We start from the raw sequence: 512,896 nt of genomic DNA, 5'->3' as shown, positions 1-512,896 counted from the left end.
GCTCTGACACCAATTCCCTCTGGTTATGTTACCTGTCTTCTCCACCTGCAATTGCACCGATGAAGCCCGGAAGGGATGTCAATAACTAATTTATTCATTTTACTTCTGATTTATTATAAAAAGGAGAAGATGTCAGGGCAACTTGTATCGAGTGACAGTGAAGCTCGCAGTACCTTCAGAAAAGTCTGTGCCTTCAACAAGTAGGAATCAGCACATGCCCCAGCGCAACATCGTATTTCTTGATGCAATAATAATAGGGCACTTCAGAGGTCCGTGGTTGTGTGTTTGATGGCCAGGAACATTTTTGTTCCTTTCCAAGACACTACACCCCAAGCTGGGACCATGCAAATTCTTTGCTTGTTTGTTTGTTTACATTTCTATCCTGACATTTCACCTGGCAGGACTTTTCACCTGACAGGGCTTTCCGCACCGACTCACGGAACCAAGGTCCTTGGCACGCAGCTCCCCTGGACTGCCAGAGTGTCGCAAAGATGATGGGCAGTGTTTCCAGACAGGTGTGAGGAACATTTTTTGGTCTGAGGACCACATTCCCCATTCAAGAAGTTTCTAGGGGTGACAAGGCAGTTGTGGGTAGAGCCAGAGGCAAAAGGTGAGCGGAACAACAGGTGTGGCTCTTTTTTCATATTTTTTATTGCTCAATTTCCACATAACAAATTATCAAACCATATAATCGCCTACATAATTCCCCCCCCCTCCCCCCATGGACTTCCCACATATGTTCTCAGCATATTATAAAATTGTATACCGGTATATCCTTACATATCTGTCCATCATGTTATCAACAATAAATCTGTGTATGTTTATTCAAAACCTGCCAAGGAGTCCAGTTTATTTTGTTGTGTTTTTAAATAATTTGTGAAAAGTTTCCATTCCTCCTTGAAATCACTGTTGTCTCGCAATTTGTATGTCAATTTAGCCAGTTCTGCATAGTTCATCAATTTTTGTTGCCACTGTTCTTTCGTCGGGATTTCCTCATTCTTCCATCCTTGTGCCATCAAGACTCTTGCCACTGTTTTGGCATACATAAATAGGTTTCTTATTTTCCTTGGCAGGTCTTGTCCTACAATCCCTAACAAAAATGCTTCTGGTTTTTTTTACAAATGTCATTTTAAACATTTTCTTCAATTCATTATGTATCATTCCCCAAATTTTTAAAACTTCTTTACATTCCCACCACATATAATAAAAAGTCCCTTCTTTGTCTTTACATTTCCAACAAATGTTAGAGCTGCTTTTATACATTTTTAGGTGTGGCTCTTATCTTTGCACGGGGGGCTGCATTCCCTCTCTTCAGACGCCAGCACTTCCATGAGGAGAGGCAAAGAAACCCCTGGCCCTGACCCCTAGCGCCGCTGTCAGCCCCACCACAGCTTCACCCGTGCCAACACCCCCACAGTGCCCTCACCGCCAAGCCTGCACCCTCTCTGCTGTGCCATGTGGGGGTCAGCAGCATCACAGGCACAACAGTGGGGACAGGAGGGAGGACTAGGTCAGCAGGGCGTTTTGCCTACAGTGTCTAAACATCCCAGGCTTTCCGCTGCCCAAGCAAGGGATTTAGTATGTCCAGAGGAGGTCACTCACAAACAGTGAATGAAGTAATAAAAAATTAAACAACAAGGTTGGTGAGGGAAACTGGACCCTGAGCTTTGCTACTGTGTAGGTGTAACTTTCACAGAAACAGCAGACAACTCTGAGGATGCTCACAACAGATATGGGTCTACCAAAAAAGTAGACTTGCCAACATGGCTGGATTGCCATCATGAGAAAAGAAGGAAGAGGGATACTGCACAGCCAGGGATAAGAGCCAGCAGCTTCATGAACATACACATTTACTATCACATTGCTTGTCTTCCTGGAGACAGTTGGCCATTACAACACTTTTGGACTGAGATGGGCTGAGTGGTGCAGATAGCTGGCCAGAGAATGGGAGGTTGACAGATACGTCTCCCTGACCCTCTATAAATTCAAATGGATTATGGATCATTCCCATATATGCTATTGCCTTTTGTCTGCACCCATCCACTTCCCTGCCTCTCCACCCGAGAGGAACATGCTGAAAGAAGGATGTAGCTTAATATTATTGTTATTTTGCCAACTCGATATAATATGAAAATATGGAACTCACCCTTTTAGAACTCCCTACTGTCGGATCCCCAGAAGGCTACCACACTCCAGCCCTTTTCGAAAGCCTGGAAGACCAACCTGTTTCATAATCAATAGCTGTGAAGGCTGTGGTGGTTCCTTCCATTAAACATTCTGTTGAAATTGTGTTTTATATCATGGACTGTGGATGTGGTTTTTAATGTCCGCTGGATTGTTAATTTGATATTGTGGATACTGTTCTAAATCTTACTATGTGAACTGCCTTGGATGAGTTGTACTCAGGAAAAACAGCCTATGACGATGTTTAAACAAACAAACAAAACAGTATATTTCCTATCTAAGGGAGATATTATTTTCAAAACTTGTAGAATACTTTGTGCATGACTCTTCTCACAGGCAAACTCTGTGCCACAGCAACACATCTGGGACTGCCGATAAACTTTGAGTACAGAAGGAAATATTGGGCCCATTCACACGATCAGTTTAAAGTACTATGATGCCACTTTAAACATTCATGGCTTCCCTCAATGAATTCTGAGAGTAGTACAGTGGTACCTCGGGTTACATACGCTTCAGGTTACAGACTCCGCTAACCCAGCAATAGTACCTCAGCTTAAGAACTTTGCTTCAGGATGAGAACAGAAATCGTGCAGCAGCAGCGGCACAGAGGCAGTGGGAGGCCCCATTAGCTAAAGTGGTGCTTCAGGTTAAGAACGGTTTCAGGTTAAGAACAGACCTCTTAACCCGAGGTACCACTGTAGTTTGTTAAAGGTGCTGAAAGTGGTTTCACAATTAATTCCCCTCCACAGAGTGCTGGTTGTATCTTTGTACTTTTGTTCTTCTAGGCTGTGATGCTTTTTGGTTTACATTTTTTATTCTTCTTTTGTGTGTGTGTGTTATGCTCGCAGCTCTTTGTTGTTGTTAATAAATCAATAAAATGCTGTTTCGTGGGGGAAAGCCACCATTACTTGGCACTCATATAAGTGCCCGTTCTGCCGATTGAAACAGTCGAGTGGTCGCAAACTTATTAAAATCAAGCCTGTTTGAAAGTGCTGTGCCTTTCATCAAACCTCCATCAACCACCAAGGCTGTTTCTTGCTTTGTACTCACTGGCCTCTGATACGTTGCGATGCACAGCATTGGTCGGACTGAGGGGTGGGGATACTTGTGGTTTTCCAGGTGTTGTTGGACTCCTGCCAGCCCCAAACAGCATGGCCCTTGTCAGGCATGATGGGAGTTGAAGTCTAGAAGTCTCTGGAGGGTCACAGGTTCCCCATCCCTGGTTAATTCTGAACAGAGTCACTTCACAGGGGCCTGCCCAGCAGTGTGGGAAAATCCCCAGCGTCCTGTCAGGGCACTTAAAATATTTTCCAGTTCATTGGCTGGCAGCTGAGCTGCCCCAGGAGATTACATGAGCAGCTCTCTGGGCATGGATCCATTGTTACACCACGGATGCTTTTGTGGTCACCGCTGGTGTGTTACCCTCTGAGTTGCCTGGCAAGGAGAGTGACGATTTGGGCTGCTTGGAGCACTTCTGTAAAGACCTGGTGCCAATTGTGCTTTTAAGAAAGAAAGAAAGAAAGAAAGAAAGAAAGAAAGAAAGAAAGAAAGAAAGAAAGAAAGAATCAACAGATTTCTGAATGAGCAACTGTATTTGGAATACTGAGTACAGTAGTACCTCTGGCTGCGAACAGGATCAGTTCCAGAGCCCCGTTCGCAACGTGAGCAGAACACAACCTGTGTCTGCACGTGTGTGGGTCGCGATTCGCCGCTTCTGCGCATGATGTCATTTTGAGCATCTGCGCATTCGTGAGCGGCGAAACCCGGAAGTAACCCTTTCTGGTACTTCCGGGTCACCACGGGGCGCAACCTAAAAAGACGTAACCTGAACCGAGCATAACAAGAGGCATGACTGTACAGTTCTGGTTGCCTTCCCTCAAAAAGTATATTGTGGAGTTGGAAATGGTCCAGAAAAGGGGCAATCAAAGTGATTAAGGAGATGGAGGGACTCCCCTGTGAAGACAGGTTGTAGAGTTGGGACTCTACTCACCTTGAGATGAGGTGACATGATGGAAATGTGTGAAATTCTGCATGGCACATAGAAAGTGGACAGAGGAAAGTTTTCCTCCCTCTTCCTAACACCAGAACTCATAATAATTCCCGCACAGGACAGCTGCCTATTCCTGCCTTGCGGTGGAGTAGCTGATATGATCCTTCCAACTCAACAATTCTATGATTCTGTTGTTCCAGCAACACTAGATTCAGGATAGATAGAAAAGATGATTTCTTCATGCATCCCATAGTTGCACTATGAAACTTGCTACCACGGGAGGCAGTGATGGCTCCCAACTGGGATGGCATTAAAAGAGGACCAGGCAAATTCATGGTTGAGGAAAGGGCTACCGGTGGCTACTAGTCACAAGGGCTCTGTTCTCCATCCATGGTCAGAGGCAGCAATGCTCCTGAATACGGTGGTACCTCGGGAGGCGAACAGGATCCGTTCCAGAGCCCCGTTCGCATCCTGAACAGAACGCAAGATGCGACAGCGCGTCTGTGCATGCGCGGGCCGCGTTTTGCCGCTTCTGCACATGCGCACGACATCATTTTGACCGTCTGCGCATGCGCAAGCGGCGAAACCCGGACGTAACATGCTCCATTACTTCTGGGTCGCTGCGGAGTGCAACCCGGAAATTATTATCCTGAAGCATATTTATCCCGAGGTATGACTGTACCGGTTTCTGGGAACTGCAGGAGGGGAGAGTGTTTGTCTTCCTCTCAAATCCTGCTTGCTGGTTTCCCACAACCATCTGGTTGGCCACTGTGAGAACAGGATGCTGGACTGGATGGGCCCCCTTTGGCCTGATCCAGCTGGGCTCCTCTTACATTCTGAACAGCTATCAGCCATGAAAACTAAAGGCTTATTCATTTAGTTCTGATGTTCCATGATTTATTCGGTTCGTCCCATGATATCTAGGCATGCGTCTGATGGGTTTTTCTATTGCCCCCCGGGAAATAGCTGCTGTTTACTGGTGAATCAGAACAAAGATCAATCCACAGAAAACCCAAGAGACGTTTGTTCAAATTCAGCAGTAAACAGTGAGTTTTCAAGGGGAAAGCGACAGAACAAAAGAAAAACCTATCAGGTAGACGTGTGTCTAGAAATCAAGGGGCAAACAGGTGTGGATGAGCCCTAAATGAGACTTCCATGGCCAGAGGCAGTTTACCTGTCAATTCCGAGCGACTATGGAAAGAGGCATCCTTCTGAGAAATGATAAATGCATCAGAGCTCTGCTTATGTGCTCATCCACCACTCTAGAGGGTGCTAAGTCCTGGTCCCAGCAGACCGGCTTCTCCCACCTCTGCATACAGTGGACCAACATGCAGCTTCCTGGGCAGGGACCACAAAGGCTCCCCAACCCCCCCCGGCAGGAGCCCCCTTTCTCCCCCTCCCCATGCATTAGGTGCACTCTCCCTTCCCACTCTCCACATGCTCCTTTCATCAGATGCCTTTGAGGTTCTTTAGAAAACAGTACTTAATAAGACCCAGTTACATCCTCCACTGGTGCAGAGAGGCTTCTGTCTGATCTTAAAGGCTTCCCTGTCAAAGCAAAATAATAGTCCCAATTAAATGCATTTTGTTTATTCTGTGAAGTTCAAAAAACAGAGGGGCAGCATGCTCCTTCTTCCCCTGTTCTGGAACATGACGAAGTTTGCGCTGCGCTTGCAAAACAGCTGCAGAGAGGACCAGCAACAGCAGTGGCCAGGTCGACCCTGAGGCTCTGGCGGCCGAACAAGGGCCAAGGACCAGGGGCTGCCTGGGGGTGGGGCCAAGCCCAGAGCCTGAACAAGATGGCTCTGCCCCATTTCTCCTCCACTCCGCTACCCTGAGCAGCTCACCACAAGGGCGCCCCAGCATTCAAGCCCCAGCAGATCCCACTGCACACCATCCAACTTTTCCAGAGCCAAAACTGGAGTGTGCGTCTTCCAGGATGCATTCCTGGGTGAGTCAGGTGACCCATGCCACACTCTCAACCTGTGGCGGGGGAGGGGGGGAGATGGCCAAGTCACTCTGCACAGAGCTGACCCCATGCCACCACAGCCTTTTCCACGTCATTTTATTTATTTTATTTAATAAAATTTACACACCACTTGAGGGACGTGGGTGGAGCTGTGAGTTAAACCACAGAGCCTAGGACTTGCTGATCAGAAGGTCGGCAGTTCGAATCCCCGCGACGGGGTGAGCTTCCGTTGCTCGGTCCCTGCTCCTGCCAACCTAGCAGTTCGAAAGCACCTCAAAGTGCAAGTAGATAAATAGGTACCGCTCCGGCGGGAAGGTAAACGGCGTTTCCGTGCGCTGCTCTGGTTCACCAGAAGCGGCTTAGTCCTGCTGGCCACATGACCCGGAAGCTGCACGCTGGCTCCCTCAGCCAATAAAGCGAGATGAGTGCCGCAACCCCAGAGTCGGCCATGACTGGACCTAATGGTCAGGGGTCCCTTTACCTTTACCTTTACACACCACTTGATTGTAAGGAAAACTTCTAAACTGTTCACGAAGAGGTTTATCAGTAAAAAACAACTCTTTTAAAAGCATTCAGTAGATAAAATCAGACACACTAAAATACTGTTCTCTTACAGATGTTCAGCACGTCTTATGTGGCACCTTTAACAGCACCGATTCCACTGGGGGAAGTGGCTGAGTGCACAAAGGTGGGATAAGATAAACAGGTCACAAGTTGTTAAGGGCTGCATAATGTACTAATAGTGGCACCTTGAAAGTAGCCTGCTAGCCAACTGGCTCTCTAGCCTCCTTGCAAGGTGTTGGTCTGGCCTCCGTGCCCCGACCCTCCCTGCAGACTGCTGAGCCCCCATCACCAGAAGAAGGAGGCGGGCAAAATCCCCCTTTGAGGTTTTGGCACCCCTGAAGCCTCCCAGCGCACTTATCTCACCACAGGTAAAGCTATGACTCATTTTTCCTCTCGCCTGCTGAGGCTTAAGGTCGCTTCTTAGAAAAAAGGAGATGGGGGAGAATGCGCTAATCTGTCACCAAGAAGAACAGGATGTGTGATTCTCCATTTCTACTCCCTCTTGCTTTTGAAGAGGTGTTTCATAACTTTCACTTTTATTTTATTTTATTCCCTCTCTTTTCAAATCCTTTTTCTCCCTGCAGGTATTCAATGAGATGGACAATGAAATTAAACATGAAAAGTTTTATTTCAGAAAAGAAAAGAAAAATCTAGATCCGGAGCTGGGAGATACCTTCATTAGCAGCGACAGCCAAAAAGTCACAAAACCGCATAACTTTTCATGGGGCAAGACATTACACAAAGTAGGAGGTGGGGGTGAAGAAACTACCCCAGAAGTATGAAGATGAGGCTGGGCAAAGTGTGTTTGCTCCCAGTTCCAAGAAGGAGGCCGCAGGTTGCCTTCTAGACCAGGAGTCAGCAAACTTTTTCAGCAGGGGGCCAGTCCACCGTCCCTCAGACCTTGTGGGGGGCCGGACTGTATTTTGAAAAAAAGAAAAGAATGAATTCCTATGCCCTACAAATAACCCAGAGATGCATTTTAAATAAAAGCACACATTCTACTCATGTAAAAACATGCTGATTCCCGGACCGCCCACAGGCTGGATTGAGAAGGCGATTGGGCCAGATCCAGCCCCCGGGCCTTAGTTTGCCTCCCCATGTTCTAGACCAGGAGTCAGCAACCTTTTTCAATCCACTGCCCCTCAGACCTTGTGGGGAGCCGGACTATATGGGGCAGGGGGAATGAACGAATTCCGATGCCCCACAAATAACCCAGAGCTGCATTTTAAATAAAAGGACACATTCTACTCATGTAAAAACATGCTGATTCCCAAACCATCTGTGAGCCAGATTTAGAAGGCGATTGGGCCGGATCCAGCCCCTGGGCCTTAGTTTGCCTACCCATGTTCTAGACCATCACTGTGTTTGGAAAGAATTGGGAAGGATAATTGATTGGGAGCTCTTGCACAACAAACCCGCTTCCCCCAAAGACCAGATGTTTTGTGGCAAAGCAAAGAAACTGATGAGGATGCGTAGGATAACAATTCCTTTTGACGCAACATGACCTAATCTCCTTGAGAACAAATCAGGATGAATGCTCATTCAACAGATACACCATAAGGATGTCGCTGCAATTTTACCGTAAGAATGTAAGAGGAGCCTGGCTGGGTCAGGCCAAAGGGGCCCATCCAGCCCAGCCTCCTGTTCTCACAGTGGCCAACCAGGTGTCCAGAGAGAAAGCTAAAAGCAGGAAAGAAGCACTAGAGCACTTTCCCCTCCTGTGGAACTCATTCCTGCAAAGAATGAGGCAGGGATGGCCACCAACCAAGGCAGCTTTGAAAGAGAGTTGGACAAATTCATGGAGGAGGAGGAGGAGGAGGAGGAGAGGTCTATCAATGGCTACTAGCCAAGATGACTATGCACTGTCTCCATGGCTGGAGGCAGCAGTGCTTCTGAACACCAGTTGTGGAAACCCCAGGAGGGGAGAGGGCTTCCTCTGTGCTCATGTTCTGCTTACTGTTTTCCCACAGGCGTCTGGTTGGCCACCATGAAGAAGAAGAAGAGGAGTTTGGATTTGATTTCCCACTTTATCACTACCCTAAGGAGTCTCCTAGTGGCTAACATTCTCCTTTCCCTTCCTTCCCCACAACAAACACTCTGTGAGGTGAGTGGGGCTGAGATACTTCAAAGAAGTGTGACTGGCCGCAGGTCACCCAGCAGCTGCAGGTGGAGGAGCGGGGAATCGAACCCGGTTCCCCAGATTACGAGTCCACTGCCCTTAACCACTACACCACACTGGCTACCAGGGTGCTGGAGCAGATGGGCCCCCTTTGGCTTGACCCAGCAGGTGGTTCTTATGTTGACAGACCTCCAAGGTCATCCACAGGGCAGCCATCTTTTAAGGTGGAGGAGATGGGCGCTGACCACGATGTCCTTTCTGTACCATAACCCAAAGGTCTCAACGCACTCAAATGCCTCTTCTCTCCTTTCCGTTCTTCAGTTCCCCTTTTAAAGTATCAATAATGGGAATGCTTACTGGGACCCCTGAACAATTCAACCCTTATATTTTATTTATAACCACTGGAGCTCAGAAAACAGTCAGAACAAGGACACAAAAAATAAAATAAAACCATAACACTTTAAATAATTGAAGGCAAAGGTATTAAAAGTACACAGGCAGTTACAGTTGTTGCAGAAATTCATCCCCACAGACCTGACGGTGCACACAGTGGCTGCATTTTTAATTTTTAAAACATATTTCTTTTGGAATTATCCAGTAATACAAGAGAGCCGCATTTATGGGGTGATAAATTACTGCAATAAACTGCCTGATGTCCAAAGGCAGAGGGAACGAGCCACCACCGAAGGAGGAACGCAAATGGGCTGGCCCTGGAGAGCCCCAGGAGACCCGTGAGCGGGGGAGGGAGAAGGGGGCTCCTAGCGAGCTCTTGGCCTTAATTACTGGGAGGGCTTCATCCTGCCTGTTCTTGGAGGCCTTTTTTTTGCTTCAGCTTCAGATTTCTTTTTGTCTATCAGCCCTGGGTATTGTGCGTATTGAGAGGAGCACTGAAACTGGAATCCCACACAAGAAAAACTCGCTTTGCCACAGAAAAGGGAATGAGGAAGTGGGGGAAAAGAAGGCAATCCGAGCTTGCATCAACATAAGTCAAGTGTCCAAATCAATCATAGCACTACAGTGGTACCTCGGGTTAAGTACTTAATTCGTTCTGGAGGTCCGTTCTTCAACTGAAACGGTTCTTAACCTGAAGCACCACTTTAGCTGACGGGGCCTCCTGCTGCTGCCGCGCCGCCAGAGCACAATTTCTGTTCTCATCCTGAAGCAAAGTTCTTAACCCAAGGTACTATTTCTGGGTCAGCGGAGTCTGTAACCTGAAGCGTATGTAACCTGAGGTACCACTGTACTCTATTCAGCTCTGGTCAGTTCTGGGCGCCAGTTCTGTGTCCAGATCTGGGCGCCACAATTTAAGACGATGTTGACAAGCTGGAAGGTGTGCAGAGGAGGGTAACCAGGATGACCAGGGTCTGCAAACCAAGCCTTATGAGGAACAGTTGAGGGTGTTGGGTATGTTTAGCCTGGAAAAGAGGAGAGAGAGAGAGGAGAGCCATCTTCAGGTATCTCAAGGGCTGTCACATGGAAGAGGGAGCAAGCTTGTTTTCTCCTGCTCTAGACGGTAGGACTCAAACCAATGGCTTCAAGTGACAAGAAAGGAGATTCTGACTAAGCATCAGAAAGAACTTCAAGTTACAAGAAAGGAGAGTCAGGCGAAATATCTGGAAAAAACTTTCTGACACTAAGAGCTGTTCAACAGTGGAACAATCTCCCTTGGGAGGTTGTGGACTCTCCTTCCCTGGAGGTTTTTAAGCAGAGGTTGGATGACCCTCTGTCACGGATGCTTGAGCTGAGATTCCTGCTTTGCATGGGGTTGGACTAGATGTCCCTCAGGTGTCCCTTCCAGCTCTATTATTATATTGCCCTTCCACGTTGTCAGGATCCAAACATTCCGAAGGAGCCTTTGACAATCTGCTGCCCTCCAGATGTTTTGGACAGCAACTCCCATCAGCTCCCGATCAGCATGGCCTTACGATGATGGGGTTGATGGGAGTTGAGTGGCACCAGGTAGGGGGAGGCTGTTCTAAAGGAACTCTTGTAAGCTCTGGCTGAAAAAAGGCCCTGGGATCAAAGGAGGCAAAAGCCAGCCTCTTCCTCTCCTTTTCCCTTGATGCCCAGAGTGTCCTAGGTTCACTCCAAGGCAACTCCAGATAGGACTGGGAAGGATATCAGACGACACAGCGATTCTTCAAACAGCTCTTGTTTATTCACAGGCCAGAACAGAACTGAACTGAAGGGTTCAGCCAGCCTGCTTATATAGAGCTCCACTACAACGCAACTGTAACAACTTTCTAAAACTATCCAATCACTGAACGTCATTTTCGATCCCTTATTTGCATAACTATCTACAGTATCCCCCTGCTGGCCCAGGGTGAGAACTTCAGTACATAACAGACCTTCCATTTCAAACCCTATGGTGCCACAACTGAGGTAGATGGACTCGGTCTGGCTCAGCATAAGTCAGCTTCCTATGTTCCTATGTTAAGACAGAAGACAGAAAGTAGGAAGTTATTCTGAGGTGTGTCTGCACAAGAACCAGTCTCAGTAACCACTTTACTGCTACAAAGCCAGTACAGTCATACCTTGGGTTACAGATGCTTCGGGTTGCGTGATTTCGGGTTGCGCACCGCGCCGAACCCAGAAGTACCGGAATGGGTTACTTCCGGGTTTTAGCGCTTGCGCATGCGCAGAAGCGCCAAATCGCGACCCACGCATGCACAGACGCAGCCCTGCAGGTTGCGAACACAGCAGGTTCCTGCACGGATCACGTTCACAACCCGAGCGTCCACTGTACAAGTAGGGATGACATTATAAGAGGACTGGACGAATTCATGGAGGGGAGGGCTATTGATGGCTCTGCTTCCACAGTTGGGGGCAGTAATGCTTCTGAAGTCCAGTTACTGGAAACCACAGGACAGGGAAAGAAGAAGAAGAAGAAGAGGAGGAGGAGGAGGAGGAGGAGGAGGAGGAGGAGTTTGGATTTGATATCCTGCTTTATCACTACCCGAAGGAGTCTCAAAGCGGCTCACATTCTCCTTTCCCTTCCTCCTCCACAACAAAGACTCTGTGAGGTGAGTGGGGCTGAGAGACTCCAGAGAAGTGTGACTGGCCCAAGGTCACCCAGCAGCTGCATGTGGAGAAGCGGGGAAGCGAACCCAGTTCACCAGATTACGAGTCTATTGCTCTTAACCACTACACCACACTGGCTCTCAAGTGTTTGACTTGTGCTCAAATCCTGTTTGCGGGTTTCCCAGAGGCATCTGCTTGGCTACTGTGAGACCAGGATGCTGGACTAGGTGGGTTCCTTCGACCTGATCCAGCAGACCAGGATGCCAGCCTCCCAAGGGTGAGCAACAAGGGAGCAAACAGAGCACAACGCAGCAGATTGGGGAATGGCCTGCCTCCATTTTAGTTCAGTGAGATGACTTGGAAAGACTGTTTTGCACAAGTGTCGTCCTGCACCAGGCAGTAGTCAGGCAAGGGCAGACAGACTCACCGCCATCAGCCTTCTCCATGATGGGAAAATCAGACCCCAGCTGCACACGCTGCAGAATTTCCTTTGGCCTCAGCCTGCACTTCACCTCGGGACTCTGGAAGAAGCTCAGCGTTTTTCAGACAGTGTCCTATTAAGTTACCCTAAAGTATTTTCAAAGAGGGTGTTCTCTTGCCTGCAATTCTGCTTGAGTTAACAAGAAATGACAGAGTTGGGGATATATATATATATATATATATATATATATATATATATATATACACACACACACACACATATATATATATATATATATATGAGCCAGGCAAGCAGAAATCTAACCGGAAGGCAGACAAAGCAACAGGAACCAACTTGAAATTACGTGAATAAGTTTGTGCTTGTTCTGAGCTGCTCTCCCAGGGCGAACAGCGCCAGAGGTCGCTGTTTTGAAAAGGACCCAAATCACTCATCATGCTGAGTGACTCAAAATCCATTGTCATGGTTCTTTATGCAAAGTCTCTTCATTTTGGGGAAGAAATACCTGGGCTTGGATTTATCTGGGCCTCCAGAAAGAGGCTGTTCTCTTTTTTAAACAAAGTTTTATTAAGACCTTTTATAATACATTACAATATAAAAAGCACCTGATCAAAAACAAAGCAATAAAGAGAAAAGAGGAATACAAAGTGAACCCTCCCATCTCTCACCTGGGAGCTTCCTTCCACCCTGGGAGACCTTCCCTTCCCCCCCTGCAGGGTCCTGCCAACTATCCACCACCTTCATCTGCATGGTAAAGGTAAAGGTAAAGGGACCCCTGACCATTAGGTCCAGTCGTGGCCGACTCTGGGGTTGTGGCGCTCAGCTCTCTCTTTAGGCCAAGGGAGCCGGCGTACAGCTTCCGGGTCATGTAGCCAGCATGACTAAACCGCTTCTGGCAAAACCAGAGCAGCGCACGGAAATGCCGTTTACCTTCCCGCACCTGCTTTCGAACTGCTAGGTGAGCAGGAGCAGGGACCAAGCAACAGGAGCTCAGCCTGTCGCAGGGATTCAAACCGCTGACCTTCCGATCTGCAAGCCCTAGGCTCTGTGGCTTAACCCACAGCACCACCCGTGTCCCCACCTGCATGCATGTCAACCCCATCTGTGCTCCTCAAAGGAAGGAGGTGTTCTGGGCTTCTCACCTCATCATCACCCTCTGCTGTTCCTGAGCAGCATCAAAGCAGCAAGGGGAGTGAAAGGTCTGCTGATTCCTGTGACCCTGGCTAGCTGCCTGAAAAGTCACCGAGCACTTGGGCTCCCTTGGCAAAGCACGAGGCATAATAAGAGCATGAGAAGATCTGGCCAGTGGTGGCCCACCTGATCCCACATCCTGCTCTCAGCAAGCAGCAGACAGAGCACGAGCAAAAGAGCCACCCCCTCCCCTCCTATACTTTCCGGCAACGTACAGTGGTCCCTTGGGTTACAGATGCTTCAGGTTACAGACGCCTCAGGTTACAGACTCCGCTAACCCAGAAATATTACCTCGTGTTAAGAACTTTGCTTCAGGATGAGAACAGAAATCACGCAGCAGCAGCGGGAGGCCCCATTAGCTAAAGTGGTACCTCAGGTTAAGAACAGTTTCAGGTTAAGAACGGACCTCCAGAACGAATTAAGTACTTAACCCGAGGTGCCACTGTATTCAGAAGCAGCGCTGCCTCCAACTGGGCAGGCACCAACTCTAGGGGGCCGAGGTGTCTTTGACCCCCTCAATATTAGTTTTAAGGGGACCGGGCCCCTCAATATTGAGGGGGTGGAGGAGGCTGAGTATGGAGCTGAGCGTGGCACAGCGGACTGTCTCGCCAGAGTGGCGCATGCTCTGGTTATCTCTCGCTTGGATTACTGCAACGCGCTCTATGTGGGGCTACCTTTGAAGGTGACCCAGAAACTGCAATTAATCCAGAATGTGGCAGCTAGACTGGTGACTGGGAGCGGCCGCCGAGGCCTACATTGAAAGACCTACATTGGCTCCCAGTACGATTCCGAGAACAATTCAAAGTGTGGGTGCTGACCTTCAAAGCCCTAAACGGTCTCGGTCCATGATATCTGAAGGAGCGTCTCCACCCCCATCGTTCAGCCCGGACACTGAGGTCCAGCGCTGAGGGCCTTATGGCGGTTGCCTCATTGCGAGAAGTGAGGTTACAGGGAACCAGGCAGAGGGCCTTCTCAGTAGTGGCACCCGCCCTGTGGAACGCCCTCCCATCAGATGTCAAAGAGAACAACAACGATCAGACTTTTAGAAGACATCTGAAGGCAGCCCTGTTTAGGGAAGCTTTTAATGTTTAACAGGTTATTGTATTTTAGTGTTTTGTTGGAAGCCTCCCAGAGTGGCTGGGGAAACCCAGCCAGATGGGTGGGGTGTAAATAATAAATTTATTATTATTATTATTATTATTATTATTATTATTATTATTATTATTATTCAGTGGCTGGCTCCTCCAGACATCGCAACGTCACAGGCATGTGACATCACATGTGGCTATGATGTTAGCCCCCTCCTCCTCCTCCCCCTCCTCCTCCTCCTCCTCCATGAATCTGCCTGGTCCTCTTTTAAAGCCATCCCAGTTGGCGGCCATCTCTGCCTCCTGTGGGAGGGAGTTCCACAGTTTAACCACGTGCTGTTTGAAGACGAAGGAACTTCCTTTTGTGTGTCCTGAATCGTCCATCATTCAGCTTCATCTACCAGTTCTGGTGTTGGCAGAGAGGGAAGAAAACTTTTCTCTCGCCGCTTTCTTCACGCCGTGGGGTGCTCTGCAAGAAAAGAAATGAAATAAACGCCCCCTCCAGCAACTGCGTAAGGCAAATCTGCAGCATCAGCCCGGGCAGGCAGAATCGCTAAGTGGTGCTGAATGTCTGTGGCATGAACAAAGCCATCGCATTAATGCGCTTCTCTGGATTCCTGTCATGGGAGCCAAGCCTATGCAGCCCAGTAATGATTGCGTCAGTAATCTCGGGACACGGAAGAGGGAGGAAATGGCAAACACCGGGGCCGCTAATGGGCGGTTGCCATGATCAGTCACAGATCGACTAACGGGCAGTTATGAGAGATTTTCATGTAGCTTCTCTCTCATTCTTGCAGTTCCAGAAGGGGGGTGGGGAGGCAGCTAGATGGACTTCTTAGAAGGACAGGGGTGCCCACTGGCAACCGCAGGGGGTACCTAGAGGCCCACTGGGCAGAGCTGTAACTATGGGGAGGGGGGCTAGCCGGGGGGGGGGGTTTGCCCTGGGGGAAGACATTCACGGAGGTGCCATTGAGGCTCCCAGCCCCCCCTCTCTCTCTCTGTGTGTGTGTGCAATTGTGCATGGGAGGGGGTGCCAAACTGGGTCTTTGACCCCGGTGAAATAAAGCCTAGTTTTGCCTCTGCACTGGGAATAATGGGAGGTGGAAACGAATTGACTGGGAATCCGCACAGAAATTCAGTATATATGCCTGCTCTGAATGGGCCACAAACAAAGCAAGGGATGGATTTGGAGAAGGAAGGGAATGGGTCACAGGTTTCGTGCACGTTGATCACATGGATAGGGTGAAATGTGAAGTGTTAGGAGTACTTTGTGCCATAAATACATACATTGAGAGGCTGGCCAACAGTTTCCCTGAAAGACTGGATATTTATACAGAAAGTGGGAGTGTGCTCTTAGGGCAAAAGGAACACATTGGATCAAAGTGAATGGGATACATTCAAGGAAAAACATTTTATATTTTACTGACTGTTGTAAAAGTCATATAAAGGTAAAGGTAAAGGGACCTGTGACCATTAGGTCCAGTCGTGGCCGACTCTGGGGTTGGGGCGCTCATCTCGCTTTATTAGCTGAGGGAGCCGGCGTACAGCTTCCGGGTCATGTGGCCAGCAGGACTAAGCCGCTTCTGGCGAACCAGAGCAGCGCACGGAAACGCCGTTTACCTTCCCGCCGGAGCATATTTATCTACATGCACTTTGATGTGCTTTTGAACTGCTAGGTTGGCAGGAGCTGGGACTGAGCAACGGAAGCTCACCCCGTTGCGGGGATTCGAACCGCCAACCTTCTGATCGGCAAGTCCTAGGCTCTGTGGTTTAACCCACAGCACCACCCGCATCCCAAAAAGTCATATAGCACACCCAATTTAAATATAATTTAAATAAATGTATGTCACAAAACAGAAACTCAAACTGCACTGATCTACTGGGTGTACAAGGGATAAGGTGGCTCTCAAGCAACCTGGCTGCCCTAAGGAAAGTCCTGTGGTGCTCAGAGACAGCCCTGGTGGACTGGATTCGGCCTCTAGGCCTGAGGTTCCCCACTTTGCCTTAAAGACACCACACTCCTGCTTTTCAATTCATATTTGGCTTTGACACCTCTACAAATAAACACGTACATAATCAAATCTCCCCATTTGTTTTGAGCCCTCTAACTGAAATGTGTGGAGTTTAATTTGCTTTAACGAAAGATACTTTGTTGTTATCTTTCTGCTCCCACACACACATCCATGTGCACAAGTCTTTTTGATGAGCACCCACTGGCTTTTAATGGGAAACTGATTAAATGAACATAATGCTGTGATCTTAAAGGAAGCCGCTGCACAACTTTTACAAGGCGCCGCTCGCCCACAAGTAATTAAAACCTATCAAGGCCACCTGGGAATAAAAGTGAAATGAAGTTAGAGCCCCTGTTTAAGACAATTAGCAGGAGACAATGATCTCGCAAACAGGCTAAATGATTGAGGCTCCATGCAACTGGAGAGGGTGCTTTGGAGCCAGACAGTTAATAGCCCAGCGCACCACCAGGGGATCAGCTGAAAAGCCATCAACGTGGGATAAAGCATCCCCTACCACTCTCTGGAAACCATTTGGATCCATTAAGGGGGGGGGACCATCTGAATTGGCTCCACCTCCCTGCAGAGGAAAAGGGTCACAGAGAAGTCCAGTTGCACCAGGAAGTGATCTGACCATGGCACTTCTTTTGTTTCACTTTTACTTAGATCACCCACGTCCACAGAGGTGACCACCAGGTCTAAGGCATGCCCGTGACTATGAGTACGGCCAGATTTATTCAGGAACAGCCCCATGTAGGCCATGCTTTCCACGAAGACCCAAGCAGCCCCTTGTAAGGTTGTGTCAGCATGGATGTTATAATAATAGTTGTTGTTGTTGTTGTTGCTGTTAATTTTCTACCCCACCCATCTGGCTGGGTTTCTTTCAACAGAACATTAAAAACAGAATAAAACTCCAAACATTAAAAACTTCCCTAAACAGGAGTGCCTTCAGATGTCTCCAAAAATTTTGGTAGTTGTTTTTTTCTTTGACATCTGGTGGGAGGGCGTTCCACAGGGCGGGTGCCACTAGCGAGAAGGCCCTCTGCCTGGTTCCCTGTAGCTTTGCTTCTCGCAGGGAGGGAACCACCAGAAGGCCCTTGGCACTGGATCTCAGTGTCTGGGCTGAACAGTGGGAGTGGAGACACTCCTTCAGGTATACTAGGTCAAGGCCGTTTAAAATCACCCAGGACCACCAAATTAGGTGTCTCCAGGAGAACATCCGCCTTGAGCTGAAGCAGCTCAGGCAGGGAATGCTTGGTGCAGCGGGGAGGTCGGTACACCAAAAGGAATCCTGTACTGCCCCTATTGCCAACTTCCAGAACATGCACTCAGAAAACTGTCCAATAGGACGCCTGGTACAAACTAATGATTTCTTTAAAATCACTGCAACCCCCCCCCCCGCCCACATGACCTGGGTTGCTGTGCGTAAGAGAAACCTGGTGGACAAGCAGCTGCAAAAACAGGCCCATCTGCTTCATCCAACCAAGTCTCTGTCACACATGCCAGGTCAAATCCTCCATCCACAGTCAGGTTGTGGATGGCAGTGGTCTTGTGAATCATTGACCTGGCATTGCACAGCGCCACCTTCAGGTCATGTGGGTCTCCCTTGTTGTTTCCAGTATCATCCTAGTCAGGACCAGATCCGGAGGCAGGGATAGTCTTCAAACAATGACAAAACCTGCTTCCTCAGTGATGATATGGTCTGGTCCCAGCATAACCTCTCCTCCTACCCATAATCCATCAGAAGCAGAGGAGGAAAGGGAGGAGATCTTTGTTGGTGGTGTGCTAGGATGTCCCAGCAGAGGAGGGAGAGTCAAGCCAAGCAGCCACCAGGCCACCTCCAGAAGTCAAGGTCGCCCTGGAAATCAGGGAGGCACATGAGCCTGAGTCAGACAGTGAGCTGGCTGCAGTGGCGTAAGAAGGGGTGTGTGGTGGGCGCAGGCCGCCCCCGGTGTCATCACTGAGGGGGGTGGCAAAATGGCAAGAATATGTGTTTTTAAAATAAAATTTTAAAAAATTGGGCTCATGACACTTAAAAAAACCAAAACTCCTGCACCCACTGCACCCCCCTTCCTATGCCACTGGTAGCTCGGTGAGGCTGGGGGCACTGGGAACCACACTGCGGGGCCTGCGGCGTGCCTGAGTCATGTGTCTCTCCTGAGGGGGAGGCTGTGGAGAGGTTCCACACAGTGCGCCCTGCCTTGGCTTGCCCTGCCCCCATTGGCAGCTTGCCCCTCCCCCGGCTGCAGGATGCAAGCGCCACACTGGGCACCCGAGCAGCTAGCTGCGCTACTGGCTGGCTGAGCCAACTTAGATCACATCTCCATGCATCAGCGCAAGCAGACTCTGCCCCCTCATGAAAGTTCCCACCCACTGGCCTCATTGCTTGGGACAAGAACAAGCTAAGGGGGGGGGGTGTCAGGTGTTAAGACAATGTCTTAGTTTGCACCTAGCCATGTATCTTGGGGCAGATCCACACCACACATTTAAAGGTAAAGGGTAAAGGGACCCGTGACCATTAGGTCCAGTCATGGCCGACTCTGGGGTTGTGGCGCTCATCTCGCTTTACTGGCTGAGGGAGCCGGCGTGCAGCTTCCGGGTCATGTGGCCAGCAGGACTAAGCCGCTTCTGGCGAACCAGAGCAGCGCACGGAAACGCCGTTTACCTTCCCGCCAGAGCGGTACCTATTTATCTACTTGCACTTTGAGGTGCTTTCGAACTGCTAGGTTGGCAGGAGCAGGGACCGAGCAACGGGAGCTCACCCTGTCGTGGGGATTCGAACCACTGACCTTCTGAATGGCAAGTCCTAGGCTTTGTGGTTTAACCCACAGTGCCACCACACATTTAAAATGCACCAAATGCACAGTTAGAGCACACGCGAGTCCTGGGACCCATAGTTTCCCCCTCACAAAGTTATGATTCCCAGCATCCTTGACAAGCTATAGTATTCAGGGCGATGAAAGTGGGCGTGCATGAAAAAAACACATTTGAAGACAAAGTGCAAGACTGGCACCTGCAATGAGGGGGGTCCTTTGTCAGTGAAAAAGACCTTTGGTCTCTCTTTTCCAGGGTTTGCTGCTGTTACAAGTGACCCTGAGGGGAAGGAAGCCAATAATTTTCCCATAGCAGCCACCATTACATTCTCCCCCCCCCCCCACCCCCGGGACAGGCTTCTTATTTGCTTTCCTGCTGCTGTAAATCTTGGGATCTGGCCCACCTCAGTGGAAATCAGCAGAAAAGTCCCAGTTCCTGGGACTCTCCGAACCCCACCCTGGACTGCTGCTACTCGACCCGGGTGGCAGCAGAGATGACATTTCAGTCCCTGCTCTGAAGGAGGAGATCACACCGTGCAGTTAATGCAGGAGAATGTCCAGCAACGCAAGGGGTGGGTGGGAAATGGTCCTCTGAATATTTGACCATCCTCTCCTCTTTATAAGTAGTTTTGTTGCAACAACATGAGCTCTCATTCACCAAGTGTTGCATTACACACTCAGTGTTTTGTCCTCCCATCTCTCCGCTGGAAAAGGCAATAAATAGCGATATTGTCTGTGTGACTCGGAAGCACACATTTCCCTTCAGCCAGGCTGCACAATCCCTTTCCTGTCAAGCCAGCGCTGCTTATGGCAAACAGCAATTAAAGAAAGACCAGTCCTCCCCCTTGCCGAGATGAAATCCCCTGAATTTTATATTGTTTCAGGCCACCCCAGTCTCTAAGCAGTGAGAGACCCCAGGGGTTCCAGGCAATCACCAAGGTTGTTCCCTTGGAATGAAGGCCAGCGGACTCTGGCGTCTTTAGGGTATATGATTTTATTTACGCATCTCTACAACTTGAGCGTAAGATGGAGGGGCTCACAGCATCAACCCCCCCCCCCAAAGATCTTGTGTCTCTATTAGTCACAGTTTTGGCTCCAGCACAGAGCAAGCAGGACTCTGTGAGCCCTTCTTCCAGGCTGCTGTTAGCTCAGCTTCCATACATGGCTCCAAAGAATTCTAAAAACTGTAAAAATCAATAGTCATTAGTAACAAAAACTAATCCATTCAAAAGTATGTATTCTGACAAGGATTACAAACTCAAACAGAGATTACAAACTCATAAACTAATAATTCGTTACAAAGATTTTCTCTTTTTCATTCGACAATAATGTTGATCCTTATAATTTATCACTTTGTAATCTCTGTCAGAGTTTGTAATCTCTATTTGAGTTTGTAATCCTGGTCAGAATACATACTTTTGAATGGATTAGTTTTTGTTACTATTGACTATTGATTTGTGAGTAGGGACCACTCCCACTATTGAAACTTACATTGGCCTGAGTTCTTGGTGTGCTTTTTTCTTGGTATATTTAATAACAAGAACTCCAACTTACTTAACGTCCTAACAAAGGTTAGCACCCTTAACAAACTACAGCTCCCATAATTCTTTGGGAGAAGCCACACCTGTTTAAAGGGGCATCATAGTGCTTTAAATACATGGTATGAGTGTGACCCTGGGGGCATAGGTACATATGTATGCAAATCTAGAAATAATTATGACAGAGCATCTCACCCCAGCGGGGAAAAGTCTAACAAGGTGCAGCCTGCCTGCTTGCTCCTCCTGTTTCCCAAGCCCCTTCCTGCTCTCTCTCTTTCCTTTAAACCACTGACTAGTTCCCAAACCTTTTCAGGCCCCCAACCCCAACTCATCTCCAGTGCCCCCTACCCTATCCGTTGTTGTTGTGGTTGTTGTTGTTGTTGTTGGGTCGTTCAGTTGTGTCCGACTCTTCATGACCCCCTGGACCAGAGCACGCCAGGCCCTCCTGTCTTCCACTGCCTCCCGCAGTTTGGTCAGACTCATGCTGGTAGCTTTGAGAACACCGTCCCACCATCTCGTCCTCTGTATCCCCTTCTCCTTGCGCCCTCAAACCTATCCTATAAAAAGCATTATTCAGAAGATCGGTTTGCACAATCCACTAAGGAAAATAACGCAATAAAATTCAAAACAGCAACAACAATTAATTGCACATCTATTCAAAATCCAATTACAGTGGTACCTCACGTTACATACGCTTCAGGTTACATATGCTTCAGGTTACATACACTTCAGGTTACATACGCTTCAGGTTACAGACTCCACTAACCCAGAAATAATACCTCGGGTTAAGAACTTTGCTTCAGGATGAGAACAGAAATCGTTCTCCGGCGGCAGCAGGAGGCCCCATTAGCTAAAGCGGTGCTTCAGGTTAAGAACAGTTTCAGGTTAAGAACGGACCTCCGGAACGAATTAACTACTTAACCCGAGGTACCACTTTAAAACGATTTGGTTTAATTAATTCAACAAAACTGATGAACCTGATACCATTGTTCAAAAGTCTGATAGTCATTTACGTGTCCAGTGCTCCCCAGCTGCACCCCTGGTAATCCCATCGCACCCCAGGGGGTGGTAAGACCCACTGTGAGAGCCCAAGCTTTAAACTGAACTTGTACCAGGTCATGGGTAGGCAAACTAAGGCCCGGGGGCCGGATCTGGCCCAATCGCCTTCTAAATCCGGCCTGCGGGGGGTCCAGAAATCAGCGTGCTTTTACATGAGTAGAATGTGTCCTTTTCTTTAAAATGCATCTCTGGGTTATTTGTGGGACATAGGTATTAATTCTTCCCCCGCTTTTTCCAATATATATTCTGGCCCCCCGCAAGGACTGAGGGACAGTGGACCGGCCCCCTGCTGAAAAAGTTTGCTGACCCCTGAACCAGATGGTCCTTCAAAGAGAGGACTGTCTTCTGTAAAGCAGAGTGCATGGTCACCCTAAGCAGACCACGTGGAGAGCACCAGCTCAGCTCCAACATATGGAGGCACCAGGAGCCCAGTGACAGCTTTAAGGCTGGTTTATTCTGCGGGTGCCATTACAAGGGGGGAAGCACGTTTGACCCGCTGAAGCCACGCGGAGCCACTGCAGCCACGCGGGTCCCCAGCCGTTCTCGGTGGCCCCATTACCAAGGCCGGGCTATTTGGAAGCCAGCACAACAAATTCCAGCTGTCTCCAGCCGAAGTGGCCTGCTCTCTGGGGACCCACAACCCTCCTGCATCAATATAATACTTGAATCACACTTGTATATCACATTAGCACTCCTGCCTCCTATTTTCATCTCGATCCCCCAACATTTACTCCTGGCTCTAAATTGTTCTTTATAAAAGGGTCTGCAGGGACCTTGTTATTTTTATGACTGCAATAAGCCAGCTCCACAGTCAGGGCAAGGGCGGGGGAGGAGGGGGGCAGCGCCAAAAGGCGGAGAGAGCCCAAAAGTCAGCTCCAGAGATGGAGGGGGGTCTCGCCAAAGATGGGGAGAAAGTGGTGTCCGTCCAGGAAGCGGGCCTGAGCGTTGCTGACCTTTGAGAAAAGAGAAACTCTCTGGTGGTGGTGATGGGGTTTCAGTAAATCCGGGACTATTCTCGGCAGCATATTTAGCTGTATGATTAATCTGGCTTCAGTCTGGGAAATTAGCAGGAAATAAAAGGGGGGGAGGGGGGAAGTGCCCCAAGAGTTCTCAATGTTTCTTTTTAGATCTCACAAGGCAGCGATTGATGTGCCCATTGCACTGGGCCTTCCTAATATTTCATTGCCCATCTTGTTTGATTTTGGTTCAAAGAGCTCATTATCTAGAAGTATTATTCCTCCTCCTTCCAACCACCAGCCTACCCGCCCCCCCCGCCCAAAATAAAACCCTGACCCAGAAAGGAGTGGTGGGGAGAGAAGGTTATGTACCTAGTGCTGAATGCAGAAATACCAAGTGCTTGGCTAATTATTATTTCACTGAGGTTTGGTTGCTGAAAAGCTGAATCAGAAGCCCTGCTCGTTATCAGTTGTAAAACATAATTTCCACAGCTCCATTAATTAGCTACCGAGAAGAAAGAGAAGAGGAAAGGAGAGGGACATAAAGAATTCATCATTGCAAGAAATTCTTTTTGCTCAGAGAGGAGATGTGATCTCGGAAGGTGAGGGACTGGTGGCCTCTGCAGGCCTACAGAAAAGCAAACAGTCTGGCCGGCTGATGAAAAGCACAACAGTACTCTTGGGCACGTGCAGAGTGCCTTTCCTCACTACTGGAAAGGGTTTGTGTGTGTCTCTTGGCAAACATTTCAGAAGCAGCAAAATTCTTTGGCAATTGCCTCAGGAAAGCTTGGAAATGTAAGACACCTGCACAACTGAAATAGTTTCTGCATCTGCTTCATGGAAACTCTTTATCAAAGGAAATGTTTAACACTTCCCTCCCAGTGTTCTCCATTGCCTCTGTGAGGGACAGCTTTGATTAGACACAGAGGAGCATGACACCACTCCTGCATGGCAGGGTGTTGGGCTGGATGACCTTCAGGGTCCCTTCCAATTCTGTCGTTCATCGCTTTACTACCGCTGGGCCGGGAGAGCCTGTGTGGTGGCTCAAGGGAGAAGATGCAGCAACGGTAATAAAAAATGGTGCTGAGAGACAGCTGGGAGGCGAGTGACATCCGAGAGCAGGATTGCTGGGTGGGGAGAAAATTGGTGGGTCCCCTCCTCCCAGAGGTATTTCTCCTCCCCCCTTGAAAGCACCTCTTTTGACGAGAAAATTGAAACGGAATATAAGAGCATAAGAAGAGGCTGCAGGATCAGGCCAGAGGGAGCCCACCCAGTCCAGCATCCAATTCTGCACAGTCAGGGGAAAAACAATGCTGTCCAGGGTTGTAAAGACTGCGGAGAGAATAATTGGGTGCCCTCTTCCCACCTTGGATCAAATCTACGCTTCCAGGTGCCATAAGAAAGATGCAGAGATAGCGCAGGATAGTGCGCACCCCGGAAATGATCTCTTCCAGCTTCTGCCTTCTGGGTTATAAAGACTAGGACTAGCCGCCTGAGAAACAGTTTCTACCCAAATGTGATTTTGGTTTTAAACGCCGTGTAAGGCAGTCTCTATGGGAGTATACTGTACAGTGGTACCTCTGGCAAGTACTTAATTCGTTCCGGAAGTCCATTCTTAACCTGAAACTGTTCTTAACCTGAAGCACCACTTTAGCTAATGGGGCCTCTTGCTGCTGCCGCGCTGCCGGAGCCCGATTTCTGTTCTCATCCTGAAGCAAAGTTCTTAACCTGAAGCACTATTTCTGGGTTAGCGGAGTCTGTAACCTGAAGTGTATGTAACCTGAGGTACCACTGCATTTAATTATGGGGTATCAGAGTTTTTAGGGGGTCAATCAGGCTGGGATAGTTGGGATAGCAGGTTTGTTGTTTTTTGAATGCCTGATGTACATTTTTTTGATTTCATTGTTCTGTATGGGCCAATGACAATAAAGATGATCGTATCGTATCGTGTCATAGTGGCCAACCAAGTGCCCCACTGGGAAGTCCACAAGAAGGACCTGAACACAGGAGCTCTCTCCCCTCCTGTGGTTTCCAGCAACTGGGATCATGATTGCCTCCCACCGTGAAGCATAGTCGTCATGGCTAGTACCCATTGACAGCCTTGACGCGGGTGGCGCTGTGGGTTAAACCACAGAGCCTAGGACTTGCCGATCAGAAGGTCGGCGGTTCGAATCCCCGCAACGGGGTGAGCTCCCGTTGCTCCATCCCTGCTCCTGCCAACCTAGCAGTTCAAAAGCACCTCAAAGTACAAGTAGATAAATAGGTACCACTCTGGCGGGAAGGTAAACGGCGTTTCCGTGAGCTGCTCTAGTTCGCCAGAAGCGGCTTAGTCATGCTGGCCACATGATCCGGAAGCTGTACGCCAGCTCCCTCGGCCAATAAAGCGAGATGAGCGCCGCAACCCCAGAGTTGGTCACGACTGGACCTAATGGTCAGGGTGTGTTCCACCCCCAATGTATTTCACTTTAGAATAAGGGTGGGGAACCTGTGGTTGAGGGACCTCTTCTTCCCCCATCTCTGACCATGCTATAGGAAGCTGTCTTGGAATGAGTCAGAGCAGTGGGTTCCTCCCCCCTCCCTCCCCAGCAGCACCTACCTGGAGATGCCCCAGAGGACGGATGCTGGGACCTTCGGCACACAAGGCAGATGTTCTGCCACTCAGCTACATCCGTTTCCCATCCTAGGAGACCAGAGAGGTCTGGAGAGACACAGGGGCCCCTTTCCATTTGGGCGCTAAGCCTTGAACAACACACCTGAATAATCCAAAGGTTGGTGTAAGTCAAGAAGCTGCTGGCTCCAGGTGGACTCCCTGAACCTGCTGTGGCTTCTGGGGAGTGAAACCAGATGCAAAAGCAGCTCCTTAACTTTGTTCAGCAAATAATTTGGGTTTATAATTTGATTTGATAATGCCATGTATTTTTATTGGGTGCTCTTGTTCTGTTTGTAGGATGTTGGATTCGACTGTGGTCTGCTTTTCATACAAAAGAGGGAGAAATTTTTATTCAGTTTGCATTTAAAGGTGGGTCTACCTAAATCACACTTTCTGAAACAATGCGAGGACCCAAAACACAGCCATCCTTCAAAATCCACCCCACCCCCCCAGTTTGCAATGCTGTTATCCAGCTAAGCAAAGTGTACAAAGGTCCATATGCAATAAATGTACATATAAATGCATATATTAGCAGGAACATACATTCAAAAACGCATAATATTAGGGGAAATCAGTTCAGAAAATTTGGTACATTAGGCAAAGTGACTTGCAAAAGTGCTTGCTTTAGGAGAAATTCACACTAAAGCTCTGATGGCATTAAAAAAACAACATCACAGATCACTGCAGAAATGTGCAGAACTGAGGTTTAAGGTAGGAAAAATGAGAAACTGACAGATTTCTCTGTCCTTAATTTGATGTTTATTTACTTCTTTTAATGGACGTGCTGTAGTTCTTCTTTGGATGTTTTTGGTGAGATGTAAATCCCCATAGAACCAGAACAGCACAGGGACCCATGCCTTCCCTGGTTCTTTGTCTAGACATAAACACTCTCTCTCTCTCTCTCTCTCTCTCTCTCTCTCTCTCTCTCTCTCTCTCTCTCTCTCTGTGTGTGTGTGTGTATCTCTGCTGGTGTTCAACACATTGCCTGATTCTGTGTGCACAGAAGCTGAGGTTTTGTTTTTTGATTCCCGTAGCACAGAATAGGGCTATTAAAGAAGACATCCATTTGTCTGCCTTTATCCCATTTCCTCCTCTCCTGATTCTGTGGCACGGGATGTGGGAATCAGCTTCTCCGAAAGGCTCCACCATAGAACTTGCCTTCCAACAAAAAGAAAAACACACACCAATAAATAAATTTTATAAAGGGGCGAGATTAGATGCGCATGCACAAAACATTTTTTTTAAAAAATATCAAGACTCCTTGCACCCCATTTCCCCTTTCTTCCTGTCCTGGATGCCCATGCCCTCTGCCTGCCCCTCAGGTCCAGCATGTCACAGGGGGCTGGGTCTCCGCAGCCCCCTCTCCTCCTCCTCCCCCCCTCCAGCCCAAGAGAGGAGGCTGGCCAGGGAGAGGGAACAGGGTGCTGCTCCCTTGCAGCCGCACTGCCTTTCGGGACAAGTGCCGCTCATCCACTGCATTGCTGGGGGAAGCAGGTACATTCCAGGATCAAATCAGAACCCGGGGTGGCTTTTGTAATCCCAGGAAAATCAGGACACATGGAGAATATGCATAGGGTCCACCGTGTTTAGCTGTGTCATGAAGTTTTGTTTTGAATGTGGAGCTCGTCTTCTGGAATTGATTAGTCTCTTGCTGAGTGGGTCGGGAAGAGCACCCCCAAAACGATTTAATATTAAATGCTCTATTTTTAGTTTGGTAATTTGTGTTTTAATGGTTGGGTCATTGTTATTTTAACATTTGTCTTTATCTACATAGACCACTTTGAGAAACTCCCCTGTGGAATGGAAAAGTGTAGTATTATTTTTTCAGAGAGATAGAAATGAACATATAATCCTTATTAATCCTTATGTTCTTATTCCTCATTTTGATTCTAGTCTCACACTATACAGTGGTACCTCGGGTTACAGACGCTTCAGGTTACAGACTCTGCTAACCCAGAAATAGTACCTCGGGTTAAGAACTTTCCTTCAGGATGAGAACAGAAATCGGTCTCTGGCGGCACAGTGGCAGCAGGAGGCCCCATTAGCTAAAGTGGTGCTTCAGGTTAAGAACAGTTTCAGCTTAAGAACGGACCTCCGGAACGAATTAAGTTCTTAACCTGAGGTACCACGGTAATAACAACAATGACAATCACGACAACAATAATAACCTGCATTTCAAAACGCATTTTCATTGTGCCCGCTGCCATAACATTTCCGGTTGAAATAGAAGCAAAAGGGGCATGAGCTGGGCTATATCCCTGGCAAGAAATGCAGCTGGTAGAGGCTTTCAGCCCAGGTCACTTTGGTGCCCGAGGCAGGAACCTCTGAAGCATCTCCCCCTGGCAGCTCTGCCCAGAACACACGCCCACTGAGCCTGGTTGCCTTGGAAGCGGTCACTCCGCCCATCACCACCACCTCTGTCCTCCTCTTCAGACCAAGGAGGAAGGCCGGTCCTGCCGCCACAGCCCCTCCCAGCCCTTGCTCCTTGATTGAGCTGCCCTTCATCTTGAAAGGCCTCTTGGTGCGCCTCCCTTTCCCGCTTGCTCCTGCCCGCTAACCAATCTTCAGACTGCACAGCAATTCTCTTCCTCTCACCAGCTCCCCACTTTTAGACAGTAACCTGCGACGTGGGACGCTGTCAAGGACCCTCTTGAAGTTCCAAGCCCCTCTGTGGCTGCCACTTTGCCTCTTGTCTACGCCGACAAGGAATGCATGTTCTGAAGAAGAAGATGGAGGGAGCGGGGGAGGGAGAAGACATTTCCAAAAGTTAGTGAAGCAGAAAAGTTCCTTTCCGGAAAGCACTCTGGCTACCTTTGGTCAAGCTGTGCTTTTCTCCACACGCCACCTTTAATCTATTAAAACATTTTCTAAGACTTCCCTTCACCTGAAGGCAAAGTGAACTTGCCAGCAAGACCCCGCTACAAGGCTGGGTCGCTCCTCAAATAATGGCAGGAGGTTGGCCGCCTTCCACCTTTGAGGAATCTCCGGTGAAACGTGCCAGCTTTGTGAAGTCGCCTTTCTAATTTGGAGCTGCAGTTCCTTTAACCTTTTAATAAGAGAGACGGAGGGGAGGAGGGAGGGGCCAGGCCTTCTGCTTTGTCTCTTCCCGCTCTGCAAGCAGAATTTTCTGCGCTGCCCTTTGAGGAAAAAGGCCTCCTTCCCCACCTTTCTACTTAGCAACTTTGGTTTCAAGCTGAACCACTTCTGTGAAAAGGGTTCTCCCTGCCGAAACTCCCATCCGCCTCTTCAGCGTTTCTGTTCTCAGGTTCGGTGTGGAAATGAAATTGCAAACTCTGGTCTCTGGCTGTCAGAGCCCAGAATACCACCAAATCCTGCTCTGTGCTTCTACTTAAAAGCTGCCCCACAATTATCAAGGAGTCCCATATATTCTGCCTGCGTGCAGTCGTTCCCACAACGTTATCCTGTGGCTGGATTCATGGCCCCTGCTGAGCAACAGCAGTAAAACTGTCTGGAGTTTGCCATTTTACACCTGCCTGTTCGCTCTCGAGAGTCTCTGGAGTAGCTGTGTGAACTTCAGCCTCACAGTCTCCTTCCTCCCTGTTTGCCCCCGAGGTGCTGGTTGGGAAATCACTCACCCAGCCATGGTGGTGGCGGCGGTGACAGCTCTTGCATCCCAAACAAAGCTAGGACCGTTAAGCTGGCCTTGTGACATGGGATACTCACCATCGCTGTTTTTTGGATTACTGCAAATAGCCAGCCAACATATTTAAAGTAGCCTCACATTTAGAGCAGCCTTAGTTAAAACATATCACAGTGGGCGGTGTTTTATGTCACCTCCTTTGCACATCTGCACTTCCACATCGTGCTGAAGGAGCTGCAAGTTTTCACTGGGAAAGATTATTATTATTTTTAAAAGATATTTATTGAGATTTTACAAAAACATAAGTTTACAAAATAGAAAAAAGTCACATAGAAAGAAAAAGATACAAAAAAGAAGACATAGAAAAATACATAGAAGAGAAAAAAGAAGAATAAAAATACAAAATACAAAAAACAAATAGATAAAAAAGAATTAAAAAACAAATCCGTTTTTAGTAACTTTAGACTCATTAGCTTGTTTCCTTGGCCTCCTCACACCTCCCCTTTTTGTATTCCCATTTAAATAGTCAAATCAGCAAATCCTTACCCTCTTTCGTTTATCTTAACTCTATATCTTAACATATTATAACTCTATATTTTCATCCATTTATCAATTCATTTTTGCATATTCTTATTAACTTTGTTGCTAATGCCACTTATTTTCAGTCCAACATCATTTTAACATTCATTAATTTTACAGTATTTCTGAAGATAGTCTTTAAATTTCTTCCAGTCTTCTTCCACCAACTCTTCTCCCTGGTCTCGGATTCTGCCAGTCATTTCCGCCAGTTCCATATAATCCATCACCTTCATCTGCCACTCTTCCAGGGTGGGTAACTCTTGTGTCTTCCAATACTTTGCAATAAGTATTCTTGCTGCTGTTGTTGCATACATAAAGAAAGTTCTGTCCTTCTTTGGCACCAATTGGCCGACTATGCCCAGGAGAAAGGCCTCTGGTTTCTTCAGGAAGGTATATTTAAATACCTTTTTCATTTCATTATATATCATCTCCCAGAAAGCCTTAATCTTTGGGCACGTCCACCAAAGGTGAAAGAATGTACCTTCATTTTCTTTACATTTCCAACATTTATTATCGGGCAAATGATATATTTTTGCAAGCTTGACTGGGGTCATGAACCACCTGTATGTCATTTTCATAATATTCTCTCTTAAGGCATTACATGCCGTAAATTTCATACCGGTGGTCCACAACTGTTCCCAGTCAGCAAACATAATGTTGTGACCAATATCTTGTGCCCATTTGATCATAGCAGATTTAACCGTTTCATCCTGCGTATTCCATTTTAACAGCAAGTTATACATTCTTGAAAGTATCTTAGTTTTGGGATCTAACAGTTCTGTTTCCAATTTTGATTTTTCCACCTGGAAGCCAATTTTTTTATCCAAATTATAGGCCTCTCTTATTTGATAATAATGAAGCCAGTCTCGCACTTTATCTTTTAGTTTCTCAAAACTCTGCAATTTCAATTTGTCTCCTTCTTGTTCCAATATTTCCCAATATTTCGGCCATTTGGCCTCCATATTGAGCTTTTTCTGAGCCTTCGCTTCCATTGGTGACAACCACCTTGGGGTTTTATTTTCAAGTAAATCTTTGTATCTTATCCAGACATTGAACAATGCTTTCCTGACAATATGGTTTTTAAATGCTTTATGTGCTTTAACCTTGTCGTACCACAAATATGCATGCCAACCAAAAACGTTGTTAAAACCTTCTAGGTCCAAAATGTCTGTGTGCTCAAGAAGCAGCCAGTCTTTCAGCCAGCAGAATGCTGCTGATTCATAATAAAGTTTAAGGTCTGGCAGGGCAAATCCACCTCTTTCCTTTGCGTCAGTTAATATTTTAAATTTTATTCTAGGCTTCTTGCCCTGCCAGACAAATCTGGAAATGTCTCTCTGCCACTTCTTGAAACAATCCATCTTGTCCAAAATTTGCAATGATTGAAACAGAAATAACATTTTTGGCAATACATTCATCTTTATAGCTGCAATTCGACCCAACAGGGAAAGCTTCAAATTTGACCATATTTCCAAATCTTTTTTCACTTCTATCCAACATTTCTCATAGTTATCTTTAAATAAATTTAAATTCTTAGCAGTCATATTAACCCCCAAATATTTTACTTTCTTAACTAATGTTAAACCTGTCTCCTTCTGAAACCTCTCTTGCTCAATTGGTGTAAAATTTTTCTCAAGCACTTTGGTTTTTGACTTGTTCAACTTAAATCCTGCCACATGACCAAATTCTTGAATCAATTCTAATACTCTGTTCGTACTAGATTCTGGCTCCTGTAACGTCAAAACTAGGTCATCCGCAAAAGCTTTCAATTTATATTGTTTGGCTCTGACCTGAATACCTTTAATTAGACGGTCCCTTCTAATCATATTCAGCAAAACCTCCAGAACCGAAATAAAAAGCAATGGGGAAATTGGGCAGCCTTGTCGTGTCCCTTTCTCTATCTTAAATTCCTCTGTCATCACATTATTAACTATTAACTTAGCCTTTTGTTCTGAGTAAATTGCACTTATACCATTTTCAAACCCTTGGCCCACCCCCATTCCCTGAAGATTTTTCTTCATAAAATTCCAGGAAATATTATCAAAAGCTTTTTCCGCATCTATAAAAATTAAAACTGCTTTGGTATTGATGTTCACTTGCAGCTTCTCCAAAATGTTAATTATATTCCTCGTATTGTCAGACAGATGTCTACCTGGGAGAAAGCCAGCTTGATCTTTATGTATCTCTTCGACTAGTACCTTTTTTAATCTATTAGCCAAGATATCAGCAAAAATTTTGTAATCCACATTAAGCAGGGATATGGGGCGGTAGTTCTTAAGTTGTGTCTTTTCAGACTCAGTTTTCGGTATAAGTGTAATGTAAGCTTCCTTCCACGACTCTGGCGCCTTTCCCCCCTCCAAAATTTCATTACAGACCTCCTTTAGTGGCTGAATTAACCAATCTTTCAAAGATCTATAGTATTTGGAGGTTAGACCATCCGGCCCTGGAGATTTACCCAACTGCATGTTCTGAATGGCACCTTCAACCTCCTGTTCTGTAATTTTGTGATTCAACATTATCTTATTTTCTTGAGAGATTTTTTGTAATCCATTTGTTCTTAAAAATTGGTCTAAATCAGTCTCTTTCTGTGGCCCTTGTGTATATAATTGTTTAAAATATCTCTGGAAGCACTTTCTAATCTCCAATGGATTCTGTATGTTCTTTCCTTCCACATCCAAATTTGTGATGGTGTTTAATTTTTGTCTTTTTTTCATCTGCCAGGCTAGCAGTTTCCCGCATTTATTAGCCGATTCAAATGTCTTTTGTCTCATCTGCTTAATTTTCCATTCTACTTCCTGATTTATCATTTTCATGTATTGTACTTGATATAGCTTTATTTCTCTCAGAATCTCTTGCGACTTTGGTTTCGCTCTTAATTTCTTCTCTCCTTCTTTTATTTTTTCCAGGATTTTATCTTTTTTCTCATTTCGAGTTCTCTTCTTTATTGCGTTCTGTTGAATCAGAAACCCTCTCATGACCGCTTTGCTTGCGTCCCAGATTACTCTTTTTTCAACCATGGTATTCAAATTTATCTCAAAATAATCTCTCAAGATTTTTTGGGCCTTCTTGGTAACCTCTTGATCTCTAAATAAGGTGTCATTCATCCTCCATCTGAAGGAACCGATTGGTGTTAGTTTCATCTCCATCTTCACCGCATTATGGTCGGAGCAAGTTTTTGGGCAAATTTCCACTTTTCGAGTCTTAGGTGCCAGTCCTCTAGTTATCCATATTTGGTCAATTCTTGTCCATGTCATTTTGGCTTCAGAGAAGAATGTTCCCTCTCTTCCAAGGGGGTTCTTAGTTCTCCAGATGTCAATCAAGTCCATATTGTCAGTCAGTTCAAAAAAGGTTTTTGGTAGTCTGCCATCTTTAGTTGCAACCTGTCTCTGCGACTTATCCATATTTGTAGATACCACTCCATTCATATCTCCCATCATAATAATGTTGTAGTCCATGTAGTCAAGCAATGTCTCATGCAATTTCTTGAAGAATTCAGATTTCCCCTCATTTGGTGCATAAACTCCTACAATCAGAAATTTTTCTCCTTGTGATTGAATCTCAATTGCCAGAAATCTTCCTTGTTCATCTTTAAAAACAAATTTCGGTGATAGGCTCTCTTTGGCATAAATAACAACTCCTCTCTTTTTAACCTTGTCCGATGAAATAAACTCTTGACCCAATCTTTTATTAATCAGTACTTTCCTGTGAAGCCTTATCACATGAGTTTCCTGTAAACAAATTAAGTCCAATTGTTCCTTTTTCAATAAATGAAAGACTTTCTTCCTCTTCTCCGGGGAATTAAATCCATGAATGTTCCAACTTAATAATTGCAGAGACATGATGTGGTTATTCTATTCTCCTCCAACTGCTCCCAAAAGTTCTTCTTGTTCTGACGGTGGTATCGCTTTTTTAAGTTTGTCCAGTCCCAAAGGTGGTGGTACTATGTCTAGTACTCCTGATCTTAAAGCTCTTAGCTCTTCTAGTACTTCTTTTTGCAGGTCTTCTTCGTGGTCTCTCAAAAATTTTTCCTTATCTTCCACTGATCTTATTTTGAACTTTTTCCCTTTAAAGGTAAAAGATCGTCCCTGGGGGAATTCCCACCTAAAAACAATTCTGTTTCTTCTCAATAGGGCCACCAGATCTCCGTAGTTGGTTCTAAGATCCAATAGATGTTTCGGTATATCCTTAAAAATCTCCACTCTCGAGTCGTTGATCTCCAAAGTCTTCTGGAAGTGCGCACTCAGTATTTTATCTCTCTCTTCTTTCATTCGGAGGGTAACCAAACAGTCTCTCACCCTGTTTTTTCTCCCTCCTCTTCCAAGTCTGAACGCACTTACTATCTTAAAGTCTTTCTCCAGCTCCAAATTCCAAAATTTTCCAAATTCCTGTGTAAGGTCGTCACTTAGGTTATCTTTTTCAAGTTCCGGTACTGCCCTGATCCTCAGATTGGTCTGTTTCTCCCTCAGTTCAATCATAGACAGAAGTGACTGATGATCCCCAATCTGTTTGCGCATAGGTTTTATTTCTTCCTCTACAGCCACTGCTTTTTCTTTTGCTTCCTCAGCTATTTTTCGATTGGACGCAGATTCTTCCAGCAATTTTTCAATAGATTCTGTATTGGAATTCACCTTCTGTCCCAGATTATTAATGCTGGCAGTATTCCTGTCTATTTTAGTTGATTGTTCCATAACTTGTTTGCTTAGGCCTTCCAATTTTTCATAAATTTTATTTAACACAGAAGTAAAATCCCCTTCTGAAGCCATTCCTTTTGACCCAGCTTGTGCAAAATCTTCCCCCTGTGTCACAGGAGGGCCGGGAACAGATGATCTACGTTGCTGGGAAACTGTGCTGGGCTGCTGCACTCTAGCCTTGCCCGATCTTGTTGTCCTATCAGTCATCACACTTTTGTCTATGAGTCAAGGTCGATCCCACGGTCAAGTCTTACCGTGGAAAATTCCCAAAGTCCAGAATGGAAAAATCCCCCAGCTGGATGTACAGCTTCAATGTTCCTCTAGGGGGACACTGTAGCAGTCATTAAAGTTACAATAAAGAATCTTTTCCAACTTTCCTAAGTCCCCCTCAAGAAAACAAGCAACAGTTTCAAGTCCAGAGAAGACCTTCAACAAGTATCTCCTTTGCAGAGTTGACCATTAAAAAGTTACATTGTCTATAAATAGTGCGACTCTCTTTTTTTAAAAAATGAATATTTATTGAATTTTCCAATTTTATATAAACACAAAAAGAAAAAGAAAAATATTAAAAACAATTCGGTTTCATTAACAGTTTTTCGGTCACATGTTTCTTTGACTTCCTCATACCTCCCCTTCTTGTTCTCTAGTCCAATTTGTTAATTCAGCAAATCCTAATCTCTTAACATTCCTTTTAAAATATCACCTTATTTTCCACTCAACTTTTTTTTTTAAATTTAATAACAAAAACAATTATAATCCCCATTATCTTTATCATAACAGCTAGAGACCTATAAATAGTGCGACTCTCAGTGCAACAGTTCTAGTGAACCTGGCAGTCCGTTCCCAGGAGTTAAATAATTGTCTCTATTTTTTCCAGAAGTAAAAAAGTCACTTTTCCCTCTTCCCCCCCCTCTCCACTATCCTGGGGGGGGGGAGTTCTTTCACTTTGATGTTCGGATTTGGAGCTTTTAAAACACCGCTCTCCAGGTCTTAGCTTAAAAAGGTCTTTACTTTGATCTGTGTACAGAAACGGAAGGCGGACTTCCTGTTTACACCTTCCCACTTCAGTACCAAATTAATCCCTTTTTTCTCCTTTTAGTCCCAATTTCTTAAGCTTCACCTACTCATGGGTAGTTGTTTAGCAGCCGAATTGTCACAGGAAAAAGGTCAGCGCTCTCCGGCAACAGCTGTGCAGCTTCACCCCACGGAAAGAGCAATTGACTCTCAGCACCGCGCCAAGCTCCCGTTACGCTCCGGAGCCCCTTGCGGGGTTCCTTCGCAAATCCGGGGGGCGCTAAGGGTCCCCGCCGAGTCCCACGTTCACAGGCTTCTCCTGCCTGTGATTTTCGAAAGGGTCTCCGCTTCGCCGTAACAGACAGACCCAATTTCCGCAGAGCTTCTCCCTCCAGACTAGAAGGAGACCGCCATTGCCGTTGGCGCCGCCTCCGGAAGCCTCCTCACTGGGAAAGATTAAGGTCCAGGTAACATGAAAGTCAAGACAGGGGTTTCGTGGCACAGCCAAGGGGAATCTGATGGAGGAAATGGGGTCAGGAGGAGCGGAGAGGTCAGCCTTGACCGGCATTGCTAACCATAAGGCCAGTCAGGTGGCTGGGAGGAGCATCAGTACTGGGGAGGGAATAATGAGCCAGATTCCTAAAGGGGCACAGCTGTTAGAAATGCCAGCGTAAAGAGGCAGCAGTGCCACCACACAATCAGCACAATCCTGAAGAACCAAGGTCTTGGCAATATATATATGCAAGGCTCAGCCGCTCCAGGCCAAAGTTACCAAATGGCTGCATTCACACATAACACTAACCTGTGGTTTGTATTAACTATGACTTGTTCCAGAAGTTGTCTTGCAGACGAGCAAACTGTTAGCAGTGACTGGAATAAAGCAGATCAGGTGGAAAAGTTTCACTGAGGGAAAACTAAAGAAGAACGAGGTACTGTATGTGGTATGAGGGAGCTCTGTCTTATTCACAGGCCTACGCAGGGGTGCAACTCATTCAGAACCACTTTTCCCTCCCCCAAGTTTCAAATTTCAGCCGTCTTCCTCACGGACAGCTAACTCCCACCTGACTAGAACCTTCATGTCTTGTCCCTCCATAGCTTGGCTTCTTTTCAAGTTTGTGCCTCTGTGGTTTGGTGAGCCTCTGAGGTGGGGTGCACAAATAAACCTTGTACGGGCATAGCACCAGACCATAGTTATCAAAGAATGCCATCATTCAGAAGTGAACAACAGGCCATGGCTTCACATTGTGGTTTGTTGCCAGAAAACAAGCCATGGTTGGTCTGAAGTCAGACGGGTGGTCAAACAAACTACAGTGGCTCAGCATTATGTACAAACTAGCCCAGTGAGAGGGAGTTGAAACTGGACCAAGTGGACAGAAGACAGGAGGAGCAAAGGAGCTGTGTGGTGGCCCAGGGAAGTGAAACAAAGCAGCAGCGTCCAAGAGGACAATTCCTACCCCTGGATGGGAAGACAGGGAGAATAGGTAGGCTAAGAGCTGGACAAGTTCTCGTCCTTCTCCTCCACTGCAGAACCCAGAACATCAGGATGTATTTCCCACCCACCCCAGAACGGAGCAGAAAATTAAAGCCCTCCCCACTGTGTTCCTTGGTAGCATTGCAGGCCAAAGCTGGCGGACCAACCTTCTTCAAGACAGTGGCACCCCCATTTCAGACTGCTCTTCTCCCCCTCTGTTTTGAAATATGAGTGGACAAGACAGGATCATTTCATTGTTAGTGCAGCTAATGCAGCTCATTAGATTTGTTTTAAACTCTGGGAAGCAAATGAATATCTAATGAGATTTCCCCCCCAGGTGTAATTAGTGACAAAGCATCGCACGTTTCTCTAAATATACCCCCCATTTCTCCTTCTCTCCGCCTTCCCCCCTACACTTAACTGAGTACAGGAGACCTGGAAGCTGCACTTCCATTTAATGAACTGAACAAAGCAGATTGGAAACTAAGAATATTTTAATTATGTTTATTTAGCCTTCAGCAAAGGATCAGAGAGATTGGTCCAATCAAATTAATTTCAAAAATGTGCCCATATAAAGTTGTCCAGCCGCTGGAGATGTCCGCATGGATCATTTGTGGCAGGCTGTGCCCTGAACGGACAGTCAGTTGGCTAAACAATGCGATAGCCAGGATATAAGGCCTTGTTTAAAGAGGAGAAAGACAGGAAGGAGACCCAGCAATAGATTTTTATTCATCCAACAGTAAGCGAAAATGGTCTTCACAATTCCCACAATGATAGATAGCAGTGTCTTCGCGTGTTGAGATGACGTGATCAGCGTTGATACAGAAGGGTCTTCTCTAAATTTGGCCAAAGGTGAGGGTTACACCAGCATATATTTTTTTCATTTATTTATGTCATAAAACTTGTACACTGCATTGTAAAAACAAACAAACCTCAAAAGCTTCAAAGAGGTTTACAAAGAGAATAAAATGTTCAGTAAGAACAGTAAAAACAACACTAAAACAGTCAAAAGATAAAATTATCAGCAAACTAAAATCCACATTAAAACATACACTTAAATGGAAACATGGTGCCAATAGGCAGGGAGTTCCAGAGGGCAGGTGCTGCCACACCAAGAGACGGAGTTCTCAAACCTACATCAGGGGAATTATGTGGCATGTGCAATGGCGCCATTGCTGTGTCTGCCCTGGAAACATCAAGGGATTGGTGCAAGAGGTGTGGAATGGCTCTCATAAAACTGCTTAGCATGGATGGGGAACTGGGGAACCTCCGTCCAAATCAGGACCCTGCAGAAATCTACCAAAGTCATTGATTTGCTAGAAATGAAAACATCTTGGGTTTTAAACAGTGCTAGTCCAGCTCAGAAGACTCCCATTGAAGTTAATGGCTATGACTGATTTAGATCCTTGAGCTTCAGTGGGTCTTAGTTGGATGTTGTTGTTTAGTCGTTTAGCCGCGTCTGACTCTTCGTGACCCCCTGGACCAGAGCACGCCAGGCACTCCTGTCTTCCACTGCCTCCCGCAGTTTGGTCAAACTCATGCTGGTAGCTTCGAGAACACTATCCAACCATCTCGTCCTCTGTCCTCCTCTTCTCCTTGTGCCCTCCATCTTTCCCAACATCAGGGTCTTTTCCAGGGAGTCTTCTCTTCTCATGAGGTGGCCAAAGTATTGGAGCCTCAGCTTCAGGATCTGTCCTTCCAGTGAGCACTCAGGGCTGATTTCCTTCAGAATGGAGAGGTTTGATCTTCTTGCAGTTCATGGGACTCTCAAGAGTCTCCTCCAGCACCAGAATTCAAAAGCATCAATTCTTCGGCGATCAGCCTTCTTTATGGTTAGTTGGATGATGATGATGATGATGATTAATAATAATAATTTTTCATTAATACCCTCGGTGGATGCTAACAACAAGCTCAACTCTCTAGGTGTTAATCTTTATTATGGATGGGGGAGAAACTGGGTTCAGTCCACATTTAAAGGTGAGCCCATCTAATTCACACAACTCTAATAAATATATAAATGAAAATGCAGCTGTTCTTCGAAATTTGCACTTTTCTGAATGTTGCAATGCAGTTCTCCAACTAAATAATGTGCAGGAAAGCGCACATACATATGGGAATTACATACCCCTAGTGAATTATATTAGGGAACATTGCTTTCCAAAAATGTTTATATTAAGGAAAATTGCGCATAAATGCATGTGCAATAGAATCATAGAGTTGTAGAGCTGGAAGGAACCCTGAGGATCATGTAGCCTGACCAGGAATATGCAGCTGTCCAATACGGAGATGTAACTTTCAACCTTGCCATTATCAGTACCGTGCGCTAACCCACTGAGCTATTCAGGCTAGAAGATCTTTTAGGAGAAAATGCTGGTGAAAATTCACATTTCATAGGAAAATGTCAGCAGGCTAGAGCAGGACCTCAAGGTTTGTAAAACTACAAGCAAATATATTATTATTATAGGGTTGCCATAAAAAAAGTAAAAACCAGGACACGACAAAAAAAAAGAATTATTCAAAACCACCGAAACCACAAATTTTTGATTGTCTTGCCTAAGATCCAGGACAAAGCACCGCCTTTCAAAAATTCCTGCCATCAAGTCCACCTTTCAAATCCCGGTAATGTCTGGGAGAATCTGGACGTATGGCATCCTTAATTATTATTATTTTAGCAGGGGGAGGAATGACAGCCTAATGAGGACTGAAAAAGCTCAGTGGGCATGGAATGCTTACTGGCTGTTAGAGAAGGGGAGGGTGCAAGACTAGGGCGGATAGAGTTGGATGGTTGGAACCCTGAGCAAGAGCTGTTCAGGCTGCAACATTTTATTGCAGGACCCACGTGTTATGATAGATGCAGAAGGAGGCCGCCCTCCAAATGCAATACTTAAACCATGCGGTATTTGACTGGCCTCTGCCTGACCCAGCAGGGCTCATCATTTGTAAAAGAGAAGGACTTATTCAGCTACCATTGCCACATGCCTCTGTGGAAATGAAGTTCCCAGAAGAAAAGCTGAAAATTTGTTGTTGTTGTTGTTTAGTTGTTTAGTTGTGTCTGACTCTTTGTGACCCCTGGACCAGAGCACACCAGGCACTCCTGTCTTCCACTGCCTCCCGCAGTTTGGTCAAACTCATGCTGGTAGCTTCGAGAACACTGTCCCACCATCTTGTCCTCTGTCGTCCCCATCTCCTTGTGCCGTCCATCTTTCCCAACATCAGGGTCTTTTCCAGGGAGTCTTCTCTTCTCATGAGGTGGCCAAAGTCTTGGAGCCTCAGCTTCAGGATCTGTCCTTCCAGTGAGCACTCAGGGCTGATTTCCTTCAGAATGGATGTGTTTGATCTTCTTGCAGTCCATGGGACTCTCAAGAGTCTCCTCCAGCACCATAATTCAAAAGCATCAATTCTTTGGCGATCAGCTGAAAATAAGCTCCCTCAAAAGCCTGCTGGAGATGTCCCTTTCATATCACTAAATGTAAGAACCATTTTTTTTAAAAGAAGTTTTTCTGGAATTTTTCCACCACATCAGCAATTGAACAAAAATAGACTTGGGAAGGATAGCAGTTGGGAGTCAGCAGAAATCTTCACTCTCCTTAACCACAAAGTCCTTCCTGGAAGATGTCCGGGGCAAATGGTCTTTCCGAAATAGCTGATGGCCAGGCTGGTGTCGCAACCTGTATCTATCCTGCACCCCCGCCTTTTGGTTTGCTCCTGCAAGTTTTAAGAGGATTTTTGAAAAAAGAAAAAAACCCTCCAAGGGCCTTTCTGTAACAAAAAATGTCACTCCTCTGCTGAGTAACGGATAGGAGAGAGAGTTAAAAGGGCATCTTCCTCCCCTCCCCCCCTTTCCAGATCCAGAAACGTGTCTTGGAATCCCTCTTTCCCCCATGGATTGGGTCTCCCTCCCACCCACCCCATGTCTAGATAGTCACATTTTATCCTCCTCTGACAAGTCCCTATGTGCAGATCGCCTGCCCCCCTCCCTCCAGAGTTCCACTAAAAGGAGAGCTAATTAATTCTGACCATCCCTAATGGTCTTCTAGGTCAAAAAGAAAACGGAGATTCAACTGCACTAATTTGATCTCTAATGTCTTCGTCCCCCGCATTCTCTGCCCGATTAACTTCTTGAAATTTAGTTTCGATAAGTGGAGGCAAGCAGGGCAGAAACTTCCAAAGAGATTTTCTTCATGAGCAGCGGACGGACGGAGCCTCTTTGGACCTGCAGGGAGAGAGCAACCTTAATTCAATTCCTCAGCAGCCTTGACGGATGTGGTCGCCTGGGCACAATCTGGGTCACTCTGAAGGCCCAGAAGATTTTGATATGTACGGGAGGAGAAATATGAAACGAGGAAGAAGTTGGTCGTAGTTTTAGTAGCACAGCAGCAGCAGCGGCAACTAATAATGTGGAAAACACTTAACAGGAGTACCATGAAATGAACCGAAATGTAAGGAGCAAAACAAAGTCAAGCAAGGGGTCGATCAGTTCGCTTTGCTGGGGGCTGCCAGCTGCCGACCAACCCACCTCCAGGGGCACCGTATAGCTACCTCCGTGGCCCTGCTGTTGGTGTGACCCGGGTGAGCCCTCTCCAGAAGGAAGTAGGGAGGTTTTTGCCAACTGCAGCTCCAGGGACAAAGGGAATTTCCTGCTGGGGAGGCCTGGCGGGGGGGGGGGGGCGAGAGGGTGTGTCCCGCTTGGCAAGCTGGGTGGAGACGCACCAGGCCGGGCAGAGGAAGCCAGCTTGCTCCCACCGAAGTCTCTGCCGCCCGATGCTTAGCCAGCGCAAAGCATTCTCCCCAGCCAAGGTCTGTTCGACCGGGGCCCTTTGACCAGCTCATTGTTCCCTTGCCAAAGGGCCACACGCAGGAGGGGAGAGACAATGGGGCAGCCCTTGCATTCACCCAGAGAGATTGGGGGCGGACGGGGGTGGGAGAGCAGGCCTAGAAAGTGTTTGCTGCTCTGAGAGAGCCTTTTCAAACCTCTTCTTGGCGGACGCAGAGTGACAGTTGAATTGCAGCCCCGCTTCCCGAGAGAGCCAGATATTCCCCTCGGCCACTTTCGCCAAGAGCGACACCCCCCCCCGTTGCATTCACACAGCTCCCAACACAGCTGCAGTTGTTGGGAGGTCTTGCCATTGTCTTGCCCGAGAAGAAAGGTTCCCCACTCCCTCCAGTTCTGCTCCCCCACCCAAAACCTTGCAGACCTCTATTGCTGACCAGAAGATGCAAGATGAATGGAAACGTTAGCCAGAGACGTTGGGAAAGTGTGAAGAGGGGACCTCCAGCGCTCTGTGCCCTGGGCTCACCCTTTTCACAGCTGGAGGGGCGGGGGGGGGGGCAGGAGGAGGGCAGCTTGAGGAACCAAAGACCTTGAATGTGGAGAGGAGGGGAAAGTTAGCAAGGACACAAGCTGCATGGGGTTAGGAGGGGGACACTGGAAAAAAGAACCAGAGAATCATAGAACTAAGGAGTTGGAAGGAACCTCAAGGATCATCTAGTCCAACCCGCTGCAAAACAATAATCCTGACTAAAGCATCCATGACAGGTGGCCCCGCTTTACAACCTCCAAGGAAGGGGAGTCTACCATCCTGCCATTTGGGAAGCCAGGGCCATAATTACAGATGCAGCTAGAGATATGGGCACAGGTAATAATAATAATAACAACAACAACAACAACAACAACAACAACAACAACAATAATTTATTATTTATGCCCCGCCCATCTGGCTGGGTTTCCCCAGCACTCTGGGTGGCTTCCAACAGAACACTAAAATACAATAACCTGTTAAACATTAAAAGCTTCCCTAAACATGGCTGCCTTCAGATGTCTTCTAAAAGTTTGGTAGTTATTTTTCTCTTTGACATCTGGTGGGAGGGCGTTCCACAGAGCGGGTGCCACTACCGAGAAGGCCCTCTGTCTGGTTCCCTGTAACTTGGCTTCTCGCAGGGAGGGAACCGCCAGAAGGCCCTCGGTGCTGGACCTCAGTGTCCGGGCAGAACAATGGGGGTGGAGACGCTCCTTCAGGTATACTGGACTGAGGCCGTTTAGGGCTTTAAAGGTCAGCACCAACACTTTGAATTGTGCTCGGAAACGTAACACAAGCGTCCACACTGGCTGCCCATTTAACTACTGAGCCAGGTCCAAAGTTCTTGTACTTATTCACAAAGCCCTATGCAGTTGAGGTCCACGGAACCGCCAGGACTGGGCTGCCCGAACTCTTACATTCCAGCTCCACCACTGAGATCATGTGCAGGAGTGTCACTGTCTGCTCCTCGAGTTGGTGAGGCTCATTTGATAACAAGAATAAACCAGCCTGTAGTGTCATTGGGCTAGTCCTGTGGAACACTCTGCCACTAGAGAGTCAGCCTTCTGTATCAAAAAATTCCACCAAGCTTATGCAGGCAATTATAAACACATCCTTCTGCAATGTTTTATAGCTGATGAATGCTTTTAACTTTTCAGCTGTTTTCATTGTATGGTTTTATGTTTTTATTGCTGTAAACCACTTAATTTTTTGTAATGACACTTTTTAAAATAAATAAATGAATAAATGTATAATGAATACACAATGGTGTGGCCTGTAGCTATGTTTAGAAAGTGAACACTGGTAAGTAGTGGTGAAAAAGGAACCTTTTATCATATGTGATAGATGAAGGGGAACCTTCAAATTTGGGATAGAAATATTTTGTGAACCGGGAAAAGTTTCCAATCAGATGATTCAACCAATCCCTCAGATATCATCACTGCTGTTGATTTTTAATGACTCACCTCAACAAATACTTTTTAAAAATTTAGTAATAAAGGCATTGGGCCCCAGAGGCACCTCCAGTTAAGGCTGGGAAATAATCTGAAACCCCAGGGAGACTGCTGAAAGTCAGGGTAGTAGAGGAAGCCCTGAGACAGCTATTAGGCAGACCTGTGGCCTGACTCTGCAAGACAGCTTCCCATTGGTGCTTAAGGGAAATGCAGGCAGATGGCGCCGCACAAGAGGGTTTCTGTTTGAGCAAACAAGAGAACTGGGGTCACCTCAGTGGGCCTTTGCACACTTGTGTACATTTGCTGCATAAATGTATTCCTGTCACTGATTTTAAGCCTGTGGTGTGCATACAGTGGTACCTCTGGTTGCAAACGGGATCCGTTCCGGAGGACCGTTTGCAACATGAAAAGCCCGCAACCTGAAGTGCCGTATCTGCACAGGTGCGCGGCGCAATTTGGCACTTCTGCGCATGCGCAAGTGGCGAAACCCGGAAGTAACCCTTTCCAGTACTTCTGGGTCGCCGCGGACGCAACCTGAAAGAACGTAACATGAGGCAAACGTAACATGAGGTATGACTGTACAACCAATGAACTCAGACCCTTCAATCGTCCCTATTTTCCAGGGCTGTCCCTGATGTAGAGAAGCTGTACCGGTTTCTGATTTGATCCCGGAATGTCCCACTTTCCCCTAGGGTGTCCCCATTTTCCTTGGAGAAATGTTGGAGGGTATGGAGTTATCTGACCCCCAAGACATCTGAAGGCAATCTTGTACGGGGAAGTTTTTTTAAATGTTTTGTTGTGGTTTTTTATATGCTTTTATATGTTGGAAGCTGCCCAGAGTGGCTGGGACAACCCAGTAAGATGTGCATAGCAAAATAGCAAAATTATCATTACAGTGGTACCTCAGGTTACATACGCTTCAGGTTACAGACTCTGCTAACCCAGAAATAGTGCTTCAGGTTAAGAACTTTGCTTCAGGATGAGAACAGAAATCGTTCTCCGGCGGCAGCAGGAGGCCCCATTAGCTAAAGTGGTGCTTCAGGTTAAGAACAGTTTCAGGTTAAGAACGGACCTCCGGAACGAATTAAGTACTTAACCCGAGGTACCACTGTATTGAATATGGGATGTCCCTATTCTCATCGGAGAAACGTTGGAAGGTATGTGGAGGGCATTTTCTGAGTGCAGGCAATGCAGCCGTTCGCCACTAGATGTCAGGCTCACAGCCGAAACAGAACCTTTCCCTCCCCAACTGGATGTTACGATGCTGTGATCCTGTTTAAAGGTGTGCAAAAAATGAGAATAAAACAAATGAAAGAGAGAAGGGAAGGGAGAAAGGAAGGTCGCTCCAAAAACCATTTCTCAGACACTGACACTGCCCCCACCTAAAGACCTCAGCTCAGCAGCAGAGCACGTGCTGTGGGGGCATCTCCTGCATCCACTCCTGGCTCCTCCGCCTGAGAAGGGCCTTGCGAAGGATGGCTGTGGGTCACCCCTGACCCTTCGCCCAGCTGACTGGTGAGATAGAGCTCTACAACATCTGGAGGGTCCCAGGGTTCCAGCCCCTGTGCTGATTGCAGACCAGGTCACCACCTAAATCTTCCCCCTAAGAGCAAGCTTTAAGTTGGCCACACATTCAGAAGACTGAGAAAGGATAGGATTGTTGTTGTTGTTGTTTAGTCGTTTAGTCGTGTCCGCCTCTTCGTGACCCCCTGGACCAGACCACGCCAGGCACTCCTGTCTTCCACTGCCTCCCGCAGTTTTGTCAAACTCATGCTGGTAGCTTCGAGAACACTGTCCCACCATCTCGTCCTCTGTCGTCCCCTTCTCCTTGTGCCCTCCATCTTTCCCAACATCAGGGTCTTTTCCAGGGAGTCTTCTCTTCTCGTGAGGTGGCCAAAGTCTTGGAGCCTCAGCTTCAGGATCTGTCCTTCCAGTGAGCACTCAGGGCTGATTTCCTTCAGAATGGAGAGGTTTGATCTTCTCGCAGCCCATGGGACTCTCAAGAGTCTCCTCCAGTCCATAATTCATATCTCAAGGGCTGCCAGTCATGGAAGGTGGAGCAAGCGTGTTCTCTCCTGCTTGTTCTCTCCTGTTCCTGCGACCCGAACCAATGGATTCAAAGTATAAGAAAGGAGAACTTTCTGAGGATAAGTGCAACAGAGAAACGGATTCCCTTAGAACAGTGATGGCCAAACGTGGCCCTCCAGCTGTTTTGGGACCACAATTCCCATCATCCCTGACCACTGGTCCTGTTAGCTAGGGATGGTGGGAGTTGTAGTCCCAAAACAGCTGGAGGGCCAAGTTTGGCTATCACTGCCTTAGAAGGTAGTGGGTTCTCTTTCACGGGATGTTTTTAAACAGAGGTTGAGTGGCCATCTGCCAGGGATTATTTAGCTGTGGTTCCTGCATTGCAGGGGGTAGGACTAGATGACCCTCAGGGTCCCTTCCAACTCTACAGTTCCATGATTCTATGATTTGGTGAGACCTACATTCAGTTGTTGCTGCACATGTCTTGGGTTCAATGTGCTCTCTCTTCTCTCAGCTGACCCAGATCCTGAGGCAGACTGAGGCAGCTGCCTCGGGTTACAGAATCCAGGGGGTGTCTCTGCAGATGCCCCTCCCCACAGCCAGCGGAGGAGAAACGTCTGCTTCCAGTGAGATCTCACAGGGCTCTTGCAAGATCTTGCCGGAACCCAAAAGCCATAGCTGTGTGACCTCGGAAAGTGAGGCTTCAGCAGCAGCAGTAGCAGCAGCAAGACAGCAGAACTGGATGGGTCACCCCAAGCCCAGATGGGGAAACAGATGATTTCATTGTTTCAGAAACTCCTAGAATTCATGTTGCTGCCTCACAAACGAGAGACAGAATTTGAGAACCAAACTTGTTCATTTTGGCAATTCAGCCTCCCCTCCCTTTCCCCTGATTTGTTTTTATTCCTCTGAATGAGGATGACTGCTGCAATCTGTTTTTAGACAGTGCCGAAGCCACAAGATAAAAGAGGCAAAAGGAATCTGCTCATCTGCATATTTAACGTCTTGCGCTGCAGTCGCTGCATAATTTAAGCCTGGCATTAAAAACGCTGCCCAGATTTTAAAGGGTTTCTGTTTAAGCAAACGAGGGCCGCTCCACAGAAAACCTATTTACTAGGCACTCAACCTGATTTGCTGACACAAAGCTCACACGGAGGTTAGACTATAGCTGGTCTTTGTTGAGCATTTGCTTTGATTTGTTTGTGGGGAAGTTATACGACGGTGAGCTTTCATCCTGGTTTGCCTGTGGGATGTTAACGCATCTTCCTATTAATCATTCATCACCCACATTCAATGCATTTCTCTGTCACTTTCCTAACTGCAAAAAGAACCATGAAATAATTTAACAACAATTAAAAGGAAGAATTTGAAATACATACACAAATATATACAGGACTCCCCTCACATTATACCACTTTTTGTTTAACTTTAAACTGTTAATAATAATAATTTATTATTTGTACCCCGCCCATCTGGCCGGGTTTCCCCAGCCGCTCTGGGCGGCTCCCAACGTCAAAATGTCACACATTAAAAACTTCCCTATCACCTTCTATACAAATAGTAGTCCAGGGTAATAACTTATATTAATTTGTTGTTATTTTGCATGTATATTTAAGCACAAGCTTCTGGATTAGGGTGGGATATTTCATAATTTATCCTTACGGTGTTGTTGAAATAATAACAACAAAACAACCACAACAACAACTGTCACATTTCTTATTTTAAAATGGGTGTGTTGCACTGGGGAAGGTGTGGGGGACCTCTGACCAGATGTTGCTGAAAAAGCATCACCCTATTTGCTGGCCCTGATGGGAGTGTCATTTGGCAAAATCTGGAGGGCCAAAGGCTCCCCTATAACTACACAAAGTAAAGGTATAGCAGCACTTTCAACCCATTTTAACTGTGGAAACCTGATTTCCACAGTATGCACTTGCATTCTATGATATCTCTCCTGCAAAATACCCCTTTACAACCCCTAAATCAGACACCTGACAGCTGAGCAACCATCTCTCCCTCCTTTTTAAAACACAGTACGGTTGCATCTTATGGGATGGTTCCGTTCCAAGGGTTCCATGTATACACAAAAGTCATGTATGCCAGTGGTTCCAAGTTAGGGGTCCAGGGACCCCTGGGGGTCCGAAGAATGTACCCGGAGGTCCGTGGCCCCATCCTTTGCCTTCCCCCAACTACTTTTTTGGTCATTTTTGCATGGTAATTACACAAATTTTATGGTCTGTTTTAGTGCTGTGCGGGTTTTCAATATATTGAAAATTACGTATGGAGGACTTGACCCGGCATGTGTGACAGAGACTTGGTTGGATGAAGCAGATGGCCCTGTCCTAGCTGCTGCTTGTCCACCAGGTTTCTCTTATGCACAGCAACCCAGGTCATGTGGGCGGGGAGGGGGGATTGCAGTGATTTTTAGGAAGTCATTAGTTGGCACCAGGTGTCCTATTGGGAAGACCCAGTTTTCTGAGTGCATGTTCTGAAAGTTGGGCAATAGGGGCAGTACATGATTCCTTTTGGTGTACCGACCTCCCCACTGCACCAAGAATTCCCTTCCTGAGCTGCTTCAGGTCGTGGCGGATGTTCTCCTGGAGTTTGGTTGTCCAAACATTCATGCCAACATGACCTTACAAGGGGCTGCTCAGGACTTCATGGAAAGCATGGTCTTCATGGGACTGTCCCTGAATAAGTTTGGCCCAACTCATAATTGTGGACATGCCTTAGACCTGGAGTTCACCTCTATGGATGTGGGTGATCTGACACTAAGTAAAAGTGAAACAAAAGAAGTGACATGGTCAGATCACTTCCTGGTGCATCTGGACTTCTCCACGACCCTTCCCCTCTTCAGGGAGGTGGAGCTGATTCAGATGGTCTGCTCCTGCCACTTAATGGATCCAAATGGTTTCCAGAGAGATCCAGATGGTTTCCAGACAGCCAATATGGCCAACTATCGCCCAGTCTCAATTCTTCCATTCTTGGGCAAGGGGATTGAGCAGGTGGTTGCTGAACAACTCCAAGCATGCTGGGACCATTTGGATCCCTTCCAATTGGGATTCTGGCCTCATCATGGGACTGAAACTGCCTTGGTCGCGCTGGTCAATTATCTCCGGCAGGCTGGGGACAAAGGTGAAAGCTGTTTCCTAGTTCTGCTGGATCTCTCAGTGGCCTTTGATACCATCGACCACAACATCCTTCTGGACCGGCTAGAGGAGCTGGGGGCAGTGTTATGCAGTGGTTCCACTCCTTCCTCCTGGGCCGTGTCCAGAAGGTGGGGGGGATGAATGTTGAGACCCCTGGGCTCTCACTTGTGGGTGCCTCAGGGTTCTGTCGTCTCCCCCATGCTTTTTAACATCTACATGAAGCCGCTGGGAGAGATCATCAGGAGGTTGGGTCTGGGTGTTCATCAATATGCGGATGATACCCAGGTCTACCTCTCTTTTAAATCAGAACCAGTGAAGGCGGTGAATGTCCTGTGTGAGTGGCTGGAAGCGGCTGGAGGATGGATGGTGTTTAACAGATTGAGGTTAAATTCTGACAAGACAGGAATTCTGTTTTGGGGGGACAGGGGGCAGGCGGGTGTGGAGGACTCACTGGTCCTGAATGGGGTCACTGTGCCCATGAATGACCAGCTCATTTTGGACTCACAGCTGTCCATGGAGGCACAGGTCAATTCTGTGTCCAGGGCATCTGTCTACCAGCTCCATCTGGTATGTGGCTGAGACCCTATCTGCCTGCGGACTGCCTCACCAGAGTGGTGCATGCTCTGGTTATCTCCTGCTTGGACTACTGCAATGCGCTCTATGTGGGACTACCTTGAAGGTGACCCGGAAACTACAACTAATCCAGAATGCTGCAGCCAGACTGGTGACTGGGAGTGGCTGTCAAGACCATATAACAGCGGTCCTGAAGGGCCTAGATCGACTCCCAGTACGTTTCTGAGCACAATTCAAAGTGTTGGTGCTGACATTTAAAGCCCTAAACGACCTTGGCCCAGTGTACCTGAAGGAGCGTCTCCACCCCCATAGTTCAGCCCAGATACTGTGGTTCAGCTCCGAGGACCTTCTGGCAGCTCCCTCACTGCGAGAAGTGAGGTTACAGGGAACCAGGCAGAGGGCCTTCTCAGTGGTGGCGCTCGCCCTGTGGAACGCCCTCTCATCAGATGTCAAGGAAATAAACAACTATCTGACTTTTAGAAGACGCCTGAAGGCACTCCTGTTTAGGGAAGTTTTTAATGTTTGAAGTTTTATTCTGTTTTTAATGTTCTGTTGAAAGAAACCCAGAGTGGCTGGGGAAACCCAACCAGATGGGTGGGGTATAAATATTATTATTATTATTATTATTATTATTATTATTATTATTATTATTATTCTGGGCAAAATCGGCTTCGAAATCACACTGCGCTAACAATTTTAACCCAGCAACACGCAGCAATATCTCACTATTCCCTTGAGGGAGAGCAGGCTGATTTCAAGGCAGCGTGGCATGGTGATCTCAGCCGATAATGCTACTGATCTGAGCTGCCTTCCCTCACGCTGAGGGAGACCAGGGCGGCCGATTGTGAGGCGCTGCCTTCCCCTCACGCTGAGGGGGACCGGGCAGCTGACTGTCCTCCCTTCAAGGCCCTGTAGCCCTGCCTTCCCCTGGCAATGGGGCGGAGCAGCTTTTCTCAGTCAGCAGGAAAGCAGCAGCAGCAGCAGCCACAGTGGATGTGCATCTTTGAGGGCTGCTCTGCTGATGCCCCCCCTCCCCTCCCCCTCCCTCCCCTCCCCCTCCCTCCCCCTCCCCCTCCCTCCCCCTCCCCTCCCCCTCACTTCCTCCTGCTTCCCATCCAATCTCCAGGCTGTTCCTTCCCTCCTCCCCATGCCTGATCTCCAGTTTCAGACATCGTGGTTTTTTTTTGTTTTTATTATTATTATTATTATTATTATTATTATTATTATTATTATTATTATACTGCCCTATACCCGGGGGTCTCAGGGCGGTTCACAGAATAAATATATATATCAGAATATCATGGTGTTCAGTTGCTGATATATCATGATGTTGTAAACCAGATATTGCTCACCCCTAGTCTGTTTTTTAGTATACCTGAAATCCTTTGTTTATTAGGGGCTACCTCACATTTTGTTCATGAAATTGCTTTGCAGAGATAACTACCATAGAGTTATCAACATTTTCCAAAGGTGGAGGGTGTCCCCATGGCTTGGTGTTTGAAAAATAGGGGGTCCTCAGTAATTAGGTAATTGGGAACCACTGGTGTGTGCCAAAACCCCTGGAGTCACCCTGTGGCTAGCAGGTGAGGGGGAGAGAGGAAGTATCCCTTTACTCCCAGAGCCTCTGTACTGAATAGGCCCGAAGGAGGAGAGCTTACAAGCTCTTTTTGCACTGGATAACCCAAGCAGACTCAGGATAAAAGAGCTTTTGAGATCTCTGCCTTGCTTAGGGGACAAGGTCTGCTCTGGTGCTGGAAAGCTGGGAATGTTCATGCAAGATCTCAGGTGGCCCCACAAGATCTCTCAAGAGCACCCCAGAGCCCATACAGTGAGTGGGTCTTGCCCTGTAAGGAAGACAGATATCTTTAAAGGCCTTTCCACACTGGGTAACTCCAAGCTCTTTTAAAAAGAACTTTCTCCTCTGTGCTTGGACTTGTGCATCTTCAGCCAGCCCACCTTCAAGTGCGCATGGTTGAAACTGTGCAAGTTAAATGCACATACGATGTGATCATATTGGGAAATGAAACAAATGAGACCCGAAAGAGAATGCAACGCTAAATGCTGCAGAGAAATGGATTATTGGTGAGCCTTTTTGCACCTTATGCATAATAATAATAATAATTTATTATTTATACCCCGCCCATCTGGCTGGGCCTCCCCAGCCACTCTGGGCGGCTTCCATAGAAACCAAAAATACAGTAAAATATCACACGTTAAAAACTTCCCTGAACAGGGCTGCCTTAAGATGTCTTCTGAATGTCAGGTAGTTGTTTATCGCTTTGACATCTGCTGGAAGGGCGTTCCACAGGGCAGGCGCCACTACCGAGAAGGCCCTCTGCCTGGTTCCCTGTAGCTTTGCTTCTCGCAATGAGGGAACCGCCAGAAGGCTCTCGGCACTGGACCTCAGCGTCTGGGCAGAATGATGGGGGTGGAGACGCTCCTTCAGGTACTGGACCGAGGCTGTTATGCACCTGGCAAAACCAAGGTTTGCCACTGAGGGCACCACAGGTGGCTCTTCACATACATGAGCATCTGCAGTCATGTCCTCTTGCTCTTCATGCTTTGCAGGAAACCCCTGCTGGTGCCACGAAAGGCCTCTGTGGGGAGCGCATGGGCAACCCCCATTTTAACATATCTATGTTCTCCGCCCTGGAACCTCAAGCAGAACTGAAATAATAAACAAACAAAGTGGAGACCTGCAACGTTTTGTTGAAGTCTCTCTTGTTTCATCTTATTTCAAAAGGGAGGGAGAGGCAGTTTTGAGCTCTCAACTTAGAGGTCCCATTTAGAGATTGTAAATGGATTTGGTGGCAAGGTTGTGGATTCCCAAGGCACATAGGGAGGGGCAACGCATCCCCACCCTTCCAATATTGCCCCCCTGCCCTACCCTTGCTGAAGCCTCCCTTACCTAGGCTGCCTGGTGGTGCCCATGAAATGGCAATGTCAGCAGTGAGTTCCGGCCAGATCTCATGAGATATCAGCAAGATTTCATGAGGCGTCTCCAGAAGCTGCTGCCACCACCACTTCTTCTCCAGAGACCGACACCCGACAGGAGTGCTGCCTCTGGGGGTCCCACTGCCCGGGGTTGCTGCCTCAGCCCCCCTGACTAGCATCTGACCTGTGGAGCATGTACATCCTGCAATCAACGTTGCCTCCTTGTTTTCCTGAACTCAGAGTCTTGGTGTGATTCTGTCCCAGGGCGAAGAGTTCTCCTCCCAAAGAGATTTAGTGTGCAATGCAGTTTCTGTTGGTGCATTTAAACTCCAGGCGCCATCAGAGTGCAGGGGCCATTCTGGCTAGACTGGTAGAGGTCAACATTAGGTAACAACAACATGAGCACCTGGGGATGAAGGCAGGCAAAGGTGAGGCCAAGCAGTAAGTAACTAATTACGATTGATAACCTGCTGATCTGTTGCTGCTGTTATTATTTTGGCTGCAAAATGAACCACCAAAATGATGAAGGAATTGGAATAACCCTCGGCCTCCCACTACTAGGAAAAGTTTGAATATATGGAGCTTTTCAATTTGGGAAGAAGGGGAGACATGAGTGCGTTGTGTGAAGTTTTGCATGATGTGGAGAAAGCAAATGGAGGGCTTTCTCTCTCATAAAAAGAGAGCTTGGAGTCATCCGGTGAAGGCGAATGTTGTGGCGTTCAAGACAAACTTCTTCACACAGCATGGGATTCAGAGCTATGGGATTCAGAACGTAGTTACAAGTAATGCACCGTTAAACTCCCTGCCAAAGGAGGCAGCAATGGCCACCAACTTGGTTGGCTTAAAAAAAGAGGATTGGGCAAATTCATGAAAGACAAGGGCTATCGATGGCTACTAGGCAGCATGGCTTTATTCTGCACCCGCTGTCAGAGGTATCCTCGCTGGGAATCGCAGGTGGGCAGAGTGCTGTTGTTCTCGTGTCCAGCTTGCAGGCTTCCCAGAAGGACATTTGGCTGTGAGAACAGGATGCCGGGCTATTGGCCTGATCCAGTATGCTGTTCTTATGCTCTTATGCTCTTGCACTCAGGTTGTGCTTTGGGGCTTCCTACAGGCTTCTGGCTTGCTGCTGTGAGAACAGGGTGGTGAGCAAGATGGGCTCCCCTTGGTGTGATGCAGAAGGGCCTTTCTCACATTATGATCTGCCCTATCAGCCAGGCTCACTGTCTTGCTTTGCCTGGGCATAGAAACCTCTGCCTCCCTCTCCCTCCTGCTTGGCACCGCAGCCCGTCTCTGCCCCCTCAGCCACTCCCTTAAAAACCTCCCTGAGCTTTGCACCTCCTTCTCCTAGGCCGCCCGGCAACCCGCAATGGCAGCCTGGTCCTTCTTGACCAGCTGGCGTCTGCCTGGCGCAGCTGACGGCCAGGGCTTCCTTCATCCTGCTTTCTGGTGGCAGGTGCCCGTCCGCCACACGTGACGGGTTGTGGATTCCCCTCCAGTCCGTCCTCTGTGGCCAAAGAGGTGCGAGTGTGTTGGCGAAGCTGAGACAGACAGCTCGATCGATGTGGCAAATCCCCCGTCCCTTCCCCGGCAGCTGTAGCCCAATTAAACCCAACAGTGCACAGGTGTTTGCCGTAATGACTTTAACACGAAAAAAGCAAGGCTCCCTTTAGGGCCTTTAAAAGAAGAAATGTAGAGCTCTTAACGTTTTATACACCAACGACATCAAACCAAAGTAGGAAATAATAAAGCCAGGGAGGGGGAGGGGCGGCAAAGGGACCACGTGACACGCCGTGGCAGCCTCAGCCAGGTGCTAATTAAACAAGAGCCAGCGGAAGGAAGGAGGCAAATTTCTCCTGCCCCCAAGGGATGGTCCCACTCTGGGGAAAGCCGGAAGCACAGCAGCCTCCAGGATTCTTGGCTTGTTTCATGGTGGCTGCCTGCACCTTGCAGCACCAGCTCAGTGCCTCAGCGTCACCCACTGCGAGGGCAGGAGCTGGGAGACAACAGAAAGGCAGTTTGCCAAGCTGGGTGGACACAAACCCAGGCCACATTCATACCCCCTGTTTAAAGCACTAAGAAACCTCTTTGAACAGACATGGCTGCCCCCAAAGAATGATGGGAGCTGTAGTTTGTTATGGGTTCTGAGAGCTGTTAGGAGCCCCCTCCTCACTTCCCATCCAGAGCTACAATTCTCAGTTCCCTGGAAAGAAGAATCGACTGTTAAGCAGTCTGGGAACTGTAGTTCAGTGAGCTGGGAGCTATTTCCAGAGGGCTTGGGCTGCCTCACTAAAAGTCCACTTTTCAGAACAAGCTAAGCATATCTCTGGAGCATGTGGCACCCTCCATGGTACCCCCATGTGAGCAGCACAGTTAGCAGACAGAGATATATGGGGGAGGCAGTCCCTTAGGTAAACTGATCCCAAATCGCTCAGGGCTTCAAATGCAAAAAGCAAAAGACTGGAAGTTCTCTACAACCTACCCTGTGTCTGGCCTGTGTAGCCTTCTGCCCTCAGGTATGATGGGGAAGGTGCTCTCATATTGCCTGGGTAGTCCTGGTGAAATAGAAGAGTTCTCAGCAAGGGTTTAAAAGTTGAACAGAAGTTGCCTATAGGCACAGAATGTTCCACAAGGCTGGACTGATAATGCTAAAGGCTTATTTGTTGTTGTCCAAAGAGCGTCACCAACTTGGGAAACAACCAGAGAAGCCCCTGCAGACGATCTTGGTGACTGAGCTAGGATAGAAGGGTTCAGGCGCTCCCTGAGGTACCCTGGACCTAAATTGTTTGGGGCTTTGTAAATTAAGACAAGGGCCTTAGTAATAGATGGGTAGCCAGAGCAGACGCTTTAAAAGGGTTGGCACATCTTGGTGGCCAGGTGGCCCCTCAGCAGTCTGGCTGCCGCACTCTGCACCAGGTGCAGCTTCTGAATCAACCCAAGGGCAGCCCCACACAAAGCGCATTGCAGTAGTCCAGCTTTGGGCCTACCAATGCATGTGGAATTGTGGGGGCACAATCTGTCACAGGCAGCAAAATACCTTGGGTCACGCCCTACTGGACCAGGCCTCCTGTTCCACTTAATGGTTCACAGAAGGATTGTCATTGTCTCTCCACCAACGCCAAACGATGCAGGAGTCAAAAACTCCTGCTGTACTTTGAGCAAGGCCTCTAGGGCTTCAGCTAAAGGGAAGACACAAGTGTGAGTTGAGCTGGGATGGAATGCAAGAACGCTCACTAACATCAGCATCTCCAGTGTTGTCAGATTTCGCATTTTATATGGTGAAGCACATTTTAGTCCAGGGGTTGGCAAACTAAGGCCTGTGGGCCGGATCCGGTCCAATTGCCCTCTAGATCCGGCCCATGGACAGTTCTGGAGTTGCCGCTTGGATTGGCGCAATCACCATTTTTTTTAAAAAAAAATTGGGCGCCATTTCCCCCCGCGATTTCCCCCTCACACGCACACACACCACGGCACCGGTGCCTCCCTTCTCCCTCCTCCCTTCCTCTTCCTGGCTTCTCTCTGCCCTGCGGAGGAAGGGGGCTGGGCGTTAATAGGAAGCTTCGCTGCCCACCCAGGGAAAGCTGGCACAGAAAGGAGTGGCGCCGCCACTGCTGCCGGCTCTCAACCGCAGGCAGAGGGGTGGAGAAGGTAGGCAGGGGGATTGGAGGGCTGGGGGGGAGAGAGAAGCCCCCTCCATTGCATGCATGTGCGCACACATGCGCATATGCAGTCTGGCCTGCAAAAAAGACTGGGGGACAGTGAACCGGCCCCCTCCCAAAATTTTTTACTGACTCCTGTTTTAGTCCATTCATCTGCAAAGTTTATAGTTTGTTTTTCCTCCTGGAGGGAAGTGGTTCTCTACATGAAGAACCCTCAGCACTCCATTGCAAACTAAGCCTCAGGAGGAACAGTTGAGGGAGCTGAGCATGTTTAGCCTGGAGAATAGACAACTGGAGAAGATACAACAGCCATCTTCAAACACCTGAAGGGTTGTCCCATGGAAAATAGAGCAAGCTTGTCTTCTTCTGCACCAGAGAGCGGGACCCGAACCAATGGATTCAAATTGCACGCAAGGCCCTAAACCTCTGGAAGAACTTTCTGGCAGTAAGAGCTCTCCAGTAGTGGAACAGACTCCCACAGAAGGTGATGGACTTCCCTTCCTTGGAGGTTGGTCCTCTGTAAGGGATTCTTAAGCTGTGATTCCTGCATCGATTCTGTGGTTCTATGATGTGTGGGTGGGTGTTGTGTTGGGGACTCTAATTTGCTCCGAGACCCATCTACTCCGTCTTCCACCGGCAGCTCTGAAGAGCTCCCTAGGGGCTTACCCCCTTCTTGCTCTCCCCAAACCCTTTCTTAACAAACACAGGCAATGATAATGTACCCCTGGGCAATGAGTGCAGATGGCGCCAGTCTCCCTTCATCAAGAAGCAACATCTGAAGGAAGCCGACAGAGCGACATGGCGCACATCACAACATTTCCCTTCCCTTCCCCTCCATCTCCATTTCAATTTATAGTTCACACAAGCAGCTTAAACACGCCGATTTGAGATCAAAACAGAACTGGGGGGGGGGGAGAGACTTCAGAGCATCTGTTCTATAGGAGGATGCCGTGTGCCTGGAGATAATTTTAGACGAACGTGTTATAAACAAGATCTGTGGAACTTCGCAGATCATGGCGAGCTGTTGGGACGGGTGCGTGTGGGGCTGACTTACAGATTAAGTGTATAAAATGTTTAGCACGGAGCTGTGAAGTCAACTTTTCGTTTGTTTTAAGAAATATTTGAGGCAGGTCAGAAAGGAGAGAAGACGAGTCCTTTCATGGGTGAGCCAAAACAACCAGGAACAGAAGGAAGCAGGCGCTTATCAACAGGCAAGTGTAAGAAAGGCCTTTTCAGATCAGGTTAAGGTCAATCCAGACCATCTTAACCCAACATGGTGCCCTCCAGATGTTTTGGATTACAACTCCCAACTGGGCTGGCTGGAAGAAGAAGAGGAAGAGGAAGAGGAAGAGGAGGAGGAGGAAGAAGAAGAAGAAGAAGAAGAAGAAGAAGAAGAACAACAACAACAACAACAACAACAACAACAACAACAACAATTTATTTATACCCCACCCATCTGCTTGAAGGTTTTCACCTTAAGACAAAGCCTTTGGCCATTTTCAGCTGGCATTGGTAGTTACAGTTCCATATTTAAAATAGTTCAAACCCATCTTCCAGGGCAGACTGTCCTCCCAGTGAGGTTTGCAAAGGTTTAACACATGCAACATAAGCGTGTTGTTGCTGTTTATAACCCCCTCCACTAATTTTATAAGCAGCATTTTTTAATTCACTTTTAATGTCAACATTAAGGAGTGTAAGAGGATAAGAAGAGCCTGGCTGCTGGATCAAGGCCCATCTAGCCCAGCCTTGTGCTCTCACAGGGCCAGGCAGATGCCTCTTTGCAGTGGCTCTCAAAGGATGTGAGACCTGCCACACTGGTGTGTCGGGAGAGGATGGCAAGTGTGGCAGGAAGATTCAAGGACAACCAAAGAAACATTTAAACACCTCAGTGTAGTATAGTACTGTATCGTATCAAAATAAATTTTATCATTTGCTTAATATGGATAAATATCTTCTCAAAATGAAGCACTGCTAGGAGCTGTTTCTTTTTGTTCTTCACCATGTATGTTATCAATAAAAAAAATCAATGTAGCACGAGCAAATTTTTATTCTGAAAGTGTGGCCCAGAGAAAAAAAGTTTGAGAACTGCTGCCTCAGTGGGAAACCTGCAAGTGGGATTTGAGCACAAAAGCACTCTTCCCTCCTGTGGTCTTCAGAAACATTGCAGAGCATGGACGTCACATGCCATTGATAGCCCTCTCCTCACCCTCCTCCTCCTCCTCCTCCATGAATTTATCCAATTCTCTTTTAACGCCAACCAAGTTGGTGGCCAACATTGTCTCCTGCTGAAGCCTCCATTTCCATTTGTGCACTGCTTGAAGATATACTGCTGAGTTGGGTATAAAAACAGCAATTTAGGTCCTCTGAAGACCAGCAATGATAGGGCCATACATATTTCCTTAGGACAGGTGGATCAGAGGTGAGAGGTCACCACTGAAAAGGACCTGAACAATGGGTACTCACCAGCTTAACACCTTTCATTGGTGACCCAAAATTCAGGGCCCCTGAAGCAGAACTCAAGACTCAGGGAGGTTCATTTGGGTGCAGGCAGCACTTCAGACAAGACCCTCACAGACCTTCTAGTGAGGAATGAGAGTCAGTGGCCACTCTGCTCCCACCCTGGGCTTCCCAGAGGCACCTGGATTGCTCATGGTGTGAGCAGAATGTTGGTGTCACCCAGAGGGGCTCTTCTTATATTGTTGCGTGTGAAGTTATGCACGGAGAAAGTAATGGAGAAAAGCTCCTCTTCCTCTCTTCTATAACACTAAACCAGAGGTCAGCATACTTACTGCGACTCGGGCCGGTGTCTCCAGCGCCGATCGCGCGGTGAACTGGAGGGCGGGGGAGCGAGTTCCCATTTGCATGTGCAGTGGCGTAGCGTGGGTTGTCAGCACCCGGGGCAAGGCAAGTAATTTGCGCCCCCTAACCCGTGGATTTTAGCACTTGAGTGGGAGTGCGCCCCCCCAGATGTTGCGCCCGGTGCGGATGGCCCCCCCTGCACCCCCCACGCTACGCCACTGTGCATGTGGACACACTATTTCTGGTGCACTTCTGGGTTGGAGGAGCACCAGAAATAGCTTGTGCGCATGTGCACGGGCCTCCTCTGACCCGGATGTGCACCAGAAATAATGCTTGCGCATGCACACAAGCTATTTCCAGTGTATCTCCAACCCGGAAGTGGGCAGCTGCGCAGCGCAGTGCCAGTAAGAGTGGGCAGTGGCAGTGGGTGTTGCCGCAGGCTGGATTAATGAGTCCCTCGGGCCTTATCCGGCTCACGGGCCTTAGTTTGGGGACCCCAGAGCTAGACCTCATGGGCATTCAATGAAGCTGAATGTTGCAGGATTCAGGGTACATAAAAGGAAGTCCTTATTCATGCAGACCATAGTTGAACCATGGAACTTGCTCTCACAGGAAGTAGTAAAGGCCACCCACTTAAAAGTAAAGGGACCCCTGACCATTAGGTCCAGTCGTGGATGACTCTGGGGTTGTGGCGCTCATCTCGCTTTACTGGCCGAGGGAGCCAGTGTACAGCTTCCGGGTCATGTGGCCAGCATGACTAAGCCGCTTCTGGCGAACCAGAGCAGCGCACGGAAACACCCTTTACCTTCCCGCCAGAGTGGTACCTGTTTATCTACTTGCACTGGTGTACTTTCAAACTGCTAGGTTGGCAGGAGCAGGGACCGAGCAACGGGAGTTCACCCCGTTGCGGGGATTCGAACCACCAACCTTCTGATCGGCAAGTCCTAGGCTCTGTAGTTTAACCCATAACACCACCCGCATCCCTTGCCACCCACTTAGATGGCTTCAAAAGAGGATTGGACAAATTCATAGAGAGGACTATCAGCAGCTACCATACTTGCCACACTGACTCTGCTCTGCCTCCACAGTTGGAGGCAGGAATGCTTCTTAATGCCAGTTGCTGGAAACTGGCAAAGGGGGGGGGGCAGCTCTTGCTTGGCTCTTGCTTGCAGGTTTCCCCCAGGCATCTGGTTGGCTGCCGTGAGAATGGGATGTTGGACTGGATGCGCCCCCTTTGGCCTGATCCAGCAGGGCTCTTCTTAGGTTCTTATGCAGGGGTCAGCAAACGTTTTCAGCAGGGGGCCAATGCACCGTCCCTCAGACCTTGTGGGCGAGCGGACTATATTTATGGGGGGGGGGTATGAATGAATTCCTATGCCCCACAAATAACCCAGAGATGCATTTTAAATAAAAGGGCACATTCTACTCATGTAAAAGCACACTGATTCATGGACTGTCCGAGGGCTGGATTGAGAAGGCGATTGGGCTGGATCCGGCCCCCGGGCCTTAGTTTGCCAACCCATGTTCTTACGGCTTTAAAGGCCAGAATTAGCACGTTAAACTGGGGTGCAGAAAAATGAATGTGAGTCGTGTGGAATTGTTGCAATGTGGACAGATACCTGTCTCTCCTGCCCGTGGTGGCCCACTGCAACTTGGTTCTGTTAGTGATGCAATTGCCAAGCTGAAAACTGTTCAAATCTCCCCTCTCTCCCACTCTGCAGCTTTTCAAAATGACATTGTATTTACATTTTGATTCCCACCCCCACCCCACCCCAAAAAATACCAAAAAGCAATGAAAGAAAAGGAACACACTTTTTGTACTGAAATATTGAAAATGTCAAAACTTGTTTCTGCTTTTCTCCGGCGGTGACAGATGTTGGTATCCTCAGTTGTGAAACGACACGTCAAAATGTCTAGTGAAAACATCAAACACAAGCAACGGCACTGCAGAGGATTCGAAGCTGAGCTCCTTGGAGCAACTGGATCAGGAAGGATGAACTGAGAGGGGGGGTGGGGTAGGAGTGAGAGGGTGAAGGGGGTCTTGCCATGGCAAGAAGGCCTGGCATGTGGGGGGGGGGGAGACTGAGTGAGGAGGAGGAGGAGGAAGGTTATCTGGTTCCAGTGCTCTGATGAAGAAGGGCCTGTTCTGGGTCTTTGCTTTTGCTCTCCATTTTTTGCATTGAGTTGCTGGGGACAAATCTGATTCCATTTGCATTTAGAGGCAGACCTAACTCATCTGCACTTTCCTAAGCAATATGCAAACCGAAACACAACCGTCTTTCAAAATTCACACTTTTCTGAACTTTGCAACATAGTTCTCTGGCCAAGTAATGTGCACAAAAATGCATATATTAGTGAAAATAACATTAAAGTGTGTTATGATATACAGTAGTACCTTGGGTTACATACGCTTCAGGTTACATATGCTTCAGGTTACAGACTCCGCTGACCCAGAAATAGTGCTTCAGGTTAAGAACTTTGCTTCAGGATGAGAACAGAAATCGTGCCGTGGCAGCAGAAGACCCCATTAGCTAAAGTGGTGCTTCAGGTTAAGAACAGTTTTAGGTTAAGAACGGACCTCTGGAACGAATTAAGTACTTAACCCGAGGTACCACTGTATATGGCTTTTAATCCTATCAAGGCAGAGTCCACTGAAGCCAGGATGGCCAAGGACCTGGGAGACCAGGGTTCAAATCTCTACCTGGCCATGGAGCTCTAGACCTGTGACCACTGGGGACCAGTCGCTGCCTCTCAGCCCAACCTACCTCACAGGGTTATTGTGGGAATTAAGTGAGGAGTGGGGAGAACCATTGCATGCTGTCTTGAGCTCCCTGGAAGAAAAGGCAAGATAGAAATGCAACAACAATAACAACAATGGAAATACTTCACAAAAATGTGTACATTTGGCAAAATTACATACAATTTGTGTATATGTGTAGAAATTCACTGATTAATTTTATGAGGGTTGTTTTTTTTTAAGCACAATCTGATGTGGAAATGCAGAGAAATGAACTGAAAATAGGAAGAAATGAGAAATTGATAGAAACTGAAACCTTCATATTTGCCTTCCCCAGGTCACAGAATTCTTCCAGTGCTTCATCCTGGAAAGGGGTCACTGGCAATAGGTTGTATGAACTAACCAGAACACCCAAGAAAGATTATTATTTTGTGGAGTGGGGGCAATACAGTCTAGCATTTGGATGACAATGCTATCGTGTGTATGCAGTAAAAACAAACCACCCTCTGGAAGCCCCCATGGAGCTGTCTCATCCAGTTGGGTCTCCTTCCGAGGTCCTACAGATCCACCTTCCTAATCCACATCAACATCAGCCTGCGATGGAAACACCAGAGGGAGTGAGGAACAGGGCCAAAGAGCCCCTTGGGCTACCAGCTCCAGGCCACAAGGTACATTTTCCTACCTTGAAGAAAACTCCAATTTATGGGAGAGGTTGTGGAAAGAGGATTTAAAATTTACAGCTTGTTGTGCATTGAAGGAAAACTGTATGGAAATGATGTACCGTTGGTATTTGACTCCAGTAAAGTTGACAAAAATGTACAAAAATGCATCTAAGTTATGCTGGAAATGTAAGGATAGGGAGGGTACCTTTTGCCATATGCAGTGGTCATGTAAGGCAGTAAAGGGCTTCTGGGAAATGATATATAATGAACTGAAAAAAAATGTTTAAGATAAAAAAATCCCAGAAGCCTTTTTACTAGGCTTAACAGGAGAAGAAACACCATGAGACCTAAAAAGGCTTTGTGTATATGACAACATTTGCAAGAATGTTGTTAGCTCAGGTGTGGAAGGAAGAGAAGGTCCCGAAAAAAGAAGAGTGGATTACCAAACTGATGGACTATGCCAAAATGGCAAAGACGACCGTGAAGATCAGGCACCAAGGTGACAAAAAATTAATCAAGAATGGGAAAAATTTGTAGAATACCTTAAAAACCACTGTACTGTAGTTACTTAGAAACATTAACCGGATTGATATAGCATTTATGAAGTAAAATGGACTAAAGTAGTAAAGATGAAATAGAATGAATAAATATAATTATATGCAAGAAAAGAGGGTAAAATATAGAAACCGGGGGGGGGGGGCGGGGGGAAGTCCGAGGGATTTGTATAATCTCAGTACTGTATATATGAAAAACGTTTGGAGTGTATGGAAATAATGTTAATATAAAAAACTGAAAATTTAAAAAAAATGAAAAAGAAAAGAAAACTCCAAAATCCACCACTTGGCAGCACCTTCATTTTGGACCAGCCAAAATGTCACAAAACAGAAAGTGGTGCTTTTGAGTTCTCCAAAGCCTTTTCATCAGGCTGGGATGTTATGCAAATCAGGAGGGAGGGGAGGAGAAAACAAGGAAAAATAGGAAGCAAATAAGTGCAAGAATTAGGCTGGGTGTTGAAGCAGACTGATTCCAGCCTCTGTTTGGAGCTGTCGGGATCAGGCTGGATTCTGGAAGCAATGGCGGCTTCTCATTTTTGAAAATGCAAAAGGCTGCTGTTACCCAGCCTTGCATGAAATACACAAGTTCCTGGTTAGACAGAGAGCAGAAACAGAGACAAAGGGCAAAAAATCCCTCTTTTTTGGTGCAGAGAAAGCTGCTTCCCATCATCTGACCTCTTCTTTCCTGCCTTTTAAGCTGGGGGTGCCAAAGATGGATCATGCAAGCTGTTCTGCACACAAGGAATGCGCTCTGTTTTAAGTTTCCAGTCCTCATGGAGGTAAGTGGGTGGGCAACTCCAGCTGAAACCTCAGAAGCAAAAAGGAAAAGGCAGGGCAGGGCTCGCCTTCCCAAGCTATTCCACCACCACCACCACCACCCATGCCCTGCTCATGTGCTTTCCATTGGGGCCATGTGGTTGGCGACTGTGGGCAACTGGATGATGGACTAGATGGGCTCAGTTCAGCTTGGTCCAGCAAGATCCATTGTATGCTCTTAAGCTGTAGAGAGATAGATGAAGACAGGAACAGATATCTGAATGGTGCAGGCAAGGCTTTAAAAAATGCTGTCCTTAGCATACATAGGTGGGAGAGGCCATTTGGGGTTCTGGCTCAGGCAGCAAAATGTCTTGGGCTGGGACAGGCATGGGGACAGGAGATGGAAGAAATCATTCACAGTTCTTCACCACAGTCACCTTGTGTAGTGAAGTACCAGCATTCCAGGTCAGAGCTCTTCCCCAGGGCAGCAAAGAGATCCCAGGTGTTGCAATGGAGTTAACTCTGCCCACCCAGCCTGGCCATTGACTCGCCTCATCAGGAAGGCCACCTGGGTGGTGACTGTCTTCTCTCGCCCTGGACCTTGGCCGCCTTAACTGCTGGCCTTGGGTTCTTGCCGCTCACTTGACAACTCAGCCCAAAGTGAACAAATGAAGAAAATTATGCAGAACTGTGAAGACTGCACAACTGCGCAGACTAAGAGGCAACCTGAATATTTGCATTAATTGAAAGTGGTTGCAGGATCCAGTCTTCCCCAGCACAGAACTTGGATTGCTCCTTGGCACTCCTCTCCCTCTCTATCCGGACCCCATCAGCCACTTCCACTTGTCAAATCACCTGCAATTTGAGCCAGAGAGCTGGCCGACTTCTCAGAGTTTATATTTAAATAAGCCCTTCTGCTGAACTCAGGCTTAAATATATCTCCCTTTAATCTGATAGCATGAGTGGAAACCCGCAGGAGGGAGGGAGGGAGGGAGGGAGAAGCCCACCAGGCAAAGGCATCTGTAGCAGCAACGCTTGCAGCAGGATCTGAGATGGTGCATTTGGGCAGGACCTTGCATTAATACTCGGGGTGGGGCTGGAGGGGGCAACCCAGGATCTTTGGCTGTGTTTATTTCTTCACTAATAAAATGAATTTCAGTATGGACAAATGCCTTGTTCTGCACTTAGGCAGGAAGAACCAGCTGCACAAATATAAGATGAGGGACACCTGGCTTGATTTAGGGGTCTTAGTGGACCACAAGCTTAACATGAGTCAAGTGCGGTGTGGCAGCAAAAAAAGCAAATGCTGTTCTAGGCTGCAGGGACGCGGGTGGGGCTGTGGGTTAAACCACAGAGCCTAGGACTTGCCAATCAGAAGGTCGTGGTTCGAATCCCTGCGACGGGGTGAGCTCCCATTGCTCGGTCCCTGCTCCTGCCAACCTAGCAGTTCAGAAGCACGTCAAAGTCCAAGTAGATAAATAGGTATCGCTCCAGCAGGAAGGTAAATGGCATTTCCGTGCACTGCTCTGGTTCGCCAGAAGCGGCTTAGTCATGCTGGCCACATGACCCAGAAGCTGTATGCCGGCTCCCTTGGCCAATAAAGCAAGATGAGTGCCGCAAACCCAGGGTCAGCCATGACTGGACCTAATGGTCAGGGGTCCCTTTACCTTTTTATTCTAGGCTGCATCAACAGAAGTCTAGTGTCAGATCCCACCTGGAATATTGTGCCCAATTCTGGACAGCACCATTCTAAGGCTTGATGACACTTCCACTTGTCCCAGCACTTTCCACTGGGGAAACCCTCTCTTTACCACTGAAACAGAACAAGCATCCATCAGTTTTCCTGGGGAAACAGAAAACCGCTTGGGCCCTTGCTTTCTAGGCACAGGACAAGTAGAAGTGTGGGCAAGCCCTAAGAAGGATATTGGACCAACCGGAACACGTGTAAAGGAGGTCTGGAAACCAGGCCTTATGAAGAATGGTTGAAGGAGCTGGGTATGTTTAGCCTGGAAAAGAGAAGATTGAGAGGAGAAGGGATATCCATCTTCAAATCCTTAAGGGCTGTCACACAGAAGAGGGAGCATGCTTGTTTTCTCCTGCTCTGGAGGGTAGGACTTGAGGCAATGTTAGATGGCCATCCATCCTAGATACTTTGGCTGAGATTCCTGCCTTCAACCAGGAGGTTGAAGTAGATGGCGCTTGGGATTCCTTCCAGCTCTACAGTTCTGTGATCCTAGTATCACAAATTGTGCCCCAGGGGAGTCTACAAAGGGAGTGACCCCAAGAGCCATATTCTCTTCTAAGAAAGCTTTCAGGAATTGCATGCTAGTGGTGGGCAGAGCCAGAGGCAAAAGTGGGTGGAGCAAGGAATGCAAATTTTTCCCTTTACACAGTGCGGTAGTTTCTGCACATGCGCTCCAGACACCCCTCCAGGCAGGAGGAGAGGAGGATGACCAAAATGATTATATTACAGTATATCAATTTAATTTTTTTTAAAAAACCACACACACATTTATAACTTTTTAGGATGCTTTAGGATTTGGATGTTGTCTTTGTCCATGGAGTCATGAATTTAAAAGACGCCTGCTCCTTGGGAGAAAGGCAATGGCAAACCTAGACAGCATCTTAAAAAGCAGAGACATCACCTTGCCAACAAAGGTCCATATAGTTAAAGCCATGGTTTTCCCAGTAGTCATGTATGGAAGTGAGAGCTGGACCATAAAGAAGGCTGATCGCGAAAGAATTGATGCTTTGAATTCTGGTGCTGGAGGAGACTCTTGAGAGTCCCATGGACTGCAAGAAGATCAAACACATCCATTCTTAAGGAAATCAGCCCTGAGTGCTCACTGGAAGGACAGATCGTGAAGCTGAGGCTCCAATACTTTGGCCACCTCCTGAGAAGAGAAGACTCCCTGGAAAAGACCCTGATGTTGGGAAAGATTGAGGGCACAAGGAGAAGGGGACGACAGAGGACGAGATGGTGGGACAGTGTTCTCGAAGCTACCAGCATGAGTCTGACCAAACTGCGGGAGGCAGTGGAAGACAGGAGGGCCTGGCGTGCTCTGGTCCATGGGGTCACAAAGAGTCGGACATGACTAAACGACTAAACAACAACAAAGGATTTGGATGACTTTAAAAGAGGAGTGTGGCCAATTCACAGAGGTGATCCATGGCTACTTACCTGGGTTTCTATGCTGTGTCTTCAGAACCAGACTGCCTCTGAACGCCATTTGCTGAGCAGGGCTGGAGTAAATTGCCCTAGTTCATTGCAGGGGTGGTTGTTGTTGTTATATATATTCCGCCTTTTCTGCTGGCAGGGACTGAAGACTAAATGATGCTTTGGGTCCCCTTGGACTCTGCAATTCTATGATTCTATGAGAGTTCCGCTGTACTCAGATCCTGCTTTTAGGGCTTCCCATTGGGTCATCTGGTTGGCCACTGTGAGCACAGGAGGCTGGACTAACTGGCCAATGGCCTCATCCAGCAGGCTCTTGTCATGCTCCCCCCTTCCAGTAAACCAACTAGCTCCCTGCGCATAGACCAGTGCACGAGGGACGAATGTTCAGACCCAGCCTCCTCTTTTGCCTGCCAAAGTTCCTTCAATTATGCTGTGTGTGTGTTCCATGCTGTAAAAGGGATAAATCAGGGACGTATCTCAGGAAGTGTTTTCTCCATCTCAAACGCATCAAAAATATTGCTGACACTGATCCATAGCTGGGAATGTCATTTCTGAATAAACATGATGTCATTCCCGTTCCATTCATACTCCTCCTGGACAGCTGCTGTCAGCATCACTGAAGAAAAATGCCACCTCACTAGTGACAGCTGCCATTTGAGCTGCTTTGTGGATCAGCCTTGCTGGGAGCGGAGAGTGGGAGGGGACAGAGCCACGGGCGGGCGGGGGGGGGGGGCAGTCATGCAGATGCTATTTAAAGTATATTGCATCCCGGTGAGAAGTGCAAGAGCTCATCTGTGGCCAGAGCCACGTTCTGCTTAAACCAAGGCAGTGGCAGACAAGCAAAGAACCTTGCCTGGCTCTGCAGAGAGATTTAGTTCAGGGCACCAAATCTGAAGTTGCAGTTGTGGGTTTGCTCTGTGTGTGTCAGTTTGAATGATGCCCTGAGACCCTTCCATTTATTGGAGTCCCATACCTAGTGAGGGATGGAATCCAAGAGGGGATCCTACTGCTGAACTAGTCAGACAAGTTTCTTTGTAAGACATGGCCTTGGCTGGCCACTTAAGTGTCCTCGTCAGCCTCCAAAGAGAACCTGTGCTGCAAAAGCGACAACCACGTGATGGGGCCCTGCAGGATAAGGGTTTCCTCCACCCACCTCACCTGGCTGCTAGAGAGAGGGGGTGAGAGCTGAGCTCAGGGTTGGACTTGGGAGAGTCTGCAATGGAAGTACTGTAAGTCGGGAGCTGCCACCATCAATGCCTTTCTTTGTGCCGTGGCTTTCTGAACATAAAGACGTGAAAAGAGCCCTGCTGTATCAGATAAAGGCCTGCCTGGTCCAACATTCTCTTCTTACACTAGACAGCTAAGTGCCCTTATGGGAAATCCACAAGCTAGGAGTAAGCGCAGCTACAATAACTTGCTCACGGTCCCCAGAACATCCTCAAATGCATCCCAGGGCATGTATTCCTTTTTGGCCAGCATGGATGCAGACAGTGGAACTCAGTCAGAGAGAGGACAGGTGATCATCAATGGAACTAATAAGATCTGTGCAAGCAGGGTGAGAGGGACTGCCTCTCCTGATATGAACAGACCTGGACCATCACCATTTTCCATGGGAGATGAGAGCGGGCCTTTTCCGTGGTGGCTCTCCACTTGTGGAATGCTCTCTCCAGGAAGGCTCACCTGGCCCCATCATTACATCTCTCTAGGCACCATTTCTTTTCCTCTTAATTATCTCTGTCCTCCTTCTGTGGGTGGGGCGCTTGAGTCCTTCCTTTTAAAAATAGGGGTAGGCTTCATATTTTTCTATGTTTTACTTTATGCTGGGTTTAGTGAACATTATTTAATTATTGGTGTTACATGCTTTGAGTTAGTTTTATATATACAGTGGTACCTCTGGTTACGAACGGGATCCGTTCTGATTCGCCGCTTCTGCACATGCGCGTGACGTCATTTTGTGCTTCTGCGCATGTGCGAGTGGCAAAACCCAGAAGTAACCCTTTCTGGTACTTCCGGGTCGCCACAGGACACAACCTGAAAGAACATAACATGAAGCGGACGTAACATGAGGTATGACTGTAAAAAGGAAACTACGTGCTTCTCCTTCTCTGCATTTTATGGAAGGTCAGGCTGAGAGAGTGAGTGACTGGCCTGAGGTCATCCAAAGTGAGCTTCATGGGCAAGTTGGGATTTGAACACTGGTCTCCAGGGTCCGCGGGACGCGGGTGGCACTGTGGATTAAACCACAGAACTTAGGACTTGCCAATCAGAAGGTCAGTGTTTTGAATCCCCGCGATGGGGTGAGCTCCCATTGCTCGGTCCCAGCTCTTGCCAACCTAGCAGATCAAAAGCACGTCAAAGTGCAAGTAGATAAATAGGTACCACTCAGGCGGGAAGGTAAACGGCGTTTCCGTGCTCTGCTCTGGTTCACCAGAAGCGGCTTAGTCCTGCTGGCCACATCACCCGGAAGCTGTACGCCGGCTCCCTCGGCCAATAAAGAGAGATGAGTGCCGCAACCCCAGAGTCGGTCACAACTGGACCTAATGGTCAGGGGTCCCTTTACCTTTACCTTTTACTCCGGGGTCCGAGTCCAGTGTTCTGTCCACTGCACCACACTGGCTCTCATCTTCACTTCTTCCCCGTGCAGACCTGGTGAGCCTCAGTCACTCAGCTCCATGCCACCAAGCCTGGCGTCCATCCCGCATGGGGGAGCATATGCTTTTTTGCAGCTGTGATTGCCGTGCTAATAGATTCTCTTGCCAGCCATCGCGGCCCATTGCTTTAAGTGTTATTGCCACTCTTGTTGCTTAACAGCTCTCAGGGGTCATTGTTAGGCAGCATCATGCGCAGATGGCAGAGCAAGGGCAGTGGCGCTGAGGTTCCCAGCTCTCCCCCCACCAAACGCCACGGCTTCTTTGGACCCATTCTTGCTCATCAGCCGTCACCGTGATCTTGGGACCTGGAAGCAGACTGACAGCCGTCACTTGTGCCAGCCGTGCAACTCAGCAAGCGTTTTGTCTGCAGGCTTGGTGGTTGTCTTGTCTTGAAATGAAAGATAGCATGCGATGCTGGCTGCATTCAGAGGCAGTAGGTGCTTCTGAATGAATACCAGTTCCTGGAGACCACAAAGCAGGAAAGCTCTCTCCCCTTGGAGCCTCTTTTCAAAGTTTCCAGTGAGTATCTGGGTGGCCAGAGTGGGAACAGGATGCTGGGGGGCATTGGCCTGATCCAGTATGCTGCTCTTGTGCTTCTATGCTCTTGCTCTCAGGCCCTGCGTTTGGACTTCCCACAGACCTTTTGTGAGAGGTGGAATCTGGAAAACCATGCAGATGACCTAAGGGGTGGGAGGGAATAGTAAGACGCCCAATATACCGTATTTCCCTGCATCGAGTTGGCATCTTAGACAAGGGCATTCAAAGAAGAAAGGAGGCATTATCTTAAATGCAAAAAGTTCAAAGAACAAGGAAATTATAAAAAACCATTCTGACAAGTTGGAGTGGAGCTGACTTGTTTCAATAAGCTGCTATTATGAATTTTAAAACAAAAAAACAGTAACAGGCATTCAGAATTTCTATTTTATATCCTGTACTAATGTATATATTTTAAATACATGTCAGAATTCCTCACCGGAGGCAAATACAATATTTATGTGAAGCAAGCGAAAGACTTCAAAACCACTCTGGAGATGTTAAGCAGCCGGTTTATTTACAGGCTTAGAATAATTCAGGGAAACAGAGTGACAATAATGTAGACACACACACATTGTTTACTGATGCATTTATTGTGGCCCTTGCAAAAAAACCCCACATCTCTTAGAGCAATTGGGGAGGTGGGTGGGAAACCTATGCTTGGTTTTCCCAGTTCATTGCTGCTCAAAGTTAATAAGAACCTAAGAAGAGCCCTGAGGCTGGATCAGGCCAATTCAGTCTAGCATCCTGCTCTCACCATGGTCAGCCAGCTGCCTCCCTGGGAAACACACCAACAGGACACAACAACATCAGCCCTGTCTCCACTTGTGAGTCCCGGCAATTGCTATTCAGAGGCAACCTGCTTCCGACCATGGAGGACAGAGCACAGAGCACAGCCGTCCTGACTAGTAGTGACTGACAGCCTCTCCTCCATTAATTTTCCCAATCCTCTTTTAAAGCCATTCAATGACTCAGCTACATTAGTAAAGAAAAGGCATTTTATATGCATTACAACACTGTGACACCAGATGGCGCAAGTGGAGTTCCGTCTTTCGCCAATGTGATTTCCCACTTTGAGGTTTACAACACGTTTTCCTGGTTTTTATTTTTTTTATGTGTCCAGCCCAAGATGGTGGCCATCACTGCGTCCTGTGCGAAGGAGTTCCACAGTATAACTACATGCTACACGAAGGACTTTCTTTTGCCTGTTCTGAATCCTTGAACATTCAGGTTCATTGAACATCCCCGAATTCCAGTGTTATGAGACAGGTATAAAAAAATCCCACTACCCACTTTCTCAACACCTTGATTAACGTCATATACTGCTATCATATCTCTTCTTACTTGCCTTTCCTCTAAACCAAAACTCCCCAAATGTTGCAACCTTTCCCCACAGAGGAAGTGTTCCACCCCCTTGAAGATGTTAGTCCATAGCTGAGTAAAAAATGAAAACAGGCCATGCCTGGTTGGTCTCTTTGTGCAGAGGGGATTCTGCCAGGGGCGTGCGGAGGACCCTGCTGCCTGCCTTTGCATGCAGGGCCAGCCCCAAACATTCTACTGCCTGAGACAGAAGAGCACCCGCTCCCTTCCCACTGGCCAAGGTGTGTTAGCGCCCAACACTGACCGAGCTATTTTGGCTCCTGAGGCAGAACAGCTGACAAGCACTTCTTCCTGAGGTGGGGGTTAAAATAGCATAATAAGACGGGTGTGTGTGTGTGATAACAATTTGCCATCCATTCATAACACTCAAAATGAGCTGCCTCCATCTTAAAGGGCAGAGCCAGCCCTGCAGTTTTAGTTCATCACATTGGGGCTTGTTTGGGTGAATTCCCCAGTGGATCAGGCCCAGTCAGGGTCAGGCCAGCCTGCTTCCCTTTGTTGCTCAAGACAGGTTCACCTCTTCCTTGACTCCTAACTGAAGGCCAGCTCTTTATTAGCCTACCTGGGACCTGGGGATTTTGGGTTACGCCAGCAAAACTGAAGGGAAGATGCAAACAGCAAAGCAATGGATTTGCAGCTCAACTGAGCGCAAAAACTTGTCAACGTGACCTGAAGGCTCAAGTACAGACTGTGTTGCAGTGGGACAGCAGGGAGGTTGGTTGTTGTTGCTGCTGCTACAGAGCTATGGAGCCCAGCTGCAGAAACACAAACACCAATCCCTCCCCAGGGAAGCACAGCTGGACTGGTCTCCTATGGAGACTATTCGGTCTAGGAATAAAGAGACGCCCCTTAGAATTTCATTAGGAGCATAGAAAGCCTTACACTGAGTTGGACCATGGTCCATCTAGGAGAAGCTGGTGGCGCTGTGGTCTAAACCACTGAGCCGCCTGGGTTTGCTGATCAGAAGGTCAGCAGTTCGAATCTGCACAACAGAGCGAGCTCCCATTGCTCTGTCCCAGCTTCTGCCAACCTAGCAGTTCGAAAGCACACCAGTGCAAGTAGATCAATAGGTACTGCTGCAGCAGGCAGATAAACGGCGTTTTCATGCGCTCTGGTTTCCGTCATGGTGTTCCATTGCACCAGAAGCAGTTTAGTCATGCTGACCACATGACCCACAAAACTTTCTGTGGACAAATGCCGGCTCCCTGGACCTGAAAGCAAGATGAGCGCTGCAACCCCATAGTCGCCTTTGACTGGACTTAACCACCCAGGGGTCCTTTACCCTTACCTTTAGCTCAATACTGTCTACACGGACTGGCAGCAATGGCTCTCCAGGGTTTTAGGCAGGAGTCTCTACCAGCCATTTCTGGAGATGCTGGGGACTGAACTTAGGACCTTCAGCATTGAGGAAGAAACATTTCTGGGCAGCAGCCTATTGCATCAGCTGCCAAAAAGTGCATCAAGGAAGTGGTCGGCACAGAAACAGATTCCCCTTGTTTTGGACTGAGAGCTCCTTAGGGACAGCAGCTGGCCATCACGGACTCTGTAGAGCACCATGAACACTTTGTTTTCAAATAATCGGCTGATCTGCTGGTGCTGGGTCTCCATTTCTTCTGCTTTGAAAAAAATAGTTTGATTCCAGCTTTTTGTCAGTTACAAAGTTATACAAGGAAAACCTCTCTCTCTCTCTCTCTCTCATGAAAGCTTGGGTTTGTTTGTTTGTTTGTTTGTTTGTTTGTTTCACCAAGCACTTCAACACACTTACCTTTCTTTCACTCTTAAGGCTCTGTTTCTGAGCACCCTTTTTTCTCCTCCAGAGCTTTCCCTGTGAAAACCTGCTCTTTAAAGCCGAATAAGAGCAAACTGCAATCCATGAAAACCCCAAATGGATGTTTGCTTCAGTTAAGTGCTAAAGAGCAGTTTTTCGCAGGGAAACTTGTTGCAGTTATTAATACTGCACATTTGGAAGCAATAGGATGGATAAAAACTGACTCCTTGAAATAAGAAATGTCCACTCCAAAAATATGGTTCAAAAGCTTTACTAGCAGAAGTTGCTTCAAAACAAACATAAAACAAATAATGCTACATCCATATAGTATCGTTGCATAATATCATGTGCTGATCCCAGCCCAAGTAGAACATCTAAGAAAAATGAAATACCGTAATTTTATCCAGAACTGGAATCAAAGCTCTGCTTTTCCCACACAATCTCCACTAGCCTGAGGCTGTGTTCTCCTGGAGAGAAATTAAGCACATGTTCTTCTCTAAGCTTCATTATCTCTACAGTGCTTCAGAACAAAGAAACTAACGCACACCAAAAATGAAGACCTGTAATTAAATACTGCATGTGATCTAAGTTAAACACCTTGTGAGAGCTAGCAGAGATACACTCTCAGCTAATCATCAACTGTTAGGCTCTCTGAGAGTTTTTGTTTAGCTCAATTGACTATGCTATGCTTTTAGCAGCACACATACGGGCATATACAGAGTTAGGTAAAGGTAAAGGGACCCCTGACCATTAGGTCCAGTTGTGACTGACTCTGGGGTTGCGGCGCTCATCTCGCTTTATTGGCCGAGTTAACCGGCGTACAGCTTCCGGGTCATGTGTCCAGCATGATTAAGCCGCTTCTGGCAAACCAGAGCAGTGCACAGAAACGCCGTTTACCTTCCCGCCAGAGTGGTACCTATTGATCTACTTGCACTCTGACGTGCTTTCGAACTGCTAGGTTGGCAGGAGCAGGGATCGAGCAACGGGAGCTCACCCTGTCGTGGGGATTCAAACCGCTGACCTTCTGATCGGCAAGTCCTAGGCTCTGTGGTTTAGACCACAGTGCCAGAGTTATTTTCCATTAAACAATTATACTTAACAAAGCTCTGGGGGAAAAGAGCGGGAGAGAAAATGCTCAGACACAGAGCTTTAAAATACAGGCCTTTGCCTGGAAAGTGCAGTGGATAAGCCCGAATTGAACCTGGAAAAGGAAAGGAAGAACAAACATGCAGCAGCAGAGAGTAGCTCTTCATTTTACTCCTGATTACCCTGCCTTTTTTTTTTTAAAGAAAACTGAAAAGTCAAGGATTGCCAGTTGCTACCTATGCACCAGGAGTAGGAAACCTGTGGTCTTGCAGAGGTCATTGGACTCCAAATCCCATCAGCCCCAGCAAACACAGGCAATGGCCAGGGATGATGGGACTTGGAGTCCAGCTGCAGGCTCTATGCTCCCTGCTGTAGACAAGGCAGGTTTAGCCATAATAATATGTGTGGAAGGTCTTTTAGACTGATCCAGCAATGCTATTGTGTTAGCTAAGAACAGAGCCTCCACATTCAGAGGCACTCTGCCTCAGAACACCAGGTGCTGGAAACATACCACGAGGGAGGGCTGTTGTCTCTGTGTGGCGGCTTCCAGGAGGCATCTGGCTTGATGGGTGAGAGGCTGGCCCACCTTGTTCTGAGTATGCAGTGCTCCACTTACAACCCCTCCCACCTTTCTTTTAGGCAATTCCAGTTCCAGAGATGCTATTACCCCAAAGTTCCTAAGGTGTGAGTGCAGGGTAACAGCAGGTGGAACTACTGGAGACAGCAAAGCAGGTTGCAGCCTCTGAATTGGCAGGCTGCTTGGAGGAGGCAGTCTGGGCGGGGGGAAAGCCAAACTTCACAGCAGCCTAGAGGGTCACAAGCAAAAGTTTGATTCTCCTGGGAAAGAACTGCAGAAACAAAACAACAAAATTTCTTCAAGTCAGGCCCTTCCCCTGGACTTCCTCCTTCTCCTCTGTGAAAGTTTTTACATGAACAGGCCAATGTAGTAGTAGTAGTAGTAGTAGTAGTAGTAGCAGTAGTAGTAGTAGTAAACCTTTTATTGGCATCACATACAACATCCAAAACAAATCAATATAGAATTGCCACTTCCCCAGTGGCACAAAACATTTGCTCAAAGGAAGGAGGCAGAGCAGTCTATCATCACATCTCTTGGTCTCCAGGGAGATGAGATGTCTGCAGTGTATTTCGACGACAAAAAACCAAATAGAGATATTTGGCCACTAACTTGGTGAGCTCCTGATCATTCCCCAGTAATAGAAAATATATGACCTCTGACTCTGGTTTCCATTTGGTGATAGAGTTGATCTAGAAATTGCTGATGGAGATCAGCATATAGTTTACAATTGAGAACCATATGTGTAAGGGTTTCCACCAGGTGGTCTTCACATGGGCAAGTTCTTTCTCCTTCCACCCTGCCTGAGAACCTTCCCCAAAGGAGGTTGGATGGATTTGAATTAAACCTGCCCAGCGAAAATGCCCTTCTTTCTTGAGTGTTAAGCAGAAATTTAAGGCAATTATGGTTAGTTTCATGTGCCCAAGAAGGTTGAAAATAAAGAGGGGAACAATGTGTGATGTGTCTCTTTAACCCAAATAACATGCAGCCGAATTCCTCCTCTCTCTCCCCAAAGAAATCAGAGGCGAAATCAGGCATGAAGTAGCAGGTGGTGGGGAGGCGAGAAGGCAGTCCTGCTTCAGCCATTAGAAGGAGGCTTTCCCTTCACCTCCAGACACCTAGTGCCCTGACTGGTTGCTCAGGTGTTGGGTCCACAGTCCGCTCTCCAAGCAGAATGGTGCTTTCCAAATGGGACAGAAGCCAGCGGGGTTCTTCTGCCACAGCCTGTGAGCGTGTAATGTGTAGCCTGGTCACAGCAGCTAGCTGCTAAAAGGTAAGGGGGAAACACGAAAAAGGAGGGGTGGGGAGGATAAGGCAGATTTTGACTGCCAAGGGAACATGCACCAGGATTTCCTGGGACCTCTGAGATCCAGCAGCAACCTCTCGTTTTGGAAAGGGGGAACACAGGAGCCTTGCTGCGTCAGACAAAAAAGTCCATCTGGCCTTGCGCCCTGATCCCTGCAGTTGTCAGTAAGATACCTCCAACCTAGCTCACAAGCAGGATACGAAGACAAGAACCCTCCTTAGCTCAGTGTCTTCAGTCCCGGGGCTGTAAGGTAGACTGCCCCTGAATATGGAGACTGTGCTCTTCGCTTTTATAAGAAGAACCCGCCAGGATTAGAAGAGAGGTCCATGGCAACTGCATCCCCCTTCCCACAATGGCCTGTCACGAAGCCCACAAAGAGGGAATGAAGGCAGTCGCATCCCCTAACTCCTGCTCTACCTGCCAGGCAACTGGTGTTCCGTGGTGTACTGTGCCTGGACCTGGAGGCTCCTCTTATTCTGAGTAGACCATGTGTCTTGACATCCTTCCCATCCTCTGCTCTCTGGGACCTTATGCATCACCATTATTATTAATACTATTATTCTTGTTATAGGTATTAATATCCCACATTTCTCACAGGTTGGGGTTCAAGGTGATCACAACTTTTAAAACCATTACAGAATGCAAAGCAGTAGAACAAACTAATTAAAAAGCAAAACAAAACAAAAAATTTCCTTCCAGTAGCACCTTAAAGACCAACTAAGTAGTTCTTGGTATGATCTTTCGTGTGCATGCACACTTCTTCAGATACTTTCGTTGCATGCACACGAAAGCTCATACTTTCGTTGCATGCACACAAAAGCTCATACCAAGAACTACTTAGTAGGTCTTTAAGGTGCTACTGGAAGGAAATTTTTTTGTTTGTTTGTTTTGACTACGGCAGACCAACACGGCTACCTATCTGTAATTAAAAAGCAGTGGTTGAAATAACCAGGGTTAAAGTACAGTTTGCCTTGACAGCTGCCCAGTGGCCAGCATCGCCTTCACCTTCGTTTCCAAAGCCCTGTCCTGAATAGGAAGGTCTTAGCCTGCCCAGCAAAAGGGTAACAAGAAGGAGGGAAGCAGCCTAATCTCTCTTGGGAGGGGATCCACAATCTGGGAGCAGCCACAGAAAAGGCCCTCTCTCGTGTCACCACCAGCTGTGGCTCTGATGTTGTTGTGCCCAAGAGAAGGGACTCAGTGCCTGATGTTCTTAACACCTGGGCAGGTGCATTGAGGAAGACAGCCTAGGCCCAAGCCATATACAATTACATGCAAAAGTCCCATGTACATTAATTTACCTGTCTATACATCTCTCTGCAGCTTCCATTTATCTGCTCTGCATAATTTGCCTTCTTAAGTTGACCATATGAGGTCAAACAGGCAATCCATTGTTCATCTCTTCAAATATCCCTATTGCTGTGAAGCATCCCTGACAGATGGCCATCCAACCTCAGAAACCTAACTGGAGGTGTTAAAGCAGAGGATCCACGGGCATCTGACAGGGATGCTTTAGCTGCAGTTCCTTCGTTGCAGGGGGTTGGACTGGATGACCCTTTAGGGTCCCTTCAAACTCTGCAGTTCTACACCCTTGTGCAAATCAATTGAAACAAAGCCTGTTTTCTATCTTACTCGTAACCCTGTACTCAAGACAAACACGAAAAGTCAGTTGATCATTATGGTGTCGGAAGCCTGCAGCCAATAGAAGGAATGATGCGCTCACCACAATATATTGAGGTTCTACGAAAGAGAGCTATTCCTGAGCTGGAAAAGAGGTACTGGGATATTGCAGCAGGATCTAGCCCCCTGTCACACATCGAACGTGGTGAAGAAATTCATGACAGAGCAGCAAATACAGGTACTTGATTGGCCAGGGAATTCCCCGGAGGTAAATCCCATTGAGAATTTGTGGGCTATATGCAAAAGTCGCCTCCATGCTGTAGACTGCACAACTATGGAGAAGCTCATTCAGGCACTGATTCAAGTGTGGTGCAGGGATCCGAAAATCAACAGGGACTGTTTGAAACTAGCAGATTCCATGCCAAACTGTGTTCAAATGCTGCTTAAAAATATCGGAGGTCATATCCATTACTAATGTACGTATATGTGAGTTTTGTACATGTATATGTGAGTTTTGTAGAATAAACTACATGGTTTGTTTCAATTAATTTGCACAAGGTTGTGTGTAATGAAATAAAATCTGGGACATTGGCCTGGCTCAGCGTGAGGAAGCTTCCTTCCCGTTGCCTAATCCTGCTCTTCTCTTCAGGGCTGGCAGCTCAGGAATGCAGAACTAGCCAAGGAGAAAGGGAGGTGATCAACTGCTTCATGGCATTCAGTGGAGGCTGGTGGAGAACCATCCAGCAGCTGATCACAAGCTCTCCACTCAGTTTGCAGACAGCTCTGGTGAAGGAATGTGCAGAGCAATGGTCCCTGGCTGGGCTTTCTTCGAGGAGGCTTGGAGGAACAACGTTAGTGGTGCAGGCAAGGGACGGTGCACAGCGTGAAGGAGGTGCCCATAAGCCCCACCTTGTGTGGTGCTGGACTAAGAGAAGAAAGGTGTCGCTGGCAGTAGGTACAATGGGCACAGATCTGGGTTCGAATCCAGTCAAACTTGTGAGCTCCCTGCCAGGCTGTGCTCCCCACCATCCTACCTCAGCCTCAGTTTCCCCTGCTTGCAACGTAGCTTAGCAGCCTCCTTCCGAGAGCTTTTCGGTGCAGAAAGCAATCAGATCTATATTGTGCTTTATGTGCCAGCTCCTTCTGCTTGCTGCCTCCCCTGACAGCTCAATAACTGTATATGCTCATAATCTTAACACTTTCCTTCTACTTCATAGGGTGGTGGTTTGTTTTTTTCTTACAGGGTTTCAAGATGAAGAGATAACTCAAACGGTCTGCATTCCAGAGCAGTGGTTCTCAAAGCGGCTGGTGCTGTTCCCTGGGGCATGACAGTGGGATTACGGGAGGGGGGGCACAAAGGGGGACGTGAGCGGCAGGGGGACACTGGACGTTGATCAAGTTTATCAGTTTATTGGATTAATTAAGTTAAATAAATTGGATTAATTAAGCTAAATAGTTTTAATTGGATTTTGAATTAATGTGCAATTAATAATTGCACTTCTGAATTTTATTGCGTTATTATCTTCCTTAGTGGGTCATGCAAACCCATTGTTTTTATTCTTTTTTTATTGCACGTTTTGAGTGCTTATCTTGTATTTTTATGCTGTGAACCAGTGGTACCTGTGGGTTAAGTAACCAGTGGGTTAAGTACTTAATTCGTTCCAGAGGTCCGTACGTAACCTGAAACTGTTCTTAACCTGAGGTACCACTTTAGTTAAAGGGGCCTCCCGCTGCTGCTGTGCCACAGGAGCACGATTTCTGTTCTCATCCTGAAGCAAAGTTCTTAACCTGAAGCACTATTTCTGGGTTAGCGGAGTCTGTAACCTGAAGCGTCTGTAACCCGAGGTACCACTGTATATAAAACAATAACAAACAATAATACAAACCACTATTATGAATAATGCATTTTATAGGGTAGGGTGGGAGGCACTGGAGATGAGTTTATGGAACCAAGGGGGCAGTGGCCCCCCAAAGGTTTTGGAAAGCACTGCCTTAAAACGTGAAGCAAAACAACACCCCCCCCCCAATGCTCCACTGGGCTCTGGTCAAGCATGCAACATGCACAGCTCTGCCCCCACCCTCAGTGGAAGGGAATGGGGGGGGGGAGGCTGCTAAGGGGAAATGGCCAAGGGAACTTCCATTGCTGGCCCAAGCCCACTCCTGCCTGGAACCTGCCACTTGAGGCAGCCATGCCACTTTGACCAACAGTAGGGACGGTCCTGTGAGGCGTGCTAGCAGGGAGGACATGGCAGGCTCCGGTTCCATTATTCCCCCTTTGTGGAGATGGCTCCCCTCCGCTCTCCCCCGCAGCCCATGTTGTTTTCACCTGCAAGACTCGTGATGTGTTGCCAGGGACGGTCTCAGTGATGCAAGCCCAAGGTGTTGTTGCAGCAGGCAGCTGGCTGGCTGGGAAAGCCTTGGGGGCTGCGGGGAGAAGAGCAGCAGCAGCAGCAGCGTCAGAATATTTCTGGAGCTGGCCACCTCGAGGGAGGAAGAGCAATATGGAAAAGAGCCAGGGAAACACGCCGCGAGGCAGAGAGCAGGTGGCACTAATACGGGGAGGGAGCGCTGAAGACTGTACTACGGCTTAGAAATCAGAGGCAGTGCAGATTGGGCGCAAAGGGGAGGCGGTTGAAGAGAAAGCCTGGAAGGGGGCCGGGAGCAGGACTCAGTTCTCTGGCTTTTTGTTCTCTTTAACCACCAGGGCCAGCCCAAGACATCTTGCTGCCCGAGGCACAGGACAAGATGGCGCCTCCACCATCACCACCCGCCATTTACCAGGCTGGCAGTCAAATCCTACTTGAATGCTGGCAGTGCAGAAGCATCCTCCACCCCACCTGAAGAGGCTAGCTTAGGGGGCGCCAGGCAGACCATGCGATGGCACCCACAGCTCCCTCTGGTCTTGGCTGCCCCATATCACCTTTCGGCCGCGGCAGCTGCCACCCTCTGCCTCATGGTAGGGCCGTTCCTTCCTGCGGAGGTGATTTCTCTCCCAGGGAAATCACAGAGCTGCTCTTCCTTCTGCCTACCAATGAAGATCCACCTCCATCCATTGCTGATGGGATGCTGAGTGCTGAACAGGATGTGGAAATAGTCCTTTCTGTCCAAAGGGATGTTCAGCACACAGGTACACGGAACGGCAGGAAGCCTGGGGAAGGAAGGCAAGCTGCAAGTAAGGCCACCCCTCCCCACACACTGAAGCCCCTATGATGCCACTTTGAACAATCACAGCTTCCCCCAAATAATTCTGGGAACTGTCATTTGTCTGGTGCTGACAGCTGCTGAGAGACCCCGTTCCCCTCACAGAGCTACAATTCCCAGAGTGCTTTTAACAATCGCACCCTCTTCCCAGGGGAACTCTGTGAACCATAGCTCTGCGAAGGGAACGGGGGGGGGGTGTGCTCCTAACAACTCTCAGTTCCCATAATGCTTTGGGAAACCATAACTGCTTAAAGTGGCATCACAAGGATTTAAAGGCGTGGTTTGAATGTGGCCTGACTTTGCCCAGAGTGGAGGGAGAACTGCAGGGCAGCGGCGGCAGGTGGTTGGCGTGGCAGGAGAGGATGGAGAGTGTAAGTGGGAAAGTTCAAGGACAACCAAAAAAACATTTCAGCGTAGAATGGTAGTATCCATGCCTCTCTTCAAGGGCCTTGGCTAAAAGTGGCCAAGAGACTGATGTGGATGAATTGGAAAAAACAAAGATAGGGTGATACCCTTTAATCAACAGGCGTAGACTTTGCTTGGATAATATTTGGAAGGACTTTATATAAAAAAGTAGTCGGCTGTTAACATTTGCATAAGTATTAGGATAATAACACTATACCAATTTATATAAGACTGTATGGGAATATCGTATAATGCATTTTTGCGCATAGACACACACACACACTTTTCAATATGTATGCTTGTTGTTCTCCCCTCCCTCTTTTCCTTCTTTTTTCTGTATCACTTAATTTCTTTTAATTGGAATCACTTTAATAAAATATAAATAAAAAAAAGAGCCTTGGCTATTCTTCTACAGATCTCAACGACACATGGTTTTGAACAGGGATTTTCAACTCTGACAAATGTGAAATATCAGAAAAGAGAAAGGCTTCTTTGTGTTGATGAAGGGAGGAGAGTTTGTTTGTCTAAAATTAGACTTAATATATCCCTCCTCACAACAGTGTTGTTTTGGGGATTAAAGAAGGAGGGGAGAGCCATGCAGCCCACCTTCAGCTTCTGGGAGAGAAAGTGGGATATAAATGCAACTAATAAATAATAAGCGGAGAATAGCGAAGGATGAGCAATGTGCATAAAGAGTGGAGGCATTCAGTCAGCGATCCTTGGCATGGCAAAAGGGGTGACCACACAAGAGGGTCCCTGTTTCCATCTGGGAAATGGTACAGAAACTGCTGCAGGGGGAGTGTGGAGGTTCACAGGAGCCTGACTCAAACACAGAGTTGGGACATTGGTTCATCTAGCTCAGAAGCACAGTCACCATCACTCCTGACCCCCTTGGCCATGGGAGTTGGAGTCCATCAACATCTGGAGGGCACCCATAGGCATGGTCAGCCTTGCAACTTTCTCTGCATGGCAGGCAAAAAAAAAAATTGCTCATCCAAAAGCCTTTCCCATTGGGGAGAACTGACCTATTTACTGAACTTGGCTCATGCCCCTGCCATCTTTATCGGGGTGTGTATGTGAAAAGGTCGTGTGTCTGAACAGAATAAGAGCCCTGCTTGTTCAGGCCCATGTCCCATCCAGTCCAGCATCCTGTTCTCACAGTGTCCAACCAGATGCCCTAATGGGCAACCATGAGGCAGGATCTGACCACAAGAGCCCTCTCCTCTTCTGTGGTTTCCAGCAACTAGTGTTCAGAAGCATCACTGCCTCTGGCTGTGGAGGTAGTACACAGCCATCTTGGCTGTATTTTGAAAGTCAGAGGCCATTTGATGGACCATCATCAAGGCCGTTATATACTCCTCCATTTAGCCACCATGTTGGTCTTGCCAATGGGAGGTCTTGAAAGGGATCCATCCTTCCTCCACTCCTCCCTCCCTGCCAACCTACAGGCATTTGCGCACACACATATACACACACACACACTCGCACACATGTAGCCTTCGCCAGCCTGATGCCCTCCAGGTGTTTTGAACTACAACTGCCAGGCTGATGAGAGTTGAAATCCAAAACATCTGGAGGACACCGTGTTATGGAAGGCTCTCTTAATGGGCCAGGCATCTCAGGCTGGGGCTCCTGGTATTCACAACAGTAACCAACATGAACCAGTTTCCTTTAAGTGGTTTTATTACTGGTTAGATTTTTACAAATTCTGATAGCTGAACAGACTTTTCACTTTTAAAATTCTAAAACATCAGAACAATCAATGAAGGGCTTAGGACTAATTCAAAGTAACAAAACTCTTATTAACATTTTTTTTCATTTATTTTTTCTTCTTCTTCTTTGTGTTTGTTTGTTCTTTGCCCTGGTCATAAATACACAGAGAGGAAAAAAGGAGATGGGCGTGGGTGGGGGGCATGGGTGTGATCCAAAGGATGGGAGAACAGTATATAAGGCACATGGCAGTCTTTGAAAATTACAGAAGCTTTAGCCAACTTAAATTAATTGCTGTTTCCCTCGCCCAGTCCACAAAACTGTACATTGACACAAATGTTGTGTGGCAAGTTGCTCTTCCAAGTGAATCCTCCGTCCGCCCTGTGACCGTCACACCAGACCGAACCGTGCTGCTGTTCTCCTTCTCCTCAGAAATACCCTACGCTGTGGCTAGCCCAGCTGTGAGAAAGTCTCTAGTAAAAATACGCTTGGAACTCAACTAAGAGTAATTTCTTTTTCAAAGGAAAAAAAGAAGAAGGGGGGGATGAAGGAAGGGAGAGAGTCATCAGAAAAGATTTGTGAGCGTTGTCTGTGAAGGGCTCCGAGATTCGTGGACCTCCAAGCCCCCGGGCACCGAGGTCAAGACCGAGGTGACTGATGGCATACTGGGGTTTGTCAAGTCCGTTAAGGTAGTGGGGGTGCTGGACGGGCTCATGGAGGTGTTGGAGATTTCGGAGGCAGGGCCCGAGGGCGTTCCGGCCTGGAGGGTCGAGTCAGACGTCTTGTCCACCCCTGTGTTCTCTTGGCGTAAGAGGTTCCGTCTGAATTTAGCACGTGCATTTTGGAACCAGACCTACAACCAGTCAACAGGAGGGTGGGGGTGAAGGGGGAGAGAGAGAGGGTGGGGGGGACTATCAGTGGGTGGTTTCATTTCAAAGCCCCAATTGGTTAGCATGAAAAATATACATTTGCAATGCAGAATGGATATTTTGAACAACAACTGAAGCATTTTCAAAACAAGACGAAATAAAATATTGAAATATATATTCATAGTTGTTATTCCATGCAATTTGTAATATTTCACTACCATGTGCTCTTGTTAAGCATCAGTATTGTGGAAGAACTTGCCCCTTCCATGGTTCTCTTTTGCTGGCTGGAAAATACATTTTTATACGGGCAGACTTTTGCCTGCTAATTCTTACCTCTGGTGGTCATTTCTACCTCTAATCTTTTCCACTGTCAGTTTTTAAATGCATCCCTAATGTTCCGCATGGTATGTATTTTTAATTTGGGGGGGGCAGGACCCTAATTTTTAATACCTTTTAATTGTTTTGAAGTGCCACAAGCCATCCTGAATTTTGCACGGATGCCAGGAAGGCAGGATGAATTTTTAATAAAAAATAAATAGCTCAGAAAAATGATACGTTGTATCCAACTACATTTCACCCAGAGTAGACCCACTGAATTAAATGGGCATGACTAACTTAGGTCCATTCACTTCCATCAGTCTACTCTTCAGCAGAACTTAAGACAGAGACACTCAAACACCTTGCAACTGTATGTACAATAATAAATTAACGATAATTATAATAAAAATAGTAAGATTGTACGAGTTGGAAGGAGAAAATATCTTGGCCTCCCTGTGGGGAAAACTGCACATTGTGACTCAAGAACAAAAGTACTCACAGTTTCACGTGGCTGACCAAAACTGCTTGTGTCCTTGTCTAAGCGCATTGATGCACAGGAGAAAACACGTTACTGATTGATTGGTTTTCATTATTGTGTTTAAATCCAAAGCCATGTTTCCCAGGAAACGTAAGTACCTAAGAAGAGCCTGCCGGATCAGGCCGACGGCCCATCTAGTCCAGCATTCTGTTCCCCCCGTGGCCCATCAGATGCCCATTGTGGGGAAGTCATTGCTGGCTCCAGTTGAGAAGGCAGAGTGAAGTCATCATGGACAGCCCTCTCCTCCATGAATTTCCCTAATGCTTTTCTAAAGCCATCCAGGCTAGAGGCCATGACCACTTCCTGTGGGAGCAAGTTCCACAGTACAAACAACCTCCATCGGTTTTGCTGTGACAGCTCAGCTCCACCAGGCCTCATCTCCCCACAACTCTCCCCTGGAGGCGGCCACCCTGTCAGGCTGCCTCAGTGGGAGAGATACGAAGCAGGAGACTCGTTCCACCCGCTTTGATGGAGGCCAAGGTCCACCAGGTACCTCCTGCCAGCTGATCAACACAAGAACAGTTTTGGCTTTCCTCTTCCCCCTTCCCCCTTGTGTGTTGTATTTTTGTTTGTTTGTTTATTCGAATGTAAGCCTGCGGATAGGGAGTGTCTTGTTTTGATTTCATGTAAGCCACTCTGGGAGCCTTTTTGGCTGAAGGGCCCAGAACAAATGCTCTGCGTAGTAAATAATCTCTTGCCTTCGCTGACAACAATCACATATTCAAGCAGAGAGCACAAGACAGGCTCAAAGGTCTCTTAAGCCCTCATGCTTCAGGCCTTTTAAAAAAATGAAATGTGGATGTACCACCCTTCACCCAAAGATCTCCGGGGGGTTCACAGCATAAAAACACAAGATGAAAACAGAAAATACATAAAAAGGAGAACAAGAACAGAACAAACCCATAACCCCTCCCTCCCACAAACCCATTTCAAAGGATATAGGATGTTGGTCAGCCAAAGGCCTGGCTGGAGAAAAACCTTTGCCCCTGGTGCCTAAGGGAGTATAATAACGCAGCCAGGCGGTCCTCCTTGGGAAGAGCATCCCATAAACAGGGAGCCACCACAGAAAAGGATCGTTCTTGTGTTGCCACCCTCTAGACCTCTCATGGAGGAGGCACGTGAAGAAGGGCCTCAGGCGACCATCACAGGGTTCAGGGAGGTTCATATGGAGAGAGGCAGTCCCTGAAATATGGAGGTCATGTGTTCTTTCTACTATTTTTTTTTAAAAGACTTATGGTACATGCAGGCTTCAAAGAAGTCATGTTTTAAAATGAGTAAGTTGCTTATTTATCAGAGGGAAGGAAAAGGAAGCTGGGGAAAGATATGCAACACTTTCACATTTGGCTGCCCAAGGTACACGGTCCTGGGGGTGTTCTGTCCATTCACAACTCTGTCTCTTCCGAGTCAGCCTTAAAGCAAGAAACGAAACAATAGGGGAGGCAGAAGGTGTGGGTTTCTGGGTTCCTGGCCTGGATGTGGCCCGCTTTGTGGAAGGAAGAGAAACAAAGAGAGATGTGCTAGTCACCCTGATTAACGACTTGTAGGGGAAATCATGCAGAGCTTTATGGGGGTAAAACATCCCCCCCACACACACACGTCAGGCTGATAAAGATGTGTTTATGGCAGGAACATATCCAACACACATTTCATTTCTGAAAAATTACAGTTGTTTGATTGGGAAGAATACTTAGATTCCCCCTTCTTAGCCCCCCAATGGGCTCCTTCTAGCAGTCCATGTTGTTGCAGTCACTGTGGTTACCGCGCCTCTTTCCCTGATGGGACTTAAGATAGCTTACAGATAAAAATGAAACTCTTTAATGAAATTGTTAAAAAAAAGTAAACATGGTTAGAACTACACACATATATAAAACCTATTAAAACCATAGAAATAATTACAATAAAAACAACACAGCACCAGCCCTTTCATTAAAGCAGTCAGTTCCCAAAAGCCTGTTGAAATGAAACAGTCTTCACTTCCTGGCAGAAGGACAGCAAGGAGGGAGCCAATCTGGCTTCTCTAGGGAAGGATTTCCAAGGTCGGGGGCAGCCACCGAGAAGGTCCTATACCATGTCACCCCCAAAGCATGCCTGCGACGGTGGCAGGAGTGAGAGAAGGCCTCCCTGAAGATCTCAGAGCACAGACCACTTCATATGAGGGAATGAAATCTTTCATATACAGTCTTCCATGTAGCACAAAGCACTGCACTAAAGACGAGACACGGAATAAATATTACTTAGCTCAGCATTACCCTACATGGGGCTACCTTTGAAGGTGACCAGGAAACTACAGCTAATCCAGAATGAGGCAGCTAGACTGGTGACTGGGAGCAGCCGCCGAGACCACATAACACCAGTCCTGAAAGACCTACATTGGCTCCCAGTACATTTCTGAGCACAATTCAAAGTGTTGATGCTGACTTTGAAAGCCCTAAACAGCCTTGGTCCAGTATACCTGAAGGAGCATCTCCACCCCCATCGTTCTGCCCGGACACTGAGGTCCAGCTTCGCAGTTCCCACATTGTGAGAAGTGAAGTTACAGGGAAACAGGCAGAAGGTCTTCTCTGCAGTGCTGCCCTCCCTGTGGAATGCCCTCCCATGCCAGTGTCAAGGAAATAAACTTCTGTATAGGGAAGTTTTTAATGTTTGATGTTTTATTGTGCTTTTATTTGTGTTGGAAGCCGCCTAGAGCAGCGGGAGCCACCAAGCCAAATGGGCAGGGTATAAATACTAGAATCATTATTGTTGCTGATATTATGCCCTTATGGAGGCCCAGTTCTTGTTGACCAAAATCTCAAGTGATGAACTTGTGAACCAGCCCTAAGTGGTGTTGGGTCAAACTAATCCAGAGGCTCCGATCCTGGTGGTGCCCTTCCACTGATTCCATGTAAGTTTCAGCTTTGTAAACTTACTCGCTTCCTCACTCTCCCAAAACCCAGATACTTCAGCATCCTGGAAGCTTCCTGGCAGGTCAGGGAAAAGTTGGATTTTGGCTGCTCAAGGGTTGCATTCATTTTTATTACAAATATCCCACCTTTTCCCCAGACCAGGGCTCACGGCTGCTTATGCAAATTAAAAACAACACAGACAAAATACAAAAAGCTAAATACATATAAACGATAACTATCAAAAAGTGTTTAAACTCTAACAGAATTAAAACAATATAAACAAATTTATTGAAATACAGATAATAAAAACAGCACAGCACTATTAAAAGCCATTTCCTTAAAAGGCAGTCGGTTCTGAAAGGCCTGTCAGAATAAAGCAGTCTTCAGTCGCCGGTGGAAGGACGGCAAGGAGGGAGCCAGTCTGGCTTCTCTAGGGAGGCAGTTTGGACATAACTGGATGTGACGCCATTAGCAGAATTAGCTTGACAAATCGCTTCGCCAACTAAGAGCAGCCACACAGCACCAGCCACAGAATCAAGAAAGAGCTGTCAGTCTGTCAGTCCTTTCCGTTTCCAGGCCCTAAGTTCCCAAGGAGTTCTGGATCCAAGCAGCTCTTCACACTGTAACTCTGAGCTCACAAAAGCCCCATTCCCACTCAGTGAGAACTTCTGGACATGACTCTGACCACTTAATAATAATTGTGTTCATCAATAAAGCTGGGATGGAAGGTTTTTTCAAGCAGACAAGAGTAGCTGGATCAGTGTTTCAAAAGTTCTGGCACAGTGGCATAGTGTGGGTTGCTAGCACCCAGGGCAAGGCAAGTATTGAGCCCCCTAACCCACAAACCATTGGCACTTCTTGACTGCCTCCCTCCAGTCCAGTATCGAACCCCTTACCCGCCCCCAGCACATGTATTTTAAGAAAATACTGATGTTATTGAAGTAAAATGCATTAAATGCTAGTATATTAAAAGTGATTTAGAATCACCCGCTTTTAATTTTTTGCAAATTTTTAAATACTGGTATTGAAATCTACATTGAAATCTCTCTCAGTTGACAGTATTGCTATGTTACTCAGTCTTTCTTGGCTCATTGTAGATCTCTGATACGTTTTGATTAAGTTTTGAGGAACTTCTTTAACAACTGGCAGTTGTAACAGTGATAGTTAAAAAGATTCTTAATGTCACAACAAAGTTAGTCAAGCTTTCACTTGTACACCCCCTAAAGCTAATCTAAAGCTGTCCAGTTAGCAATCTTCCTTATACAAGACAATATGGCGCCAAAGGCAATTTAGGAAAGTTTTGATTTTTTTATCATGCTTTTACTATTCTGCTGGGAGCCGCCCAGAATGGCTGGGGGAACCCAGCCAGATCAGCAGGGTATAAATAAAATAATAATAATAATTATTATTATTATTATTATTATTATTATTATTATTATTATTATTTCAGCAATCATAGCTGCAGCATTCAACTCTGTATACTTAGCACATGTGTGCTGAATTTGTTCAATGATAAAATCATCTTTTTCTGTATCCAACAATGTCTGGATTTGCAGGAAAGCAAATCGCAGGTAAAGCATATTCATCTGTATTGTACATTTTGTAATTTCTGCCTTATGCCAATTACCACAGCAGGGGCAAAGCTGGGGCTACACAGATGCACCAGCAGACCCAGTCTAGTCCTTCCACACAATCCTGCCTCACCGCTGCCTTTTTTCTGCAGAAGCTGCTGTTGAGAGTGTGGCAGCACAGCAGTGCTCCACTGGACTCCTGCAAAATCACTTTGGGCACAGATGTATTTGCATATCCCAAAAATGTCCTTTCTTCTGTTTACTTATACCTGTAAAAGCTATCCAGGCACCTGAAATAGAGGGCATTTAACTACCACAGCAAGAATCTATCAACCAAAACTGGCACATATCCAACAGCAAAACACCATTAATACGCTTCTAAATGAGATCTGGTTAGCCTCAATTACCAAACCCACAATGAACAAAATATTTATTCAAAGGCTGAAATGAAGCCACAGCCTGTTCTCCTCAAGGAAGAAGATTCCTATTTTGATTGCTAAACCTGCTGCATATTCTACAGCTATCTGTCACAGCATTAGCAATGGGAAGAGAATGCCCGGGGCCTGGACCGCAATAAATTACTATTTCTGCAGCAATGCTACCTACAGACACATCTACCCCAAAGCATTTCATCCCCAAGTGGTGGGGCAACTGTCTTAAGGCACAAAGGACGGCTGCAGAGCAAAGTCCCACCTTCAAGTAACAATATCGTTACTGAGATGTTCTACTAAACCCTGATGGTGCTTAAGCAGGCTGAGGGAAATCCCATCATGTGATGAGATGCCAGGGGAAGCAGGTGAGTGGCAAAGTGGGCAGCTCACAGGCCTGCATGCAAAAGCTCCCTTATTAGGATGGTGGCAACAAAACGACACACATGCCAAGCGCGGTGGAGAAAAGGCGATCACTCTCATCTTTTCCTGGCCTGAAACATGGGTGTAGCCAGGGGGGCAGGAAGGGGCAGCTGCCCCTACCTAAATCAATAAAAATGCATAGCTAAATGATGTTCTGCACCCCCTAACAAAAGGCCTGCCCCCCCTAACAAAAATCTTGGCTATGCCCATGCCCGGAAACCAAATGCCTTGGAATGTAGCAAACACTTCTACAAAAGACAAAGTGCTTCCCTGGTACCATAATGCAAAAATCTACCTTGTTCTGCACCTCCAGACTTGGCAGGGGCTTCCAGAAGAGCCCCGATCCAAGCATCTCTGGAGCCGTAGACAATCTGAAACATAATCTCCCCCAAACCACTTTTTGGAGGGGCCTGCAGGGCCTCAGAGGCCAACACCGCTCCTCCCCCCGAAGATGCTGCGTACAGCCCAGGGACCAACCTCAGATAGATTGCAAGAGCTTGCCTGGTCCCTGTGAATAGTGAGAGTGCTTCTCCAGCTGGCCTATGGCGGGACTGCCCCTGCTTAAAGCTTCAGCTCCCAAACGTGTGGCTCACTCACTCACTCACTCACTCACTCACAGCCGCCTCTTCTCTTGAGCTGAAAGGAGGGATGCTGACATTTCCTTCTTCAGCAGTCGGGGACGAGAGGCAGGTCGCTGCAGGAGTGGCTGAGGCTTGGAGGTGGGGACACATTTGTTGCCCAGCTTGCACCCCTACAAATTTTGCACCTTGTGCAACCACCCCAGTGCCTCTACACACTACACCACTGGACAGGCCTCGAATGATCTGCAGTGAAGAGCATTGGTACAGCGCTGGGAGGTCTCAAACAGGGTGCTCTGGTAGTGGGTTCCTGGTGCCAGACCCTCCAAGGCCCTGTTTTGGTATGCCAAAGGAAAGAGCTGCTGACCTGCCCCCTCACCTGCTGTAGCGCCATCCCTGCCCAGAATAGGATGCTGCGAGCTTGGAGCAAAGGTCAGGATTCAGCCCTGCTTAGACCTCCACTCAGAAGACCAAGGGGACCAGGACCCCTCAACAGATCTCCCTCCAGCCACACTGTCAGCAAAACCGGAGGAACTGTTGGATCCTGACATCCCTGGCCCAGGACCAGAGGTCTTGATGCCTGGATTCATGGCCAGCTGTGAGACACCCACGCGCCAGTTTGTCACCCCAGGACCATAGGAAGAAAAGAGGCTGCAAGCCAAGGCAGAGTGTCAGGGCTGCTGGCAAAGTGCCCGGCCAGAGGCTTCTTGGGGGAGGAGGCAAGGACCTGCCTGAAACAGGACCTGGCTGAGAACCAGGCAGGGGTGGAGCCACGATGTTTGTTTAAGAAGGCAGTGTCCAACATAGACAGATGTTGGAAGTGTAATGCTGAGAAAGCGCAAGCACATGACGCATTCCTTCTGGCCTGAGGTTGTTCTATTTGCCAATTTTGTATTGGCAAAACCCTTGATAATTGCAGGTGTACACTTTTAAATTATATTCCTGTGCTTATGGGGATTAACAGCAAGACAATAAGTGTGGACTTTGCAAGCCCTTATGGTTGCTAAGTGAGTTATACTTTGAGCCTGGAAGGACAGGTGTCCATCTTCTATTACACAATGACCTGAGGAATTAACTGCATTAATGCTGAATTTAAGATGCATGCACTTGTGGTTACTGTATCCGTAACGTGAACAGTTGGCGGCTTTTTTTGTTGTTGTTTAAGTTAGTATTATCCGTATATTATTATTATCATCATTCAATTTACTCCATGTGATTGTAAAAAATCACCTAACAATTTACAAAAAAACAATAAAATCATCAGGGAAGACAGCTCTTTAAAATTTCCAAAAAATAAAATAAAATCAGCAATAAACTTGAAGATTAAAACATACATCAGCATCAGTATTATTATTAGGATTATTATAAGTTTCTTATTTCACTTTCTTTCTTTGTCAAATTTGCAAATAAAAGAATTAATAATAAAAACTAAGCAGTGGAGCCTCTAGCTCCGATGCAAGTCTACCAGGCTTCACCACTGACACAACAGCCCCCCTAGAGCCTCAGCTGCCAGCATAAAGCCTTCCTGGACTAGTAAAATGAACACCAGGTCACTTCAACAGTGCACAGAGTTTCTCACCAGGCCCTACAAAGTTTCTAAGCATATCCATGCACCTGATCGTGTGGGTATTAGGCCACAAAAACCTATCCCACAATAATTCTGTTAAGTCTTTAAGGTGCTGTATTTGCTGCCACAGCAAGAAAACCGATTAGCTGGATGAATATTTTGACCCAATGTGCAGCAGCTGTGGCAAAGGCAGATTCCATGCTAGGGGTCATCAGGAAAGAGACTGGAAATTAAACTGCCAATATCATAATGCCTTTGTACAAACAGCTTTTGTTCAGTTCTGGTCAGCTTGCCTCAGAAAGGAAACTGCAGAGTTTGAAAAGATTCAGGAAAGGTCAGCCTCAAGAAGTGAGACCCTATGAAGAACAGTTGCGATACGTGAGGTTTTTAGTTTTGAGAAAAAGCAAGGAAGAGGGGGAATGATGGATGTGCATAAAATTACACACAATGCAGAGAAAGTGGCTCCGCGAACCTTTTCCTACCCCTCTCATAACACCAGAAGTTGGGGACATCCAATCCAGGTGAATGATGGACTTTTCATGCAGCACACAGTTTAGACTGGGGAACTCCCTCCCACAGGAGAAAGTGGTGGCCGCCAGCAGTAACTACCCACGGATACCAATCACAATGGCTGTGTGCTGGCTCCAGTACCAGAAGGATGCAACTTCCCAGGAAGCACAAGAGGGTCCAGTGCTCTCGCACTCGAGCCCGGTCTTCGTGCTTTGCATAGCTGCCTGGCTGGCCACTGTGAGTAAGGAACAGGATGCTGAACTAAACTCCTCCAGCAGCCAGGCTGTTGTTCTATTTTATAATTATCTTTCTATCTCACTTTTCCTTCAAGGAGCTCAAAGTGGCATACACAATTCCTCCTTCTCCCCATTTTATCCTCACAACAACCCTGTGAGGGGGGTTAGGCTGAGAGAGCAGGACTGACCCAAGGTCACCCAGGGAGCTTCAGGGCTGAGTGGGGGATTTGAACCTGGGTCTGACTCTCCCCTGGGGATGCGGGTGGCGCTGTGGGTTAAACCACAGAGCCTAGGACTTGCCGATCAGAAGGTCGGCGGTTCGAATCCCTGCGACGGGGTGAGCTCCCGTTGCTCGGTCCCTGCTCCTGCCAACCTAGCAGTTCGAAAGCACCTCAAAGTGCAAGTAGATAAATAGGTACCACTTTATAGCGGGAAGGTAAACGGTGTTTCCGTGCACTGCTCTGGTTTGCCAGAAGTGGCTTAGTCATGCTGGCCACATGACCCGGAAGCTGTACGCCAGCTCCCTCGGCCAGTAAAGCGAGATGAGCGCCACAACCCCAGAGTCGGCTACGACTGGACCTAATGGTCAGGGGTCCCTTTACCCTTTACTCACTCTCCCCAGTACAACACTCTTACCACTACACCACACTGGCTCTCACCGTATGTCAATCACAGAATCATAAAATTGGAAGGGAGAGCAAGGGTCATCTAGCGCAACCGCCTGCGATGCAGGAATCTTTCTGTCCTACATGGGAATCGAACCCCTGATCCTGGCATTAAGAGTCTCATGTTCTACCAACTGAACTATCCCACAGGCATAAACAGAAGAGGCTGTACCAGATCAGACCAAAGGTCTGTCTCTCCTGCAGCCCATTTTATACAGTGCCAGGCCTCACGATGGGGTGGATGTGAGCATGCCGGATTTACATATAAGCTAAACAAGCTATAGCTTCGGGCCCCACCCTCTTGGGGGCCCCCAGAAAAATTAAAGGAAAGAAAACTGGATGTACATTTCCAAAATATAAGATAAAAAAAACAAATAAGATGGCTTTAGATATCTATTTGGTCCATAAATTACCATATAGAATATATTCAACACAAAAAGCAGCGGCAGTTGTTGTTGGCAAAGGACAGCTGGACATATAAAGGCCCCATTACCTTCAGTAGCTGAGGGCCTCACCAAACCTAAATCTGGCCCTGGGTCCAGCACAAGGCAGGATGAGGGCTGGGTCAGGGTTCAGAGCAGGATAAAAGCTTCTGAGGGCCAGAGGAAGACAAAGGTCAGGACGGAAGCCAACACCCAAGCAGAGGGCGCAGGAGGCTGGAAGAATCATCTGAGAGAGGAAAGGGTTTTATAGGGCCAGGTGCACCAGGATAGGCCCAGAGGTGGGGTCAGCTGACAGAATCTTGGTCAGACTGGCATGACAAGCTAGATGGCGCACTTGGGGCCCGGAGTTCATTCCACCAGGATTGCAGTGGAAACGAGGAGATAACAGCTGCCATTTTGCGATATTCTGCAAGAGGAAATTCCATAAACAAACTATTTCTTTGGGTGATCCTGAATTCTTGTATTATGGGGGAAACAGGGTGGGGGGATGGAGAACCTTCTCTGTTAACTTTCCTCACATCAAATGTCATTTTATAAATTTCTATCATGATTGATTCCCACCCCTTCAACTTTTTAAAACTTCTCCCAATGCCCAGAGGTGAGAAATTCAAAGTCCTCCAGATGTTGTTATTGTTGTTGTTAATAATAATAATAATAATAATAATAATAATAATTTATTTTTTATTATTTATACCCTGCCCATCTGGTTGGGTTTCCCCAGCCACTCTGGGCGGCTTCCAACAAAATATTAAAATACCATAATGCATCAAACATTAAAAGCTTCCCTAAAGAGGGATGCCTTCAGATGTCTTCTAAAACTTTGGTAGTTATTTTTCTCTTTGACATCTGGTGGGAGGGCGTTCCACAGGGCGGGTGCCACTGCCAAGAAGGCCCTCTGCTGGTTCCCTATAACTTGGCTTCTCGCAGGGAGGGAACCGCCAGAAGGCCCTCGGCGCTGGACCTCAGTGTCTGGGCAGAACGATGGGGGTGGAGACGCTCCTTCAGATATACTGGACCGAGGCCGTTTAAGGCATTAAAGGTCAGCACCAACTTTGAATTGTGCTCGGAAACGTAACACAAGTGTCCACACTGGCTGCCCACTTAACTACTGAGCCAGGTCCAAAGTTCTTGTACTTATTCACAAAGCCCTATGCAGTTGAGGTCCACGGAACCGCTGGGACTGGGCTGCCCGAACTCTTACATTCCAGCTCCACCACTGAGATCATGTGCAGGAGTGTCACTGTCTGCTCCTCGAGTTGGTGAGTCTCATTTGATAACAAGAATAAACCAGCCTGTAGTGTCATTGGGCTAGTCCTGTGGAACACTCTGCCACTAGAGAGTCAGCCTTCTGTATCAAAAAATTCCACCAAGCTTATGCAGGCAATTATAAACACATCCTTCCACAACATCCTTCCAGGCCCTCGGCACTGGACCTCAGTGTCTGGGCTGAACGATGGGGGTGGAGACGCTCCTTCAGGTATACTGGACCGAGGCCGTTTAGGGCTTTCAAGGTCAGCACCAACACTTCGACTTGTGCTCGGAAACGTACTGGGAGCCAGTGTAGGTCTTTCAAGACCGGTGTTATGTGGTCTCGCCGGCCGCTCCCAGTCCCCAGTCTAGCTGCCGCATTCTGGATTAGTTGTTGGCCTACATCTCCATGGAAGACAAGGTTCACGAACACCTGGAGGGCTACAAGTTAGCTACCCCTATTCATCCTCATTTGCAATATTCCCAGTATGGAGACATCTATTTGGAGAGCCTCACCATCCAGTAATGGATTTTGCAATCTTAAATAATTTTTGAGTCATCTACAGACTTGGCCAACCCTGACACCAGACTGATTGGTTGGTTATTTAATTGTTTGTTTGTTTGTTTGTTTGTTAAGCATACCACCCTTCATCCATATATCTCAGGGTAGATTTCACAACATAAAAATGCAAGATTTAAATACAATATTAAAAAAATCAAGAAAAAAACAAAACAGTACCCCCACACATACCTCTTTCCACAAACCCATTTAAAAGTAGGATATTAATCAGCCAAAGACCTGGTTGAAGAGGAATGTTTTTGCCTGACACCTAAAGGTGTGTAATAAAGGCAGCAGCCAAATGGCCCTGGGCAAAGCATTTACGAATAAGTTATATAGCCTCAGTTTCTGATTCTCATATCTCATGACTGCTAGGTTTACTTATTGTGAAGGACTTTATCAAAAGTTTTTCTGAGGACTCACTCGCTGCCTGGGTAGAAGTAGACCAGAAATACTGTATTGTTGGTGAACAGGCCAAGATTTGTCACATTTTATAACCATAGTGCTCTGGTTTATTTTGTAATCTCTCTTGACCTTTTGCCTGTTTCCCCTGCTTCCTTTTGTCCTTAATAAAATTCACAGTTAGACTAGCAAAGTCTGTGTAAGATGCCAGCTCTGGGAATACGGAAATCCACACGTTCAGTGTTCTAAGATCAGAGTGCATAAAGCCAGGTTGTTGTTTTTTCTATTCTCATGGAGAAGCAGAGATGGAGCGCTGGCCTTGTGCTCAGAGTAAATTGCAAGACATTGGATGGAGAGGCAAGGCTCACAGATCCAGAATCCCTACATCTAATTTTTAATTGGACATCCCTAGATGTCCCCCATTTTCTAGGACTGCAGGTGACCTAAAGAGGGTGGTGGTGACGGGAATGCATTGCAGAGCTGTTATGCAGCAGTGAGACCAGAAAGGGAGCTGGAGAGGCTCTCTTGAGCACCCCCCCCTTTTCTACACTACGGATGCCCGAATATTTGTGAGAATCCTGCTGCAGAAAAGGAGTGCAGTAGAAGAGACAACAGCTGCAACTCTCCCTTAGAAATCTTGAACATTTAACAGTGACGGACATCACCTCTGGTAAGGAGCAGCAATGCAGAATGGGCAGGACAGTGTGGGGGTCTGGAGACAGTTGCACACAGCAGTTCATGGCAGACTCAGGACCACTCACACATTAAAGCTTTATGCAGTGTCAAAGTGCCGTCCCATATCCCAATTCCTGACAAATATTAATCCGGGCTACTAGTTCCACAGCTTTTTGATTTATGGGGTTTTCTGCAGAAACAGGGCTCCTCCAGACTTTTGCTTGCACAAAGTTCACATGGTGGTTAGATGGGGGGGTCCAGGCTCTACTGAGTGCTCATTCTGTTTTGTTTATGAGGCAGTTATAGGACAATGAGCTTCTGCCTGATTTGCTGGCAGGATTTTTTAACATGCTTTATCTTTAGTCATTCTTTCATTCCACTTTTTTCAATGCACTCCCCCATCAAAAAGTCCATGAATTATTATTATTTTGTTAGCGGTGAGTTTGCTTCACTGGGATAAACACTTAAAATCCACAAACCAATTTCCAGTTTGCATTTGAAACTCTCCTTCAAATATTGAAAGCCTGAAGGCCCCCTGGGTAGGTCCAGAATGAATGGGGGAAATGATACACGACAGCATCGTGATGAGGGTGTCATTGTTCACATGATGTGCAAACATGAAGCGGCTCCTCATCCACCGCGCACGGATGAGCAGAAGCACCCTAACTCCCAAAGGGGCATTGGCTTGCATTTTTAAAAAAGCAACAACAAAAACAACATTTATTTACACATCTATGAAATATATAGTGCTATTCATAAAACATATCAGAACAGATTACAACATTTATATGTAAAACCATGCAATAAAAACCTAATAGCGTTTTTAAAATCCAAAATCAGCTAACTATTATGCAAATATATATTCTTCATTACGTGCATAAGCCTAACAGAATGTTAAAGTTTTCTGCAGGCATTTAAAAGGTTGGCGCAGAAGACGCCTGCCAAATCTCTGTCGGCAGAGCAATTCCACAGGACTGGGCCAAGGATTCTAATGGCTCGGTTTCTTGTTGTCAAAGGAGCCTCACCAACTCATGGGATTATGAACAGAGACCAACATATTATTTCAGAAAAACTCCCCATACAATTCTGGAGTCACAAACTATCAGAGGCTTAAATCCTTAAGTTAATACTGTCCGGGGTGGGGGGGGGAGATACAGAACAACTTTTGGCCCCCTGAAATCTCCTTTCCATTCACAAAGAAATATGCATCTTCATTGGGAAATATATGAAAAAAAAGAGGACACCACAGAATTGTACGAAACAGAAATCCTTGAAGAGAAAATAATTGCCTTGGTGGTGTAATTGGTTTATTATTTCATATGTGTACCCTGTCTTTCTTTCTAGACAAGAAACAAGGAAGCAAAACAGGAGAGAATGAAGGAATAAGTCACAGCATCCACTATCCTGAAATTGTAAACACATTCTGCCCCATCTGACTACACATTTTGCCACGCACCCCTTGCAAACTCTGGCCGGTGTCCAAATAATATAAAATTCAGCATCCAAAGAATATCCACTGAGAAGGCCTCTCTGCTCCGCTTAGGAACACCCCAGAGTAGCTACCTAAAACCATCACCTTGCTAAAGCCGAGAAGGTTCGGGAGTGGTCAGTGCCTGGGTTGGATGGTCACCTGGGAGCCACACCTGTACACTGGGTGGTCACCTGGGAGCCACACCTGTACACTGCCTTGGGTTCCATGATGGAATAAAGTAGGATAGAGAAGAAGCTAATAAGAAAGTGAATAAATAACGTCTTGAAGTAAACTGGGTTTTTGGGGAGATTTAGTATATTTTGTTTTGCATTATGATTTGCATTTAAATTCTTACTTCTTTGCTGCACTTATCTGCTGAGCAATAACAGGACATCCTTATGACGCTTGGAATCAAAGGCTCTGTCGTTTGCAGGGACAATTTGTTTATTTACATTAATTTTCTCAATGAACTACATAAAGACATTTTGTGAAATGTTTGCCCCAAATCTTGTAATTTTTAGGCTTAACGTTGTTGCCTGGTGCTGCTCCTGGCCTTAACAGCAGCATGACACACAAGGATGTCTCCCTTAGAGCTGGGATGTCCAACCAGTAGATCGCAATCTACCAGTAGATCCCCAGCTGATCCTGGTAGATCCTTATCCTGTAGAAAAAGTTATGGGGGGAAAGCTCAACAACTCTGGGCAATCCACCCACCCCACGCATACTCCTCCTCCCTCCAATGCCAATGGGTAGATCACTGCCAGTTTTTTAATACTGGGAGTAGATCCCAGTCTCTTGGGAGCTGGACGTGCCTGCCTTAGAAGACAGTTCTGCTGCCCCTGTGGACCACGCTTCATGGGTGGGGTGGGCCAGCCCTGTCTGGTGGGCCAGTGAGAGAACAGGATGCTGGACTAGACAGATCTCCTGTTGACCCAGCAGGAGTTCTTCTTATGTTCCTTTGAGAGAGGAAGCGAAGCATAACCTTACAGTTCAAATATGCTTCCCCTTTAATTGCCTCCCCCCTCTAAACAGTTTCCCAAAGGTGGAGGACTCTCTTTCACTCGAGATTTTGAAGCAGAGATTGGATGGCTACCCTGTGAAGGATTATTTATCTGTGATTCCTGCGTATTGGGGTTAAATGTCCCTTGGGGATTCCTTCCCACTTGACAATTCTGTGATCTGGTGCTGAGCCTCTCCAAGCAAGGAAGGTGTTCCAATTGCTGATCCTTCCCGTTATCCTTTCCTCCTTCAGTTCCAGCTCTATACAGTGGTACCTCAGGATGCAAACGGGATCCGTTCCGGAGCCCCGTTCGCATCCTGGAGCGAACACAACCCGTGACTGTGCATCTGCGCATCCGTGTGGCATCATTTTGAGCGTCTGCGCATGCACGAGCGGCGAAACCCGGAAGTAACACGTTCCGTTACTTCTGGGTGGCCGTGGAGCGCAACCCGAAAACGCTCAACCCGAGGGTTGACTGTACTGCCATGTCCTTTTTGCTAAAGGTGACCATAAGTGCACGGTGGCCTTGCTATCACGGGCTTTTGGCCATGGTGGCTCTGCTCTGCCTCCGCAGCCGGAAGCAGCCGTGCTTCTGAATACCAGCTGCTGGGAACTGGCACAGGAGAGGGAGAGTGACCTTGCTCTCAGGCCCTCCTTTCGGTTTCCCAGAGGCGCCTCTTTGGTCACTGTGAGAACACGATGTAGGACTAGATAGGGCCCTCCCCAGATGCAGCCGGCTCTACTTAAGATATTGCAAGGACATCTGATTGCTGGCGGCTTTATTGCCTTGTTTGTCAGGGAGACCCGCATACCTCCAACTGTTTGGACTAGACTTCTTAAGCCTGCTCCAAAGAGAACCAATCAGAGCCCAGCCCCCCTCAAGGGCCAAAGCAGCCCCGGAGCCTCCAGCCGAAACGTTCCCAGGCTTTCCTGCTGAAAAATCCCAAAACAATTACGTCCTGCCTCTGATAGCCATTGTCATTATCAACATGCTCCAAGACCGAACTGATTCCAAGCAAAAAGCACAAAGCAAACTCGTAATCGTTTGCAAACCTGCCAGATGTGAATATTTTCAAAGATTTGCACGTTTTTATTTAAAATAACCACAGAGCCCTTTCACCTCAAGGCTAGCTGCTGTATTACCTGGGTTTCCCTCATAGTAAGGAAAGGCTGAAGGCTGCCAGTCTCCCCACAGAAGACTCTCTCAACCCTGATCAACCTTGTAGCCCTGAGCTGCTGCCTTGAACACAGGAGGCCGCTGGTTAGATCCCTGTCATCTGCAGGCAGGGCTGGGCAAATACCCTTTGGTTTGCTGGCCAGCATGGACAGGGGGTGGGGGCACTTCCTAGGCTATCAATGAGAGGTTTGCACCATCAAGACCCAATACTTGTTGCCTCCCAGTATTACCCTTCAATAACAACCCCTGCCTCCATTAAGTAAACAAAGAATTCCATGCCTAGTGTTAGATACTTCACTGTTGCCACTTTTCTTGAGAGCCAGTGGTTATAGTGCTGGACTAGGACCTAGGAGGGACGCGGGTGGTGCTGTGGGTTAAACCACAGAGCCTAGGACTTGCCGATCAGAAGGTCAGCGGTTCGAATCCCCGTGACGGGGTGAACTCCCGTTGCTCTGTTCCAGCTCCTGCCAACCTAGCAGATCAAAAGCACGTCAAAGTGCAAGTAGATAAATAGGTACCACTCCGGCGGGAAGGTAAACGGTGTTTCCGTGCGCTGCTCTGGTTCACCAGAAGCGGCTTAGTCATGCTGGCCACATGACCCGGAAGCTGTACGCTGGCTCCCTCAGCCAATAAAGTGAGATGAGCGCCGCAACCCCAGAGTCGGCCATGACTGGACCTAATGGTCAGGGGTCCCTTCACCTTTACCTAGGACCTGGGAGCTCAGGGTTCAAATCTGCCCCAACTCAGCCATGAAGCTCACTTTGGGTGACCTTGGGCCAGTTACTGTCCCTCACCCTAACCTGCCTCACAATGTTGTTTTGGTGATTACATGATAAGGGGAGGAGAACCATGTAAGACAATGTGAGCTTTGGGGGGGGGAGGTGGGATGCAATTTAAAAATAAAATAAAGCTTGGGTCCTTCACATGTTTTGCGGTTTCTCAGGGAACTGCTTGTTGCCTTTTAGTTAACTGTTTCATCATGGTCTGAGTGTCGTTAGGCTCCAGTGTGTCAGTCCCCTTGAGCACTTCTGCAGGAAGTGGAAAGGCAGTGGAGCAACCGCTTTAATGCATCATTAGATGCTTATTGCTGGAATGGGGTCTTCACAGGGGCCATGGCTCAGCAGAAGAGGACCTGCTTTGCATTCAGAAGGCGCCAGGTTGATTCCCTGGTACCTCCAAACAGAAAGCATCTAAGCAGCAGGAGGTATGGTGGAGGCAGCTGCTGCCAGTCAGAGCCAAGATGAACAAGGGGTCTCAATCAGTCTAAGTCAGTTTCATGTCTCCCACGCAGCATGAAAGTGGCAATTGTTGTTTATTTTAATGCTAGAACGAATTTCAGGACACTTTGATCCATTTGTCTGGTTCATCCAGGTGACCTGTTTATTGAGCTTTCATCCTGGTTGGCTTGCACAAAAATTCTGTGGAAGTCAGACTATGCCTGGTCTTTGTTGAGCATCTTTTCCATTTTTTAGTGAAACAATGCATATTCACCCTGACTGGTTTGCACAAGGGTTTATGAGTCTTCCCATTAAACCACTGCCCTAAACCATGACTGAGTTTCCTTTACGTACAAAACAAAACATAATTCTATGCCAAGGCAATTCAAGTTCTGAATACTGTGCAGTGTATACATTAATAGGCAACCGTAAATATACTTTCTCCAGGTTTGTATAATTATGCAGCTGTTAATACTACACATTATTACACAGGAATATTCTGGATTTGTTAGCTGCCTTCTGTACCCAGTGCTACTGAATCGATTGCAACACACACACCCCTGATCCCCTAAAATATCAGTGTAAATGAATCCAAGTGTATGGATTTGTTATGTTTGCATCTTGCTTTTTCTCTATGTATCAGGATTTTCCAGGCACTGTGCACCACCATCTGCCAGAAGTTCCCTTCCAAATTCCACACAGGACAATCTGGCCACACTCTCCACACCAAAGAATAAATGGACGCACATCTGATACCAGAGAGGGTGATACCCAGAAACCAGCAGAACATGACAACCACACAGGATCTTTATGAAGTCATTTCTGAGCAAAGGAACTTCCATCAGAAACTCCCAGTGGAAAACTCATCAGAAAGTACAGGATTTAATCCTACTACAGGAGGGGAGTCAATCGACCAATGCCAAGATATTTGCGTTATCGTCAGTGCCACTTCATGAATGGCCACAGTAACTATTTTACATATGTTTTCAGTTTAACCCAGTTATCGGTGTTTGCATTTCATTTCCCCCTCACCTCACAGCTAATGTTCTCTGTTTCTAACATCCCTATGAGTATATGCCTCTAACAATGGCACTGCATGCATCTGAGGAAGAGGCCACTAGCCCACGAAAGCTTATGCCGTAATAATAATGCCCTTCTAAGTGCAGAAGTTATTCAATCTATCTCTCTCTCGCACACACACAGCACTTTGCTTAGCATCTAACCTGATAAAGAATTTTGTTGGACTCAGAACCTTGCTCGCCATATTGTGGACATTCCAGTTGGTCCCTGTTGAAAGGACTTCACCACTTTTATTTGCTTGCTTTAACCCTTGCTAATATATGCAACCCACCTCCCTTTCCACACAGTTAGTTGGGGGGCTTTCTCTCTCTCTTACTTGGCATGCAAGCATTGGCAAACGCACACCCCTGCTGTGGAATAAATAATGGCGCTCTGTCATGTCCCTGCTCCACTACTGGCCTGGCCTGGCCGAAGGCCCTGTCCTAACCAACCCAGTTTTTATCCCACTGGGCGAAATGCTGCCCTTTCCTGTCTTTCTTTCTTTCTTTTTTAATTTTATCTTTTTATTAATAATGCACACACAACATTACAAATACAACCATGCAAATACCGACAATACAAATACACTACACAAATACAAACATAAATATTACACCTACGTGACTTCCCTCCACCCGCGTTCGTCATTTCTTATATCCTTATTTATATTGCAATTTGTAACTCTCATCTTTATTATTGTTATTTAACTATTAATTTGTTATCTGTATCAACTTTACAAACTTAATCTAAACATATCAGCATGTTATCTGAATCCTGCTTTCTGTCTTCCACGGTCGCACCCTCAGGAGAGAGAATTCTGCAGCTGCTTCTAAAAATACAGAAGTGTGTGGATCAGGAGGTCCCTAACCTCCTCCAGTGGGTCTGCTGGGCTCACTCATGAAACAAAGGCACTCTGCACGTGTTCAGAAACCTGGCTGCCTCTACTTCTTTACACATACCCAGGCTGGTGCAGAAAACTGGCTGGGGGGCACAGAAATACTGGAGTCCAAAACACTGATATACCAGTATTCCCAACACTGACTGGCACCAACAGCTCTCCAGGAATACAGGAAGGATTACAGGAAGCAGTAAATCATCAGAAGCAGGAATTCCTTTTTAAGTTGCACACCTCAAATTCTAGAAAACAAATAAAACATATCACCCCCCCCCAAAAAAAAACCCTCTACGTAAGTGATATCAACCATAAGCAAGTGGGGTGGTCACATATTTTTGCATATCAGCCCGACCCCTGCCAAAAGGAAACTTCTAGCAGGGCTTAATTCTTTTGTGGTGATGGGTCACTTGAACTCAGCACCCCAGAACCTGCCTCCCATACCTGGCAACATCAACACTACGAAAGACAGGGAGGCAATATAGATGTCAGAGTCCCCGGTGCAGGCTGTGTATACAAATGGGCTTGCACACTGCTTGGAGATTTACTTATTTATTTTTGAGCATGCAGTTTTATAAATTTTCTAAACGAATAAATAAAACTAAAATGATGCAACCTAAACCACCATGTCCCTTGGAAAAGGCTTGCAGCCTGAAATGTTTCCAGCACACCCAGCAGAGCTTTCCAGCACACAATGACAGCCATCATCACAGACGGTAAAGAAAAGGAGAGGGAGAATTCTGGAGGGCAAAGGTTGAGACCAGCCTCTCTGGCAGGTGCCCGTCAAGGTGGTGCCAAAAGCCAGGACATAGCTAATATTTGCTTTATTGATTTTACCTTTTTTTAAATGATACTTTTGTATATTTGTTTTTAATTGGTTCATGGGGAGTCAGTCACATCTTATATACATTTGTACACAGCTTGGAGATGTTTAGGGTTTTTCCAGTTTATAATTTTTCTAAATATAATGCACCCAAAGCACCACACCCCTTTGCAAAAGGGCCTCATGTGATGGCAAATTAGGCCTAGGGGGCAGGAGGCAGTTGGGGAGCCCCAACGCCAGAGCTGGCTTCAGTGCAGAGATGGGATCATCCAGAAGGCAAGCTGGTGGGAATAGGGCAGAAGGAGTCTCCAAATCCAAGAGACAGGATTTCCTGTTCCACACAGGTGACTTTCCTTGCTCTTGCCCACCCCTGCACCAAAGCCAGATGCACACATACAAGTTGGGTCCAAATCTGCTCCTCACATCTCATACAAAACTGACTTGTGGAACTCATCGCCACAGGATAACCACTAACATGAATGGCTTTTAAAATGGTTACCTAAATTCCTGGAGGCTGAGCCTCTGAATAGCTAGTTGGTAGAAGATCAGAACAGTCCCATAGGCAAAGTATCCATAATTCTCAGATGCACGCTTGCCTTTCTTTGTACCATCCCTGTTTGACAACTTGGGGAGGGTTTGGTAAATGATGGAAACTGAATTCTGCCCACTATAGAGCTGTATATGGTATTGCAATGCTCTTACATTTTTTCAGCTCAACCTCCCTGCAAGCCGTGCCTTTCCATGTCTAAATTCCTCTTACTTATTAACTCCTTAGCACAAGATTCCTAAATTCATCTACTCTTGGGGATGGTTGCCATTGAAACATAGCCTGCACATCGCCTGCCACAGTGAATTCTGTTCACTTTTCTGCCTGCAGAGGGGATGCAGCTCAGCGGCAGAAGAGCTCAGCTGTGCCCGCAGAAGCTCCCAGATTCATCGCCTGGCAAGGAGAGACTGTGTGGTACCCTCAGCTCATTAGATCAGCAGGCCTCGCTTGGCGCAAGGCAGCTTTCAGGGGTGCCAACCTGAATGAAATATTGGGGAGGCAGGTAAGCCCTGCCCCACACAATCAATCACACGACACAACACACACACACCATCTGAATGGCAATGCCCATCAACTGTGTCGGGGGCCTCAAGTATTTTATGGGGGGCAGGGTGGCAAAGGGACCTCCACCCCGAGAGTTTGGGTCCTATGGCGGTTTCCTGTGTTCCTCCAGGCATCTTGTGCTGGCTCCGGATGACAAGCAGTGAGGCAGTTAATTAATTTTAGACTTCGGAATTAGTGGTCTTACTAGTCCTCCTTTTCCGATGCATACGACTTCACTTACTTCGAAATGCAGTGAGCCAGCCTTGCTGCATTTACACCCTCTGCTCATTCCTGCAAGAGTGGAGTGCCCTGGACATCCACCCAGGCAGCAAATTCAGACTTTGGACTCAAGGAAAAGGCAGTCGCAATTCATCTGGAAAACTGATGCACCAAAGCAGGTTGTCTAAGCAGGATCTGTTTCTGGAAATGTGACATTTCATTTCATAAATCAGCAGGGTCCCATCCTCTATTACTTCACTATCCCTTTTGAGTGCTTCCATGCAGGTGTTTGCTGTGAAATTGGTGCAGCCAACGCCTGCAAGGCTTTTGCAGTGTCCAGAAACATGCAAACATCCTGCATTTCTACCCGATTTAATTCAGATTTGCCCTTTTCAGAGGAAATCTAATAAAATTTACACATTGCTTTTGTGTGTGTGTGTGTGTGTGTGTGTGTGTGTGGAGAGAGAGAGGTAAAGGTTAATTCCAGTCTATGGGGTTGCAGTGCTCATCTCGCTTTCAGGCCAAGGGAGCTGGCGTTTGTCCTCAGACAGCTTTCCGGGTCATGTGGCCAGCCGGACTAAACTGCTTCTGGCACAACAGGACACTGTAACAAGTACCAGAGCACATGGAAACACTGTTTACCTTCCCGCCTCAGCGGTACCTATTTATCTACTTGCACTGGTGTGTTTTCGAACTGCTAGTTTGGCAGGAGCTGGGGCAGAGCAACAGGAGCTCACCCCGTCGCGGGGATTCGAACCGCCGACCTGCTCAAGAGGCTCAGTGGTTTAGATCACAGCGTCAGGTGATGGTGTTGGGGAAGGGATTGTAGGGTTAGAAAGGACCCTGGGGGTCATCTGGTCCAACCCCTGCAATGCAGGTATCTCAACTAAAGCATCCATGACAGATGGCCACTCAACTTCTACTTAAAAATCTCCAAAATTTCACCTCCCCAGGAATTCTTGAAACTTTAACCTTCTGTAGAGTAAAATAGCACCACTGGTTGACTCTGAAAACAGAGAGCTAGATTAGCTGTAGCTCAGCACCCAGTACAACAGGGGTGAGAGGGCTTCAGGCTTGTTCAACCTTGTTTGTTTTGTTTTGTTTTGTTTTGTTTTGTTTTGTTTTGTTTTGTTTTGTTTTGTTTTGTTTTGTTTTGTTTTGTTTTGTTTTGTTTTACACTGCAACTCTGCTGCTACCCACCAACTGCAGCCAGAGGAATAAGAGTTCTTCAGCTGGGTGGACCTACGCAAGGAATTGAGGAGCAGGTTGTCTCTGTGCATACACATGGCTGGCCCAGGAATTTGCAATCAGTACCAAAACCAATTCCACGGGTCCTTTCACACAACAATCCACTCCCAGTTTTCAACCCAGCAGCCTAATTTATAGAGAAGGTATTTTTATTGGTTGCTGCTATACAGGCCTAAGAGATTTTGGTGCCTGAGGCAAGCCACAAAATGCCCCCTCTCATCGAGGAAAAAGGAGTGAGTGAAGATCTGTGTCGGGAACAGGGCAGCAAGGATGAAATCAGCCTTACCCGGCAGTCTGAACCGGGAGTCAAGGGCCATCACAGTGGGAAAGGGGCCTGATCTGAATCACACCAGGTGGGCAAAGACCCCAGGAGACCCCAGAGGGCAGCCCTTGCCATTTCCTCTCTAGGGGTGGGAGGAGACCAGCATCACATCCTATTTGCTGCTGTGGAGGGGGGAGATTTGGTATATGTCATCGCTGCTCCCATGGCAGCAACATTGGGCATTGTGTTCCTCAGAGGTCAAAGCAGCCACTCCTCTGGATCCGGCTGTCCAGGGCGGTTGCCTCACTTTGCCTCATGGGCAGGCAGTCTCTATTGCCAGAGTTAGACCATTGGGAATTGGAAACCCCTTGGTGATCACCCAACAAACCACCCAGAGAGACACAGGAAAGGATCCTGATCAACTTTGAGCCTAACAGCAAGCTGATAAACAAAATATTAGACATAAACACAAAGTTTCTCACTCATGTTCGGCAGAAGCAACACACAAGAAGGCCAAATCTGTTTGTGCTTTTTCTGTATGAGAGCCGGGAGTAATTCAACTCATGCAGTGAGTTAGTGGTTATTTTCTGAGGTGCAAGAGCTCACCATGACAGTCCTCACAGCCACACCTCCAAGTAGGGTTACTGGTCACCAAGCAACAGTAGCACAAAACATAATGCTCAATTTATTGAGATTGGATGAGCATCATATAATACGAAGCTGGTTTTATCATGACTTCCTCTACGCTAATATATCACAAGCAACAGCAAAACTCGAAAGCCTCATTATCACTTCACCTACTTGCCTGTTCAAGGAGGATGTAATCTATCAGCTGCTTTGGCAAATGTCATCATTATTCCTGCCCCCACAGCTGGATCCGATGTGCTCACCCTCCTGAACATCACTGAGTCTAGGCCAGCTTCTGCCATCCTGGTGCCCTCTACCCATTTGTAGACTACAGCTCCCATGACTCCTGTCCGTTGGCCATGATGGCTGATGTGAAGGACCATGGCTCACTGGGTAGGGCATCCCAAGTTAAATTCCTAGCATCTCAAGGGAAAAGTGGGGAAAGGATTCTGCCTGAAGCCCTGGTAGAGCGCTGCTACCAGACAGTGTAGGTATCTCAATACGGAGATAGATGGACCAGTGACTTAACTCAGGATAAAGCAGCTGCCTCTGTCGCTTTGATGGCAGCTGTCACCCAAAACCTCGGCAGGGCACCAGATTACATGCACTGATGCCAACAATATGGAACATCCTGCCTTTCCAAATCTTGCATGTAAGTGCACCAAACATGCAGCACACATTTCTGCTGATGCATCAGGGAAGACTCTACAAATCTCCAGCCCAGCTGACCACATGCAGACAAGCTCCAAGTCCCACCACAGTGGGCTGACCCGCAGGTTCTCCTCCTAAATGGTTGCCACCTCCTGACCACAAAATCATCGAACTCAGAACTAGCCCTGTGTGGGGGACACTCCCTCCCCCAGGGAAAAGAAAAAACACGCTCCCAGGTGGCATGATCTGCATCCTGATGGACTTGAAACATCAGCAATCGCCCAGCCCAAAGGTCACCTCTCCTCATCTAGAATCCCCTTAAACACAGGAGCTGTTGGTGACAAAACAGCATTTTCAGACTTTTTTGGTTCATGTTTGTGGATGAACTGCAGGTCACAAACTGTGATATTGGTGCTGTGCTGCGCATGGTTTGGGGCAGGCAGCAGCTATGCTCAGCATTAGGCAATCCAGAAGAAGGGTGAGGCCTGGCATGTGCAGCTACAGCGACGTAGCTGAGAGCCCAGCGCTGGGTTTCTCGGGCAGCACCTGGCTCTGTGGGGCAGCACAGGTGAACACCAGCAGCTGCGACACACTCCGCTCCTGCAGGCAGAGGTGCCACTGTCGGCATGGCAAGTGACAGCAGGAGAGGCCTAACTGCATCACTACCAGCACAGGTCCTTGCTGCTGCGCTATTTCTAGCAGAAATGCAAAGTGGCAGTCATAAGGGGTGTTGTTAGCAGCCCCAGTGGCACTGGGCCCTAGATCTGCTGCCCAGTGGCAGAGCTTCATGCTGCTTTCAAAACTGCTCTGCTTTTAGGGGGTCACTAGGTGGCGCATCGGAAGATGGCTGACAATAACATCTCTCCGACCCACACGAGGTAATTTGGAGGCTATGATGGGGGTAATTAGCCTCCTTAACCCCCCCAGGATGGTGGGGGGGACGGCCCTTGCCTGCTGTGCCCTATACCACCCCCGAATTTGTGGGGGTGGGGGCACTAGGCACAAAGCCCTCCTGTGGGATTCCGGCACTCCTGGACGCCGTCCCTGATTCGCGCCGCTAGTTGCAAGCATCTTCAAAAGAAACAATTTGGACGAGATAAATTGCACATGCTTCAAGGAAAAAGGGGAGTAAAGACTGCTGACAGAAGAGATCTCTGATAACAAGGCAAGAATAAAATATGAGAAGATACGTCAAGATACGGTATGACTGAGGGGGGAAAAACCTGCCTTCCTTTTTCTTATGTGATTTAACAAGAATCCCCTCCCCTAATGAGTCAGAAACTAAGGACTTAAGCTGTGGATTTAAGGCTGTGTGGAGATAAACTTTCGAACCAAAGCAATGTTTCAAGATGAAGCTGGAAAGCTAAGAGTTTTGGAATGACGCAGTTAAAAATGCCGTCGCCATTTTGGGAGGCATTGTTGGAGCTCTTGGGTCTGGGAGGAGAAAGAGAGAAATAGAGTTGTTTACATATCGTGGATCAACTCCTCGGTGGGACTTAAGAGCGACAAATGCCAAATTTATGATGGAAAGAGCGATGCTATCTACGAAGGAGATATATGGAAACCATCTGGACTTAGTGGAGGAACGGGAAATCCACACAGAATTATTATTTTGCTTATCAGCTTAAGGAGACTAACAGAAGAGATCGTAAAGGAAAAATAGAAATTATATGAACAAGATATGATGTGGAAACACCAAGATAAGACTGTATAGAATTATGAATTTTGTTTGGACTGATTGGGACTGATTTGGACATTAACACAGTAATAAGAAGATGATCTGAATCCCCCTTTGGATCTTGAAGTATGGGTTCCCCCAACAAAATTTAAAAATTTGGCTTTGTAATTTGGAATTTATGTGATGTGATTTAATTTGATGTGATTGGCCAGTTAATAAAAATTATTTAAAAAAAACAAAACAAAACTGCTCTGCTTTTTTATTTATTTCTAATTTCCAAGAATCTTCAGGTATGAGGCTGCTACTAAATCGTAAATTAGCATGAGAGAAAGAGAGAGCACGCGCTGTTTAATATTGTGCTTTATTGCAGATACTTTTAGCCTTGTGATAGCTTTTTAAAATTGTTGCTGCCCGCTTTGCAAACCTTTCAGTGATGAAAGGCAAGCTATAAATTGAAATAACTAATCTGCAAATTTGCATCATGGGCCTGACTCCCCAGTCAGCCTGCAATGCCCCCCCCCCCAATGCTGCAAGTTCGCTAGAGATCATTGGGTGCAGGCGGTTGACAGCATTTTTGAAATGATGGGGTCAGCTGGCAAAAGCCAGAAGCTGCAGCCTCAAAGAGGCAGTGCCAAAGGATCCTGCAAACAAGCTGGCAGTGCCCTAACTAAATATCCTTTCTCCTCTGAGCCATTGCTGTCAACTCCCCCCCCCCCAAGTGCAAGACAGTGCAGGCACAACCCAGTTTGCCTTGGGAACGTTCTCCTGATGGTGCATACAGATACGTTTTGGGAAAGCAAGTATCACAGTGGCAGTAGGCAGACAAGCATCAGCACAGAGCACACACAGGGGTTAGTATTGCCAGAACCTACAAGGTATTATTTCCACAGCTGTGGCTTCTACCTCTTGCAACACTCCAAAAGCACCGCAGTTCACGCATCAGGAAAACACAGGACACATCTTTAATCTCTCAGCTACAACAAAATGTATTCACAAGGGCACAGAATTGTTGTGAGTCACAGGGGCTTCACTTTGGGAGCCCATATGCATGAACCCGTGAATGGGAGCTCACTCCCCATGCACAGGAGTATATCAAAATGGCTTGATCAACCTGCCTGCGCTTAAGGAACGGATGATGCCAGGAATCTTGGCCAGACTGCACAATTTCTGCAAACCCTTCAGAGGTTTTGAAGAGAAGTTACCAAACTTGCACCATAGCAGATCCGAACCTCCTATGCACCTCCAGATGACACAGAAGACCCCACATCCTCTCTTACCTGGAGAACCCTCTTGGTCAAGCCTGTTTTCTGAGCAAGCTGTTTCAAGTCCTTGGCATCCGGATTGTGGTTAATAGCAAAATAAGACTTCATTGTCCGCAATTGGTGGTGTTTGAACGATGTCCTCATGCGCTTCGTTTTCTGGTTGCTGGGGTATTGCTGGTCTCGGTCCAGGTGGTCCCCGTCATTCTCATTGCAGCTCAAAGCTGGGAGGAAACAAGGACGGGGTAGGGGGGGGAGGAGAGCGAGTCATCATAGCTACTGAAGAAGCAAGGCCAGGGCAAGTATTATCAAGCCCTTTCAGTCCCTCCTCTCTTTCTTCTCCATACACTTATAGGGCTACAAGAACCCTCACCTGCACTTTTGCAGTGACAGGTGGCTCTCTCTTTTCTCATCTGCAAGAGCAGAAAAGGCATCTCTGTCCCCCCCCTTCCTCTCCGCATTTCCAGACAGCATGAGAACAACTTTGCAAAAAAATGTTTTAAAGCACTGTCACTCTGCATTGTGCAGCTGCAGACCCACAGCCCACCACGTCCACTTAACCTTCACGAGGGGGCGGAAAAAAACTCATTCAGGCCCTCGGTATTCTTCCCACCAAACTCAGCTACGCAGAGCACAAAAGAGACCCTTAAATAAAACACCGTTTAAAGAGGGGAGGGTAGATGGAGAGAGGCTGTGTACACCTGACAGCAAATTCCAGGTATAATTTGACATAAAGTTGGGGGTGAGCGGGCAGGGAACAGTTCCAAGGAGGTTTGACTTATACCACAGACCAAACAGAAGCTGCAAGTAACTATCCACATTTGCACTCCATTAAAAAAAAAAAAATCAAACTCCCTTGAAGGAATCTGTTGTTTCCTCTCCCCTCCCCCCTCCCCATGTGTTTACTAGAAACAATTTAGATCAAGACTCCCTCTTATGGCTACAAAAATTCACTAATGAAGCTTCCACAAAGAGGCAAAGGAACTTTACAATAATTAACAAATGGAGCTACAATTTGCACAGCAAGCATAATATGCATGCATATTAAAAGGGTTTTTGTTTTTTTACATAAAAAATGCATCTACACCTTCCAAGAACCAAGCACAAAAAGTTCCTATTTAAAAATAGCAAACACTCAGAGAAAATTTAGCAGTGCATCTGGTTGTTTGGATATTCTGTCACTAACATGTGTTATCGGTGCTTATCAATTTCCCATAAACTAGCTTTTTCAGGTATGTTGAAATAAGAGAGATTCTCAGGAAGCTTCATTTTATGCTCTCCCTTGACAATTCTTTATCCACTCTATGAAATGACTAAGAAAAAGGCGGGTGAATCAGATAAATATCTATCCTGAGAGCATTAGAATGTGAATTATTGATCCAGCTGTCGAAACGCATCTGCTTTTGAAATTGTCCGTCATCACAGATCCTGTGTACTTCCAACAAGGATCCAAACCAACACACAACCTTATATCAAATGCAAATTATTTATCCTGCATAAAATCTACCGATGATACCAGGATTCCCAGAAAGTTAAACACTGCAACAGATCTGCAGTAATCTCAGTCATGCATGCTCTGCCTTAAGTGGCCTAACGCTCATTAGTGTGATGGAAAGGCACTGGAATGCATGCAAAGCAGCTGGTTTGCAAGAAATGGCCAGTCTGGGGAGGTTTTCAGTGGTTGGTGTCTACTGCTCCAGGCAAAGGCCCAGTGCATAACTCCCCCCCCCCCAAGAAAGAACACATCCTATCAGAAAATGAAGGGCAACTTTTCTGACGCTTGGTTTCCATTCCCCAAATATATTAAAGTAAAGGTACATGACTGGCAGCCGCACTCTTCTCATGGACTCCTATGGAAAAACATCATTTGATAATGCAGTTATGAAGGACAAAAGAAATAACAGATCATCATCATCAACAACAAAACAACAACAACAAATACTAAACTGATTACTCGTCCTTCACAAGCATGTCCCAAATTGGCTTAAAACAATTTAGAATTAAGAACAGTTTAAAAAGATCACAGTACCAGGTGCAGGGTGGATCCCAAACACGCGCACGTACCCCTCAGATGTCAAATGACAATGTGAAGAGATGAGGCTTCAACATTCCAGAAACAAAACAAGACTCTGTAGTGAATGTGCCAGACACCTTCTGTGGGGAGGGGATTCTGCAACTTAGGACCTGCCGCAGAGAAGACCCTCTCCTGGCCACCAGCCCCCTGGAGCTTCTGAGGAAAGTGGAACTGCCGGGAGGGCCCTCTCTGCGCATCTTAATTCCCAAGGGAATCTGTAGGAAAGGAGGTGGCCTCTCATATATTTGGGGAATAAGTCATTTGGGGATTTAAAGATTAGCGTAAACACCTATACACAACGCCAGATCAAACCAGAGTCTGCTGTCATGGCTCTTGGTCTCCAGATGTAACCCTCAGCTACCCCCTGGGAAAGCAAGATAGCCACCTCTCCCTATTTTGCCCACTGAAAAGGTACGCTCTCCCCAAACCTTGAGGTTCCATTCCCAGCTCTCAACCCCAAAAGGCACAGGAAGGCGTGTCCCCATACTGCTTGGCATATCTGGCCTCAGAAAAGAAATCATACAAATGACGGGAGATGGCAGGAAATTTGGCTTTGCTAGCAAAGTTTAGAACCACACAGGATCCTTAGCCTGCTTGATCAATAACCCTGCATAGTTCAAAAGTCTGCAAAGTAAAACCTGGTTTTGTTTTGTTCCCCTCAATATACATAACAAGATCTGCATTGGCACATAAGTATTTTTGCGGGAGGCGATGAAATGAGGCAAACTTCAATGCAATGTCTGTGCAGTTGTGAATTCTGTGCGATGTTCCTGAAGACAGTGTGAGGAAATGCTCTAAAAGCGGCACTCCAGAGTTCTCTCTTCAACACTGCAAGCAATATTGTGACCATGGAATGCAGCTGTTGGGGTGGGGGCCAGGGCATGTCCTTGAGCTGCCCACCCCACCTAAACATACCACAGCAAAATCCCAGCCTTGTCTGCCTGATGTAAAAGACTAGCAGCCACTTGCAAACATCTTGCATGTGATGTATTGCATCCAGTACCCTGATGGACCTTTAAAAATGCTTAGGATTAGTCATAAGAGGGATTGCCTTGCTTATTCCACAGCAGACAAAAAGGAGGTGATTACATGAACAAAACAGAATTTGCTGACTTAGTCCACGGGGGGGGGGGGGAGAGAAATAAAATGCATTTTAAACCTCTGCATAGAAGTACTGTATATTTAAGACTGAATTTTGGATTAAAACAAATAAAAAATAGGGGAGATGTGTGTTAGAATGAGCATATACTCCCCTGAGAACTAAGGATCTTCACCACAGCGAACTGAAATGGATTCCAAACGTCTTTTCCTGAGGCTAGGAGCCTTTTCCACAAAAGAGGCTCCCCTCAGTGTCACATGGCTGATCATTAGTTCCCTGTAATAGAAAGCTTAATTTCCCTTTCACCTGACATTGCTCAAGCAAGCAGCCTGGGATGTGGGAAGCAAGAGGGACGCAGTTGAGCTTGCCTTCTGTGAAGGAAATGGGCGAGCAAGCAAGATGCTTATGCGTTCACAATAAATATTGCAATTTCTATCACCTAGAAAGGGAAACATTCCTCCTTCCTTTGGGGCAGTATGATTGTCCAGACAACAGTGGGGCTGGAGAACCACTTTGCTGAAGGGGAGAGGGCATATAAATGACCTACAAGAACCTACAAAATCATTGCCACTGAGCTCTCCTTGCTGCCGCCTCCAAAGGTCTCCTTACTAGGATGACAACCATGTTGTGCAGTGTGGGCAGCTGTATGAGTGTGGGGGAGGCAGCCTGGAACCACAGCTGAAGTCTGCATCCCAGTGTCTGCAATGGTTCTCCAGCCATTATGTTGAGTTTGTGGAGTGTCACACAATGGTCACCAACATTCCTAGGGGGTGGTACTGTCAGCCACACAGATGAGCAGCAAGCCCAGTGGTTCCCAAAGTGGGTGAAAGTACCCCCTAGGGGATAGTGGGATTACCTGGGGGGTGCTAATCTGCAAGGGGGTGGCAGGTGGGAGACACTGGATAACTATCAGACTTTGAGAAGTTGGTATCACTCGCTCAAGTTCATCAGTTTTGTTGAGTTAATTAAACAAAATAATTTTAATTAGATTTCGAATAAACATGCAATTAATTGTGACAGCCTTGAATTTTACTGTGCTATTGTCTTCCATAGCAGGCTGTGCTTTTTCTAGGGTGGCACAGGGGGCACTGGAGACAAGTTTATAGAATCAAGGGGGGTGGCCCCCCAAAGTTTGGGGACCACTGAGCTAGCCTTGTCTGGGAGAAGCAAAAGAAGGAATCAAATTCCACATAAGGCCCATGAGGGGTTGCATATTCTTGGCAAGAAGGGAATTGGTAGCAAGATGGGGAGGACAGCAAAACCCAAGAGATTGGATAGATTGGCCTGGCAACTCAAACAAGGCTGGATAGAGGTCTCCATCTGTGTAGAGACCCGGGACTCCCTAGGACTGGGGGCAGAGGTGACTCCCCCCCTTCAGTGGATGTTAAATGCTAGCAGAAGAGAAAGACCCATTTTAAACCAGCTCCTTCCGTCAAAGTCTGCAAAGGTGACACATCCAAGGACTGCTGCATCCTCTCAGAATCCATTCAATCAATTGTTCACTCTGTGTTTAATTGCCAACAAAACACAAGCCATCACGGAGGGAGAATAAGCACACACAGTCACAGAGCATCTCAAATCAGCAGGTCCTCGGGAGACCTCCATTCAGAATGGCAAGACTTGGGCCAGGGAGCGGGCAAGTGGAAGCTGAGGTCTTCTGCACAAATCCCCACCACAGCTGACTGCTCTACCCACTAAAGAGTCCGTGTTCCTGACCTGCTTGCACCCTTGAAGAACACAATACCCAGCCGTGCTCCCCACGCATCCTTTGCTTCCCCTCCCCCCTAAAAAAATAATAAACCCAAAAGACCAAGAACTGGTCACTTTTCTACCCAAAGCATCCCCACCAGCCTGCAAAGACAAAGAATTAATGAGGCCTTAGTTTAATCTTGTTCCCAGCGAATAGTTCCAGATGGGCACTTGGCCTGGTGGAAAGTGGGAGGGAGAAGACGAGCCAAGTTTAGGAGATAAGATTTTCCAGGGGGGAGTGGAAGGGGCGCCTATCACCCACCCGCCCACTCCTGCACCTGGAAGGTTTGAGCTGAAAACAAAAAACAAGTCAGGCTGCGGATGGGCCCTGCAGATCAGAAAAGGAAGACGGTCGTTTAGGGATTTAAACTTTTTCAGTAAAATAGATTGAGAGAGAGAGAGACCAGTGTTAGCAGCCATAGCACCCCCTCAGCTCACAAGCTTTGCCCACTGTGCTTTGGATTAAGTAGAGCAGTGCACTCTGGAAGCCTGCAGAGTCATCAGCATGACATGTGCAACACCACTTTCACAGGATTGCTCCCAGCTCATCTCTGCTACTTAAGATAAACATTCTTAACACAAAGTGGCATTGCATAATGAAGGGGTGGGGAGGGGGAACTTTGGCCAGTTTGGTAGGGGGTTCCTCTGTGGAGATAACACTCCTTTTCCACCAGTGTTGCCACAGGCTCTGGGAACCCAGGCTTTTCCATGGCCAGTCAATGGAAAGCTTGCTTGCAACACCTGGACAAGAATGTTCTGGGGAGCAGTGGGTCTTGAAAGGCAAGAGGCAACTGGGGTGGGGGGGAGGCATAACAGAAAGGACTGTGGGAAAGCCTTGCCCCAACTTTAGATATGGCTGCCTGTGGCTTAGTAGGAGCCTGGAAACACACCCAGACAACCCACCCACACATACCCCCTACCGAGGCAGCAGCATCTGGAACTGCTTGGGAAAACTGAGCTGCAGAACTTGGCTTGGCTTCTGCAGAACAGCCTGCTCTTCACATAGTCCCTCCAATTGCCGCTCCAGCCACTGGTGACCACTCCACTCAGCAGTGTGGCCTAGATGAAGATCCAGAGCGGCGCTCTGCTCATGTTCATGCCCTCATTTGTCACAAGCCAAGCCTTCCCCCACCCCCCAGTTGCTTAGATGTGATTGGCTTCCAGTTCAGGTCCATGTCGATCCCTACTCCCCCTGCCAGGGCTGGACCCCTGCCATGTTGCTGGACTCCAAACTCCCATCAGCCGCAGAATGGCCCAAAGCCAATGGGCACTGGGGTCCAACAGCCATCCACGTGGCCCCAGCGCTAGTTTAGTGGGAAAGCCCAAAGTGTGGGTGTCGCTGCCCCTCTGATGCACCCCTATACAGAAAGCTCTTGCAGCTTGGCTCCAGCTCAACCCCCCTTGGCTGAGAGGCTGTGGTACCCACCCTTTGCAACCCAGAGGTGGTTCCACCATGATGTAACGTCCCACAGCCTCACTGCCACCCGCAAGATAGGGCAGTGGCTCTTCACTTAGGCAGCTTTAACCAAAGATTTAGCAAGTTTCTGGAGGGGAAACAAATGTGCAAACAGGGAGTGGTTGGATTGCTGGGATCTCATAGGCACTGCATTTTAAAGCATGCCAAAGTCCTTTCAAAAATTGCTTAAAGGAGGCGTGGAATATGGGTCCCAATGCAAAAGACTGGACCTCAACCTCCTATGTCATCCCCTAACAACACCCCCAGGGGCCCTCAGCTAAGCATCCTAGAGAGGCATCTAGCTGCAATGGTGTCATCATGGTCCCCCTCAAGGGGGGGGGCTCAAACGCAGCCTGACTAGCTAGCCACATTTTTTTCAAGTGAAGACAATTACATCCAAAGTCCAAAATGACTAAATAGCACCACTGCTGAGCTTTTCTGCAGCTGAAATCGAGGTGCTGGGTTGAGATGGCTCTGGAGAGGTCAGACCCAGGAAGACTAGTATCATGTTCACAAGCAGGTAGCGGGGGGAGAGCCAAAGCAAGGTGAGAGTGGGGCCCAGCAACCAACCTGCTGCTCACATTGTGCATATATCTAGTTGACGCCACATGAACTAGAGAAGGGGATGTGGCCTTTGTGAAGTACACCCATCTCTCTCACACTACTCTTCATCATCATCATCATCAACAACATCAACAACACATGCACTGGCTCCTGTAGAGAGGGGAGGGGGAGGGGGAGGGGGAGGATCAGCATCAAAGGGGTGGAAGGTTGGGGAATTTTCACCCTTGTGCCCATTTCTAGAGACCCATATATTTTATCCAACCCAGTTTGCATTTTCTGCCAGTAACTGAAAGTAGGACACAGAATGTCCAGGTGTTGACACACCTGATTAAAACATTTTTGTTTAGGCAAGCCTACCCAGACATGCAGATACTGACACCTTTAAATCTCTCCTTAATTTACTCCTGGTATATATATATATATATATATATATATATATATATATATATATTACTTGTTTGCAACAGTGTTTTATTGATATTCTCAAAGTTTCTTGTGAACTGCTTAGAAGTTTTTGTTACAATTAAGCATTATATAATTATTTTTAAGCGGCGATAAAGGTAAGGGCAGGGGGTCCTCTTCCCTCTGGTCTCTGTATGCTGAAGATGGGCAAGGAACCTAACTGCAAATGCTCAGTTGCTACCACGGGCCTGAATTATACGAAAGGGCCAAAAGTGTGCCAGGGCAAGTAGGAGATTTTGGAGGCACCTTTGGGTTCACCCCCCCTCCCTTCTGGCAGACCTCCTCCTGCAGCCCCAGCCCCACCCCCACTGAGAAGAAAGTAGCCTGTGGAAGACCCCTTTGGCTTAATGGGCCTTGCTTCCGAGTAGGCACATCCCCCCACCTTTAAAAAGGTGTGGTGCCAACCTTACACACTGGCTATAAGAAGGGAAATAGAGAGTGGGAAGACCCTAGCTCCCAGACCCCCCCTCCTCAAACCCTGGAAGGTGGGGGGGGAGAGAGGGAATAGGTCCTGCTTGGGCAGCAGAGGAGGCCCCTCCTGAAAAAGCAGGAGAGCAGCAGCTCTGAATATGGACAGTCCCCCTCCCCACTTTGTCACATCTAGATTCCAGAAGAGAGAACATTGGGCAGGAAGCTCTTCCCACACTACAAGTTGCTCAACTACCTGAAATTGGGGGTGTGGGATTTACAGTCTCAACTCAGCTCCTTACCTGGCAATGTCTGTGCAGAGGGAGGGGTTAATAAGAGTCCCTCCTTAAAAGCCTTACACGCCTGGGTAGGGACAGTGAAGAAGCAGCTATTGTACCCACAGATGCACCCATGCCCTGGTGGAGCCCCCACAAGCCCCCTCCCACTCTCCAACAAACCCCTGTCTTATAAAGACATATTATTATTCATTAGGTTTCTTCCTCACTTGTTACCTAAAGGTCCCTCGCAACGCATTAAAAATCAATCACAGATACATTATAATATTAAAGAAATATAAAATACCTATCATTCATCAATATCTAAATATCGCATACATGCACGCACACAAAATATCCCCTTTCTCCCTTAAACACATATTTTTGCACGGAAGGGTGAACTCGGGACCACAAAGCTCCCTCGTGTAACAGCTGGGGGAGGGGGGAGGCTGCCGCCGAGAAAGGGTTAGGAGGGGGCTGTTTTTGAAGTCCCGGACGCCTTTCTAAGCCGCTTTCCACTTGTCACAGCCCATCGCGTCTCCAGGACCAGAGCCACAGGTCCCGCCGCCGCCGCCGCCGCCGCCGCCCCCACGCTGGGAAGGAGAGGCAAAGGCCGCAAGAAACCCGCCGGAAGAAGCTCCAGTTTGCTGGGTAATTTAGGTTCAAAAATACCAAGTTCGGCGCATTGGGGAGATGAGGCGTTCCCAATATTTTGGCGAATAATAATATTGTTATATTTATAAAATATAATAACAATAGTAACAATGGAGGAAAACTGTTAAATCAGAATTTTCTTTTAAAACGAAAGCGATAATGCAAGCCATTTCTTTTGCGTAGGTGTGATGGCCTTTTCAGAAAGAAACTCCATTCGGTTCGGGGTTTTTTGTTCACGTTATATAAGGAAATTTAAACCAAAACGAAACAGCTTTCTAAATTCTCCCTGCTACCGCTTTAGCGTACCAATACTTCGGATCGCAGCCTTTCCCCGCTCCAGCAACCCCTCTCCGCGTTATTTCTGGTCCCGTCGCTTAAAAGGAGCTCAAGAAACATTTCGAAGTTTAGCGGCGGCTGGAAAAGGAGGAAGCGCCTTCGCGGAAACTACCATTCTCTGAAGGAACGCAGATCTCGGGGTCTCGTTTGTAGGGGAGGAAGCGAAGCCTTCTTCCCCAGGGACGCCAGCAACTCATTTTAGGAGGTTCCACCCTGCTCCCCCCCCCCACCTCCCATATTTGCTCTGCCAGATACAAGATATTTTCAGGCGCGGAGAAAGGTCCCGGGTTCAAACAGCTCAGAGCGCGCGAAAAGCTTGTTTTGCAGCACCAGCGTTTCATAAGCAGCCCCCTCTACTTTACAACAACAACACCCCCCCCCCAAAAAAAAGAAAAATTAATCCAACATGCTGAACCCATCCTTTGGCATCATGCCTTTTACTCTGCCAGCCAATCCGAAGTGGCTCCCCGCAGCTGCTTTTTCCCCTACTCCGAAGTCGCGCCCCTTCCCTGAACCATTTTCCGCGCCTCCGGTTTCGGGTTGGGATGCCCCACGCCCTTCCCCGTTCGGCGCAAAAACGGCGCAACTGGGCTTCATCCAGCCACTGCAAAAGCTGAGCAGTCACACACCCGGCAGAGCGCCCCACTCAACCCCCTCCTTAGCACGACCAGAGGGGCTCCAAGGCGCCCCGATTTTCCCCTCCAAGCACGCGCATTCTAAAAAGGCACCGCTCAGCACCCCCAGCTCCGACCGCCCTGTCGAGCCTCCCGCCACCGCCCGCTCCCTTTACCTGCGTTGTAGGCGGCCAAGTCAGCGCCGGGCCCGGGGCTCTTCCTCTTCCTCGGCCGTCCCTTCTGCACGGTACCCACGCCGTTGTAGTAGGGTAGGCCGAGAGTAGCGGCGGCGCCCAGAGCTGGGCCTTTGCCGGCGGCGCCCTCGCCGTGGTTGAAGTGCAGCTGGTACTCGCCCTGGAGCAGCGCCTCGAAGTGCAGCCGGCAGTAGACCAGGTTGTCCTTCATGCCGAAGTGGTCGCCCGTGGTCAACATTTTGGCGCACGTCGAGCAGGTGAAACAGTTCAAGTGGTAAACCGATTCCCGGGCGCGCATCACCATCTCGGAGGCAGAGATGCCCAAGTGACAACGGGCGCAGCGCTGGACCGAGAATCTCCTGCAGGGAGGTCCAGAAAGAGAGATGCTCAGGAGCGCAGTGGAGAGGGTCCCTGCTATCTTTGACATATATAGGGCACATGGACAGAACTATAAGGTCCCTTCTCGCGAGGAGCTTACAATCGCAAAGTGCGCTGAGAAACTATTGAGCAACTGAAGCAAGCGGCGTCAACCCCAAACTTCCCGGGACTTTCAGCGGTCACGCACACTTCACCCCCCCTCTTCCTACAAGTTATTTTCCACTGGTTTTTTTTCTTTCTTTTTTGGAGGGGGGCACCTCTATGGAAAGCCAGGCAGGCCCCAAAGCCATGGGATCCAGTGAGCGGAAGGAAGAGGCGAGTGGTGAAGGGCTTTGCTTGAATGCCCGCTTAGATTTTGACCAGCCCAAACTTATTATGGATTGGAGTGCTCTACCACAGAAAAGCAATACTCGCTGCAGCCATCCAGGATGCCCGAATTAAGGGGACCTCGACCCGGCCTAAGCACTCTCTAGCCTGGCAGCCGCCGCCCCCATGCCTCCTCCTCCCCATAGTTAGGCAGGAGGCCGTGGGTACTTTCTGTAAGATTCAGGGGGCCTGGGCCTCTCTCTCCATTGAATGGAGGTCTGAGCTCAGGCCATGACACGTCTCCTCTCCAAAGGAGAGACTGCCAAATCCGGCTGCATTCGGGGCAGTGAACCTAAGAACACAGTAAGAGCGGGCTGCTGGATCAGGCCGGTGGGGCGTCTAGTTCAGCATCCTAATCTCACAGTCCCCGACCAGATGCCTCTTCTGCAAAACCCGCAAGCAAGTTCGGACTCCTGCCTTTTCCAGTAACTGGCGTTCAAAAGCATTTACTGGCACGGCTGTGGAGGCACAGGCGCCGCTTAGCCTTCGTGGCTAGTAGCCATCGTGGCTAGTTGCGGTGGTGGTGGGCTGAAAGTCGCAGCGGTCCCCGGCCGGGCCTGCCCTGCCTGCCCTGCCCTCCCCCTCCGCCCGGGGGCTTTACCTGTAGTAGTCCTCCTTGCAGTAGATGCTGCCGTCTTTACTGAAGCAGGTGAGCTCCGACTCCAGGTTGAGTTTACACTCGCAGCATTTGAGGCAGCGCATGTGCCATTGCTTGTCCACCGCCAGGAGGTAGTAGCGGTCCGAAATCTTCCCCCCGCAGCCCGCGCACAAGGCGGCCCTCTCGCTGCTGATGGAGGGCATGGCGTGCTGCGGAGGGAGGGAGCAGACAGACAAGGCGCGCGCTGATTAGGGAGCCGGACGCCGAGGAGGCCCGGGCGCGAAGTCCAGCCCCCAGGCCTTTCTCGGGTTCGTCTCCCCTTCCTTGTTGAAGCAAGGGCCGGGGACAGGGGGTCCCACCCCGGGATGGGAAGAGACAGGAGGGGATTTGGGGGGGGGGGTTGTCAGCCACAAAAAGCACCGCTCCCGCCCACTCGCCCAAAGGAAGCGCTCTTGGGGGCCTGGCCCGCGGGAGCTGCCCAGACCAGAAGCCCGGGCTGGGTGGGGGGCGGTGGGGGGGGGAGAGAGAAACTGCGAAGCCAAAGAGCTAAGAGAAAAAGCGCTTCTCTTCCCCCCCACCCCACACGCCTAGAATGAAGCCGCACCTCAGTCCAGGCCCACCAAAACGGCCCCTGGGAGAGAGGGAAGGAGGGAAAGAAGGGATTAGCGAGAAGGAAGCGACCGTTGAACCCGTCCTTTCTCCCGCTCTCAATCTGGATTGTGCCACACCGAGGGAGGGGTGCGAAATGCGGGACGGCGGGGAGAAGAGAAGCAACGCAAGGCTAAGGCCGGCGGGGGAGGGCAGGGCTGCAGAGCAGAAGAGGTTTGGCTGCGAAACTGGAAGAAAATAAAAATCTGAGGGTTTAAAAGGAAACGTAATCGACGGACATCGCAGCCCGATCTTAAATCCTTGCAGAATGAAACATAAACAAGCAGTGATTTTAAAATGCATTACATTGCTTACGAAAATAATAAATAAAAATTAGTGGTAAACAAATCTCGGACTGTTTTAAAGAAAGGGGAAAGGAAAAAGAGAAGGGAGTTTCTAAAGCCGCTTTTGCACAAAACACACCCAAGTCTTCCTGAAAGTACTTAGATCCTCAGCCGCTTCGGGCTGCCAGCTGACCTGCGCTTGCTTGGGAGTAAACCCAACTGAGCTCGGTGCGACTTCCTTCAGAGTAAACATGTGCAGCATTTTCAGCCCTGGGCTTAAGGCGCAAAGCATTTCGATGCGACATGTGGCGCGATCCTGTGCGTGCCTACTAGGAAGTAAGTCCAAGCGAGCTGAAGCGGGCTTCCCCTCCAGAAGGAATAGGATTGCTGCCTAAGTCCGCGTCTGCTTCCCTATCCCTCTTTAAGTCAAACGAATGAACGAAATGCGTGTTCAAATGCCCAGTCCTCGCCTTCTTGCGCTTGTTACAAAACAAACAAATGTCCCAAGTTTTGTTCCATGTTTCCCCCCACACAAAAAAATTACATTTGCAAATTGAACCCAGCTGGGTTGTTGTCTTTGTGGAGTCCTTTAGTTCCTTAAACTAATGCGTAAAAATGAGAAGAGACGGGAAAACAGGGGCCGAGGCTTGGGGAATTCTCTTAAAACCGCCCCTCTTAAGCAACCCCAGAATTTTGGGCATCAGGACACCCGACGGCTAATTTATCCAATTTCTGAGTTATCCGTTCCACCTTTGAAGAAAAGCATTTTTAAAGAGCAAAACGGGGACAAACACCCAAAAATAAAACAAAAAAAGAAACCCGATTTTTTAAAAATAATAATAATAAAGCAAAGTAATAATTCTCGCTCTATTTCTTTTCCTCTTCGCAAATTCCAAAAATATCCGAAATCAAAACGGGAGGATACAGTGACTAAAAAGGCGACTGCAAATGTCATGTTCTGATTAATATAAATCGGTTCCTCTCCATTTTCAACAAAATCCCAAAATAAAATAAAACACATAAAATCGGTACAAGCATTTATTTATTGTTTCCCAGGCCTGAGCGTGGACGCGCCAGCCTCGAACCGAAAAGGGTTCGGAGCCGTCGGCCCAGCGGAGGCTCCCAGCGCCTCTGGCTCCACACCCTCGCGACAGTGGGCGAAAGAAGGAAGGCACAGAACGGGTGAGAGGAAAGCACTTTGCTGAATGGTCAGTTTGTTTTAAACTAAAAAACAGGATAAACTAAAAAACGGTCTAATTTCCGCCCCATTAAAAAAAATAAAATAAAGGCCTTTGTCACTTTGAATATCTTGTGCGCAACGAGAATGAATTTAATCTATTTTTATATATACTTCTTTTTTATAAATAGATAACTATATAGAGATATTACTGACTTTACCTTTTTTTTGTTTTAAATGGGGAATCAGAAAGACAGAAGGAAAGAAAGAAAAAGGAAGGAAGAAACATAATTTTAGTAAGCCAAAAAAATGAAAGAAAAAGAATTTTATTTATCAGCCAAAGCCACTCCCCCTCTTAAAATTATTTCTTAAACGAATGCATTTTATTTATTCACTTGTTCACCCCTTATTGTTAGCTACTCCGAACCCCTGAAACGCAGGATCTTTCCCAGAAAAGCTGCTGCGCTTTTCCTCAGCACCAGAGTGAACCGCCTTGGCAGGATCACTGTTCCCCCGATTTCCCCGATTCGGTTCCCTCCATTGCAAGGGGATTGTTATTATTTAAATGAATGCATATATATAAATGAATGCAATTATATATGTAATATATATATATAAAATTGCTCGGCCGCTGGGCAAATCTGGGGTTCCCCTGCCCTCACTTTCCCCAAACTTTGGGATCTGGGCCTTCCTGGGTGAACCAGAGGGAAGCCACTGGCGCCTGCCCATCCCCGGAGCAGCGGAGAGCGGGGTCTCCTTCTCGGCGGCCCTACCGTTTCAGTCTCGCCGCGGTCGATGGCGGAGCTGATGGCGGGCGTGTCGCCTTTGGCTCGCCGGTCCATCTCGTCGATGACGCCGTGCATCTCTGAGCCGGCCAGGCTGTGGAAGAGCATGGCAGGGCTGGGCTGGTGGCCGGCGGGCGCCGCTTGGGAGGTCCCGCGCTTCTCCTGCTCGTCCTCCGGCCGCTCCCGTTACTCGCGGTGAGGCCACGCCATGCCTCCAACGCGGCCGCGCCGTCTCGCCTTCGCTTCCTCCTTTCTGCCTGCCTGCCTGCCTTCGCGGTTGCTTTCAGTCCCCTGGCAAGGTCGGCTCAGGCCAGGCCAGTCGGCGGACTGAGGGCGGGATGGCGGGGTCGCTGGCTGGCTGGCTGGCTCAAAGCATCGCCGCTTGCCTGCTTGCCTCCTCGCCCCGGCGCAGCCCCAGGACGCCCGGACGGCGAGAGCTCCCGCCGCGCTTGGGACGAGCGGGCAGCCGGCAGGAGGCCTACGGGCAGCGGCTGGCGCGAAGCTCCTGGACGGGCCGGATCCGCGGCGGGGCCGGCCGGAGCACTTCTCTGCAGGACAGGCGCAACGGTGGCGGAGGTGTCTGCTCCGGGGACCGAGGCACGGGGGAGGGAGCGAGCGAGCGAGCGAGCAACTGGCGGAGGGGAGGGCCAGGCCGGGCGACCGGGAGGAGGAGGAGGAGGAGCCGCGATCCGGGCAGGAGTCGCTGTAGTCCCAGCCCAGCGCAAGGCTCCGCGCCTTTTCTAGCGTTGCTCTGACATCACGTCGGGCGCGGCGCCCATTGGCTGCTCAGCTCCGGGCCAGGCCCGGCCACCATGTGCTCGCGCGGGCCCGGAGAGGACGGAGGCCGTAGCCGCCGCCGGCCTGACGCGCGCAACCCAGGCGGGCACCTCGAGAGCTCTGTCTTCCTGGCCGCGCCGTCGGGGCCAAGCCCAGCCCGGCTGCTGCCTCAGTCAGAAGCGACCTGGAGTGAGGAGCGGCAGCGCAGCGGCAGTCTCCGCGGAAAGATCCTAGTCCGGGTAGAGACCCCCTCCGGCTCCTCCCCGCCACTCCCAGCCCTCCTGGGGAAAGCGGGGGGGAGGAGCTTCCGCCTGGCCCCGTCCTCGCAGGAGGAAGGCGAGAAGTGTCGTACTTTTAGACCCTCCAGGGCAGCCCCCAGAGACTCCCGGGATGGAGCGAAGCCGCGCAAGCTGCGCTTTCTATTTCAGCACCCGCAGGGAACGGAACCTGCCACCGCCTCGCAGCGCCCTGAGCATGATCCTCCGAGGGCCTTTCCCTCTGGGGACAGCTCCCCCAACAGAAAATGATGGGAAGAGGCGGGTGGCGAAAGAGAAGGCGGCAACAAACGTTGCAAGAGGGGTGCAAGCTAACGAATAACTCCTGAGGAAGGGATGGCTCATGGCTGGGATGCGTGTCTGAAGGCAGCGGCTCAATGCTATTCGTATGAGCGCAACGACCGTTTTACCAGCGACGTGCCCTTGAAGCGTTCAAGAACTTGCGCTACAGAGTTGAAGCGCAGGTCCCATGAAAGCCCCCTTTGCCCGTTTTCCACATCTCTAAGGGCAGACGTCGCCCACCTGGTGCCCTCCAGATGTTTTGGACTCCAACTCACATCCGCCCCTGCCTGCAGGGCCTGCGGTGCTGGAGCTGGTGGGAGTTGTAGAGCCAAACACCTGGAGGAATTAGGTTAGCGAAGAGACAGAGGAAGTTTAGGAATACCGACTTGCGGGGCACTCTGCTGGTTCTGTTTGTTTGCTTGCTTGCGAACTCGACCTTTCAGAATCCCAGGACTGCCTCCCTAACATTCGTATATTCTTCGTGACTTTTCCTTCCCTCCACAAGGAAGGCATATATTAAATGTCCCTCTCCTAAAACCGGCGTCCCAAAATGCAGAAGGGGCTGAGACGAGTTAAAAGGAGGCGCCCCTTCAGCTGGAGTGGGGAAAGAATTGGGTTCCCCACACCATGCCGCTCCGCACACACCCCATGACTGGGGATCCCTCCCCCTTTTCACGCGGAGGAGCCCCTTACCAGCTGTTTGAGAAACCCTTTGCTTAAAACTAGGAAGTCAGGAAAAATGAATAAAAGCATCGTGGAAGGAAATTGTGGAAAGAGAGAGAAGGAGGGACGGAGGAAGGAGATACGAAGCTAATTCTCCACTTGCCCTGTCGTTTTAGGCTTCCCACATGGGTCAGACACGTTCCCAACGGGATTCCGTCCTGATCTCTGACCCTACACATACTTGAGTTGCTTAAATACCCCCTTGGAGGTCTCAAGGCTGGACCCTGCAGCCTCTGCCCTCCCGCCCCCCAGGACACGATCCAGACTAAGGGGACCTCAATGGAGAGCCCTCAGTGGGTTAAGCAGGCGCTGGGAACTCCGGCACGCCCAGAAGCCTGTCACTGATACCGACCAGCTTTAAAGCGTTTGACTGATCTCTGAGTCTTTTGCCTAGGTGCAATGAAGTCCGACAAGGAAGGTTGTTGGGGTGGGCGGCCTGTGGGTGTCCAGAAAAGCGGGGTGAAGCAGGCAGTGGCATCACCTGGTCCCTTGGACGTTTCCATTTCCCCTGGGCCATGAAGCCACAGGAACATGGGAAGAGGCTCTGCACAAAATCAGCCATTGGCCCATCTAGCGCGGTATTGTCCACACTGACTGACAGCGGCTGTCCAGGGTTTCAGGCAGGGGACATTACCAGCTGCTCTCCCGGGACTGAACCTGGGATCTCCTGCGTGCAAGGCCGGTGCTCGGCCACTGAGCAGCACCGGGCCTTTTGGACCTGGGCCGCCTCCGCCCTTTGAGCAGGTGGAATGGATTTAGCTTAGGTGGGCCTGACATAATCTGTAGAAAGGCGGGAGTGGACGGACACCTCCTGCTCCAAACGTGGTGGTGACAACAGCAGCAGCAGCTAAGCTGCAGCCAAACTCTCTGGGCGTTTGGGAAAGCAGCCCAAACTCAAGTGGGTAGAGGCAGACAAAAGGCATCTCCGGTTGGGGCTAAGGAAAGGCGCCTGTCTGGAACGACGGGCGGTCAGGGGCATCAACGCCGGGCTAGGACGACCTGTGCCTTGATCTGGCAAGGTCTGTTCGACAGTGGAACAGACTCGGCCGGAGGAATGGTGGGCTCTCCTCCATTGGGAATTTCAAGCAAAGGATGGGCTGCCATCTGGATGCTCCACGCATGCTTTAGTTGAGATTCCTGCATTGCAGGGGGTTGGACTAGACGACCCCCAGGGCCCCTTCCCACTCTATAGTTCTGCGCTGCTAAGCCAGCTGCCCTCTGTTCTTGCCTGGGAGTTGTGTCGATTTGCTAGATGCTTGCGCGCCTTATGTGTCCGGGGAGCAGCGCATCCCGAGGAACCGTGGACCGGCTCCGGAGCGCCCAGTGCGCGAAGCCTGCTACATCGAGTCCCTCCAAGCAGGGCAGGGTCCCGGCCTCAGGCCCCGCTAACGATCTCAGAGGGACTGGAGTCTATATTTTATGTAATTAGATTGATTTAATGCCTGGAAACAGCAACACAAGGGCTATAATTTAAGAGGGATGAGGGGCCCCCGAAAGCCCTCCTCTCCCCCCACCAGCTCCCTCTCCCACCCACCCCTCACTCTCATTATCTGCTTAAGTGAAGTGCGAGCACAAGAAGAGACACCCAGCGTGGAAAGGATGGATTGTAAGCACGCCGGATGCCTGGCAAGCTCGCTCCTGACATCCCAGCGCCACGCTCACGTCACTCAGGACCAGAGCAGCAGCAGCAGCAGCAGCAGCAGGGCCACCAGCAAAAATCTATTAATCGTTGTTGTTGTTTTTATTAGTGTTGTTTTTGTTTTTATTATTATTACTACTACTTTTATTATTTCAAATACCTTTTTTCCAAGGGGAGCCCCTCCTCAGACAGCCACCCCCCTCCACCTGGTGGGAGGCGACAGGTGAGCGCCCGCCCGGCCCAGCCAGGGCCATCTGCCGCCTGGCAGTCCCCAAACGCCAGGCCCGCTCCCGCGACAGAAGCCAAACAAAGGGAGGTTTCCACAGAGGGAGGCGGAAGACCCTGCTAATTGCCGGGTTTCAGGTGGTCCCTCCGTCTGTCTGTCTGCTTGCCTGGGATGCCAAAGGGAATCGGGGCAGGGAGGAGACCCCCGGGGGCCCCTCCCATTCTCCCAGCCTAGGCAGCAGCTTACAAGGGGAGGCAGCTCCCTGGCACAAACCCTAACTCCGGATTGAAAGCGGACTGTAGAGTCATCTCCGGTTTCTCCGCTGCGGTGATAGGCCCGTTGTACGCCCAGACCCAGCAAGGCAGTGAGGGGGCATCGCGGGTCAATGGGGGGGGTCACCTCGGCAGGCCCCCGATAACTGGGCGCTAAGCTCCCATATCAGGGAAACGGTAAAAAGGCGGGTGCGCAGAAGCCCGCGAGGTGCCCAAAGGCCTCGGAGGGGGACTCTCAGCTCTTGCTTCCCGGACCAGCCCCGGGCAGAGGCCAGGCAGCTGCAGCGCTGAGTTTCCTCGTCTCCAGTTAGGCGTTTTCCCCCTTTTGTGTAAGAGAGTTTTTAATGCTTTTAATAATAACAGCAACAACGATAACAAAAATAATTTACCCTACATCCGAACGAAACAGTTTTGTGCTGGGAGCGGCCCGAATGTAAGGCAGGTTGTAAATAATAATAATAATTATTATTATTATTATTATTTTGGAAAGTGTACAACTTAATGCTTTTGGAACGAAACTTCTGGGGGAGATTAAGGTCTTCCTCTCGCCTCTTCTTCCTTCCTTCCTCTAACCCCTCCGTCCCTCCCCCCCTCTCTGCACAAAGTTTCTTTTCCCACCAGGGTAAGATTCGGCTATGGAGGAGAAGGGTCCTTCCCGCCCCACTCGCAGGAATAAATTGAGACAATAACCGAGAGCGTCTCTCCTTTTCCATTTTTGTAAACAGAATAACAGCTCGCGATGGATGGACGGAATGGAAGCCGTAATTCGGCGTGGAAACGCCCAGGCTGCTGCCAATGAATGGTTGGATGAATTACAAACAAGGTGCTAAGTCGTATAGGTCGGTTCCGTGGCTTCTGTCCCAGGAGGAAGTTTATTCTGGAGGAGCGTAGGGTCGAATCCTGCCCTGCAACCGCCTCCATCCCAGCCCGCCCAGCTTCGCCTTCCTTGTGCAACACTGCCCCCCCCCCCCCCGCCAATCGTGTGTCCTAGTCGGGGAAGAACACGACATTTTAGGGCGATTTGAAAAGCTGTCAGTCATCGCTAAATCAGCTCGGATCGTCCTCCATCCTGCGCCGATAAATTAGGTACAGTAATTAGATGCCAGGAGGAGGTCGAGGAAGGCCGAGGGCTTGGAGTCGAGCCATCAGGAAAAGAAGGGGCTCAGCAGCTTCTGAGGCAGGCGGGACGAGGCCCCGGGACAGAAGAGAGGAGGGAGGGTCCAGGCAGGGCTTCTAGAAGTCCAGGGCTTTTAAAGAAGCGCCCCTCCCAACACACACACCGCCTCCCTCCCTCCCTCCCTCCCTGCCTCTTTTTCTCCAGGTGTCAAAGAGGGAAGAGAAATCTTCACCACACGATCCTCTCTAGGGTCCTGTTAAATGCACTGAACTTAAAACAGAACAAGACACGTGAAATATGGGTTTTGAGCGTGCAATGTCAGAAGCGTAAAAAGGTTGGAAGTCTTTCTCTCTCCCCTCCCCCCCCTTTTTTTAAAAAAGCAACGGGTATTATTAATATTGTATAAAATGCAACTGGAGCACAGAAAAAAGCGGGGGGGGGGAGAGAAAAGAGCTGGATCTGTGGGGAAGAGGAAACCGGTTTCCTGTTCGGGTTTACTGAGGTTCTGCGTGTGTCTGTTTCTGTCTGGAAGCTGCGCTTCTGCTCCAGGTGGGTCAACCCTTCCCCAGAGGAGGGCAGTCGGGCCGGCCAGGCGCCTGGCGTGGGCTTTAAGGTTTTGCCAAAGGGATGGCAAAAATTATTATTATTATTATTATTATTATTATTATTATTATTATTATTGCAGAAGTAGCTGGATGGTAGAACATCTGCCTTGCACACAGATGGGCCCCATGTTCAGACCTCAATGGCATCCCTACCTAGGTCTGGGAGAGACCTCAGCCTGCAACAGGGGTGCCAACCTGAATAAAATATTGGGGGGGAGGGAAGCTCCGCCCCGCCCCGTATAATTGATCACATGACTGGGCACACCCACACTGAATGGCAATGCCCATCAATGGGGGGGGGCTTTACTAGGGGAGGGGGGGGAGGGACCTCCGCCCCTAGAAGTTGGTTTTTATGCCCTGGAATCCTGGAGAGTGGCTGCTGCCAGTCCGTGTAGACAATACTGAGCTAGATGGACCAATGGAGAAAGGCGAAGTAAATTGGAAAGAAGGGGGCAACGGATCGGTGCCTTCTGCAAAAGAAAGCGAGATTTGGATTCCTGGGGAAGAGAAGGCAAAACAAAAACAAAAGCCGAAGAGCTTAGGCGGGATTGTGCGTGTTCCCGATACGTGTAGCACAGCTAATTTTAAAATAAATAAATAAGTAAGCAAAAATCAACAACATCTCCACCCTCTCTGGTCAGACGCGAGTAGCCCCGGCAGAGAGAGGAGGAGGCAGGTCCGTCGGCCGACTCAGCTGCTCCGCAACTGCTGCCCCGCGGAGGAGCCTCGCTAGCGGAATCCGCAGGAGACCTTTGGGGTCTCGTTGGGCTGCCGTCCGGTTTCACAGCACCCCCTTTTCCTCCCCTCTAAGGGCCGCAGTCGAGACTGATCATTGCAATAAATCTGCAGAAGATTTAAAACGCCTCGTCTCGTAAGGAAGCCCGCGCTGATGGGATCCGGGAGGAAGAGGTGCGTTGGGGGTGGGGCTGTGCGCCCCCCCCCCCCCGTTTGGCTCTCCTTTACAAAGCAGCCGAAAGAAGCTACTCGCCCAAGCCTCTGCCTCAGCCCCGAGCGGACGGGGGGGGGGGTTAAAGGGGGAATTGCCTTCCTCTCCTCATCCCTCTCCTCCCGCCCCCCTCTATCCCAGGCCCCACCGGGCTTCTCCGTGGCTGCTCCATCCTGACAGTGGGACACCCCCCCTCTGCTTTCTCCACCTGGCTGCCAACCTAACCCAACCTTAGAATTAAAAAATGAATAAAATAAATAAATTTACGAGTTCCGCGTGAACCAATCGGAGAGGTCCGGAGGGCTGGGGCTCGGTTTTGGGTGGCTGGTGGGCTGCGTAAATATTGTGGCACAAGGAGGTGGGGGGGTGAGGGGGCGGGAAGCGGCCCTTCGGCAGAAGCCTAGGCAGGCAGGCAGGGGGCTAGACAGACAGATGCCTGCCTGCATCCAGGTACGAGAGAAGAAGGCGAGAGAGGCAGGCAGCTTCCAGATGTGAAGCAGGCAAATGGGAGGCCAGTGGGCGTCCGGGAAGAGGTCTTCTTTCGGTGGCCGAAGGGCAAATGTCAGGGCCGGCGATGGCGGAAGGGTCTTGGCCCAGGATCCATCTGGGGCGAGGGTTGCAGGATTAGGTGGAGGGGGTGGCGGACAGGGGATCGCTGTTGCGCTTTCAATTCTCCTGAACGAACTGGAGGAGCACCGGCCCCAGTCCGGAAGGTCTCCTGCGCAACTTATTGACAAAATAAATGGAGGGGGGCCACACAAATATACCCCTCTCTCTTTATTCTTTTTCTCCTGGCACCCTTTTATTAGGCTGCGTTTTGCCTTGTGGATCTCTAAGCAGAAGCTTTTTTCACCCTTCCTGTCGGTTTATTTACATATATTTTAGATATAAAGCAATATTTCTGTTTATTCTTCGTTTTCGTTTGGCTACGGAATCACGATTATAGCCCTCAGTTCGGAACAAATAAAACCCAATATCGAGATGTTAAATGACGTGATTGGTTTAGACGGATTTTTACCATTACAAATAACATTTTGTTTTGTTTTCGCCCCTCTTCCCCCCGCCCGACAATCATATAAATTATCACCCCCGTTTTCTGTCGAAGAGGGGGCTCTTAACGAAGGTCCTCCTCTGTCGCCTTCAGCCGAGAAACCTCGCAGCCCCCGCGGGGTGGAAAACGGAAGGCGAAGGCCGCCTGGGTGGGAAGGGGAGGCTCTGGCACCGCAGGCGGGTGGATGGGGATGGGGTCAACAACTGCACTGGGCAGAGTGGGTCCAGGCTCGCCCCACCCCCACCCCCGCCACGCACGACCTTTTCCAGCCCAAGCTGCCCACTCTCGATTTAATGCACTGAAATTGCGGGCCAAAAGACGCCAGCCGATCCAGGACACCTTCCCCGATTCCCCTTCCATTATTTCTCTCTCTCTTTCCCAAGATCACCTGGTCATTGCATATTTATTCTCCATTTCCCCCAAACTGCCCTAATTGGAGCCTTCACCCTTTACAAACCGGTCGCTGATCCACCCTGCCCCAACTTCGCTTGTTCCTCTACGTCACACTCGCCGCCCTCCAACCACCCGCCCCAGCGATACCAGCAGCGCCTCTCCATCAGGAGCCCAGGAGCCTTCGACGGCAGTGCAGGATCGTTCCCCAGGACTAGGGAGGGGGCAACCCGAAGGAAAAATATTGCCGAGGCAACGAGGGATCGAGTTGCCAGAGATCTTTTCAGGGAGCGCAGTTTCCCACCCCTGCCACCTCCCTCTCTCTCTGCTCCCCGCACCCCAGGTTCTGACGCTGGCCCAGCGCGCTCACTTCTGTCTCGCAAGGAGCAATTAGCGGTTCTTTTAATTAATGAGCCATCCTCCGAACGGCGCAAAAACAGTTCTGGCAGCCACCGGCTCCTTCCGCTTAAACGGAGGCGAAGAGCTGCTCAAAGATGAGAAACAGGAGACTGAGAAGGCGAAGGGAGAAGAGGAGCCGGCCAAGGTGGGAGCCGCCACGTGGACCTTCGCGCGCCTGGGTCCGTCTCCGCGGCGAAGAAGGCCGGGCCAGGCTGTGGCCAGAGAGAGGGAAAAGGGGAGGGGGCCGGCTGCGCGGCGCGTTGACAAGCCTCCCCGGGGAAGGAGCCTCCCTGAGCGCAGCAGGCTGATGGAGACTCCTCCTGCCCCGAGGTCGGAACCTTCTTGTCGAGGCCGGCAGGAACTGCTGGGTTTGGGAGCCGAAAGAACAACGCGGGGAAGGGCTTTCTCGGGGTAGGGGAAAGCGGCCTGGATCCAGCCCGCCCCTCCCGCGTTTCTTCACTGCCAGCTTCTCTCCCACCCACTGAAGTTATTTCAAAAATGATCTCTCTCTCCCTCTCTCTATCTCTTTCTCTCCGGTGAAGAAGGGAGCAAAAGATGCTTTTCCGTAGGGGCTTTCGGCAGAAATATTGTTTTCAGGCCCCTGCCCCCAGCGGCTCAGGAACTAACGAACGCGCGCGCACGCTCCGTCCCGAGCACAAGGGATGCACAGCTTCCTCGGACGGCTGCTGCGGGGGAACCATCCCGAGTTGCGATCTCCTCCTGCGAGGTGGGAGAGTTCTTCGAGAGAGCGCCCCCCACTTCCCGACACGCGCCCTGCCCTTTTCACACAACCACACCGGCGCCTTCCTCTAGGTTCGTGGTCGGCGGGCCCACTGTCCAGTCAACCCTTCCTCTCCCGACGCAGGTACTCTTCCCGCAGGCCACCCAGATAGGAGCCAACTCCTAGGGGCCGAGATCCCTTTGCCCCCTCAGCAAAATATTTGAGCCCCCCCCCAAAAAAGTTAATGGGCATTGGCATTCAAATAGTGGGTGTGTGCAGTGCCATGTGATTGATTATGCGAGGCGGAGCTTACCTGCCCCCCCCATTTCATTCAAGTTGGCACCCCTGCTTCTTAGACTGGGCAAGGGAACCCCTTTCCTATCCCGGATCCCCACAGGGACACGGGTTGGCGCATGCCCACGTTACAAAAGCCACATCATCGTCAAGAGGACTGAGAGTCAAGGGATGCCCCCTCCCGCGCGTCCTTTTCTCACTATGCAGATTCTTTCCTCGGCCACGCCCGTCTCTCCCGCCCCGCCCCTCTCGTCTCGCGGTCCCTTCGCAACCACATTTCTAATTATTCTAACGAGGAAGCCTGGCAAGGTGTTCCGGTCGCGTTATTCTTCTCCCACCCCCACCAGTAGCACTTGCAACGCCGGCGCGTCCCTATATCTCTGACTAATGTGACGGGGGGCTACGGAGGCAGGACGGCTCCCCACTTCATCCCTCTTGCGTATTTGGGGGAATCAGAACCCAGCAGCGCTGGATCAGTACCCACCGGCTGCCCCACAACCTTCGGCTGGAAGCTTGAGCTCAGCAACATGGTCCTTCGAGGTGGGGGCTCGGTGTTTCCAAAAGTGCCCAGCGGCAGGCTGGCCGGGCCGGGCGACGGGCCCTCAGAGGCGCGCAAGGCCGGGCAGCGAAGCGAGGGCGTCTGCAGGAAGCAGCCTCACAACCAAATTGGCCTGTTCTGACTCCCGCTTGCAGAGCCTCCTGTCCCTCCTAGATAAGTTGACTAAAAGCGCTGCAACAGCGTCAAGGAGAAAAGAAGCCGTGATCTCCCTCCTCGCCTCGTGTCTTCTCTTCTTCCTTTCCCTCTCGCTCGCTCCTTCCTTTCCACGCCAGCTCTGTGCTGAGCGGGCTCAGTGAGCGCGCGGAGTTGAGTGAGGAGCACCGGCAAAGGCACCTCCATGTCCTGCGCCCTCTCCCTCGGCCTAATCTCCCCAAGCCCTCCTTCCCCCTCTACCCAGCTTCCTGCCTTCAGCGGAAAGCAGCCAGCTGCCCTCATTAGAGTCTCTGGGCAGGCGGGCAATCCCCTCGGGGCTTTCCTCTCCCTCCCCAATCACTTCCTTGCGAGTAAATGGTCCCGGAGTGGGCTGGGACCCGCACCTTCGGAAGTCAGCTCCGAAGGAGCCAAGCGGAGAATTTCCATCCAATAAATCAAGTGAGAAGCTGAGTTTGCGAGAGGACCCATTCCTGAACAAAATAAAAACACCGCCACGCCGGTGCCAAAATACAAAGGGGGGGGGGGGCGTCGGCGGATTAGCTGCTCCAAAGGCCCTTCGGGGCTTCTGTCCCTCCAGAAGCGGAGTTTTGCAAAACCGCCACCCGCCGCTCACACACAAAACGGAAGCGCGCTGAACTCACTATAGGGACCTACTCTTAAAGCATTATTTAGATGCTGAGAAAAATCAAAATTTTGGGGGTGGGGTGGGCGTGGAAAGGAGAGGAGAGGGAGCGTGGTCGAAGTGCGTGTAAACCGTACAGAAGCGAAGCAAACACGGAAACCGCGACTTTCGCGCTATCTTGGTTGGGAGCACAGAGGTGCCTCTTTCGCTCGGGGACGAGGAGGCGACCAGGGGGGCCCGCACAGCAGCACACCGCGCGCCTCCTGGGCGGCTAATCCTACCCCGGTGAGATCGGCACTGCAGGGAGCAAAACCGAAGGCAGATAAGAAAGATTGAGCGGGAGGGAGGGAGGGAGGCAGCGGCACAAGGAAACAGCTCTGACGGGCTGGACGTCAGGTTAGGAGGCAAGGAAACCTCTCCCGGCCGGGCTGGAAAGGCACTTGCCCCGGAGGAGGAGGAGCAGGAGGGGGAGGCAGAGGGGGAGCACCTGCCCTGCTGGGTACCTAGGGGTTCCATCCCTACCCCCACGCCCGCAGCCTGGAAGACAACAACGACAACAACAACCACCTCCACAACTGTCAGTTATTTCTTCCTTATTCTATGGAAACCAGCTCCCTGCCAGAGGCCCGTCAGGTGGTCGGAGGGAAAAGAAGAAGGTGAAAAAGCAGGACACGAAGGAAGGAATGAAATCCCACGAAAGAGGGAACAAGAGAGAGAGGGAGAAGGAGCGAGGACAGAAAGGAGGAGAACATCCGCGTTTGCTCTGCTTGGGAGGCGGCGCGCCGTCGGCAGCGAGGGAGCCGGACCTACCCCGGCGGAGGAGGCACTGAGCCCCAGCGCGGCAGCGTCCGGTCCCTCCTCTCTCTCCCCCGGCGCGGTGCTCACAACGAAGCGGCCCACGGGCGACTCGGGACCAGCATGCGCCGAGGAGCAGCAGTTATGCGGGCGGCGGCGGGGCACCGGCAGCGCCAGGCGTCTTGGCTGGCAGGAGGCACATCCACCCCGCAGGCAGGCGGGCGAGCAGTGCAAGGGGGAGGGGGCGCCGCCTGACCATCTCCCCCTCCCTTCCCCACGCGCACCTGGGCGCCGCCTTACCTGCCGCCACCGCCGCCGCCTCCTGCAGTTGCAGTCGCCGGACGATCAGGAGCCGCGGATCCAGCTCTATGGTCCAGATGCGGAGGTCGCGCCCGCCCCGACGGGACGCACCGTGGGGGAGACGGGGCCTGTGCGCGCAGCTCTTTCGCCCGCCTGCGCGCCCGGAGCGTGGCTGGAGGACCTGGGGGGGCCGAGCCCCACCTTCAGCTTAGGGTGAGGAGATCTCTGCCAAGCGTCAAAGCCAGCAGGGGTACTGAAGCTGCCGGCCTCTGCTCATTCCCCCCCCCCGCCTCCCACCCATTTGCCCAACGTAGCTCGAGCTTTGAAGACAGAGGAGAGGGCTGGCAAGGAAGGAGGTTCTAAAGATGGGGAACAGGAGAGGGGTGAGGAGAGGGAGTGGGAAGACCCCAGCGTCCCCTGTTTGTTAGGGGTCGTTGCCGCCAATAAGTTCAGGCTGCAGAGCTGAAATCCCAGCATCAGCAGAGTTGGGAAAACATAAGTAACCCACGGAATTCTTTGCCGTTGGATGTTAAGAGTTGTAGGATATCCAGAAAGAGCAGACAAGTCGAATATTTCCTGTTTGCTAGAATGGACACTCAGCGGAATGTGGGCCCAACCGGGATGACTTGCTGTCAGACCTGGGGGAGCTGCTTCCCCTGGGTGCAGCCAGGTAGGCAGTGCCTTTTTTCTAAAAAAAAAACGTTTAGGGGTAATGTCATGTTCCTACTCATATTGAAATACTGCCCCCAATGAGGCCAAACTTAGATTCACAAAATGTTTAGGGGTATGCGTGCCCCAGCATCCCCCCAGAAAAAAAGCACTGCAGGTAGGGATGGGTATCACTCATATAACAGTTACGTCCATGTAAGTACCATGGAGTCTTTTGACCTCAGACTCAACAACTAGCTGCATCTCTAGAGATGAAGTCAGAGAGTAGGAGAGCAAGAGAGAGAGATGGTGATGTTGCCAGACTTTTATATAAACTAGGGATGATAGGAACTGCAGTCTAAGGACATATGGAGGGCCATAAGTTCCCCAGTAGAAGAAGGGTCACTTACTTCACATCTGGCTTCTGAGCATCTCAGAATCCCTTGGCTGCAAGATGAGAGAAAACTTTGGGCTGATCCATCCCAGTGGTTCTTAACCTTATGAGGGTGTGTGCATGCCCATGCAATAATATGCAGTTACTAGCACCTGCCTTCTGGATCCACAAGTATCATTTCCATATTAATTGGAATATGGAACATTCTTGGGCTTGATGATCGAACAGTTGGTGGTTCGAATCCCCGCGACGGGGTGAGCTCCCATTGCTCTGTCTCAGCTTCTGCCAACCTAGCAGTTTGAAAGCATACCAGTGCAAGTAGATAAATAGGTACTGCTGCAGCGGGAAGGTAAACGGTGTTTCCATGCGCTCTGGCTTTTGTCACTGTCCTCTGTGCACCGGAAGCAGTTTAGTCCTGCTGGCCACATGGCCCGGAAAGCTGTCTGTGGAGAAATGCCAGCTCCCTCGGCCTAAAAAGCAAGATGAACACCACACCCCATAGTCGCCTATGACTAGACTTAACCGTCCAGGGGTCCTTTACGTTTACTTTTACCTTCAGACTCTGGCTCACCTCTCCACTTTCAGCCCTACTATGTGTCACCAATTGGGAAACAGAAAAGCAAAACACAGTTGGGTTTTGTTCTTGAGAATGGTCCAGATTGTGCCCACAATGGGGACTCAGGAAGCCATTTTTAAGGCATTGAAGAAAGAGGGAAAGGGATAGCTTAGAGACAGGGTTCCAGGTTCAGTCCCTCATGGCATTTCCAGGTAGGGCTGAGCAATATTCCTTGTCTGAAACCCTGGACAGCTGCTGGTGGTCAATGTAGATCAATACTGAACTAAATGGATCATTGGGTCTGACTCAGTAAAAGACAGCCTCTTATGTTCCCTATGTAAACAGGGCATTCAATATATTTAAAAAGCGAAAGTCTTCTCCAGAGTCAGCCCAAGACATTTCACTGCCTGGGATGAAGGACAAATTGCCCCACCACAACGATTCCTCATACAGCAGCTGACAGGGGTGGCAGATGAATCTGTGCAAACAAGACAACGTCCTGCACTGCACCATCCTGGTGCTTCCTGCCCCCTGGCATCTGCTGCCCGAGGCAGCTGTCTCACTTTGTCTAACGGTGGGCCAGGCCCAGCTTATCTCAGGATACACAAAAATAGATAGCATCAGGGTTTGATGGAATGCATCAACTCTAGGGCGATTCAAAACATGCCCACATATTGGACGCATCGAAAAACTGATATTAAAAACTGGGAACTAGGATCTTTTCTGTGGAACCAATTAATGATGATTTATGAGCATGCAAAACCTTCCAATGTTTCACTGACCACAACGTTCAAAAGCTCATGAACGTGGGGTACTTCCACACAACAGTTTATTATGGGCTTTTTGCTGCTTGTGTAATGTCAACACAACATCAAAATGCATATTCGTATTTTGTACCCGTTTAATCTGGATTCACTGTTTTGAAGCAAGAACACCCTGCAGGATAAATGATAAATCTGGATTACCATAAATGGGGAAAATAAGTATGGAATGGTATTTGATGAGGACTTTATCCTGAAGGGTACTGCACAAAAATTTAACCCCTGAGCAGCCCCAGATTGGTAAAAAAACTGCCATGTAGAAGCATCCTTAGATGTGATTGTTTACACACACACATATACACACAGCCCCCCTCACACACACCCTGGTCACTTCCATGATTCCTCTCTGCTAGGCTTTGGAAACAACTGTTAGCATATGGAGTCTGTGTGTGCAGCCCCAGGAGCCTTTCGGATGGGCTTTATGTGTATGTGTCTTAATGAATAGAGTAGAATATGTCATGGGGGTGGGGAGGGGGTGTGTATGAATTCAACAGTGCTTAGCTTATTTTGTTAACGTGGTTAATTTTATTTTACAGATTATTACTGCTGCTGTACTTTGTGAATCCTATGCTATATGACTTTTGTTATAATAGTATATTTTGGTATTTTTTTAGTTAATAATGTTTTGTAGATTTAAATTGATTTACTGATTATTGGTTAATTATTCTATGTGATTTACATTGTGTTTGTGATGTTCTATTATGTTATTGTTATTTATTGTTTGTAAGCTGCTTTGCGATTCATGTGAATGAAAAGAAGCATAGAAATACATCAATCAAATCAATCAATCAATCAATCAAATCAACCAACCAACCACTTCTGCTAGGTGGAAACAAGGTCCTCCTAGACATCAGTGATAGATCTTTGCATCCTAAGGTGTCTCCTTGAACATAAGAAGCCCCAACCTTGCTCCACCTCACCTCTGCTTGCTTGGTTGCCTTTGGCCTTTGCCCCAAGGGAATGACATCTTCCTCCTGGCAGGTCCCAAACCTACCAGAAACTGTGCTGCCAAGCTTTTGCTTCAGGACCAGAGCTGAGATCATCCATTTTTTTCCTCTTCTGCCTTTGGATTTTGGACAAATCACTATTCAAAGCTGATCCCATTTTGATAGACCACCAGGCACCAGTCAAGCCCACCAGAGCCTCATCCTGGAGACATTTTAAAATACCAAAGTGTACCAGAACCTACAGTTTGATAAGCGAACACTCTGGGACTGCCTGACATTTTTAAGTTGGCTTATATATATAATGTTTGGGGGTACTCTCATTTTTCTTCTCATATTGAAATACTGCCCCTCAATGAAGCCACACTTAGATTCACAAAATGTTTAGGGGTATGTGTACCCCAGCGTCCCCCCCAGAAAAAAGCACTGTAGATAACCAATTCAATTTAAACACATGCGTATATTGCCAAAGTCTCAATACAGCTGCCTATTAAAATATATTGAAGGGTGTGTTGGATGCAGAAATGCAGTTCCTTGTTGGAAGGGAAGGGCATTTTCACTTTTTCTTTTTCATTCCCTGTTGCAGCAATGCTCCAGAACTAACCTGTATTTCAAATGCTAGCCTGCGTGGACCCTTAACTCCTCACACCCCCAATTTAAATAGCTCATGTGGCGGGGGGGGGGGGGAGAGATGTTTGCTTGTAAGCTGCTTCCCCCAGCAGACAAGTGTCTGTAAAAAAGATTCAATCAACTCATAGATGGCGCAGTAAAAATATGTGGGTGATTAATAGCGGAACCTCCACCATCAGGAGCAGAATACCTTCAATTATCAAATGGTGGGGACATAGAAAGAGAGGGTAGTAATTTCCCATCATGTCTTGATGGATTCTCTTGGGCTGTCCATTGCCAGTGTGGGATATTTATGCAGTCAAACCAACAATTTATGTTTTGCTAGATAGGCACATGTTAGGAGCTGATGCTCACAGATTTTTCCTGTAAGCTTGCTAGAGAGGACTCTGTGAGAGACACTCCCACGGTGCCCTGACAGAGGGAGGGCATAGCTATATGTTCTCCTGTCCGCCTGGGCACACTCTCTTACTCTTCCCATCTCTTTCTACCCTGCCAGCAATGTAAAAACACCTGAAAAGTCTGAGCTCCAAGCTAGACTTATACTTAACTGAATTACCATTTTAAGCCTGCCTAAACAAAGCTGCTGTACAGGGATGCCAACTTGAATAAAATATTGTGGGGGCCCAGGTAAGCCCTGCCACACATGATCAGTCACATGATGCAGTGCATGCACACCATTTGAATGGGAATGCCCGTCAACCCAGCCCCTAAGAGTTGGCTTCTATGCTGCTGTAGCTGTTACTGTTCAACAAGGATCCTGAGTGAGTAAATGTTATTTTTACATTTTACAAGACTGTGTGGTTATTGTTTTAAAGCGAAGAAAAGGAGGAAATACCAAGAAAACCCTGTCTTAATGCATCCTGGATTACTTAAACTAAAAGTCTAAAACTGGCCTATCCAAGCTTCCTTCTAAGCTGCAAAGGGATGCACTCACAACCTGAGGAAAGGTATCTATTTATTAGATAATATTTAATAAACATACCCTCTCCTAGTATCTATTCACATCCCAACAGCCAGAGACACGGATGAACTGGAATAACTTTTGGTCTAACTGGATCTGCCCTTATTACCATCTCATAAAATCCAGGTGGCCACATATCACTTTGTGATCTGGGGGTGGTGCTGCAGATGTTTCATGCGCAGTTTGGTTCCCCCTCAATCCCTCTCGTCTAGTAATTTTTGGGGATCAGTGAAGGCCCTGAGAGGAGTCTCTCAGGAAGGGGATTTAGTATTGTCGTCAACGGGTCGTTGAGAGATCGCAAGCAGGTCTTTGCAACGTTTCTGTTTGCGTTTCTAAAACTTGTCAGATGTCCTCTCGCAAGAGTAAATTTGGGGGGTGGCGGAATACGGGCTGGCATTTTGATGCTGCAAAAAAAAATTTTTTAAAGATGAACGAACGAGCAGCAGCCACCCCATAATATTGGGACTGCCCTGAAAAGAAAATAGATATGAGAGCATATGCAAGAGAGTAAACAAAAGCAATTTTCTAAAGTGAAACTGAAATTAATGCATGTTGTTTTGTTGTTTCGCAATTCACGTGTCTGTAATTGTGAATGCAATAGCCAGCGCCAGCGTTACATCCTGCGATGGCTCTCGCGTCCTTTTTAACCTGTATTACTAGCATTCACACGTACTAGGAAGGAGTACAAGACAGCCTGAGCCGTTCTTTCAATTCCCAAATTATCATATGCTCCCGTCTTTATAACTGCTCTTTATGACACATGCAGCCGTCAAAATTTCTATAGTTTATCACTGATTCTTCCCTTACACCTCAGTTTCTGCATAAACTGTGGTTCGTTTTATAAACCAATTCGCCCCTTTCCTCATTTCATCTCCTTGCCAAAAACACAGCCCCCAAATGGAGTTTCCTTTAAAAACAAGGCCCCTCCTCCCACCCACTCTTTTTGGCACGCTTGAAGTGAACAGATCCATGCACTTAAATTAGACTGTCTCTCCCCCCCCCCATTTATTACTAATACAATCCTCTTAACTGTGATTTATTTGTTAAACAAAGTGCCATAATCCGTCACTTATTCATCTTAATTTCAACAAAATTAAAGTCGTCGCTGTTATGCTACACCTAATTGCGCTGGCAATGAAACAAACGGAGATGTTAATCAAAATAAATTGAAGATAAACAATAAAATCATTAAATCTTTGCAGCAGTAAGTGTAACTAATCAGTTTTGACTTGAAGCAACCGAACACAAATAATGAATCTGTCAGCAAAGACGCGCTCATTAAATAAAGCCACGTTCACTGGGGTCCAGAAGACCGCCTGCACCAGGCAGCCCCCTGTGACCCCCCCCGCCCCTCCCTCCCCGCCACCGCCACCGCCCCCCTCAACGCACAGGCGCTGCCAGGGAAGCGAGCGGGGCATCGGGAGGCAAGCAGGAGCCTCGGTCGCGGTTGCAATCCATACAGTTCTGTCTCGGGCAGACAGCGGCTTACGAAGGATGCTCAATACACAGGCATGGATCATCTTTGGCCTTGTGGTACTACTGCACGGGAAACAGCGGAGGCGGCGAGGAGGATAAAACAGCAGAACTCAGCGCGCTTCTGCTGCGCTAGAATCGCTAGCATTACCAAGCACAACGAAGAGGCATGTGGCTCCTTAACGACTAAAGAAAAAGAAGATTTATTTATGTAAGAAGCATCTGTGGACTAGAATCTGCTTAAGCAGATGCATGAAGAGTAAACCTCAGTTGGGTCAGGAATATGGATAGGCAATGGGTACAGGAATGGCGGCAGTATGTTTTGGTGTGTGTGTAAACTGTTGGGGGCTAAATGTCAATGGGATGCAAAAAGTATACTGTGTGCCAAGTGGGAAATTATATGCATGGTTTAAGAGAAGAAGCATTTTCTATAATAGGGTTAATCATCATAGAACATGTGTGTTTTTAAGGTGAAGCAAAACTGGCTGGGTGCTGCTGCCACAGGCTAGCACAACAACCCCCCTGGAAATTGTGATGATGAATTTTTTGCAGCCCTTTAAGGGCAACTCACAATGCTGCAACACACATATTTGCCATCCTTGCAACCCCCTAGCTAATGAGGCTGGCATTGTCATCTATATATATGATCCAAAGGCACAATCTTCGGGCACAGACCAGAACCTCACTGAAGGTTGAGCAGGGCTGGGTCGGTTGGTGCCCGGATGGGAGACCCGTAAACCCTTGAATTCCATGATGGGAGAAGTAAATGAGAACAAAATGCCATGTCCCAGATGGGGACTCCTGAGAGTGTTAGGGCTTGCCCAGAAGCCACCTAGGGCTAATGCATTCAGATGCTGGGAATATTGCATTAGCTTTCCTGGCTATCATGCCAGAGCTCCTGTTTTCTAATGCTGCAGCAATAGTAATTATTATCATTATCATTATAATTATTAATACCCTTCCCATCTGGGTGGGTTTCCCCAGCCACTATGGGCAGCTTCCAACAGAATATGAAAATACAATAGTCTATTAAACAGTTGCATTATGGAACTGTGGCTCCTTGACTGATATACTGACATGCCACACTAAATTTCACCCATACAGCCAACTAGAGCACAAGACCACAATACAGCTGGAAAGTTTTAAATACCCACACAACAGATTGTCAAGAACCTAAGGAGCGTCCTCTGGGTCAAACCCTCAGCAACTGCTGTCCAGAGAGATCCTGCCTCTTGAGCATGGAGGTTCTGCTAAGCCACAGGTGAGGAGAATGTGGCCTTCCAGTTGTTGCTGGAATACAACTCCCATCCTGCCTGACCCTTATAAGCTCTGCATGGCAAAGTTCTTAACCTTAGCCAAGACTTGAGGTCAATCTTCAACCTTATTCCTCCTATGGCTGGCTCTGGTCCCTTGTTGTTTGCACCACTCGCATGTATAGGGCAACAATTCTTCCAGTGACCCAGTCAATACCCAGCTTTGGGAGGGGGGTCATGGTGAAGAAAAGAGGACCCAAATATTTGAGAAGCCTGTCACTTTGGTCCAGGGTACCTCGGGGGTTGCCTGAACTCTCCTCCCCCAGCTCGATCACTGAGATAATCTGCAGGGCTGCCGTTGCTCATACCCTGAGTTGGTGAGGCTCATTTGTAAACAACAATAAACTGACCCTTTAGTTCAGTCCTGTGGAATATGCTGCCAATAGAGATTCAGCAGGAACCTTCTGCGCCAACTTAAAAACAACAACAACAAAACCTGCTGAAATTTTTTCTTTTCTGCCAGTCCTATGCAAGCAATTAAACACACAACCTTCCACAAATTATTTATTTATTTTTGTACTGGCTTTCGTCCAAAGATCACAAGGTAGTTTACAACAACAAAAAACCACACAACATACATAACACAATAGTGTAAACAAAACAAAACCTGTCTGACAGACATTTAAAAGGCCATGGGTGGTTAATTTATGTCTGTTTTAAACTTCTTTTGTGGTTTTTATGGTTTTATTGCTGCAAACAGCTTCAGTATATTTTTTTATGACACGGCAATATGCAAATACTTTTTACAAACAAACAAACAAACAAAAACAAACAAAGCAGTGTCACATTGGCTACTTCCAGGCCCCATCTTCCCCTCAAAGCTGGCATTAGAGAGGAAACAAACAAAGACAACCAGCTGATACCAGGGTGCAAGGCAGCTTTCTCCATCATGGCCACCTCCAGATTTTTTTAGACTCCAACTCCCATCAGCCCCAGGAAGCATTGCCCCATGGCCAGGGATGATGGGAGTTGGGAGTCCAAAATATGTGGGGCATGTTAGGTTAGTGGAAGCCTGGCGTTAGGTTTCCATGTGAGCCACTCAGACTCTGAGCAAAGGAGCCTGTCTCTGTGTGATGCACTTACTAGGACAGGCCGATAAAAGGGGAAAGAAGAGCTCCTTCCCCTTTAAGAGGGAGTGACAGCTGTCTCACAACACCAGAACTTATGAACATCCAGTGGAGCTGAATGTTGGAAGATGCAGAACTGATAAGAGACAAGACTTGTTCACACAGAGCAGAGTTAAACTGCGGAACCCCCTCCCAAAAGTGGGAGCAAAGGCAACCAACCTAGATGGCTTTAAAACAAGATCAGACAAATTCATAGAAGAGAGGGCTATTGGTGGCCAGTAAACAGGGTGGGAATGCTCATTACATTCACTGGAATTTCCTCTTCTACACAACTGTCCTATTTCGTATCTGGCCACTGTCTCAGCACCAATCAGTTTCTCTTTTGGCAAAAATGGCCTACCCAACAATAACGTATTACTGGCTTTAAGAAAAGCGTATTGGAACAGAGCAGGTCCAATGCACCTGACTATGATTGCAAAGGACCCAGTATGACGCAGGCAGACATATTAAGACGGGGCAGATTTCTTGCATAACAGATTTGCCTCTGGAAGTCATCTGGTTCAACCTTAAATAGTTCCAGTGCAATAGGTGCCGTGTCAGTGTTAGAGCAGCTGTTTTGCACACAGGAAGTCACAAGTTCAATCCCTGGCATTCTACTTAAAAATATTGCTGAGATGCAGCTCAGCTTGCTGAGGGGTTAAGGCAGATAGAGAAGGGGACCCTCAACTTTCTGAACTGTCTCACTGGCCCTTGACCTCTGTGCTGCCGACCTTTCCTTTGGTGTTAAACTGATATTCTCCAGTTTCAGCTGTCCCCTACCGCCTCCTTCAGTCTTTGCTTTGGACCCTCTTAGAGAGAATTCATCTTTTGGGATCTGATGAAAACAAAGGGGAAATCATGGCTCACTTAGTTAGCTGGAACAAAGAACTTTCCTACCACAGGAGCCAACTCCTGGGGCCAAGGGAGCTTCGGCCACCCCTAATAAAATATTTGAGCCCTCTCCTGAGTTGATGGGCATTGCCATTCAAATGGTGGAGTGCACCACGTCATGTGATTGATTATGTGATTATGCTGCACCTGCTTTCTACCCAAGTATATATTTTGTATAACAAAACTTTCTCTTTTTACAGACCAGATTGCAGCCAAGGCAAGCCAGATTATTCCAGCAAAACATTCAATACATAGTCAGCTCCAAGCTGTGTGCTAACTCTGCAAAGCAATTCAACAAAAAAAGAGGGGGGGATAACAGGAGACTACAAAGATGCAGCTCTGCCTGAATCCATGGAGAGTTGCTTCCAGTCGGGAGTAGACAAGACTGGGCTATCAGAGCTTCCCAAACTTTTCATTTGAGTGACACACTTTTTAGACACGCATCATTTCATCATACAGTAATTCAGTTTTACTAGCAAACCAGAGGTTAAACAAACCCCTTTCCGGCCCCAGGATGAGCAGGGGGAGTGTTCACACGATACACCTACACAATGCAGCTGACACACTAACGTGTCGCAACACACAGTTTGGAAAGCTCTGGGCTGGATGGACAAAGAGCCTGACCTGCTTTAAGGCAGCTTCCCACGTACAATGAGGCACGTGCCTCAAGCAAAGAAGAGGCTGCTGGGGTTGTGTTGTGGGTACTGATGTGTGTTTTCAGCGGATTTATAGTGGACTGTAGTGCAAAAAATAGATGGAGAAAATTTTTCCTCCCTCTTTCATAACAGTAGAACTTGTGGACATGGAATGAAACTGAATGTTGGGAGATTCTGGACAGTGCAGAGTTAAACTATGGAACTCCCTCCAGGCAGTAATGGCCACCAACCTAGATGCCGTTAAAAGAGGATTAGACAAATTCACAGAGGAGGCGAGAGCTATCAATAGCTACCAGTCAATATGGTTGTGCTCTGCATCCACAGCTGGAGGCAGCACTGCTTCTGAATACCAGTTGTGGCCAGAAGCAACAGGAGACAAGTGCTCTTCTGCTCAGGTCTTGCTTGAGAGTTTCCTACAGGCAACTGGCTGGCTAGCAGGCTCTTCTTATGTTCTTATCTCCGTCTGCCCCCCTCCTGCTCTCTATACCATCCTCCAAAATGCCTCCTTAATGATCCCACATCACACACATCCTCATCTGACTTCCATGGTGGCCTGGTGTGACTGGGGACCGGGTAGAGTGAAAGAAAAGTGATGTCCAGTAATGGTCGGCCCTAAGGTGTGTGTGTGTGTGGCATGCAATGGAAACTACCTAAGGAAGGTGTCAGGAGCACTTCTGTAATAATCTCAGTTGACGCCTTACAAGTGTCAGGGAACAAGCACACAGGTGCTACAGACAGAGATCTCAGCAGTATCCTGATATGTAGAGGAGATACAGAGATACCCTCCCACTAGAAACTTCTGTCAGCGCAGGACCCATGCTGCATTCCAAAGTGGCTTTGATACAGGAGCAGTCAAACTGCCTATTACTGTCTTTTGCCCCCACGAGGATCCAGGCCACGCCCAGCTTGGGGAAGGGCATGGATGGCATCATCTATCCGTGGGCTGTTAGGCTGCTGAATGAAAAGATAACAACAGGGCAACTGACTTTCGGGTTTGGTGCATCAGTAAACGAGGGGAATTAAGACTAAGAGAGCTGAGTGGGGGGTGCTCGTGTAATCTCACTGTATACAAGTTGTACAAGTGACAATAAAGTATTTCCATTTCAATTCAATTTCAATCTATTTCAATTCCCTTCCTTTCATTTTCCATGATAAGTTGTCCTGCTCCGGTTGATGATACTCTGAACGACCCCCCCCTCTGATTCAAGAGGTGACCCCCCCACCTGCCACACCAGGCCGTGTGCTGCGACTGCTGCCGTTCCTTTCATTTAAGGTTCCTCCGAGCTGTTTCTGTGAATCTGCTTATATACAGCTTCCATGCTGAGCCAAAGGTTTTTTAATTTCCTTGCTCTAGACTTTAGGGTCTTTTTAACTAGCTTCCGCTGGTCCCGTCCCCTACCCCTAGCAATCCCTCCCCTGAGGTTTTTGAACATAACTACATTGTGGTCAGTTTTAGTTAGTGTGTCTGCTTGAGTTACAGCACAGATCAACTCCCAGGTGTTTTCTGAAACATCGTTTGAAGGAGAGTCTCTTGCCTTAGTGCCCCAGTACAGGAAGCCCCCCTTTTTTTCCTTCCAAAAAGGGAACTATTTTAGAGTGTCAGGACAGATAAAAAGAAACCCATCCTTTGAGTGGGACATATTTAAACTATGGAACTCCCTGCCACAGGAGGCAGTGATGGCCACCGACTTGGAGGGCTTTGAAAGAGGATTGGACAAATTCATGGAGGAGGAAAAGGCTATTGATAAGCCAGGATGGGCATGCTCTGCTTCCACAGTTGACAGCAGCAGTGCTTCTGAATACCAGTTGCTGGAAAGCATAGGAGGGGAGAAGGCTCTGGTGCTTTGGTCCTGCTTGTGAGGGCACCTGGCTGGCCACTGCGAGAACAAGCTGCTGGACTAGATGGGCCCCTTCGTCTTGATCCAGCAGGGCTCTTATTCTGTTCCGAATTCTCTGTCTGAGCCAAGGCAGTATGCCGCTAGAGAACAATAACAAGGACGGAGTCACTGAAGCACTCAAGTTCTGCGCGCAGGATTCCCATCTAGGCACATGGTTGGTCACTGTGGGAACAGGATTCCGGACAAGGTGGACCACTGGCCTGATCCAGCGGGCGCTTCTTAGGCTCTTATGTGTTAATAAATCACATATTTGCCACTTCTAGGCATGTAAATCAATATCTGCCTCTGCATGGCCTAGGAGTAAAGAAGTTCAGTGTCAGTCCCTGCCGTACGGATTGGCTGCAAGCCTTGCCAAAGATGCTCTGAAAAATTATTCCCTTAAAATTATCATATATCTGAAGAATAATGCAATTTGCCTGAGACCTCCTGAGTCATCAAGTCATCATCATCCCCTTGAAGCCATTTCCCGCGGTACATGCAGCCCCTACTTTGATGAAGCTAAGCACGTCTGGGTCTTTTCAGTGCCAAGATGTGTGAACTCAGGCCTAGGAAGCACAGGGATACTGTTTTGGGTTCCATGATGGAAGAAAGGCAATATATTAATGTTACAAAACCAACAAATAAACAATTTCCCCTTCCCTGTTTTGAATTTCTGACTGGAAGCCCCTCAGGGCAGGGACCTTTCCCCTTATATCTTGTAAAGCACAGAGATGGCCCATAGATGGTGCTATTTAAATAGTCTGCTTCTGGAAGGGACTAGTCCAGTGATGGCTGTTCTTGGATTAAAGGGAACCATGACCTTCCAAGTTTGCCTAGCTGTCCTGCTGCCTTGTGGAATGACTGTCTGCCAAACTCATCTAATCAATATTTATCTAACCTGGTCTTTAAACAAACTCACACAAGGTACTAGCCATGCCCTCTAGGTATTTAAGAAACCTAAATGACAATTTGGGCAAATTCTCCTTTTAATAGTAACAAAAAGAATTTGCATAGCAACAACCTACTGCTTTTCACATGTGATGTCAGAAATATTTACAAGAACCCTGTAAGACTGGCTAGTATATTGTCCCCCTGCTGCAGATCCAGGACTGAAGCTGCGGGAAAAGGACTGTGTAGTGAGCTCATGTCTGAGACAAGATCTGAACCCGGGATTTAGTGGTGGACCTGCTCACTCACACAGCTACAACATTGTACCAATTCTCTTTAGAAAGAAAAGTTTCTGCTCTAGCACCAGTGGAAATTGTTGTCTATAAACGGTTATGTAGTGGTAAAATAATAGCCATGCCCCCAAACAGCCTGTAGCCACATATTGAAGGAGAGTTTTGTTTTGTTTTTTAAAGGCAGGCAACTGTGTTGGTCCCCCCCCCTCACACACACACCAAAAAGCAGCAATACATAGCATAACACCCAATTTATTACAATTGGCATGCCTTTGGGTCCTGTACAGAGCATTCCAGAAGTCAGCTCTATTTAACTCAGGGGTATTTAATTCCGACTGCATAGGTTCCACCTATGTAAAACACACTGAGACTTAATGAAAGATCTTCAGCCAGCTGAAATGCAACCTTTAGCTTTTAGTTAGAAGTGCAAACAATTTTGCAAAGAGGTATCTAAAGGATTCTCCTTTGTTGGTGGTTTTTAAACAGGTTGGATGGCCATCTGTCAGGGATTGTTTAGTTGTGGTTACTGATTTTCAGGGATTTGGACTAGATGACCTTTGGGGGTCCCTTCAAACTCTACAGTTTTGTGATTCTAGAATTCTAGGAGAAGGTGGAACCAGCAACACCCAGCAAAAACTTCAGGTTCAAACCTAGTTGCAGTGACTATTTAAGCTGCCAATATAATTATATAAGACCAGTTAATTTGACAGTATAGCTACATTTGTATCATCAAACAACAACAACAACAATTTTATTATTTATACCTTGCCCATCTGGCTGGCTTGCCCAAGTAACATTAATTTTGGACAGTAAACATTAGTTTATTTAGTAGTATGTTATAATATCCATAAAAATCAAATTCAGTACTACTGCAAAACAATAAAGCACATACACCTTTTGGCACCTGCTGATATTCTGAGCGATTGTGGGACCAGGAGAAGTGTGTGACCAGGTGATCTGTATCCTTGCACTCTCTCCTGCTTATTTGTTGCTTAAAGTTGATGGGCAGCTTCAAGACCTTTCAAGTCTCCTGATAATTATTGAGACTGGACTTGGGTGGGCCTCCAGATGTGTGGGAGATTTATGCAGCTAAACATAACTGTGCATAATTGTCTGCAATAAAAAGTTTAAGGATCACTAGTGAAGACTCAAATTGGTCATGACCCATCAGATATGAGAGGGAGGAAATAAGGGTTGTTTCCTGTTTCTCTCTCCCCCCCCCAACCCCTGCATTTTCATTTGAACCAATTAATTGTACAGATGTATGAGGCTGGGGCTTCAGACCCAGACAGTGTGTTTGAGACTAACATCTGTAGTTTGAAACTAGGAATATCTTACCTGTGGTGCTTCTGCTGAATCATTGAATGATGCATGAGTTAAGACCTCTGCTGTAAGTAAAGCATTTAAACTTACTTAAGGTCATTTTTTGTTCATAGAAAAATTGAAAATCTTACTGTGGATTTCTATTCCTGGTTTTCCTGGAGGGCAGTCCTCATATGAGTTGGCACCTCCTCTCTTGCAGGTGGGTCCGGTCCAATTTGAATCCTCCTGGGGGAGGGGATATCCTGCCCTCTCCAGACTGGCTGGCAGAGAAGAAGAAGAAGAAGAAGAAGAAGAAGAAGAAGAAGAGGAGGAGGAGGGGGAGGAGGAGGAGGAGGAGGAGGAGGAGGAGTTTGGATTTGATATCCCGCTTTATCACTGCCCAAAGGAGTCTCAAAGCGGCTAACATTCTCCTTTCCCTTCCTCCCCCACAACAATCACTCTGTGAAGTCAGTGGGGCTGAGAGACTTCAGAGAAGTGTGACTGGCCCAAGGTCACCCAGCAGCTGCATGTGGAGGAGTAGGGAATCGAACTCGGTTCACCAGATTGCGAGTCCACCGCTCTTAACCACTACACCACACTTTATTTATTTATTTATTACATTTGTATACCGCCGTATACCCGTAGATCACAGGGAGGTTCACAACATGAAATTACAATATAAAAAACACAAAATACACAATAAACATAAGAACAAAAACAAAAACCAAAAATCCCCACTCCCTCGGCACTTCCGAGGGCCTTCTGGCGGTTCCCTCACTGCAAGAAGCCAAGTTACAGGGAACCAGACAGAGGGCCTTCTCGGTAGTGGCACCCGCCCTGTGGAACGCCCTCCCACCAGATGTCAAAGAGAAGAACAACTACCAGACTTTCAGAAGACATCTGAAGGCAGCCCTGTTTAAGGAAGCTTTTAATGTCTGACGGACTACTGTATTTTAATATTTTGTTAGAAGCCTCCCAGAGTGGCTGGGGAAACCTAGCCAGATGTGGATGGGGCATAAATATTATTATTATTAGGGCATTGGATGTCAATCAGTCAAAGGTCTAGTTAAAGAGGAACATTTTTGCCTGGTGCCTAAAGGTGTATAATGAAGGCACCAGCTGAATCTGCCTGGGGAGAACATCCCATAAATGGGGAGCCACTGCAGAAAAGGCCTGTTCTCGTGTTGTCCCCCTCCGAACATCTCATGGAGAAGGCACTCGAAAAAGGACCTCAGAGAATGATCTCAGGGTCCAGGTAGGTTCATGGGCATCTCCAGGTATTAAACCATGTCTTAAACCATGAAGAACTGCTACTATTGTAGATAAGATGGGTCAATGCTCTAACTCAGTAAAGGAAACTTCCTGTGCCCGTAGGCCAGTGCTTCACCCACAAGGCATGCTTTTAGCATGCTGGATCTCTGCAGGTTTGACACATTTGTAGGTGGATTGGTAGCTGGTCGACTGATCGAACCCAAAGAGTACTCCTAAATGGTTCCTCATCATCCTGGAAAAAAGTGACAAGTGATGGTGCCGCAGGGTTCTATCCTGGACCCGTTGTCGATCACAGTCTTTATAAACGACTTGGATGAAAGAATTGAGGGGATGCTCATCCAATCTGCAGATGACACCAAACTGGGAGGGATATCTCATAGTCAAATTCGACTGGACTTAACTGTCCAGGGGTCATTTACCTTTACCATGATTCTATGATTCTCAGCTCCATGTTTTTTTGAATTCAGGCTGTTAGCCATTCTTTTCTTTTGTAGTTTCCTACACACATGGAACTTAAGGATTAACTGGCATTCACCAGTTACTGTACTTTTCTATGTATAAGACTATTTTTTTTTTATTCCAAAATCATGTTCAAAATTAGGGGTCGTCATACATGGGTAGTGCATTGTGGGGCCGAGGGATTGGTTGCTGCCACGAGTTGGAGATGGTTATTTGGTGGCTGCTGCAAGGGCTGTTGTTGATTGGCTGTCGCTGTGGCAACTGGGCAGTTGATTTGATGCTTTTTTTGGTTATGGGACAGAGGATAGGTTGCTTTGGCAACGCGCATGAGCGGCTTTGTTGGCTCTCAACAACTTTGGGGAATCTCCCCGCCCCCCCATTTTATTAATTTTGAGTCCCCCAAAATAGTGGGTGTTATACATGGGGGCGTGTTGTACACCGAAAAGTACGGTATTTCCCAACAAAATGGATTACTTCTTCAAGCAGAGGGTTTCCCTCTGACAGCCCTCCCAGAAGCAGAGTCTGCTCTGTAAAGCAGGCAAGTCCCACCCACCCACTACTCTGCTAGCATCTAAACCCAGAGGCATGAACTGGTTATTGGATTTATGTTTATTATTGTACCAGGGTTGGTTTTTTTGTAAACCATTTTGAGGTTTCTTCTATAATAAAGTGGTATATAAATTTTATGAAACAGATATTGACATTCTCAGCTGAAAACAATATGGTTCCTACCATGGACAGAGGGGTTGTCATTGAGGCTGGGGGAGCAAAAAGCATCTCTGGCCAGTCATTTGGCAGTGAGCAAAAGACTCTGTAGATAGAAAACAAAGTGTGTCTCCTGAAGAGGAGGGAAATGGCTGCATCTAAACTTTGGGTACATGAAATGAGGAAATGGCTTTAGTGGAGAAAGGCAACAGTGCTGGACTGTTGCTGCATAAAGGTCTCCCTTAATTATGATCTGGTAGGAAACATTCTCAGGAGGCACCAGGGGCATGCGTGAGGTTGCTAAGCAATCCTGGTTGAGGCTTGTGAAGAAACATCAGGACCAAAAGACAAACCATTGTTTCTGGGCTCGAGGGCAGCTGATTAGAGGAGAGAAACTTAGCAGAAGTTGTAACTGGGAGGTTCTCTTGGGTATGAAAACAGCTGTACATTGTATGTCAGCACAGTAGAGATTTAAGGCTGGGAAAGGCTGGAGTACAGCACAGCATTAGGGAGAAACTGACTGGGAAACAAAGGGGAAGAACTGCAGCTCAGGGGCAGAACATCTGCTTCGCATGCAGAACATTCTGGGTTCAACTCCAGCAGTGCCAGAAAGATCTGGGCAGCACCCATTTCTGAAATCCTGGAGAGCTGCTGCCAGCCAGTGTGCAGACAATTCTTAGTGAGATGGACCAGCGGTCTGACTCAGTAGAAGGCAGCTTCCTATGTCCTGGGTGAGGGGGCTTTGCGGCTCAGGGGTAGAACATCTCTTTTTAAATCCCTGGAATCTTCAGGTAGAGCTGGACAAGACCTTGGCCTTGTGTGGAAATCTGCCAGTTGGTGTAGTTGAAACTGAGTTAGATGGACCGGTCTCAAAGCAGCATTACAGTGGTACCTCAGGTTACATACGCTTCAGGTTACAGACTCTGCTAGCCCAGAAATAGTACCTCAGGTTAAGAACTTTGCTTCAGGATGAGAACAGAAATCACGCAGCAGCAGCGGGAGGCCCCATTAGCTAAAGTGGTACCTCAGGTTAAGAACAGTTTCAGGTTAAGAACGGACCTCCGGAACGAATTAAGTTCTTAACCCGAGGTACCACTGTACCTCTAATCCAGAACATAAGCAGAACCCTGCTAGACCAGGCCAAGACGGGTGTGTTTCATCTAGCCCAGTGCTTCTCAGCCTTGGGTCCCCTGCTGTTGTTGGACTACAACTACAACCATCCCTGGTCACTGGTTCTGCTAGCTAGGGATGATGGGAGTTGTAGTCCAAGAACGCTTGGAGCCCAAGTTTGAGGGACACTGAGCTAGTCTCATATTCCCAGCAGCAGCCCCTCAGACGCTTTCAGGAAGCCCCAAGGAGGGCACAAAGGCAGCAGCACCCCCTCCAGTCTCATTTACCCAGCATCTAGTACTCATGGTGTCTGCAGCAAAACAACTGAAAAAGTTACTGTATTGTTGGTTGAACCCAGGCTGTATATAGATGGTGGTAGTGCAAGAGGTTCTCTGAGAGGCCTTCAATACAGGCCTGCGGCAGGGTTTCTACTGCTTCCAAGAGAGGGGGGGGGAGGGGCGAGTCTGCACCTACAGGGAGAGTGAACCGTAAATTCACCCTGCCTGAATGCACCGCACACACACACAAAATGTAAGGATAATCCAGATAACTGGGAATTTCCTGACCTTTAATGTGCCTTAAAATTTGAGGTGGACCACAACACCCTTTTGAATGGTTAAGAGTGGTTTGCATCAGATTGCCCTTTGTTTCTTGGTGGTTTACTCATTTGTCAATTCAAGAAGTGTTTTTCGTTTTGAGTATATTGCTCTCTCCTCCATGTACAGCTCCATAGAAAGATTGTTTATACAGGAATCCTTCCCCCCCCCCCCCACTTGTGCGTGATCGACTTGCACGCGGTTGCATATATGCACACCACCGGGAAATAAATATATAAATAAAAAAAAAATAATATAATATAATCATGCCAGGAAATGGTGGGAGAGAGCTGGAGAGTCCTTGTGGCTCGTGAGGAGACTCTCCCCAGAGCCTGAAGAGAACTTTAGAGAGAGCAGAGGAAGCTCCAAAGAGACTGGAGGCAAAGTGGGGCTTTGTTTATGCTGTTCAGCCTCCCCACCTAGCAGCTGACTTGATCGGTAGTGCAGCAGCAGCAGCAGCAGGTATCCCAGACGTTCTCTAGCCTCTAGCCAGCTCCAGAGCTTCAGCTCTAGTTGAAGAGAGAGTTGTGTAGAAAGAGAGCGTGAGGGTAAGGTGGAGAAGTGGGGGGAGTAGGCATTTCAGGGCTTTTTTAGAGGGTGGCCCCAGTTACGTGGTTTTTGCTGAGGGACCAGAAACATAACCCCCACATTAGTGGGGAGATGCCTGTATCTATTTCTATATCTTCCTGTATACATAAAAATGTAAGGCTGTCATCGTGTAGTTCCCATTGGAATATTTGTAGTGCCACATCACAATCCTGGATTTTCATGGAAAAATGGAATTGGCAGGGCTTTTTTCCCAGCCGGAACTCACTGGAACTCAATTCCGGCACCTCTTAGGTGGGCACTATTGCCATTGTAAGAGAACAAGCGAGGCGTTTGTGGTGAGTTGCGGCACCTCTTTTTCTAGATAAACAGCACTGGTAATTCGGAAGGTGAAGAGTGAGCTTAGTAGTTGCACAGGGTGGGAAGAGGAAGCTCTGCTGGCATCCATTTCTCTTGGGAGACAACGGAGGACTGCACATTTGGGGCTGAGGGCAGGCTTTTGGAAGGTTATAGTCCCTGCTATGGCTGTAGAGACCAATGCTGGAGAGACATGCTTTGGTCATTACTCTCTGGTTGCTGCTGTGGACATGGGTGGCACTGTGGTCTAAACCACTGAGCCTCTTGGGCTTGCTGATCAAACGGTTGGTGGTTCAAATCTGCACGACGGGGTGAGCTCCCGTTGCTCTGTCCCAGCTTCTGCCAACCTAGCAGTGTGAAAGCACACCAGCGCAAGTAGATAATCTGCCAGGGCCAGATTTAGGTTTTAAGAGGCCCTAAGCATCTGAAGGTAATGGGGCCTTTTATATGTCCAGCTGTCCTTTGTCAACAACAAAATGTCACTGTTTTTTGTGTTGAATATATGCTATATGGTAATTTATGGACCTAAAGCCATTTTATTTGTTTTTTATCTTATATTTTGGAAATGTGCATCCAGGTTTTTTCCCTTTAAATTTTTTGGGGGCCCCCAAGAGAGTGGGGCCCTAAGCTATAGCTTGTTTAGCTAATATGTAAATCCGGCACTGGTACCACTGTGACAGGAAGGTAAACGGTGTTTCTGTGCACTCTGGTTTCTGTCACAGTGTTTTGTTGCGCCAGAAGCGGTTTAGTCCTGCTGGCCACATGACCCAGAAAGCTGTCTGTGGACAAACACCAGCTCCCTCAGCCTGAAAGTGAGATGAGCGCTGCACCCCATAGTCACCTTTGACTGGACTTAACCATCCAGGGGTCCTTTACCTTTACCCTTACTTATGGATAGGCAATAGCTGACCAGTGAGACACAATTATCTCTTCCCCCAACAGAGGCAACCCATAGCACTCTTACCTTATGCCAATCAGGTTGAGCAGAGCAATCTATAATGTAGGGATGCCCTGAGTGATGATTAACCCTTAAACCACATTCTCCTCCTTCCTAAAATTCACCCAGTGTGACTTTTACACTGCCATGGTTAATTGCTTTGAATGCATATTAAGTGATTAGGTGAGAGATGCAGTTTTCTTACAGGCTCTTCTTTCCCCTTTAGTCTCCAGCAAGTGTGTTTCTAAATGCAGCTTAAAACACCCTTATTTTACTTATAGAGGGGAAAAGCAAGATCTTAACTGCAGAAAAAGACCACATGATAATTGCATCAAAGTAATGCTTATCTCAGGGACCTATTTCTACTAAAAACAAATCAATGTTGCCATACACCCATGTAGCTTGCTAGTGGAGCATGCACCTTGCTTACAGAAGGTTCATGGAACCATAGAACGGGAGGAGGGATCTTGAAGGCCATCTCCTCCAACCACTTACTCCATTCAGGAAATTCAGAGGTGCAGAGCATTCCCCAAAGATTCGCCAACCGCTGCTTGGAGACATAAGAACATAAGAAGAGCTCTCCTGGATCTGGCCAAGGCCCATCTAGTCTAACATTCAAATAGTTCTAGTCCAGAACCCAAATAACACAAAGTATATGCCTCTGTGCTTCCATTTCTTGGGGTGGGAGTAAGAGTGCACTGAGAATTGGCACCCCCATCTTAGGCTGGGAAAAGGTGAGACCTGCTACATCTGATTAGGGGCAAAGAGATGGCCACATACATAGGTTACATGATACCCTAAAGGAAACCTTTTAGAAAGAAAACCAACCAATTTTGACATCACATTTATATTAAATGATATCAAATTTATGTAAAAGGGGTGAGACTACCAGTGAAAAGGGAGCAGGGCAAGTATCATTTTTAAATTCATTCAATGGACAGTAGTCCCTCTGTTCTTCTGTTCTGTTCTCCCAGTGGCCAAGCAGATACAACAGTTAATCAGCCACTGGTATTCAGAAGCAGACCACCACTGATACTGGAGGTCATAGGTGGCCATGATGTCCAGTAACCATTCATAGCCTTATCCTCCATGATATGGAGCAATCAGAGTAATGCTCCATGACATAGAGGGGTTGGGATTAAAACACTCATTTTGGGGTGTACTACTGAAGTATGCTCCAAATGTTATTTTATATATAATATCCACAAATAAAATAAAGTGCATGACTTCTAAACAATATATTAGAATTCTAGAACACTATAAAGTATCAGTGAATCGTTCAAGTATATGCTTCAGATTTTAACCAGAAGTGCAGAACTATTTAGAAGTCATGCTGGTAAGAACCCCCACCCCCCAACAGCGACCAAACTTTGGATCATCCAGGCATGTGGGATGGATGGATGATGTACTTAAATCTTAATGGCTTTGTTGCAAGTTAATGCCACACTTCTTGGGGAAATGAAGACTGATTTACGTATCTGCGCTTGTGTATGCAGTGTGTGTGTGGCTGGCTGCGTGAAAGGGAGGAGGTCTGCTCCATCTTGATTTATCGGGGATCAGCTTTCCGAGCTGATTTAGGGAAGCGGAGCATTGCCATAATATTTTTAAGCAAATGATGATGCAAACTACAAAAAGGAAAGAAATATAGCCAAGGAAGAGGGATGCATTCCATCACTGGAAAGTTAGTAAACATTTAGAGAGCGAAGGAGAGAGCCAAGGGGAGCCCATTCATGGTCCCCATGCGCTTATAAATCATGGGGCCGCGGTTAATCATGACGGGTTCTGCAGACAGGCAGAAGTGGTCTGTTGAGAGGCAGTAAGCCTTGGATATGTTCTCCCATATTTAAATCTCCTTCGACTATAAAGAGGAGGGTTCATTCCAGGTCAATCATCATGTGCTCCTCTCTTTTGGGGACGGGTCTCCAGCTTGGCTAAGGGTTTTTTTATGGGCCTGAGTTATAGCTTTTGGTATAATCATAGGCCTGAGAAATAAGAATGGTTATTTCTTATTCCTTTGTGAATGGGGCACAAAAAGGTCACACGGTGTATGGTGCTTCAAATGCTTTGAAGGAAAATATATTATGCCGCTTATGCAGTTGTCTTGTTAGCGGCAGGAGGAGAAACCTTGCATAATGTTGTCCCTATTGTGGGGGCATGGAGGGGAGCTGGGAGGGGGGAGAAGAAAATGCACTTGGAGCACATGTGAAGGTGGCCATTTTCTCCTTATGAGAATGACAAACTGGAGGACCAGCAGAGGGGAACTGGAGGACCAGTTTGGGACGGTAGGAAGGAGGGTGTTTTTTTGTGTGATAAATTATTCTGTTAGTCCCTAGGCAATGTATACAAGGTGTATGATGGTGAAATCTGGCAAAGGAAGGGAGGGAGGGAAAATGCAGTGTGGAAATGGTTAGGGTGAGAAAGCAAGACTGAGCTGTTGGGGAACAGAGCTGTCTGTGTCACATGACCACACCTGCTTCATCCATGTTTAGCTGGGGATGGGACACTCGCTTCTGTATGTTGAATTGCTGAGGGGGGGGGGGGCATATTCTTTGCCTCAAGCAGCGAAGTAACCTGAGTGATTCCTGGAGCAAGAGAATGGGTGTGTGTGTGTATGTGACATATATATCCATTCCTTAATCTGCTGCTGTGCCGCCACCACACGATTTCTGTTCTCACCCTGAAGCAAAGTTCTTAACCCGAGGTACTATTTCTGGGTTAGTGGAGTATGCAACCTGAAGCATCTGTAACCCGAGGTACCACTGCACAGTTCTTGATAGTGCTCTGTCCATGTCTTCATCTGCTTGTGGAGGTCTGTGGTGGTCTCTCTACATATGTCAGTATGTATATATAATCTAAAAAGATATATAACTATAAATACATAAGATATACTCTTAAAAACATATAACCAGATAACGATCTTACAATACACAACACACCCATAAAGAACAATATCTGGTGATCTCATTACAACTGTAATCATCTAATCTTCTATATACCAAAGAAGAGCTGCCTTTAATTAAAGTATATTACGGGTGCTTAAAATGTCCTGTCCTGTAAAACTTATTTGAGGCAAATGTTGCAGCAGCAAACTCAGACCCCTTTCTCCAAACCCCATACCAGTTATGTTCCTAGTTTCTTGAACGACACCTCTTTCCCGTCTCTTTTACATAACTCCTCTGGGCTTGCATGACTTAGGCCAGTGATGGCCAAACTTGGCCCTCCAGCTGTTTTGGGACTAACTCCCATCATCCCTAGCCAACAGGACCAGTGGTCAGGGATGATGGGAATTGTAGTCCCAAATCTGCTGGAGGGCCAAGTTTGGCCATCACCAACTTAGGCTGACATAGCTGGAAAGCTCCTGGACAGAAGGTTTTCCTTTTCCAGCAGTGTGTTAGACTGGATGTCTATATTGGCATGTTTCAAGTCCAGTATCCAGGATGAAAGGGAGGGCAGTCTGCAGGCAAAAGTCGAGCATTAAAGGTGTCAATATTTGCCGTTTCTTCTCTCTTACACAGATCAAACAGATATTCTCTTGCCTCCAACTCTAGGTACAGATGTGCTCCAGAGAGGTTAGTTCAACAGAGGCAAATTTCCAATTATTTCCTTTAACTTACCTTATTTTTCTATTGTGCGAATGATCATACCTTTGGGCACTGAGGCATGAATCCTTTCCCAGGCATCCAAGTCTGAACTCTGTAGGCCATCCACCTCACCTGCCTCTGGCAATGAGGCCTCTCTGGACCGTATCCCAATGATGCTTACCTAGGCTTAATCCCTGCATCATTCTTTTATGCTTGGCGGGTCCCCAAGTGCCTCCTTTTGTTTTGGTGCTCAGCAGGCTGAGCTCAGTAAAGAGGGAGATCCACAGCTAATCCGCTGCTCTATTCTAGTTTCTCTTGAGCACAGCTGCCCAGAGGACAGGGCAGTTGTATGGTTAAAGCTGTTCATCACCCTGTGCCAAGCGTCTCTGTGGTCTCCACTAACTTACAAAAAAGCTACAGTTGCCTCCATGCTGCTATGATGGGGTGCAGGAAATGGCCCTGTGTCTTATTTTACGCTCTGTTTGAAGAAGTCCTCCGAATGTGTAGTTCATGTCTAGATTATATATGAGGAATCATAAGAACATAGAACATGGGTCTTCTAGTTGCCCATCCCCTGTTAACACCTTGAGAGCTGACTGAGCAGCACACCTAAGAGAACTTGTGAACATAAGATCTCGGCAGCTGGATCAGACCCTAAGCCTATCTAGTTCAGCAGCTTGTTCTCACAGTGGCAAACCCAATGCCAATGGGAAGTCCACAAGCAGTTTACCTGGTCAACGTGTTCCCCCGCTATGCAGAAGTAACTATTTCTAAATCTACATCTTAACATAGTTTCATTGTAATAGGGATGCGGGTGGCGCTGTGGTCTAAACCACAGAGCCTAGGACTTGCGAATCAGAAGGTCAGTGGTTTAAATCCCTGCAACGGGGTGAGCTTCTGTTGTTCGGTCCCAGCTTCTGCCAACCTAGCAGTTTGAAAGCACGTCAAAGTGCAAGTAGGCAAATAGGTACTGCTCCGGCGGGAAGGTAAACGGCGTTTCTGTGCGCCAGAAGCGGCTTAGTTATGCTGGCCACATGACCCGGAAGCTGTTTGCAGACAAATGCCAGCTCCCTCGGCCTATAGAGTGAGATGAGCGCGCAACCCCAGAGTCGTCCGCGACTGGACCTAACGGTCAGGGGTACCTTTACCTTAAACATAGTAATTAGCACATACATTTTTTATGCACATGTGTGTTTCTTTTCCTTTTTTAAAGGGATGTATGGGTTATCACCCTAGTTTGGAAAGGTTGCATTTTCTTACGTTGTTGATTTGGGGATCTCATCAATGTTAGTGCTCACCTGGTCATAGGACCAATGATAACTGGGTCCTCTGATTGAGGTTTGAATAACCCTGTGAGGTACGGATTAAAAAACAACCAGTGATAAAAAATCGCATAGGCTCAAGATTGTAGCTGAAATGATTTAATCTGTTTATTAGCATCACATGCTTAATTTGAGGGAAATTTATATTCATATATAATAATATTATAAAACTTTGAAGAAAATTAAACAACTTGAAACTTGAAGTGATGTAATATAGCAGGCACATCCAACAGGTGAATGAATGAACTTTATTACGGTCACAGACCAGGATAAAAAAACAACAACATATAAATAAAATAGCAGTTAGGATTTTTTTAAACTGATAAATGTTGGAGCAAAAAAGGACAAAGAAACAAGCATAGGATAAAACATCTGAATAAAATACAAGATTAAACACGGATAATGGATGGATAAAAACTGATAATTAAAACAGATAAGAACTAAAAACAAATAAAAACATGCAGTTAAAACAACTGTAAGCATAAGAACTAAAAGTCTTGCAGTTAAAACAACTATAAGAGGCTGCAGAGTAGAAGCCTCTGAAATAGGGGACACTCACAGCATTAGAAACTGATGTGCAAATATGGTTAAAACAGGCAATTAAAACAATGTACAATAAATTTTGAAACAATGTGCAACAATAAACTATCCCAGGGAGTTGACTCAGAGTCACCCATGGAACCGAGTTTGGGGATTTTCATGCCGGACTATTTTGAGTTGGGCGATGGTCTGCGCCTACAGATTTGTACACAGAATCTGGAGACCATCCAGGTCTTTTTCTGATGTTTGCCTAACAGCAAAAGGTCAAAATTTTGCTTTTGCGGGAGGTCGGCGAGCCTCACCTGTAGGGGATTAATGAACTTACTACGTGCCTCTTCGTAAAAGGGACATTTAAAGAACAAGTGTTCTGGGCTTCCTATCTCTCCCAATGGACAGGTGCAAAGTCTCTGGGCATAGGGGACTTTTCTAAAGGCTCCATCCAGGACCGGCGAGGGAAGAGCCGTGCTTCTGGCGAGTGTAAATGCCCTTCTTGCATTTCTAGATACGAGAAAGAAGAGGTATGCTGCCAGTGCGGCTATATCTCTCTCGATTTCTCCAATTTTATAGTCGGGGCACCTTGCGCAGTCCTGTTGTCTCTTGGTATCTAATATTCTTTGCCTGACCGTGGCTTTTGCCTGGCCCAAGCCCAGACTTAGAAGGGCTTGAGGGGCAAAACCCAGTTTCTGGAGGGTGTTCAGAACTGCAGTCTGCCAGCCTGACTGGAATTGGCATCCAACAGGTATATTGTGATCTACTGGTAGATCACTGGACGTCTGTGGTAGATCACTGGCAGACCACAGGCTCCCACAAAGAAGCTGCTCAACAAGTTTGGCTCCCCTAAAAAAAGCCTTGCACTCCCAACAAATGGGGCTTTCCCCCCCCCTAAAAAAAGCTCAACAACTGCCAGCCTCTAACTCTGTGATTAGATTGCAGTCTCTTGGGAGTTGGCCACCTTTAGAAAATATAGTTTTAAGATGGCATAAGGATAGTGTTATGTTTTTGGGTTGTGGGTGCAGGAACTCCCATAACTTCTGGAATTAGTAGAAATTAGAATTAATCAAGGTTTTGTTAAAACTGTGCAAAATACTACTGGATTAAGTTTAGGATAACAAGCCAGCCCCACTTGACATAACTAGCGAGGGATAAGCCATTAGCAAGAAATAAAGAGAGCAGAGTGCTGGGCCATTAAGAATGACGGGCAATGCAAATATGGCCAGACAGAAGAGGGATGGAGCTCCCCCAGCCTCACTCTGAGCGAGTAGCAGAGGAAAAGGCCATGTTTAGATATTCAACTTTGAATGATTTAGGCGGGGAGGAGCAAGCCCTTCTTGAGATGTAAATCCTCTGAATTCTCTCCACAGTAGACAGGTGTAAATAAAGACACTACAGTCTCCACAGTGCCTTATTTTTCCAGAGGAAACACAAACTCTGGTTAAGTGCCAAGATCCCTGGAATCTCACCCTGCCTGGCAGAGATGGGAGTAGCCTGCAACAATAGTATTACAGTTCTCTAGCAACTTAGCATTTTGGAACAAAGTTCATAGTATCCATTCAGGGGTTGTGGGCAAGGATCCCATGAAAGCTCATGAAGCAGAGCTGAATAGACAGCCGGCAGAGAATTATTATTTGAAAAGCCTTTATATTGACCAGGAACTGGACCAGGGATTTTTAATCTTTTACAACAATTTCATTACTTACACACGCAAACCTCCATAAAAGGTAATTAGGGCATTCCAATAATGTTTATAAATCTATTATGACACTGCTGTTCTTGTGGTTATGTTCTGCAGCATTTTTTAAACAGGGAAACACTATCCTATTTATGCTAGTGATGCAATGTTGGACTTCATCTTAGCATCACCCAAGATGCCAAGGCCTCACTCGACTGCGGTTGAGAGCCAGCAAAAAGTTCCAAGCAGTTTGCACAAAAGCGGCACGTTCCTGTTACTGCAATCTATTTTAGTCCATCGTGTCTTCGTTTGCTGAAGTTTGCTGTCATCAGTGGTTCTGCAGGACTAGCAGGGTCCAGAGTAACAGCCACTACAGATCCAAAACACAGATCCAAAACTTGTTGAATATTTGCCATGTCTTGAGATACAGTCAAAGCAGCTGTGGGACCTCCCAGCTGGTGAGCTGCTGCTGCTTAATGGGTGGTAGAGAGGGTTGTTGTTGTTGTTTAGTCGTTTAGTCGTGTCCGACTCTTCGTGACCCCATGGACCAGAGCACGCCAGGCACTTCTGTCTTCCACTGCCTCCCGCAGTTTGGTCAGACTCATGTTTGTAGCTTCGAAGACACTATCCAACCATCTCGTCCTCTGTCGTCCCCTTCTTCTTGTGCCCTCCATCTTTCCCAACATCAGGGTCTTTTCCAGGGAGTCTTCTCTTCTCATGAGGTGGCCAAAGTATTGGAGCCTCAGCTTCAGGATCTGTCCTCCCAGTGAGCACTCAGGGCTGATTTCCTTAAGAATGGATAGGTTTGATCTTCTTGCAGTCCATGGGACTCTCAAGAGTCTCCTCCAGCACCATAATTCAAAAGCATCAATTCTTCGACGATCAGCCTTCTTTATGGTCCAGCTCTCATGGTAGAGAGGGAACATGGCGCAAACCCATCAGCAGGAGCACCAGATAGGCTCAGCTGCTGTGCTGGCACTGTGCTGATCTCACCACCACCTGATGCTCCTCCATGTATGTGGCAGTGACTCACCTGCTGAAGGGGTCAGGCAAGCACTTCCACCCCACGCCTACTGCAAACCGTTTGAACCCTTTCCATTGTCACCCCTTGCACGCACGCACACATGCACACACACGTATAGTCTTCCATCTGCAGGTGTAAGGAAACTGTGAAGCAATTAATGTAGAGAGAAAAATGTGACTCTGGTTTGCTATATAAAGAAGCACTGAATGGATATAATAGCATAGGTGATGATAGCCCACCAGGATAGAAGGGGATCAGTCTGGAGCATACCTGAGCGTGTGGGATGCACCTGAGACTTCTGGAGATGAAGAAGACTTCAGACACACAGGGGGCATCCTCCCAACCAACCTGTTGTTTTTTTTTAAACGGAACTTGGCAGGGGGCTTGCCCATCACCAGCAATGCGGTGCTTTGCTGTAAAAGATACTTGCACTACAAGTGAACTTTATTCATCCAGATTTCCATAAGCAAAGACAAAGCAGCAAATGAAAAACTGAGTTCAGAATTCCCAACCGTACAGCTTTGGTGAGCTGCGTGGAAACTATTCCAGAGGTTCCTCTGCTCCATGTGAACTCCCTCGGAAGTGGATGTGCATTCTGGGTCTCTCAAAATCACCAGCTGTTACTACCAAACTGTCAAACCTAATATTTTCATGTTTTAAGAAACATAAAAAATGTAACCCCATCTAGAATGCAACTTGGCGGAGTGTCTGTCATTCAGAATAGACAAGATGCCAGGGTACTTTCCCAGACTTCAAGGAGACCCTTTCTTCAAAAGAGGCAGATGGTACTTTTAGCACGGAAAATAAAAATGTTCAGGAACTGAATAATAACAACTGTTGTTCCAAGGTGTCAGTGGCAAAAACAGAGCACAAAGAAGACAAACACAACATAAAAGGAGGACTTGCCTCAGATACTTTAGCAATGGAGCAAGCTTGGCTTTCCATAGCTCTCATAATTTGAATGACAGACACACATATCAGCAAAGTGAACACACTGGGTTCATCTGTCAATCTTTCCCTTTCCCTAATCCTCCAGGCAGGCCATCTGCTATTTTTAAATTTTTTTTAAGTGCCACTTGCATTTTTATTGATTCATTTGTTGCCCTAAGAAAGAAACAAAAATGTTATTTTAAAAGGCCAATTCAAAATGCTGGTTTGAACTTTTTAGTTCCAGTCCTGTACACTTACTTTGGAGTAAGCCCATTGCACTGAGTGGGACTTTTGAGTAAATGTTGAATGGGTTTAGGGAAACACATACCAAAACACAGCCTTTCATACGAAACTATAGTATAGGTGGTGGATTTTGGCTTTCAGGGTGTGCATACCATTTCCCAAACCAGCAGGGGTGCACTGGATGCAGAGCAAATGGGGTGCACTGGATGCAGAGCTGCATTAGCACATGGAAACTCTTCTCTAATCTGCAGGGCGCTAGCTCTTGCAGCGACTTCCGGTGTTGATGCCCTTCCAAAAATGCAGTGCAAGTTTTTACTGCAGAAATGGCAATGATGACTTTGCAACAGGCGGAAGTCCCATGAGTTAGTTTCAAAAGCTGCTTCTTGTCGGAGAAAAAAAAAGCACTCTGCACATGCTCAGAGCACAGCAACAATTGGTTGATTGGTTTGAGTTTCCTTATATGCTCTTTCCCACAAGAAAGTTTCTGGTACAGTGGTACCTCAGAAGTCGAATGGAATCCTTTCCGGAAGTCCATTCGAATTCCAAAACGTTTGGAAACCAAGGTGCGGCTGCGGCTTCCTGCAGCCAATCAGAAGTCGTGGAAGCCTCGGGTTCCAAAGAGTGTTCACAAACTGGAACACTCACTTCTGGGTTTGCGGCATTCGAGAGCCAAAATGTTCAACTTGCAAGGCGTTCGGGATCCAAGGTACGACTGTACTGCTATAGGAGCCTGGCCTATATGCTGTTCAGATGTGAGGGGTAGGTCACTTATAGCTGACATACAGTACTCCTGAGAAGGCTGACAGTAGCAAAAGGAAAATCTTGGGGAGGGAAATGATGGCACGTCTCTTCTCCAGCCTCCTGAAAGTAACAAGAGCTTTCTTAAAAACAACAACAACATACAGTGGTACCTCAGGTTACATACGCTTCAGGTTACAGACGCTTCAGGTTACATACGCTTCAGGTTACAGACTCCGCTAACCCAGAAATAGTACCTCGGGTTAAGAACCTTGCTTCAGGATGAGAACAGAAATCGTGTTCTGGCAGCGCGGCAGCAGCAGGAGGCCCCATTAGCTAAAGTGGTGCTTCAGGTTAAGAACAGTTTCAGGTTAAGAACGGACCTCCGGAACGAATTAAGTACTTAACCCGAGGTATCACTGTACCATTTTAAACATTTCATTCCACAAAGAAAATGCACCCAGAGACTCCTTACCTCCAGGTTTCAAAACAAAAGCGGACTTTGTGAATGAATAAACAAAACTCAACAAACATACCGGTACATTACTTAACAGCAGATCCCTATACAGAAGGGAGAGGGCCTTCTCGGTGGTGGCAGCTCCCAGACAGCTTTGGAACTCCCTGCCTAGGAAGCCAGACTGGCAAATAACTTCTTGATCCAGCAGGCTTTTGGGAACTGGCTGCTGTTACTGAAAGGGCTGGTTCTGTGCTGTTTTTATTGTAATTATCCACATGCTTATATGCAGCTTTAATTCTATCCATGTTTATTTGTATTTTGATGATTGCCTCCCCCTCCCAGTTTTTAGCAGTTATTTTTACCTGTAAGTTACCATGAGTCTCCTTAGAGAAAAAGGCAAGGTATGTATGAATAAATAAATAAATAAATAAATAAATAAATAATGTTCAAGGATGCTCAAACACAAAATGTTGTTTCCCCATCTCCGATTTTTCTGCACGTCCTCAGAGGCTTTTCTTCCAGGTGAACACTACTTCCTTGGGTGAAAGGGAGCCCTTCTTGGTTCACAGTCGCTGAGTGGGATCCACGGATGAAGGGTGGTATACAAATCTAATTATCTATATACACACACTGACACACACACAGAGAATCCTTGACTTGGGGGGGAGGGCTGCTGGTGCCGCGTACCCTTGAAATACGCCCGGGAAACCTAAGCGCACTTTGCACATGCTCAGGGGAACGCTTGCGCGCCGGCGAAGCGGGCGCCAACACACAGAATCCTTGACTTGGGATTGTTTCTGGTTATGGCGAGGTTAAACTCATTATTATGGGCTGGAGAAGCAGCAAAACGGGGTAGTTTATTCAGCGGCAGAGCGGGAATTGTTATTATAAGCAGTACTCTTTTTTTTTCTTTTTAAGGAAAAAAGGTGCCTGCGCTCACCATGAAGTTGTTACAGCCAGGACCACAATTCCTTATTTATTTATTTGGGGGTGGGAAGCTGCTGGCGCCGCGTACCCTTGATATACCCCCGGGAAACCTAAGCGCACTTTGCACATGCCCAGGGGAACGCTTGCGCGCCGGCGAAGCGGGCGTCGTCCCCGCGGGGCCAATGGCACACGAGCCGCGCCGGCCGCCGCCGCTTGAAAAGGAGGCGAGGCGCGTCGGCCTCCGGCTTCCGGCATGGCGGGACTACAACTCCCGGCGTGCCCCGCGCCAGAGCGCATCCGGCCCGCCGCCCCCTCCCTGCTCGCCCGCCTGCTCGCCTCGGTCCGTCGGCCGGTCGCGCTCCGGACTCAGCCCGGCGCCCGGGCGGGATGGAGTGACCGAGCCCGGCCAGACCCCGGAAGTCCCACCGCCCGCCTTGCCCGGGGCCCATGCGGCCCCTTACAGACCATGGGGTCCCGCATTAAGTGAGTGAGGAGGAGAAGGAGCAGGAGCCCCCCAGGACGGGAGCGCGCCCGTGTGGGGGGGGGGAGGGGCAGGGTGCGCGCGCGAGAGAGAGAGACCCATCCCTCTGTCTGTCTGTCTCTATAGCGGGGAGTATGTGGGGAGGGGGCGGTCTTGGGAAACCCACATAATGGGCGAGGGGCGCTCGCAGCAGGGGGCAGGTGGGTTGGCGTGGGAGTCCAGCGACCCTCTGGAAGGAAAACTCAGAACCCCCTTTTGAGGAGGAGGAGTAATAGTAATACCGTAATAATAATAATTCTCCCCCAGAGCGAGTGAGGAGAAGCCCCCCTCGGCGTGGGAGCAGCCCCTCCCCCTGGGAGTGTGTGCCCCTGGGGGCACGATGGGTGTATATGTGTATTACATAGCTATAACGGTGAGAGCGTGTGGGACGGGGGGGGGGAGGGGGTCTTCTCTCCCCTTCCTGGGAAACCCACTGAATGGGCAAGAGGCACCCACACCAAAGCAGCAGTGTGCGGGGGGGTCATGTTTAAGTGCACCTGCCCTCTTGAAGAAAACCTCAGTAAACCCATTTATTTCAGTTCTTCTGACTCCACCCTGCCCTGTCTTTCTAGGTGTCCCATTTAGGCAACTCCTCATGCAATGAGTGACCCAGGGCACTGCAAATATCTGTGGTTTTTCTCACTTGCATCTTGCTTTGGGAGACGTCTTTCTCCGTGTTTGTAAAGAGAGAAGCATCCATAATGTGTAGGAAGAGGAAACAGGCTCACAGGCTTCTCCTTCTCTTTGAAAGTGTGTAGAGAGTCAGAAATGTGTTTTTGGGTATATGTGTGTGACTGCACCGCTTCCTCCCACCCCACCATGTTTTGTTATATATGAAGGAATGTTTTTTTTATAAACAAAAAAATTAAAAAAATTGTCCAGTAGCACCTTAGAGACCAACTAAGTTGTTTGTTGATATAAGCTTTCGTGTGCATGCACACTTCTTCAGATACACTGAAACAGAAGTCACCAGACCCATATATATAGTGGGAGCATGGAGTGGGGTTTTCCCCAGAAGGGTGGTAGGAGGTGGGTGATTGACTCAATGGGTATGGTGAACCTGTTGACACTGCTAAAGCTATTTTTGGTCATCTGCATACTATCCCTTGCTTTTTCCTGTAGGACTAATTGCAGTCATTAACATTCCTCCACAGGTTGACCATACCCATTGAGTCAATCACCCATCTCCTACTACCCTTCTGCGAACCACCCCATCCTCCCACTATATAGAAGGGTCTGGTGACTTCTGTTTCAGTGTATCTGAAGAAGTGTTCATGCACACGAAAGCTTATAACCAGAACTAACTTAGTTGGTCTCTAAGGTGCTACTGGACAATTTTTTTATATATTCGACTGCGTCAGACCAACACGGCTACCTACCTGAAGCTGTTTTCTTTATGTATGTGTGGACATACACATGATCAGCAGAGATAAAATATTCTCTCTGCTAATAGATAAATAGGGAGTACCATTTTTTGGAGTTAGCATTAGAGATAACTCTTTCAGAATTTGATGATTTTACCTGCTTAGTTGTGTTTACACATGTTTGTGTCTTAAATTCAAGTTGCAAAGCAGCGGCTGATGCAGATGTCTGTCTTTCTTCCAAAGTTCCAGATGCTGCGCTCCCCACCCCCTTGTATAAAGTGTTTCATGGGAAGTGCATGTGGTGCACCTGAGGTGCTGCACAACCTTCACTGAGTGAGCGGGGATGTGTCTTTGTGTTCCTGCCCCCTCCTGCATTTCTTCTTTCATGCCAACAAGCCCTGAAGAGGCAGGAGCAGGGCAAGCTGGCTGGTCAAGGAGCTTCATTGCCCTGGGAAAGGCTCCTGTCACATTCTGAGCATTTGCACAAATGGATGGTTTTGAAAGAAGAGAAAAGGTGACACCAGAAGGGTGGCAAAAGTGGCTTCTGCTAGCATTCAGGTGACATAGGCTTCAGCAGCAGGCAAGAAAGTGGGGGAAGGAGCTGCTTTAGCAGAACGACCTGTTTCTCATTCTTATCCAGCTAATCTTCATTGGGTGGGTTCTTCTTCCTAAACTCCATAGGGTTTGGATGAGCGGAGGGGAGAGAAAATCACTGGTGTTCTGGTCTTCAGGATCCTTGAGACTTTCACATACACCTAGGATCTTGCAGGACTTTCTTTGGCTGTGTGTGCAGCCACTGTCTGGAAGTTTGATGCTGCTGGCTTTGATAAATTGCTTTTGCAAAATTGGGAGGTGGGAGAAAATTTTTATCTACAGCTTACAGCTTTACTTCTCCAGCTTGGCTTGAGTTGTCTGGAGCAGCCAGATGGTTTATCCAGCCTCAGAGTGATCAGATGAAATTGACCTGGAAGTAGCCATGGCTGTTTGTAGGAACAAAAATGGGATACTCTTATTAAAGTGCAGGTTTGGGCTTGTCTTCTGCCAATCAGTTTCCAAGATTCATGCACTATTAGCTGTTGCTGGTAACTTAGTCCGAATTGATTGACTGTGGTCTTGAGCAGCCTTCTCTTACTTGGTGCACTTCAACTGTTTTTGACTACAGCATTTATTAATCCTTACCAGCACATCTGTGCTGGCTGGGGTTGATGTAGTCCAAACATCTGGGTGGCATCAGTGGCGGGAAAGCAGGTCTAGAAGTTTGTGCCATTTATATTAGTTGCTAAATTTCATAGCAGTCTGCCCTCTCAAGATCTGCTTGGTGTAGACAGCACACTCCCTGTGTTAGCGGTGGGCTGAAAATCACAAAAAAGAAAGGTAACATCTTTGGAGACTGTTGCATCTGTTCTGCTATATATGGGAAATTGCGTGTACACCTGTGTATACCTGCACACACCTACATTTCTCTCCACTAACATAACTGAGCAAGTTAGGAAAATTCCTAGGGCAAATAGTTTCAGCAGACACTCTCTGTGGGACAATATTTGAAATCTACCTAGAAATAGTAGCTGGGGCAGTGATAGACAATTGGTTCCTTAGCTGGTGGACTTTTCTTTGGTCATAACAAGAATTTACAGTCTGTGCTGCCAGTATCATAGTTCCCTGGTTGCTCTTGTGGTCGTAGCTTGACCTTGAAAGCTATAAAAGGTTTGTAGATTGGCTGTCTTTAGAAACCGCCTGTGTCCTAAGCAAATATAGTAGGGGTCAGAAAATATGCCTTTTGGTACAGGGGAGAAGTGAGTGTTTATAATCCATTATAATGCTGTGGACTCACTCCTCCTAGAAATATCTTGGCTGGATTAGGAAGTTTGAAACCACACTGTGAAGTGGTTTTCTGTAATCTTCAACCACACAGATTAAGTCCAGCCATTCTGTAGCCACTGGAAAATCTCTGGAAGCGCGTCTGTGAATCTTGGAATCTTACATAGGTTACTCCAATCCAAGTTCTGTTCAATGACAGAGGGATCGTGCGACTTCCTTTGTATCTCCAATCTTTCGAGGAAAAAAACAAGCTTTCCACTCTTTACTGTGTAGAGAGGTCGCTTCTGGATGGGCAGTTAATGATTGTCCAGAAACCAGAAGCAAGGAGATGTTCTTGCTGAGAATGACTGTAAAATGTGGAAGATCCTCAAACAGTAAGAACTGGCACTTGTTCTCTGCCAGGGGCCAAAAATCTTTCCGTAAATTACCCCCAACACACTTGTTTTTTAGATTGCAAAGGGAAACAAAAAGTGTTAATAAGGCAACTGGGAGCCTGAGTTTCTGCTCAGCCTCACAGAACCACTTACTCCCTCCACTTGTGTTCAGACCCCCAGATTTATTAACACTTAAGGGCTATGAGAACTCTGGGACTGACTAAGACAGGAGACCCATATTAAATTTCACTGTGTCAGGATACTGAGGATTATAAATAGCTTAAGTAAATTTTATGGGTTGACTAACTTGGGCTACTTAAAGCTGGGAATAATAGAATTGCCTGAAAAATGTAGGTTTTTGGTGATTTGAACAGCCTATGTTGTTCCATGTATCAGCGTGTTGTTCCTTTGGCTTCTGTTTGATTCTCTTTCCCTTTTGCTATCTGGAGGTGGTTTTTCAGAGGCCCCTAAACCTAATTTCTCTGTGTCTTCAGAGTCCTGGCAAGTTCAGAATTTCTTCTCTCAAGAGGAACTCAAAGAAAGGATCATTTAGCAGGACAGATGAGCAGAAGTTTGAGAGAAGGAGTCATTGAGTTTTGATTTCAGAGAATTGCTGAGATCCAAGATCCTGTTTTTCTGGTTAAGTCCTGGGTGCTGAATCAGAGGGGGGCAGATATGAGTCCCCAGACCAGGGTTAGCCAATGTGGATGCTGCTGTATATTGGGGGGGGGGGCTGTTGCCATGGCATCTGAGGTGCTTAATGGAGTGGCATGGTGAATTGATACAGGTTAATTTGGGCAAGTACCCTTAAGCCAGGTTTGTGTTGCCAATTGATTTTTGTTAAGAAATAAAGTTGAACAGGAAGTACAGGATCTGTGGCTAAGCAAGGGCACAGTGAGGGAAGACTGAACGCTTGTTCTTATGTCAGAAAAATACATGGGTGGGTCATTTGTTTCCTTGGATATTGCTCAATTTGTTTTCAACTGTGGTGGGGAGAAGGAGGAAACCACATCAGAGCAGTAAAATGTAGCATAGCTTGTGAGAATATAATGTTTAGCAATGGGCAGAGTGAGATGTTCATCTCTGGAAAAGAGGGTAGTTTAGAAATGCTATTCTGTTGGGTTTTTTATGTTAATTTAGATACTGCTCAATGCCAAAATAGACTTCTAAGTGGCTTACAAAGTATAAAAACTAGTTACACAAACATTCGACTATAATATCAGTAATTAAAATATGCAATAAAACAGTCTCATTAAAACAATCTAGCAATTAGAACAAGATATTTGGATTGAGAGGTCAAGGGCTATGTAAACTGTTACGAGAGATATGTGAAATCTCAGAATGTGAAATTGGTAACAGATTACGCCTTTCCTCACCATAGGCCATTTAATACCAACTGTCCTGTGAGAAGGAATCTGTGAGAGAGAGAGAGGGGGTTGGCAGGTGAAGACAGCACTTTTTCTGTACCCCCCTGCGAACACGCCACTCCATGATAACCTGCACATTCCACACATTGCAACTAATCACCCCTTCTGCCCAGTTATGAAGCCACCATCGCTTCCTATTCTGCAGACCCTTTTGTTACCTCTACTTTAATCTTGACCCCATTCTCTGGCCGCCTCCTCTTTTGCAAAAACTCCTTTGCATCTTCATTTTCATCTTAACCCCCTTTTTCCTACCTCTCGCCCCTGCTTTTCTAAACTCCCCCTTACATACAGATCATCCCCCAATATCAGTGACTCCTCCTCCCCCTATTCTGTGGCCCCCTCTTACACCCCCCTTTTCACCTTCAGCTCCTTGCACACAGACCACCCCCACGCCCATGACTCCTGAGGGCCTGAGGTCCGTGAATGAGAGCGGGGAGGCTGGGATTGCAGGTTACACTGAGTAAGGTGACGGGATGGGTGGGGCTGAGCTTATTCTCACTTTATTTTGACATATTTTACTGCAGGTCTTTAGTTATTTCCTTGTTTCCAGCATAAACTTGTAGAAAGGAGAAGCTGGACCAGAGCAAGGAATGCTGTGTCCAGTGAATTATTTACTCAGCCTAAATTCAACACTGGGAAGTGTGGGCCTGTCCAGCTGTGCCTTTAAAGACAACCATGAAAGCTGACCAGGCTTGTAAATAGAATCTTTAAATTAACAGGTGATACTTGAGAGGGCTAGTAATGCGAGTCGGCTGTTCACAGCATCTTGCGCTAGATCCCTTAACAATCTTGGATGCTCAGAATTAGAATGTGTTTGCAGTAACCCAGCCCTTCCACAGTTTGGCACCATAGGGACTTCTGAAGAACCTCCCTGCCCTGAGCAGAGGGGAGGGGAAGCAAAAAAGGGGTTCTTTCTCCCATCTGCAGCTTTGTGTAATTTCATTCATTTGTTTATTTCAAAAAAATTATACACAATTTGTTCGTAAAAAAGCTCAAAGCAGTCTACAAAGTGATGACACCTGCTTGGTCTCCGTAGGCAGGGAGTTCCAAGTGTTGGTGTGGCCACACTAAAAATTTGAGTTATTAAAAATGCTGAATGGTATTATGTGGCACCTGTAGTAGTGCCAGTTCTGCTGATTGAAGCGGTCGCTTGGGCATCCGTGGGGTAAAGTGATCTCCTAAGTAAACCGGTCCCAATAATAATAATAATAATAATAATAATAATAATAATAATAATAATAATAATATATCCCACTCTCCCTGGCCGAGGCTGGGCTCAGAGCGGCTAACATCACAAAAACAACACAATATGCATAAAAACAGACATCAATTAATTAAAATGCATCTTAAAATTAATTCAGACAAGTTAAAATCTGGGCAGGTGGCAATTATCAGGTTGACACCGAGAGTGGTTAGTGCTTGCCAAGACCAGCTGTTTCCACTGATCATACAAGGACCCGTGAGCGAATTGGGGGCCTTCTTTGGGCTTGTTTTATACAAAGGAAAGTAAGTCAAACTGCACCCTGCCCAAAGGCCTGGCGGAACAGCTCCGTTTTGCAGAAAGATGTCAAATCCCACAGGGCCCTGGTTTCTTGTGGGAGAGCGTTCCACCAGGCCGGGGCCATGGCCAAAAAGGCCCTGGCTCTAGTTGAGGGCAGTCTAATTTCCCTGGGGCCCGGGATCTTCAATGTGTTGTTGTTAGCAGACCATAGGGTCCTCCGTGGTGCATACCAGAAGAGGCAGTTCTGTAGGTACGAGGGTACTGATGTTCTTTGTTTTAATAATATAAACCATGCTGTGAGGAGATCCACCTAGAAATCAGTATACTGAGTGGGTGTTGGATCCTTATTACTCTGCCCCTGTACGCTCTCCCCCACCTGCCAAATTTCAGAGGGGCTCTTACTGTAGGTAATAGCAGGTCCCTTTAAACTAAAGTCAGGTGGAGACTCTATACTAAAAAGGCAAGCAAGAGGCAACATGATAGACGTTTATAAACTTATGCATGGCATGGAGATAGTGGATGGAGAAAAGTTTTTCTTCCTCTCTTGTAACACTAGAACTAATGGACATCCCATGAAGCTGAATGTTGAAAGAGAGTCCTTGCCCATGCAAGGCATAGTCAAACAGTGGAACTTGGTCTCCCAGGAAGCAGTGATGGACACCAACATGGGTGGCTTTAAAAGAGGATTGGACAAATTCATGGAGGAGGAGGAGGAGGAGGAGTGGCTCCTGGCCACAATGGATATGCTCCGTCCACATTAGAGCCAGCAAAGCTTCCAAATGCCGATGGCTAGAAACCACAGAAGAGGAGAATGCTCTTGTGCTCGTGTTCTGATCTCTGGTTTCTCACAGGCATCCAGTTGACCACTGTGGAAAAAAGGATGCTGGACTAGATGAGCCATTGACCTGATCTAGTAGGCTGTTTTTATGTTCTTAAAAGTCAGGTTGCAGGTGCAGCTCAAATCCAAACTGTGCCTGCAGATGCATGAGGCCCAGGTTTCTGATAGCACTGATCAGCTGCTGACAGTGATCCCCCTGGGCTGTTCTAGGAAGCTCCCAGTGAGGAACACCTTAGTGCAGTGGCCCTGTCAGCTGACTGGTGCAGTCAGTCACTGAGCTCTACCTGAAAAGAAATAACCAGGAGCTCACTTTTAGCTCCTAGTTGTCCCTTTTCCTTTTCCTTATGTGCCTGACATCATATATGATGTTAGGTGTGGAGCAGGTGAGTTTGCTCTTGGGGTAAAGGGTCTCGTGGGTCAAAGTAGGACCTGTGTAGGCCTCATTGGGCCCAAAGGACACAGGCTCTTCACCCCAGACTTAAATCAACAAAGAATAGAATGCTGCTGAAATCCAGAATCTAGTGTTTGAGCAAGGTTCCTAGCCAAGGCTTTGAAAGATGGATAGCAAACTCAGCACTTTTAAATATATATGACAGTGCGCTTTAGAGGGCCAAAGTATATTAAAAGCAAATGGCAGGCGAACAGTTTCTTGACAGTGTGCTGCAGCTGAATTTTCCCCCTTTGTGGAAGCCAGGGAATCGGGTTCTGCTGGATTCCGCTTCCCATCCGTCCTGCTCAGCCTGGTCTCCTTCTCCCACCGTTTCCTTCTTCATTTCATTCCCAAAACATTTTCAGTCTCTTCCTTGCTGAGTAACTGTAGTCTGCTGCTTTTTCAGGCAATAGTGGCAGGAGCTGAGCGAAACTGACCTATTTTTTCACTTCAGGTGTCACCCAGGAAGGCTCTACATAGCTTCTCAAGGGAAAGTGTTAATCGGTTCAAAAAGAATAACGCTTGCCTGTGTCTGCTGTTGCTGTGGAACCTGCATTATTTGGGTTCCAGTCTTACCTGGGTTTCAAAATATTCAGTGAATATCAGAGGCAGCCCAACAAGACTGAAATTAGAGCTGCAACACACAGCCCTTTTCAGTTGAGACTGGATGAATCCCAGCTGCCTGGTTGTTCATGTTTGCACTTACAAACTAACCCCCCTCACTAAGTGCAGGATTTGTGCTTAAGAACTTGGTTTCTCTCTAGCTCTGTTTGGTGTAAGGGTATCTTGGATCGAAGCACTGTCCTAAATTCATACTTGAATGTTGTTAAGATTTGATACTTGGTTCCATAGCCAGTACAGTGGTACCTCGGGTTACATACGCTTCAGGTTACAGACGCCACTAACCCAGAAATAGTACCTCGGGTTAAGAACTTTGCTTCAGGATGAGAACAGAAAGCGTGCTCCGGCAGCGCAGCAGCAGCAGGAGGCCCCATTAGCTAAAGTGGTGCTTCAGGTTAAGAACAGACCTCCAGAACAAATTAAGTTCTTCACCCGAGGTACCACTGTATTACTCTTCAATATCTGCTCAGGGTGCATTTGGAAGAAGATACCCAACTGCAAGTCCAGATAGTTCACTAGGTTAGCCTGCCTTCCTGTGTCAGGAAGCAGGGCATGAAACAAGGTGAATAAGAACATTGGAAGACCGATGGCTGGATCAGGCCAATGGCCCTGAGTGACAGCAACAGAACTCTCCCCACTTGTGGTTCTCAGCACTTGGTATTTAGAAGCCCACTGCTGCTGAAAGTGACGGGGGAACATAACAATTGTGGCTAGCAGCCACTGATAGTTTTATCTTAATTTGCTCAGTTCTCTTTTAAAGCCATCTACTGCAAAATCTATTATATAATTTTAGTAAAGCTTCAAACATTATACAGCCTTTAAACCCCAAATTTGAATAAAGTATGGATATTGTTTAGAAAGAAAGATGCCCATTTCAGTTCCCTGTCCTTGAGCTTTTGTTGCAGAAGTAAAGAACTATACCTCCCACCCCCGTCACCAAGATGTAGGATTCCTTTGGCACCTTAAAGCAGCCTTGTAAATAAGCCCGTAAAAGTTACTAGTCTGCAAACCCTTTTTACTATCCTGCTGGGGGCTGACCCCCCGTCCCTCCTGGAGCAGCCTTCTGCATTTCATTACTGGACATGGAAGAGAGGTCTTTTGTGCTGGGCATGGACGATGGATCAACCACGTTCTTCCTCCACCACCAGCCTGCCTCATTTGCCCTCATGCAGTTCCCAGTCTCCTGTGGCTCTTAGGCCAGTCCCTAAATGCAAGGCTGCCTTAAAAGACCAACGACTTTTCTTTGGCTGAAGTTTCATAGGCAAGAATCTACTTGGGTGCAGTTGTTTCAGGCTTCGTCACCAAAAGTCTCTGTCCACAGGCTTTGGAAGCACCATACTGTAGACTTTATTATTTATTCAGGATTCAGGATAAAACCATTTTTTCTATTATTTATTAAAATATTTGTATATCTCTATATAGTGGTATCTCAGGTTAAGTACTTAATTCGTTCCGGAGGTCCGTACTTAACCTGAAACTGTTCTTAACCTGCACCACTTTAGCTAATGGGGCCTCCTGCTGCTGCCGCACTGCCGGAGCACGATTTCTGTTCTCATCCTGAAGCAAAATTCTTAACCTCAAGCACTATTTCTGGGTTAGCGGAGTCTGTAACCTGAAGCTTATGTAACCTGAAGCATATGTAACCTGAGGTACCACTGTATTGTAAAAATGTATAGAAGCGGTTTTACAGAAAAGCCCCCACATAAAACCATATGATAAAAGCATGCAAAAAGTTAAAAAGAAGCTAAAAACAAAGAAAGTTAAAAAGAGACATCAGCAAACCATGGTGGAAGCATGTACTCTTAATTACCTGTGTAGGCTTGGCAGAATTGAACAGTTTTCACCAGGCATTTAAAAGTTGGCACAGAAGGTTTCCCCCAAAGATTTTACTTTGATTAACCTGACTGTAGGCTTGCAATCCTATGCACACTTACAGGTGACTCAGTGTCATGTATCCTGCAATGGAGGGATGTGTGGCTTCTGAATAAATTTGAAGATTAGACTGTAAGAATCACTGAGCATTGTGTCTGAAGTGGGCCGTGTTCTTTGAAGGCTTATGACACAATAGAGTTACAGGTAGGTAGCCGTGTTGGTCTGACGCAGTTGAAGTATATAAAAAACTTGTCCGGTAGCACCTTAGAGACCAACTAAGTTTGTTCTTGATATAAGCTTCCGTGTGCATGCACATTTCTTCAGAGACACTGAAACAGAAGTCACCAGACCCTTATATATGGTCCGCTGCCGGCCTCTTCCTCTCGCCGCTGCCGCTGCTACCCTGGTCCTCCTGTGGGCCAGAGAGCGAAGCGGATGAGCTCGCTGTGCCTACCCGCTTCACAAGAAGCAGCAGCAGCGGTGGCGGCAGCAGCCCCTGGGGAGGTAAGCACAGCGCCTTCTTTCTCTAGGTGGGGAGGAAGCCTGTTTTGCGCCACCGCCACCAGCCCTTCAGCAAATGAGGCAGGCGGCAAACCTAGAAGGCGGCTAGGTCTGGGATGTGTGTGGGGAGGACACAGTGTGCATAGGAATTCTTTTATATATTTTTTAATATAGTCTGGCCCTCCAGAAGGTCTGAGGAAGAGTGGACCGGCCCCCTGCGGAAAAAGTTTGCTGACCCCTGATATGCACCTTTTAAAATTTGGATCACTAGCAGCACAAGCCTGCTTGGCCTCCTTTTGTTGCTCATTCATCGCTCACCAGAGCAGGGAGGTCCTTGCCTGATGTCCTTTGTGAGCGCTCTTGTAGGGACATAGGGTGGAGATCATTGGTCTGTCTTGTTATTTATTTACGCACATATGTACATACTTACTGCATTTATTTCCCACCTTTCCTCCAAGGAGCTCAAGGTGGTGCACACAGTCCTCCTCCTCCTCACCGTTGTCCTCAGAACAACCCTGTGAGGTAGGTTAGGCTGGAAAGCTATGGCTGGCCCAGGGTCACCCAGGTAGTGTCATGGCTGACTGGGGATTTCAACCCCGGTTTCCCAGGATCTAAGGGAGCACCCTATTGCCATCCAGGCTGTCACCATCTACATCAGGGTGTAGAGCTGTTTCCCCCTTGTCTGGACCATCATTTTCTGAATGGTAAACTGTCATGTTTTGGTGTGTGGTGGTGGCAGGGGCCAGATCGCAAAGAGGGTGAGTTCAGAGCATTGCTTCTTGCGTTTGCCCTTCTTGAGTGTTCTGTTTATCATTTATCCTCAAACAATCCTTTTGCTGCTTGTTTGTGAGTCTTCCCCATGCCTTATCAGGGCTGAACATAATGGTAGTTGAGGAGAAGGGCTGCCTCATAATGTTGACAATTAGCCCGAGAGAAGCAGAAGGTTGTTGAGTGGAAGAAGATGAATCCTACAGGGCCTAATTGAGAAGGCACAGAAGGACACTAACTTGGAGGATCTGAAAGCTCAGGGAATGTAGGAGAGGCTTTTCAAAACTTCAGAACCATTACATGTATGCTTGGCTGCCTGTCTTGTGTACTAAAATATTCTACCGAAAGAGTTATGCATGTTTGTGGGAAAACTTGGTACTCATTTGAAGCACTTTCAGAGCTGTGCTTATTTTCCCGTTTTTCATAATTTTCTGTTATGAAGCCTACTTTAAGAAATGGAGGGTAGCACCTTTGGGAATCTGATACGCCGTTGGTGTGTCCTGTTCTTCTCCACCTCCTTCATAACAGTTACATGTCGGCAGACCTGAAAAAAACCCCAGGTGTACCTGAAGGCCTGTGGAGGGTTGCTTTCTTAAAACGTGAGGCTGGTTCTAAAACCCAAACTGAAACTGAGCTTGGGATTTTGAAATACAGTGGTATCTTGGTTCTCAAACACCTTGGTACTCAAACAACTTGGAACCTAAACACTGCAAACCTAGAAGTAAGTGTTCTGGTTTGCGAACTTTTTTCAGAAGCCAAACATGCTCTGTTTTGAGTGCCACACTTGCGTTTTGAGTGTTACGCTGAGCTCTGTCAGTTTTTGCTATTTATTTTGCATTTTTGTTTTTGCGGCTCTTTTTTGTTTTTGTGACTGTGTGGAACCCTGTTCAGCTACTGATGGATTGCTTGTGTGACTGCAGTACATTGTTTATTGCTTTCTTTTTGTGGATCAATGGTCTCATTACATAGTAAAATTCATGTTAAATTGCTGTTTTAGGGGTTGTTTTTAAAAGTCTGGAACGGATTAATCCATTTTGCATTACTTTCTATGGGAAAGCATGCCTTGGTTTTGGAACGCTTTGGTTTTAGAACGGACTTCTAGAACAGATTAATTTTGAGAACCAAGGTACCACTGTATATACTAAAACAGGGTCCCCCAAACCATTCTGTGGATGACTTCTACAGTCATACCTCGTGTTGCGTTAGGTTCATGTTGTGTCTTTTCGACTTGCGAACGCGGCAAACCTGGAAGTGTATACTTCTGGGTTTCATCGTGTGTGTGCATGCAGAAGCGTTCTGCGTACTTTGTGCATGCGCAGAAGCGCTCTATCATGCTCCGCGCTTGTGCAGAAGCGCCGCTCTAGTTGTGGACTTTTCGGGGTGCGAACCACACCCTGGAATGGATCGTGTCCTCAACTAGAGGTACCACTGTACTATGTAAGTTTACTTCAGGTGGTCTGTGGTGTGTCTGTAGATTTGTGACTGAAGATGGGCACATACATCAAATTATTCATAATCGATTTTTAATTGTATTGTTACTGCTTTATTATATTTTATTGTATAACAGTTGTATGCTAAAAACAATATGTAAGAAATAAAAGAAGCAATAAGAATATAATTAAAAATCACACAGCATCTAGCCTAGCTCATAACATTTCCTGCAACAGGCAGAAAAATCTGTTAAGCGGTCTGCCTAGATCCTCAGCAGCTTTCAAGTTGACTGGGGGGGGCGGAGTTTGGGAACCAGTGTACAGTCATACCTTGGGTTAAATGTGCTTCAGGTTGAGCGTTTTCAGGTTACGCTCTGCGGCGACCCGGAAGTAACGGGGTGCGTTACTTCCGAGTTTCGCCGTTCGCACATGCACAGACACTCAAAATGACGTAATTTGTGGAAGCGGACTCAAAATGACGCAATTTGTGGAAGCGGCGAATCGCGACCCGCACAGACGCAGGTTGCATTCGCTTCAGGATGCGAACGGGGCTTCGGAACAGATCCCGTTCGCATCCAGAGGTACCACTGTACTGAAATGTAAGGAACAGCCTAGCAGTTGTTGAGACCCACAGCCCTCCTGCCATAGTGTCTTCTGCCCTGGTGCAGTGGTTGGAGTGTTGGACCTAGAACTTTGGGAGGCTAGAGTTCGAATCCCCACTCAGGCATGAAGCTCATTGGCAGTGACTTTGGGCCAGTCACTGCCTCTCAGCCAAACCTTACCGCACAGTTGTGGGGGTTAAATGAGGAGATCCTTGAGATCCTTGGATAAAAAAGGTGGGCTATAAAAGCAAAACGTAACTACAGTTGTACCTTGGAAGCTGAACGGAATCCATTCTGGAATCCGGTTCGACTTACAAAACGTTCAGAAACCAAAGTGCAGCTTCTGATTGGCTGCAGGAGCAATTGGAAGCTGCCGAAGCCCCATCGGACGTTCGGGTTCCAAAGAACGTTCACAAACCGGAACACTCACTTCTGGGTTTGTGGCGTTCGGGAGCCAAAATGTCCAAGTACCAAGGTGTTCAGGATCCAAGGTATGACTGTAACTAACTAACTAATTAACTAACCAACCAGCCAACCATCCGTGTTGCTTCAGCTGGAGATGTCCATGGGTAGAGGCAGGCACTTCTGAGATGTCCCCAGCTACAAACCACCACTCTCTCCCAAAGGAGAGTGTTTTGGTAATTTGGTGTGTGTTGAAATTTCAGGATCCCTGTTTCCCGGTCTCTCCTCCCACGCCCCCAATATTACAAGATGTTTCAGCAGGACTTAAAAAATTCTCTCCTGAGGTGTTAGTTTGTGGAGGATAAGAATATGTTCTTTGTTAACCAACATCCCAGTTTTTTGAAACCCCCCTTTTTATCCCAGCACTTGACAAAAACAAATGGGGGCTTTTTGCAGAACTGCAGCTCTGACTGTAGTGTCACCTTCTGTGTGCTGAAGTACTGTTTGTTAACTGGCATTTGTGACATGAGTTAAGCCTAGTCTGTAATATAACCAGTCCTATGGAGTTTGTACTCCCACCCCCCTTTTATTTATGTATTTAAAAAAACAACAACACCAAAACCAAAACAAAACACACACCTCCTGAGGAGAGCCTTGAAGGAAGCAGAAATAGGATTGACCCAGAAAGGAGGATGGATGTGTGCAGCCTGACTTAACTGATATTGGGTTCTCTTCCCTCATCCTAACAACACTCTCTTTTTTAGAACAAGTGACCAAGTTCCCTGCCATGGGAACCTGAAATACGGGTCAAGGAAATTCAGGAGAATGAGCAGCCATCCCGATCATGTGGGGGAATGGCAAGCCAATGGTGTCTCTGGGAATTTAAAATATGAAACCACATAAATATATTATTTGTGTGGTCAACTTTTCTCTATTCAGCAAGGGGATAAGCTTCTGCTGTCCTGGAGAATTGTGGTTACAGTGGTAACTCGGGTTACAGACGCTTCAGGTTACAGATTCCACTAACCCAGAAATAGTACCTTGGGTTAAGAACTTTGTTTCAGGATGAGAACAGAAATCACGCAGCGGCAGCTAAAGTGGTGCTTCAGGTTAAGAACAGTTTCAGGTTAAGAGAACGGACCTCCAGAACGAATTAAGTTCTTAAACCGAGGTACCACTGTACTTGGAAATGGAAAACAAGCAACCCACAGCCCAAACCTGTGAGTTTTTGTTTGGAAGTAGGAGTCTGTGCTGTGTTTGATGTGACTTGACTTCCAAGTTAAGCTGATTTCAGGATTTCCAGCATTAACAGTTGCCCATTTTTAATCTGTTACACTACACTGTGACAGGCTTGTGAGAGCAGAAGATCTTGTATGTTTGTTGGGTATATTTATATTCTGAACTCACCCATACAATGAAAATACAAAAGGGAACAGTAAAATTGCAAAAGTTTCCAGGTGATAACTAGATGGCAACAGCTACAACAAAACACTAAAACCAACTGCTTGACATGCCGGACTTCCTGGGCCAATGAAGAAATGTCTTCTGTTGGGGTCAAAAATGGCATTTCCATTGGCGCCAAGTGAGTTTCCCTGGGGAGGGCAGTTCCAATAAGAGCTGCCTCGTCTGCCAAAGGGGAACCCAAAGAATCCCTTCCCATGACTGTCGTAAAAGATACCCAGTGCCTTCAAATAGGTGTTTTTTTTATTCTGTTTGCTCACCAGTTGGTGGTTTCACCATATCTAGAAGAAACTTGCAAGTTGGGCCTTTAGCCACTCTCCCCCCAACATGACACAAGAACTCGTGGGCATCCAAGGAAGCTGAACGTTGAAAGATTTAGGAGAGATATGCAGTGCATTGTTAAACTATGAAACTTTTCGCCACAGGAGGCAGTGGTGGCTACCAATTTAGGTGGCTTTAAATGAGGACTGGACTACACGTGGAAGAGAGGGCTTTGGATGGCTGCGAGCCACAGTGGTTATGCTCTGCCTCGATGGTCAGAGGCAGCAATGCTTCTGCATCCCAGTCGCTGGAAGCCACAGGAGGGGAGAAGAGGCCTCTTGGGCTCAGGTCCTGCTTGCGGTTTCCCAGTAAGGCCAGTGTGAGAACTGGAGGGTGGACGAGATGGGCCATTGGCCTGATCCCGCAGGCACTTCATAGGTTCTTGGGTATTTGGCAGGGGACTGACCAGGATCAGGCTTGAGAGGCTGAGCTGCCCCGTTGGCTGGCTCCACTCCACGCTCCCGAAAGAGTCTTCTCCAGCCATCTTTGGCAACACGTTCGAAATATTAAAGCACACATTTAGCTAAAATGAAAACAGGACTAGCAAACTGTGGGCCCATTTTTAAAACTACTCCAGGAGGTGTTGAAAGGCTGCCTTGGTCTAATTATAGCTGCTGTTAAATAATGTGTTGCAATAATTAATCATCAGCTCTGCTTATGGGGAAGGGGAGCAAGCAAACACACGGGCAGATGTGGCTGATGGTCTCACTGCTTCTGTTTTCCTTGAAGCCTGCAATTGTTTTGGCCGGACGTGTTGCTGAATGTGACCCCTTACTCTTTCAGAAAATCACAGATGCCTCTGTTCTTTCATATGGAGGTACATAAATAAAAGCCACACTGTGCTCTCTGGATCCTGCTTTCTATCACGGTTCTGTTTTGCCCAAATTGATTTGGCTTTCATCTTGATGACAGACTCTAATCAAGCCTGTCTCTTTTAGGGGGGCTTCCTTGACATCAGCTGATCATGATGCATCAAGTGGAGTAGGCTGTTGCCCTGTGCAGTGCCGGATCTACGTATAAGCTAAACAAGCTATAGCTTAGGGCCCCACTCTCTTGGGGGCCCCCCAAAAATTAAAGAAAAAACAACAACCTGGATGTACATTTCCAAAATGAAAGATAAAAAACAAATAAAATAAAACCTACATGCAGCAAGAGTGTTGTGTAGGCTACTATGATGTAAGTAATAGGCCCTGCCTGCTATATAGAGGGCCCCATTACCTTCAGTAGTTTAGGGCCTCATCAAACCTAAATCCTGCCCTGGCCCTGTGCAGACTTAAGGTTGCTACAACTTGATTGGTAGGTCTGGATTAACAAAATGTGTAATCTACTGTTTTGAATTTTATTGGGTTGTTACATTCCATGGTGGGTCATGCAAATGGCTGTTCTGAATAATTCCTTTTAGAGGAAGGGTAGAGGGCATTGGGGATGAGTTTATGGAACCAAGGGGGTGGTAAAAAAGATTGGGAACCACTGCTTTTGTTGGTATGATCTGATAGTTGACATTTACCTTTAATCTACATTCTTAGCCCCCATTTAAAGGAATGTTGGGCAACCAAGAGGATTAAGGGTCTGGAAACAAAGCCTTGAAGGCTTGAAGGCGCTAGGTATGTTTAGCTTGGAAAAGAGGAGACTGAGAGGAGATATGGTAGCCATCTTCACATCTCTTAAGGGCTGTCCCATGGAAGAGGGAGCATGCTTGTTTCCTCCTGCTCTGGACGGTAGGACTCAAACCAATGGCTTCAAGTTACAAGAAAGGAGATTCAGACTAAATATATGGAAAAAACTTTCTGACACTAAGAGCTGTTCAACAGTGGAACAATCTCCCTCGGGAGGTTGTGAGCTCTCCTTCCCTGGAGGTTTTAAAGCAAAGGCTGGGTGGCCATCTGTCCTGGATGCTTGATCTGAGGATTCCTGCATTGCAGAGGGTTGGACTAGATGGCCCTTGGGGACCCTTTCAACTCCTAAGATTCTGTGATTTTATGATTCTGTGAATCATTCCAAAAAGCATTACTTAGATTTATTAACAACTTTATTCTTTTCCAGGCAAAACCCGGAAGCAACATTTGAAGTCTATGTTGAAGTGACCAATTCAGCATCAGCGGGTCCAGGTACTGTAAAATGCAGATGCTGTTTATGTATTGTACCTACAGTGCTTTTGAGGGCTTCCACCAGGGTTGTGCTATTTGGGGGGGAATTGGTTCAGAGCAGGGTGGTCCAATGAGTGGCCCAAGGGCCACATTTGGCCCACAAGACCTTTTTTGTGACCCTTGGCAACATTTGACACCACACCCCTGCCATCGCATTACCCAGTTGGGTGCTGGGCTTTGGGAAGGAAGTGGGAGGGCTCTAGGGCTCTGCTGGTGCCCCGTGTCTCCTTCACAATGCCTGACACACGCTTAGCTGTCTTTGGGAAGGCAGTGGAAGGGCTGTGGGGCAGGGTTGGGGATCCAATTCTGGCCTCATTTCCCCCCACTGCACGTCAAGGCAGGGTGCGGCCTGCAGTTCCATATTGAAGTCCCCTAGTGGACCACCTGGTAAGAAAAGTGGAACCGCTCAGGTCAATATAGGAAGCTGAAGATGTGGTCTTGCTGAGCTTCTAATCCATTATTGGGCTGAAGGTGCTTCTAGTTCCAGAACACTGGCAAACGTCGGATTTCCAACATTCAGAGGAAAGCCTTTTGTTAAATGTTGCCACCAGTCGGAACTGTCAGCCTTCTTTTGAAATCTGTAAATTTCACCCACAGCCTGTTATCATTGTGGGCAGCTCAAAATACTGATCTCTTGAGCTGACTTGACTTTTTAGTTGCAGTTTATCTGAAAGTTGTAATGTTGCTGGCGTTGGTTGTCTGCTTTTTCCCCATTCTATTTTATCACCCTATTAATGACTTATTTTCACTTATAAAATTCTTATCGCTGTGGAGAGAGTTTATTTATTGCTTTTATAGCCCAACTTTTTCTCCAAGGAGCTCAAGGTGGTGTTCATGGTTCTTCCTCTCCTCATTTTTTTTTTAAAGATTTTTATTAAAGTTTTACAAAAAAAGAGAAATAGAAATTCACAGAATAAAAAACCATAAATTACAGAAAAAAGAAACACGCAAAAAAGAAAAAAAGGAAAAAAAAATACAGAAAGAAAAACACAACTAATTAAGAAAAATTACATTTAAACAAAGAAAAAATAAAACCATTCCATTTTTCCAATAGCCTCAATTTCATATGCTTATGTTCTTGACCTCCTCGCACCTTCCCCTTTTTGTATTCCCATTCAAATATTTAATTCAGCAAATTCTTACCCTTTGTCGAATGTTTAGACTTTGTACCATAACATATACTATATCCCTATTTTTCAACCAATTATCAATACCTTTTTTGCATAGTCTTAATAACTTTTGTCACTAATTACCACTTATTACCCATCCAAGCACATTTTTAACACTCATTGATTTTATAATATTTCTGAAGATAGTCTTTGAATTTCTTCCAGTCTTCTTCCACCAACTCATCTCCCAGGTCTCGGATTCTGTCAGTCATTTCCGCCAATTCCATATAGTCTATCAGCTTCATCTGCCATTCTTCCAGGGTGGGTAGCTCTTGTGTCTTCCAATACTTTGCGATGAGAATTCTTGCTGCTGTTGTTGCGTACATAAAGAAATTTCTATCTTTCTTTGGCACCAATTGGCCCACCATGCCCAAGAGAAAGGCCTCTGGCTTCTTAAGGAATGTATATCTGAAGATTTTTTTCATTTCGTTATATATCATCTCCCAGAAAGCCTTAATCTTTGGGCATGACCACCAAAGGTGAAAGAATGTTCCTTCACTTTCTTTACACTTCCAACATTTATTGTCAGGCAAATGGTAGATTTTTGCAAGCTTGACTGGTGTCATGTACCACCTGTATATCATTTTCATAATATTCTCTCTTAGGGCATTACATGCCGTAAATTTCATACCTGTGGTCCACAACCGTTCCCAGTCAGCAAACATGATGTTATGACCAACATCTTGTGCCCATTTAATCATAGCAGATTTAACTGTTTCATCCTGCGTATTCCATTTTAGCAGCAAGTTATACATTCTTGAAAGTATTTTAGTTTTGGGTTCTAACAACTCAGTTTCCAATTTTGATTTTTCCACCTGGAAACCTATTTTTTTATCCATGTTATAGGCTTCTCTTATTTGAAAATAGTGCAGCCAATCTCGCACCTTATCTTTTAATTTCTCAAAACTCTGCAATTTCAATTTATCCCCTTCTTGTTCCAGTATTTCCCAATATTTCGGCCATTTGGCCTCCATATTGGACTTTTTAAGTGCCTTTGCCTCCATTGGTGACAACCACCTTGGGGTTTTGTTCTCCAATAAGTCTTTATATCTTGACCAGACATTAAACAATGCTTTCCTGACAATATGATTTTTAAATGCTTTATGCTTCCTCTCCTCATTTTATCCCCTTTGAGGGTAGGTTAGGCGGAGAGGCAGTGACTGGCCCAAGTGACATACCCAGTGAACTTTGTGGATGAGCAGGATTCGAACCCTAGTCTGACACTCTAACCACTGTGCCACACTGGACATCGTACCTTGCCTTAGTGCTGCAGGTCAGACCTTGAGCACATCACAACACTCTGTAGTATTGCATGCCTGTTCACCCCAACTCTCAGTCCAATATTCTTAGGACAACCCAATATAGGGTGTTGCCGCATTTTTAAAACGTTCACCTATACTTATTATTTGTTAGCTCTGGCCCTTCTCCATCAATAGTAATCCTAAATAACTGGGATGCAACAGCCTTAAAAGCCTTCTCCCTAGATGATGTCTGCTTCACTTCCCAAGGAGGAAGCCCTGTTAAGATGGTCTACTCTCATGCTCTTCTCAAACTGGAGGCAGGTTGGTTTGGGAGCAAGCACTTGCCCAGGTATGCTCTCCTGACCGTGGGATTTGAAGAAATGGCAGAGTCCATTTAGAAACTAACTCTAGCTTCTGCCCAGCTGAACTCTCACCACCCCCTGCTTGAAAATTGGAGGAAGTGTGAACTTAAATGTTATTCTGTACAGTACTAGTGTCTGGTAGTAATCTTCTGTTTTGAAGCATGTTTGTGTCTAGGGGGATTAAGTTCCTACAGGGAGAAGGTGGGTTAAAAAGTTCAGATTTTTTTAAACTAGATAATTTAGTAAACATTTTGTTCCAAAACTCAAAATCCTTGTGCTTACTGATTTTTTTTTTAAAAATAGCATTTGATGCCAATTCATTTTTCAATGAGATAATCCATTTTTTACCAAACTGCTAATTTATCCGCCCCGCAGACAACTTGGAAATTGCTGAGGTTCTTAGTGGACCACTCAACCTTTTTTGGGGAGTGGGCCTATAAATCAAGTACCTGCATAATTCATATAGTCTCTGTCTTGCCTTTCAAATGTTATGGGTATCCTTGGTTTTGTTAGCAAAGTTCTCCGTAGTTGATCTCCATCATCAGAAAAGTGCCCAGCCAAGTATAGATACTGTTTCACCACTTTTCTGCAAACCACCCATATGAAGCTAGAAAGGCACAGAAGCCCACAGGGGGATTTGTGAACCAAAATCCAGGTAGTATGCCTGTGCTTGGCTGAAGAAGATGCAGGCTTAGAGTGTGTACCCAGCTTCTAATGGGCCCGTGCAGTATGGAAGCCTTGGTGTGAGAGGCTTATGGCAATCAGGCGTGGGATCCCACCAAAAGCCTCTCTGAGCAGGTGTTAGGATAATGAGGGAAAACTGGAAAGAAAGACTTGGTGGCTTTGGTGTGTGGGAGTGTCTAAGTGTGTGAGTCACAGAACTGCAGATTGTGAAGGGACCCTAAGGGTCATCTAGTCCAACCCCCTGCAATGCAAGAATCTCAGCTAAAGCATCTAGGACAGATGGTCACCCAACCTTCAAGGAAGAAAAGTCCACCTCCTCCCAAGGGAGACCATTCCACTGTCAAACAGCGCTTGCTGTCAGAATGTACTTCCTGATTCTCAGTTGGAATTCCCTTTCCTGTCAGCTGAAAACATTGGTTTGAGTCCTACCCCCCAGAGCAGGAGAAGACAAGCATGTTCCCTCTTCCGTGGGACAGCCCTTGAGATATTTGAAAGTTTTCACAACACAATAAAAGAAACAAACTAATCCATGGGAAATAAAGAAACTAAAGAAAGAAGGAACATAAAAATAAACTACAAGATCCTCCCTCATCACTCTATCTTAACTTTCATCCCCTGTGGAGGAAGGTGTGCCCTCCCACCTCTCACCTGGGCTCATCCCTCTCTTTGTACAGTATCTCACCTTGTGAGATCTCCCCTTACCCACCTCTCACATGGGGTCCATACTGTCCTTCCCCTTCATCTGTATACAGTTCTAATAAAGTACAATGAGGAAGAGTAGTAATATAAAAATAATAATAAATTATCAAGAGAGATAAAAGTGAAAAGAGTAAACAAATAGGTAAAAGGATCTCCAGCTATCCATCTGTCAGTTGTATGTAGAATATTCCTTCAAAATATTAAAATGCTCAATCCAGGTTATTCAGTTATTCCTCCCTTTGCTGGACATTGTTTTTTCCAGCCTTCCATCCAATGCTCACCAATTCGTTTACCTTTTTCAGTGCAGAAAGTCTAAAGAAGATTCTCCAGTTACTGCTGCCACAATGATAAAACTTCTGCTTTATTCTTTATCTCCTCCTTCAAGAGAAAAGCTTTTTAAAAATATTGTATTTGTCTATTAATGCATGGTAGTTCAGTTAACTTTAAAATCTTAATTTGTGTCCCAATCCATTTCTTGTGCCATTTCCATCTAGAAATCTGTATCAGTCCTGTTTGTCCATACTGGTCCACCAGTCCTGTTTGTCCATTCTTTCTCCTCTTATTCCACTTAACCAGAAGAGCAAGATTCCATTCAGATCGCACACGAAGTCAATCCTTTCTCCGCCGCGCCTCCACTCCTGGGTTTTCCCCCCAAAATCAAAATTCCAGTATTTGGCAGCTCTGTTCCTTCCATCCTCCACACACCAATTGCAACTCTGCCATTCTATTCTGCTTTTCAGACTGTGTCTTGGATTCAAGGATTTTCCTCCTTCCTTGCCCCCCCCCCCCGAATTGAGTCTATAGCTTTTATCTACTTTTCTGGAAGTTCTGGCACTTCATCAATATATTCTCCTAGAATCATTTTTCTCATATGTGCATTTATTTCTTCAAACAGTGCTCTTGCCACATAAAGTCCTCGGTCTAGATTCTGTATTCTGTGGCATTAGCTACACCTCCCAGTTTGGTGCCATCTGCAAATTGGATGAGCATTTCCTTAATTCCTTCATCCAGGTCTTTTATAAAGACGTTGAACAACAACAGGTCCAGGACAGAACCTTGAGGCACCCCACTTGTCACTGTTTTTCGGAATGATGAGGAACCATTAATGAGAACTCTTTGGGTTTGGTCAGTCAACCAGCTACAAATCCACCTAACAGTTGACTCGTTCAACCCACATTTTATCAGCTTGCTTGCAAGAATATCATGGGGGACTTTGTCAAAAGCCTTACTGAAATCAAGATACACTATGTCCACAGTATTCCTCTGATCCACCAAGCTTGTTACTCCATCAAAAAAAGAAATCGTATTGGTCTGGCATGACTTATTTTTGAGAAATCCATGCTGGGTCTTAGAAATCACAGCCTCTTGTTCTAAGTGCTCACAGACCCACTGTTGAATTATCTGTTCTAGGACCTTTTCTGGTATCAATGTCAAGCTCACTGGTCGGTTGTTACCTGGGTCTGCTTCCCCACCCCCACCCCACTTTTTGAAGATGGGGACAACATTTGCCTGCCTCCAGTCTGCAGGGACCTCCCCTGTTCTCTAAGAATTCTCAAATATTATAGACAGTGGCTCTGAGACACTGAGGTCCACTTCCATGGGTCTTCTGGCAGTTCTCTCACTATGAGAAGTGAAGTTACAGGGAACCAGGCAGAGGGCCTCACAACAGTGGTGCCTGCCATGTGGAACACCCTCCCTTCAGATGTCAAGGAGATATCCTTAGAGTCCCTTCCAATTATGTCGTTCTATGGTCCTGTTACTTTTTATTAAGAGACCTGTTTGATTCTGAAGTTGTGTGTTGCTGACAGTGTCATGTTGGCTAGTTTAGGCTGTGCCTGTTCTGGATGTTCAATGCCATCACAAGCATGGCTTCCTGAATATTAAACCCACCCACACCAGTTGAGTGGTCTCTGAATATGGAGTGCTGCCTTTACAGAGGGAGAACAATTGATTTTTAACCTTCCATTTTAGTGATACTAAACTTGGAAAAAGTGAAGGAATTGGTTGATCAGTTGAGAAGATGGGCTATTAATGGAAACAGTTTTGGGGGCCACTGTCTGTATCAGACCTCAGGTACTGCTGCCTGTTCCTTTAATTTCAAATTTCCTGCAAGATTTTTTTAAACACCAACTTTGCCCTTGGAAGCTTTGATATGAAACTGCCATAGACATTATCACCTACATTCTCATAATAAATAGAATCATTCTTATACAGATAGACTGAAAGAAGCTTATAAAAGTCACGCACTGCAGTAAGAATGAAAAACCAGAGCTACTGCCTGTTTCCTCTTTTCTTTTCCTCTACCTTCAAATTGCCTATTTTGTTTTCTTCAAGGAAGCAATCACGTGTCGTGTGCGAGAAATGAGCCGTTATCAGAATCCAGTGAACTTTTGAGACCTCTGCCAAAGGGCCTTCCTTATTAGAAAGAGTGAAGAGAATTTGGATATAGCTCTGTGACTAATAGCATAGGGTGGGGGAGAAAGTGTATTTGTTAGTCTAAAGTAACTGATCAAAATAAGTCACCAAAGCTGGAACATTTGAAAGTGAAAGGCTCACAAAAGTGAAATCCCCCCCTTGTGTGGGAAGCTTTTGTGTAGGTTTTGTGTGTGCGTGTGTGTGCTTGCCAAAGAAGACATCAGAAAAGAGTGTTGGATCCTCTGCTTTGCCACGCAGTGAGCCAGAAGGCCCCATCTCTCCAAGGACCTCCTCTTTCATCTTTTTGTGAGAGCCACGCAAAAATCTTGCTGTGTGTTCAAGGAATAGCTTAAAATGGTTTAGTGCAGCTAAAGTATTCCTTTCATTTCCCTCCTCCCTTTAAACACACACCCACACCCCGTATGGCTTTAAGTTGGAAACCTAAATGTGGTACATAACACAAGGATGAAGTGATGAGCGTGTTACGGGGCCGGGGGGGGGCGGGGTGCTCAATGTTCCCCAGGATTAGTAAAGGAAATGGCAGTTTCGGCTGCTTCCTTTTACAACAAAGGGATTTAAAAGGCCTAGCTGCTAAGTCTCTCTCTGTGTTTCGTTTCTTTTCTCCAAAACATACTAGTAGGTTGAAAAGGGAGATGAATCTTCCTGGGGAAATTATTAACTCTGAGGGAGTCTATCGTTGTTTGAGAGAATTTGCATTTGAACTGGCTCAGTGCAGTGTGTACCCATAATCTGATTCCTGCTGGAAGCTGGCTGAGTAGTTGGTGGAAGTAAGAGTTTCCTACTTTGTGTTCTGACCTCTGCATAGCAACAGCTTTATTTTACTCAGCAGATCACACAAGGTCTACCTAAAAATAATCAAAAGTCCCAAGCTCTGCTGGGAGATATCACCAGGTACATCTTTGCAGCTCCCTCATCTCCTGTGGTAGGACTTCCACAGGTGACAGTGAAGTGAAAACTTGGCCTGAAAAAATGGACATGAACACCACTTGGATTATGAGTTTATAAGAACTCTGTTGGATCACAGACCAGGAGCACAGCCAGTACAACATCCTGTTTCAGATAGTGGCTAGATAGATGACTCTGGGAAGCCCATAAGCTGGACATAAAGGCAGCAGTCCTCTCTGCACTCATTTGTGAGGGTGTGGCCATGGCAGCAGTCTGGAAGGAGCCAGGAGCTGGGAACTGGGAGCTAGGACTGTCGAGTAATTGGAATCCGAGGGCAAACCAGTAGGCAGAAGAATCCAGGAGACAGGATGAAAAGCAAGACCAGCAATGCAGGACATGCTAGAGCTCAGGTAGACCCTGTTGCTCAGGTAAGACTCAGCTGGAAAAGGAAGTCGTTTATACTTCTTCTTGCCTGCTAGGAGTCACTGGTCAGCCTGGATGGGTGAATGCAAATCAGATAGTTCCTCCCCAGTAGGCAGAAATTATGTGGCTTACCACACGGATACCACATAGATCAGCGGTTCCTGACACCATTACTCCCCAGCAAGTTGAATTCAATGGTATGCTACATGAAGTTGCCATTAGTTTGCACAGCCAATAATTGCTGGTAGATCTGCTCTCCATTACCTGGTCTGTGAACAGGTAAAGCTGCTTTATCCTGTGTTAGACTGTTGGTCCATCCAGTCCACCCTGAGGGATAGCAGCTTTCCAGGGGAGAGGATTTCTTCTTTATGCAACCTTCCTACCTGAGATGAGATCCTGGACATTCTGCGCGTAGAGCAGCTGCTTGTCTGCTGAGCTACGACCCCCTTTAAAGACATCATACTGTATGGCCACCCCCACATCTTGTGGCAGCTTGGTTCTGACGGATTGTGGCACCTCTCCTGGTGCCCCAGGCACCAATCCTTCCACTTGGACTCCATGTTGTTACATAAGACCCCTGTTCAAATATGGTCTCTGTCGTGAATTTTCTGTCATTTGCTTTATGACAAGCAGCTTGCTATTCTCTCAGCACCTCCTCTGCAACATGGGGATAATACTGACCCGCCTTTCAAGGTGGTTGCTGAGTTTCCTGAGATAATGTATGTGAAGGTGTTTTGGAGGCACCAGGTTGTCTCAAGACAATCTGGGTGCGATAAATGTACTTTGGACTCCTCCCTTCTTGATGACCGTTTTAGAGATTTTGTGTGTTCCATCCACTACTTGGGGAGAGGTGGTGGTTCTTAATGTCTGGCTGTGACGTAAAGAGCCAGAAAAATGTCAGACACCCACATCCACACCTGTTCAAAAATTGGAGGGGCATGGTAAAGTCTGGGGTGGGCATGAGGAAATTACACACCTTGACATTGTTCACACATTGTAGCTTCCTTAATAGCAGCAACAAGCTGTTGTTATCATTTTGCATTGCAGTGATTTTCTTCTACTTCAGCCTACAATTCAGAGCAACATTTATTGCTGTGCTGATGAGGACTGTTTAACCAGAAAGAAGGACCTCCTGGTCACAATACTTCTTCTTCCTCTTCCTCCTCCTCCTCCTCCTCCTCCTCCTCCTCCTCTTCTTCTTCTTCTTCTTCTTCTCCTTCTTCTCCTCCTCCTCCTCCTCCTCTTCTCTTTTTGCACAAGAGGAAAAAACCCCTCCTTTTGTTGATTTTTATATTTTTAAAGAGAGCTTGACATCTTCATCAAGTTCACAGTGGGCTGGCTTTGTTTGCTTTCTTCTGAATGCAGGATAAGACTTTGTCCCCCTGCCCATTGTTTTGTGCAGTAAGAACGGGCCTCGCCATGGCTGAGGTGGTGTTTTTCTTTTCCCCCCTCTCTTTTTTTTGGTAAACCCACAATATGGTCATTGTCTGGTACTGAATAATTGTGGCTGCTTTTTGTAGAAGCAGAACGAAGGCTTTGGCTTTGAACAGATTCCTTCTTAGCGTGAAAAGAGACTAATCCATGTAAATACAGGCCAGAAATAAAGCTTTACAGAAAAAGGGAAAGGCGGCTAAGCAGGAGGTCAGAGGTCAGCAATTTAACCTTTGACCTAACAAATAAGAAGCATGAAAGTTCCCGAATTGGTTTACAAAGGCAAACTCCTGTGATCTGTCAGTTTTTCTTTTCACGACGGAGACGGGTGAGAAATCTGACAGCCAGTTCCTCCTTAGCAGCGTGTGGAAATTTTACTGCTAAGCTCAAAATTTCTTAGCAGGTTGAAATTTACTTTTTAATGGTTTTTTATGTGTGTTTATATATATATAAGTTATTCGTGTCCCTTCATTCCCTTGTGTTTGTTTTTTTGTTTTTAACGTGGTTTCCCATGCACCTATGAAGAGTCTGCCTCACTAAGTAGAATGAAGAGATTCCACTTCAGATCTTGTTGAGTATTTGGGGAGCGCTAAAGCATTAAGGATCTGCTGATGAAGCACTTTTTGCAATTAAGTGCTTGTGAACAGGCTTCTTTATGATTTTCAGGAGTTGCATTGAAATAACTAGACGCAAACAGAGTTTTTCTCTCTTTTGAATAGAGTCGATGGGTTGCATGGGTTTGGTAAAAAGAAAAAAAAGTTTAATTTAAAGGTATTGTTTTAAACTCTCTTCCACTCATTCACAAAATTTGCAAACAGTTTTCCTTGTTTGTGCTTCTTTAATCACAACAGGTAATCTTGTTAATGAGTGTTAATTTTTTGCTTTAAGCTTAATGCACCTGAAGTTAGCTGTTATATCTCACTATAGATAATTCTGTGACTAGGGAAGAACTTTAATTAGAGAGTCATTGAGATTAAAAAGAAACAATGAACTAATGACTTTAAAGCAGACTCCCCATAGATTAATAAGGGCAGTGATTAAGATGTTTAACTTAATGTCGTACAACCATATTCTATTTTCAACTCATGCCTTTATGACCATCCACTGCTTTAGAGAGCAGCTGCTCAGGGACATTTCATTATAGATATTTCTGGAACGCAGAAAACCAAGTCCATGTTGTATTTCCTGGAGTACTCCAGGAAAAATGCTAGTCAACTTGAGTTATTTCACAAGAATGCCACTACTTGGGTGAATAATACTAAGGTCTATAAAAAGTTGTTTTTAAAAGCATAAGTGGATGCCATTTGGGCAGAGTGCCTACATTGAAGTTTTCTTTGGTTATGGAAAAGATAATTAGAAACAGAAGTAAACATTTCGTACCATTGTAATACATGGTAGCAGTAGATTCACATACTGCTTCAGACTAATATACAGTGGTATCTCGGGTCAAGTAGTTAATTCGTTCCGGAGGTCCGTTCTTAACCTGAACTGTTCTTAACCTGAAGCACCACTTTAGCTAATGGGGCCTCCTGCTGCCGCTGCGCCGCCGGAGCACAATTTCTGTTCTTATCCTGAAGCAAAGTTCTTAACCCGAGGTACTATTTCTGGGTTAGTGGATTCTGTAACCTTAAGTGTATGTAACCCGAGGTGGTGTTGTTGTTTAGTCGTTTAGTCGTGTCTGACTCTTCGTGACCTCGGGGACCTTAGCACGCCAGGCACTCCTGTCTTCCACTGCCTCCCACAGCTTGGTCAAACTCATGCTGGTAGCTTCGAGAACACTATCCAACCATCTCGTCCTCTGTCCTCCTCTTCTCCTTGTGCCGTCCATATTTCCCAACATCAGGGTCTTTTCCAGGGAGTCTTCTCTTCTCAGGAGGTGGCCAGAGTATTGGAGCCTCAGCTTCAGGATCTGTCCTTCCAGTGAGCACTCAGGGCTGATTTCCTTCAGAATGGAGAGGTTTGATCTTCTTGCAGTCCATGGGACTCTCAAGAGTCTCCTCCAGCACCAGAATTCAAAAGCATCAATTCTTTGGCAATCAGCCTTCTTTATGGTCCAGCTCTCACTTCCATACATCACTACTGGGAAAACCATAGCTTTAACTATATGGACCTTTGTTGGCAAGGTGATGCCTCTGCTTTTTAAGATGCTGTCTAGGTTTGTCATTGCTTTTCTCCCAAGAAGCAGGCGGTAACCCGAGGTACCCCTGTATTTAGTTTCAAGGCTAAGCTTTCTGTATCAGGTACTGTGTGGGGCTGCCCTATATGACTGAATGCTCTAATGCAGAAGGTAGAGTGTTTTACTGTACAGTAGCCCCTCCCCCGGCTTCCTGTTGACTTTTGGGTGCAATGGCTTTGGGCTTTGGGCATGACACTAAATGGCTTGAGCCTCGTATACCCAAGAGACCACCTGAGCGCCCGTGTTCTGATTGCACCTCCTGAGCTGAACAGTGAATAATTTCCAGGAATGTCATTATAACCTTATGCATATGGCAAGAGGCATTCTTATTGGTGACTCCCGCAGTTCTGGAGTTTAATTTTCTTTGAGCATCTTTTTAGAAGGGTTGTGAAACCATTTTATTTTATTTTATATCTTAAAAGAATTTTTATTCAGTTTTTAACAATTGAAGAGTGCATAACACTTACACATTCTCAGTCTAGGTTGTATAGAAAAAATAAGTGCTTCTGATTGAGATATTATAGTTATTTAATTATCAATAAGAAAAACATAAAAGAGAGAAAAGGAAAGGAAATAAAAAAAGGGTAGAGAAAGATAAAGGATCTATGAATTGAAAATCATGCAACATTCAGATACACTTGGTTACATTATTTGAGTGGAATTTTTCTAATTATAAAATGAGTCTGGATCAGGGATGATTATTAATAGATTAAATGCTGCCTTTGTTAGTATATGAAAGTTAGATATATTTATATAAATTTGAATACAGTGGTACGCTTCAGGTTACAGACTCCACTAAACCAGAAATAGTGCTTCAGGTTAAGAACTTTGCTTCATGATGAGAACAGAAATCATGTGGCGGCAGCAGAAGGCCCCATTAGCTAAAGTGGTGCTTCAGGTTGAGAACAGTTTCAGGTTAAGAACAGACCTCTGGAACGAATTAAGTACTTAACCCGAGGTACCACTGTATAAATATTAATATGGTTATGAATGTGGTAGGAAAGAGAGAACCTGGGGAAAGGAGAACATGGATGCCCAGAATTATTTCTTTTTGTAGGATTATTCTAGCCATATTGAGTTGTATGCTGTTGTTATTACCTGGAAGACTTGCATGCATAATAAAATTACAGCAGGTAGTTGTTAAGTTATCCTTTTATTTCTGCTCTCTTAACAACTGTAACTTATTTCTTAGTTTTTCCAGTAGAGCGATATCCCATATACTTTTATACCAATTGTCTACATTCACCCATGAGAGATTTTTCCAATATCTAGCTATATTTCTAGCTGCTGATAGCAAATGACAAATGAGTTCTTTATTAAGCAGATTTGCATTATTACATTGAAATATATTCAGTAAAGCTAGTTCTAGTATTATTTCTATTTTCTGCTTAGTAATTTTGCTAATCTCATATAAACCTGACAACAAGAACTGTTGGATTTTGGCACATTCCCACCACATATGAAAATATGTACCTATAGATAGGCACCTTCACCAACATATTGCTGCCACTCCTGGGTGTATCTGTGCTGGTTTTCTTGGGGTTAAGTGCCATCTATAGATAAGTTTTAACGTTAGCTCCTTTATACTGGCAGAAATTGATTTAAAAGGCAGTTTAGACCATTGTGTTGAGTTAAATCTATTTCTTGACCTAAATCTAATTCCCATTGTTATTTAATTACATTGGGAAATCCTACAATATTTTGGAGTAATATTTTATAAATTACAGACACCGTCGCTCTACCTCCTGTAGCTAGGAGTTTATCAAAAAGGACTAGTTGTCTTGTGGCTGTTATTTTCACAGTTGGGTTGGATAAAAAAGTTTGCAATTGATAAAGAAGTAGCCAGAATATTTGAATTTCTCCTATTTTAGTTTGCAATTCATGACCTATTAATGGGTAACTGACCTTGTAAAAGTCAATTAAAAGGTATAGTTGTTTGGTTTTCCACCTTATCGCAGAGAATTGTCGAAAAAAGTTGTTAAATAGTGGTTGGAAAGCCAAGGGGAGCAAGGAGGATAAACCTAGAGGCAGTATTTCTGTTTTCTCCTTCCATGCTTTGAATATACTTTGCATAAATCTGTTGTTGATTGCATTAATGGTCTTAAGTCTAGTTTTAAGGAAAGGGTAGACTCTGGTTGGAATGTTATCAATTAAACTGTTTCTAAGTGTACAAAGGGCAAAACCGTTTTATGCATGGGCTGACTTTTGGCAGTGAAGTCCAGTGATGATGCAACGTATTGGAAGCATGGGGCACTTCTAAACAAATGAATGGTTTAAATATATGACCAGCTTCTTGAAGTCTCCACAGTAGCCTTCATCAGCCTGGTGCCCTGCACATGGTTTGGACTACAACTCAGCCACGCTGGTTAGAGCTGCTGGGAGTTGTATTCCAAAATATCTGGAGGGCACTAGGTTGGTGAAGTCTGCTGTGGAGGTACTACAAAGGATGTGTCCTAGAGCAGGTAGAAGTGTGTCTATCTCTGGCTTCGAGTCTGTTGAATGACACAAGTGACGTGGGCTATGAATCTTATTTACTTTTTAGACGCTGAACGTAAAGTACCCAGGCAATTGTGAAATCTTTTCTGGAATTGGAAATGTCAGTTGTTCAGGCTTCGCCCATGAACTGTATTTTGTCTCTTCTCCTTTCCCTCCTTCTCTAGTTTGATAACTTGCCAGAGGAGTATCCTGAAACCAAGTTTGCCATGTGCATCAGCTTAGAAGCCTAGATCATTCAGCTGCTGCCAATTAGGGAATCTTACCCTAAAGTATTGTTTGAAACGAACCGTCTTCCTTTCATGCTTAATGGAGAGCGCTGTGAGCTCTGTGGAGTGCCCTGTGGGTAGTCTTTAACGGGGTATTTGTGATAACATCTGAAAATAGGTTGGAAACACACACACACACTCACACCACCGTGGTTGCCCCCTCATAACTGAAACATTAACCAAGCAGTTTATGGGATAGTTTCGAGAAATGTTACAGGAGAGAGATGCTCTTACTGAAAGCTGGAATTTACTGATTGCCTAACTCAGAGGGCTGGTTTTCAGCCATTTATTTAGCTAAATGTGCTATAATGGGGCTTTAAAAATCTGCACCCTAAGAAGGTTTTCCTGTTGGGTTTCGGAGCACCACTGGCCTTTGCTTTTGCTAGATGAAAGTTTTGTAGCTTTGGGTCCACCACACAAAGCAGTATGTTCAGTGTGATTTCCCTTACTATGGAGACAGTGCATGACTTGATGGTGCCTCGACATCAGCATCTGAGTAAGAGTGATGGCAAATTGCATAGACTTGCACAGTTCAGGATTCAGTAGGATATAGCTCCTCTGTGTCTTTAATTGCCTGGCAGACAGGAGAACTTGGGCAGGTGGTGCCCACAGTGGTGGGGAACCTGTGACTCTGCAGATGTTGATGAACTCCCGTCAGTCCTAGCCAGCATGGCCAGTGGTCAGGGATCTTGGGAGTTTGTAGTTTAGGAGAACCTTACAGAGCAGTGTTAGAAGCTCAGATATTTAAGCTCAGGTATGTAAGGTGCCAATGGCACCTTAAACCTAAGTATGGTCACCACAACAGATTGTTCAGGCACCATTTAATAATAATACAGTGGTACCTTGGGTTGAGTACTTAATTCGTTCCGGAGGTCCGTTCTTAACCTGAAACTGTTCTTAACCTGAAGCACCACTTAGCTAATGGGGCCTCCTGCTGCTGCCGCGCTGCCGGAGCAAGAGTTCTGTTCTCATCCTGAAGCAAAGTTCTTAACCCAAGGTACTATTTCTGGGTTAGCGGAGTCTGTAACTTGAAGTTTATGTAACCTGAAGCATATGTAACCCGAGGTACCACTGTAATAATAATAATAATAATAATAATAATAATAATAATAATAATACTAATAAATGCTTTATATTTTAAAGAAACAATATCAAAGCAGTTTATAACACATTAAAGCATCAAATGAAACAATCCAGAATAAAACAAATTCAACCTTCAAGGAAAATATTTCGGGTCCTTCTCTAAGTGACGTTTTGCTTTCCCAATCTTTATTTTACCTACTTAATTTATATAGCTTCCCCATAGCAGAAGGACACTAGGAAGCTAGTGTGGTGTAGTGGTTAGAGTGTCAGACCTGGGAGATCAGGGTTCACTCTGTCATACAATTCTATGATTCTATGAAGCTCGCTGGATGATCTTGGGCCAGTCACAGCCTCTTAGCCTACCTCAAAGGCTCGCTGTAGGGATTGACTGAGGACGGGTTGGGGGTGAACCACGTACTCCTTGGAGAAGAAAGTGGGATATAAATGCAATAAATAAGCTCTTATGCTTTCCTGCTTAAGGAGACCAGCCAGATGGAGATGTAAGTTGCCAGCCGCATGGTTGCAATTCGACCTGCGCCAGATGCAAAAGGTGCCTGGTGTCTGGGGAATTTCCGACACTGTTTACAGAGGTCCTGTGAGCTGGCTCCTGTAGTCCACCCATGGTCTGGCTTTGTCAGCTCCATTGCTGAACATGACGTTTGAACGCTCCAGCTTGTTGGGAAGATGATAAAATGAGGAAGGGAGAAACACTGCTGTGTGTAATACTGTTGTGTGTGTTGGTATTCCACGTGAAATGAATGCATCCTTTTATTCTGCCAGCGTTGGAATATTCACTTCTTCAGCCTGAAGAGAACTAAGTTAAACACACACACAATTACTTAACTGGAACCAATTAATACCTGTTTGAGGACCAACAGGGAAGAGTTGTAACTAACAGCATGAGTACTGATTTATAGTTAGAGTTTGCATAGGTCAATGCATTGAGTGGGCTATTTGTGTACAGTTAACTCTACAGGTAGGAATTAAGTGAAGTTAGAGCATTAATTCAGGTTTATCATTGGTGTTCCCGTCTTTCCTTTAAAAACACAGGCTCTTAGGCCTTTTGTATATAATTTAATTCAATTGCATGGTGGAGATTGATCCAGTTATTCTAAAGAGCTGTTTTGGTCTTACATGCTGGGCTCTTGTGAGTTATGGTCCTATCAAACAGTGAGCTTGGGAGATCTCCTGAATGCAGTAATGCACTACTGTAAATTTCACAGTGTGGCTTGTAGTTGATAGCTTAGGTTTTTATTTCATGTTGTCAGGACTTGTGGATGTTTACCAAATAGTAACTGGAATTGAGAAAAACTCTTTGCCTGTGCAAAAGCATGCTTGAAGGGATGAGTTATGAGCATGGTTTTGCAGAGGAACAAATGTCAAACCTGCAGAGATCCAGTATGTTCAAAGCATGCCTTGTGGGTGAAGCACTGGCCTACGGGCACAGGAAGTTTCCTTTACTGAGTTAGAGCATTGACCCATCTTATCTACAATAGTAGCAGTTCCTCATGGTTTAAGACATGGTTTAATACCTGGAGATGCCCATGAACCTACCTGGACCCTGAGATCATTCTCTGAGGTCCTTTTTCGTGTGCCTTCTCCATGAGATGTTCGGAGGGGGACAACACGAGAACAGGCCTTTTCTGCAGTGGCTCCCCATTTATGGGATGTTCTCCCCAGGGAGATTGAGCTGGTGCCTTCATTATACACCTTTAGGCACCAGGCAAAAATGTTCCTCTTTAACTAGACCTTTGGCTGATTGACATCCAATGCCCTTTCAAATGTGTTGTGGGAGTGGGGGATTATTGGTTTTTGTTCTTATTTTTATTATGTGTTTTGTGTGTTTTTAAATATTTTATGTTGTGAACTGCCCTGAGATCTACGGGCATAGGGCAGTATACAAATTTTGATGATGATGATAGTAATAGTAATAATTGTTGTTGTTGTTTAGTCGTTTAGTCATGTCTGACTCTTCGTGACCCCATGGACCAGAGCACGCCAGGCACTCCTGTCTTCCACTGCGTCCTGCAGTTTGGTCAGACTCACGCTGGTAGCTTCGAGAACACTGTCCAACCATCTCGTCCTCTGTTGTCCCCTTCTCCTTGTACCCTCCATCTTTCCCAACATCAGGGTCTTTTCCAGGGAGTCTTCTCTTCTCAGGAGGTGGCCAAAGTATTGGAGCCTCAGCTTCAAGATCTGTCTTTAAGAGTAATAATTCCAGGAGTATGAGCTAGAGACATATTTAGCCTAGCAGGCCAAATCTGATGGGGGTGTGGTGGGGGTGGGCTGCCCACATGTAAAAATCACTTGGGCAGGGTTCCCACTTGGGAACTGCATTGCAAGGGACATTACCAGACCCAAGTTGGCACTTTAGGAAGCTCTGAACATTGGGCTGTCAAACGGCTTGTTTCTCTCCTCTCCACTGACTGGGAGGGGGAGAAACAAGAATGGAGTTTGCAAGTGATGGTTTGCTGCTTTTGCTTGCAAAGGCGAAGCTGCCTTGCGAAGCGTCGCTTGTGCACCCAACCCAGCGCTTGGCAGAATCGCTTTCCTGTCACATGGGCCGATGTGAAGGAAGAGTGATCCTGCTTAGCATTGGGTACCCAAAGCCTTGTTTGCAGCATCACTCCCCATCTCCTTTAAGTGAAGGAGAGAGGGATGTTTCAAACACTTTAGGGCAGACCTCACACTTGTTTCATCATGATTCAGGCTGTGTTGGTGCATCTCAAAAGTGTGTTTGAAGCAGAGAGGGTGGGCTTGCTTTGGGGGAAATGGTCTGGCAGGCCACGACTGGCTTGCAGGCCCTGTTCCTGACTTATTGCCATCCCTGTTTCATAGGTACTCGAGGTATATCTATGGAGGTGTACATGTTTGTATCTTAGGAGCTGCCTCCTCCTTCCTGACATCTGAAGCAGAGGCCCTTCTCAGGGTCCCAACTAAAGATGAAGCACCTTTGGGTGAGACTAGAAAGGGCCTTGTCAGTGGTTGCACCAGGTTAAGGAATGCATTCCCCCTTGAGGTGCAGTTTGCTGCCTTCCTTTTTATTTTTGCTGGTTGCTGAAGACTGTTTCTGGAAGGAAATTTTAGCTGTACTGTACGTGTTAGATTGTGTTTTATGTTTTGTTGTTTATTGCCGCATCTATCTTCTTTGGTTTGACTGTGTTACAACATTTAAAATTACAGTTCTGCACAAGAAAGGTGGAGTAGAAAAGTGTTAATTTTTTTTGTAAAGTATCTCCTACCCTATCATCTTAAAGAGATGGGCAGAAAAGATGGGATGTGTTGTGTTGTTGTGCTGGTGTGTGTTTACCAGTATCTTTTAATAATTACTATCATTTTATTTATAATCAATTATTTTACAAATCGTAAACATAATGTGTTGTTGTTTAGTCGTTTAGTCGTGTCCGACTCTTTGTGACCCCATGGACCAGAGCACGCCAGGCACCTCCTGCAGTTTGGTCAAACTCATGCTGCTAGCTTCGAGAGCACTGTCCAACCATCTTGTGCTCCGTCGTCCCCTTCTCCTTCTGCCCTCCATCTTCCCCAACATCAGGGTCTTTTCCAGGGGGTCTTCTCTTCTCATGAGGTGGCCAAAGTCTTGGAGCCTCAGCTTCAGGATCTGTCCTTCCAGTGAGCACTCGGGGCTGATTTCCTTCAGAATGGATACGTTTGATCTTCTTGCAGTCCATGGGACTCTCAAGAGTCTCCTCCAGCACCAGAATTCAAAAGCATCCATTCTTCGGCGATCAGCCTTCTTTATGGTCCAGCTCTCACTTCCATACATCACTACTGGGAAAACCATAGCTTTAACTACACGGTGATAACTGTACATATATATGTATATGTATATGTATAGTATATGTATAGTTACATATACACATATATATGTGTATATATGTATACATATATATACATATACATATATATATACATATATACATACATAGTATATGTGTGAGTATGAATGTAAATATAAATATGTACCTACATTATGTTTTTTATATGACAAAGATGACAGGCATATAAAAAACATAATGTAAGTACATATTTATATTTACATTCATACTCACACATATGGAGTTATATTTACATTGTCAAGTGGGAAACATCTTGAATATTAAACAATAAAGTCCACCGTTCTGGTACCAGGATTGATCATCTTCTGTAATCCGTCAGATTGCTCCATCTCGTTAATGTTTTTGTTCCTTAAATCTTGTATGGTGAGTCAATTTGGTCATTGCAACAGATTCCCAAGGTTCTCCCCATTCATTTTGTAGTAGATGGCATGATAGTCAATCTTCACATCTTTGCAAAAAGGGTTCAGGCAGTGGCCAGCATATAAGAGACCATTTCTTCATGTTCTGGTTTCACTGACCCTTCCACATAGCTTAACAATAAAAACACTTTGTGGAAGGGAATTTCATACCCTAAGATTTGTTTCAGTTTGGCATTTAATTTCCACTCCCAGTACTTTTTTTCCTTACCAGAATTCCACTGCATGTGAAAGAAATCTCCCCAATTTTTTTTGGCACTTTCTGCATGCGGTTGGATAGTTTATATTCATGTTTTGAATAGGGACCAGGGCAATACCCGTGCATTTGTATGTTCACAAAAGAGCAGAATATCATTTATGCTTGATGAAGATACTTCCTTTGGGATCAGGTCTTGGGCATTGTGGGCTGGTGAAACCAGGACAGGGCAGCCCAGCTTGCTGTTGTTCCCTGCTGCAAGGTGAGAATCAGTTGGAGAGAGAAAGTGGGACAGAGTTTGTGTATGCTTTGGCCTCACTCACTGCTGGCATATGGCCCTCAACACTTCCTTTGAGGGAATGTGGGCCTTGGTTTAAAGGAGTTCACACATGCACACTTCTGTGCTGACACAATACTAGAAACACACACCGTTGCCCCTCCCTTTTGTGGGGAAGTGAAGTGACTGCAAATTCACACGCTTCATTTATGCAAGTTGACTTCTGAGCATCCAGTGGTGAATATCTTTGCTAGATTTAAGAGGTGTTTGTTTTTAAGAATGCCAGAATACTACAAGAAGCCAATAGCTTTCCCTCCTTCCAGTGTGCCCCTCTAATCTCAAATTGTGGCCATTTTCTCTATCTCATGTGGCGATCAGTGTTCAAAACTCCCATTGTTCCAGGCGCATTTTGTGACAGAAGAAAATAAGAGTTTGGATTTGATATCCCGCCTTTCACTCCGCTTCGGGAGTCTCAAAGCGGCTCACATTCTCCTTTCCCTTCCTCCCCCACAACAAACACTCTGTGAGGTGAGTGGGGCTGAGAGACTGCAGAGAAGTGTGACTGGCTCAAGGTCACCCAGCAGCTGCATGTGGAGGAGCGCGGAAGCGAACCCGGTTCACCAGATTACGAGACTACCGCTCTTAACCACTACACCACGCTGGCTCTCTGACAGGGAACAGTAGCGCAAGCAGTTTCTGAGCTATGGGTGCAGCACTGTGCCTAAGATTTCAGATTAAAACTGCAGAGTGGAAGGAAAGGAGGACCTTTTTCTACCTCCCCACTTCCAGCTACTCTCTGAAGACTGGAGAAGAGACCCTCTTAAGAACATTAGGGTGCTGGTGGCAAGGGAAAGACTCGACCATGTGAAAAATGCGAATAATATTTTAGCTGCAGTTCATTCCTTTCCAATGTTGTATTCTTGTTTTTAAAAAAGCACACCTAGACATTTCGTTGTTGTGCCCATAACTTGGTTTAAGGTGCCATTTAGCTCCTAGCTTTCATATCTCTGTTTCTAACGCTGGTGGCAATTGCACTGGAGATGCCTCCTGGACTGTTGAAATGCAGCCTGCAGTTGGGTTCACCCTGTCCTCACCAATCCAAGGTGTCCTCCAGAACAAGATGTCTTTACAGACATCTGCTAGTTCTAGCGGAGTTTGTCAGAAATGCAGCTTGATTGATGTGGCCACCGGAAGGGAACCTGGGTTGGGGCCAAGAGTAGAAGCCAGAGCAAACATGGAGCTCTGGTGGTTGAAGGGAGGACATCCCATAAGGTCTTGACCTTGTGCAGTCTGTGGCTTGTTTGCTGCCAGCACTGGCGTTCCCAGTATCATTGCAATTGGGATACAACTTCTGTAGATTAACTGAGAAGGATTTTGGGCACCAGGAATAAATAGTTGAGCAAGCTTTCCATAGAGAAGTTAAATGGGAGAATTGACATCTTTTAAAAGCATCTTGCTCTTATTTATTTCAAACTTTTAAAAAACCCAATGACCTCATTGCAGCTTCACTGTAATTACCGTGTTTAAAGTTCTGTGCATTTTTTTTTAGTTTAAACAGCCTTTGTTTTTTTAAAAAAACTAAAAGAAAATTAATGAGAAGAGACAAAGAGACATCAAAGTGGCTTTCCCTCTGATTGCAGTGTTAGAACTCCTGCCTGAAAATAGGTTACATTTCTTCTGTTTGCAGTTGAATCCTCATTAACTTTACATTTTAATGATGTCCAGAGCAAATCATGCCATTATGGAAGATGGCTTAAAGGAAGGCTTAAAGGACACCTTTTCAACGTTCCTTGCTTTATTGGAAAGTTGCCTTTGCCTCCATATTATAAATAGTGACAGCCAAGGCTTATTTTTTAAATGCCTGGCTGGCATCCTGTAGAAATATTTTTCTGCCATTTATTTAGTTCCCTAATATGTTTTCCTAATTTTAACATCATTGTAATAGTTTGTGGATCTAATGCTTCCATTTTGAAGATGTAGCTTCTGGAATGATACTCTATAAGGCTGTTTACAAATTATATCACCCCTGACTCCAACTGCTTTCAAACTGGAGTTTTAATGTATACTGACCAAGCAGTCAGTAAAAAAATGTTTCCAACATAAATTTTATTCTCCATTGTCAACATAATAAAAAAGGATTTTAGTATTGTTGAAACGTTGTGCAATTACCGGTATTTATTTCTTAAATTTTATGCAATACCACTTGGTCATTGGGAAACCTCAAAGCAAGAGTCACTTTTTGTGCTGGGGTCTGCTTTCGGTATAGTTTAGAAATACACCATATGCTTAAGTAGTGGACTGGACCTCCTCATTCCTTTTGAATGTGTGCTGGTGCCTTGATTTTGGCCGACAGATTTTCTCTGACAAGTATGAGGAAGCTCTGAAGCCTTGCAGATGTTATTTGACATCGACTTGTGTCATCCTGACCATTGGCCATGCTGGCTGGAACTGATAGGATTTGGAGCCCATTAATATATGGAGGTTCCACAGGTTCCCTCACACCAGCTTTATGGCATCATGTAGCACACATTAATCAGCATGGTGACTGGAGGAGCTAGCAGCCACTGTGTACTGGAGAGGAAGAGTGGGCATGATGGAGGCTCAATCAGTGGGTTGGTAGAGGTGCTAAGGGCATCACAGTTTCCCACTGGAGTACATCCCTCATGTATAAGCATCTTAATGTGCTGATTACAATCTACAGTGCCATGGTGAGAGGCCACATTGTCCAATCAAGCGAGCGGTCATCAGGTGGTATCAAGTGATGTCATCAATATGTGGATGATACCACGCTCTGTTTTTCCATTCCATCTAAAATGAGAGAGGCCTGGTTCCATTGTCTCTTCTGCTCCCCCCCCCCCCAACCATGGAATCTCTTGCTTTGGCCTTCCATACAGAGCCAGGGATCAGAGGATTAGATGTTCCAGACACTTCTCATGTAGTTAATACATTCACATATGACATAGCATTAATGTTGTCTCTTCCTGGGGACGGTTCTCACTTTGATGAGACAGTTACAACTACCAGTATATGTGGTACAGTTTCAGGAATTCCGGTAAACTATACGAAGTCTGAACTCCTGTGTGTCCATTTGCCTCCAGATACAGAACTTGCATTGCTCAGGCTATTTGGATTCCACTTGTGAAATAATCATTTTAGATATTTGGGGGTAAAAATACCTAAACATGTGGCAAAATTAGAAACACTATACTACAAACCACCTAATTAAAAAGTCATATCAAAAATAAGAACATGAAATAAATGTACTGTTTGGGATGAGTGACAACCGTTAACGGGATGTTTCTGCCATGCCTACTTTATTTATTTTGGGTATTATTTGTCCATTTGGCAGCCTCCAGATATGGCAAGTACTAATCTCTAAATTTATTCATGCCAATGAAAGGCCATGCTTGCCAAAGACAACACAATATAAACCCAACTATATAGTGAGTCGATATGTGGTTTACCTTTTCAGAAGTTAATTAAACAATTCTTATATTTAGTTAACCTAATCCATTTTTCTCCTCTGACCTTGGGGTCTGGAAAGAATGGTTCTCAAAACAAGCCCCTTCAATATCACCTATGATGCCTTTGATATATTACCTATTATTTTATAATGAAGATGAAATAAAATTATTTGGACAAGGGGAAGGGGTGGGGCTTATTTGGCTCAAATATTTTTATACAGGCCAATGACCTCTAATAGGACCTGAGTTGCAACTGACTGTGATGCCAAGGAATATACCAGGTCCTGCAAGGCAACAAATGATCCAAACACAGGCATTATGTTAATTGATTCCTTTTGAAAAGCTATTTTTTACTTATAATCTATTACGTAAAGACCTTTTTTTCCAAATCTATGCAGTTATACCTCAGGTTACAGATGCTTCAGGTTGTGTTTTTTTGGGTTATGGACCGCCAAAACCCGGAAGTACCAGAATGGGCTACTTCTGGGTTCTGGTGGTCGCGCATGCGCAAAAGCACCAAATCGCAGCCTACGCGTGCGCAGACGTGCAGCTGCGGGTTGCGAACGTGCATCCTGCACAGATCACGTTCGCAACCCGAGCGTCCACTGTATTGAACTCTGACCTGCTGCCAGCTCTCGTAACTCTGAAGGCAGGATGGGAGAAAAATTTGGGTGAGCCGTTAGACAATACTATATGGAACAGAATTTGGATAAAAGCTCTATTTAAATCTGCTTCAGTAAGAATCCAGGAAAATGCACTCAGTTATACACTGATGGTAAATATACCCATTATTATTGAGTAAAGTGACTAAAAACAAATCAGCTATGCGGTGGAGAAATCGTAAAGCCACTGGCTCGTTTATCCACATGTAGTGGCGATGCCCCAAAGTCTTTTTTAGGAAGCAGGGATTATCACAAAACAAGCTATCTCTCAGTTGGAGAGCATGGTGCTGATGACTCCAAGGTTGCAAGTTGGATCCCTATATGGACCAGATGATCCTCAGGGTCCTTTTCAACTCTACAATTCTATGAAACCCTTTTAGATGTTAAGATTGGCAAAGGGTGCCCTCTTGGTAGTTCCTCTTCCCTCAGAAACTTGGGGGATTGTGGCCCGGGGGAGGGCATTCTCTGTGGCAGCCCCTTAGTTGAGCAGCTCCCTCCCCACTAAGGTGCTTCTGGCAAGTTCAATGTACAATTTTTGGCGAATGCTGAAGACACGCCTCTTTAGCCTTCGGCACCACAAATCTAAATATTCAGGGCCAGCACAATGTTTTTTAACTTCATTTTGGGGCAAGTTTCTTTAATGTTGTATTTTAAATTGCTGTAACCCACTCTGGGACCTTAAAGTGAAGGGCGGGTAATAAATACTGATACGAACAATACTCGCAGTGGCTAGTTAGCCCAGTTCTTTCTGCTGTGCTCCTGGCATTTATCTTTGTAGTGTTGTGCTGGTGATTCTTCTTCCTTTTGGGGGGAGGCGGGGGGTGTCTCATATCTTTTATTCTATATTGTGAACTTCGTACTATAGAAGACACTTGCATTTTGCCTTCCATTTTGCAAAGCCATACAGACTGAAAATAATGGTGATGTATAGTAGAAAGTGGGGAAAAGGCCTATTGAGAAAGTCCTTGTTTTCTGCCTTTCTTGACACAATTAGTGATAAAAAACAAGGAATGTACTTCCTGGAGACTCATTTGCCCAAGCGCTCGGGGTCTGGCTATTTCCACCCAGTTATGCGCATGGGAGAAACATTCCATGCGTTCATGCACCAGGGTTTCCTTTCTAGCATTCATAGCTTTGCAACTCTCTCTCTTTCGCTTTTTTCCTCAAGCTTTGTTTTGGTCAATTTTCTCAGCGTAATAGAAACAATATTTGTGTTGCCTATCTATTCTCTGCTTCCCTCCCCAAATTTTCACATTATTATAGAGAAATAGCTTACCAGAGACAAGATCTATTCATGTTCAAAGCTATTGATTTTTAATTAATGTTGCCTGGGCTCCTGCATATTGGTACAATTTCTAACAGCTTGTGGCATTTTCATTTCATTTCATTTCATTTGTATTTTGACAGTGCCATTCAGATCTCATGATAAAGTACCTCCGTCAGGTTAAATGTGTTAAAACATTGAGCAGAAAGAACCGAATGCAGCACTGGGGCTGCCTGGAAACCTTGATATCCTGCCAAAGCATTTAAACAATTTGGTTTCCTAGTTCCACACTGCTTCTCAAATCCCTTGCTAATTAATCCAGTTAATTCTTTGTAGACTAACTTGTAGGCCTGAGCCTCATCGTCTAAGCTTCTATCATTGAGAGCCTTACTTTGTGTTCTGAGTGAACCTGGGCTCTGTTAGGAAGGTGTTTGTGAAATGAGTACTAGCAGATGTCAATGCATTTTTGTTAGTCTTTCATAATGCTCTGTGTGGGTGCATGCAGAGTTGGGTGTGGGTGGGTGTGGAGTTTAATGCCTACGTGTGGCAGATTTAAAGAGACTGAATCATTGCTGAAACTTATGGAAGCAGTTATCCTATTCGTGCCCTCTTCAGTAGGAGCCAAATCTACCTTTCGGTGGTGAACTTAAAATCCTGGATCCTGCATTTTAAATGCTACTTAGTACCACACAGCAAGAGGAAACAGAGCCAATTTGGGAGCACTGCCTTTTTAAAATTTGGGCTTCTGAGACATTGGTATGCCTGTTATTTTAGCAGTAATTTCATTTCTATACTGCTTTATATTTTAAAGAAAAAAATCTCAAAGCAGTTTACAACACATTAAAACATCAAATCCCCATAGCAGAAGGACACTAGGAAGTCATTGTGGTGTAGCGGTTAGAGTGTTGGAGTAGGACATGGAAAAGACCAGGGTTCAAATCCCTTCTCCGTCATACCATTCTATGATTCTATAAAGCTCACTGGTGGACCTTGGGCCAGTCACAGCCTCTTCCATTGGGTCTTAAACAAAACAAGGCCATTTGTGTTTAATTTTATCCAGATGAGTTCAGGATTCCTACCTTGAGAACTAAGGGTCCATGATTGTCAGAGATGTAGCTAGTCATATAGTCTTCATCCTTGTCATGTATAAAGTGCAATCAATGCTTGGCTGCAATCTTTTGCATAGTTTCATGGAGGTAAGCTCTATTGAACTCACAGGTGCTTCATTCTGATTGGAAAGGTGTGAACTGATCCTTTAAATATCTTCAGCCAGCTGAAATGCAGTCCCTTTAGCTTTTAGTTAGAAATATTAACAATCTTTTAGAGCAGTCTTTTTATTTTGCTTTCCCCATTTTCTGGGTTGTTGTCGTTTAGTCGTGTCCAACTCTTTGTGACCCCCTGGACCAGAGCACGCCAGGCACTCCTGTCTTCCACTGCCTCCCGCAGTTTGGTCAAACTCATCCTGGTAGCTTCGAGAACACTATCCAACCACCTCTCGTCCTCTGTCGTCCCCTTCTCCTTTCCCTCCATCTTTCCCAACATCAGGGTCTTTTCCAGGGAGTCTTCTCTTCTCCTGAGGTGGCCAAAGTATTGGAGCCTCAGCTTCAGGATCTGTCCTTCCAGTGAGCACTCAGGGCTGATTTCTTTCAGAATGGATAGGTTTGATCTTCTTGCAGTTCATGGGACTCCCAAGAGTCTCCTCCAGCACCAGAATTCAAAAGCATCCATTCTTTGGCGATCAGCCTTCTTTATGGTCCAGCTCTCACTTCCATACATCACTACTGGGAAAACCATAGCTTTAACTATATGGATCTTTGTTGGCAAGGTGATGTCTCTGCTTTTTAAGATTCTCTGGGTTACCCTGTGCTAATGTGTCCCACACAATCTTGCAAGCTTCATTCTCACCTCATTCAGTTGGTAGAACAAGGAGTGCCCATCAGTTACCCTGCATGAGTTACCCTGGATGTACTGGCAGATGACATCAATAGTCCTGTTCTGAAAAAGTCCTGGAGCTGCACTTCTCTGTGCTTGCAGTGTTCTCAAAATGCTTGTACTCTAAATTATTTACTATCTGTACTAGGGCTTCGTGAAATAGAATAAATGAGAAGTTCAAATCTGGGCTGATTTTTACGTATAGCATAAATTGCCCATGACTCACAATGGGTGGGACTTGGATTTGAATAGCATCTTCCTAATCTGCATTCTATTCATGATATTTCTTGGCTGGTACTACTTCTAAATTGCCCCATTCAAGCTGCTTCCGTCCCCCCCCCCCAAATCTGTCAATTCTATTGGCTGTGTGCAAGATGGCAAAAATATCCAGCATGTGTTGGATGGCTATGTTGACGGTGTAATACTAGCAGTATAAATGTGCCCTGAACGGAGCTGTCGGATTTGATTACAAAAGCCCACTTATGAACAGATCTCCTTCCTCTTCGTTGTCTTTCTTTGAGCTTCTGCAACTCCCCTCCCCACAATCATTTCTCAGAGGTGAAAGGCATTTCTTGAATTTGATCAATGCCATTAAAGATTGTTTGGGAAGCAAGAACATGCATCCAAGCAGGTGTTCAGCATTTCCTATGGAGTTGGAAGGATCTTTATAACTTTTGCTCAGTTTACCTTCGGAGAAGGAGCTCAACAAAGTGGGGGAAATAGCTGGTTGGTAGCATGCATGTTGTTGTTCTTGCCAGAATCTAAAACTCTTTGTAGTTTTCAAATACATACTCTTCCTGTTTCCATTTAGTATGGGATTACATGTGTTTTGAGGCCTTCACCTTGATTCCAGAAGGCAGAACTGAGGTGGATGCGCATGTAGCTCAAGGGGACCTATGCATAAGGATGCACAGTGCATTGTATGGCCAACCGCATAGGCTATTGGGCGAATGGGGATTGTGGCAGGACTCGCTACTGGCCTCAGACTTGGGAATGGTAGGACTGGAAGGGAAATGAGTCAGGAGGACCACAGTCCCAGTTGCCCTGAGATAAGGCCTTTCCCCAGAGCTCACTTGTTGCAGAGGTGATGGCAGGCAGCAACCAGCCAACCATCAGGGACAGACCGCAGAAGAGCCAGCCACCTTACTGAGGCTAAGCGGGTCTTGGTCTTGTCAGTGTCTTGGAGCAATGCACATGCTGCTTTAAGACTGAAGATGTAGAAAAGTGGAATATAAATGTAATAAATAAATAAGTAGCGGTGAGGTGGGAGAATAAGTGCTGTAGGTGAATTCTATATTGCCACAAATGTGAGTGTTGAAACAAGGAGGTTGGAATGAACACTATTGCAGCAGCAGGGAGCTAGTCAGGCATAGCCCAGGCCACAGTGGTGGAGCTTCATGCTCCAGCACTGGGGGGTGGAGAGCACGAGGGGGCAGGGCTGGCATGCGTCCCAGGGGCGGGGCGCGTCACCCAAAGGGGCATGGTGTGTGTTCTGGGGGCATGGTGCACCGCCCGTAGGGGCGTGGCACGCCACCTGTGGGGGCGGAGTGCCCAGTGCGGGCAGGGGGGGCAGCTGCAATGGAACCCTACTGGAATGGTGCTGCCGGGGGCGGGGCGTTCCCCCCGCCCCCCTCTTCCTCTGCCTGTGCCAGGCCAGACACTTCAAGCAATGCTGGGCAATAAAAATCCCTGATAATATGGTGTAGGAGTGGGCTTGCTGTGTTTGCTCTAGGTACCGTAAATCCTTGGTAGACAGAAAAAAGTTGTAGTGGGCTGTTGTACAGCCTGATTCCTTGGACATCATTAAATCGGCAGAGAGAAATGTTGTTGGACATGCTGGACAGGAAGCTATTTTGAATATCACTAAATATCAGGGACGCAGGTGGTGCTGTGGATTAAACCACAGAGCCTAGGACTTGCCGATCAGAAGGTCGGCAGTTCGAATCCCCGCGACGGGGTGAGCTCCGGTTGCTCGGTCCCTGCTCCTGCCAACCTAGCAGTTCAAAAGCACATCAAAGTGCAAGTAGAGAAATAGTTAACACTGCAGCGGGAAGGTAAATGGCGTTTCCGTGCGCTGCTCTGGTTCGCCAGAAGCGGCTTAGTCCTGCTGGCCACATGACCCGGAAGCTGTACGCCGGCTCCCTCAGCCAATAAAGCGAGATGAGCACCGCAACCCCAGAGTCGGCCACGACTGGACCTAATGGTTGGGGGTCCTTAAATATCAGTTTCACAGAAGAAAAATTGTGATGCCCCCCTGCCAAACAGACAAAATACATAACCCCTCCCCCAAAATAAAACAGTAAAGAGGTAACTCCTCCCCCAAAACTAAAAAGAGGTAGCACATCCCCCAAAACAGACACCCCCAGCTCCCCCAAAAGGCAAGCTTCCCCATATAAAAATCAAAGTGATGGATGCAAAAGTGGTGTGTGAGGGTGCTGTGGTGGCCACAGGTGCCAGTTGGGCACCCCTAGTCTAAGCTAAAAATAAATAAGAATCAGTTCCTGTGAGTTCAGAAGCTAGCATTGTTTTATAGCAGACATGTTCAACGTGTCGATTGTGTGATGGATTTTCGTTGATCACGACCAAGGCCTTGGTGCACCTCCACCCGCCGCCCTCTCCCATGGCCGCTGGGTGCCCTCCGCAGGCGACATGGGTGGTCGAGGCTCCGCTTAGCCAGGCTTGCTCACCACTGCTGCAGCAAGCAGCCTCCACCTTGCAGCCGCTTCAACCACCCCACTCTGGCCACTGGCTTTGCCCGATGCCCAATCAGCTGGCTGACCTGGAAAGGCGCAAGTCGCCTGCCTCCACCCCCTGCAAGCCGCAACCTCAGGGCAGGGAGGCGGAGGGTGGTTGACAATGCACTTGGGCTCTGCACGGGCTGCAGCAGGAGGGGGCTGGTGGGGGGTAATTATTTGTTATTATTTTTATCATCATCATAATTTATTATTTATACCCTGCCCATCTGGCTGGGTTTCCTCAGCCAGGTTAAATAGGTGTAAGTTCAGGGGTTGACAAACTACAGTCTGCGGGCTGGATACGGCCCGAGGGCATCATTAAACCGGCCCCTGGCCCTTAGCGCCTGCTTGGTCAATCCCTGTGCGGAGCTAATCCGGCACAGCGCACCGGTTTAGCTCCGTGCGGGGACTGACTTCCAGGACGCAGCCACGGCTTCCTATTGGCTGCTGGAAGATCCTGCAGCCAATAGGAAGCCGCAGACGCCTCCTCCTCCCCCGCCATGGCTCCGAAAGAGAACAGCAGGGAAAGAGCGGCGGGCGTGTGCATGTGCTCCTGCGCACTGACGATCCGACCCGCTGGTGGAAAAGTTTGCCGACCCTTGTTTAAGTTGAAGAGAGTGTGGGAGATCACTGCCAGTTTTTGATACTGGATAGTAGATTGCAACCTAATGGAAGTTGAACATGCCTGTTTTATAGCAATAGTGTAGGAATACAATGAATGAATGTAAAATCTGGGTTCTTGTGGAATACTTTGATGCCAAGGAAGGGAGGGTCTGTGAAGGTTCAATCTAGACAAATTGGACTGGGAAGGAGAATAAGTAGTCAGTATAGGTGGCATTGCTGGGTTTACTGGAGAACAGCAGATGGTAATATGGGAGATTGGGACAAAAGATAGCCATGAAAGTAGGACTTCCCCCCCCAGCCAGAACTCACAGGAACTCTCCAGCGTCTCTCCGGTGTACACCATTGCCATTATAAGAGAACAAGGGAGGCATTCACAGTGAGTTCTGGCACCTTGTTTTTGAGAAAAATAGCACTGCATGAAAGGTATTGGGAGGAAGAGTGGACCGGTTTATACATGGTGCAGGGGTGGTGGTGGATAAGAGTGCGGATCAAAACATCAACAGGCAAGTGCCAAGTTTGGACATGAAATAGTGCTTCCCTTCCTTTGGGCTAAGATCTGGTGTGTGGTTTTATATCTGTTTTTGGGATTTAGTGACAAACACAAAGCCTATATGCCTCTGAATACTGGTTTCTGGGAATTACCTGTGGGCAGAGTGCTGTTGTGTCCCAGGTCTACCTTCATGTTTCCCATAGGCATCTAGTTGGCTATTGAAAGAACAGGAAGCTGGACTAGATGAGCCATTGGCCTGATCCAGCAGGCTCTTATGTTCTTAGTCTACAAAGTGTAAAGGCATGATAGATTTCTTCTGGGATATTAGGGTTTTTCCTGTTTCTGCTGAGCTCTGTTTTGTGGAGTTGCAACAGCTCTGAGACTTTCTTTGGGAGCAGAAACTGATGTATTGGATCCCAAAGGATATTTTCTCTCTCCTCCATGCTGAGGTGTTTTGAAATAAATAAAAAAATATTTATCTGCACCTCTGTATCTGTTATTCCAACTGGCTGGTTTAGGAATATCTCATCTTAACATCCAACAGCCTGCTTTGTGTTTGAAACTTTGTTGTGTTTCTGCCAATTTGGCCCCTTCAGAGCTCACTCCCTTTCCAAGACCATTAATGAGTCTCTAAAAGGACGCACAGGGTCCAGTGCAGATCTTGGGGTGCCCTGCTGCTTTCCTCTCTCCATTGAGAAAACTGGGCATTTATTCTTCCCCTTTGTTTCCGTATCTTTTCACTGGTTGCTGATCCATGAAAAGGCTCCCCTTTCTTATCCTGAGTCTACTACTTAGCCTCCTGAGAGCCTTTGCCAATGGATTTTTCCAGGTTCCTTCTGCAAATCCAAGCAGACCACGAACTGCCCTTTACCATATGCTTGTTGACGTACTGGAAGGATGCAGATACTCTTGAAAGCTCCCATTCTTTTCCCTTTCCAATTGTGTTCTGTTTTGAGGGGGACCTTTTCCACTTCTCCTGGATCAGTTATGTGGGATGCATTGATAGCAAGTGCAGTCTCCCATCAAAAAAGAGAGAAAAGGAACAGCCACGAAGCCTCTTCTGAGAGGTGTGCAGTATAGAAATATTATTGCGGTACTACTTCTGAAGATCAAACCTATTGCAGGGAATAACAATGGCAAGCTCCTGTAGGAAGATTCCACGTGCCCGCACAGTTTCTAATACAAACAAATACCGCCTTTAGAAATAATAATAATTCTGTGTGCCTAATGCACTTTCAGAAAGAGCACCTATTCATTAGTGGAAAGGTCTGGAGAACCAGGCACTTCTAAGACTGCTAACCCTGCGCTGCCAAGGACCTTCTCCTTATTCCTGATATAAATTGGCTCTTAGAAGTACAAAAGCACTAATAAGTTTTTCATTGTTCATATTTTTGCACACTCCTTAGCATAGCCATTCATTTTTATGGATGCTGCCTTCTGCAGGATAGGCTGAAATAGTTTTGAGAGAAGAGCCCATGTACTGAACCTTGAAAAAGCAGAATATAAAGAATTCAAACATATTACTCTTCTCCATTAAAAGTTGCTGTACAGTGGTACCTCGGGTTAAGTACTTAATTCGTTCCGGAGGTCCGTTCTTAACCTGAAACTGTTCTTAACCTGAAGCACCACTTTAGCTAATGGGGCCTCCTGCTGCTGCCGCGCTGCCGGAGCAAGATTTCTGTTCTCATCCTGAAGCAAAGTTCTTAACCCGAGGTACTATTTCTGGGTTAGCAGAGTCTGTAACCTGAAGCGTTTGTAACCTGAAGCGTATGTAACCTGAAGCGTATGTAACCTGAAGCGTTTGTAACCTGAAGCGTCTGTAACCTGAAGCGTATGTAACCTGAGGTACCACTGTATTAGCCACTGGTTTGGTATATAGTATATCATCTTGAGTTCCAGGCTCAGCTTCCTTGCATATGATGACCTTTGCATGACTGCAGTTCAACAGCTGCAGAATATTCAGTGCAATTGACCGTGGAGTCCACAATTCGTTCCATGATTTCTGGACACCTTGTGTGTAGGAATGGGGGCCTTTAAAACTCCTTTTTATGAGGGATGCTTTAAACTGTGTAACTCAGCCTTTGAACATAATGAGAGCCTATTAGATCAGGTCAGCGGCCCATCCAGTCCATCTTTCACCAGGCCCAGCCAGTTCAAAATATCTGTAGGACACCAGGTTGGCAAAGGTTTAATGTAGCTGCTATAGCTCGACCTTGGAGTATCTGAAAATTACCATTGATGAGGAATGTTAAGAGATTAGGATTTGCTGAATTAACAAATTGAACTAGAGAACAAGAAGGGGAGGTATGAGGAAGTCAAAGAAACATGTGACTGAAAACTGTTATTGAAACTGAATTGTTTTTAATATTTTTCTTTTTCTTTTTGTCTTTATATAAAATTGGAAAATTTAATAAATATTCATTTAAAAAAAAAAAAGAAAATTACCATTGATGTAGTGAATATGGGGTAATTGCATAAGGATAAGTTTTGAGGTGGGTGTGACCATACTTTCTGTTTCAACACGACATCTGACACGCTGTGGGATCAGGATTAGGTTGCCTTTTCCTAACTTCTTACCTTAGTCCAATTGTAACAACATTTCGGAACAGCAAAAATGGCTAGGTGTTTGATGTGCTGGTTATTTTCCACCACCTGCTTCTTCCAGGCAGACATTTTTCTAAACATTTCTGTCACGTCTGAGATATCAGTTTGGCACTTTTGAGCAGGAAGTACTCCAAAACTGAAAGTTATCTCTCAGGCCTGTATTCTGTGTTGTGGAACATTTTCTTCTCTTATCCTGGCTGTGCAGAGCTCTGTGAAAATCTGTTGAATAACCTTTTGGATTTTGGAAGGATATTTGTCCAAATTAATTATTCTGGAGTCTCAGACTTTCTTTTTTCTTTTAAATTGATTTTTAATTTCAAGTAACAAAACACACCCATACAAAATAGAACTCAGTAGTTGTACAGAAAAGGAAGAAAAAATAGTGGCTTATGATTGTAGTTTTAGATGTTCCAAGAAAGGCAGTCAAATGAAAGTGTGTCTCCATAAGGTTCTGTGAGTTGATCAAGGGTGAAAATCATGCTCAATTGTCTTAACAAAGTCAATAAAATGATACCATGTCATCTAGGAGTTATGGGTCTTCCCTCCCCCAACTAACATTCTGTTTATGGAACGGTTAATTTGCCCATAATATGCCCCATGTCCCATAACTTGCAGAATCCAGGCTTTTAAAAGATTGCATTTAAAATTTTCTAATTTTTTTTGCTATCACCAGTCTAGCTACAGTCAATAAATGGAGGATGAGATCTTTATTGGTTATGTTATCTATCGGAGGAGTAAAATACGATAGTAAGGGCCAATTTTGGTTTAGTTCTAGTGATTATCCCTTCTTTTGCTTAATTGTTTGATAAACTTTTTTGCAAAAGGAAATAATTTTTGGACAAAACCACCACATGTGTACTCCAGAGCCAGGTAAATTGCTTTCCCACCAGCAAAGTTTGGATGTGTTACGATTAATTCCATATAATATGGCCAGGCACATGTACCAGTGATGTGCTATCTTCAAAGCATTTTCTTAATTTATAATCGAGACAGATCCAAATGTTAGTTTATTCCAAATTTGTTCCCATAGCGGTTCCTCTAATTCTCCAAAATCTTTCCCCTATTTTAGTCTTGATGAAGTGAGAGGAAGGGTAGGCAATTGCGTGAGGATTTAACATAGTTGGAAGATGATACCCTTTCCCAGTGGGTTGGTTGTGTTGAGTAGTTGCTCAAAACCATTTAAGCTGCATAATGCTTGAGTCCTTTTATTTGGCTGATTTAGAAAATGTATAATCTGGTGTATCTCTAACCAGCCACATGGTATATCTCCCAATATAAAATTCATTTCTGGAGCTGTAGGAGTCTTTTGATTAGTGTAGATTAGAAGAAGTCTCTGAGTTTATATAATCCTACCTAACAAATGAGCCTTATTTGGCTGCTGTGCGAAAGGAGGAGTGTTGAGTTATTGAGACTAAAGGGGAATCAAAAGGTAAAAGTTTCAGTCTCCATTCCTTTCATATGGTCAAATCTGATTTTAGTAAGGGCTTAATGTCTTCTAGTGTCTTCTTGTTCATTTTTCTGAAAAGGAAGAGATCACATCAAGTCTTGACCTCTATCACCATCCATTTTTAACCAGGGGACGTGGTCTCAGCCTTGTAAAATCAAAAGGATATTGTGTAAGTGAGTGGAGTCTTTATACCATTTTAGGTTAGGTATTGCTATACCTCCTTCTTTCTTGATTCTATAAAGGGCTTTATGAGGTAGCCAAGGTCTCTTGTTTGCATGAATAAGATCTAGTAGGGGTTTTTTTTGCCAGCTATTGGCGTGACAGATGGGTATGCTTATTTGTAAGACTCGGAGTGAGTAAAGAAGTTGCGCTAAGATCAGTCAGTCTGCTGATGTGGAAGGCAGTCTATGTTTCTTGTGTCATATTTGCATTTGTCCATCCATAAACCAGGTCTTCCATAAATCCTTTTCTGTGTTAATCTGTATTTTAAAAATAATCTGCATAAAATTTGGATTTAAGTAGGCATTTCTAAACTTGCTGTCTCTCTAAATATACTTTTTTGATATATTCAGAATCCTTTTCTTAAAAGCTGAAAACTGTGTTGGAACATTTGGGAGTTCACACATTTGTCTGGAAGGTACAGATCAGTTTGCTGGGAATATGCAGTCTGAATTCCAGAAGGTGGTTGGATAGTTTGAAGGTTATCATTCTCAACAATCATGTCTAAGAAATAACTGCTTATACAGTCAAACCTGGGTTCCTGAACAGCTCTGTTTTGGAATGCTTTGGCTCCCAAATGCCGAAAACCCGGTTTTCGAACGTTTTTTTCAAAAGCTGAACGTCCGACGTGGCTTCTGCTTGAGTGCAGGAAGCTCCTGCAGCCAATTGGAAACTGCGTCCTGGTTTTTGAACGGTTTCAGGAGTCGAATGGACTATGTTCGACAAGCGAGGTTTGACTGTACAGTGGTACCTCTGGTTGCAAACGGGATCCGTTCCGGAGGCCCATTCGCAACCTGAAAAGAACGCAACCCGCGCCTGTGCATCTGTGCACACGCGGGTCGCAATTCGCCGCTTCTGCACATGCACGTGAATGTGCTTGACGTCATTTTGCGCATCTGCACATGTGTGAGCGGCAAAACCCGGAAGTAACCCTTTCTGGTACTTCCGGGTCGCCGCGGGACGCAACCTGAAAATGCGCAATCTGAGGCAAACATAACATGAGGTATGACTGTATATGATTTTCAGTAGTGAGTCTCTTGACCATCTGCATGATGGCTTATTTGGTATTGTTCCTTTTGCCTCAGGATTAAGAAGAAGAAAAAACACCACAAAACAAAACTGATGTTGCAAATCTTAGATTTATTTGAAGTGACATTTTATGGGATCAGGGAATTTTTATGGGAAATATATTATGGGATCAGGGATTAAGTATAAAGGGAACTGCTGGCACTTTTAAAACAATTAAAGATCCAACTTTAGCCAATCTTGTAACTTTCTGGCATTTGTTTAGTATTTTTCTCTCACTTTGATTCCTTTTTAAGGAACTTCTGGTTTCCTGCACAGCTTCTTTGGTTTTCCCCCCTTGGTAAACTATTGCTGCATCCCAATAGGTTCTACTACAGAGCTTCAGCATCACGATTTATTATTTGCATTCTTTTCTCCTTGCTTTATCTTGAAGACTGCAGCTACAATATGAGTAGCTTTTATATGCTTTATACTCCCCCCCCCCATAGATCCTTGGGAGGGTGTTCAGTTTCATAGCAGGTTTAGCCTATCCTATTGAAGTAATAAGTGAGGGGGGAAAGTATTTGATCCCCTGCTAAATTTGCCCGTTTGCCTTCTGACGAAGAAATGACCAGTTCATAATTTTAATGGTAGGTTTATTGTAGCTGTGAGAGACAGAATAACAACAGGAAAACCCCCAAAAACCCTGAAGACAAAAGTCAGAGATTGATGTGTATTATAATGAGTAAAATAAGTATTTGATCCGTTTGCAAAAGATGACTTAGTACTTGGTGGCAAAACCCTTGTTGGCAATTACAGAGGTCAGACGTTTCTTGTAGGTGGCCAGCAGATTTGCACACATCTCAGGAAGTATTTTGTCCCACTCCTCTTTGCAGATCCTATTCAAGTCAGTAAGATTTCGAGGCTGATGTGTAGCTACTCGAACCTTCAGCTCCCTCCACAGATTTTCGATGGGATTAAGGTCTGGAGACTGGTTAGGCCACTCCAGGACCTTAATGTGCTTCTTCTTGAGCCACTCCTTTGTTGCCTTGGCCATGTGTTTTGGGTCATTGTCATGCTGGAATACCCATCCTCGACCAATTTTCAATGCCCTGGCTGAGGGAAGGAGGTGCTCACCCAAGATTTGACGATACATGGTCCCGTCCACCATCCCTTCGATGCGGTGAAAGTGTCTTGTCCCCTTAGCAGAAAAACACCTCCAAAGCATAATATGTCCCCCTCCGTGTTTGACAGTGGGGATGGTGTTCTTGGGGTCGTAGGCAGCATTCCTCCTCCTCCAAACACGGCGAGTTGAGTTGATGCCAAAGAGCTCAATTTTGGTCTCATCTGACCACAACAGTTTCACCCAGTTCTCCTCTGGGTCATTCAGATGTGAATTGGCAAACTGCAGACGGACCTGTACATGTGCTGTCTTGAGCAAGGGAACTTTGCGGGCTCTGCAAGAGCTCAGTCCTTCACGGTGTAGTGTGTTACCAACTGTTTTCATGGTGACTGTGGTCCCAGCTGCCCTGAGATCATTGACAAATTCCCCCCGTGTAGTTCTGGGCTGCTTCATCCCTGTTCTCATTATTATTGCAACTCCACGAGTTGAGATCTTGCATGGAGCCCCAGACCGAGGGAGGTTGACACTTATTTTGTGTTTCTTCCATTTGTGGATTATTGCACTGACTGTGGTCACCTTCTCACCAAGCTGCTTGGCAATAGTCTTGTAGCCCAGTCCAGCCCTGTGCAGGTCTACAATCTTGTCCCTGACATCCTCGGACAGCTCTTTGGTCTTGGTCATGGTCGCTATTTTGGAATCTGCTGGATTGATTGCTTCTGTCGACAGGTGTCTTTTGTACAGGTACTGTAACGAGCTGGGATTACAGGTAAGACCTCTTCCTTACAGCAGGTGCTTCTAATCTCAGCTCGTTACATACAGTGAAGATACCAGGTAGATCTCCTATTACACTTTCATATTGCTTGCACTATGTCAGCAAAGCAAATACTTTACTACTCCCAATTTTCTACAGGACTTCACATATTTTACAGCTGATACACCAGTCATAGGCAAACTCCGGCCCTCCAGATGTTTGGGATTACAATTCCCATCATCCCTGACCACTGGTCCTGTTAGCTAGGGATGATGGGAGTTGTAGCCCCAAACATCTGGAGGGCCGGAGTTTGCCTATGCCTGTGATATACTCTGCAAAATGTATGTTCTCTTCTGTTTCAGTGCTTCCGTTTAAAAAAATGGCTGAGGAGTTGTTATCACAAGGTTTTTGATTCCTACTTTCCTCACATTTGTCCATCCACCTGTAAGTACGGCAAGGCATGGTGCTACGTTGATTTTTCTTTGCACAAATTCCATTAAGCGTTCATATTCTGATTCTAAAAGACATTTGATCAAAGGATGTCTGCTGGGCAGATAGTATGATGGTTTTAGTAATTTAAAAGCTTCCTGCCAGTGTGCATTTCTTGACAGTGGCATTCCAGAAGAATATATTGGTCTTGCAAGAGCTTGGTCAATTTCCCTCCCGATCTTCACGTGTCACCTTGCCTACAAATAAAGCTATTGAGTATTTTTGGGATGAAGTTGTTTACCTGAGGATGCTGACTGGGCAACCATTTGTGAAATTGCTGATGTTGCAGAAGGAGTAGAAAGGAGACTTCTGGAATGAGAACATTGGGGAACGCAACTTGTACTTTCATCATTATGGTCCATTTTGCTGAGGAGGGAGAATAATTTTATAACTAGCTTGCGGGTAAACACTAAGCTACCAGTGATGGTGAAGCTACCGACAATAGGACTTGGACACAGGCTACCTGAAAGTCTATATCTCCCTATATGAACCTGCCCAGGTGAGTGTTTCTCTTGGTTCTATCAACATCAGATACATGGTTGATGGTGACAATGGGCTAGTGCCAATTGGACTGGAGGCGGTGGCATGAATGGCATCCTGCTCCTGTGCTTCTGTGCTGGTAATGGAGGAACAAACCTTGTGGCTAGTACAGAATTCCTGGTCACCTATGTTTGCTAGGTGAATTGTTTAAATATATATGGCTTAGATTAATAATAGATTTGTAGAGCTGGAAGGGACCACAAGTGTGGGGCTCAGACCCTTGACCTTGAGATTAAGAGTCTCATTCTCTACCAGCTGAACCGACTTCCTCAAGCTACCTGCTCTTGGCAGATTCTGGGTTTTGATTGCAAGACTTAGTGTTTTAGACTTCAGAGGTCAAGTTTTGGGTTCTCAAACCTGGCAGAGCAACAAGTGAGCTTCGTGAAGATTCAGATCTTACATCCATGCACGTTTTGCCAAAGGCTGCCATGCTGACGGGTCCCGCCCCCCCCAAAAAATGTCGTTTCTGCCTGGAAGCCAAATCTTCCAATGCTGGCTGTAGCTGATGGAGTCCAGCAGCATTTGGGAGGCTACAGGTGCCTCTCCCTGATGTATAACCTGTATGGGCTTCCTTTTGTACAAGGGATTTCATAAATTCTGAGTGTAGTCATGTCTGTAACCTTCCTGTGTGCTAGGCAAGTTGTAGAACTGATACTGTGGAGGTTACAATTTCTGGGGAGGTTTGGCATGCAAGGACTTGAGTTGAAGGATCATTTGAGCAGAATAAAAAGTTTGGTTTATTTTTCCAGTGGCAAGCCTCCAGCTATTTTTGCCTGTGTCAGCTCTCTAAATGTTCCCAGTGCTATGGCCTGCTTATTTTCTAGTTGCAGGGCTGCACTGAGCCATAGCTGACACACAAAGGCAAGCAATTGTTACTTTGTGCTTGCAGTGTCAACACTGCATTGCAGACCACAGCACTGCATTAGTAATCAGCACACACTAAACAGTGGTTTGTAGGGACAGCCACATATAGGATTGGGTTTCACACTGAGCTGGACACACTGATTTCCCCTGTCAAGGACATACTGGGTTCAAAAAGATCAAATATAAGAGCCTTACTCATCTGACCAAGCGTCCCATCTCTTCCAGCATTTGGTTTCCAACTCTGGCCAACCAGATGACTTTGTGAAGCCCGGCCTAAACAGGGCATGAAGGCAGCAGCAATTCCCTGTGGTTTGTTCCCAGCACCCTGCTGCATACGGCCTCTTAGTGTGGATTTCCCATTTAGATACCGTGGGTAATATTGTTAGATGACTTCTTTGTGAATTTGTCTACGCCTCATTTCTTTAAAGCCTAATGGACATCACAGCAAAACATGTAGGCAATGACGTTTGAAAGCTCTCAGATATAGGTTCTGACATGTATAATAAGCAGTTTCAGGGGCCAGTTTGTAATATGACGAAAGCAGGTCACGGCTGTCATCCACCCAAAATGTCACCTGTTATTTTTTTTCATCTCCTCCTTTTCTGATACCACATTTTCCTTTTTGTGTTGTCACATTTCTGCTACTTTCTCTTGCTAGAGCAAAATGTCCTAAATGAAAGCTTTCTCTGCCAGGGTGAGATAACATTTTGTCAGGTAGAGGAGAGATTGGAGAACAGCGTTCTATACCTCTCTGAGCTCCGTGGTGGGAGGGCAGGATGAAAAAGCACGAGTGCTGCTCCTTGGGTGAACCCCCTTTCTATTGGATGTCAGCTGTACACTTTGAGTCTGTTTGTAGGTTAATTATGGTGGTGGCATAAAAGCATTTTCCAAGTTATTTGTATGCTTCTGGCAGCAAAGTCTCATTTTTAAGCATTGGTGGGGGGTAGGAGGAGGTAATTGTAGAAATAAATCCCAACCCACATGTAGGCGCACTTTTGCTTGCTTTCATTGACAATAGTTTATTATACAACAGCTGATGCATTTAGTATTTGTGGATTCCCTTAATTGATGACTGTACTAGTTTCAGAGCAGAGCTCTCGCAAGTGAAGACAATAGGTCAGTGTCTACTCTTCATGCATAAATAGCCGGAGACATGCCGATTGTGTCTGAAGGGTAGGATTCGTTGTTCCCGTGGAGTAGTAATCTTTCCCATGAATGGAGGCTTGGTCAGCCGGTCGAAGGTGGATTGTGCTTTTCCTTGTCCTGCATCCTGCTGATTCAGAGGCTTGTGTTTGCATCAATTAAGTACATGCGCAAGGAAGAACAGGGCCAGCGTTTCCTTTCACAATATGGGGGTACTCTAAAATGTGCTGGAGCAGTGAGTTATAAAGCACATGTACTGTAGCTCTTTCTTGAAGATCTAGTTCTTACAATGCCAAATAAAGCATAAGAAAAGTAAACAATTATCCCATTAATTTCAGAAGGCCTATTTTATTTTACGTTCTCCTACTTACAATTACCCCTCCCCCTTTTTGCCTCTGTTGTTGTGACAGGCCGTACGGAGGCTTGCAGCCTGCAACTGTACTAAACGGTTGGGAGGAAAGTAGGGTTTCATTTTGTTTCAGCAAGTACTAGAGTTTGTAGCATGTTTCTAGAATTTTTTGCGTAGAGTTGTAAGAATTCGAGTTTCCCTGCTCAGTTCTGTGTTTTGGAAAGGGAGGAGATACTGAGAGCAGGGTTAACCTATGATGATGTGGAGGAAGCCAGAATGGCTTGGCAAATGATCTTCTGTTGTATTCTCAGATGAGTCCCCTTTTTACACAGCCAGACCCGTCCCAAAGGCCTGGGGTGGGTGACAATAAGTTTTTAAAAAGACATACGGATAATGAAATCGAACTATGAACAGCTGTAAATAGCCAAGTGGTCACAGTTTTTATATTTCCCAGCGAATTCAGATGGTCGTTTCATTTTTCTAAAGACTTACGAATATCAGTAATCATGTTATTTTACTGGTGTGTTGCACCTTGATGCAGGGAGAGGAGCCTTTAAAAGGTAAGCAGCATCACAGAGCCTCCAAATTCCAGCTGGAGAGATGCAATTTTTCCGATATGGATGATCTTAAGCATAAGCCACATTGTTGAAACTCTGGCTTTGTGGTTGAAGGGTGCACCAAAACATCTCTTCTGATTTGCTGAATTTTGGTATCCAAGTGACACGGAAATGGTCACAGAAAAGAGCAGTCACAAACATGCAGCGGATTCCCACCCTGTCAGCTGGAAAATTAAATCAGGTTCCAGTTTGGGATTAACACTGAGGCTGCAGGGAAGGGCAGGTAGTGTCTTAAATGGCATGAAATTGCAGAATGCGATTAAAAAACCCACAAATTTCTGCTTTAAGGTCTTTGTTAAGGATGTTTCCCTACCGCTGGGCATTAACAATGGCCTGCATTAACAAATATATTAACTGCATTTGGCAAATTAAAGCTCAGTTGGATATGTGATAAATAGTGGAAGGCACTAGGTCATGAACACACTAGATCTATTACTCCAAAAGGAGTTTATATAAGCAGTTTAATGCTGTTTTGCAGTTGTCCTGTCTCCAAAATGTGTTATATGAAGGAACAAAAGTCCAGTTTGAGGTGAAATACCACACACAAGCTAGCCTGATCTAATTTTGATCCTTTTTTGAATGTCCAGGGTAAGCTATAAACCCTTTTAAAACCTGTAGATAAACTCTAAAAGACACACACAAGACAGCAGGGTCAGGGAAAGTAAGTAAGCTGAAATTTTCTTCTTAGTAAGCTTGCATAGGATTGTGTTGCATATACAGTGCTACCTCCAGTTGTGCACGGCATCCGTTCCAGAGCTCTGGTCGGATCCTGAGGAATGTGCAACTGGAGGTGCCTGTTCTGCGCATGTGTGCGGGGTGAAACCCGGAAAAATACTTCTGGGTTTGCTGCGTCCGTAACCTGAAGGATATGCAACCAGGGGTGTGCATATCCACAGGTACCACTGTATAATGCAAAACTGGAACTTGGCATGTGGACAAAGTGAAGAGGCAAAGCACTGGCCACATAACTGATAGGTTGCTAGTATTCCTTTTTTTAAAACTAGAAAAGATTATTTAAAAGGAGAACAGAAGCCGGTCTGAATTTCAAAATTCAGCCACCAGTTCTTGCCTCTGCCAGCTTATATAACCAGCATATTTTTATAATGCAGGAAGTATTCTATCTCCCCAACTACCCACCCAAGAAAAGAATGAAACTGAAGGGACATTTTTGTATTCCCACTGGGGCAGTGAGCTAATTCATGTTTTACAGCATAAGAAAACAAAGCTTCTAATGGGAGACACAAATTGTTTTAAAATGTAGGCAGCCTTCTTAACTAAGCTGTAAGTGCTTTATTGGTGCAAACCCCACATTTTGGAAAGATCTCATTATGGCTTTTCCATGGTAATTTCTAAATGCCGTAATTCCCCCCCCTTTTTTTAAATTTTCCCAGTTATGCATATATGTGGTATGAAGCTTAGATATATTTAAAACTTTGTGGCACATCAGAAACATTTGTCTGCACTTCTCTCCCGGAAGAAGAAAAAACAGCCAAGAAAGATATCCTGGTTTTAATGGCTTTCCAAACCATTGTTTAAGCATCACGTGGAGTTGGTCATCAGGGATGGAAAACCTGCAGTTCTCCAGACCTTGTTGGAGTACAGCTCCCTTCACCCTTGACCAATGGCAGTGCTGACTGGGGCTGATGAAAGTTAAGAATCCAGCGACATCTGAAGGGCCACAGGGCTCCCATCCTTGGTCTAAACAGAGATTTAAATTTATATATTCAAGAATTGATGCTTTTGAATTCTGGTGCTGGAGGAGACTCTTGAGAGTCCCATGGACTGCAAAAAGAACAAACCTATCCATTCTGAAGGAAACCAGCCCTGAGTGCTCACTGGAAGGACAGATCTTGAAGCTGAGGCTCCAAGACTTTGGCCACCTCATGAGAAGAGAAGACTCCCTGGAAAAGACCCTGATGTGGGGAAAGATGGAGGGCACAAGGAGAAGGGGACGACAGAGGACGGGATGGTTGGACAGTGTTCTCGAAGGTAGCAGCATGAGTCTGACCAAACTGCGGGAGGCAGTGGAAGACAGGAGTGCCTGGCGTGCTCTGGTCCAGGGGGTCACGAAGAGTCAGACACGACTAAACAACAAAATAGAAGTTCACAGTTGCAAGCATATCCTTTCATGAAGATCAGCTTTCCCTAGTCTGGTACCTCCCAGATATTTTGGACTCAGGTTCCCATAAGCCTTGCCAGCACACTCATGCAGTCCAGAACATCAGGATGGCACCAGGTTGGAGAACGTTATAGAGAAAGAGCCCTGATTAAAAACTTGGGCATTGGTTTGATGAGGTCCTTTGCTGTGGAGATCCAAGCTGTCATACCACTGTACTGTTATTTTTTAAATGCCCTCTGAATATTCAGTATACTTAAAATATATTTAAACTTGTGGGCTTGCTTGTGGGCTTCCCAGAAGGATTCACCGGGGCTCTGCTTATCATCTTTTATCCATGCATCATTGAAGCTACCTTGTGTCTAGAATTAATGAATCAGTTTTAAACACAAACCTTCATTAGAACACCTTTTTCATTGAGCCCTGGGTTTTTGCATGCAGACACACATGTTGAATGCCCAGAGTTTTACTTGGAGACACTCTCATTGAATTTTGATTTGCTAGCTCCTCATAACATTGCGCTTCTTGCATCATCATGCTTTTGAGGGCCACCGTGCATAGGTTAACCTTAGAATTATTAACTTCACCTAAACTGGCTGGTGGTACCAAATCATCCTGGTTTTCAATGGGAAAATGTTTTTTTGCTTGTGTTATTTTGCACACTTATATCCCTCCTTTCCTCCAGGGAGCTCAAAGCGGCTTACATGCTTCTCTACCCATTTTGTCTTCAAAACAATCCTGTGCGGTAGGTCAGGCTGAGAGTGACCGGCCCAGTGAGCTGAGTAGGGATTTGAACCCTTTTCTCCCAGGCCCCTAGTCCAGCACTCTGGCTACTGCCAAACACTGTCTCTCTGAGGAGAGGAGCACTTTCCCCACTCTCTTCCTCGGTTTGTAAAAGCCTCGGTTTGAGGGGTTTAGGAGCTGGGCCAAGAACCAAGAGTCAGCATAGTGTGGTGCTGAGCGTATCAGAGTAGGACTTGAGGCACCCAGGTTCTAAACCCCACTAAACCAGAAAATCTGAAAATATGAGGGAGTTGACATTAGCCCTTTCGTTCTCTTTCAGCCTGACCTAGCTCACAGAATTGTTGTGAGGATAAAACGTGGTTGTGGGAATCATATCTTGGGCTCCCTGAAGGAAGAGGCGGGTAGGGGATTTAAATCCAATAAATAAAAATTCTGTAAGATATTCAGGAGTTAGGAGGGGTAACACAACAAGGTCCCTTTTCCTTTAATAAGACCACTGTTAAAGTAAAGGGTATGTTTGCTGGTTGCTTTCCCCCAGTATTTACATCTTGCTCTTCAGCCATGAACGCCTTAGGGTGGCTCGCAATTAATAAAAAATGGCACAGTCCTTGTCCACGTGCCACAAAAGAAAAAAAGGGCTGGGAAGAGGAAAACAAGCAAACTGTTCTAATATTACCTACCTGAGGCCTTTGAAAAAGCATAAGGGTTAGGAATATAATCATAGAATCATGCAGTTGGAAGGGGTCCCAAGGGCCATCTAGTCCAACCCCCTGCAATACAGGAATCTCAGCTAAAGCATCCTGGACAGATGGGCACCCAACCCCTGCTTAAAAGTCTCCGAGAAAGGACAGTCCACAACCTCCCGAGGGACACCGTTCTACTGTCAAACAACCCTTACTGTCAGAAAGCTTTTCCTGATGTTGAGTCTGAATCTCCTTTCTTTATAACTTGAAGCCATTGATTCGAGTCCAGAACAGGAGAAAGCAAGTTTGCTCCATCTTCCATGTGACAGCCCTTGAGATATTGGAAGATGGCTATCATATCTCCTCTCAGTCTCCTCTTGTTTTCTTGTTCAGTCTTGACTGCCTAGGTTAGTTCTGGATGTACTTCTTGCTAGCTTTAGTTTTTTCTTTTGATTGGTTTTTAAAATTATTGTACTTTGGAAGCTGATTTAGGTTGTATTTTCAAGGTAAGGGAGTCCTGTGGAACAGGGTCTTAGGCTTCTGTTCTTCTACATGGCTTGCATGGAGTGAAGGTTGCCAAACAGCTCTGATGTGTACAGACCAAGTATTTGAAGAGGACATCCAATTCTTTATTGAGGTTGCATTGGTTCTGGTAGCTAACTTGGTGACTAAAGGAAGAGTAGGAGAGCAAGATGCACACTGACCTTTGTGTGGTAGGTCATGCAGGATTGAGTGGGGAGTGGCAGGGAAAGGAAGTGTCCATCGTTGAATGACAGAGCACCTGCTTTTCACCCAGAAACTCAGGGTGCACCCTCTGGCATCTCCAGCATGAAGGATGTTGAGTAGCAGGACTTCCTAGAGGCAGTTGGTTGACCACTGTGAGTTTAGAATGCTGGACTAGTTAAAACATTTAATCTGATTTACAAGAGCCCTTCTTATGTTGTTTTGGCTGCCCATGTAGGGCAGCTACAGAAGAAACCTCTACCCGAATGTTGGGAAGAAGAATATGCTTTGTAGCACATGGATGTGTAGCACAGATATGTTACTATGAAACAGGAGGAAGTCCCATTTCATAAAAGTAGAGGTATTGCAAAGATCCCCTATTCTGGAGTTCTGTATGCATTCCTATGTGTCCATCAGTGCACAAGTGCAAAGTTGGCTTCTCCATTCACTTCAATGGAGGGACAAAGGGGGTTCACAGAGTAGACTCACACAACTCACACTGTGTGTAAGTTGGGTGTGCCTAAACCAGGCATGTTCAAAGTCCGTCTCGGGGGGCCTAATCCGGCACGCCGGCCTCTGTGGCAGTTTGGTTGGCCCTCATGGCCCTTCACTTCATCAAATCTGGCCCTCTTTGAAAAAAGTTTGGAAACCACTGGAACCCTTTGAATTCAGTAGGGTTGGGTATACTTCACTTTCACTGGACCGTCAATAGTCCATATGCTTTTCTGAAACCAGCTTGCTCATGCTACTCTCTGCAGACTGTTAACCGAAAGTGCTACAGTACAACACATACATTTTGCAATCTTTTAATTTTTTCTTTGGAAGCTGTAAGAGTAGAGTGGAAGATTTGAGTTAAAATATCTTGAAGGCAACACCAGGGTTGACCACTAGAATAAGAAGCCAAAACAATGAAAGTTATAAAGAAGACTGGATACTGTTTACAGAATATATGGAAAAGCCTTATAAGCAGACAATTTACCTAGCAGGATGGTAAAATTTTCAGCAGAGTAAGAAATAAATAAAGTATATAAAAGTGGTGGCGATAGATGGGGTGAACTAAGAAAACACAAAGAAAAAAGGGGTTAAAAGGAACCATGGAAAGAGAGGATAGGAAGTCAAGGAATGTTTTCTCATTTTTTGTTGTTGATTATTTAAAATCTTTGGAAAGAAATACTTTTCTTTGTTGTATTGTTTTTGTTTATGCTTTGGAATGTTATCAGAAGAGCAAATAAATAAAATATGTAAAAAAAAATATATTGAAGGCTAATCTATTTCATAGCTGACGATTGTGAGTCTAATATTCTGCCATCTTCTGGATAAGTTACTTTATGTCTTGATCACCCTCTTCCCCACCCTGTGCAAAGGCTCCCTCCCAAGTCCAAATGCACAATTGAAGGACTGTGATCAAACTTGCATCCACATGGAAAATTTAATAGCAGCTTCCATCAGTTAGCTTTCTTTCTTTCTTTCTTTTTTGAGTACCCTGACTGTACATCTTAAATACTTTGTTGAAAGCAAGTATAGTTTAGTGAAAATTCTGCATCTGCTAACAATTGAACCTGCCAATTAACCAATTTATTAGCAAAACAAACTTTGCCTGTGAGGGAGCTAGGGTGGGTTTGTTTTTTTAAGTATATGATGTATGCATCATAAAATTATTCTCTGCCCCACAAGCCTTAACTCTGTCAGAGGGGAGCAGTAATTGAGCAGTAAAGATTGTTTACAAATCCCTGCTCCCTCCATAATGATCAAAACTTGTGGAAACATTTTTTTGTTTGTTGCAGAAATGGAAAGCATCTGGTTAACAATGCATCCTGCGTTGCAAGCCCAAAGAATTCAAAATGTGCTCACAATTGTGCCCAAATGTTGGTCTGACAACGGGCTCCCTGAATAAATGACAACTCCTTTGCAAAATTCAAGGCATCTAGTTTTTAATCTATTATTGTTGTAATTATAATTACACTGATAATACGGAACCTGGCAATCCTGGAAACACTGTTAGGAAAAGCAGATGGCCGCAACAGAGTTGTTTTGAGATGGTTTGTCATAGAAATTATTTCTGTCTGGGTTTTGTTTTTTGTTGCTTCTGTTCCATTTTGTGCCATTGAACTTGTTCAGAACTACTGCTTCTTATGTTGAACTACCATGTTTATCCCGAGAAACGATGGCGGGAGAACTTGTGGCTTTTTGGGGAGTGAGGGATGTTACTGGCATAATGAAGGCTTAAAACTAGGGCTTCCTAATGTTAAAGTAGTTCGGTGCCACTTTAATTAGATATTTACCAATGATGATCCCTCCCACTTCAATTTTTAAATAGTCCGCTTTCCCTTCTACCCACACACTTGAGTAAGATGGCGGAAAGCTACAATTGGGTCCCACTGAATTCTGCTGATGAGTTGCCTTTCCCCCACTTAAAGTCCAGTCCTGTAGTTGACTAAAGAGGTGTCTGATTAAAAATAAAGAGTCTAAGCACGATTGGGGCACTGGTTCCCTTGCAGCACACGTAGCTGGCAATTTGCACCTGGTTAGGTTTTTGCATTAGATAACAGCCTAAAGTTAACAGTAGCATCAGGTCTCTCTAATTTCTTTTTTGTCTTTCTGGAAAGAGGGTAAAAGGAGAGCCTCGAGGAGTCCTTACTTCCTCTTATCAGTGGCTCAGCCTCAGCTGCCCTTCTTGGATCCCCTGCCAGGGCTGCTATCATCTTCTGATCAAATATTAATGTGTGATTCTCTGCTTGCTCACTAATCCAAAGCCAATTAATATTATCTGTCAATTATTTACAGATCCTGAGGTGCGGAGGCAGTTCCCAAAGGACTACAGTGACCAGGTTTGGAATGCGTAATTAATTTTTTACATGACAAAATTCATTTCAGGGTTGTTCAACGTATTATAGCTGTTCTTTTCCCCTTAAAAAACACAAAACAAAATAGAACGCATTGGGGGGGAGGGAAAGGGAATTGTGATTAGAAACTTAAGATTTTTTTTAAAAAAAATGTATACACAACATGTAAAACTTGCATGCATAAACTTGAATAGATGGTTTTGGTTCTCAATAAGGCTTTCCCAATTTCAGAATCTATTTTGAGAAAGCAAATTCATGAATTTCACTCCTTTAAAAAAAAAACTTACTTTGCCTTGGAGGTGCTTCAGGCTGCTGTTAGTTACAGAATCCTCATCTCGTTGTTTTAGGGTTTATGAGTTTACTTGGCATCACATCACTTTTTAAAAATTTCATGGTCACATCAAATCTGGCAGAATGATGGAATATAAAAAGGGGAGGGAGTGACTGCATGTAAAATGCCGTGGGAATTTTGCAATTAGTGCTCAGAGCAGAGGGGAAAGGGAACACATCCTGCTTTGCAAAATTCGTCTGGATGGCTGTGGTGACTGAAAGCTACTGCTGATCTTGATGGCTTCTTCCTCTTTCAAATGCATCTTGTTATAGAGTAATGTTGGGAGGGAGGGAAGTTTTATTTTTGCTCCACTGGTGTACTTAGTACACTCTAGTTGTTTTTGCTAGGAAGCTCTCCCTTTGGGAAGGGGTTTCGTGTCAGCCATTGCAAGTCTGGGTTGAAAATCGATCTCTGGACCAAATTCTCCTAATTGTTACAACCCTGAAAAATCTCCATTCAGCTGGCTGCGGTGAAGTTCGCACAGAAAGGCTCCCGTAATAGTCGTTATCAGGTTTTAGTTACATTTTCTTACGGGAGTGTTTGATTCTGATCCTTTTCCTTCCTTCCCTCCCACATTTAAAAGCGTTTCTGTTCCGTGGAAGGTGCAGCGGTGTCTCCTGCCTGCCGCTGCTGCTGAGCACGTCCCAGCGTGGGCCCCTCAGGGCAAACAGACCTTGTCTTGTAATGGTGTGTGCAGCGGACGGGACAATAGTCGCCCCTGATGCCTGCAGTCCTGGAGAGCCCCTGTAGTATTAATATAATTCTTTTAAAAAAATAACACCCCCCGGCATATTGCTTGAGTGCTTTTTGTTGCAGTTTTATAGTGCCTGTCTCCCCCCCCCCCCCCCCCCGTGCTTGCACCATAGCGTTGAGGTATGCAACAAAGCATCCTTTTGTAAACACACAAGTCCTCATTGCCATCTCGTGCCAATAATCTGTTAATAAATAGCTCCCTAAGTACACTCTGCAGCGTTGGGCCACAATGTGTGCTGAAAGAGCCGCTAGTCTATCATATGAAATGTAGTCGGATTAAGGGTCCCTCCGAGCTGTTGCTGTCTCTTGTGCCTGTGATCTATGGATTATAGGACTGTCTCATACATAAAATATTTTTCCTTTTTGTAAAACAACAACAAAAAAGGAGAGAAATCTTAGTATGCTGTAAACCACCTCTGAACAAACGCAGTACAACCTACAGAAATCCAAAGATGCAAAGCTAATGTGCTGCTGGAACTTCCCTGATCTTTTTATTCAGCTCGTGCTTTTAAAAGATCTTTAAACAAACAAACAAACAAAAAGAAATGTGGACAATCAGTTCAGGAGGTGGGGAAGGTAGCAGACTTCTCAACCTTAAACACACTAATTTCAGGTTCACAGCGACCTTACTTTTGGTGCCTTTTTGAGGGGCTGGAAGAACATAAACTGCGTTTAAGCCTTGAAGTGACACCAGGCGCTTGTGTGAACAAAACTAAGCAAGACTTATGGTCAGCATACTGTTTCTGAATGCTTGTGAAAGCGATTCGGAAGCAGAAGATGGCCATTTCTAAACAAAATGAGGATTCTTTAATTTAGTTAACAAATGTGGCAAACCTAAATGCCACATTTTTGAAGGTGTCAAGTATGTGTTGTTCGTTAGCAGAGGGTGGAAAGTTGAACGGCAAAGCACTGCAGGGTTTCTTTTTATTATTTAGGCTCGGTCTGCAGCGAAGGTGGGAATGAAGTTGAAGTTTTAGGTGTGGTGGCCTTTTGAAAAAAAATATCAAATTACTGTGGGGTTTTTTCCCCTTGTAGCATACCTTTAAAAACAAAACGGTTCCTTTTGTTTTTATGTGATGCATGTGCAACTTGTACACAAATGTTTCTTGCTGACAATCCAAATCCGCGAGGAATATTGTGAGTTAAATCAACACAAGGCAATTCTCTCATTAGTACGAAAAAGCCCAAGTTCTGCCCCCCCCTTCCCCAGTCTAAATTCTTGGCACTTGTTTTTACATACAGTGTGTTTCCCATGTAGGCAGCGCATCTGATCAGAGCCCTTGCTGCCGCTGGATGTTTTATTCTGTGTGTTCTTTGTACCTAACAGTAAAAGAATCTGTCACAAATTATTGTGGCTCCCAGCTTTAGAAACCTGAGAAAAAAGGGAGGTTAGACTGACATCTGTGGCTGAATAATGATGGGCAGCCTTTTGGCTCCCCTTGAGCCACAAAGCTAGCATTGCCTTTAGAGAGGAAAAAGGAGTATAAGAAGAAAGGGGGGAGTGATAAAAGGAGGTTACAAATCTGTGGTCCTGGAGATGTATTACTGTTGGGCCAGTTGTCTGCATGGCACGATAATCCGTTTTGATCTCCTGTCTTAATTGTCTGCTAAAGACAAATGGGCAGTAAAAGTTCATCAGTTTCATCTCTCGCTCTCTTTTTTGCTTCTCATTTAGAGGCAGAATAAATGATCCGTCACTACAGAAAGAACTCCTTTCTTTTCCGACACGGGCGGAAATGCAGGACCCCAACACATTTTTATTAAAATATTTCTCCCTCATTATTTCAGCCCCCTCAGCTCTGATAGATCTCGCTGTTTCATGAAAAATGTAATCTGAAATGTAAATAAGGGGTTTGGTACAAAGGGAGGAAGTAATGAGCCGACTAGCCACATTGCTGGAATCTTGATTGTAATTACCCACCAAGGTGGACACCCCTGCTTGTCCTCCCCCACCCCTGTTGGTCAGACCACAATAGTAAAAGTGACTTAAATCTGTAAAAAACCTATTCCAGTCCTTGGGATTTTATTTTCAAAGGTCATATGCATCATATAGGAGGGGGCACCGAGGGAGAACTAGTGATTTCTTCTAATTTTTTGGTAATAGAATCAATCATTTTAGAGGACTATGCTTTCATGTTGGCCGTTGTTTATAGCATGTCCAAAATTAATAACTTGTTTTTCAAACATGTTCAGCTAGCGCCCTTCTCCCTCTTTTTTTATTTTTAAAAAAGGTGTGTGCTAAATTTTGGTGTAGATGTTTTGCACGCTGGCTTTGGTGAAAGTCGTGTATAATTATCACAAGGGTTGTGGTCTCTTTCTACCATCTTACATAATATATCCCATATGCTAGAAGACATGTTCTAAATTGCTGAAATAATTTTAGCAACAGTTTTGTCATTCTTCAAGTCTATACTTTAGATTCTCAAGCAGATAAAAGGTTTAAAATAATTTTCAGCCCCTCTGTTCCTAAAGAAAATTCTAAATAACCTCTGCAGTTAGAAAAAAGGCTCCTTTGTGAGGAAATGCAAGCAAACACAAATGTGGATGGTTAATAAATAAATTGTGTTTAAAGAACCAAATTAATTTTTTGTCTCAATTCCCCCCATATAACTTTTAATTTGAGGTTTTAATGATTCTATATTTATTATACCTGTTCCTAAAGATGAATACCAGCAAAGCTTTACTCTTGGGTTCTCTGATCTGATTCATAGACATGAACCAGTCAGATTTAACATGCGCTTAAAATCTATCCCTACTGAAATTAGCAAGACCTAAAAGTGCTTGCATTGTGGTCAACTGCACATTTGGGCCTTTACTGTAATCTCCACATGGGTACACCATGGCCGGTAGCAGTGAGTGAAGACTTTTAAGCCACTTAAAATGACTCAAAAACTACTTTTTTAAAAAGTTGTAATCAAGATTAAAGTTTAAGAATATTATTATTTTGGTGTGAATGACATAATGAACGTGGAGTAAAAGTGGAATTATTAGGGCATTCTGCTATATTAGATAATTTTTTTGCATATTCTCTAGTATTAGAGCCTTCTTCTGCAATTCTTTTATTGGGCATTGCACACACACACACACACACACACACACACACAGCTTTGATTTATATGCTCCATCTGCTTAGTAGGCATATGATGACAGACGTTCTGTGTATAGTTTGATCAACTGTTGTATGAAGGCTGAGGTGCTCCTTCAGAATGGGTACTTCAGTGCTCTTTGCAGGTATTCCCCCTCCTTTTCCATGGGCACAGAAACAGTGGCTGTAATGAATCCTTACACATTTATATGGAAACCGTAAACTTTATATGGGCCACTTTATATAGAAACTAAGAGCCTTTCTTGTACAAGCTCCATAACCCATGTAAGAAGCATGGCTGTGGTGGTGATGGTAAAAAATTAAAGAGGAATATCCTTTTCGTTACCACGTTGCAAACTGATTTGGAGGACATTTGCGTTGCGTTGGTTGTATGTGCGTGGTGTAAAACTTGCAGCCTCACGGCCATGTGTGCTGGAAGCCTGCCTCTACCGTGAGAGAGTTGGACGCAGCCTTGTCATGGGAGAAGGTGAGTTGGGTGCCATTGCAGACAGCAAAGTGTGGAAATGGTTTTGACCCAGGAAGGACAACCCACTGAACAATCTCCCACCTACCTATCTCCTTTAGAATGTTATGTCAGCCTCTCTGGGAGCCTTTTGGCTGGAGAGCAGGATACAGATGTTGTAAATGAATGAATGAATGAATGAATGACTAAATGGGACCTATGCACAGACAGTTCATTCCAGTGAAGCTTATTCACAAGAGAGTTTGGATTGATTGTACACCTTCTAATTAGCATGACAAGCCCTTCGGATTCTATCCACCCCCAGCTCAGTTGTGCCTTGGGTCAGCAGTTATTGCAGTTATTGATTGCATAAAAAGTTTCTCCATTATTTCTCTATTTGTAATGTATAGATAGACTTTTGTGTAAAGTGCCTAATGCATCGTTAGGTGCTTTATATGGAATAATTATAAATCATTTAGTATGTGTAATCCAGTCATATTCAGGTTGAGGGCATCTGTGTCTGTAGATTTACGATGCAAAAAAGTCAAACAAATAGTCCTTGGCTGTGTGCGTAATTATTTTTGGAATTTCGTTTGATCATAGGAGTCCTTGTACTTGATCCTCATTATGGTAAAAGTAGGAGTCAGGGTGGGGAGCAGGGAGGATGAAGTTCTAAGAACTGAATTGTTGGCCTTGAACCTGGCTTGTAGCTGATGTTTCTGCCTGCTCCTTCAGGAGATGAGAAAACCGCTTCATGAATGGATGAAATTAGGTAACTCCTTTAGTATTGCAATATGTCAGTGGGACAACATAATGCTGAGTATTGTGACGAAGAACCAAGTCCTCTGTTTTCTCCCTCTCCACCACCCTGCATGTGTAGAGATGGTTCACTCTGAAAGCTACAATCCAAGCCATAGTTGGCCTATACAATTGACATTTCATCGAAGTCATCGCAAGGGTGAAGCTGGTATGGTTCATTAAGTAGTTCAGAACTTAAAATAGATGCTTTGGAGTGTGATTCTTGGAGGCAGAGCTAATTAAATCTCAGCACAACTTCCTACATGTAGTTACCACCCCCCCCATTTTATCCCCTACCCTCCTCCTATCCTGGTGGCTCAGAACAGATTATGGTAATCATGCACAAGTCCTAGTCCCCTGCTCCCAAAGGCCCAACTATTATCATCACCCTGCATGAGTGAAACATCAGAAACACTAGGTTTTTTCTTACCTTAAAAATAACAACTTGTTTGATTATAAAAGGACCCAAACCTCCTGCTGGGTCACATTTACTATCTCTGTTCCGGAGGAGCACCTATCAAGATGATGTGTTTGACTTCCTTCTCTCGGTTGATCAGTTGATCTGTTGTCCATATTTTCTGACTCCAAACCTCTGCCAAGCCATCTTCTATAAATGCCAGGCAGAGGTAGATGGTTTTTTTTTTGCTTCTTATCTGGGACCATTGTCTTCCTCATTCCCACCAAAAAGGAGGGAAGGAATCCTAGATAGTTATAATCTTTCCACCAGCTCACTGATGGAGAAATTAGAATGGGAACACCAAAGGACCCATTGCCTTTTGTCTGAATGCCTGCTTTTGTGTAGAAAACAAGCATTGGTGTTCTTCCCTGCCCCCTTTAAGAGTGTGTAGACAGTATATAGCTTTTCAAAAAGCGTGGTTCACTTCCAGAAGGAATGCTGCTACTAGACTTGCCACTTAGATTTCGAGGAACCCCTTTTAAGGCTCATTCCTTTGTGAATTTAAGTCAGATTCTGACCCAAGGCCTAGTGGGCAGCCATGTTGCTTTCCTTATTCTCTTCTTGTCTCATTTTTTTTTTAAAAAAAGACCTATTCTGATGGTTGTCAGAATATGCTGCCTCCATAACAGCAGTACATTGATCATGTGGGGGGTTTGAAGCCGTGCTTCCTAGAATTTCTCCAGAACTTAATATCAGTCACCTTCATTTGATAAATCAAGTTTCATTTTGAGAAGGAATAACTACTCTCTGCTCCCCCTCTCCATGCTGTGTAGAATTGTATAGTCCCATATCTGCATATAGCAGGCAAATGCAATACTGGTGACCGTTGACAGCAATGGCTGAGATATTGAGACATCTACTGTAGGAGGCGCATGTGGGGCTGTGTGAGTGCATGTGCAAGGATTAACAGCCTTGAGGCTATGTGGGACCTGCTAAAATGCATGCTTTATACACACAGACAAACAGTTGTGCTTCAGATATACACAGGAAAAGGTACTTTGCATCTCAAAAGGCTGATTAAATTATTCAGAAATAAAATATGATTTAAAGTTGTAATTGGCATAATTAAGGAATTTTAAATAGCTGGTGAATAAGTGCTGTATAATACCATCACCATAAGGCTGCCAAAAAAGGCCACTTCTGGCAGTTCCCCAGCATATATTTTTTTCTGATAGCTTGCGAGATTTAAGGCAAAATGGAGATTTCTCAGATTTCCTTCTGCAACGTGTAGGTTTTTTTTTTTATTGAGCAGTGACTTAATCAGCTAAAGGTTTTAAAAAGTACCTGTAATAAATTTGGTGGGGCTAAAATGGAAGGGTGTGTTGCTGTGCAGACTACCAAAACCCCCGGTTCCCTTAAGTGCTGATTCAGGGGAGATAAATGAGAAACTTTATACTGCTCTTTTCCCAGTTAGCTTTTGATGGTGAAACTCCAGTAGCTTTCCTTCTGGTACTGGAAACCACAGATAAATAAAACTACGGTACTTGGTAGAAATCAAGGTTGCATCTTCTAAAACTCATTCTTCAGCAGTGCTGATTGGATTTGATCTTGTTCCCAAATAAGCTGCTTTGGGGTTGTTGTTGTTGTTTTACTGAAAAAAGAAAATCTTGTCGATCAACGAAGAAATTCTTAAGAAAGGCGTTTTCTTCCAGCCAATTCTCTTTACCAGATTGGAAGGTCTACCTCTTTCAGAAGATGTCCCTTTAAGAACTGGCATTTTCTTATTCATATATTTCATATATTTATATACAGCTTAAAACCAGAATGGTCTTTGTGAGGTTTACATATATGCACACAGACAATACTAAAAGAGTACAATATCAGATCAATAAAATCCCTCCAAAAGCGAAACGCCCCCCCCCCAAAAAAACAAAAGACAAAAAAGCACCCCCCCCCCACTTTAAAAGCATGTTTAGTAACAGGAAAATGACTGCTAGGTACCTCCAAGGTATATAGAGGCAGCCATCCGACTGCACACGCCCCCCCCCATCTTCCATCTTCCCCTCCCCGCTCACCAGGTGTATTTTGTTATGCCATATGTCTTCAGTTGTTTCTGTTTAAACTATTTATTTGTGTTTTAGATCTTGTTTTTATTTTTGTGACCTTCCCTGAGATCTTTTGATAAAGGATGGTATATAAATCTAATAAATAAAATAATAAAAATAACAAATAAATAAATGCAGGCAATTAAAAGCCTAATGACTACCGTATTTTTTTTGCTCTATAAGACTCACCTTTTCCCTCCTAAAAAGTAAATGTGTGTGCGTCTTATGGAGCGAATGCAGGCTGCGCAGCTGTCCCAGAAGCCAGAACAGCAAGAGGGATTTCTGCTTTCTCTGTGCAGCGATCCCTCTTGCTGTTCTGGCTTCTGAGATTCAGAATATTTTTTTTTCTTGTTTTCCTCCTCCAGAAACTAGGTGCGTCTTATGATCTGGTGTGTCTTATAGAGCGAAAAATACTGTTGTTACGGTAATTAAATATTGGGGCAGTAGGGTAACAGTGGTGTGTAACTATTTTCACATTTTGAGGGTGGTGAGAGGAGGGTACTTCCCAGCCTTTGCTAAATGGAATATCCTTTGCAAGCTTTCAGTTTTCCACCTCTTGGCACCAAAGCTTGGCACTGATTGGACATTTTGTGTGTAAGAGAGATCCTGCCCTCCTTGACAATGCAGGTCCATTTTGCCCAACGTTTTGATTGAGGTAATCCCTGAGTACCTTGCAAGAAGAGGCCAAATACAGTCGCCATTGAAACCTTGCAAGTGTAGTTCTCTTACAAGTTGTTGGAGGGCACTTACTATTCCTAAAAGGGGAAATAAGAATTAGGCTGGAATGTCTGAATGTTTTTTGGTTTGCCAGGTGCCACTGCGTTGAATTGCTTGGATTTCCTTTCTTCTTTAGTCCAATTACGTACACTTAAATCAATACATCAGTGAAGTTTGTGTGTGTTTCTGTCTGCTGAGGCAATTGTGTTGTTTGGGCCAAAGAAGCTGTATCCTAGAACAGTGTTTTGTTATCCTTGGGTTTGATATGCTTTGCACTTATTCCAGCAGCTTTGAGACTGATGTTTTATGTGAACATTTTACTGCTATAACTGTTAATATTTTTTTATATGATCTGTATGGGAGAAGCTATGGTATGTACCTTATAGTTTTGGATTTCCTTGCTAGGAGCACAGCATGAGCCACAGAACTGTAGTCACCCTCCTTTTCTGCATTCACATTATTGATATAATTAAAATGTCTGTTTCTTTCTCAGCAAGAGTAAAGAATCAGTAAAAATAATTGTGTGGTGTTCAACACATGCGATTCTTACGTGGCTTTCTGGAATTGATTCCATAGTTCGTTGCTGGCTAGTGGATCATCACTTGTACAGGAAAAACAAACCACATTCCTTGATTCGGACATAGCAGGAAGCCAAGACTTCCTGTTTTTTTGTTTAGCTACACTAGGGGACGAGCAAAGTGAAAGCGATTGGGCAACATGTACCAGTATGTTGCTCGTTCAGTATAAACCATGGGAAACCAGAAACCCTGTTTTATCACTGCATGAGAATGTGACCAGTATCTAAGAACGTTCTCTGCATGTCCAAAGACCTCCCCCAGCCATAATTGCATAGATGGCCACCAAAATTAATTAGAATTAAAGCGCTGGTAGTGTCAAAGGCAGATCTTTCATCGTGTTTTTAGAAGCGCCTTTTTAAAAGAGAAGTTGGGCAACAAATTTTGTTGACCTGTCTAGTTTGGTTTTGCCATTCTTTCTAGATTTGATATAAAGTAGACATCAAAATAGCACTATAACTTAATTGTGTTTTATGTATGTAATCATTTACAAGAAAGGGTTCGTGAGCAAAACACGGCTGCCTGGGATGGCGATTGAAGTGCCATACTTGACAGAGGACAGACTTCAGTGGGTTTGGACTAGTCCCTCTTTTTCAGTTTCCCTCTTGTGATAATGTGTTTATGTACCAAATGTATCAGAATTTGTTGTTGGGATGAACGAGATTAGAGGTTTGAAGCGGCTTGGAAAAGCGAAACTAAGCAGAAGTCCGGATTAAAAATAACCAAGTATTTGTTCCAGTTTGCCAGGAGTTGTATGTTGACTCATCAGCCGGCTTATTGGTGGGCTCATCGGCAGACTTAGCAAAGATGCAGCCTTTCATGGATTATTAGATTAATGGATTCGATTAATGGATTATTGGATTAAAACATTTATTACAGTGCAGGTCCCCATACATGTGTACACAGACATAAGCATGATTGAGTTCAATAGGATCAATAGGGAAGTGTGTATAGGGTTGCAGGTTAAACCTACTGAAATAGTGATTAATTGAGCATTTAAAAAGAAATAAATATTATTTTCTATTTATTTATTTAGAAATGCCTTCCGCAGGAACACCTGCATGACACCCTTGTGCCATGCCAGGCAAAATCATTTCTGTTTAGCTGTGGCCAATGGCTTACCGTGAGCATGCAGATCTCCCTGGCTTTGCTGTTCCCAGTAGTGAGTGGGAGAAACAAAACAGAATTCTTGGCTTAGTGTTACATCTGAACCAGTTATCATTGCTTGTTTCACTCCATTCTAGAACCAGAATCATGGAGTAGGAAGGGACCCTGCGGACCACCAAGTCCAGCCCCCTGCAATGCAGGAATATGCAGCTGTTCCACATGAGGATCGAACCTGCAGTCCTGGCATGATCAGTACCAGGCTCTAACCAGCTGAGCTACCTGAAGCCAGTATTTGTTTTGGCTCACTAATTAAGGCTTGTTTCGAGTGAAACAAGCCAGAACCCCTGGTTCAGATTTAACACTTAAGTCAACGATAATGGTTTTTGCTCCCCCTCACTAGCAGGGAGGAGTGAAGCTGGAGAGATCTCTGTGTTAATGGCAGACCTTTAGCCATGGCTTACCAGGATGTGTTTCATGCAGCCATGGAGTAGTAATGATAGCCATTGCTGTTTCAACATAAAACCCAAAGGAGCAGCACACAGGTGAATTAAAAAATTATGCATAGCACATGCAGAATAAATTTCAATTAATTAAGATGGAAAAAAATAAAAGTAATAATAATAATAATAATAATAATAATAATAATAATAATTATTTATTTATTTATACCCCGCCCATCTGGCTGGGCCTCCCTAGCCGCTCTGGGCGGCTTCCATAGCAACCAAAAATACAGTAAAATATCACACGTTAAAAACTTCCCTGAACAGGGCTGCCTTAAGATGTCTTCTGAATGTCAGGTAGTTGTTTATCGCTTTGACATCTGCTGGAAGGGTGTTCCACAGGGCGGGCGCCACTACCAAGAAGGCCCTCTGCCTGGTTCCCTGTAACTTGGCTTTTCGCAATGAGGGAACCGCCAGAAGGCCCTCGGCGCTGGACCTCAGCGTCCAGGCAGAATGACGGGGGTGGAGACGCTCCTTCAGGTATACTGGACCGAGGCCGTTTAGGGCTTTAAAGGTCAGCACCAACACTTTGAATTGTGCTCGGAAACGTACTGGGAGCCAATGTAGGTCTTTCAAGACCGGTGTTATATGGTCTCGGCGGCCGCCCCCAGTCACCAGTCTAGCTGCCGCATTCTGGATTAGTTGTAGTTTCCGAGTCACCTTCAAAGGTAGCCCCACGTAGAGTGCATTGCAGTAGTCCAAGCGGGAGATAACCAGAGCATGCACCACTCTGGCGAGACAGTCTGCAGGCAGATAGGGTCTCAGCCTACGTACCAGATGGAGCTGGTAAACAGCTGCCCTGGACACAGATTTGACCTGTGCCTCCATGGACAGCTATGAGTCCAAAATGACTCCCAGGCTGCGCACCTGGTCCTTCAGGGGCACAGTTACCCCATTCAGGACCAGGGAATCCTCCACACCTGCCCGCCTCCTGTCCCCCCAAAACAGTACTTCTGTCTTGTCAGGATTCAACCTCAATCAAAACAAAGGTAAGTAAAAATGTTATTGATTATGCATAATTTTCCCTTTTCCTTGTAGCTTGAAGAAGAAATCAAATTTAGTCACAGCCCTTATATTGTTTGTTTTTGTCCAGCATTTTATGAAAGCTAATCCATATAGAAACAGGTTTGCTCTCAGTTAGCAAAACTTTCCTGAACAAAATTTGCCTTTCAACTTTGTACAATGCTTATTTATGGGGATCTCTAATACCTATGTTCATCACAGTTTTACACATTTGTTTTAAGGCTCATGCAACACAGTCCTTTTCTGACATTTGTTATAGTTTTTGCATTCTATGAGTGTTGTTAATTTATCATCATCATCATCGCCATTGTCATCATCAAAATGTACATCCCGCCTTTCTGTAAAAATATCAATGGAAGCTTAACATTTAGAAGTACACAAAAACAGTTACTATAATCTAGTTGATTAGTTGTACAAACCAACTCCAGACCCTGGTTGAAAGGTAATTGCAATAACGTGTGGTGCACAAGAGCGTTTTCAACTTAAGCAAGAGTGCTAAGGTGATAGTAGAAATAGAAGAATATGATCTTCTCCATATGGGAGGGATTGTAATGTTCACTATGGTTCACTAAAGTGGCTTGGAGTGTTGGAAGCAAATTGAAAAATAGACCTTCCAGTATATGTATACCTGTTGGCACTGTTCCATGTTGTCCTTTTCAAAAAAGAAAGAAAAGTTATCCTGCCAGTCTCTAAATTCTAGAGTGGTGTTACTTGTGTTACGTATTACAATTTTGCAGAAATTGTTCTGTTTTAGGTTGATAAATACCGCACCATGTCCACCAATAACTTCCAAGATGGTTCATTCATTTCTCTTCTGGTGTGGTTAAGTTTGGCTATTTGTCCAGCTCATGCAGGCCAGATTTTTGGAGATGAGACTTGGGGCACTTCTATGAAAGCCAAGAGCACGGAGCCCAAATAGCCTGCCCCGTGATAATTCAGCCCACACTGAATAGCTTTGTTGTTCTGTCAGGCTGAAGTGCTGCAGAATGTAGGCAGGCAGAATTTCCCCCATCTCTTCAGTCTCCTGCCTAAATCTTGATTTTCCCTAAGGCCAGGCTGTTAATCCAGTGGTAGATACTCCAGGCCTACTGCTTTCTCTTTGACTTGGATAGCAGGGTCCGCAAGTGGACGATGGGTTTGTGTACTCTGTTTCCCTTCCACCTGTCAGTTCCCTCAAGTTATGCTGCTCTCCTCCTTTCAGTCCTCTTTACTAATTGAATCAGCTACCCTGAGTGGCAAAGGAAGAATTAAGATATTTACTCTTCCTTGACCTGATGGTGGGCTTCCTTTTTCTCTTTGCTGCTCTAGCAATTACTTGGCATTTACATTACAGTAATTCCCCGAGCCCACAATTCTCTTCGTGCTGGGTTTTGTATGTACTGCGTGCACTTGGGAATCTTTCATTGGGATTCTTTTGTTGTGAAAGAAAGAAAAAACTGGCAAAGTAAACAAATACATAGAGTGGCAGCTCCCGTTCTCGTGAGGAGTAGCGGGCTATTCAGTGGGTTCAGCTTTTTCTTATTGTGTGTTGAATTCATAAAATAGTGTGTGTAGACTGACACCTTATCAGCTTAGAGGATTTGCTGTGGAAAGTTGCCAAGATGCAAATCAAGTTGTGGTAACACACACCCTTTTTGTGCAGAAGGTATAAGGTTTAGTTCTTGGTGTCTCTAGCAGGTGACAAGAAAGACATTTCTCTGCCCGAGAACCACTGCCAGTTCGTAAAGGGCTAGTCTGACCCTGGTATAAGGCAGGTTTCTATGCTCCGTCACAATTCTCCTGACAAGATCTCTTTTGATACTATGCATTTTTGAAGTATTTGGTAAAAAATATGTTGGCCATCAGTTTAAAAGATGTGGTGTGCCTTGCCTGTTTCTGTGCAAAGGGATGGTCGGCTTCCTCCTCTTTCAGTAAACTTGTCCTTTGCAAGGCTCTCCAGTGTTTCACTTGAATAACATGTCTAAACTATACAGTACAGATTCCTTATTTTAGCACTAAGACTTACAAAGGCTTCTTTTAGCAGCCTTTAATTTTGTACTTATGTATGGGAGATAGCCTGTGGCTGTGATATCTACTGTGGATCTGCAGTTGTTTGGGGATGAAAGAAGGCAGCAGCTGGAAACTCGGTAGCTACATCTAGCCATCTACCTCAAGAAGGCCTTGATTTTCGAGTTTATCTAAACAAGCTCGACTAATCCCAACTATCTGGGGGGATCCACTGTCAAAACAAGCAGCATGGCCCTAAGGCAAACACAACCATACAGAAATGAAGGCTGGGACTTCTAATACTCCAACGACTGCCTATTGGAGGCCTTTTCTGCTTTTTCTGAGAGACTGTAGGAAAGAGGTAGCATTTGCATAATGCCTTTTTATTGGGAACTTTTGGAAAGCTGACAGAGGTCCAGCTTATAGCTCTCAACCACAATGCAGAGTCTATAGGAGAATCCTTGAATGACCTAACCATATTGGGAAAGGGGGAGGGGGATGAAAGCGCCTTAGTACAGCCAAGGGAGGCGGGCAGGAGGGGGGCCGTGGTAAGAGAGGAAAGGGGGGGTTGCTGCATTGTCTAACATCTGCTCTCCTTCTCGTTAGTTTTGTTCTTTGCTATTCTATGTGGACTTTGGAGAAACCTAAGACAGCCAAACACGGATCCTATAATCTTCCTTCTGAATATTTATGCAAGGAGCCAGCCTCTAAGCTGCCCTTCGCATCTTCCTTTCTCCCTACTCCCATTTTCATGCTTTCAAATGAGGCCAACTTTTCAAAAGCTTAAATAACTGTTTGTGGATGTTTATAAAAAAGATTTGCATTAATTTGGTTTTATTTGGCAGATCAGTGTTATTATCTATATCTATATCATCTATATATCTATATCTATATCTGTCATCTAACACACACACACACACACACACACACACACACGGTGGCATGGAGGAGGTGGGGAGCAGGATTCTCACCTGAAGGAAGCAGGATTGTTGATTAAGAGGGTGAAGTTTATTGTGATATTTAGCCAGCTTGCCCTTGAGAGGCCAAATGATGATTTTTGGGAATCATTATTCCTCATTGCTTGGTATAACGGGAGTCTTCTGAAGACTAGTTTCCAGGAGGATTTGAATACCTGCAGGAAATGTTCCCAAACTTTCTCTGCATTGCAGAGTTAGAAGACAAAATGACAAAAGCTTGTGTTTTGAAATGCAAGGATACCTAGTACATACTTTTTTCTCAGCTCATTTATAGCTGCTTTGTTGCCTATACTGAAGGTGATATTCCTACCTACTTGGAGAAAACCAATTGAAATTAAAGTTACCTAAGAGCTGACTCTGTTCTGAACTTAAAAATGGAAAGCGTAATGCTGGTGGTCAACAAAAGAGGTTCAAAGACTCTCTCAAGGCAAATCTTAAAAAATGTATCAACACTGACAGCTGGGAAACTCTGGTCTGTGAGCGCTCCAAAGGTGTCATGGGTTTTGAAGACACTTGAACTCAGGACGAAAGGGAGAAATGCGCCAAGAGGAAGGAACCCTCACTGTGATCAACTCCTGCCCGGAAACCTATGTCCCCACTGTGGAAGGGTGTGTGGATCCAGAATTGGCCTCCACAGTTGCTTACAGACTCACTTTTAAAACTGTGTTTATGGAAGACAATCTTACTTGGCCACGAGTGATCGCCAAAGAAGACCATGTCGTCAAAATCAGCTTGCTCAGTACATTTAGCACTCTTGCATATTTTGTGCGTGCTGTTTTATTTATTCAGAGTATTTATAAGCTGCTTTTTATTTGTAAAGGAAAGGTGTATGACACTAGTGTAAGACACTATGAGGACAAACGCATACATACATTTAATCATCTCAGTGGTTCTTTCCCTGTAATTTGGTCTATAAACTGGGACTAAAGGAATCTGAACTTTCAGCTTTCCATTGTGTGTATGTATTTTCAGCGCAGCATTAATTATTATTTATTAAATTTGAATTTAAATTTTTATTAATGCTACCGAGAAAGTCTGAATTTTAAAATTATGTTTGAATTAAGTTAGCATAATGTTTTATGTCTGTGTTTAAATTCTGTATGGCTGAGAGAGAGGTTCCCTTTCCCCTCTCTTTGCATGTGAATGCCATTAAAGGAACAAGCCGGAGCTATTTTTTTTCCTCTGGCACAATTTTTTTCTATCACATCTGCTAGGTCTGTGTCCCAGGAGGAGAAGCACAGAGCAGTGAATTCAGCCCAGGCCCATTATCTCCTGCTTTTGCCTATGTTGTATAAGGAGCAGGACCTCTGGGAGGCTGGGACTTTCCTCCTGTGTAACGTCCAAGCCAGATTTGAAGGGTTGGTGGCCTTAGGGGTGGATTTGACGAAACAGGCACAATCAAGTTAAAAAAAAAGTCAGGGGTTATCGAAACTGATAATGAACGGGCTTCTCTCCCCACCCCACTTACCATACAGTAAATAGTTCCCCATCGGTGTGCTACTTCTGAATTTCTGATTTTAAATCCATACATCTCTTGCTTTGCTTACAAAACTTCCCCCTATATTTTGAGATTCTTTCTCCCCATGTGGGGCAATTGGGCCTTTCCACTAAAAGGATTTTCATTACCCTTTACTTAGCTTCTCATTGCTCCTGCAAGCAAGATGAAATATGTGTGTTGCTCTAATTGTGCACAAAGTTAAAAGCTCAATAGTTTGGGGGACAATCAGCAAGCAACTTTTGTTTATTAGAATACCATGTTTCTGAAGCATTATTTTTAAATAGCCTTATTTTCAGCTGCAAATAAGAGGGAAGAACTATGGCCTGCTTTCATTAAAAACAGCAACGGCTCCTTAACACAACGGGACTTCCCAAATAACTCTCTTGTTTCGTAATCTGCTTCTTATATATCCACTTTGTCACAAAGCCTCCCCTTTTTATACGTTGTTCGTAACTGAGCAATTTACTGTTTGACTGGTGTCTTTTCACAGAAGGAAAGTGTCTGGGTCCGCCCCACAGCAAGTGGGTTCTCTGACTGAGCTGCCTCTTCACACTCTCTAGGGATGACTTTTGCCACTCCCTGCCTTGCCAGTCAAGTTGCACCTTCAAGCAGTTTTCCTTTCTGTGAACTCCTCAGCTTCTCCTAAAGTGGATTAGATGGTCCATTCATGGGGGAGCAAGTTGCCTCCTCATTGACAATTTCTCCATAGACATTGTCTTTGAGCAAACTCCTACATTATGAAACTTGAGGAACCTGGGCCAGCATGGGGTGGTGCCAGCCAACCATCTCGAGGGCAGTCTGCATGTTTATATCTTTCCATGACCCCCAGGTTTCCTCTTCCCAGTTAAGTTTGCCTGAAATCAGTTTGGAAGCTGGCCCTTTTAAACACCAGCGCAGTTGTACAGGCAAGAGAGAGGGCTTAAAAGGACTGCTGGTCTCCCACGGCAGCCTTATTTTGAAGTTTTACATTCAGGGGCACATCTGATGTTATCAAGCAAAGGGAATTGTGTTGTGATTTTGTAAACTGCCCCCGAACTGAAGGAGATGAAGAGTGGAGTGTAAATATTTTAAATAAACAAATGATTGGAAGAGAGGTTCCTTAGACACTTGTGATGAACGTGGTGACTTCTAGGAGTGCAGGAAATTACCTTATGCAAGCCCAGTCTTGCCTGTTGGCTAAGGCAGTGGTGAAGAGTTTTTCCAAGCTCTGCCCCTTCATCCTTCCTCCTTCTCCTCTAAACTGGATATGCCGTGGGTTGGAACTGGGCAAAGCACATGTCCTGCCACTTGGCTCTGGTTCCATTCACTTTCCTCTCCATCTGATTCTGCCCCTGTATCAGATTTGTGGTCTTGTTAACAGTCTTAATTTAAAGACGAGTCAGCACACCCTTAGTCACAACCACCCAGCTTATTTGCCCAGAGGATGAGCAATATGAGCAGTAGGCATTTGTTGAAAGTCCCATGCCCTGGGTCCCATCCACTGAAATAATTGGTAGTGAGCTGTGATTATCCAGAGATGAGAGAAATGTGTACCACCAAGTGTTGCTGTTGTGTTGCGTTGGGGTGCTCATGGTGCAGGTTGTATTGTCGAGTTCCAGCACTGAAAACAGCTTTTGGGGTTGAGTCCTGGAAGCTTTGGGCTGCCATCTTGTTAGCTAGTTGCTCTTCAAACAGAATGTTTTCCACCTCAAAACTATTGGTAGCCATTGCCCTGCTGGTAAACAGCACAGGACCCACTTGGGGGGAATTTGCTTTGCTTTAGAAAAAACTTCTTTTGTTTTTATTGCTAACAATGGATTCCCAAAGGGCAGAGAAAGGAGTCAGGTGAGGAGTTGTTTTCTTAGATCAGTAAGAGAGAGTTTTTGAGTGTGTGAGTGTCTCGAGGGAAAACTGCAACAGGAAGGATTGGAGTGTGGGGAGAAAGACAGAATGTGACCCGTATACAGTGGTACCTTGGGTTGCAGATGCTTCAGGTTACAGACGCTCAGGTTACAGACGCTTCAGGTTACAGACTCTGCTAACACAGAAATAGTATCTCAGGTTAAGAACTTTGTTTCAGGATGAGAACAGAAATCGCACACTGGCGGCAGCAGGAGGCCCTATTAGCTAACGTGGCGCTTCAGGTTTCGGGTTAAGAACGGACCTCCAGAATGAATTAAGTACTTTACCAGAGGTACCACTGTACTCATATGTGGAACTGCTTGAAAAATGTGAGTTCTGCCCCAAGGGAGAGTAAGGGACTGGGTGGGCACAGGAAACAGGAGACAGATAGCTGTTGTTGAAGGGTTGGGCTTGAGCTTGCCTTTCTTTTGGCTTCTTTGGCATTTGCCGCCATATGCTTCTTTAACTATAATACTAGATTGTAAAGTTAAAGTCTGAGCCTCTGAGGCAGGAACTTGATCTACATCAATTCTTCCTCCAGAGTGTGTATGTGTGGAAAATATATTTGCACAGTACATGCTACAAAAAGAGCCAGTATGCTGTAGTGGTTAAAGCATTGAACCAGGACCTGGGAGACCAGGGTTCAAATCCCCCACAAGCCTACTGGGCGACCTTGGGCCACTTACTCACTCTCAGCCTAACCTGCTTCACAGGGTGGTTGCTGTGAGGCTAAAATGCGGAGGAGGAGGAGGAGAGTGGCGCATGCCACCGTGAGCTCCTTGGCGGAGGGCTGGGTATAAATGAAATAAATAATAAAATAAAATATTCTGGGTACAGGGTTAGGCCTGAATATGTGAAACCACTCAGTTCTGAAATGGGTTGGGGGAACTTTTAGTGTGTCTCTATCTCACTTGTCTCTCTCACCTATTGCACTGGGTGTGTGAATGATGCTTGGCCTCCCCTTGGAACAACAACAAAAACAACAAAAATAAAACAAAACAACAATAGCAGCAAACTCCTGCCTCAAATTCCTTGGCCTGTAAAAGTGAGTAAGTAATGAGTTGTTTCTTGGTGCCCCTGTCTGGTGGCCGGAGTGGGGCAGTCCCTCCCCAAGGCTGCCCCCTTCTCCCTTGGCTTCTTTACAACGCAAGGGAACTGCCTTGCCGCCCTTGTGACTCATTTATTTTGAAAACTTTGGTGTTGAAACCCAACTTAATCAATGAGTGCTGTGTTGTCGCCAATAAGTTACACATTTTGCTGGATCGATGAAGAGGGATTTTAAAAAGCCCATGTGGGGTTTATAATGTCAGCAGTATTTTCATTATGAAAAGAATGGGAGTTGGGGGTTGGGGGGGCCTTGTCTGAGCCAGGTGGCAAATGTCCTGGAGCCAGCGGTGAGGCGCTTTCCTGGAACCCCCCCGGGACGCGGTTCATGCCCTGCGCTTTAACGGCAGGGACTGGCTGATATGGATTCACTCTCTTTCTCCTTTAATGCTCATTAAAATGTTAAAAATCAAACTGCATACAAAAAAGATTTGTGAAAATACAAACTTGGAGATTGATCCAGAAAGCAGGCACACACTGCCCCTGGGACCCTGAGCAGCAGCTACCGAGGTGATTTGCATCTTCTCAGCTGCGTCCCCCCTCCGTCTTGGTTCCTGGGCTTTGTGTATGTGTCTGTGCTTTCTCCCCCCCCCCAACTCTCTCTCTCTCCCTCCCTCTCTCTCTCTCTCTCTCTCACAAACACACACACACACACACACACTGGTGGAGAAAAAGGGGGGGGGCGAGGGGAGGCATGTTCAGTTTTTGTCACATGGAGGCACCATGAATCAAAGCAAAAATGAATGTGATTTCTTGTTTCTATCTCCCTGAGGTTACCATAACAAAGCAAAGTTAGCTGTAGGAAAGGTGTGGGCATTGGCATGAGCCTTTGCTTCAGAAGAGAAGCTTGTGTACCTGCATGTACAAAGGTGGACCCTCAGTCCCCAAACAATGCAATGGGGGGTGGGATAATGAGTTTTATAAAAGCACACAGCTATGGAGTTTGTTTATTTATTACATTTTTCTTCCCAGGAGTTCAAGGTAGCATACATGGTTCACCTTCCTGCTGACTTTGTCCTCACAACAACCTTGTGAGGTAGGTTAGGCTGAGAGTGAGTGCCTGGCCTGAGGTCACCCAGGGAGCTTCATGACCGAGTTGGGATTTGAATCCTGGTTTGCCAGGGTTCAACACTGTTAACCACTGCAGCACCCTGGCTCTCAGTTGAAGGGCTTGTATGCAAATCTGTTGAGGAGGTGAAAGCGTGATGTGCTTTGGTAGCGCATGGCTCTTGTAGCCAGGTGTTACCACTGCACCTTGCCCAGTGCAGCTGGCAATGGTGCCAGGCCCCACACACCTGTTCAGTGGCTTCATAATGAGTGAGTGGAGGGTATTATTAAATATGAACGTAGAGTTGGCATCACAGACTTGGGAGATGAGACCTACAGAGCGTATAGGTTGTGGTTCCTCATGTTCTCTTGGCACCATGTTTGGTTTGGCCCACCCTAAGCCATTTAAATTCTGTATCCCACCCACTTAGAAAAGCTCTGGCTGCGTAACACTCCCTGCCCCACAGAATGGCAGGAACACAGCTGTGCTTACTCACTTGAAACGGTAGTCACGTGGTGCTTCACAGACCTAAAATATTTAATGGTGGTAGCTCTCCTTGTTGGAGCCGCTTTGTGCTAAAAGCAGTCAGGCTTAAAATGAGTGAACCTGAAGATACTTCATGCTAATCACCAACTTAACCTCCACCATCACCAGCCCAAATGAACACAATGACTTGGAGTGTTCCCATCTGATGTTCAGTCTGTGTTGAGTTTCTAGTGGCAGGAATTTCCAGAGCTGTAGAACAGCTGCTGACAGTGCGCCTTGATCTCAAATAGCACCGCTCTTTGGAATTGTGGGCTCTTCGGAAGAGAAGGTATATTGAGTTCTGTACTGCATGGGCTTCGGATTGATTTTGGAATTACATAGACAGTTAAATGAACAGTCCAAATCTCTGCCAATTTTGTTGACAGCAAGTAGGTGGGAATATCCATGTGCCTTGTTTTCCACATGTCCCTGCTTTCAAACCAGAAAGCCTCCCTTTGTGGCTTTGGGGATCAATTCCTAACATAGCTGAGATAGGATTGAATCAGTTCTGCACAGTTGTGACTAGGGCCGGTGCTCTCATCAGGCCAACTGGGCAGCCGCCTGGGGTGCAGACCTCAGAGAGTAGACGCTGTACTGACCTTTGAGGGGCATAGTTTTATACAAATTAGCTTTTGTTGAATCTTATAAATTTCTGATAATATTTTACTTTTATTTTATATTCTGAAGAATATTGGAATGCTTGATTGCTTTTGCAAAATGTGGCATCCCGTGGTACAGCTGAAAAGTTGTACATAGCTAGCAATGGACATTTTTGGAGTTTGTAGAATATCTATCCCTTTTGATCTCATCATGAATGACCATTTGTGCAGTGTTGAAGATTAAAAAAAAAATGGTTCACCATGTAGGAAAAGATACCCCAAATGAGCTTAAACAGCTTGTAGCAGGTGCTATAAAGCAGAAAATTTTAGCGCATGCAAAGTAAGCCAAATACAACTCAGTTATTCTGGACTGCACACCTGATGTTAGTCATATTGAACAAATGACAATGATTGTATGCTATGTTGATGTAATAAAAACATTAGATAATGAGATGTCTGAGCCTGATGTTATCGTAAGAGAACATTTTTTGGGATAAAGGAGACTACAAGTGCCTTTAGGACAGAAAGTCTTCTTGGACAGCTTGAGCAAGTGGGATTACCAATTGAGCATCTGTGTGGTCAAGGTTATGATAATGGGAGTAACTTGAAAGGCAAATTGTGTACCAAAGAAAGTCCTGGACATAAACCCATGTTCCTTTTTTGTGCCCTCAATGCACACTCTTTAAACTTGGTAGTCAATGATGCTGTTGTTGTCTGGAAGCAACTAGTTTCTTCAGTTTGGTTCAACAGATGTCTAATTATTTCTCTGCATTGACCCAGCATTGGCAAATTCTAACTAGCTGTGTATAGCATAAATGTTAAGCCATTGAGTGAAACAAGATGGGAGAGTCAGATCGATGCTCTGAAACCACTGAGATATCATCTTGGTAATATATATGATGCTTTAATAGAGATCTTTGAAAACGCAAGCCTAAAAGGTTTTTCTGGAAATATGTATTGAATTGAAGCTTGCTGTTGCAATTTGTAAGTTCAAGTTTGTGGTATTCCTTGTTACATGGTGCAACACCCTTTTTTGAAGCCAATCTTATAAGCAAGCTACAACAAAATAAGGAAGCTGATAAAAATTCAGCTACCGGCCAGTTGCAAGTGACCAAGAATTTCCTTGTGGGCTGCAGAGGTGATGAGGGTTTTCAACAAGTTTTGACAGATGCTACTGAGGTTGCAATATGGGGACGCGGGTGGCGCTGTGGGTAAAACCTCAGCGCCTAGGACTTGCCGATCGCATGGTCAGCGGTTCGAATCCCCGCGGCGGGGTGAGCTCCCGTCTTTCGGTCCCAGCTCCTGCCCACCTAGCAGTTCGAAAGCACCCCTAAGTGCAAGTAGATAAATAGGTACCGCTTTATAGCGGGAAGGTAAACGGCGTTTCCGTGTGCTGCGCTGGTGCCGGTTCGCCAGAGCAGCTTCGTCACGCTGGCCACGTGACCCGGAAGTGTCTCCGGACAGCGCTGGCCCCCGGCCTCTTAAGTGAGATGGGCGCACAACCCTAGAGTCGGACACGACTGGCCCATACGGGCAGGGGTACCTTTACCTTTACTGAGATTCCAAAGAAACTAGAAATTCTCTCAACCTTTGAGGACAGAACAAGTTAGAGAAAGGAGAAAGAAAGGGTAGTTTGAGGAGGAGGCCCAAGAAGAGACCTCAAGATCCAACACAGAAATTCAAAGTAGGTTTCTGCTATGCTGACTTAGACATGACCATACAATCTATTGAATATATTCCCACAGCCACAGCAATGCGATTCCTTCTTTGGCTTCCTGTATGATATTTATAGCGTCAACAAAAAATCTACTGAAGATGTACTTAAGGCTTGCAATGATTTGGAAAAATCACTGATGCACAATGGAAACCAAAGATACTGGTGCTGAAGGTCTGAGCAATAGCCCAATATTTCTGTTGCTCTAAGCATCCTTCTCACACTTCCAGTGTCAGTGGCAAGCAGTTTCTCAAAGCTCAAACATAAAAAAACTTAAATATGCTTAACAATGTTGAGAAAGGGACTAGTTCGCTTGGCAGCTACATCAGTTGAACATGCCCAAGCATAAGCTTTTGACCTGAAGGAATTGGTGACAAAATTTGCAAAGGAAAAACTTAAAGAGACTTAAATTTACAAGATTATTCAAAACGATTAATGTGCTAAAACGTTTTCTTTTGTATTTCAGACAGAGAATCTAAGTTGTATTCCTTATTCTTGCAATTTAAAATAAACATAGCAGTTTAAACTTTTGTATTCTTCATTTTCTCTACAGGATGCCTGGTTTTGAAAATTGAAGTTAGTATTTTGGGGGTGTGCGTGCAAGGGATTAGCTTTGCCTAGGACACAAAATAGCCTGGCACAGACATTAGTGCTGGGCGAAGTGTCAATACACTGATCAGTACTAGTTTGAAGTCCACCTTGTGGTCCTGATCTCGTAATATTTGACGTGGCAACGTACAGTGGACCCTCGGGTTATGTTACCTTCGGGTAACGTAACTTTCGGGTTGCGAACATGGCAAACCTGGAAGTCTATTCTTCCGAGATTCACCGCGCACGCATGCACAGAAGCGGCTCCTCTACTTGAGGATTTTTCGGGGTATGTACAGACCCCTGGAACGAATTACATTCGTATCCAGAGGGTCCACTGTATTGTGAATCACAATGTGTGCATGTGCTATGCAAAAATCGCAATGTGGGAAAACATGAATTTGGTCATTGCTCGTCTCCTCATTCCTGCTGCCCCTGTTGCTCTGCCACCTGCAGGGAACCTCAGAAGCAGGCCCTGAAGAAAGTAGCCTACCCGGGAACTTTCCTCATGAGCTTCTAGTTTTAAGTGCAGGTGCCAGACTGGTAGGTGGTTGAGGGAGATGCTGGTCTTGCTGGGAACCCTTTCCCCTTCCTTCCTCTTTCTTTGGGCTCCCTCTGCTGGCAGCGTCTGCCTGCGAGACCCTGACACCCAAGCCCTCTTGGGACCCTTGCATGAAGAGGAAGCCTTTTCGCCTCGTCTCCCCAGAACCCCAGTGCTGCTGCCAGGCTTGCTTGGAAGCCAATGCTAGTCCCCTGGAAAAGTTAACTGGGATTGTTTACTTCTGAGTTAAAGAAAACAAAAACACCTTGCCCTCTTGTTTTTGCCTCTTTCCTCCCTTCTCCCCTTCTCTCTCCCCCTCTCCTCCCCTCTCTTTGTCTGTGTGTCCCTCGTGTCTATTAGGGAACATTCTTTCAACTTACCTATGGTACTAATTACTCCTACAGCTTTACTTTTAGAGAAAATTACCCATACTATAAGACAACAGTTGTAGCAGTAGGCTAAAGGTAAGTAAGGAATTGTCAGTTTTAGGCCCCAGTTGCCAGGACATTCCCTGTTAGCCTCTACATATTGTGATGTTTAGTTGGTGATGTATCACAGTGTTGAAAACCAGACACTGCCCGGCCCTAACAGGCACTGGTTGTGATTCATTAAACCAAACCATACCCAGCAGACAATCAACCTCATTTTCTCTTCTTCACTGTCTTCCTGGGACAGAGGAGTTGTTAAGCTCCTGGCAGGAATCCACATAGGTACTGAATTTTGTCTCACTTGTTGGTTTCCACAAGCATTAGACCTGGGATAAACCAAGCACTAAACTATTCCATTGTCTAAACAAGCTGTTCTGTGCTTTTAAAAGAGAAATTATAAAGCAACCCAGCCCTAGATTGTGCCCCACTCCTCTTTCTCTCTCCCTGGCCCTTTCTTCCCTTGGCTGTGCTCCATAACCTTTAATTTGGCAATACTACTCCTCTCCCCACTTTTTAAATAGGTGATGCAGTGTTGAGCAATTGAGCTTGAAAGCATATGAAGGAATGGGGCATGCTCAATTGAATTGTGTAGGAGGACCATGTTCTTGCCAGGAGAGTCAATATGTTTTCTGCTCCATTGAATGGGTGATTAGATTGATGTGGTTTATTTGTTAAATGATGGAAGTGGTTTTAAAAATAAATGAAGCACGAAGCATCACTTCTGCTAGCACAGATAATTTATTATTACTGGCCTGGAAAGTACTTCGTTTTGTAAATTGATCATTAATTTTATCAAGTGTTTGTTTAATGTAGTTCCACTTAAAAAAACATCAAAAACCACTTGACTTATTCTTCATTCTTGAATATGTAAATATGTAGAGAATGGGCAACGTAATGTCATTTTTATAAAAAGGACAATATTGAATGTTTTTACTTTTAAACACAGAGCTAGAGCTTCCCTGGTTCTTGCACTGTTCTGGGTAATTTTCCCTCGACGCGCTATTGTGCTTGTGTACCTCACTTCCTGAACTACATTAAACAAAGAAGAACTTAATCTCTGCGATTCCTTTTAGAGGGATATTCAGAGAACAGATGGTCCTAAAGTGTTTTGTTTTCAAGATTTAAGAAATATACATATAGATGGAGTCTTAACTTCCTCCCCTCAGCCCTTACTTACATTATTGCATTGTATTATTCAGCTCACTGTCGTAAGTTTCTGTGACTTGTAATTTTCTCCCGAAAGCAAACTTCTGCTAAGCCTTCTCTTAAAAACCTCCGTGCTGCCTGTGACCCCCCTGCAGTGTGGCGAGAGGGACAGTGTGCCTAGGATAGCTCCGGAGAGCCTTTGCTGGTTTTATTCTGTGCTGTGTTTGTTGGGAAGCCTTTTCCACTCCCAGCAGCCCTTGTTCCTAGGATACGAGCAAGTGCTGTGCCAGGAGAGGAAATGCTGCCAGGCCAAAGAGCTGTCTTGGCCGGATGGTGTTCGCTGGTGTCCATATGGTCAGGTCGGAGCGTCTCCCCAGAGGCAAGTTAACGCACACTGGCTCAGCCACCTCCTTCCCTCCGGAGGTCCGCTGGAGGGCTCCTGCTGCCTGCCCATGTGTGAATCTTGATTAATTTTTCATTTTTAATGAAGTTTGATCATGTTTATTATTTCACATGATTGACTGCCTGGTACTCCTTCCATGTAATTGATAAAGCACATTTCTCTTCATCTGTCTCTTGTTTCTTCAGGGCAAAGTTATAAGATTGTGTTCTGTGGTTAATGTTAGATTTATTGGTCCCATTAGATGTATAAATTATCTCTCTCTTTTCTCTCTCTCTCCCCCTTTCTCTCCACAGGAAATTCTACAGACTCTGACCAAGTTCTGCTTCCCCTTCTGTGTGGACAGGTAGTGTTAGATTTCTGTACTTTACAAGAAGGGAAAAACAAAAACAAATAGCCCTCTGTCAATAAAACAGTTGCAGAGAATAAAAACCGCATCGTTCTTAATGCTTTTCCTACCTGAACCTGATTTAAAACACCCAAGTGTAAATTACAGTGGCAACATCCTTTTCTCTAAGGATTTTTATAGGCACCATCAAAAAAGTTTAAATTTTACCATGCTTCGACCAACAGTCGTATCACTTTTCTTCTTGCTACTAATGAAGCTTTTAATGCCAAACTTAAAACTTCTGCTGATTTAATGGTTAGACTCCTGTGCTTGACAACTTGCTGCATTTACAACCATGGTTATAGGTATTCTGCAAGTGTGAGTTGCTGTGTTTATTTAATTTTGGAACTTCGCTTTCTAGAGTTTCAAAAGTTTTGATTGGAGTAGTAAAAATATGTGTGCTGCCTCCCGCCCATGCACTCTCAATATCTGGAGCTAAATATCTGGATTTTGAACTGGGCTGAGCCAGAGCTACTTAGTGCCCTCCACACCTGGTGGTTTTAGCCCTCAGTCTCATTGTTCTGCTGCTGCTGATATTCTTGCCATCATTCGCCTTCTTGTTTGTCCTCACTGCCACATGACATGGTTGGCGTTGCTATGCAATGCTCACGGGTGTCTGCAAACTAAAATCTATGTGGGCCAATCCAGCCACTAGGCTTATATGGTGGTGCAGGTAAATGAGGCCAAGGGCATTAAGGCCAAACAGAAGAGGAAAGATAGAACCCAGGAGCAGACTCCAGGGAGGACAAAAAGGGAGGAATAGCAGTGGCAAGGCGAGTAGTTCTTTTTCTTCTAATCATTCCACTGTGCCAAATGTCCTAGTCAGCAGTGCCATCTCCTAGGGGCCAAGCCCTTTTGGGCCCCCTCAATATTTTTGGGAGAGGGGGCCAGCCTCCCCCAATGCTCAAAGGAAGTGCAGGAAGTCAACCGCGAAGCTGAGCGTAGTGCTACTTCGGTGGTCGACTCCTCCTCCTCCTCAGAGGATGGAGCGGGGAACAGCTCCCAGCCAATGGCGGAGGCAGCAGCAGCAGCCGCTGGCCATTTAACCGCCCAGCTCCTCCTGACGTGGAGACGGCATCCACGCAACGTCGGCCCATCCATTCTCCTTTGGTGCTAGTTTTGGCATGAATATCCGTATGAAATTCACCTGGAGAGCTGAGTGGTGGAGTGCAGCCTTTGCTGCAGAAAGTCCTACCCCCAGCGTCACCACTCAAATTGACCACATGGCCAGTGATGGGAAAAGCCCCTCTCTGCCTGAGACCTTGAAGAGCTCCTTCTAGCCTGAGGAGGCTGTAGTGGGCTAACTGGACCGCCATCCAATTCACTGGAAGGGGGCTTCATATATTAATGGGGAATATTTGGGGCAGCTGTGTTAGTACTAGCCGAATAGTTTGCCTGTGACCTTCTCTTTGGGAACTCTTTTTCCTGAGCTAGGAATACTGAGATGATAGTGATGATAATATAGCTGATTCACTTATTTTTGCTTCTTAACGTGCCCCATTCTGGGCCAGGTAAGCACTTTCAAATCTCTAACCCAGCTACAGAAATGATAGCAGATACCTATCAAAAAGCAAAATTCCCTTTTGCCTTGTGTATTGGTATTTCCTTATGCTGCCTTTACCCTGGATGTGGCCAAGCAAGATGTCTCAAGATGAGCTCTGCTGAGCCTTTAGGGGAAGGAAGCGAATTGCCAAGAACACCTTCCTCCTGGGCTCTGCAGCGGATATAAAGCATGGTCTTAAACCACACAACTGGTCTTCTAGTGCAAATATCTAGAAGAAGCAGATGCTCTTGCTGCCGACGACTTTTTAACAGCAGTATTTCCTCGTTCACTTGGTAGTAAATATTCACATTGTGTGAAATGGTACCCCTGCTTCTCCCGGGGGGCTCCCATCTCCTTAGACTTGCAGTAGCTAACGTCAAGAACTATTTTTGACCATAATCTAAATCTGATCTTAATCACAATCGTTCCAGAAACATGTTTTCCTCATTTCTGTGGAATTTGCATGGCATCTGCAGGGAGGAGGGTCTCCCCACCCCCACCCTTGAATAAATCATGATTATTTGCAATTCATACTTGTATTTTCCTCTGAGCATTTGTTCACCTATCATTTTTACCCCACAGGCCAGACTGAATATGTATCCAGGGGATAAATCAATATGTTCTTTATATATTTTTAAAAGCCAAAAATCTCTTTAAAAAAACAAAGTAAAACTCTACTGACATGAGGATAAGCACAGGAGTTGGGCATTTTAATAGCATCAGCCCATTCTTTAACTCACCCCAACCCTGTTTGCATAACTGGTTGATATTTTTTGTATATACAACGCAAACACACACACACACACACACACACACACACACACACTTTTGCCGGGGCTTAATTTATGCTTTGAATGCTGTACTCAATTGTTGGAACAAGCGAAATAATGAAGAAAAGAGTGCCTCTGGTGGTGTGCAGAGTCCTTTGTGTCTGCGGATGCTACAGATCTTTCATGTTAGTGTGGAAGGGGGCTCACAATAAGCTTCAGCTCCAGGACCTACCCCCTCCCCATAGAAGTCAACCACTGAATTCCTTCCCTGCCCTGTAGATACACTGGTCTTCTGCTGAATTGCCTGTGTATCTGTGCAGCTTCTTAAATAAAAAGATCCCAGTGGAAGAGGAATGTGGCAAAACCTCATGAATTTCTGTGGCAGGGCTTAGGGGTAGGGGAGTCTGATTCCATCCTCTCATCACCATTTTGTTGCCGTTGCAACTTAAAAAGACTCATACACTGGAAGCAGAAATGAGCTTTGTCAATTACTTCCCTACCTCTTCCTATGCGGATCTGAACAGCCCCAGGTTTATAACTCTGATTAAGACAATCAATTCTGGGCAGGTCCCTTTCTGGAAGGAAGCTAACATCTGTTTCTTGGCACAAGCTAAGGTGGATCTTGGGATGGAGTGAAAGGCTGAGAGGCCTTGGCGCTGGTGGAGAATTCGAACATTGGCCTGTCTCCCCCACCCCATGTTCCTTTCATCTCAGTTTCATGATTCTTTGAACTTTTAATTGAATAAAAGTATAACTAGAGATAATGCTGTAATTTTGGCAAGCATTACCCAGAGATGGTCTTGGTGAAATAATCACTGTTTGCTCTGGGAAGGGAAAAAGCCCCCCCCCCCTTCTCTGCCTACCTTCAGTGCCCTTTCTTGGCTTACTCTGGGGGCTTCCCACAATTCCCGATGGCTAATAATAATAATAATAATTTATTTGTACCCAGCACATCTGACAGGGTGCCCCTGCCACTCTGGGTGGCTTCCAGTTTTGCTATGCTCATCCTGTCCATCTCTTTTGGGTGGCCCAGCTGGAGTCCTTGCTGTTTTGTGGCTGTTTCATCATTCACAAAGGAATGGGTTATTGACAAAGGAATGGGTTATTGACAAAGTATTCCGTGATATTCTTGCGAGGAAGCTGGTAAAATGTGGGTTGAACGAGGTAACTGATAGGTGGATTGGTAGCTGGTTGACTGACCAATCCCAGAGTACTCACAAATGGTTCCTTGTCATCCTGGTAAAAAGTGACAAGTGGGGGTGGTGCAGATGGTGATGGGAGCCTTGATGTGACTGGTAAGTTTGGGAATCTGTCTCTGGGCAAGGAGAGCTGAGTGAGGTTCCTGGGGAGTCGTCAGCTGCAGCTTGGCATACGGCAGAGCAGTGAATGGTTGTGTTGTCTGGGCCCTGACTGCCTGGCCAGCAGGATATTTTCTTGGCCTGCACAATGTTGACTTCCCTGCTTAGGGAATTCCTAGATGCTGGTTTTGCAGCTCCAGCTACTAGCACAGCGCTGAACCATAGAAGAGACTGTTCCTGCCCCCGTTCCTCAGGGATCATTGAACCAGAGGTTCTCACTTGTGGAAAAGGGAGACTCAGATTTATCTTAGTGCCTTAGCAAGTTAATGAAAACCAATCTCCTTTTGTCATAAAAGTTGTGCCCGCCTCATAAATGCTCTGGTTTTAATTGTGGACCAGCGTGGCATATGTCTCTCATCCTCTAACCTTCCTCTTACTAAAGTTAAGCATTGAATCACCATAGTAACCTTGCATCCACAGACAAAGTAGAATGGCCATTGGAGAGGGTCTTTGGAGATTCCTAGCCAGAGGCCTGGCATTGAAAGCATTGCTTGTTTGTTCTCCCTTTCTGTATTGCTGGGACCTTCTCTGCTGCCTTCTCATTCTTAGGCTCCCCTTTTCTCATCTGGAGAAGACATGGCCTTTTGCCTCGGCTGTTCACAGGATTCCCACGTTGGTGAGGATGCCTCCCTAGTTCCTGATTGCATTACTTGTAGGTCCAAGCTGCATTTTAATAATAGGGAACCTGGATCTCATCATAGGTTTTAGAGAGAATTAGGGGGTTGAATTCAGAAGGGTGTTTACCTGGCCCAATCTCCTGCTGAGAGGTCTTTATGCCTGCCAGTCTCACTCTCCCGTGAATAAAGTTTCAAAGCCCAGACCCAAGGAGAGAGCAGTTGCTTTGCAGATAAGTGCCCACAGAATGAAGTGCTCTAGACATTTCATAAGGTGTCTAGCAGGCAGTACTTATCCACCCTTACAACCTCTGGTGTAAGGGTGATGCTGGGTTTGAGCCTGATCTTTCTGCAGATGGTGTACCAAGGCAGGCAGAGAGACTAGTATAATGTCATCCTATAGGGTTTTACATGAAGAGGGTTCTTGCACCAGATTCCTTAGTCTCGGCCCTTCTGCCTTCCCTATAGTTTATTTTGTTTTTCCCCCGCCCATATTACATTTTGACAGATGGAAGTTCTGAGAAAATCTTGGTTTGCAAACCTTCAAAAAGTGGGTTGAGCAATTAGACATCCCTCCCAATGGGTATAGGGACGCGGGTGGCACTGTAGGTTAAACCAGAGAACCTAGGACTTGCCGATCAGAAGGTCGGCGGTTCGAATCCCCGTGACGGGGTGAGCGCCCGTTGCTCGGTCCCTGCTCCTGCCAACCTAGCTGTTCAAAAACACGTCAAAGTGCAAGCAGATAAATAGGTACCGCTCCGGCGGGAAGGTAAACGGCACTTCTGTGTGCTGCTCTGGTTTGCCAGAAGCGGCTTAGTCACGCTGGCCACATGACCCGGAAGCTGTACGCCGGCTCCCTCAGCCAGTAAAGCGAGATGAGCACAGCAACTCCAGAGTCGGTCACGACTGGACCTAATGGTCAGGGGTCCCTTTACCTTTACCTAATGGGTATAAGGTAACCCAGGTTGAAGAATAAACAGTGTGCCACCATAAATTTATTTACAAATGCAGCAGTTAGCAAGACAACTGTATGAATGAACGGAGAGTTACTCCATGCATCAGAAAAGCTGTTGTGCAGTTTCCACAAGGAAGAAACTTCAAGGCTACTGGTTCAATTTCAGCTTAGCCACAAATCTTCCAGGTGGCCTTAGGGCAGCTGGTCACTCTCGAAGCCTCAGCCCCCTGCTTCTATGGGGATAATATTTCTGACCTAACCCTTAATGGAGTTGCGCTGAGGTTTTCTTGAAAGTAAGTATATAGCACTTTGAATGCTGAAAGTGCTCTACACATGCTAAGTATTGTTAGCCCTTGGCCTCCTTAAAGAATGATCCAGTCCTCTGCTTTGTCTCTGAGCCATGCCTGATTGTTCTGTAGGAGTGAGCTCAGGATCACAAGCCTGCAATTTGCCTGTGTGTGATGTGGCATTCACAAAAACCTGGCAAAGCATAAAGAAATTAGGCTGCATGTTATATACGTTTTTCCTCCTGTACCCCATTCTGGAAATTCATGCTTTAAGTAATAGGTTTCACACATGGTATAAAGCAAGCTGTTATTTATGAGAGAGGTATCAAGCTGCTAGCAGTAATATCCTTTACTAATTATAGTGTTAGGAAAGGAGGCTTTGTACCCCTGCTTTTAGCTTCTGGTGCCTTTCTTCCCCCTGCTCTGCTTCGGTTTTTAGCCAGAGATGTATTTTTTTTAGGGGGATTTGAGGAGTTGCTCCTATAGAGGTGAGCTCCTTTGCAAGGCAGGAGGGGGCCCAGCATTGTCAAACAATATTGTTGCATTGTTTGCTCTCTTGTAGGCAAGGCAAATGGGCACCTTGCCGCAGAGTGCAAGTTGATCATAACTTTCAGAAAAGGCGCAGATATGAACCGTGTTATCAAGATTGTTCCTTGGTGTGTGGGATGTGCTTTGGAGCAATTGTGCAGAGAGGGCGAGCTTTGGTGAAGAGCAGTCTTGCTGCTACAGCACCTCTTGGAGGAGGACTCTGGAGAGTTCAGCATTCAGGCACAATTCAAAGGAAAGGCTGCGCCTTTTTGTTAGGGCATATTCTGCGCTCCCATTTAATTTCCCCCCCTTTTGTCCCTGGAATACAGTCATTTATTTTTTTACTTGTAGTAAACTTGGGGAAATGGGTCTGAACGTTTTTGAACTGAGGTATTATTAAAAGTATAAAATGTTATCCAAACCTGGAAACACAGCATCCCCTTTGTGTGCAGTTTCCCCCCTTAAATGAATACTTTAGCTTTAAAAAAGAAGTAACCAAAAGTTCTCTCCCTGTTTCTTGAGAAAACTCAAAGCTTTCTATTCTGGACATAGAGTCTAATTTTTTTTTTTTTAAAAAAAGAGAGAGTGCTGCATAACTGTGTTGGTTGTGTTACATAGTTTGAAAGCTTCATGTAAATTTAATAATAATAATAATAATAATAATAATAATAATAATAATAATAATAATGTTATCCACCTATAATTATATACCCAAAGACCTAGGACAAACAGACCTAAAACTAGTTGTCTTCAGTTGGTGGTAATCAGCAGTATCAAATACCTGGTTACATAGAATGGAATTTAAAATCTCTCTTAAATAAGTTATATAACCTTTCTGTTAATTAACGGGAAGGCCTAGTTAGAGAGATAACATTTTTTCTTTGGGTAGTGTCTTCACATACCTGGCTGAAACTTGCAGTTTTGGCCACAACAGCCAAAAGGCTTATGCAGTTCTTCAGCTATGTTGGGTTTTCCCCTACCTAGCCAGTTTTATGGCTGGCTTTTAAAAAGATTTAGTAATTCGGAATCTCTGTTAGTGATGACATCCTTAACACAAACAAATAACTTCCCACGAAAGGTCAGACCCAAAACACTGGCCTTGTCTAGCTGAGAAGGTGTTAGATGGTATTTGCCACCAAACAAGTCTTCTGCAGAAACCCACTTATATAAAGTAGGATTGCAATGTTTGGCTGATTATGATGGACCAGGTTGAGGAAAGCTGGGTTAGATCAATCTATTAAAAACTAGGGTTGTCACCTGTTTAAAGAAGTATTAGTTAATCATCATAATCTTAATTAACTGAAGCAAAAAGCATTGTTTGACAATGCATGCATGTTGTCATAGGAGACGTCATCTTACGTATTCGCTCTGTGTTGGGGGCAGAATGCCTTTTGAAAAGTCTGCAGTGTTTCAGAAGGCCATTTGGCTTCTTTAAAATTACCTTGAGTGATTGTGCTATTTCTCAGTGGCTAATTTCCAGTGGTGGAGAGAGGTCGTGGAAGCCTATCTCTAGCAATCCCAAATTTAAGGGAAAGACACTCTGCACATGCTCAGATGCACCCTCCTATCTTTCAAACTAATTTTGGCAGAACTGACACATTGCTCTCATCTGGCTGTTGGCATACCTGTTTCCTTTACTGAAGCACTGACTGTTACCCCATGATATAAGAAGACAAAGAGGGAAAGTTTGCTGCACCCTGTAAAGAAGCCTAAATCCATTTGACTAAAACTGCCTATTTCCCCTTGTTTATCCTTGCTTCTCCCCCCCGTTTTCTCCCTTGGGTTGAATTTTAGATTGGAAGCCCCTCAGGACAGAGACCTGTCCTCTAGGGCTTGGTAAAGCAGTCGTGTGGCCGGCCCCCCAGAAGCTGCTGGGCTTCAGTCCTCATCACCCCTGAGCACTGGCCATGTGGGCTGGGGTGACACCTGGGGGCCACAGGTGCTCCATCCCAACTGTGTACAGTGATGACACTGGAGTATTAGTATTATGGCTAGTGCTGTGGTGGTTGGCCATGTGGTTCGTACTATTTATTAATAAATGTGAATCATGAAACTCTTCCTAAATTGTAAGGTTATAATCTGCAAAGAAGCCAGGGGGGAGGTGATTCAGCAAACACACGTGGGATGTTGGCTCTGCCTCAGTATCATAAATTTAAGGGATCCTTAAATTCAAAGGTTTGGGGCTGGTGCAGTTTTGGTTTTAGGTAGTACTGTACTTACCACGGTGGGTCCAGCTGAACTGGACCTTTCCCTGCCTTCCTTCTCTCAGAAGTGGCACAGAGAGAGGAAGTGCTGCTGGTTCAATGACTTAAGTCTGTTTAGATACTTGGCGTGGTTGCAATGAACAGCCCATTAATAGATTCCTTTGTTCTCCCCATTTCCAGCCTCACAGTTGGCCAAGTTGGCCAGAACTTCACTTTTGTGCTCACAGACATTGACAGCAAGCAGAGGTTTGGGTTCTGCCGCTTATCGTCGGGGGCCAAGACTTGCTTCTGTATCTTAAGGTAAGTCAGAATGCAGCCCTTCTGCTGCCGCCACTGCCTTGCTCTGGGAAGCAATGTTGACATCCTGCTTCTGTTGCTTTTAATTAACACTTTCCAGCTGTTAAGAGAATCACTTTCCTATCTGTTCCTCGGGAAGTCACTGCACTTCAGGAGATGTGTGTGTGTGCATGTGTGTGCCAGAAAACTTCTTGTGCTCCGGCGTTCTTTCTCTCCTGTTATCAGCATTTTTAATTTTTTTTGACTCAGTTGTTTCTGAGTTGATGGGAGAATCATTGCCTTGTCCCTGTGATGAACTGGCTGCGAGAGAGGACAGTTGCTGCCACAAACTGGCTGCGTAGAAGTCTGCATAGGTAATTTTTCTGTGAAGGAGTTTTGATTGGAACAAGAGAGGTATTCCTTGGGAGTCGGCACACATCATGTCATTCTCAAGCATGCCACAAGACTGTTGCTGTGTGAACAAAGGCAATCTGCATTGGCCACTTTTGTTGGCATTAATCAGGAGGGTGTTTGCCTGGCTCCCATATCCTTTGCACTCACTTCATTTTACAGGAAGACAGTTTCCCCCCCTCCTCCTTCTTCCCATGAGGAGCTTCAGTTTTTAAGAAAGAGAGAGGTATGCCCTGACTGTGGTGCACTGAGGTGCCCTGGGAAGGGTTTGGACACACTCTATTTTGGTAACATTCACATGAATAAACAGTGCAAGAGTGTATATGCATGTAAATGAGTGCTGCACATCTCAGCAATGATTGAAACAACAAACAATAACAACAACAACGTGCTTATATACACCATTTTGCCACAAGTGACCTCAAAGCTGTTTACGTAAAAATAAATCATACCATTACAAACCACAGAGCACAATTAAGATAACAGTAAAATCTCACCAATATCGAATTACAAGAACACAACATCATTACTATGAAACAACAAACCCAAGGCTCAAAAACATTCTAACCATAGCCAGCAAAACGAGAAAAAATGAGCCCGTTCTCACTGAACAGTGAGAAACATGTGACCAGCCATATGACACCAGGCGGAGGTGTTCCAGAACTGAGGCACCACGACCCTACATATTTTGCAGCGTAAATAAGCTGACCTTGTTTACAAAGACTACTAAGGGCGCAGGCTGTGTTCTGTTTTGTATCCCGGGCCCTTGCAGTGCAGCTATGTTCCTCTTGCATTAGTTTCCTCAAGAATGACCCTCGTGGCTAATTGCTCCTAAACCAGAACGGAAGCTTTTGATAAATGAAGAAGGCTCATCAAGCACTTGACCAATAATGCTTTGGTGCCTAAAGTGGAAAATCCAGATAGAAAAACCCAAATTATATCACCCGTACAGGGGCTGGGAGGAAAATAAAACCTGTCCACTGCCACTTTGCCACACATAAATGTTGCTCAAAAATATGGTGCCTCGGACAGTTTTGTGCTCTTGTGCTACTTGTGCTCTTGGACTTGGCCCCGGTCCTGAAGATGAGTTGTGGAGTTGAGCCTGGTGAGCAGCAGTTTTTCCTCCACCCACTATGTTTATCTTGGGCCAAAATCACACCTCACCAGCCCAGGCTGCCCTTGCTTGGAACTCTGGGAGGTTAGGGTATGGCTGGTTTCCTTGGGTTATTGTTTCCTTGGGTTATTGTTAAAAACAGTGATGGCTCTGGAAAGGAAGCAGGAGGTTCTCCAGGACTTCAGAGGGGATTCTCTTCCAACTACCTGGAGAGACCAGTGGGGATGGAGCCTGGGGCTTCTTGCTTGCAAGGCAGATGCTCCACCGCTGGCTATGGCCCTCCCTCTCCTCTCAAGACTCGCAGCACAGGCATAAGACCCCGCTCTCTCCTGCTGCGCTGGAAAGGAGCTACTTTTCAAAGGAGGAACTGTGGCCGCACGTAATCCCTGGGCGATTGTAAAATTTATTTTGAATAAAGTGGATGTAAGAGATCCTTGAAGGGAAATTGGTTCCATCTAAATCTTTCACTGGTCTGTCAGTTTTGTGGTTTGTTTTGAAGATGGAGTTGCTGAAAGCACCCGGCTGCTGATCTCAGTCGGCTGCTGCCGTAGCTGCATTGTCCTGGCAGCATCACTAGGGCTGGGAGGTCTCAGTGCCCCAAGGCTCCCATCTGGTAGGTTTGGTCTCCAGGTTTCTCAGAAGGTGTTTGTTGGCTGAGAAGGTGTGTCCTTTATAAGACATGAGAACGGCACGTTTCTGCATGGAGAGCATGCAAATGTTTCCAATGTTTCCTGGGCCTCTAAGAGAAGGGAATCCCATCTAACTCTGAGGGGCCCTGAGTGCTTTCAGGCACAGTCATTTTTCACATTGCTGCCCAGAAAGAATTGGTGGAAAGCTTCTCTCAGCTGATCCTGGAGATCAAAGTAGATCATTTGTAACTGTGGCTTAGCATTTATAGTTTCCTTGGCAAACCACAGTTCCCCATTTCCTTAAGGGCTGCTTCTAAGGAGTCTTGAAACTTATTCTGTGACATGCTTAAATGTTGTGTGTGGATTACTGACTTGTTCCTTTAGGTTAACGAAGGATGTTTGCTCTGCTCTGCTATCAGCAGAGGGCGCTGCAGAGCACAAAACGCATCACATCTTCTTCCCAGTCAGCTTGTCTTCTGTGATTTTGAAGTTCCAAACTATATTAAATATATCTTCCTAAAAACGTGCAATTTACCCACTGCAAGATTAAAAAAACACCACCTTTTTTTGAGAATTTAAAGGAAGAGGCATTGCAGCAAGCATGTTCTCTGAATTTAAAAGCAACTTGGCACTATTAAATCGCAATGAAAACTGAATGAGTATTCTTAATAGGAAGGTTCAAACAGAGATTCTGCTGCTTTTTCTCTCTCACTTCCTGATACAGGATATTTTTCATAGGAAGACCCTTGCATTTTATATCTTTTTATCTGTACTAAAAATGTACTTCCTTTTAATACACAACTCCTTTTTCGTCCTTCCCTGTCTCATTTTTCATTCTGTAAACCTTGTTTTGTAAAAAGTATCAATAATACCATTAGTTATTCTAAAATGGTGGTACTAATTTTTTCTTTAAAGTGCACAAAACTTACATTTGTTCCTACTGCATCTTTGTTTCCTCTGTCCCAGCTTGCTCCCTTTTATTCTCTGGTGAGAATATGAGGATTTTTATTTTATGTTTTAATAGCCACTTTACTGGATCAGGTGAACAGCGACTGTTGCCCAGCATTCTGTCTCCAGCAGTGACCTGGTAGATGTCTCCGTAGCCTGCCAGGAGGACATGCTGTGAAATGCAGCTCATGTTTTGGAGGGAGGCTGCCTCTGAATTATGATGTCCCATGTTTAACAATTATAGGAAAATAAACAGGCACCAAAGACCAGGGGCCTGTGATCCTGCAGCTTCGCTTCGCTCCAGCCAGCAGAGCCGGTGGTCAGGGATGGTGAGAGTTGCCGTTCAGTGACACCTGGAGAGCCTCAGATTCCCCACTCCTGATCTGTGCATTTTTCTAATCCTCTTTTAAAGCAGTCTTTCTTTCAGTCCTGGCAAATAATTTCTCAAGTTATTTATGCTTTGTGTGAATAAATACTCCCTCTAGTCTGTCTTCTAGTTACTTCTGATTGGTTTCATAGGATACCCCCACATTCTTGTGTTTGAAGAGATTTCCCCTCCTGTCTGCTGTCCCTACGCTTATGAACTTCTATCACAGCCCCCTCATTAAAACAGCAACACACATCTCTTCTCCATAATAAAAGACCATGAGGTCTTGAAAATCATGGAAGAATTCAGTCTTGGAATTCAGATCTGGATGAAATGTTCTGTTTGTTGATCAAGACTGCAATGATTTCTCAAGCCGTGTGTGTGTGTGTGCGCGCGCGCACGCGCGCTTTTAGCTGTTTTCTTTAGGAGTGCCATTAGCATTGAAGTGTGGGATATAAATATTAAAGCAATAAAATGATACCTGAAGCAAGAGTTTGTTGAGTTTGTTTAAAGTTTTTGTTGTGGTGATGACTGGATTGTGTTTAGTAGTATGTACATGTGTCTTGCACAAACTAATATTGGTTGTTTTCAGAGCCGGCTAAAATGACCCTTTTTAGTCAGACGTTTAATGTCCTGGGTTTTTGATGCATTAGGCTCTGGTTTTTGTAGTAAGGAGGAGCAGAGTTCATCCTGATTTTTTTATTTTGTGTTAAGGTTTTTATTGGAATTGCTGTGTCTATAGTTTATGTTTGGTGTACCCCACTCTGGTTTATATGTGTGTAGTGCATGACCATCTATCTCTTTGAAGAGAGCCTGCATCTGCGTGTCACGGCAAGCCACTTGCTTCACCCCTCCCTGCTCATCCCTGGCTTTAATATTAAGCCTGAAATGGTTACTGAGGTTTGTTTTGCTCCCCGAAGCCCACAGTATGCATCCAAGGTATGTTCTTGTCTTACTTTCTGGTGCAACTGGACTTCTCCGCGATCCTTACCCTCTGCAGGGAAGTGGGACCGAATCGGATGGTCCGCCCCGCCACTTAATGGATCCAAATGGTTTCCAGAGAGTGGTAGGGGATGCTTTATCCCATGTTGATGGCCTTTCAGCTGATTCCCTGGTGGCCTGCTGGAATGAGAAGTTAACCAGGACTATTGACTGTCTGGCTCCGAAGCACCCTCTCTGATTGCATGGAGCTCCAGTTTCCCCCAGAGCTGTGGGCGATGACACAATCGTTGAGATGGCTGGAGTGCCAGTGGCGGAAAACTTACTCTGAATCTGACCGGACACGGGTTAGAGCTCAACGTTGAGCCTACCAAGTGGCGATAGTGATGGCGAAGAGGACCTTCTTCGCCGCCTCTGTTGCATCTGCAGAAAATAGCAGCAGGAGACTCTTTTAGGTGGTTTGCAATTTAATGCAACCACCTTTGCCATTGGGACCTGGTAAGGACCCCTAGATCTCTTTATCCACCTAGTTCAGAAAGTGGTGGTGTGGGATGAGTGTTGAGACCCCTGGGCTCTCACTTGTGGGGTGCCTCAGGGTTCTGTCCTTCCCCCCATGCTTTTTAACATCTACATTCAGCTGCTGGGAGAGATCATCAGGGGTTTTGGGCTGGGCGTTCATCAGTATGCGGATATACCCAGCTCTACCTCTCTTTCAAATCGGACTCAGTGAAGGCAGTGAAGGTCCAGTGTGAGTGTCTGGAGGCAGTTGGAGGATGGATGGCGGCTAACAGATTGAGGTTGAATCCTGACAAGACAGAAGTACTGTTTTGGGGGGACAGGGGTGAGTGGGGCACTCTCTGGTCCTGAATGGGGTAACTGTGCCCCTGAAGGACCAGGTGTACAACCTGGGAGTAATTTTGGACTCACAGCTGTCCATGGAGGCGCAGGTCAATTCTACCAGCTCCATCTAGTACGCAGGTTGAGACACTACCTGCCCGCGCACTGTCTCACCAGAGTGGTACATGCTGTGGTTATCTCCCACTTAGACCATTGCAGTACGCTCTACATGGGGCTACCCTTGAAGGTGACCCAGAAACTATAACCCAGAATGTGGCAGCTAGACTGGTGACTGGGAGCGGCTGCCGAGTCCACATAACACAAGTCTTGAAAGATCTATATTGGCTCCTAGTACGTTTCCAAGCATAATTCAGAGTGTTGGTGCTGACCTTTAAAGCCCTCGGGCCAGTATACCTGAAGGAGCGTCTCCACCCCTATCATTCAGCCCGGACACTGAGGTCCAGCACCGAGGCCCTTCTGGCGGTTCCTTCACTGTGAGAAGTGAGGTTACAGGGAACTTGGCAGAGGGCCTTTTCGGTAGTGATGCCTGCCCTGTGGTATGCCCTCCCACCAGATGTCAAAGAGAAAAATAACTACCAAACTTTTAGAAGACATCTGAAGGCCGTCCTGTTTAGGGAAGCTTTTAATGTTTGATGTTTTATCGTGTTTTTAATATTCTGTTGGGAACCGCCCAGAGTGGCTGGGGAAACCCAGCCAGAATAGCGGGGTATAAATAATATGTTGTTGTTGTCATTATTTATTACTGCTACTACTGATTGTAGTTCATTGCAGTGAAATAAACCACAGTGCCTTGTTCTGATATAAGGCTAAACTAGAAATTGCACTTTGTGTTCTGAAGGGCGAGTAAACAGCAGAGATAGGCATGTTCACGGCAAACCATTAACTATAGTTTATCTCATGATGTGTGAAGCTGGCCAGAAAGCACTGTTCTAGAAGAGCAGAGGTTTAAAAACAGCACCAGTGGCAGGGCACCTGATTTTTAAATAAATACCAGATACAAGCAGCCCTCTGTTTGGAGGTGTTTGAGATGGGAAGAAATCCCCACTACGACTGTGGCAAAGTTGTGCTTTTGACCTGTGAGGTGAACTAGAAGGCTCATAAACGTGCCAAGTATTGGATGCCCTTCTGTATCCCGTGGAAGCGAAAAGGAATAATAAAACATTTTGCTTGCTAACTCCTGTATGGAAACCTTGCCTTTCCCTTTCCCATGGAGAAGAATTGGGTGTTTAAAGGCCTGCTGAAATTGCAGCAGGTGATGCCCCTTCAGCTTTGCTCTGGCAACGCATGGGTCCGTCTTTCCCTCCCGCAACAGGGGCTGGCGAGTGGCAAGGGGCTGCTGGGTGAGGCAGGGGGCTGTGGCATAGTGTCGTGGGCATGAATATGCGCTGCATGGGTCCACAGAAGACGTTGCAGGCAGATTTGAAAAATTACAGATAACGGAAGCTTTCGTTGTGGAATCGCCAGCCACATTCCCAGCCCTGAAAAACAGAGTCGCTGAGGGGCCTCCCATTGGCTTTCAGCAGACCTGACAGGCAAAAATAAAATAAAAAAAGAGGAGGGAGCCCCTTCATGTATGTTGATGTTGAGACGGACTTGTTAAAAATGCACATGGGAACTGTGTAGCTGCAGTTGGCTTCAGGGAAAAATCTTTTATTACTAGGTGGATAAAGTTTGTTTTGTATTGACCACGCACTATAAGAAACTCTGTTTTGCTTTGACACGTATAAATAATATTGCCTAAGTTAGAGGTTTTCTTCCCTTCTTGCTTGATTTAGGTTGAATTAATTTGTTCCTCTCTTGTTTTCAAATCCAGCTCAGATAGTTGTAATTCATGAAGGAGGAACAGTCTCTGGACTGAGGACATAAACAATGTTTTCCTTGGTCTGAGACTTTCTTAAATTTCTCTTGCCACAAGCACCCCTCCCTCCCCACCCCACCCAATCTTTGGAAATATTTCCATTGTTTGTTGCAAGAAACTGGTCAGCCATTGAGAGCAGTGAGGAAAATCCTTTGTTAAATAGAAGAAGAGCCTCACAAGTGAACTACAAGCCATGGCTGTTTTGTTTTCATTATTCCTCCTTGAAGGGATGTGTTGTGAAATATGCAGCTCTGAAATGTTTGAGGTGAAACCAGAAAGGCACCTCAGCACTGTATTTGAATGTTGAAGCAGACTTTGAAAAGATAAAATAATGTATAATGTAAATTGAAAGGAAATAAACTTACCAAAATAAGTCCAGTTACAGAAAGGTAGCCGTGTTGGTCTGCCATAGTCAAAACAAAAAAAAAATTTTCTTTCCAGTAGCACCTTAAAGACCAACTAAGTTAGTTCTTGGTATGAGCTTTCGTGTGCATGCACACTTCGTCTGTGTATCTGACGAAGTGTGCATGCACACGAAAGCTCATACCAAGAACTAACTTAGTTGGTCTTTAAGGTGCTACTGGAAAGAAAATTTTTTTTTTGTTTTTACCAAAATAAGTGTTTGAGGTTATGAATATGCTGTAATTTTGGCCTGGGATTTTTGTTTACTTGATCTGTGCAGGGAAATCAAAGATAAGTCTCTCTCTCCCTCCCCCAACCCTTTTAAATGGTGGTTGTGGTGGGAATGAGAAAAACTGAATTTTAAATTGTTGGAAGGTGTAAGGACATTTCTCAGTTTCAATCAGCAGTTGCAGAAAATGCCCTCTGAGCCATCGTTTGATTTGAAATCCGTTGCTATACTTGATGCAAAAGGAATATTTGTTAACCAATTCCAAGTTCAAGGGATAATTTATGGGTTTTAATCCATGCTGTTTCTGAGCGAGCGTCTCTGAAGTCAACTTCTCGGTGTTCCGTGTGTGCTCTGAATTATTCTGAAGCCCCTTTATTCATCCAGCATTTTTAACCAAGTCTCTTATTGTTTCCAATAACTAGCTAGAAATAACTGTTGTGCCCCCGCATACCTAGTTTATCTAAGGGGGGAGAAAATACTTAAGATATAGTTATTTGTGAAAATGTTTCATTTTTTGCTTAAACCAAACCCAAGCTTCCTTTGACTTTCATTTATAAATAACAAATCTATAAGAAACCTACATATCTCTATGTCAACATTAATCTCTCCTAGGATAGCAAGACTTTATTTTTGTGTATATGGAGATTTACCTCTTCCTAATGCAGATTCTAAAGCTTACTTTAATAAAAGCCAGTACAGTGGTACCTCGGTTTAAGAGCAGTCCTGTTTATGAACTATTCAGTTTACGAACTCCACAAAACCGGAAATAGTCTCTTGGTTTGCGAACTTTACCTGGGTCTAAGAACAAATTGCGGACAATGGAAGGGCACTGGCGGCTTTCCTCGTTAGGGAAAGCGCGCCTCAGTTTAAGAACGGTTTCGGTTTAAGAACGGACTTCCAGAACGGATTAAGTTCGTAAACCGAGGTACCACTGTATGTTCATATTTAGCTGGGGGCTGGAACGCTGGTATAAGATTAGATTCTGTACTCATAGTTTGCTTTTCATATGGTTCTTGCTTTCCCCCCTCTGTGTCAAGATGTTCTCCAAACCATTAATTGCTTGTGTGTGTGTGAAACCTGGGTTTCCTATTTACCCCAGCCACTACTATTTTCTGCCCCTACCCCCTGCTAAATGGGCACATATAGTGTTATAAACTGAATCTTGTCAATCAGCTAATATGTTGGTATGCCTGGCTTCATGCAATTTTGCACAGCTTTTTCAGCACTAACTTCCCACACCTCCAGTAGCAAAGGCAGCAGAGTAAAAAATGTCTGGGATGTTTTGGGGATGAAGTGAAGAAATACACAAAGAGAACTGGGGCTCTTGCTTGTGCTTCCAAATAACTTGTTTAGTTGTTATTAGCTTCTGGAATAGCATCTGTTTCTCTTGCCCTTTTATTTTATTTTAAATATATGACTTACTTTATAACTAACAAATTTAAAATAGACAGTTTAGCATATAAGCCAAAACACAGTCCGAATGCACACCTTCCAGGGTACAAAATGTGTGAACGATTCTCCGCTAATTCATTCTCACACAACATCCCCATAAGGCAGGGCAAAGACTTTTGTATTGCCTAAGGCCACCACCCTCTGAGCATGGGCAGGAGGTGGAGTGGGGAATTGCACACAAGTTTCCCACATCCGCATCAAAGGGCAACCATTTTGCAATGCACTAACAGTGTGACCCGAATGCAGGTTTATTTCCTGTGGGGTAGAATTGCCCTAATATTCAATGGAGCTCCAGAGCTGGGTTTGTCTCCCATGTAATAATGTTTCATTGGTTCCAGGTAGAATTGTGTGTGCTTGACTGTTGCAAAGTTGTTTTTAACCTCACAAGAAAAGAATGGCTGATCAACATCCTGAAAAACAGACACTAAAAAAGGGTAGTTCATTGAAACTTACCTTAGCTGAAAAGTGGGCTCAGTTTATTTGCTGTTGGAATAACATTTGTTGGATGTGAATGATTGGAAATATGTGATTTTTGTACATTTGAATTTTGGTCTCTTCGTGTTTGAGCTACACAAGCGAGCTTGCGAGCATGAATGTGCACACTCACACACAGAATTTTCCCCAAAACCAGTTGCTGAGGATAACCAAGCAGTGTTGGCATAAGAGAGAGCTCAGCCTTGGCTGGCCATCTGTCTTGGGGTGATATCTCTTATGTCAGGGTTGCGTGGTCACCCTTCTTGCAGCACTATTCAAGCTATTGGAAAGGGGGGAGGGCTTGCCTCTTCGATTTGCAAGGGCGCTCTTATTCCAAGGAAAACTCTGTCCTAATTGCCTGGCTCTGCTAGGGATAGAAGTCTTGTGGTAAGCGGCGGGCAGGCCAGGAGAGCCTTTGGGAGTTAAAACTGGGCCACAGTAACAGGAAGCAAGAGTGTCACACCCTTTCTGGTCCTCAGTCTTTTCTATATTGTCTAGGAAACTTTTATATTCTGTTTATTTATTTAACAACATTTTTTGTTGTTCCTGCCAATCAGTAATAAAACCATACATTTTTACTCCACAGAATATTGAAGTATAACATGAACATCATATCAGAATGGTTAGAATCAGAATTAAACTAGAATTAAAACAGCAACAGTGTCCATCATGTTAAGAAAGAAGCACTAAAACATGTTTTTAAAACTGAAACTTCAAAGGCACAAAAACCAGTACAGTGGTACCTCAGGTTAAGTACTTAATTTGTTCCGGAGGTCCGTTCTTAGCCTGAAACTGTTCTTAACCTGAAGCACCACTTTAGCTAATGGGGCCTCCTGCTTTCGTGCCGCCGGAGCAGGATTTCTGTTCTCATCCTGAAGCAAAGTTCTTAACCTGAAGCACTATTTCTGGGTTAGCGGAGTCTGTAACCTGAAGCGTATCTAACCTGAGGTGCCACTGTAAAGGGAATCCTTTCCACAACCACTGAATAGGCTGACTCCCAGTAGCTCACTTGCCTCACCTCACTTAGCAGGAGAATCTGTGGAAAACCTTCTGAAGGTGATTCTTGGGTCTGGGTAGAGACCTACGGAGCAAACCACCAGTGCCTTCAAGTAACCCAGGCCCAAGCCTGTTAGGAAGGTGTGGAGAACCTTTGGTGCCCCAGATGCTGCTGAACTTCAACTCCCATCAGACCCACCAAGCACGACCAGTGGTCAGAATTGTGGGAGTTGTAGTCCAGTAACACTTGGAAGGCAATAGGTTCCCCATCCCTGTTTCAGGGCTTTAAAGGGCAAAACCAGAGCAAAAGATCCGTTCTGAACAAGGCAGAGTTGTGACGCACAGGAAACTCCGCTTTCTCCCGCCTCCGCCATGTACAGCAATCCAATCTTGCATTTGGCAACAACTGACTTATGCTTCTGTATTTTACATGGGACCTGCTTTAAATTAGTAATTAGAGCATGTTGAACACAACTGGAATGAATGGCATGCGCACAGATGGTTTTGGCCAATAAGGGAGCAAGATTAAATTGAAAAATTAGCAGTACTGGTGTTCAAGCCTGCCTCATTTGACTCAGAAACTCCTTCCTTGAGATGTGTGAGGGCAGGCTGAAGATAGAGGTGAAAAGAGCTCTTGGCACTTGGTCAAAGAGATGGTATTTATAGTTTATAGTTACTTCATGTGTTCCAGGCCTGAGCCTTGATGACTCCTGACTACAGTTATAACCTAGTGGATGTTCAGAATGGAAGTAGTGTTTTCTTCCTGGGGCAGCTGAAAGCATTGTGGAGCGTGGTGTCAGGGTGGGGACTGAAGAAATAATTCCTGGCTCTGGTGTTTCTTGAGAATCATTTTTGAAATTTACCATCTGGCCCCTGGACCTGAAATGGAAAACATATAGCCATTTTAAATCAAATGTGTGGGTCTGCAAAGTCTCCAGTAGCTGAATTTCACAATTCTGGATTTAAAAGGACCTGGTCTGCAAAAGTGGCTAACAGTGGGAAGACAATTTAACTGCCTGAGCTTGGTTCCTCTTAGCATTATCTGAAGCTTCTTGCTTTATTTTTCTTATGTGGTTGGATGCAATCTCTGTCTTTCATCCATTTATGTTGTGGAAAGAACAGGAGTGGTTGATTGTGATTGTGTATATGTTCTCTCTCTCTCTCTCTCTCTCTCTCTCTCTCTCTCTATGTTCTGTGGGCAACTGAGAGTTCTTTTTTAATTGAGCAGAAACATGTGGAAGGATCAGGAATATCTTGAAGGATTATGGTGGGGGGATTTCAAATTTGTACTTCTTACAGCTTGTAGCTGGAGCAGGTTTTGCTGGGAATAAATGTTAGTTAGCATGACCTGTGACCTTCAGAACTGTTGACATGGATTTCAGCCAGAAACTAGCCACAGAACTCCTTTGTTCAGCTCATTCATAGCTCCTTGAAAACTCCCAGTCAGTGCAAGTTGCCAGCTCAAAGGCAAGGAAAGCACAGCCCCCTTTTTCCCATGCTTTGGAAACAGCGGACGCCCCCTTCAACGGCAAGGCTTTTTTAATAGGACTCTGCGGCCCAAACACGATCAGAATTGACAGCTTCCTGGCCTAGCCTTGCCAACTGGCTGGGCACCGAGGCACAGGGGAACAAACAGCTTTGGGGGCCCATAGTTTGTGTGTGTGTACACACACATCAGATAAAACGTAACTTTCCTGTACTGCAATATCACTCTGTGCTGCAAGATGGGGGAGGGCAGTGGGGGGACCCTGGTGAGAAGACAGTTTGAGCCCCCTCAAAAGGACAGCTTTGAACTATACCACAGGTGTTTTTGATGGTTGAGGGGGTTACAGGCCCCCTCCCACACCTTCTTCCTCAGGGGCACCCCGCCCCTTAACTTGTTCGTTTGTTTTCCTCTCCGCCGCCCGAAAAACAGGGAGGTTAAGAAGTTAGAAATCCTGAAATCTCCTAGCTTTTGTGCTGTAAGAGAGATACAAATAATTGCATGCATGCATTATAACAACGCTGCTACCAAAGCCTTGCTGTGCTGTGCTTAGATGAGCGGTGCGGCTATTAAGAGATGCAGCCATTGGATAGATCCTGCCAGTATGACTGGCAAGAGCTAGACGAGCGCTGGAAAAATATCCCAGGCACCAGGCTCCTGGGCAGAGAGTGTTGCTGCCTAAGAAGTTCCCTTTGGCCTTTCAGCCCTAGGCATCCTGTTTTACTTCCCCCTTCTCACTTTGCTTCCTACTTTCGGTTGGCAAAAGTAAGTTGCACATTTTCTCTGGGCACTGTTCAGACTCAGTGAGATATGCTGATGGAAAGCATTTTGGCATGAACCCACACTAGAAATTGTGACAGCATGGACCTCTTCAGAACAAAGGTAAGGCAGATTATTACTATTTGTATTATTAGATTTATTGATGATGACAACAACAGCAGCAGCAGCAGTGCTTGTTACTTTACATCAAAACCAATTTAAAATATTCAGTAAAATAAACCCACAGCTATACAGATAAAAAGCAGGACTCACAGATCACACACCACTAAAAAGGGGCCACAGCGCCACCCTTTGAATTAAAGGCCAAAAGCCCAGGTAAAAAGAAAAAACTTTGCCCACTGCCTAGAAATAGATAGAGATTGTTTGCTTCCCAGGGGAGAGCATTCCGCAAGTGAGTTGCTACCACTGAAAAGGCCCCGTCTTGTGCTGCCCCCTTCTGAGTCTCCCAGGGAGGGTCCTCTTGAAGAAGGGGCTCAGGTGATGTTTGCATGGCCTGGGTTGGTTTGTGTGGGAAGAGGTTCTGAGCTGCGTGGGGCTTTATGGGTCAAAAGCCAGCACTTTGAATTGAGCCTGGAAGCTAATTGGTAGCAAGGGCATTTGTGCCAGAAATTAAGTACATCTGCAAATGCAATGTCCACTGAGTCTCTCTCTTAATGAGGCATTTGCTTCCTAGGAGTTCACATCAGCAATGTTACCTGGACTGAGACTTTACCAGCAGCACCTCAGATCCTGTCCTGGGCAAACAGCCGCTGGTCTACTCACACACATCCCAGACGTGAAGTGCATGTTGGAGCAGGCTGTGCAGAATCCTTTACCTCAGGTTTATAATAGCTGCATTTTGGTGGCAGTTCTTGCTGAAGTCATCTTTGCTGCCTTCAGTTCTTCCCGTGAAAGCAGCAGTGGGCTCTCGCCTGTCTCCTCACAGTCCCTTCCGCAGCAGCCAGTGCTGACTTTGAGGATAAGCAGAATTCCTTCCTAATAAAACCCTGTTTTCAGCCAGATGCGTTTGGCAAGGGACACAGCAAGCGGGCGTCAGCTGGCTTTGCAGTGTCACCAGTGGCTTATTTTATTATTTTTAAAAATAATTGCCCAAGTTATTGTTGTTGTCTTAAATACTGTCAAGTCTTGTTAATCCAGCCTCCTAAACCATCAGCAACCAATTCTGGGTAGTGCTTTATCACTTCTGCTTTCATCCAAAAGGGGTTTAAAGATGCGCTTGTGGCTTCATATATAAACCCCTTCATCACTCCAGAGCCTGGAAGGCCTGGTTCACTGCCTTGCTTTTAATGCAGAGTGGTACTTCATGTGGCAATAGAGCAAATCCACACCTCCCTTTCAGCTTTTAAACATTTTTTCTGCTTCTGTTTAGACTGTCATCTGTCGCAGGGTCGTACTTTCACCTGGGTCAGGAGTGAGATACTGAGGGAGCTGTGGCAGCAGACAGACTGAGCTCTGAATCAGGAAGTGTGGCCTTAATGCCCCAGCCTTTAATAATCCTAACCACAAGCTGGTGAAGTACCGTAGTGTAATTATCAAAGTGTCACTGATTCCTCCCCCCCTTAAATTTATTAGCTTCTTTGAATATTCTGTATATAAAAGTTGGGTGTATAGGAACAAGCTGTATGAAAATGGTTGAAATAATTGTTGGATTGGATTTATTGAGGAGACTAAAATGTTTTGAGGCTTTGGTGTGGGTCGAGCTAAGATGAAGGGGTGGGTGGGCACTGGGTGAACGGCTTCTGCTGAAATTGCTGTTTTAGCGCTCTTAGAAAAGTGCCATCCCTAGAGGAGGGGACGTACTTGCATGTCCCCCAAAACTACATTTTAGGGTGTGTCCCTATGCTGGAATGAGGCTTTTCACAAAGAAGAGTGATGTTTTGAGTGTGCATCCAGTTGAGTGCACTGATCTCTCCCTCCCTCTCTCCTGGGTGTCTCAGTTGATTGCTGCAGATCAAATGAGGGTTGTGCAGCCAAGTGAGAGCCGCTAATATTTATCGGGTTAGCAAATGGGCAAAAGAAAGGCGGTTAAGCTTAGAAAAGGAGAGAGCTCAACAGGTTGCAGACCTCTTTCTGGCACTGGATGCCTATTTTAAAAGGCCAGTCTATGACCAGTTGTTTTATTCATTTGGATTTGCATCCTGCCAAGTTTGACCCAGAATAGGATTTCAAGGCAACTCTCATGATGATAATCTAAAACATGGTTGGGGAACACCTGTGGCCCTCCAGGTGTTCCTGGAACTCCCGTCAGCCTCAGCCAGTGTGGCCAATGGTCAGGATTGATGGGAGTTGTAGTCCAGCAATATCTGGAGAGCCACAGGTTCCTCATGCCCAATCTAGCTAAAATAGACTTAGTTAAGATCAAAGCTGCATACTTTATAGCTGGAATACAGTCCTTGTAAAACACGTGTCCTTCAAGGAGTCTGTGCTTGGCTTCTCTTGAAGGAGCATCCATTGGGAGGGACAATTTGTAGGCCCAGTTTACCCTGGCCTCTGCTTTCCTCGTTTTCCTCTGTTGTTACGGTTGCACCTGCTACTAGTACAGCACTTTTATGGTGCACTTAGTTCTGTCACCTATGAATTTGTTTACCCATGGCTACTTGGCACAATGGCTATATACCGCCTTGGGCATATATTCCAGTTGCTAGGAACAACAAGGGGAGGGAGAGAGAAGAACTCTGGGCAAAATGGGCCCAGAAGATGGGCTCTTATGTTCTCCCTCCCTCCAGGAAGGATGGCTGGGGGTGGGGGGCTGAATCTGTATCTCCTTGATCCTTGCCAAATACTCTGACTGCTGTACCACACTGCTGTTGTTGCCTCTTGTGTGTTGAACTTTAGACTGTAAGATTCCTGGGGCAGAGGCCTGTGTCTTGTACTTTGAAAACTGTCATGCAAATCAACCATGCTATATAACATTAGCTCCTTGCTTGCAGACTTCTCCCTGAAAAGATAAAATGAGGAAAAGTCCTTACATTGTGAGGCAAGCTGGCTGCCCCCTGTCCTGCTGTCCTGGGGAGGTCATGTATGTGTTTTGACTCTTGCTGCCATGAAACGTGACTATAAAGCAGTTTTGAGAACATGCAAAAGCAGGGTATAAATTTGGTATGCAAAGCATGCCATGGTGCACCCTGAGAGCCTGTTGCCTAGGCCAGAATTGACAGCTCCCCCAAACCTAAGGGCTCTGGCTGCACACATGTGCATCACCATAAGGGTCCTGGGCGCTGGGACTCCAACAGCAACCTTGAGCCATCAGCAGAAGCACAAGGGGAGAGTGAAGGCTCAGAGGCAGAGAAAGAGAGGGCTGGGCGGCCCATTGAGGAGGCAGGATTGAAGCTGGCCTGGCTGAAAGAGAGCCCAGCTCAAGCTCTTGTCCCCGCCCCCTTTAAAAAATATTTTATTTTACGTTTTTCCATTTTACAATATTCAACAATAAACGTCAATCCACACAAATCTAGTAATGTTTCCTGCAACTCCGCTTCCTCCCCTTCTGCGGTTTCTTATTTTTCCATCATATTCTTATTGCATATCCAAATTTATCCTTTTCACCAGTTTATTTTTTTAATTCCCTTAGATTTCTTACTGCTCGTGTTTAAATCAATTTTGCTAACGCTTTTAATTGTTTACAGTTTGTTTTCATATACAAATATTTGTTTTCCTTCCGCTACAAAAAGTTTATCACATTGATCTCTTAATCTTCGGGCAAGTTTCGCCATCTCTGTGTATTCCATCAGTTTTAGTTGCCAATCGTCTCTTTTTGGGGTCAGCTCCTCTTCCCTGTTTTGGGCATATATCATTCGGGCAGCTGTGGTAGCAGACATAAATAGTTTTTTCTGGTCTTTCGGCACCTCTTCTCCAAGCTCTTGTTTCAAGGGCGAAGGTCTTTCTGCTGGAAAACAAAGCCTGTCTCCTCCAGCTCCCTTCCTCAGCTGCTGTTTTCTGTATGTCTTGGGCAAGACGCTTGCCCAGTGGCGATGACAGCGAAAGGCAGCTTTTAGTGTAGGAAAGAAGCACCTCTATTCCCTGGCTTCCTTCAGGGGGAAGGTGGCAAAAGTGCTGTCTCTCTTTTGGCCACAAGACTTCCCAGAGTCGCTTTCCAGAGGCCCTTCCTTCCTTCCGCCATTCCTGCGAGGCTCCATCCATCCTGCCAGCCTCAGCTGGAGCCTTGCCCAACTGCTTGCAGGAGGTTGACCAGACTACCCACCAGCCCTTCCTTATGTAACGGGACTTGAATGTGCTACGAACTGGCATAGAAGCTAAGGAAGCACAAGGCGCACCGGGAAGATGCCATGGTAACCTAGCACATGCTCAGCTGAACCTCGGAAAGGACACCGTGCTAATCGCGCTGCTAGAGGCTCCACGGGCATGGAGGCCTCTTTCTCTTCCTCCTCTTCCTCCTCCTCCTCCCTCCAGCCCTTCAGTTCGGTGCCTGCTGTGTGTATACAGGGAGACCTTTATTGGAAACTTCCCATGCTAGGGTTTTGCATTTATGAAAGTTATCAACTGTAAGCTTGCTGCTGAGGTTAGCAATAGCCAGCTTCCTGTGGCTTCCAGCCAAGCCTTTTGACAATCAAGCTAAGTTACGTTGGCTTCGGTTTGGTCTTGGCTTGTTGCGTGGCTGCATCTTCCCCTCCCCTCCGGCTTTTTCTTTCCCGGTTTGGAGTTTTAAAGTGGTCACCAGCAGGCATTTGTCTTTTGCTTTCAGTCTTCACAGAGAGTGGAGGGTCTTGTTTGAGGCGGTCGTATTTTTTTGCCCTGGGAATAATCTGTGTGGTTACTCCTGCTTAAAAAAAAAAAAAAAGAAGTCTCCCACAGCCAAAAGGACAGGGAGTTGTTTACAGAAGAAGCCCATCGATTCTCCCTCTTTCTGCTGAAGCATTCAAGCAGCAAGACCTGCACAGTCTGTTTGGCACAGTAGCCACTCTCAGCTGGCCCCTTGCCCTCCCGCTGTTAGGCAGGGCAAAGGATGTGCCAGATCTCCAATTGTAACAGAGCAGGCCTGCCTGCAAATCTGCTTGTAGTTAGCCGGGGGGGGGGGGGGGGCTGTTCTTGGCAGCGCTCTGCAGCCGATTGATTTAGTTGCAACCCGTTTTCCTTAATATTTTCCATCTGGCCAGCAATGACCTCTAAAGGCAAGCACAAAACAGGGTTTGAATTATGAGGACTGTGATGGGAAAACCGCTTCCAAGTCTCACTCTAGAACCTGCAGGGATGGACAGCTGCCATCGAGCGCTGTGGGTGGGGAGGGTTTTCTGTTGTTCAAACATGACCGAAAGGACTCTCGCTTTCTCGGGAAATGTCTTGTTAGGGACTCAGGGCCATGAACTGGAAGCCTCGGAGCGTGAGCCCTGAGAGCTACTGTTGGGATGGGCTCTGAATTTCACCCCCCACTCCCTTTCAGGCACAGAAAGGAACAGGTGGGCAACAGTGGTGGGCCTCTGTGATTGGCAGGAGAATAGAGCCTTTGAACTGGATTGACTTGGTACTTAGGTTGCCTGATCCGGTCCTTTTGCTTGTTGTGCCTTGTACTCCAGCTCAGGCTCCTGACCTTGAGGGTTCTGATTTGGAGAGAGCGCTTGCTGGGCTTGGGTTTGAGTATTGCCACTCATAAGCCTGGCCTAGTGCAACTCTCAGCTGACCCATAGTGTGTGCACATGTTGCTCTTGGTCTTGGGCAGAACATAGAAGCGATGTCATGTCTGCTACCCGGGGCTAGCATTCAGCACACTGTGGGGCAAGAAGGGCAGAAGTCAGGGATATGGAAGTGGGGTGTGAAGGTGAAGTAGGGAAGGCTCAGGTGTGGTTCAGGTTAATGCAAACTCCAGATCACCTGGTCTGTTCTTTACTTGAAGCTACAGTTGAGGTGAGAATCCTGTATGGATAATCCAATTGAAAAGTCGGGGGGAGGCAAGGGGAAAGAGAAAATAATATCGCACATAGAAAATAAACATATCAGGCAGAAGGTAACACTAGAATCTTTCTCCCTGATATCTTAGTTTTCGTATGCAGGCTATATCTCTGTTATGCCATGTCTCCCATTTGTAGCCCTGAGGTGGAACATTCAAGGAAAGTCTTCCCTTGTGAGATCTACCAGTTGTGTAAGTGGTGAAAGAATTGCTTTACTGTATTGGGAAGAAGATGGAGTCTTTTGGTCAATGGAAGAGGTTCAGGTCTGGGCATGAGGCTGGGGAGAGGCCACACACTGTCACCTAACACTTTTAAACCACCCTCAGCCCAGCTTTCCCCTTTCTTCTGCCAGAACTTCCCTTCTTCTTGCCCTCTGCATAATTTCCCTCACCATTGTCTTTATTTCTCTAACGAAATCCTCAGTACGGCTGGGCAACCCAGAGCTCTGTAAATGTGAGCAAATCATAGAAAGGCCTGACAACAGACCATTGCAGAGGTTTCTGGGCCTCAGAAGGTAAGAAGAGCCTTCTGGATCAGGCCAAGGGACCACTTAGTCCGGCATCTTGTTCTTCCATTGGTTGAGCAGTTGCCTCTGGGTAACAGCACTCAACCACAAGAGCTGGCAGGGAGGCACATGGAAACATGGAGAGCCTCTTGTGGCATGCTGTGCTGGGGTGGCCTTGCCTGTTATTCACCTCTTGAACCTTCCAGTGGATCTGTCTCCTGGCCCAAAAATATACAGCAGAGGCAGAATAACATCTGGCTTGAAATCCAGCAGCCTTTCTCCTGGTGAATCTTCACAGGCATAACCTTGGTGTGAATTTTAGCGCATTTAGTCTCTAAATCTTAACATGTTTTTCCTGAATGTACTGTGTTTTATACTATCAAAGGAAGTTTTTTTAAAATATAAGCAAAAAGTGACTTAATAAGAATCTTGGGAGATATTCCTGCAGTGTTTCCCAAGTGCTAATATTTTATTTTTTCCTGCCTCAGGATGGAATTAGAAAACCAAAGTTTTAGGAGCTTCACAAACAAAAGCACTAGTGAGCTTTATTTACCAGAAACTCCTTCTCCTCCCATTCATTAATTAGGCCTTCCTAAGGCACCTTCTCTAGTTGCCAAGCAACCATAACAGTAGTCGTTAAAATCCTGCCACTTTTTATTAACCCTTTGGCCCCGGGTGGGTTGGGAGCTCCTCTTTTAGCACTAATGCAAAATGCATTAGCACATCACCTTGGGGAAACCCAAATCCCCCGCATCAAAGAGGGGGAAAAGAGGGATGCAGCTGAAGAGCCAGCCAGGAAGATTTCCTTTTTCTTTCAGGAGCTGGTCACTTCTTCGGTTCAGGCTTGCTTAACAGGTCCAGAAGGCAGCTGTCAAGGGTAAAGCCTCTCTTGACTGCTGACAGACACACACAACATCCAGGCGGGAGATTAGAAGGCAACTTCCTCCTTCCGAAAACAAGAGCTAGTGAGAGCCCCTTGGGAAACAGACTGATAATTAGAGAAGGGGGAAGGGAGAGGTGTGAGAGGAGGAGAACCACATGTGGAAGCAGGGGGGGCTCTCTGTGGGGATGGGCGTCTGCTGTGCTGGCACTCCTTAAGCATCTTGGAAAGGAGATCTTCCCTCCAGGCAGTTCTTGCAGGCGCCATGGGACTGAGATCCCGACTATCGCTCGCCTTGGACCAGGAATTGAAGTGACCTGGTCTGCCTCTAGGATAGTGTTGCTGCCAGTAGCTCACAGTGTGTTTGATAGCACAAGCACAGTTGGCTGAAAAGCACCCTGCTGTAGATCAGGGCATGGGGGAGCTGTGTCCCGTCAGATGTTGCCGGACTCCAGTCATCCCTGGCTGTTGGCCATTCTTGGCCGGGGTTGGTAGGAGCTGAAGTCCAACAACATCTGGAAGGTGTTGTAAGTTGGCTCACATGCTTTGGGTGGTCACATGGATAATCCTATGACTTATGTGTCATGTGTTCTTCTCAGCTCCATATGAATATGGTAGCCTCTAGCCATGATGACTGTGCTCTCCCTGGACAGCTGGAGGCAGCAGTGCTTCTGGATACCAATTGTTGGAAGCCACAGAAGGGGAGAGGATTGCTTTTGTGCTCAAATTCTGCTTGCATGTTTCTCACAGGTATCTGGTTGGCCACTGTGAGAACAGGATGCTGGGCCAGATGGGATAGATGCTGCTAATCCAGCAGGGCTCTTGTGTTTTTATGTTCTCTTGCTTCTTCTCTAAAGTTCTTATTTTATTTTATTAATAATTTAAACGAAAGAGCAAACAGAAATACTCAAAGTGGCACAGCAGGTTGAAAGCAGGATAAGCTTGGACATTATAATTGAACATTTTCCAGAACATTGCCAAAAAGATCCACTTCCCCATAAACTTGTAAGGCTGGTTTATATGTATTCTTTTGTAATAAGATAGATTAGTCATAATTGCTGTGGACCAAATTCAATCCATTCAGATATAGTAGGAGAGAGGCTTTCTCCCCAATTTTTGGCTTAGCAGCTAAACGTTTAGCTTATTTTTAGCTTAGTAGTTATAAGGTTGAACACAATTCCTTCTTCATTTTCTAGAATAACATATTTTAGGTAGCCAAGCAAAAATATTTTAGGTTCCAAGGGTATATTATATCTTAACATATCAGAAATATCAGCCTAATTGATTGAGTTGGTTGTTTCCATCTGTTTGTATAAGGATTTTCACCCCAGCCTTCTAGTGTTTACACACTACACAGGGCAGCTAACAATAGTTAAAAGCAAGCTATGAAATAAAACCATACTCTGTAAAAATATGAAAAGGTAGAAAGAGGTCCAGCAGATGAAGCTAAGACCATGAATAGGTTAAGAGCAGAATGCGGAGATCGGCTAGAATGAGGTATGTTGTAGCCAACATCAGTATTTTCCTTGAGCTCAGTACATAAGTGATGTAATGGTGCAAAATAGTGGAGTGAGGGGAGGAAAAATTGAAGCATGTTCAACCATCTGCACCTAAGAAATAATCTTCTTTTGTGTATGGCAGTGCTACCCTAAATGGAGACACGACTGGTGCTGTGGTTTAAACTACTGAGCATCTTGGGCAGGGGTCAGCAAACTTTTTCAGCAGGAGGCCGGTCCACTGTCCCTCAGACCTTGTGGGGAGCCGGACTATATTTTGAAGAAAAAAAGGGGGGGGGAGAGAACGAATTCCTATGCCCCACAAAAACCCAGAGATGCATTTTAAATAAAAGTACACATTCTGCTCATGTAAAAACTCGCTGATTCCCGGACTGTCCGCGAGCAGGATTGAGAAGACGATTGGGCTGGATCCGGCCTGGGGGCCTTAGTTTGCCTACCCATGCTCTTGGGCGGTTTGAATCCCCGCAACGGGGTGAGCTCCCATTGCTTTGTCCCAGCTCCTGCCAACCTAACAGTTCAAAAGCATGCTGGTGCAAGTAGATAAATAGGTACTGCTGTGGTGGGAAGGTAAACGGTGTTTCTGTGCGCTGTGGCTTCCATCACAGTGTTCTGTTGCGCCAGAAGCGGTTTAGTCCTGCCGGCCACGTGACCCGGAAAGCTGTCTGTGGAGAAATGCTGGCTCCCTCAACCTGAAAAGCAAGATGAGCACCACAACCTCATAGTCACCTTTGGCTGGACTTAACCATCCAAGGTTCCTTTACCTTTTGCCTTTACCTACCCTAAATAGTCAAAATAGTAATGAAGGAAATGATGTCCAGAGTGTGGATTGCTGCTTCTGTAAAGATCTCCCATCCCAGACATGTCATCACTCAGCCTGGTGCACATGTTCCCCCCTCATTTCATATCACTGTGCTGCCTCTTGATAAGAACCTCCTCCTCCTCCTCCTTCACATAACCCACCCAACTGAATAGTATGCAGCATTCTGAACTCTTGGTGTTTAGCATTGCTTTGAAATGAAAGCAGCTGAAAGCTCTTGGTACACTAATTGCATGATGACAGGAAAGAACAACAACCCAGCACCACTGCCTAGGTGGAATCTGCATGAATCAGGAAACACAACATAGTAAGTGCTAAAAGGACGTTTTCAAAATGAACAAGGCACCCAACTTCACTGGCAGCTGCTGGGGCTGCCATCCTAATGTAAGCTAGGCTTCTTGAAAATGAATGTCCCCAGAAGGATGCTTTCAGCTGCTGGAATCCAGTACAGGAGGAGTTATAAGAGCACATGCTTTGTGCACAAAAGGTCACAGGTTCAAACCCTGGTGTCTCAGGCAGGGCAGGGAAAGCCCCTGTCTGAACCCCAAATTGTGGCTTAGCAAAACTGTGCAGGTTCCCAGAGAAACGCTTGCCACTGCTGTACTCCTCCCCTGGGTTTTTTGCTGCTGCTTTGAGCTACTTGGTTGCACAAGCCCCAATTTGATCAACACGCTGAGCCAAACCTCAGCTTAGTGTGATCTGTGATGTGCAAACCAGGCTAGTATATTCTTATGCTCAAGCGTCCTACTTGTTGCATCCTGTGGGGTGGGAGAAGGTACTGGGAAGAACCTCACTCAGGCAGCAGGGGAGAGAATCATTTAATGAAGTCTTAACATTTTGAGACCTGTAAGGTTTAAAAGTGGTTGTTTCCTTAACGGTTTCAAAATTGCACAAGGATTAGCGGAGAGAAAGCAAAGTTGAAAAGAAAGTTATTTTGTTGATTCCATCTTTAATACAACTACGATTTTTAAATTTGGGTACTCCTGGTTGTTCTTAAAGACTGCTTTAGTTTGGAGTGCAGCTGTTGTTTCTGAAAAAGAAGCTTGTGAAATAGGTACAATGTGCACACTAGCACTGTCTTGAAATTCATGCTTTCCCCACAGGGCTGCTACTGAATGCAAGCATATTTCTGGGAGTTCTCCCACCCTCCAATCAGAGAGATCTTCAAAAACATTTCTAAAAGTTTTTAGAATACAGAATCACAAACTTTTCTTAACATTGTGATGCCATCAGCATGCCTATGCAGGGAGCGGGACCCACAAATTATGTTTGGCCTGTGTAGCCAAGCCAAAATGTGTGGTCACCAGGACTCTGCTTCTTCCCTTTGGTACAATCCTGCCTGCACATGTTCACTTGCAGGTAAGTCCCATTGTGTTCATTTGGGCTAGGAATATTTCTCTCAAAGTTCTGTTCCGTTTTGTGTTTTTAAAAAGTGCACAAAATTATCCTATAAATTTAGCACACATTTGCATATATTCTTTCTCTAAAATATGCATTTTGTATGGTTTTCCATGGCTTCCTCCTAAAATTCTGAGAAGTGAATACTGATCAATATCTGCATTCCAGCCCACATAGGAACCTATAACAGGTGAACCAGGTCAGTTTTCCTTGAAATGCAGACTGGATAGGTAAGTGCATAGGATTGCACTCTTGCCTGAACATAAGTGCCATTGAAAGCAGTTGAGCTGCTTTGCAATGCTGTTAGTTGTTGACCTTGCAATTGGCATCTGAGGGTCTGGGACAATCCCATGGTCTTTCCTCCAGCTGCAACATGGAGCTGCTTGTTGTGTAGCTGCTGGGTGCTGCAGGTGTGTTGAATGCCTCAAAACAACTAGCCCCAGTCCTTGTTAGCCTGGAGCTGGAATAGTGGGGCAGAAATCTTCTCTGTCCTTTTGCTGAACCTTCTGGACCTCTGTGCAACTGCAGGGGTGATTCTTGCCTCCCACTCCTCGGCTCCAAGCTAAAGTGGGAGGCCGGGGTTTGTGTGTGTCCGTTTGCTTTTTGGGCAAAAACCCTGCTGCTCTCCATCTTGTGATCTTTTCTGATGTAGCTGGAACAAGTTGGCTAGCTGGATTTCAAATGTAGTAATACATAATTAATTCCCATAACCAGTGTTTGCCTCTCTCTCTCCCCCCCCTCCTTAAAATTAATATAAGTTTCGACATGTGCCGCTTGTTGTTCCTACGAATGATGGCAGCAACATGGTGTCTCATTGTGAACACCTGTCCATCACAGTGGGACTGACAGCAACCAGGTTTCCTAAATGCTTGATGGACTGGCATAAAATATTCAGCAAGGAAGTAAAAGCTGCTTGCCAGTCATTCTGGGCATTGCTGCCTCGTTAGGCCTCCAAGGGTGCAAGGTATCATCACAGACCTCAAATGTGCATTTTCCTTAAAACAACCACTTCTGTTTCTGCTCAGTGCAGTTCAGAATCATGTCACTGCTTCTTATTTGTCCATCCCTATCTAATTCATACCACAGTCCTGCAATGGCTTAGGTGAAATTGGCGACAGGCCCACAAAGGGCACATGAGCTATGCTATGACTCCAAGCCCTGCTAATCCACAAGTAAGTCAGCAGCCGTTGTTCCCGCCAGTGACTCTGGTGCTGCTACTTGTACCCTGGGGCATTTGAGGGGTTCCAAACTCTGGGTGCAGTGCCCCACAGTGCAAACTGAGCAGCACCCAAGATAAGCTGAAGCTGTGTGCTAGTACATTAAAATAAAAGGTTAAAGTTTGGCTGAGGTATGGGCAGGAGAGGGATAGCCAATCATCTTCTGGGTTGGTCACCTTGCCTCGGTCTTTCACATAGATGATAGCCATGGTTTTTGGGTCAGCAAAAAGCAGTGCAGCCTGACCTTTCATGGAGTGCACAAGTATGTAACTAGCTGTGGCTGCTTGACCCCTGGCCTTTAATAAGTTCAGTCTTGGCTCTCCTTGGGTGCACATATGTGTTTAGTATCACTGGTTTCTTGCTAATTCTGGGGTTCTCATATTTTCCTCCTGAAAGTTTCATGGTAGTCAAATCCTCATTGTTCAGTCAAACAGAGGAAGCTGAAACTGCTACCCAAGCAAGCATTTTATAATCCTGCTCTTGGTGGCAGTTTCAAATACGTTATAGGCAGAAGATGTCCCAGTCAGCCTTGAGTCCAGTTGTGTCCAGTCCTCCTCCTCTTCTTCCAAATATACCTTGCCTTTGGATATCTTTGAACAGTGGAGGCAAAAGGGGTGCCTTGTATCTTTCATTGGATTGTTGAAGGAATAGAGCAATTTGTATATAGATTTTAGGGTGACCAGCCCCTGAATTGCTCCCCTTTCTCTTTGTTATTTATGTAGAATGATATATGATATGATATGATACGATGGCCGCAATTAAGAAAAAGCAGAAGATGTGGTGGGGGAGGGCAGCGTGGATAGGCCTGCAGTGAAGGGTGGAGAAATCCCCCGAGGTGGACAGACTGCTGAGGAATGGAGCCCTGGGACTCCCAGGAGCCTCTCTGCACATGCACTGAGCTCTGCCTGCTTCCTTACTGGGCCATAAAACCAGTTCAAAGGGTTCTTGCTGGCACACAGCAGAATGCAATCACTCTTTCCTTCCATAGTCAAGACAGCCCAGTGGCCCTTGATAAATCTCTCATCATCTTCTCTGTCGACCACATTGTGTGAATGTCGGCAATCCCCATCTTCTTGCCATGTGCTTCTGGCTCCCCCCTTGCCAGAGGGGCTGCCCTTCATTGCTTTTATTAGAGACGTCTTTGTACTCTTAATAGTCAGTGTTTGCTTGGTAAATGCAAACAGACTTTCATTTTGAGTCCTCTGTCTCTACCTTTATTAGGTGTCACGAGCCCCCCCCCCCGATCTTTATTCTTCATTCTCCTTAGAACAGCCTCCTTTTGCTTTCAGGCCAAGAAAATTAAAAGAGTTTTTACAGCTCTGCCCAGGGAGGAGGGTAGGGAGTCAGCACTACTGTGTTCTGGAGTTTATTGGGGCTCCCACCTATTTTCATGGACATTAACATAGCTTGGAGGAACTGTAAAACCACACTCTTTCTCCCCTGCACCCCACAACCCAAATGCTTTGCAGGCTAATGGGCAAACCTCTTTAGAGCTTATTCCCCCCCCAAAAAACCCCCTTTTGCTTCGATGTACACAGAAAGGGACGTCCTTCCCTGCCGAGTCACAGCATGGAGAGGAACAGGCTGAACTTCAAACGTCTCTTGCAATCATGAGGGATCTGTGGGGTTGTAGAGGTTGCTGTAGGCTTTCAAGAAACACCAGGCCACTGTGGAAGTCCCTTCTGAGATGGCCTTTGCCCACCGCCACTGCCGCCATTGAGGCCACTCTCCAGCAGGGCCTTCAAGAGCAGCTTCAGTGTTCAGGATGGCATCTCTCCCTGCTCCCTTCCGGTGTCCTTCCTTCATCTGAAAAGAACTTCACTAGAGAGTCAGATGACAGGTAGTGATCAGGACTGTTGGTGTGCCAAATTAGGACCTTGAGCTTTTCTTTGAAACAGAGAGGTGGGGAGAGGAACACCAACATTCACCTGTTCTTTAAACCCAGGAAAGAAAGGCTTTCGATAGATTCTGCATTATAAGCCTGGGTAATTGGTCTCTGTGAAGGAGGATTGAAGGAGAGTGGGTAAGGAGTGGGGAGAGGAACGGGAGGGGGCAGGGCATTCTGAATTAAGAGCTGTCCAGTACCTTATTCTGAGCTGTTTCATATGAGGTCAGGTCAGCAGTCCAACTAGACCAGTGCTGTCTTTACTGTGTGTGCTGCTGCTGGTTCAGCCAGACGTTTCCTAGACTAGCTCTCCAATATCATTTTAACAATAAGAATTATATGTCACCAGGCGGGGGGGGGGGGCAATCAGGATTTTAGAGATGCTTAGGTGGGGCATGGCCAAAAAAAGGTTAGGAGCCACTGATCTAGAGGTTCTCTTATGACACTGATTCTCAAAGGGTGTGGCAGGAGAGGATGGCAAGAATAACATTTAAACGCCTCAGTGTAGTATAGCATAGTGTCAGTATAGTAAAAGGTAAGGTAAATGACCCTTCAACGGTTAAGTCCAGTCATATAGATATACTGTAGATATACAACCAGAAACAGTATCCCTCCCTCTCTTCAAGAACCTTGTCTATTCTTCTACAGAGCTCAACCACACATTGTTGTGAACAGGGATTTGCAACTCTGACAAATGTGAAATATCAGAAAAGAGAAAGGCTTCTTTGTGCTGATGAAGAGAGGAGAGTTTGTCTAAAATTAGGCCTAATATAAGTGAGATTACTCAACAAAAGCAAGCTCACAGCTCTCACTGAGTTTGTATATATACCTAAGGTACAGATGTAAGAAGCTCGTCTATAATTATATTTTGGGAGCGATTCATGTACTTATGTAGCTACACTTTTATACTTTCTGGATGTCCCATCATCGTATTATAAAGTAGTTATATGCCAATATGTAGGCGAAGGTAAATACTTAATTTTATTTATGCTGTCTAATTTTAAATTGCTGTTATGGCCTAATCTGTATTGAAATTGTCCTTTGTTTTTTCCGGTGTTATGCTTTGCTGACTAGCTGTACGAGTTAATCTGATCTGTGACTGTTTAATAAAATTTGATTTGATAAAGTAGTTATGAATCATGCACTGCTAGGAGTTGCTTATTTTTGTTTTCCAATGTATTATCAATAAAAAGTTTGGTGTGGTGCGATCAAATTTTTATTTTGAAAGTGTGGCCCAGAGAAAAAGGCTCGAGAACCACTATCTCAGTGGTATAGAAAGCAGCCGTATGCCACCAAGTCAAACCGCTGGTCCATCTATCTCAGTAATGCTGACCCTGGAGTCGGTCAGCATGGTGTCCTTCAGATGCTGTTGAATTACTGTTCCCATAATTCCCAAGCTGGCTGGAGCTGATGGGAGTTGTAGTCCAACAAGACCTAGAAGGTGCAGTGCTGGTTACCCCTGAAATAGCTGTACTGAGCTAGGAAGGGCAATGGTCTGGCTTGGTGGAAAGATACTTTCTCTCTTTCAAGGAAAAAAAGTCAGGAGAGGGACCTGGAGGCAAACCTGCCTCCCATCACCTGCTCTTGTAGCTCACTGAATATTCCAAACATTGTGCCTCGTTGAAAAATTCCCTGCTCCCATTTCACTGCCTGGGAATGGGAAGGTCAGTTTTCACTGAGCCTGTGACAGCAACAGCAGCAGCAATCTAGTCTAGCACATAGGTCCAGGTGGATTAGGCATTAATGATACAATATAGTATATGGTATCATAAGAAAATGTGTTTGAAAAGCACCAGTGGGTTCACAGGTGAGGGGATGGTTCTCAAGGCCAGGTGAGGAAGCAGGTGAAGAAGTCTTTCCCCACAGCTGAGTTAACCTACAGCCATTTGTGTCTGTAAGAGCCGCTGGACCTGGTCAGAGAGTGATTTGTTCAAATGGTTCTGTTTTGCAAAGGAACTTCCATTCTGTTAATGTTGCCTTTGTGTGCTATAAACATTAGTCTTGGCTTGCTCACATTGTCACTGGAATGCATAATATGTATAGGGCATGTGTGCAAAGAAATGCAAGTGGAACACATAAAATAAGATACACAAGTACTTGTTCTGGGCCACGTTCTTTTAAAATCTGGGGTCATATCTTTGTCTTTGATGCAGCCTCTGGGGCTGCATGCCCTGACTACAGAAGTTTAAGGGAAATCTCTCGGGGCCCTGCAACTAAACAAACTCAGCTGCATGGAAAGATCAACTGGGCATTCCTCAAAAGGGCCTTGGTGAAGAGAATTGGCGGAGGCCATGAAAGCCAGGAGGTAAAGGCTTCGGGGGGCGTCTTTCTTCAAAGGACGACAGACGGGCTGTGCGTAGGGCCACCCCCCCTTTCCCTTTAACGAATCTGGTTCTGATTGTAGTGACTGAGGTTGAATTCCCTGCATCGTAGAAATTGAACAATAAGGGCTATGTCTCGAGAAATCTTGTTGGTTTGTTCTGTAGTAGGTGAACCGGAGTCTCATCAACATGGCACTGTTGTTGCTATGGTGATGTGTGTGTGTGTGTGTGTGTGTGTGTGTGACTTAAAGTTGCAAGTGCAAGAATAGACCAAGAGCCTATAAGGATTAGAGGGAGGCGTTAACAATGGGTTAAGTTGTGAGAGGTGTGTGCAACTCATTTGTGGTAGGCAGGAGGATTGGGAAGGAAAAGGGAGCATGCTTTCTGGAAGTGGCTGGCCAAGTAATTTCTAGCAAGTGCCAAGAAATACAATGGAGGTTATCTTTTCTGTCTCCCCTTCCCTCAAGTTCATATTTGTAAATGAGAATGTGGGAAGAGCTAAAGGTGCCACCTGAAACAGCATTTTTGGCCATTCTTCGCTGCCTCTAGAGTTGTAGGGTTAGGTTTGTTTTGTTGTTGTTTAGTTGTTTAGTTGTATCCAACTTCATGACCCCATGGACCAGAGCAAGCCAGGCACTCCTGTCTTCCACTGCCTATCTATCTATCTATCTATCTATCTATCTATCTATCTATCTATCATCTATCTATCTGCCTACTCTCTTCTAAATCTATTGGTTTTGTTGGGTTTTAGGAGTTCACAAAAAGGTTTGAATGTTTGCACACTTAAATGCTGCTTGGTACCGTTGTTTTCTCTTTCCTGTGACCACTTGGGTAGTCCAACGCAATCGGAGAGACTATGTGGGGGCCAGGAGGTTACCACCACCTTATCCAGCTACTCATATTGGATCAAATGATTTGTCCATCAAACCCAGTAATTGTCTACTCTGACTGCAAGTGGTTTTCCAGGGGCATAGCTTAAGCTAATGATGCCACTGAGACAATATGAGAGAAACAGAGCAAAATATGGCAGTGAAAACAAACCAGGAAATTTTAAAAAATGACAGATGAAGCAGGATAATTATTTGGTGGGTGGGTAAATAGGTGGAGAGGCATTTGACAACATGTCCACCAAACTGGGGACTCGTTTTGTCTCCCCTGTATTTCAGTATTCCTCGAGGGAAATGCCACATAATTTTATACTAGTCTGAAAAAGTGCAAAATTCACAGACAATAAATTGCATCAAAATACTAGCTTTGCCTCTTTTCATCTTTCTACCTGCCTCCCCCCCCCCCGCATGACGCACATCATTTTCTGTCCTGTGCATGGCGTCTGGTACATTGAGCGGTGTGGGCCGGGGCAAAATTTACCCATGGTGGTTTGTAATTCATACTGAGGAGTTTGTTAATGAATAAAAATGCAGCTTTACTCCTAGATTGCAGTGATTATTGTCAATTATTTTTATTGATTTTTCAAATCATTACAAATCAAACCAAATTGAATTAATTTAATACAATTTCCAAGATCATTGTCTCGGTGATTCTCCCAAGCCGCTATCCTGCTTTTGATTTAAACGAGCAGGTTTGGTTTTCTAAATCTTGCAAAATGGATTCTCCGAGATTGGACACAGGCTCACCAGGTGCTGAGTCCTGGGCCTGTGATTTCCCAGGTGATCAGGATGGTTTATCTTTTCCACCCCCAGCCCCCTTTGAGGCAACTGCTGCCTCCCACCCAGCAGATACTTCGCACCGCGCTCTTCGTTGCACCTGACCTTGGGAGCGCATGGTACTGGGAGATAGCCTCTGTGATTAAGAAGATCCCATGCCTACCTCTCTGCCATTCTAATGAGCTCTTTAAAAAGAAAAAAATCAAAGGGATGTTAATGGTGGAATCTTCACATTTCAAAGGGAAGGATATTTATTATACAAACCTCGACTCATTAGGAATGTCTCGATGTGAGAAGAAACAGCTGCTTCGGCTTTGGGGTGTGTGGGGGAGCAATGTTCTCTCTCTTTTTGTTTCCCACCTCCCTCCTTCAAAGATTGGCAGAAATCAGCTAATATTTAAATGTTGTTCTCATTGAACTGTATAACGGTGCTTCAGTGTTTTTTCCTCATCCTCTGTTGTGATGTGTTCATTAAAAAACCAGCACACTGAAATAGTTATGTTCCTTCTAAGGATGTGCTGTCATGCACCACTCGTCTTGTGATACATGTCGTTTGCCTACATGAAATATGAAAACCCCTGCTTCTGAATCCGGCCATTAGCCCACCCAATCCAATATTGGCTACTCTGACTTGCAGCAGCTGTCCAAGGCTTCCCGCAGCAGGTCTTCTGCTACTGAGCTTTACGTATTATGGGGCAGCAGCATAACAGCCACCCATTTTTCAACAATTGCTAAGAGGCGGTGTATTGTCAAGGCCTGGAGAAGGCAGAGACGCAAGAAGCCTGGAGTGTAGACCAGGCAAATAAGGCCAGGGTGAATGCTTACCCATTACAGGGGGTGGTATTCCATACACCTCTGTTTCCCCTTTGTATCCTGAGGGTTCAGAATGGTAGCTACGTCTTGGGAAGTTCCTGCCTCCTCTAGCCGCTCCTCCAGATCCCCCTGTTGTGCTCCCTTGGAATGCTGTGCAACCCATGTGTCTGGGCGTTCTTGTCTACTCTGTCTCCATGAGCAGACTTTTAGATGCCTGAGAAATGCATAAACACAACAAACTTCATGCATAATGTATGGCAAGATGTGTGTTTGTGGTGTTAGGGTGACCCCAAGTCCTTTAAAGCAATGGGGCTCCTTCAGCAGGAAGCCCTGCCAAACAGTGTCAGAAGCAAATGCCTTCAAGTTTCCCTCTCTGCTTCGATGCAGAAAGAAATTTGAATGTGAGCCGATTTCTCCCTTATCTTTGATGAGAAGGAAGGGGAAAAAGAGATACATTTTCCTCTCCCCCCTCCTCGAAACCCAAAGCAGCTGTCTCATTTCTCATTGAAGCTTCTCTCTTTTCCCCATGAACTCTAACTCAGATTAAACTCTGGGTATAATGGTCTGTTGCTGGATCAGACCAGAGGCCCATGCGGGCCAGCGCTGCGTCTCCAGCAGTGGTCCATCAGATACGTCAGGGAGCTGGTGGTTGTCTTCCCTTATTGCTTTTCCCCAGCGCCTGAGGATATGCCAAGAGGCACTTTGGGATTCAGTTTAGGTCTTGTGCCTGGTGACATTGAGTGTGTGGTGGATAGCACGTGACCACAGAAGTCAAAGGGGTAAAATCCCCCAAAAGATGACTTGTGCAAGCCGAGGTAATTCCAGGGTGTAAATGCAAGTGGGCAGCTTGTCCTCTGACCATGTGCCGTGCCAGCCCCACACTCTGTTTTAGCCAGGGAAAATGTGTCTGGTAGTGCTGGACTTAACCATTTGGAGATGGTGTATACTCCATTGAACCAAGGAGGGGGTGTCCCCTGGAGTTTTCTGACCCAGTGGCCTCCCGTCTCTGTGCGCTCTGTGCTCAGCAACTGATCTGTGGGGCTTGCAACGTTCCTTGTTTGCTTTGCAAGCACTTAAAGCTTTTTAATTTGTGGCTGGTGGGAGCCATTGCACTTTATTCCAATAAAAGTTAAGCTCAGACATTTGTAACAGATAAAGTGTTAGCTCCAGTATGTTTTCCTAATGACAGATTTTTTAGATTCTTATTACTTTGGCTATCTTTTTTAAATTATTATTATTAGTTTGTACTAAATCTTGGTGGATTAAGTCTGGTCCAATTAGTTAACGAAGAACAATGGATCACATACCTTCCGCCAGCAAAGCATATGGAATTATTTGCTGTTCTGAGCTTGAAAGAGTCATTCATGGAGGAACAGCTTAAAATGCTGCTGACACATTTATGATCCACGTGTTTTGGTTTGGTTTTTGCTTTCAGTTCACTCTTTGAAACGGAGTCCCATCCCCCCAGAGCCTCCCTGATAAAGTCCGCAAGGATAATTATAAAGGACATTTCTATTAACCCCCCAGGGCCATTGTATGTGGCTGGAATAATTCTAAAGGTAATTGTTAAGTTTACACCCTTTGCAGTAGCGAAATACACATTTCCCAACACTTAAAAAAATTGCTGGCTGGTTACTTACACCAGATGCTTCTGGCCTTGGCCAGCTTTGCTGCTCTGAGGCGCTGAATGGGTCTCCTCCGGCTGCATTTCCCCCTGCACTGATCTGCACCCATGAGCGTCTGCGCCTTCCTTTGTCCCTTGCGTATCTTTGTAAGATACAGGGTTTGTCATGAGAACTGCCTGCGTCTCTAGATACAGCAATACTATGGGTTTTTTGTTTCTTTTAGCCCTCTTTAGGTGGGCTTCTGTTAAGATGGTGCTGTCTTTTCTGCTTGTGGTGTGGTACCTAGGCTGCTTCCTTATTCCCAGCCAGGCTACTGGGCTGAGCAGCTCAGTGTTGTCCACACGGATCGGCAGCGGCCCTTTGGGGTTTCAGGCAGAGCTTGGGCTTTCCACATGCAAAGCAGGGGCTTTTCCACAGAGCGAAGGCCCTTCCCCAAGCTGATTAACCAATTCGTTGATCTGTGAACAAGATGATCTGTGAACGTGATTTTGTTTAGTGCAAAGCAGCGGTTTGTGTGGGATGCTGTGGGTGCCGGAACTTATTTTTCCTATTCTCCTCTAACCTGTAACATCTCCTCTTCACCTCAGTGAGCTAAGAGGTTTTCGGATCAGAGGGAAAGGTTTCACTGTGCTTGCTTCTCATGGTTGTGGTTTAGCCATCCTGATGTGCAGCTCTGCTGCCAGTGGGCTGCCTCCTTCTCACTCTTCCAAGTTGGCTAGAGATGAAACACTGTTTTGCTTCTGCGCTCTAAACTGTTCCAAGGGCTTCTTTACCTGGACCCCTTTTTAGACACTCCCTCCTGGTTGGTAGGCAGGGGGGAAATGTGGGGCCTTGATGAAATGGGGATCCTTCCTCCCCATGTGGTAAGCATGGCCAGCGCAGAGGGAAGCTGGGTGGGGGAAACAGGAAGCTCCCTTGGCCACAGTACAGCATTTTCATCTGGGGAGCAGCAGCAAGCAAGCAAGCTGACTGCGGGTGGCTTAGTTTCAGCTTCACCATATGAACGGCCATGCAATCCGGCCCACAATGCTTTGTTTTTCTGCGCAGCCTACTTAGAAGAAGAAGGTGGAACAACAGCGAGCCCTCTGGCAGCGGAGACTGGAAAAATTATCATGGTGGTGGAATTTTTATTGGTGAAACTGTACTTCACCAGATGCGCTGTCTGTTTCATGCATCTGACAGAGCCTCCTTCTGCCCACGGTAGCTCATGCCCCCAGTAGTTTGCTAGCTCATAAGGTGCCATAGGATTCTTAGCCTGTTGAAGGAAGAAAAACAAAGCAAGCACACACCAGTGCAGCCTAACAAACATGGCTACTCTCCTGGAAGTTGTAAAACTTGGTAGCGATACCTGCCTTGTTGAATGAAGGAGTCAGACTCACGCGACGGAGAGAAGGCAGGTCATAAAAAAATGCAGGGGCTTTTGGTGCCCACTCTTTTTAAAGACAAACAAGCACACTTCCTTCAGACAGGCCTGGCTCCAGCCACGTGCCTGGCTTTCTTGCTTGAGAGAGAAGCCCCAAAACGAGCTTACTGATGGACTGGGAGAAGTTGGCTGTGATTGTGTTGGTTTCTTGCGATTTCTGGACAATACTGTTGTATCTTAGCCAAAAAGAACTAACTGCACTGTGGGAGAAGCAAGAGCACCTCTTGGTAGGTAGGTTTCTTGGCCTCTAGTAGCGCTCTGATTTATGACCACTGGAGTCTTTGAACTTCAACTGTCTGGAACAATCTCTAGTGTATCACTTACTTTAGCATTTCTTGAACAGGATTGTTCTTCCAGCCCCCATTTTGTGACAGAGCTCTGGGCAATTTCAGCATAGAGTGCTTCCCTTCCTTTGTTTAACCTCTGACCTTCGAAAACAAGAGTTAATCAAAAGTTCTGAGGTAGCTAAGAGGAAGAGGAAGTGTTTGGTTACAAATTAAATATGAGCAAGCCATGCGCCATAAATCCCTGATCGTGCTACTAGTGGGGTTTTTTTTTGGGTTTTTTGTATTGCAGTTCCATGCGGTGCAGGGTGTTGTGGTTATAAATCCAGCCTCTGTGTTCTGAAAGGGGGAAATGCAAAGTAAGTCTGACAAGCTGCTTTTCCCAAGATAAATTTTCTCTCTCCCCCCGCCCCGCCCTCGCTAGTCCCCTGGTCAGCTGGACTTTAAAGTTTGTTAGGCAGTGTGTGAATGGGAGCAAGGAAAGGAAACCTGGCAGCCGGCGGTTGTGGTTTGACATGGTCAATTCTGTCAGGGTCACCAAGCCAAAACAGAGGCAGACCTGTAGCTCTGTCTCATGGCTTGGGGATCCACCAGCGAGGGACCCTGGTGTGCAGCTTGTGGTGAGGGGCATTATTCATGTTGAACTGAGGCATGCAACAAGCATTTTATCATATCCTCACTGTGTAGCGGTTCTTGAATGTTTTGCATGGAATTCCTCTGTAAGATCAGCTGCTCATCAATCCTGAAAGCATTTTAGCCTGAAGATTAAAAACAAAAACAAATAGCAAAAAACCCTAACCAAATTCCTCATTCAATTACAGATTGCCAGATGTTTTTGTGTGTTTTTTAAATAAATGTATTAACAGTAGTTGTTGGATGAGGCACTTTGGCTTCCATTGCAGCAGGGGGCAAGTGGGTGTCCCCTATGCATCTTACTTGCCCTGGCAGGCAAGGCTAGTTTGGCACACCTGAAAATGCTGCTGCGCTGAGATTACACTATGTGTAGACATTGCTGAAAGTGGAGAGAAAGTCTCTTCCTTCCCTAGTCAAGTATTCCAAGTGGTCAGGCTGGGGACGTTCCCTCTGCATTCTCTCTGTGTCATCTGTCAAGTTCGTTGATCTCTGTGCCCTAAACCCAGGGCTGTTCAACCCTTTGCACTGAAATGGTTCTATCCAACTCTTAAGCTCTCCAACTCTGCATCCAGAAGAGCTAGATTCTGTGACCTGCACAAACCTATGCAAATTGAGCAGCTTTCCACATGCGTGTGCTTGTACACACAGACACACACACACACTTGCTTCGCATGTCTTGCTTTACATTTTTACTTTTCTGCACAATTTTCTGCGTCTTGCCTTTCCTCATAAACAGCTATGTATCTCCCTCCTAGTATCACTTGGAATCTTCTTCTGTGCTTTCTGGCTTCTGAAAGTTCAGCAGGCATTGCCCATATTCTTTCAGACATATATCTGCAGCCACAGGGGCTTGAAACCTGTTTTAAAAGAGTGCAATCCAAGTTATGTGAAAGTTGGGATTCTGCAGCCACTAACACTGTCTACACTTTTGCTCTGCTTCTGTGGGGCAAATTGAGCTTTGCTTGGGTGGGCAGAAAGCGAGAAATGCTTTTAAATTGGTTCTGGAAGTTAGTCTGATCAAGAGAATCAAGCATAGGCTTGGATTCAAATGCTTCTAGATGAAATCCTCGCAGATTAAACGAAACTAAACCACAAGATAAAATTGAATGGTTTATGAGTGGCAGAGTGGGATACATTAGTGTTTTGTCTCTTGCAAAAATATTTCTGAAACAGCCTGTCACTTGTGCACACGATGGCATGGGATTGGTTATCCTCGCCACATTAATTGAGGGGAATCTATATTGTGCTATCATAATTTGAGTCAATTTGGAGGTTGGTTTTTTACCCTGAATTCTGACTGGGCACGAAGAAGCTGGCAGAAAGACACCCCCCCCCCCGGCGAGGCTTCCTGGTGCATTGAAATTGGCCCTTGTCTCCAGATAACTGCTCAAGGCAGAACGTCTGCTGCGTTCTCTCCCCCGATGAAAGGGCAAGACAGGCCCCTGGGAACTCTCTGGCGGTTGCAAGAGCCTATTTAGAGGAAAGGGAGCTGGTGGTACACAGTTGCTTAGCAAACTGAGCCCAGCTCCCCAAAGACGTACTCTGGTACGTTTGATACCTATACCTTAGAGAAAACCATAGGCTGCGCATCTAAACCTTTTATCAAATATTCTGGCTTTCGTCCTTCTGTGCTTGCCAGTATTTCTGTTGGCTGTTTTGTTAATAAACTGCCTGTTTGAAATTGCAACGTCCCCGTTTTTCTGAAAGTGGAATGTCCCTCGTCTTTGCAAGATCCTGTTCTATTCCCCAGGTAGCCTGGGTGCCTGAAAGGGCTCCGCTGCCCTGATGCAACTTTTCAGACTATAAAACACCAAGCACACGGATTCCCTGGGAAACCCAGCCAGATGGGCGGGGTATAAATAATATATTATTATTATTAATATTAGCTGCAACCAGAAATCATTTTTTAAAATACTTTATTTTAAATTTTTACAATATAACAACAATTTCCCATTCAAAATAACACCATATTCATTTGTTTGACTTCCCCCTCCCCCCGGTTTCCCAAAAAATCATTTCTTTTTCCTTGCATATAATTGCTTTTTCCATTTAATTTCCAAATATTTTTAAACCTAGTTAAAAAATTACTTCATAAATGTTACATCAATCCTGCTAATGTTTTAGCATGCTTACAGTGTTCCTTAAAATAGTCTATATATTTTTCCCTTTCTCGATTGAATTTCTTCTCGTCTTGATGCCTGATCTTCACAGTAAGTTTAGCCATTTCAGCATAGTCTTATCATTTTCGTTATCCATTCTTCTTTCATTGGGACCTCTCCTTCTTTCCATTTCTGGGCAAATAATATTCTAGCGGTTGTAGTAGCATACATAAACAATCTCCTTAATTTCCTTGGTAATTCATCACCTATTATTCCAAGAAAAAAGGCTTCTGGTTTTTTGATAAACATTATTATATATATATTTTTTTTAAAAAATCATTTTATATCATTTCCCAGTAGCCCTTTGCTTTTTTGCACATTCAGTGGATCCCGCTGCTTAGGGTTGCCAGTATTAAGTCCTGCTGGATTTGAGTTTGTTGGTTCCTCTGGTCACCTCTCTCTCTTTCATCATGGATGGTAGCACATATTATGGCTGTATGCTCTGTACTGTTTTAGTAGTACGTTTGCTACAGGTTTGTCATGGCCTTTGGCTAAAACAGTAAACTTACGAACTGAACTGAACAAAGGTATACATGGAATCTCCTTGAGGTTGGGGAGCAGGAATCATTAGCAGATCTCCACACTGTTGGTGATTCTGATGTCAGTGGATCTTGGCATCCCTTATCCAGGACTGGAGGTCACCACACTGGCTCTCAAGACATTCCCCCTTCCCTGCTTTCCATAGCGCCATAGGAGCAGAGGAGATGGTGACCCTGGCAGGAGGAGCAGAGTTGCTACTGAAGGGCCTAACTAGCTGAAGGGGAGACTATTCCAAAGGGCATAGAAACACTTGTCCTGATTGTGGACCTGATTGAGACCCAGGGAGGGGCGGAGCCTCCTCCTCCTCCTGTATAAAATCCCAAGGTCTAAGCTGCTCCATTGCTAAAGCAACATCTCCCTTAGAGCTCCAAGCTCCCTGGACCAGGGGAAGGGGCAGCATCTCAAAGTACTGAGTTCTGTCAACACTGTTTTATGCACACTGTTTCTTCACTTCTGTGCTTATAAGTGCCCATAATAAAAACTACATGCATGCGTACATACGTACATACATACATACATATATACATACATACATACATAATTTCATTTGTATGACGCCATTCCACAATTGAAACCAGGCTCAAAGCAACTTACAAAATGAAAAAAAAATTCATAACTACAGCATCCTGAAGCTGAGGCTCCAAGACTTTGGCTACCTCATGAGAAGAGAAGACTTCCTGGAAAAGACCCTGAAGTTGGGGAAGATGGAGGGCCCAAGGAGAAGGGGACGACAGAGGATGAGATGGTGGGACAGTGTTCTTGAAGCTGCGAACATGAGTTTGACCAAACTGCGGGAGGCAGCGGAAGACAGGAGGGCCTGGCGTGCTCTGGTCCAGGGGGTCACGAAGAGTCGGACACAACTAAATGACTAAACAACAACAGCATAGCAGAAATAGATATAAATAAAACATTAAAAGTACACAACTAGGCTGAACAATTTCCACACAAAGCACAACAAAATCTAAAACTGACAAGAAACCAACAGCAACAACCCTTCAGACCCAACAACAACACCCCAGCCGAAGAGTCTGTTCAGCAGCCTCAGCTTTTCTGGCTGGAGTCAGCCAGGCCCCTCCCTCCCTCCCAGGCCAGTTCCTTTCATTCTTGGCTGGAAATTCTCCCTCTTAACTCCTCCTTTTCATTGTTTTGTTTGTGCTGCAAGACACACAGCACTGTCCTCAGGGTGCTAAAGATTATACAGTCAAACCTCAGTTGTCGAACGTAATCCATTCCAGAAGCCCGTTTGGCATCCGAAATGTTTGACAGCCAAGGCGTGGCTTCTGATTGGCTGCAGGACCTTCCTACATTCCCACAGAAGCCATGTTGGGCAACCGGCTTCCAAAAAACATTCGGAAACCGGATCACTTCCGGGTTTTTGGCACTCGGGAGCCGAAACATTCCAAAATGGAAGTGTTTGGGAACTGAGATTTGACTGTACTTGCCTTCAAAGAGTTGCCAGCACCTGGGCAGCTTAGTTCTGGCTCTGTGGCATGGAGGAAAGTGGACTTCACACAAGTGCTGATGCTAAAAGTAGTTCTCAGCCCTGAATCTTCGTTCTGCTTGAAGGCTTTGCCTTGAATAGCGTAACTGCTCATTAAATTTGGCCATCCCATTTTAGAGAAGAGGTGTGTTCTCTCTCTCTCTCTCTCTCTCTCTCTCTCTCTCTCTCTCTGTGTGTGTGTGTGTGTGCAGGCAACAAGTAAGGAAAACAGAAATCTTTAAAAACCCAAGATTTGACTTGTAAAATTCAGCCCTGTAATCTTAATTGTTTGAAGGATTTTGCTGTTCATTATTAAAGCATTTATTAAATTTATATTCCCACCCTTCCATTTGGAGGAATTGTTTGTTGTTGCAATATTGTGTGTATAGTATGATTTGATCGGTTGTATGTTTCTTTAAATCCACCCCCCCCAAAAAAAGATTGAAAGGCAGTGTATAATTTTCAGCGAATAAGTGCAGACTTCGAAGCAACATCAATGGACAAGGACCCAAGCCTGTCTCTAGCATAATTCAGTTAAGTCTTCCCTGGGGCTGCTCAAAAAGATGAGAAGCAAAGCAGCTCTTGCACCAAGCACTCCAGTGTGCCTCCCTCTCTTTCCTGCTTGGGTGTGTTTACCAGATTTCTTCTTAATCTGTGAGCGAGGCTGCTGCTCCAAGGAGGCCCTCTCTCTTTCTCGAGCTCTTGTGGTGGCTCTTAACTCCATTGAGGTTTATGAGACTAAGAAATAGGAAGTGGAACTTTATCACCCCCTCTTAATCCCCCTGGAATGTTTACATTCTGATGCCAAACTCAGAATTTCTGTTCCAAAGTAGTAATTGTCTCTCAAGTTGCCAGTGAGCAACAGCTCCTGGAGTTGCTCAGAATGTATCAACAGATGTGATAATTCTGTCCTAGAATGTGAAAAGTTTAAGTTCTTTATCAGTGCAGGGTTGATAAGGTACTTAAGTTTTACGGTAGCCTTTGCAAGCTGCTGGCAGATGTTAGCATTAGTGTGCTATTCCCGTTATCTGTCACGTCTTCTGCATCTCACTTCATTTATTACTGTGGCCTGACGGTCAGAGCACTGACTCCTCTGCCAAGGCAGCTGGGCTGCGGAGGAGCTGTGGTCCTCATCACTTGCGGTGCGGTTCAGTTCCCCGTTTCCCCTGGCAGCGAGAGGCAAAGGCATTCTTGTAGTTTCCTCGTCCACCATTATGGTTTTAGCAGAATTCTTGGAAGAGTTTTTAAAATAATCCAGCTGACCTCAAAACCACAAAACTCCATTAAAGTGATCTTGCAGCACACAGCAATGGCAGCCCTTGTTTCAGTGGGGTTGGCGTTTCCCTGGAAGATGCATTACTGGTGGGAAGAACTGGGTTTATTCATCTCTCCCTGCCACAGTGGATCTTACACCAGCAAACCTTCAAGGGAGCAGAGAGAGCAGTGACGGTGCCAGAGCCCTGGCAAAGGAGCCTCTGTGTTGCACAAGCACTATAGCAGTTTTATATTTGTTGAGGTCACTCTGCAAAGTGAAACAAGTTTTTCTTAAAATGTTTTGAAAAACTCAATCCTGTGCTTTTCTTTTTCTCCTTTCTTTTTAGTTATCTTCCGTGGTTTGAAGTCTTCTATAAACTGCTCAACATCTTGGCAGACTATACAGCGAAGGGCCAGGTAACTGTGGAGAATTGTGTGACTGGCTGGGTGAGAGAACCTTTAAAACATTGTTTAAGGCCAAACCTGAGGCTCTGTTCAAATGTGATGTTTTATATCTTGGGCTCACTCACACAGGAAATGGCCATATCTTGAAAACTATAGGTAGTAACAAAATCACACTTCCTGCTTCCCCAGCAAAGAAGACTAAAATTTTGCCCAGTTCATCAACCTCTCTTTATGCTTTTCCAACTAATATACAAACGTGGGGATTTATCATAGGAGCTTCATATCTGAATTGTCCTGAGAATGCTCTTGTAGGTTCCTTAGAATTTGGCACAACGTGTAAAACCTATTTGTAGTAGGCAGCATATGTGGCTTCTGGAATTACATACCTTATTTTGCATTGAAATTGATCCCCACCCCAAATCTGCAGTGTAAATCCATTCTCCAAACAGATCCCTTGCATTTGGAAGCCCTTAGTGGCCCCAGCCCCATGATCCACTGTGTGCCTGTATCTCAGCTTCTAATACTGCAAAGTACACTAAAAAAATTTAGTAAAATAACTGCCATTGTAATAAGTGGGTGGGACTGTAAATTGCAAAAATTCCAGCCAGGGGGTTGAGACACATTTCAGCAACCTTTCTCACAGCCTCTGCTAGAGGAGGTAGGTTTTATTATTTCCCCAAATGCAAAATAGACTTTCCTTCTACATGAAAGAAACATTGCACCAAAGAAAAATTACAGTTGAAGGACATGCAGTTGAGGTGGAAGCTGGATTTACCACCTGACATTGCGGATTTCAAAAGTTAGGATGCCAAGCCTGTTTGCCCTGATTCTGTTTCTCAGCTTGTGTATATACGAGAGAGACAAACAGGCTGACTGTCATCGGGTACGCAGGCTGAGACCTTCCCTGCCCATGGACTGTCTCACCAGAGTGGTACATGCTCTGGTTATTTCCCGCTTGCCTTTGAAGGTGAGTTGGAAACTACAACTAATCCAGAATGCGGCAGCTGGACTGGTGACTGGGAGCAGCCGCCGAGACCATGTAACACTGGTCCTGAAAGACCTACATTGGCTCCCAGGACATTTCTGAGCACAATTCACAGTGTTGGTGCTGACCTTGAGGGTCCTAAACGGCCTCGGCTCAGTATACCTGAAGGAATGTCTCCACCTGTTGTCCAGTCCAGATACGGAAGCCCAGATCCAAGAGCCTTCTGGTGGTTCCCTCACTGCGAGAAGTGAGTTACAGGGAACCAGGCAGAGGGCCTTCTTGGCAGCAGTGACGCTCTCCCTGTGGAACACTCTCCCATCAGATGCCCAGGAAATAAAGAACCATACAACTAATAGGAGACATCTGAAGGCAGCCCTGTATCGGGAAGTTTTTAATGTTTGATGTTTTATTGGGTTTAATGTTTGAATTTGTTGGAAGCCACCCATAATAGCTGGGGCAGCCCAGTCAGATGGGTGGCAGATCAATCAATCAATCAATCAATCAATCAATCTGTGTTAACAAAAATGCTTGTTTTAGAAATCACCCCCTACATTTATTTTTGTTCTAGGACAGCCAGTGGTATGAACTTCTAGAAATGATCTATAAACTACCCATCCCTGAGCCTGGCTCATCTGTTCATCTCAGTGTGGTAAGTATCACAGCTAATACATTTCCATGGAGTCATTCCTGCTCTGGAACTCTCTGCCTGTGGGCATTAGACAGGTGCCTTTACCATACTGCTTCACGTGCTGATTTTTTTCTTTTCAGCAGGACTGCCCAGACACATGATTTAGTTACATTTGTTTTACACTTTTATTGATTTTATCTTGGCTTTGAATGCTGGTTCTTTGTACTTATTTTTAATTGGATTGTGGATTTTAGGCATGTTTTATATCTCATTGGACTTGTACACCACTTGGATATTTGAGCAAGCAGTTCATATATATATACACCCAGCTAAAACACCTACACTCCCAAACAATGAAACTCATGACAAAAAAACAACAACCAAAACCCACTCAGGAAAACAGCCCCCAGAACAAATAGAGCAAAAAACCCTTCAATTTCAAAATAAAACTGGGGCAGGGGGCCTTGGTGGATGATCTCAGTCTCTGGGCAGCGCAGTGCACATGTTAAGGACTCCAGGTCTGGTAATAGCTAGATAATTAATAATAATAAATGGCCCACCCATCTTCAAGGAGCAGTAATGGTAACAGCATACCAAGCTACAAGATGACATTGTTATCAGGCCTCCATTAAATTGTATAACACTGAATCACTTCGAAGTCCATCTTAACGAGGACAATTTAGGTGAGCTGTTACGTGTCTTTACTGGAGCTGTGAGTGGACTGTGTCTGTCCTCTCTGCACCGATTATTAGCTTGGGAAGTTAATAATCTCTGCCACTTGGCAAAGAACTAACCTTACTCTCTTCTCCCCCACCGCCCACCCCAGTTTCCACCCTAAGCACTGCTTTGCTCAGTCCGCAAGCACTAGCCACGTAGGCTGTTGAGGTGCCCAGATGGTGTGTGGGGCATCTCAGTCACATCCCTGCTCAGGGCATCTCTCTGATGCAGAGGACAGGCCACCTTGCAGGTGTGTTTTGGTCGTTGCTCCTGACCTCCCTTTGCCCTGGACATTTCATGAGCAGTGGAGCAGAGAAAGACTGTCAGAGCAGAGCTCAGAGGCTGTGCTTGTTTCAGGCTCTGCCTGCCTGTTTCCAGCCTGTTACGAATCCATGCTTATTTAGCACCACGCTCTGCACCACCCATTTCCATTCCCAGTGATCTCTCGCTGCCTCTCTTTTCCTGGCCTCCTCCCCCGTTCCAGCCAAATTAATATAGTGACAGGTTTGGAGAGTGAAGGCTGCATTTGTACCTGTTTCTTCATCTCTCACGAGCAAAGCCTCTTCAGCTTCAGAGTATTCAGCCCATATGCTGTTTGCAAGGTGCTGAAATGTCAGATAAACAACAGATATAGGACAAACTCTGAGAATCCTCATAAAAGCACAGTACAGAATTAAAATAACATCAGTATCGTTGCAAATCACAAGAAGCTTGATGTGAGGCTTCTATTTAGCAGTAGCTACTCCACGCTACAAGGAATTGCAGTTCCATGTCCAGAATATATAAATCTCCATCTGTTTGTTCCTTATGCAAAAAAACAAAAAAAGCACGCAGAGCGGTGGAAGCCCTGGAGCTCCCGCCAAGGAAATCAGCCCTGCATCCCCAGCTTTCGCTGTTCCACCAGATGCTGCTAGTGCTGCTTAAAGTTTGTCCATAGCCACCTTAAGAACTACAAAATGTTATTGCATGTTGCTTAGCTTTGCAGTTTACACCTGAATAGAACAGCTGGTTCTTCATATACCCAGCATTTTCCCTCCCTTCTGCCTGAGCTTGCTTTGCCACACAAAACGGAAGCTGTTCTGTGCGAGACATGAAACCTCCTCAGATTCTCTTCGCCAGCTTTGCAGCAGTGGCTGCAAATGTGCCTGTGGCACAAATGCTGGAAAGAAGTTTTGAAATAAATTAAGCATCATGCCCCATTTGTGCAGCAAAGATATTGACTGGCAGCAAATTGGTTTCTTGGGCAGCTGCTGGCAGTTGCACCACAGGGGCTTTGGGATGTTTCTGTTTTGTATGACTAGGTTTACCTTTTTGTTTTTTAATATTGTATAAATGATGTAAGTTCTAAACTGCATTTAAAGCAGAATAAGAGGCAGGGCATAAATGTTTTAAATAAATGCAAAATATATGGTGCAAACAAACAGACAAATAAACCCTTTTTTACTCCCCCCCCCCCTGCTCCCTACTTTTAGCACTCTTACTTTACTGTGCCTGACAACAGAGAACTTCCCAGCATACCTGAAAATGTGAGTAATACTCTCTGGTGGTCACATAATGCAGATCCCACATGTTTGTGGTGGTGGTGGTGGTGGTGGGGAGTCAGGTGAACCAAAGAGACAAGAAAGTGTCAACTTGAATATATTTTCTCTGCCGCTTGTAAATTGTGAACACACTCAAATACTGTTCAGAGATTTTTGAAATATTAAGCAACATATAAATGCTTTATGTGTATGTGTGTGCGCTTGCATATATACACATTGGTGTGTGTGTGTGTGTGTGTGTGTGTGTGTGTGTGTGTGTGGAGAAAATAGTTAGTATGGAAAGCTTGTGCTTTCTGTTTGAACAGCCAGCTTCTCCAAAGACAGAAACTTTCCCTGGCTTCTGCTGCCATTGGCAGGGTAACTTACCCTGCGCCTTGTCAGGGGTCACTCCACCAAAAACATGACTGCTACTATTCTGCTGTTTCCTGAACTGAGTAAGGCAGCCACATGGTTTGACCTACCAACGTTTGTGAAATGGTGCATATTGGACATTGGATACAACTTTTGGGAAACTTGTTTTCATTCCCCTTCTTCCTTGGGATCATTAGGAACATCAACTTGCTGATCTTTTCCAAGTAGGTTTTTGTACAGAGACTGCAAAGAACACCAGATTCCTTACCTGGAAGAGATGTTTGTGAGATTGCAAGTTACATGGTTCAGTCTGCCCTCCTTTCTCTAGAGCACAGCTTTGCAAACTTTTCAAGCTGATGACACACTTTTTGGACATTCATCATTCACGACACAGTAATTCAGCTTTGCATCATTTCATGACACAGTAATTCAGTTTTACTAGTAAACCGGAGGTTAAACTAACCCTTCCCAGCCCCAGAAGGAGTGCGGGGACAGTTTGTGTGACACACGTACACACTGCGGCCGACACACTAATGTGTTGCGACACACAGTTTGGAAAGCTCTGCTCTAGAGAGATGTTCCTTGCAGCAGTCATAATTTGGTGGGGAAGATGATCAGGGGCAGCCAGTGGGCCACACATGACAGGAACAGTGGCTACATATGGCCTTCAGGTTGCCCACTCCTGTCATAAAACATGTGAGAGGGAAGGTGCTTTCCCTGTCCCTTGAAGCATGCTCAGAAGAGAAAGCTTCCCTGGGCTTCAGTGCTAAAGGGGAGGGGCCGTAGCTGATTTGCAGGCAATAGGTGCCATCTCAGGGTATGGCTAGGATAGATGCCTGTCTGAGACCCCAGAGAGGACCACTGAAAAATAAAATAAAACCTGTTGCAGGCAAGTAACCTGTTTTTCCTTCCACTGAGAGGAACATCCTTGAGTGTGCTAGGTTCAGTTTTCAGGTGGTAAATTGAGAAGCACAGCAAAGAAGCCACAGCAAGGTACGGGAATCCCTCCACCCTCTTGTTTAGGTTCCTGTGTCTCAATAGCACATGTTTGTGCACACATCCGCATGCGCACGCACACATGTGTTGGTTTTAGAAATACAGGCTTCTCCCTGCTTCACCAGTGCCTTTTCTGTGTGCCAGCATTTGTTGGCAAGAATTCCAACACATGAGTCAACTTCCCATAACATTTGAGCAGTAGACATTCTGAATACTTATGAATCAAAGGATGCTATAAAAACCAACGGCTCTAGGCCAGGAAGACTTGGAAAGGATTTTAAAACTGCATGTTCAGCCTGTGGGGAGGGTGCAACTTTTAGTGCTTGAAGACCTATTCATTTAAAGTGTGCGTTTTCGGGGTGGAGAAGGCAGGGCGTGGGGAGAGGGCTGGAGAATGAATACAGCAGATTTGGGTGGTGTCTATGATGTTGTCATTGAGGGGTGTCCAAATAAGTTGCTTTAAGGATGTTGAAGGCCCACTAGGGAAGAACAACAGAACAATGAGAGTGATAAAAGCACAGCCCCATAAACTTTTATTTGGCTTTGCACGTGTGGGTCTTGGAGCAAAGAGAAGTAAATGCAAAACGAATGCAGAGGCTGGCTGCTGCTTCCTTGTTGTTCTGCTAGTTCCTCCTCCATATTCATCACTTTCGCACTCTGCAGCCTCCCCAGGATTCTCTCGTCTTGTTTGCCTGATGCTCACTGTGCTCCGCCTTGTACAGCACCTAGCGCGCAACTGGGATACAAAGACATTCAGCAGCATTTTGTGATAGTAAATCTTTCCTAATATTTCCAGAGAACTCTATGCCAACAGTTATAAGGCCAGGAAATCTAAGTCATGTCATCTAGATCCCTTTGAGCAAAGTTGCCGATTTTGCAGCTTTTGTAGTCCTGGAGACATGCAAGGCATGAAACAGAAGAATGGAGATGTCCTATTAGTGATTCATGACATCCCATGTTACTTAATAATCTGTATGCCAACCTTTCGTGCTTAGTTACAGATCAGATTTACAGTGCATTTTAGATCTAATCGTCAACTAGGAACCAAATCTGCAGTTTTGACTAGGCTTAACTGCAGCTTAGTGGGCTTTATTCCTGCTGAATAAAGCTGAGTAATAGCAAAAGTCTATGTTGGCTGCTCAACTGCTTCAAGCATAATGCCCTTTGCTTTGCTTTGGAAATAGGGTTAGGGCTTTACCTTCTCTCTCAGCAGTTTAGTTTTCCATTTGCCCTGTTGGAATCCCCTGTCTCGTGGGGACACCTGTGCTTCTGAGCCTCATGCGTGGGCCCTTTCTTTCTCCCCCCACCTTTCCTCCCAGCGCTGCGGCACACAGTGCTTTCCATCCTTTCCCTATTGGGGGTGTGGGGAAAGAGAGCCCCTATGTGTATCAAATCGGCACAGGCGCTTTGGGCAGCCCACCTTGGTTTGGCACCCACTGCTGCTGCTAAAAGCAAAAGCATCTTAAAGAGTGCCTGAGTCTCTTGGTTCCCTATTGGCCTTCCCTGGGACCTCAGCACTTTCTGGCTAATCCTGCACTCCGATGAAAAAGCTCCTGCGTGTTACTACATCAGTGTCTCATAAAACTGCTGTCACGCTCAGACAATTTTTACAAAGTCCCCAAAGCTTATCAAATCCCCATTAAACTGTCAACCTCCTTTTTGCTGTTTTGCCTTCTGTGAACAACTTCTTTGACCATTCTGCCTCTGTCTTGGTGCAGCTCGTTCAGCATAGCAAATGCAAAACTGCTCAGCACCCCTTTTTCGCTGGCATGCCCAATTTCTGTTGCTATGGGTGAGGCTTGGCCTGAATTGTACCTCCAGATCAACCTGCCGTTACATATTGAACTATCTCTAAAGGAAAAATTTTTTTTCCTTCCAGTAGCACCTTAAAGACCAACTAAGTTAGTTCTTGGTATGAGCTTTCGTGTGCATGCACACTTCTTCAGATACACTGAAACAGAAGTTGCCAGATCCTTCTATATAGTGAGAAGGTGGGGAGGGGTATTGCTCAGAAGGGTGGTGGGAATGGTGCTACTGGAAGGAAAAAAATTTTTTTGTTTTGACTATGGCAGACCAACACGGCTACCTATCTGTAACTATCTCTAAAGGAGTGCAGGTGGCCCTGCCATGGCGCAAGGTAGAGTGGCAAAGCAGGAGACAGATCTGGGACACAGTCCACTGAGAAGTATAAGAATACCCCCTCCTGTCAAATCCTTAAACTCTGCCCTTTTGAGTTTGATTGATGATGTCGCCTGAAGACCTACCCTAGAAAACCCGGCCCCAATGACATCACTGGAAGTTGTGATCCAGGAAGTGGCAGGCACATGACCCTCCTTCTATGACCACATAACCCCTTGAGTCCAGTGAGGTGGGGGTTTATTCCTCTAAGCCAAAATGGGGTATCTGGTCGGCTTTTTCTGCTTCATGCTCCTGTGCACCTCCTGTTACTCTCAGCTTTCGAGTGGGGCTTGTGTAGGACAACTTCCTAGTGGATTACATATCTCATGTTACTTGGCGGGAGGTGCTGTGCTTTGAATTTTCCATCACCAGCACCACAGTGCCTTAGGCAGGCCTGCAGTGACATCCCCACACTCTGGGTTTTTGTTGTTGTCGCTGCTGCCGTCACTGTGCCCTCAGCAACTGCAGCTTCCAAACGGCTTCTGTTTAGACACAAACATCTTGCTAATCAGCACAGATGGGATAAGAACATTTTTGGGGGGCGGCACGAGGGGGGAAACATGCCAGTTGAAACGTTTTTTTGACAAAAATCTGCTTTCTCTTCGTCTCCCTCCCCCATTCCTACCTGGATGTGATAGAACCTTTCTCACTTCAAGCTGTCTAATAAGGCCTGAGTGGTGCTGGTATAGTGACATGGCCTTTGTTAACCAATGTGTGTTTGTTGTTGCATGTGACTTTTTATTTTTTTGGAAGCACAATGGATCTCTACAAACCCCCGTGCTTAATTTTTGGTCTGTAGCTTTTCCTTTGTATTTGAACAACAAGCTGTGGAACATATTTCAGCACAGTATGAACCTTCTTGGCAAACTTCTCAGGCCAAGTATTGGGGATTTTAGAGCTATCTTTGGATCTGTCAAAAGTGCTAATGGGCTCTGTGAGCTTCTTCATGATTCTAAATCCTATTTGCTCTTTGTTTTTTTTGGTGGGGGGAGGCCCTGCGTGTGTGTTGCCTTGTTTATTTCATTTTGTAAAGGGTTAAGGTCTCAATTGAATTCATAATGAGCATAAATGTGCTTTTATTAATACACTTGCTTGTGATTGCTCTTTACCTTTATAGCAGTGTAAAAAAGAAAGAAAGACCTGCTTGCTGAGCTCTTGAGCACGTGATTCATCTTGGCTTGGTGGCCATCCACCCAGCTGTTATTCCTGATCACTGTATTATGAAGCTGCTGCTTCTGTTGCTGCTTTGAAACCCAGCAGCCTGGTACAAATCAGCACAGTTTTGCACAGTCAGTGGAGTGATGCCTGTACCTGGCACCTCTGCTCCACACTTGGATTGGGAAGTCCTCAGCAAGAAGAGTCAGAGGACATTAGAATCGGTATCTTTGGCCAACCTTGAAGCCTTGTTTGGAATTTCTAGGGAGAGCTGCTTGCAGGCAGCAGACAAACCTGGTGGGTGCGTTAAGACATTCCCACCCTCCATGCCTTGGGGTTGTTTTGGATAAGTCTAAACAACCCCTCAATCCGCAGTTGCAAACCCTGGGCCGCTTGTCAGCAACTGTTCTTGTGTCCCCTCGTTCCACAGATGTTGCAACAGCTACTTCAGGAGGTAGTTAACTTACTGCTATCTCCTTTAAAAAACATATTCATAAAGTTCTTTCTTCCTTCTTCCTTCCTAGAGAAATCTGACGGAGTATTTTGTAGCTGTAGATGTGAACAACATGCTGCACCTCTACGCCAGTATGCTGTATGAACGACGCATCCTTATTTGCTGCAGTAAACTGAGCACTGTAAGTTGACACTGAGGCGCTTGCTTCCTTTTGGTCTACCGGTGAAGTCTCTCTTGGGGCACTCTGCAGGAACCCTTAGCAGTCTGGTAGGCTGGTCAACCTCCAGAACTTTCACAGACCATTTCACACCCCCTGACTGGACTCCTGGGGATGGGTTAGGTGATTTGAGTAAAAGACACAGTGCCCCCCCCCCAAAAAAACCCCTGTCTGAAAACCAATTGTTTGGTTTTGGACATACAGTCATACCTCGTGTTGCGTTTGCTTCATGATACGTCTTTTCAGGTTGTGTCCCACGGCGACCCGGAAGTACTGGAAAAGGTTACTTCCAGGTTTCACCGCTCGTGCATGCACAGACGCACAAAATGACGTCACGCGCATGCACAGAAGCGGCGAATCGCGACCCGCACAGACGCGGGTTGCGTTCTGCTGGTGTTGCAAACGGGACTTGGGAATGGATCCTGTTCACAACCAGATGTACACCTGTATATATTTATGTTAATGTGTGTGCAGCACACTAAAGTCGTAAAGGAATTACTTTCATGTGATTTCCAGAGCAGCTCTTTTGGTGTACTAACAGTAAAAAATCCTCTGCATCATATTGAGATCAGTTGAAGCAGAGTGGTCTTTCTCCTTGAATAGTTAATTCACAAAGCTTTTGTCTCCCGACTCTACCCATTGCCAGCTCTGGCTCCATCTACTACCAGCATCCCCACCTCCTGCCTGATAAATTACCCCTAGGGTAATTCCTGGAGTAGGAATGGGAACTAGAGAGAAGGTTATTTCTTGAGATGGGGGGTTGATTGGCCAGAGGCTTGTAGTGCCGTGGAGAGATTGTTGGGCCGGCCACACTTCTGGGTGTGTGGGATGAATTGGGATAACCTCTGATGCACACTTCCTGGGGTGAAAGGCGAGTTACGTGTGTGGTGCAGTTTTATTTATTTTAAAATAGTAATTATCTCTGCATCAGAACTTGGGCTGAGATGGTTGCCCTCTCCACCTTATGTGCCCCTGGCAAGTATGTTCCTTGCCTCAGGCTGAATGCCCCACGTGTGTTTGCTGCCAGCAGTGCCTGAAAATGTGCCTGGCTTTGTGTGTGCCTTAATGGCAACCTTAGCAGCATATAGGAGCTTGACAAAAACTCTGAGAGTGTAGCAGGTCATCACTGAGGCTTCTTAGCCTTTGAAGTACAAAGTTTTTCCTCTCAGTGCAGGTGTGTTATAATAACATTTCTGCAGTATTAGCAACAATGGGCTGTTTTGTGTCATCTGCCTCCATCTTTCTATCTCTGTATATGTGTGTGTGTATGTGTATATGAAAAAATAATTGATAAACGATGGCTTTTAGGTGGCTCTTCTCGTGACCTTCTCTTGATGAACTCTGATGGTGGCTGATAAGAACTGCATTTTTCGCAATTTTGTTTGATAAGAATGCAGGCTTAATGCTACTTAGGGTCCATCAAGCACCTGAGAGATGAAAGCTGTAGTGCACTCAAAGGACCATCCACTCCAGAAATGGCCCTACATCATTACTCGAAAACAACAACACAAAACACCCCAGTTTGATATGGTTCAAAAGTTTAGATCTGTGTTTTTCAAGGTTTTAACAGTCAATAAGCTTGTGCATTTTTTTTTATTAAACCCCCCCCCCCCTAAAGTTTTCCTTGCTGTTCACTGTGTAAATGGATATTGATTGTGGGTTTGTATTGTTGGTTTTAATTCCATGATAAATGCTGAATAGCATGGACTTCAATTGCAGAACGGTGTTTTCTGAAGTTCTTGTTTCCTTGCTTGCCAGTGTTGCTGTTATTCTGGTATCTAAGTGACTCTCTACTCACAGATTCTGATCTTGATTGTATGATATTGCAACAGATGTCCCCAAAACATGTGTTGGCTAAAGGGGAAACAAGCTACACTGAAGTTCCTAAAGAAAGGAAGGCCAAGCCCTGTTGACAGAAAAGATGAAGGGAACGAATAATTGTTAAGGCCCAACCCCAAATAATACGCACTCTGTGCCCAAATTCTAACAAGTTCTGGTGACAAGCAAGCCAGTTGGAAGGTTTAACCTCTGTATTCTGATGTAAGCTGCCCAGAGTAGCTGGGGCAGCCCAGTCAGATGGACGGGATAAAAAACAGTAGCAAACTTCAGCCATTATTGTGTGCTCTGCAGCTCCTCCACTTTGAGTTTTATACCTTTCATACATGTGGCTGAATAGAAAACACATTATTATGAAACAGGAATAGATATATGATTTGTAATGGATATATTAATATAGGCTTATCCTTGCCTTTTTCTAAAGAAACTTGTTCACAGGCTGGGGTCTTTCCCTTCTATTTTCCCTTTCAAGATATTTGCTAGACCCTCATTGGTGGGGCAGCTTTTGAGAGCAGGGAATCTGCTCTTCCTGTATTTCCCCCAACTTCTATGCATCAGAAAAGATAAGAGTGATGGTTCTGTAAGACTGGCTTGGATATACTGTGACTTTCCTGCAAGTCAGCACTGTAAACATCAGCTGTGTTATTTTGTCCTCTGCGGAAGCTAGGATGCTGCAACCAGAAAGTGACCGAGCCCAGAGAACTCTCAGATATGCCAGGAGTCCTGGCAGTGACTTGCTGTCGTTTCTTCATTCTCACGATCACATACCTGCCCTACATTGGGGAGGAATTTTCCTGGAGATGAGAGAGGGAAAGGCTTAGTTAAGGTGAAGATACGGTCTTTGTGGTCCTTTGAAATTGTCTGGTTTATAAAGCCCTATCAGTCTGAGAAAGTGAAACAAGGTTTTGGGTTGTAGAGAACAGAGAGTGACTGAATCAACACTTAATAGCTGATCAATGAGCCAAACCTCTAGAAGATGACTGCTATTAGGTTTTTTCCTTCATGGTGTCTGTGAGTTGCATTTTTCTCTTGAAAGAGGCGCATAGAACCCAGCAGTTGTGATTTGGCCTGAATGTTCACCAAATAGACTTTGACCTCAGTAGATCCCTCCTGTTACATTCTCTACAAATATAAGCCAGTGAATTTAGTAGAAGGCTATTGGAACTCAAGAGTGCTTCCAGATAAAGGCTTTTTAAATTATTTTTAAACCATATACTTCTATTCAGAGTCTCCCCGCCCTCCCCCCCCCAGCCAGAACTCACCGGAACTCAATTCCTGTCCTTCTCATGTGGGTGCCATTGCCATTATAAGAGAACAAGGAAGGTGTTCATGGTGAGTTCTGGCACCTCTTTTTCTCTTTTATAAAAAATACCAGAGCTGTTTACAATTGCGCATAAAACCATACAGTGAAAACCATATTAAAAGGTTAAAATCAGAAAACTATTGTGGAAAGAACCCAAAGGTTTTCAGCAGACGTTTAAAAGTAGGAACAGAAGGCGTCTCCTGAGCATCTATTGGCAGAGCATTCCAGAGGGCTGGGCCAATGGGCACTGGGCTCAGTTTCTTCTTGTCAAATGAGCCTTGCTAGATCAGTGAATAACCAGCAGTGCTCCTGCATGTGATCTGAGTGATCAAACTGGGAAATACGGGTTCAGGCACCTCCACCCCCAACAGTCACTGGAGGCTGAACCCCATGGAGCTGATCTCATTTTCAGCCTGCTGAAATCCTGCAGCTTTTACAGAATCTCTCATTACTGGAGTTATCTTCTTATTAACAGCATGTTTTCTGTGCAGCAGCCACTGATGAGAGATGAATATCGTTGATGAGTTATTTCTTTTCGTTTTGGTTTTTGGTGTTGGTGGGTCACTGTTGTCCTAGCCACCTGAGTCCCACGTTCCCTGGGGAAGGAGAGCCCTGGCCACAACGAAGTGTACTCCTCTACTTGCCCCCCCTTCCCTCCTTTGAGGCACTTGCTGATGGCAGAGCAAGTATTTGCCAGGCTGCCCCTTATCAATCAGCTTCCGAAATTTCCCTCGTGCTCCACTGTTGCTTCCTTAACACTACGGGTGTGATGGTATTCACTGAGGCCACACGGGTTATGAAACATGAAATGGGTTTACTAAGATGGAAAGAATATGGAGCACAACGCATGCAAATGTTACAAAGAAAGAAATGCAATTTCCCCAAATTACAGAAACCCAAAATATTCCCTTTGGGGTTAAAAACAACCCAAAACTGAATAAAAGCAATCCCTGGTTGAATAATAATCCATACTATCCAGAGTTATCACACTGAGATTCCATTGATCTAAAAAAAAAATCCAGGATGACAATTTCTGACAGAGATTCCCCGTCAGTCACCTGCCTTGGATTACAGGTCTCAGGAAGTCTGGTGCTTTTAAATCTGCTTCCCTCAGATGAGGAATGGGTAGTTCTGTGCATCAGTAATGCTGGGTGCCTTTGTCTTGATGCCTAGAGCCTTGGGGCACCTGCTAGGACTCCCTGTAATCTCCCTACAGAGATATGCATCCCATACTATATGCAGGTAAAATTGTTCATTCCCGTGTTTTTTCACAGCAACCGTTCTTACCACGCAAGAATGTAAGGCATCTGCTCATGAGTAGCTGGTCAGGGGATCCACTCTTCATGTGTGTGTGGAATTGGAGAGTTGCAGCCACAGCTTCTCCAACAAATGGCTTCATTACAGCTGCTGTCATTACAGATTTCATGTTGCCGGGTAACTGGAGGCAATTAAATCATTGTCCATTGAGCAGGAACTCTAGAAAAGCAAGCTTCTCTAAATGTCACTTTCACTTTTGCGAAGAGGCCCACTGTTTGGAAACAGGGCTGCATTCTCAGAGAGTCCCAGCCCAGGATTGTTAACACACTTGCTTTAGTACTTACCACTTAGATTCTTTTGACATGTTGGGTTAGTAAAATTAACAGAGCATCCGCAACAACATTTTGCTTGTGTGGTTTATGCAAGGCGGTGGCTGCCTCTTGCTAGAAGGAAATCAAGTTCATTCATTGAGCTAAGAGATATTGTGTCTTACTCCTTCCTAACGTGAATATATAATGATGGTTTGGCAGCTCTGAAAAGGTGCTATGTAGTAAAGAATAAGATGTAAAAACATGATAGACATGCTTCTGCCGTTGCTGAGGTTCTTAATATATGGCGTTATTGTGAGAGGGAAGGGAAACTCCTCCTCCGTGTCTTTCAGTAAGTACCAGCAAATTTCCTAGTAATTTGCTTGCTTTAAATATCATAAGACACGTTGAGATCCGTTCAGTTAGGTGCAGATCTTACAAGTTCACCACAAAGCAGAATTTTTTATTACTGTGTTAAAACTCAGGGTTAAAAGAGAAGGCCTTATTCAGGATGTTTCAAGGCATCCTGTCAGGAAATGTCCCCAACTAAATCTGGTTATTCCTTTATTATCTAGGACAGGGATAGCCAACATGGTGCCCTCCAGATGTTACTGGAGAGCAGTTTCCTATATCTGGTGGGCACCATGTTGGCTACCCTCTGAGCTAGGAAGGTTGCTCATCTAAGCCAACAGAAAAGCAGTGGTAGGTCTAAGGATTCCCCCTCTCTCTATATCTGTGGGACCCTCTCCCTCATTTCTTCTAGAAATCTGTAACTTGAAACTGATGCAGAGCAGCAGATACAGTAGTACCTCAGGTTAAGTATTTAATTCGTTCCAGAGGTCTGTTCTTAACCTGAAACTGTTCTTAACCTGAAGCACCACTTTAGCTAATGGGGCCTCCCACTGCCACCGTGCTGCCGGAGCACGATTTCTGTTCTTATCCTGAAGCAAAGTTCTTAACCTGAAGCACTATTTCTGGGTTAGCGGAGTGTGTAACCTGAAGCGTATGTAACCTGAAGCGTATGTAACCTGAGATACCACTGTACTCAAAAACACTCAAGTTAAGGGATTAGTCTGTTACACATCCTTATTCCTAAGCATCCTCATTGCCATCACCTGTCATGGCCTTCAACGCTATAAGTTGGTGGCCATTGGCACTCAGTGGCTACAAGTGCCTTTTACCAACTACCATTGGTACTACAGCTACGACTGTTCCTGATCCGAGAAAGCTTGGCCACAGAACTTGATGTGCTGGTTACTTCAAGGCTGGACTGCTGCAGTGCGCTCTATGTGGGACTTCCCTGACACTTTATCCGGGGGCTTCAGTTAGGGCAGAATGCTGCAGCTTGATTGCTGGCAGGAGCGAGGCCTTGTCAGCATTTAACACCTGTGCCTAGAGATCTGCACTGGCTGCCCATTTGCTACCGGGCCAGGTTCAAGGTGCTACTATTAATATAAAAAGCCCTTAACAAGCAGTTTACCTGTGAGATTGCCCTACCCCCATATAGGCCCCACTCGACTGCTTCAGCCTATGGAACCAGCACTGTTCCGCATTTATAAGACATCAGTTTACCTTCCTGCCAGAGCAGTACCTATTTATCTACTTTCACTTTGACATGCTTTCGAACTGCTAGGTTGGCAGGAGCAGGGACCGAGCAACGGGAGCTCACCCCATCGCGGGGATTCGAACCGCCGACCTTCTGATCAGCAAGCCCTAGGCTCTGTGGTTTAGACCACAGCGCCAGCCACATCCCCAGTTTTTGCGTAGTCAAGCTCAAATTCTGTGAGAGTAGCTTGGCTGCTCCTGTGTTTTGCTTCTTCAGCATGTAGTAGAGGTTTTGTGGAAGTGTTGTTTTTGTTGCTGTTGTTATCATTTTTATACTGCTTTATATTTTAAAGAAAAATCTCAAAGTGGTTTACAACAAATTAAAACATCAAATAAAATAATCGATGGTAAATCAGCTTCAAGCTTCAAGGAAAATTCAAGCATCACTCCCTTAACTAATGTGTGTCTTTTTCCTTATCTGAAATGGGGATTTATGACATCTGCTAGTTTTGAGTTAAATTCCAGTATAGCTTTTCACTGAGTTTACCAAGCCCGCTGAATGAGTTGGTGAATAAATCAACAATAAGCTTTTATTATTCAAATAGATTAATTTTCCTCTATACTAGGAAAGCCAGTATTTATAGTCACAAAGGAGTGTAAGGGAAAGTGGTGAATTAAGGAGTGTATTCAGTGCATGGGGGCCATTAACTGCTTGATCCCCCTTTCTCATTCTTCGCCCCCCCCCCCACCGCTTCTCCTAGCAGGAGATTTGCATTGCCAGAGTCTCTTGTGCTCAGGTGAAGACCACACCCCTTGTTGTGAACAGGTTTTTTCCCCTGTGTACAATGGCATAAAATAACCCTTGATAGATGCCATTTGCAAATGATGAAAGGCAAGAGTTGGATCTGTATGGGGGGGGGATTTAATATTAGCTGTTATTGTAAGCTCTATTTCTTTTGGTGGTGGGCCAGGAAAGAAACAGCAGAACAGAGGAATGACTTAGTGATTTCATCAGGTGAAATTGGGTTGTAGAGTTGTGCAGCACTATTTCTACATGAATCTGCTCTGTATTGTATTTTGGCCAGAGCAAAGCACAAAGTTCTGACTTTCACATTGAGAAGTTTGTATCTCAGTCACAAAAACCTGCCTAGGGATTACGCTTGGCATGTGCAGCCTTCCCCTGGGCGTGATTGTGGGGGAAGAAAAGAAAAGGAGGATTAAAAATCCATCTGTTTTTCAAGTAGCAAATGGTGAAATCTATTTTTGTTCTCTTTTTTGTGGCTGCTTTCCTGCATTAAGGTTCAGAAATGCTTGTCTCCTCCCTAATGCACCCCAGAATCTCTGGCTACCCCCTTATATCCAGCTATGATCTAGCAGTAGAGAACCACCTGCAGCCAGGATCCAGACTCTTAGCTACTAGTAGCAGACTCCTAGCTACTAGCAGAACTGGAATAAGGAACAAAATGAGCTGAAGCAATGGGTTGAAGTGCATAGGCAGGGCTTTTTTCCAGCTAGAACTCTCTGGAACTCAGTTTTGCCACCTCTCAGGTGGGTGCCATTGCCATTCTAAGAGAACAAGGGAGGTGTTAATGGTGAGTTCCAGCACCTCTTTTTCTAGAAAAATAACACTCTGTATATGTCACCTTTTTGGTACTTCTCCCTGGGTATCTTCCATAGGATAACGTAACCCAGTAAACTGCCATCTTGTTTGCTGAAAATGCCTTGGTGGATATAGTAACCTAAATGAAGTTTCTGAACACAGGCATCACCATAACCCCTTCAAAAGTTGACTTGCCATTAATTGTATTCTGCAGCAACCACTTTTAAGTGGTTCTAAAGTCCCTGAACTCCCCATTTTTCCAAAACAAACTAAAGAAAAGCCCCACAACACAAAGCAGGTTCACACAGACCACACTTAAATCACGGAAGGAAAAAGCAGGAGCAATGTCCTCAGCCTTATCCCTGCTAATCCCCTTGGCCCATCACCCAGAGTTCCACTATGCAGCACAGAGCTTCCAGGCAAGTCAGAGGCCTGCACCACCTCATAGACTTCTGCAAAAATTAAAACCTCATACCGATACAAGAAATACAAAACAAATGAGTGGACAGCCAGAAACCCTGGCAGACCCGTCACCAGCTATGTGTCTTCTTAAGCAACCCAAAAACAATGAACAGGGTGGTGATACAGTGACTACTGCAATCGGAACAATATGATATCACCACAGCAACTATCTGTAAACAAACAATAAAGGTCCTGGAGTTGTTCAGCAACCACTCGTTCAACCACTTCACCCAAGAATGGAAGATTTGAGACTAGGCAATAGTTGACCATATTGGCCAGGTCTAAAGATGGTTTTTAAGCGGTTTAATAACTGCCTTTCAGTGGGTCTGGGAAGACTCCCTCACAGAGGGAAGCATTCACCACCCTGCAGAGCCCATCGCCCAGCCCTTTTATTAGCCAGGATGGGCAAGGATCAAGGAGACAGGTTTCACTCGTCGAAGCAGCCTGTCCACATCCTCGGAGGTAACAGACTGGAATTGATTCCATGCAACTTGACCAGACAGGGCTCTAGCACTCTTCTGCCCCAGCCCTGCTCCCACGGTGCAGTCTACCTCCTTCCGAATCTGAGCGACTTTATCTGCAAAAAACTTTGGAAAATCATTGCAGGAGATCTTGGGGTCCTTACCGGGCCCCAGTGGCGAAGGTGGTTCTGTTAGATTGCAAACCACCTGGAAGAGTCTCATGTATGGTAAACCCCCCTACTAGAAAAACTAATGAACTGAAACTATCATGATAACAAACAAAACAGGACCCTGGTGTGGCTTCGTTTGACTACACTCACAGGCTAGAAAGACAGCGACTGATCCACTCCAATGACATATGAATCAATATGGCTGACTTAACCTAGCGACACCCCCTCCCCCCATCAAAACACCCTGCAGCCAATCAACTGCAACCAACTACACTTTGGGCCCTCTGATCTCTCTCTCCGCCAGCAAAAATAAGATACCTATCTACCAAGCACCACTCATATAGTCTATGAAGAATGAAAGTTTACTGTCTCCCCAACCTCCTTCCTTCCTTCCTTCCTTCCTTCCTTCCTTCCTTCCTTCCTTCCTTCCTTCCTCTCTTTCTCTCTTTTCTCTTTCTCTTTCTCTATTTTCCCCTACCCTCCCCCTTTCTCTTTCCCCCTAAACCCCCACATTGTCTACAACAAAAATGTCTCACATTGGCTGTAATTGACCTGTATGAAAAGTCCTACAATTTGAAACAGAGACACTGAAGGTATGGGAAATCTGTTAATAAAAACATGTTTTTGATGATGATGATGATGATGTCGATGTCCATAAACTCCTTCTGACAAAGGTCAGCCCATACAGTCAGGTCTTAAACACTTGACGTGCCTTTTCACCTTCATTGCATTCTGGGACAGTGGGTGGTGATGGAGCTGGCAAGAGGATGCGTTGTCTCTACCTTGGAGATTGTTGGGAATAGTGTTGCCTCTTGTGCATGCATGTGCTGATGTTGCTCTCTTTTTTTGCCTTTCAGTTAACCGCCTGCATCCATGGCTCTGCAGCTCTGCTTTACCCAATGTTTTGGCAACATGTTTACATTCCTGTCCTTCCTCCACACCTCTTGGACTACTGCGGGTAAGGCTGCACGTGTCTTTTTCTTTAAAACTGAACTTCCGTCTTATGAGCCTGAACTTCTAAAGATTTCAGTGGTTTGGGTTTTTTTGTTTGGTTTTTTAACAATGCAGCTGTTCAAATCTGTGTCAAAAACATGTGTGTGTGAATATTAAGTGGCTGATCCAGAGATACAGATTTTTCATGGCCTAATTTAATAGTACAGGACTTGTAACTTGCTGTAACATATGTTCCTATGGAATATTTTCATAAAGGAATTTAATCATATAGAATACTCTCGCTGTCTGCATTTGAGTTGAGAGGAGATCAGCAATATGGTTTTTTTTCTTTATTTTGAGTTCCTCTCCTCAAATTCAGAAGTTGCTTTGCTTTGCTAATTCCCACCTGTTCTTATTGTGACTTTCAGATAGTCTTGCACTAAATAAAAATTGGATGCTTGCAGAGTGTGTGGTGAAACCTGCTCCTTTTCATTCCTTGTTTCACCATAGCATATAGCATCCTCTTTCCACAGTGGCAGTTTGCTCAAATTCTTGGTGTCCATTATCTCAGCCTCCACTCCTCAGGTGCCTCTGGTTCCCTTGCTAACTATAGCCAAGTGACTCCGACTGTGCCTTTGCACATCTCTCAAGTTGCAGTCCTTGGGTGAAGACAGACATGCCATTTTAAGAACAGGAGATGCAGCTTTTTAACACCTTTGATGCCCTCAAGTCACGGACACATTTTCCCCTCCTGTGTTGAGCTCTCAAGGGGTGATGGGGTGACTGTTCTTGCATGTTTTCTGTGTGGTATCAGGCTGAATTCAGGAAAACCCCAACACCTCAAGAGAAACCCCTCCACCCATATGAATCTACATGGGTCCTAAAATTGGCATCTGAAGCCTTTCTCTGTGTCTCCCTTCCAATAGATGTCTGGAGGGTGGCGACAAGGGAGCAGGCCCTCTCTGTGGCAGTCTCTTGTTTATGGAGGGAGGGAAGCTCACCTGCCTTCAGCACTGTCCGCTTTTCGGAGTCAGGGGAAGGCGTATTTATTTCCCCAGGCATTTCAACAACAATAGTGCTATGGCTTTTAGTGACCTAGTTGGTGTTCATTCTTGCAGTAGGTGAGAGGAGGATACCTTTGTTTTTAAGTGATGATTATGGAGTGCACTCTGCTTTGCTTTTGTTGTATAAGATTCATTTTCAAAACACAAAACCCAGAACGACTCCCTCCCCCCACATATACCACAAAGAACTACCCCCATACCCACACATCCTTCCTCCCGGAACAGATGGTCAATTTGTCAAGTCCCGCCATATCCTCGTTTATGAGTTTGGTGGATACCAGCCATTGGAATGTTTGTTTGAGAACCTTATAAAGGGATACCAAATTTATATAAAATGTAAGTCACTTGAATCTTCCTTGGCTGTGGGAAGTGGCTGATAAATTTAATAAATTTAAAACTAGCTGAACTTTGCCGCTACAGTCATTAGTATTGTGGTGTGTTTGGGGACAGCCACACCAGCTGCTCAGGAAAAGTTGCTGTTTGCTGCTTTGGGCCTCTGAGAGAAAATGACTTGCAGCAAAATATAATTACTTTAGGGGACCCAGCTATTTCTCCCCCTTGATTACAGTATCCTGTTGGCAAAAATATTGGTTAGTTACATAGATTTACTCAGCAGAGAATAAATAATGGTTTCTCGCTCCCCTCCCCTCACCTGCATTAGGCAACATATAAAGCTCCTTGCTTTGGCAGCAACTTAAAATTTACCAATAAACACCTGCCACGTTTTTTAAGAATAGCTTTTGAAGTTCAGCTCCCCCCACTCTATTGGCAACATCCCTACAATTTGCCAGCTAGCCTCACGCTGCTCCCATTTCTCTCGATCCTGTTAGCTTTGTGCTGCACCTTGTTAAATTCCCTCTAAGGAGCGGAGTGGTGGGGGCAGGAATAGTGGGCTTTGCAAAGAGGAGGCCTACAGGTTCTGAAGAGCACCTGATTGACCTGGAGGCTGGCGTCCCGCTGAGCCCGGGCACAGACCCACGGGGGTCTTGGAGCGAAAGAGGAAGATGCCTTGTTTCCTTGCTAGATAGGTTTGGTAAAGAACATTTGTTAGCTCATATATAAATTAATGAGAAGAATGCCAACATGGAGCCAGCTAATGGTCCCAGGAAAGTGCACATGAGTGCCTTCTGCACAGGGGCTGGTTCAGATACTTACTGGTGGTGCCAGTCCATGTATAATGGAGAAATTGCATGGCTGCTCCACAGGCAGACAACATCAGATGTGCGCTATGTGGGCAGTTTGGGTTTTATTGGGGAGTTTTTTGTAAGTTGCCTTGAGCTTTGGAAATGCATAAACATCTTAAATAAAGTATCTGCATTGCCCTATTCTGTCCCCCTAGGCCAAGATGGGGCAGGGGGAGCGATTACCCCGATCTGGCACCTGTGAAGAATGCCCACATCTCCTGTTGATTTTGTAGGCATGTTTCCTTGCTTCTCCAGCATGCAGAAGCCGTCACCAACAGCTGGAATCTCTGAAACATTATTGTGATACTTGGGGTGAAGGCTCCTAAAGAGTTTCCCCTAGGGGCAATATTTAGTGTGGAATAACAGTACCAAGTTGCCATTTTAAAATAAGTTTATACCACCCTTCAGTTGTGGCAACTCCCACAGCAGATGAGCCACTTTGGAAACGGCATGCAGGGCTGTCTGTGCCATTGGCAGCCAGTGCACTCAGAGTGAGGCCTCGTCGCATGGTGCTCACATCTTGTTTTGGAGACCAGTTCAAAATAAAAAAGTAACCACAAGGGGGAATAATGGGGTGGTTTTGTATTTCATCGGATTGTTGTTGCTTTTGGAGAAAAGGGGCAGGTTGGGAACCCAGCGATGATTCAAGCAGAAATTTCACACTGACGAGATATAGAATTCTAAACAAGTTTTAACTTTATTGCTTTAAATAAGCTGTGGCCCCTATCATTAGCCACAAATGCTATGAAATTGGTATCTGGCTGATAACTTTATTATCTGGTTCATGCATTTTCTTAAGCAATCTCTCTCTCTCTCTCTCTCTCTCTCTCTCTCTCTCTCTCCGTGTGTGTGTGTGTGTGTGTGTGTGTGTATATATATATATATATATATATATATATATATATATATATATATATAAGCTCTATGCCTTCTGAGTAAGGCACCAGCAGGGATAACTAGCCTTCTACGTGAAGTGTGAGCAGCCTGAAACATGTAAATTTCAAGGAGGTTTGTTCCTCTGTGGATTATTTAAATGTTAAGTACATCCCCATGTCAAAGAGACACTGAATGGAATCTAGAAACTATTATCTCCTGGAGGAATGAATCTTCCATTTCACTCTCTGGTGCAGGAAGGGCCAGTTCCCAGTCATTTGCACGGCCAGCGGGTGTTCTTTCTCTGCATAATGGGCTGCCCGCCTGTAATTAACACATGGGGGGAGGCTGTCACTGCCAGCTTTGCCTTGCTGCTAGGAGTTCTCGGGATGCTAGTGTGTTGCACACAGGAGCAGCAATGCTGGGTCAGGAGACTAGGTCCACTTTGGCTCCCCACCAAAGCCAAAAGCGCAGGCCCGGCATTTTCAGAATGCAGGTGCATGCAAATGGGGAACAAGCGCTGCACCTGACCTGCTGTGGTGACTCTTCTGTCCCAGGAAGGCTTCTGGGAACGGGAACGGCTGAAGTTGGGGCACTGGAATGAACGAGCCAAGTAAGCAAACTGGAAGCATAGCTAGAAAAACCCTATAATTACCAGGAAGAATCTAATTGCACTTTTGCAGACACAACAACTGATTACCGTAGGCTGATGTGAACTTTAATTAGAGCGATAATAGCACGCTATACTTGTCTGAATAAATCAATTTGTGTGCCATAAATACATTTCCCCCAAAATAACTTCCATCTATTTTTGAGAACGGTGTGAACGCTGGAAAGGTGCTTTTGGGCATGAAATCACGACCTGCGAGCCTCCCTCTCCCGCATCCCCCCGCCTGGGCTTTCAGAGTGAGGGAGGGGAGGCCTGGATCCCACAAATTGGATCTTTATTATTTCTTCCTTTGTCTTTGTGTTGGGTTTAGATTGCTAACCTTTAGTTGGTGTTTGGTTGTTTTCTTTGCAGCTGTGACATGAGAAAGAAAAGAGCAAAAACAGAAGCAGATGGTAGAGGAGAAATTTAAGTGATTGAGAGTTTTCCAGCTAGATTTGTGTTGCTTTCACCTGATATATATATATATATATATATATATATATATATATATATATATATATATATGTGTGTGTGTGTGTGTGTGTGTGTGTGTGTGTGCGCGCTTATAAAAGTTTGCACAGGCATCACTGCCCAGTCTCCTTTGACCCAAATATAGTACAGGAGAGCTTGGGGGGGGGCGGTTTCCATTATTTTACCTAGAGCATCTGTGTGTCTTTCGTGGATCATACATGCCAGCAGTTATGTGTCAATTTGCAGAACTGTTCAGGAGATGAGGAAGTGCGTAGTGGAAACCGCACCTGGCAGGTTTTGGTGACACTCTTCCTTTTTAATGACTGGAGCTGGTCTTTTCTTTCCCTGAGTGGCTGCAGATTCCCCTTCGCGTCAGTTTTTAAAAATACTTTTTGTCCCAAACAGCAATATTTTCCTTGGTAGCATTTGGGCTTAAGATCTCCCTTAATTTCACCTGCCAGTTTTCCAATTAGTAGCTGCCCACCTCTAGGGTGAGTAGTTAACGCAGCCTCTAGTTAGCCAGAGGAAATGAATTAAACTAATTGTAAAAATGCAGCTGCAATGAATGGGGCAATATGTTGCCATTGAGTCCACAATATCCATATTCATGCTTACTGACTCCTTGGGTTCTTCAGCATTTAATCAGCATTCTCGTCGGGAGGTGGCAGGATGCAGGGCATTTCTTCATTTCCAAAGGCCCAAGCTGTGTTTTTGCTTATATAACTATGTATATTGCAGAAATAAGTGTTTTGCCCCACTCGGCCGGAGTGGGTTTTGGCTGCTGACAAACAGCCTTGTTTTTAATTTGTGCTCATCACCTCTGAGGAGCTCTGGAGCTGGTGAGTGGTAGGAGGCGTGGATGCCCAGTGCCAGCATTGTGCGACTCTTGGCTGAGGTTCTAACGCCACACCAAGCTTCAAGTTTGGATGCTGCAACAACCACATCATGTGGGTTTCCTCTCCCCCATCTCTGCCCCATAAAATAAGTGCCATTAGATCATAGATGGCTATGCTGTGGCCTCTGTAAGTTGGAGGGACTACAGTTCTATTCACCCACAGCTAGTATGGGTAGGGACAGTGGGAGTTTCAGTCTATCAACATCTTCAAGAAGATGTTAGCCACTCTTGCATTGGACTGTTGGGCCATATAGTAAGCAACATAATAAGAGATCTGCCTTCTCAAACTCAAGTCCCAGTATCCTGTTTCTGAGCCTTATGGAAGTGCCCAAGTAGGGCTTGCAGACTGTTGCCTGATCCTGTTGTTGCTTCCCAACAGCTGAGCCTCAAAGCGCAGAAATTGCAAAAGGCCTTCATAGACTCAGTGCACCCTACTTATTTATTTAATTTCTATACCACTTTATATTTTTAAGAAAAAACTCAAAGCGGTTTACAGCATATTAAATCAATAAAACATAAATAAAACAATCTGAAGAAAGTCAAATATAGCATATACAGTCAAAGCAACTTAATTAAAGTATTATCTTAAAGATTTCAAAATAAAACATTACAAAGGAGGTAAACTACAGAATACATACCTAATATAAAATTAACAAAAAAAATCTTAAAACATTTCAAAAGAAAACATTGCTAAGTGAAGTCAAATATAAAATGCACATTTAAAACAGCATAATTAACAAGAGAATAAAATATTATCATAAGCATAACACGGCTGTTTGGCAGGCACAAAAAGAGCGCAAAAGAATCCAATAATTGGGATTTGTTGTCAGGCATAGTGATGCCCCTCTGGTCTCCCAGGAGCCTCTTTCGTAGGGCTGGTGAGTCTGGCCAGGTGGACAGGGCCTTCCAGGGAGCGGCCTCCATGCCCCACAGCCGGGCGATGTTCCTCCGGCCTCATGAGGAGCCTCTTCAGTAGGGCTGGTGAGTGTGGGCCTCGCCTACACATCCAAATCTCTGGGACTTGTGGCAGGTGGTCATAGCAACATCATCCCTCATGTTGGCCCCCGCCATCCATTTATCAAAAAACAGATGAATTGAAGAGATTGCACCCTGTCTTTTGAGGCTGCTGGGTTCCCATCAAGTTAACCTCCTGTGTCTTCGCATTGCCCTGTTTTAAAGCCACATAGACCTGCTGCCGCCAAAACTTCCTTTGCCAATGAAAATGTTCATAGGTTAAGTATGTGTTGCATGAGAAGCACTTCCTCTTGTCCGGTCAAGAGGGCTGGAGAGGAAAGAGTGCAGCACTGCTTATGCATTGTTGGGCGTTGTCTTTTTCTTCTTTTTGTAGACTGCGGCCTTAGCATTGGTCACTCTCATATGTAGAGCATTCTGAAGGATGTCTGCTTATTCCCAAAACTTAACCAAGGTGCAGGGGTTTGTTTGCTCACATTCTACTTCATTTCTCATTATTTGATTACTTACCTCTTTGGGTTTCTGAATAGCCTCCACCAGAAACGATTGTGCATGACGTGATAAAAGAGCCCACTTTGTGCTGCTTTTGACCTTTGGTGGCCGATTGATGCCAACACATCATCTGCAGTCATCAGTGTGTGGACAGGACATGAGTGTGACAGGCAGACCAGACTTTGGGAGCCTCATTCTATGCAGGTGGAGACAAGCTTCTCTTTGCACTTACGTTCTCCACTTGTCTTTCTCAGCCCCTTTGTGCTTTGCAATATCTTAGATGTTTTTGATTTTGACACTTGTATTAAATATTTTGTGCTCCCTGTTGCATTCCTTGATTAATTGAGGACGACTGACAGATCAATACAAAGCAGTTAATTAAGTTTTACAGATCCGACTCTCCCCCGCCCCTTCTGACAGGCTGTTCTCCTGGACGCCATAGCGGAGGCCCCACTTTTTATGGAATTGTGAACACTTCCTGCTCTTTTTCATTATCCTTTCCGAGGTTCACGAGATGAGACATTTGCAGCCTTAAGACTTCCTGCCGAGGTTTAGATTTTGTATTCTTGACATTGAAGCTGTCCTGTTACTGAATCTACTTAATTAGGAACACATTTCGGCTCCATGTCTACTTCTGGAACAGAGCTGGCAGCCTAGCCAGCCACTGGCCCAGGGAAGACAGGAGTTTTATGTGGCTACACAAATGGTGTACTGCTTTGAGTTTAGGTTGACCTGGTGTAGCCTTAGCCCTGGAACACAGTACATTTCAAAGACACTATCTAGTTATGATTCTTAAACATTAGACAATGTCAAGCAAAAATATCCTAGGGTGTGAGATTCTGCCCAGTTCCAGGTGGTGGGTGGCTGCCTGTTCATTTTCCTTAACCTGAACACTTAATGACCCAACATGCACTTTGGGGCATTGTGGGTGAATTTGGGGATTAAAAACTCAGAGACAACAGCTTCCTTCCTACAGGGCTTTAAAAAACTCTGCTAACAACTTAAAAAAAATTGGGCTGAGAGATGACTAGGCTAAGATTCTATTGCATAATGCCAAGCAAGTCCACTAACCTGTTGGTTGCCAACCCTCCCTAAATGGCCTCTTTCTGAAGGAGCAACCCTACCTTCACTCTGCTGGGAGGATGCTCTCGTTCTTGCATTTGTGTACCTCTTTAGCTGGACTGTTTAGCTGGGCTGCTCCCTTTTACTTCAACACAAACATTGTATGCAAAGGCCCTGAATGGGAAGCTGAGACGAGGACTTTCCATTTCCACAAGACTTGCACCAGGGATCCTCCTGCCTGGGCTCTGCTCTCAAGGTCTTGTCTTCATGGCGTCCTTTGGAGCACTAGTCACATCTCCTGGCACAGGGGAGAGAAATGTAAAATTGTGCTACTTGTGTAAGGACTTGAGGAATGTAAAAAAAGTGGAGGGTCAGGGAATGGGATAAAAGTCTGCACTTGGATTTTATCTGAATCCCATTTATCTTGTAGCACCATGTCTTGTTACTTAAGTGTTTAGTATTATGTTATCTGTGTTTTAGTTGAATGTTTAATATGTCAGCCCATGGCTTCCTCTGTATTTTGAGGGAGGAATTAGCTGGGGAAAGTCTGCCAAAGCCATCAAAGCAGACAATTCTGCTGTTAAGGGATCAGACCTTGGCATAAGGCAGCTTTGTGTGTTTATATGATGCTAGGCCTGGAATAGTACTTTGAGTTTTCACGTGTGAGCATCTGATTTCTAAGAGAGCTTTGGTTGATATTCTTGCTGATGTCACTTCCTGTAACTTATTTACATCTGTTCTTTAGTTCCTGGGGCCTCTAAGGGCTGTGGGGCCATATTCCTTTTTTATGCAATTGCTGGTGCCTCTCCTAACCTCTGGGCTTCAGGTGACACAGGAATTAGTATGATGCTGAGCTTTTCTGCACAGAGCTGCTTCCATTATCTAGGGTGCTTCCAGATAGAGGCGCTATATTGCAAAGAGGTAATTCACATCTGATGTTTCCATATGTGCAGCTGGCACCTAAGAGTTTACACATGCCAGGCAAAAGAGGGTTGTGCTCAGGTGAGGAACGTAGGGGTGTAGCGACAGAGGCCACCAACTGAAATGTCAGCATACACATGACATACCGAACCTCCCCCACCCCCAATGCATTGATGTTCTTCCACACCAGCAGTGACTGGATGTATTTCGGGGTTATTTTTACTTACTGAATTTTCTACAATTGAAATGTGAATGTGGGGGGGGAGAAGACGGGAGAGAGGGGTGGGGAGAGAGAGTACAGTCTTGTATTTGATAATGACATCATGTGGACAGTGTGACAAACTTGTGTGCATGAACATCACCATTTCCAGTTAGATTCCATGTGACAACAATCCTAATTGGCTTCCTAACTTTTCTCTCTCAGACTAAACCAGTTGTTTCTATTTTGTTTCAGAGCTCCAATGCCCTACCTCATAGGAGTACACCTAAGCCTGGTGGAAGTAAGTTCATCTGTTCATCCTTGATTTCCTGTAATGGGTTCTTATGACTTCTATCTTGACTTGCATAGTTTTATTTTCTTCATTGTTTTATTTAAAGCACTTTTATCCTGCTCGTTAGTCAGGGGTGGGGAAACTCCATCCCACGGCACTAGTTAGGCCTGCCTGACCATAATTGTCAAGCTACAGTCACTTGCCCCATCAGGTGGGGGCGCAGGTGAAGTTGCAGCTGGGCCATAAAGAGTTTGGCAGGACTGCCAGTCAGTTGCTAGATGTTATCAGCAAAGCCATTTGCAAGGCACCTTGAAACCCCAACAACAGTGGTACCTAAGAACAGCCCTGTTTACTAACTATTCAGTTTAAGTACTCCGCGAAACCAGACGTAGTGTCCTGGTTTGCGAACTTTACCTTGATCTAAGAACAGAAGCCGAATGATGGAACGGGAACTGGCGGTGGAGGCCTCATTAGGGAAAGTGCGCCTCAGTTTAAGAACGGTTTTAGTCTAATAACAGACTTCCGGAACGGATTCGTAAACCGAGGTACCACTGTATTAGCTGATTTCCAGGGTTTGAGACAAAATGCAGCACAGGGCTTTCTGCAAGCTTCGAGGATCAGCTGACTGTTGGGGCTTGAAAAGAGCTCTGTGCAGCTGAAATCCCAACAATCAAATTCCGAATTTGCCTGGTGCAGCCAGGGGGCCTGAGGGAAGCTGTTTGTGCCTCCTCCAGCACTTTGAATATAAGCTGCTGCCTGTGAAAAGGAAGAAATGCTCCATTTTTACACAGAAAAAGCAGTTTGTATTTAAAGCTGTTTGAATACAAATGCTTTCACCACAGAAGGGAAAATGGTTTGCTTTTAAGGCTATTTTTCCATCCGCATAACCTGTAAAGAGGCTCCATGAAACCAACTATCAGCTGATAGGCGGTTTAAATGAGTCTCTGTGATGGCACACTTCAAGTGCCAATCAGCTGGCTGGCGCTGAAAGCAGGTGTTCAGAGGTTGCTCTATAAGTCATGGTTACAGTGACCACTTTGGAACTCCTTATGATGTCAGGTGATTGACAGATGGGTGGTTCCACCCACCTATCAGTTGGACCATGTTTGTGGGGGAGACAAGGATCTGGGCCACTAGCAAGGTCCTGTTCCCCATCTCATTCTAGGCCAAAAGCCCCTCAGGTTGGAAATCTGTCATTTTATAATTTGAAAAATGCCATGCACATGTGTGGCACTATATAAACGATAACTTTAAAAAATGTTGCCCCTCCACCTACAAACAGATTGTTTTCCTATTTTTATTTACCAACTACCATAGAATTTCAGCAAAAAGTCTATGAGACATTTAGTTTCTTACTGAACATTAGTCAGAAAACCGAAAACAGTCAGTGAAAGATTCATAGTTATGGAAATAAACAAATAAACTTAATGTATTGATCTGGTTTACACAAGAACATCCTTACTTAGAGCCATTCACAAGAACATCCTTACTTAGAGCCATTAAATTTAAAATGTTTTTCCAAATTATTACAATAAAAAATGATGGAACGCCCTCCCATCAGATGTCAAAGGAATAAATAACTGTCTGACGTTTAGAAGACATCTGAAGGTAGACCTGTTTAGGGAAGTTTCTTAATGACTGATGTTTTAATGTATTTTTAATCTCCTGTTGGAAGCCCCCCAGAGTGGCTAGGGAAACCCAGCCAGATGGGCGGGATATAAGTAAATAATAATAATAATAATAATAATAATAATAATAATAATAATAATAATAATTTTTAAAAAACCAATTAATTTTGCTGTTCCTTTACATGACATACCTGCTCTTAGTGGACAGTAAGTGCACTGTGACTATATTTTGTTCTGAATTCTGTCAATAATGGTAAAATATGTTTACCTTTTAGCTCCATGTACACCTAAAAGGTGTACTAAGAGATGTGACAGATACTCTAGCACTAGTACAAAGACTCCCTAATATTCTGAGCAGCGTTAATACATGGATTGTGATCCATCTGGGGCAGTTCATTTCACTGAGCTTGTGTAATGGCGACTCTTAGATCTCTCCGTTCCAGGTGCTCAAAATACTGATGGAGCTGAACAGGAATAACCATAATATTTGGATATAGTGCAATTGATTGACAGGAAGAAATATCAGCATGGTTATTTGGAATAAATCATCTTTCAGACATTGCAGTAATACTATTTTGGTGTTGTCTGGGCTATACAGATAGGGAATTGCAACACCTAAATTCAGAACTGCAGCAAGGAACTTGTGCTGCCAAAGTAGCATACACCTCTCATCTCATCTCCCCCTTCTTCTATTCTTTGCATAGGCTAGACCTGAGGCCTACCTCCTTTATGTTTGTTTGTTTGTTTGTTTGTTTGTTTGTTTGTTTATATTAAAATTTGCATCCTTCCTTGCTCGGCAAAATGTCAGCTCAAGACAGCTTACACTATCTTAACATAAAAAGATGAATTACCTTCAAAACACAAACTAACTGTAGTAAAAACAGAAGTAAAGAAGAGAAAATCCAGAACAATATCAACTAAGGAATGCCTGCTGAAATAATTGTTTTTAATTCCTGCTTTAAAACTATCCTTGAATCCACAAACAATTTTAGGATTGCATGGGATTCAGAAAACATGAGAAGGCAATGGGTTGGGAAACAGGGCACCAATGGAATCATTTTCTGGCCCTGACTTTAATGGTGTAGAGTGTTGCTTGAATGCTCTTTCTCTGTCCCACGGGGATGACTTAAAAGTAAGGAATGTCATGCAGGCTCCATAACATGCAACCCTCCCCCTCCCCAACTGTTCTTGCAATTCACAGTATTTATTTGCGATTCTTTCCTTCCCCATTTTCAGTGATGGAAATCACCTTTCCCAGGCCACATTTGTGAGTCTTTACAGATACTTGTAAATAGCATGTAGTCTCCTCACCCACCTCCATGTTTTAGATCAGAGTACTTAGCTGTGTGTAGGACTTGAGCACAGTGTGCTAAATGAATGTGTTGCTGTGGTAAATCTAGGGAGCAGCAGCTTCAGTCTCCCATGTTCGGTGTGTGTGCTGATCACTAGGCATCCTGCCCTTAAGTTAGCTTACAGTGAGGTAAAAATCTCTCGCTGTCCTAGTGGTGGACTTCAAAGCAACGTGTCTGCTTAACCTTCTCCAAAGTTTGCTGCTTTAGATGCAGGCTATCCCTAGTGGTTCTCTTGCCCTCTCTTTGCTGAGTTCGAAGAGGCATTCATAGACGAATTTTACACAGTAAACCAAGCCATGGTTTAAAGCAAATGCATGGTCTCCCAGAGAGGAAATTGTTGCTTCTTTGCTCTTTCTCTGGTCCTGCTGTTGTGCCACTGCGGGCATCTGAACTGAGGTTTGTGATTTGTCTTGCTCCAGGCAAACAGTGAACTGCAGCCAAGTCTAGACCTATGGCTTACTGTTCAAACTGTGGTTTGAACAACACACTAAGCTAAACCATGGCTTAAGTCACTGTGGCACAGCAGGAGGAGGACTGGGAGAGGACCATAAGCCCATACATTCACACTAAACCAGGATTTGGCTTAGCATTAACTGGTCCATAGTTTCCAAACTTCCCTTTGTTTTACTTTACAAAAGTTCATCAAGTGGCGTCCAACGTGTTTCAGGGCTGTTATTTCATGAAAAGAACATGAGCATGGTGGTGTTTCACATGAGCCCTAAAGCTAAATAAATAAAAACACCCCATGGGGTGACCAAGATCCATCTTGTTCTCTCTGATTGGCTACCAACAACAGCCAATCAGATTTCCCCTTAGAAGCTCCCCAGCAAGACTATATGAAGAGACCCACCCCACCCCACCCTCTGGTGATTAGAGAGGGGGGAAGAGGGGGGCAGTTCTAAACAAGGAGGCTGCATGCCTAGTTGCCATGGTGGGAATGTATTCTCTTTGTGTTCATCTAATAATGTTGTGGCATTGCTTAGGAACAGGCCATAGTTCAGAGAAGAGCACATGCTTTGTGTGGAGACGATCCCAGCTTGGATCCCCAGCATCTCCAAATCAAAAGGATCAGGTGGCAAGTGGCAGATAAGACACCTCACTACCTAAGATCCTGGAGAGCTTCTGCCAGTCAGACCTGACAGTAGTTGGCCAGATGAACAAATAGTTTGACTTGGCATTAAGCATGTTCCTGGGCTCAGTGGCCATGGCAAATCCCGTGGCCATTTAGGTCAGTGATTTACGTGAAGCACCTCAATCTTCTCCATTTCCACAACTTGTTTCAAAAAAGTCCTTTTACTTTCACAGAGTGGAACAGTTCCTCTCTCTTCACTCTGCATGGTTGACAATTTTATAAACTATTCTCATATCCCCAGTTCTGTTTTTCCTGAACTTAAAAGTTTGGTGTTCTATGTAACTCGTAGTTGAGTTGTTTTGCTTACTATATTCTGCTTTCTGTGTTTATTGGTAATACTGCTCAGAATCTGAGAACTCTTACTCCAGTCCTCCCCCATTTCCTCCTAAAAGGAGCATGGAGAGAGTTCCTTGGCTCACTTTTATCTAGACCCTTTGCTGTCTGCCACTATCTATATATCCATCTGTGTTGGAAATATAGGTAGACTTCAGTTTAGTGCTCAGAATCGTTTGGGACCACTGTAGAAGCAGCAGTTAACCTGCTAATGCAAGTAGACAAGAGTATATTTGAGGGTTAAAATATCAAAACACATCCATAGGTTGTTACATCTAATTTGCTGTGACTGGAAGGCTCTCTGGTGAGATAAAGTAATCTCTGTTTTTAGTCCAAGAGCCTGTTTTTGATTTACAAACCCACTTCCCCCAGAGTGGAATATGTGGAGCTTTGCACAACTCCGTATTTTCCAAGGTTTCTATCATCACCTAGTCAGTCATTCTATATGACTCCCATTTAGCCATCCGTAAAGCAACTTCAAAGGAGAAGGGAAGCTTATAAGCCGCTGCTTATAAGCAAGGTTGAATTCTGTTGCATGAATAATGGAACACCCCTTTACTGCACTAATTGAATTCATATTAGGAAATAATAAGTGTTTAGCACTGATAAATAGCTGGTAGATAACAGAATCGGATCATCTCACACAGAATTACCTGTCTGTAAGTTTTGCTGGCCAAAACTGAACCTTTTTAATGTTCTTTATGTTCAGCAGCCATTTTCAATCAAATATTTATCTTGCCATTCCTTGAAGGAGCTTGGACCAGCATCCACATGGTCTCTCAAGACCACACCTGTTGAGTTTGAGATACAGAACTTGTTTTCAGGTGCCTTTCAGATTTTCCCTGGGCCAGATGGAGAGGCCGACCTAAAAGCATATGCTTTTTAAAATGGACAGAATTAAGCACACATGGTTCTGCATGCGTGTCATATGACATGTCATTTGTCATGTGTGAGTGTTTGTATCTACCACCAGCCCAGACTTGAGAAAACATTTAGGCTCAGACTTTTTGGCAAGGAAGCTATTGAAGGGCAAGCCACAGAAATGTTCTCCTTCCAGAGGATGCTGTTGACTGGACTTGAAAGATAGGAATGGACTCCAGCTATTTTGGGTTAGAAAGCAGCATCTTGACAGTAGCATTTATGCTAGAAATGGACTTCAGAGACTGTCATCATCTGCAGAAAGTGGCCATAACATTCTTTGTGCACAGAAGGCCCCAGCATCTGCTCTCTAAGAAGCTTTTACTGAGAACATCTTTTCTTGGAGACCTTCTGCCAAAAGAGTAAAGGGCGCGGGACTTTGTGGACCAAGGTTCTGGCCCTGTTTAAGACAGCTGCGTATAACCTGACCTGTGTGCTATATAGCTTCAGATATCCTCATCACAAATGTGCCAGTGGCAGCCCAGCTGAATTTATTGTGGTCTAAAAAAACAACACAGTGGATGGGAGCCGAAACTCCCTTTTAGGAGAATTTCTGTGTCTTGACATTGCCTGATGGTTCAGCAGTGGAAGCAGCCCTGAACAGCAACATGCACACACCCGACCAATACCTTTTCCACTTTTGTCTGGGGCCTGAGAGAGGTTTGTTGCTCTGTTAGTGAGCAGCAGCTGTCAGCGATAAGTATTTCGGGCATCACCTGTGTAGGATCAGGGAGGTGTCTGTATATCAAGGTTAGCTGACTGGCGGAAGAGGGGGAAGAGGCACAGGAGGGGGTCAGAGGCCACCTGCTGGGCATGGATCAAAGGGTTCAGAGGTCAAAGAGCACTTGGAGCTTAACCATATCTGTCTGTGGAGTGGCTATTTCAGATTGCAAATCTGAGGGCCATTTTTCATTAAGGCCTCTTTAGTGCTCTGTCAGCCCATGGAATAATAAAATGTGACATCCGCTGTTCACCCCACCAGCTCCAGATTGATTGTTGTCTGCCATACTGCAATGATTTGCGAGCATCAGAGGTACACCTTCAATAAGCCCAAAACCGTGCACTTCACATGGAGGCTAGTGCACTCTTCTTCCTGGTGATGCACTCACTTGCTGGTAAACCTGGCACAACTAAGCCGAGGTTACCAGATATTTTTTTCCAATGAATCCAGGGACACTTTAATTGATTTAATTAATTAAATACTACACGTTCAGGACGTTGATGCTGCAGCGATGGCGGTGGCAGAGGGGCGGCTGCCACCTTGACCTCAACCGCCACGTTTCCCCTTCCTCCAAGGCTTCTACCTCCTTTCTCCATGAGCCTGGGCAGCCCCTGAGTTGTTGGTTCTTCAGTGGTGGTGGTGGGGAAGCGGTGCGTGGTGGGTCAGGCATGGAAGGCAGAGAAGGAGGGCCAAGAGTGGCAGTGGTGAGGCTTGGGCAGCGCAATGCCTCCCTTCCCATTGGAGCAGCCCCAATCCTATTCCTACTTGCGTGCAAGCAGGAGGGGGCAGGGATCCCTCACCTGGGAAGGGAGGCTACCTGTTGCCTAACTGAGAGATCCCTGGCCCCTCCTGCTTGCATGCAAGCTCTGATAGGCAGCGTGCAGCCTCCCTTCACAGCTTAGTTGCTGGGGTCAGGGAAGGTGGAGGTAGCCCGGAAGAGCCCCTACACCACCATCATTTCAGGACTTCAGAGCAGCTCCTGAAGCCAGACAAAGCCAACTGCTCCGGGCTGCTGAGAGACTGCCGCTGCTGCATTTCCTGGAGACCTTAGATGAAATCCGGGGACATTCTGGGCATGGAATTTCTCCAGGGACTTATTCTCAAATCCAGGGACTGTCCCTGGGTAATCCTAAACTAGGTTCATCTCTTCCATTTATTAATAATGTTCTCTTTGCTTTCTCTCGTCAAAGGAGACTTTGAGCTTTCGTTGATAGATTTATCAGCTCAGACTCGTGCTGAGCACTCTGTAGATGGTAGTTTTTGTTGATGAGGGCAAGTTTTCATCAGTGGAGCTGAGAATTAAAGGCAGTCTTTGTTAATTATTACTTTTTGCTGTTTTGATTCTCAAACAACTGTAATTCAGCAAAAATAAATAAATCAGGTTTGATTCCTGGTATTATCAAGACTGGCTGGGAAGGGCTGCTGCTTAAAACTCGGGAATCCATTGGTAATCATTATGGACCAGGGATAGGCAACTCTCAGCCCCTCCAGGTGATATTGGACTGCAACTTGCATCAGCCCTGGCAGGCACGACCAGTGGTTAAGATGATGGGAGTTGCCTTGCACCACATCTGGAGGCTCCCTATCCCTACTGGAGGCAGCACTGGCCGTGCGTTCCTAACTCTGGTGTGTTTCTGAATTAGTAAAACCACTGTGTTTGTCAACAACAGAAGGCACAGTCCAGCTGAAATAGAGCCATTCATTGGGTCTTGGCTGCAGTTCAGACTGCTGCATTCATCATCATCATCATCATAGCCATACTTAATTCTCCAGTTAACTGTAGAAGAATGTCCATCTTACCACAGTGGCAGTATAGGTCAATATAGCCACCAGTTTCATTGCCAGGAGTTACCAGTTGCTGTTAGAAAGAACCATATCTGTTGTTATTCTTCTTTATTTGTTTTAACAACAATTGATGCTAAATAGGAATGGAAGCCCTGAGATTTTCGAATAGCAAACCTGAAGATGACCAAGCACTGAGGCAGATATAAGTGGAGCCCATTTTGGGGCTGCTAGCATCATACAAACCAGGATAGCATAAATCCTATACCTTGACAGTCACGTTTGCTTGTGATGTTGCGTGGAATTCTTAGCTGCAGAAAGGAAGCAAGAACAATGCCATTCTCAGTGCTCCACGATGTGATCTGTTAATTCCTAGCACTCTGCAACATGAAGCAATTCCTTTGAGTTTTTGCAAAACCATTACATTTGTGAAATCTCACAAAAACTTGCCTGCGAAATCAAGGGCTGTGTGGAGCTGCGGCTCATGAACACAGCAACACACAGCACCTGCTGATAGTTTACAGGCACAGCATTTCAGACCCGCTGCTGCAGTTTGTTTGGGAAGTTAAGAGGTTTTCACAAGTCCAGGTGCCATTTCTAATTTTTATATCTGCCTTTGTTTTTCCCTACGTCTTCCCCTTCAGGAGATACTGCTTAAGTTTGTAAACTCAGTAGTAAACCACATTTTTATAGGTGACAGGGGAAGAGCAGAAACGGGATCTGAGCGTGGGCAACCAGTGGGTGGGAGTGGGATTTTGTGTTGCGTGAAAAGTGACAGTGCAGAAGGCAGGTGGGTCTGACCCATGATCCACCAGGAAGTTTGACTGTGCTAGTCCTGTGCTAGCACACAATTCCCATGTTACAACATCTCCAGATATTACTGGTTTGTTTGCAGGCACAAGCTGAAGTGCTGGTTATAACCTACAAAGCCCTCTATGGCTTAGGCCCAGGCTATCTGAAGGAACGTGTTCTCCCATACGAACCTTCATGGGCACTGAAAACTTCTTGGGAGGCCCGTCTCTCAGCCCCACCCTCCTCATAGGCACACTTGGTGGGGACACAGGTGGCTGCTCCCAGGATTTGGAAACCCCTTCCTGATGTGGCTAGACAGATTTCCTTCTCCTTGTCCTTCCACTTTTATTCTGGCAGACTTTGGGGAACGGACTGACTAAACTATAACAACAAGAGTCCTGCCCATTCATTTCAATGAGGCTTGCCCTGAAGAGCTTCACAGTAAATGCTCCATAGTAAGTGCATGCACACGTGTGCATTTATTATTATTATTATCATTAGTGGTAGTAGTAATTAGATTTGTATACCACCCTGTACCCGCAGGGCAGTTCATTCATGTATGTGCACATGCCTTTTTGGGTTTTTCCCTTCAGGCACTAAAATGCCTTGGGCTGGTCCTAAATCTGAATGTCACGCTGTGTGCAAATGGAAGGCTGTTTCAGCCACTGTGGAGTCCTGGCATTACTTTATGCTGCAGCTGAAATTCTGTGGCTGCCCCCTTACTGCCTTTAGTGAGATCCAAATCTGTTTCTGCTGTCAAAGTCTAGGAGGAGGCCTCTTGCCCAGCCCCTTTGACCAAACTTCTGGCTTTAGTTAAGTCTTTACCTGAAGACTTTTTTTTTTGTTAGGCCTATGAAGAATCATTTGGCTGTAACCGATTATTTTTGTAGTTGTTGCTTAATTTCCCAAGCCAGGAAGGTGCCAGTCAGTTGCTGTGCTGCTTCCTGGCTCCCCAAAGAAGCAAGTCCCCTGAGCTGGATTTGAGTCTATCTGATATGTGTTAAGCAGATGACCTTTTGGTTCTTTGAAGCTGGGGGAGGAAGTGGTGGTGGTGGAAGGCCCTTTTCCATTATTTCATAAGGCAACAATCCTCTTTGAATCTCAAACCACCCCCACCTGTGACTCTGCTGCAAATTATTGGCTGAAAATTCCCAACTTCTAAATATTGGGCACTGTGGGTCATATTAAAAAGATTGTGTTTGCCAAACTGAGGAAAACCAGACCGACAGCTGTCTGTCTGTCTGTCTGATTTTCTAAAGAGAAACTTTCACAAAGGTGCCCATTGTTTTCAACAGTGTATCCATGTTCATTTTTGTACAAACGCAGCACAGGTCTTAGGAAGGGCTGAAGAGCATTTGACTTCTGAATATCTTAATTCTGTTGTGAATTAGAGAAAACTCTTGAGTAACCTTCAATTTGTAATCCAGCAAGGAGAGGCAACGTGGCTCTTGGGATAGCCTGCAACCTGCCCCAAGGTTTCCACCACAGCTTGTGTGCCTGAGCTCTTCTGCAGACTGGTCATATCTAAGATAAAAGGGGAGAGGTGACCCATTGCCTTGGGTTGCCACCTCTGCATCTTAAGACCATTGGAACAGAGAAGAGAGGAGGAGGCTGGGCTGGTTTCTCGTTCTAAGAGATAACCAGATGAACATTAAGCCAAGATGCCGTTGATTTAGTGTGGCTGACAACATGTGTGTTTGAGCTTCAGAAAGCATGATGTGAAAGTTTGATATAGCAGGGAGAGAACAGGGATCTGGCAAGAACTAAGCAGATGTTATGTAGGGGTCAATAGGTGTTAGGCTTAAGTAATGACATTGTCCTTTTATCTTAACTTCTTCATTTTCAGAAAGTCCGAAACATGGCCCTGGAAGATGTGGTCGTCCTCAATGTTGACACTAACACACTCGAAACTCCTTTTGATGATCTTCAGAGCCTGCCAAATGATGTGGTGAGTGCAGTGGTCATGGGTGAGGACAATGCCTTTGTGTAGTCTGCTTCTGCTCCTCCATCTTCAATCCTCAGTGGAGCAGGGGAGGTGGGGGAGAAGGGGGGCAACCCTTGACTCTCCACCAGCCGGACCTCTCTCTCCCTCCTCCTGCACTCTGTTCTTCACCCTCCAATCCTGCAGCTTCTCCTGCCTCTGGCTCTTGGCTCCTGGTTGTTACAGGCTCCCCCAAATCACTGATCTCTTCTTTCAAGTCAGTCTCCACCCCCACCCCCCTTCTCCAAGTGCCCACTCCTCATTATCCAGCCACCACTACTCAGTGTCCAGCCAGTCTGCGGCACCTTCCTTATTTGTGTGTTCCATTGCTTTGGCTGTTGCTCTGCCCCTCGTGGGGCTGGCTGCCAATTTCCCCAACTGATGCCACTGCTTCTCCCCGTTCCATGATGAAAGACATCCAGATCATCTTGAAGCCGCAATAATAACCACCCCACTGATTCCACCACAGGCTTCCACAGCAGACCAGCACTGGAAACCTCCAGATTTTGGACTCCCACTACTGTTAGCCCAAAGCGTCATGTCCAGTGGTCAGGGATGATGGGAATTGTAGTTCAGCAGTTGTGGAGAGGGATGTCACAGGTTGCCTACCCATCCTATAGAGATAGGGAGCCATCCAATTCTAAGCCCTCTTCCAGAGTGGAAACCTGGCTGTGAGCTTTGACACTGCTGACAATAAACACAGCACCTTTTCCTAATATGAGCACAATCCTTGTGAAGTAGGCAATTATTCTGGATTTCCCATTAGGCGAGTACCTGAGTCTTTCCTAAAGCTGCTTCATTTCCAGCTGGACTGAGCTTTGAACTGGGGTCTTCTTCCATAAGTCTTTAACTGCTGTGCTTCACTGGTTCTAATTGCTGCTTACCTTTCTTTACCCTCCTGCAATACTTAATTTTCATTTTTATCCTCACAACCACTCTGTGGAGTAAGTTAGGATGGGAGGTGGTGACATGCCTCAAGGCCACCCAGTGACCTTCTTGACTGAGCAGGCACTTGAACCTGCATCTCCCTCACCTCCAGCTCAGGGCTCTTGCTGTTGCGCCACAATGAGTGTGTCGCAGTGCCTTGGGAGGAAGCTGCAACTGGTGGTCAAGAGGTCACGACTCCCTGTTTTCTTCTAAGCACAATGAGCTCCTCCCTGGTTTCCTTCTGTGCAGTGAAGGTGCCAGCTGATGTCCCCCTTCTTGGAGTAGGGGCTGGATCCAGGCCCTTGCACCCAGGGATATGATTTGTCAACAGTCAAGTGAAATATTTGATTTTATGGGACCTCATGAAAGGAGCCGTTGCGAGAAGGCAGCAGAACATCATAAGAGACTTTGCCAAATAAACCCCAAATTGAGAGCTTTGGAATGTCATAAATTTTAAGAGAGTTCCTTCCGTTCATTTATTTCCTTTTATAACACAAGAGAGCTGCATTTCACTAGTTAAAGCTTACTGATTTGGGTTTCTGTGGGTCTGCTTGAAGGCTATGCTTTTTTATTATCATCATCATCATCACCATCATTATTGTCATCTTTTGTTATTCTTGTGGTGCTTGTTTTGGAAGGATGTTTGGGGCATCGCAGAGGAAGCACTGGCAGCAGTTTCCATTTAACCAGCTGGAAACATATGTGTACACAGCCTGGGGTTTCCCCCACCCCACCCCAAATTCAGTTGGGTTTTAATAGCATCTGTAACAAAGCTTTAACTAGCATCCTCTTGCTTTGAGTAATTAGTGTCTTCTGACATGCCCACTGTTGTTACGTTAGGTACCCAGATAGGGAAGCTTTCTCCTCCGCCTTGAGACTGTTCCCCATTCTGGCTTTGACCACTAGAGAGCAGATATCTTGCTTCTGCTTGTAATTGGATTTCTGTCAAGTGTTTTCATGCTTCATGTGTTTGGAACTCAGCCTGGATCACATGGTTCCTGGCTGCTGGGGTATGTATAAATCCGAACTTTCACACACTTCTTTTTCCCCTGGGGGGAGCAATGGGGTCTGTATCAACTTGCATCCCCTGGGCTCGTGCCTCAGGAAAGCCATTGAGATGTGTTGAAGGCCATGTATACGGAATCACCCATGTGCAACATAGATGCAAATATTTCCCAGGACTAAAAATGCCATCAGCTTACGGAAACGCTGAGCGTTTTGTGAAACTCCTGAGATCACCACTGATGAACTGATGTTTGCTTGGGCTGGGTTGAAAGGGAGCTGCTGGCATCTTGCAATACAACTGCACATCGTGTACCAAACACCAGGCACCCTGTGTCATGACAGCAACCCCAGACTCAAAGGGAAAAAACTCTTCCAGTGAGGAATGAAAACACAGTTTCATGACCTCTCCAGTTGCCCAGCACCTGACCAGGGATGCAGTTGGCAGTCACCCAGCAGTGCTTAAATTCTTGCTGAACTTGCATGTGTGAGTGTGAGCCTTTGGTTATTCAGAAAAATGGCTCCATTTCACGTGCTCCGTTGGGGCCTGAGCTTTGTCAAAGGAACTTCCATTATTCCTGGGGTTTGCACTGGGAGCTGTCCCAGTTCCTGCCTTGCCTCACCTGGCCTGAGCTGCTGCCTGGCCCCTGAGGATTATCTGCTGCCTGGGGTTGGAGTCTGCATCACACACACACCCTTCCTCATACCTTCTTCTGGAATCTTCGGGTGCAAAGCCTGTGTGCTTTGCACCTCTGAATCTTGTATTCACCTATAGGCAGGAGCATACCTGCCTCCCGAGAAGACATCCTACAAGGCCAGGCCGGTCGTCCCTCTGCCCCAGGTTCAAAAGATTTTGGTAATTTTTAATTTTTTTAATTACTACTTTTGGTTAAGAACAGGACAGGCTACCTGTCGCTATGCGGAGAGGTGCAGAATGCAGCCATTCATCCCTATTTATACTTTCGATTCGTTGTGTGAAGAGCACCTTGGGGTGCCATTAATCTTTCTTTAAGCTACCAACTTAATTGATTTCAAACATTTACGTCCCACCTTTCCGAAATTGATTTCAAAAACAGTTAACTGAAGTCAAAACAGTTAAACCACATGCATCAATTAAAAAGCAGCTTTTAAAAAAAACAAGGCTATCATCAGAAATTCAGCAATGAACAGCAAAGGTAATATTAAAATGTTTCCTTTTAAGAATTCAGCAGAACAGAACAGGGTTCACACAGCATCTAACAGCAAATAAAGTAGGCAGCAGGTGAGTGTCTGCATGGGAAGAATCCTATTATTAGGGAGCCTTCATTGGAAAGGCCCAGCCCCCAGTTGGCGGCCAGCAATCTGCTTAGGGCAGGGGCTTTGGTGGTGAAAATTGTACCACTGGGTGACTTTTTTCATGCCCTTATAAAACTTTGCATCAGTGACTAAGAGGAATTCAGGTTCCTTACTTGGACACACATACCTCACAGGTTTCATCTAGAAGTGGAAGGAGCATGCTATTTTGGGAACATAAGAGATGCGCTCTCTTTTTTGGAAAGCGAGTTTCAGATGAGAGATGAACAAAGTTGGGGATTTCTTGGAGGAAACACACCACACAAAGCACCAGACCCTCTAATCAACAATGTTTCAGCGCCTCAAAATGTTACTCAGAGATCAGCTCTTGTGAACAGGCTAATTGGCTTTATTCTGTCAGTGAAGTATCCCGTCTTCTTATTTATTAGTATGGCCTTAGGAGGAGGAAATCTCTCTCTCTCTCTCTCTCTCTCTCTCTCTCTCTCTCTCTCACACACACACACACACACACACACACACACACAAACACACATGAATATTTGCTTTTTCACGTTGTGGGCATTTAAACTTGCTGAGTGGGTCACATGAGTGCAAAGCTTCTGTTTCCTTGATTTTTTTAAAAAAGTAACTTGCATTTATTTATTTTTTCCCCTTTCTGATATTGTGTTTTGCAAAGGAATGTGTTTTTCTTGCTTTATTCATGTTGACAACTAAAAGCCTTGGATCTAATTAAAAGAATTTCCACTCGCACCTCTACTGAACCATTTCATTATGCTGCACTGCACAGATTGCATTTTGAAACATGGTGATAGCTTAAGCCTGACCTTTAATCCTGAGCTGCCAAGAGTATAAAAATCTTCTCTAAAAACACTTCCAGGATTGGCTGCCTGTTTCTGTGCCTGCCTGGGTAAGAAGCAGCCTCTTGTGTGTAGCGGCTACCGTCCGAGTTGGAAAATATGCTTCTTTTTGCTTAAGCAGAGCAGCTGAGCATTGGGTTCCTGGCTCAGCTTGTGGGCAGCATTTCCCCAGAAAGGGGGGCAGTGGGGCGGGGGGGGACACTTTTGGCAGCTGCCCTCTTCTTTGACTTGGGACTCCAAGCAGAGAGGGCTTGATTTCTGCCAGGAGCTGAACCCCGGAAGCTTGTTTTCTCATTCGTAATCCAGTTTGTTTTATTTTTATTCTGTAAGCCGCCTTATGAGGACCGGGCCCTAATAAAAGGCAGTCTGTGAATTTGTATATGAAATAAATAAATCAGCTGATTTCAGCTCTGGAACGTGTAAGGTAAAAGTGAAGGAGAGAGGGCCCTTGGGCCTTTGCAGTGTGCCCTTTTACTCAATGCAGAGCAAGGACAGCTGATGGTCACCACACACCTGTCAGCTGCCAAGAGCTAAGTCCCTGCAGAGAAAGTTGGTTCCCACATTCCGAAGCACCAGACCTGGAGCTTCCGGGGCTTAGGGCTGGAAATGAACTTTGACCTGAGCTACCTCCCCAACATGGCATGGACAAGGACTAGCAAAGTGTGTTTAGGTTGTTGAGACCTGTGCTGATTTGGGGGGTTATGTTTCACGTTACAGAGTGGAAGACACTGGCTTTTAAGGCCTCTGCATGGACAGTGTGGGGCTTGTGCTTTACCCAAAACTGTTCCTTCTATCTCTTTAACACCTCATGGAATGCACACTTTAGTGCTTTTTGCTTTTTTTTTTTTAGTTTACAGAAAGGAAAATGCAACTCTTGGGGGGGGGAGCAAGGAGAAAGGGAAACACACTTTTTTTGTTAGTAAATGCTTTATTTACTGCTTTCTTCCTCCATAGTTGTACAAAAAGTAATTCAGAACTGCCCTTTTGCTAAACAAATCAGTGAGAAAGAAGTGGCCATTCAGCTTTGCTTTATGCTTCTGGAGTAATCTTGGTACCTCCCAAAAGTGTTCAATGTGGTGGTCCTCACACAACCAAAAGTTGCATCAAATATGACATTTTTGCAGTTGCTTTCCACTCAGACAGGAATCCCTGATTTAGATCTGTGTATTAAAATCTTCTCTGTTTAGCTACTGTCTTAAAACATGCGGAAGACTAGAGCTCTGAGGCAAGAGAGTTTCAGCACCTGTTTCTGGGGTATCTATCTTAGATGCTAAGAGATGTATACTTGTGAGTATCATCAGAAAGGAATGAGTCCCCTGTGGAACTTGCTGGTAGTCTCCCCCCCCCCTCCCAGGAATCATCTCTCTGCAAGGTGCATAGACAGTCTGTCTGGCCATTTGCTAAATGCTTTAGTAATCTTTGCCAGGTGCTGTGCTGGTCAGGCACTGGTTTCCTCACTCCCTCTGCCACTGAAGCTGCTGGCCAGAACCAGAAGTTATAGGCAGTTCAAGCCACAGCACAGTTGCAGGCTTCTGTCCAGAATCCTCCTTGCCTCAGCCAACATGACGTCCGTGGGCCTTTCTCCTGCCACCCCCTGCTATGAAGGTCCTGGATCTGCTACACTCCCTCAGTTTAGGCAACACAGAGGATGCCAGCCAGGCTAATCCCTCTGCATCTCATCATCATCATTATTATTATTACTACTACTACTACTACTACTACTACTACTACTACAATTTATTATTATTTTTTAAAAGATATTTATTGTAATTTTCAAAAAATAAAGAGAAACAAAATAAAAATAAAAATAAAAATAAAAAAACACGCATATAATTACATTCCTTCCTTTCAATAACATATTTCCTTGACTTCCCCACACCTCCCCTTCTTGTATTCCAATTCAATTTTTAGTTCAGCAAGTTCTTATCCCCAAATTTTACCTTATTATATTTAATTCATTTTAGTTAACCAATTTTAACATAAACCTCAGTCTTTATGCATCAGTACTTATTCTTAATATCTTTTTCTAAGGTCGACCCCAATTCCCTTTCACGAGTTCCCCATTTTAATATAAGTAACAAAACAAAGTATATAAAAAACAAAGGATAATTGTACAGCCTTTGGATACCCAAAACCCCACTCCCCGCCTTTCCCGGTTTCAAGCTCCAACAAATGTCCATCAGTCTATCTGCTGTCAGCCTGGTGACCTCACATCCGAGGCTCTTAAGTCTCTCTCTTTTTCCTCTCTGCCGGTTTTTTTGGTAGTCCTTTATATTAAACACCAAATCTCGGAGAAGCTCTGTCCCAATAAGGTCCATGTTTCTTCCAGCCAGACCTCCATATTTAAAATTGTAGTCCAAATCTTGTTTCTTACTTCTTTTAAGTCCAAATGTCCCAGAAACTCCAGCTTCCACTTTAGTCAGGTTTGTAATCCATAAGTCTTCAGATCTCCACCTGAGGAGATCTCTCCATTCCTCATTCTTCCATTCAAACCAGATTTTCATAATCTCATTCTTCTTTTCCTTTATATCCATCTTAGCAGGCCTCTGGCTCTCCTTAATCATCTGCGACATTATAGCTCCTCCTTCCTTTCCCTCTAAATTATCATGTATCTCTTTCCCCACTTTCTCAAATTTCTCGGATTTCTTTTCTTGTTCAGCTGCAAAATTTTTTAGCTCAGATACAAAATCTTTTTGTTCTGATACAAAGACTTGAGTCAAGTCCCTTCCAGTTTCAGCAAGTTTATTTACTGTTTCATTCAGTGTTGTAACATTTATAGTCAAAACATTGCTTTGTTCTTGAAATTTTCCCAGAAGAAGAAAAGTCTTTTCCAGTTCAATCAGTATTTTTCCACTTACAGCCATTCTTGTAATGTCCCAGAGCCCCCTCTAGAGGAGTTCTGGTTACTTAGTATTCCTTCCAGTTCCAATCCAAAAGTCAAAATAACTTTTTCTCTTTATTTTCAACAATTTATTACCTGAATGTAACAAATATAACCAGCCAAGGCAACAGAAACAAAGTTCTCTTTTTTCCCCAGCTTTGACAGCTAGTTTGACAGCTGTCAAAATCTTCTATGTCTCTTCAACAGGCTCTCTCACGGATCGCTCCTGGGTCCTGGGGGGGGGGGTGGCAGTTCCACTCTCAAAATTAGCTCTTATCCTCCAGCAAAGTCACTTATACTGCCAAAACGTGAAATTAATTACTTTTATCCTCTCAAGAAGAAGGTGTTCTCTCAACCTTAGTTATCTAGTCCTTGCTTTAAGATGTTTACAAGACGGGGAGACGGACTTCCTCTTTGCGCCTTCCCCGCTCGTGCCAAATCCAAAAAAGAAATTTTAAATCCAATTTCCGTATTACTCACGGGTTGTTACTTTTAGTCCAAATGTTCAAAGGAAGAAGTCAGCGCTCTCCGACCATGGCATGCGGCTTCACTCCGTAGGGGGAGCAGTCGACTCACAGCACCGCGCCTCTCCCTGTCCCCCGTTCCAAAGCCTTTAAAAAGGCTCCTTCGCGGGTCGGGGGGGCGCAAATGGTGCCCGCCGAGTCACCAAGTCCACAGGCTTCAGCGCCTGTGGTTTCTGAGGGTCCCCGCGTCGCCGCCGCGGCAGGACCCGTCCCCTACTGAGCAGATTCCCTCCGGAGCTCGGAGGGAATCCGCCATTAGTCGATCGCGCTAACCCGGAAGTTCTACTACTACTACAATTTATATACTGCCCTTTATGTGAAGATCCCAGGGTGATGTATGACCTTAAAAACATAATTTACATAGCATAATAATAAAAGACAATTTTTAAAAATCACAGAAAAAAATCATAACAGTACCCACACATTTTAAAAGGCCAAAGATGGTTTAATAGGCAAAGGCTACAGTAAGAGGAATCTAAAGCCATGTAATGTTGGTGCCAGGTGAGCCTCTTTGGGGAGAGCATTCCACAAATGGGGAGCCACCACGGAAAAGGCCTTATTATTGTGCTGTCACCCTCGAACCTCTGGGGGAAAGGGGGACACTTAGGGCATGGCCTGGCACTCAGGTCCAATTCAGGCAGGTATATGTGAGAGAAAGAAGTCCTTTCTACTTCTTTGTCTTTCTCCCCTCCCCAGCCCCTTTCTACTAACTTAAACTGTGCACATCTTCATTGTAGCCACCCCTGACATGCCCCATGGCTAATCAAGATAAGCCCCTGCTACTCTCTGTGGTGTTGCCTTGTGGTCAGATGCACCTTCCTGAGTTCAACTGAAGTCCTCCTCCCTGGCCAGGCAGAATGCTGGTTCCTGCTGCGCTTCAAAGCTTTGTGAGAGCCCTCTGCTCCAGTTGGATCGGGAGAGGATTTTGCCAGTTGACCTGTTCAGCGGTTGGCATTAATTGAAACAGCAATCTAGCCCCTTCTGATAGAGAGTGGCAGGAGCTGGCTTGTGCTCAGTGTTGGAGCCAGTAAACCCCTGGGGCCAGCTGCAGTTCCCCCAAACCTCTTACCACATAGCCAAAGAAGGGAGCACAGCCTGTAGTAGAGTTGACCCCCAGAATCCTAAACGTCCTTCTCATCCTCCCCGTCTTCTGTTATTTGTAAATGGCCGGTGTGCCTGATCTTCTCTACAGCCATGCAGATCTTGAGGAACTCAGTTGTTAAGACACAGAAGTTCTCTCTGCAAAGCCTGCCCCCTCTGCCCGCGCAGCCTCTCCCAGGTCTTCCATCCTTTAATCTACTTCTGTGCTTCAGCAGCGTAACTCAGTTGCACGAAGGAGGAACAGGAAGGAGAGCAGTTTTTTCCATTGGTGGGAACACTTCCGGTCTCCATCCGGAAGGCCCAAAATGTGCAGTCGCCACCTTTGTAATGGTTGCAGGTGTTCAGAGGGACAGTGTTGCTGTTTTTCTTAAGGAAACAATATAAAGGCAGTGGCCATTTACTGGGGCGGGGGGCGCACTCTATGAGTGAAGCTGGGGCTCAGTGAGGCAATTACAAAAGTGTGCATTAATATACAAAATACATTTGCCAGCTCTCCTTGATTACATTAGAAAGATGATAACTGCTTTCTCTCAGCTACACTATGTAGATATCTAAATGCCAAAAAAGACATTTAAATCATCTAGCCAGATTATTTTAGCTAGAGCATAGAGCACGATAATGAATGAACAGGAACCTCTGGTTTGTGCCTGGAACACCAAAGGCACATGATTCAGGTAACCTTGAACGCTTGTGTTAATTTTGAGAATTTGTCAGTGTAGGAAGGTGTGCAAGTTGATATTGCTCAGTTACCATCATGGAGTACTTCTTTGTGTAAATGGTAATGAGACCGTTAGGTCTGTGTTCACCTGAAGTGCAGCTCTGTGAATTGGAGGCAATTAAACACCTCCAGGATGAAAGAGAAAGGGCAGTGAAGGTTAAGTGAGGAATAATCTGATGCACAGGTAGCGAGAGTCTTTGAGAAGCGAGGAAGTAAAGAGCTGCTTCCAAGGATGAAGATGTTGTCGTTGTCAATGAGCATTGCACTTTATATTTCATGGTGGAGCAGGATAATACCCCCTGCCTTTTAAAGAAAGGCTTTCCTTTATAATTCATTCGTCGCAACCAGGAATTTCCCCCTCTCCCTCAATGTTTGCAATGGGCAAAACTCTCTTGCCTCTGCTAAAAATACTTTGCAGGGTGTTGTGAGGATCAGTAACTTAGGAATTGTAAAGCGCTTCATTCATTCATTCAAAATCTTGTTTCCTCACCTCTATCCAAGCCTGAGGTGATTTGCAGCTGTTTAAAAACTTTAAACACACACAACATAAAGTTAACTATGATGAGTTTTAAAAAATTCCCACTATGCATTCCCAAAAGAGCAAATTTGTTCCATTTTGCTCCATTGGTGATAGCTTTCATTAACTGGCTAATAGTGCAGTAAATGTGTTTACTCAGAGGTAAATCCCACTGACTTCAGTAGGACTTAGTTACTGGTAAATTTAAGATGGACGCCAAATGCTCTCCCATGAGAGGCATCCTACACTTACCCTTTCCTCAAATGGATGGACTCTGGGATTCCTTTTGAGGACGTCATTCCAAAGCCTTAGGGCCACGGCAGTAAAGGACCTGCTCCTGACTCACAGTGGTCAAAAGTTTGCGAAGCAGAGTCCTTGGTGGTGATCTTAATCGTCAGGGAGGGTTTGTGTCTCTTCCCTGGCCCAGCCCAGTCTCTCCTGCGCTTACAGCCACGATTCTTCTCCAGTCCTGATCTCCTGTCCCTTTTAATCAAGAGTGGAGCAGAGCCAGCAATGAGAACTGTTGCTGTTTATAAATAATAATTATTGTTGCCATTAATATTATATGATAGAAGCCATTATCTTTCCTTCAGTATTGAGATAAAAGCTAATGAATGTGAAGCATATTTCTAGAGTGCAGTTCCCTTCCTCTCTCTGACCATGGCCGCCCCCACAAGCAGTGTCCCTTCGCCGCCTTGCTAGTGTGTGCAGTCTCCCGGCTTGTGTTTCTTGAAAATAACCCCTACTTGTGGGCCATGTGCTTCCAGGTCTCTGCACTGAAGAGCAGGCTGAAGAAAGTCTCCATGACCACAGGCGACGGTGTGGCCAGGGCGTTCCTGAAGGCCCAGGCTGCTTTCTTTGGGAGCTACAGAAATGCACTGAAGATCGAGCCCGTAAGTTGTCTGCCGCTCTTTAGCACAGAGCTCTATTCTCCACGGGTTGCATTGGTTTGGGTTCTTTATTTTTGTTCGGTTAAAACTCTCTCACACACAAACACACAAAAATATATGTACACCGCTTTTTGCCAGAGAAATATATCCGAAGCAGTGTGCAAAAACAGTAAAACACATCATCAGATAATAACAATATACAAGCAAAGGAATTCTGCCACTGAAGGCAGGTTTATGTGCTGGAGTAATATTAATAAGGAAGGCTCGGGTGAACAAATATTTATTTCTTGCTATTATTATTTTATTTAGAAAATGTATAATACGCGTCCTGTTAAAAAATGCAAACAGTGTACAGATACAATTATAGATTAAGCATGGCTGAAATCCACAAATTGAAGCAAACTCACATAAAATCTTCATCATTAAAATAAGGGTGGTTTTTTTAAAAAAAAGTTATAGAGAAGTTAACATAGCCAATGCATGCCTGATTTCTGGTTGTGTGGTGCTGTAGAGCTGGTGCTTGGTCACTCAGTGCCACTGTGGCAAAGCTTTTGCATTTTCCTGAAGGTGCGGCAAGCAGGACCGAAGGATGGGGTGTAAGTATTAGAGAGTGTCAGAGGGAGAACCCAGTGAGTAAACATGAATCTCCAAAATAGCTGCTGGGGGAGCAAAGGGCAAATATCCCCAGACTGCACTTAGTGCAAACAAACAAGCAGCCACAGAGGGATTCCAGAACAGAGGGGGGGGGGCTCTTGGCAAGGGTGGTGGGGGGAGGCATTTTCAGCCACATGGGGTTTCATGGAATTGATCAGAGACCCATGCAAAATGCATGCAACACAAACAAGCCTGTATGGATCCCGGAGAGCTCATCGCCCATCCAGTATTTGAGAGAACGGAATAAGAGCCTGGGGTCCACCTGTGATTCTCCATTAGCACGTAACAAATTATTTGTGCTTCTGAAACAACAAAAAAAGAGGAAATGGTTTATCTTAACTCCTCCTGGGAGCACGTGTCGCTCTCGCCCTTTCTCTTAATTGCTCGAATAAAATGCTGTTGAATCAGCAAGACGTTCTGAGTTTATTTTCCTCCTGCATAGCGTGGAGTGTACCTCTGACACTGAATATAAGAGCAGATGTATTCGTGTGTGTGTGTGTGTGCGTGTTTCTATATGGCTCATTAAAATGTCAGGTGTAAGCATTATGCTTCTCAAGTCCCAGCTGTAGCTTTAATTCCCAGCCATGTAAATAGGAGCTCAAGGCACACGGAGGCTGCTGAACTCTTAAACCTCCCTCATCCATGGCAAGCAGCAACCAACCTCTTTCCTTCCTGGAGGCAGTTCATTTGTGTTCCCCGATGCTCCTCCTGCTGGTTGCCTGGCAACTTGAGGAGGGTGGGTGCCCATACTGTTTGGGGTAAGTGGGGATTAGCCAGCCAGATAGATTTATGTTAAATAAAGATAGCCGCTTTCTGGAGGACTCCTCACTAGGCAGTGCTCAGGAGGCAGGCTGCTCCAGAGAAAGGCTTGGAACAGGCTCTCCGTGACCCTTCACCTTCTCAAAATCTGCTCCTGGGCAGAGTGGCTTGTGGCAAGAGAAATGGCAGAACCTCTGTTTCAAATCCTTATCCCCGAATCTGTGATGTCCTGCACAATGAAAGGAGGGCACTCTGGTCTTGCTTGGAGGAGGGGATGGGGACGCAGGCTTCTTGTTGACTTTGCTGGGATGCTCATGGCAAGATGTGTCCTGTTTGGATAGAGGGACTTGGGCCCAAAGGGGTTTGCACGGGAGAACTCCCTGGTGAATCGTGCCCTTGGTTTGCATGATAACTTAAATCGGGTTTAGTGGCAGTTTGGGCAGGCAGGCCGCCTTGCTCTCTTTCCCTCTCTAGGTCAGGGAAGCCAGCAGTCTGAACTGAGCTCTCCTAAAATAAGACCGGAATCATTTTTTGCCCCTCGCGGTTGAAGGCAAGTCGGGCGAGTGCCACTCCGTAAATACAACTCTGCGCATTTTGCTTTCTAAGCTGTGAAATGTTAAAGGTTAAAAAGTGATTTCAAGCATTCTTCCTCATAAATAGCCATTTTAATTACTTAATAGTGTGGCGATTAAAATATTTATAGCCTGATTGCGTGCTGGTGGTGGAAGGAGACGCTGGGCAGCCCCAAAGTGTCTCCTCCGCCAGGAGTGTGTGGTGCTCTTTCCTAGAGTGACACCTAGTGGCCAGAGGCGGCAACACTGCGTCCAGTTCTCTGTACAGTAGAAGTGGCTTTTGCGGGTGTTCAGAGCCAAGCATAACCTTTTCCTTTAAAAAATGAGCAAGTCTGTGTGTTTGGGGATAAAGCAATTAAGTAAATGCAGCTAGAGATCTGCAGCCAGAAGTTTGGCTAATAAATTCATAGGTTCCCATTTGAGGCTTTGGGGTCTCAGCCTACCCCAGAATTCCTCAGCCCTCGACCTGCCCATCCATTTCCTTCCTGCCCCTATATAGTGCCCCTCCTGCATCTAAGCTCCGCATGAATATTCCTCGCGGCCTCCCTCCCTCCCTGACCCTCAGATCCCTGCCTAGACCTTTATTTCACTTCCTCCTGCTACCAGTGGTTCAAAGGGCTCCTTGGGATAACTTCTTCGTTGAGCATGCATCCTGATCTGCTTGCACAGAGTTCAGACTGTATCCAGTTCTTACTGAGCATTTCTTCCGATTTGCTTGTGCTGGTTTTATCCATCTTTCCATTAATCATTTGATCACCCCACACTTCTCAGTACTTCTCTGTATCACTTTCCTAACCACAAGAGTTCTGTGGGGTTTTGTGTTTTGCTTTGTTTTAAATAAGTTGATTTGTTAGGGCAACAGAACTTTAATCCACAGGAATTTTGCAAACCTAAATCTTCAACATGTGCTTGCATCCCTCTTGCGAAATGCAGACAGCCTGGAGGAGGGGACTGAGTCCAATTGCAGACGTCTAAGGACTCAGAAATAGCCTTGTGTGGAACCCTGGAGAACTGATTCTGTTTAGCATAGACAAAGCTGAGCTAGATGTATATAAACGTTCTAACGTTGTGTAAGGTTGCTTCATTCTTCTGCCTGTCTACCGTACAGCTTTTCCTGCCCCTGAGGTTTTCCCTAGTCAACTGGGCAAGGTTGGAATATGGGTTAAGATTGGATGCAGAAAAGAGGCAGATGAGACTGGTTCCGAATGGTCGCAGGTTAGATAGAGTCTCCCTGACTGTGAGTGACGCAGGTTCTCTAATTTTCTGGAGACGCAGTTTGGAGTTACTGCCTGGAGTGCCATTCCCCGTCCTTAGCTCAGTGAAAGGCATTTCCATTTTATGGACAGGTCAAAACTAGCAGCATTGATCTGCCATTTTGTGATTTTTCTGTTTCATTGGAGGTTTTTAAGCAGAGGTTGGATGGCTGTCTGTCTTGGATGCTTTAGCTGAGGTTCCTGCATTGCAGGGGGTTGGACTAGATGACCCCCAGGGTCCCTTCCAACTCTACAAATCTGTTATTCTATGATTATTTGCAGTGTGCTTGCAGTCAGGCTGCCCTTGAAGATGACACAGACACACCAGCTACTGCATTTTCAGCCTGTTTGATGCCACTTGTGTTGGCTACTGAGTTGCCTGTGGGCCCAATTTGAGGGTCTGGCTTCGACTCTGAAAGCTTTGCACCCTCAAAGACCATCTCCCCCTGCTTGCCTGTTGAGATCCAGTCAAGAAGCTTAATTGTCTTTGTGCTGTCTTTAACAACTGCGGACACTGATATATCAGAGCAGGTCTTATACTATCGTTGCTCCAAAGCTGTGGAAACTTGTTCCAACAAAAGCCAGGCCTGCCGCCTCAACTTTCTTTTCATAAACATTGCAAAACTTTTGAAAAAATAGATTAACATTCAGTTGTCCTGATTGCTTGATTCTGCTAATGCTTTACTGTTGCCTGTATTTTTAATTGTTGGTTGTAAACTGCCTTGAACACCGGAAAAGTGATATATAAATATTTTTTATATCTACCCAATTTGGCCTTGCATTCATCCCCCCAAAACCTCTTCTTAATATTCTGTGCCATTGTTGAAGCTTTCCATCAGAGGATCTCATACTTTTGGAAAAGTTTTGTGTTCAGGCAGACAGCAGGTAGGTTTTTTTTAGCTACCTGGGCTGATAACTTGCTCTAATAATGTAAGGAGACTAAAGGCTGCATGCATTGCCCAAAGAGAAGACTAAAGTGGAAGTCTCCACTTTCTCACCCCCCCATCCCACTATTTTTTCCTTAAAAAAATAAGGCCCAGCCAAGGTCACTTAAGATTTTACAACAGGACATACTGACACATCCTTCTAATTGGTACCATGATAAGAGTCTTTTAATTGAGGGTGCTTTAATATTGTAAGACATTAAAAAAATTGGTTTTGACAGCGTAGACAAAGAAATTTTGGAATGAATGAATGCATAAACAAATCTGTCTTATGATTATGGATGTGGCTTTGCGTTTTCAGCCAGTTTGGGCCTGGCCATTATTAAATCATTACAGCTGTCTCGTTGAGGATGTGGACATTTATTCTGTAAGAACACTTTTGAATAAAAACAAGTTTTGATTTAAAATCAAACTGAATTTGTGGGTTATAGTAGGCAAACCTGAAGGTGAACAAAATTTTGAAGGTGAATTTTGGACACAACGGAGAGGTAAAAGATTTGGATTACTGTATTATAAAAGGCGGAAACGACTAACAATCAGACCCACAAAAGGGGGGGGGGGAATCCAGGAGATTCCACGGAATCTTGTTTCTGTGATGTATGTTCGATATGTGGCTGTAAAATTTTAATTTGAAAACCAAATAAATAAATTTATTTTAAAAAGAGAAGATGAACAAAATAGTTAATACATTTTGTACAAACTATGACTATGCTATTAATTTATTTTTGCAGAAATCGTCTGTAATAAAATCTCTGTTAGATTATGATTACTAGCCCTTGTTGATCTGACCTTACATTGGTGTATAACAGCAATGTGCTGTTTAAAAGCGTTATGGCTGACTCCTTGATGGTTCCAGATTTTATATAGTTTGAATTTAGCTGAAAATTTCGCTGGTTGAGATGAAAGGCAAAATGTCAGAGCATGGAAGTGGATGTGCCTTTCCACTCCTGTACACATCATGCTCTTCCCTTGATGAACCTAATTGCCAATTTGCTAAGGCCGAATAGCAGGACTGCATGTTTTATTTTTAGTCCTCCTCAAACATTGCTTCAAGATAGCGCACAAATATTGTTATCCAAATGCAATGCAAATGTTGGTTGCAGTTGCTAACTGCAAGGTTAGCTGCACTGAAGTAGACAACGAAACAATGAACAATTCAGTATGACTTCCTCTTGCTCACTGGTCTTCAATCAGCGGGTTGCGCCCTGATCCAAGGTGGGCCACAATAGGAACATTAGTGCCTTGTAAATATACCATAAATGATTAAAAAATGGGTCCCCGGATGCATGTTTGGGCTAAAGTTGGGCCCTGGTTTTGAAGAGCTTGAAGATACCTGCTCTAGTTGACAGGCTGGATGGTTCTTTCAAAGCTACCCTAGAAGCTGCTCTTTGCTCTGTAAGGAAGAAGAAATGGACATGGAGAAAACATCTGCACTAGGAAAATCTGTGCAGATTTTCTGGAGATTTGTTATTCTATTTATTTAGAAAAATGTACATACTGCTTGATTGTAGTAAAAGTTCTCAGTGGAAGAGAAAGCCATTTCTTGTAAGTGGCTCTTTGTGGTTTTAGGTCCCCTAGAGATCTAAGTCGTTGAGTTACTCTTAGTCCTGTGCAGTAGCCTCAGCCCCAGAGCCGTTCTCAAATCCTCTACCTCTTCTTAACATTTATTGACTTTAGTTGCATCAAGAATCTTGTGTCTTTACGGAAAACACAGTATCTTTGTTCTGTTTAAAAATCGGTGGGAGAGGTAAAGCTTCGTTGCAATTGAGCCCCTTTAAAGCTTCTGCTGTGTCACATCATAAGCAAATGAGGTCGCGAAGTCAGAGCTGTCAGGGGTCACTGATAGCAGATAACGCAATGTGGGGCTGTGGGGCAGTGATGGGGAAGCGGAGGCCTGGTCCAAGAGGCCTGCCAAGGCCTGTGGCGAACGTGCTGCTGAAGCCGTTCCATGTCTTTGCCATGGGTGTGGCTTTCACTGTGGATTTCACAAAGATCCAAAACAGACTTGTGATGCACAAAAGCCAACTGAATTACCAGTGGATGCACGTGGAGACCCTCAATGTGAGAGGGAGATGGGGAAGAGGCTGTTCTGCGGGGTCATTGATTGCCATGGAGGGCTGGCTGGCAACCAAGCAGTCCCACGTGTCCTTTAGAGTTGGTGAAGTCTGTCCCTTAACAAAATGTCTAACCTGTTTATTAGAAGGTTCCCTAAAGCATCTCTGTCTTGTTTTAGAGCTTTAATATATACAAATTTGACATCACACTAGTGGATAGTCTGTGCTTTCTGTCGAGAAATCAGGTCAAACAAAGGTTATCAGCAGAGGGCCTCTCCTGTGCCTCACCTACCTCTGTCTGTGTACACTCATACCTCATGTTACGGATTACGTGTTTTCGGGTTGCGGACCGCTAGAAACCCGGAAGTACCGGAACGGGTTACTTCCGGGTTTTGACGCTTGCGCATGTGCAGAAGCGCTAAATCACGCTGTGTGCATGTGCAGAAGCTCCAAATTGCGCCTGCGCAGATGCGGCACTTCAGGATGTGAATGCTGCAGGTTGTGGATGTGCCTCCGTCACGGATTACGTCCGCAACCCAAGGTTCCACTGTATGTGGGACACAGGAAGAGGCCTTATCTCTAGTCACACGCCTAGGCTGCGGAACTCTGTCTGAAGAGAGCAATGTTCTGTCCCCTTTTTGTTGGCTTTAGGCTGACAGGAAGGATTTTTCTTTTGGGGAAAGTCTTTGGGTTTTGACCATCTGTCTCTTAGGTTTTATTCTGTGACTGCTTTTACTGTGTTTCATGTATCTGTGCGATTTCTATTTTGTTGGACTTTTAGCATAGTTAAGGCATAAATATGTTTTTTAAAAGCAAACGAATAATCAGACCTGGAATCGGCTTCAAGGGTCATTGAGGTATCGCTAACTGTAGTCTGCAATGATGTAAATGGCTGTGGGGCTTTGATGGCAGTGTCCATCTCAGATTGGCCAAGAGCAGGCTCCGCGGTGGGGCACAGGCTTGGCTTGCATTGGTTCCATTCCTGGCATCACCAGTGGAAGTATTATGGGCAGCAGAACTGCCCGAATTCTGCTATGTCGTTCAGGGTACACAGTCCTGGGTTACGTGAACCACCTGACTTTGTCGAAGTGCTCATTTTGGCAAGGACTCCACAATGGTGGGACTAGGTTAAAGTTACCAGATTTTTTTCAATGAATCTGGCAACACACTTCAACTTCAATGGATTTTGTATGGTGACTGACTTGTAAATCTGGGGAATTAGACTAGGTGCTACATGAGATGTGGGTGGAGCTTTGAGCATCTTCTAGCAATTACATTTCTGATTGGGGCAGCTTTTCAGTTGCTGGAATCAGGACAATAGAGAGAAATGAATTTCAGTACATTATATACAGTATGTTGTAAACCTCTTTGAGATTGTTGGGTTTTCATACAACCAAACGGTGTATACACTGTATGAATAATAATGATGACGATGACAGTGTGTGAAGCCGCTTACCTGAATCATGTTTGTATTTTTAAAGTGAGAATGCTTTATAGTTTCAAGCCGTTAGTTTGGATCAAATGTAAAGCCTGAATAAATACTCACTGAGCAGGGCGGAATTTGCCAAGCGCTCCTCCGCTCCATTCAGCTTCGCTTTCACTACTGGGAGAAGGAGAAATGAAAGGCCCCTTCCCATTAGTTCCTTCTTCCTACGAGGAAGCATCTCCCAATGCCTTTAATGGGAGGAAATATCCCTGCAGCCGCTGGAGCATGGTGGAGTGTCAGCTGTCATTGAGACATTCAATTGGAGCTGAACTTTCCATATGCCTCAGCCCAGCAAGGGGCCCCCTTCCAGCCTCGGGAGGTTTGGTTTGTGGTTGTATTAATCCGCCCTTGAAGGGTTGATTCCTTTTCACTGCTCCCTTGGTGTGTCTGTGGGTGGAGCTTTGTGACAGGGGCTCTGAATTCAGAAGTAGGCTGCGTTTATTAACTCTGAATCAATTAACCCCAACATTAAAACTGGGCACATCCCTACTACACCTGAGCAGAGGATGGCATAGGAGAAGTTTACTGCTGCCTTCTTAATTTTATTTGAGGACACTTAAAAAAAAAAAATCCCCAGCCTTTTTTTGTGGCGGGACTGATGATGTTTGCCTTCTGGGAAGATGCCGTGGAAGTAAAGTAATAACCATTTGAAAGCCTCTTTAAATCTCCCTGTTACTGAAGAAGGATTTGGAGAGCTGGAAGTGGCAGTGTAATATTTTAGCATTAGTGAAGAGGGAATTTAAGTGTTCAGCTGATAAATTATTCTGCCTTGACTCCCTCACCTGACTTCTTGTCTTTCTGCCTTTGACGTTGCCAATGGACAACCTGAAACTAAGCAGTGGTGGTTTGTCTTAGACCATCAAAGGACAAGGCTATCAAAGGCCACAAACCACCATGGCTGTGCTCTGCCTCCACAGAAGTCTGGCTCCTGAATACCAGTTGTTGGCAATTACACATGCGGAAATGCTGTTGTGCTCAAATCCTGCTTGCTGGTTTCCCATCTGGTCAGCCCCTGTGAGAACAGGATGCTGGGGAAGAGGGGCCATGGGCCTGATCCAGCAAAGCACTTCTTGTCTTCTTACCTAGTTATTTGCAGCAGCTGTGGAGGGGTCGCAGCAAAATGAAACAGAAGCCTGTTGCTGGCAGGGCGCAGGATCACTGGTTTGACAAGTGGTCGGACCCTGCATCAGTTCGACCCGGCATAATTCAAGTCAGTTGCAGCTATTCACTGTAGCAATCTGCCAATTCAGATCAACAGAATATGTTAAATTAGCAATATTCCCTAAAGGAAAAAAAGAGTTGGTTGAATTAATATGGCCATGGATAGATAGTTGTAGGTGTAGATATGTTTTTGGATCTATGACCATATAATGAAGTGTGCATTGCACTGGAATTTTTGATGAAGCCCTTGAGTAAATCCCTCTCAACAGAAGTGAGGCAAAGAAAGCAACAAGCACCTTGTGGCGTAAGAAAAGAGTCTCCCCACATCAGCCAGGAAACACGGGGGTCCTCCTGGCCGCCCAGTGGTGGTGGAGCCTTCAAGACCTGCTGCGCCCCTGAGTTTTAGCAAAGGGCTGGGAGTGTGAGCTTCGCTGTTGACGGATTGGCTGGATCATGCTCCTCAAAGCAGCTGCTTTAATCTGGGGGGGGGAGTCCTAACTGAATGTGTTGCTTTCTCTTCTGCACTTTTCCTCACAAACTGACAGATTTTGTGTGTGTGTGCGTGTGTGCTATGACTGAAATATACATTTTGTAAATGGTAACTTTTTCTTGCTATTTAAATAAGCTGTGTATGTACAGCATGAGAGATTTATGCACATAACAGCCGGGAAGCTGCTTTCTTCGAAATTCCAATGGGTGCAAAAATGTCTTTCTCAAGTCACAGGAAGTGCATTGTGAAATAGACACTTCTATGGTAATTGGGAGCTCCATTTCTGTCTTCCCTCCATTAATCCTCTTTTTTTTTTTTTGGAATACAATTAGCGCATCACATGCGCTTCACTTGGCCTCCCTTCGTTTACCTCTGACACCTCCTTGATGTTTAGATGTTTGTTTCTCTGCTTTGAACTCCCATCATTGGTAATAAAGACAAACAGGATTTTATTAATAAACATATTTCCTATTAAAGAGATACAATTAGTGTGCATTGTTAGGCAAAACTATATACATATTGAAGTGGGTTTAAGTCTTTTACTGATTTGTTCAGGAGATGGCAAGAATTGTGAAAGGATTTTGGAGTTAATATCCAATGAAAAGCAATTCCTGGGGAAAACAGTTAAAGGATGATATAAAAAGAAACCTTATATAAAAGGATGACAACTCTAAAAATGCATAAATAATATATGTAATTTGAAGTGGTTTTCTTTTCTTTAAGGCAGCAGGAACATAAAATGCAAAAACCAGGGGCTTGTTTAGGCTTTCTAGTGTGACTGGTACAGCCATTTTGACATGGTTGCCATTGAGGTGGGGAGCAGGAATGAAACTACAGGGAACCAGAGTTACTTCACAGTTTTCATGGCAAATTGTGTGTCCTGCAGCAAACATGCATAGTGGGGGCAACAGACATGTACCCTAAAACACTTGCTTTCATGCACTGCTGGGACCTGCTCTTTGGCTTTGCAGCAATCCTATAAAACCAGTTTCCATAAATCTCTTGCCTTGCAGGTCCTGCAAGGGAATTTGAAAGAGGGCATGACTCTGCACATGACTTCAACCCTGCACTCTTCATCTCAGTGTTCACTTTTCTTCCTGCTAGGCCACACATGACCACCCTGGCTTCCCTTTTGGTTGCATCTCCTGGAACGCTCAAGGTCAACAAGGATAGTGGATAGAAAAACAGAACTACAGAGTCACTGGCTGACTAATCCTTAGTGGTTTTTTGTTCCAGATGCTCCACCTTTTCAAGAGTTTGAAAGACAAAAAATTCAGCAAAACAGGGGTTTAAGCACTGTGAATGTTCAGCAGGAAATTTCAAGCACACGTCTCCTTGCTCTCCGTCCTGAGAGAGGAGAGACCTATTGCTGCATTTAAGGGAGTTCCACTCCCCAACCCCATTACACAGCTCCTAACTCAGTATTATCTATGGCTTCTGCTGGGAACAAGTCAAGCAATGCATCCCATTTTGTTCTTGTTGCCACTAAAGCCTCTGTAGAAATTTTCTGTGTTTGAACTTTCTAACAGTAAGAGCTGTTTGACAGGGCAACAGATTCCATTGGAGGGATTGGACTCTGCTTCACTGGAGGTATTTAAACAGAGGTTGGGTGCATTGCAGGCAGGTTGGACTAGACGGCACTCGGAGTCCATTGCAACCCAACAGTTCTGTGATGTTATGACATTTCTGTGTTTTACCCTAAGCAGATCACCAAACTGCTGCCCTGCTAACTCTTTCATTTGTCCATTTGCACCACCCTCGTGCCCTGTGTTGCCTCGTGCTAATGTCTCCTTGTGTTCTGGCTCCAATCTCTCTTCCTTTGCAGGATATATTGCAACAATTACCGTTGACCTTGTTTCTGAGAGTCTTGCGCAACCCCAGCCATGCTATCATCCACTCCATGCCCATCCATGTTTTCAAGATGTAAATAACCTTCTTTGTCTTGAAATGTTGCAATTTTGAGATCAAGTGGCAGATGTGTGTACTTGAGAGAGGACTAAGCAGCTATGAAATTTAAAAGTATGGGTGAGATATTTTTAGTACATAAGAACATAAACCTGCTGGATCAGGCCAGTGGTTTGTGTAATCAAGCCTCCTGTTCTCACAGTGGCCTCCCAGAAGCCTGTGGCAGCCCCACTGCCAGGACATGTGCACAGCAGCACTCTACCGACCAGCGATTCCCAGAAACTGGAGGAGGCAGAGCATGCCAGTCGCCATTGAAGATCTTCTCTCTCCATGAATTTGTCTTATCCCCTTTTAAAGCCATCCAAGTTGGTGGCCATCGTTGCCTCCTAGGGAACCAAGTTCCGTAGTTTGTGCGGTGTGTGAAGGACTGTCTTTTATCTGTCATAAATCTTGCAACATTCATCTTCATTGAATGAGCACGGGTTCGAGTATTATGGAAGAGGAAGAAAAAGCTTTCTCTACCCACTTGTATCTGTGCTATGAATATTTTTATAAACTTCTATCATATCACCTCTTATCTTTTCTCTAAACTAAAAAGTCCCAAATCTTTCATCATAGAGTAGTTGCTGCATTTCCACAGTCATTCTGGTTGCCTATTTTTTCTGAACCTTTTCCAACTCTACAATATCCTTTTTTAGATGAGGCAACCAGAACTATGCACAGTATTCCAAATAGGGTCCCACCATAGATTTGTATAACAAAGGGCTTGTGTAACAAAGGGTAAAGGGCTTGAGCTCCCCAGAGTCTCTCACTGCTCAGAGATTGGGGTGGTGTGTGACTCTATGTATTAACTTTTGCTGCAGCCAGTTCTAGTGAATGCCACCTGGAGCATTTTTTATGTGGGGTAGACACAGGTAAACCAGTTAGGTGGTCAGAAGTTTCGTCTGATCAGAATGGTGCGTCTTGTGGAATCGGCAACAAAAACAAAATTCAAACATTCTGTGAGGCTTTGAATACGCATAATGGTAAAAGTGAAAGATTTCACAGTACATGAAGTGCTGTAGCCTTTTGTGGAGTGTCTGGATGCGGGAAGTATCCGACTGCATGCACACAGCCAGCAAAGACTGACCTTTCTGAAGGCTTAATTCTTGATCTGTTTCTCAAATCACCACCACTCTTTGTAGTTCTTTTTCAAAGATTAGCTACAGAATGAGTTTTTCCAACAAGTATTCTGGTCTCCATGGAGCTGATGTCCTCCCTCTCTCAATCTGAATTAGATGAATACAGTATAGCCTATATTCTTGCATTAGTGTTAACAAGGTTCAACTCCCTGTAGTGCTGTAACTATTTCTGTTGCTTTGTGCAGAGGTGTTGGAAGAAAAGAGAAACGCTGGAGCCATCCTTGTGGTCACAAATTACTCTTTCCTTCCTGGACTTTCGGAGCCACAGGAGGAAGTTGGAAGCTTTCTGTTCTCAAAGCCCAAGTCAAGGTTGCTTTTGTGGTCCAAAGCCAACACAACCTGATGGGTGTGAGAAACTTGACTAATCACATAAGGTTGGAACTTTGGGTAAAGAGGTCACTTTTGGAGTTGCCCATGAAAACATCTGAATAGTGGTAATGATGAACAATAAGTCAGTGAGCTTGGTGAAATGGGGGAGGCCACAGAAACCCTTACAGCTGTGTCCCAAGATTATTGTCAGGGACTGGCAGGACGCCGATGAGTGTGCACTGGGGAAAGGGGGGTGAGTCTAATTCAGGAGAGGGGGCGAGTGATTCGTGGGGAACTGTACCAGCCAGGAGGCTAGAGTCAGACACAGGGGAAGTTTCATACCTGGAAGGTGGAGCACAGGATGGGGCAGAAAAAGAGGAGGAAGAGACAGGTCAAGCAAGTGAAGGGACTGAGTACTTCTCCAGCTTCTTCTGCCCCACTGTCTCCCAGAATCAGGAGGGGGCTGAAGAGGGAAGATCAGAGGAAGCTTCCATTCAGGCTCAGTTTCCGGCTGCATGTGCGCAGCCCATCAGGGTAGGGTACATAAACAAGTGAAGACCCCCAGTTCCTGCCACTGTTCCATAGACCCCGGACCTGGGAATAGCTGCCTAGACGTTAGACTGGTCTGTGAGGCTATTTGGAGCCATTGAAGTGACTGCGTCTGCTTTGACAATAAAGAGTTAGGTATCCGCCATGTAAGTTCCTTTGGCTGTGAAGCACCCTTGACAGTTACATTGTCATTGCCCTACACGCAGATGAGTGCAGCCTTAGCCACTGGGAAACTGCCCCTCTGTCAATCTAGAAGAAATAACTGTGCAACATAAGCCATCATCTCATACCAATATTGCCGATTAATATTTTCATGTCACTATGGGGGATTGAGACAGGGTGAGTTGAGGTTCCCATGGCAGGTTCAGGACAAGAGTGAGTCTGCCCAGACAAATCATTGGACTTTGTTTTAAGCCCAATTCATACATGCAGCTGTATGAGGATGTAATATGAAAAGGGATCTCGTGTCTGATTCTCAGACTGTGGTGTGAGCTTGACCCCCTCCTTCTGAGCTCAGTGCAGGAGCAGAGTCAGTCCGTGTGGTGAGTACACTTCAAGACTCACGCTGTTACTCTAAACATATGTCTTCCCCTACGAGTGGACACACCCAATGCAACCCAAATTCAACATCTATATGCCACTTTTTCCTAGTAAGAGTTCCTAGCAGCTCACAACAATAACATAAAAAACATATATAAATAACACTTTCACCAGTATACGCTAGCATATGTTTTGGAAAGCTGCTTCTTAACAGCAACTCTGAGCGTGTCTTCGGTTTGAGAGAGGCATGTCTCTTACAGTTCCAATATTTGACCTTTATATGAAGTGTGATGATTCCAGGCCTGGTCTCCAAAACGTGACCTGTGTGGGCGATCATCCTCCTGAAGAGCCTAAACCCGCTTTGCACAGATCCTTTTGCGACAGGAGTTTGTAGGGTTAAGCCTCTCCCCAGCCTCCCAGAAGGTGCACTGTCAGGTACTCAGGTGTTAACTTGGGAGGCTTCTAGGCCAGTCAGTCAGTCACGGAGGAGCCAGATCAGCTGCTGTTCTGGGGTAGAGATTACAGAGCTTAATGATGAGCTACTCTAAGCTGCAGCTGATGCCAGACCCTTCCCCCTTTACACCTAATTAGCCTCATTAATGAGCTCTTCTGCTCTCTGCAGAGAGGGCCTCCTCCTGGAATAGCAGGCAAAAATACCTCTCCCAGGTAGATGTTCCGAAACCCTTAATTATGGTCTGCATCTGACTCTTGACGAAGAGATGGATGGATGAGGGTGCTTTAACCGGAATTGTGCTTGTTTACAATGACCGTTACGCAAGACGGTTAACTCTTAACATGCGTCAGGTTGCTTTTAAATAAATTATGGCATTAACCCACAAAACAAAATAAGACCTTCAGAGATTATGCTACTTAAAAAAAGAAGAAGTGGATAGGAAAGGAGGGAGGATTTCTGACCTACTTAGAAGTGAAGTGTGTGCAAATATTTATTTATTTTTTAAAGCGCTTAATTGAGTCCTTGATGCCATGCTGTATTGGATTGCTTGCTATAGATTACCCAGCAAGATTTGATTTATTTATTAAAATTTGCAACTGGCAGTTGTGATGATAAAACATCCTTTAGATTTCCAGCCCTTGAAAGAAAGATGAACCTGGACAGTGCAGTGTTCAAACCAAACACTGGATCTGTGGTGGTCCAAGGTGACCTGATCCTGTGAAGGAGGACTTTAGATGATAGCTCAATCATCCTAAAAAGACTTGCTAGCAGTCAGAGGAAAATACCAAGTATCAAACTCAGTTTATTACTGGGTTTGTTGTTGTTGTTCAAAAAGAATCTATGATGACTGAATGCGACACAGTCCAAGACAAAACAAGTTCTATTTGTGTACTTCTAACTTACCTAGCATTACGGGTCGGTGACAGCACTTGACAAGCAAAAGATATTTGAGAGTTATGAGAACTGGGTACCTCTGAAATATTTGTAAAACCATTCCTGTTTTTCTGAGTTATGCCTTGCAATTAAACCCAGGTCAAGTTTTTTAAAAATGTTTTTACAGCTTGTTTTATGAAGGATGCTGGGTTTTTGGCACACCACCAGGAAAAGGGAATTCCATTGCTGTGGGCTATTGAAGAGAGAACTCTGTGTGTGTTTGTTCTACCAACTTGGCACATGCCTGGTGTGAGGAGGGCAAGCACTACTGCAAGCATGACCAAAAGATACACAAACCAGCCAGATTAGCAGGTGCTGGAGGAACGCAGCAGAGGAGCTGTGCTTGGTGTTTTCCACTCTGGAAATTCCACTTGTTCTGCAGCTCTTTTGTAGTAGCAGCTTTGACACAGGCACTAACATTAAAGGTGTGTGTAATTCCTGGGCAGGTTGATTTTACAGGATGGAAATTATCCTTGTGCACCTCCAGGTTTGGAGGGGGCTGCCTCTGTGCCTTTTGGCCATCTGACTGGCTGCCCATCTGCTCTCTGTCAGAATGCGTTAGGAGTGTGCTTGGAGTCGTGCCCCAGAGTTTCCGCACGGGGCTGGTCATGTGCTTGTCTCCACGACAACTCAAGGAGATGTGTAAACTGCCATGCTCTGAGCCAGATGCTTCTCTGTCCATGTGATCTAATTAAATAGTAGCTTCCCCCCTCCCTCCCCCTCCCCCCTCCCCTGTCTTGATGAAACTCATTGATGTTGCCCTGTTTCCCTGGCTGAGGTGTGAAAGGAAGCTGTAACAGGGATAGAAGGGATCACCGGGCTCTGTATTAACACCCTTGCAGATACGCATCGCTTCCATTCTGTGCTGGTCCCTTTCACAAACTTGGAGTTCCAAGTCCACAGTGCAAAACTGGGGTGGGGGTGGGGGTGGGACAAGTCAGAAGCACCCACCAAGTGGATTTAAGTTGGTGCTCTTTGCCTCATTTGCGGAAGCCGGGGACAGTTTGCCAACAGTAAAACACCTGCATTTCCCCACCCGCAATAAATGTGCTGCTACATTAGTGCAACAGTGTGTGTGCGCCAGGAGAAGGGAAGCCCTCAGTCAGTTGGGAGACCCTGGAAGCCGTGACTCCAGGGGCTGGAATTGGGGAACATGCAACATGCGCTTCTCCCCTTTGGCCTTCGGTTCTAACCCAAGGCTATTGTTCTCACCCTGAACACCTCTCTCGTTGTCTTGGAATGGCAAGGTCTCAGACCTGGGTTCCAGTGAGTTCCAGCTGAAAAAAGCCCTGGTTCTTATGGGAATTTTGTTGCCCCACCCCACCCCCCCGCTTGGTGGTGGAGGTTTTCAAAGGCTCCGGTCCAATGTGGTTCCGTGTCACAATTCCCCATTCTCTGATCTTTCTTTTGTTCCAGCTGTTATGGTTTGGGTTGCTCAACCATTTCTCCTCTCCCACCACTCCCCCCCCCCCCCCCGCTTGCTGCACCAGAGTGAGAATCCCTGCCACACAAGGGATGCTGTACTTTTGACACTAGTCCAGTGACCTCAGCTGATCTTGTGTGGGTAAGATACGCATCGTAAATATGTTGCATTTCATTGGATAATTAGGTTTCCTTGGAGACCATCACACCGCAAGAGCTGAGAAATGTGACCTTTTCGCGACTGCCTTCCATCACCACCTTTGATTAACCTTCCTGGAGCTCCCGTCTCTAAACCCTCCCTCTTCCCCAACCCATCTTCCCCGACGTGGCTGCAAATCGTGTTGTATAGTCAATTAGCAGGTGGAATTTTCATGTCTGAACATGGTTGCTGCATCCAAATACCAGGGCTAAGGGGAAGCTGAAGACAGGCCGGCATGCATTGTGTTTCCCAGGTAGGGAAGGAGCATCCGTGCTTCCAGGGGAGGAGTCTAGCTTGACGGCCACAGAACACTTGCTTTGCTTGCAGAAGGTCCCAGATTCAGTTGCTGGCATCTCCTGTTGAAAATATTACGTAAGCAGGCAATAGATTTAGAATTTCACAGTCCAGCCAGCTAGTTCCTCCCTCATAGAGGGCCACATTATACCGTGCTGGTTTATTTGTCCATGTGGCACAGTATTGTTCTCTGACTCTCTCCACAATCTCAGGCAATGAAAGATACTTCCAAAGAGCTGTTCAGCACTGGAAAAAAGTACCAGTAAAAAAGAGTGGAATCGCTCATCAATCAGAAATGTTGTGGGCTCAACAGGATGCCATCTTGCCCTGGCAAAGTGTGGTTGTTTTGGATCTCCCTTGGTGCCCCCTCTGTTTGTTGCAAATAGGAAAGGGAGCATAGTTGTCCTCAGCCATAATTTAGGATCTAAAACATTAAATAAAATACTCGCTTTTTTAAAAAGTCAAGACATAGAGGAATATAGAGCCTGCTGGGTCTAATTAAGTGTGGGGGCCATTATTCTTGATGGGCTGCTCATCTAGCCTCCAGGACTCATGGCTCTTTGCATAACAGAAATCCTCCAAGTTAAAACTCCTCTGCAGTTTCACTTTCTTCCTCTTTAATAGAGTTTATATGCAAAATTTATAATCCAGTGTGATATAAGCAGGCACAGCGCCATAAATCGCTGCAATCACCATTCCTGGTCTTTATACCCTGTAGTGTCCTTAACTGTCACATACACTTTTCCTGCACACACGTAAAAGTTCCATTGTGGCTTTAGTATACCTCAAGGTGCTTTATGAGCATGGAACATTTAGAAATGTTTGTAGAATTCAGCCCTGGAATAGGCGGCAAGGGGAATATTAGCTACAGTAGCTCATGTGCTATCGCAAAAAAGTGGTGCAGGAAATGGTCGCCTATGCAAATTGCAATGCAAATCAGGTTATTTTTCACCAGATACAAAGCAGTAGGTGGCTTTTTCTGCTATCCCATTCATCAGGGGTGATGAATGGAGGCTCTTTTATGTTTTGACCCACAGATGGTGCAAATTGAATAACGGTGGACTTGGCCACAGCGGTAAGGCCAGTCCTTGCTTCCTGGTGCAACCTCCTGTCCTCTGTATCTTTATTCCCCATCCTGGGTGTGGTGTCACCTGCCTTCCAAGGCTGGAGCAGTTTAGCTGGAGAAATCATCTCCAATGTGTGCCTGCTAGTGTTCAGCTCCTAGAATTCCTGCTTGCATTTTTGGCAGTGCAGTTTAGGAATGTGGGCCAAGTGGAAGGTGATACCAAACTCCCTCTGGGCAGAGGAGGATCAATAGAGCTAACAGAGCAGGAAACTCACAGTTCAGTCCCAGTGGTATGGTCCAGGAGAGGCAGGAAACAGCTAGAAGAAGGCAGTCTTAGAAACAGAGATATGAAAGCTAAATGGCACCTTAAAACTAGGTTGTGGACGCAACAACAGAATGTCTAGGTACACCTTTTTTAATAACAAGAATACAAAGCTGAAAATGAATGAACTGCAGCTACAATATTATGTTCATTTTTTCACAACCTAAGGCCCGGGGGCCGGATCCGGCCCAATCGCCTTCTCAATCCAGTCCGCGGATGGTCCGGGAATCAGCGTGTTTTTACATGAGTAGAATGTGTCCTTTTATTTAAAATGTATCTCTGGGTTATTTGTGGGGCATAGGAATTTGTTGTTTATTTTTTCAAAATATAGTCCAGCCTACCGCGTGGTCTGAGGGATGGTGGACCGGCCCACGGCTGGAAAAGGTTGCTGACCCCTGGCCTAGTACTTCCCCTGCCCACCCCCCTAATATTCTTAAGAGGGTCTCTTCTCCAGTCTTCAGAGAGTAGCTGGAAGTGGGGAGGCAGAAAAAGGGCCTCCTCTCCTTCCACTCTGCAGTTTTAATCTGAAACCTTAGGTGCAGTACTGCTGTGCCCATAGCTCAGAAACTGCTCACACTAATGAAATTCCCTGTCACAAAATGCAGCTGGAACAATGGGAGTTGGGAACACTGGAAGAAGAAATGCAGAAAGGATGTGCACTCTGTGTGGGAGAAGTACAGTTTTCCACGTATGGACATTCCTTATAGGCATGGCTCCCCCCACAGGCCAAGATTGTCAGGGTCTTCTGTGATTGGGGGGGGGCACTCCTCCTTCCTCCCAGACCTGAGGATTACAGGAATGCAGCTGTAGAGTTGGACCATGAAACCGAGGTGGCAGCAGCCCATCTGCCTGGAATGATCTCTCCCTGCCCCCCCCTGCCCCCGGCTCATTAATGAAAAGCACTGGGTGTACTTTTTCATTAGAGCATGAAAAGACCTCTGCATTAACTTAACATTGACATAATTCTACTGCTCCTTCTTACTGCCACTTTTCAGTTGCCATAAATATATTTATTTGCTTTGCTGCAAATTTGCAGATTAAAGTGTTGCCAGGACATGGAAATAGATGGGTGCCCCCCCCCCCCCGCAGATACATAACCAACTTCACTATTAATGTAACACAACACAACAACACAACACAACACAACACAACACACTTCCTTTCCCCCCACCCCAAAGTTGCAAATGGTGTTGCTTTGCTGCGTTTTAGAGATAAAACTCCATTCTTTTTGAAAACACCAAAAAAGTTTTCCAATTCCTTTTGGCCCATTCAGAACACCTGACAAAGGTGTTTGTGGCCCTGTGCTATGTCAAGAACATTGACAGGATGCCTGGAGTCTGGAGCATGTGGATTCACAAAGAGTGCTTCTGAGAATGAGCTGAAGGCCTTTACTTTGCCTCTGAGGAAGAACCAACAACCCCTCTATGGCTGGTGGGGTGACTTCCAGCTAAGAGCCCCAGGTGTCCCCTGTTTTTGGAAATCAAACACGAGACATTGCTTGGCTGACCCACAAGGCACAGGTTTGTGGGGCAGGGGGAGCACAGCCTTCCTCTTCCGTTTGCCTGGAGGAAGTAGTTGACCATTGGCCAGTCTCCCTGGCTTTTGCCCTGGCTAAGGGCCCACTGTCTGGAGGTGGGCAAGTTGATTGGGGAGGCCTCCTCACTCTCTGAACCTTGCTCCTCAATGTGCTTGGCAAGGTGCTTAATGCAGCCCACTGCAACTCATCGACTGGGCTTGTACTCTTCTGGGAGCATTTGGCCACTTGTAAGTTCACCCCTCCTCTGAACTCCATCTTTCCAGGGGGAGCCCATCACGTTCTGTGAAGAAACATTTGTCTCCCACCGGTCTGCCACCATGCGACAGTTCCTGCAGAACGCAACCCAGCTGCAGCTTTTCAAGCAGGTATTGCAGGTCGTTAAACAAAAGAACAACCCCCACCCCCTGCCTTGCTTTTGTGCACTGTGATCTATACTGGGCTATGTGCCGTGAAATACAGCTGGCCACTTTGTTTCATAATTAGCTTAATTTATGGGTCAAAATGGGATGTGCTCTACATTAATATCTTTTTCCAGCCCAGCTGACAATCCGTTTACAGGAGCACTGTTTTTGTTTGTTTGTTTGTTTGTTTGTTTTCCTCTTTTCTGTTCTATAATAGTAAAACCTGACATGCTCTTCTGCCGCTGGCTCTCCATTGCAAGTACCTCCCAGTTTTATACTGGAGGCCCCACCAAGCCAGAAAGCTTGAGCAGTGGATCTCTAGCCTGGTATAATAATATGAGACGCCTTGAAAAAGAGAGCGAGTGTTAGCACCTTGGCAGGGAGTTTAGGATGCCCTGTATGATCCCCTCTTGGTGTGCTTTCTTTTTCTTCTCCTGAAGTTTATTGATGGCCGCCTTGATCTTCTCAACTCCGGAGAAGGTTTCAGTGATGTCTTTGAGGAAGAGATCAACATGGGCGAATATGCTGGTAAGGAGGAACATTTGCTTGAGTTTGTGGATGCCGAGCAAAGGAGATGACCCTTCTGTTTGGACCAGAAGTGCCAGGTGGCTTCCCTAGACCTTTAGAAAGATTAGCAAGGGAAGCAAAAGAGGGTTTTCCTCAAGCTGGTCTGTGACTGCACTTTTCAAAACTTCATGCTATAGACAATTAATTAGGTTCCAGCCTGGCCAAGGTAGTGAGGTTTTAAGTTACATAAAGGCCTGGGGGACAAAGCAAGAAATGAAAAGCAGAAAAAACACCAAGGAATAAATATATTTATAGCCCTTTCTCTATGCTGCTGGTGTCTTAGAAGTCAAATAATGGGGGAAATAACATATAATACCTGCTTGTATTACCAACATAGAAACAAATTTTGAAAGCCCGTGATTTAGAGATTCAGTTGAAGTCAGAATGAACTCCCAAGCCTGGTCCTTGGCAGAATTTTTCTTTCGTCTCTCAGTGGATTTCAGTTTTGTGGGTCTTGTGGGTTGCCTCGTGTTCTAGTTTTGGTACCTCTTCAAGGGCTGGGGGGTTCTTCGATGTTGGGGTGGCCAGTGCCTTTCCTTCACCTTCCTCTGGAATCAGACCAGGGATTCACGGCCAGCCCACTGACGGGGAAGCTTCAGCCAGGAGTGTTGATGCGGGGAGGGAGACACAAACAACCCTCAGAGCAGCTTTCTATATTTAAACAAGACTCCTTGCTATATTTAGACATGAATAAAAAGCAGCCTCTTTCTTGCTCTTTTCTATGAAGACACATTCAGAAGGAGCTGTTATCTCACTAATTGCCCTAGTTTTTATTGGGGGGGGGCAGGTGGGGAGCTAACTTAGATGCATTGTCCTTCCAGAGGAGGTTGCATCTCCAGCATAGCTGCATTGTCCTTGGGGGGGGGGCTGTCTGCTGATGGCAAAATGAGTGCTGCCACTTCTCATCTGTCTGCTTGCCTCTTTGTGTCAGGTAGTGACAAGCTGTATCTCCAGTGGCTGTCAACGGTTAGGGTAAGTGTCCCCAGCAGCCCAGGTGCTCCTCATTCTGATCGTCCAGCAATTTCTGAGTCCTATGGTGAGGGTGCTGAGATGTGGGCCAAAGCTAGTTAAGGCTTAAGGATGCTGCTGCACCCTCTCCCAAAGCAGGAACTCTGCTGGTGCTCCGGCGCGCATGAACGACGGGTTGCCAAAATCTGTTGTTTTTGCCGCAAGGTAGGGAGACAGGAGGCGGGCACCTTTTTGGTATTTGGAGCACCGCTGTTAACTTAATTGATACAGATTAACTGCCATATGATAAATATTTATGAATAGCAGACCCCAAATAGATCCCAGGAGTTGTGGTTAAGTAGTCTCTCCCTCTCCGTATTACACACATTTAAGATAGTAATGGCAAGAGAAATAATTAGCAGAAGCAAGCTCACTGTGTTCCAAGCCCCAAACTTACTCCAAGCAGAGCAGCTTCTGTCAGGCGGGAAATGGGGACCGGGCATGCTTGATCACTCGGGGTTCTGAGACAAATGAAAGAAGCTCTGTGAAAACATCCGACGGGCTCCTCTGACATTCTCTTGGAATGCCAAATAGTGTTCCAAGAGCTGCAGAAAAAGAAGTGCTATGAATTAATAAATTAATCATCATCATCATCACCACCCAGTTCTCAAGGGCACAAATATTTGCAATATGGTTCGCTGGAATAAAGCTCACTGTTAATAGTAAATTAAAAACTAGTATTGGGCAAAGTTAATTATTAGTTTTAAAAAATAGCTGTGCCTGAGTGAGTCTTTGTGGGGGGTGGCCAGGGCTGGCAGGGAGGGTATCCGTCTTTTGTGCACGCTGGATTTTATTTATCAAAATAATACATTATGCAGCAAAAGCCAACGTGAGCTGCAAAATAAATAAAACACTAACTGGACTACTAGATTATTCTGTCTGACATATCAGAGCCTCGTGCGTCTTTCCTGGTTGTGCCTCCTGTACGTGCAGTTCGGCCCTTCTGGAAGGAGATGGATTTCTTCTGTCCCCCGTTCCGCCCTCATTTCCCTCTCAACGGTGGAAGAACGGTGGGCATAAGCAGTTTCAGACTGATGTGGGAGAAGGCACTTCACACTCAAGATACCAGATATTTTCATGTGGTGAAATAGATACACAAATAGGTTTTACAAATGGAGACTGACCCCCTCCTTCCCCTGCTACAGTGATCTTTGAGAACTCAGACATTCTTCCATGTTTAACACCATATTTGTTTGGTGCTATAGCCTCCTATATGACAAAAATGAAGTATGAACTCAATGAACTTAGAAACACGTATCTGGCTATTCAAGAAAACGTTGAAGTGTTTGCCCTGCTTCCTCCTTTAAGAAATTAAATAACCGGATGTTAAGAGCAAAATGCCTGAAGCCTTTTGTATTGCTCAGGTGTGTTTGCAATACTTCTTTTTAGTGTGTGTGCGTGCAGAAATTTGCATTCCAAACCGGGAGTTATGTTGGCTCTTCTGCCCCAGTAACAGTTTACCATGTTGTTCCTTTTCCTCATTGCAGAAAGGAAGTGGTGCCATTTTGAATACAGTCAAGACCAAGGCAAACCCTGCCATGAAGACAGTCTACAAGTTTGTAAGTGTCATAGAGCTGCATAGGAGGTGCAAATATATAGGGGAAGGTTGGGGTTGCTTTTAAGCGCACAGGCGGTCTGCTTGCTACACAATGTGTCCTTCGTGTGAGTCATGTAACTTGACCAAACTGGTACTGCGCATGAAACAATAGAGGGCTAAAAAGCCAGGACAGAAAGTATTTTTTGTTACTAGATTAAAAATGAAAAATCCCTCGGAAACTGCATAAAAGCTACATACTGTAGCAATAATCATTATTAGCTTTTCATCAATCAGACACTGAAATGGTTCTCACGGTGCTGGCATAAAACTGTTGGATGAAATGTTTTTTTTTTATGGAAGAAAAAGACTAAACAATCAGTATGAAGAGGAGAAAGTGATGCAGTGTGAATGTTCTCTCCCCTCCCCGTGCTGTAAGCCCTGCCACCTGCTGTTAGATCTCCAGTAGGATAAGAAGCAGGAAGCGGAGGAATTTAGGGAAAGGTACATGGAAGCAATGCTGTTCTAGCAGAAATTTAACAAAGGCACTGAGGATAAGTCACATGTGGATACTCAGACTTTAAATTGCAACCAGAGACCAGTAAGTTCTCAAGTAAACAGTGGAGCTGGTAGGAAGAGGTTTCCAGCAAGAGCTCATCCCCCCTTCTGCCCCATAGCAGAAGGTGCGTACCAAAGTTGGCAGAGACCCGGCCTGGAGCAGAGTCTCCTCCTTTGTGCTCCTGCTTTGCCCTTTATAGGACAGGAGGCCACGGGCAGGAAGTTGTCACTGGGTGCTTTGGTGGAACTCACACTTGCCATCGTTCCTTAACCTACATTCAGCCAGCATGGATCGAAATGGGTTATGAAACTGATATTCTCTCACCGTCCAGAATCAAGCTCTGAGTGGTGGTGCAGAGAAGCCAGGACGTATGCTTATAAGCCTCCCTTCGATGCGGCCAACAGTCGGGTCCTGCCCTAGTCAGGCTTCTTACCCTTACCCTTACCATGCAACACACATAAAAAAATAATTAGAGGATAGAGCAAGGAGCCTAGGCTTTAGGAGGCAGTCTATTCTCTGCAAACAAAATCTCTTTCCCCCTCATTAAATATTGTTTTTTAACCTCTTGTATCTGTATTTGTTTCTATACCCATTATGTCTTCAGTTTGGTGGACCAATTCCCCCACCCCTCCCTGTTCTCAGTAATCAGAAAAGGTGGGTCTTGATGGGAGGAAATGAAGCCCAGTTGCCTCTGCAGCCAGAACAGGGTTTCTGACTTAAATTAATCTCCCTCCGCCCTTTTTTTTCTATGCAGGCAAAAGATCATGCAAAAATGGGAATAAAGGAGGTGAAAAACCGCTTGAAGCAAAAGGTACTTGAAGTTTGTATTCTTAAAAAAAAAAAAAAAAGTATAAGAACTACTTGGCCAGGAAAAGCATTATGTGATCAATAGAGAGCTGTGTGGTGCTGTGTTGTTAACACACTTCAAAATGCATTACCAGCTGTCCTGGATTTTTCCTACTGTTATAAATATTCACAGACAAAAAAACCAAATACATTAAGACCTGATGTGGGATGTGTGCCCCTTGCACCAAAAAAAAGGGAGGAGGAGAGATAAGGCAAGTCATCGGAGGTGGCAGCCCCTTGCTCACGTGCAAACCATGGAACTGTTCCTTTCTTCTTCTTTCTTTCTTTCTCTTCTGTGAGAGAAGTCGAGAATCCCTGGCGCTGCATCAGTTGTTACAAATTTATTGCACACAAAAAGTTCTGTGTGGCAACGGTAGGCAAGTCTTGTATGGATGGCGTAGGTTGCACACGCATCTGTTTAACATCCATGCAGCAATGTATGTACACTCACGATGGCTAAACTTACAGGTCAGTTTCTGCACGCCATTTTCTATGTGGAAAACAGTTTCCATGCAAAATTGGCAACGGGTAAAGCATTCTTTCTCCTGCCAACCTAGCAGTTCGAAAGCATGTCAAAGTGCAAGTAGCTAAATAGGTACCGCTCCGGCGGGAAGGTAAACGGCGTTTCCGTGCATTGCTCTGGTTCGCCAGAAGCGGCTTAGTCATGCTGGCCATATGACCCGGAAGCTGTCTGCGGACAAACGCCGGCTCCCTCGGCCAGTAAAGCGAGATGAGCGCCGCAACCCCAGAGTCATCCCCGACTGGACCTAATGGTTAGGGGTCCCTTTACCTTTACCTTTAAAGCATTCTTTAGAAGCTGTGCTGGCATCCTACAACCAAGTGTGATTGTGTCTTTAATATTAGAAAGACACCATCTCTGGTGCCATTTTGCTGCCTATGGAAGGAACCTTTGGCTGGGCCTGTTGATAGTTCCACCAGCCCAGCCTGAGCTGTTTTTCCATTTGGCATCTGCAGATCCTGCCTTTGGTTTCCTTCACTAATGACAGTCTTCACTTTCGTAAGTGAAATTCTGCCTGTGTGCAAGAGAGAGACAGACAGACAGACTAGGGTGGGAGCCTCCCTCCCCAGCTCCCAAGACTGGGCTGGTGTTCCCCCGTCTCCTGGCCGATTTAATTTGAGGCTGCCGTGAAACTGACCTCGCTACCCCCTGCATATTTTCCAGCATTAACATGAAAAGTGTCCCAGCTTTGGCAAGGAAGAACCAAACCTTAAGCCTCACCTTTACGATCTTGGTTGCCAAATAAGGAGTGGCTTTTCTGTACGACAATGGGAGGAATTTTAAAATGCGCTGAAGACAGGAAAGCTGCTTTCTCTGACTGTGCATAGCAATGATGACCTCTCAAATATAATCAAGAGCCTGCTTTTGCCCTTGGTCTGCTCCATCTCTGGGTTTGAATTGCAAATGGGTAATGCTGGGTTGACCTCTGGAGAGGTCAGGCTGGTGTATGTAAGGTCCTCCTCTAATATGATCGCAGAGATTGAATGGAGCTCCCTTCCCATACCACCTCCGTTTGTGGTCTGGGGTTTTAAAAGCATCTGCAATCATTTCCACTGCCTCCTTATGAATGAGAGCAAAAGATTGTTAACAGAGAAAAAGCATGGCAGCTTCATTTCATGCCCAGGGACATTTTTTAAAAATAAAATAAAAGTAAAGGCAGCCTTTTTTGCCCCATTTTACAAATGGAAGAAGGTGGTCCATGTCAAGCTATCATCTTACTCTGTCTCTTTTGAAACCCGGCTCCGTAGAATTGGGCAGCGCAAGGGAAGAGCCAGGAGGAGGGAGGAGGGCACTGTTTTCTGGCCCTGCAAATGGTGAAAGGAAGGCATCAGTGGCCAGCTGCAAATGAGGCTGCTAGTTTATTTGCTAGTTCCAAGAGAAGCCTTGTCCTTCAACCCCTTGTACTTTGTGGTGCCTTTGAGGTGCACCATTTCCAGGGGCCTCTAATGCCACAGTACGAGGGGGGTGGAAGCTTGTTCTATGTTAGGCCGTCGCCTTGATGAGCCAAAGATTTTTAGCCCTAAAATGGATGTTCTTTGGGGAAAGTGTGCCTGCATGGATGGGCAGAGAGCAGTTCCTTTTCCTTCACATCTGAGCATAATATGTAATATACCTGGGGTGGGGGGAGAGGAGGAGTCTGGTCTGTGCAAAACTTCTTACTGTCCTGGAATACGAAAGGAAGAGAGGCTCAAACCTCCAGGATCAAGGATCTGGCAGAGACCCACAGAAACCCACAGAGTCAGAGGGATCTCACTGGGTCACTGCTTCAGGTGCCCACACCACCCCGGGGAGATGGGAATATTTACTGGTAACTTGGCCTTCACCAAAGGTCCCAAGGCACGTTGCAGTACAATAAAACAATAAAATACAATAGACAGTAGACAATTCAAATAACAACCAACCAATAACACAGTAAGCAGAAAGAAAACGATACATAACAATTTGCTTTAAAAATTCCTTGGGTGGCCAATCATTTTAATTATTGTTTGGTATTGCTTTTAATGGTTTTTGTATTGCTATGCACCTCCCTGGTATTTAAATAAATAAATAAATATAAAGCATTGCACATTCTCAAAACCCTTGATAAAAAGTTACGTAGTTGTGTGCTTTCTGGAAATCCCCAGTGTGGGAGCCCATCAATGCCTGTTTCCTTCGGGGTTCCAGAGAGAGGCTTCCCTGCAGAGGACCCTTGCAGGCATCTGGTCCATTGCTGTATTGTCCAAGTATTTGGGAAGCTGGTCTTGAATGCTCAGCTTAACTCAACATGTCAGAGCAAATATTTCTTGTAGGACCAGTGGGTTGTATCAAACCAAGTTCTAATAAGAGTAGGCGTACTGAAATGAATGTAGATAAGTCGGTTAAAATTGAGAGGAACTCAAAATCTTTTTTTGTAAACTGCTTTGAGGTTTTTCCCTACAGTATATAAGTTTTATGAAATAAAAAAATAATTGTGCCCGTTGATTTCAATGAGTAGAGCTAGCATTGTTTTTTAAATATTTCACCAGGAGGCTGGTCTTTTTCTAAGCGTGAGGTCCCTTTCACAAATGTTCTTAGGGTCAAAGATGCAGCTTGCTTTGGTCAGTATGGTGTTGAAAACCTCAGCCTAAGGCCAGGGAGGTGACCTGTTCAAATCAACCAGGTGGCTTTCCATGTTTTAAGAGAGTGAATCACCACCCAAGTGAATGCTTCTCCAGTGCTGTCTGGAATAAGCTTCAGTGGATGAACACTTAGTCACCTGAGCAGTTCTTTTTCCTGCTGCCACAAACCAATGCAGCTGCTTCTGTGCCCTCGTTCTCCTTTTCGGTGGCGCCTTTTCTTTGTCCTCTTCTGAACAGTTTCAGAACACTATCCCCTGTGCTGTAATGCTCATGCATACATCTCAGTCGATTTGCAGGACACACAACTAGAAGACACAGCTGGACACCCGTCTTACATGTTCTTGATGTGACTTTTCAAAGGCTGCTTAGGATCTCCAGTTGCTTTGTTCCTTGTAACTCTTCTGTGGATGAAGGGCATCTCTCTGTGTTACCTGAGCAATGGAATTGCCAAAGGAGACATGTGTCTGTCCCTACCCCTTCAAAATGGAAAACCCGCTAGGACTTGTCAAGTTGAAATGAGAAGAGGTCATGGAGGTTGGTGAACCTTCACTTCTTCACCTGGGCCCTTACCTTACAGCGCCACTCTGTGTAAAAATAGCTCAAGAGGTTTGCAAAAGGACCTCACAGAATTCTTCACCTTCTCTCACCAGGCCTTTGTTTTGCCTTCTGTGCTTGTGTACTCTTGAAATCCACCTGAGAAACTACACCATTACAAGGGCTGTTCTCCACCACCTGTCAAGGTGTTCCAGCAATGGCATTGACCTCTTTTTTTCTGACTTGTTTTGCTCGTTTCTGCCAGATATGGTCTCAATCTCTTTGACAAAGTTGTGTCTCTTACATCCATGGCTCCTGCCCCCTGATGTCCACTTTGTTGTGTTCTACAAAGACAAGAGGGTATTGTACCATTCATACAAAGTTTCTGTCTAGGGGCTTCTCTTTAACAAGTTTTTAATTTCCGCTGCCACCCTTCCTGCCTGCCTTGATGGACGGTGGCTCCACCAGCTGGGTCTGAAAAGTCCTCTTGTTTTTCTGTCTGGAGCAGACAAAGCTCTTCATAAGGTCCATCTATCCTTTGTCTTCTTTGACCTGAGTGTGTTAGGTCATCCTGTGTCCAAAAGAATCATTTCTAATTGGCTATCAGCTTACATGTCTCATTATAGTGTTTGAGCAAGAGTAGAACTTGAGGGGGCATGTCAAAGGTCACTCCATCAAAGCAGCTGGCTTCGGGGTCATGTGTGCGTTCAGTGCTCTCTCTATATTTACCAAGCACTGTTTCCTTGACATTGTTGCAAAGGGGTTTAAAACTGAGGATCACCAGGTTGCAGGCTTTCTTCCTCAACTGATTGTCCCAAGCTTTCAGTCTTCTCTGATCTTCTAGGAGCTCCTGCCTCCCTGTCTCTGCAAAGACTGCCCCTCAATCTTGCTTCGTCTCAACATGTTTTCATTACATGGCATGCATGCGCACACACACACTCACCTAACCATGAACTCAAGTCACTAGTTTAGTTCAATTTTCTTAAAGGCCAAAAGGTGTTGGCTTGTCAGTTCCCACCGTTCCTTACTAGCAATCGGTTGAAGACTACTTAAAAATATTATCAGCTGTCCCGCTTTTAACTAATGGATTGATCCGTTACATTTAAATATATTTGCACATTGCAAAGCTTCAATGAAACATGATTTATGGTTGCTTTTGTTTGTTTGTCTGTTTCTTATGGTCAGTCCTGAAAGCAAGGGGGCAAGAGCTGTAATTACCTTCCTGAATATTCTCTGTTAAATCAAATGTAAGCTTGTGGATTTGACCCTGCTTTGATTAAGCACCAGGTCTAAAATTACTCAAAAAATCAGCAAGGAGGGGCCATAGCTCACTGGTGGACCAAACCTGCTGAAGGTCTTGGATATGAGCACTGCCAGCATCTCCAGGAAGAAGGATCCTTGTGCAGGAGGTGAGAGGGACCCTTCCCTTCTTGAGACCCTGGAGAGTCACTGCTGGTCAAGGGTAGACAATACTGGGTTCACCTGTCAGTGTTGTGGGAGACTCTGGGTCTAGAAGGCACTTTGACATGGCATTTAGCTAGCTTTGGGTACAGCTTACTTAACTTTAAGAGTTTTCAAAAATCAGACTTGACATTTGCATGTGCACAAGGGAAAGGAGCCAGTGAACCAGGGTGGCCTGCAACAACTTACTGTACCAAATTGCATTGTTGTAAGGAAGTTGGTGCACAGTCAACGAAGTGCCCCACATGGAAACAGAAGCCGGGGTGTGTGTGTGTTCATAGTAGAGGTCTTTCTGTAGCCAATAGAGATCTATTGCTGGCCACTGAGTGTTTAAAATATCCGCCAGGGGATGCTCAGATGGGTTGGATTCAGTTCAAGCACCGGTTCTCCAAGGGCAAACATCCACAACAGGGCTTTACATTCCTGACCTGGCCATTCTCAGGCTCCCATAACATGTCAACTGCAGTTTTAAGGGGCCTCAATAGCAAACCCTTGACTTCTCCCCCCCCCCCCAATTTTATTTTATTTTCCAAAGGTACACAATATTCAGTTAGCAATAACAACACAAAAGAATAACAAAAATAAATAAATAAATAACCAGAAACAAAGACAGAAACCAAATCATACACCCATGTGGGTTCCCTCCCCCAATACTCATCATCTCTTAATCTTTAGATTATTACTAACATGGCGTCTTTTGGTCATCCTTAATATCCTTAATATATTACCTTTTTCGTGTTCTACTTTACAAACTTAGTCTATACATACCAACATATTATCCTTAGAATATGTTTCTTCATGTAATCCTCAAAGCATTGCCATTCTGACCTTAAATTCTGATTAGTCCGATGCCTTATGGTGGCTGTTAACTTCGCCAACTCTATGAATTCGCTTAAATTACAGATCCAATCTTCCTTTGTGGGGATAACATTTCCTTTCCAGTTCCTTGCAAGTAGTAGCCTGGCTGCGGCTGTGGCATATAAGAATAATTTTTTCTTATCTTGTGGGATGTCCTTTCCTAAGATACCCAATAGATACGCTTCTGGTTTTTTCTCTATAGACATTTTTAACATCTTTTTTACGTCATTGTAGAGACATCCCCAGAATCTTTTAACTTTTTTGCAGCCCCACCATGCATGTATCATAGTCCCCTCCACCTCCTCACACTTCCAGCACAGATTAGATTTTAACTTACATATTTTGGCAAGTTTGGAGGGTGACATATACCACCTATAAAACATTTTCATTTTGTTCTCTTTTATGGAATGGCTGGCGGTAAATTTTATACCCAACTTCAAAAGTCTTTCCCAGTGTTCTATCTGTATTACATGGCCGATGTCTTGGGCCCATTAGACCATTACTTCTTTTATTTATTTCTCTTTTAATTCCCATTCTAGTATCAAATCATAAGTTTTGGATAATAATTTCTTGTTGTTTTTTAATAATACTTTTTGTAATTTGGATTCTTCTTTTCCAAAACCTAATTTTTTATCTGAATTGAAAACATTATTTAATTTGGAGCCAATCGGTAAGATAGTGTCTTATCTCCTCAAATGATTTTAACTTTAATTGTCCTTGATCTTCTCTTAATAATTGAGTATATGTTGCCCAATTACTTTCAATATTTAAATTTTTTACTGCGAACGCCTCTAGCAGGGACAGCCACCATGGTGCATATGGCTCTAGTGGTGGTTGGTATCTATTTCATACCTTATACAAAGCATTTCTAAGAATATGGTTGGTAAACCCTCTGTGGACTTTTACTTTATTGCAAGCCCTCAACTTCTGGGCCTCTTCTTGAACTATCTAAAATTAACTGCTGGTAGATACTACAAAATGGTCCTCCTTGTTTCCTCTTGCTTTCCCTCAAAGGTAACAACCAACTTCTGCATCAGTATTAAAATAAATTTGATTACCTTTTCCAATTCTACAATATCCTTTTTGCAACGAGGTGACCAGGACTGTACACAGAGTAGCTGGGGCAACCCGTCAGAGGGTGGAGCACTACTACTGCTACTACTACTCCAGATGTGGTCACACCAGACATTTATACAATGGCTCTATGATATTGGCAGTTTTATTTTCAATTCATTTCCTAATGATCCCTAGCATGGAATTAGCTTTGTTCACACAGAGCCATTGCACACTTCCTCAATCTTTCCACTATGATCCCAAGGTCTCACTCCTGGTCTGTCACTTCCAGTTCAGACCCCATGAGCACATATGTGAAATTCAGGGGTTTTTTTTGCTCCAACGTCCCTCACTTTGTTTTCATTGAATTGAATTTGCCATTTTCCTGCCCACTCACTCAGTTTGCAGAGGTCCATTACGATCTTTTTGTTTTAACTACTCTGAACAATTTAGTGTTATTAGAAAACGTAGCCACCCCACTGCTCACTCTAGATCGCAGGTCCCAGTACCAATCCTTAGGAGAATCCACTTTCTACTTTTCTCCCTTTGCAGAACTTCCCATTTATTCCTACTCTTTGCTTCCTGCATCTTAACCACAAGAGGACCTCTCCTCTTATTCCGTGGCTCTTAAGCTTACTTAGGAGTCTTTGGTGAAGTACTTTGTCAAAAGCTTTTTGAAAGTCCAGGTACACAATGTCAACCAGATCGCCTCTGTCTATATTGTTATATGCTGGGAGGTGTGAGATTCCAGGGGTTCCAGGTGCTTTGCCAGGGTTTGTGTTTCCTTTGGACATGAGACACAGCGGAGACTGTGGTGTCTTTAGGATATATGGCTTATTTACATAAGCCTGCAATGGAGGGGCTCACAGCATTAACTCTCCAAGAGGTTTCTTCTCCCATGGCCACAGCTTTGGATGCCAGCAGAAATCAGCCATGGCTCTCTGGCCCTCTGCTGCAGCTTACTGCATTTAACAGACTGCCACCTTTTCCCTTCAGCTCACATCAAGGCCAACTGCATTCCTAAACTCTGCTCTGCTGTCTTAGAGCTGAGGGAGGGAGCTTACCTCTCTGCCCTCTGGCATACAGCCACTCCTTTGTGTCCCATAATGGCTCCTCACCTTCCCTTTTGTTCTCTTCTAATGGCCCCTCTGTCAGGTGATCTCTTGAGCACAGGAAGCCAGCCTGGCTTAATTTTAACATGTTAAATCCAGTGTCTAGCACCCAGGAATTAGAAGGCAGGGTCCAGGAATTAGAAAGGGTGTTCAAGGCACCCCACAAGCTCTTAACAATATGCTCTCAAAGAATTCCAGTAGGATTGTGAGACAGGACTTTCCCTTGCAGACGTCAGCCTGGCTCTGCTCCAGCAGTCTTGTTATTCCATATGCTTTGTTTTGGATTGTGCAATGGTTTTGGTTTTTGCCTAGTTTGTCTTTGGTGGACCGCCTTTATGTCTGATTAATTTTATGTATTTACTTAGGGCCACTTCATCCAAAGTTGGAATTTGGGGAATATTTTGTTATTCTGTGGCATGTGTGTTGAGTTTTTATATAACTTGTGAAAGAACAAAAGTGTGGCCGTGGCTTATATGCTAATTGGTTTCTTTTATCTATGCTTTTTTGTTGTTGTTGTTGCTGTTGTCATTCCTAACATCAAAACTTGTTCAGTCAGTTTTATCCCCGAGTCCTTCCTTTTTGCCCCTCGCCCTTAATCAAGAGTGTTCCTGGCCATGCAATTCACCATTTCCTACCATACAGGACGTTGCAGAGAACGGCTGCTCCACTGTGCCAGAAAACTCCCTGCCATGGACAACTCCTTCCCCACTGGCTGAACAAAGAGATCCCAGACTCCACGAGGACAGAAGGCCAATCACTGTGCACTTTGGGCAGGTACGTGTCGGAGGTCGGAATTATTTGAAGTGCATGATTCAAACGCCTTGGCTTCCTTTTTGCTTTCTCTGTAGGAAGATGCACACACAGACTCATATTGGTCCCTGGGAAGCCAAGCAGTTCTGGGTCATGTGCAGCCCCGAAATCTGTTGGATCACGGGCAATCCATGTTGTGTGAAAGGGTTATTGTGTGCACAAAACCAGACTTTGCACATCGCTACAAAGACACCTGGATTTGGAGCTGTGCAGCATCTTCTGCTTCGCACAAGTGGCTTGCTTGAAAGTTGGAAGTGGCAGCTGACTCAGATCTGAAGCCCTCACAAGGCTTGCACACCATGCCCCTGCCTGTGTTTCTCTTGCTCATACTTCTGAGGGTCTCTTGCCATGTATTAACCTGGAAAGGGGAAGCATCCTGCCGGTTCCATCGCGGAGGCGACGGCTTTTTCCTTCCCTGTGACTCCGTTTAAGGTGTCTTCTGTTATCTAGCCCAATTATTAGTGTCAGCAGCGAGCGGCTTATTATAATAGGCACTTCGGCACACTTTGAACAGAAAAAGCAATGAACTGTGGTTGGAAAATCAATTAATGGTTCTTTAATAGCATATTTCTGTATTGACTCTGGTGCTCTGTAGGCTGGTTATTTTTATTATGGCCCTGGCAATATATTTGTGAAACTTCACTGGGATTGGAGTGGTTAATAATTAGAAAAACATATACAAAACTACTGAGATCAACTTTCCAGCTTTCGCCTTAGCGGGGGTGGTGGTGGGAGAGAAGTGTGATGGGTTCACTTTTTGTTGTCACAAGATTTGTTGGCCCCAGTTTTAATTTTAATCTAATCTTTCCTACTAGTCTGTGAAGTTTAAATATTAAAGGGCAGGTGTGAATTAATACCTGATTTCTCCAAGTGTCCATGTGACGGTAGGTATAATTATACTGAATACTGAAATAGCACTATTATTTTTAAACGCTTTAATGCTTTTTAAATAACAGTAGTGTTGGGTGCCACATTAAGGCACCAAATGTTTTCATTTAAATGCACACACAGGTTTGAAAACTCATGTCTCCTTACGCATAAGATGCAATCATTCACTGGTGTATCTTTATAATGGCTGCTTTTATGCAAACCTCACTCACTCTCTAACATACACACGTGGAGAGAGACATGTATATTTAGAACAGGGCTTCAGAGCCTCCTAATGAAATTTCTGTATTTGCCCAGCTATTGGAGTATTTTTCTCTGCTTGAGTGAATGGGTTTGAGATCAGTTGCTCTTGTGTTGCAGAAATGTATCTCCCTTCCACTTTGTTTATCATTACAGGATTGCTTCGTTTTACTTTCTTGCACTTATTTCCTTCCTTCTGTCATAGAACCCAAGGCAGCATACATGTAGTTCCCAGGCAATCACCCCTTTCAGGCACTGACCAGGCTCACACATGATGGTGGTGGCCTCATGTGTCTTCCAGGGGACCCTGAGAGCTTTTGGGCTGGTGCTCCAACAGCTCCTTTTTTATTCTAACGAATAGCAACGTTCCTCTTCTCTATTCATCATTAGAAGACAACTACTTTTCAAAGAACACCAAGCAAAGTCATTTTGTGTCTGGGATATTGCACACAAAGGATTTACATGGGGAGCAGAAAATCTGTGTGCTGCTGCTGTTACCAGGGTGGGTTAATAAGGCAGAATGAGATTGTTCCAAAATGATGGTAGTTTTTACAGTAACTCTCCACTCCCACTTTCTTTGCCTTTGTTTGTTCCGCTGCTTTGGGTCTCTCCTCAAGAGAAACACATTAACGACCGTCCTTACATTGCAGACGCCACATTCTGCCAAACCTTTGTCCACATTTATAGCTTGGTGATAATTCGGATTAAAAGCTGTCAAAGCATTTTTCCTGAGAAGGGATGGGTTTTAGTGTGGAGATGAGAGTAGAAACCCCAGTATTATTATTATATTACGTTTAATGTTGCATTTTAAGTCCCTCATACAGATAATTAAAAAGGAGTGAAAATCCAGGTGAAGTTGGAGTGGTTTGCACATTCCCAGAACGAGAAGAAGAAGTGAAAGAGGGGTGTTCGCTTCCTCAATTATTCCTTGCTACCCATGTCTGCTCTCATCATGACATCCTTTATTCAGAAAATGCATTCATGTTGGTGAGGGTCAAGCGCCTCCTCCCTAGTCTTTTTATTATTATTTGTATATTATTATTTTATAAACCACCTTTTCCTCCAGAGGAGCTCGAGGTGGGGTACATGGTGCTTCCCCTCCTGCTTTTACCCTTGGAACAGCAACCCTGTGAGGCAGGCTGGGCTGAGAGACAAGGACTGGCCCAAGGCCACCCAGAGAACTTCAGTGGCCAAGCGGGGATTCAAACCCTGGTCTCCCAAGTCCTCTTCCAGCACTCTTCACCACAACACCACACTGGCTGTGTTACATATCAGTAGCGCAGGCTGGCTTGCTGTGGCTGTGGCAGCTCCTCAGCCCACCAGCCCCAGCAAGACGCCTTAATTGAGATGTGCTGTCAGAGTGACAAACACATTTGCATACAGTCTATTTATTTTTCTGGGAGACTTCTGCTGGCTGCTGTGGGTTGAAATCCTTAATCAGCTTGCTGAAAGTGAGCCGGCAGCTCGGCTCTCCCTGTCCTACGCCACCAAGCAAGCGGGCCTTTTCTTCATTAAGTGACAGATTAGCTGAAGGGGAGGAGGGAAAGGGCTGGCGAGCCAACGGCAACATTTAATTTTAACTCATTAGGGCTTGCCTGGCTGTAGCTGGCAGCAGCCGGTGGTGCCCCTTGTCATCACTCTTCTGGCAAAGAGGCCCAAGTGCAGCTTAGATGACCAGGCAGCTTCAGGGCGACCTGGGCTACGTCTTGCTCTGTCCAGCTGGAGGTTTTCTTCTGTGTGCCATCGGAGCATTTCTGGCTGTGCAGTTGTTTCGCAGCAGATTCTCAGGCAGCCTGGGAAAACAAGGTCACTACAGCATTACTCTTCCTGCAAAAAGCAGGACAGGCTGTTTGGGAGTGGAATGGGATGCCTCAGAAGGTGGCGGATGTTTTGAAACAGAGGTCGGGTGGCCATCTGCCCGAGATTCTTTAGCTGTGATTCCTGCATTTCCATGGGTTAGGCTACATTGCCTCTGAGGGATCTCTTCAAACCCTGCAATTCTATTGATTCTAAGCTAGCTAAGCCCCTATCTTGAGAATTGCAGCCGTCAGGCTGTGTGGAGAGAACCCTGTTTGCTGCCTTTGCTCAGTTCCGGAGCTTGAAACCTCGCTCTCTTTGGGAGTGGGGACGGCTGCAGTTCCTGTCGCTTTGCACCATGTCGCTAAGGGACAAGGCAGGGAATTGGTGGTATTCAGAATCTTTTGAGCGTGTTAAATCTGAAGCAGCCAAACCTGCAACGTTCTCTTGCCTGTTTATGGAGCTTTGAGTTCAAGATCAAGGAGCTAGAAGAGCTGTGCGTGTCTAGACCCGTTCTTAATTTCCATTATTGCTGAAGTTGCAACCTTTAGCTGGTGGTTCTGACTTCCATACCCTGGTCTCTTGACCACTGCAGGAAGTGGCCCTAGAGGGATGCCGTACAGAATGTAACATGGAACGGTTTCACAGCTGGGCCGCTCTGCGGCTGGGTCATAACTGGCTGATGGGAGGAAAAAGTCATCTGTTTCCATTTTGAGATATATTTTTTTCTGCTTTTGAAGCTCTTTGTCAAACAGTTTTCCTTCTCCAGTGTAATAGTACGCATGCGTGCTGCTCAGTCCTTATGCCCCAGTGAGTGGGAGAGAAAGGATGTAATCCCTACAGGAACCCCTCCAGTTACGTGGCAAAAATGCATCTGAAAGTGAAATCTTGCTGCAGAATGTGCTAAAGAGGAGCCCATCATGACATGTTTGGTGCAAACCTGTGAAGCTCCACCAAGACTCTGCCACAGAAATGAGGGGGAGGAGAAGTTTTTGCCATCAGTCGCACTCTTGTCACAGCCTTAAGCCATGCCTGTGACATGCCTGACCCATCGGGAAGCCGAAGGAAGATGTGCCTGGATTCTCAGTGGAAGCCTTGCTCTTCCAGAGAGTACAGGAAGCGGTGCTTATCCCTCTTCCCCTGAACAGTTTGCTCGGTTGAAGAAAGTACAGCCTGGGGAGGGACAGAGCTCTGCAGGCTATTGCCTCCTTGTGTGTAGGCTTCTCTGCAGTTCTCAGCTGGTATCCTGTTGCTTTGAGAAGTTTGGGAGGTTAGGGGAATGAGGAGGGAAACAAGGAAGGACAGCCAGATACATTTGCAAAATGCAAAACTTGGTCATTGAGGCCAGGAGTGAGTGGTAGAGTGAGGCTCACTTGACCCCAGCCAAGTTGCTTTCCTTATGCACACACGCATAACACAGTGGAACAGTGAGCATCACAGCAATCTTCTGCCTCTAGTAAATTGGGCAGACGGTTGGCTTGCTGATGGGTCTCTGCCCAAACCCCTCTGAACTTCCATACTCTTGTGCTAACACAACCAAGAGCTCAGCAAGCTGGCATGTTTCCGGAATGATAGTTTTATATATATGACTCCATCTGCAGGAGAGGAGAGACTGTTCTGTTCCTCCCCAGATAATCAAGCTCATGTCTGTTGGTATTCATCTTAAATCAGCTGGTCTGCCTTGGGTTTTGTAGACGTGTATTCCAGCATTGAGCCCGGCAACCAGCAGCTCCCCATGAGAAGCTGCAAGAATGACCAGTTTTAAAAAGAAGAAAAGGCGAGGAAGTTTAAAAACCTGGTGTGGCTTTTTGTCTTTTGCTTAATGCACAATTGGTGAATTTTCCTTGTTTTAAATGAGAAATATATGCAGTTAGCTCTCTGCTGACAGTGTCCTTGAGGATTTGACAGTGAAATTTTCCAGCATTTGCTCTTCGTTAGGATCCTGGCGGTGTCTAACAAGGCAGCCGAACTGCTGGTACCTTCGACTCCTGTTTGTTCTCCGAGGGCTTGGGGGCTGCTGCAGTAAGCACATCGACCGGGGCTGATCATTACAAGGGCGTACGCCACCATGAATAAAAATGTCACACATACTCCCCCCGTCTCACAGCAGTACAAAATGTCAGCCCTGTCAAACACACATTGCAGGGAGCACTGAGCAGTCGGTACAAATTGGAAAGCCGAATATTCCCCCGGCTTCCTGATATTCTTCATTTGAAGCAGAAGAAAAACAGTTGTTAACCTATTAGCTGTGTGATTTTAAACTCTGCTGAAGCCAGAGATGGACAGGTTTTCTGGGCACGCTGGGCTGAATGTGTTCCAGGTTTTGAGGAGCTGACCTCTCTCTTGTTGTTTTTTTGTCTTTGAGGGGAGCCCACAATGACTTTCTTGTGGATGTCTGCTGGTTCTTGGTGGCATTTCAACTGTCACGCTTCAGGAACTTGGAAAGACTTTCTGAGCAATTTCCCCCTCTTGTCCCCTCCCCCACCCTGCCAAAAATGAATTGAGCTCATGCTCTAGACAAGCGTCTGGGAAACGGTTTGCTTGTTTGTTAGTTGCATTTATATCCCACCTTTTTCTCTAAGTGGCGCCCATGGTTTTCCCCATCCTCTTTGACTCTCCACAGCAGCCCTGTGAGGTAGGCTAGGCTGAGATATGCGATCCCTTGCTCAGGGTCACCCAGTGACCTTCAGGGTAGTGGGGGGGGGTATTTGAACCCTGGTCTCTTCCAGCTCCTAGCCCAGAACTCTTAACCTTATGCAGCAGTGTATATTGAAGGAGCAGAAGGCACAGCAATGCTTTTAATTAAGTAACCAGTATTTACTTATTTCCATTATTTATATGCTGCTCACTAACTGTTTTTTCTGGGTGGTTTAGAACAATAAAACATACAGATCATCAATCAATAAAAAAGCAACATGAAATTTCAGCAGCAGCAAATAAAACCGTATAATAATGTGTGCAACGCCACTAAAAGTTGCTGGAAAGGGAGTACAGTGAAGGTGCCAGGCAAGCTTCCTTGGGGAGAGCATTCCATGCCTGGGGAGGCCACCACTGGAAAGTTGGACTCTCAGGCTGATTCTGTAAGACTGCCCCAAAGGCATTGACATTCTAAATAAATAAGTAAATTCCAACCACAACAGCAAGACCTTTAAGAGGCTGCAGGGCCTTGGTAAACAAGGAGGTCATGATCTAAGCCGGGCTTGGGGGGTGGGGAATATGGGGATCCGTGGCAGGCACAAATAAGGCTGCACAGTGCATCCACACAGTGTGCTTTTATATCCCATTGGCCATGACTTGGAATCCAGCCAATTCACTGTTTTGCCTTTGACTTTTGTTCAGAATCTGACATATGTCACAAACCCAGACTCTTCTATGGCTTTCGGGGGGGGGGGGTATCCAATTTGTGGTTCTGATGGGGAGGTCTTGGCCATCTGCTTTGGAGGTGTTTGCTGTTGGCTTGGAACTGTACAGCTTTTATCACTACCTGACTGATGACAACTTTTGGTGATACTTGTATTACCTAAAATAGGATGCTTTTCCTCTCATCTTTTCACCACTTTTAAATTTCAAATAGGAAGCAGCATGAGGTTATCCAAAAAAAGGATGTTTCCACTTGAGAGAAGTGAAGAAGTAAGAATTCTGTGGACAGCTGAAAACATGATTGATATGTGCTGCCTTCCATTGTTTTTCAATATTTGCTTTTGAGAACGTAAAAAGAGCCCTGCTGGGTCTGAATAATAATAATAATAATAATAATAATAACAACAACAACAACAACAACAACAACAACAACAACAACAACAACAACAACATCAACAACATCAACAACAACAACAACAACAATGATAATAATAATAATAATTTATTTATACTCCACCTATCTGGCTGGATTTCCCCAGCCACTCTGGGCGGCTTCCAACAGAAGGTTAAAAATACGTTAAAACATCAGTTATTAAAAGCGTCCCTAAACAGGGCTACCTTCAGATGTCTTCTAAAAGTCATATAGTTGTTTATTTCCTTGACATCTGATGGGAGGGTGTTCCACAGGGCGGGCGCCACCACTGAGAAGGTCCTCTGCCTGGTTCCCTGTAGTTAGGTGAAAGGCCTAACTGGTTCAACATCCTGTTTCCCATATTGTCATGCAGATGCCTCCCACTGCCTGCCCCCCCCCCCCCCGTCCCCCAGAAACAGTACTTCTGTCTTGTTGGGATTCAACCTCAATCTGTTAACCACCATCCACCCAAGTGTTGAGAGGGGGGGGAAAACCTCTGTTTTCTGTTTTCTCCACAGTTTATATGTTATTTTATGGAACCCTGTTAGTCACTGTTATTCTGCACTAGGAAGCCCGGCCGTTGTCCTCAAAGTTGCCATTGATGGGCGGGCGGAAGCCCTCCACTGGTCATAATAATAATAATAATAATAATAATAATAATAATAATAATAATAATTTTTATTTATACCCCGCCCTCCCCAGCCAAGGCCAGGCTCAGGGCGGCTAACAACCAATAATAAAAATGAGTTGAATGAATACAACTTAAAAACAAGATTAAAATACAACATTAAAACAATTAAAATGCAGCCTCATCACAGGAGAAGAAAGGAAAAAGGAAAGAGGGGGAGGGAATCAAATTGGCTCCAAGCCAAAGGCCAGGCGGAACAACTCTGTCTTACAGGCCCTGCGGAAAGAAATCAGATCCTGCAGGGCCCTGGTCTCATGAGGCAGAGCGTTCCACCAGGTCGGGGCCACTGTTGAAAAGGCCCTGCCTCTGCTTGAGGCTAATCTGACTTCCTTAGATTTATTCACTGTTAGCAGTGAATAAAGCAGGAGCTGCCTGGAGAAGCCCCCGCCCTTCACTTCAGGAGAGCTCAGAGCACTCTGCTGTGTTTCTTACCTATTGTGCAGGTTACAAATATGGTAACCTACGGTGGCAGGGGGTTGTCCTTTGCTGATACAGGGTAGTGATGAGGAACATGTGGCTCTCCAGATGTTTCTGGACTCCAGCTCCTGTTGGGGACGCTGTCTGGGGCTGATGAGAGTTGGAGTCCCAGCGTTCTCTCTGGGACCACAGGCGAGCTCTTCTTTTTCAAGAAAAGAGGGTAGGAAGCCCACGTCCTATCTGGGGCTTTTCGAGATCAAAGGCAGTGTCTTCAGACCCTGGAGAAGTGGTGTGAAATCCACACCATCACCATCTCTGGGCTCAGGCCAAGGCTCCTGGCCAATGCCCTCGCAGTGGGCGCATGCAGAGTGCATCGCGGCAGCCATCAGGAGAGCCGGGAAGCATTCCGCCCCACCTCCCTTGCGGAGACCCCACTGCCTGTTCCTTTGACAACAGTCCTGTGACAGTAATTTAGCTGCCTTCAGCAGCACCAGCGTGGACATCCACAGCCTCATCTATGTAGCACAGGTAATTAGGCTGATGTTCCACCACAGCTTCCACTTCTGACCTTTTGGAAACAATGTGTTTTGCTGCATCAACAAATTAACTGCAAATCGGATGCTGGTTTTAGTAAATATAATTTTCACATCCTTTGAATATGTGTTTGCAGTATGACGGGGGGGGGGGGGGCTCCTGAACTTGAAAAGAGAAAGCACTGTGGGAGTGGGTGGGTGGGTGTCCTTCTGCAGCCCCCTTGTTCCTTGCCTTGCCAGAAAACCGAGGGCCTTCCTCACAGGCCACCTCCATTCCAGCCGTGGCCGTGACTGGAATGCTTCAAATGCGGGGAGAATGAGATGCGTCCCCTGTGGCCAGTCCTACATGTAGGCAGGAGGGGGAAACATTCCATGCAGTTGCACTGTTCAAATGGGAGTTTGGTGCTGAGTATCACAGCCCACGCCCAGAGGATCTCTGGTCTTCTTTCATAATTTAAAAAAGCAAGCTTCTAGCCCTTAACTTTTCATAGAGGCTGGAGAGAGTCTGGGCACTGCAGGATTCCACAGGGGCTGGCATGAGCAGCTCTTTGCATTTCCTCATGACAAGATGGGGGGGGGGGAGAAAATCTTATCAGTTTTCCTTGGAGTACAGCGTTTTTGGTTTTGCTAACCGTTCTGCAGACCCCTGCATAGAGCAGAGCACAGGTGTGCAGTGAAGGTTTTAGTCTCTCTGCTCCTTTATAGAGCTGGCTTCCCCAGCCTGGTGCCCTCCAGCTGTTTTGGACTGCAATTGGGGCTGATGGAAGTTGTAGCTGAACAAAGCTGGATGGCACCAGGTTGGGCAAGATGCAGCCAGATTCTCCACATTTCAAGGGTTGCAAAAGCACCACACTTCTAAATGACGTTCACAGTGGCTGCAGTGCTGTATTTTGGCCTGTGTATGTGTTATAAATCTTAAAAGATATAATGCATGGTTTTCCCAGAATGTAAGAGCAGCTGTACTGGGTCAGACCGAAAGTCAGTCCCGTCTAGCGCCCTTCTTCCTACAGTGTCCAACTGGATGCCTCCTCTGAGAAGCAAGCAGGGCAGAAAGGCAACAGGCCTCCCCTGATGCCTCTCTCCTCACCCCTCCAAACAGCTGGTATTCAGGTAGACTGCCTCTGAACAAGGATGCTCCATTGAGGAGTCACATCCAGTATCCAATGATAGACCACTACCACTGCCTCCGTGACTTTGTCTAATCCCCCAAAAGGGCTCCTGAAATGGACTAGAGATGGTTCCCCACCCCATTTACCTGCCCCGTAGTGGTGTTAGACCTGTCAGCTGCAAAAAGCTTGGGGGTGCATCTCAAGGAGGCCTTAAGGCACTGCGTATTTAGCATGCAGCAATGTCAAGTGTGCATTGTATTTGCTGATGACTGAAGTTTCCACTTTGATGCCACAGCTAAGCACCCGACCAGCAAGACCACCTCCTCCCAAGATCCACCGCTCCTCCAGGCCCGTGAGTAGCTGGCCGTTCTTCCTTTCTGCTGCCACCTTTAACCCTGCGCTCTCCATAGCCTTACTAAATCCTGCTTGGTGGGCCTTGCCAAGCCCAAAAGGGAACCACTGCCCTTTCGTTGGTAGACTTAAGTCTAAAGGTCTTCCTTTTGCTCTGCTTGTCTTCAGCAGGGTCTCTGCTGCTCTGGTGACACCTTTCTCTCACTTTCAGCTCCTCTAGGCTCCGCATGCAGTTTTAGCTAGTGAGCTTTTGACGACTTGCATCGGCCTCTAAATTTGGACCCTAGGTTTGCAAACATCCTCAGCACTCTGGATCTGTGCCCTCCATGTGTTCTGGAAGAAAACAAAAGCAGTCACAGAATCACAGAAATGTAGACTTGCTAGATGAAGATCAGGTTAATTTTTCCTTTCAGTAATCAGCATATAACTGGAAACAAGTAGCTTTTCAAGCAGAGGACCTTGCAGTCATTCGGCACAGGATCTACATTAAGGAAATGCTGGTCCCGTCTTAGCAGCATTTCATTCTCCTTCATATGTCCTCATTGCCAGATACCTGCGAAGATGTGGCATTGATTCTAGGACTCTTCCTCCTTGCCCAAAGAAGGAGGTTGGTGCCTTGTGTGGAAGAGTGGTTAGCATGTTGGACTTGGGTTTGGTGAGACCACATCCCTGGTCAGCAGTGAAGTTTAGTAAGCTAAAAAGGATCCTGTCTTGGGCAGGATCTGCCCCCCAGGCCCCCTGGCCCTGACAAACGCCATTCCAGCAGATGACGCCATTGCTCCTGCTGTGAAAAACACACCTTGACTGCCCACCCCAACATCCCTGCACCACAGTTGATGTCATTCAGGCTGCTCTCCTTGCAGTCTTTGGATTTTTGACCTGGCAACCCTCATTTTACCAGAGAACCCTGTTTTCTTTAATCCAATTTCTTCCATGAAAGTGAGATCAAAGAAACCAAGGGCAAGTTTCCAAACTGTCTTGCTAAAACTGAATAAGGGAATTTTGCTGCTGTTGCTGCTTCAGATTCCTGCTCCTGTTGGTTGGCAGCCAGGTAGGGTGTGCCATTTGCTCTAAACTTCCAGTGCATGTTTTCTGAGTTTAGTTCCGGTCGTGCATGTCTTTGCAGTGGGTGTTCAGCTCAGCACGTCATTGTTATGGATTTATGCATTGATAATTTCCTTTCCTACATGTGTCAAAGGTGGTGCTGATTGCTTCTGCCTCTGTTGTTCAGAGCCCTTGATGCTGGAGACCCTTGAGGATTTGTTTAGATTCATTACCTAGGAAATAAACTTTCTCTCTGTGTTTTATCACCCTATAGCTAAAAGCTTTGGGTCATGTTCCCCTTGTTCTCCTCCCAGGAGGCCCTTGCAGCAAGAGTTTACACAGACAAAATACTGCTGAGCAACCTTGCTCCAAGCTGGCTGGTCTTGACATCAAAGCCCATTTTGCCAAGGCTGTTTGATCTTTCAGCTGCAATGCCTTAGTTGTCCTCTGAGATATTGTCACCCGTCTGTGTGCCAAACATGGTGGATTAGAGGGCTGGGAGTTAACCGCAGAAGGTGCCATAATAGCTGGTTGTTCCTAGATGGGAAGCTTCATCGCAGGACATGTCGGAAGGGACATCCCTGCACAGCATTCCAATTTCTCACAACTTGGGAGACTTTGGTTACACAGAACCAACTTGGAGGAAAACTGTTGATGCTCCCAAGTGATTCTTGGGAGCTTCACAGATGGTTTCATGCAGTCAGAGTCTCTCAGATCATGTTGCTACTCGCAGGACTCCTCTCTGCAAAAAGTAGTCCCAGGATCTCAGGCCCAAGCTCACAGTGGCATCTGCTTTGAAAACAGTCTGCAAAGTCTCTCCATTTCTGTGCATGTTTTAAAAAGTCACATTCTCCCTGGTGAAGATCATTTGCTAAAAATGTGTCAGGGATCCCTCCCTTTGAATAAATCATATCATAGAATCATAGAATCATAGAGTTGGAAGAGACCACAAGGGCCATCGAGTCCAACCCCCTGCCAAGCAGGAAACACCATCAGAGCACTCCTGACATATGGTTGTCAAGCCTCTGCTTAAAGACCTCTAAAGAAGGAGACTCCACCACACTCCTTGGCAGCAAATTCCACTGTCGAACAGCTCTTACTGTCAGGAAGTTCTTCCTAATGTTTAGGTGGAATCTTCTTTCTTGTAGTTTGGATCCATTGCTCCATGTCCGCTTCTCTGGAGCAGCAGAAAACAACCTTTCTCCCTCTTCTATTTGACATCCTTTTATATATTTGAACATGGCTATCATATCACCCCTTAACCTCCTCTTCTCCAGGCTAAACATGCCCAGCTCCCTTAGCCGTTCCTCATAAGGCATCGTTTCCAGGCCTTTGACCATTTTGGTTGCCCTCCTCTGGACACGTTCCAGTTTGTCAGTGTCCTTCTTGAACTGTGGTGCCCAGAACTGGACACAGTACTCCAGGTGAGGTCTGACCAGAGCAGAATACAGTGGCACTATTACTTCCCTTGATCTAGATGCTATACTCCTATTGATGCAGCCCAGAATTGCATTGGCTTTTTTAGCTGCCGCGTCACACTGTTGGCTCATGTCAAGTTTGTGGTCAACCAAGACTCCTAGATCCTTTTCACATGTACTGCTCTCAAGCCAGGTGTCACCCATCTTGTATTTGTGCCTCTCCTTTTTTTTGCCCAAGTGCAATACTTTACATTTCTCCCTGTTAAAATTCATCTTGTTTGTTTTGGCCCAGTTCTCTAATCTGTCAAGGTCGTTTTGAAGTGTGATCCTGTCCTCTGGGGTGTTAGCCACCCCTAACATATACCACCCCTGGGTATATGTTTCTATACCCAGGCTTGACAGCCTGTGGTCTTCCAGATACTGTCTTCCAACAATACCCATTATCCCTGACTGCTGACCATGGCTGGGGCTGATGAGAAATGGAGCCCAATACCATTTGGAGGGCCACAAGTTCCCCACTGTTGGTTTTAGGCTTTCAAGCTCAATGCCAGCACTGTGAACTGGACTGGTAGGAAAGCTTCGTTCTGCCCCAGCTGAAGTTTCCAAATGCGCAGAGCACATTGCAGCAATCTAATCGAGCTGTGGCAGTGGCCAGATCCCATTTGCGGCACTATGGAGGTTTGTGGAGGACAAAGCTAGTGCTGTGTGCTGCTTCTCATCCACCCTGCAACGCTCCTATCCAGATTCTTTGTTGCTTCGAGCGCTTCATGGCAGCTGGGTTCAGGAAGTGACATCTGCACAGAATCCACGTGGGGCAGCCTTTACCAGCCTGGTGCCCGCCAGCTGCATCATGGCTTCTGTGGCCGGGGCAGATAGGAGTTATTGGTCCAAAACATCATGAGGGAAGCCCACTGTCTGCTGCCTCGGAATACCTCATCCTTCAGTTCCTAAGGGCTGACCAACAAACCACACCTTCCTTTTCTTTCTTCCCTGCAGCAACTCTTAGAATAAAAACCTGGTTCCAGAACCCTGATCCATTTTACGCCTCCAGTACTCTTTCCCTAAGAACCTCTGTGTGTGTGTGTGTGTGTGTGAGAGAGAGAGAGAGAGAGAGAGAGAGAGTTGCTCAAGGAAGGCGGATTCCTCATGTGTCATAAAGGTCAGCTGATGTCCCCAGGTAGGCAGAAATTCCTGTAAACTGCCCATTCAGCCCTCACGTGATTGGCCTTTGCCCTCCACATTGTTGCACAGGCGCATGGCACTTTTGCACTCAGTGCGCATTTAACCCTGTTCTTTGGTAGCGTCTGAAATCCTGCTGTGATTTGGCCCTTCTCCCAACCCCTCTCCCCCATAATAGTCCTCTCAGGATCCAACACAATCCTCTTTAGCATCCCTCCCCTGGCGCTGGGGAGCTGCCTTTGCTGGCAAGAACGGGCTGCGTTCCCCACCCCGAGAGGGCTGCCCCTAAGGTGAAAGTGTTCGCCGCACAGTGACAAGCCAGCTTTAGGCTTAATTAAACAGTTTTCCCTCTCCCTCTTTCTCCCCCCCCCCGCTCCTTCTTTCTCTCTCTCTTGCCTTTCCTTCTCTCTGTGTTTTATCATCCCTAATGAAGCAGTCTCCTCCATCGATCCTGCTGATTGCCAAGCCATTCCTTTTGTTTGCTGGCGCTGAGCCATGCAGCCGCGCTCTGACAGCTCAGCTCCTCTAATTAGCTCTGTTGTTCTTTTCCCCCATGTTTCTCCGCCTTGCAAGTTCACTCGAAGTTGCCGCAAACTTAATCCTTCTATTCCTGCCATGAATTCGGCGCCTTAAGCCGTCTTGATTGCAGAGCGAGAATCAGCCTTGTGTGCAGGCCAGTCTCTGAGGCCTCTAGCATCTGGTCCTCCCTCCTTCCCGTGGGGCAGTGGCATTCAGGACCTCTCTGGGGTCCTCCCGGCTTCCCCAATGCTGCTGCCCTCATGCCATTGCTTTGATAGCAAATTTCAAATGCAAAATGCTGAATCCATGCTGAGCTGCATGCTGGCAGGGCCATTTCCCGCTGTGCAAACCAGGGCTTGAGGGAGGGCAGGTCAGCCACGACTCCTTTGGTCAGAAGCATCTGGCCTTGAGTCCCTCGCCATAGCAGAGAGGGAGGGAGAGAACCCACTTTTTGTCCTTCATAAACCAGCACTTTGCTTGTCTCCCAAAGCCTATTCCATTGTGGAGATTGACCAGTAGACTTCTCTGGAAGGGGTTACACTCCCTATGAGAAAACACTGCTTGGGGTTCTCCTGGATCCATCTTTGTCGCAGGAGGCTCAAGTAGCCCAGCTGGCAAAAGACACTTCTAACCACTTAAAGTGCCTTTTGCCAGCTGGAGCTGGTATGCCAACTGCAGCCATTCTTGGGCTGGGATGGCCTGCTCACATTGATTCATGCATTGGTGACCTCAGGGCTTGAGGGTTGCAATGCCCTCTCTGTGGGGCCAGCCTTGGGCTTGGTCTACGGCTAGATTATTGATGGGGACAGACTATCCCCAGCACGTAATGGGGGTGCTCAAAAGCATGCACTGGTTGCCCGTGCACTGCCAGACCTGTTTCAAGGTTCTTGTGTCAGTTTACAAGACCCTTAAGAGATTTGGGACGGGTTTCTCAGGAGCCACCTGGTCCTTTATATCCCTGCCCAGTCACCAAGGTCTTTGGGAAAACCACTGTTCTGTGGCTCAGATGCTCCGTATCCACCAGGAGCCGAGCATTCTGCTGCATGGAACGCCCTTTCAGCTGAGGTCAGGCAGCCCCCCCCCCCCGCTGAACTTCCCAATTATTATTATTTTATTATTCCAGCAGGCATTTTTACTGAATTCTGATTTTATAATTTTAATTTATTTTTATTTTCACTTTATTGAATTTTTTGTACACTGCCTAGAGACATTTGTGATTAAGTGGTATATAAATTGTCAAAGATAAACAAACAAACAAACAAACAAACAATATTTATTCTGCAGACAAAAACCCTGGAAAGCACAAAAATGCTGTTTCTTTTACAAAAAGCCTTGTGATTGTGTTCTCATTTTGTATTTTTATGTTGTGAACCAGCCTGTGATCTTCAGATGAAGGCTGGTATATAAGTCATTAAAAACAGAAGAAGAAAATATATTTTGGGGACAATATTTTTGGATGGCATGGATACCTGGGCTATGATAAAGTAAGATGACATAGAGGGTTCCTTAACCATATAGTGAGGAGAAGTTTATATGCCGTCTGGGAGAAATATAAATTAATATTAGAACCAAGAATTCCATGGTGGTTATCACTGACTGAAGCAACAACGACCCACAAGAAAAATATGGGTGATAATTGGCCAACCTATAAAGATCTAGAAATGGAATTAAATAATTGCCCTATAAATTCAAAAATTATGAAGAGCTAAAGAAAATAAGTATAACATGGCTAGAACATCACCCGTTTAACGCTGTTTTTGAAATAACATAAAAAACTGAATGGCTTTGAGAATAAAACCTCTATTTTAGAGAAAGATTTGCTGCAAAATTATAAGAAAATCCTATCCAAAATGTACAGGTTACTTTTGAATTGGCATTTAAAAGATAAAGAGATAAAAGATGCAATGAATAAGTGGGAACAGGATATAGGAGACCCGATAGAGCTAGAGATGTGGAAGAAGGTATGGAAGAAAAACCAAAAATTTACAGCATGCTACCAAATAAGAGAAAATGGGATGAAAATGCAGTATAGGTGGTATCTTACTCCTGTCAAATTATCTAAAAATAATGAAAACCACAACAATAAGTGTTGGAAATGCAAATCGCAACTGGGAACCTTTTTTCATATGTGGTGGTCGTGCCCAGAAATCAAAAAATTCTGGGACATGATCTAAGATGAAATGAAAAACTATTAAAAATTACATTTCATAAAAAGCCATAAACATTCCTTCTTGGGATAATAAATAGAAGAATTCCAAAAGAAAAAATAAGACAATTTTTCTATGCAATAACGGCGGCTATGGTATTAATAGCCAAAAATTATAAGGGTAATTATATACCAACTAAAGAAGAATGGCTACAAAAGTTAAGTGAGTACTTGGAACTTGCTAAGCTAACCGAAGCCTTAAGGAATAAGTCTAACAAAACTATCCAGAAGGAATGGAAATGCCTAAATACTTGTTTATCGAATCAAGGTTCAACAACCAAGATTTGGCTGTGTATAGAATAAACCAGTAAGTGAGAATATGACTCCTCATACCAAGATGAGGAATATAATGAAATACAGAGAAACTGTCTTAGCCACAGGAAATCAGCTGCTGAGTGATTGACAGAAGTCAAAACCAAAACCAAAAAATAAGCAGATGGAACCCATCCCAGAAAAGCCAGCACCTCAGCAGAGAAACGGCTCCCTGGAGTGTCTTTCTTAGTTATTTACTTTACTGTTTATATTCTTTGAATTTGTTCCATTTTCGTTGCTTATTTATTTTTGTACCTGTTTTGTTTTTGTCTGTACGTATGTAGGGTGTGTGTGTGTGTGTGTGTGTGTTTCTTTTCTTTTCTTTCTTTGTCTTTATTTGCATAATAATAAAAAAGAAGAAGAAGAAGAAAAGATTGACTTGGGCCAGTTTTGGCCATGCGAAGCCCTTTCTTTTAAGACACATTCATAAGAAAGCCTTTCTGTAACGTTAAAAACTTAGGCGGAAAAATCATTAAAAAACAATGAAGCATTGATAGAATTAAACCTATGTAAATATATAAAATATGTTTAAAACGTACAAATGGTTAAAATAAAAACAGCATGGCACCAGCCCTTTCATTAAAAACAGTCAGTTCCCCAAAGGCTGTTGGCCCAAGAACATCTCTTCACCTGCCAGTCGAAGGACAACATCCAAGTACATTTCTTAGCACAATTCAAAGTGCTGGTGCTGACCTTTAAAGCCCTAAACGGCCTCGGTCCAGTATACCTGAAGAAGCATCTCCACCCCCATTGTTCTGCCCGGACACTGAGGTCCAGCTCCGAGGGCCTTCTGGCAGTTCCCTCCCTGCAAGAAGCCAAGTTACAGGGAACCAGGCAGAGGGCCTTCTTGGTGGTGGCACCCGCCCTGTGGAACGGCCTCCCATCAGATGTCAAGGAAATAAACAACTTTTAGAAGACATCTGAAGGCAGCCCTGTTTAGGGAAGTTTTTAATGTATGGTGCTTTATTATGTTATCGTTTATGCTGGAAGCCTCCCAAAGTGGCTGGGGCCACCCTGTCAGATGGGCGGCATATAAATAATAAATCACCGTATTTTTCGCTCTATAAGACGCACCAGACCATAAGACGCACCTAGTTTTTGGAGGAGGAAAACAAGAAAAAAAATATTCTGAATCTCAGAAGCCAGAACAGCAAGAGAGATCACTGCGCAGCGAAAGCAGCAATCCCTCTTGCTGTTCTGGCTTCTGGGATAGCTGCGCAGCCTGCATTCGCTCCATAAGACGCACACACATTTCCCCTTACTTTTTAGGAGGGAAAAAGTGAGCCTTATAGACCAAAAAATACGGTAAATCACTGTTAGGGCTAGCTGCTTAAAGTGAGGTTAAGTAGGCTGGGGGCTTCCCTTGGAGACTCTTGGAAATGGCCAAGACCCACATTTGTAGCCAGTGATGCGCAGAGCACAGTTCTGCTCCCTGTTTGCTTGAGGGCCTGTCTTGTGCAAGCTGTATGCATGGTGAGACCTCCGCCCATTGGAGGCTCATTCCTAGCCTCTCTGTTTGTGAGGTACTAAGCGAAGTGAGTATGTTGCAGTGTTGATGTTGCAGTGTTGATGTTTTGACAACCTGCCTGGGAGATAAGTTTCAAATTCGTCAGTTCACTGTTCTGTCTCCACTGTTGGAGGCAGCAAAGCTATGGCTGCCAGTGGCTGGGAATCGCAAGTGTGGAGAGTTGCCATGTCTTGCTTGTGGACTTCCCACTGGGCATGTGGTTGGCCCCTGGGAGACCTCATCCAGAAGGCTCTTCCTATGTTCTCCCTTTCTTGTTACGCTCTTAGCTTAACTGCAGGAGAGTGTGCTGCTTTCCTGGAATCTGTGCTCCTGGCAACACACTCCATTAAAACCAGTGAAAGACACCCAAAGCACCTCATCCATTAATAGGGCAGTCTGTGCTCTCCACTCAGTGCGGTTTTTCAACCTGTGAGGCACTTCCCTCAGAAGCCATTATTGTGTGGATGCTCAATTTTTTATTTTATTTTATGGTTCTAAGCTGGTTTACACGATTGTAAGTAAACAATACTAGAATCAGGGTTATTCCATATAAAAGGGCTTAGGATTGGGGTGTGGATTTGTTGCAGACAGATGTACACCCTGAAGACTGTTTGGTGCCGGACTCTGGAGCTCTCCGTTACTGTGCACCAGGCTGGATAAGTCCCTGGATGGTGAAGAGTGTTGCCCTTCTCCCCATTCTTGCACAGGCCTCGCACCCAGCCCATTTCAAAGGGGGCTCCTGGAAATAGATTCTGGCATTTAGGAATCTGAAGTGCTTCTGTCCAACTCTGACTTACACGTGGGTCCTGAAGTTTCACTTTGGGAGTTCATGCCCCGAATTTCACAAAGTCACCTGCTGCTTTTTCTCTCCCTGCTTCATGCCCACAGCAGACCAAGTGCCCCCTCCTTGACCTGTGTCTTCCCCCAGGACACAGGTGTGGGGGGAGGAGGTATTCTCGATTGTTCAGTGGAAAACAGTCACCTGTGTCCCTCAAAAAATTAAAAACTCCTTTGTTTGGTTATTCTGTCTGTCCACCCACCATCTTCTGATCTTCCAGGGTTGGACGTCTTGCTGATGAAATTGTACGCAGGGCATTTAGCAAAGGGTGTCGTTGTCATTTGCAGGCATGTTGAAATGGGATCCATGTTGAAAAGGAAGGGGTTGATTTTTGTAGGGTCCATATGATTTGTGTAGCTTGTTAGAACTGCTGAAAATGTCTCCACTCTCCTGTCACATAGGTTCGGCCCCCCAGACCCCAGGTGGCCAGGAGGCCCAAAAGCAACGTTGCCACTGATGGCCAGAGGACTTCCATATCCAGCCCAGACCAGTGAGTAGCTGTGCCTCTGCATTCCTCTTGTCTGAAGTGTAGGGGGGGGGGAGCGGTTGTCGTGGGGGGATATATTCCTCCTATCCTTCCATTTCTGCCACTAGTGCAATAAAGTTGAGAACATTCTGCAAACGTCAGCCTGGTGCTAAAGCCTCTCAAGTTCTAAGAAATATGCTTGATTTCTGCGAAGAGGCAAGCAGCTTAACTTTGCTGAGGGTCTTTGGGCCCAGGATGGGTGGGGGGAGGAGGTATTCTCGATTGTTCAGTGGAAAACAGTCACCTGCCTTTGAACCTGGGCAGGAGCCTCCCGTCAGTGGAACGTGATCGCCCTCTTGTGGAAGAGGGCCAAGGACCCACAGTCATTAAGGAGGGTTGGATTTGTTCAAGGTATGAAACGTGAACAGCTGCACAAAGCAGCTTTGCTTGGGAATCTTTGTTAAAAGTGTGTTTTGCAAATCATGGAGCAAAACCCAGTGATCCCTGTGGCTTCTCTTCACTGCCATCCCCATGTACAATCAGAAGCCAAAGGAGGAGCTAATTGTGTTTTAGAAACAGTTAAGGAAATTGGTCTGCTTTCTACCAAGGAAAGGCAGAATTTGCTAGAGATGAACCATTTAAATATAACAAATTTTGAATGCGCTGTATTCTTTTTCTTATGCGCTCTTTGTATCTGATTACTTCTTTTTCCCTTTTGGGTTATGCGAAAGCATCAGAGAGAATTAAGACTTTTAGATAAATATAGGCACAAGGAAGACTGTTGAGTTTGACCTTCCCTTCCACCATCACTTGTCAGAAAATGGGCTCCAGAGAAGAGTCTGTTTATCCCAATTGAACATAGGAGGGTAAATCCTATGACACTCAGATATTTAATGTTATCCGATTGCCTGTTGCTATTACAGGTGAAACTCGAAAAATTAGAATATCGTGGAAAAGTTCCTTTCTTTCAGTAATTCAACTTAAAAGGTGAAACTAACATATGAGATCGACTCATGACATGCAAAGCGAGATGTGCTTCTACTTCTCAGAGGTCCAATCTTGCTCGATTTGCAATTCTTGTTTTGCTGATTTCCTTGAATATTTTCTGAGATTGTTAATTTGGGGTTTTCATCAGCTGTACGCCATGATCATCGCAATGATAACAAATCAAGGATTGACATATCTCGCTTTGCATGTCACGAGTCGATCTCATATATTAGTTTCACCTTTCAAGTTGGATTATGGAAATAAATGAACTTTTCCACGATATTCTAATTTTTTGAGTTTCACCTGTAGAACAAATCAAGGCTTGACATATCTCGCTTTGCATGTCACGAGTCGATCTCATATATGAGTTTCACCTTTGAAGTTGAATTAGTGAAAGAAAGGAACTTTTCCACGATATTCTAATTTTTCGAGTTTCACCTGTAAATGTATTTAGTGTCTGATTCTCAAGAGAGTCCTGAGAAAGGGGTGGATAAATTATCACGGGGAGTTTGTGGCAATGTTAATGGGCTTTGCCCAAACTGAAGATGTAAATGTTTCAGCACCAAGGCCCAAGCAGTTCCCAAAACCTCACTCTTGTAAATCACCCTGTCTACCCCTTTGCTGCTTGTAAATCTAGTGGAAGCGACATGTAAGTGTGCTTGCAAGTTCCTTGCCTCAAGTGCTACGTGGGCTTCCTGGGGCTCTCCTCACTACTGCTGCTTCTCCACCACCTCCGCCTGTGAAAGCAGAAGGCTGCCACCAGCCACTTGGTGTTAAAACAAACAAGGCAGCCCTGAGGGAGTCGTGTGGCAAACAAAGTGCCCTCCCCATGGCCCCCTTCCTGGTGACGGAGGCCTCCTCAGGAGGGCCATCAGGAGAAAACGCTGCTCTCCCCCAGGGGGGACCAGGGTGGGATCATCTCCCTTAAGGTCTATTTTCCTTATTATCATTTTTTGTAATATCTAGTCTTACCTCTTAAAAACCACTCAGGGCAGTTCATTAAAGCAAAAACAACACACACACACACACACACACACACACACACACACACACCCAACAAAATTAGTATACATAAAGTAATTCTTAAAAGCATTCAAAAGCTGCAAGTCCCAGGAGCATCAACATTAGAGCCTATTCCCTAATTGGGGGCAGATCATGGCCAGGTTTTAGATGTGTTTGTAAGTTGCAGCTCGTGAATCCCTATTTCTCTTCCCTTCTCCTCTCCCTTTCTCCTCTCTTTCCCCAACTTTTTCTTCAAAGGGGAGGTGGGAAGGACTAGCGCTGATGAAAGCTGTTTTCCCCCTTCTCCTCTACTGAGTCATGAGGGATGCACTTGCATTCCTCCTGGTGACAAAGGGCAGATTCCTTCATTGAGCTCCTGAAGTCCCTTCACAGCCCTTCTCCCCAGGCAGCTCTTGAGCCCAACGGTTCAGAACCGGCAAAGCACCACAGAGGTCAGGTCAGCGCTGCTGGTCACTCCAGCTAGTTTAGTTTCTCTTTAAACACTAGAAGAGTCTTCAGTGCCCAGGAAGACCTTCCTCTTCTTGCTGATTCTTTGGTGGACACTGGCAGAAGGTGGCAGAAAAGGTTCCTCCAAACCGTGGTGCTTCACTGTGCTTTGACTGTTGTGTGCTTTTGCCAGAGGGCAACGGCTGAGGTGCCCAGCCACCCAGAAAGCAGCAGGAGCTCAGCAGTGCCCACACCACAGGTTATTAGTAGCATAACTGGCAGGGGCTCCGTGTGGGCCCATGGCTGCTTGAGCTCCCACAGACCTTCACATTATCAGCTCGTATCAAATATGTGCCCCAAATTCCAGATCCAGGGCCACACTTGGTAACTTCTACTGCTGCTTTTCAGCCAAAGGCCAAGACAACCATTCATTCATCCATGTTCAAAGCATCTTACAACAAAGAAAACAAACAATACCAAAACTGTTTTATAATAACATAGCAAAACAATGCAACAGCAAACATACTAACAAAAAACAAGGTTACATAAACAACATCCAGCATCCAGTACACACACATTTCTTTTCTGAAGGGGTGCTGAAGGATCCCCGAGCAGAAAGGGGCTGGGTTGCTTCCCGGAGACGGCTTTGCCATGGGACACCTCTTCATCTCCACCAGTTTTTCCCTGCCCCCCCCCCAAGGCTGCCCATCCGGCTGCTGCTCCCATTTGTTTCTGCCCCCTTCCCAGTTTTATGTTATGCATTATGTGCTTACAATTTTGTAAGAGACTCTTTTGCATAGCAAGCAAATAATACATTGAATTAATAATATTTCTCAGTCCCAAAGGACTTTTCAGTACAATTAGCCGTGTTGGGAATAGGAAAGAATGTTATGCTGGGACCACAATAAGCTCTTCTTTTGCACAAGTGGCGTGAGATTATCTTAGGGGAAAGGGTTCTCTGTCATGTTTCCTCGGGATGAGTTTTGCATGACTTGAACCTCCCCCTTGCCTATTTGAGGATCAGTGTTCTCCACCCCCCGGAGGGATTAGCTACTGATTTCTGAAGGGCAGAGTGCTTTCCCCCCTAGCATGTGGTTTTGTTCACTTGCTTGAGCCATCTGCTTAGGAGCCACCTCTTCTTCTCTGCACCTGTTCTCTCACTTTGGCCTGAACTGTCTGCCTGTTGGGCTCCAGCGGTGCCTCCTTCTCCTGGTGGCCAGTGAAGGGACGCCTGTCCCTGAGCAGAACTGCTGCTGGCTGTAGCCCGGACTTTCCCAGCCTGCGCTGGTCCTCCCCTGGGGCCTCCCTCCCAGCATGTCCCCTTGGGGGAGTACATGTCCTGCAGCGCGAGTGCAGAGAAGAGAGCCAACAGCTTTCCTGGGACCCGCTGGCACCCCCCCTTGTGCTGTGCAGCTAAGGGAAGGGCTGCGCTTGGCGCCTCAGCCTGCTTTCTACCGCCCTTCCTCCAAGACCTGGTGCAGCTGTGGCTTCCGCACTGCTAGGACGCTGCCAAGCCCGCCAAGGAGTGCCGGCCACCCCAAGCGGTAGCTTGCTGAACTGAGAGTGCCTATGCGGCAACCAACAAGTGAACTCCATGAGGAGCAGCCATCCCAGGGGGGCATGAGCGAAGTGCACCTGTTGCCTGCTGGGCAGCACCCACAGTGAGGTTGGGGAGCACAACACATGCCACCCCACTGTGCTCCTGCACCAGCACCCGTGCCCTTAGGAATCAAGAGACTGCTGTGTCCAAACAGACCTTTGCCCTGGCTTGTGTCAGACTAGGGTGTTCTTTGAAACAAGAGGCTTTTGAAACAGAACCGACCAAGGCCTTCCAGGACCTGCCTTTTGTCCCAAGCCTAAAAGCTCCGAATGAAGCCTGTCTCCTTCCCCATCTCATCCTGGCGACAGGGTTCCTGCCATGTGATGGCCATCCCCATGGCTCAGCCACTTCCCCCCTCAATTCCCCCCCCTTCTTTTGTTTCCTTTCCTTTATCTGTCTTAAGTACGTTTAGGTGTCAATTAAATTTGAAATATCTACATTTGTCAGCACTTGGTTTTTGGCCAACGTGATGTGCTGCTGATTTGTCCAGGCATCCTGACACATTGGTGGGGGGGAGGGAAAGCCCCCGAAATGCAGATTGTCCTCATTAAAACCGAAGCAGCAACTCTCCTAATGGTAGGCAGCGCCGTTGAGCGCGTCTTCGGCTTTATTGCGCCGTGATCCTGACATGATATTTAAAAAGGAACAGCCACGGCTGTCAGCACTGTCATATGCTGGCGCTAACCGGAGACATGTTAAACTAAACATTAGAAGGAGATCAGCAAGCCATCTGCATGGGAACTTGGTGAAAAGATTAGGGAGGCAGGAGCCCCAGCAGTCATGTAGAGAGCTGAGGGCTGGTGCTGTGACGGACAGGTCCCTTACCTCCCCCCACCCCTGCAAAGTTCCCACTGCCGCTCGCCCGCCTCAGAGCCGGCTTGCTGCGACCGCCTTCCCAGAGACAGCTCTTTGTGTGTGAAATGCGAGCGAGTGGTAGGTGGCAGTCGGCAGGAGAGAGAAGCCGAATTGGGTTAATGAGGGAAGAGGCTCACGCCGGATTCAGCTGCCGCAAGCTAATGAAAAATTTACACTTGGACATTTTCAAGCACTCGTCCCTTCCCCTCTTCAACCAAAATCCCGTCCTGGTGCTGAAATTTAAAGCAGGTTGCTGATGGCATCCACTTTGTCATAAGAGGCATCCTTTCAGCAGTGGTGGCTGTTTCTGGGATAGTCAAACTATTTTGGTGGGATGGCTTTCTGGCGATCTGTTCATGTCTTTGATCATTTTTGGGGTCATGCGAAATATATTGTCCCTCCATCTGACTCCTCCCCAGCCTTCAAGCGTCATGTAAGCTTCATCATGAGTGGGCGCTGTTTTCACCGGGAAGGGGGGGTGTATATTTTGTCCCTCCATGGCTCTTTGAGTATGGCTGAGCCAAAATATATCCTGAAAAGCCCAACCTTGTGATTTCACTGTTTCTTCATACTGCCTTCAGAACTAGTAGAGGGAGGAATTAAGCCCAGGCATGCTTAGCTATACGTGCTGAATTTAGAGAAAGGAAAGGTGGGGAGGTTTTCCAGGGTGGTGAGTGTGGTCCAGCACCTCTCCATTCAGAAATTCAGTGCTTCTCCAGGTCTTGCAGTTTCAGCCCCTGGTTACCTGATGACTAGAAAGAAGATATCCTTCTTGAATGATGTTCTAGTCCAGTCCTAAGGGAGAATTCACCCAAGAGCTAAAAACAACATTCATAAATAATTTAAAACAACTAACGCTAGAACTCAGGGACTTCTGATGAAGCTGAAAGTTGGAAGATTCAGGGCAGAGAAAAAAGTATTTCTTTATGCGGCACATAGTCAAAACTGCAGGAGGCAGTGACAGCCCCCAATTTGGATGACTTTTAAAGATTAGACAGATTTTATGGAGAAGGCTACCAAAGGCTGCTCCATGGACAGAGGCAGCGATGCTTCTGAATGCCAGCAGCTGAAAACCACGGGAGGGGAGAGGATTGCTCTTGCGCTCAAATCCTGCTTGCTGGTCTCCCACTAAGGTGTCTTGGCGGCCACGGTGAGAACAGGATACTGGACCAGATGGGCCCTTGGCCTGATCCAGCCTCAGGGCTCTTATGTCAGCTTACAGTCAGAAAAAGAAGTTCGCTCATCAGTGGACCTTTCTGGTGTTGTTGTGTTAGACCTCATTGTGTTGCGGTCTTGCCTTAGTCTTGTACTCTGCAAAAGCGGCACCCAAGTAGTGATTTGCAGGCAGTGCAGCTGCTTTGCATGCAGAAGGTCTCAGGTTCAGGTTCTCCAGGTCTGGCTGGGAGAGACTCCTTTCTGAAATGCCAGAGAGCCATTTCCAGTCAGTGTGGGCAGAACTGAGCTACGTGGCCTCAGTGTTCCATCGTCTGAATAAGCCAAGAGACAACGCCTTACAGGCCTTATGCACTTCACTTGGAAGGGATTGCAAAATGCATAATCTTTGCAAGGCAAATATTGTCTGTCCCCAGTCCCTGGGCTGCAAATTTCACAATACTTTTTTTCAACAGATTTCCCTAAATTTTCCACTGCAGGGTGGGGCACGTACAACTGCAGTGCATATGAATCTAAAGTACAGTGATACCTCGGTTTATGAACTTAATCCGTTCCGGAAGTCCGTTCTTAAACCAAAACCGTTCTTAAACCGAGGCGCACTTTCCCTAATGAGGCCTCGCGTCGCCGGTGCCCTTCCACCGTTTGGATCCCGTTCTTAGAACAAGGTAGAGTTCACAAACTGGGACACTATTTCCTGTTTTGCAGAGTTCGTAAACCGAATCGTTCTTAAACTGGACTGTTCTTAAACTGAGGTACCACTGTAGGTGGATTAATAAAAAACGGAATTAAAAAATGTTGGTTGTTCATGGCCTTTTAGTGCAAAATGTTGCATTGGCTGATTTAGGAATTGCTGCAAAAACCTTCATGCTTAACAGATTCCATTTCCTCTGGTAACTTCTCCTGCACAGGCTCCTTTGACATGAGCAGCAGTGCATGTTTGGCACATCCAGCCCCCTTTCCAATAAAACACCTTGTGGAGCTTATTCTTAGCTGCTGCCTGCCCTGTTGAGATCCACTGAAGTGAGATTGTTTTGTGTGACTGCGGAATCCGGCCCTGGACCTCAGAAATGGCATGTGCTTTACAAATCCTTGTGTATGAGAACACCCCAACCGTTATGTTTTCTCTGGAAACATCCAGACATGTGGGTTGTAAAACTTGTCTGTGTGTAGGCAGAGCACAGAGCATCCACTGACAAGGCAGATGTATTTTTTATAATAATAAATATTTTAGTGATGCGTCACAGCTGAAAAGACAACTCAACTTGTTTTTGAGGAGAAAACTTTGAGCTACCATCTCCAGCAGACTGACGTGGACGCTATTTGTGGGACCAGTTTGCACCTGTAAAACCACCTGCTTCTTTTCTGTTTTTCCTCTCGGGATCATGTAGAGCAGCATTGTCCAGCGCATCAATCGCAATCGACTGGTAGATCGTGGGATTGGTTCTCGCCGATCTCCCCTTCTCTCTCTCTCTCTCAGCCCTGCGCGTTGGCTCCTCAGAGAGAGAAAGGGCTGGTTTAGGTTTACTCAAAAGGAAGGGTGGATCCAGGAGAAAGGGCTTCTGCAGGTTTCATCCACTTCTTAAGGTGGTGCTTGAAGGATGTCAACTCTGCAGTTGAGTTTACCCAGTTTCGGTTTTGAACTATGGGGGAAACCGCTGTGGTTGAGATGTGCCCCTGACTCATTTGAAAAACAGCAAGAGTCCTGGGGTACTTTAAAGACTTAACACATTTATTATGACATGAATTTTTGTGAACAACAGTCTGTGCATAATGTTCTGATTATGTCCGTGCATCATGTTCTGATTACCGTTTTTTTCGCCCTATAGGACGCACTTTTCCCCCTCCAAAAATGAAGGGGAAATCTGTGTGTGTCCTATGGGGCGAATACAGGCTTTCACTGAAGCTTGGAGAGCGAGAGGGGTCGGTGCACACCGACCCCTCTCGCTCTCCAGGCTTCAGGAAGCTATCAGCAAGCCTGGGGGAGCCCGCGGGAGTTCCCGCAGGGCTCCCCAGGCTGCGGATAGCAGCCTGCTGCCTGGCGCGCAGGGCGCCCTGAAGCAGAGCATCCCTCGCGCCAGGCTGCTATCCGCAGCGTGGGGAGCCCTGCGGGACCTCCCGCAGGGCTCCCCACGCTGCGGATAGCAGCCTGCCGCCCGGCGGGTGGGGCGCCCTGAAGCAGAGCGCCCCTCACGCCGGGCAGACATCGGCCAGCCCCACAAGCTCGGGGGACAGCGGGGAGGCACAGCGCCGCCATCCTGCTGTTCCTCGACCTGGTTTGGAGGCTGGCGCTGGGGAGAAGCACGCTTCTCCCCAGCGCCAGCCCCACAAGTTCGGGGGACAGTGGGGAGGCGGAGCGCCGCCATACCGCTGTTCCCCGACCTGGTTGGGGGGGGGAATAAAGGGGGGGGAATTCCTTTATTTCCCCCCAAAAAACTAGGTGTGTCCTATGGGATGAAAAATACGGTATGTAGGACCCTGTCCTCAATTATTTTCTTATGTTATTACAAGTATACAAAGCGTGTGTTTTTAAAAATATATTGACTTATGATGAACTTTTCAGGTTTTATGGACTATCATTTGTTATTATTTTTTATCATAAGCTCAGAATGACAATGGGAGAGTGTGGTAGATCACTGCCAGTTTTTGATACTGGATGGTAGATCTCAGCCTCCTTGAAGTGGGACTTGCCTGGTGTAGAGAAATGCCACTCTGAGCTGTGTTGTACACAATCCTGCAGCCACTTCCATTGTTGTAGTAGGTGTAAATGGTGCCACCACAATGGTGGAAACAGGTTCTGCCTTTCTCCACATTCAGCTTTCTGTATAGAGAGTACTTGAGAAGAGAATACCAGCTTATTTTTTGGACTGGGACATGCGCATGCTTTTCTCAGCCCTCTTTGGCTAACCCATCCTCTCAAGCAGGCACCTGTTCTGAATGGCATTGCTTGAAGGAGAGGTGATCACCTGACTGAGTTCCTCCCAGGGGAATGTGGCAGAGATGACTTAAGTTTCTGACAGGACCATTTATGCTGCTAGAAGCGTGTCTTTGTGTTTTTGTAAGGTTGATTTTGACTTGGGGTACAGCATTCTATGGTGGGGGCTGAGGTTGAGCGTGGGATAGTAGCCAGAATATAGTAGGGCTCCTTGAGTTTCTTTGCCCTCCACCTCTTACCTGAAGTCAGCTCCCCAGGAGGTTATAAAAAGACAATCTTTACTCAAACTTTCCTCCCTATAAGCTATGTCCTTCCTGAATGCAGCTACCCAGTTCAGAAACGTAGAAACATTTGACATTTGTGTGTGTGTTAAGTTTTTCTTTCCTTCTGCAGGTTCAATTCAGTAACTCTTTTTCTTTCTTTCTTTCTTTCTTTCTTTCTTTCTTTCTTTCTTTCTTTCTTTCTTTCTTTCTTTCTTTCTTTCCTTCCTTCCTTCCTTCCTTCCTTCCTTCCTTCCTTCTTTTTCTCTCTTTCTCCCTCATTTCCTTCAGCCTGGTAAAGCCTACACGCCACTATACGGTCTTTCTCTCAGAGGACTCTTCCGGCGATGAGTTTCCGCAGGAAGATGACCCCGGCTCTGCCTTCTCTGACAGCTTCCTCTTCTCTGCTCCCTTTGAATGGTCTATACCTTGACTCTTTGCTGCACTAGCCAGAGCTGCTCCCCTTCCATGCTTGGGGCACCCCACTGATGTATTAGTCTTTCCCTTGCTTGGGTGTTTCTGTGGCACGTGTCATGCATGTGTGTGTGTGTGCATATGAGCATGTCTCCTGCACACCTCTTGTCATGGACTTCCAGGCTTTGCTCTTCTCCCAGCACCGAATGTTTCTGCATGTTTCTGTGCTGAGTCGTGCTTCTTAATGCACCTTCCGGGCTTCCAGGTAGCCACTGCTCCCTGATCACCATGTTTTCTTGGTTTAGGGTTATTAAATGTGTATACCACTTCCCAATTAAAGAGTCTCAAAGCAATTTACAAGGAAGGAAACATCAAATAGCGAAATTACAAAAAACAACAACAACAACCCACAACTTCAACAATATACTATATTTGTGCTGCCCAAAAGAGTTAGGAAAATGAAAGCATTTTTGCTTGGCACCAAAACACTGTCAAGGGAAGCTTTCCATGAATGGGGAGTGGCTACAGAGAAGGTCTGTTCTTGCATTGCCACCCTGTGGACCTCCCTTGGGAATAGCATGCAGGAAAGGACTTTAGGTGGTCCAGGCAAGTTCCTATGGGAGAAAGTGGTCCTTTAGCTATATTAGCCCCCGGCTCCATAAGGCTTTCAGGGTAAAAACCAGCCCCTTGATTTGGACTCAAAAAATAATGGGCAGCTAGTGCAGTCTAGCCAGTACTGGTGCTATATTTTCACACCTTCCTTCTTGTTCTGCAGAACCATCTGGCGTCTTCCTTCTGTACTCACTGTCATTTCCAAACCATCTTCAAAGGCACCTCCATGTGTAACACATGGCAGTGCTATAGTCTAGATGTGACCAGAGCACAGGCAACTAAAGCCACCAGGCTTTCCATGTCCAGCTGGTATGCCAACCTAAGCTGGCAGAAGGTACTCAGGGCCATGATTTGTACCTCTAATGATAAGGTTGGATCCAAGAGTAACACCTGCCCCCCATCCCTGCCAAAGCTGCACACCTGCTCCTTCAATGGGAGGGCCGCCCCCTCCAGAAGAGGATGCATTGCATTGGCCAGCAGTGCTGCAGTCTTACCTGGATGTGCTTCATCCAGTCCATTACCGAGTCCAGGCACCAATTCAGCACATCCACTGACACATGTGCTTGAGCTGTAAAGAAACAGAGTTGTGTGTCATCAGCACACTGATGACAGCACTCTCCAAAACTCAGAATGAGCCCACTCAGCTAGAGGGATGAGATCAAACTCTCTGGAATCCCAGATTGAAGCTCCATGGGGTCAAGCAGCTTCCCCAAAGCACCACCTTCTGGAGTTGAGCATCCACGTCAAAATGGAACCAGTGCAAAGCAGTGCCCCCTGCGGCCAACTCTGGGAGTCTCTCCAGGACAATACCATGGTCAATGGTGCAGAAAGCAGCCAAGAAGTCAAGGAGAACCAACAGGGGCACACTCCATCTTCTCCCAACATAGGTTGACGTTCTGCACTTGGGTACCTTGTGGTGACACTTTTCATCTCCATACAAGTGTGTGTGTGTGAGAGAGAGAGAGAGGGAGAGAGAGAGAGAGAATGCCTGTTGCAGAAAATTCTGCTGGCTAAAGCTTCCGGTCCCCCCACAGGCAACTCTGTGTTGCGCCCGGCGGTAATGAGGCATCCACCGTATCTGAGCAAACTGCGTTTCCTTCTCTAATGGGGGATGGAACGAGCCACCCTTTGCTAATGAGTTTGCAGGGTGCAGTTTATCAAGGCGCCAGAGAGAGACGAGGGCTCCCTTGCTTTGCTGCTGTTTCCTGGTGCCTCTCCAATGTTTTCCTCAATCTGAAGCCTTGTTTAAAGGGCACGGTGAGACTGGCTGCCAGTCAAATGCCAATCACCATAAAAATGCATGTCAGTTTATGGTGTTAATTGGATGCGCATTGCGCTGCCTCTCCCTCGCATGTGGAGCCGACATGCAAATCGCAGGGTGTTCAAGGCCCATTTGCCAAGGTACACAGGACCAATGCTGCTTGGTGCTCAATGAGCCCACAATAGATTCTCTCTCGCCCATAATGGACCATGGTATCTCTTGATAAGGTGACACTGGTTTAATCATTGATGCTTACCTCAGCAAAGGCACCAGGAACACCTTGCACTGAGTCAGCCAGAGCGAAGGGAGCTGAGCTGTGTCTCTGGAACAGCAGAGCAGGGACCCTGCCTGGGAGGGATGTGTGATGCGCAGTCAGTTTCATGTGTAAGTGTGCTGGGACTGCATTCCTCATCTCACAGGCTTTGTATCTGGTTCCAAAGGCCCCCTCGGGATAATGGGGTCTGATGTTCCCTGAGTTTCCCCCATCGGGCGCCAGTACATATTCACTTCCTCCCTCAATGCATTCAAAGTGCCAACCACATGAATGCCAGCCCTCCCCTTCCCCCACCAAACTGCCCTGGCTCCTTGACCTTTTCCAGTCTCCACTGGTTTGATTGTGATAAGTGCATGTCTTAGTCTGTAAAGGAGTTCGTCAGCTACACTTACTACCTTATTGCTCTTATGAGGCACGTAAAACATCAAAATCTGCTCCCATTTTAAAAGCCTACAACCTTGACAGATTAGAGAACTGGGCCAAAACAAACAAGATGAATTTTAACAGGGAGAAATGTAAAGTGTTGCACTTGGGCAAAAAAAATGAGAGGCACAAATACAAGATGGGTGACACCTGGCTTGAGAGCAGTACATGTGAAAAGGATCTAGGAGTCTTGGTTGACCACAAACTTGACATGAGCCAACAGTGTGACGCGGCAGCTAAAAAAGCCAATGCAATTCTGGGCTGCATCAATAGGAGTATAGCATCTAGATCAAGGGAAGTAATAGTGCCACTGTATTCTGCTCTGGTCAGACCTCACCTGGAGTACTGTGTCCAGTTCTGGGCACCACAGTTCAAGAAGGACACTGACAAACTGGAACGTGTCCAGAGGAGGGCAACCAAAATGGTCAAAGGCCTGGAAACGATGCCTTATGAGGAACGGCTAAGGGAGCTGGGCATGTTTAGCCTGGAGAAGAGGAGGTTAAGGGGTGATATGATAGCCATGTTCAAATATATAAAAGGATGTCACATAGAGGAGGGAGAAAGGTTGTTTTCTGCTGCTCCAGAGAAGCGGACATGGAGCAATGGATCCAAACTACAAGAAAGAAGATTCCACCTAAACATTAGGAAGAACTTCCTGACAGTAAGAGCTGTTTGACAGTGGAATTTGCTGCCAAGGAGTGTGGTGGAGTCTCCTTCTTTGGAGGTCTTTAAGCAGAGGCTTGACAACCATATGTCAGGAGTGCTCTGATGGTGTTTCCTGCTTGGCAGGGGGTTGGACTCGATGGCCCTTGTGGTCTCTTCCAACTCTATGATTCTATGATTCTGTTACACTGAAGTTAATGTGGCATCAGCGTTCAACCATTGCTGACTGGCATATATCTTAATCTTTGCTCTCTCTTTTTTCCCAAACACAGTTTTGGAACTTGTGAGAGGGTCCAGGCTAGCCTTGTTTTCAGGTCTCCTTGTATTTGAAAGCAAGAGCCTCATCTCCGACCCGGGAGATGTTTTAGACGTGTGGGCCTACCAAAGTGACTTGAATTCCTGCTGGCTTTTTCTTACTATGAAGTCGGTTGGTGAATTCTTTAGCCGTAGTACATTAAGCTGATGAAATTTCCCTGCCCTCCAGGCCTCAGCCTTACCGTGCCCTGAAGGAGTCCAAGAGCGCAGAGAGCGAAGAGAGTGTCAACCCTGAGAAGCCTCAAGATGGTGGAAATGCTGCCCCACCCACACCAGACAGCCCTGTGGAAATCAGCCTTCTGGGAGGCATATTCTCGGGGCTGGAGATAGAGCCTCCATCCCAGCTGCTCAGCCAAGCCAAGAGCTTAGAAGACTTGAGGATTCCCAAGGATGAAGGTGACCAGCAGGGGACCTTTGACTACCAGGTATGTTGCTTGCTTCTTCTGGGGGAACAGAAAAGCACAATGTGTGGGGCTGTGGAGAAAGGGGGGAAGGGGCATGGACGTAGGGATTGGATCAGGCCCTGAGGCCTGGGGAAGAGGGCCTTACCACATAAGTCAGGTGGCCTGGAGGAAGAGGAGCGGGGGAGGAAAGGTGGGGTGGCTCACATGGGAGGGGAAAGTGATGCTTCCAGGAAGGCTTTGCCTCAGTGAATTGGAGGAGGGGAAGGATGAGAGAGATCCAGGTAGAGGGAGCATCGCAGCAGGAGGTTCTGTGGGAAAGGGGGGAAGTGGTGGAGAGCTCTTCCGATTCTATGATTCTGTGACCTGCTGTGTGCTTCCTGGCAGCGGATGGATCCTGGCTTTTCCGAAAAGAGCTGGATTTCTCCAGGGATGAAGTTTTCTCACCCCTACAAGCAGCTGTGGGGCCTGGGCCAGGATGACATGGCCATTCCCACAAAGTATTCCCAAAGCTCCCCGGAGAGGCCCTTGGCTCCTCTTGAGAACATGTCTTCCGCCCCATGGAGGCCGCGGAGCAGAGACTCCATCCTGGATCTCCCTGAGAAGGACATTGGGACCTCGGCTGGCAGTCAAGGCAACATCACAATCCCACGGCCGCAGGGCAGGAAGACACCAGAGCTGGGCATCGTTCCGCTGCCACCTGCACCCAGACTTGCCAAGCAACAGGCACTGCTTGAAACCACAACCTGCCTTGCAGGACCCAGTGACCTGGCTTCAGAGCTCATGCTGGAGACTTTTGCACCCAGAAACATCTCTCTGGACCCTGAATTCAGGCAGCCTGCTGGTTTTGCCACTCACCAGCACCAGCTCTTGCCCAGCAGTGGCCATGGAACACAGATGCTTCAGCCGGTCAAGGTCTGTGTGGAGGACACGAGCAGCAACAATGACTCTCTCCTTGCCTTCCTAGATCCATTGAAAGCAGGGAGTTGTCAAGAGATGAGCTTCCAGCCCAGCGCCAGAAGCCTGCTAGGGTCATCATCTCCCAATCTCACAACTGGTTTCCCTACAACAGCAGGTGACCTCATGCCACCCGTGCCGGCAACACTTGGTCAGCCACTGGGATACCCTCCCTCTGCAGCACCATTTGGGCAGGCATCTCTCAACCCGTTTGTGCAGGCCACGCCAGCACCTGTGCCGTTGTCCCTGGTCAGGCCCCCTGGCAGCCCTTTTGCTCCTTCCCTAGGCCATGCTTACAGCTCCAGCATTATCACATCACACTCCACCTTCTATCAGCCCCAGAGGCCTCCTCCAAACCCTCTGACGCTGTCCATGCCTAACCTTTTTGCCCAGTCTCCAGCAGCCCCAATGCAAAGCCAGCTCCCTTCCCAAAGCAATACCCTGCAGCCAGCAAAGCTTTGTGGCTCTTCCAAAATTCGAACATTGCCCCTGACCCATTCTGCCTCGAAACTAGAGACCAAGACGAGGCTGGCTGCAAGGCCCAGTGACCTCCCGCTCGTTCCCCACAAGGCCAAAGCTGTAGAGTCAGTGTTACTCCCTAGCAAACCTCAGGCTACTAAAGACCCCTTTGAAGACTTGCTAAATAAGACAAAGCAAGACGTTTCCGTCACCCCAGGTAAAGTGGAACAGATGAGAAGGCAGTGGGAAACATTTGAGTGAATCTTCCGGTGGGAGGGGGGCTTCATTCCCGTTAAGTTGTGTGTTGAGCCAGTATAAAAGCACCAAACTCCATTGGAGCAAAAGGGTTAGTCAGCCAGGAGCTACTGCCTGCGCTCCAACTCCTGTTGGTAGGATGTCCTGGCTAAACACTGTTAGGATCCCCCTGAAACCTTCACTGGCTCCCTTCCCATGGATCACCGTCATCCTTTAAGCCTTCAGAGTAGCTGAAGAAAACACTGGGGTGGGGTAGATAAGTCATATTCCCAAGCTTCCAAATTTCGTCAAAGTATCTTCTGAACTGGAGAGTGTTCAGTTGTTAAGAGGTATTTCCTTGCAGCCACAGCCCTCTCTCTTCCTGCACCCACTAGGGTCCACTTCCTCACCAATGTGATCAGTATTGAATTTAGGAGTCTTTCCTGTGTTTTCACAGGCCGCGAATCATGTTTTGCTTCCAGGTGTAAATGCAGGTATAAAGACGGGATGAATTTGCCACTGGACTTTTGAACCGGGACTCTTTGTTAATAGCTTCTTCCTCATTCCAGTGCACTTTTGATTTAGTGGACATGTGGCTCTTTGAACTCCCTGCACTGTTCCACCCCACCCCCACCCCACAACCTCTGCGCACATCGGGGAACCCATTCGCAAAGGGGTCCCTGCTCCCCTCCCAGTTTCTCTGTCGATGTTGGAGAGCACCACACTGCTGGGTTGCTAGGAGGGCAAGCACCTTTTCAGGCTCATCAGAGAATTGGAATCACCAGCAGTGGACCTGTTTAGAGCAAGACACACGATGCCCCTATCATGGTTCCCCAAAATCTTATATAACTGTGTGTGAATATTATATAATATTATATAATATTATATAGATCTATAGATATATATATATGTTACTAGGTGGCAGTACTTCGAGTAGATGTAATCGTACCTTATCTTATTACCAAAAAGGGAGACGACCAAGGTGTAAAGAGTTCTTGTTTGTGGTGAGCAGCAGCAAAGCACCCCAAAGTTAAAACTGTAGAGCACAGGGGGACAAGTGTGGGCTTTTCACAGCACGTTTTAAATCTGAGTGTAAACTGCTCTTCAGTAAAAGCGGCTTTTTCCAACCTGGTTCTTCCCAGGTGTTTTGGACTGCAAATCGTTTCAACCCCAACCAGCACAGTTGTGTGATGCTGCCCAAAAGCCACCTGGAGGGTGCCAGGAAGTGCAAGGCTGCTTAGGAGCATGAAGAAGACAGCCTGATTCCTCCTCCCTTGCCATCCCTTGCTAGGGAGCCACGTTGCTGCGTCCAGCTTCCTTTTCGAGCAAAGAACACACAGCCAACGCCAGTTTGATCACCACCAGAACATTGCAAACCAACTACAAAGCCCACTGCTGCGTTTGCCTTGGGCCTTTTGCAGCCCTGGAAATGTCAGCAGTTAATAGAGCAGTCTGTTTCATTTGGCCACTTAAGTTTTTGAGTTTTAAAAAACTTGGCTGAATTAGATTTACCACCACCCCATAAAAAAACACACCTTTGGGACCGTGATTAATTTGCCACCGAATCTGTATACACCAGAAGTCACCTGCACACACAGGGGGAGCCAGTCTCTGCCCCTTTCCTCTCCAGTGTATGCTGCTGCTGCTGTCGCCACCTTTGTTTCTGTGACCTCCTTGCAGTTTCCTTCCTGCTGCTGAAGTGTTATTGAGGTTTCTTTCTCCATGCTTGAGCCTGTACAGTGCAAGAACGTATTTTGATTCCTTCAGATGCTGACTGTCAGGGGATACCTCTTGGCACTCTGTTCATGTCATCACACTTCTGTCAAGTACTGTTGCTTTTACTAGGCATTCTGTCTGGTTTGTATTATTTCTTCTTTGCTGGTGTGGGTGGGTGGGGAAAGATGTTTTGATATTGCCTAGTTCTGAATAGTAAAATATTTAAAGCGCACTAAGCAAGAGAGTGCTGGTCTGCTTCATACAGGCTTGGGGTGTGTACTGGGGGAAGTCAGGGGACAGTGCTATCCTCCAGTTCCAGCTTGCAGGTGCCCAGAGCTATTGCTGAGTGACCACTGTTAGGATGCTGGCCTTTTGATCTGGCTCAACAAAGTAGCATGTGGTATTTTTAAGGCAGCATCTGGTTCATGGCTTCATGCAAGGCCTGATCAGCCAAGAGTATCAGTAGCTTGCAGGGATTAGGGCTGCCAGCTGCTCACCACATGTGAATCCTCTCAACCCTATATGGTGATCTTCCTAGCCTCCAAGCCAGGCATAGGCAAACTTGGCCCTCCAGGTGTTTTGAGACTACAATTCCCATCATCCCTGACCCTGATCACAGTTGTAGTCCCAAAACATCTGGAGGACCGAGTTTGCCTATGCCTGCTCCAAGCTCTCAGGACTGTCCCCAGGCCATATCGCCCCTGCTTCATGACATCTCCAAGTGTTTTTGCCTGCCTGGGATGTGTCCCTGAACTCTGATCATGCCTCCTGGTTGCCTGGATGGAAGGTAAGAGCGGGACACGTGGGTTTGTGCAGAAACTAGCGTATTCTTCAAAGGAAAAGCAGACGTCAGTTGCTCCACCCATCTTTGCCTCTGGCAAAAAGACACATGGCCCCCAGAATGTTGCCCAGTAAGGAATGTGGGCCTTGGGCTGAAAAGGGCTCCCCACTCCTGGATGTGATCTCAGTTGTATGAGTATTTGTGGTTCTACCTTTACTGCAGTTCAAATCCTACTTTTCAAGTGAGCAGCATCTTGGGTAGGCAGAAAACTGGGGTGGCAGGTGAAAGAAACCAACCCCTTCACTATTCTGCCTAAGGAATGAACTGCAGTCACTGGTCAAAGTGCAAACTTGCCCCCTTTCTATGAGTGGGCTGTCACAGTTCTGCCCTTAGGTAGCCTGGGGTTCCAAGCGGCATATGTTGCCAAAGGGAGTTGAGCAAAGCATGTACAGTTCAGTCCCTCTTACGACACACCACAGTTCCTCATTCCTGCTTACCACCTATCAAAATAGGTGTGGCAGGTGCTCCTCCACCTATTGTGCATCCCACCTGTAATATTTTATCCGTTTTCTGAAATATAACTTAAGAGTTATGCACCTCCTACATTAGTTTTCTTCTAGGGATTGGGATAGTGGAGAAAACCAGTTTTGAGGCACTGACAGAAACAAGGGGGGAAAGATGGGAGTGTCTCAATGAATTCAGTGTTTTAAAGAAGGAAATTGTATTGGTTGGGATGGAAGGAAGGGATTCAGGTGGCAAAAACTGCCTAACCACATTCTGGGAAGGACAGCAGCTGATAACGTGAAACAACTGAGCAAGGAGCTTTGAAGGCTCCGTTTGGCCTTTGCAGCAGAACATGCCCTTTGTCACGGGGCTGTTTTCTGGCCAAGGGGAAGCCCCTGAGCATGGTGCCAATGCCATCTTCTTCTGTCTATATGAAGTGTTGAACTCAGACCTTTTAAAAAGCAGGATGGGGTTTTCATCAAATAGATCATTGGTCAGTAATGCTACTTAAATGAAGTATTTGAACTGAACATGTGCAAGCATGCCCAAACCTTATTGCCAGTGGGAAGTAAGAGCAAAGTTTAGAGAGGGCCGCCTTTGTGCTGAATGGGCCCCTCCCTGCCCTTCTAACTGGCCCTTCGTACTTTTCTCAGCCCATGCTCCCAGCCCTCCTCAAATGCTTCTGCCTGGCTAGAGTGTGTCCGTAGATCTTGGTTGCTTGGATGGAGAATGCAGAGGGGTGCATTTGCAGTGTGCATGCAGGAGAAGAAAGCTAGCTTTTGCATGACTTCATTGTATGACGGTAAGAGCCACAACTGTTGCTGCACCCACTTCTGGCATGCTGAAACGAGGTTCATCACCCCTGTAATAGGACCACAGAGGAGTACAAAAAAATGTTTCCAAGGTCATTCAGATGGGAATATTGACACCACAATCCCATTAGAAATAGGAAAACACATCCTTCACTTCCTCCTCTGTGCTGTCATCGCCAGCCTCCTAGTGGACCTGGCAATATCATACCTTATTTTTGGCCTGTAAAGTGAAGCATTATCACATGCAATGGGACCTCAGGAGATATAGCGGAAAGACACCTGGCAGCTGTGCCTGTTCCTCCTAGCCAAGATCAGAATGCTGAATTTACTGCTTGGCATCTTGTCTGCTGAGCATATTTAAATAGGATGGAAACTGGATGCAGATGGCCTCTAGCCATTGGCTGAGCTGTTCATAAACATTTAACTAGTGAAGGTGAAACTGTTAGTAATAATAAGCTTAGAATACAGTGCAGCCTGCTAAACTGTGAACGGCACTGGTTGCCTTTTCTCTCGCCCCTCCTCTTTCTATTGAAGCATGTGCATCATGCTTCAATGTGCATCATGCTTGAGTTGCTATGGAGCCGCTGTTTGCCCTGGGGGAGTTTCAAAAGCCCCATCAAACTCCCCTCAACTTTCTGATTGCAAATGCATTTCTTTGTGGAATGGTGAAAGCTGAACAAATAGATGCAAATTTTAATTACAACAATCACCAGTCTGGTTTAAAAAGGAACGTACATAATCTGTAGCACAGCAGCTTTGTGAAAAAATATATCCAACATTAAATATCAAAAGTATGTTAAGTTCACAGTGGGGAAACAGAATAAAAAACATCCATAAATTAAACAGCAGAGAGGTTAAAAACACTGGTTTATATCTGTAGCGGAAGTTGGGCCTCTGTGATCCTCAGAGCTCAGGTGCAAATCTAAAAATAGGAGAGGGGCAGACAAGGAGTCACGACTTCTCATTCATGGTGGAGGGCTGTTCTTTGAAGGCTGGTTCACAGACCTGTTTTGATGTGATAACAAGAGAAACTGGGTTCCTCTGGCATGATTCATTTTGGACATGTGTCTGACACAAGATGGTTCCTTGTTGCCACCTCCTGGAAAACTTCAGGTATGCGTTGTGCCAAGTGCTGGTAAATACAAGGCTGGTTGACCCACCAAGCAGGTAGGTAAGGCGTTAGTCCAGATTCTGTGGGAGTGTCTCAGTCAATCCACAGTCACCCTACTACAAAGGAAGTCTTCCTTGGAAGGTGCAAACTGTTGCTGGAGGATCCCCTCACGGCAAGTATCTTTGTTTTTGCCCCAAAGTGCCCCACCTCCTGTTGACTCAGGGTTTGGGATCCATGGGGTGGAGCTGGAGGCAGTGCTATGATTCTCAATCTGCTTGGCTGTAGCCCTCACCTCAGGAATCAATGAATTGCTGCCTTCTCACGTGCTTATTCCCCTGAAGAGACCTCAGAGATTCTTGAGCAGGGTGGACAAGAAAATGCTGCTTTTGAGGCACAGGCCGTGCGGATCCTGCCTCATGCTCAAGGGCGAAAGTGTTCCACTCGCCTCGAAGGCTGAATCTTTTGGGAGAGAGGTGGTGTTCTACTTGGCTTGGCTTACTTGCCACAGCCACCTGTTTAAGCTCCCTCTTGCAGGCAACCTTCGCCAGGGCACGCTTGGTTCTCATTGTGCCATGCGTGCTGAATGGTGTTGGGCTCCCTAACAGACTGCTAGGGAGGGTAGCTAAGGGCCTCATGGAGGGAAGCTGGACTAGCAGAATTCAGCCCGTGCCAAGCCCCATCAACACACTCACATGGAACCGCTGCTAACCCCAGCAAACCCGCTTACGTCCCTTCCAGCTCTACAGTTCTATGATTCCGTGTGCATGCTTGACCCAACTCCCCTCTGCAACAGTGGATGGGCCTGGCCAGCTGCTTCCCTCTCACAGTCATGGTGGGAATTGTATAGAACGCATCCAGTGGAAGAAGCCTGGCATTGTGTGCTGCCCAGCCAAGGCTCACGGAGGGGGCTAAATTTCCTCCTCCTTTTGGACGTGTTGTGATTGCAGCAGCTAACACACCGAGGAGAGGAGGTGGGGTGGGAATGTTCATCTGAATCTGGTGGGGGGAAACTCTTAATTAATAGGAGTGCTGGGATCCTCCCGCTAGTGATGGACTTGGAACCCCTCCCCGCCAGCAGGATTTCCCTTTCCGCTTCTGGGGACCTTGGTCACAAGCCTTCAGCTGTGTGTGGGGTGGGTGGGGGTGTCTGGCTCAGTGGCCCCTCCAAAGGGTCGGGAGATAGGGTGTGTGGCAGATTCCTCAGAGACGGCTACGTGTCAGGCCAGCCCCTTGTGGAATCAGTTCTCTTTTGCACAGGTAGCATTTCTAAAATATTTACAGCAGAAGTACGAATCATGGACTTCTCAGCAGCAGCAGCAGCAGCAGCCGGGGTGCTCCCTCCCTTCAACAGTCTACAGGAATTCACACCTCCCCTTATTAAGCTGGGCTTTGGTGCTTGGAGCAGATAGTGTTTGCTAAAATATTTCTCACTCCTGTTGATGGTAATTGGACTGAAAACGCTAATGATTTTGGGCCGCAGTTGGCCATATCCACGCAGGTGCTCATCTTGTCTCGGGCGCAGGGTGCAGAAAGAGGAGCCAGCGCACAGCGAAAGGATGAGCTGGTCTTTCCTGTGGGGGTGGGGAGTTCAGTGGGAGGGAGTCTGATGCTTCCCTGCTCTGACCATGGCTACCAGAGGAGGGGGCGCTGCGTGGCTAGCCTTGTGCCAGTCCCAATAGATATTAGAAGCCAATGCTGGGCAGTTTCCCTTTGCTGGATGGCTGTCCTCATCTGAGCAGCATCCCTCCCTCCTCTTGCTCTGGAGCGTTGAGCTGGAGCACGGCTCCCCCACTTTTTCTGAGAGCTAATGCTGCAGGCCGTACTTTCCCCTTGCGCTCCACAGGGATGGGAGTTGGAGAGGTTAGTTGTAGAGCCCATGCTTTGTTACAGAAGTTTCCCCAGGTCCACTCCCTGGCATTTCCAGATAGGACTGGGAATGGCCACTGCCCCCCACCCACAAAAAAATTCAGGAGTTCCCTCAAATCAGTGTGGACAATTCTGAGCTAGATGAAACTTTGATCTGACAGGTTCCCATGTTCCTCAGCCTGACCACTGTCGGCTCCCTCTTCCTTCAGGATAAGGATTTGCCACCCCTTGCCCAGTGCTTCTGCCTGCCCATGCAGCAGCACCTGCCAATCACATCCTCATTTTGTTCAGTTGGGGTGCAGAGAGTGACTCCTGCCCTTGTATGACCCCCAACTAAAGAATGGGGGCTCCTGTAGGGTTGCCACCCATCTCCAGAAAAATGGGATCGTCCAGTTAGTTAGTTGTTTTTGGAGAAAAGTGTCGCCTGTCCTTTAGCACATAGAATTGTAGATTTGGAAGGGACCCTGAGGATCATCTAGTCCAACCCCCTGCAGTGCAGCAGTATGTAGTTTGGACTTCAGACACAATGACTTTTTCATATATTCAAGCTCATCCTCAAAACAGAGGGTGGGTCTGGTGGGAGGAGAGCGAGAGCCTGAGCTTGTGTTGGTGGTGGCAGAGGGTTGGTCCAAGAGGAGGAGAGCCCAGAGTGAGTCGTCATGAGCTGGGGGGGGGCTGGGGGGAGCTTGAGAGAGGGTTTTTCTCAGAAGGCAAAGGGGTTCTGGTCCAGTGCGGAAAAGTGCAGAAAGGACGGAGGGGGCAGACTTGGAAAAGGGGCGTTGCACAGCCCTGGTGGAGACTGGGGGAAAGAGGGGTTTTGCATGGGCAGAGGCGGAAGGTTCAGAGACGGAGACTCGTGAGTCAGAAAGTGAGAGGGGTTCCTCTCCCGTTTTTTCATTGAATAAAACACTAACCCCCATGTGTCATTCTAATGGATTGCTTTTAAGTCATTTCTGTACCGGGTAATTTTAACCCCCAATTCCCTGCGCCCCCCCCACCTGTCCCGTATTTTCCTCGACCTGTCCTTTATTTTGCCTGACTAAAAGTGGCAGCTCTAGGCTCCTGAGACCCTCCTCCTGCTTTTGTTGAGTTTCTGGCTGGCATTAGCCCCAGGCAGTATGACCAGGAGCCGGGGTGGTGGCACCTGGAGTCAAGGGGGACGTGAAGAGCCCCAGGATCTCTCCCCTGCCTTAACTGATTCCGTGTCCTGCAAGCAAGATGCCTCACGCTCAGTTTGTAGCTGCTATTTTCTTTGTTTTGGCTGGTTGTTGTACATACATCTGCTTTTATTGCTCTTTTTCTTTTTAAACTGTTCTCATTCTTAGCAAGGAAATACAAGGACAAGAGTGTGACTAGGACAAACTGAAAATGAACAAAACCTGCAAGTTTCCCACCTTGGGAGATGAAAGGGGATTTTCAAAGCAACGGCCTTGTGACACCAAGGAAAGAGAATGCTCTTGGTTGGGGGCTCTTACTTTGTGCAACAAAAACGGGAGCTGTCTCTGGAAGGAGGGGGAACAGGGAGGCCCCACATGCGCTTCCAGTTGTTCTAATACTGTCTTGGGTAGCGTGTTCACAAGGCACTATAGGCCACTGCATTGCGGTTCATCCTTGGCAATCAGCTGCAGTTCATTGGAGTACTAGTTCTGGTAATGCCTCAGCAAGTAGGGAGGGGTACACTGTGTTCTAGCAAAGGGAAGGCTCTGCTTATCACTGGATTCTGGAGATGTGTGTGGTATTAGTCTGAACAAGCACAGAAGTGCTTGCTCCCAGTCTTCATCCAACCCTGTTCTGTCTCTATGCCACTGCTTGACTAATGACCAATGCAAGGTTTGTGCTGAGTTCCTAACCCTGAATTTTGCTCAGCTTCTCCCTGTAAGTAGACAGGCAGTGCAGGCATCAGGTGCTTCTGGTCAGGTAGACAGCAGGCCTTCGGCCCCTGAAACACTCCCCACTGTGTTCTTCCACTGCTGGCTAACTGTTCACCGATTACATATCGCCCCAGCACAGAAGGCCCAGTGGAGCAACAGGGAATCTGACTCTCTTGCCTGTTAGTTATGCTGCAAGGAGGGACCAGATGAAGCCACACCTGAGAAGCGCCATGGGGAGTGAGTCGTTGCAGTCTTGAGTTCATGGGCACACAGCCGCCACCTCCTTGGCATTCAGATCAGCCGCTCCAGTGGTGGCAGCTTGATGACGTTCCACATTTCCACTCGAGCCCCATCCTTCTCCTGCCGGCTGGGGCTGTAGGTTCCTTGGGTGGCCCTCCTCTTCTTCATGGCAACCATGGAGAGGCCGAAGAGGGTGATAAGCACTGCGCCCCCAGCTGCTCCCACGGTGCCTACCAGCGTGGAGCTGCTGACTTGGGCCCAAGCCGGTCGCTGTGGTGGAACAAGATGCAGTGGCATTTCAGACAAGGTGAAACCCTGCAATCACTGGGCAGGTTCTGTACATCCCTTGGTAATCTACAGGTGAGCATCCCTGAGCCAGGAAGCCAACCAAGCAGCTTTACAGTTACCACTTGAGATGGTGGCAGCAGCATGGGAGCCAGAGGGCTATTAATGAGTCTCAATCTCAAGTGGGTGGGTGGGCAGGAAGGGAGAGAGAGAGGACCTGCCCCCCACATGTCCGTATGCAGGCTCTGTTGCTGCTTTTTCACTGCACCTGGCTTCTGCCATTACTGAATCCTTAAGGGGCCACAATCCCTTCGCCATCCTACGGCCTTCCTCCCACACCATTTGGCAAGAAGAACTGAATAAGCACACACAAACATTCACCATCTCCATCACTAGCACCACCAACAAATGGTACCTGTGGGAATGTCAAGAGAGTCCACCCCCAAAGGGGGCTGTTTTATAAAACGAGTTGGTTTGTGCAAATGTTCTTTCTCAGTGGCTTCTGAGAAGTCTCTCCACCCCTCGGAGCCATGTCTGACAGGGAGGCAGGATCGGAGGTGCTGTTTCTGTTGAAGGTTGGCTGGTGTTGGTGCTGGTCTTGGGAAAGCGCCCCCCCTCGGCATAATCAGGAAGAGGCAGCCTGCCGTTCTGCCTGTGAGAACAGCATTTTGCAAGGGAGGCCTTTGGGCAGGCTCCTCCTTGAGCCGAGGGATGGACGGGGAAGGGGGCAAGGGTGATGCCTAACTGCTGCCTCTGGGAAAGAGGCACAGAGAGTGGGTTGGGGAGCCTTGGGCATTCCCAGGTGCACCTGTGGCCCGGCCACTCACGCGCTTGCAACTCCACTGCGCTTAAGGAGCTTGGTGAGGTGGGCGAGCAGGTGCACAGCCCGGGACAAGCCCAGGCCTTGCCAAGGCAGCCCTTTGCCTCGCTAGAGCAGGGCCTATATTAAGCGCTCCTCCGGCGGCACCTTGAGCACACTGTCCATCTCCAGGCGAGCTCCTGCCACCTCCTGCTGGCTTGGGCTGTAGGTCCCCTCAGACTGGCGCCTCTTCCGGGCCGTGAGGATCATAAGCACGAAGATAATAATGAGCAGCAGCAAGCAACCACAGGCTACTGGCACCGCTACTTCAATTAATGGGAATGGGAAGAGAGCGCCTGGAGTCCCCCTCTGCAAGAGAAATTAATGGAAAAAGAATGAGCCTTCGGCGGGCAGTGGGGGAGTCGCTTGGCAGCTGTGTGGCACTTGAGAGGGGAAGGAAGGGGTGCATGCTGTCCCCCGGGTCAGTGTTAAAAGTAGGCCAAGGCTCAGGAACAAAATGTCAGTAGTCTTCAACAGGGATATGGAGAAAGGGGCTGGGTTTCTGGCTGCAGAAAGCAGGCACTAGAACTCCCTCTAGGAGGGAGGCATAGCTAGGATCCAATTGGCTGCAATCCCTGCCAATTCAAAAATGCTAGCCGCTTGCAGCTCTGACCTATCACAAGTGTGGCTAGAAAGGAAATGCAGCCCCGAACATCAACCAGGCACAGAAGCAGGTGTGGGGAGTATGATAGCCTCTGCCCTTGAGAGGCAAGAGTGCTCCTTTGGGACAATTTGTCATATGGGAACACTTCCCTGTTCCTGTTACGAGTGTTGAGCAGGGTGGTTAGTAGGAAGCACCAATTGCCTGTGCAAGATTTTCTCCAGATCAGCAGGAAGAAATCTAATCTCACAACATGCACACCTTATCAATGTCTGGTCCCCTTCCAGGGTGGCAGTCCGGCTAATGCATCCTCAGCCAGGGAACTTGCATGCAGATGCTGTCCACAGCAGTACAGGAAAAGCAGCCACCTACAGCTCAGAGCTTACTCACAGAACTGTTTCGGGGACACAAGATTAGCGTAAGCCTTACTAAAAACAGCAGTGTGTCAGCTCAGCAGCTAAGACGCTTGCTGGCCAAGCCACCGCTACCTTCCCAGAGAGAAACCGGGAGGGAGATTTGTAAGCAGGTAATTGGGTGGATTCTGAGCTCCTAAGCCTTGCAATTGGATATATCAGATGTGTTGTGCAATTGGAATAGGGTTTGGCTATATTAGAGGGCAGTTTAAGCAAGCAGCTTCTCCACCCTGGCGTGGGGCCAGCAGATTGCAGCTCAAAACCTTTTATCTGCTGCACTTAACAAGGTGGAGCATGTTCTGTGTCAGATTTCATGAGGCTCTGTCCCACCAGACAGCATCACAATGGGGCGAAGGGGCCAGGCTGCAGAGGGTGCACTGTTCAGAGCCAGACACACAGGTTAGTTGTGGTCTAGAAATGAAAGAGAAGAGGCAGCAGAGCAAGCATCGGCATGCAGGAAGCCCACGGGAAGGGACCAGCGCCAAGACCCCTGGAGGCAGTGGGGCTGCTGCCTCAGACTCAGGCATGCAAAGGCTTCTAAACAAAGGGCTTGTTTAGAAGCATCAGCCGGAGGAGGCACAGCTGCAACAGCAACAGCAGAGAGCCTGTCTCCCCTGCAGACATGCAATGGCATTAAGGGCAGGTTCATGCAGTCAAGGTTAGTGTGTTACCAGTTCCCAGTCACCCACATGCAACCACATTCCATGCAAGGAGGAGCATGCAGGGCAGGTGAAGAGAAGCCCGCCCAACACAGACCTATTCCCCTGTCGGCTGAGCAAAGCGTCAAGTACCTCTCTCCCACCACAAGCAAGCAGCATTCTCGGTTAGGGTATTCTTAGCCTTATTTTAAAATCCATATAGATTTCCTGGCCCTCAATACATACAGGCACAGACCCCTCTCCCCAGGGCACTTGACCAACAATGTGCTTCCCTGTCCCTCTTCACCTCCTGGGGACCCTGTTCCCTCACACTTCATCACTGACCTATGCCCCCCCATTAATACTTAAAACTTTCTGAATTTCACAACCATCCAAAAAATTGTGCAGGGAATATGCTAATGGTAGTTATTTGATTGCATTTTCATAGAATCATAGAATTGGGAGGGTCCTGAGGGTCATCTAGTCCAACCCCCTGCAAGGCAGGAATCTCGGCTAAACAATAGGTGACAGTTGACTATCGAACCTCTGCTTCAAAACCTCCAAGGACAGAGAGAGAGCATTTTGGCCCGATGTTGAAAACGAGTTCTGAGTGCAAATGCTGAACTCTCCTTGTGCAAGAGTTGTGGGGAGGAGACCCAGCGCCCCCCACCCTGCCTCTGAATCCGACCAGGATTTTTAAACAGTTCCTTTCCCTCTCGGCCAAACTGCCTTAGCCTTAAGAGACAAAAGCCTGACCCACCACTACGCACAAGAAGCATTGGCTTACGTCAATGTCACATCGCTCCCCAGTGTAGCTGGCACTGCACACACATCGATACCGGTTTACGGAATCCTGGCAGGTCCCCCCATTCTGGCAGGGATTGGGGTCGCAGTCATTGATGTTGATCTGGCATCTGCAAAAGAAATCGGCAAGAGTCAGCCTTGGCCCAAAAGAAATGATGGCGTTGCAGTAGGCACCTGAAGGGGAGGGGAGGGGTTGGCTTGGGGCTCTGCCTCTTCAGTGGGTGAACTCAGCAAGCTGGAGAGGCTTTCCTCCAGGGGCAAGCTAACTGTACTGCAAGGGCCGGCCCTGTGGAAGACTCAGCTGCCATGGTGGGCTTTGCACTCTCAGCAGCACCTGCTTAGAAACAGCCAGAGGTCTCTCTTCTTGAAAGGCACCAAAAGCTGAAAAGGTCAGTTTCCCACTTCCTGCTCGCTCCCATCTGTGGGCTCCAGCCCTCCCACAGGTCCAGCTGGCTTACTGGTCAACTGCATCTTAGGGTGGTTTGCTCTTCTTGGTGCAATAAGGACAGGCCAACTGTGTGCTTTGTGTGAGTCTCTCGTGGCAATAGTCTCTACACACAACAAAGAGACCCAAATATATCCAAATAGTATCTATACTGCACTCATAGATTTATAACCACATCCTTAGTCTTGTGGAGACTTTCAGGCAGCTTGCATTTTATACAGAAGCAGTTTGGTACCCAAAAGCAAATTTTCTATAAAGGAAGACTGAGTAAGTGTGAATTGCAACTATTTCTCAATGACCTTTGGTGAACCAGAGCATTGATTGAAAGTGAGATCTGATAAAGATCTTTCCTCTAAGGCAGTGGTTTTCAACCAGTGTGTCATGGCCCCCTGGGGTGCCTTGAAGGATGGTCAGGGGTGCCTTGGGCAACCCTGGCCTCTGTCCCTCTTCCCTTCCTTCCCTCCCTCCTCTGATGCCCTCCTCTATCTCTGCCTCCCCAAGGCTTGCACAGCTGTTTGTTGCAGCAGCCCTGGCTATAAGCTCCCCAGGCGAATGGTGTGCCTCTGGGGCTGGCCAGGGGGTGCTTCCCCAGCCCCTGTGGGGCAGTGTGAGGAGGCATCTCTCTTTGGGGGGGGCAGCTCAGAGACCAGGGACAGCAGCTGCCCAGAGGACTCCCAGGGAGAGGGGAGAGGAGAGGAGGCTGAGGGAACACTCCACAAGGGAAAGTGTTCGAAAAAGGGTGAGGGGCTGCCAGCTCTGCAGGCAAGGGGGGACGTAACTGGGCTCCTGAGCCCCACAGGGGAGCCACAGAAAGAATGGAGTTGGTTGAGGGAGCCATGGACTCAAAAAGGTTGAAAACCTCTGTGTTATGTACTGAAGTTCTCACCCTGGGCCAGCAGGGGGATACTGTAGATAGTTATGCAAATGAAGGATCGAAAGTGACATTCAGTGATTGGATGGATACTGTAGATAGTTATGCAAATGAAGGATCGAAAGTGACGTTCAGTGATTGGATAGTCACAGAAAGTTGTTACAGTTACGTTGTACTGGAGCTCTATATAAGCAGGCTGGCTGAACCCTTCAGTTCAGTTCTGTTCTGGCCTGTGAATAAACAAGAGCTGTTTGAAGAACTGCTGTGTCGTCTGATATGTTCACCCACAACTTAACACTCTGCTCTAAGGAATCAGAAGCTGTAGCCTATTTGCAGGAACGAGAGAAACTCCTCACTGAAATGAGGTTGTTGGGAATTTCTGGTTTCCATTGCCATTTGATATTCTGTGTGCAGTTGTAAACTCAGTATTATACAGATACAATTTGGATATATAGAGGATTGTTTTTAAAGGGTAATACAATGAGAAGGCATTCTGTGAAAACAGCCAAGCTGCTCTTTTGAACAAACCAGTTGCTGGTCTCCTTGGGCCACTGGCCTGGCCTGCAGTGGGGAAGTCTGCTCCTACCTTCTGCCTGTGTAGCCTGGCTTGCAGGTGCAGTTGGCTCCCCAGACGCCACTCATGCACTTGCCGCCATTCAGGCAGGTGAAGTTCTTCCCGCATTGCTCAGGAGGGAACGGCCACCTGGTTGGAAGAAGAAGAAGATTGTAAGAATCCTTATTATTTATACAGCATACATTTTCTAGGTTTGTTTAAAAGGGGGAGGGACTTTTAACAAAATCAAAACAATCACTGGCAGTGCTGGCACATCTGCACTTGTAATAGATACAAGAAATAGATACCCTTTGGCCACGCCCACTTTGACCCATATGCATCTGACCCTCTAAGGTCCTTCCAGAGGCCAAATGCAGTGAGGCAGGCAAGCCTTCTCTTCCCAGGGAAGCTCAGTTCCTGGCACCAGCGACATAGCCCTTTCAGTGCCAGGCAGGGGCTTCTTGGTCCACCCAGGCTTTTTGAGAGACTTGGGCGATCCAGACCTCTGCTTTGCATTTCGGAGGTGCAGCAGGTCCTGTTTCATTGCAACTCAAAGGGCTTCAGCTCAGTGACCAAGCACCTGCTTTGCATGCTGAAGGTCTCAGGTCCAACCCCCACCGTCACCTCCAGGTAGGTATGGGAGAGACTCTTGCCTGGAGCCCCAGAGAGACTCCACTAGTCAGGCTAAACTACAGGTGAAACTCGAAAAATTAGAATATCGCAGAAAAGTTCCTTTCTTTCAGTAATTCAACTTGAAAGGTGAAACTAGTATATGAGATAGACTCGTGACATGCCAAGCAAGATATGTCAAGCCTTGATTTGTTACAATTGTGATGATCCTGGCGTACAGCTGATGAAAACCCCAAATGAACCATCTCAGAAAATTAGAATATTCAATGAAATCTGCAAAACAAGGATTGCAAATGGAGCAAGATTGGACCTCGGAGAAGTAGAAGCATATCTCGCTTTGCATGTCATGAGTCAATCTCATATATTAGTTTCACCTTTTAAGTTGAATTACTGAAAGAAATGGAACTTTTCCACGCTATAAGCCTGCTTCCTAAACATGCCAGGTCTCTCTCGTCTTTTAATGGTTTCTTGTTTTGATTTAAGGTTTTCTTTTACTTGTTTATCACGAGCTGCTTAGGGAACGTTTTGCTGTGGAGCAGCGTGCAAAAGGCATCAGTAAAGAAACAGTGTATTGGTTATTAACTGTAGTGCAGTAATCTCCCTTCTGTCTCAATTGCAGCAGCCACTACGGAAAAATTATCTTAATGCTCTAGATTGAAGTGTATGCCCTGTGGACGCGAGCTTAATCTGCAGCATAGAAGATTTCCCAAAAGTCTGTTTTGATGCCATGTGGATGACTGCATGCAAGGCTCAACATCTGCACATTTGCCCTGGAAGACAACAATTTGCTTGGTAATTGTGTTTAAATATAAATAAAAACACGGAAACAAACAAACAGCTTGCTTCAGGCTAATCTTCCCAGCACCATCCCTGGAAGCTCTGCTCCCTCCAGAACCATCCTTAGGGGGCAGGGGTTGGGGGGACACCTACTCGCAGTGAGGGCCTGTGTACTGTGGGGGGCACTTGCAGGAGTAGCTGTAGACCCCATCCACACAGGTCCCACCATTCTGGCACTGGTGCCTAATGCAGTCGTCCACGTTAATGTGGCAGCGCTTCCCAATGTAGCCCTTCTCGCAGTTGCACTGGAAATCAGCCACTTCATCTATGCAGGTGCCATGGAGGCAGGGGCTGGACTTGCAGTCGTCAATGTTGGCCTCGCACAGCGGCCCCTCCCACCCAGGACTGCAGGCGCAGCTGAAGGCGTTGAAGAGGTCCTGGCAGGTGCCCTGGTGGAGGCATGGGCTGGAGGCACAGACGTCTTGCCCCTGGCAGCCAAGAAGGGTTGCCCGGCTGTTTGTCTGTAGGAACTGTTCTGGCTGTGGGTACGCGGTGGGGGCGGCCAGTGGCAGGAGCACTCCACCCACATCTGCGTGTCCAAGGCAGCCAGTGAAGTTTTCAGCCAGGACAATGAGGGCGTTGCTCTTCAGAAAGTCCAGGTTCCCAGCATTGCCCTGGAGGGTTGTGTTGATGGACCCATCCAGACAAAGGTGCCATCTTGACGAGAGAGCCAAGGGATCTTCCATGGACAGCAAAAGCGTGTGCCAGGCGCCATCCGAGACTGGCACCTGGCCGAGGAGGTTTGCCCCCTCGACGCCGTTCCCACTCCTGATCTCTACCAGCAGAGAGGAGTTCTGGATGGCCACCAGAAGGGAATCCACAGCCACCATGGCCCGCAGCAAGATGCTGTCTTGGTCCCTTGTTCTGAAGTCCAGGCGGAGGCTATGAAGGGCTCTGGTGATGGACGCATTGGCTGTGAATTCAGCTGCGTCGCGCTCATGAAATGTGGCCGTGGCCAGACCTGCAAGGAGGAGAAGGTGAACATGGCAGTCAGAGGAGGCAGGTGGGGGGGGGAGCTCCCATGAAAATAACAAGGATCCCCACTTGAAGGCATCTTCCAAGAGAGAGCAGCACTGACTATCCCTGTGTACTGAGGAGCATCACTGTCTATATCTTTCTTGGTGCCAATCCTAGCCACAAGTTTCATGACACATGCATGAGGCCACTAAAGAAGGATACTTTGCCCCCTAAAGCAAACTTCCATGGCAAATTTGTGGTCTGTTGAAGGCAGTATGCCTCTAAACACTCACTGCTCAGAATCACAAGTGAGAAGGGCTGCGTTGTGCCCATCTCCTGCTTACGGACTTCCTGCTGGGGCAAGGGGTCCACCACTGAGAACAGGAAGCTGGACTAGAGGGGCCTTTGCTCTGATCCAGCAGGCTCTTCTGCTCTCGCCCACAGTGAGCATTTTAAAGGATGAGGGGGCATGGGGGGAACAGGGATATTTACCTGCATTAGTCACTGTGAAGCGTGGGGAGATTTTAGTCCACTGCTGATACGATCTGCAATTAGGGGCTTTATTGTAATTTGCAGACTTGTTTTATGATTGGTTTTATCTCATGCAGTTTCAGATACTCTTGTTCACTGCTTATGCATTCTGTATTAAGTGGTTTATGCAGAATTCACTGAGGAGAGGGCGACTGATGGGTTACCAGCCACGATGGCTGGGCTCTACCTTCGCAGATGGAGGAAATTATGCTTTTGAATTGTTGTTGGAAACCGCAGAAAAGGAGAGTGCTCTTGCACTCTTCCTGCTGTCCTACAAACCTCTGGTTGGCCACTGTGAAAACAGGATGCTGGACTAAATGGGCCTTGGGCCTGATCCGGCATGCTACTCTTATTTTCTTATAAATTCTTTAAATGAATGATAGAGAAGGGGAGGCTCTTGCGCTTCTTGCTTCAGGTTCTCTTTGGCCCTTGCATGATGCTTACAGACATAGCCGGAAGGGACATCCACGCAGGTTGTGGCTTGAGGACACAGCTCACTCATGCACCAGACTCTCTCGTGGCAGCGCTTGCCTGTGAAGTTGGCTGGGCAGCTGCAGCTGAAGTCATTCCATGTGACGGTGCACTGGCCGCCATTGAGGCATGGCCCAGACTGAAAGACAAGAAAGGAGCCTGGTCAGAGGAGGAGGAGGAGGAACAGGGTCCACTCTTCCTTTTGCTTTGGAGAGACATGCATTGCTGGGGGTCTGAGGGGCAGGGGGAAGGCTAGCAGATTTGGATGAGGAATGCCTGGGAGCCGTAGTTGCCGTTGGATGAAAACGGTGGGATGCATGGCTAGCAACTGAATTTCCAACCCTAGCTAGAAGGTGTCTAGCTCAGTGGTAGTGCTAGGAGGTCCCAGGTTCTCTCCCTGGCATCGCCAGGTGGGGTCTGAGTGCCTCCTCTCTGTAACCCTGCAGAGCCCCTGGCAGTCAGCATAGATCATAGTGAGCTACATGGAGAAATGGCAGTTTCTCATGCTTACTCTCGACTTTTCTGCTATTTTCACTTTCTCACCACCCATGTCTGCCTCTTTGTACTTTTCTTTTCTGCTGCAAGCAAGACTCTGGTGGCAGCTTTGGTGGTGTGAGGGAGAGCACTGTGCTCAGGATACCGTCTCTAAGATTTTCTGCTCCCTCCCCATTTGTAACAACTGGAAAGCTGGGACTTGGCTTCTCGTTTGCACTGGGTACTTTAGGAGAGGTCTGAGGCCAAGTTATTATCGAGTGGAATTGATCTAGTCTGGGGGAATCTCTCTTTGTACTAATGAGCTGGATGCTTTTAAGCTCCATAAAGATGGAGCATTGTCCCTCTGTACCTTACTACAGAGAAAGAGAAGTGGTGGCCGGGGGGGGGGGGTCCCTGCATCTGTGTGTCTCTGTGTAGGTGGTGCACTGGGTGCACTGGATCAAATTTCCCCCTGCCAAAAAAACCTTCTTTCTAGATCTCTGTGTGTGCAAGAGGTGCCTTTAGCCCCAAGCCAATTCAAGACAGAAAGGTTGCAATGCATGCATGCAGTTGCCCTTGTGGCAGAAGATGCTCATCTGAGGGCCAAGCGAGGGAGTGAGAAGCTGGATGGGGACAAAGAGAGAGACCATGAGCACATGCTGAATAGAGGAGAGAGGCAAAGGACAGTCCATACTCCACCTTGCCAGGTTAATGCTGTTACTCCTGCCTGCCCAATCCCTGGTCCTTTGACAGCGTAAGGAGGAAGAACATAGGAAGGAAATGCTGGAAACATGTAAGCTTCTAGACCACCCTTCACCAGCCTGGTTTGCTGGGGTTGATGGGAATTGTAGTCCAAAACAGCTGGGGGGGACCAGGTTAGCAAGGGCTATCTAAGGTGACCCCCCCCCTTGGCATTCACCTCCATGCCAAGCCAGTGCTAAGGCAAGAGCAACAGTGAAGTGGTGGTAACAGCCCTGCATGAGCTACTGTGCAGGCCTTTCCCCTGGCAAACTGGGACTCACTGCCCCTCTTGCTTAAGTGTGTCATGGAAAAAGAGGTGGGGGAGATGCTTTGCATGCAGAAGGTCCCAGTGAACTTCTCAGCATCTCCAGGTAGGGCTTGGCATGCCCACCTGTCTGAAACCCAGAAAGAGACTGCAAGTCTGTGTCCACAACACTGAGCTAAATAGACTTAGTGAACAGCGGCTTCCTCTGCTGTTCTTGCAGGAAGACCATAGACGGAGTACATGCTTTGCATCCAGAAGGTCCAGGTTCAATCTCCAGCATCTCCAAGTAAGGCTAAGAAGGACACCTGTCTGAAACCCTGGAGACCTGCTGTCAGCCAGAGTAGACAACACTGGTCTAGATGGTCTGGCTCAAGATAAGGTTGCTTCCTTTGCTACTCTGTCGCTGGGGAGGAAACTGGCAGAGCAATTGTGCACAAATTCTCCTGGGCTCCGCTTTGCATGCACCCATTAGCCCATTTGCAATCTCTCAACAGCTCATTTATATCAGGTAGTTGGAACAGAAATGTTCAGAACTCACTTCCACAGTGGCCAACCAGAAGCCCACAAACAGGACCTCAGTACAACAGCAGCTCCCACAGTTGAGATTTGTCCCAGAAACTGGTACTGAGACATACTGCCTCTGACAGGAGAGGTAGGACACAGCCATCATGGCTACTAGCCAACGATTAGCCTTATTCTCCTGCACGAATTTGTCCCGTCCTCTTTTGAAGCCACCCAAATTGGTGACCATCACAGCCTCTTGCAGTGGGAGTTTCACAGTTTAAGAAATAATTTCTTTTGTTGGTCCTGAATCTTCCAACATTCGGCTTCCTTGGACATCCATATGAGTTTTGAGAGAGGAAAAATGCATCTCTGTCTGCTTTCTACGCATCACACATACTTTGTACACCTCTGTTATGTGTGTTCCTCACTGTTTCTTGCCTTGTTTCTAAACTATAAACAAAAACAAATGTCATAACTGTCTGGCAAAAGTAAACCCCATTTCACACACCTCCTATGGAATTTGTTCCATGGGTTGCTTGGATGGCCCTGATATAGTTCTCTTCACAAGGTGTGACTCCCTTGCAGGATACCTCCAGTTGCCAGCTGCTGGAGGCGTATCCTGCTTGTGGGCTTGCAAGGGAATGCTGGTGGCCACTTGAGGAAACCATCACTGAGCTCATTAGGCCTGTGGCCTCCTTCTGCCCTTCAGTTCACAGAGGTACAAGTTGGCCTCTGCCAACTTGCTGTCACCTCCAGATGTTTTGGACTACAACTCTATGCTGATGTGAATTGTAGTCCAAAACATCTGGAGGGCACCAGGCTTGCGAAGGCTGTACTATAGTGCCATTCTCAGCAGAGACAGACAACTTCTGGCATTCTCCTTACCTTGCAGGTGTCATCAGAGGTGCATCCGAAACCAACGTTGGTGGTTTGCCCCACAAGCCTCTCTTGTGGGCCACTGTGGTTAGCAGTCAGATGAGGGGCAAACTGCATCTGCCAGTCATTGAGTCGAACATCCTGAAGGCAGCCTTTAAAAGGCCCTCCCCACGAGGCAGCACTGTCTTGGTCCGGGAGTCCACCCACATGAACCACGAAGCCAGGAGGGAGAGGAGTCACCACCAGGGGTCCCAGTTCCTCCTCTCTGCCTAAAAGGCTGGTGTAAACAAGACCATTGTGGAAAGAAAGCACCACAAAGTGCCTGGTGCCATCCGCCAGCTGCCCAGTTGGCCCAATGGGAGCAGCAGAAGGTGCCTCCAGCTGGAGCTGGCCATCCTTCAGATACACTGTGAGGAAAACTTCACTTTGGTTGCTGATTTGGGTCACCAGACCACTGGGCCTCAGAGTTCGGATGAAAAACGAAAGGTTAAAGTTTGCCCCGAGACTGCTGCTAACTGCAAAGGCAGCAAAGCTTGAGGAGTTGTCTTGGCTGAAAGTTCCTGCAGGAGACTCTGAGGAAGAAAGAACAATGCATGGCAACTCTGAGCTGAAGGGAGCATCAGAACAGAACCATTCTGAGACCACTAGGCTGGTCTCAACCCATTCATCATCCCTCTGGGACCTTTCGAAATGGCTGAGGTTCTGCAGAAGAACCACAGCAGAACCTAGGCACTGGCAATTGCAACCTTCACGGCCATAATTTGCTGTGTGTGCAATTGCCTGCCCTTGAGCATTGGAGAAGAGCACCCAGCATCACTTTGTTGTGGCTCTTTGTTGGGTCTACAGTGGGTGCCCAGGAGAATTGCCTCTATCGCCATAAGATCAAGCACATGAGCCGTGAACTGCAACCTCTCCACCCCAGGCCTACATCACCTCCCCCAAACAGAGAATTGCTTCCAAGCCAACCCACCTCCCTCTCCGAGGGGCCGACAGGCACTCTCACTCATTACTCACCATAGGCGCATGTACGGCCTTCGTAAGGCCGAGCACAGTGACAGCGGAAGTCTGCCCAGAGGTCAATGCACTGGCCGCCATGTGAACAGGGCTGGGAGTGACACCACTCTGTCCTCTCGCAGCCCAGCTCAAACCCAGGGGCTTTCAGTCCGATCACCTCCTGTGGCAAAACAACCTTAGAATCAATCTGCAAGTCTTCCAAGCAACCAAGGAAACTCTTTGTTGGATTAGGCCTTAAGTCCTCTTCAACTCCTCCAATATATATGTGCAAAAAGGAGGGCAGGAATGAAATGGGGGCTCCCTCTCCAATCGGGCTGCTATGCAAGCAGACACCCCCAGCACAGGCTTCATGCCAAAGTTTGAGCATGAGAGAATCCTGCAGCAGGACTTCTGCCTTGTGCCAATGGCCATCGGCCACCTTCGGTGCCTCCAAGGTGAAAGACAACGGAGTGTCCCGCATCAAAAGTGTCACTCGCAGGAGGCCACCAGAGAGCTCCAGAAGAAGGTGCTCTCCTGGCTGGCCTCGGTAGAAGAGGATGGCATCGGGGAGGGTGGTCCGGAACCGGAGAGCCACACTGGCTTTGTGCCCCTCTGGTGCCTCCCTGGCACTCTTGTCGTCTGCAGTCATGTTGATGAAGAGGTAGACACTGGCTGTGAAGGAGAAGGTGGTTGGCGTGGAACAGGTGGAGCCATAGAAGCCAGGGTGGCAGCGGCACAGGTGGCCGTGGGACTCAGACTGGTAGGTGGGGATGCACAAGGCCTCGTTTTGGCAGCTGTGGTTCTGGCACCCGGTCAGCTCCACAGAGCAGTTCTTCCCACCCCAGGCAATGCCGTTTGGACCAAGGATGCAATGGCAGATGTAGTCAGCGATGCCATCTTCGCAGGCTCCTCCGTTTTGGCAGGGGTGGTCTTCGCACTCGTCAATGTCAGTGGCACATTCCACACCTGGCGTACACCAGAAGGAAGGAAGGAAGGAAGGAAGGAAGGAAGGAAGGAAGGAAGGAAGGAAGGGGTAAGTTGAAGTGGGAACTGTTTGCTGAGAGACACCACTCCCAACCCTGACACACAAGCCCACCACTTGCTTTGCTGCTTCCACTGCAGCAAAGGAGCTAAAGCATCTGCTGGGTTCACTACAGCGGGGTGAAGAGAGGCTACGAATCAGGCCTGGCAGAAGGGAAGTGGTGTCCTTCTTTGCTAGTGGGCTGGTAATGAGAGCAAACCCTTGATTAAGAAGGCCTATTACCCCTCCAACCCCCTAACCCAGCTTCCTACTAATCCACCAAGACAGCTGCACAGATAAACAAAGCCTGGATTATTCCACTTAATGGCATTATTACGCCTGGCCTGCAGGTTTGGGAGGAACCAGAGCACGAGAGGAATGTGGAATTTGGTCCTGCCTTTGCCCTGCAGGCAGGCATGGAAGCACTGCAGGAAGAGGGAGTGTGCAAGCTAACCTTTGGAGACACAACTATAGCCACCCTTGCAAAGATGGGTGCCTGAGGATTTCATGCTCCCACCTAAGAATGGAGAGAAGGTAGTGCGCTTCAAAGCTGTTCTTATGTCAGTGTGAAGGGAGAGATTAATTTCCTCAATGCTGCTTGAGATTCAGGAGCCAGCTATTACAGAAAGAGGGCCGGTGCATTTGCGTGTAAAGCCCTAAAGCTATGCAGGCCCCCTAATATCTGAGAGGCCACTTCATTCCTTGCAGACCCTCTCAGATGTTAAGATCAGCAGAGAGAGCCCTCTTGGTACTTCTGCTGCCCTGGGAAATTCAGAGGGAGGCCTGGGACAGAGCCTTCTCTGTGGCAGCCTCTCAGCTGTAGAACTCCTTCCCCCACAGAGGTGCACCTTGCACCTTCACTATACAGCTTCCTGTGAATGCTGAAATTGCACCACTCTATCGTGGCTTTCTTTTTGTGATGATAAGCTGCTTTAGGCTGCATTCTATATTGTGTTTTAATGTGATACCCCACCCTGGGGCCTTAGGGTGAAGGGCAGGCACCGGATTTTTCGCTCCACAAGACACACCAGACCATAAGACGCAACTAGTTTTTGGAGGAGGGAAACAAATATATATATATATATATATATATATATATATATATATATATATATATATTCTGAATCCCGGAAGCCAGAACAGCAAGAGGGGTCTCTGCTTTCGCTGCGCAGCGATCCCTCTTGCTGTCCTGGCTTCTGGGATAGCTGCGCAGCCTGCATTCACTCCATAAGACGCACACACATTTCCCCTTACTTTTTAGGAGGGAAAAGGTGTGTCTTATAAAGCGAAAAATGCAGTAATCAACAACAACAACAACAACAACGCCATCTAATGGCCTTGGCAAGTCCCTGCACTAGCAAATAAATGTTTAGGCACCATTTGGCTATGTGAAGCTGCACAGGCTCCTATTGTGCTGGTGGGCCTGGGCATCAGGAACAGCTGTGCTTTGAAGTTATTATTTCATCGCACCTTTCCTCCAAGGAGCTCAAGGTGCTCTATGCAGTTACCCCCTCCCCATTTAATCCTCACAACCAAATGCTGAAGTACATTAGGTTAGTGAGGTACGTGAGTTAGTGACTGCCCAAGATCACCTGGGGAGCTTCATGACTGTGTGGGGATTCGAACCCTGAGTTCTTTAGCCCAGTCCCAAAACTCTACCCACACTGCCACCCTTGCTCTCTGCAACAGCAATGGTTTTGTTCTGGATCAGGCCAGTGACCCATCTAGTCCAGCATCCTCTTCTCTCAGTGGTCAACCAGATGCCTGTGAGAAAACCGCAAGCAGGAGCTGAGTGCAAGAGCAATACTCAGTCTCCTGCGACTTCCAGCAACTGGGATTCAGAAGAATTACTGCCTTTCAGCCGTGGACGTAGAGAAGAGTCATTGTGGCCAGGAGCCATCGCTAGCCCTCTTCTCTTCCGTGAATTTTTCTATTCCTCTTTTGAAGGCATCTAGGTTCATGCCATGACTGCCTCCTGTGCGAGAGTGTTCCATGGTTTTAACTACATGCTATACTTATTTTTAGGGATGCAGGTGGCACTGTGGGTTAAACCACAGAGCCTAGGGCTTGACAATCAGAAGGTCAGCGGTTCGAATCCCCGCGACGGGGTGAGCTCCCGTTGCTCGGTCCCTGCTCCTGCCAACCTAGCAGTTCGAAAGCACATCAAAGTGCAAGTAGATAAATAGGTACCACTCTGGCGGGAAGGTAAACGGTGTTTCCGTGCGCTGCTCTGGTTCACCAGAAGCGGCTTAGTCCTGCTGGCCACATGACCCAGAAGCTGTACACCACCTCCCTTGGCCAGTAAAGCAAGATAAGCGCCGCAACCCCAGAGTCGGCCACGACTGGACCTAATGGTCACGGGTCCCTTTACCCTTTACATACTTCTTTTTATCTGTCCTAAATCTTCCAACCTGCAAAACTCTGTGCAGTGCGTTATACTTTGAAGCTCTGCAATCAACTGATAAAAAGTCCAACAATAATCTGATTGTCAGGGCGACAAAGCACCTCCTGCAGCTCACTGCAAGACCAGTAGGTCTTTGGTGCTTTCAGAAAGGCTTGCACAGTGTTTTGATGCCCTGGCAATCAACTAGTTGCCAAGACTCCAAAATGCCATACTTGTGCCTGCACAATGTTAATTTCAAACCACATGAGTGTAAATGGGACAGCTGACATCACTATGACCATCTGGTTGCTGACCAGTGGACAGCCTGCAAGAGGTGGGGGAGAAAAGGATTTAGCTGGAGCCAGTTCCCCACCAGTTATACGCTGGCCTGACTAAAGAAGGGGCATGACTGTGGACGATTTTAGCATTTTCTTACCACCCAGGGGCTTGGGGGAAAGGAGGTGCTTGGCCAGGGCATGTGTGTTGGGGCAGGGGCAAGAATTGCCCCCTCCCTCCACACGCTTGCCAGGACCAAGCTGCCTGCCTGCTGGGCTTCTGCTGGGTTGCCTCTGGAGCGCATGGGGCCACCTGCTAAATTAATCCTCCTGGTGAACTGGCAGCCCCCTGCTGGTGGCTAATTAAGTGTGGAGTCTTCGTCCACTGGGAGGTTGGGCTGTTTTGATTCCAGCTTTGTTTGTGGATCAGAGCAGGTCTCTGCTGGGTGCCTCTGCAGTGCCTGCAGGGCTACCCTGTGCAGCCCCACAAAGCAAACAGGTGCTTTGGGAAAGGAGCTCTTCTCTAACACTGTCTTCCTTCAGGGACAGTGCAGTCAGCAGTGGCCCAGCAGAGCTCATTCCCACTGGCTCACTGGTTCTGTGCCAGGACTGGGCTCGTCTGCATTCACCCTTGGCCAACTCTCTTGGGGGGGGGGGTAGGGGTGGCGGCACATGGTTCAGGTGGGTGTATCCAAAAGTGTATGTAGTCACAACAGACTCTTGAATACATGCATACTCTTTTGCACACACATACACACATGTGCACATCAGCCAAGGAAGCCCCCCCCTTACAAAATTAATCCTCCAGTGACTGGGGAGGGGGGAATTTGCACCCTCATCAGTGCTCTGTGCTGTGCTGGGCAGAAGGGTCTGAACTTCTCTGTCTACTCCTTGCCTCTTTAATCTTTTCTTTTCCTGTCCACACAAGTGGGGTGGGGTGCTTAGATGGGGTGGCTCAGGCCCCTGGGCCAAAGGTTGCCTCCATGGGGCAGACTGCTTCTCTGCCTTCTCAGCTTTCATACTCCTTGTGCAGTGGCCACAATCTCTCCCCATCTCCACTTCACTTTCTTGCCAATGCTGAGTGTGCATGCCTGCGTACTAAGGGCCACTCTCCATTTAGGTGACACACAGAAGCAGCAGGACCCCTGACCATTAGGTCCAGTCGTGGCCGACTCTGGGGTTGTGGCACTCATCTCGCTTTATTGGCCGAGGGAGCTGGCGTACAGCTTCTGGGTCATGTGGCCAGCATGATTAAGCCGCTTCTGGTGAACCAGAGCAGCACACGGAAACGCCGCTTACCTTCCCGCTGGAGCGGTACCTATTTATCTACTTGCACTTTGACATGCTTTCAAACTGCTAGGTGGGCAGGAGCAGGGACCGAGCAATGGGAGCTCACCCCGTCGCGGGGATTCGAACCGCCGACCTTCTGATCGGCAAGTCCTAGGCTCTGTGGTTTAACCCACAGCGCCACCCGCATCCCATACATACAGTCATACCTTGGGATAAATACGCTTCAGGTTGAGCGCTTTCGAGTTGCACTCCGCGGCAACCCAGAAGTAACGGAGCGTGTTACTTCCGGGTTTCACCGCTCGCGCATGCACAGACGGTGAAAATGACATCACGTGCATGCGCGGAAGCGGCAGAATGTGACTCACACACGCACAGACGCACTGTCGCGTCTTGCATCCTGTTCGCATCCTGAGGTACCACTGTGATGCCACACTCTTCATGAGCATTCCCAGTTCGCAGGTGGCTCTTCTGGTAAGAACAGGCTTTGTGAGGGGTAGCCAGGCACCACGGTGCACCTCCCCTTCCTCTTAATGAGTCTGTTCTACGTTGTCAAAGGAATTAGCATTCTCAGGCATGAGTGGGACAGCTGGGCAGAGCTCAGCCTCTAGAACAGTCTCCCCCTAAGCTGGTGCCTTCCAGATGTTTGCACTGCACCTCAAAGCAGTCCTGGAAGGCATCAGTTAGAGGGGGCTGGCCTAAATAAAATATTGTTGCGCACCACCCAATCTCTGATGGGTGAGAGGTTCCAGGGCTTCCAGGCACATACCCAGGGTCTAGCTTCCTTGGAATGAGGGATGGCGGAGACTGTGGTGTCTTTGTGATGTATGGTTTATTTATGTATCTATACAGCCTGAGCCTACAATGGAAGGGCTCACAGCCAACACCCCAGAAGACCTCGCTTCTCCCAGTCAAGGGTTTTAGCCGAAATCAAGCATGGCTTCTGGCTGCTTCTAGCTCAGTTCTCAGCTCAAACACTCTCAGGATTTTGTCTTCTCGTTACCAGCCCTCTGAAGGAGGGGGCCCACCCTTTGCCCCCCCCCCAAGCCAGTTCCTTTGTTATAGTCATGATGGTGCTTAGATGGCAACTATGTCCAATATTTCACAAAGGAACTTGCCAGCCAGAGTGGCTGGGGAAACTCAGCCAAATGGGCGGGGTATAATTAATAAAATTGTTGCTGCTGCTGTTGTTGTTAGACTTTAACCCAGGGGTCAGCAAACTTTTTCAGCAGGGGGCCGGTCCACTGTCCCTCAGACCTTGTGGGGGGCTGGACTATATTGGGGGGGATGAATTCCTATGCCCCACAAATAACCCAGAGATGCATTTTAAATAAAAGCACACATTCTACTCATGTGAAAACACCAGGCAGGCCCCACAAATAACCTAGAAATGCATTTTAAATGAAAGCACACATTCTACTCATGTAAAAACATGCTGATTCCCAGACCGTCCACGGGCCAGATTTAGAAGGCGATTGGGCCGGATCCAGCCCCCGGGCCTTAGTTTGCCCACCTATGCTTTAACCCTTTCTGGATCCAAGACCCCACAAATTGGAAGGGACTCAGGCACCTTGCAGACCCATTCCCCCAAACTCACAACTCTTTCTCTCTCTCTCTAAGAATAATGCAGTCTTTGGAACAAGGGGGGTTGTGTAATCTCCCTGACGTGACCCACAACCATCCTCCACAGAGTACCACTCACAACTGTACACATACATTAAGCCAGCGAAGAGAAATATTGCTATATGAGTCGTGGTAAAAGGCATGGTCCCTCAAGAGAAGGCGACTCCGCTGGCTTCATTTCTTAGATACTTCAGTTTTGGGGGTAGAGGAGGTCTTTGCGAACTTGCCTGTATTTACATATTCATTTGAAGCAAAGGCTCAGGAAGGCAACCTCTTTCCCCTTCTCCGGAAATGAGAAGGTTTTGCTTTAGGCCTTTCAGAGCTAGGCTGGTACAGGTCAGGAAATAACCTACACTCATGTGGGAGGGAGGGAGTTTTGGGAAGCCTCTTGCAGAGAGGGAGGCAAATATCCTCTTGGGGGAGGGTTCGCTTTAAAAGCAGAGGGGGTAAAACTTTGGTGTGCAACAACACGACTTCAGGCCTCTTCCAAAAGCTGGGGTTTTCCATGCAAAAGAGTTTTCCATGCAAAAATAAAATAAAATGAGCACATTCTTACCATCACAACCTTTCTGCCTGTGGCAGCACCCCGAAATCCTAAAGGCAGCCACCTCACCCCCTCCAGACTGATTTATTTTTTGCAGGTATATTCTGCAAAGTGTCCTTCACACAATAATAGTACACATGTGGTGGGTTCATACTGGACCACCCACACATATTCTCACACTTTGTTAGTTGTTCTGCAATGTTTCCCCGATGTTTTTGCATTATTGGCATTCAGAGGGTTACTCTTCCACAACCACAGGACTGAAAAAAGCCCAACTGGGACACTTGTGATATAAAAACTCACAGACTTTCAGCAGCAAGCAGCCTGTCTGCCCCAAAACCTTTAACACCCCATACCATTGTTAATGCTCAATTAAGAAGGAAGGCTGGACGGGCCTTCACGTAACCCATAATCTCTCCTTCCTCCTCTGCCAGAAAAGGAGGAGAACCCCTAAACTGTAGCAAAAAGTTGAAGAGCTCTTGGGAAAGCTGGCCACCCTCACCAGCTTGAGTAGGGCACTATTAGAAGGCTGCAGGTTTTGCAGTCAACACAGTTGTGCCTTAAGTAATGAATGACGTGCTCTGTCATTCCCTTGTGCTGCAAGCCTCCTTGGCAGGTATATTTGAGCCACCTCCTGTGGACCCTGCCAGGGTGGTGGTGGGAACAGCATGGGGGAAATCACCTTCTTTGGGCCAGGGGCTACTTCTAAATGGTGGGAGGGCAGCACAGCCCACCAGCCCCGTGGCGAATGATCAGATTGAGGGGAGCTCTATTCCAGCAACATCCAGAGGACCACAGGTCCCCCAACTTTGTGCCAGCCTGCTGGTCTACAACTGCCAGGCTGGAATCCTCTACTCGGCTGCAGCCTGATCCATGACGCGTCTCAGTGCCAGCACCCTACAGATATATGGCAAAGAATAAAAAAGGCCATTCTCAAATGTACATTCCTAAAAGGTGGACTACTACCCGTGCCACAGACTGCACACAGAGTGTTAGGGGACTGGATTAATGAGCATTTAGCTAAAAATTCGCTGGCCCTGCATTCCTCAACGTCCCACGCTAGGGGAGTGAGACTGGGTGGGCAGAGCCTGCCTGTCACACAGGCCCCTCACCCCCAGCTCAGCCTAATTAAAGAATCCTACATCTCTTAGCAGGGGATTAAGCACCAACCTCACCCTGGCCATTTCCATGGGCAAGGGAACCCCCACCCAACCCCACCAACTCCCACCAACCCCAAGAAACAATCTCCGGGTTCTGGAAGAAGAGAAACTCTTGCTGCTTTGCGTGGTGGAGGCTGGGCTACATTCCACAGTCCTTACCTACTGGAGAGAGGGAATAGGGCTTCCCCCCACTGCACTCCACCCTGACCCCTGCCCGTCCCAGGGCATCTGAGCGTGAAGCAAGAGCATGAACCTGAAACAACAACACTACGCTCCAGGCACAGCCAAGCGCGCACACACCCACACACACCAGAGCTAAACTTTCCCAAAGCCAGACCAGCTAGCTGAACAGCTAACCCACACGGAGGCATCTTCCCTCTACAAGGGAGTCGTACGACCATCCCCGCTGCCTTCCACCCCTGGCTGGAGTCTGCGCATCCTCCCTCACACAGGCAGGATAACGAGGCGCCTCTGTCTGTTACCTGCCAGGAAGAGACAAATTCCACCCAGGAAGACACCAAGCCGCAGGGCGTTCATGGCTGCTCCCTTGCTGACATGGGAGGGCAGGCGGGTCTCAGGAGGAGAAGCCAGGAGGGGGGCCAGGGCTCAGCTGGGCTGGGAGAGCAGCGTGCACACTCCTGGGTCCCAGGCAGGAGGAAAGGGATTGGAGAGGAAGCCTGCCAGCACACAACCACCTAATCCATCTCAGCTCTAAACCTCCCCAGCTGGCTCCTATCACTGCTGACAAGAATGTTTGCTTGCGACCTCCCCTGCAGGGCAAGGCGGGGCTGGGGGGGGTGGCAAGAGAGAGGGGTTGTGGTGTGCAGGAGTGTCTGGCCGCAGCTCATGGGTAAAGCGTCTGCTTTTCATGCAGACCATCCCATGTTCAGCCCCCAATGGCATTTCCAGGTACAGGTGAGAAGGAGCCTTGCCTGAAATTCTGGGAGAGCCATTGTACTATAATTATGCATTGTACTTGTATTAGTTGGGACGCGGGTGGCGCTGTGGGTTAAACCCCAGAGCCTAGGACTTGCTGATCAGAAGGTTGGTGGTTCGAATCCCCATGACGGGGTGAGCTCCCGTTGCTCGGTCCCTGCTCCCGCCAACCTAGCAGTTCGAAAGCACGTCAAAGTGCAAGTAGATAAATAGGTACCGCTCCGGCGGGAAGGTAAACGGCATTTCCCTGCGCTGCTCTGGTTTGCCAGAAGCGGCTTAGTCATGCTGGCCACATGACCCGGAAGCTGTATGCCGGCTCCCTCGGCCAATAAAGCGAGATGAGCGCCGCAACCCCAGAGTCGGTCACGACTGGACCTAATGGTCAGGGGTCCCTTTACCTTTACCTTACTTGTATTACAGATAGGTAGCCGTGTTGGTCTGCCATAGTCAAAACAAAACAAAATTTTTCCTTCCAGTAGCACCTTAAAGACCAACTAAGTCAGTTCTTGGTATGAGCTTTCGTGTGCATGCACACTTCTTCAGATACTTCTTCAGGTATCTGAAGAAGTGTGCATGCACACGAAAGCTCATACCAAGAACTGACTTAGTTGGTCTTTAAGGTGCTACTGGAAGGAAAAAAATTTTTTGTTTTTACTTACTTGTATTAGTTACACCCAACAAGTGCTGCAGAAGGAAATGAGGAGCCGCCTAGGAGAAGGAAAACTCTGACCCTGAACCTCCACTGCCTTGTGGGACATCTTTGGGAGGTGAAAAGGCTAAGGAGTAAACCTAACAGAAACCTGGAGCAGAGTCCATAAGGACGCCTCCTTGCAGCAACTCCTGGTTCCAATCATCTGCTCTGCTTTCCTTTGGACCCCAATCAGCGAGGCCGAGAGGGGGGTCTTGTCATCTGGGCTGCCCAGGTCCTCAAAACACACTGCCCAGGCTCGTGTCCCCGTGGAGGTCACTTCAGTGTCGCTAACACAGTGGTTTGAATTCACCCCCAGAGGCACACTCCATTGTCTCTCAAGACAGACGGATACCAACAACTTGTTTGTCACACACACACACACACACACACACACACACACACACACAGCGCTTTTACCAAAAAAGTAAACACTTAAAATACAATGCAAAAATAAACCTAACTACAGAAAATAAAAGCTGGTCTGAGGCACCCCTCCATGTGCTTGACAGACCGGTGGCCTGAATCAGTGTGAGGCAAATTCCCCTTTTGCTATGAGGGAAGGGTCATACCTTAGTGGCAGAGTGCATGCAAAATGTCCTGGATTCAATCGCCAGTGGCATCTCCAGGTAGGGCTGGCGGAGGCTCCCTGCCTGAAACCCTGGAGCTGCCAGTCAGTGTAGACAGCACTAAGTTCGATGAACCAAGGATGAGACATGGTGTAAAGAAGCGCCCTCTCTTCTGACGTGTGACCCACGCTCCCTCGCTCTCTGGTGCATGCCTGGGTCTCATCTGAATCTTATTTGCTTGGGAAGGCAAGGGTAGGCATCTCCTGGGCAACAGGGGGTGTCCCGGAATTCAGTCCACTGGCTAGGAAAACAATGGTTTCGGAGGGGCTGGCACAAACTGCTTTGCCGCAGACTCTGCTTCACATGAAAAGCTCACACTTGCCTGGTGACTTCGCTGCTGGAGAGAAGACAGCAGTGACCACCTGAGCATAGCAGGGTGGGCTTTCTCCTCCTGCTCCTGCTCCTCTCACAGGCTCCACAGTTATTAATGGCTTGAGCATGTTAAGAGCGATACGACAAGTGAGGAAGGGGAGCAGCAGAAGGCCCCACAGACTGTTTTGTGTCAAAGTTCACAACACCCAGAGAAGATAACTGAAGGAGAGTCGCTCAGTGGGTAGAGCACCTGCACTGCATGCAGAAGACCTGCTGGAATCTCCAGGTGGCCTGGGGGAGATTCTAGGTGGATGGATGGCCTGGCTCAGTGTAAGGCACCTTTCTATGTTTCTAGAGAGAAACTTGTTCAAGCCAGATCCTTGATTTCTTTTGTTAAAAAAGCAAGAAAAGAATAAAATAAACTAGCGACATCCTGGCCGCAGCAAATACCAATTCACAAGTGACCTTTAAATGCTCAAATGCCAGTGAAGCCCCAGTATATCACCTGGAAGCCATCTTCTGGGGGGCTACAGAGCAAGTGCAGGTGATGCACCTCAGCCTCCTGCTGACATGAAACCAGAGAGGTTGCAGACTATGCTGGCGGGTGTCCGTCCCCCCATGTTATTGTCCCACAAGCTCTTCCTCCCTGAGGGAAACGTCTGCTGCTCCCTGTAAACAAACTGGTGCTTGAAAAGGGATAGCAGTTTGTGGGGCCCCTTGGATGGGGCTTTCCATGGGGACCTGCAAGCTCCCTTTCAGTCCAACAGCATATTTACCTTTAAAAATGAGGTCAGGTATGTAGGGCAGCTGGATGTGGCCTGGCCAAAATGGTCTGGTGGGGCTAATAATGTCTGAGGGCTGAAGCCAACCCCCCCACACCACTGCTCTAACAAAAGAGAGCTAAACTGACCACCAACCCCCCCCCCCCACAGATCTGACTGCAACACAGGCAAAGAGCAACACTGCCAGACAACTCAAGCAAGTGAGCCACGCCATATGCTGTGAAGGAAACCACAACATCAGTCATTTTAGATGCAAGGAACTAGCAGGAGTGCAGAAATGAGAGCAGATCCACACCATACATCCAAAGCATATGACTTACACACACACCTGAATCCTGGCAACTGTTCCACCCTCACAGAGCTGCCATTCCCAGAGTTCTATACAGGTGAAACTTGAAAAATTAGAATATCGTGGAAAAATTCCTTTCTTTCAGTAATTCTATTTAAAAGGCGAAACTAGCATATGAGATTGACTCATGACATGAAAAGCGAGATCTGCTTCTACTTCTCAGAGGTCCAATCTTGCTCGATTTGCAATCCTTGTTTTGCTGATTTCCTTGAATATTCTAATTTTCTGAGATGGTTAATTTTGGGTTTTCATCAGCTGTACGCCATGATCATCGCAATGATAACAAATCAAGGCTTGACCTATCTCGCTTTGCATGTCACGAGTCAATCACATATATTAGTTTCACCTTTTAAGTGGAATTAGTGAAAGAAAGGAACTTTTCCACAATATTCTAATTTTTCAAGTTTCACCAGTAGTTGGGGAGATATGTCATGTGCTTTGAATGTATAGTTTGGATCTGTACTCCGGGGACGTGGCTTTGGGTGTACCCCTCCTTCCTTGGCTCCTTCCCTCCAGACTCCTAAACTGTCCCCTAGTTGTTCTGGCAAGGGGGCTACAAAAGGGGCTTCCTCTACCTGCTCCCCTCCTCCCCTCTCAGCAGAAGTCCATTCGCAGCGCAGGCTGAGCTGTCAACAGACAGGCAGGTCCTGCTGACTCCATCCCTTAACTCAGCCCTGCTTCAGAAAAGGGGTGAGGGCTTCAGATGGGGGAGACTCAGGGACCCAGATCAGGCTGGCAGCAGCCACTCATCCCAGGGACTTCTCGAAAGAAAGGGAAAAACCCACCGCAAGGCAGGGCAGAGCTGCCACAGAAAGGCATATCAGGAACTGTTGTGGGAAGCTTCCAAAGGCTGCTCCGTGATCCTAATGTGAAGTAATAAGCTGTTTACCCAGCAGGACCAGACTGGGATTAATTGACAAAGCAGGAGAGATTAATAGCTATTATTTCCCTGTCAGCTTCGCTCCTCCACAAACTCTCACACTGAGCTTGCAAGGATGCAGAATGAGTTTGCAGCCAGGCCCCTGGGCTAAGCTGACCCCCCCACCCCCCACCGCATATGCAAGGCAAAGGGCTCCATGGGCCAAACAAAAGCACTCCCTGGACTCTGATCCTCACCATCAACCTCCCCCCCCCACAAAAAAAGCACCCCACATGCAGTGACAAAACCTAAGAACACTCTCAGATCAAAACCAGGAACTGAGAAAAAGGAGCCATAAGCAGCACACATGGCTGAACCCCTGGCCAGCCAAGGGCAATGGAGGGAGCCCACTTATCCTATAAATAATGCAGACCAGCCATGTCATTGTTTGGACCTTTAATTTTTTTAAAAAAAATATTGATATAAATTACTTGCTCAGACATGGGTTTGTTGTGTCACTGCTGAAGCTCTTGTTGGGTGTGGACCCTCAGGATCTTTGCATTCGTCCAGCCTTCACCAACCGGGTGTCTTTCGGATATTTTGGACTGCAACTCCCCTTCAGCCCCAAAGAGCACAGCTGTATGAGGCTAGGGCTAAATAATGGGATTTGTAGAGTTCAAAACATCTGGAGGACACCAAGTTGGTGGGTAGGGTTGCCATATTTCATAAAGTAAAAACCAGGGTATCCCAAAAGTTTTTTTAAGGAAGACCCCCAAATTGTTGAGCTTGTTTTTAAGCAAGCCACCCAAGATTGTGTTGTGTTGTTCCCCGGACAATCCCAGTAACATCCAGGAAAATCGAGATATATGGCAGCCCTATTGGTGTGGGCTAATCTTAAAAAGCAGAGACATCACCCTGCCAACAAAGGTCCGTATAGTTAAAGCTATGGTTTTCCCAGTAGTGATGTATGGAAATGAGAGCTGGACCATAAAGAAGGCTGATTGCCAAAGAATGGATGCTTTTGAATTCTGGTCCCATGGACTGCAAGAAGTACCATGGACTGCAAGAAGATCAAAGCTATCCATTCTGAAGGAAATCAGCCCTGAGTGCTCACTGGAAGGACAGATCCTGAAGTCGAGGCTCCAGTACTTTGGCCACCTCATGAGAAGAGAAGACTCCCTGGAAAAGACCCTGATGCTGGGAAAGATGGAGGGCGCAAGGAGAAGGGGATGACAGAGGATGAGATGGTTGGACAGTGTTCTCGAATTTACGAGCATGAGTTTGAGCAAACTGCGGGAGGCAGTGGAAGACAGGAGTGCCTGGCGTGCTCTGGTCCAGGGGGTCACGAAGAGTTGGACACGACTAAACAACTAAACAACAACAACAATCTAGGGTGCTTCCAGAAGTGGGCTTAATATTGGAAACAAGTCATTGGTGGCAGGGGGTTTGAACTTAATTATACTTTCTGAGGAAAGGATAGCATAGAGAAACAGACTGGCATTTTGATGCTGATGAAGTTGAGCAGCTGCTGTGAAGAAAGTGCATGAGCAGCAGCAGCAGCAGTCCCAGAATAAATACCGGGCTGGAAGTCCCCCCCACTGTGAGAAAACCAGCCCCAGTCCTGTTTCATCCTAGCTCTTGCAACTACAAAGTTCTGGGGTGAACTCAGAAGCAGGAGAAAAATGTGTCATTGGTCACAGGCATGACACTTCACAATCCTACAAAGGACACTGCAGTCTGCCAGAAGGGCCTGCAGCAGAATCAAACTAAAGCAGTTGTCAGGTCTAGTAGGCATGGATAGCCTTATGCAGGGGTCAGCAAATTTTTTCCACAGGAGGCCAGTCCACTGTCCCTCAGACCTTGTGGGGGGCAGACTTTCCCCTCCCTTCTCCACAGCACCGGACGAGCCCCGATGGCTGCTTACCTGTGCCTTGCAAGCGGCAGGGGCTGGCGGTGGTGGAGGGACGATGAGCGGCGCGAAAGGGCTGGCTCCGGAGAGGGGCTACTTAAAATGGCATTCAGCCAACCACAGCTCAACAAAGCCCAGCCCCCTTCCTCCTCTAGGCAGGGCGGGGAGAAGCCAGGAGGAAGGAGGGAGGAGGCGCCGTCATGGTGTGAGGGGGGGATGGTGCAGCCCGAATGATCAGAATCCCCACACCGATCCATGCGGCGATTCCCAGACCACCCATGAGTCGGATCCAGAATGCAGTTGGGCCGGATCCAGCCCCGGGCCTTAGTTTGCCTACCCATGGCCTTATCCATCCATCTGTCCAAACCCCTTTTGAAGGCAACACAAAATATTGTGGCCTTTAAATACTGACAATGTGGCCCAAGTGTGTGTGGACTACAGTTCATCAGATGCATGAAGTATTATTCTGAGAGGCAGGCGCATATATATACAGTACAAGTTGTGGGGGTGGGGGAATAAACAGTGAGGTTAGAAAGAAAGGGAATGCAGAAAAAACGCAGGCAGCAATCATTCCCTTATTAATAGTGACTGTTCACAAACACACAAACCAATAGTTGATAGCACAGACATTCTGGCATTGGGAAGCCAATTAGCACTTGCATGTGATAAAAAAAAATATTGTGCTGCTTCAGTCCACAAGTGTTATCATAAAACCTCTTCATGCATTGCAATGGTTTAAGGACTGCAATCCCTCTCTGAAGTTCCTGTGTTCGTGGATAGCCACCTTTTAGTCAGTTACAGATACAGTCATACCCCGGGTTGAATACGCTTCGAGTTGAGTGCGTTCGAGTTGCGCTCCGCGGCAACCTCAAAGTAATGGAGTGTGTTACTTCCGGGTTTTGCCGCTTGCGCATGTGCAGAAGCTCAAAATCACATCACGTTCATGCGCAGAAGCGGCGAAAAGCGACGCGTGTGTGTGCAGACGTGCCGTCACTAGTTACGTTTGCTTCTAGATGCGGACGGGGCTCCGGAACAGATCCCGTTCGTAACTAGAGGTACCACTGTAGTCAGTTACAGAGTGTCCTAGTAGCGTCAAAACAGGGTCTACAATATTCACCGATACCTTGCTGGCTGGTGGGTTTCCTGAATCTTTCTCAGAATTCCTTTGCACATTCCTGGACTGAGCAATGATTGAGCTCTAAGCAAGCCTGGAATAGCAGGAGTTGCTACTGCCCTAGAGAAACTAACAAGCAACTCCTTTCAGACTTTCAGATTTCTCTTCCTCCCACAAGATGGCAGACTCACAACATGTTAGAAGACCCAGGACAGAAGGAACTGCAAAACTAGCTGCAGAATTCCATGAAACTGAAGAGTGAGGATGAAAGGAGGGCAGGTTGCTTAGGAGTTGCTAGTTCAGTACAAAGATTGATGAAGACTCTTTACAGCTAAATCTTAGTAAAGTGAAAGAGAGGCTGCAGCTGATCACTGGCCTCCCACTTTTAAGCTAAAGCACAGCAATCTCTAGTACCGTGTTTGAGGAACCACAATATTTCAACTGCAAAACCTAGCAGAGATTCATGGACAGCTGTGAGTCCACAATGACTCCCAGGCTGCACACCTGGTCCTTCAGGGGCACAGTTACCCCAGTAAACCAGGGATGTTTCTTGTGAAGCAAACCCACTTCCCCAAATGCTAAGATTCAGCCTAAATTCTCACAGCGTGACCTTATTACCCTCGATAGCTTCACCCCGTCCTTTCAATCATCCCAGTGACTTGAAATGTTTTATACTGTGATGCCAACAAAGGTATTTGATTTGATTTGATTCCCAGGCTGAATGCTCATTAAATGGGTCGCTGTGCAGGATTTCCTTCTCAGGAATTTAAAGGTGCCACATGAAAGGGGCACATAACAAACACCCCTCTGAAACTCAGGAAATTCCAGGCAGGTGATGCCTGAGGATCTTATGCTGCTGCGTACATGCCATCGTAATAAGATGCCCATAATAACATGCCACCTTGCGCTGACACTGGCACCACCAGACCCCACTGCCCCGCCACTGCTGAAGCTTACCTCCACGAGGTCTCATGAGATTTTGGTGAGCTCTTGCAAGATCTCATCAGAAACCAGTTTGCCTACCACCACTGCTTCTCCGCTGCTGGTAGAGGCAGCAGGGACTCTTGCTGCTCAAGGTGGTCACCAGGGGTGCCAACTTGAATAAAATATTGTGGGGGCCCAGGTAAGCCCTGCCCCACAGACAGTCGTACCTCGGGTTGAATGTGCTTCAGGTTGAGCGCTTTTGGGTTGCGCTCTGCGGCAACCCGGAAGTAACGGAGCGCGTTACTTCCAGGTTTCGCCACTCGCGCATGCGCAGACGCTCAAAATGACGTCACGCGCATGCGCGGAAGCAGCAAAACGTGACCCGTGCACTCGCAGACGCACCATCGCATCTTACGTTCTATTCAGGATACGAACGGGGCTCCGGAATGGATCCCGTTCGCATCCCGAGGTACCACTGTAGTTGATCACATGATGCAGTGCACACTCACTTTTTGAATGGTAATGCCCAACAACCTGGGGGGACAGCCCCCTCAAATATTTTATTGTGGAGTCTGAAGCCCCCACAGCCCCAAGGATTTGGCTCCTATAGCGCTCACCTCACCTTGTGGACTGGCCCTGCTTACCTGAGTACCCTGGCAGGCAGTGACACTGATAGCTGTTCACCAGATCCACGCAGCTCCCTCCATTCTGACATGGTTGGGATGTACATTCATCAATGTTGAAGAAACAAGTCTCTCCTTCAAACATGTCAAAAAGAAATTATGTTAGACGTCCCAGCTATTTCCTCACTGATTCAATAATCTACACATAATTCAGTTAAGCTTCACTAATGACAAATATACAACGGGTGAACTATTTTTAAGATCCACCTTTTCGTTGTTGTTATTTCAATTTATTAGCCACTTGCCACATAAGAGTTTCCAAATGACTTATAAAATTTTAAGAGAATAACATAGAATCAGAAAAAATAACAAAGCATTACAACAGTAAGTGCTAAATGGTAAGAGCCTATAAAATGGAATCAATAAAATGGAAAAACCACAGCAGCAAAAACACATCATACGTAGACAGCAAATCATCATAATCTGGCACTGTCATTATTTGGGGCTGATTAATTATCTCTTGGTTTTGTTTTTGATGCGCTTTTCGTTAATATGTTTGTTCCTTGTCTATTTTTGGATGCTTTGCATGGGTGTGTTACGGCATCTTTCCCCTTGGTTTCCAGCTGTGGTGTCGCACTGTGAATTACTTAGTTTTAAAAAACTACAAAATAGAAGTAAAGCCAAGATGATGCACACGCTCAGAGCCCCAGGTCATAGAATTTACAAAGCTCTTTGCTCAAGCATCTCCTCTGGAGCATTCAGAATGAAACATGCGCTCCACCTGGCAACGTACTACTTACCATCGAAGCCTGGCTGGCACCTGCAAATGAATCCAGCAGCTTTCTGGTAGGTGAAGTGCAGGGGGAAGTCTATGTGATCTCCGTAGTAGCTCTGATTGGACCGTTCAAAGCACTGGCCCCCATTGAGGCAGGGCACGGCGGCACATTCGTCTACATCAACTTCACAGTGTTCCCCTACATATCCTGGGGACAAAAAAGCAAAGGGGGCAGGAGGCCAGGTGAGCTGACATGTGCCTCACTTGTCACAAAGCAATGGGCTAGATCTAGGAACCCCCTAACCCAGGGGTTGGCAAGGTTTACCTCACCTGGGCCAGTTCACTCCAGCGGAGATCCCTCCATGGGCTGGATCACGCGCGCACCTGTGATTTCCGGCGCCTGTGCAGACACCATTTCCGGCACCACGGAAGCGAATCCCTGTGCCGTGCTGGTTTAGTGTAGCACACAGGGACTTGCCGAGCAGGTGGCTCATTTGGGGGGCAGCTCATGGGCTGGTTAAACAACCCCCATGGGCTGCTTGTGGCCCATGGGACTTAGGTTGCGGACCCCTGCTCTAACCCAAGCACTCCATACTCGGGGTCGTTCTGTCCACCTAAAGAGACGCCAACAAGACGTCTTCCTTCTCTAGCAAGCTATTCTCAGGGGTGCTTTGCTCAATGGTGGCGGCAGGGGCATACCTAGGGGTTGGGCAGGTTGGCCCCAGCCAAGGGTCCAGGCCCCGGGGGTGCAGAAACCATGCCTCTTCACTCCGGCTGGGGCTAGGAGCCTGCCTGCCTGCCTGTGTACTCCTTGGCCACTCCTCTGCTGTTCTGTGCAGCCAAGTGAGTGCATAGCCTCCTCTGGGCTCCTTACTCAGCAGAGGAGTCTGGCCACTGGTTTGGGCCACCACAGTGGCCCTGAGGGGTCCTCCCCCCAGTTGGCTGCCAGTGATCTTAGAAGTCTAAGCAGAACACCATGTGGGGCTGGAGGAAAGAAAGATGGAGAGAGCAAGTGAGAGATGAAGCAGAGGAAAAAGGAAGGAAGAAGGAGAAAGAAGAGAAAACAGTGAGTGGAGGAGGTAGATAGGCAGGCAGGCAGGTGGACCAACAGAGATGGGGGGAGGAGGCAGAACAGAACAGACCCAACCCTGATGGCCACAGATGGTTACTGACATAAAGCGAAAGGTGACAAAAGCAAAATTTTTAAACAGCCTTATGATAAAAACTAGACAGCATCTTAAAAAGCAGAGACATCACCTTGCCAACAAAGGTCCGTATAGTTCAAGCTATGGTTTTCCCAGTAGTGATGTATGGAAGTGAGAGCTGGACCATAAAGAAGGCTGATCGCCAAAGAATGGATGCTTTTGAATTCTGGTGCTGGAGGAGACTCTTGAGAGTCCCATGGACTGCAAGAAGATCAAACCTCTCCATTCTGAAGGAAATCAGCCCTGAGTGCTCACTGGAAGGACAGATCCTGAAGCTGAGGCTCCAAGACTTTGGCCACCTCATGAGAAGAGAAGACTCCCTGGAAAAGACCCTGATGTTGGGAAAGATGGAGGGCACAAGGAGAAGGGGACGACAGAGGACAAGATGCTTGGACAGTGTTCTTGAAGCTACCAGCATGAGTTTGACCCAACTGCGGGAGGCAGTGGAAGACAGGAGTGCCTGGCGTGCTCTGGTCCATGGGGTCACGAAGAGTCAGACACGACTAAACGACTAAACAACAACAACAACATGAGAAAAACTAGCCAATAAACTGAAACTTACATGGGGACAAATAGAAGAAGACGCCTTCACCCCGGCATGGTTCCTCTTTATCACATACACAGCCCAACAAGACAACGACAAGTATCCACCGATGGCATACTAATCAGTCTGGCTAACCTGATCCAAACACACACACACAAAACCAAATCTCACTACAGCCAACCAAAGACAACCAACCACTCCCTAGGCCAACCCTCAACCTCTCTTACCACCAAGGAAATACAACAAGCGAAAATCCACACAAATGACGCTGACACAAAACCCCACACATACACTAAGTAGAATAGAAGCATTGCCACCCAACCCCACTCACCATTCCCCCCTCTCCCACTTTCCCCCTCATTTCCTCCTAACCTAATACTGCATGCAACATTAATGTCTGCAACATAATACTGCATTAATGAAACTGATCTGTAGAAAACACAACTTGAAAAAAGAGACAATGCACATATTTTTGTAAACCAAGAAATATTTAATAAAAAATATATTTTTTATTTTAAAAAAAGCAAAAAAATTGAGTTTCTGGTTCATGGTCTCTTCTGGCTTTGGAGGCACCAATACAGCTCCTTGTCAAGGATGCAAGGGGGCCTAGGTATGCCTCTGGGTGGTGGTGGGGCACAGACTGAATTTGGAGGTGTCCACAGTCAGCTTATTGTGAGTGGAGACTTCCCAAACTAGGGAACCTTTCATTCCAGTCCCCTGGTTATGTGCTTATCACCATCACCCGTTCTTCCATTATGCCCTCCCTCAAAGAATTCTGGAATTGTAATTTCATGTGTATGTGAAGAATTCATTCTCTCTCTCTCGCTCTCATCCAGAGCTTCCCAGCTCAGAACTACATTCTCTGTAGATTCCTGAGAAAGATTTGAGCAGGTCGGTGGGGTGTAGCCAATACTAGTCCTACTCAGAGTAGACCCATTGCAAAGAGTAGGCCCATTTGTCTTAATGGGTCTACTTTGATCAAAAGTTAGTTGGAGACAAAGCAAAGTGTTGTGCTCATACATCACTGAACACAGATTCATGGAGTCACACAGCATGAACTGGCACAAGACCCGTCCCTGCCTGCATTATAGAAGGACTTCTGCTGCGTAGAAGATATGCTGGCAATCAGAACCAGGAATGGAAGGACCTGCCTACTTTGGTTTCTCCTGGCTTCTCGTTTTAGCCATCTTCACCACATTGTTACATAAGTTTTCAACTTAAAAAACCACAAGTATTTAAAATTGTTTTAACTGTCCCCTAATTCCCTATTACAATGCATATATTAATTTTCACTAATATTTTATCCACACTTTCCCCCAATAGATACTGTTTTGGAGGCAGGCATGGAAGAACCACATCATGAATTTTGGAGAAGCACAGATTTCAAAGCTGTATTTCATTTCAAATATTGTATTGAGACCTGAGCATTAAATAGGTCTGCAGTAATGCAAACAAAACCAAATCTCACTCTCCCGCTCCCAAATCACTATTCAGGACCCAGAGCCAGACTTCTGGGAAGGCAGCATGGAAGGTCAGTCATCCTTGTTGAGATAATTGTGGTGATTAACAACAGCTACTGTCTATTGTATTATCTCTGATGAACAGAGATAACAGGGATTAACTTCCAAATGCTCTGGAAGGGTAACTCCCCACCATGGAACCAATAAACCTTCGAGGAACACAGACAGGATGAGTGACCGAGGAGTGGAAGAACCATAACTTTGCCCCAATACCACATAATAGCCCTAGAGGTCAGTCTTTAGGGCCATGACCAGCAAAACCTATTTTCTTCAATTATTTTTGAAACTCCTATAAATTACTACTAAGACTATCTCATTGCCAGTTAAAATGTTCATTTGAAATACGACCCAGCGGTTGGCTTACGAGGAGACATCATTAAGGGGCTAAAAACGAATAAAGTAAGAAGCGTGCTCTTAAGATACATACTGAATGAAGTTTTTCAAACAGCTAAGAGATTCTCCAACTCTGAGAAATTTTTATCTCATTGTGCTCTATTCCTAATTCATCTCACTGGTGAATGTGCTGTTTATAATGTGAAACTACATGGTTGCCTGCTGTGGGAATTTGAGGCATGCAATCTCAGATAAACAAGAAGGGTGTAGATTTCTGAGAGAGTACCCAGGATGGTGAAAGTGCTGAAAAATACCCCATTGACTATCACTGTTGTACAGAAATTATTTGACGAACAATTGGAAGAAATTAGAGCAGAGGTGTGTAAAATGATTAACAAAAATGCGCTGGACAAAGCTGAGGCCAGATAAGTTACAGAGTACTTGGGTGCAGGGGGAAAAACTGGTGGAGAACTGCCGGAAGAGGAGAATGGAATGGTAAAGTTAGAGGCAATAGATGATGAAATTGAGAGGACCTCTATACAGATGCCTGAAGGAGATAGCTAAATGCTGGAGGAGGGGAAGGTATCCAGGGATGAAGAGACTAAGAAATATCCTGAGCTGGCAGTTGAGAAAGAAAGGATTCTACATTCAATTTGGATTGAATTTAGAAGAAAAAGCTATTAAGCCTCTTGCAACACTTTTGGGAAAAGAATGGCAAATGAGGAAATGGAAACCATGTTATATACCACCAGATGTCAAAGAGAACAACAACTACCAGACTTAATGTTCTGTTGGAAGCCGCTCAGAGTGGTTGGGGAAAGCCAGCCAGATGGGCGGGGTATAAATATTATATTATTATTATTATTATTATTATTATTATTATTATTATTATTAAAAAAACCATGGCCAACAGGAAATGCATTTGGAAGATATGGATTTGGGTGTGAATTAATGACTTTACAATAAGTAAATAATTATGGATCATTGCCTTAATACATAACAACAGTAAATAAACCCTTGAGGGAATAAAGAACACAGACTGAATGTTTCTTAATCTTGCAGGTAAAACTGTGATGTTGGATTGGAGGAAGACTATTGCTGACTTTTATCCATAATAATAATTAGAGAACCTCTTTTGGACTCCTTGCCTCAAAAGAAAAATTAATAAACCTGAGATGCCCAGTCAGAAGACTGGAAAACACCGTCTAGCAGAGGGAGGATCAGCTGGATTGAGCATTCAGCTGTTTTGAAGAACTCTTGTATATATAATTGGCAGAGGGATAATAGGAAGTCCTTTTTACTTATTTCTTTTTTTAAAAAAAAGCACATTTCCCCCACCCCCCTCATTATTTCCTTTAATAGCCTTATCTTTTTGTTCTGTTTCCTTTTCCTTCTTCTGTCTTGGTTTTGGTTTCACTCTGCTTTGATTTTGTAATGTTTCGTGTTGTCCTCTACTCAGGGTTAAGGAGGGGTTAACATGCAGATGAAGGTGATGGGCAGTTGACCCTGCGTGAGAGGTAGGGAGGTGAAGATCTCCCAGGGTGGAAGGATGGGAGAAGAAAGGAAATCTCCCAGGTGAGAGCAAGTGCAAGTAGATAAACAGGTTCAGCTCTCTCTATGTGGGACAAGTTAAGATTTACCTGTGAAGGAGGACTTCGTATTTCTTTTCTTCTTTCTCTGTTTTTGTTTTTGTTTAAATAAGTTTGCTTTGTATTGTAATGTACTATGAAAGGTCTTAATAAAATATTTTATGAAAATTATTATTTATTTATTTATTTATTTATTTATTTATTCTCCGCCCACTCTGGGCGGCTTCCAACAGAACACTAAAATACAATAACCTATTAAACATTAAAAGCTTCCCTAAACAGGGCTGCCTTCAGATGTCTTCTAAAAGTTTGGTAGTTGTTGTTCTCTTTGACATCTGGTGGGAGGGCGTTCCACACGGCAGGTGCCACTACCGAGAAGGCCCTCTGCCTGGTTCCCTGTAACTTGGCTTCTCACAGCGAGGGAACCGCCAGAAGGCCCTCGGAGCTGGACCTCAGTGTCTGGGCAGAACGGAGAAAAGGAGAAAAGGACCCAGAGCCCTGCAAGTATCTTGTGTGATGGTTTCAAACTGACTTCTGGGACAAGATTAGGATAATGAATAAATGCAACAGAGCCTGGGAAAGCTTCTGCAAAGTTAGTAGTGACTGGAGGTTCACTGCCAGATTTTCACAGCATTTGGGGATGAGTTTACTGCTGGGCTGAAAGTCACAGGGACATGTTGACTTCACTTTTGGAAACAGCTTTTGGACTATAGGAGAACAACACAAAGACTTCACCCACCTGGCCAGCAAACACAGCTGTAGCATCCAACCCCTTCCAGGCAGGTACCGCCATTCTGGCAAGGCTGGGAGGCACATTCCAAGATATCCAGCTCACAATGATGCCCTTCAAAGCCAGTGTTGAGGCAGTCACACTGGTAGCTGAGGAAGAACAACAGCACAGATCCATGATTCATGGTTAGGGAGCCTTGGCCACCACCCATGGAGAAAGACCCTTTTCGGGAATTGTTGGAAGATTCTGGACAGATGAAAGGAAGTACGTATTCATGCAGCTGAACTATGGAACTCCCTCCCACAAGAGGCAGGGATGGCCACCCACTTGGATGGACAAATTCATGGAAGAGAGGGCTATCAGTGGCCACAATGAGTCTGCTTTGCCTCCACAATGAAGACAGCAATGCTTGTGAATACCAGTGGCTGGAAACCGCACGAGGGGAGAGTGTTGCTCTTGTGCTCAGATCCTGCTTGCAGGTTTCCCATTGCAACATCTGGATGGCCACTGTGAACAGGATGTTGGACTAGGTGGGCCACTGGCCTGACCCAGCAGGGTCTTTTTAGGTTCTTATGTCTTCTACATCATGCAGCTCTACATTTCAGTTCTTGAGAACTCAAGAGTAAATAGTTGTGGTGGTCATTCCAAATAAAGTGGATCTTGCAAGGAGGGAGGGGTGCTCCTGCCCATTTTTGTTTCTCTCCATTTCTTAATTTTCCAGCCTGAAATTCAGTTGTCCACATCTCCACATCAGTGTGAGATTTATTTATTTGCTGTATTTTTTAAAAAGGTCTTCATGAAATTTCATTAGCATTTGGTTCAGATTTCTCCTACTGTACATATTTTTGAATAGAATTTTGCCCACAACATGCATTTTTTGCAAAGCAGTTCCCCTTAATAACACTTATTTTTGAAAACTATTTTCAGTAATATATGTATTGATAGGCACACTTTTCCAAAGCATAAGCATTCTTGCTCACATTACTGTGAACTTCAGTTTGCAAATTGTATCGGAAAGTGTGAATTAGGGAGTTTCACCTATAAATGACAACTGAATTGAATTTCTCTCCATCCTTACCTGAAACAAAATATTACAGCATAGACAGTTGCTGTTGAGGAGTCCATGAATTCCCTCCCAGCCTCCTCCTGCCCGGCTTCCCCTTCTCTCTCCCCCACCCCCACCCCACAGAGAATCATTCAATATTCCACAGACCTCGAACAAGCTCAGCCCCCATTGGGCCATTCAGAGTGATTTCCATCACCTTTGTACTACTGCAAACCTTAAAGGTAAAGGTAAAGGGACCCCTGACCGTTAGGTCCAGTCGCGGACGACTCTGGGGTTGGGGCTCTTATCTCACTTTACTGGCCGAGGGAGCCGGCGTACAGCTTCTGGGTCATGTGGCCAGCATGACTAAGCCGCTTCTGGCGAACCAGAGCAGCGCACGGAAACACCGTTTACCTTCCTGCCAGAGTGATACCTATTTATCTACTTGCACTTTGAGGTGCTTTCGAACTGCAAGGTTGGCAGGAGTAGGGACTGAGCAACGGGAACTCACCCCGTTGCGGGGATTCAAACCACCGACCTTCAGATCGGCAAGTCCTAGGCTCTGTGGTTTAACCCACAGCGCCACACGCGTGCAAACCTCAGGGTCTCCCTAAGCCTCCCTGTTCTGCTGGAGGTGGTAAACTATGTCATTCTCCCCCTGAAGACTGGAATTCATTTATGTTAAGGGGTTCCTCATATATGTCTACTGTTTGAGAAAGTTCTTCTGATGTGTTATGTGAGAATAAAAATGGTCCCCACTCCAGCATCATCTGCATCAAAAGTAGGTAAGGCAAGTAATTCAGTCTGTGCACAAACCAGATGACAATCTAGATCTCTTGAAAATAAAAATAAGAACTTTGGGGGAGACAGAGATGGCATTTGCCCTCAGGGGGTGTTAGATGCTACCTTCCATGCCCCACACTCCTGCTGCAGGAACCTTCGTGGTGGAGGTGCTGGCAGATGAGCAGTGACACATTTCTGGGCTTTTGAGTCTAGGTATAAAAAGGGGGTGCTAAATATTGCCTTGCACTGCATTTTACTTATATTGTGGGGGGCTGGACTACATGACCCTTGGGGTCCCCTCCAGCTCTACCATTCTATAATCCTATTGAGTCAGACCACTGGGCACCTTCTAGCTCAGCAATGACAAGAAGCAGCTGTTTGGCGCTTCTGACAGAAGTCTTTCCCAAACCTACCTGGAAATTTCATGGGTTAAACTTGGAACCTTTTACACGGAAAGCAGGTGCTCTATCATGGAGCAATTTTTATTTCCCAATTGACAACATCCCAGAATAATACCTTCAGCTCTGGGGGCAACTTTTGAGTGTCATCAGTTGATCTAACGGTAAGCTTTACACTCAGTTAACTTTCTTCTGCTATATTTTAAATGAATTGTAGATTTGTTAGTGTTGCAGTGGCAATACTAAGAATTACTATTATACTGTACTCTTGAGTTTAGACAGTTTCTTTTCTGCAAACGCAGCTTAGCCACAAATGCATCTGTGGAAACCATGGTATACACTGTAGATAAGCTGGGGGGGCAGGGTTGGGAGATAACAGGAGCCATATCAAATCCTGCTGGGTGAAGCCAGAGCCACTCACCTGTTGATGAGGTCGAGGCACCTTCCCCCATTGAGACACGGGTGGCTCTGGCACTCATTGACGTCCACCTCACACTGTGCTCCCTCATACCCAGGTGTACACGAGCAGGTGAAGAACCCAACATGGTCACTGCAGGTGCCGCCGTTCCAGCAAGGGCCCGACTCACATTCATCAACCTCCACTTCGCAGTTCACACCTTTGTGGGAAGAGCAGAAGAAAGAATGGTGAATTGACAGGAATATTTACACTTTTAAATTTTTCAGTGCTTTGGAACTTTTACTTCCTTGTTCACTTTACAGGAGAACAGAAGCCCAACAAGTCTGAGGAACATAGGAAGCTGCTTTTATGCTGGGTGAGACTACTGCCTCATCTAGATCAGTATTGTTTACTCTGACTGGCAGTGACTTTCTGCAGAGTCTCAGGCAGAAGTCCTTTCCCACCCCACCCCACAGGAGAGGCCAGGGATTGAATATGGCGGCAGGTGCTAGGCCACTTGTCAGGGAACTGCCATCAGCTCAGAGGCGAGAGATGGAAGGGCAGTTGTGTTATAGGGAGCCTCCGAAAATCTTGCAAAGCAGTTCCTCTTCCGGGGAGGAGGAAAGCCCCACCTCCATTTGAGAAGAGGTGCAGGGACCAGGGGATGCTAGGGAGAGCCTCAACACCGAGCCTGAGCAAACCGGAGAGGCGGGGAGTACGTCCTTGCCAGTGCCCATTCTGCGCAGTAGGCTTTGGCGCACGGAGGGGCGGAAAAGGCTGGGGGCGACGCAACTTTTATGCTGGGGGAGGTACAAAGACCGACCACTCCCAGATTCTGCTAGCGATTGAGCCAGACATGAACTTACGACGCTCTTCGCTGTAAATAGTTTGCACCAAGAATAAAGCCTGGAAAAGACAGGTCAGAGTCTTGCCTGTTTACTCTCGAGCAACCACGCCAGCATCTGACATCACTGAACTAGGACCCTTCCTCCAGAGCAAAGTTCTAATGCCTCTTCACTGGCCAAGCCAGCTCATCATTGTGCCATTACCTACAACTTCAAAGGTGGGAAACTGAGCCCAAGAGAGGATTTGACCGGCTCAAGTTGTTGCAGGGGTGAAATCCAGGGAGCCACACCTACATGCTATGTGTGGGTGGTGCCTCCACTGATTCTCTCAGTCTGAGTGCACTGGAAACCCCAGCATGGACCTCTCTGCTGCCAGGAGGGATGTCCATCCAGAAGTGACGGTGCCCCCCATAAACTCCAACTGAGATGGGAGTTGTGTAGGAGTTAAGGGGGTGCTTTGGGGTCTGATTGGGATCCTGTAGTTTTCTCCCAGTTGTAGCTGCTGAGTGGAACTTTCCCCCCAGTCTAGTGATGTTGCAATAAAGTGAGGTTTTGTTTCAAGGCCTGACTATGTCGTATTTTCCCTCTGAACCCCCAACTCAATAATGAGGCAAGGTGCACCCTGGCCAAACTTTAAGATGGCCTTGAAAACACACTAGGGGCTTGTCCACACTTCCACATGTTCCGCATGTTGTCTAGGAAGTATGTGTCTGAGCAGTTTTCTGCTTGTCCTGTCCTTTGTAGGCTCCGTCCTTGCCTCTCTGCTTTCCCCTGGAAAACCTTCTCTTTAGCACTAAATCAGAGCAAACATCAATGTGGAGAAAACTTGATTGATATTTGTTGCGATTCAAAGGTAAACACTGGGTTTTCCCATGGCAAAGCGGCAGGACAAGTGGAATTGTGGATGAGCCCTAAGTCTTGGCTGTTTTATGGAAATGTTGTAATTGGTCTGCAGAGACTCTAGTGCAACATCTGTTTGCTTATGTTGTGGTTTTATGTGGGTTCTAAGCCGGCTCTTTTCATATGCTGGCTATTTTTAAGTTTATTGGGTTTTTAAACAGTGAGTTCTTCTGGCATTGCTCACTGAATGTTGTTTAGTATTTATGTTTGCCACTTTGCAATCTGCCACATTTTACTGAGAAAGCAGAATAAAAATCTTATAAAATAAATGCTTTTTTTACTATTTCTTTAAAAACAGTGCTTTTGTCTAACCAGTCATTAAGAATATTAAAGCAGTGTATGAAAGACAAAACTGCCCAATGCATTATATGTGAATGTGCGTGCTTGAGTGTCTGTGTTTAATTGCTTCTTCATTATTGCTTTTCTTTTTAAATTTTTAGCTGCTTCTATTTTATCTGTAAGATGCCTTGAGTCCCAATCTCAGGGAAAAGGCAGGAGATGATGACGATGATGATGATGATGATGATGTTGTTGTTGATGATGATGATACAATAACATACACCAACACAGTTTCTAATCTCCAACATGACTGAACAAGTGTCGCAGCCAATACTGGGACTCAGGTGGGTGATTCAGGTGGGTAAATAGGCCCCTGTTCTTTCTAGAAACACTTCCTGAGATTTTTGGTTACCCATTGCAAGGCAGCAACCATTTAGATGCTTCTGCAGACCTAGTGAACCTAAGCAGTGGGCCGCTAAGGAGCTGCACAGAAACAGCTATTTGCAGGCTTGGGGGAAGGTCCACAAAATATAAGAGGGGTTCTGATGTAGGCTGCCCTGTCTCTGGCATCATGAGCTGCTGTGGTTTAGCATTAGGCCTGAGTGTACATCTCGGCACTGGCACCTGCCAGTCCACCTAATCCTAGTTTCTGGCAGAGTTCTGCTTCACAGCAGTCGTGGCTATGCTTAATCCACAAGGAATGTGCAGGCCCCCTAATCTGGTGGATCAAGAGCTGTCGAACATTCAGCAAACTTCCTTGCATCCCATCCTGCCAAAGAATGCTCAAGCCCATGCTGGCCAAATGTCCGTGGCCACAACCCCATGTTTGTTGTGGGGGCATGTGAAGTGTGACTGGGTGGCATATGGATGTCGGACAAGGCTATGGCCAGGTGTCAACACACAGCATGCTTCAGTCACCAGGGAGGAGGTGGCCGTAGAAAAGGGCACCTTCTCTTGCCATTGCCAGATCACGCTACATTTCAGCCAAATTTAAGCTTGTGGGTCTGAATATTTTTGGACACATTTGTTTCAAAATGCTATTTGCCTCCCATCCAAGCAGCAATTGCCTCGTTTGAGATGTCAGATATGCAAGTATTTTTAATCATCATGTTGCAAGTCTAACTACACAATGGTCAAAGAGCAGCATCAAGGGAACAACGTCCTCTCCTCCGCACAAGTCCCAGGCTTCGGATGACTCCCACCCCCCTCTCACATTCACACACACTTTCCATTCCTATGGCAGATGCAAAGTTTGGCCACAGAATCAAGAGAGCTGAATAAATCCAGTGCTGGATAATCCCTAACAAATGTCCGTCCGGACTCAGCCTGAAACCCCCTGTCCCACGTAAATTGGTTCCACTTGTTCCTCCTAATAGTCAAGCACAATCAACTCTCCTCTAGCTGAAGTTCCACCACAGACCTTCCTTCTGGGGCCATACCACAAGTCCTTGCCTTCGTCTTTGCAAAGGCCATTCAGGAATTTGAAACACAGTGATAACATCCGCTTTAAAAATAGCTCAGTGCCCTCCTGCTGCACCAAGCTTGGACAACAAAAGGGCATTGAGAACCATTCTTGCCCAATGCTTTCTGCCCCTCCCCTGCAGACTTGGCGAAAGGTACAGCCCAGCATCTTCGGATGGAAGGCCAGTTTCCCCAGCTTGGTGCCCTCCAGGTGCTTTGGACTACAGCCCACACCAGCTCCAGCCAGAAGGGCTGTACTTTTACCAGCCCCATACTCATATAGCCAAGCTGGCAGAGGGGCACCAGGCTGGTGAACGCGTTGTTGCTTCTTTTTTGTGGGCTGCCTTTTTTGTCTGTCTGTCTGTCTGTCTGTCTGTTGCATTAATACCCCACCTTTTTCTCCAAAGGAGTTCAAGGTGGGGTACATGGTTGTCCGTCTCCTCATCTAACCCCCCCCAACAACCCTGTGGTTTAGGTTATACTGCGATATCTTTTTTGAAAAGATATCTATCTATATTCTGCAAATTAGATGATATACGTAGATAGAAAGATAGATAGATAGAGAAACTACAAATACAGAAATATTTAAATGCTTCTTTGATTGTCTTTGGTTCCTCCTCCCGTACTTGCCACCCTCTCCTGCCACACCCTCTGAGAACCCCCTGCTCTAACCACTACACCACACTGGCTTTGATTCTGATGATCCAAAGTGGCTGAGGGGTGGGCAGGTGTCCTTTGTTTTTTAAAGCATTTGCCACGTTTGCTTCTGTACCTTCCAGGCGTCCTTACCCATTTTTGCTCTCAAACCTCCAGCTACTCATCCTGAACCAGGGTGGGAGGGTGCAGAGAAAGAAAAGGTGGAAACCAGGAATCTACTTAAAGGGAGTGAAATCAAGATGCATGGCATTTCATTCTCTCTCCCCCCCCCCTCAATTTTCTCAGATTCCTCTCATCGTTCTCCTTGAGTAGAGCAGACTTTTCACTGCCAAGAAAGCGCTTGCCTCCCACACCACTGGGGGCAGGGTGTGTGTGACTGAGAACCAGCAGAAAGGCAATCTGATGCTGCTACAGCCCCCCCCCTCTGCCCACCCACCCTGTCCCATCCCACTATCTTCAGCCAGTCACCCTGACATTCCTTCACAGCAATGTAACTCCTGTAAGGCCCCTGCTGTTTATTCCGCAAGGAAGAACAAGGTCAGAAAGAGCGTCTGCGTGCTGGCTGGTACCAGGTACAGGCGGGGGCACTCGTGACTGGATTCCACCCTGATAACAGAGGTGGGGGTGCAGACACTGAGGAAAGACCCTTGTGGGAGCTGCTTCAGCACAAAGCTGGCAAGTGGGGAGTGAATCAGGCCCCATGGAGATGGTTTGGTGTCACAGAACAATCTGAGCTGCAGAAAGGAATTCAAGAGCCCCTGGAACTGCCCATCCTTAAGATATTGGCTGGCTTGAGTATTCACAACAGGGTTGGATGGCCAGCTTGGGGGCCTCCTGCACTACAACTCCCATCAGCTCCAGCAGACAGCATGGGATGATGGGAATTGTAGTCCAGCAACAACATCTACCCTCCAGGAGTCACCATATTGGCTACCTGGGACCGAAGACATTTCTGATCACAGATGCCCCCTATGACAAGCCATCCTGCTCTCTGCTCTATCATCCTAGGACCACCATCCATGTATAACTAAGTTGCGACTGTTAATTACCCACCCTTCACCCAAAGGTCCCATGGTGAGTTAAATAAGTTAAGTAGATAGACAGCAAGATGTTCTCCCTTGTGATCCTGTGGGAAGATGCTGGTGACCCATGAAGTGCCCTTAGTGCGTGGGGGGAACCTAAGGCAAGGGGGAGTGAATCTGGCCCTCCAAGCTTCCCTGCCTGGCCCCTGGGACTCTCCCAAGGCCATAAGCCTCACTGGCCATGCCCCACTGCCTCTTTGGGTTGCATCCTCCTGCACAAAGGTAAAATGCGCTACTGTTGCCCCACCCACTTTTGCATTTGGCATGTGCCCCTTCCCCTACAGTTGCCCCAAAGGAACACAGCCCCCAACCTGCAAGTAGTACCTGTGTAGCCAGGCAGGCACTGGCAAGCATAGTGGTCCATCAAGTTGAGGCAGGTGCTGTTGTGTTGGCAAGGCCGGGAGGCACACTCGTTGATGTCTATTTCGCACCGGTAGCCCTGGAAGCCAGGCACACAGAAACAACTGTACTCGTTAGCCCTGTCCAGGCAGATGGCCCCATTCTGGCATGGGCTAGAGGCACACTCGCCCACGTCCTCCTCGCAGTGGGCACCGCTGTAGCCAGGTTGGCACCGGCAGCTGTACTCCCCAGCACTCTCCACGCAGGTGCCGTTGTTGCGGCAGGGCTGGCTGGAGCAAAGGGAAGGCCCAGCCTGGCAGCTGCCTCCGCTCGGGCACTGGCAGCCATACCCACCAGGCAGCTCCACACACTGCAAGTGAGGCTGCAGGCAAGGGCTGCTCTTGCATACCTCGCCTTTGCTGCTGCAGGAGAGACCTGCCAAGCCGGGCTGACAATGGCAGGTGTAGTTCAGGTGTCCAGGAGTCCCACGGCAGATCCACTCAGGTAGGCAGGGGTGCCCGGCGCACACGTCGTAGAGGTACTCGCAGTCTTTTCCCACATAGGCTGAGAGGCTCTGGGGACAGAGGCACCTGTAGCCATCTTCCAAGTCTTTACAGGTGCCTCCATTCTTGCATGGAGATGAGGAGCAGATGCTGACCAGCTCGGAGGAGACAAGCCCTGGAGACGGTGAAGGGAGGCAAAGGCAACTGTGAGGCAGCTGGACAGCAAGTGTCGCCGAAATGTGCAAATGTGCATGGTGCAAATCCTGGTGGGGAGAATTTTCTAGGGAAGGGCTGGGGTAGTGAGAGCTTGGTCCCTTGCTGTCTCCAGTAGCATTTGGGTGAATGCCTACATTGAAATTATTGGCAGCGCTGGTAGCAGTGGGGGAAGAGGCGAATGAGGTCAAAGGTGTGGAGAAGACAAGAGAAAAGGGTCCAAAGGGTTAAAACCAAAATGGCAAATTCCAGGAGGATTCCTGTATGCGATGACTTATATTTTTGAGAGTAGGTATAAACCTTTCGCTACACATGCCACTTGTAGAGACAAGGGTATGATTCTGACCTTTGTGTGGCATAGAGGTGAGAGTGTTTGACTAGGACTTGGGAGACCCAGGTTTAAATCCCTACTCGCTGGGTGACCTTGGGCCTGTCATGCTCTCTCAACCTAACTTACAGGGTTGTTGCGAGGACAAAACAGGGAAGGGGCAGAAGTGGGTATGCTACCTTGAGCTGCTTCTATACAGTTCTGGTTAAAGTAAAGGTAAAGGGGACCCCTGACCATTAGGTCCAGTTGTGACCAACTCTGGGGTTGCGGCGCTCATCTCGCTTTATTGGCCAAGGGAGCCGGCATACAGCTTCCAGGTCATGTGGCCAGCATGACTAAGCTGCTTCTGGCGAACCAGAGCAGCGCACGGAAACGCCGTTTACCTTCCCGCCAGAGCGGTACCTATTTATCTACTTGCACTTTGACGTGCTTTCGAACTGCTAGGTTGGCAGGAGCAGGGACCGAGCAACGGGAGCTCACCCCGTCATTGCGGGGATTCGAACCGCCAACCTTCTGATTGGCTCAGTGGTTTAACCCACAGCGCCACCTGCGTCCCACACAGTTCTGGTTACCTCACCTCAAAAAGGATATTGTTGAGTTGGAGAAGCTTCAGAAAAGGGCAACCAAAATGGTCAAAAGGATGGAGCAGCCCTCGTACGAAGAAAGGTTGCATCGTTTGGGACTTTTTAGTTTGGAAAAATGGTAAGAGATGACAAGATATAAATATATAAAAGTATGCATTGCATGGCGGGAGGATAAGGAAAAGTTTTTCTCCCTTTCGCCTAACACTAGAACATGTGGACATCCAATGAAGTTGAATGCTGGATGGTTCAGGACAGATAAAAAAAGTCCTTCTTCACACAGCAGTTAAACTGTGGAACTCTCTCCCACAGGAGGCAACGATGGCCACAAATTTGGATGGCTTTAAATGAGGATTAAACTCATCCATGGAAGGGAGGGCTAGCTTCCAGGTTGGATTTGTGGGTGGGTGGTATACTAAGCAGGTCCTTAATGATTTTTTTTATTTAATAAACTTATGTAACACTTTTTAAGCATTCCCTACCATCACCAAAGCGGTTTGCCAGCCACACGTCATATACATCCAACAAAACCAGGAAAGCAAAACCATAAAAAATCCTGCACAAAAATCTCAGAACAATTTTTTGGAAACATTACTAAAAGCAAAGAGTGACAACCCTAACCCAGCAATATGTAAAAGGATCACCATCGGGCAAAAAGTGGGCGAGGCGGTGGGATGCCAGAGTCCTTCACTGGAGAGGATGTTCATGAACATTTTAAACTGTCTTCGTTCATCGTTGGGGGCTTTGCGAACCTTCACTGCCCCTCCTCTTGAGAGGAGGAGCTGAAGGGCTCCCTTTGTCTGCCCTGCTGACACTTCTGCATCACCCCAAAGATGGTCTGCATAGTCAAGTGTGTGGCATGCGTGCCACCCTCCTGGTTGCCTTTGCAGGGGAACCTGCCTGTGCAGATGCTCAGCCTTTCATGCACACACACACACACCCCATTCCTGCCTGTTTTCAAGCCACATTCCTCCATGAGCTACCTTTCACCCCGGGGTGGGGGGGTTTCCAGGATGCAGGCTTCCGTTCCATCCCTCCGCCCCCGCCAGCCCAGCTCCATGTGACGCTGGGGAATGTGCTGCGCTCCACACAGCCCAGCGCACCCTTTTCATCAGCCCTTTTATTCTTGAATTCCCGCTCAGGCAGAAAAAACAGGAATGACGGAACATGCCTGGAATCCGCTGTGGCAATTAAGAGTGTGAAGCGCAGGCAAGCTTCTCTTAATGAGCAGCCAGGAAGCGCTTCCATCAGGCCTGCCCCAAAAGGCACTGGCTGCTGCCGCCATGGCAGACATAGCTGGATGGGGTGCACCTTGAAAGGACCCCCAGCTGCAGGTGGGAAAGCAGGTGCTGAGCTACACCTGCTGCTGGGTGAAGGCTGGAGCCAGAGAGGCCAGCGGTGGCATCCCCTGGAAGCAGGTGACCACGGGCACCTGACAGAGGGCGGTTCTCTATTTGAAGGGCTGCCCACTCCAAGCCCAGTTTGAAGATCTAGAGCCCTAGAGATCAGGGCCAGCTCACCCATGAGGCAAGGTGAAGCAACCGCCTCAGGCAGCAGGGTGCACAAAGGCAGCAGGTCCTGATGTAGACCTTTATCCTCCCCCTCTTTTCCCTGATGTAGATTTTCACTCACCCCTTACTCCCTGGTGTGGAGGAGGGACACGACTTTGTGGTTTGGTCAGGTGCCAAACTGTCTTGAGTCAGGCCTGCCTACAGTTGCCCATCAATGGTGAGCGCCAGCAGGCTGAAGAGGCCCACAGCTTGCCTGGTCACAGTCCTCCCCACTAAGGCGAGATGTATTGCATTGCTGTCAAAATCACGCTGTTCTTTCTAAAACTTCATGGGGAAATCTGTCTTTTCGATGATACGTTTTCTCTCTTTGGTGATGCATAACTGCTCCTCCAGCAACCAGGATGGTTCAGGAAGGGAGAGGAAGGGGGCCCACCCAGCTACATCAGTGTCTAGTACCAGTCAGAGCAGCAGTGCCTGCATTCACCTTCCTAAAGCAGAGGGGTGCTTCTCCCCTCCCCCCGGGGCGTTCCGAGGGGGGATGGTCCACCCTTCCAAAGGGGCAGGGTGACGAAATGCCAACCCCTGATCGGCGGCACCCCCGGGGTGCGCCACACCCCACATGGGCGGTGCGCCACGCCCTTGGGACACGCGCCACACCCCCAGGGACGAGCGCCGCTCCAGGTACAGGAGCAGGTTGCTTCGCCTCTGCCCCCCCCCCCCAACTTCACATCTTCTTAGTTGCAAGCCCTAATCCCAGATATCAGGTCTGATTGTGATTATTCAGTGGGTAGGAAAAATATGCTTTCCACAGCTTTAGGTGCTGCTGCTGCTGCTGCTGCTACGAACAGGATCAGTCCCTCTGCTGAAATTCACCCCTGCATCGTGCAAATGCTGAGAGAAACTGCACACATTCTGGTGCTGTTAAACAGGTTCCTGGCTGAGTCCTGGATTGGATCTAGCTTTGTTTAGCTCTGGCCAGAACAGGGTGCAAAATGTACTCTTTAAGGTCTGGGCAGTGTGACTCAAGGTAAACCCCTTCAAGCAATAGCACTGCAGAAACCATGCAGGGAGCAGAACCACAACCAAAAATCACATCCAGGGCCTGTGAGAAGAGCTTCTTCATTCGTCTCTACATTAGGCACACAGCACCCTGCAAATCCAAAGCCAGTTGCACAGCCATGTACATGCATGCCTCTCTCTTGGGAAGCAGCACTGAGGACTGTCAGGGACCATGGGAAATACATAAATAAAACACAGTGAATAAATTGTGCCCTGCTTTGTTCCTGAAATGAGATGTTTGCACCCGAGAACTCACCCTTTTCCGTAAACTCTGCTTTCAGCCTTTGAAGTGGTCTGGCCTATGGGCTCAGGCTGTTATTTTATTAATGAGTGCCGTGAATACGTACCATGCATAACTGGCACAATGCCACAATTAGCCGCTGCTCCTTAAATGGCTCAGAGATGGGAAGTCTGCTGCATTAGGGATGGGATGTGTGGCCACCTTCTCCTGCATCAATCTGCACAGGATTTGTTTCTGCGGAGGCCCTCTCAGAGTGCCACCATCAGAAATTGAACGGGTGGTGGCAGGAAAGGAGCCTACTTCTCTGTGACCTACAGGGACTGGCAGCAGCTCCCCAGGGTTTCAGGAAGTGGTCCCACTGGGGGAGGCTGAGGGTGGAACCTGGGACCTTTCACACGCAAAGCGAATGATGCTCCTCTGCCACTGAAAGGTGTGTGTCAGGTTATTTTTTCACAGATCAGATGGGGAATGAGACTATATTTTCAATACTGTAGATGAGTGATCAACTCCAGCATCTGGTTTAAAATATGTGATAAATTTGGAAAGCGCTTTTAATTCTGTTCTTCTGTAGAGTTTTAATTGTGCAATTGTATTTTGCTGTAATTTTCAATTGTGAAACTCCCTGGGATATATTATAAACACGTAAAATAATTTTTTTAATGTGTTGGGACTGCAGGAATGTCTGGTTTTCTTTAAATTATTGTTATTTGTTTGATTTTTATCCATCTCTTCCTCCCAAGGAATCCAGGAAGACTATACAACATCTAAGCTGACAAAAATATAAAAAACAGCCACATTTTAAAACAACTGAAAAGATATATCAGTCTATAATGCCCAATGTCCAGCTGCTGAAAAGTGACCACTGTCTTGCACAGATGCTGCAATCATTGGTCTACAAGGTACGCCAACACCTTGACCTCTTGCTCTATGTTTTTATGAGAAAACAGCACTAGAGGATCCCACTACCTTCTTCCAGAGCGAATGCCATGCACATTTGAGAAGGGAGAACTGATTAGGATAAACTTCAAAGCCAGCCACAGTTAAAGAGCATAAGCGGAACACCTCTCTCCCCCACCCCTCCTTTTCCCACCTGGGGGGGAGTCTGGAGTTCGCATTTACAGATGTCTTGGTAAGTAAATTGCTTTGACATGGGATTCTGTGTAAGATGTGATAATTTCCCCCTTTAATGTTAACACAAACTTTCAGTCTGATGCTGACTGAATCTCAAGCGTTTCCCATGAAGAGGGACTGACTGATTGCTAAACCACTCCGAAAATTGTAGCTCTGAGAGGGAGTGCAAGAAACTCCTAACTACAGTTCCCATAATTCTTTGGGGGGAGCCATATGACTGTTTAAAGTGTTGTCCTGTATGGTGTGAAATTGGCCGCAGCTGCCTTGAAAGAGCTTAGCCTGCAGAAGAGAAGATTAAAGGAATGTGTGGCAGAGAGGAGATGAAGCAGGTTCATTTTTTGTTGCTCTGGGGGGCAGCGTGAGAGTAAATGGGCAGAAGCTGCAAAGGAGCTTTTTGGCTAGACAGGAGGAGACACTTCAGAAGCTCAGCGGACTCTGTTAAGGATGCTCTCAGTGCACTGAGCCGGGAAGGAGAAGAGGGGGTCAGACAAGGTCATGCATGGATGGGGGAGAAATTCTCACCTCCTAATGCATATCTATCTGATTTACATTTCCCAAAACAATATGCAAAGCAAAACTCAGCTATTCCTAGAAATTTTGCATTTCTCTGAATATTGTGATGCAGTTCTCCATCCAAAAAAATGTTACAGTTAAGTGTGCATAAAACATGTGTAATATTTCTGAGACTAACATACAGAAAGGCATTATCGGAAACTGCTGGCAAAAATGTCTTTGTTAGGAAAATTGCATGCAGAAATGTGTACATTCGAAGGCAGGTAACACTTAAATGCTGACAAATTTTGGGGAGAACTTTGAAGAAACATTTATAAACTGATCTGGAAATGTGTTAAACTTAATGTGGAAACATGGAAAAATGAGAAACTGAAAGAAACCTAAACTGACAGATTCAAACCATGGACAAGAAGACCTTTGAGATCCTTTCTCTGCTTCTACGAGACCATTCTGCAAGGCAACAGAATCAAAGGGGATGTGTACAGTTTTGATTTATTTTTCAGTCCTTCTCAGGGCACAAAGAAAAAACGTTCAAAACAATAGTTATAATCAAGGGAAGCACTACATGAAGACTGAAATTAATGAGAAAAAAATCAGACAAAAAGCAGCAAAAGTCAACAGACAAATGTCATAGGACAGCATCAAAAAAGTCATGCTGAAAAAATAAGGCACTGAGGCTAAACTGGATGGTATTTAAATATGTAATTAATTTAACAAGTTTCTTTCTGCTTTGCTTTAAAATATAAACAGCCATGTGGGGTGATCAAGATTGAGATTGCAGTTTAAAGGAAGTGGAGTGGAGTCTGTGTTTGTGTGTGTGTGTGTGTGCGCGCGCGGGCGGGCGGGCGCTTCTCTTCCCTGTCCTGAGGTCATGATGAACATCACCTATTCATTTGAAGTTGCAATGGATATCACCAAGCCTCTGTTTGCCTTGGGAGTTAAGCTGCTAATGGCTATCATTTTCTTGTAGCATGAAATCTGCCTCCCCATCCCACACCCTGCCTGCCTGCTCTAGTAGGTGCTTGGCTAAAGCTGGGGATCCACCAGAGAGATGTTCATATGTGTGTGTGTGTGTGTGTGTGTGTGTGTGTGTGTGTGTGTTTGTGCGTTTGGAATTGGGGACAAGATACTGTCGCATGCAGGAGTTTATTGAGAAGGAGGGGGAGTCAGGTGGACAGAAAGACAATCAGTTAGATTGCATCCACTACTGGTGGATGTCAGTTTGATTTCCCTCCAAATGCCCTTTATATCCAAGACAAGCTATGTTCATGATTAAGAATCTGGGGGGAAACTAAATTCTCCCAAGCACCCTGCTCTGAGGTCACAGGGCTCTGCAGTGGCTCCGACCCCCTGTGTACAACTGGTACCTTAAATGTCACTCTAACATTAGCCATGCACACCACACTTGCTTCTTCATACTCTCCCAGACAGGTCTGCTGATAAGCCCCCTCCTTGATGACTCAACCCCCCACTTAAAATTCCAATGGGGAAGCTGCAAGTATTGGGGTTATCAGTTTCTGCATCTTCTGTGGAGGCCAGAATGGCAAAGGTTTCTATCACACTTGGAAAGAGGACCAAGCAAAGAAAGGAAGGAAGGCTGTAAAGGAAGGCTACGTGATTTGCCCAGGTCTGCAACTAGCTCAGTGACTCTCAGTGTGTCAACCTCATCCTTTCACCCTCATCAGATACGATCTCCACAGCAACCACAGAATCATAGAACCATAGAAATGTAGAGCTGGAAGGGACCCCGTGGGTTACATAGTTCAACCCTCTGCAGTGCAGGAACAAAATTAAAGCATAGACGACAGTTGACTATCCAACCTCTGCTTAAAATGAGGCTGCATTTTAATGCTGTATTTTAATCTTGTTTTCGTTTTAAGTTCTATTTCAATCAATTGTTTTATACCAGTGTTGGCCGCCCTGAGCCTGGTCTTGGCTGGGGAGGGCGGGGTATAAAATTTAATAATAATAATAATAATAATAATAATAATAATAATAATAATGACAATAATAATACAGTGGTACCTCGCGTTACATACACTTCAGGTTACATACGCTTCAGGTTACAGACTCCGCTAACCCAGAAGTAGTACCTCGGGTTAAGAACTTTGCTTCAGGATAAGAACAGAAATCACGCTCCGGCGGCACAGCAGCAGCAGGAGGCCCCATTAGCTAAAGTGGTGCTTCAGGTTAAGAACAGTTTCAGGTTAAGAACGGACCTCCGGAACGAATTAAGTACTTAACCCGAGGTACCACTGTAATAATAATAATAAGCTCCAAGGAAGGAGAGTCCGTCCCCTCCTGAAGGAGTCTTTTCCACTGTCAAACAGCTCTCACTCTCAGAAAGTTCTTCCTGATGGTTAGTCGGAATTTCCTTCCTTGTAACAAGAATCCATTTGTTCAGATCCTGCACTCCGGAGCAGGAGAAAACAACCAGGGCCCTACTAAACAGGCCTCATCAGATACATCTCCATAGAGCCTCATTAATAATAATAATAAATAATAAAATTTTATTTATATCCTGTCCTCCCCAGCCAAAGCAGGGCTCAGAGAGGCTAACAACAGTAAAAATAGCACAGTTTACATAAAATCACAGTTAATTAATTGAAATACATTCTAAAATCAATTCATTCTAGAATCAATTCAGAATCAAATTAATGGCAACCATCGGGCTAGAGTTCTATGAGGATTACAGAAGGAGGGGGTCAGGCTGTGCCTTGGCCAAAGGCCCGGTGGAACAGCTCTGTCTTGCAGGCCCTGCGGAAAGATGTCAAGTCCTACCACTCCACACGATTCTTCTTCCACCCCCAGGTGCAGCAGGGGTTGTGGGGGACAACAGCACTATTTCACTGAGAAAAGTGAATACAAGCACACTTTTTGGCATTGCTGCTAGACAACATTCAGGAATGCCAATCTTCACACGGAAACCCTTTCACCTAGCTCTACTCCAGATTTCTAAGAGGTTTGATTTTCAGTGTCAAAGATGCCACAGTGGTGGAAGAGAGCAAACAAGTTTCTTTGAAGGGAGCATCGTGCTTTCATGCCTGTTCACAGCCATTGTTTCCCCAATGCTCTGCTGATGCAGCACTATTAAAAGAAATAAAACCTTAAATGGCTTATTTGCTGCACTGTCTCTCAGGGACCACATGGAAGGCATGATGACCTCAGAGCTCCAGGTAGCCGTTCAGAGGTGCCTGTAGAATAGGGATGAGCAAATCTCTCAGTTTTACTTCTCCACATCTATTTGTGATTTAAAAAAAACAACAACCACAAATGAAAATTCACCAGCATTTTAGTGCTACTTTCTCCTAATAAATACATAAAGGTAAAGGGACCCCTGACCATTAGGTCCAGTTGTGGCCGACTCTGGGGTTGCGGCGCTCATCTCGCTTTATTGGCCGAGGGAGCCGGCGTACAGCTTCCGGGTCATGTGGCCAGCATGACTAAGCCGCTTCTGGCAAACCAGAGCAGCGCACGGAAACGCCGTTTACCTTCCTGCCGGAGCAGTACCTATTGATCTACTTGCACTTGGACGTGCTTTGGAACTGCTAGGTTGGCAGGAGCAGGGACCGAGCAACGGGAGCTCACCCCATCGTGGGGATTCGAACCACCGACCTCCTGATCGGCAAGTCCTAGGCTCTGTGGTTTAACCCAGTGCCACCCGCGTCCAATACATATTTGTATGTAATTTGGCCTAATATAATGCATCTTTGAATGTGATTTTATTTAGTTTGTGTACTTTTAGGCACACATTACTCTAGCATATGGGTGTAGGTGTGTTTTGCAGCTTGGCTGGAAATTGCAGTGTTTGGAGAAGTGTGAATTTTGATGGGTAGCTGTGTTTCACCTTGTGTATTGTTTCAGAAAGCACAAATTAGATCAGGTTTCCCTATAAGAGAAAATTGAATCAAATTTCTCCCCCGTCCCTTCTATGGACTCCTATAACTGCCCTCACTCTGATGGAAGAGAAGAACCACCATTGCCCGTCCCAACATTTGCCTTTTGCCACGACCAGCCTCCTTTGGAGTAAGCTATGTGAGTCAGCAGTATGTAATCTAGCCTGGTGAGAGGACCTCTCCCGTCTGAACTGCATTTAAGACAGGCTCTTTGCAGTACAGCAAGACCAGTACCAGAAGCATTATTGCCAGTTAACTCTTACTATGCTTCTCTATGTACTTAAACCTGGATTCCTCCTTTCCTTTCCCTTTTTTTTTGTAATACTGAATTTATTCTGTGTTTGTTAAATTGTTGTTTTTTGTCATTTTTGAGTTTATTGAAATTTTATTGGGTTTATTGAAATTTAGTGAATTTTGATGCTTTATATGTATGTTTGCTGTAAGCCACTGTGGGCACAGCTCATTGTGGAAAAGCAGCATACAAGTAAACCTAATTTATCAATATCTCATTTTTCTTATCACTTCATAATGGGACCAGCTCCGATGAATCCTGGTTCAAGCCAAGTCCTGGATCTGGGGTTCAAAATTCAAGGCTGACCCAATACTTTTTGCTACCTTAGGCAAATAACAAAATAGCATCTCACCCACCCACCCACCCACCTGCCTCCATTCCACATATAGAAGCCAACTCAACTGGCAGCTCAGTCTTACTTCAAAGCTGGAAATGTGACAGGCGAAAGGAAGACCTTCTTCGTACAGCCTGTTTTTGAACCATGGGGTGAGACAGTGGTGGCCACTAACATGAATGGTTTTACATGAAGCATAGATAAATTCATGCTTTGCCTCCACTGTGAGCGGGAGTGTGCCTCGTATACCAGTTACTGGAAATCACAAGTGGGAGGAGTGCTGCTAGACTCAGGTCCCAAATGAAGGTTTCCCAGGAACATCTGTCTGGACACTTTGAGAACAGTGTGTCTGATCCAGCAGGGCTCTTCGTATGTTGCCATGGTCCGCTGAACATTGAGGGCAACAGGCTAGCTTAGCAAGAGCAGGCTGCAGGGCACATGAAGCTCTGCTTTCAGCACCTCACTGCTGCTCCATGTCCCTTCTCATTTGCCACCTGAGGCAGTTGCCTCACTCTGCCTAATGATAGAGCCAGGCCTGTGTACGGCATTCCTTGCATGAGTACATATATAAATGCAGAATTTGGTTTTAGCACTGGTTTGAAAAGGACAAATCCTTGGCAGGCAGCTGGCCTCAGGTGCTTGCTGACTTGCCAAACACTCAGCCTTTAGTGTCATCAGCATAAAAGGCAGGGAGGGGCACCTTGGTCTCCAGAAGACACAAGAGTTAAACAACAACTCAGAGGGCAACTTTGAAGGTGCGATGGAAAGAGTTATGTTTCCATGGCAATTGAAAGGCATGTGCTTATATTAGTAAATCCTGGGTGACCTCTGCTGCCCTCCTCCTCTCCTGGTCAGCAGAAGAGATTAGCAGAAGGGCATTCTCTCTGGATGACTCCCAGGAAGGAAGGAAGGAAGGAAGGGGACCAGGAGCTGAACAGCTCAGATACAGCTCCCCACCCCCACCCCCAAGCACCTTGCTTCAGTTTAACAACCTCAGCACCAGTCATTTCCCACACTGGTGCTTCACCAAGGGGTAATAATGACCACGGGAGAGTGTGAGAGCAGATTGCAATGGACTTGTGTATAGTCTTGGACATCAGTCTTGAAGCATAACAGCCTTTCAGTGCCCCGGTGACATTAAATGTACAGAAGTGATGCAGGCAGATTCAGGGCAGGGAAGAAAAACAAATATTAAAAGAGAATACCACTCCTTGATATTGCTTGTAAGCCAACCTAAGCAATGACTTGAGCCTCTACGTTCTGCCTTTGTTTTATGTTCACTTTTACATACATAATAACTAAATAAAGCTAATAAATAATTAGTAATAAAAATTTACTCAGGCAAAGGATCAGTGGACAGGAGGGGGGAAGCGCTTCTGCGGAAGAGTATATGGATTTTGGCATCTGTGCAATCAGTGAGAGTGACTTCATTTGCAGCTGGACATGGTGCCTCCTTGACCTGCTTCACTTGAAATCACCCTGGGCAGTTGGCAAGCTTAGCCCTTCTATATCCTTCTCTTGGTGTCATCTGCACTCAAGAACAGGTGCCAGGGCAGAGTGAGGAAGTGACTTAAAGCTGGATCAGGAAGGAGGAGGAGGCATCTTCTACCACATTCCTTCAATTCAGACCCAAATGGTGAGGGAAGGAGACATGTTCATCAAAGCTCCTAACTGGGGAACTCCCTCCCCACAGAGGTGTGTTGTATAGGTTTTGCTGTATGCTGAAGACACATCTCTTTACTCTGGCAGATGACAGAAGGTTTCTATTTTATTATATGGGACCTGCCTCTTTTACAGAATTTCTACTGTTCTGTTCCATTTGGTTTTAACTGTTTTTATAACTTCACACTGTACACTTGTAACCCACCCTCTAACCTTTTGAAGAAGGACAGGCAAGAAACTTTCTAAATACAGACAGACAGACCTTCCTCCCCTTTCCTGTCCCATGCATGCAGCACAATATGTTTAATTTTATTTTCTAGGATTCTATTTGAATCAGGGTATCAATGCAATTCCAGGGCTTAGTCCTAGAACAAGAGCAGTGAATGCAAACTATCCATCACTGAGGAGCGGCCACATGTTTGCTCCACACTTATCTTTTTTTTATTTTTTATTTTTAAAGATAAAGGTAAATGGACCCCTGACCATTAGGTCCAGTCGTGACAGACTCTGGGGTTGCGGCGCTCATCTCGCTTTACTGGCCGAGGGAGCCGGCGTACAGCTTCCGGGTCATGTGGCCAGCATGACTAAGCCGCTTCTGGCGAACCAGAGCAGCACATGGAAACGCCGTTTACCTTCCCGCCGGAGCGGTACCTATTTATCTACTTGCACTTTGACGTGCTTTCGAACTGCTAGGTTGGCAGGAGCAGGGACCGAGCAACGGGAGCTCACCCCGTAGCTGGGATTCGAACCGCCGACCTTCTGATCTGCAAGTCCTAGGCTGTGTGGTTTAACCCACAGCGCCACCCGCGTCCCTTTGCTCCACACTTATGAGAAGGAGATGCGTGGCTTTTGAGTTGGGGATGTTCCAGGAAGACACAATGTCCGTTTGGTTCCTCAAGCAAGCCACAGGTCATAACCACAAAAAAGCAGTGAAAATCTCACTGGAGTCAGGAGAGTGGGGGTACATTAAAACGGCGGCAATGGTGGGTACAGTATATGATACATACTTTGGTAATTGCTCCCAACTACAGTGGTACCGTGGATTAAGAATTTAATTCATTCCGGAGGTCCATTCAGGTCTTAACCTGAAACTGTTCTTAACCTGAGGTACCACTTTAGCTAATGGGGCTACCGCGCCGCCGGAGCACAATTTCTGTTCTCATCCTGAAGCAAAGTTCTTAACCTGAGGTACTATTTCTGGGTTAGCGGAGTCTGTAACCTGAAGCGTCTGTAACCTGAAGCATATGTAACCCGAGGTACCACTGTACATGTCAGGTTAGTGAAACCAATACCAAATGGTAAAGTTCCCCTTCAGTGTGGAGGAGGAGGAGGCTGGCATTAGTGCTTGAGTTTCCCTTTAAAAATGTGCACTCTTCTCCAGTTGTGTGACTCACTGATAAGGCAGAAGCATTGTGACAGGAAAGATAGAATGAGAGGTGCAAGACAGCCTATGTTTGTTTGCACATGTGAACTCAACGACTCAGCCACCTATAGAACTTGCATGGACTATGCAGTGTCCCTGCCGTGGTTTGCAGGTGTCAGGGGTACATCTGAACTGCTCACCTGACAAATGGTTGACTTCACCCCCACCCCACCTGAAAAACCCTCTTGCCCGGAAGCACCTGCAGACACAGCTGCCTATTTCAGGCTCTTTTTCTGCCTCTGCAGGGGCTGCCGGTGCCAAAATGTATGCATTAAATATTCACAGTGCCATTAAGTGCAGCTTGAAGCAGATGTTCCCTGAACAGAAGACCGGCCAGGTGTGCATCTTATTATCCACCTACCATTTTCATACAGCCTCTGAGATGAAACTGCTCCTATTATCAGGTTTCGAGGAGGGGGCCATACAAGGCCCATAAATCCAAGCTGGTTTTATGGTTGTCTTGCCTCCCCTGCCCCTGAAGCTCTTTGATCTGCCACTTCCCATTGTAGCCCGGCTCACCCAGCAGAATACCCCCTTCATAAACACTCCTCAAGGGTGACCTTCATGCTTCCCACCTCCTCTGATCTCGCTGCTGCTGCTGCTACATATCAAACAGGGAAATGGGATCAAGGCAGGGGGGGGGGAGTTCTTGTGTGTTCTGGTGAGGCACGCTGGCTCTCAAGCCTTAATTCCAAATCCAATCTAAATACGCCAGCAGCTAAGGCAGGCAAATCAGCCACTTAAGAGAGGAGGAAGGAACACTATGGCTGGGGCACGTCTGAGCTGCACTCCAGGTGTCTGCATGACACCAGGACAGAGCCAGATTTGCCTCAAGCCGGGATACGAAGCACGATTCTTATTCTCCTCCTCCTCCATTCTAGGTGGAAGGCATATGGCACAGATTCCCAGTCCCCGACTCAAGTGCACAGTCAAGAGCAAACTATATGGTGCAATACTGCCTGTGACGCAGGACTCAGCTACATTGGCAAAGAAAAAGCACTCTACATCTGTTGTGACACAGAGGGCGCTGTGGAGTTCTGTTTTTGCCAACCTGATTTCTCATACAAAGTATACAACGTCTTTAACTGAAAGGCTTCTCTGATGTGTCTGGATCCAGCCTCAGTGCCCCCTTCTGCCCTCTGAAATCTTCCCCCTGATCCTCAAAAGCATCCCCTCCCCACAAGTGGCATGCTGATGGGGCTATCTGAAAAACTTCCAGGCATCTGCTACTCAAAAGTGGGAGATTTGAGATTTGCCTCAGTGGCACTGTAGGCAGGGGCTAAGCACCCAGTGGAAGAGATGGGCTCCAATGTCATTGCACAGGGGTGCTGCCCTGTAGCTCACAAGGATGAGACCTGCTGTTGCACTAACACATCAGAACACTTTCCCACTCACACCAACGGCCACTCCCAATGGAAGCATGCTTAGGGCAACTACAAACCAAGCATGCTAACTGAACAAGGCTGGCTGGCATTGGCAGGCAACACACAGTATGGAGTAGCAGCTAGAGTGCTGGGTGTGCTCTGAGAGATCGGGGTTCAAATCCCCATTCAGCCATTAAACTCACAGGGTGACCACTTACTCTCAAGCCCAACCTACCTCACAGGGTTCTTGTGAGGATAAAAAGGGGAGGAGAACTATGTAATCCACCTTCAGATCCTTAAAGAAAAGGTGGGATACAAATGTAATTAATAATAATTTATTTCATATCATTTGTGAACTGCTGCTCTACACACACACACACACAAAAACTGGTGCGCAACTACTTTTTAAAGGCCACAAATCATTTAAAACAAATTGATAACATAGCTGTTCTAATCAAACTTCATAGTAACAGAAATATCACAAGGCAAGCAAAACATTTTTTTAAATAAATTAAAAAAAAGCTTAAGTAGAAATGTCTTAACATCTAAAGACAGGAAGCTAAAGGGCCCGCTGAGTGTCCTGCTGGGAGGGATTTCTACAGCTGTGGAGCCACTACTGAAAAGACCCTGTGTCTGATATTCACCCATGGTTACAGGAGGCAGGCCTTAGGTATTGGCTGGAGCAGATCAATCAGCTCATACATTCCATTTGCACCAGGGTAGAAATATTAGACCTGCAATATTACAATTGCCCAGAGCGGGTCCTGGACACATTGCAGCTATGAGCCTTTCACTTGGCCTGCAGGTGTCTCAGTTTTCCTGCTCTGTGAAATGGGGGCTGTGCCAAATGCCTACATGTAATTACAGGGTCGTTGAAAGGTTTGGAACTCTCCCTCTCAAGGAAGAACGAACAATTTCAAGCAGTGAAACATGCTGGCAGAGCCCCCTCTGCCAGTTGGCTTAGTCTGGAGATTTATACAGTTAGCAGGGCTCCCTGAATGCCAGATAGCAGCTTTGAAGCGGCATGCCCGCCCTTGCGATCCCTCTAAAAACCAAGAAAAGATAATGAAGAACAGCCTCCTCCAAGCTGTTGTCCCAAAGAAAGATCGCCCCACGACCGCACTCTGGCTCATGGAGGAGCAGCCCCGCGCGCCATGGGGCCTGCTCTCTGCAGCCACACAAAAGCCCCCATCGTTACTTCACACGCTCTCTCTGTAGTCATGGTTACGGGACACAAAAGCAGCCCGGTTGCGTCCCAGGAACCAACGGAATGCCAGGAGCCAGACAAAGAAGTCGGTCCAGGAGAAAAAGAGGGGAATTACTGGGTGCAAACGTTTCCCTTTCGGCTCCAGCGTTGGTCAGGACTGAGAAAAGGGCAGCCCGGCCCAGGCTGGGAGCCTCAAGTTGGAGAGCGAGGAAGAGGAGAAGGCTCCTCTGAACAAACACGGACTTTCCCTCTTCTAATATAGCTCCTCTTTGCCTTCTAACCCGCCTCCCCTGGAGGCAGACAAAGAAAAGGAGAACGTTCCCAGTCCGTCCGTCCCCCACCTTCTGAAAAATGGGATAAATTTCTGAGATGACCTTGCAACTCTCCAAAGTAGTCCAAGAAGTTGGGTTTGTTCTCAACCCTCTCTCTCTCTTTGGCCACCCGCTCTAAACTATATGCAAACTGCCCCGCAAAAGTGGGCGCGATCGCACACAGAGATTCCTCACGGGAACCACCTCTTAGAAAGCCGAGAATCGGGGCCTTTTGTTGCGGGAAGCCACCTGCGGATGACGCCCACCTAGGGAACTTCCTCGCCCTGCTCTTCTTTACAGCGTTGTCCCCACCTACCAGCATCTACAAGACACAAAGCTTTGCAAAAGAATAAAGTGGCCGAACTCTTGCTTCCACAGCCAGAGCAAAGGGGAAACATTATTACAGTGTTGGGTTTGTTTGCTTTTGTTTGTCTGTTTGTTTTACGCCGTCTGCAGCTTCAAAATAGCCCGCGCACGTGCTCTTGAAGATGAGCTCTCTGCGCGGAGGCTTAAAGCAAACTGCGGCTCCTGAATTCGGCACTCAGCCGAAGGCGCAAAAAATCGGAGCCAGTCCCGTGAAAGTGGGGAAGAGACGCCGGCTCAAGAGCTACTTACCGCAAAACCAAAGGGAGAGGGAGATGGGCGGCAGCAGCAGCAGGAACAGCCGGGAGTCCATGGCCGGCTGGCCGGCGAGCGTCTTGTGGTCCCCAGGCGAAGGTAGCCTCAAGGATGGGTCCTGGTCAAGCTTGCCCCCGACTCCCCGCGCATCCCAGGCTCAAGTGGCCATGCTCCGGAATGCTGAGCCGCTTGCCGACTCCATGCTTTGCTTCAAACAGGCTGCTGGACAGACTCGCTGTCCACTCGCCACCCTGCTCTGGAGCAAAGGGAAAACGGAGACTGGATCACATGGACTGGAGGGGCAGGAGAGAGTCATGTGCTGGGCATTGCTAAAGAGTAGCGTGCAAGGAGGCGCCCTCCGCTGCGGCCTTAGAGGATGAAGGGGCGAGACTTGGGGAGAGGGTAGGCTGCGCCCTTTTATCAGCCAAATCTTAAACGCCTGCTCTCATTACTTCTTGTTTCGCCAGGCCTATGCAGGCAAATAAGAGTACAGGATCGCTGGTTCCGTTTCTTATTTCATATATATATATTTCAAAAAACATTACAAACATGCAAATAACAAAAACACAAATCACATATGCATATATTTGACTTTCCCCTTTTGTGGTTTCTTTTAAATTTTAATTTTCGTACTGTATTTTCCATATGACTCCGTCTTTGTTATTCCTTAGTGTCTCATAATAATCTGTTTCAACTGCTAGTTTTACCTTCGTCCTGCTAATGAGCACATGAATATTTCAAATATTCCACAAATTTTCCCCAAACTTTAATAATTTCTTCTTCTTCTTGGTTTCTTATTACACCTGTTAATTTTGCCATTTTGGCATAATCCATTAATTTTATTAGCCACTCTTCCTTAGCTGGTACTACATCTTCTTTCCATCTCTGGGCAAAAACCATTCTGGCTGCAGTTGCATCATACATAAACAATTTTTTTAAAAGATTTTTTGGTATCTTACTACCTCCAATTCCTAAAAGAAAAGCTTCTGTTTTTTGTTAAATGATCTTAAACATCTTATTTAATTTGTTATAAATCACTTCCCAGAAAACTTTTACCCTTTTACAGCACCATCACATATGGTAGAAATTACCTTCTTTTTCTTTACATTTCCAGCATGTATTTGGTTTTGATTTATACATTTTTGCCAATCTAGTAGGAGTTAAATACCACCTGTACATCATTTTCATGTAGTTTTCCTTCAGTGTATAACATGTTGTAAACATGTCCACATTCCACAACTTCTCCCATGTGGCCATTCGTTTCTTGGTTTTTGCTTTTGCTTTTAACTGTCTATGATTTTACTGTCTGGTTTTGTGTTTTTGTATTGTTGTAAACCACTGTGTTATATTTTTATGATACAGCGATATATAAAAATTTTTTAATAAATAAATAAAAACAAAGACTGAAGCTGTTCTCTTCACTACATCTCCATGCTTGGATATGCTGCACCTTCTTAAATTGTTTTTATCAAACTTTCATGTGGTGGTAGTGCTGCTGGATCAAGTCTCAGTAGAGGGTCCAGTGGGGAAGACAGTATCAAGTTATATGGGCAAATACCCAGAGAGGGCTGGGGAAAGCCCTGTCTGAAACACTAAAAAAACCCACTGCCAGCCAGTGTAGAACTGCCTTTGCCAACCTGAGGCCATCCAGATGTTGTTGGGCTCCTCTGTTCTCATCATCCCTGATCACTGGCCATGCTAACTGGGGCTGATGAGAGTTGCAACATCTGGCTAGTCTAGGTGTAGAGCAGCCTTTCTCCACCTGTGGGTCCCCAGATGTTGTTGAACTACAACTCCCATCACCCCTAGCTAGCAAGGCCAGAGCTCAGGGATGATGGGAGTTGTAGTCCAACAACATCTGGGGACCCACAGGTGGAGAACGGCTGGTGTAGAGTAACAGCAAGGAACCTGGTGGTCTGGTGACTGGTGTGAGCCCACAAAGAACCATGTTAAGCTAAGCACCAGTACCTGAAATGACAAAAAGGACATTAAAAATAGCATTATACCTGGTTCACCCTATCCCTTTTCTAGCACGTACAGAATATTATCATGAATCTACCCAATTTCTTATTTTAAAATCTAAAAAGGGACTTTGACTCATCTTTTCCCAAGATTTATTGAAAAACAATCATTTCCTGTTTCTCTCATTGTTCTTTAAATATAAACTTACTGTTTGGCTATTACTGAATCTCATGAAAGGAAGTTAAAAGAAAAGTTTAAAATGGGGAGAGGGACCAGGTAGGCCAAAAGTTTGATAGCTCTCTCTTGCCACATTCACGCCTTACATTTAAATTGCAATGAATCCACTGGAAACAGTCATTGCATCCCCCAAAGAATTCTGGGAGCTGTAATTTGATAAGGGTGCTGAGAGTTCAGGAGGCTTCTGTTGCTCTCATTGGGGAATGCTGTGGACATAGTGTACAGTGGTACCTTGGGTTACAGACGCTTCAGGTTGCATACGCTTCAGGTTACAGACTCCGCTAACCCAGAAATAGTACCTCATGTTAAGAACTTTGCTTCACGATGAGAAGAGAAATTGTACTCTGGCGGCAGCGGGAGGCCCCATTAGCTAAAGTGGTGCTTCAGGTTAAGAACAGTTCCAGGTTAAGAACGGACCTCCGGAACGAATTAAGTACTTAACCCGAGGTACCACTGTATCTGGATTTCAGCGACGCTTTTGACAAAGTCTGCCATGATATTTATGCGGGGGTGGTAAAATGTGGGTTGAACGAGGTAACTGTTAGGTGGATTTGTTACTGGCTGACTGACTGAACTCAAAGAGTGCTCATTAATGGTTCCTCACCATCCTGAAAAAAAAGGACAAAGGTCATGGGTGTGAGTCTCATGTTAGGTGAAATTCCTGCATTGCAAGGGCTGGACTAATTACCTTGTGGTCCCTTCCAACCCCACAAATCTGTGATTCTGTGGGGTTTGGCAGGGTTCTGTCCTGGGCCCATTGTTATTCAACGTCTTTATAAACGACAAGTGAAGGAATTGAGGAGACGGTCATCAAATTTGCAGGTGACACCAAACTGGGAAGAGTAGCTAATGCACTAAAGACATACCGTATTTTTTGCTCTATAAGACTCACTTTTTCCCTCCTAAAAAGTAAGGGGAAATGTGTGTGTGTCTTATGGAGCAAATGCAGGCTGCGCAGCTATCCCAGAAGCCAGAACAGCAAGAGGGGGAGACTTCCGGGTTGGCGCCTCCGGCAATGGCGGAGCTCCTCCGATCGGGAGGAACTTGCTCCGTGGAAAGCAGGGTCTGACTGCCACGGCGAAGGTGGAGACCCATAGAAATCACAAGCGAGAGAAGCTTGTGAACCTGGGATTCGGCTGGCACCTTTTGCGCCTCCCCTACTCGCAGGGAAACCCTGTTTTGGGGATCCGGAGCGACGTGGGGTGAGTGGCGTGGTGCTTCGAATTGACTGCTTCTTTCATGGAGTGAAGCCGCATTGCTGTTGCCGGAGAGCGCTGACTTTTTCCTGTGGACAATTGGATTTTAAACAACTACCCGTGAGTAGAACGGAAAATTGGATCTTTAAATACCTTAATTTGGCACCAAAACGGGAAGGTCTTAAACAGGAAGTTCGCCTTCCTCTTTTGTAAATAGATTGAAGCAAAGACGTTACAAGCTAAAGTCTTTGAAAGCTTTTGGCAAAGGATTAAATTTCCATCGGTTAAAACTGCAAAACCCCCCTTGGAAGCAGGAGAAGAGGGGGGAAATTTTGGACTTAGCGAGCCTGCAGGAGAGAGTGAAAAACCAAATTACCACTGCTCTGAACCTGGAAAAGGGCTGCCAGAAAGAGTGGAGTTTTGGGAGAGTTCACTGACTGCGAACAGAATGTTTTTGACAGCTAGTTAAATAAGAGAAAGATACTGTTTCCATTGTCCTCTTCTGCGTTTAAAAAGGAGGAAAAGTAACTGAAAATTGAAACCATCTTTATGGCTTGAGTTGTGTTTGAAAGGATTGATACAAGTGGAGACTGTTTCCCTCTAGAGGGAGCTTTTGAAACTGTTACAGGAGTGCAACTGGGGAATCGCCAGCTGCAAGATAAGAAATTGTGAGAATCAGAGATTGACCTTGGACCATTTAAAATGTTGACAGGAGAAGCCATTGTGATGGTATTATGTAAGATAAGCTATTCGCTGGAACAGCTTCATAAGAAGACGGATGACATGTCTTTTAAAATTGACAACTTGGAACAAAAAGTGACTAATTGGAGACAAAAAGTGAGCACCAATACACAAATAATTCAGGACTTGGTATAGGAATCTACTTTGGCAGGACACATTGTGGAGGAGAAAGAGAAAGCCGTGGTTGTTGAACCTAAAGTAATACAAGCGGGATCCTTCGTCTTACAGAAGCAAATTGAGGACTACAAGTTGAGGCCTTCTATGATTGAATCTAGAAAAAGCCAGATTTTGAAGATCGGATCCCGGCTTGGACGGAAGAAGGAAAGTTGGAAAGATCCCTTTATGCAGGGATTAACTGACTTTTGGGACATGGACTTGGGTCTGGAGGAGATTGGAGTTCTGGGGGCCTTTGGATTTGGAGGAATTTTGAAACATGTCATGAAACATCTCATAGACCTTAGTTTCAACTATGGAAATTTGGCTGACCTGTCCAGAAGGAATAAAAGCATTGTTAGGTTGGAGTCTTCCCGAGATCTGCTCTTTGGCATTAAAGAATATGAAGAAGACCTGCAGAAGGGACCTGGAAAAGAGTTAAGAGCCTCGGACATAAGATCTCCAGGTTGATGGACTATATGGAATTGACGGAAAGGACTGGCAGAATCCGAAACCAGGGAGAGGAGATGGTGGAAGAAGATTGGAAAATTTAAAGTTTATATATAGAAATACTGTAAAATTAATGAGTGATAGAAAAATGGTGGAAAGAAATTTTATGGCCTTAGCAGAAATGTTATAAGGAGTTAAGCATATATAAGTATTTTAGTTTTAATGAAAAATAAGGTTAAAAAATATGTTAAGATATTTATAATATGATAGAAAATAGAGAAAGATGGAAAGGATTTGCTGAAACAATTAATAGAAGTGGAATACAAAAAGGGAGGTGAGAGGAAGTCGAGGAAACAAGGGAATGAAAGATAGAGTATGGGAAAGGTGTGATGTATGTTTTTAAATGGTTTTTGTTTGGTTTGGTTTAGGGTTAGGGTGGGTTAGGGTTTTGTTTAGTTTAGTTTAATGTGTTTAGTTTAATGTGTTTAGGTTGTGTTTTGTATTGTTTATATATTGTATTGTATTGTTTCTTTTCTTTTTTGTATTTTCTCTTTTCTCTTTTTTCCTTTCCTTTTCCTTTTCTGTAATCTTTAAAAGTAATAAATATTATTTTTTTAAAAAAGGAAGAAGAAGCCAGAACAGCAAGAGGGATTGCTGCTTTCACTACGCAGCGATCCCGCTTGCTGTTCTGGCTTCTGAGATTCAGAATATTTTTTTTTCTTGTTTTCCTCCTCCCAAAACTAGGTGCATCTTGTGGTCTGGTGCGTCTTATAGAGTGAAAAATACGGTAATTAGGATTCGAGATAACCAACAGCTTGGAGTGATGGGCCCAAACTAACAAAATGAATTTCAAAAAGCGTAAATGTAAAGTTCTGCTGCACCAACAGAAGTCAAGAGTCTGTGTTGGTCAGACCAAATTTGGAGTCCTTCGTCCAGTTCTGGGCACCACGGTTTAAGAAGCTGGAATGTGTGCAGAGAAGGGTGACCAAGATGATCAAGGGTATGGAAATCAAGTCTTATAAAGAACAGTTGAAGGAACTGTGTTTGTTTAGCCTGGAAAAGTGGAGACTGAGAGGAGTTGGAGACCCATCTTCAAATATCTTAAGGGCTGTCACATGGAAGAGGGAGCATGCTTGTTTTCTCCTGCTTTGAAGGGTAGGACTTGAACCAATGTATTCCAGTTACAAGAAAGGAGATTCTAACTACACATAAGAAAAGTGTTTTAGTTGGGCCATTTCAGAGTCTGGGCTTTAAAGGGCTTATGAGGTGGGGTGGGGGCTTTTCAGATGGCAATATGTCTTAGTTCATTCTACTTTAATTTGTGATGAGTCAGTGCTGTTTCAATCTCCCACCCTCACAATGTGGCTGAGTAGAGCCCTGGACTTCTGCTCCAAAGTCTTACACAGATAGCATGACTAGTAGATATGGGCTCCAACTGGACCTGCTTTTGCTCACTGGACTCAGCTGCAGGAGTCAGAAACACTGCCTTTATTTGGAGCTCATTAAATGCTAGCTGTCCAAATGTTCAATCAGAATCAGAACTGGCTACAGCACAGGTAGCAGAAAGGTGGGCCACAGCTGAGTGGTTACTTACTGCCATGTGCAAACAGGTACTTCCTACACCCCCAGACCAGAAGGGTCACACGGCACAGATCAGAAGGCACCAGAGAACTTCAGCTCATTTGTGACCTCATTGCAGCATCCAATCTAAACAATGATGGGATTAAATTAACTCTAATGGGAGTTACGAATGTTCACCGTGCTTTCCTCCTTGTTAACCCATGGAGATGAAGCCTAAGTCCCAGACAGCTCAAATCCCAAAGAGTTAGCAGCTGAAGAAGACACAGCTATGGGCAGTAAATCAGCAAGATTCCTTTAAAAAAAAAAGTTGTGGTGGACTCTTTATGCCTTTGCAAACAGAAACTTGTTCAACAAAGGAAATAAGGACCCGGGATGGCCACAGCAGCCTTTTCCATGCTAAAGAAAGAATAAGGATAAGATGAGAGGCTCTGAGGGCAGTTCAGCCCAAACTGCCCGCTTTCAGCAATTGGTCAAACCCTTAGCCAGGAACCACTATAAACCTAGGCCTGTGGTTTAAAAAACAACTGAAAGTTCTGGGCCTCCTTAGGAAAAACTAAATTTTGCAAGTTGTAAAAATTATGCAGATCAAAATGAATCTTGCATTTATTTGCTATGGCCAACACTGTTAAAAAGAAGAACACCCTTATTTCTAAGGAATTGCTGAAAAGGGGTGGGGATAATGAAATTGTGGAATGTTTGATTTAAAAGGTCTGGATCAGACCTTTTCCTAAAAAATCTGCATAAAAATGTGTGCTCATCCCCCGATTCAATATAGTTTGTTAAGAAAATTCCCAAACTCGGATCCACGGGCGACTCTGGTTCATTTCTCTATGGCAGTCTATCTTAAAGTTTTTATGTGTTTATATACCTACCGCATTTTTAAATTTATAATCCATTGTTGTATATTGTTTTAAATGTTTGTTTTGCTTTTGGGATTGTAGTTCCATTTGTGTTTCACAAGCTGGTTTCTGACCATAATAAATTTCATGTTCATGTGTGCTCATGTATCTCTTTAAAGGCATTTTTATCACAATGCACACGTTCCTAAATGCATTTTACCCCAATGTATTTATTATTGTTTATGTCCTGCCTTTTCTCCGAGGAGAAGAAGGTGGAGTAAATCCCCCTCCCCTTTCCCGTTTTTCCTTCCCAGGGGAGGTGGAGAGACTGTGACTGGCCCAAGTGAGCTCTAAACGGCGATTGAACCCTAGTCTCCCAGGTCCTAGTCTGACACCCTAACCACTGCACGATGCACTGGCTCCACTCAACTCATTTCACCTCAGAATGCACAGAAACTGGATTGCTAAAGCATCCCTGTACTTAATTGCTCCTTGGGAACCTGAGGGCATAAGCCTGCCTCTTTGTGGCCATGCTTTCGGTCAGGCTTCGCCAACATAATGTCCTTTTTGGCCAGAGCAGGAATGCAGAGACTTCATCAGTCAACAATGTTATGAGGAAAAAAACTGCTCCTTTTCCCTTATGAAGTACCTAAGAGCCCATATAGAGTCCTTTTGTAGGTTCTCTATCAGTAGGAGAAATAACAGAGGCCAACAAGAGAATACTGAGAAGCAAAGCAGCTAGTAAGCCTGATCTTTATTAAAACGGTTGCAACAGGGTCCTCCCCTCACCACAAGCAGGAAAGAGGAGGAACCCAGAACTAAGGTGTGCCGGCCCTTATATAGATTTTTTTGAAATTGCCCATCCTCAAACTCAAGACCACCCCCAGAAACATCATACATACATCACAGGGGGTGGTCTAAAACAGAATCCTGAGTGTGTTATCTCCTGTCTGGCAGGTTACCTGATTGCATTATCTGGGTTTTGGCCACTCTTTTGTTATTATAACTACCTAATTCCTTAATCCAGGTCACAGGTCACAGGCTCACCCTATTCACACCTTAAATGTGCCCTTAAGGCAGGATTTGTGAGCACAGAGACAATGGGGAGGTTTTTTCCCATTTCCTTCAACCTTGCAGATAAATATTTGAGGTCATCCTGAATGGCCCCAGGACCTCTCTGTGGGTTTCAGACATGTGGGTTACACACCTGCATGTGGTTTACACACCTGCCTGGTACACCCATGAATATCCACTATATATATACTGTATAAGACCAGAGGTCGTCAAACTAAGGCCCACGGGCCGGATACAGCCCACCGGGCTCGTTCATCCAGCCCGCGAACCTCGCGGACTCTGCCGCCCGCTTGGTCAGTCCCCGCGCTAAACAGGCACGGCGCAGAGGCAGAACCCAGAACAATGGTGCGCAAGCCCTTATGTAGGCTTTTGAAGTTTCCCACCCTGTAGCCGGAGACCACACCCCTAAACATCATACATACATCACAGAAGGAGGCGGGCTACAGCAGAAATACATCACAGGGGGCGGGCTACAGCACAAATCCTGTCTGGCAGGATAGTGATAATGGTCACTTGATTGCTTCACTTGGGCAGCCTGGCCGTTCTTTTGTGATTGTACATACTTTAATTCCTGAATCCAGCTCACAGGCTCACCCTATTCATACACAAAGACGCCCTTAAGACAGGTAAGCAAAAGACAATGGAGAGGTTTTCCCATTTCCTTCAACATTTGAGGTCAATTTGGGAGAGTCAAAATGGTTCCAGGTTTGCTCTCCTGTACTATTTCAGACACGTGGTTTATATAC

At 46.3% G+C, this 512,896-nt stretch overlaps 3 protein-coding genes and 1 long non-coding RNA gene across 15 annotated transcripts; 1 reads left to right on the top strand and 3 right to left on the bottom strand.

Annotated features, from left to right (window-relative positions):
- Positions 1–27,954: 27,954 nt before the first annotated feature.
- LOC310754944 lies at positions 27,955–66,771 on the bottom strand. The gene is made up of 4 exons (XR_014544092.1): positions 66,718–66,771; positions 52,347–52,778; positions 36,275–36,342; positions 27,955–28,307 (listed from the first exon to the last, which is right to left on the bottom strand). It is a non-coding gene; the product is annotated as an uncharacterized lncRNA (long non-coding RNA).
- A 16,130-nt stretch (positions 66,772–82,901) lies between these two features.
- On the bottom strand, positions 82,902–137,607 carry LHX2 (LIM homeobox 2). Of its 2 annotated transcripts, none has more exons than XM_083597376.1 (5): positions 137,517–137,607; positions 122,765–122,970; positions 121,402–121,778; positions 111,553–111,758; positions 82,902–83,799 (listed from the first exon to the last, which is right to left on the bottom strand). In XM_083597376.1, exons 2-5 carry the CDS (start codon positions 122,962–122,964, stop codon positions 83,512–83,514), a joined length of 1,071 nt encoding a protein of 356 aa, XP_083453502.1. In that variant the 5' UTR covers positions 122,965–122,970; positions 137,517–137,607; the 3' UTR covers positions 82,902–83,511. The 2 variants fall into 2 exon arrangements, with proteins under 2 accessions (XP_083453502.1, XP_083453501.1); XM_083597375.1 differs by lacking the exon at positions 137,517–137,607 and adding an exon at positions 125,644–126,695.
- Positions 137,608–170,269: 32,662 nt separating this feature from the next.
- Positions 170,270–433,908, top strand: DENND1A (DENN domain containing 1A). Of its 10 annotated transcripts, none has more exons than XM_083597226.1 (24): positions 170,270–170,450; positions 188,261–188,325; positions 237,834–237,877; positions 264,478–264,527; positions 273,009–273,128; positions 314,707–314,776; positions 316,318–316,398; positions 318,567–318,620; positions 323,840–323,950; positions 333,786–333,886; positions 342,899–342,944; positions 353,440–353,541; positions 364,162–364,287; positions 384,632–384,733; positions 385,210–385,297; positions 386,268–386,308; positions 387,832–387,903; positions 389,192–389,248; positions 398,061–398,192; positions 407,968–408,024; positions 417,448–417,536; positions 427,060–427,188; positions 430,900–431,155; positions 431,519–433,908. In XM_083597226.1, the coding sequence occupies exons 1-24, from the start codon at positions 170,434–170,436 to the stop codon at positions 432,806–432,808; spliced, it is 3,300 nt and encodes a 1,099-aa protein (XP_083453352.1). In that variant the 5' UTR covers positions 170,270–170,433; the 3' UTR covers positions 432,809–433,908. The 10 variants fall into 10 exon arrangements, with proteins under 10 accessions (XP_083453352.1, XP_083453355.1, XP_083453357.1 ...); XM_083597235.1 differs by having other exon boundaries at positions 170,285–170,450; positions 318,553–318,620; positions 323,842–323,950; XM_083597229.1 differs by lacking the exon at positions 407,968–408,024.
- A 3,354-nt stretch (positions 433,909–437,262) lies between these two features.
- Positions 437,263–504,398, bottom strand: CRB2 (crumbs cell polarity complex component 2). Of its 2 annotated transcripts, none has more exons than XM_083597150.1 (13): positions 503,915–504,398; positions 486,716–487,408; positions 481,192–481,387; positions 478,554–478,693; positions 472,649–472,831; positions 471,870–471,983; positions 454,452–455,396; positions 453,447–454,009; positions 450,551–450,716; positions 448,712–449,579; positions 447,185–447,301; positions 445,266–445,392; positions 437,263–443,135 (listed from the first exon to the last, which is right to left on the bottom strand). In XM_083597150.1, the coding sequence occupies exons 1-13, from the start codon at positions 503,973–503,975 to the stop codon at positions 442,908–442,910; spliced, it is 4,401 nt and encodes a 1,466-aa protein (XP_083453276.1). In that variant the 5' UTR covers positions 503,976–504,398; the 3' UTR covers positions 437,263–442,907. The 2 variants fall into 2 exon arrangements, with proteins under 2 accessions (XP_083453276.1, XP_083453277.1); XM_083597151.1 differs by having other exon boundaries at positions 437,263–441,952.
- Between the last annotated feature and the right edge of the window lie 8,498 nt (positions 504,399–512,896).

The sequence above is a fragment of the Podarcis filfolensis genome (assembly GCF_964270895.1).
Source record: "Podarcis filfolensis genome assembly, chromosome: Z".
Lineage (NCBI taxonomy): Eukaryota > Metazoa > Chordata > Lepidosauria > Squamata > Lacertidae > Podarcis > Podarcis filfolensis.
Note: the sequence above shows the minus strand (reverse complement) of the source record. Positions and strands in the feature narration are given on the sequence as shown.

Coding starts and splice junctions, on each gene's coding strand:
- LHX2 (XM_083597375.1), bottom strand. CDS start 125,763: ATGCTCTTCCACAGCCTGGCCGGCTCAGAGATGCACGGCGTCATCGAC. Junction 122,971..125,643: donor ACCGCGGCGAGACTGAAACG/GTAGGGCCGCCG, acceptor CTCCCTCCGCAG/CACGCCATGCCCTCCATCAG. Junction 121,779..122,764: donor TGCAAGGAGGACTACTACAG/GTAAAGCCCCCG, acceptor ACCTCCCTGCAG/GAGATTCTCGGTCCAGCGCT.
- DENND1A (XM_083597235.1), top strand. Junction 237,878..264,477: donor CAAAGGACTACAGTGACCAG/GTTTGGAATGCG, acceptor TTCTCTCCACAG/GAAATTCTACAGACTCTGAC. Junction 408,025..417,447: donor TCCACCGCTCCTCCAGGCCC/GTGAGTAGCTGG, acceptor CCTGTCACATAG/GTTCGGCCCCCCAGACCCCA.
- CRB2 (XM_083597150.1), bottom strand. CDS start 503,975: ATGGACTCCCGGCTGTTCCTGCTGCTGCTGCCGCCCATCTCCCTCTCC. Junction 487,409..503,914: donor CCTCTCCCTTTGGTTTTGCG/GTAAGTAGCTCT, acceptor CACCGTCTCCAG/GGCTTGTCTCCTCCGAGCTG. Junction 471,984..472,648: donor GTGCCAGCCAGGCTTCGATG/GTAAGTAGTACG, acceptor ACATGTTTGAAG/GAGAGACTTGTTTCTTCAAC.